Source organism: Bombus huntii, chromosome 1, assembly GCF_024542735.1.
Source record: "Bombus huntii isolate Logan2020A chromosome 1, iyBomHunt1.1, whole genome shotgun sequence".
Classification (NCBI taxonomy): Eukaryota; Metazoa; Arthropoda; class Insecta; order Hymenoptera; family Apidae; genus Bombus; species Bombus huntii.
This window is the reverse complement of record NC_066238.1, coordinates 24,463,113-24,914,724: the sequence shown is the minus strand read 5'-3', so window position 1 is coordinate 24,914,724 and position 451,612 is coordinate 24,463,113. Positions and strand designations below refer to the sequence as shown.

Genomic DNA, 451,612 nt, shown 5'->3' with positions numbered 1-451,612 from the left:
TTCGTAATAATAATACGATCGTAATGTTATTTACAATCACTTCGAACAATAACCTTTTAACTTTCTAGTTGATATTGGATATAATGATAATCAAAATTTCATTTCTCTAACTTTATGGTTTATATGTTTAGCTTGATTTTTTAAATAAAGAAATATACTGTGGTAAAATATCATCCGTGATAACCTTATGGATTGATAGCATTGGCTCTTGATGGTAACCTTTAAGGGATACCGAGTTCATTAATATTCATAACATAACAAATGTAAGCAATAAATAGAAATATGTTTTCACGACTAAGATGAGAAATTATTTAATATTAGAGACTAGAACGGAGGATAATTAAATAAATAATTGAACTAGTTAAATTTAGTTTGAATTTAATTTTCGAAGATACGTAAAGGATGGTTCATACGATATCGTGCCTTGCATTATTTAAGTGCAATATATAATTTTTGATTTTAGGCGAAGTATATCCTATATATACGCACATTTATGAGTTCGTTAAAGAGTTATACCGCTAGAATTTTTCTTTCAATAGAACAGAAAATTTTATGATCGCTACGCATCTTGTAATTGAAATAAATAGTTACCTTTTACTTATTCCACTTCACCATCATGTTATCTATTTCATTGTTAAGACCAACCCTTCAACAGTATAACCCGACAGAAACTCGGGTCAAAAGCATCAAATATGATAAATGTCATTATACGTAATATGATTAGTGATATTCATGTCTTATAAAAGGTTGAAAGTAAGTATTTCTTAGTCATCTCATATCAGAAATACAAGAAATCTTGAGAATAAAGAGTTTAATTCATAAATTAAAACGACGATTGCAAGTAAGTATTATCTTTCCTCAATTCGCTTTGGAATTTGTAATTGTTTATATCTTCGTGTGACAAATCCAGTTGCGAAAATAAGTCATTTGTTTTTGAGATGTTGAATATTAATTATACACTTAGGTAATATGTTTGAAAGCTTCGTAAAACGCGGAGTCGATCAGTTTAGCCTGCGAAAGCTTCGAATGATAACCGGAAATATACAGGGTGGTTGGTAACTGGTGGTACAATTGGAAAGGGGGTGATTCTACGCGAAAAAAGAAGTCGAAAATATGGAATAAAAATTTTTTTTCTTTTAATTTTTCCATCGAGACAACGATCTACAGTGAGATCCGTTATAACGAGACGTGGTAAAGTGCACGCGTACCGAACGAAAATTCAAAGTCGATTTTCTCGAAAACAAAGCCTCGAACGAACAATTTTTATTCTATATTTTCTACCTCTTTTTTCACGTAGAATCATCCCCTTTCCGCTTGTACCACCAGTTACCAACCACCCTGTATTACTACAAGCAAACTGTACTACGAATCGATTAAATTTTAAACTGAATTATTGTTTATTCTTAATTATTTGTCATTCTTTTTATACTGTCAAAGGGTTAAAAATCTATTTTATACAATGAAGTCAATAATTCTATCCATTGCTATCAACTGTATTCAATTTATTACTAATAATTCGTCACTTTACTCATTTTTTTCACTTTGTTCAAATTAATCAAGTCATCTGAATCCAAAATATTTGAACTCAAACAACGCGAAAACACTTTGGCAATTGTTATTTGACTTAAAGTATCTTTTCATGTTTCTGTTCTTCTCCTTCTCTCTATCTTTGAATTCAAGTAACTTCATTACTCTGAACGAGACGTAACGAATAAGATTTTCGTGATTTCAATTTTCAATATCATCCCCTACTTATCGGTTTTGTACGAGGTAACTAGTAAAATCGGACAACATACGGACTAGCGTCGAAGCTTGCGACGAATTGTTGCAACAGTCGCAGAATAAAAAAAGTGTATAATAAAAAAGCAGCCGGGAAAAGTAGTTACAACAAACTTTTTCCTGGTCCCATTTCTCAAACATTATCATCATCGGCATTTCTTATATTCCACTCTTCCGGATTCTCGACATCCGATTTAGATGGCGACCGCTTCCGATGAAGTTGCCATAGCCAAGCTTTGTACTCGTAGTCGAACGATCCGATTTTGCAAAATTTTTAGCAAAGTTTCTGCCCCGCTGGTCGTTTCAACGCCAATTTTCAATTTTGCACGAAATTCCACGGTAACGTGTTAGGATTTCATTTTGATCTTCGATTCATTATGTTGAAAAAGTATTGTTTGGCAAAGATTCTCGCTTGATTTTTGTATAGCTCGGAAAGAATGGCAAATTTATTAACTTTTTAGAATCATAATCTTGTTTTTAGCTTCGAGCTTTATTTTTTTATGAAGTCATTAAATTTTTATTGGAATTAAAGGTGGTCGTCGTTCCATAAGACTAATCTGTAATGTTTTTCCTCTACTAAAAGAAAATATGTTAAACATACAATGGTGTTTACAATTGTTTAAATGAAAGTGAATTGTATCTACTAAGACTTCGTTTCCTGACTTTTCTCATTGGTAGGAATAATAATAAGTTTTCTTTAGAAAAGTTTCGTGTAATACGGCTTCGGATCGAAATACAATCTTTTCAAAGTTTATCAAAAAATTACTAGCGAATACTTAATTCCGTTACCTTGACAAATTTGGAATTGGAATATTGGAAAATTTTATCTTACAATAAAAATTTATTTTAATCATTATTAATTGTTGAAATATATGGTATTAGAATCATAAATAATACGAACATAAAATGTATACGACATTCTATCACTATACATAATAAATATATACGTATATATTTTGTCAAGAATTGATATTTTGTAAAATCTAAAAGTCCTATTTACATAATAAAATATCGAAGCTGTGTATAAAGCGCCAATTTGGTCCTCAAGTTAATGTGTGTTAATTTGTGATAGGTATAAAATACATTGTATCTGATTTCAAATTCCCAATTTAAACATTTTCATGTAAATACACTTATAAATAACCTGCAGTATACAGTTTTTGTGTTTGATTATGTAGAATAATTCCGAACACCATTACACGTACTGCCGAAAATATAGTTAATGCTTGATAATAGCGGTAACTTATATATATTATTTGAATTTAATTGTAATTTTTAATAATAATAAATATCAATCAAGTAATTGGTATCTAACAAATGTAGGTAAAGAAAAATGCATCGAATAGATGTTTTGTATAGAAATGTAGCGGCATAGGAGTCAAAGGACGACGCGAGTCGACAGCGACCCCTGCTGTTGTTTTGCCTCAGGACATTGACTTAGCCTTGGCACATGAAACATAACGACAAATAAACTCCGGGCAAAAACAATGTCACCGCTACATGCAACCGTCGAATCAAGACGAATTTCAATTTTTCGACTCCCCCCCCCGACCAGTATAAATAAACGAACACGATCGCGAACGACAGTACATATCGTGTATCTAGCAGCATCGAGAGTATTTTCTGAGTATCTTACGAGCGTCTATCAAGTTACGCGACAAGCCTTTACGAGTATTTATTCCGCGATTCTATTCTGCGATTTATACTTCGTACCAACGACTCGCGTTTACGGCCGTGTATTAATTTATCGATTTAAATACAGGGTGGTTAGTAACTGGTGGCACAAGCGGAAAGGGGGTGATTCTACGCGAAAAAAGAAGTCGAAAATATAGAATAAAAATTTTTTTTTTTAATTTTTCCATCGAGACAACGATCTACAGTGAGATCCGTTATAAAGACGCGATAATGTGCACGCGTACCGAGCGAAAATTCAAAGTCGATTTTGTCAAAAACAAAGCCTCAAACGAAAAATTTTTATTCTATATTTTCGACTTCTTTTTTCGCGTAAAATCACCCCTTTTCCGCTTGTACCACCAGTTACCAACCACTCTGTATATTCGATGGTTACAACAAGTAATCTCGTCATTAATTCTCACGCACCTACATCCTCTTCACATAAACCTCTAGAGAAAAATGGTATAAATTTATAATTGTTGGAATTATGCAAAATTGAAAATTGTAATATGCATTTACGCCTCGTTACTGAACAATCATACCTAAAATTGTGATCACAGATTGACAGAAGGCATGTAACATACAATATATTATAGATGCAGTCAGAAGACACGTCACTGCGATAATTATCAGTTAATAAATAGAATTTGAAGACGAACTATACATGAGCTATATGTATATACAACGAATGCGTTTTATTTTCATTTATAAATTTTGCAGTACGCTTCGAGCGAACAAACTAAAAATACATTTAATATCCTTAGAGTATTTGATATACCGATATGAGGGAAATATTAATAATATCCTTTTGATTTTTCTTCTCTTGTTACGACAAATTTCTCATTTTATTAAATATAAATTGCGTCTAAATTATGATCAAGTAACGAACATGAATGATTGTAACTTACTGTTATGTTATATTGAAAACTGAATCTATTAATAATATAGCAGTTGAAATATTTGTAAAGTTATATTCATATTACATTTCCGTATTTGTATAATTAAAATACATTCTCTTGCTTTTATGGAATAATACTTTGAATAGATTCTTGTTAAATTCACGTTTTATTCCATCAGCAAAGTTGTACTCAAAGTAGTTAAAATAAATTTGAAAATTGATGTTTCTTGATAATATGCTGGAGATGAAAATATTCAATTTTCAAAATTAATAAACATTCTAGTTTAATATTTTTAACGAAATGCATTATATTGAAGAAAACTTGAATATTAATTAATGAGCATATTATGAGCAATATGCTTCAATATGTACTGAATTTCTTTGTTATAAAAATATTAACATTTTATTTTGTTTCTATTCATTCACCTGTGTTTCCTAAACACAAAACTAATGAAGTTTACAGGATTTAGAGTAATTCTCAGGATAACTGGAAACAAAAAGTATGAGTGAAAAAATTTGATAAAGCTAAATGTTTGTAAATTTCGAAAATTTGTCTGTTTCTGATAAATAATACATTTGATTGTTCAACTCAATCAATTGATGCTCTATCATAGAGTTGGGAAATTGATCTTCCTTTGAACTCCGATTTACTTTTTATTCTTTGATTATCAGTCAAATGAGAAATTTGTCATAAAAAATAAGATATCTGCAGTGCAATACGAATAATTTCTTCTTACAACCAGGATTGAAATATATTCAAGCTACCTATTGGTACGAATGAATAACATGTAAACTGCTCTTTAGTGATAATATTGAAATCCTATAATATAGTATAAGTAATTCGTGATTTTTAACTTTATCTTGTTTCCCATTCCATATGTGATATTAATCTATTAAATATGATATTATGATTCAGTCGCATTTTCTTCGTCGAATAAAATGTTTTCACCTTTACTTCCCGATTTTTCCTTCCCGAGTTGTTTTACTCTGTAACAACGTATCCCTTTTATTAGAATTCACATGGCATTCCTAATCGATTTTCTCCTTCTGACATTTACGAATTTCTATGTAAATTTCATTTTTCCAAAATGTCACACGGTCTTTGTCGTGAAACTTTTTTCTTCGCAATTGCATGCGAATGAAGTTCGATAACATTTGTTATTTGTTGAATTGTTTGTATAATTGTTTCACACACGGTGTAACTGGCAAGACAATGAAAATTGTCATATGAACGTTCGTCTAAGGAATATAATTTCATGGCCGATATCAGTCGTTACATTTTTCAATTTATATGATCCAAACAGGTGTTAAAAGTTCTATGTTTGGTCGATACGAGACAATTCTACGATTTTGTAGAAACAGTGTCGACTTTTCTCTTAAAAGGCTCTCAATATTATAGCTTTGACTCGCTTCCAGTAGCAACACGGTGGAATACTTTTAACACTATCGCAGCACACACGGCTGTCTTACTTTCTGTTTGTGCAATAAATGCAAGTTCAACACGTGTTGCTCTTTAATCTGTTTTTAGATAGTAAAATATAGAAGTTTCATTATATATGTATACATAAATGAAGTTAAAATATTGAAAAATAAACGAGATCCATGAAGAAAGTGTTTACGTAGTTTTCATCTAAAATATCAAGATTAATATTAATAGTAACAATAAAATGTTAATAAAATATACATAGTATCACTCGTTAGTAGAATAAAATGTTATATATAATAGGAATAAAAATTTCAAAGTACTAATTGTATGTATGCAATAAATATCAATTAAATGAACGTAGCTGGAAGTATAGGAGCTACTTACTTGATAAAAGAACTTTTGAACTAAATTATCTCGCAAACTCAGAAGTTTCAAACTGGGGGGTCTTCATAGCGTGAGAAAAACTTTTCTTCGATTACTTTCAAGCGTTAAATACAGGTAGATTGCGTAACTCGAACAATTAGTTGCAAGAATTTCGTAATTAAATTCTTCTCTATCGTTAGATTAAGTGGTGCGAGTTTATGTTTAAACGTTATTTGCAAAATTTAAGAAAAAGTTCTGCGGTAAAGTTTCCCCCCTTTTGGACTGAAATTTCTCTTGGATTGATTGAAAAAAGAAAGTTCTACGTCGTATTGTAATAATATTTTTTAAATCGTTCTTACTTCAATCATTAAAAATATGATTAGCGCAGAAGCTTTGGTTATCGTGATAATCTCCATGACTTGTTTCCATGATGTATCTGACTTTCAGAATACATATGTGTACTTATTTGGAATATTATATGAATAAGTGCTATGAAAGAAAATATAATGATACCACAATTGCAAAAAAGTAATTTTTTAAGAGATAAACGAAATATTTTCATTTAATCGTACGCATAATGAAATAATCGAGAAAAAATGGTTGGGATATGGTTATTTCTAAGCTGTATCAATTATAAAAAGATTTTGCTAACATTTATCTGAAATATTCAAATTTTACAATGTGTCAAATTATATTCGTTACAGCCTTTGTTTAACACGTTGACCGCCACGACACCCGTATTCGAGTGACAGCAAAGTTTCACTTATTTGACTACTTGCGAAGGATCGTCGTAGGCATTTGAAAAGATATTCCATAATAATAAATTGTTAATTAATAATTAATTGTAATAATAGTTGAATTGTTATAAAATAAAAATACGAAAATGATTTTAAAAAAATTATTTAGAATGTAAAACTTTAAAGCATTCTATACATAGGTGAGGTTGGTCGGGACAATTTGGACAATAAGTTGTTGTTTTCTTCAAATTCTTTTGTGCCTTCGTTCGGTCCATTCGACGTCTTTTATTTGCATAACATAGTTTGCACGCGCGTCTAATGCTTCTTCCGGAATCGTTTTTCCGAACGGCGGTATTATGTTGACTCCGTCGAAGACAAGGATTTTTTGTATTTTCAGACAACCCGAATAATTTTGCAACTAATAATTGTCTAAATATTCTAATATTTATATTTTTCCTTGTTGCAATTTTGTAAACTGCCAAAGCGTTTACAACAGAAACTGCCAGAAAGAATCGAATGCCAAGTTTTCTGTACCATTTGATTTTTTTTCTAATTGTGGTGGCATAAGAAACCATTTGGTCGGAATAATCTATAGCACACTTTCCTTCGTTATATTCAACAACAGCTAGTGGTTTTAATGTTGCGAACAAACGAAACGAAAGATCATTCTTGAGACCACTGCTTGAGCGATTCGCATTACTAAAATATCGATGGAAGCACCTAGCAGAGAACGCTTGGTACTGCTGTACGCGTGGCCTGACGGAGATTTCTTTGAAAACACGCGTGGCAGTCAACGTATTAAAGTAACGACTAGATAATTTCGTTTTATTCATCGTACTTCAAAGGTTAAACGTGAAAATGGAAACACATTCCTATATATATAGGAAACAAAAATTGCATCAAATGGGCGTTCAAGATTTATCTCATCTTCCATATTCTCATTTCTTTTTTTGAATTAACATCTTCCTCGCAAAAGCGATAAAAGTGATTTTAGAAGTTAGAGGATATGACGTAATAATAATATAGACAATATAGTAATATAGAAAACATCTTTTAACGGTTCGATCTACAGTTTCTGTCTCTTAATGGTTTGAATTTCTTTTTTGTACGAGGAATAATTTCTTGTAATATGTTGACAAAGATGTATTTATAAAAGTAAATAAATTAATTATGGATGTAATTTTAGCTAAAAATGTCCAATTCCAATAGACTTATCTTCATTTTAAATGAATTATCTAAAACTGTGGAAACTTTCAGGATGATCTAATAATAAAATTAATCTTCTTTATATATACATACACACAATATGTATATAATTTAGGAGAAAGAAATATCCAATTTGTTAACGATTTTGTATCTTTCTAATCTATCCAAGTTGGAAAAGTTTCTCACATAAAAAAAAATTAGTTTTGCATAGATCGTACTTTTCATAATTTTTCTAATGCCTGCCTGAATGCTTCAACTGCAAATTTGTTATATGTTCATAAGGATAATACGATTACAGCATATTATTGCATTAACTCAATGTTAATTAATACTAATAAAAGCTAATAACCAACATTGTACATTTTTCAATTGGAATTTTTAGTAATTAACTATATTGTCATTTATAATCGTTTAACTCCATAAACTCCAATTAGATAAATTTTACATTCGATTCATACGCAGAATCAGAAATAAAAAGTCGGAATAATATTGCTCTGCACGTTCCGCTGTGGCAATTGATTTTACCTGGAACAGTTTAGCTCCATTACGCGAGGGAAATGGCATAAGAATACGAGAACATACGAAGCTTTTACTATATCCTTATCTAAAGCTCACCATCAATCTCTACTTCTCCAACAGCTTAGCGCGATGTATTAATCATAATTTCGGATTTAACGTTTTGAGAACACCTTCTTACTTGAATTGCACTTAAACTGTCCGAGGAGTAGGCTTTAAATTATATCAACGTAAATTGTTGCTGTACTGTGAGTTTACTACGCGACTAACCACTTCCATTGTGACTCCACTGGAGCATTAGGATATTATCAAGAAACCGTGTAGTTTAGATCTTTAACGCTTGATATCGATCTTTATATTCTGTATTAGATTATACAACGCGTTTCGAGATAATCATTTTCTATAGGAGATTAGAAACCTCTGCTTAACCGATATTTTTAATGTTCCAAAGGTAGAGACGTTATTTCTTTAAAAGAGTGTTATTGAAATCTTCTCTTATTAGCATTAGGATCTACCGATCTATAATATTTAAATATACAGGGTGGTTAGTAACTGGTGGTACAAGCGGAAAGGGGGTGATTCTACGCGAAAAAAGAAGTCGAAAATATAGAATAAAAATTTTCTTTTTTAATTTTTCCATCGAGACAACGATCCACAGTGAGATTCGTTATAACGAGACGTGGTAAAGTGCACGCGTACCGAACGAAAATTCAAAGTCGATTTTCTCGAAAACAAAGCCTCGAACGAAAAATTTTTATTCTATATTTTCGACTTCTTTTTTCGCGTAGAATCACCCCCTTTCCGCTTGTACCACCAGTTACCTGTATATTAGCTCATTCCATGAGTAATATCGTGTTTTCATAGAATGTCAAAAGATAACATAGATGATTTTAATAACAGTTACATAATGAAAATAAATGGATGTATGAAATCATGTTTTCATTTTAATAAAAGTCAACATTAATTTAGTTAAGAACAATTCTATAGTTTTAGTAATTGTAAGAATAAAAATATTGGAATGCGCCATTCTGGCGGATTCGGTAGTTCTAATGTTAAAAAATATAAGATAATAGAGAAGTATTTATTTTCTTGCAACTTTTGTTGTTGGCTATATTCCTATTTTAGTTCAATGTATTGTTCTCAAAAACAGGATATTATAGTTTAGCATTAACACAGTCTCGTTGGAAGTAACGAATCCTTTGTATCATGGAATAGCATTTTATATAGCGCTAAATCTGTCGAATCTCAATCCTTACGCACGAACATTCGCCCTTTTGCACAATCATCTTGGATTAGTATCATTAGTGAAATTTTACACGGTACAAGTTTTAAATTATCAATGGTTTTACGTGATCGATCAAAATTTGATAAAAAAGAAAATTAGGTAAAATAAATTATAATAAAATTGTACAAATTACAATTCATCCGATTATTTTATTTCGTTATTTTTATTTTTATATGCGAGAATTAGTGAAATTGTAAAATTATAAAAAAGAAATCTAGCCCATAAATTTTACAAGTCAATTTTACGAATGGTAAATCATTCGATTATTCTATGTATGAAAGTATACATTTGATTCATATTTCATAATTAACAAAATTGTATAATTAAGAGAAACATGTCCGTAACGTAAATCTTGTCGCTTATCAATTCACTAATATCGTTAATCAGTAAATCATTGTGCAAAGGGGTCCAAGAATGGAAGGAAGTTACGCTAACAGAATATAAAATGCATCACGTAAAAAAAATAGATATTCTATGTTGTAAGTTCATGTAAAAAATTAAAAACCTTTTGTGTTTATATTAATATAGAGATTCTCTTTCACGAATGAATTGATATAAGTGTATACGAAGGAGGTTGTGACAGGTCACGATAATTATCGTTTAAGAAACAATCACGATGAACGTTTCGTCCAAACAGACAGTCCTTGGAAGAACACAACTGGAAGAATATAGACGAAAGATGGAAACATTCCCTTAGTATCAGAGTGACAACGGGAAAAAATTTCCAATGGACGGCCCGATTGCCTGTTTCAGTGTCAGTAGTAATTTTTTATTTATATTCTTTCAATGCCGTTATCAGACATAGCGCTCTTCTACTGCCCTTTTGCCCGATTTCTGTCAACGATTGGGCAATATTTACACAAAGTGTTGCAGATTTTTTCAAACAAAATTTGTCAATATATTCCATGAATACAAATAAGAGAAAAATGTTATAGATATAATTAGGTCGTTTGAAGCTCTATCGTTAAGTCATAACTGAATGTTTATGAAATTTATGAAAATCGTAAAGATGTAACAATACACAAATTACAGATAACGTATAAAAATAAATATATACTACATGTATGAATAAGTGAATGTATACTGCTGTTTATATTATTATATCGTGTTATCCAAGCGCTTTGGTAGATTTATGATAGCTATATAATAGTATATGAATTTTGCGAAATTTTCAAATTAATTGTAATTATATATCAGCACCTTATGGACGCAAATTTAAATTCTGTTCAAAAAGTTACTAATAACATATACTTTTTGTAACAATTAATTTACGATTGAATTGTGTTTACACACTGTCAGGAAGAATATCGATAACTTTTCTGTAGTAGAAGAAACAGTATCGAAATGCACTTCGAAGAATAGCAAAATTAAATTTATCTCTACCAGTTTTAACTTTATTTACATACAGGGTGGTTGGTAACTGGTGGTACAAGCGGAAAGGGAGTGGTTCTACGCGAAAAAGGAAGTCGACAATATAGAATACAATTTTTTTTTTTTAATTCTTCCATCGAGACAACGATCTACAGTGAGTGCACACGTACCGAACGAAAATTCAAAGTCGATTTTCTCGAAAACAAAGCCTCAAACGAAAAATTTTTATTCTACATTTTTTACTTATTTTTTCGCGTAGAATCACCCCCCTTCCGCTTGTACCTCCAGTTACTAACCACCCTGTATATATAAAATACGCGATACATTTTATACAGTTTTAGAAAAAACCAAAGGTGTAACTAATGATATGATAAATATTTTTAAAATGTACAAACGATATTTGACGAAAATCTATATTTCATTGTAAAATCAAATGAAAGAATAATTTTGATAGTACACAGATTAATTGGTAATGTATCGAATTTTAAAATTGCACCTCTTGAAAAAAAAGAAGATAAACACACATGTTGTTTTTCTTTCGATCGTCAAGTGAATAAATCCATAGACTTTCTTATTTACTATAAACAATCCTTCTTTGTGTTACAAATCAGCTATACTATTTATGATGCAAATAACCCGATAATAAACCGATGATTGAAATAATTAAAGCAACACGTACATTTTAATTTCCGATACAAATGGGAGATGGAAAAATTAAAAAAAAAGAAAAAAGAAAACTTTTATTCTATATTTTCGACTTCTTTTTTCGCGTAGAATCCCCTCTTTCCGCTTGTACCAGCAGTTACCAACCACCCTGTGTATCCACAGAATATACTGACAAAGTTTAGCCGAAGGATGATATGTAGAAAGCAGAAACTTAAAATATACAAAGATCTCTGTTAGTGCCTAGATAGTGATAGTAGCCATATTACTTTGGTGTTAACATTTGTTGCTAAAGATGGAGAAACAGATTTGTTTCTGTGAAACTGTAGACTTCGTCATCCGATTATATAAAATGTAGCGGCAATGATGGAATAATCGATTATGAGATAATTCTTTCTGCAAAAAGTAAATCGAAAACATGTAGAATGAAATTTTGTCCTATAGTATTTTCTTTCCGAGAACATTGATTTTAAAAAATCGTTAAATAAGAATGTACTCGTTTGAGAATTGATAAATTGTTTCTGTGTTTATAGATATTAGGAACGTTAATAGAAATTACAAAACAGAAATAGTACATCGTACTTCGTCTATAATTCGTAACAGATTTATATCGGCATGATGTATACATCTATATATATACGTAGTATATAGAGAAAGATAGTAATTCACATAAGATACATTTTTAGATATTTTATTCATTTATTAATTTATTCGAGAGCAGAATTCCCAATATTATTCTTTTTTCTAAATGCAATTTTTGCTTCTATTTCATCGACCATGTTGGACGAATCAGTATCTTAGGAAAACCAAGCTAAAGATAAAGAACTTCAAACTACGTTTTCGATTTATTTTTGTAAGAGAAATCATCTCAATATCTTTATAATAACGTCATTGCAGTTACACTCTATATGTACCTATCGTATAGCTATAAATAAATATGAAACAGACGTAATAGGAATAATTACACGTTAAAACAATAACGTAAAATGAGGTAATAGCAATTGTTGAACAATTACGGCAGGTATTCGAGAATCATTTAACGAAGATTGTAAAACATCGATATTCGAACATTATAAGAGGATGGATAATAGCACTGTTACAAGTATTCATACAGTAGAACCTCTGATATCCAAATTTTGATATTAATTGTAGCATATGCATACATAATGCTGGTGAAAACGTGTTTTAATCAACGAATTTTAACGATTAAAGCTCGAAATATTAAAAGTACACTTGAAGATAGTGATTAATATTAACGAAATTAATTATTGATATTATATATAAGACTAACCAGTTGATGTAATCTGAATATGAATATCTTATCATAATGGAACACGCGAGAATGTTAAAAACTTTATATAAATTAGTTGCCAAAGATATTAAGTGGACGTTTTCCTATCCTTTAATCTGCAATAAGGTTGATATAATCCCATAAAATGTATAACATAAAAAATATTCACGAGAAATGTATAGATTAATCGTCAAAAGTACCAGATTATACCAAATTCATCAATTTTCCAGTCAAAAATGCCATATATTGAACATATATTTACACGTTCAATCTTTATTGTTATTATTCTTTTATAGTATAACACGTACATGTGAACATTTTCTTCTCCGAACAGAGAAGAATTCGTCTTCTTGTCTTTTAAATTTAAATAACAAAGGTTCTACTGTACCAATTCAAAGTTCGTAAAACAGTCCTCCTCACTTAACAATTTGTATCAAAGCGCATTAAAACAATCAACACGAATAAATTACATAAATAAAGTACACGCGTTCGACGTACTAATTCTCAACAGTACAACCAAAGGGCAACTTAAACCATCGCAGTAATTGGAAGCATCTCGATCAGGAGCAGAAATCGAAAAATGTTTTCTATTGGACGGCGATCAATTGTATCGACGAGGACACAGGTTGTTCCAAATATTCCGATCATGATGCGCGATGTTGAAATTTAGAGCTCATAAACGTCACGTCCGTTAGGTCTACCCGCAGGTGGGCGACAGGTACCCGGACTAGCATAGGAATGGATAATGTGAACCCTGAGGCGTACATCGCTGGCACTTCGGCCACCATCCCCTCGTGTTCTCCTTGAGAAACTCACCGTAGTCTTGCAACAGCAGTAATGGAAAAGCTTGACGTAAGCGCTGCGAAAATGCCGGTCTGCCACACAGTAGAGTAAATTGTTGAAACAGGATTTCGAGAGAGCAAACCAGGCCAAATTGTAAAGAACACGAGCGCTTATCGGTCGGAAGGAGTTAACGCAGACAACGATACCGAACGGTAGCCAGAATATCACGAACATCACGCAGCTGTACATGTTTGCCTTGGTCAGTTCGTAGTCCCAGGAGAAAGCGACCGGTGGCTTATAGGAACCCCTGGTAGCGTGTCGGACTCGAATCACCAGCTTTACGTACAGGAAGGTGGTCATTAAAGTTGGCAAACCTACTAAAACCGTAGCCCCGATTATTTGTTCCATGGCTATCCCACTGAATCGGCGACGGCAGAAGTCCGGTCCTACGTCCAACGATGATTGCAGAACTACCGTCATTACAGATATCAGCCAGACGCTGATGATGGTCGCTGTTACACGGCTTGATGTCAATACGGCATACCTGCAAGTATTATGCGTGTGAAATAAAAGTCTTGATAATAATTTTCTTTGAAAAAATAGTTTAATGGTTGGAATAAATATCCTGATAGCGATAGAGGTTCCCATTTCACATGTATCTAAATGCAGCCTATCTACACATGTGTGGATGTATCCGTAGTTCAATTTGTATCATTTTTAATATACGTACACTTCTGTATTAACGTATCCATGTTTTAATTCACAAAATCTGTTACTGATATCAACAACATCAAAATAAACGTGTATATTAAATTGCTACATAAATTCTGTAGTCCTCCTTGTTTATATAAGGAAACTGTTTTACGATGAATATGATACTGTTATCGATATATGAAAGTGTATGGTTCGCGTTTCTAGAGCTTACAAAAGATAAGAATAATGTATTTTCATTAGCCTCCTTCTAACCAGGAACGTTTTTATAGTAACAGATTTTCATCTTCCTCGAACATTACGAAACAATTTAGATGGAAAAGATTGAATATAATAGTTTAGAATGAAAAGTAGAGTCGGCACATTTTTTTTAATGATAAATATGAAGATGTTTATAAAAGAAATATAATGCATTATTCACATACAGTGGCTTACGAAAGTATCTTAACACTTACCACAGAAATTTTTTATGGATATACTATGTATGTTATACAAACATTCTGAAATTTCATTACGCAGCTGTCATACTTATATTGATAAAATCTGAAACAAATCTGAAAGTATATATAGAAGTTACAGGATATTTATTACAAATAGACAACTAATAAAAAGTTGATATATATATCACGAATAATGATTTTAAATATATGGTAATTATTTATATGAAGGCATACGTGGCTGATTCTAATAACCTTGAAATATGTTGTCAAGGTCAACCTTCCGGTGGACGAATATTAGTCTAACCTAACCTATAACTTATTGATTTATATTGAAAATGACGTGAGTTCGTGCTCGCCACCTATATGCAGATGCGTTAGTTATAAGAAATAGTAACTAGAAGATAATCCTAGTTACAATCGATAGATTTAATCGATAGGCTTAAGATGCTTTTTTGTTTTTATCCCTAGTTTTTGTAAGCGCGTGCAATGAAGGTTTTTTTGGCTCACAACGGTGTGATAGATTTATCCATTCAATAAAATAATAACTATTGTGATCCTCCCTCTGAACATAGAAATATCAACAATTTATCTTACCTTATTTATACTAAATATGATTGACATCATCAATGAATTGGGTTTAGGTTTGGCCATATAAGAATGCGGTCAGCTATCTGCCAGAACGAAGTGTATACTAAATTTAATTGAAGTTTTTTTTAATAGAAGAGTTATTCCAAATCATGATCATGACGATATATTTCAAGATCATAAAAATCGATGAGGTATGCTCTCGTGCAAATAATTACCAAACATATACTTAGTACTAAAGATGGCCTCACTAATGTATCTTACTAATATAGTTAATAATTAACTGTTCAAATACTTTGTTGACTTTTGTGAAATGTTGATGCTTGCAATAAATATTTTGTAACTTTTACGTACACTTCCGTTCAGAAGTATCTAATTCCATTCACAATAAATCGATTTATTGTTAGGTGATAAAGGAAAGGAAAATTTTTAAGTTCTACCAGATAACTATCTAAAAGAAAAACAAAGGTTTGAAGTAAAAACTTGCAAACGTTATAACTTGCAAAAATGATAGAAAAATAATGAGTTAAAGCATCGGTCTTATAATATCCTAATTTAAATTTCATTATAATACTTCTGTGATAAGTTGATAAAAAATTCCGATTAATATTTGAAGTCTGCCTACAGTCCAAATTCAATTTACAGAATTATTTACAGCATTAAAAAGTTAATAATATAAATATCCAAAATTAATTGGAACAGTTATCGAAAGACGTGATGAATATGGATGAGAATGCTTAATTTAATTATATCGTATGTGTACATATAACTGATGAGGTTATTGTAATATTGGATACATATACATCTTTTATAGTGTAAGATTTCAAATAAAATAATAATGTTTAGAGCTTTTAGCATTTTCCTAAGAATTTTTCAGGTTTACCTAATTTCTTATAAGTGTCTTAACACTTATGGTCGATGATGTGTATTATCAGATTTATTTCTTTTATTAACATAGTCATAATAATCGTGTTTCGTTATAGAGCTAATGAAATCAAAATGTTTCATATAACATGCTCGATACAAAAGTAAGTAAAACAAATAATAATAATGTACTCTGGTGAAACTCATGCAGCAACCTGCTGCCAACATAATCTTAATTTTGCATCGCAAACTATTCCAGTAAATGTACTTATACATATACTTCAGTATTCATGTACTAAAATTTATACAAATTAAAATATGGATATATTAATATGTGTACATGGATATGTTAACATGTCATTTTAATCATGTTTAAAGTCATAATCTCTGTCTAATACTGTTTTGTATTTATGAAACGTTCAACTATTTCTTGATCGAAGAAATAGTTATTAAAAAAAAAAGTATCGATGAAAATTAATGGATCTTAGGTACACGCAAATTTGAGACAAGAATGCACAGAGCATTATCGTGGAATTTGAGACGCACCGAAATATGTTTGGAATCTCAAGTATTCCACAGATCGACTAAGGATAAAGTCGTTATCTAATGCAAGAGCTTTGAGTCTTCTCACACATTGCAGTAGATAGGGGCTCCGGAACTCTGTCAGCTACGAATTTCACGCTGTTAAACTACGGGAACGTGCCATAGAATGTGAAATTAGGAACTCAATCGTGACATTGGTAGGGAACTGCAAAGCAGATCCACATCAAAGTCAAAGTGTCAAAAGAGATCCGAGGCATCGCACTGGTGGAAATAGCTTTCTATCCGGGCGTAACTTGACTGTGACCGAATCCATTTGTCGCTTCGATTGCTGTATGGACGATGATGAAATATCATGCCATTTTGCCACTAATTTCCATGTGCAAATTGTTCGTCTATACAGAGTGTCTTTTGTGTAACGGAACAAGTGACTCTTTTTGGAAATAGGTATTACAAATACAGATGGATTTTCATTCTGTGTAGAATGTGCAGAATCTTAATAATTATGGTGATTTATGCTAACAATAAACGTTGAAATTTTTATATTTTTAAAATAGCTATTTGAATGCTGAATTAATTCTTATAACTTTTTAAATACTTCCTTATCTACAATGACTCACGAAGGTCATAGGAAATTTTTCTGAACAGGTATATTTATATAACTTTTAAATATTAGCGGTATAGTGAATAACGAATACAACTAAAAAAGATGGAAGACGGAAGAGGTTTGTCTCGTTCATTAATTAAAGTTAAAATGTTAGTAGTGCCATTTTCAATTGTCAAATAGAATTATAATAATAATTATAATACCTAATGATAATATACCTTCCTGCTCTATGTTAATTTCATTAACTTCCAGACAGTCATTTGATTATATGTCTTGTTTACGATAAACAAAGTTTTCTGAGTTATCACTCTTCTTGAAATGGAACAAGGAGATTCAATTAAGTTTCGTCGTAAATGTGGTAAAACTTCCACGGAAATATTTCAAATGATGAAAAAAGCGTAAGACAATGCTTGCTGATGCTAGTAAAGTATTTGAGTAGTACAAGTATTTTAAAAATGGTCGTAAATGTTTGCACACTGACGTGAAGGATGGGACAATGTCAATAATCTCTCATTTTAAGGACATTTTTGGCAAAAAGATTGGCCTTGGTAATGCATCGTTCTCCGTACTTTCCGGAACTGTTTTCCGTCAACTACTTTCTGCTTCTAAAATTAAAATTAAAGGAAACCCAATTTTTGAAGGGGAAACGATTTGACATACAAGCACGTAAGAGTAGTCCTCAACAGCATTCCGAAAGAGGAGTATTTTATATACTTATATATACAGGGTGGTTGGTAACTGGTGGTACAAGCGGATTCTACGCGAAAAAAGAAGTCGAAAATATGGAATAAAATTTTTTTTTTTAATTTTTCCATCGAGACAACGATCTACAGTGAGATCCGTTATAACGAGATGCGATAAAGTGCACGCGTACCGAGCGAAAATTCAAAGTCGATTTTCTCGAAAACAAAGCCTCAAACGAAAAATTTTTATTCTACATTTTCGATTTCTTTTTTCGCGTAGAATCACTCCCTTTCCGCTTGTACCACCAGTTACCAACCACCCTGTATATAAAAAATATATTTGTCAAAGCCACAAAACGTATATCGAGAAAGAAAGAGGATACATAAGATATTAAACAATAAAATTTGACTTACATACGATGATTACAACTATATTCATAAAATTTTGGACCACTCTGAAAATATACATAGAAGTTAGAAATTCTTTGCTGCGAACATAGATTAATAATAACTAAAAATTAGAATATAGTATATATAGTTGCTTTAAACATATAATAATTTGTACTAAAGTTGCTCGCACTAAATATTGACGTCTATTAATCTAATGGATAATTGACCGTTTAAATAATTTTGTGATTTTTGTGAAGTGTATGTTTGCAATAGATATCTTGTAACTTCTAGATACATTGTCGGATTTTTTTCAAAATTTACCAATGATGATAATCTTCTCGTGCTGTATGTCGTATATAGAATTTTTTGTACGATATAAATGATACAGACAACGTTTTCGTAAGTTGTCGCATACTTTTGTGAAACACGACTATACATTGCAATTATTTTCATATTTTCTTTTACCTTAAAGCATAGTATGTTAAAAAGACTATTTGATATATTAATGTTTATTCATAAAACAAGGATATTATACGGATATATATAGTCTTGTCCTTCTTTTTATGTAATTTTTCTAATTTTTATAAGCAATTTGTACTACAGTATTTTATTATTGACATATTGCAGATATGAGGTAATTTAATCGTCATATTTTTTTATCATGAATTATATTCGCAGAATGTATTTGGAAGATGATCGTGTGATCTAATTTCCTAAAAAAAGGCAAATTTTTGCTCGTTACTATTCTGCATTACCAGCCCAGAGAACAATGGCGTATTTACGATCCCAATTCAAAGGTGTCTGCACTAAAAGCTCGCTGAATTCTGTATTGACGTGTTAACGAACCGGCTAAAATAGTGATTACGGTCCCTATGCTTTGTGGTTTAATCCTAGCCTTTAAAGAAGCTATTCAGAGCGTTAATTCGTAAGTATTTATTAACTGAATGAACGTAAGTCAATTAAAAATATAAAATAGTTTGTAATTTGTAAAATTATTTCATATGCAATTATTAGTAGAATTGGAGAACCAATGCTTCAAAAAACATCATTGATACAAAATGAGGGTAAAGTAATTTACAATATATTATTGGGCTGTTTGAAAAGTTTGTAGCATTTTTTTTTTTAATTTCTATCAAATACTAAAATGTCTGAACTTGCTCTTAGTTGAATATTGAACAGGAACATTGAAAATTCATTGATTTATTAATAATACAATGTTGAATTGGAAGTGTTGAATTAAAACTGGAGTGTTCATCTATATCATTCACTGAATCTAGTACAGTCTTATTGGATGTTACAAAACTCATTCCACAGCCATAGTCAAGAAATTAAGTACTGTACAAAGCTGTAGAAGCTATGTGATGAAATTTCTTACCGAACATGAAAAATTTTTCAAGGAAAGACTCGTGATATTATATATAGCAAAAAGTCCAATTTTAGTTAAATCTTTCTTAACTTTCCCTATTAATCGTTTTGAACAATCTAATATTTTATCAAGATATAAAACGTATATTGAAATAACAGATATTTTATAGAATTTCACTACACAAATTAAAAATACAAAAAAAATTTTCATGATTTATGAAGAATAGCCTTTTTAGGATTATAGTGACATAAATACTGATAAATATTGATATAAATAGTGATATAAATATTCAAGAATAAAAATGAAAATACTTAATGAGACACCTATAGGCAATTTTATGCTCAATCAAACGAATAGAAACATAATAATCTAAAAACTTTTCAAGCAAAACAGTTATATTGTGCTACAAATTGAAGGGATGCCATACAAAATCTCACAAGATTGTTCACTTTATGTTTTTAAAAAACGCGATTACTATCATTGTGGTTCTGCAGCCACATATACCTAAATAAAAACTATGTAGCACATTACTAGGTTGCTTATTCTCATAAGGTGTAGCATACTCAACTACTCAATTACCCAAAGATAGTAGCATATAATCGGATTAAATAATAACGAATATAATAAAGCACATACATGGCATTTATTTTTTCACACAAATTCAGAGAATCACAAAAATTCACTGGAATATATGTTTGAACAGGATCGAAGGGTTTAATTTCTCCAAAACTTTATAAAATTATAAGATCTATACCTTCCAGTTGTATGTACCAAAACACCTTAGACGATTTGTTGTAATAATGTATGTAAATTTGACTTATATTCAAACTAATGATAAATTAGTAATTAGAAACTAGTATTGATTACATTTTTATGAAATCTATATGCTATAAATCTCAATTATTTGTTAGAAAACATAGCAATAATATATTTCATTATTTACAATATATAGGTAATATTAAGCACATGCTTACATTTCCTACCTAAATATTATTTGTTGTATTAATTTGAAATTGTTCTATCAGTTCGAAAGGGCCTTTTTAATCACTCTTATAATTCGACAATTGATGAATTTGTAGAAAAAGAATTGGTTAAGTGGTAGAAGAGTTCTATAAAGTCTGATGACTATAACAATTACATAAAAATAAAATATAGAATTCGATACTATAAATTCATTGAAAAATTTACATATAAAATGTTCCATTAACGTAATGTTGGTCTTTAATGGATGAAAGTACCTATATCAATCATCAAATGATACATAAAAATAAATGTACAGAAATGGCTGAATGGAAGGATACGGAAAATTTATCGTCGTCTTTTTGCTCACGTTTTGAATACGCGATCTATTACGATATTAATTTTAAATATGAGTGATGACAAGACAAAGAATGAATTGCTGAACATGCTGCACGAGTAACTTCTCAAACATTGTTCTTCCGTACGATAGTATAATTTATCTGCCTCGAAAGAGATATCGTAAATCTCTCAAAATCAGATCTTCATAAAACCTGATCAAGCAGAATTTACGTGCTGCATGTAGCTACTGGTAGTTCGAAAATACTGTTATCGATTCTTGTAAACGTATACCGGAAAAGATTCCTGCTCCCTAAAATAGAGACCTATATAACAATAACTAACTATACGTAGTTGAGCTTTATTCAAAAAATTCGTATTCACTGAAAATGGCAGCTATACCTATTTTTTTCTTTTTTTCACGAAGATACAATATGTAAGCTATGAACAAGTCGAGTATTATCGTACTTCTCTAGGACGAGTAGCCTGTGTAACGAAGCAACGGAGAATTCAAAGGAATCCTCGCAATTCCGTTTTGAGCATAAATTTGAAAAAATTCCAAACTTTCTCGGAAACTCGAAAGTAGAAACGATAAATTTCTATGACTTTTTTTATATGAAAGTCTGAAAGGATCGTGCATCTATTCTCGATCGTTAAGCGAGTGCATGCAACTGGATCGTTCGTAGATCTAACTATCCACGGCATGGCTATACGTGCAGGTATAAGCTTTACTTGGAAAGCATTTTAATCCCTTGTGGCCGCATTGTTGTTGGCAACAATAGTACTCAAAATTACGGTCGATTCTCTCCCTGCTAGTGTTTAGCGAAGCAAAAGATAAAGCGAATGCAAAGGAACAATTGCCATTGCTGCATTCCTCTTTACTGTAAGAACAGTAGCTCTTTTTTAAACAATCTTTCGTCCCTTTCAATTGCAAACGTTTCATATGCCTCGTGTGCTTTGTGTGACTGCTTTCGAACTTTAAAAGAGTAAAGATTGGACTTTAAAGAGTATATAGGACGTACGTCGTAATGGTATCCACGATTTTTGGGTTATGCAAAGTACTATTGAACGTACGTCGTACTTGAAGTCTCCTACAAACTTACGATGTTTTAGAAATCGGAAATTTTGAAAGTCTTTTCTATGCTTAATGTTTATTTTGCATAAATACAGAAATATATTCCATAATTATTTAAGTAATTGTAATTTTCTAAATTTATCGGAAATAGAATCTATGTTCATATTTTCTATTCCTAGTGATTCCAGAGTACTGTAATAAATTACAATGTGAAATATTTTTTGTAATGAAAAAGATAACAATAGTTTGATTGAAAAAATTGCTTAAAAGCTAGAACTATAATTAATAGTTAATAGAACTATTAAGAATTTGTATTACATTCTAGAGAAGTTGTGACATGCTTATAAAGTATATATTTTTTCTTTTAATATAACTGAGGAAATGGAAGAAACGTACTTTGATGCATAATTATTCATATTTGTTAAATAGTAGTAGAGTATTTTAACGCTTAAAAACATTTATCTAGAAACGAAAAATGAAATGTATTTATTAAATGATATATTGTTAATTGTTAATCTATTATTTACATTTATCATTTAATTTATTTGAAATACTATTAACTAGTTTACACCTTTGAAACGAATTTCCTAATTGATTCTAATTTATTTTATTACGGCAAATTTGTTTTTCCTTTTTTATCGAAAAGGAAATATTTTCGAAATCTGTCTAATTTGCAAATTCATATAATGTGCAATTCGTGTAAAATTTTGTTTATATAAGTTCTTTTATCTTTATGAAAAGATTCCACCCACTTAACTAGGTTATCAATAAAGACATATCTATTATTCCATAATTTCTGCTTGATATTTGTCATAAATTATGAAGAAATCGTGGATATCATTATGATCTAAATTCTTTCGTTCTAAATAATTATTTGTGCTCACTAGTGACGTGTCATAAATTACGTGCTGCTCACATAGCCGCGTTTGTATCTTGGGCAGCTAATTATTAGCAGCAGCAGCTATTAGGGCAGCAATATAATACAAGAGAAGTTCGAAAAAAGTGAAAAAATTGTTCTAATAAGTAATAAGTGCAACAGAAGGAAGAAACGCTGTCATGCAACTTTTATTATATCTTTTTTCATCTAAATGTATTTATATTTGCACGAATTACCATAATCAAAGTTTGAATATAGGGAATTTATTATTCGTTAAATTGGTATCGTAGAATTTACAAAATATTACTAGAGAATATACGATATTTTTAAAGTGAGAATAGAACTAAAATTTAAAGATTATTGAAAATCATTGTAAATAAAAGATGTTATTACTTTAAATGCTTCTGTAATTGTAACTATGTAAAATTAGGTTAAATTATATAAATGTAAAATTCTAAAATGAGGTTATCATAAAAATAAAAATCCCCCTTCCCCCAGGAAATAAGTTCTAAACTAATCGAAACAGAAATAATTTAAAATATTAACATGATTATACTTGAATTAAAAAGGAAAGATAATTTTAAAGAAACTAACGTACAATATTAAAATAAATATCTCTGTAAAGTTATATCGACGAATCAATAATATATTTCATGATTTTTACGACAGCAATGCAACATCCACGTTCTTAGAACATCTTCTATTGATAATGATTTTCAAATCATCATGTCAAAGAATTTAATAATAGGATTTTATAAATTATCTATTGATTAAACCCGAAATTCTAGATTATAGTGAAACTTATTTCTACGTATTAAAATTATTTCGATATCATTGATCAGTATTGCAAGTCCCTGATTTGCGTCAAGTGACGTTTGTTACGTCCCAAACTGATTGTGCTTGGATCGCGAACTAATCGGGTTAACGAGTAATCGGATTACAATGCGATTACATTAAGAAGGGTTGGCTTTTAGTTTTTCTACATTAATTAGAACCGTTCATAGAAATCAAGGATTTATTCGATTCTCAACATTACAATGACTACTCTTTAGATACTCTTTTCTTGTGAACTAAAATATCTAGGATTTACGTAACAGGATGTATTAAGTAAACGTTAAAACGAAAGAAAGCAAAGAGAGAAGCAAAAATTGAAAATCGTTCTTGATTTATATTAAAGAAAGAATTACTTTTTCATCCATACCGTTACCTTCCATTCCTTTATTTCTTATTATGTGCATGTAATCAAAGAATTATTCAACTAAATATTATTTTAATGGTTTTAACTTTTATCTCTACGCATATAGAACTTCCGGAGTTTTTTTGACTGGAAAATATATACAAACAATTTGTTTAAAAATATTCAGATATTTCATTCGGAAATTAAGTGTTAATATTTAAATGTTTGTAAAATCGGTGATATTTTGATGTAATAGATCCAATAAATATCGCTAGCGCATGGTTCCTTTTCCCTTTCTTGTCTGTTACATTTTTATTTTGTTGAACTTCACATAAACGTTTCACTCTTGAAATGTGCTCATTCGCAATTTCTATTTCGGCTGCAGCATCATTATAATTATCATTAACCCATTGGCATATAGAGTGTCTCGTGAAAACCTTTGGACACGTGCCACAGAAAGATTTGATGTATATTTATGTTGTATGTATTATACAGGGTGGTTGGTAACTGGTGGTACAAGCGGAAAGGGGGTGATTCTACGCGAAAAAGGAAGTCGAAAATATGGAATAAAAATTTTTCGTTTGAGGCTTTGTTTTCGAGAAAATCGACTTTGAATTTTCGTTCAGTACGCGTGCACTTTATCGCGTCTCGTTATAACGAATCTCATAAAAATTTTTTTTTTTTTAATTTTTCCATCGAGACAACGATCTACAGTGAGATCCGTTATAACGAGACGCGATAAAGTGCACGCGTACCGAGCTAAAATTCAAGGTCGATTTTCTCGAAAACAAAGCCTCAAACGAAAAATTTTTATTCTACATTTTCGACTTCTTTTTTCGCGTAGAATCATCCCCTTTCCGTTTGTACCACCAGTTACCAACCACCCTGTATAAATTCCATTAGCACTAATGAAACGCTACTGATACGATTATATTGGTAAAAGTCAAACCAATGGAAAAATGTATATAGAAATTATAAGATATTCGCTGCAAATATGTATTTAGTAAAAAGTTAATGTACAGCATAAATAGTCATCTCAAAAATATGATTAAAAAATGGTCACATTGAATACCGAAGCTTATCAATATAATGCATAATTGTCTGTTTAAATATACCCTGCGAAATATATATTTGTACCAAATATCTTGTAGCTTCTATATACAATTCAAATTGATTTTAAAGTTTAGCAATATAATCATAATACACGAGTTTCGTATCAATGCTAACGAAGCAAAATGTTTTCTATAACACATACATTTATAAAAGGTTTCTACAAGTGTTGGAATACATACTTTAACTACTGTACATTTATTGCATACATTGTACACATATTTATTGTACACATTGCCAGACAGTTCGAGATATCGTGGTTGTTTCTTTCTAATTAGGATTTTAGCAGTTCAAGAATTCAATGCGTTTAACGTTTCCAGGGCTAAATGCTTTTTGAGCAGTTGGAAAAGATTTTTCATGGATTATTAATAGCAATAAATGGTAATTTTGATCGCTAAAAAAAATGGTTTACACAGGAACATTTAGTAGAGAAAACGTTAACGTGAGAAAATCATATGTCAATGGGTTACAATTAAAATTGATCAAAAACAATGGTTTGTACGTTGAATTGTAGTGAAGTGTAGTATGAGTTATAGTCCTTACCTTTCGGGTGGTAAACACAAACGAGTATAATTTTCTGCAGCTATAGTGGCCAACGTCAACACCGTCACGAGAAAGCAAAGTGCCTCGAGAGTACATTCAAATCGGCATGTGCTTAATGACTCTTCATGTCCTGCCAGGATCACAATCACTGATACCGGTATTACAAGGCCTGTTACTAATAGATCTGCCAATGCAACGTTCACTAGAAACGCATTTCCTGGAACGAGAGAATATAGTTTGGAGTTAATTAAAATGGATAACCGTATTAGTTAATTGTTAGATGAATTCTGAGAGTATCATATGATTGATATGCATTCAAGGAGCAATGAAGTAATCCAAAATAATTATTATTGTGCGCAATACATTACATCGAATGTTGTTGAATATTCATGTTCACAGTACATAGCATGTATTTTTAAAAGTATAAGTATTATCACACTTTTACATTTCACATAGGACATAGTAATCATATGATGAAAGAATTAAAAGTTTGACTAAATCAGATATAAGCGAGTTGTTGATAATTTCTTTTGATCTATTTTCATCTAAATTTTATTATTCTCATTTTCAACAATTTATTTGAGGCGAGCACTTTTGAAAGGTCTTGCTATTTTGAAATTTTAAATAATTTGTGGCTCTGCATGAATATGTTATTCATATGAAACGTGTTCGATTGCTTTACTTTCATTTAGAGATATTTTATTACATAAAATTCTATTCGTTCATATTTTATTCGATTAACACATTTTTTGTGTCATAAGCAATGCGAGATTTTTAAATGTATTGACTTTAGAAATTGGAAGTTTAATTCATGTTTTTATAATGGATGGATAAAATAAGAAGTACGCTGAATTCTATAAACAATTTGACATTTATTTACTATCTATATTTATTATTTATTAATTTATTATTTTACCAAAATTAAAATTGTACAATGTAAGTTACATACATTGCAGTAAATATAAATATGTACACAGGTATTAAATCGAACTAGGTATTTACCTTTTGAATCTTTAATTATGTATCTATGTTATTAACACGTTCAATGCGGGAAGGTTCCTACGATTCCTACTCTCTGTGACGAATATTGAAAAAAAATTGTTTAATTGATTTTACTTCAAAGATTTCGAAAACAAATATTAGATTGTTAAAAAATATTTTTAGAGAATAATGTCGACAGACGTATAGATGTTGTTACTGAAGTCGTTGTTACTCCTCCATACACGTGTGCATGATACATATAATGTCTCAACATTGAATATGTTAAGCATAACTTCATTCGCTTCATTTTTATAAACAATTATTCAATACCACACTGAACGAAAATTATTAAAAATAAAAATTAGTTATTTGCAAAAATTTCGAAAATACATTTAAATTTAATATTAATAACACTTATTAACTTAAACATAATAATTAATCTTGCTATTAGTATATTTAAATCTAATGTGCACACAACGATCTAATATACTGTTGTTATTTCTATACTCATAGGTAGGATCAGGATAGAAATAACAACAGGTTATGGGCCCAGGTGCAATAATTAGTTATTATTTTTATTGAAAATATTATTAATAGTAATAATATTGAGGAGCGCAGAAGATAACCTAAAAACAAAAAAAAGGGGGTGCGTGATCGATGATTCAGTATTGAATATCATAAGGACGCTTTATCGAGTATACAATAATTGTTTACATAATAATACAATTATCAAAAAAAAAAAAGAAAAAATGTCGAGCGGGGCGAGTTTAAGTATTGAAAAACTAAACAAAGAAAATTACGACACGTGGAAATTGCAAATGGAAGCAATACTCATTAAAGATGACTTGTGGGAATATGCAAATGGTTCAATAATTAAACCTAAAGCAGCGGATGAAGCCTCTTTATGGAATAAAAGGAACGGTAAAGCCAGAGCCGATATTATTCTTACCATAAGTTCGAATGAGCTATGTCATGTGAAGCATTGCAAAACTTCACATGAAGTATGGAATAAATTAAAGGAGGTTTACGAACCCAAAGGAACCCAAAGGAACGCTCCTAAAGCAATTCACGAAAATGTCCTGTAGTGAAAATATGTCCGATCACTTAACCCTTAGAGTGCTGAATACTCGCGGCTTATGCGTTCCGTACGGACGGCGCGCGGCCAGCGCTGACCATCGCCGTGGACGGAGTACTTTTTCGCTAGACTGAACTCCGTTGATTGACTATTCAAAGCGCAAATCGTAATAAGTTATAGTAATTCTTTTGCACGAGATTAAATGATTCAAGAGCGTTATTTTTTAGTATTAATTATTTATTATAAACATTGAAATTTACAATAAACTAGAATTTGGGTAATAAACTAGAAAACAATAAACTAGAAAACTAAATTTAGTAAATATAACACGAGTTAATAATCCAGTTGCGTGTGAAAAATTTCAAAACAATTATCGATACATAATCCGACATCGCATTTTCTGCATTCGTATCGCGTGTCGCTCCTTCTCTTATTTTTCACACAAACAACACGTTTTCTTCTTGATAATTGTGTCGTGCCGGCACGATTAGGGCATTTTGACGGAAAATGCCTATCAATTAAACGAAATGGTAAATCCTCGGACTTTCTCTTTCTTCCTCCTAACATGTTTCTACGTTGGAAATATTTTCGTAAAACGTCTCTTATCAACGCTAAATGAAATTCACTAAATTTTTGTTTCGAAGCAGTAGATTTTTGATATAAAATATATGCATTATATGCAAGGAATGCATTTATATTTATCTCACACAAACGTAATAGTATTACTTCTGCGTAGGTGTTAGGAAAAATTGACAAACGCATATATGCGTCCTTAATCCATGCCAGACACTTACAGAAAACGCATTTATGTGTCCTTAGTCCGATAGCTTTCGGCAGACGCGTATATGCGTCCATAGCACTCTAAGGGTTAAATAATTTTTTCAGCCACGTGGATAAATTAAAAGAAATGAATATTCCAATCGCTGATGATTTATTGTCAATCCTATTATTATATAGCGTCCCGAATACATACGAAAATTTTAGATGTGCAATCGAATCGCGGGACCAATTATCTATTCCAGATGCGCTTAAGATAAAATTATTAGAAGAAGCTAATTCTCGTCATAATTCAAATGCCGTGAATGATCACCAAGAAGCTGTACAAGTGGAAGATTCAAATAAACACAAAAGGTATGATAAAAATAGAGATAACAACACATACAATAAAAAATTGTATAATAACATTATTACCGTAAATCATAATAGGCATGTAATTCAATGAAATATTTTTATGCAAAAAGTTTACAAAATAAAGTGCAGAAAATAAAATTATCATGCACGATCTCGATCCATGTACACAGATTAATACATTATAGCATAAAACATGAGTGTGTTGATAAATGTGTTGTAAATTATGCAGATCCATTCCGCAAATTAGAAGTTATGTACTCTTATAGACAATCTGATTGATATTCCTAAACTAATTTCTCATTAACTTCACTAATCCAATATCTATTACTAGTAGTACATGCGTTAATGACTTATTTGTTGTTGCGAACAAAGTTGTTATTCGCAAACTGTGTAAGTACTTACGTTAAGTATGCTATTCTAGCACATGAAGATTTAATTTATAAACGCATGATTAGTTCAAACGTTGTATAATGAAACTAGTAGTACATGCGTTAATGACTTATTTGTTGCTGCGAACAAAGTTGTTATTCGCAAACTGTGTAAGTACTTACGTTAAGTATGCTATTCTAGCACATGAAGATTTAATTTATAAACGCATGATTAGTTCAAATGTTGTATAATGAAACATTTCGAAACTGTACACTTATATGGTTTAAAGACACAAAATATATTAAAGAGATAAATATTTTTACTGTACGATTAGAAAAACATATGAACCAAGTATATATGGTGAAAATAATCGTTTAAGTAATACAATAATATCATTAAATATTAATTATACGTATTGAAATATTAAATAATACGATAATAATACAATAAATAAAAAATACAATAATCGTTACTTTCATTAGTCGTATAGCACAATTTTTAAAACATTTTAACGTAACAACAAATAATCCCAAATACATAGCTATAAGTAACAGTAAAATTTCTACAGAAAATAGTTAAATAAAAAATAATATAGTACATGTAACGATCTATCAAATCTTTCAACCTATTTTAAATAGCGATCTTCTTCAAAATAGCTAAGTAATTTTCGACTTTCCTCCAAAATACAGCGCAATTTATGTTTACTTAATGTAGTAAACAGATAATATTAAATAAATAAATATTAAAAATCTTCAACTAAAGATAACAGTAACGACTCCAGAGAAAATACTTTACGATTTCATTGATGTTTATATCTTATAGGTAAATATTCTCAATCATTAATTCTTAGTTTAAGTTCACTCCACGGGGTTGATAAGGGTTGGACTATGTTAAATGGAAATGTGGAGGTGACGAGGAATGGGAAACAGTGATAGATTGCGCGATGGTGAATATGAAGGGTTGGCACAGAATCACCTTCTTTACAATAACAGCATAAAATCAGATTATCTACCGACAGAAGCAACTATGAGTGTAGGAGATACAGAAGTAAATAAGGAACATCAGAGAGAAGTACAGGAGAAAATATAAATACAGGATTGGATAAAAGAAGGAATAAAAAGATACAAGGAAGAGATACAAAACTTGAAGTTGTCAGAAAGCGAATTAAGAGACGATTAAAAAGGACTGAAAATGGTATTGAGGAAAGCAACACGAATAAACGAAATAAGAAAGCACGAAGTGGAACAAGGAAGGATAAAGTGTTGGGATACGGAATGCTGGAAAGTGCAAAAGCACTGGAAATATGTCTGAGGAAAGTCAGGAAAGAAACAAGTATAACAGAGTATCATAAGGAGAGAAGGAAGTATAAAACATTATGTAAAGAAAAAGAAGAATGAAAAACAGAAGAAGAAATAGAAGAGGTAAGGAGTTGTAGAACAGAGATAGAAATATGGGCATATGTTAATAGGGGAAAGAAGAAGAGATAAGGGGTAGGTGCCCGAATAAAGATGGAAGAGTGGAAATAACATTTCAAGAATTAGTTACAAGGAAACGAAGAAAAACTAGAAGTCGAATAGGGAACGATCAAGACAAACGAGGGGTATACAGGAGAATTGGACGACAGAGAAATAGAACATCAGATAGATCAAAGAGGAGGGAAGCAGCAGGCAGAGGCGGGTTAAAAAATAAAGTACGGATAATTACAAAGGAGAAGTTTGAAGAGAACTAAAAGAAATAATAAAAAAAAGTATAGAATGGACAAGGCTTCCCGAAAGACTGGAGAGAAGGAGAAATAGCACACAAAGTAGGCAACTGTAAAAGGATAATATACAGAATATAGTATATAAGACCTACGCAATGGTGCTGAAGGAAAGGCTAGGGAAAGAAGAAAATAGAGAGAAAGAAAACACAAACGGGATTCAGAGGAAGACGAATCACGATGGATAACATACATGTACATGTATATTAAGACACACGATAGGAAACAAATACAGAGAAAGGAGAAAAGTTCTAAGGCTTCTTCTTCGATCTAAAGGCAGCCTTCGACACTGTAAATGGGAAAAAGTTGTGTGAAATGAAGAGGAAGAAAAAGATAAACAACCAGCGGATAGAAAGAATAAAGGAAATCGGACTTATTGCGCATCTCTGTCTCAAACCTGTTAGTATTCAGAAATTTTCTGTGCCTCCTTGTTTAATTCTGACCCTGCCGCATGTCTCTTTATACAAGTCCAGTCTTGTTCACGACTTACATCGCAAATTTAGAGGAGGATTTGAGAAAGGAAGAGGATGGAAAAAGAGAAACCACGTGCCAAATGCGAAGATGTCCAAAATGATAGCTCTTGGAGAAACTAGAGGGAGGAGAAAAGTAGAAAAATGGTCGTGGGAAGGAAGAGAGCTGGAGCCAGTAAAAGAATTGAAGTATCTAGAATCTAAGATATATCTTGAAATAAAATCCAGATGATGATCGACAGATACGAGAAGCGGTGAAGAGAAGTCAGTATAGCCATGAAATGGGTCTAGGAAATTGGGCAAAGGAAATACAAGAGCGACTTAAAAAGAAGGATTACGTTATTTGACTCATTGGTAAAAAGTATGCTGTATGGAGTAGAGACAGGAAAAAGCAAAGTAGGTTGGAGCTGATATGTATTAGTCAGGATAAGCATTTGAAATAGATATTAGGGTTTGATTGGAACACCTCAAGATATACAAGGTGGTTGGTAACTGGTGGTACAAGCGGAAAGAGGGTGATTCTACGCGAAAAAAGAAGTCGAAAATATAGAATAAAAATTTTTCGTTTGAGGCTTTGTTTTCGAGAAAATCGACTTTAAATTTTCGCTCGGTACGCGTGCACTTTATCGCGTCTCGTTATAATGGATCTCACTGTAGATCGTTGTCTCGATGGAAAAATTAAAAAAAAAATTTTTATTCTATATTTTCGACTTCTTTTCTCGTGTAGAATCACCCCCTTTTTGCTTGTACCACCAGTTACCAACCACCCTTGGGACCCGGTGTATCGCTCACACCGGCTCCCGGGCCCCCTTTCGATCGCAGCCGGGACGGTCATCGTGGAGGTTTTAGTCGATTGGAGTCCGGCACTACCACGCCGCTTTTCCCCAGAAGCGGCCTGGTGTCCGTGCGGATTTCCTCCACGTTAATAAAAAAAAAAAAAGTTACCAACCACCCTGTATAGTAAAGAATGAAATAAACGGAAACAAAATTAGAGTAGAAGCAGACAGAAGAGCAGTAGTATTTGAAGAAAAGATAAGGCGAGAGACAGATAGTGAAATATTAAAGGAATATTTAAAGGAGATAGAAAAAGTAGTTCGACGACGAAGTAACAGGAACAAAGGGGAGAATTTTACCAAAGAAATCTATCTATCTATACAAGTCTATCAACAACAGAAATAATAAGAAGAAGAGGTCTTGGAGACAAAATATGTAAGAAAGATCTTTTTTCGTTAAATTTACATATACTCATTATATAGAGTTACTTCTATATGAAATACTATATATTCTATATATTAGTGTGGCGTTTAAAATTACGTAACTTTAATAAATAAGCTAAGTAAATTAAGTAACTTAAGTAGATAACAAGTATAAGTTTTGTTGTAGTTTAGAAATATGCAAACAATAAAATATATTACTACTATTAAATAATTAGTTCTTTTTTAACGTTTCATTTACCGTAAACTTATGTTAAATTAATATTATTTATTACATTTATATATAGTGTCCCGTAAGTGGTAGTACAACCCGATAAAGCATGATTTTACGTGAAAAAATAAGTCGAAAATATAGAATACAATTTTTTCATTCGTTTCTGAGAAAATCAAGTTTGGAAATTTATCGAGTATACTTAGATTTGGCTAAACACTGACTAGGTATGAATAAACATCTGCATGATGTTATTTTACATGCGAAAATAAGCCAAAAATGTGAAATAAAATTTTTCCATTTAATATATGCTTTTATATCATTAAGTATGAGTATTCATAATTCAAAAGAAAATACAGATGAAATAAGCGAAAATTAAAAATTTCGTTTGGATATCAATTACATAATTTTCGCCACAGAATAGGCGACTAATTTAATAATAAATTATTTACATCATTCAAGGAATTCCTTAATGCTTTAATAAATACTTATTCGAAAAAATTGTACCTCGAGTAATCTTTGATCAGTGATACTGTTATTTTTAACATTAAAATATTATTCTACTATATCACGTTTAACAGCTTGTCGATGCTGTTTTTATGAAGACCATTCTTTTCAATTAGGGCAAATGAGTCTGTTCAGCAAATTACGTTTACGAAAGATATAGATCAATTCAAATATCGTCGCGTGAACGCATACGAGATTGGATACGAAAAGAAGTCGACATAAAGTAGAATTTTCAGGGGAAAAGTCCGACTTTTTCTCGTTACTACGCATCACGATATAGAGGGTGTTTCACGCAGCAAGATACAGCTACATCTTTTAAACAATTAAATACAAAAATAATTAACAAAATGAAAATTAGTGTTGGTAAAAAAATTGTATTATATGTCCTTCACTACTTTGATGAATTTGTGCACATTAACACGCACATTCATTTTTTTTGTTAGGGTTTATATATCACATTTTTCGTTATGCGCATGATACTGATTCGAATGTAAAGCACGAATAAAAAAGCACGAAATTGTAAAAAAATATTTCATAACAGTTCGTATAAAATACATATGTAGAGCTTTATAATATAAAAGTAGGTGCATGAAAATTATTTGTGAATATATAGCACTGTAGGTAATGAAAATCGAATCCGTAATGAAAGCGTTAATACGATTACAAGATGCAATTGCACTTTTCTTTAGAGCGAAATTATATTTTATTACGAACGAAAATTATGCTTTATTAATACTTCGTACGGTATTATTTGTATATATTTGTATGTATTAATAAAATTACAAAGAACAACTTCATAGTCTTTTTTTGAATATAACTGTACAATATTTTGTTCACGATTTTTTGAGTACTTAAATTTTTCTTTTAATAATAAATATCTCATAAATTATTTAGTGTTAAATCACTTAATTTAATACTGTTACATCGTATAGGATGATCGAGAAAATAAATTTATACAAGAAAGGTTGTAAATACAGTTTCATTAATAAAAAGAAGTACAGTTACATTTTGCAACCAAATCAATAATAAAAAATACTTAAAAGTAAAGCAGAAACGTAGTAATATATAACATTAATTTTTTGTTCTAATCTTTTGTTAAATAAAAAATACTTAAAAGTAAAGCAGAAACGTAGTAATACATGACATTAATTTTTTGTTCTAAACTTTTGTTCCATCTTTAACCAGTTTCAAGATATTATGTATAATGCTTACTCACACTTAGTTGCGTGAAGCACCTTGTAATTGCTATTATCGCAGCGGAGTCACCAAATTGTTATAGACGATCGGAAGATTTTTTTTAGTTAGGAACAGGCCGATAATTACGGTTCCCAATGGGTACTGGACATTAATGAAACGGGCTGGAGAGAAGAAGTTTATTGCCACGATAAAAGTGCAGCAGAAACGGAACAAAATTTTCCTGCTGAATCGCTCTGGCTGCACGAAACTTCGAATCATTTACGTTCGTATCAGTATACACGGGTATCGAAGTGCCGGTGAAAATCTTTCGAGAAAGTGTTTCTCGTTAAGAGTTTGCAAAAGGATGAGGAAAAAGGTAAGAACAGAAGTTAAACATAGGCTAGTAGTTATAAAGGAAAGAAATTATTGAAACTTTCGTGAAAAGTTGTAATTTGGATAAGGAAACTTTCCGAATTGTGTCATGGTCTTCTCTATGGTCTTCTTTCATCTTCTCTGTGCGATACGATGCTTGTTTCTAATAATCAACTAACATGATCAGAGGGAAATATTAAGTTGCTGTAACTTCTGTTTATCAGAGGTAGATTTTCCACAAATTCTAAAATTCCAAATTTGCAACGTTTATCATTCAATTGAGAATTCAGAGAATTCATTCAAGAGCTTTTGCTATTTTATAAAAATATTCCGATTATATACGTATTTTTGCACTCTTTACATTATTTAATGATTTCTCATAAAATAAATTCTTCAAATATTGAAACAATTAATGTATTCTAATATTAGTAATTTAGTAAGCACTGCAATACTTGCGAATTATTATTTTTTATATTCTGACAATCTCAAATACATATCACACATTGTTATTATTAAACAATGCTGTTGAGATATGTATAATTTTCTGTGCTGGACTGGGTTAAATGCGTAGTAGAGATACTTGTATGTGAATATCAGTGTGTGGAAGTGTGTGTGTGCGCAGCGTCTCGAAAACAAAGGAATGTAAACTGTTCAGTCGGTTAACAGTCGGGTATGGAAGAAAGTGCTGAGACGCGTGCCAGTGTGTATCGATGAATATATAAGAAATCGTCCATGAAATAAATATATTATTATCTTAATATTAATCCTCAGTATAAATTTAGTGTTCCTATAACATTATTTCGGCTTCAAAGATCCACAATTTTCAACAAATGCAATTATTAACTATATTTGCTCTTATTACTTGTGATACGCTATTCATTGGAGCTAACATAAGCAATATGTTTATGGTGTTCCTCAAATTATAATATCAAGCGGCGAAGAAAGTTATTCAACCAATATACCGCGAACAATATAATTTTTATACCACAGAAATAGAAATAGTCCTAGTTTCGTAGTATTAAAATGTAAGAATCGTTATATACAGTTGTTAATTATTATTTTATTCTCACATTTAATTACTGATTATTAGAAGTTAATTAAATAGTTATAATATTGTAGTACCGTGGACGAGGGGCCTAGGGGGGTGTCGTGCGAATTGTAAACAAGCGGTTGTTGAGCGTGTGCATGATGGGGCTTAAACAAAAGATATAAGACAAAAGACAAAGGGTTGCTAAGAGACGTAAACGAATTAACTGCAGTATGAGCTGAGAAGCCAGAGAGTGCGGATTGCGTTGTCGAGATAGTGTTGTTAGCGTTGTAGAGAGGGAGTCGAATCTGTGTTGACGAGAGTTGTTAATTAATTATAATACGTTGTTACGATTAGTTCATGTTAAATAACCATTGTTTTCTGTTTAATCCATTTATTATTAACTAACTAATTATTATATTTACGATACTACGATATACAGGGTGGTTGATAACTGGTGGTACCAGCGGAAAGGGGGTGATTCTACGCGAAAAAAGAAGTCGAAAATATAGAATAAAAATTTTTCGTTTGAAGCTTTGTTTTCGAGAAAATCGACTTTGAATTTTAGCTTGGTACGCGAGATCGTTGTCTCGATGGAAAAATTAAAAAAAAATTAAAAAAAAATTTTTATTCTATATTGTCGACTTCTTTTTTCGCGTAGAATCACCCCCTTTCCACCATACTTGTACCACCAGTTACCATCCACCCTGTATACATGAGTAAATCGCACAAGATCTAGTTCACGTATTGCTATAATCGTAAGATAACGCTGTATGTGTTGTTCTATGTGTTCCCATGTATATGTTTTATTATAATTTATAACATTTCGATTGCATTGGAATGAGAAGCTTCTTTTTCTTTTCAAATTTATATATTTAACACATTAGCATTTTATTCATTATATTGGCTCTAAAAATCAATTAATTTAGCCATAATAAAAGAAAGATGGTAGTCCTTAGATGAATTGATCTTAAAATTACGAAGCATTAGAAACAGATGGCGACAGTACCTCGTTTCTTAAGTTGATCTTCTACCACCACCGCAGAGATCATGAAAACGTTACCGACACTGCCGCCGACAGCCATTGATGCTAACAAAAGAAGTCTCGCCACTCTGGACCATGCGGAGGATAGAGTGACCGGAGAAATGTCAAGGTCACTGTCTAAGGAGTTTTCCGCTTTATCCATTCTTATTTCCGACTCGATGCCAATAATTCCAGCCAGAGTGCTCGTTGCACCTGTATAGATCGTCGTCGCGTTCATTCTAAAACTGAAAAAATACGATCATTAACAAAATATTAAAGACCAGCATATTGTACTGTCCAGACACACAAAGTTTTGTTTTTAAACGCGTAAAGTATCTTTGTACGTGGCCACGGAACAGCACGAGAAAACAACATGAATGAATGTGCGAGCAGTAAAACTGAAATCGTTTGAAACATTGGCCCATACTTTTTAATTAAGGAGAAAGGTGATAAACACAAAAGGATGCTGGGCAATAAAATCACAGCTATATATAGACAAATATCCTACAGCGCCATACTGCGATGCACAGATGTTCCAAATAGATCACAAGGTAAGTATTTTATTTTCTTTTACGGGCTAACGGAATTACGGCCATAGGGAAATTTGATTTTCTCCCTTGTCACGTATATGTGAACAGAGTATGTAGTGATTTTTTTTTTGGTAAATAGTTTATCGGAAAACGGCCATTAAATGTTTATTGCATAAGTATATCGTGTAATATGTACATTTTACTGGCCTATTTATTGAAATAGAAATAAATCAATTTATGAATTAATGTAGTATTTTTATTTTAAGAATATCTTATGAAAAATAACTTTATTTTATATCAAATAAGTTATCCGCAAATAAATTATTATTTCAATTACAATAGCAATGTCAATGATAGATGATGATGATCAATGGTTAGAAACAAGATGCAAACATTTATTTATATTAAATATTAGAGATTAATTTATTTTCATTTGTAGAGATTAATAATGTGTTATAATATGAATGATAACATTGAAGCTCTAATACAATAATTCTATTATTCCTTTAATTTCTATATAATGTAAATAGATAATATTTATATTGTTATACCAAAAATTACATCTTAGTATACAGAATATATAGAATGGCAAAAATAGTATATGAAGTTACTATAATTAATAATTAAAGATTAGTAACATTATATAAAATGTTAATATAATCAAAATATATGTGTATACAATTCTCCCATTTTATACTTGGGAGATTAATTTAAAATTGCAATAGTTGTTTGGTTATTTTATATTACTAAAACTCTTTTTTTATTTGATTTTGTTTTTACAAATTCCAATGTTTGCATTGAGCATTTCAAAAAAATTAATCGCGTTACTATGGTTATGCCGGAAATTTTGCTTTCGACAAAACTTTGTGAATTTATTAACAATTTTTAAGACATTTTTTCATATAATATAGTATCAATTGTTCTTTGCAACTATATTATATATTATATATATTGTATGTAAGTATATACAAGATGTTCAGCTGCAAGTGTAAAAAATTTAAGGGGTGATTCTTAAAACTAAAATAAGATAAAAATTCAGAATAAAAAAATTGCGTTTCTGCTTCGTTTTTACTTATTGACAATAAAAAAATTAGCCGAAATATCCCTGTACGCGAGCAAACCTTTTTACACAATCGAAAGTAAGTCAGCCTAAACAGCGGCGTACACAGGATCCTGAAATCGAACGATACATTGGCAACAGCTTACCTCGCACAAGTCGTAAAGAAGAAGACTATGATATTTGCAGACGTAAACTATCCTGCGCGACGTTTCGTAAGAAAACTCGTAGATTAAACTAATGTTGAATAAACCTGCTTACTTATTAAGATCCATAACAACATATCAAAAACTGCCTCATAAAATTTTCGAGTAAAGAGGATTAATGTTTCCTCTGATCCTTTGCCTCCATAAATAATTAATAAATAATATAGTATATATAAGCAATGTTTATACAAATTTCATACATGCACCGCGATTGTCCCATCCACGGGTGCCCCGAAGGTGCACAGGGGTATTTCGGCTAATATTTAATCGTCAATAACTAAAAAACAAAGTCGAGAACGCAATTTCTTATCCTTGATTTTTGTTTTATTTTAGCATCAAGAATCACCCCTTACATTTTTTTAAACTTGTAGCCAAACACCCTGTATAGTACAGTATAATCCATATATAATATTTCTGCATAATTATGTATATAATATATTATACAGGGTGGTTGGTAACTGGTGGTACAAGCGGAAAGGGGGTGATTCTACGCGAAAAAAGAAGTCGAAAATATAGAATAAAAGTTTTCTTTTTTTTTTTAATTTTTCCATCGAGATAACGATCTACAGTGAGATCCGTTATAACGAGACGCGATAAAATGCACGCGTACCGAGCGAAAATTCAAAGTCGATTTTCTCGAAAACAAAGCCTCAAACGAAAAATTTTTATTCTATATTTTCGACTTCTTTTTTCGCGTAGAATCACCCCCTTTCCGCTTGTACCACCAGTTACCAACCACCCTGTATAATATATTGCACATTCAAATATTTCCTGAACTAACCCGAAATTAGCAAAAGAACGAAAATAAATTATGTTAATGTTATATTTTGTAGTAATGTTATATTTTTGCTATATGATCTCTATTTATTATAATTATAAGCTAATAACCTGATAAAAGTAATAAATGCACGAAAGAACAGAATTAAATAATAAATACAGAGAAATTAGCGATACAAAGGACAAAAGTGTGCTCTTTCATCTCCTGCCTTTTTCGTTTTATATGTACACAGTAGAGCGTGTGACAGAAAGGCCATTGTCCTTCGCTTCTTCTATTCTTTATTTCTCTTTATCTGTTATATCCTCTTCGGAGGAACGTCCATAAAACTCACGGAATAAAATGGGAAGAAAGCTCACTAGGAATTTGAACGTACGCAAATGTCGATCGCAGCAAAGGACCATTTACAAGTGATGCATTCATCTTCGTCAAAACTGGCCAAATCCCAGTGCAAACAGATTTAATTCCGTACGGCTTAAATGGCCACGTTTGAGGAAGGCAATCAAGGGAAGCAATTAGCGTGCTCGTTGCGATGTAAATCTATCTGATGAAATTCTGTGAAGGCAGGTCAACAATCTGCTCTTCCGTAGCCTTTTGATCAATCATTATTATTCTCCTTTCTTAAATTTAACCTCGATTTCACGCGATCAGAATTCTTCCGCTTTAATGAATTGATTTCACGTTTGAGCAATAAAGAGGAAAGAAAAGAAAGAAGAAAATTGAACCAAAAAAAAAGGGACCACACGATTCCTTGCTGTTGCACGAAACTTGAAACACGGACTCCGTGTTTGAAAGCAGGAAGGAAATCAGGTTGTAGCGACCCGATATCGGATTATTAGCTGCACGGAGGTTGTGGAGATTAAGGCAGGCACGCTGACAACCCTAATTGTAAGGTATTGATCAGTGTCTATTACAAAAGTCGATGCCATGTTTTAATAATCATGTGCTACGATCACTTTACGATGCTCCCTCTCGTATCGTAAATTTTTGGCGTCGTTTCACCGCAATAAAGTCGTTCAATTTTAACGATGAAGCGCATTTTATTATCACGATATGCTCTCTACGCTCTACTAGACCAAAAGGGATATCTTGCTGGGCAAAGGATTTTACGATTTTTCTCCATTTTATTTTGTTACATTTTATTGATCGAGGAATTATTTTGAATTGCCAGGAAAATTGAAATTGTCAGAAATGTTTAAAAATGTTTAGTGTATTCTGTTATTGTCGGCGTTGTGTGTGTATTTTATCAGTCTTTTGTAAGTGAGCATCTCTTATTTATGAGTGTACGTTACATTATACATTTAAGTATAATTAACAACGTTCGATAATAAGTTTGCTAGATAAATTTAATTTCAACACCTATAATATAATGGTAACAACATTTTGTTACACGGGATTAGCATTCTTTGCTATAATTGAACAGAAATGCATGGGAGAATATGTACGAATATAAAGAAGCAAAAATATTGCATATATTGCATATGCAAAATTAATGTCGAGCTACGTATTACATTTTTAGTTTAAACATACATTCATTTATAAAACATATATTTATTTAGTAATTTAATTACTTTAGATATAGAATATTTATTTAATAATGTGATTACTTTAATTAGTTATAAACGTTAAGGGACAATAGACATAGTTTATACACAATACATATAGCAGACATTTTCATCAGAAATATTATAGTATTGTGTAAATCAATAATAAAATATATTTACCTATATAATATGGAATATTAATAATGTTGCGTAATTTGCATTAGCTCGACATACTATTAATTTCCAAACTTGTATATTTAGCTACAAATAAAGGTACAGAACATTTCCGAGAAACATATTCTCACATTCTTATAACTGCTACCTTTAATAGCTGCTCTTAAATAGCAGAAGTTTTCGTCCAACTTTGATAAAGCTAAAATAAAATGGAACAACTTGTTAAAATTTGAATCGATGAAACAAGTGCTTTGTATTTTATTTGCTTTGTATTTATTTACAGGCCAAATTTCATGAATTTATTGACTTTTATCTTTAATGGTCTATGTACTTCCTTCAACATCCCATATTATAATATGCAAATACTGTAGAAAACGAAGCAGAAGTATATATGTTTAATTAAAGCATTGTTTATAATTATTATGAATCACTGTTTCTTCCAGAATGTAATAATATACAATTACCCATTGTTATTCTAAAATTATTTCTCTAGAAATGTGATGTAAATTTTATAATACTGCAGTAAGAATAGCAAATATAGTCTCACTGCGTTTCTACCTTTATATCGAACATTTGAATATTATTGAATAATTTATAATACTTACATATGCATATAACTACATTTATTTTTATTGTTGAAATCTTATAATTAATATTTATAATACATTCACAGCGATATTTATCAATCTTGTCGTTTTGCCTTTGATAATATCTTTAATTTTGTACGACGTATTCTTTTATTTATTTGCACCTATATTACAATTAATGTTACAATAATTATACAAAAAACTGTTCCTATTCTAAGACTTTTTTAACTATATTAAAGGGTTTAAAAAATATGCTTTAAAAGGTATTCATTAATTGTACCTACGTATAAAAAAGTGCAGAATTTTATACAAATTTGCAGAAATTTCCATATACTTAATTATATATAAAGTGTGGAAAAATAAATAAGCTGAAGATGATCTTAAACGGAATCGAACCTGTCGTCTATTAACTGCATAAAATAATTTTCAGCAAATTTTAAATTGAATTATAAATAAAAAGTAACTTTGATTTCATTTCTTCTTTTATAATCTACAAATATCTGTGGAGAATGCCAAGGATACTAGTCAATGAGACTTTTTAAAATTCATCATATACAATATGATACATATTATCATTCTAGATATAAGCTTGAATTTTATAAAAATAATATTATTACGTATCTATTAAATAATACTTCTACAAAATTTTTCAAGTTGCAAAATATTTTCAACTTGTAGTCTACGTATTCAGTGTACAATTACATTACACAATCTTACGAAATATCGCAATCATCCAATAAATAACAGAGTCCGTTGAAAGCGTATCGTTTTTATTTCTTTTTGAAGGACTTTTGAATCACGTTTTCTTGAATAGATTCGCTCTAAATAGAAACTTTCTAACTAACTACTTTCCAACTTTCTGTGTCGACATGAATCAATTTATGCAAATTTTAAAGGCTCACCGAAACACACTTTATTTCTAGCAACAATAGTGTGGCAGATTCGAATTCAACACGGTCAGGCTTGTAAAGATGTACCCTCGTCAAAGTGTCCGTAAAAAATTCAGTTTCTTTATTCAATGTAACACCATGGTGTTCGGATTGGTTTACATTTCAGACGAAAGGTGGGAAACCTGTGGTATCGTATGTTAAACCTCTGGTATAGTTTTTTATCACGCGATATTGGATTTCATGGGACCGATGATGAGCTCAGCACATATCCGTGGAATACTTCACAGAGTATGTGATTGATCGTATTCTTTATATTTGCATATCATTTTCAGCCCATTGATATACCCGCTATTTTGCAGTATATATGTATACTGGCCTCGAATACCGATAGACGTGTTCGTGCAAATTGTATGTAAATTTATTCGAGAACGGATGTTAATTGACTATCATCAAAGAAAAACAATTCTACTTTGATACGAATAAAAATGAAATTTTTTAAGAGTTCAAAATTATGGAGATCATAATAATGGATGTATATTTGCTTACCTTTTTTTTTAAGTTTACATTTTCAAAATTAGGTGTGTCAAGAAAGAGTTGATTTGTATACGTTCGATTCTTCTATATAAATTTGCTGAAAGTAATTAGCACTTATTTTCTAACTGATGGTTCTTTCCTTTTCAAATATTTTCGAGCCGTTTTATCTTTATTAAGAACATGTTTTAAAGGACATTTACAAAATAAAAGAACGATCTCTCAAGTCAGTAAATTCATATAATTCGCTATTATTTAAACGTTTAGAAACTATTAATGAAGAGTTTATTCGTTAGTAAGACCATTTTTTAAAATATTATTAATAGACTACATAGTTTTCATAGCAAATTCATAGTTTTATGGATATACTTAGACGGAGAATTATTTTATCTAGTAAATGCTATGACAAGTGCTATACTTTGAACATATTATACATTTGCCTATTATATACATATTTGCACGTTCAAGTCTTCCAAAAAAATATAAAAATCCGCAGTTTAATTTGCAATGTTACTAATATTAATCAATATTCTTATTATATCTTTAATCATAATACAATCGAGTTTAATCTCACAAGGGAAAACGACTCAACTTTCGTGCGTATTTATGCCGTTGCAAAGTGCATTCTGTAAAATCATAAAAAGCATAAATCAACACTTAATGTTATGTAAACTATACTTAAATACAAGTTATGTTGCTTGGTACAATCTACACAGGTAAAGAATCTGAAGCAAGTAGAAATTTCATATATGCTAAAACCTAATATTTTATATTGTTCTGGTTAACATTTTTAAAAATATTTAACAAATATTAATCGAAAAATGGAATTACATTATATGTATTATAAAAATTCGATTATTATGCGAAGGTTTATCATTTCAATAAGACGATACCATTATAGAATTGATTGTGTAATAATTTGGAAAATGTCGATAGGAATAGGAAGTTAGCAGAGCGAAACGTTAGGATATCGATGCGCATTCAACACATGTCTGTGTCATGCTCTTCCGGTGATATCAGTTACCATGAAACTTGGAGTCCCTTGGAATAGGTATTATTCCAATTTTATAGGTCTCTTCCAACTTTTCACGTTTCAAACTGAAAAACTTTCGAAATAAGAGAAATTTTATGCATATTTATCGTACCAAGCATTATGTTACGTTTAGTGTTTTACAGTGGATAATAAGTTAACCGTGAAAGTATGGATAATTTAAAACGTTTTCTTTTGATATAAACCTATATTGTCTTATTTCGATGCTTTTAACTTTTAATTTCGTTCTATAATTTATATTTTCCTAGATGCAATTTTCCATTTGAAATTGTCTCCCAGTCAATCTACAGGGTGGTTGGTAACTGGTGGTGCAAGCGGAAAGGGGGTGATTCTAGACGAAAAAAGAAGTCGAAAATATAGAATAAAAATTTTTCGTTTGAGGCTTTGTTTTCGAGAAAATCGACTTTGAATTTTCGCTTGGTACGCGTGCACTTTATCGCGTCTCGTTATAACGGATCTCACTGTAGATTTTAAAAAAAATTAAAAAGAAAATTTTTATTCTATATTGTCGACTTCTTTTTTCGCGTAGAATCACCCCCTTTCCGCTTGTACCACCAGTTACCAACCACCCTGTATATGTGAAATATGCATTTAGGTTGCAATTAGTTTTGAAGTGGAGACAAGCGAGCAAGAACTTTGAACCTTTTGTGAAAATATACATTTCGATATAAGATAATCGAATTTTTTGTAAAATTATACATTCTATAGGTTATATGTATATATGAAGCAAGAAATTGCTCAAACAGAGAATATTTGCAATAATTGCTATTTTTTCAACTAGTCAACGAGTAGTATTTCGAGTAAAATATTCTATATTTGTATTTCAGTTCGATATTCTATAATTATATACTTTTGTATATTTCAAATATTTAATTTAAAGAAACAGTTTATTTTCATTTTTGAATTTTATTACTCCCGATTTAATTATCGATACCGATAATTTATCCCTGATAACATATGTACGAATACATCTGTCATCGTGTCTGCGTATTAATACATACCGATACCAAATATCGATACAATTCAAACGCATCGCCATCGATAGTTCAAATGTTTGATCTACTAGATACCAGAATTTATTAGTTACCAATCACCCTGTATATTACATATATAAATTTTTTTTAAGCAATAAAATAGTTTCACAAGCTTTGTCAAATATATATAAAAATTTTATTCTATATTGTCGACTTCTTTTTTCGCGTAGAATCACCCCCTTTCCGCTTGTACCACCAGTTACCAACCACCCTGTATATTAATAAATTTTGGTTTTGTACATTGTAGTTGTGAAAGGACACTTGAAGGATTTACTCGGTATTCTTCGAGTTATTCTTTATTTTTCCAGCAAATCTTTATAATTCTACGAAATTCGGCAAAAACTGAAATATGCTAAGCCATTTTTTAAAAATTATTAAAAGTATTCTCGTGTTTTTGATTTACTTAGTTTCATGAAGTACCTACTCATTACTTTATCGAATTGCTGATACAAGTTTATCCATGTTCACGAAAATTTTGTTTTCGTGCATTATCTCACTGTTTAGCCTATAACAGCTTGATTATCAATATTAATATTTCCTTTCGTACAAAATATACACGTAATCTGATAATTGCAGGTGTCGCAAGTCATACGTAACTAATTAAACGTAAAGGGGTCACTATCTGCTTTATAATTAAATAATTACCATCACGAAGTGCATAAATAATACATTTTATTTTATTCCAGTTTCGTAGAGGCGTAAAAGTAAAAAATGCTTCTGGAAGTTAACATGGCAATCAGTGTCTTTCACTCCACGCCATGTTTATAGAGCACATTCATTTATATCGGACAAGAGATCGCCAAAGGGAGATGTCTGCACAGCAATTCATGAAGATGTCAGGTAAGGTAGATGGTGTAGACTGTAGAGCGTAGACTGACGTATTCTAACAAGTCCCTCAAGTTACGGTTCGTTCCGTTGATTTTTTCTCTGCTTTAATTAAAATAATCTCCACTCATATATATTTTATTAAAAAAAATAAAAAGAAGAATAAGAAAATCATATTTGATGAATTGTTTAATGTGAAAATATTATAAATATTAAATTGTTTAATTTGATTCTTTATAAAAACGTAGTATTGACGAATGTAATATTAATAATTGTATATCTAACTTAATATACTTATTAACACCTGTTTATAATTTATTAGAATGATTGATTTTATAAGATTGATAATATTAAGTCGTCCGGAAATTCGTTTTATAAGGAAATAATGGATGCACAACATTTTTCGTTTTATATTATTTTACCAAATTACGTACGATCCATTTTGTTTTATCAAAATAAAAATCACAATGTTCTACAGATTGGGTTTCATGTTTGTACAAAGACGTATCGTTGTAAAACACGTGTCTGTAAAAGAAAGACACTTCCCGGACAAGCTAATACAATGCTTATACATACAATGCCAGCCTAAAGTATTGGCACGCTTACGATTTTGCAGTATAAATTTATTATAACGTCTGATTTAATATTTGTTTATAATTTAATAATAGTTTTTTTATAACAGCTTTTAGACAATTAGATATTGGATATACTAATTTTTTTCTGGTCTTTGGACCTATTATCTTCAAGGAATACTTTCTTCAAATCTTGCTCAGAAGCAATACGATGTGCTTTAAACTGTCTTCCTAATTCAAATCAAAAACGCTCAGTAAGATTTGGGTCAGGGGATTGTGGGGGAGTTGTTAATTAGCATATGCGGTGTATTAAAAACGATCCACTGTCTAACAATATGAACTGGGTGTTTGGGATCACTACCCTATTGAAAATAATGATCTTGTCCTAAATTTCATTTTTCCCCACGTTTGCTTTAAAATATTTAAATAATTATATTTGGCCATGATATTTGCGATGAGAACAAACTCTCCTGCACCAGAAGAGCTCATACGCTGGCATATCATTATCCTACCATCTCCGTCCTTGACGGTTTCTTCATCTAATTCAGTATTCGATTTTCGCCAAACTAAAACCCGTCCATCACATTGAAAAATATTAAATCTCCTTTTTCATATCCAGCAGTTTTCAGCGTTCTCCGAAATGTTATGTTGTTTACTATTCCAGCTATTTGCAAGGATGTAGTTTTAGATTCTCTTTTAAATATATTGACTATCTTCATTTTTTCTCGGTCTTTAAGCTTCTAAGGACGTCCACAACGTGTGACATTTGTTAGATCTATTTTACAAAGAAATCGTTTAATCACACGTTTTACGGTAAAACGACTTCTGCTAATAATTTTCTCTATCTCCGAATAAATTTTTCCTTGCTCATATAAGTTTAATACAATCTTTCTTTCAACGATTGTTCTTTTTTTTATTTTATTTCCCATTATTCACGTTTTTGTTCTTTTTCTGCGAAATATTCTCAGTAACTTTAAAAAATGACGATCAGTTTGAATGGAAGAAGATCCTACAACATATCAGGTTTGACAACGTTGACAAATATTAAGTATAATACACGTAATAACAAATTTTCCAAGTGTGTCGATACTTTTGTTCCACTGAAAACGGCCCTTCATGTGTATTTTATTTTTTTTCTTTATTACAACCATTTTGAAAATTTATGATTTATGATATACTTAAACTTTGGAATCGACAGTTATATTTTACAAAAGAATTCAACTGAGAACACTTTCTTTACTGAATTATGAAGAGTTTTGTATGATGATTGGAGCTAGATTGCCAACACTTTTGTTTGGAAATGTAGGTATGTATGTGTAGGAATATTTCCAATGAAAAGAAAACGTTTCATTTAAATTAATATAGAATATTGTAAATTATTCTGTAATACAAATTTATATAAATTTACCTGTTCTATTCTTTGAATTTTCAACTCAATCTGTTTTTCTCGTATTACAACTGCATGAATACGCCAACTTATAATCACTCGATTATTATGATAATACAAACTGAATTTAATTACTTTTAGAAATCAACAATCAAATATACAAATAAATTAATCATGACCAACGTTGTTATGCAAGCAGCCTTACACAATTATTTCCTATTTATTATATTATCTCTTAATTTCTTCATATTAATTAATTACTAATTTATTAATTAAATCTTCAGGATATCACATAAAATGTCATTTACCATGTTTTACACCAACTTTAACGATTTGAAAGTATACTATTAAATTGAAAATAGCACTTCTTGTATGTTAAACGAATAATCACTTGTAATTAAGTTTGTAAAATTTTGCAAAGGTTGAAACGTTTCCGTTGATATTCGTATTTTCCGATATTATTTATTTATATTAATTACATTATTAATTATTATAATTATAATAGAATTTCCTATGTAAAGGAGATGATAAAAATCTATGCGAAGGAAATACTACAAGAGTCTTGAAAATAGACGGTCATGTTCTATATTTTCTAGTAGATGAAAGTCACAAGAGTAAAACCTTTTGTAGACAGAGGGTCGGGAAATATTCCAGAAGATGGAATATTTTCTTTCTCTTTTTTTTCTTTTTCCAAACAGAATGAACAGAAATAATTTAGTCGTCATACGAATACAAGACGGATTTTCGAGACAGACTTTTTAAACAAAGGATGTAATAATATAACGATGCCGACTATAATGTCTACATATCCAAGTTTGAAAAGATCTTTTAAAGATAGCTGATAAATTGGCCAAATTTTGTGGAGCCAAAAAAGCTACCTATGTTTTCATTCAAACCAGAAATACTTTAATATCTTCAATACTGCAATATTTCGAAAGATATTTTTAAAATTTTGCGAGGGGTGAAAAATACATGTTTAGCCCCAAAATCAACTATAAAGACAAATTTAGTAATATGAAATTGATAGAAAATGTAGCGAATCTCAAAATCACTTCCCCGTAAAAGAATAGAAAATATGATTTATCTTTGGCTTGATCTTTCGATGTACTCTTCATTTATGATAGGATCCTTATGTTCCAATAGGTCTCAGTGATGCTAGAAAAATAATAAAAATCAGTCTTTTGCCAAAAAGGTTTCGTTGGGATACAATACGCTACTAGTTTCATAGGAATTAAAGCATCAACTAGGTTGGAAGAAATTGATTTAATTGATATGCAGCTTTATAATAGGGGTAGACAATACATGGTCAGGATAAACATTTTGCTTCGAGATTACTATGTGCAATCTAGTATCCCTGCTGGATAATGTACACATGCGAAGTACAATATATTATAGCTGATGTTGGTAAATCGCATTAGGTTATCGATTAAGGGATTCTCCTAACATAAACTTTCAAGGGATCGTCTAAAGCGAAATTGAACCAGCATTAAGCTAGTAACTTGCATATTTTACTTCAGCTTCGATGGTTGTGTTTTTTAAAAGAAAGTTACATCGTAACTGAATTTGCATCATAATCACAATTAGAGTTTAAAAAATTTAGGGAAAACAATATTGGACGGAACTATGAACATTTGCATTTTGATTTCAGTAGACTTGACTTTATTGAATATTCTGCAAATAAAGAAATAGAAGATAAATAAGCTTAAATAATTTGGGCATACATTATTCAATAAATTTAATACTTCATAATTATATTCCTTATTTAAAAGATCGATAATCAAATTAATCACAATTAGAGTTTAAAAAATTTAGGCAAAACAATATTGGACGGAACTATGAACATTTGCATTTTGATTTCAGTAGACTTGACTTTATTGAATATTCTGTAAATAAAGAAATAGAAGATAAATAAGCTTAAATAATTGGGGCATACGTTATTTAATAAATTTAATACTTTATAATTATATTCGTTGTTTAAAAGATCGATAATCAAATTAATCACAATTAGAGTTTAAAAAATTTAGGCAAAACAATATTGGACGGAGCTATGAACATTTGCATTTTGATTTCAGTAGACTTGACTTTATTGAATATTCTGCAAATAAAGAAATAGAAGATAAATAAGCTTAAATAATTGGGGCATACGTTATTTAATAAATTTAATACTTTATAATTATATTCGTTTTTTAAAAGATCGATAATCAAATTAATTTTGACTATTTCATCGGTGTATAGAATTAATAAAATTTACTTAATAAGTTGACTACATCGTAATTAAATTTGTCGTTTCAAGTATGGTATTCGTTGAAACAGATAAAATGATGTTTTATTAACATGTTCGTAATTTAGTTCTGAATGAAAATATAAACATTTTATTAATATAAAATGTCTGTAAAATATTTCAGGATAAATTAAAATTTGTTCAAAATGTTTGTATTTCTTTTCATAAAAATATAATATTTTCATTAAAATTAAATAAACAAATATAGAATATGTTTAATGTTCAAGTAATTACTTCAAGAAAAACTCTACACCTTTTCTTTTGTATATCCATGACCTGGAGACCACTGATACGAAGAGGATAGAATTCAGGGAAACGAAAAGAAAATTCGAAATAAGGATAGGTCCATATTATTGTGCCCTTGAATATAAATTTTGTTTTAGATTACAAGGTCTAGAAACAAAAGAGCTATAAGTAGATTTCTTTTGTTGTTTCTTGTAGCCTTCAGCTAGAGACACAAGGTTAACTTTTTGATAATGTTCTTTGTCATAAACATATGAACGTGCTCCCTATCATGCTTCTTCTTCCTATTGTATTGTAACACTGTAAGAATAAGGATCTGGATCAGCATACACTATACCTATATTTATACCTATACTTACACCTTTGCTTATTTCGATATATTTTTCTATTACAAATTCATCCACTCCTTCCTCTATCAGTCAACCTCAACAACTAATAAAGAAATTAGAATAGAGTTTGATTTAAAATGGAAACGCACTTTCCCTAACACTAATTCTTAAAATTACGTTGATGTTTTGTACTTATTTTAATAAATATAATATGTGCGCCTAGATGGTTAATCCTTTTTCAAATGATCTCAAAATATATATGTTACGCCATGCGGCTTACCATAGGTCATATTCTTAACTGTCGATCGCGGCACTATAATGTCGCAGACGGATCGTCGCGGCTGCCCGGCAAACAAACATTGTAGTGGCAAGCGCATGGTTCATTAAGCAGGGCGACCTCCAGAAACGTCGACTCGTGGCCGTTATTTTACCTCGCGTAAAAGAATGTGGCGTGATTCGAACGTAGTGGGGGTCGCCTTCCAGAAAAAACGGAAAAAATCAAAAGGCGTTCAGAACTTTTCGAGAAGTCGAACCGTCAACACATCTCGTATATCGCGCATTACTTATCAACCAAAACGCAGTTACATTTTTTTTTGTTGTTCCATTTATGTCTTCCTAGTTAATAAGTTGTTGAAATAAACATTAATTTATTTGTGTTAATTCTGTAGAATTTCATTTAACTACCCTTATTATAATAATCGAAATAAGGGGATCGATCAGTTCGTGGCGTCGATTATTTAATCGTAACGGGAACTTACAACTCTCGTTGACGTGCTATCTCGCGATCGCGTCTCTCCGCGAACGATCGAAACAATATATATAGACTGTAAATGTGATTTCTTTTAAAAAAAGATTGGGAAATACATTAGATGATAAAGAAATCCCTTTATTTGAATATTGTAACGCAATGAGATTCTGTAAAAACTTTAAAATTAGGAAGATTAATGAGAAACGCGTAGCTGAAATTCCACAAGCCAAATAATTGGAATGTGAGTTAATTACACGCACAAGGAAGATTCTTCAGATATCTGAAAACGATTTAATCCTGCTTAACCTATGTTTTTAGGTATTTATATTAAAATTTGAGGGAAATTCTTTTTCGTTTCTAGCCAATAACTACTTAAATTATGAGGATAATCAGTTCGTGTTGTTCAGGAAGTACAATTATGATAAAAATAATTAATTTTACGCAGTAGATTGTACACTTATCGTATATTATGTGAGAAATCTAGCTCATTGTGAGAAGGGAGATATAAAAACTTGACACATAATGAATTTAATGCCACGCCTGTGAAAATTAAAGTAAATTATTAAGCAAAAGAAATAAAGATGAGGAGTATGATATGCTTAAAAAAATAATTTGTATTTCTACCAAAAATTAAATTTTATGGACATAGATAATTGTTTAATGTTTCTTATTATTATTATACGATAGTATTGTTTATATTAATATATAAATTTTTTTTTCATTCTATTATACAGTCGAAAATATAGAATAAAAGTTTAAAAATTTTAAAAATTAAAAAAATAACGTCAATCGAGACAACGATTTACAGTGAGATCCGTTAAAACGAGACGTGATAAAGTGCACGCGTACCGAGCGAAAATTCAAAGTCGATTTTCTCGAAAACAAAGCCTCAAACGAAAAATTTGTATTCTATATTTTCGACTTCTTTTTTCGCGTAGAATCACCCCCGTTTCGCTTGTACCACCAGTTACCAATCACCCTGTATATGTTTTAATTTCTAAAATTGACATACAACTTTCAAATTTGATCTGTATTTATCCGTAGCTTAGTACAATCAATTTCTAAAAGAAAATATATTAAAACCCTAATAGAAAAATATCACGATGTATAAGATATTTATTGTCGTTTTATTATTTAGCATCGAAGGAAAACTATCGTTAGGCTTCTGAGTATCGTTATGCTTTCATCAAGGAAAAAGCAATTAAATGAAATCTCTCGATGAACATTACATTCGTTAATCAAATTTCGCTCTACAAACAAGTTTTTTTTATTATGGTTCCATTTTCCCGTTTTTTAGTCTGTTTTGTTGGTTTTAACAACGTTAGCCAACGTAAAATTGGTCGCCTATTTTTATTGTGTTTTTATATAGCCTCGTGGCGCGAGTTACCGCCGAATATCCTTTTCGAAAAATTTGCATCGTTAATTTCCGTCACTGGGCTGGAACGCGCGAAAAATATACCAGGTGCATTTGACGGCTCTCTAGCTCGATCCTTCATGCTCACAACTGTGACGCGCATTTTACGCATCCCAATCTGTATCCATATCAAAACTAATTGAAATAAAAAGAAGAGGCTTCTTTGCTGGGACGATTGCATGTTATTTTCATGGTCATTTTTTCTGCGCAAAAGTAATTTATATTTCGAACGAAAAACGATTGTTAATAAGAAGCAACGTCAATGAGTGAAATACTCATAACTTTATACTCTTTAATCTCGAGTATGTATGCTATATTTTTTTTTTAATTTGACGAATTAAACCGTTGATATAGTTGCAAGATATAGAATTTTCCGACCAATTAATAACTTTGCAAATAGAATATTTCTTCTCTCTTTTGAAAGAAAGTTTCGCGAATGCTCTGTGAAAATTCATATAAATATGATTTATAGTTTTTGATGAATTAAATGGTTGCCTCATATTGTTAAAAAGTGTGAAGATTTAAAATTGTCAAAGATTAAGTTTATAAAGGAAATATTACTTCCTCCTTTTGGAAGAGGAGGATTGTTCTTTAATTTGTTATGGAAATTTGCATAAATTTTTTAAAACAATTTTTAAAAGAATTTTTTGTATTTTACAATTCCAATAATAATATGGATTATATGATTAATTTTCCAAGGACGATACTGAAATATACACTCATTACCAATTTCTAAGGGTTAGATAAGTCATTCTAATTTCATTTTATTTCTTTTAAAGAAATCTACCTTAATAATTATTTTCAGATATAATGCAATTTTATGTGCCATTGGTCTTCAAAGGAATTATTATTCTGTGTTAAATTTTGTTAAAAGAAACTTTACTTATATTCTATACATTCTAGTTTAAAATCTATATTGATCAATCTAGGATTACGTACAATATCCTATTTTGTCCTTTTATGGATACACTATAACTATATTATTAACAATATTAGTTATATTTGTGTGTCCAATTATTGTGATTTCGATTATTTTGATTATAGGGTCTATATACAGAAATTCACACTTAGAATTAATTATCTATTTCTTCGTAAAAAATAGATATTTGTTTCCAACAATATCTTTCAAATTAATACTTACGAATCTGTGCAATACACCGCAAAGTAATTGAGTTTTCTGTTAAAATTAATGTAGCTATGTATCCGCCCATTTTCACTCGAAGATGGAAGATCCAAACTTTCCTAATGGAATTCAGTTTCAAAATTCGTATCACATCCGTGACAGAGCCTTGCGTATTGATTATAATCTCAGATATGTCTGCACGTATACATATACTGCGAACAAATGTATGGTATGCAACAGGAAGATGCAAGGATTGCGTTCAAAGCTAATTTAGAGTTACGAACGCGAGGGCAATATTATTTATTAAAGTGTATACTATATGTCAACTGTATAAACTGTAGTGGCCACAGTGCAGAAAACACATTGTGGTGGCGTCTAGCCAATAAGTTAAGTTATAACTGTCAATGCTACTGTATTATTACATATACATAGGTATAATAGCAGTATGTTATATTAGTCAAACTTTAATACCCAGAATCAGTTTTACATAATTGCATTGCAAATTGTAATCTATTGTATTGTTTTCATCAAAGGAGATTCTGAAATTACGACGTTAACACTTATTGTGAAATTTATACAATAGTAGTTTAGCATATTTTAATCAGATAAAACAAGTTAACGTTTCAATACAGAAGAGTATTTTTATGTCATTAAATGATTATTTAATGAAATGTAGATCTTTTCAATTAGAATACACTTGTATCTTTTTTATAATCGAGATTTTGTTTATTCCTGAAAAAAATTATAACTGGCTACTTTTTTATAATCCTAACTAATTAATAATGCCTTTGAATATGAAAGTATTTGAACACTCGTTAAAACAGAATATTTTTTTTTTTTAATTGACCTTAAATCAAGGTTTTTTGCGAAGTTAGAAGAATTAGTTTACTAGATGACGTGTAAAAAATTGTGAAAAAATTGTAATTGATTGGAATCGCGAAAAATATAGTAAAGATCGCCTTCTACGATCTTTTTATCCAAGTCTGTAATGAAAATTTAAAGAATATGCTTAGTAGATTTATGTCAGTTACGTATAGCTATACATTGTGAAAATTTCATCGAAATCGGTTGATGCAGAGATATAAGCGATAGGTATCGAAAGATGTAAGAATGTTTAGATTTTAGGCCGAAAGTCGGGAAAAACCGTGGCTTTCATCATTTTTAACTGTTTGTAGCTCATAGCAACATTAACCGATTTCGATGAAATTTTCAGCATGTGCATAATTAATATAAATCTACAAAATGCATTTAAGAATTCTCACATACAGGGTGGTTGGTAACTGGCGGTACAAGCGGAAAGGGGGTGATTCTACGCGAAAAAAGAAGTCGAAAATATAGAATAAAAATTTTTCGTTTGAGGCTTTGTTTTCGGGAAAACCGACTTTGAATTTTCGCTCGGTACGCGTGCACTTTATCACATCTCGTTATAACGGATCTCACTGTAGATCGTTGTCTCGATGGAAAAATTAAAAAAAAATTTTTATTCTACACTTTCGACTTCTTTTTTCGCGTAGAATCACCCCCTTTCCGCTTGTACCACAAGTTACCAACCACCCTCTATATACATATACGAAAGGGTAAACTGAGAATTACTAGAATCGTGTTTAGTATACAGAGCGTTCACGCTATTAGCTCCTAGCGTTTTTCTCGTAAACGACAAGTATGAGGAAAAGATGAAAAGAAGAAGAAGATGAATGGTTCAAAATGAAGTACATATTCATAGTAATTTCTTCCTCGCGAATTCAAAAATGCAATTGCGTTATCTTTTTAAATGAAAACCTTTCTTGTTCTACGCACATCAATCTCTTCCGGCTTTGTATGAACAAAAATAATAGGCTAGCATAGTTGAACACAGATTAGTTTAAAAAATATTTTTATTTTAATGTTGTAGAATATCATATATGTAGAATATGTAAGACAAAGAAAACATAAATATAGAAGTAAATACAAAACTGCGTTACGTTTTTCCTTGTTTCTCATATGATATTCTACAAAATTAGGATTAAGTTATCTTCTAAACTAATCAATTTTCCACCATGTTACGCTAATACTTTTTTTTTTATGTAGAATGACGAGAGGGTTCGATTTATGCAAAATCATTTATCTTCTTCCTCTTTCATCTTTTCCTCATATTTCTCGTTTACAAGAAAAATGGTGAGAACTAATAGCATGATCATCCTTTGCACATTCTTTTGGTGACGATTGCACAAATGCCATCACATTGCATAATTAAAAAGTAAAGAAATGTTTATAAAATAGTTTTATAAAAAACACTTAAACAGTTTATTTAAATGCATTTAAATGTATTAAAATTGTTAAAGGAAATAAATTTTTCCTCCTATACGATAACGAAATACATTTAGAAAATAAAGTTATTTGTTATATCAGATTATTAGGTCATTCCGGAAGTAACGTTGTCTCTTATTTTGAAGTTTGAATCTCTAAAATAAAATTAGCTACGGTCAACAATCAATTAACGATAATCAATTAAATCTCAACGATGAGAAAGGTAGAAATGATTGATGCTACTGCGTCACAAAGGAATTTTGTTTTATCGTGAAAAATGATCGGTCATATATGTCGAAAGCATTGGAAAAAATATTTAAAATAGTATAATTGAAAACAATAGTGTTATTCACTCTATTCTTAAACTTATTTCGATCATAATAGTATGTTATACAGATTAAAAACCTAACATAATATCGAATTTTAAAATGGTATCTAGGTATCGTGCCACCAAACCGTGTAAGAATGATAAAACATAGTCGACAATAGATTCGTTAACAAATACGATAAGATTCTTACATCTTCAAATTTTACGTATGTAAATTACTTGTGTAAAACATAACTGTTGAGAAATCTATAATTTTTTGTGCTGGACTGGGTTAAATGCGTAATAGAGATACTTGTATGTGGGTGTCAGTGTGTGGAGGTATGTTTTTTTTTTATTTAATTGTTTACATTCACAATCTGTCCAGTTTGGACATTTGGTCGAATTTTTTAGCTGTTAGATTATCATGTGGGTGGCTACCCCCAGCGAGGTACCATCTTCATGTTTGTTAGGTTGTGTCCTTTGTGAGGTCTGCTGGGTGTTTCCTTTCCAGTCTTCTATCCATGTTTGAGGTGTTGATCGTTTCCACAGCTAACCTCGTTTGGGTATTTCTTGTTCTTTCTTTGTATTTTTCTGTGTATCTGCTAATTTCCTCTTTGACCGTTGGTATTCCCAGGTCCTTCCGAATATCCTCGTTTCTAACGTACAATGGGGCATTTACTATTGTCCTAAGAATTTTAACTTGTATTGTCTCTATTTTGTTTATATGGCTCATTGCTGCTGTCCCCCATAGTGGTATTCCGTACGTCCAGATTGGTTTTATGATCGTTTTGTGTATTTTTAATTTATTTTTCATGCTTAATTTGGATTTTCGACTTGTTAGCCAATGCATTTGTCTCCTTGTTGTCTGTATTTTGTCTATTATTGATTTAGTATGCTGTTTCCATGTGAGTTTCTAAGTGGAGTCCTAGGTATTTGACTTGCCTTGTTTGCGGTATGTGCGTGCCGTTCAGTAGAATGTTTGGTGGTGTTTGTTTTCGCAGTGTGAATGTAATATGGTTGCATTTATCGGGGTATGCTTTTATTTGTTTGTCTTGCAGCCACTTTTCTATTTTTGTGACACGTTCTTGTAGTAATTTGACTGCTGTTTCTGGGTTAGTGTGCCTGACTAGTATAGCCGTGTCGTCCGCGAGTGTCAGTATTTTGCTATTGATAGTTGTTGGTATGTTGGCCGTGTATAGTGTGTATAGTATTGGTCCTAAGACGCTTCCTTGCGGAACCCCTGCCTTGATGTCTTTGACTTCGGAGTACGTATCCTTGATTTTTATTACGAAGGTTCTGCTGCTTAAGTAAGATTTTATTAATTGGTATATTTGCTCCGGGAATTGTTGCTCGAAAACAGACGAATGTAAACTGTTCAGTCGGTTAACAATCGGGTATAGAAGAAAGTGCTGAGACGCGTGCAAGTGTGTATCGGTGAATATATAAGAAATCCTCCATAAAATAAATATATAACTATTCTAATATTAATTCCAAGTGTGTAAATTTAGTGTTCCTGTAACATTATTTCGGCTTCAAAGATCCATAATTCTCAACAATAACATTTATGAAGTAACCCAATAACTTGGTAAAATGATAACACGTAAATGTTTAGTTTAGAGACTAGTTTGGAAAATCTATTATTATTTAATTTGTTTTATAGGTATAATAGACGTGAAATATCTGTATGTATTAGAATCGACCCAGCCTCGGCTGTAGGATTAATTATGGCTTCAAATCAAACAGAAACCGTGAATACAAACAATGCGATCGAAATTTAAAGCAAATAATAATTTACGGCTTATGCATAACTGGCATTAATCGTATTAGATAAAACATGATCGCTGTATGTGAAGCACGACGCTTTTAACTGTATCAGGGTTTTTTTTTATTAAATTAACCAGAGATCCTGTGAAATTGCGATAAGAGAAATATAATAAAGCTGCTCGATATCACTTGGTTCTCCCCCAAGGATTAAAGGTTTACAGACGAGCGCGTGTCTGCTAGACGATGCAATTTATCTGCTGTGTGTCGAGACGCTTGGCGAAGCGTAATATTGCCGATGCCGATGAGTTATTAAAGGGCCAAACTTCAGAGATTCGCGTATGTGCTACATATGGTAGTACCGAATAGTACAGAGGGTGGTCAGCTACGAATTGGCTATAACTCAAAGTAGCTCGTTAAATTGCGAGGATTAACCGGGCGGAGAGGTATTTACTCATCCCCTCGTTAGATGACCAATTGAAGGCATATGTTCTAGAGTTCAGGAACTATTACAGTTACAACGACTTAGAATTAATAGTATTAATATTTTACGAATGATTTTCTCTGTTTAAAATTGATGATAAAGAAAATTTGCAATCGTAATTAGTATTAGTTCACTGTTATTTTTATGCAGTATAGACATTCATCGAGGACAATATTTGGAAGAAATTGTATTAGTCTTTAGTTTGATAACAGTTTTGTGTGACATAGTAATTTAATAATCTCTCACTAAGCAGAATCTTCGTAGGTTCTGTCACTGATCTTTCGTTTCATGAAGTTTGAATGTAAAAGTTGCGAGATCATTTGTTAATGTTAGATATATCAACTCATTGCAAGTGATGTTTCATATTATACGCGGGTATATTGTCGAGCAAAGGTGTTGAGGTATACCCATGCAAAATATAGAATTTAATATAAATTTTTTACAAGTGTTATAATACGACAGTTGGTCACTGCGTGTCAGTTAATCAATGTGTCATCCATTAATTAGTTTCTATTGTATCATATTCACTTTTGTATGAAGTAACTTTAACTTTAAGTGTTTTATAATTTATGAGTTAGTATTACACATTATACAGGATGGTTGGTAACTGGTGATACAAGCGGAAAGGGGGTGATTCTACGCGAAAAAAGAAGTCGAAAATATGGAATAAAATTTTTTTTTTTTAATTTTTCCATAGAGACAACGATCTACAGTGAGATCCGTTATAACGAGACGCGATAAAGTGCACGCGTACCGTGCGACAATTCAAAGTCGATTTTCTCGAAAACAAAGCCTCGAACGAAAAATTTTTATTCTATATTTCCGACTTCTTTTTTCGCGTAGAATCACCCCCTTTCCGCTTGCACCACCAGTTACCAACAACCCTGTATATCTTATTGTCTACTAGCTTATTTTGGCCATTACAAAACTCAATTATTCGTTAAATCCAACATTTTAATCTACTAATTGGGTTATTTGCTAATGACGAACTTGTCAAAAGTTAATCATTGTGAATTGATTTGAATTTTAGAATTGTCGATTTGCAAAATGTAAAGGAATATATTATAAATTAATGTAATATGTTATAATTAAAGTGGCATAGTGAAGCTAAAGAGACATAATTACGCTTCTACCTCGATAAAAATTAACAATAATTTGATCAAAAGTAGATACGTCAACATTTTTAGTAATTGCAAAAATAGGACATTTAAAATTTGTAACGTTTACAGATTAGTGGTTTTAGTTTAATTAGATCGATTCTAACACTTGAAAATATATAAATACAACATAATACACTTTGAATATAAATAATCTGATTTACACAATATTATAGCAATAACAGATCACTGATAAACTGTATTACGACTAAAATATGGAAAATGTAGGTGATAAGTAACTTCATGTTTCTTAATTAACAGGGTAAATTGGATCCAGAACGAATCATGATGTTATATCATGCTGTACGAACTAGATGTGGTTATAAGAGTGAAATAAATTTAATTTGCAATTTTGCATAGTAAGTTGAGAAATAGCAAATTCATGTTTTCTCAAAAGAGTATGTCAAGCGTTATTACTTTTATATAACATCAATCCAAAGGAGTAATTTATTTATCGTACTCCTTTATAAATAAATATTTTTTACTAAAACACTGAGATACATATATTTTTGTATTCTTTGAACAATTTTTATAATTTATTGAAATGCATACACCACTTAAGAGTACACGAATTTATTACTTAATCCAATAGTTTAATTGGGTAGATCACAACTGGTAAACGATCTTATTACCAAAAATATAACGTAAATAAATATACGTATAATAAATTCTATGTGGAATATGCTAAACAAAGTTATAAAAGTTAAGATAATTTATTTGCGACTTTCGCAAGATAGAATTATTGAAAGAAATACACATTGTAAAGAATGGAAGTATAGTATGGAAATAAGCACATTTAAAATTTTATTACAAACTTGTTTATAAATAAAGTGGAAATTTATAATTATAATGAATAAATAAATATTTGTTAAGAGTTATAGGGGTCAAATAATACGTGCTGTAAATTGTCAAATTTAAAGAAATATGTTTTTCGTTACTATTGAAAATCTTCATTTCTGACAATTTACAGAAAAAGAAAGAAAACAGGAAACAAATGAATAATACTTAATAATTTAACGAAGCAACATGATAAAGCAAGTTCCCTTTCGTTCAAATTTATTATCAATTTCAGTACGCCAACATTCATTGCAGTATACATATTACGTAGTGTGCGTCGCGTTGCTTTACTTTCATTTGCAAGGTTACATCACATCGAGAAAAAGTTGGATTTACGAGGTCAGATGAAAATCCCAGATCACGAATTCCGAACATTCATTACAACTCTTATCTTGTTAAACAATACTGATGTTGGTAATACTCGTAGTTTGTTAATCTGTTTGTCTTTCGTGAGAAGATTAGTTCAGAATAACAGTGACTTTTATTTCAGAAGTTCAGGATGAATATGCAATAAAATTGAAAGTTGGCTGAATATTCGAATTTTGATTAGTTGCAAAACAAACTTAGCTCTGGAAAATGGAGAACCGGAAAGTACTAAAGGACGAGGTGTTGGGAAAAATACAGAACATGTAGTAAATAAACAAACATTCTTTAATATCTATTGTTGAAAAATCTCAAGAATCTCTATTAGCAAAAAATCTCGAAAATTTCTTTTTTTACACGTATATAACAGTGACAGTAGTAGAAGAAGTAGTAGTTCATGCAGTAATAAATAAACAAACATTTTTTAATATCTATTGTTGAAAAATCTTAAGAATCTCTATTAGCAAAAAATTTCGAAAATTTCTTTTTTACTGCAGCACGTATATAGCAGTGGCAGTAGTAGAAGAAGTAGTAGTTCATTGTTTCCGCTACGGAGTAGTTGCAAGAATTCCTTCTTGCATCTAATCCATACGCATCTAATTCAACACAACTCCAAGCAAAAGATTTACACATATTACGTATGTTTATTCATTTATAGGAAATTTAATGGTACAAAATTACACAAAATATAATACTCGGTATAATATTTAGTGGATGAAACAATTTGTATTTCTGCTCCCATTTTCTCCATTATTTTTTTATTTGTACAAATATCCATATATCCGTAGGAACTTTCAATAGAACCTTCGTATTAACAATTATCGAAGGATTTTTGAACCAAGCTCTAAACATACATATATCTTCGTACACAGGTCGAATTTTTTCATTAAATAAAATTGTACGCTATTGTTTTTTATTCAATGCAACCAAAGACATTGCGATCAATTCAATCAGACAAAAATTCACTTATACTTATTAAAGATTAAAATGCATACCTTTGAAAGGGACAGATTCCACATCGCGTGCTTAATAAATAATTTTTTTGTAAGCTTCGAAATAGTTTTTCACAATTATATGATTTATAGTTCACGTTTCATATTCGAATCAGTACATGTAATGTAAAATCGTCCATTTCACTTTATTCATTTTATTTGTCATATATGTGTATATTTTAATATTTTATAACATTAATATTGTATATGTATAATATATGTTTTAATACTTTATAACAATAATATTTTATGTAATATTATCAATTTCAAGGTCAATCCATACCTTGAGACTTCTAATTATGAGTAGTAATTCATTAGCGAATAGCAAAGGAACACATATTTCTTTTTCTTCTTTCATTCATACATTCGTTTATTTTTTGCCTTTCTGTCATCGCGGCGTCAAAGTATATGTATGTAATTAGATTGGCATTTATAATTTAACTAGCATTGAATCACGTGCGCTGACGAATATCCGTACATCAAAGGAAATTGTGCTTTTCACTGCGTTCAGTTTCAACAGCAACTACACAATTTTTCTACCTTGTGCAGTGTGGAATAGTTATGAATGTGAATCAAATGTTTGTCTGTTTTTACACGGATATACGTGTTTTTATGTGGTTTGCATCGCCTGGCGAGATGCATTTCATCTGGGTCCAGTTTTACATTTATTTTATATATGTCTGGATGTTCTTTAAAGTACCATATATAACACTTTATTTGGTGGATTCAAACTTTAATCAAGAAAGAAAAATATAAATATAAAAAGATGAGAATACAGAGGAAATTTTTAATCATAGTTCATGTCCGGTTTTAAAATATTTCATAATGCATTAAAAGAATAGTTTTAATAAAGATTCCTTAAGATTTTTAACGTAGTTTAATTATTTTATTTGCGTATTTTATATATATGTCGGAGGTGTAGGGACAACGGGCCTTTCTTTTGGAATTTTGGGAAGATCCCCGATACTTTGGTCTAAACTATTTATTATAGCTGTACTAAAATAATAGAACTTAGAAGTAGTTGTTGTGATACGATCTGATTATGTTTGCCCGAGATTTGCGACAGTGGGCTTGGGCTCGAGGTGACACAACTGTCACTGAACGTAGCCACGGTCACGGGATGAACGTTTTTACCAAACAGAAGAAATACCAACATTGAGGGACACACGCTGTATTAACAAACCAGCCCCGGGCAGGAGCAATGTCGGCCCTACGCGGGTCTGCCTAGTAACGGCGCCTGGAATTTTGTCGATATCCCCGGTCAATATGCAATTGACAAATGCGATCGTATCAGTCTTTTATTCTTGTGATCACCTTGGAGAGTTCACACGCATCGTCTTGTCAGTCAGTCAGAAAGATACCGAGCGTCACAGCTAACGTCACTTTGCGTTTCAAAATATATTCAATTGTACAAAGAGTTTTCCCGTTGACCGTGGATTCGTTATTGGACCTAAGAACATTGTCTTTTACATCAAGAGTGTCTAATTACCACGTTTAATTGTTAAACCCTGTTAAATCAACACTTGTACATATAATTGTAAATATAATCTCCATTGAGCAACTACGATGGCTTGTCCTAATGAAGATACGCAACGCGCCCCTAAGTCTAACGCCAACCCGACAAATCCGACATATATATTTTTGTTTGCATCGTTTATATGATTTTTGCCAATAACCTGAAGCACAGTTCCCAACTGCCAACTACTTGTTGTCGTATTGTTCTGATTTCTATAGAACCTAAAGCCCTGAAAAACGCTCATAGATGAATGTTGGAGTAAAAAGATTGATCTTCTTCAAGTCTCTGTCAATGTTATGCAACACATTTTCAAAGATGCTGACAGTTTCTCTTATTGGAGCTTTATCTTTCAGAATTAATTGTCTACAGTATTGGTATTTTGAATTCGGAACATAAAAATTTGTTTTATTTCTTTCAGATAAATTTATAATTTGCTATATTACTAGCAGTAAATCTTTAAATGAGTAGTCCAAATTTATACAGCGTGTCGCAAAATATGTGGAAGATATTTGCAGGGTCGATTTTACATATCAAGACGATGAAAGGAGTTCAAATATAAAAATGCTGTTTGAAGCTTATTTTTCAAGTTATAAACAATTCAATTTTGCTTCAGAAATACATATACTGATAAATATCGTCGAATCAGCTGACGAACCATTCTCTTTATCTCATTTGCTTCACGTTTCTCGTTTCAAAATCCTCAAAACCAACACAAAATGACAGAATTTGATAGAATTTCGATTATTATATTCAAGTGAGAAGAGCGTTGGAGTCTGAGAAAAGGAACTGTCAGCTCATTCATTGATACCAATACATTTCTAGCATAAAATACTGTGGGATGGTGTGACGTTAGGGAAAGACGTGGCTGATTGTTTATAAACGTTGTCAGGATATGTTAATGTTGTCAAGGAGTGTTGTGAGCGTTACCAAAGTTTGTTAAGGGAAAAAATGAGCGTGGTAATGCTGTCAGAGTTGAATTAATCGTGGTCGAGAGAAGTTCATCGTGTTGCTGTGACGTAGAAATAGTGATAAGCGAATTCGTGAAGCGCGATATTATATTCGGTTTTGTGAGAGTGTTACAATATTGTGTTTATCATACTGTCTTTTCTGTTAATTTATAATAAACATTCCTACAATACTATCGTCTATCTGTGCAGCTTGAAACATAAACCTTAAACAACTTCGTATATACATAAATTTTTCTCATTATCTTGGTACCTAGGATCCTATAAGTGTCTCGCATATATTTTCGGACAACCTGTATATAAAAAGAAATAACTGAAATAAAAATAAAGTTTTTATTATTGTATTGGTAACATTATATACTTTTCGAAGAGAACTAAATTAATTGATAAAAGTATTGATCGCGAATATGTATATTTAGATTTCATCGCCCATCTATTTGCTAAACTGTTTAGATTTTTGATTCAATAAAATTTGTTTGCTTTTTATACAAGAAACAGAATACCGCGTATTTTTGTATCATAGTTAATTTTGTTGTTGAATTGCTACCAGTGCTCCCGAAAGTGTATAAGAATCAATAACGATTGATTAACATAAATGATCTACAAAAATGTGGAGTTATGAAAGAAATATACCAGACATGCACAACATTGCGAGCTAACTGACTTACAGAATGTAAAAATTAAAAATTAGCTGAAAACTGAGTATTAGAGACTCGAGGATTTACAAAATTAATAGCAATTAATAGAGGAATGAAAATTATACTCACGGATATGAAGACAGTCGTAAAAAATTAAATATTTATAAATTACGATATTATGATCATTGTGAAGCTTGTATAAGTTCATAAGGAGGCCTAAATTATATGATAACAAAAAATTAAACGATAGTAATAGAATAAAATTACATACATAACGACAAAAGAAAATTCAACATGTGATCTTTATTAATGTATGTACACATTGTTGTAAATATTAATATTTGAGACAAAGTTAAATGAAATATATCACAAAAATTAAAAATCAGGCGTTTGAAATATAATAACATAAATAAGTTTTAAACAATAAAAATTAATGGTTATATAAATCGCCTAATGAAACAAGATAAATACTTTCCGTAAATATATTTCCACGTAACTGTATCGCTTGTTAAAATTTTTAAATACTATATAATTACGAAAACAGCAGCTTCAATAGAACAAATTGTTTCATTACTCTCACACAAATCGTTTTATTAGTATGGAACAGTTAATTTCAAAATGGGAAATTTCAACGAGTAGAATTAAATTTCCGTCAAACCATGCATTCGCTACCTCCGTTTAGAGAAAATGGTTCGTCGTTGTAGAAATGTTTCTAAAGTTTTGCAAAGCGGTCGAACATTCGATTTGCTTGGAAGATATCGTCAGAACTCAAGTTTTTCGCAAAAAAAAAAGAGAGGAAAGACGTCGTTAGCTAGATTCGATTCGTACTTTTCTTCTCGTTTATCAAGCCAGCTACCAGTCGGCTTCTCTCTCATTCGAAAGAACCGAAGCAAACAGGCAACTTTTCTTAAACATATCTGAAGTGTAAGTATCCGCGCGATGATATAAAACTGTTCTGGCTTTCGAGTTTCGTTGAAACTGCCCAAAGGATTTCTTAAGTTTCGACCTAGGGAAGTGAAACAAGAAGTTCTTCAAGTAGATTTACTTCGACTGTCGATCTCGCATCATAAACAGCCAGGGACTATCATAGCTACTGTTGCATTATGAAGTTATTCTCGCGTGAAGCAGCTGTGTAGCAAATATTTGGAATCACGGGAAAATGCTTCTCGGCGGAAATGCGAAATGGAATCAACCGTTCTACTTATCGTTCGAACAAGGTATTACGTCGCAGCTTCTTAACATAGTATAATAAGTTTGTATTCGTTTCCATTTTTTAAACGAATACCTCCTATATTTCAGTATACAATATTATTGTATTTATTATACAGACTGGTTGGTAACTGGTGGTACAAGCGGAAAGGGGGTGATTCTACGCGAAAAAAGAAGTCGAAAATATAGAATAAACATTTTTCGTTTGAGGCTTTGTTTTCGAGAAAATCGACTTTGAATTGTCGCTCGGTACGCGTGCACTTTATCGCGTCTCGTTATAACGGATCTCACTGTAGATCGTTGTCTCGATAGAAAAATTAAAAAAAAAATTGTTATTCTATATTTTCGACTTCTTTTTTCGCGTAGAATCACCCCCTTTCCGCTTGTACCACTAGTTACCAACCACCCTGTATAGTATAAAATAGTAACGAACGAAATTTATGAAATATTACAGACTAGTAAGACGTTAAATTTTCAACATTTTAATGGAATATCTCAGCAAGATATTAATGGGACAGAGAGCAATGAGTGAAATTTTTGAACTGAAAGATCTCGTTTGTAGTGGGGAAATCCGTTTTAAGATGAATGAAACATTCCTTTCAAACGATTATTCCTTTGACGAAGTAGAATTTCATATAATGACATATTATAGCGGGAATAAAGATCACTGGTTAGCTTTTGATTCCGGTAAGAAGCGTTCTGTTCGTTTGACAAAAGGAACAGGGAGAGGCAGAGAGAGAAAGTTCGAAGGTCTCCAGCTTCACGACGTTTTACTTTTTATCATATTGACAGACGAACGAGGGAGTTCTTCTTTTTTGAGCAACAGAAGAAGAAATGCGCTCGTTGACTTCTAACTAAACGGTAACAGCGTTTCAGAAAGGGTAGCTAGTGTAAAATGGACGAATACGCAGTGGTCCAAGTTTCTTTTGTACTTTTTCAATACCTCAATTTAGCCTGAGATTGGATACCTTAAATTGGATAAGACGCGTAAATATCCAGCTCGTTGTACTCTCGTTCTCCCTATGAAAGGTGACCATTGTGTTTGGCAAAAGGAGAAATACAAATGCGATGAAATCAGAATAATCAGCTTAAATCTGGGACAATAACAGAATATATTCATTGTTTGCTTGGGTAATTAAATGAAGCTGCTCGGTCGGAACTCATTCAATAAGCTAAAAGATCCAGGGTCATTGTTAGGATTGTTGATTTACAATAAATTCGACGTTCGTGTTGAAGCTTTGTGCAATATTTTGATATTCACGTTTACTTTTCAAAGTAAATTGTTATATGAATTTGTATATTTTCGCAATTGCGGTCACATGGCCATAAGAGAGTCATGATTATTTCATTTCAATATAGTTAATATTATTATTAGCGCTTTGTGCTATTTATTTTACGTAAAGTGTATTGTTCGCTTGCTATGCAATTTTTTTATGTAGGTTTTAACATCAACTGCAACTGTGTGATTATTAGCGACGGCAATGTAAACAGAAAGAGATTTACTAATTATATATTGTTGATAATGATACATATGTCTTTTAGAGAGAAGATTTTCTTGAAACTTGATTTTTATCGCAGAGGTTTTCATTTCAAGTTTTTTTGTTCTGGTATTTGTTTGTGAAAGTAATTGTATCGAAGGCAATTTAATGTTCGACGATAATTTGACAATTGCAGATATCACAGATTGGTGAGTTAGATTTTCAGATTAAATAGGCGTGTGTGAGTTTGGTGTGATCAATTTTAAGTTTGTTTATTGAAGTTTCTGGTAATTAGATCCTTGTTAAAAAATTCTTCTGATTTTGAATCAAAAGAACCAGAATTCGTTGTTTTCGAATGAAAACAGCTGAATTAGAGATTGTTACACATTTTAAATCCCAAAGCATCCATTATTATTTTCTTTTTCTATTATTACATTGTTAATAATAATATATATGTCGGAGATGAAAGGAAAACCGGAGCCTTTCCTTTGCAATTTTGAGGAAGCCTTCTAATGCTTTAGCCTAGATTTTATCATAACTGTAATTAAGCAATTGTCATTTGTAATTGTTTGATATTTGTGAAAGCGAAAGTGAGTTCGAGGTGACAACTGGTCGCCGAACGTAGCCACGGTCACGGGATAAACGTTTTGCCTGACGAAGGTGTGGATCGGTTGTATTGTTCTCCCTAGAAATCACATAGAATTGTACTTTAGAGATGTCGATATAATGGGACACACGTTGTATTAGGAATCAATCTCCAGACAGAAACTGCCTAGCAACGGCGTTTGGATCTTTCTCGATGTTTCCAAAGAGTATGCAACAAACTTTTGACAGAAATTGCCTAGCAACAACGATTGGAACCTTCTCGATGTCTCCAGCGAGCATATAACAAACAAATGCAGTCGTATAGCGAAAAAGATTTTCATCAGATATTCATTCGTGTAATCGCCTTGGAAAGTGATACATCGAGCAATTTATCGAGTGTCTCGGCATTCGTATTTTTGTGTTTAAAATTATTCTACGCATAGTAAAGAGCTATCCCGTTGACCGTGGATTCGTTTGAACCCCGGAACATTGTTAATAACGTAAATTAAATTCATTATTCATAAAACCTATCAATCGTTAATCTCATTATTCGTTAAATTCATTATTCGTAAGACATATTATTCGTTCCTCTTATTGTTCGTTAAACTTATTATTCTTTAATCTAATCATTAATTAAACTTATCGTTTGTTAATCTTATCATTTATTAAACTCATTATTCATAATATTTTGTAAAATCTTGTTTATTCGCGTAAATATATTCTCTGTTTTGTAAAACAATGGCTAATTCAAACGAAGAATCATTACGCGCCTTAAATCCTAATGTTAACCCGACATATATTTTTTTTGTTTTTCTCTTTATCTCTTTAGGTCTCGTAGGAGAAAAGAATGAAAATCATCAATCAAAAGAATACGTTTCATGTCACTCTGCTTTATTGATCTTTTAAACAAACTGGCAAACTAAAAATTAGCAAGTTTAAATGAAGAAATTAAGAATACTCGTAAATGCGCCATTACTTTCGTAAACGAGACATCTCTCTCCTTCAGAAAATGATACTTTTAGTTTCAATCTTGTAAAAACGATTGTACTCCGTCTCTATTTATCGAGTACTTTATTATCGTCAGAAAATTCAAAAAAAGTTAACAAAAGAATCAAAAGAGAATTAAAACAGAGAAATTTATCAGAATTGTATCATACAGATGCGAAAATTTCTTTGTTTTACTCATAGTTAATACGTATTATTAACTTAATGTTAACCCCTTAACCTACAACTACGGGCATAGCCCGTAGCACGATGATCGGGCCAAACGTAAATATTACGGGCACAGTTCGTAGCACGATGATCGGGCCAAATATTATATAATATACAGGGTGGTTGGTAACTGATGGTACAAGAGGAAAGGGGGTGATTTTACGCGAAAAAGGAAGTCGAAAATATAGAATAAAAATGTTTCGTTTCAGGCTTTGTTTTCGAGAAAATCGACTTTGAATTTTCGCTCGGTACGCGTGCACTTTATCGCGTCTCGTTATAACGGATCTCACTGTAGATCGTTGTCTCGATGGAAAAATTAAAAAAAAAAATGTTTATTCTACATTTTCGACTTCTTTTTTCGCGTAGAATCACCCCCTTTCTGCTTGTACCACCAGTTACCAACCACCCTGTATATATTTCTTTTTTTATTTTATAATATCGTGTTAAATGAAAGTTTAGTAGACGGTAATTATTATTAATTGGCGGCACATGATTTAGAGAGCAATTCAAATCATGTTTTTTTGCCTCGCAGTATGAAGACCGTTAGGTTACAAGTAATGTAAGAACAAATAAACTCCGGACAAAACAATGTCGCCGCTAAATACAATCGTTAAACGTAGACGAATTCGAATTTTCCGGTTCTCCCCCGACCTGTATAAATAAACGATGCGATCGCGAGCGAGAGTTTCGAACAGTATCGAAAAGCATCAACGAGTATAAACGAGTATTTATCGAATATTTATTCCGCAATTTGTATTTGTACCAACGACTCATGAATTCGTCTGTAAATTATTTATTTGTTTATTTATTTATTCAAAATATATTTTACGGACTGCGACAGCAATATTTCGCTCTCGTTATTTCGCTCAACCTAACAACGACCAATCCTCCACAAATAATTTCGAACAGATACGAATGTTTCATGACAAATCGAATTACATAAGTTACAATGTTAGTAAATTCTTCGTATAGAAGCTTCATACAGATGTTACTAGTATATAATAATGTTTAATTATATCAGATTCAAAAATAAGTATTTCCTTCCCTACATTTTTTTGTTGAAATTTAGAATCATTCTAGTTTAAAATGAGATGAAATATAATTTGGCAAAATATAATATATCATAATGTATCTATTATCTGTAACAGAAAAATTAGAAATTTTAGTGCTTGTAGCTTCTGTAACAAATCAAAAATATGAGAAATATCAACGTTCAACAAGACATTGAATAATACTGTGTAATTAACATCGATATTTTAAATTTAAGCTAAATTAATTTACCGAATGCTAAATGAACAAAGTGTGATAATAAACTATTCACTTGCTTTGTATGATTCCGCCATATACATATAAAAATATTAAGGGAGGAGTCACCTCGAATTTTGATCATTTTTTAATATTCCGTCGAGGTTATCATCCTGAGTAGTCTTGTGAAGTGTTGTTTTAATTGAGGGTTGCAGTTTATCAAAAAGCTGTTATTAAAAAAAGTTCATACAATAGTGTTCATTCCGAACACCATTTACACTTAATAGAGTGTGAATAACCGAGACTTTTCTTTAAGATGACCCAGATAACCCACACCTAACCTTTAACTTAAAATTAGATTTGGGGTAAGTGAGGTTAGGTTTTTCTCGGAGTAAAGATATAGAGTTCCCTCACTCGCGCTTTCACTTGTTGATGTTACTGTATCAAAATACAAAATAATTTTACCATAAAAAAGTAAATAAATAAATAGATGAAACAAATAAAATAAATAAAATGAAGTAAGATTACTAAACTCACGACACTACTCAGAGTGATGACCTTGACTACATATTGCAAAATTATCGAAATCGGTTTTTGTGAACATTTACCAAAATTACACCAAAATAATGTTATTTTAATATTAATTAATTTGGCACTTTGGAAATAAATAACGCTTTATACAACGTGAAATGGAAACCCTTACAGGAGCACAGAATGATGGGTAGCGTAATGGATAAAGCAATTAGAATGTTCTTCTGTAAACATTGATTCGTGATAAAAGAGTTAAGCGTTTAGTATCTATTTCACAGATGAAATTTCAGGACGTTCTGCAAAACATCGCTTCAAAATCTGATATATGTGTACATGCATATATTTATATACTTACTACTGTTGAAGGATCAAAAATATCCGATACTTATTCATTTTTAACAAAATCTACATATATTTAATTACAAAATTACGGATAACTCGAGCTGCAATGAGTTTATCCTTTACAATCACTCAATTATGTATAATATAATACAGTAGAGACTTGCTTATGCGAACTAATATGGAGATAAGACTGTTCGGATAATGGAACAATCACGTTTTTGATACGAAGTTTCTATTCTATTCAAATATAAATTAAGATTAATTGATAGCTTCTTTAAATATTTATGGATCCTATATCTTCTTGGCTGCTGGCAATAAGTCGCGTAATTCTTCAACATAAATAACTACACAGAGATTCTTTTCGTACTTCGAACCACTGAAGCTCCTTTTCGAATGCCACGGTATGAGAAGGCACCTCTTCATTACCGCTTTCGTTTGCTATTTCCATTTGTGCAAAATTGCCATTATTATCGTCTTTATCGCGATGAAACCATTTCATTATATCAGTATATTTTGGGTTTTTATACTTTTGCCAGCATCAAAGGAATCTACGTGCTTTAGATCATTTTCATTATCACGTTTTTGTTTTATAATGCCTGCGATTGTGCCTGTCCACAAGACCATGTATTCTTGTTAATTCTGTCGTACTTATACGACACTTTTGAATTTTTAATTATCTATGTCGTATTTTGTTTCGATAGTTCGAACTCTATTAATTCCATGTTAAAGTCTTATAGTCCGAATTCACTGAATCCAATAAAAGAAGAAATATATTGTATATAAAACGGCAAAAGGTGTACGTTACTGAGAAATATTATGTTCGGATAAGGAGGGCTCTACTATGTGGTATTATCACGCGATTTTATTATTTATTTATTAAAATTTACAATCCATTCTCGCACTGAGAATTTTCAGTAACTTTTTCTGGCGTGGCGCAGTGACATGGCTAATTATTTATAATAAGTTAATACTTATTATAGATAAGTATAATTTATAAGTAAGTATTATTAAATGAGTAAGTAAATTGATTTTTATCAACATAAATGCAATGATAGAATTGGCGCTCGTAACAAATTCTTTATCTCTATTTTTGAATTTTTGAACCATGTTAAGTTAAGAAGATTCTTCTGAATTGATAACAAGTTTTCTAACGTTGATGGCAGCATAATGATATTAAATGTAGTAAATGTAGTAAAATATATTATTCTTATGTCTTATAATTATAATAGATAATTTAAATTTATAGTCTGCTAATTCTATAGAAAGATAATAAGTGTTGCTTTTAATTATTAATTTATCATTAATTTGAACTTTGGTCACATTCAAAGTGCTACTGTAAGTCAATCAATGTGTCCAGATATCAATCATCGACTAGAATGACTATTTTTGTGTGCCACTCGTTTTATGGTCGTAGAAAGATAATTTTTTCTTCGCAATATTACCGTCCGTTTCGCTGCCATTGCGAAGCTATGGATTCAGTAAGACATATAAAAGTAAATCTCTCTTTTTCAAGCAGAAAGAAAGTAGCATTTACGCGATTTGGGGAACAACATTGCTTTAAATCCACTGTCGGGATATCAACGAGAACAGTTTGTTCCATAAATCTTCATTTCTGCACAATTACTTTGCAATTAAACTTCAGCGACGACAACTGAACTGCAGAGCCGAACCTCTCGGACCGCGTGTCGCCATTTACGACCTTTAAAAGCACATTTTTCAACGGTTACTAGAACGGTTTTTAAATTCACCTTAAACTACATTCTCAACGCGAGAATTGATTGTAATTTTAATAAATAAAAAAAAAAAAGAAAAAAGCTTAAACTACACACGCCCACAGGCAAAATATTCGAACATTTGTAGACACCTTTTATATTATAGGAAATATTTCAGAATTTCATTAGCACTGTAACGGCACTCAACGATCATAATTATATTTATTTTTGAAGCAAATTTAAAAATATATATAACAATTTCACAAGATTTTTAGTACAAGTATACAGGGTGGTTGGTAACTGGCGGTACAAGCGGAAAGGGGGTGATTCTACACGAAAAAAGAAGTCGAAAATATAGAATAAAAATTTTTCGTTCGAGGCTTTGTTTTCGAGAAAATCGACTTTGAATTTTCGCTTGGTACGCGTGCACTTTATCACGTCTCGTTGTCTCGATGGAAAAATTAAAAAAAAAATTTTTATTCTATATTTTCGACTTCTTTTTTCGCGTAGAATCACCCCCTTTCAGCTTGTACCACCAGTTACCAACCACCCTGTATATACATTGCAAAAGATTATAGAAGTATTTAAAATAATTTCCCATTATATCAGTAAGCCTTAACATGTATATTGTCAGATTGGTTTCACATTTTCCCAATATAATCATGCCAGTAGTAATCTCATTACAAGTTATTGAAATTTCAAATGTTTTATATAACACATTACAGTATATATCTACTTGTACATAAAAATGTTCAAATATATTCTCGAGGCAGTGTATATTCACTTTTAACCAATTGTAAGTATTGATACAAAGCACAAGTTAACAAAATATTTTAGTACAATCTAGATCTGTATTAACTTTGTATATTATCGGCGATGATGTGAAATTTTTAATGAAAAAAGAACAGTGTTTAAAGCTTTATCCAATGTAATATATATCTTACATTAATACATCCAATTATAGTAAAAAGATCTGTTTAACTGTTTAACGTATTAAAGATTGTCAAGACTTATTTATTTTTCTTATTTGGGAGCTTTAATATTCCTTTCTTCAAAAAGTTTTTAGACTAAGATTACTGTCCTGTTGTAAGATATTAGGTTGTCCCAAAAGTTTCTTCCATTTCCAATAGAACAAAATGGATCAATGGATCATATTCCTTTATAAAATGAAAGATACTTTTGGGACAACCTAATATATAGTTTTACTCCAGTCCATTTCAAATTTTGTAACAGACTATTATAAATTTTCTTCTATTAGAATTCGATCATATTAGTATGAAACATATTTCATAGTCGATATGATATTATTTGGCTTGAAAATATCGTTTTTTCCTTACATGTAGTTTCGTTTCTGAAGCAAAAGCAATTCAAATTTTATTTCATGGAAGAAATGTTTGCGAAAGAGCATACACAATGTAATCTCTTTCTATTCATTCGTGTAAAACAGCTTCTTGGATATGACGTCGGATATGATCACTCACCGTAAAAAAATAAAATATCTTCTTAGTTCCTATACTATTAATCGATCTTTCCCTTCTTTCGAAATATTATCCATTTTCCATAAATGATCTGTATTAATTTCTGTAACATACAGCTTCAGCATATTACATTTGAGAATGTAATTTATATTTAACATTTATATTTAAAAATACTATCACATGTAATAATTATAAATGTTTAACTATATGTAAAATGATCGTTGATAATAATTAATATTTTAGTGCAAAAACGTTTACGTGTATCTTAAGAGAAACAAAATTTAAAATAGTACGTCAACTTATTTCCTTCTTGGAATAAAATATCTTTAGAACAATTATATATTACAATTATAGAGCGGCTGTTCCTGCTAGAAATTTTTATCGAGTAGTACATTGTCACAAGTAGAAAATATAAGCTGCAAATATTTGAAGAAAGATAGTATTTTGTTCCCCTCCAGTTAAACTTGTAACAGATAAAACCGTAGTATATAAATATACGTAACTTTGCACGCTGAATGTTAGTACGTATGTACCTTATGTACAGAGGAATTGTCAACAAGCCGAAAATAATCGAGTGTCTCTTCCGAATGGTGTCCTTGTGAACTTCTTCTTCCGAGTTTCATTCCCGATCGTGCATTCTTGAGAGCTTTCACAAAGACGCGTGGTAATAAAAATTCAATTACCATGCGCCGTGTAGTTCGATGCTTCTATGAAATTTTTACGAGGTCACGAAATTGCGCATGCATCACTTGTCCCAGCAATCAAGTTCAGTTACTGTTTACTTACCAAGAACGGCGAACTTCCGGAGCGGAAATGAGCGCTTCCACACAGACGACCAAACAAATGGTTTCACTAACTCGATTCGAACAGTTTCGTTATAGCTTGCGACTATACCGGTTACCTTTCCAACCCTTGAAATATAACACACAATACTATAACATCAAACCCAAAATAAATCTACGACCTTTCCCAAAAACTCGTGCGATGACAATTTTTCCTCTAACCTTCTGAAAAGAAACGGAGAATACATCGACATCTGACAGATTGCAGAAATGTCGAAGTTACAAATGGCATGTGAGAAATACTGAAATCCCAATACGCGAAAAATTAAACTTTTGATGTTTGTAACGATCAAGTCCAGGATTGGACGAAATACTAATATACAGGGTGGTTGGTAACTGATGATACAAGCGGAAAGGGGGTGATTCTACACGAAAAAAGAAGTCGAAAATATAGAATAAAAATTTTTCGTTCGAGGCTTTGTTTTCGAGAAAATCGACTTTGAATTTTCGCTCGGTACGCGTGCACTTTATCGCGTCTCGTTATAACGGATCTCACTGTAGATCGTTGTCTCGATGGAAAAATTTAAAAAAAAAGAAAAAAATTAAAGAAAAAAATTTATATTCCCCTTTCCGCTTGTACCACCAGTTACCAACCATCCTGTATATACAGAATGTTTTGGAAAATCGTGAGCGCGATTTCGAAGCACTTCGATAACGTAACAAAAAGGTGTTTCAGACAAACATTGATCCATTTTGAGTCAGCTATAAACTACAATACTTAAAATTACAAAAAATGCCTCTTTCTATAAACAGTCAATATCGCTGTAACTCTTTTAAATGACACTATATATTTTTAGCTTCATAGCATCGTAGCTGATGTCAAGACGAGTTCAACGATCTAAACGCTATGACGTTCGGATGATCATGAGTTCAGGAAACTTGAATTCATTGGTCATTAACGTGTAAAATTTGGTTTCAATAAAAATAAAAGTAAACAGATACAAGTGAACACTCCAGTTATGATTCAAAATTTCTTGGATATGCGAGGTGTATTATCTCACTGATCAGAAGAAAACTATTTCATTAACGAATTTTCAACCTTTTTCTTGATTCTCTTTAACATCCGATTAAAAAGATTGTTTGTCACACTATTTCATTATTTCATAAAAATTTATAATAAAAACACTATGAATTTTTCCAATAACTCAATATACAGGGTTATTGGTAACTGGTGGTATAAACGGAAAGGGGGTGATTCTACGCGAATCGTTATAACGTACCGCACGCGTACCGAGCGAAAATTCAAAGTCGATTTTCTCGAAAACAAAGCCTCGAACGAAAAATTTTTATTCTATATTTTCGACTTCTTTTTTCGCGTAGAATCACCCCCTTTCCGCTTGTACCACCAGTTACCAACCACCCTGTATTACTGAACAATACATTAAAATATCTGCTGAAATTATACAACTATTAAATTATGATACTATAAATCGTAGTCACTTTCCTTTAGATATTCTATCAATAAACGTACTTGGCGATTGATGTAGGTGTTTGAACGTAAGAAATTGTGATTTGATACTGAGATACATTTGAATCTTTCAACAGCAAGTAATAACATGAGAAAGGAAGCTATGCAAGATAACGTTAAGCAAGGAAATTAGGCAGGAAATTTCTTAAGACGCGATAGCTTATTACGTGAAAGTGCTTTCTAAATATTATTTCTGGAAATTCGAATGCTCTTCTTACGAAATAATCTTCTCTTCCTTTATCCAGCAAGGGAAACAAAATCTTATTAAGTAATTCAATAAGAACTTTGCAATTTATTTACATGGAAATGTATTTGCACATTTCGTATATTCATATATATTATTTAATATTTTCATATGTTTCCGTATGTTTTGTAATTTTGTTCGAAATATGAATTCAAGATGGCTATGCAAATGATTGTATTATTTAGTACCTAACTTAACAAATAAATTAACTTAATAAATTTGAAAAGTGAAATTAATTGCTCGATAAAACATTATTGTATTAAATATATCTTAATTTATTTAAACTATTTTAAATCAATTTTTAAATAAATTTAAACTACTCTAATATATAATCATTTGAATTATAGTTATAACTGTAGAGCATTTCTAAATTGTAAATATTATAACATATATTATAATTTGTTCCTTACCGATAATTATACCAACATTCCAATTTAATTATTATCAAAATTTAATACAATCAATATTTCTGATGTATGTACTTGAAGAGTATAAAATATCGGACGAATGACTCGTATAAATAAATAAATATTCCTACATAGAATATATTATAGTTACTACATTTTCTGTATTAATATGATTATAATTCTGATGCATAAGTTAAATTGGAAGGAACTAAATAACAGTAATACATAGAATAATATAAAGTGGTGTGATAATGGCAATATCAATTCTCCTGAATTGATTCCAAGAAAAACAAGGAATCTACTATCCGAAAAATTATTCTACATACGAAAGCTAAGTCAATTGAAGATATTCTAAAATAATGTAGGGGATCGAACAGTCCGAAATATAAATGTAGACGTAGAAAGATGCACTAAAAGCGAGGGTAGACGACTGACAGTAGTCGAAGGTATCGATCGCAACAAGAACAACAAGTGTCTAGACAGCAAAATATCGCGAGCAATAGACCACATCGAAGTATGTGTCATTTATATATATGCTCTCGTTCAATATGAAGCTACATTTTATTTACTTTCTGTCATGGTATATCTACATTCTGATTTCCGTCTCTACTTTTCCCATAATCTGCCTTAGACTACTACACCATGTTTATTTTATTTATTTATTTATGAATGTCGCATCAACTTCTAAGGTTACCAGCGACATACAACACAGTAATACAATATACATGAGAGTTGTCAATGTTTACTGTAACATATTATTTCGTTGTTCCCTATGCAAATGTGAAAGTGATAAAAAGGCGAAATAATGGGTAATTTAAGGTACTTATATACTCCTCCTTGTGCATATATCTATAGCAAACATGTTCTACTTTTCTTTGACCTTTCTTCGAATTAGCGGCTAATGTAAAAGCAGAACTTCATCTTGGAAAAATGATATATTTTTCAAAAGCGTTTTAAATAATAGTTTGCTATGACAATTACTTTATTTCTTTATAATAGTTGAGACGTACTTGAACAAAAGACTGACAAGTAATATTTTTTGATTTTTTGATTTTCATATCAATCGTTGACTGAAATATTGTGGTTGGAAATAAAACAAGTTCCTGGGTTCAATATTTCCTAAGTATCCTAATAATAGATAATTATCGATATTTTTGAAATATTCAACGGAGTGCAAAATACATATTTAATCACATAATCGATTAAAAAAGATAATTTTGTTATTGCTATGGAACTATATATCGACGGCACATTAGATCTTAAAATTGCTTAACATGTTCTTTTCCTACGATCCTTAATTTATAACAATGCCACATTGCATGGCTCGTTTTTAAAATAAAAAGGAAGTCAATGACACCATTTAAAAAGCTTCTATTTTGTATTATTTTACTTATTTTTCTCTAATACACACTTTTCGAAAAATTAAATGATGTTTGTTATGCTTTAAAAATACGTACAATTCTCCCTCCCCAATCGCAACAATTCCAAAATTTACTTTAACAATTTTACGTAAAATTGTTAAATACGTACAATAGCTACGAAAAGTGTTTGCTATTAGTTTCATGTTACTTAAACTATGTGCACACACATATGTATTACGAATGTAATTTTTTCTAACTTATATTATACTTATGGTTTGTCTGAAGAATCGTATCCGAAGTATCGGGCTGACGGAAAGTATCAGACTACTAGAAAAAGTCGGGCTACTCTAATTAGTAATTGTAATAGAGTAATTGTAGTTGAGTATGTCACACTAATACGTATACATAGAAGTTACGAGACATTTATTGCAAGCATACAGGGTGTCCCAGTTAAACGAGATCACCTAAATATCCGCTTCATTTATGATCGTATGAAACAACTTTTCAGAACAAAGTTAAACTATTTCAAAAGGCACGTGTAATGGTAGAAGAAATTTTTCTCAAACTCGCTTTTTTAGGAGATTTCAAGATCAGCAGTGTCTTTACGAATGGAACTCTACATATTTTTTTTACATCAATGCACCAACTGTAATGTATGAAAGACAAGAAAAACATAATTTCAAGAGTATCACTTCCTTCCCTTGTTTTTCACACGCCAAGTTTTACAGAACTAAAATCAAACTATCTTTTAAACTAAACACTTCCGGACACAAGTATCTGAATATTTTTATATAGAGAAAAGGAAGCATTATTTGATGGATGAAAAAATACAGGGTTCGATAAAAATATACCGATAACTTTGAAATCTTGTGAACAATAACGTTGAGACAAAAATTTGTTCACCTTTGCATGTGTCTCTTGAAATAATTAAATTTTATCTTGAGTTTAACTCTTGAGAAATTTGTTCATATTATACAATCGTAAATAAGGCAGATATTTGGGTGATCTCATTTAGTCGAGCCATCTTGTATACATACCCTGCAATGAACATCAAAGTATTTAAACAATCAATTATGCATTAGATCAATAAGTCATAGTGTGTAGTGAGGCCATCTTTGACGATAATTATACGTTATTAATTTTCTATTAATTGTAAGTGTATGATTGTAATAAGCATCTTCTAAATCTCTATATAAATTGTCGGATTATTATTATTAATTATTATTTAATTAGTTCTTAGTTCGTATTTTCGGATTGGTTACAAATTTTACCAATATAATTACGATAGTCGTATCTTATTAGAGTGTTAACGAAAATTCAGAATATTTCCCATAACACACGACATATTCATAGATAGTAAGCGTTCAAATTCTTTTGTGAGTCACTGTATTTTCAAATTAGTCCTATTATCAAACTAGATTTCAGATTACGTATTAGTAGTATCAGTACTTTCATTGTTCATAGTAATCAAAATTTCAGGTGTATGTAGGTTCAGGTTGCGTCAAATGCAGTTCGCACGCACAATCTTTGGACAAACCATTAGCAAATATAACGACGCATTCACTAGTGCGAGTTTGTTAATCTGAAAAACAAATACACCGTTACGTTCGCAGATTTACATAATTACATATTTTGAGCATGTGTTTGGTACAGGTTCGTGCAATTTCGGAATTTCCGCATTGTGGACATGTGGAGCGTGTTGCCATCTGTTGCCAAGTCATCGTTATTACGAAAACGTATGAAGTATTTATAAAAGTTAATTAGTACGCTGGACTTTACCGGCAGGCCAGCCGTAAATTCAACTTGTCCCAGACAACGGGGTGTGTATCGTACATTTTGCCAATTAAGCAACTTAACGGCGCATTTTATTTACGCATCATCGTTATACCGATTCTTATACCGGCGAATTCGCTTCCGCTATTAGAGAGAAAGTTTCTACGAAATAGCTCAGTTAGCTTTTGATACTAAAGGCTTGTGTGAATTATTATTTCAAAACAATGCTTTTCATTATTGTATTTGCCCAGTGGTTTTCGTTTTCATATTTCAATCTAATGCGGCTCCTTTCCTTACTTTCTGCATCGATTTTTTTAGGAATTTTTTCTGGAAATTTCGAATTATACAGTTGTAATAAGATTTGAAAGTAATTATGCACAAAGGAGAGCCTCAACTCCGATGACCTTGACCTTGAGTTATGTTTTAGAGGCGATGGCCCTGAGTAACATGCACTTTATTTAAGGCAAGAAACTACCATGATTCAAAAGTTAAGTTAGGTTAAATATTTAGAAGGATCTGAGATCCCACCAACCACTCATGGAATCTAGCCTAGCCGAACCTAACCTATCGTAACCGAACCTAACCTAACTTAACATAGCATAATCTAACGTAACCTAACCTTAGCTTATCACTATTATGATCGCAATTCTATACAAATACAATTTCATTCTTAACCGCTTATGTTGAAGTACATGTAATTTTATAATTATCTTTTTATCATAACTTTTGGACCACGATCATCCCACGCCTCGAACGAAGTGGACGTTACTCAGGACCCTCTCCTCTACGATATATCCGAAATTCAACAAAATTGAAATTAAGACCTCCATTTGCACATAATTGGCAATTTAAAACTCAGTTAGATTAGGTTAGATATCTTAAAATTATTAGAGATTTAGATTCATAAGTTGATTATTAAAAGGCACTTAAAGAATTATAAAAGAATATTAGATGGTTATCAAAAGGACACTAATTTTGGTAAGCCTGATAATTCTGATCATGTTAGTAAAAGAATGATGTAACAAAGGTAATGACAAATAATAAGGTCTCAGATATTATGGGCCTTCGCATCAGGAAAAATAAAAGTATGCATATCATCTTAATGGATGTAAGTCCTAAAATTAACATTTGTGAACAAATTTTACGTTGTAAAACCTACTTTTGTATTTACAAGAATTCGATGTCATGAGTGAATCTCTTTGCAACAGAGTAGATGCATATAAAAGAAGTATTTGGATATTGTTTTGAGGAGATGCCTAAAAATTTTAAGTCCAGTCATCAACAACGGAAAATTCATATTGTACATTATGAAAAACGGAAAAAATACTTGAAAATACACGTTTATCAATGATTTACTATATAAGTTCTGCATTAAAGTGAAAGGTGAAAGGTGAAAGGTGAAATTGGATCATACAAATGTGAAAACGAATGTTTGTATTTTATATAGAAATAGTACATATTTATATTATTTATTACATAAAAATTGTGTTATGTACTATAACGCATATTTCATTCTGTTGATTGAGCTTTTCTTTATTCCTCTGAATAAAGGACAAGTTCCTTTTTATTTACTATCCTGTATTTAGTGCTTCATTTCTTAAAAAAGCTATTTATGCTATTCACCTCTTAAAAATACAAAATTAGTGTATTTGAATGTTTTGAAAAGGATGGAATAATATCATGAATATTTATGTCATTGATATCATGTGTATTTCTAGCAATATGACAGTCTCAATTTTAGTGTTCCTTCGATGCAAGATAGTATTAATTGCATATACGAAACATGCAAATATACTACTAATAGCACTATGCAGTTCTACCTACATGTCTAAATTATTCAACCATCATTTAACGCAAATTTTATGTTACAGTCCCACTTGAACTAGCAACATAAAATGATATTATCTCCTATTAGCTGCTTATATTAATATTTTAGATTTATTAATGATACTCAAGGAAAAGAAAAATACCCGATAACAAGCAAAAGAAAGATACGCAATGAAATTTTATGAAATTTAGCTCCTTTGAAATACAACTACGTCCTCCAATGAAAGCCGGTTTAATAATATTTCCTGTTCATGTGGTTTATGTTAATGGCCTGAAATATGAAGGAGGGTAAATAATTATGTAATAAGCGTAAATGTATATTACTGAAGAAAAAACTTATATACACAGGTATACATTTGCGTGTAAATATCTACATATAGATATGATTAGCTATGAATTAATGTAAAAAATTAAACTTGAAAGGAAATGTAGTACATAAGATGTAGCAGTATACGTGATACGATAAATAGAAGATTTTTCATGCAAAAATTGTCGATATTCAAAATAAAATATTTTTATGTAATTTTCCGTTTTTGTTGAAAAATTTTCATGTTCATAAAAATTTAGTTTAGACATGTTAGTTCAGTACACATGCCATGAATTTTCAAATTCATTTTTTTCAAAATCGGAATTTCAAATGAAAGAAATTTTATTTTAAATTTTCGATATACTTTTGCATATAGAATATTCTCGTTTCTGGTGCCATCACGCATTCCGTTTGTGTAGTATAAAACGTCAACCTACAGACACTCTCGCAGCCAAGCTCTATTCAATACTATATTAACATAAGATGATATATATATATCGGAGATGTGGGGACAACGGGTCTTTCTTGTGTAATTTTGGGAAGATCCCCGATACTTTGGTCTAAACTATTTATTATAGCTGTACTTAAATAATAGAACTTAGAAGTAGTTGTTGTGATACGATCTGATTATGTCTGCCCGAGATTTGCGACAGTGGGCTTGGGCTCGAGGTGACACAACTGGTCGCCGAACGTAGCCACGATCACGGGATGAACGTTTTTACTTAACAGAAGAAGTACCAATATTGAGGGACACACGCTGTATTAACAAACCAGCCCCGGGCAGGAGCAATGTCAGCTCTACGCGGGTTTGCCTAGTAACGGCGCCTGGAATTTTGTCGATATCCCCGGCCAATACGCAATTGACAAATGTGATCGTATCAGTCTTTTATTCTTGTGATCACCTTGGAGAGTTTACACACATCGTCTTGTCAGTCAGTCAGAAAGATACCGAGCGTCACAGCTAACGTCACTTTGTGTTTCAAAATACATTCTATTGTACAAAGAGTTTTCCCCGTTGACCGTGGATTCGTTATTGAACCTAAGAACATTGTCTTTAACATCTAGGGTGTCTAATCACCACGTTTAATTGTCAAACTTTGTAAAATCAACATTTGTACATATAGTTGTAAATATAATCTCCATTGAGCAACTACGATGGCTTGTCCTAATGAAGATACATTGCACGCCCCTAAGTCGAACGCCAACCCGACATATAAATATAGGAAGTAATAATGCACATTTATGTAATTTTTTTATACGTGATTCTGTTGTCTTCTAATTTTACCAGCCTACAATTCTAACATTTATTTCTTATATTGTTTTTAATACATATTACAATACCTTTACAACTGTACTGTATTCTGCGCATTTTATTTATTACAATCGTGAATAAAAATATTTGAATATCTATGTAAATCATCGTATGTAAGGAAATAAAAAGATCAAATGATATCCTGACAAGATATAAATATTTTGACAAGAAATTTTTGCTATAATATACAAGAGAGTAACGTTAATTGCTTAGTCACACTACTGACACACGATTGATATGTTATAGTTGACAGATTACAAATAATAATTATATTCGAATTAAATCTTTATTTTAATCTCAAATTTCGTTTCCATTCATAAGATTAATAATCTTCGGACTTAAGTTCGAATATCCTGATGATTTTTACATTAATCATGAAGTTTTAAATGCAAATAGTTACGTTTAATATGTGTAGCCATGAAATACATTATAAGACAAGAGATTAAAAATTAAATCGTACAAATTACAAACTTCTCTTTAATGCTTAAAAGAATTTAACAATAAAAATATTTCGACACTAGAAACTAGAATAATTTTCGAGACAAGCAAAATTTCAACATTTCTTTCTAATGTCATGAAAGTTAAGTTCCATATAAATTTAAATCTAAACAAATAATAAAAACTGTAAATATGCTTAAATACATAGCAATTAAAAAATGGTTTTTGAAATGCGATTATATGTTTTGTTAATTCATTACTAATAAGATAATAATTTGAATAAATGATTAATGTCTAATGTACAATATAAAAAAAGAAAAAATATTTGGAAAACATTAATATACGTTTTCGTAAACTAGAAATGATATATAATGAAGAACTTGAAATTTTCTAATATCGCAAGCATGGCGTAACGGATACGGTTAATTAAGGTAATGGTAGCTAGACGCGTAACAAGCACATCACACTATTCTTTTAGTAATTACTATGTAGGTTGTACCAAAGGTAATAAATGTTTTTTATGATCAGAAACAGGTCTGTGGGCAGTAACGAAAGAACTAACGATCTGTCAGGGGCATCAATTTAATATTCGATGAAGATGCTATCGTATATATTTCCAAAGAAACCTTAAGGTCTGCATTTTAATTTTTCCTTTCTTTCACATATAAATGTCATGAACATTCCTAGATATAAGTTCCAGTAACAAAAATGATTTTTGAAAGTGCAACATTTTAAATTTAATATGTGAGCACTTTTAAAGAGATCTTTCTTAATATTATTCATAAACTACAGATATTTATGCAAGTTAAAAAAATTCTTGTAAAATTTTTGATAACATCAAAACTATATATTTAAAAAATAATTCATATTTATCATAATCCATATTTCATTAATAGATTCATATTTTTACGTATGTATAACTAAAGCAGTGGAATCTAAATAGAGATTTGTTTCATGTATTAAATATTATAATGAATGTTTTATTTCGGGTATTTTATATATTTATTGTATATATTAGATTTATCATTCTATATATACTATATATCATGTTTTCACTGACAATGATCAAATGGCAAACAGGATTCTCCAAAAGAAAAGAAAAAAGATCAAATTTCTTTCCAGTATGAATTCATAATTATTTAATCAGTAAGAAATATTTTTGGTCATAACGTCAATTTAATTTAATATGAAAAATACCTGTGTAGAAAATTTAATGAATTAAATTCATAGTCTTTAATCCAATCCGAATGGTATCAAAATGAGAAATAACATAATATTATCGGACTTCAACGGTCATATAAACAGCCGATGCTATATTTTAAATCATCCATCAATATCACAGTTAGTAATGAATAATTAGGAAAACCAAAAAAATTGTTTTTTCAAACATTGACATTTCATTCGTCGCCACTTTCGTATTAATTGAATTAATACGTTTTCTTATTACTGGAAGGAATTCACTTTCGTCGCTTGAAATGCCCTTCGTCTGATCATCTTATTTTTTTATTAGTTGCGATGACATGTTTTGTTTTTTCATCTAATAATTCTGCAAATGTAAAATCCGTGTAGAACGTTTCAAATTGGTATCATCTACAGCGAAATTATAAAATATGTTTAAAAAATCGTACAACTCTAACCAAAAGATGTTAAATAAACCGTATAAGAGCTAATAACAAAGTTAACAACAAGCTTAAAAGTCGTGTAAAAAGAGTCCTTGGCGTATTCATAAAAATGTTTTGTGATCAATATTTAGACATTTATTTTATACAAAATAAAATCACTGCAGTTTAATTTATCCGTAATTTTTTAATTAAAACGCATTTTGTCTAATATAAGCAAGATTTGGATACTTTTGAACCATAGTGTACACACAAGTAGCAAGCTATGTGTTAGCAAGTCATGATATAACGTCTCACGACGGATATTTTCCATATTTCCATAAAAATAAAATTTTCCAAGGTCTGATAGACTGAACCCCACTAGACACGGGTTAACGCTCGCAGAAGCACCGTGCCAGGTAATAACTGCACAAGGACGAGATATTTAGTTCAAGAACATAGTAGAAAATGTAATACGTTGGTCGAAAGTAATTCGACGCGCATGATCTTTGAACTATGGGAAACGATCTTTGAATTAAGGGTTTGGATATTAAATACGAAAAAACATTAGGAGCCAAAAAATGCGAATTCTATCATTGTCTATGGTTTGATATCCTTTTTCCTCGAACAAACACATTCACTGGCTGTCAATATCAAGTTATGCCAGTCGAATTATCTTCTTCAAATTCCACAAGGTTAGACTCATCGTTATCAATCCATATTTGCTGCTTGGTGGTATTGACTCGTACGAACCGGCTGTTATCGTGACTGACTACGACGTGTCCACAATTATCGCTATTGAATCATCGGAATCAGTAGTCAATAATGCCTGCGTTTCGCTTATGCTTTTCGTGCTTCAGCGGCACTTGATGCTGTTTTCGGAACCATTGAGATCGAAGTCAGTGGTAGAATTGGATAGTTCCGAATCGTTGGTGAGTACATGTTCTAGTAATTTGAGGCGGGGGACAATATCGCTGTTAAGGGGTTGAAAATTACATACAGTTACCCATAAAAATCTTGTTATACTCCATACAAAGATTAGTTTTATTAAAATAAAATACTTAGTACGTTAGTGCGTTCTATGCTACTATAAAACGATTAAGAGGTGTTTCATTATTGCTTTATTAAGCATTAATATTAGAAATATGTTATTTGTTTAAATAATGATCCATTTGGAAGCTGTACATGAAGGTTTAACTCTCATCCAATTACGAAACTCGGACGATGTACGAAATAAAAATTTATTTTTAGCGACCCATTTGGTCTGTAAAGAGAAAAAGTGTTTTAATGATACGATTTAATTTTGTAATTTATTTGTTATTTAATATTATTTAATATATAATGTTAATAATTTAGTATGTATAGCGTAATCTTCCTTATTTTTTAATAGTTTAATGGTTTCGTAGTTTTGTCATTTTCGTAATTTAGTAGCTTCAATAATTTTGCGTCAAATATGCACAAATGATAATAAATATATATGTATGATAATAAATAATATATGTATGATAATAAATATATATATATGATAATAAATATAAATTTATGAAAATATGCATCTTCTAACATTTTATAATATAAAGAAATATAAGCATTTATAAATTATGATTAACAAATAATTTTGTAAACAAAATTCGTAACTATAATTTTTTATATATTTTTTATATTTTTAAAAGTTATGTTAAATGGAATAATGCTATAAGTTATTAATATTAAATTTAATGGAATACAAGTCATTGATACCAGACTGACTATTTAAAATTGTTTGTTGTTATTATTGATATCAAACTTAATAATTTAGAAGTCAATATTATATTACACATATTTAGCGATTTAATCTCTTCTCTGTTTCAAATAATTTGGTTTCTATAACTCATGTCATATACGTTTTAGGATAAAATATTTTCCTGTTGTCAAATTAAAACTTCTTCTAATAACACCTATAATTCCCATTAATAGTTTGTGTTAGGCATATTTGACCTTATATTAGGCATACATAGTAATATTTGAAAGCTGTATGCGACACATGTGATCTATGTGTGGCATAGGAAAAAGAATAAATATCATTATATATTACAATATAAATAGGATTATATAAATGTACTAGCAAGTAGAGATTAGTTAAAAAATTAAAATTATCGACATTTGCCCTAATTAAAAGACATTTAGTGTTTCCAATACCAGCTTTAATAAGTTGCAAATAGTTTAGAAATCATCAATATCTGTTTCACTTATCCTAAAATTCTTACAATTGTATTAATTATAAGATCTTTGTAATAATTGATATTAATCATAAGAACTGGAAAATGGACGATATCAAATTTGTCAATATCTATTCCTATAATTTTGACATGATCATTCTTGTCTTTCACGATTGCAATTATCGATACTGACTGTAATATCTACGGAATGAATATTTTCAAATTGAATAATAGCAAATTGTCGATATCTCATTATCGGAGGTAGGCTTACAACAGGTCGGATATATTGGCAATCACAGATATTAGTTTCCATGATTTAGAGATCGCAAACGTCAACCTTGACGCCCAGGTGACATAAGTGCCAGTTCTGATGGCTCTAGGGTAGGTTATGTCCAGTTGAACACATTGCCAATCACGGATATTAGTTTCATTGATTTTCGAGAGGTCAATAGATGTTAATTTCATAGATTATTTGTCTTGTGTAGTTTGGAAAATAATTGCTTAACTACCTATTAATTTCGTAGTAGATAATATTAGCTCGAATATGTATTTTGGTGATTTAGTAATAAACAGTGACAGTCAATTAAAACCTTTACAATGCTTTTGAAGGTGATGACATATTAAAATTTTAACAGGATATTAAAAATTATCGAAATTAGAGGTAGCTCCCTCTTTGTAAATATTTACCTATGTGGATACTCGTATTTGCAAAATAAATATGATATATAATAAATATAACTTTAAATGTTTGCATTATAAATAATGAATAAATGTGAATCATTTAAGAAATTCCTTTCAGAACGCAACATTTCAAATTAATTATAACTGTAGTTATAGTAACACATCTAACAGTTTGCTTTATTTAGAAATTTCGAAGATGATTGACAGCCAATTACAAGTTCTCGGACTGTACAAAAGGAATTGAGTAAATTTGTGAGGTTAAGTTTCTTAATGTTATGCAAGTAAGTACATAGTATGAATTCTGGGTCATAGTATGAAAGATAATTTAATATGTTCTAAGGAGATTAACGCTATGTATTGTGTTTCATAACATGGAGGTGGTGCAAGAAGAAATACAACATTATGTGAAGGGAATTCAAAATTATTTTAACATCATACAACATTAGGTATGATACATCCAGTTTAACAAAGTAAGATCATATATATACGTGTGTACATATATATACATAGTTGCATGTATCTAGTTACATTTAAAAAAAAACTATCGTTGATGATGATATTAGCAGAACAATTCTTTTAGCGTTTTTTCTCTTTAAAAATAGTCAACTTATGTCATTATTATGAATCACGTTAATCCATGTATGTTTATCATCTTTTCAAAAGGATAATTGCAGATAATTTTATTATATTTTCCGATTTTTATAGCAGTTTTTTACATTATCAATATTCTTTGGAACGAATTTTTTTTAGAAAATTTAATTAAATTTAGTTAATACGTTTAATTTAGAAAAAACAAAGGGAATGCCCTAACATCAGTTTTAGTGGAATCTTTAGTATGTATGAAGGACCAAGTATACATAAATAATAGGCTCCTTCTTTATTTAAGCCATATTAGGTCCAGTGGAAACGAACCTGAGTTCTCGCTGCGCCATTAGTTTTTCTTTGTTTTCCCAGTTAAAAACAACAAAGACAGATATATGACGTAGGAACGCAACATCGAAAAGCTGTTCGTCTGAGCTGGGCCTCAGACTAAAGACATATTCAATTATTTTAAGTTGTCACTGTACCATAAGAATGGCTGCTGTTTCTATTATGACAGCTGGAGGTGTCTTGGGACATATAGTCTCATTAGTTTTGAAAGGATTAAGGTACGTAAAAGTCTTCAAAAGAACATAATACAAAACTAGTGATTTGTAAAAAAAGGAGGAAACCTATTATAATATTTAACACCTTTTCTTTGTTAAATATATTAGAAAGAATGTAGAAATAATTATTTTTATAAAACTTCGCCAGACAGATACGTTTTAACGCATCCACGATCAGACATGCTAATTGCTATGCTAATTAGAACTTATATTTGCTATTGTAAATGGCAGTTGGCGTCGTATATTTTTGTATGAAATAATTACATTGCGATATGAAAACATATGCGTCAGTAATAATATGTAATATAAATAGAAATAGATAGAGGATGCAGGAATAATAATCAAAGCCTCCTTTGGTACCTTTAAATTTCATATTAATGTCTCAAATCTACCGAATCTACTCAAATTTAGTATCAAAATCTGAATAATTAAAGTCTCTTTCATCAAATAAAACATTTTCCGTTTTCTGAAAATACCTTCAATGAAAGCGTTCTATCGATAAAGTGATGATATAATACATATATTTAAGAAGATACGTATATCTTACATGTATACAGTGATGGACGAAAGAAAATTTCAAATTGGTGCCCGGACGTTTTATATCAGATATTTTCAATCATATTGAAGACAGTAAAGCCATTCTGCGGTATACTGATCCCTCACAACTGGAACGAGCTATAGTCCGGAAACGGTAGCAATTAGAAAAGAGTTTCATTAGGCAAAATTAAACGGTTTCGAATGATGTATGATCTAATATAGACGCCCACTCCGAAAGTTTTCCATTTTGAATATTTAGAAATCACTATAAATAACATTTAGATATTCTCTATAAAAAGATATTAGGTCACTTAGATTGAACACTTAGAAGCTGTGTTAACTTATACAACTTATCGTGCGAAAGATAAAGAAAGACAAGACAATGATCTTAGGTTTGTTTCCGTTGTCTTTCATGCCCTTAGTTTGATGAAGTGAAAATTGAAATATCTTTCAAATTAAGCAGTTTCAGATACACGTGTCCCAATACTTTTGTATAGAGAATAAAAAATGCATCGATTGATGTACAACCAAATTTATAAATTTATTTTAAAAAGTGGAAGCGATCTTAACATTTTTTAAATGTCATCGTTTCCAGGATGGTTATAAATATTAGATCGTGTATTATTCGAAACTATTTAATTTTGCCTAATGAAATTTTTCTCTATCTTCTACAGTTCCAGAGCTATGGCTTGTCCTACTTACACTATAGGCCACTCTGTATATTACATTCATTCATTCCTATTGTAAAATATAATACCATTTTGTAAAATTATAGTGTTTTTTTCATATTACTTCTCTCTTAAACTTTCTTTTGTCTTCTACTATACATTTTACATATATAGACTTAACAAGAGCCAGCCAGAAAGGAAACAGATTTAATTATAGAAATGACTGGAAGCTGTCGAGCAGTTGCACGTAGATAATATCTTCAGTTCTTCAGAAAGGCATATTTTACGGCAATTAATTTTAATTATTTGCCTGCATCTTTTCTTTTGCTTTCTACTTCTCTTTTTTATAATGCAAACGAGACAAATGTAATGGAACAAGAAAAGTAGGGTTCACGTTAATTATACATGGGAATACGGCAAGTATCTCCACAGAATTGCAAAGTGGAAGTAGAGAAACAAATTTGTCGCAGCGGAATGCACTCGTTTGAAAGATTCCAAGGGAAATAAACTGTCTATTGGAAGAGTCTTTATGTACCGCTCGAGCGATCCTCGCAATCGAATCGGTTCTCTTCGCCCGGGATTCCCCTTTGCTAAATGTATTCAATGTCGTTGCACTGCGGCGAATTAGGTTAACGCTTCATTTCGCGAGAAGTTTCGTGTTCTTCGCTACGAAAAGTCCTGTTTCCGAGTTGTAAGCGGCAGCTATTCAGTATTCAAGCAATTATACACTGATTGATTGGCAGTAACAGGAAGAAATTGAAGTCTGACTTTGGTGAAAATCATCGAGGATCGTCTTCGATGAATTATTCATCAGGCGAAAATTGAGCTTTTCCAACTCAGTTAATTGTAATGACGAGTATCCCTAAGAGATTCATTTATCAACAAAATGAAACGAAATGCTAGATGCTTGCGAAAAACGGTTCACTATACGGTTTCGTTAATTGTAAGCATTCCGGTAGACATAAAAATGTTTTCCACTCGTTTCATCCATTTATTCAACGCTGTGCGTTGTTTCCTTTGACCGATGTTCGCCAACGTAAATTCAAAAAGCAGCGCATACGTATTGTATGTGTACATAATGTCGCATACTGTTTCGCACAAACTTCGCCAGTGTGTTCTATGCGTGTAAAAATAAAACTAAAATATTATACAATGTTAGTATTACTTATACTTGCGTTCATAATTATTAAAACATCTCCTGGTTTCATATAATATGCGACAATTGGTTTAAATTATTATCAAAGGAATGATTTCCTGTTCATGTAATATACATGCGAGGACTTAAGGGAAGTATTTCTACGAATTACAAGAGAAACATAATGTACGTGTTGGTATTTACAGCTCCCTAATACATTCAATACAGAAAACGTGATCGTACGCTTCATTGGAGTTTCTCATTTTCTTTCGGATAACACGTAAACAAATGGATACATGTTACAGAAACGTAATTTGTGCACACCACTGAATGTGCTAATCTAAATCTCGTCGAAAAAGTGTTGTATAAAATAGATTCAAAATTTAAAGAAATTTATCTGAAATTTAAATCGAAATTAGTTAGGAACAAATGCACTAAACAAATTAATAACACGATTGCCAGAGATTAAATATTATATGTAATATACTAGGTTGTCCCAAAACTTTCTTTTGTTTTATAAGAAAATAATAGATGCACATTATTTTTTGTTTTATATTATTTTATCGAATTACGTATGATTCATTTTATTCCAATAGATCATTTCCTTATAAAACGAAAAAAGCTTTTGGGACAACCTAATATATAAACATTCTACAGTCTCCGTTCCTTTTTACATAAATTTCGAATCAAATAACAGTTCTTGAGTTATTTTTTAATAATTTCTGAAGGTAACCTCACTTCCTCTAAGTGTTCTAATACTTACGAACAGAGATCTGTTTCCATTTCTAGGTGTCGCCCACTCTTACCGATTTAAACCTGATGTCAACGTACTATTGAATTTAACGTACATTGAATTTCTTTGTAATTTTATTTAATTTCTTTACATGTAACACTAATTCTCACGATTAATTAATTTCTTGTAAATAGTTCTGTATTATAGACTGTTCCTTTTAGACTGTCCCATAAATAAATATTTAAAGGATATAGATATATAGAGTCAATTGTACTAGGAAGCCAAAAGCTGCTCCCTCTCGACTAATTCGTTAGATATAGCATTCACGAAGCATTATCGTATTCTCTTTACGTTCCATATTTTTGTCATAATTTCTTAATGAAAAACTTATGGACTTTTTGTTGCGTGACACGTTGAATTTATTTTTATTCACAGAACGTACTAAATTCGAATGAACAGTGGCGAACATCCTGTATACGAATCGCGATACACCGATAAAGAGACTAGTGGTGTATTTCAGACGTAAAGCATTTGAATGAAAAGGGCGCGAAAAATTGCTCTTTGTGGAAGTAAACATTACAGAGAGAAAGAGTGAAAGAGAAGCTGCTGATTCACCAGATGCTATAATGAAGCACGAAATTCTATGAGTAGTCACGATAAGAACCTTTTTCGTTACACAGAGAAACATGAAACAGGTTTTTGCGATGGATTTAAAACAGAACGTTGCTAGGTGAATTCATTTCATGCGCGCAGGGGAATCTGCGAACTCTGCGTCTATTTAGGTATTCTGCTGGAATACCCCTTTGCAGAATCGATTCCATCCTTTACGTCGTTCAACTGTGAGAATGTTGTGTGGATCTCATTATACCCCGAGAAAGAACGATTCGTACTATCTCTCAAATTGATATTGATGCAAACGTGTTCTGCATGTTTCGATGAGTTCAATCTCTCGTTGCGTCTGCATAAGTATAGACTGCAGCTATGTGTAATTCATTCTTGTTTTAACTTACATATAGTACCTTCTATAGTAGAAAACTTTTTGGCCGCCGTGCATTGATTTTAGTTCCTATCAGAGTCTTGTATTTAAATATTAATGGGGATGGATGAAGCGAACGAAATAAATAGCAAACGCATTAATTCCTTTTCTATAGAAGTTTACTTCAAACGTTCTAATCGAACATTACAATTACTAAACGATAGACTTCTAAGATAAACCGATCCGAAAATGGTAAAACTTAACCTATAATTTCAACTGAGTCGCTACTGCGTCTTATAGTGGTTAATGAAAAATTAAAGAAATTATATAGCTTTGTTTTATTTAGAGACTTATCGGTAAATAGATAAATACACCAAAATGTATATAAATGAACAACTATATCATTTCTATTTAAATTTCAAGTTATCATTTATGTATTTAAATAATAATTAGATAATAATAACATAAAACACTATACAGTCGTATTTGTTACGACCGTTCGCGGAGAGACGCGGTCGCGAGGAAAACGCGTCAGCGAGAGGCGTAAATTCTCGCCACGATTCTGCTAATCGACGCCACGAAATAGTCGTTCCCCTGTTTCGATTAAAATAACAGAGGTGGTTCAAACGAGTTCAACACTGAATTAACAAGGTTAACATAAACTTGTATATTTGACAATATTTAAAAATAATATAATGAACAAATACAATTAGTTTGATAAAGAATTCGACCCGACTTTATTATACCTCTCGATGTATCCGTTAGACTAAGTGATCTGGATTTTCTTCGTTTGAACCTCTCGATGTATAACGTTTGAATCTTCAAATGGGACTAATTGCCCTTCGATCCTTTTCTTTGCCTTCTCTGGGAGGCGACCCCCACTACGCTCGGATCACGCCACCATTCGCGCCTATGATCACGTGTGCCACCTTCTTTGTGTGTATGAAATAACGGACCGAAGGCGAATCGACGTTTCTAGAACTATGCGCTTGTAACGTCAATCCACATCAGAGACCAAGCCGCTGTCACGACTGGCTCACTTTAAAATCGGAGATAAAGATGTGGCGGTACTCGGCGACAATGTATATCGCCGAAGTGCCTAATGAGCCATCAATATCCCAACGATCCTTCCGCCGAATATTCGAGGAGAAGACGTGCGTGGCGGCGATCGCGGACGCCTAACGAACTCAAGGATAGTGGGGATATTGAGGGGTGACAAAAGACAAATAACCGAATCCGATCGGAAGTCAAGTTGTAAGAATCAGTGTTAAAAAGTTACGCCTAGAGCTCGGAAGAAAAATTGTGAATTGTGTTAGAAGAAAAATAAAGTTTCTTTTTTTCTATTTTTTTGTTGTTGTTCTCTTGTGTTATTTTACGTGACATATACCACCTTCTTTGTGTGTATGAAATAACGGACCGAAGGCGAATCGACGTTTCTAGAACTATGCGCTTGTCGCTACATTGTATATTTTGTTGGTCAGATAAGACGATCCGTCTGCGACACGGTAGTACCACGAGCGACGGTTAGGAATACAGCCTATGGTAAGCCTCGTGGCGTAACAGTATTTATATTAAATATATTACTTAGAACAATTGAGACTTATAAGTTATAGAAATCAGATATGTTACAGCCAAAATCAACAATTAAGTATATGAAAAATCCTTTTTTAGATTCTGATAATGAAATCCTATTAAACTATTAAGATTGAAAATTTGTATTTATAATATTATCTTTCATAATAACTAAATTCTTAAATAGATCTTACAGGTCATGGAAAAATTATTTTAGTAACTTCTTCACAAATGTTTTAACTTAATATATTTTTATTTACTTATTCTGGATTCTTACTATCTACACAGAAAGAAAAGAAACCACGTCTTCCCTTATTCATTTCTTTCTTAAATGCAATGTAAGATACTTTTCATTTAATGGAAATCTATTGTTAATATCTAAAAATAGTATTATTTATAAGCACTAGTGCTTCATACAAACTTCAGAACTATAATACAAAAAATTTGTAGGTATAGAACAATTTTTCAATACTAGTGTCATATTAATTAGAAGCGAGTAAAACATAAATGAAAGCCATGATTCTATATCAATTAATTTACCAAGGTGTTAATTACTAGAACTATGCCAAAAGAATTCTTGTGCTGATGTAGTAAATAATATGTATAGTAAAAGGTGCATGCATAACACATTTTGTATTTAATCTCGAGTATCCTTGAGGTTCAATGGAATCTGCTTTATTGCATTTTGGCAAGCCTTCAAGTATGTATACTAGACTATGCTTCATCAGTATTCGCTTTTAACTTGTTAACTGAGAAAAACGAGTTAACTTATCGCTCGAATTTCTGATTCCTTAAGCATAATCATTTTTTTATTCATGAGTTTCCCCACTTTTAAATAATATAAAATTTAATATACTTGTACCCAATTCATTAGTATTTAAATGCTGTAATAAAAATAACGGCGTTATTACGCCGTTATTAATAAAATTTCACCGAATAAAAATTCAGCTAGTTAGATGAATTTGTGTTTAACTTTCAATTTTATGATTATAAATGTTTCTACTTAAAAAATGACCCAATTAATTGATCGAACACAATTTTAATTCGTTATTAAATTGTTATGATTTAAGTTAAATGAGATCATATTCCTTTCTTGTAACTTAATACCCTGATAGTGTTATAGACAAGAAATTTATTACGAACGTTTGCTTCCAAGGTTGAAATATAATCAAAAAAGGAAGAAGCTAAAGCATTTTCCTAGATTTATGTGCAGTTACTAAAACTCGATAGTTTCAAATAAATATGATATAGAGGCTATTTGTTATCTTTTATTTGATATCATGTATTAGGTAAACGCATATAATGGTCTTCTTAAAGCTATATTTATTACTTTTCAATACAATAAATAGTTCGACTTTGTAAGTTATAATTCACGCAAAATTTTCACTAAACGTACTGTTTCCGTTAATCTTTAAAATCGACTATTAAACTTCGTCCCTTTCCACAACCCTTTCTCCTGCTCGTTAGTTTATCATTTATATTTATTTTATTCACATATATAGTTTATACATATATAGTTAAAACTTCATTTTTCTCTTTTCCACAAACACTTCTCAGTTGTACCTATTTTTATTTTATAGTTATACCTAAATATTTTGTATCTAAACTCTTCATTATTGAGATTAGTTAATAAAAAATTAAAAATTACACGCATAAACAATTCCTACTAAATATTATGGGATCCTTTTACGTAAAAATTTTCTAAATAATATTAGCGAGTCCATAAATTCTAAGTTGTAAATTACAGACTTCTTTTCTACAATTTTATAACTTCAATAATAAAATAATCTATTACATTGCAAAATAGGATAATCAGATTACTAATTGTGTAAAATAATAATTTATAAAAGTTACCTGTAATATTTCATTTATTTCATTTCTAAATTTATTATTATTGAGCAAGAAAATATTTAATGGCATTTGTAACTCGAAACCTGTGATTTATTAAATATCGTTAGTAATACTAGCTTAATTGTACAAACTTTGGGCTCTAATAATACTAATTACTATGACTTATGCATATAATAATTAGGTATTTATGCATTTATGCAAATAGAATGCGCATTGTGTAAAAATTTTTGAAACACTCAAAGTCATGGTCTTTTTATAACATTTTGTAGGAAGTTTTGTCAATTTTTTGTAGGTGACACGTAATAAAATGTAAAATAAAATAAAATTTTTATTCAGGTACTATTTCTTTAGTTATATTAATGATGTGAACATCCGCAGTTTACTAATGATGAGTAATTAATTGTGTGGCGGATCGGTACTAACAGGACGCCGACAGGTCGAGGCATCAACGCTATCGTAACACCTCCCGGGCGATCCGCGGGTACAAACCGCCAACAGCAGAGGACTACTACGACGACAACGAGTCTGTCTGTCTTGCTAGCGGTCGAATATACGGTGTCACGATACAAATACCGCACCTAGCGAGACTCCCTCTACGTCTAAGGCAGAGACTACCGGGCATACAATATTCCAATAATTTATCACATAAAAAGAAAAATAGGGATCAAAACCATACTCTGCGAAGAAAACATAAATGGACAGACCACAGACACCAGGTGGAGATACAACATGGCCCTCCCCCTGAAAGACATTAAAGACAAACACAGAAAAAAACCAAAAAAATATTGGTGGATACCGAATCCATAATAAAATAAGAGAGAAAACCATTAAACCGACAGAACTCAATTCTGCCACCGTACCATATAACACAGGTGTAAACTGTAAATATTGTAAATTTTGTAAATGAACCTATTTGACATTCCCCTCCCCCGCCCCCTCCCTCTCAGCCCCCCCCCCCCAAAGTTACACAGCACCCAAAAAGCAGACTAGCGAAGCGTCCTGTTTTGCGACCAAGTTTTCAGGACAGAAAAAAATAAAAAAAGACAAAATCATATAAAAGCTCCGCTCCCCAGCGGCTTAAACCCAAAAATTGTATTAAACACGAAAAATGTAAAGCGCTGACATATAATACAGCATGGCTACGTCGTACCGTCGCGTATCGGTACCTTTGCCTAACATGTCATTACAAAAATTCACCGTTTATTGCGAATACCGAAATGTATTTAAAATTACATCTTGGGTTAAATAAAAAAAAAAAAAAGGACCACCGGGCATAGCCTTACTGACAAGTCCACCGGTAGTCCCGGGACGAAACGCGAATTCTCTTTTCACCTAGCTGGGACACGATTACCGCCAAAATTGAGTAGTCATATCAGTTGTAAACGTATAATTTTACAATTTTATGTTCATACGTAAAACAATTTTATAATCTCAATGGAGTTCGTAAGATGTAATTTATTTCATTACTAAACTTATTACATTATTTATTGCACCTATTACCAACTTATTACATATTAATACAAAGCGGAATTTATTATTACAAGTAATTCGTAATTCCAAAAAGTTTACTAATAACCCGTGATTGCGTAAAAATGTTCAGATGTGAATTGCCTGGTACTAAATATTCCATCGTCAGATTTTCACAGAGACGCAGTGCGGCACCGATCTAAAATAATGCCTTTGGCCAACGCAGCAATACCAAGATATGAACTATAATTGAAAATCGATGTTCATTCCTTTTTACTTTTTGTACACGAAATCAAACTTTCCCCGTCTGGGTTGCGTCCCGTGTGACAGTCCTTCCGACTGCATTCAAACAGATGAAAAACGCAATTACGAGCAATTAAGAGGGGAATGTTTCGCCTGTCTGATTGGTCGAGGGAATCTCCTTGCGCGAGAACGTTGAAACAATTAATCGTCAATTAAATCACGGGCTTAAAAAATCAACAATATTGTAATCTGCGAGATTTAACTATGTACGGTAATCAGGAAACGAGAAAGCTAGAAATACGATAAAAATTAAGTTTTCTATATAAAAATGGAGAACAAATGGAAACGAAGAAAATAGTTTTTAAAGAGTTTGCGCGACTAGCTTTTGAAAAAGCAATTTTCTTGTTGACAGTGTAATCAAGACGTTCACGATGAAACTATCGATAGGAGTATCGACAATTGAGAAGTAAAAGTACTCTACTTTTTGCGATGAGATGCGTGCCTGCTAATTTCATGGGACACTGAAGATTCGTAACAGTGTGAAATAATTGAAAAATGCGCTGACAAATGGAAATCGATAGCCGGAAGATTGGATTTGAAGTATAAAGCGACCTTCGTGGTCTCATTTGTATAAATCGATAAAACTTTCGTGAATGAATTGTTCAATAGTGATGACGTTTCATTTCAGAAATTCTCATTCTGTGGTTATCTACGAAAAGATAGTTGCTCATAGAGATAATTATTTGCAAACATGAATTATAATTATGAGATAGTTGCTCATAGAGATAATTATTTGCAAACGTGAATTATAATTATGAGATTCATAATTATATAAGATTTATAATTAGTTATAAAATAATTAGACTTCAAATGTAATGTAAATTAAATGAATAGTATATTTTGCGTGTAATTGTATGCTCCCAGAGCTAAGTATAAATACAAAGATAAAATTCCAAAGGTGCAAAATTCATAATTAATTTTTAGCCAATGATAGCGAGTTAACTAGTCATTCAGAAATCCTTTCTTCCTTTGAGAAAGTTCTTTAGTTATTGAATTTCGTTTCTAATTTCCATGTTGTACCTAGAATATTATTAAGCCATATTTGTATTTGTAGCAGGTGAAATAAGTTAAATCGTGTTTTCACATGTTCAAGAAAATTTCTAATTTCAAATAGTTTTGCATTCAAAATTTTGTAAAGCGTAAAAGTTTTTGTTAGTCTTTATTAACATGAAGTTATAATATAGCATAATACTACATGTTCCAACTTTATGGTATTGCATTATCCTAAATGTTTCCGCAGTTTTGAACAGTTCAATTTGAAAGAACGTAACTTTTTTAAAACTGTACATTTTTATTTCAAATGAAATATAATATTATAGAATTCAATATTCATAATATATTTACAATTCAATAATTATAATGTATTTGCAGTTCAATATTTGTAATATTTTGTACGTGTATTATTTGTATTTATGTAGGTATGTGTTGATAAAATCAAGTACAGCAAGAGCCGAGGAAATTGTCATAAAGACTCAATATATTTGACATATAGCTTCTGAAAGGTGGAACATTATTTTAAGAATGAAAGAATGATTAGATAAAAAAAACTTTAAAGAAAGTTGTAAAGTTGAAGTAAAAAATTTGTTAACGTTTTAATTAAAATCCTACATTTAATGCTACATTTAATGTTAAGATTGAAATTAAATTTTATTCATTTTTATCATTAATTCCTTTTTTATGTTAATATGCCATCGTATCTTTTTTCTTTACACATAGCATGGAATTTATTTGATCTGAAACATTAATTTTTGATCCTCAACATAATTTTGCTCGAAATGACATCGGTTTATAAGTTCACTCTTCTAATCGATTTTCAATCTCCTTTACTATTCCTAACGCTAATCATTTTCTACGCAAGACGTTCTCATAGATTTTTATCTCTTCGTATCGTCTCAGCTTAAATAGTTAAATTTTTTATTATTCCATAAAATTCTATACCATAAATGTCTTTGGATTCCAAAACTTGAAATATAGATGTTAACTATTCATCAGAATTATTGTATTTCTTTATATGTATAAGTATCGTTCGACTCGAAAAATTAGAATGTTAAAATTCAAATTCAATGCTTTTATATACTGATACAAAATTTTGAAATACATAATTTAAATGTACATCTATCAATTTCATATTTCAAGAAAATAATAAATATTGCATTTAGTCGCCATTAATATATGTCGGAGATGAGGGAACAACGGGGCCTTTCTTTTGGAATTTTTGAGAAGATCCCCGATACTTTGGTCTAGACTATTTATTATAGCTGTACTTAAATGATAAAACTTAGAAATATTTGTTATGATTCAATCCTATTATGTTTGCCCGAGATTTGTGGCGGTGGGCTTGGGCTCGAGGTGACACAACTGGTCGCCCAACGTAGCCACGGTCACGGGATGAACGTTCTTATCTAACAGAGAAGTGCCAATATTGTGGGACATACGTTGTATTAACAATCAAACCCCGGGCAGGAGCAATGTCACCTCTACGCGGGTCTGTCTAGCAACGGCGGCTGGAATTTTGTTGATACTCCTGGCCAATATGCAACGAACAAACGCGATCGTAAGGAGAGGAAAATTTCCATCAGTCTTTTATTCTTGCGATCACCTTGGAGAGTTTGTACATCGTCTTTACGTGCATTATTATACCGAGCGTCACAGCAAACGTTACTTTGTGCTTCAAAATATATTCTACGTTTAACAAAGAGTTACCCCGTTGACCGTGGATTCGTTATTGAACCTAAGAACATTGTCACTGACATCTCGAGTGTTTAATCACCACGGGTATTTGTCAAACTTTGTAAATATCAATATTTATATCAGTAAATATAATCTCTGTTGTACAACAACGATGGCTAGTCCGAATGAAGATTCGTTACACGCCCATAAACCTAACGCTAACCCGACATATATTATATATTACATTTGCTTGTATTAAAAATCGATCAGAATTCTTATAAACGATATTGTTATGCTGCGTATACAGTGCTGTTTATAATTATACAAACGATGCTTAATTCTTTTATACGTATCGTAGCTTCTATTATAGAAGCTAAGTAAGTGTTGTATGTGTATATACACGTGAAAAGATATGTTATAAAATTGATTGGCTCGCTAAGCTTTTAAATAAACATTTTAGTAAAAGATGAATAGATTCTATGATCAGCCGACTAAAGTAAATGATTTTCTCAAATAATCCTATGCAATTTCATCCACATTGCATCTATTTCAAAGATACTGGAACTCATCATTTTAGAACACATTTTCCGACTGATAGTTTTGGTAAACAAATGAACTACTATAATCTGTGCATTTTATCAAAGTATTCAGGTTATATATATGTTAATTAGTTAAGTTAGTACGGAGTATTAAATAGAGTATTAAATTGAACCTCTAACTAGAGTTTCTATCAGACGAATAATACTATTTTGAGTGAATATATTGCGTTGCTTCTACGCAAAGCACCCTCTTATGTCACGTCCACACTGTTCACGAACCATATTCACTGGCAGTGTGGACACTTGCGAAATGCGAGCTGGTTACAACGAACTCATCTACGAATAGCGAACACATTTCGCTTAGGAGACAGTACAAAGGGACTATTCGCAAGCCTAGAACATGTCTAGGTATATTGTACCTAACACGTGAAAGCTTTTCACCGTCACAGAACTTTGTTGCCTCCTAATAAAGCTTCACATACACGTACAACGGATGATCCGTTTCTAAAGAACATAATGTAACGCATAATCTTTCCTCAGCTGAAATTATTTTTATATTTGCTGCGCAATTATGTCGAGTAATTTTTCACGGTCATCATATGACGTTAAAATTTTTGTACAGTTTTTAAATCTTTCTTCGTTTTATAACAAATGGTTTATTAAACCTGTTCCATTTGACATGATTCTTGTTTTTGAAAATCTTTTTCTGCCACTATTAACGCTTCCTTTTCCTTCCGACACTCGTTTTATTATCAAATATGCAACTATTGCAAGCAATAGATTTTCAGATACTGCGTTAATCTTCAAAATTTTCATGTGCACATAACGTGCAGAGTCTACAACGAATTGCTCTCACATCCATCTTCTGATCTTCTGAAAAATTCCAGAACTGTTTGCGAGTCTCAGCGTGGATACGAACTTCTGCTGTTGCGAACAACTTTCGCCGCGACATTGTCACAATTATTGGAAATTAATATACCAACTTAAAACCAGCATTTTGCTTTCAAAAGCGTGTATCATAAAACTACCTACGAAAATTTTCACGTTTCTATTCGTTTGGACAGAATATCTTTAAAACTAACCACATATTGAACATCGATTTCAAAATCAAGTAATGGGACTTTATAATTTCCAAAGATGACAGTACCCATTTTAATCAGCAGTACAATTCCGCTTATTCTCCTGACTCAAGTTAAGTAAGTAGTGAAATGTTCTCTTATTTCAAACATGACTTCATCGGCTATACAGGGTGGTTGGTAACTGATGGTACAAGCGGAAAGGGGATGATTCTACGCGAAAAAAGAAGTCGAAATTATAGAATAAAAATTTTTCGTTTGAGGCTTCGTTTTCGAGAAAATCGACTTTGAATTTTCGCTCGGTACGCGTGCACTTTATCGCGTCTCGTTATAACGGATCTCACTGTAGATCGTTGTCTCGATGGAAAAATTAAAAAAAAAATTTTTATTCTATATTTTCGATTTCTTTCTTCGCGTAGAATCACCCCCTTTCTGCTTGTACCACCAGTTACCAAACAGTATATCTATAGACAAGTAAATGATTTGAAGGTTATCTCTAGCGGAAAATTCGAAATGTATCGAGGTGTCAAGCTTTTGTAGACTGCTTTATTTTATTGGACGAGGAAATGGAACTCCTTATCGGCGTTTCACCTCATTTTCATGCAACTCCAAACGAGAATCGATACTTCTATATATATATATATATATCTATTTCAGACTTGACGCCGGTATGTGGTAAATATATACCGTTCCTTCTGATAGACGCGCTTTCGAAACGCTCTACATCATCCTTCCGCATGCGAATTCAGAGTATGGATGAGTAGAGTAAGCGAATCTGATATGAGATCACGCGCCTTTGACTCAAACCCATCTTGTTTCTCGAGTCTATTTCGTCTGTCACGCGCAAACTATTATGGCCCAAGGGGAGGACTCGCTTCTGATGTCACATTATACCCTTCCACGATATCATCTGATATTGTCTGGATGTTTCTTTTCTAACAGCTCGCTACCTACGAATGGATGTGTTATTTTACTTTTATGTACACATAACGACTTTTTTTTGTTATTTGTTTGCTTATAATCGCATTTTTACTTAGTTGACATCTATTCTGACTTTACTTAGTCCTATCTAATCTGTACGTTCGTTCTCGACACAATTTCGGATATTGTATTAAATTTCATAAACCAAGATAATGTTTTGTTTTTCGTAAATTTTTTCGGCATTTCTAGAAAACTTTCATGAATATATTATGCCTGTTATGTAAGATATTTTAAAATTTCTTTGGGGATGTAATGAGACACGGCTATAGTAAGAGGTAAAAGTATACGTACACTTGAAACGTAGAAATAAGTTATTATATTATATATTATTTTATATTATATATTATTTTATATTATATATTATTATATAATATTTTCTATATTATTAAGCCCAAATATTTGCAATTGTATATTATACGCGGATACTTATAGCAATAAATATATACAAATAAACGTTAATCGTGTTCTTTGTCAATTTAGTAAAACAAGATTCATACGATGATAATATTTCGTCTAGACAAAACTTGGTAAAAACTTAGTATTGTTTATGTCCACTTGATTGCAGCTAATTGCTTGTTAAAAAGAGAAGCCTCCAAAATATTATTCATAACATGGAATAGGAGAGCGGATACTTATATTAATTAATTGCCCCATACGAATACTTTTGTCTTCTATGCAGGGTAGCCCATAAGTCACTTTTTCATTAAAAGATTTCATAATCCTTTTTCTATTGTATATTTCAAAATATTTTTCCAGACTTTAAAGTTTGTCCTTTGGAAAATTATAATAGATACATTCACAGCGGAGCAACGAGTAAACGTGTGGTTGATGCCTCGACCTGTCGGCGTCCTATTGATACCGATCCGTCACAAACGTAATTAAATTTTTGAATAATTAAATTTCGCGATCTTCCAATTTCAAGTGGCCTTCCCGATTGTTCGATTTAACCTCTTAACCTACGATTTACGTTCGAGAATTTTGGGCCGAAAACGTAAACAAGCTATTATATATTATATTATACAGGGTGGTTGGTAACTGGCGGTACAAGCGGAAAGGGGGTGATTCTACGCGTAAAAAGAAGTCGAAAATATAGAATAAAAATTTTTCGTTTGAGGCTTTGTTTTCGAGAAAATCGACTTTGAATTTTCGCTCGGTACGCGTGCACTTTATCACGTCTCGTTATAACGGATCTCACTATAGATCGTTGTCTCGATGAAAAAATTAAAAAAAAAATTAAAAAAAATTTTTATTCTATATTTTCGACTTCTTCTTTCGCGTAGAATCACCTCCTTTCCGCTTGTACCACCAGTTACCAACCACCTTGTATATTATATTTGGCCCGATCATCGTACTACGGGCTATGCCCGTAGTTGTAGGTTAAGAAGTTAACGGCACCCGAACTGTATAAACCCCGAACAATTCAACAGATAAAGAAATACAAGCCCTGTGACTCGAAACATTAACAGCTGTGATGCAAACCGAAAGAGTGGAAAAAGCCGACGTCTCTTGTTATTATTTATTATTATTTTATATTATTATTTTTATATTATTTTAAAACCGTTGTCCATATTTTTTCTGCATTGCGGTTATATCGTCAAAATTTGAAAGAAAAACAAGAAGTACTTGTTTTATTGCGAACATACCCTTTGCAAATATTACAAAAGTATTTAAACAAACAATTATCCATTATATACTTCGTAGCAAAATTAAAGAAAAAAAGGCAATTTCTAGATTATACATATTTTCTTCAAAGGTATTGTAATGATAATAAGACGAATTATCTATCACTAACACAAATTTTTTTTTCCTTTATGCCTATATATTATTCCACTATTCTCTGAATAATTTCAAATGGAATGTACGTATAGCAATTAGACAAACCGTTTGTGGTTTGGCATGTACCGTCGCTACCATTGTTTTGTAACTTACAGTTACTCTAATGACACGTTACATGTGCATTTATGTCACTTTCGTCCTTAGATTAATCGACTAGGAAATTTTCTTGGTTCCTTGAACACACTTTCACCACAAATAGTACAGAAAGCACAATATCATTGTAAACAACATAACTGATTAATTACACAATAGAATACTATTTTATAACAAACATCAAATAAAAGCAAAGTTTGTTAGAAAAAAATGTGAAATACTATTTCACAAGAAACAGTCTCTTTGCAAATACTTTCGTGGAAGTTATTAAAAATGAGTGTTAGTAATATTTTAATTTATTTGAAGTGTAGTTGTAATAATAGAATTTTTATACGCTTTTATGCAACTCAATTACAATTGATGAATCAACAAAACTGAATAAAATATCACATTTCTAGGACATCTAAGCAGTACTTTGTAGTTTTCAATATTAAGAATTCTTGTTGCATTGAATTAGTTAGTAGCTCGAATTTAGTGTATATTCCTCAAAGTGATTCGAAATTATTACATCTGATTGAACACAAAAAATGAAAAAATATTGACATGATTATTTAACAAATTTTTACTAAACGTCTACTTAATACAACGTAAGAGACCTACAATGTATTAGATATTTTATCAATTCATCAATGTATGATACATTTTAAGACTTTTTCAAGCAACGTGTTATTTAAATAAGTATGGCATTCATAAAAGTGGCAAAAGCTATAGTGTCACATTATACTAAGAAGTGTATAATATATAATTAATGAAACTCCACAATAAGCCAATTCAAAATATTCCAATTCTCATTTACAAAACAATAGTCAATCTTTCAGATATTATGAATATGCAAATTTTTTAAAATTTGCGTCACAAAATATATAATAAATATACAAAACCGATTTCACGCGCTATGGATAACATTGGAACTGTACAAAGGGAATGCAATTCCGTTTCTTTGATAACAGGAATCAGGCTCGCTTCTTGGCTTATTATTATATATAGGCAAACTAGAAAATCACCGAGGATGCTAAAATATAGGAATTTTCCATTGATGTCATGAATTTATTTAAAGCCATTAGAATGTATCATTATAAAAAAGGAAAGTAAATTTATTCAGATACTGCATTTTTAATTTGCTTTGTTATAATAAATATTACAATATACAAATATATAATTGAATAATTTTTGTTTAATATAGCAAAATTTAGTTTTATTGAATTTTTATCAATTAACTGTTTTTAATATTTGGGGGTATAATAATTTCAAATATTGATCATAAACTATAACTTGACGATCAGATCAAGGCTATATTAACTGAAAAAATATAGAAAATAAAAAAAGTAGTCATACCTGTCAAACTTACAAACAATTACCAAACTATCAATGTCAGATATCACAAAGTTTGCACTTTCAAAGTTCCTTATCTGACAGAAGTCGTAGGAAAAATTAATCAAAAGAAAAATATTGTTTCCACGCAAACTTCCGTAACCGTGTTATTCGTCTTTTTGGAGATAGTACGTGTTTTCACTTTGCTAACTCTGCGGCTTCCAGTCTAACAGGCGACAATTTTATCTTCATGGTAGATATGTCATCGATAACATGGCGGAGTCTAACGAATAGTATTCCGTCCCGATGTAATTCCCTTGAACATTGGGTTCAAGGATAACAAAGTAACGGCGATGTGTCGGTTCGAAAAATTATAGCTAGTGTTATGGAACGGTATATGTAACTGGCAAGGAATAAACGAAGATATTGCTTATTCTTAAACGTAAAATACGGTTTCACAAATGGACTAGGGTGAACGTGCTCTCGATGCTTCATCACCGAGTGAAGAAACCTTTGGTTGGACATATTCACGTTGACATATTGCGACGTCAATCACGTAATTGTGGCCGATCATAACCTTTATTTCGTTCACGATGAAAAGTTGCGAGGAAAGGATGGATATACAAGAAAGTTTAACTAGCAATGGCAACATATCTGATAAAGAAGCGAAGGTATTGTACATATTTACGTAGATATGACAATCACATACATAAATATCATACTCAATTTGCTTCTTATTTACAAAGAAATGAAAATAAATTGCAATAATTATAACAAACGTATTGATGATGATTTATTTACAATAAATGGATTGCACAGAAGAACGATGGTTGTTTAACGTGAACTAATCACAATAACGTGTTATAATCTAGACAGCTCAATAGTTAATTTGCAACTCTCGACACAACGGATCCAACGCTCTCTTTCTCTCACGCGAACCACACTCTCACGACAACGCTAGCAATACTATCTCGACAACGCAACTCGCACTCTCTGACTTCTCGATTCACACTCTCTAGCTTCTCCACTGACACTGACTGTACTAGCATCCCTTTGTCTTTTCTTAGGCCCACCACGCACGTGTTCCACACACTCGTGGCCAGAGTCACGTAGGCCTTTTCTACGAAACTATTCAATTGAAGGACCGACGACTCTTTGATGGGCCCGACGGCGCCTCAGCTCTCGCGACATTGTTTATGGTTTACCCGACATTTCTTAGGCCTTTTTGTCCACCATATTACAGTATTAAAAAACGTGTTTTGTAATAATTTATATCTCGATTATATTGATGTATGGAAGATATCTTATATGAATAATTGTTGAGAAAATTTAAGTTGGCATGATCGCTAGTTACTACAAGCTAAGTTGGTACGACTTCTAACGACGCTCTTTTGTCTTAAAAATCGACCACGTGTTAATAGACTAAGTGTATCCTGTGTGTTAAGACGTGTCGTACGAGGCGGAGAAATATAGAGAGAAAAATCGAATTTGTGTGAATCGATTAATTATCAACCCCAAACCTATATCAAATAAACAATAATTGTATGGCATCATTAGATTTTCAAGCTTTTTCTTTTCTTCTGTTACGAGTCGGATCTCGAGAGACCGGCGAGAATATTTTGTGGTAATACGGTCACAGTGTATTAGCAAGTATACAGACGAACCCGAAGCGAAGTCAGGGAACTGATAAGACTATTGCCAAGACAAACCTGATGCGTAATCAACGAACCTCTAGGATGGAATCAATTGGGGACGAATTTGATGCCAAATCAGGTAGCCGCAGGTGAAATTACGTGAATTACGAGCTACTCCTAGAGGCTACTACGAGATTGAAAGATAGCACAGACGAACCCGACGCAAAGCCAGGGAGCTGTCAAGAAGTTGGAGAAAGTACAGGTAAACCTGATGCGAAGTCAGGGAACTGCAGGATGCGAACTAACCTGATGCGAAAACAAGGAGACACAGTAAATGTAAGTAACATCTCATAATTTGATCAATAAAAACCGGCGCGATTCGAATGGTAAAATTGTATCGTGCGTATACGTTCAACTATATTGTACAGGATTGCAGGCTTGATTGTTAGACTTTAAATAATTAGCCTCGAATTTATGCGAGAACTAGCTCTTAGCTATACTGGCTCTTAATGTGCGCAATGTAATGCAGCATGGTGACATTTTTCGTAATGTTCTGTCCTGATAACGGGTGCCTTGTACACTGTGAAAATCTCGAAATTGTAAAGGGTAGAAATGGATCAAGAAGTTTATCGTACGCATATAGAAAATGTAACCCCAAATGACATTCCAGCATAATCGCAGCTGTGTCATTGCTTATATAAATATTTTAGAATAACAGGGTTTCTGTTTGCGTTACAAAGAGGCCGGCAGCTGGAGACCGATGTTCCCCATCCGTAATGCTCCTTTCTATGCTTTGCAAATTCATTAGTTAACATGTAACTTTTAAATCTGTCGCTATTGAAAATATTCAGCATGTATTAGGTTGTCCCCAAAGTTTCTTTCGTTTTATAAGGAAATAATAGATGCACAACGTTTTTTGTTTTATATTATTTTATTGAATTATGTATGCTTCATTTTGTTCTATTGGAACATGTATTATTTCCTTGTAAAACGGAAGAAACATTTGGCACCACATGATATATTTTGTAATAATTCTATTCATATAAGAAAATATCTTATGGTAATACGTACATTGTAACAGCACATTTTTACTTTCCATTTTTCCTACTTTTCATTTCTTGGAAATTAATTACTTAAAATATAATTCTTAAATATTTTTCTGTTGAAGATATTGCGTGTATGTTTTGTGATAATTTATATCTCCATTTCACTAAAGTAAGATAATATCTTATTTTAATTAAATTGTATCGCCAGATGTTTACGTTCCTCTTATTTTGCCTTTCATTTCTTACAAATTAACTGTACTTGAAATATGTCTCTTAAATGTGTATCTTTCTGATAGAAAATATTTTATATGAAAATATTTTATATATGTTTTGAAAAAATATTAAAATGAAAATATTTTATATATGTTTTGTAAAAATTTATATTTTTACTTTATTCAAAAAAATAATTTTATTTCAATATTTTCATTGCAACACTAGCTTTTCTATTACACAACATTTTCTTCACTCTTTTTCAATTTTTGGGACATTAATTTAGAAATATCCCATAAACATTCTTCTGTCATTTCATCTTTAATTTTTTTGTCCTATTCATATTGACAATACAGCTACACTTCCGTATCCGCTAGAAATAATTCAAAACTACATCTTTGCGGATGGTTGAAGCCGCGAATATACATATACAAGTATACTGTATATGATATATATATCTGATATAGTTTAACACTGTGGTGGCAAACTGGGTCGGTAACGATCCTAACATTTTACGCTTCAATTCCTTTCTTCCGAATTTTCATTTCTATCAAAGAAAGTTTGGCTTGACGCCAAAAAATATAACATATACTGCAATACATATAAATATAACGATAAGTAGACTGTGAATTTTATGCATTCATTGGAAATTTAAATGTGTAAAAATGTACAAAGTATCTACATATAATATAAAAATATATAAATAATGAAAGTAAAATACTTATCACAATAATGAACAATGAAACAAATCTCTATGTAGGTTTCATTCCTTTAGTTGTAAACAGAAAAAATATATATTTATATAAACATCCGTTTAATGATAAATATCTCAGTTCGCTTACAGAGTGTAAAGAAATATGTTTGCCTATAAAAAATTAATATAAAAATATTATCAGTAGAAATGTAAATTAATGATAAATACGCCGATCAAAAACAGAGAGTTATTTTCACGTGACTTTTAAATCCATTGTTTGCAACTGTACATTTTGATCGTCTTAAAATATTTTGTGATTGTTTTTAAGTCAATCCTTATCATAGCATTGTATAGATCGAATATCAATCTATCATACTTATAGGAATCCCTCGTTTCTATTCATTCAGTTGCTGTAATAGAATCATAAATAATAAAATCCTGTAAATATTTTAAGCAGTGTATTAATAATAGCAGCGACGATGTGTGATTGTGTCAGGTCGACTGATCAACTGAAGCAACGTCGTGTGTGGGTCCATTTTTGCCGAACCGAGATTGCGATGTACTAGCGTGTTTTAGCGAATGCACTGATGCTTGGTGCGGCAAGATTATCCGGTTCGAAGGAGCACAAAATACTGTTTGCAGTGCGAGAGGTCGTTCACGCAAACTGTTACTCAACTGCTTCAAAGTGCAACTTAATGCAATAAATTATGGATCTTGAAGATATCTATGCTGTAATAATAATGTAAGAAATTTATTTTGATATGTAATGATAAAAACAGGAGTAATGATAATTTATATCAGTATATAATGTTGTGGCATACGTACAGCAGTATTTGCATAATAAACATATTTGTACGTGATGTGATGTTACCTATCCACACTTTGACTCGGAGGTATTAAGGTTATCACGTATCAAATTGTCTCTAAACAGTTCGTATATCAAAATTTGTATGAAAATATTGTTGTTATTTCTATACTCAGAGGTAGGATCACAATAGTTATTATTTTATTGAATGGATAAATCTATCACACCGTTGTGAGCCAAAAAAACCTTTATTGCACGTCCTTACAAAAATTAGGGATAAAAACAAAAGAGCATCTTAAGCCTATCGATTAAATCTATCGATTGTAACTAGGATTATCTTCTAGTTACTATTTCTTATAACTAACGCAACTGCATATAGATGGCGAGCACGAACTCACGTTGTCATTTTCAACAAATATATATAAAGTGCAAATATTCTGTGAGATATTCAAGTTCTCACGAAGTTGAATATTTTCTTTACACGAATAGATCGACAGATATTAAATGTAATAAATTCTTAAAAAATAGATATTATCAAAGTGAATTGTATGAATGAAACAGTAATAAAAAAACATATCGGAGAAATATGTGGAATATTTAAAATATATTATTTGGCTCTTTTCATCGTGAACAAAATGAAGTTGATATTACATAGATATTAAATTTACATAAAAATTCTCTCGTAAGTACTTAATAGAAATTATATGTCTCGTTCCCTTATGAATTATCCATTTGTATAGGACTGGATTAAAGAAAATATGTATATTTTTAAATAATTTTGTTGATATCTGCTGACAAACATAAAAAATTTAATTTAAGTGTGGATATAACAAAAGAGAACAAAAATTATACGTTGATTAGAATTTTTGAATGAATTACAAGCGAAAAATGTTTAATCCCTTGGAATAAAGGATGAAGACGATAATTATACACGTTGCACATTAATTTGTCGTTTGTCTGTAGCATTTAAATCAAACAATGAAGCGAAAAACTGCAGAAGAATAGGCCATCTACATATGTACAATACATATTTCACATTAATATACTTTCATAGCAGAAGAATATATAACGTATACGTTATGTCTACATTCTCTATTGAGAATATTTTGAAAAAATATTCTATCTACATATCTATTCATAGAATAGGTACTATATATAAATTTTGATAATGAAATATACAAGGAATATGCAAAAATAAGGTTATGCAGTATACAATAAAATAGAGTTATAATATGTAAAAAAGGATAATTGTGTGTTTGAATAACAAAAATTACATTTAATACATTTGCATAAACATCTATAGTCTATTTATTATACATTATTAAGTTCAGATTCTGTACTTCTTTAAATACAATTTTTACATAAAAATTTGTAAACCTTTTATGTGTATAAGTACTTTCAATAAAAATTAAAATCCAATTTGTTTTTAGAATAGAAATATTAGATGATTTCATTAAGAATATTCTAAATTACAAAGAGCGTGACTATTAGAAAATTATGATATTCAAAAGAGAATATAGGAAACCATAAATTACAGTATTGAAAACATATGTTTTGCGAAATGAAACTATGTAAGTAATTTAACATTGAAATATTGAAAGCATGAAATACAATAGGTAGTACTGTGCAGTTGAGTGCAGTACTTCCGTGCACTTCCGGCGATCAAAACATTTTCATACTTGGTATCAAATAGTCATATAAATAACTTGTATAACACCGCTTTATTAATAGATGATAGTGAATCAATACAAATTAATAGATGATAATGAATAAAAAAAAAATTCGAAGAAATTTTTGTATACCTTACAGTACTTCATATATCATCACAAAAGATAACAAATTAACGATATAGTATACTTAACAATAAAACATATAGTAAAAGAGGGAGATTCAGTCATTATACAGGGTGGTTGGTAACTGGTGGTACAAGCGGAAAGGGGGTGATTCTACGCGAAAAAAGTCGAAAATATAGAATAAAAATTTTTTTTTTTAATTTTTTCATCGAGACAACGATTCACAGTGAGATCCGTTATAACGAGACGTGATAAAGTGCACGCGTACTGAGCGAAAATTCAAAGTCGATTTTCTCGAAAACAAAGCCTCGAACGAAAAATTTTTATTCTATATTTTCGACTTCTTTTTTCGCGTAGAATCATCCCCTTTCCGCTTGTCCCGCCAGTTACCAACCACCCTGTATAAAAAAATGCTTATTGTTGCAATTCATTTAATGTATTCTTGCATCGTAATCTATACTTTTTAGCATTTAATTTATTTAAATTTTAAATTAAATTTATTTAAGTTAATTTATTGTAATATAAGGCGATTATTGAATTAAGTTTTTCCATTAACTCTGATGAGATCTTTAGTTAAAATTTTGCGGAAGGTTATACAATTTGTGTCTGATATTAAAAATTTATAAATAAAATTGAAATTTTTAGAACAAAATTTACTATAAAATTAGATAATACGTACGCAGCCCTGTTCACACAAATTATTGTTATAAATGTAATTGTTTCATATAAATTTTCTATTAAGCAGAATATAGAACACAATATCGCCACTTTAAACCTTAAAGTAACGATAAAATTATTACTTTTCTGAAGTCTTATTTTCATATCAAGCTAAGCTTAGCTTTACAAAAATAATTTCACAATACACGTATATATTAACATGTACCTGAGTATATATGTGATAGGTTGAGAATCAAATGGGATTGTTTGATTGTTAGAACTAATATTTGTTTTATCAATATTTCCTTGTGCTATTAGGAAATGCATAACGTACAAAATAAATCGCATACAAAGATTTGACAAGTAAGTAAAATCTCTTATTTCATAAAAATTGCATTTATCAACATTTATTTGTATCATCTAAATAATGATAATGTAAATAATTTAAATAATCTAAATTATGATAATACATTATGAAGGGAATATAATTAATTTCAGTAATTTTTCATAGATGCCTTAAGCAATTTTTAAATACTTTGTCGTAATACAGTAAACTATCTCAAGAAACGAAGTACATGACAATTATAACAGACTTATTGTGCACCAAATAGAACTCGTTTTCTTTGAAACGCCGGGAACTCTGTTTTCGAGAAAAACGCAAGCAGCGGGGAGTATATTTTCTTGACGAAAGCATAAAATCGATGACAGAAAATCTCGTGTGATATTCGCTGCAACTATTTACTCCATTTCCGAACGAAGCTCCAGATCCATTATTTATGAGAGAGTTCTATGAGATTCGCGATCAAAAGAAGATGTTAAATGTTATGCAATAATTTTCGCGAAAGACTTTCCGATAAACATTTTCCAAGATTGTTTCAATCGATACTTTATTCATTTCTAGGTTACTACATCCTTTTACCTTCGTATTCGTTTCCGTGAATTTTCTTTGAATCAAAATAAAGATATGTTTCACTTTACAAAATTAAGGTATGTGCTAGCTTAAAAATAACCAAATATCATTTATTTCATAATAGCAGTGTCATTACCAAAAAATTTTTCCGTCAGTCTAGTTTATTTAACTACTTTAAAAATATCTCATGTGGTTCATAGCGATACCTCAAACACCCCAAAAGCATATATCGTCATTATTAATGCACGAGTTCTCGTTTTATTATGAACAACTTTTCTGATTTGAATTTCTAAGTAATAATTATTTGCTCGATTAAATCAGTAAAGTTACATGACATAAAAAATATTAAAAAATAACTAGTTGATATTATTTGAAAATTGATACCTATATAGGAGAGTCAATGGTTATCTTCTTATATAATTCTGTATGGCATTGAGTGTCCATGATCACGACTATACTCATATCATGGTAAAATATAGATTTTATTCACTTTGTACCAGACGATTGGCCGACGAAACTATTTTTCTATTCAATATCTTAAATGGATTTATCGACTAACCATAGCATTATCAACTTCCATCCCACTTTTCTAGCTCTTCCTTGTTATTCCATTCTCCGTCCTTCTCCAGATTTGGCCATATAAACGTTATAACCTATATATGTAAATTAAGCAATACTTTATGCAATAGCATTAACATTTTACCTCTTCCACCTCAACCAGCAATCTTGGAAAGATGGTTTATGTAGCCTTATACATATGTCGGATATGAGAGGACATCGGGGCCTTTCTTTTAGAATTTTTGAGAAGATCCCCAATACTTTAGTCTAGACTATTTATTATAGCTGTACTTAAATGATGAAACTTAGAAATATTTGTTATGATTCAATCCGATTATGTTTGCTCGAGATTTGTGACTGTGGGTTTGGGCTCGAGGTGACACAACTGGTCGCCGAACGTAGCCACGGTCACGGGATGAACGTTTTTACCTAACAAAGAAGTGCCAATATTGTGGGGCACACGTATTAACAATCGAACCCCGGACAGGAGCAATGTCACCTCTACGCGGGTCTGTCTAGCAACGGCGGCTGGAATTTTGTTGATACTCCTGGCCAATATGCAACGAACAAACGCGATCGTAAGGAGAGGAAAATTTCCATCAGTCTTTTATTCTTGCGATCACCTTGGAGAGTTTGCACAGCGTCTTTACATGCATTATTATACAGAGCGTCACAGTAAACGTTACTTTGTGCTTCAAAATATATTCTACGTTTAACAAAGAGTTACCCCGTTGACCGTGGATTCGTTATTGAACCTAAGAACATTATCACTGACATCTCGAACGTTTAATCACCACGGTTATTTGTCAAACTTTGTAAAACTCAATATTTTACCAGTAAATATAATCTCTGATGTACAACAACGATGGCTAGTCCGAATGAAGATTCGTTACACGCCCATAAACCTAACGCTAACCCGACATATATATAATATATATATATATATATATATATATATATATATTAGTTATATAGCCTTAACTAAGCTGAGCGGTGCATTAACGTAGTTTCAGCTCAGCGTATTTATACATTTGTCTGTCTTAATGTCTCGCAGCGACTCTATCACTACGACACTTATTATCCTTTTACTTTATATCACCCTTGCAAAAGGGAATCTTTCCCCGTTCAGTTAATAAATTATAGTGAACGAACGATAGTATTGTTAAATTTCAGTTTTTATAGAGGTTTATAAAGTTTTTTTTTTGTAAGAAATGTTATATCTTCACTAAATATTTTTGTCATTTTTTAAAATTTAGTTTAAGTTTTGTTGAGATATCTATAATTTTCTGTGCTGGACTGGGTTAAATGCGTAATAGAGATACTTGTATGTGCCGCGCTGAGTGCACTCGTTCCCGTCAGATCACGGAAGTTAAGCAGTGCCGGGCACGGATAGTACTTGGATGGGTGAACGCCTGGGACACTGTGTGGCGTTGGCGAAGCGCGCTAGGCCCGCCGCGCCCCCCCCGTGTGGGGTTCGGGTTTGGGCGCTTGGTTGGCGGCTCAGCGCCTCGGGGCCGCCAAGCAGGTCCGGTAGGGGAACCGGGGGCTGCCCGGCACGGCGGCACCGGCGACGAGGCGGTGTGACAATGGTTACACCACCGCTCCATAAGCGGTGTATTAGGCGCGCGGGGGAGGCCCCGTTGCGACGCTCGCAGCGGTTCCCCGGGCCTCTCTCGATCGCAGCCGGGACGGTTATCGTGGAGGGTTTTAGTCGGTTGGAGTCCGACCGAGGGTTTAGTCGGTGGATTTCCTCCACGTAATATATATATATATAAAAAGAAATACTTGTATGTGGGTATCAGTGTGTGGAGGTATGTGTATGTGCGCGGCGTCTCGAAAACAGATGAATGTAAACTATTCAGTCGGTTAACAGTCGGGTATAGAAGAAAGTGCTGAGACGCGTGCAAGTGTGTATCGATGAATATATAAGAAATCGTCCATAAAATAAATATATTATTATTCTAATATTAATCCCCAGTGGAAATTTAGTGTTCCTATAACATTATTTCGGCTTCAAAGATCCACAATTCTCAACAGGTTTTCATTGTACTTTCCTAAGAGTTTAGTATAATTCTAGACTATTAACAGTTGTATAGATAATTTAATCACATCACGTGGCAAATTAATTCATTTCAATTATGTTAGGTGTACTGTAACTGTATTATATATTATATATTATTTTGTATATATAACAATGTACCTATATCTATTACATTAATATGAATGATGATGTAACGTTCATCGACTTAGTTTTTCAAAAGCATTATCCTTATTCGTTATGAAACAAATTAGTTTTTACATCTGTAACATAAACTTACTAAGATACAGAGTGTAAGATTTTATTGAAAAGGCAATATACCGATGGAACGCAAAAGAAATTATATTTAATTATTATATATATCTAGCTTTATTTATGACTATGCATATAGGAATATGACGATACTCGATAAATAACTCTGATTCATCCAGTACGAAATCCACTTAAAAAATAATATATTTAACAAATGCCGAAATGAAAGCCAACAAGTCCGGAAAGAATTTAATAAGAACAACCTTAATAACTTGCTCCACTTGGAAAAAATTCTTCGTCCCTGCGGTAAAGTCAAGATGAGTTTCCATCCCTATTAAACTTGATCCATATGCATATATAGACCGTGTTCTTCTTTGAGAAAGTCGGTCAATTTTCATAAAAATCACGCCATGTTGAGCAGCCGTCGAAAAATTTGCATAAGTTTCGATCGAAAAAGCAAATCGCATTTTCTAACCAGGTACTTGTCGCCCATGTGGAACACACGTCGCGTCGCAAGCCCAGAATTTCGTCTAACAAACGCTTCACGTATCACATCGACGCGAGCCCAGAAACTAGTTTATTCGGTGGCATTGCGTAAGCAACGAGTTCTTCTCACAAAGTTCTGTTCATGGATGGAACTCATTATGATATGCATATAGTATTGTTCTCTTTAGACAGAGAGTGCTGAAAAAGATCTATAGATCCAACATGACTGGTTAAAATGGAAAAGAATATGTGAGAATGACAAACTGTTTCAACCCTGTATATACGCCTATATAACTCGATGGTTATGTATTCATATACATGGACCTATATTTTAAAAATTTAATTTATTTATGTACCATTATATTGCGGATATTTATACAATTTATGATTTATACTTTAGTGATGATAATTAAAAAATATAACCTGGAAATTGGTTAGCTATTAGATGATATAACGAATGTTATATTCATAATTTTTATTTTTTATTTTTTATTTTGTATTTTGTAATTATCCATTTTTGCTCTTCAAATTTTTCATAAGTGGATAAATCTCTATATTCTACTTCTTCTCTTCTATGTCATATTATATATATGTACGTAATTTATGTATTATTACTTAACTGACTGGATTTTTATGCATTTATAGCAAATTGCAATTGCAAAGTGCAAAATTGCACAGAATGCGCATAATATAAAAAAATATATAAAATATCCAGAGCATAATGCTTTCTGTACCACTTGGTAGGTGAAACAATTCTCTACCGTGATTCTACTTTTTTAATTATATTCTCAAAAATATGAATTTCCATGAAAATTCGCAGTCTAATTATCACTTTACTGTACTAATGTATTTGTATAGTGTTATTAATTACAATATTAATTATTATTATTGTACGTGTCAAAATTGTATTAATATCAAGCAGCCTATTTGTGGAAATTATTTATTATATTATTTCTATAAAATATGGAAAATATACAGTAAAGAGGGAAAAAAGAGGAAAGAAGATATAGAGATTTCAATAATCTAACGGATATAGAAATCAGAAGATTTAATTAATTAAATAATTAAATATTTAATTAAATAATCCAAATTAACATTTGTTTTATGGCTTTACGGAAAGATCTAAATATCTCTATCAGTAATGGTAGCGTGCAAAGTCTCCAGAGACAAACTTACACTGCATGGAAGGGCACATATAATGACGGATGAAGTTTTTTCTGAAAGTCATTTTTTATGATTTGCCCTTTGGGACACGAATATGGACGCGACACCCGTTATAGAAATATTAGGTCATCCCATAAGTTCGTGCCGTTTTTCGACCGGTTATATGTGTTATTTTTTTTAAACACCTATGAATCGTTGTCTTAGATATTTTCAGAACATTTGACATCTCTTGAACCGTCAAACTTCGTGATTTTTCAACAAGATCCCGAATTTTATCTTCGTCTGACTGAGGAGGACGCCCGGAGCGTTCCTCGTCTTCTAAACAGAAATTCCCAGCTCTAAAACGTTGGAACCGCTTCCTACAGGTGCGAGATGAAAGCGCATTTTCTCCGTAAACAGCACATATGTTTTTCGTGGCAATTGTTACAGAACTTCCTTTCCGAAATTCATATAACATGAGATGTCGAAAGTGGATACGCATTTCACTCATGATTTTTTACTGTTAGAAGTCACTGTGTTCACTATATTACGATCTTACATCCACGAAAATCTGCTCTAGCCTGTTCTCGATCAGCTAAGCTCAAGTGCATTGGTCCCTTATCGCCGTATGTTTATAAATCGACACATGAAATGTATACACAAAAATCGGCACGAACTTATGGGATGACCTAATATATTGTCGTTTATTAGAACTTATATGTTAGGAACGTACATCACTGGCAACGTACGGTGCAACGACCATTATATTTTCATCGACATATTTATATTAGAACGGATGTTGAACATGTATCGCGCTGAATTGTACACCCGTCACACGGGTCACATACAAGTCACACGAATGTACTGTCAGATGTCCACTGTTTGATAACCATGCGAAATAGTCATCGCTTTAGCTTGTTATTAGAAACAACAGAAATATCGAATAACACTGACACTGAGTCATTAATTAGCGAGGTAGAAAAAAAAAAGGTGTAACGTAGATCTTCATGCAGTTGTTTGTAAAGCGTGAGGTAGTGTCCATATTGATATCGTTGCATATTTATGGGACGCATTCGCAATTTGCTCGTTTCCCCCTTTCGTCTGCCTTTCAAATATAAATATGTATGTACGTCGTGTGTGAAAACGTTACAATCTCACAAACCTCCATATTTCCTGCACTTCATTTGCCAATTGACGCAAAAAAAAAAAAAAAAAAAAAAAAAAAAAAAAAAAAAAAAAAAAAAAAAAAAAAAAAAAAGAAAAAAAGACAGAAACGAGTGTACTGTCTACAAATACATGAAATAACGTTCGTCGCAACAGTTATCGTTCTGAACAATTGTGTGTCCCCAGCCTTAATCTTTATCATTTATACACATCCGAAAATTGGTATTCAAAAATTCAGGAGAGAGATGGATTTAATTGGTTCTCCGTCTGAGAGATTTAAATTAATTTTCAATTCAGCCTTTCAACGCCATCCTGTTTTTCTATCATTAAAAAATTTCTCAATTTCGAAACAGCTTAAAGCATGGAAGAGTCGCTATTAATATTCATGATCTCTTCTTTCAATTTGACGAAGAAATTTCTCTTAATCTTTTAATATTTTTCTCGCAACATCGATCTATCCTTTAAAGTAGGACCAAAATTAGAATATAAAAATTCAAAGACCGTATCAAACGGTTAACACGAGTACAAAATTGTCTCAATGGTAATTTGTTTCTGAATATTTAGGATAAATCAGCCCTTATTCGCGTATAAGAGTTGAACAAGACTGCTTTAAGCATGTTCGTCCTAGGCGAAGGAAAAGAAAGCCGCAGGATAATTATTATTTCAACTGCTTCATCAACAGAGCTAACACTCATTATTGTTAATGAGAATCGTTTTCTTGGAGTGAACTTCTCGCGATGCAAATAGGAGGACGATGAGGTTGAAAAATGCGCTCAAGAAACTCCAAATGAATTGAATCCTTCCACAAGTTATCGAGTAGCTTGAAGACATCGATTAGACAAAACTCTAATCTCGCTAATCGACCAGTCTGATAGGGAATTAAAGCTGATACGTGAAACTTTCAGACAGAGTGAAATATCATGTAATCTTGATTCTTACAGTCTACGTACTGTTCAGTCATTTTTTTGTCAGCTTTTTGTACTTTGGTTTGAAATAAATGGAAAGCTTTCGCGAATTATGGCTTGGAAACATCAGTTAGGTAAAAATCGCCAGTCGACCAGTTCGATATTTCGATAAAAAATTAGAGGTGAAAGCTTGGACGAAGAATAACGTATAATCTCGCCCCTTTCGATTAGATTTTGCGATTGCGCTATATTTAGGGTTGATTGGGGAAAGATTAAAGAAGATTTGGAGATTTAGTTCAGAGTAGATTGGTTTGTGAAATAAAAATAGGATGTACACGGCGAAATTTTGTACACCACAGAGTGTAGTTTCAATTTTAGGATTTCTAGTGTGAAGTACTTTGATATTTTATAGATTTTATTCCATCTATTTGATAATTCACATAGTAAACAGAATTAATACCTTAAAATGTAATGTAATGACGAAATGTAACATGAATGCGGTATAAGTGATTTGTAAATGAAAATAGAATATTTCTGGGGTATAGTATTGCCAAAAATGAAATGACTACAGGAAGCATTTTCAGATTATTGTATAGTATGTATTTTGTGTATTTGCTTTTACGTATACAGGGTGGTTGGTAACTGGTGATACAAGCGGAAAGGGGGTGATTCTACGGTGATTCTAAAAATTTTTCATTTGAGGCTTTGTTTTCGAGAAAATCGACTTTGAATTTTCGCTCGGTACGCGTGCACTTTATCGCGTCTCGTTATAACGGATCTCACTGTAGATCGTTGTTTCGATGGAAAAATTAAAAAAAAAATTTTTATTCTATATTTTCGACTTATTTTTTCGCGTAGAATCACCCCCTTTCCGCTTGTACCGCCAGTTACCAACCACCCTGTATATTAATTAAGCACATCTAAGTATATTAAATTTGCATCATTTAGTAGTATCTTCGTATATATGGCTGCAAAAATTTGATACTATGAAAATGAAGTATAGAACCAGGTAAAACGTGTTTCATTTAAAAATAAACATAAGTGCAAATACTTTTTGTAGTCGCTATATAAATATTTCGTACAAACCTATATTGTACACACTACAATGAACCCATTTTGTAGTAAAATTATTATTATCCTCTAAAGAGAAGAGAGTACAGCTAGATTCAAAGACTAAAGAACGGCAGGCAGAAAGGCAGGGACTATGTTTAATAAATAAATTATTATCCTCTAAAGACAAAGTAGAAATAAACAGAGCATTATAGGAACTTGAATATTCATTTTATTTTATTATATTTTTCATAAAATCTGAGGTTTGCTTATATAACTATAATCAAGAAATATAAAAGAGACATGAAATCTTAAATTCTTATGAGTATTAAGTAGCGTTCAAAGACATAGCGCGCACATGCATAACATGTACCTAATTACGTTAGATAATGAATTTTGCTCGATAACAAAGGCACGTTCGTTACTTTGTTCTCCTCCATCGATATTGATTGTTCCAAGTAGCTACTTCGTCATTGCAAGAGATAACGTATTTATTAATAATATAATTAATTGCAATGCTATAATTAATTATAATGATAATAGATTTTCACTGGGAAAACGAAATTAATCTTTTAAATCGCGTTCAAGACCTGTTAAAATCTACGTCTGTTCATTCGTAAATTCATAAACTATAATTCGTAGATACTGAGTGTTATTTATATTAGAATTTTTTGATAGGGCTATCATTTTATTTCAGTGTAATAATTATATCATAGTCTATCTTCGCTTATCTTCGTTTTTATTTTCAATCTATGATTATAATATTTTGACCCATGTGAAAAGTAAATATGTAAATCTACGTCTTCGTGAAATCATGAAACGACCTTTCTGCGATCTCGAAATTAAATTAATCGGAAGCTTTGATCTTACGAGGCATCTAAAAGTAGGAGCTAGTATCTTTGAAACGAAAAATTGTATGAAAGGAATTTTTCTTCGATTATCTTTAAATTTAGAAACAAACAGAGACTATTAATCAGTGTGACAATAAATAAAAAGTAAATAAATAATAACGTAATGAACTAAAATAAATTTTAACATTTGCAATATTTTATTCATTTTATTAGTTTTTATAAAAGTTATTCATTTTACGTTATCCTGTTCGTCACTAAGGAATTATTTAAAGAAACGGTTGAACCAAATATTAAAATTAATAATATAAGAAGATCATAAAAAGTTACTTTTTGCGCAATGAAATACCACGACCAAAGTTCAATCGTCTAAACTAAATACAATTTCAATTCTAATAAACAATAAATGCATAAGCGTAATAAATGAATATACAACGATCCAATCATTATTTTAGGCATATTATTGTGTGTTTTGACATCGTACATCTGGTTTGAACACTTAAATTTTATTCTATAATGGAACTTAGTAAGGCAGTATAATAAGTCACGCAGTATATAGGTTCCACAAATCATTGTTGTATCTTTCACACGCAATGGCACATACATATCTCTATACACACATATACATATAAGAGGATATGGCTTCGCAGCACGAAAAGGATTTCCGTTTTCCTGTCTTCTCATCCCATGCCATAGTAGCTTAGACGTTTGGACATTATTGAAAATATGAATTCTAATTTCGTCGTAGAGAATTCTAAGTAATTGTTGAGCATTTGAAACAAAAAATATGTTATTTTAATAGTATTATTATAATAATAAATTATTATAATAATATTATTAAATAATATATATAATAATATATATAATAATATAATAATAAATTATAATAATAATAACTGTAGAAAATACAAGTATGAATATTAGGTTATACAATTAAATTTAACCAGCTGAGATTAATTACCTAAACTGAGACCATCATTCGTATATTATATACGGTAGAAGAAATAACATTTTTTAAAAATCATCATTAGATGACTGCATTTTTGTTAAACTGCTTGAACCTATTTATCATTTAAAGAAGTGATAGTTAGGTTATTTTGTACTGCAGTTTAAATTTCATTTAGTTCAAACATTATCGTTGCACATAAAAATGCGTTTGTTAGTTTCATACAAAAAGATGTAACAAGATATCTTAAATTTAATTTTGAGATTTATTTTATTCGCCTCTTTAATCTTCTAAATGTAACTATTGTTTGTTATTCCAAACAGAAGTAAATAACATTGCATTCTTGAGATAGTAATATATAGACTATAATACTAATTCTTTCATTTATTACAACTTTATGAAGCATAAAATCATTATGCTACAAATTTCATTAATATTTTCTACTCTTCCCAGATTTCCCAGAAGGAAAATAAGAGAAAATATAATACGTATTTCAGAGTCAAATAGAAGCACAACGAATTTGTCTGAGCGAAATGTTTGTAAACTATTGTATCTCGATAATAGCATTGAATAAAAGTTATTTTGGATAAAATTATGATAAACAAATTTAACAAAACATAAACTGTAAGAAATATATAAAATCGATATTCATGGATAACAAATAAACTGATTAATTGTCCCATTATTCAAATAAAACAGATGAATAGATTTCTCCAATGACTCCTACTTTCATTTAATTTATAGTAACTTTTATAACATAAAGGATATAACCTAACAAACACAAAGATGGTACCCCGCTGGCGGTAGCCACCCACATGATAATTAAATAGCTAAAAAATTCTATAATACCAAATGGCCAAATTGGACAAATTGTGAATGTGAAATATTAACTGTTATAATCACCGCCAGATTTTTTACCACCTGTAGGACGATAGAATAAAATCGGTTTTGCCAGAAAGAAACCTGTTTTACGTAAAACGACCAGTTACAATTGCACATGATGTTTTTCCAAATGAATCGAAAATAATTATATCGAATAAAAAGTTCCAAATAAATAAATTTCCTTTTCCAATAAAGGACAAGGAATTAAAATCAAATAATGCATAAAGGAGTAAGACGTTGCAATTAACTACCACAGAAATAAATAATAGATTAATAAGTAAATGGATAATTGATCGAAACCAAAACGCAGACAAACAAATTAAGCATTGAAATGGAATCACGTAACATCTAAAATCTTACACGCACGCACAACCTCATAAATACGATATTAATGAAACGTAAGTACTAAAGTTGCTATTAATATCGTTGCAATTCACATTGCCAATGTTATTCACAATAAATGTGTAATTACGCAGCGTCTTTTTTTTGGCCATCAACGCGACACGATTTTCGCTCCTTTTTGCCGTTCTAATTGCTTTCGTCCCCGCATCTCGAGTGTACGTGCAACGTGTAAGTGCATTACTTTACGTTTAATTACGTTCGTCACAAGGCACAAACCGGCTTCTCCTTTAGTTGGAAATCCAAGCCCTCGTACAAAGATTTGTAAGGGTCTTTTCATTCGGTATTATAATCCCACCGGTTTTCTGAGTTCCTTAAACACTCGTACCCCCCACTTCTCTCATTCTATAGAAGAGTTTGTTCTTTCTATCGCTCCACTTCTTTTTTCTCTTTACTGTATTCCTTCCTTTTCTTTCTTCTTTCTTTTCTCAGTTTATGCGGGACAGCTAAGTGCAGAAACGTTACACCGTTGTACGCAAATTCTTCTTACACGATGAAATTGAAATATTATAGGCACTGTGATCAACCACGCTGGGGCAACTTATTCGTGCAACGGCTAATTTTTAATATTTTCGTGGCAAATTTATACAGAAATATTGGAACGTTGAGAGTCTAAAATTGAATGGCTTAAAGTCTCGTTCAAGAGTTTTGTTCTTCTCGTATTTGCATCAGATATGCTTTAAATATAATATAAAACAAAGATTATTATTATTATTGTTCTTCTGGTAAACAGTTATTGAATTTACAATTCGGTATTACGCAAGTATCTTGTTAGTAGTATTTGATTTAATATTCTGTTAAATAAAGATTCCTGTACGGTTGTCAAAAGGTTTTCTTAGATATCAAACTATAATACGTAATAATAAAAATAATGATATGTGATGCGTGTGATATGATAAATAATGGCAATCTGAAATGAATGAAATGAAATGAAAGGAAACGACTTTGAGAAAAATTTCATACAACATGTTAAAATGTATTCACATTAAATTACCATTTTTTTCCATTATCAATAATAAATGAGATATCTAAGGTATTCAAGTTAGGTGAAACACTGTGTATACCATATACTACAAAATCTCTATTTTTCAAGCATAATCTCTTCATTGAAATTGCCTGAATAAAAGAGATATATTATATATTCTTTCATAACGCTTGAATAATATTTGAAAATTTATACAAAAAATTGAATTAAAATTAGAAGTTAGATAATGTAATTAATTAATAATATAAATTACATTTTTTGAGAAATCCTATCATTTGTATCGAACATTTATAAGCTAAAAGTAATTAATAAAGTAATTAATAAAAAAGTAATTAAAGTAATTAATAAAGTAGGTACAATTATGAGTAAAGGAGAACAGGTTAGTTACCGATTTTGATCGTGGTTTCAATTATTGGACTTGCATGAAATAGTTCGTCAAGTGAGAATCAGCCACATGTCAAACAAATAATTCGAGAAGAAGGTTACAACTTTACAAAATTCAAACACTCCAACAACTTTGCGGGTGAAAGCAATTTCTCAAATTGTAACATTCTCAGTCGACAAAATGCCACGTTTTGGTCTCGCAGAAATTCATATGCAATGGTTGAAGAACTTGATCAAGGACGATTCATTATGAACGTATTATTGGAATTATTGGAAATCATATTATTGGCCTTATCTTTTTGCTACATTTGTAACATAGTTGCAATTTTTAGGCTCGCGTCTTCTAAGCGAATTACGTGAAAATGTTACGACAGAGTAGTCAGTCGCTTCATCTATTTTATGCATGATGATGCTCCACCTCACCATAGCTAACCGGCTCGCCAATTTTCGGACGAAATGTTGGGATCGCCGAGGACAGGATGCGGATCTATTTCTGACATGCAACTTGCTCCTGATATGTCCTGGCTTCCGACATGTCGCCCCCCTGTTCATGAAATTTGAATTTATTTCTTTGAGAAAAGAAATTATTTATGGTCCAAGTGAAATTACTTACGAGAAAACCTAGTGGAAACGTAGACGTGAGTTGGGAGCTGTTTAAATAAACAGAAAAAGAAGAAGAAAAAAGGAAGAGAGGAAGGAAGACATGGAACACGTAATGGTGGATCTGGGACATCTACATGCAACAGAAGGTGCTGTTTTCTCTGTATTTGACTGTAGAATGCGAACATATTGCTAATAAAGCCAGTTTAAGAATTATTAAAACTTTAACATTTTTCCGGCAGATGGGGTCATTCGCGACACATGATTTCTTCGAGACTTTTATTCATCGTGATGAGTAGAATACGTAGCAATAAAAAAATGTTGATTTTGAAAGATATGTTCAAGGTAAATTTTGCACAAACATTCTTCTATGAACCTTCACCAATTATAAGGTATAAAATCACGTTACGGTGGTTTCGACGCTTACTTTTTATATACTCCGTACATTGGATTCAGAATATTTGAGTTTTCTTTCGTTTCTTCAGAATGTACGCTAATTAGTTCGTACTGAAAGTATTAACCTCCCAGCCAACAGTATTTGAGTATCTCAACCATTATACGTTCTTGACACGATTTTCCTTGGTGGGGGATTTTAGACTTTTGGAGTTTTCCAGAAAGGTCACAGGGCATTTTAAGGTCGAAACTTCGACAACGAGTACCTACCAGCACATCGTGTTTTAATTATCTTTCGGAAATATCAAGATGACACGTCGTCGATCGTTACGCATGAAGAAAAATGAACATTCTAAAGAAATTAGTGGTTACTGACCTAAGACTTGCATCTAAATCTAAGCTTTCAGTTTGAAACTCGTGCTCCCGGAAGTATATCATATATGTTATACGAAATTGAAATTTCGCCAAAATTGACACATTGAGACTTCACTATAATAATAGCAAACTATCACGATTATATCAGCAAATTTTAGAGCAAATTTAAAAATATACGGGGTGGTTGGTAACTGGTGGTACAAGCGGAAAGGGGATGATTCTACGCGAAAAAAGAAGTCGAAAATATAGAATAACAATTTTTTGTTTGAGGCTTTGTTTTCGAGAAAATCGACTTTGAATTTTCGTTCGGTACGCGTGCACTTTATCACGTCTCGTTATAACGGATCCCACTGTAGAACGTTGTCTCGATGGAAAAATGAAAAAAAAAAATTAAAAAAGAATTTTTATTCTATATTTTCGACTTCTTTTTTCGCGTAGAATCACCCCCTTTCCGCTTGTACCACCAGTTACCGACCACCCTGTATAATAATAATCTGAATATATGTAATAATTAAATACTGCAATTAAATATATGCAATTAAATATATGCAAATATATATGTATATGTCGGAGAAGGGTCAGGAATAAGGTTGTGGGCGTTCGATGAATCTTCATTGGAATCGGCCTTTGTCGTGTTATAACGAAGGTACGGTCTGTTAATACGAGTATGGATGCTACCGACTCGACAAGCAACCGCGGCGGTTGGACACTCGCGATACTAGTGATGTTGGTCTTAGGTTTAATAACGAATCCGTGGTCAACGGGATGATAGATGTACGTGCTTACAAAAATCTAAGTCGGACTCTTTGCGAAAACGTGGAATATCCACCGAGCGTACAGACTCTAAGTAACTCGCTAATACGACCTCACGAGAGAATGACTCTCCGTCGCGATGATGCTGCAGAGGAAAACTATGATGGGGTGTGTCTGAGGACACGAGATCATCGGATTCATCGAGGATACCCTTCGTTCAGAAGGTGAGGGAATTTGGCGTTGCTGCTAATTGGTCAATCTCCATATCGGTGGTTAGAAAAAGTTGCTAGCCGCCCTCGAGGGAAAGTTGCTAGTGGGAGACGCCGTTCGTTGAAAAATAGGTCTCTCCTATCTTCCCGTAGCTAGGACAAAGACTGTTTGTTTGAAGGACTTTAGTCAACTAAATTCTAAGATTTATGACGGGCCCTCGGGCTAGCTGAACATGTACTCCGGAGACGCATCGACATCTGGCAATCATCTTGCACGAAGAATAGGGTCTGCGTGTGGCGAGCCACGAGACAGAAACCGTTGGAATGTTTACTGTCGCGTGCCGCCACAAATATTTCTTTTAAGGAGAGCTATAGAATTGCCCCATACCTTTGTTAGACAAAGCGTTCATCCCTTGACCGCGGCTACGTTGGGCGACAGACTGTCACCTCGAGCCAAAGCTCACCGTCACTAATCTCGAACAATTACAATCGGATTGAATAACTACAATAGTTTAGTTACAGTTATAGTAGACTTTAGATTGCAATGTTGCGGGGCTATCCGAAGGTTCCGGTGTCCTTTCATCTCCGACATATACATACAGAAACTAGAAAATCTTTTCACAGAGATCACGAAAGCATTTAAACAATCGATTATCCATTATATTAACCCCTTAACCTACAACTACCGGCATAGCCCGTAGTACGATGATCAGGCCAAACGTAAATATTACGGCCATAACCTGCAGTACGATGATCGGGCCAAACGTAAATATTACGGCCATAACCTGTAGTACGATGATCGGGCCAAAAGTAAATATTACGGGCATAGTCTGTAGTAGATGATAGGATCGAACGTAAATTCTCGAACGTAAATCGTAGGTTAAGCAGTTAATGAACTTCAATATTCAGTGGTATGTTCCACACTTATTATACGCTAAGATGGCTATTCATGCTACACACATTCGATATACTGCTATATAGATTTCCAAATTCTTCCAATATAATCATGGCAGTCATATCTGGTTATAACTAATGAAATTTCAAAAGATTTATATACATAACACATACACAATACATGAATGAAATTTTTCTGTGATAAATATCCAAATACTTTTTTTGAACCATTTTATAATAGTATTCCATTATATCATTTTGGATATAGTATACGATGTAGTAATACATCGAAGAATTAAAAATTAATGTTAATTAGAATCGATATTTTAATTTAAATTTTTACTTTAATTCAGTTTTTTCTAAATTATGTATTTTGAAATTAGCATTACAGAATTTCAATTTTAAAAATATGTTAACAAAATTCGCCATAACGATAAGTATTATCATACGAAAGAAATATTATTAAGAATTATTAAGAACTTTTGCCTTTGTACTTCCAATGGTCTAAAAATTTCTTAATCTTTTCTTCAAACAAATATATTGTTTGTTACAGTTCAAACTAAATGTGAAATTGTTTGAAAATTTTTATTTCCCCCAAATTGCGTGCGAAGGATTGTATTAAATATATTAATAACGTTTTTAGAAGAAGAAATGTGTACCATGTACATGTGTAAGTTGCTCGACTTCAAAGGGAACACGTCAAACTAAATGACAACAATATAACCTTTCGCGTACTTTTTTTAATTAATTAATTAAAGGGAAAATGAAAATTTGATTTTCTTGTATTGAACTCTATTTCCTGTAAGACTTATTTTTGTATATAACAACTCTTGAAATATAATAAATTTAAGACGCAGGTATAAAATAATATATGATGTATTAAATTTCACCTTAAGATATTCATATTCTATATCACACGGTAGTTCTTATTAATGTGCATTCTGCATACATAAATCAATTTCTGCGACGAGTATTGTCATATCTTTAACTGTCTGCATTCAACATTTTTGTTTCTATCAAATAACGACTCAGAATTTATTATGGAGGATAAAATTTATTTAAAATGTTTGTGCAAAGTTATAAATATGGCAACGACACAAATAAAAAGTTCGTAATAGATTTATCTAATCGTGCTATTAAAAATTACAATTAAGAATATTTGCACCACACTAAATGCTTTAAATAAAAAAGACAAAGTTCAATGTTAATTGAAAAAAGCATTAGCAAGCTTTACCTCCACCCGTCCCTCCTTTCTGTCCCGTTAAAAGAACAGCTTTTTAGTTTCCACCGAACCTTTGAAGTTCAATAGTCTCTGATTATCGTCGACAATTAAGGATTTTTCTCGTGCACTTTTATGTGTTCGATCGAGGTTCGCGAGGACTTGGAACATCGTTTGTACAAGAATCCACGTTAATTATCATTTGTGAATACAGGCTATCAATAACGATTACAAATCCGAGAGTGTTTATCGAGCTAATTAGTACGCACGCTTGGCTTCGAACCAGTTTTTAAAGGGTGGTAAAACGAAACGAACACAATACTTAACAATTAGTTCCGGTAATCGAGTATTTACAACATCGCCGGTTCGTTGATGCTTTGTGCGTGGAATATTTAATCCAAACCGGTATGAAAGCACGACAGAATATTATGAAAAGGAGGACACGAGAAAGACGAAATTATGCGAATTATTTATAAATACAGGTGATGTTCGGATAATGTAAGAGTTAGGTTCTACAAGGCGTACTGTAAAAATCGCGATACATATACAGGGTGGTTGGTAACTGGTGGTACAAGCGGAAAGGGGGTGATTCTACGCGAAAAAAGAAGTCGAAAATATAGAATAAAAATTTCTTTTTTTTTTTTTAATTTTTCCATCGAGACAACGATCTACAGTGAGATCCGTTATAACGAGACGCGATAAAGTGCACGCGTACCGAGCGAAAATTCAAAGTCGATTTTCTCGAAAACAACGCCTCGAACGAAAAATTTTTATTCTATATCTTCGACTTCTTTTTTCGCGTAGAATCACCCCCTTTCCGCTTGTACCACCAGTTACCAACCACCCTGTATTAGGTGTATTATATAAAACATTTTGAAATTCCATTGGCACGGAAATGAAACGGGAGACTATTGTAAATACGTTAGTAAAATTTAGTCGTCTCTCGTTAGAGCATGATGACACTTGACTAATAGCAGTGGTTAGCGCCTTAGGTTACGAACGTTCGGGACCCGGGTTCGAATCTCGGCGCCCATAGTCCGATTTTTCTTCCATGGCACATAAACGAGAAGAAAGCAGCAGTAGTTAATAAGCGACATCTACATCAGCAGCAGCAGCAGCAGCACTATCGCGATGACTACTATTACACCTAACCTATATATGTACTAACCCTTAGTTTTTTGACTTGTCATGCTAACATTTTCGATTTATTTCTTCATGAAGAAGCATCTCTTGCTCGGTTGTATCGCCAGTTACCAGATATTCCATTTTACGAAAAATCGTAATTTTTCTATGCATATTAATTTATGAAGTTGATAACATTTTTTCAGGGGCTCAAGTACAGATTATGCTAAACTAGTCATTTTTTCAGAAACTTTGCAATATTTTATTATTTCAACCATTATAAATCATTATTTTCGCACAATTCGTACAGCTAACAGCCAATCGATTGTGCTTAATTAAAGTTTGTTACCTCCAAATAAAAACTCGGTCGAGAAGCAATCTTTTGTGTCCATTACACCGGAATCACACGGTTTTAGTGGTACTAGATCAGGTTCGAAGGACCACGAAGTTCTTGCCAAAAGTAGAAGGTGAACGACGACAGAATGGAATTGCGTGTATCGGTCCGTTGCCAGTTGTAAGGCGGTACTGGCGTCAACGGTCGCTAACGTCGGTGACGACGACCTCCACGAAATCAATCTATCGTATAAAAAGATTGGCACGCAATACAAATACCGGTGACAAGCCAGTCTTCTGAATGGATCGTATTTTGTTCCCAATGGACAGCAGTTCCTGAATGAAACGAAAATGGATGGAACTCCGAGCTGCCTTTTTTTCTTGTTTTTTCGTTAAACTTGTACTTTCGTAGAAGTTATGGTATGAGTTTGCGTAAGTTGTATCGATACTGATGGAGTTTGCGTGCATTTGACTGATATTTAACGTAACGGGTGTTGCTATGGAACTTTGTAAACTTTTGTTTTGGAACTCGTCTCGCTGTCACACATTTGGGATAACATTAAATCTTAAATGCACGTAAGTTTTCCAGCTATGTATAATAAAACTATTGTAAACAATACGAATTGCCAATTTTTATACTATAGAAAATATTACAATTCATATGTAAATTACAATTACATATGTACATAACATAATAAATGTTACATGTATATGTTGTAACATTCTGTATAACTTGACCCTTACTTTTTATAAACTCAAATAACTAGACTATGGATGTTTATGCATTTGTAGAAAATTGAAATGTACACAAAATTTCATATTGCACATAATATGCGAAGATATACACAAAATATAGAAAGTAAAGTACTTGTTATAATATCGAGTAGACGAAACAAGTTCGTATTTACATTTGACCTTTTTAATTACACCAATAAAAATATGAATTTGCATAAACATTCACAGTCTACAAATAACAAGAACTTTAAAGAGTACGAATAAATTCAGTAAAATGATTACATTTCTATTGTTAATACATCAGTAATTTTCAATCATAATTCAATTAAACTCGAGTTACTAAACTCGAGTTTACAAGTAAACTAAACTTCATATATACGAGATAACTTCAGTATCACTCTGCATATAATAATATCAATAATATTCAGAAAGGACAAAATGATGTTTTATTATTAGATGGTGATTTTGCTTGATACGCTTTTCTGATTCATTATAGTCTTCAATCTTTTCTAAATATTTTCTTGCCATTCACCTTTATTATTCCTCTAGTTTGTTTGTTGATATATGCCTATATCATTATTAAAAAAATAGAAGCTAATTTAGCGTGACAAATATATCGTGAAAACGGTTCAAACACATTAGTTTTTCCTAACTTCATTTTAGATTTTTGGTTTTATATTAATGTAATATATATTATAATATATATATATTATATACATAGTATTATATATTATAAGTTTCTGCTTATTGTTTCTAATGAAAATTAACGATACAGACATTCTTTTTCTGAGTGAGCATTTTTTATTACTATAAGACATTTTTACCTATAACACTGATGACATTTAAATTAACTCCTAAAATTTTATGTATCCACAGAGGAACACCTTGTTCAAGCGAACTTTAGGAACAACTGTTCGTAATGTTGCAAGAAATCAAAATTTTGATATAACACGTTGACTGTCACGCGTGTTTTCAAAGAAATCTCCGTCAGGCCACGCGTACAGCAGTACCAAGCGTTCTCTGCTAGGTGCTCCTATCGATATTTTAGTAATGCGAATCGCTCAAGCGGTGGTCTCAAGAATGATCTTTCGTTTCGTTTGTTCGCAACGTTAAAACCACTAGCTGCTGTTGAATATAACGAAGGAAAGTGTGCTATAGATTATTCCGACCAAATGGTTTCTTATGCCACCACAATTAGAAAAGGAATCAAATGGTACAGAAAACTTGGCATTCGATTCTTTCTGGGAATTTCTGTTGTAAACGCTTCGACGGTTTACAAAATTGCAACAAGAAAAAATATAAATATTAGAATATTTAGACACTTATTAGTTGCAAAATTATTAGGGTTGTCTGAAAATACAAGAAATCCTTGTCTTCGACGGAATCGACATAATATCGCCGTTCGGAAAAATGATTCCGGAAGAAGCATTAGACGCGCATGCAAACTATGTTATGCAAATAAAAGACGTCGAATGGACCGAACGAAGGCACAAAAGAATTTGAAGAAAACGACAACTTATTGTCCAAATTGTCCCGACCAACCTCAACTATGTATAGAATGCTTTAAAGTTTTACATTTTAATAATTTTTTTAACAAACCATTTTCGTATTTTTATTTTATAACAATTCAATTATTATTACAATTAATTGTTAATTAATAATTTATTATTATGGAATATCTTTTCAAATACCTACAACGATCCTTCGCAAGTAGTTAAATAAACGACACCCGAATATGAGTGTCGTGGCGGTCAACGTGATATGTGTTTTGAGTGTTTTTGTTTTGGTTGAGTATTTTGAGTTTAGATCTACGCAAACTACACGAACAAATTTTCATGGAAATTGATAAATATTTACAAGAAAGATTAACAAAGAAATTATAATTTTTCATATAGTATTCAAACAAATGGATTTTGTTAGAATGTAGTTACATAACCCGATTCGTCGTTCAACAACAGAACATTTTTCCCTTAACATAATTCCTTTGTCTCAAGTAGTTTCATATTTGTACGCGCGCGTGTGTGTATCTAATGTCGATGACAAGTAAACGATACTTTACTCCACGAATGTTTACAGATGCTGACGAGTCGAAAACTCAGACGAGACTGTCGTTTTCGAATGCTGAGAGACTAAATGATTCTTATTCCAGGACTAATAACGAAATTGTTTATAATTCGAATGCTCGTACAAGACTGATCGTGTTAAACTCAATTGTGTCAAGGCAAGAACGGTAGATCCGAAAATATGTGTGCTAATTGATTTTTACTGAACGCAAGAAAATGGCCAATCAGCATACTCGCTCGCTGTCCGTCAACCACTGCACTTCCATGCGTCTGAAACGCGGGAGACCATCGTCTGGAAGAGGGTGAGCGATATCTGGCCGAGCGTGAGGTTCCAAATTTAATTAGAGAAAGATCGAATTCCTTTCGAGTGGCCTATGGTCGGAGCTAAATTATGCTTCGCAAGTAACCGCGTTTATGATACATTCGGGTGTTAAGAATACAATATACTTGAAAAATGAAAAGTACTGTTACAGTTGTTAAAAGAAATCGTTCTAACTGTAAGTGCCAACCAGAATACAATAAACATGGAAAATTAAAAGCACTATTAAGAAATCATTCTAAGTGTTAATTTTACGTGGTGTTTAAATGACTTGACGTTTACTTTCTATAGGCCACCGAAGTGAGGCGACGCTTCCTTGAAGAATCTCTAAATCTTAATTGTCTTTCCGGCAAAGGGCCAGCAACTCAATATTGGTACCAACGAAATTCGTCCCGTTATACGAGTAAATGTTACCCACACATCTCACGACGAATCGTTCTAGCTTGGCGATGAATGCGTCAGTGGGCAGATCGCTCACTGCCCCGAGATGAACAACCTTCGTGGCCAGACAGATGAAAAGGGTAACGTAGACCTTTATGCGTATTCGAATGCGATGTCGGCCTTCCTTAAGAAAGAAAGAGCCGCGCTAGTCGACTCCGCGGTTTACGAAAGACCGACCTTCCATCATGCTGATAGCAAGCAGCTGTCCCATGACATACTCGGTGGATGCATTGGTGAATGGTTCTGTGCGTGGTGCTCTTGTTGTCAATAGACTAATACGAATGTTGTAAAGAGATAGTGTGCGCGAATGTACACATCTTGAATGACAAGGTCGAATGACACGAAGACCTTTTGCCATAAGAATGGGATGGCTTTGGACATACGGAAGGTTCAAGTGTCATAACCTTCGTCCAACACGCAATATTCCCCTGTCATCAAGGAATATATGAAACGGGAGAAGTTTGCTTTCCACGTGCAGTTCCTCTCCAGTCGCGAACGCGCGCATTTCTTTTCCAAATACCCAAGAACGAACGACTTGCAGCCTCAGAACGTTTTTCTCCTGGATCTCTCGTACAGTTAGAGGACCCCGGGTACGATGTTTCGGATGGAAGCGCAGACAATACACAATGATTCGCCGAAGTTTATCGATAAACAAGTAGCGTGCGAGTAACCCGTCGCAAGAAACCGCGATTCTAAGGCATGTAAACTGTTTGAGTTACGGTGATATCACGAATTTCGATTTCGACTACTTTTTTTCAGCTTTCTATGGTCATCCTAGTCCATGGCGCCAGTGCGACAAACAAGAAATTGACTGTATATTAATCTTTTTGACAACAAATCCGCCGAATTATCTTGGGATCTGGTGTGTTGCCATCTTGAAACACCGATCTTCGCCTGGACGTCTGCTACACGGTTGACTACGAACGTCTTCGCCGCGCGAGGTTCCTTGTTGATCCAGTCCGGGACGATTGTCGAGTCCGTTGAGAGGTGAATATCGTAGAAGCGTTGGATGATAATTTTTCCAACGGTGGTGAACAGCGATGCGAGAAGCGCTGCGTCGCAAAATTCTGAAGAAAAGTTGATGCTCTTGAGTGATCTCTGTGTGTGAAATCTGTTTGTAATGGAAATTATGCCAGACCGTGCAATTTGATTCGGTTACTCAATTCCCGTCTATTCGCGTCGCGTCGCGATATGATTTAGATGAGCCTTTCGAATTGTCTTCAGTCGCTGTTCGATGAGTCTTCGAGGAATCTTCGATATGAAAAGGCTTCGTGATGTCTTTCTTTACAAATCTTCCAGGACGATTTGTCCTGCGTCTGGGTTGTCGTGACGATCATGGAGTAAGCGCACTCCATGGTCCGCGATGGTGACGGCAATATCCGCGTGCATTTCTTGCTTCTTGGAGCGGACGAAGGAATCCGCGATGTTCGTCTTCTTGCGTTGTTCCCAGCTGACCCGCAGTTTTTCGACATATTCGCGGAAATATGTGAATACGCGCGATTGCAGATCGGTTAATCGGTTCACGGCTGTTGAATCAAAGTGCTCCAAAGGTAGTTGAATACCTCATCGAGCTGAGGCATCTTTGTGTCCATGAACAAGTAATCACAACTGACCAATAGATTGTTCCGAGTCACCCCGATTGATCCCAATGCACGCAGAGATAAAATCGGCGCCTGCATGTAGTTTACGAAGTCGTGCATCGACGCCGATGAGTCGTCAATCATTTCCAGCATGTCGATTAATAACGTGGCGTGGCGAAGAACAATCACGCGTTCATTGTCGTATGCGTCAAACAGCTGTTCCCTGGCTGCTGTATAGTTATGCTTGCTAATTGTGAAGGACTCTATTGGCGATTCCGCTCTTCCAGATAGAGACAGATGGAGGTAGTTAAACTTTTGGGTATTACTCAAATCCGGATATGAATGGATCATGTTCAAGGACGAATACTTGAATGTAATCAATTTTCAAGCTTGCCATAGAACTTTGGCAGATGTACACGTATGGTCGCAGAAGTACACGCGGCGGATGCGACTGTGGTGGGTGAAACGTTATTGGAGCGATTAATTGAGACGAAGGAAGCTCGTTCCAGCTTTAGCAACATGGTGATGGCGGTCGTGATGGCGTCGCCAAAAATGTTCCAAGTTATTCCACTGTCCCATCTCATCGATGTCTTCGGCGAGTCTGAGCTTGAATATTGATTATTTTTGAATATTCAAACTATTTTCGTAGATTCTCGATGCGTACACGAATCTTGGCGAATCCATTATTGCTATCGACAAATGTTTCGATGTATTTATTGAACGACGTTAATTGCGCTTTGAATGTGAGTTGCTTATTTTTAGGTTCACGTATACTTTCGTCGACACTGTTATTTACGGGCAAAGACATTTTCGAACGGAAAAATATTTACGTATATTACGAACGAAATGGACGACGAAATTCCTCATCACTAAGCAGTGATTAATTTAGATTAATTCGATCGGTAATCGAAACGAGCTTACCTTGACCTGAGCTCGCTTGCCTTCCTTATTGGTTAGAGATAGTCACCTTCTTCGTCCTTAGTGTCGCTGACTGTTCTTCGATTTTCCGACCAGATTTTCTGCATCTCCTTGGGCTTCTCCTTTTCGAAGAACCACAAAGTATACACGCGTATATATGTGTCGGATGTCGATGACACTGCTCTGCACTTGTCAACAGAGGAATTAACCTGAAGTAACTGATTCACGAGGAATGGTTGAATGAGTGATGAACTATGAATGACACTAAAGGTTGCCCTTCTCCGAACGATGAGATGATTTCGAACTCCCTCCAACTGCTAAGATGAGATTTACGAGTGATCGTTACGAACAATTAAACGATACTTCACTTTTCGACTCCTGAGGATTAACTCCGATTCGAAATGTAAAATTCGCCCAGGACTGAAAACTGATCGTGTCAAGTGATTAAACGACACTTTGCTCTACGAATGCTTGAAGATCGTGTCTGCAACTGGCGGGCTCGCATGATACTTTACTTCGCGACTGCTTAAAGGGAATCCTGAATTCGGACGAGACTGTTCTTTCCGAATGCCAAGAAATTAAAACGACTCTTATCCCACGATTGGTGGAGACGCTGTTAACGATTCCAATGCTCGTGCAAGACTGACCGTGCTAGAATCAACGGAGCGTTCGGCAAGATTCAAAAATGGAAATCCTGAAAATATACGTGCTGATTAATTTTCATCGAGCGCAAGAAGGTGGCTAATCAGTATGGTCGCTCGCTGGCCATCACTCACTGCTCACATGCTCCGTATGTGCAAAACGCGGGAGACTCTTGACGGGAAGAGGATGAGCGATACTTGGACGAACGTGAGATTTCGAATTTAATTAGGTACGAGCATTTATGATACGTTCGGATATTAAGAACACAATATACTTGAAAAATTAAAAGTACTGTTGTAATTGGCAAAAGGAATCGCTCTAATTGTATGTGCTAACATCCCGACTCTAAAATAGGCTCTTGACTACGAAAGTGAGCGCCATAAATTACGAAAATTCTTACGTTTTCGTTCCTTCAGACGGATCCATATTCTGGAAAACATATTTTCGATCCTACGTTAAAGTGCTGTTTTCGCCTTCTAAACGTAAACAGTTGCCGATAACGATAAATAAATGTCGAATATTTTTAGCTGCACTATGAATCTGCAAAGTTTCATCGAAATCGGCGTGTGTTGTGCTTGGCTGGTGTCCCTTGCAATTGTGAGACATTTAGATTATACATCGAAGATTATGATATAAATATAATTTGCCTATAGATATACTCCTCGGCGCGATTTATTTACTTATATCCTTAAGAGCTTATAAGGATATTATGATAGTCGGCTAATATCCATCACCCTGAGTTATACTGTCTTTTTATTGTCGCATTTAGTAATGTTTTCAAGTATCTTCCAAAAATTACGCGAGTCTTTGATCTTCTCCAATATAATGTCCAGTCTGGTCTTTGCATAACTCTCCTTTTAAAATATCGTCTTTTTAATTTTATTTCTTGCTGAAAATTGTATTAATTTAAATTAGGGCAGTCCCTTATCGAAAAAGTATATCTAGTTGTTCAAAGGTATGAAACTTCATACCTATAATAAACTTCCGAAAAGGGTCGAATGTAAAGATTCAGAATTTTTGAATAATTTCATATGTAAAACATCACACAGTATGAATACATTCGAATACACAACAGAGCATAGCAACGTTTATGTGTTTAACTTTTAATAGTGTAAAAATATAACGAGAAATTCAGAACGAACAACAATTTAGCTCCTATTGAGTTTTCAATAATTTTACTTTCTTAAATTTTATCAATTCATAACGTAGTTTCAAAATTAAAGTTTCTCTTGAAAATTGAGTTTTATTTTAATATAATTTTTACTCCGATTTCCTCCAAATTTCTAACTATTACATATTTAGAAAATAATTATTTCTTTTAGATTTTCTTTTAATCTTCCACAATGATACTGGATGGTCATCGAGCGAGCAAACCTGAAAAAGTGAACCGCAGTATTTTCGAAACGACAGCGTAAAATGCAGCCGACGATTGGAACATGATCGAAATCCGAAAAACCAAAAGTATGTTAATTATTTCTCATATTTCTGTAATCAAATGTTTTATCGAGTAAAAAAGATATGTTTGAGATGTGAAATTTATATACAGTACTATGTATACTAATTTACCCGAGTTACTTCCGTGCTACACTGTGAGGAGGTGAATGGTTAATGGCACAATATAACAGCAACATACATAAGTGGATCTTACTTGTTAACTTGTTGACTAGAAACAACTTGACTTGTCATTCAAATTATCCATGTTTTAATACGTGATAATTTACTTATTCATAAAGGCTTTGTTATTTTACTGTGTCGTTGTGTTTGTATTAAACAGTGGAACAATTACACATATCTGAAAGTGTGCAGTCTGTGCACTGACCGATAGCCAATTTTCTTCTAGTTACATATCCGTGACACCCAATGTGTATACAATGGCGGGTTGGAATGAATCAAAATATACAAGTAAAGCATGTGAAATTTGAAAATATAATATATGCACATATTGAGAAATATCTCCTGTACAAATATATACAGGGTGGTTGGTAACTGGCAATACAGACGGAAAGGGGGTGATTCTACGCGAAAAAGGAAGTCGAAAATATAGAATAAAAATTTTTCGTTTGAGGCTTCGTTTTCGAGAAAATCGACTTTGAATTGTCGCTCGGTACGCGTGCACTTTATTACGTCTCGTTATAACGGATCTCACTGTAGATCGTTGTCTCGATGAAAAAATTAAAAAAAAAATTTTTTTTAATTTTTATTCTATATTTTCAACTTCTTTCGCGTAGAATCACCCCCTTTCCGCTTGTACCACCAGTTACCAACCACCCTGTATATAACGCATGAATTACATGTAAGTATATGTGATATGTGCAATATGGAAGTGGATATATGCCTAGATAATGGATTCTTTAGTTATTTACACACTATGATTACAATTTAAAGTGCCACAAATTACATTTGCTTTTTTTGTATTAACCGCTATTATGATTTATATGAGTTGAAATTAATTTACGATTATATCTATATTTATTGTATCTGAATTATAGTAATATTTATAAATTTAATTTATTTGTATATTTATATATATACATAGTATTTATAGATTTAATTTATAAATAATTATATCTATATTTATAGTTCGAGAAATACTTTGAGAACCACTTTAATTGTGAGAAGGTCATCGAGGAAGTTTCAGACCTGAAGGTAAGAGTATTATATTTCACCCTGTCTCGTTATATCTATATGTATACTTACCATGGCTCTTTACGTACACTACCTGTCATAAGTGTCTCGACACTGATTTTACATAACATGAATTTCGCCAAAATATGTAAGTATGTTCCAGATCTAAATTTTTTCCAAGCATAGTAGTCCAACATATAAACAATACATACTACACCTGTATTAACTAGCTATAATTATTAGGTTGTCCGAAAAGTGTCTTTCTTTTACAGATGCATCTTTATACAAACATGAAACCTAATCTGTCGAACGTTGTGATCTTTATTTTGATAGAACAAAATGGATCATACGTAATTAGATAAAATAATATAACACGGAAAATATTGTGTGTCCATTATTTCCTTATAAAACGAAAGAAACTTTTCGTATTAAATTACGATAAAGTTCTTAACTTGTTGATGTATGTAACTATCAATTTTAGATTTTGCTTGATATTACTTACCGATGTAATGTCGCTTAATATTACAGCTACAGCTAACCTTCTTATTAATTTTAAAAGATTATTGTTATCTGATATGTGGCATAAGAGTTAGAAATTAGGAACTAAACAATTTAATAATTTTTCGGAATCCTAGCTTCATCACTGATTTCAATTATTTTTTAATTTGCTGTCGAGGGCACGATTCCGAGCAACTTTTCTCTAAACATATCACCGCTGCTTGGCCTTAGTTTTTGAAACATTCGCAAGAAACTGCCGATACCACTACAATGAATTCTGCCGGTGTGTTTGTCGTGATGTGGCATGGTGCGCGTTAGTTTAGTTTTTGGCCACTTCTCGGCGCGGCGGCTGGATAAAATAACGTCTAACCTAAATGGAATTCTTATCTTTTGTTTATAGTTTATGTAGGAGTAGGTTAGGTGTCATTTTATCCGGCCAGCGCCGTGAACCGTAAGGCGGTCAACAACTAATGTATAGACTGTCACGGACGCACAATTATAGGCAGAATTCACTGTAGTGGTATCGGCAGTTTCTTGAGACTGTCTTGAAAATAAGGCCAAGCGGCGGTGATATGTATAGAGAAAAGTTGTTCGGAATCTTACCCCCGACAACAAATTCAAAAATATTTGAAATCGGTGACGAGGCTGTGATTCCGAACAATTACCAACAATTTTGTTAAGGAACTTTGAGAACTTTATTAAAACCTTGAATAAAGAATTTCTTACGCAACAAAACTGTTTCGTAACTTTCGACATTTGCAGGTTATAATTTTATTATTGCGTATTAATTTGTCAAATTCAAATTTATCGTATCATAACTTCTATTATTATCTGTATAAGTATACAATGTGTATAAAATGATAAAGATTAAATCCAATACAATTTTATGTATTCATAATTTGTAAATATGTTACATTTTATCAAAAATAAGCAAGTATCTAAAATATTTTATGTAACAGCCCACAAGTTGTTGTGTTACACATAACACAAAAAATAGTACACTGTTACGATATAATTGGTTGTATGTTATGATACTAAGATAGAATACTATTTCGAATAAATCATTAAGGTTTGACAATATATCTATTAAGTGATACTCAAAGCTTATCCATTTGCTAAACAATATAAAACAATATAAATATAACACTGGTACTAGTTCGATTAAACTTCTTTCTAGTTATTCTTCTATATAATTATCAATATTATTGTGTGCACTGTATATATGTAAACTCTCTAAGAGTTCAAATGCGGATAAACAAGGGGACTTTCTCTGTTTTACGGACAGCACGACTTCTTTTGTTTCACGGGCAGAGCGGCTTTCTTTTGTTTTACGGAGAGCCATTTTGAGAAATACGCATTTCTCAAACGGACGGACAGAGATCAACATCGGAGATAAACAAGATCACAGAAGAAAGAGTAATTATTTAAAACATTGAAGACTGACGGAGAAAGATCGGTAGTTCAGGACGTTGAAAATCGATTCTCGATTTTCAGGTAGACGTTGCACAGAACTTGCTATTTATTGTTTACTGTTATTACATTACATACATTTATATCAGTATAAATATTTCATAATATCATACATATGGCTAAACAGTTTTATAATAATTTAATTATAACAGATAAATAATTTCATTTATTGATGATTTTGTGACATCAATCACATCTCAACCTACATCAGTGATAATACATCGACCGCCGACCTTCGGACACTTTTGGACACATCACCACCTTATCATCATAGCATACACCAAACTGTGACGCACCTTAGTCCACATCAGAGATAGGATATGGACCCCCGACCTTCGGACACTTTTCTATATCATAACCTACACCTAGCCCCTCAACATCCTAAAACCAAAACGTATATAAACCGAGACTTTACCCAGCTCGGGCAGTTCTTGTTCCTCTTCTAGTTGCTGTACTCATACAACCCCTATTCTTCGGTTCGGTGTTATTTTGTAAGTGTTAACATTTATAATAAAGTTTTATAATGGAAGATTAGTAGTTGGGCTACGACTCAGCCTTCTTACTACAACCCAAGTACCAACTTTACGTGACATTTTGGCGATTCTGCCAGGATAGTGAAAATTGTTCGGAAACCAAAAGACATTCATTATCTACGGAAGATAGAATTATTTGTGACTATGGTCATCCGCGACAACAAAGTAACTATCAACGAAACCGGAAGAAATATTCATAAAGCATAAAGTATCTACGGATGCTAGATCCCAGGATTGTGAAACATCGCTTCGCCTGGAAAACAAGGACATCCATACTTACGGGAAGGACTAACTTGGACTACGGTCATCCTCGGCGACGAATTCTTAATCCACGAAACCAGAAGGCCTTTGGAACTGGAAGCATCTACAGAAGCTAACAAATCAAGGTAAACGCTGAATTCATTTTACATATAGAGGCAGACTATCTAGCTTTGAACAAGACTCAGACAAAGAGTTAGAGACATTTAAAACGATGTGGAAAGGTAAAGCATGCACTGGTAGGGACGAACAAAGTATTAAAATGACAAACCAACTACGGGAGCAAATCGCGCAACTGCGAAGAAGCATAGACCTTTTCTAACAAGCAAAAGAAGAGGGTCAACGCCTCGATAAAAAATCGAATTGCTACGAAAAACAATTGACGAAATCAAGTTAAGAAAACTGTTAAAGGAGACTATTAAAGAAGCGACTAGTCAGAGTTATCAGAGTAGTTTAGTTTCTAATAATTTGAACAAAAGCTTGGAGAAAACAGACGTTACTGTAGGAAATGAAGGTTTTGAAAGAATTTTCAAAAGAATTGCAGTCTAATGTAGAAAATTCTTATGAAAAGAAAGTATCAATTGACACCGCTTCACAGGATTATATTTTCATTAAAACAGACTTAATGTTTCATGTCAATAGCTCGACAGAATACCAGAAAGTGTCTGTGAAACGAAGGAAAGAAGATATTGCAGTATTGTATAATGATTTGTCACCATCTTCGTCACAAGATACTCAAAATTTACAAGAATGGTTTGACAAAAAAAGTAAAAGTTTAGCAAAAGCAGAAAAAGATCATAACAAGAAGGATAATATTTCAATGAGAAATATTTTGGACGGCGATACAAATAAAGAAAACCAAATTGAAACGAAGGAATTAGAAACAGTTAGTAAATCAACTACTGAAAATGATACAAAATCAATAGACAACGTTGAACAAAATATATCATTAGAATCCATACAAAAAGCAAGAGATAATGCTTACAATAATGAACATTTGCTTATAGAAGAAGACCAAATGATGACAGCGAAAAATGCGTGTGACATTACAGAATCAAAAACTTCAGCAGATCTTATGTCGAGAAATTTAGATGCTAATACACAAGAGAAGTCTTTAGAGAATAAAGATGACAAGAATCCATCTCCATCTATGTTAGATAGTAGTAAACGGAGCAGTCGTTATAATGTTGCTGCAAAGCCTGCTATTTCGCCAAAATTTGAAGAAATTGTTTATAATCAAACAAGACAGTCAGACACAAATAAAATTTTGCGAAGCGCTTTAAAGATTCACAAGAATTACCTAATAAAAGTAAGTTATCAAAAATAGGAATTGCACTTAACAAAATTGAAGATACAAAAACTATTTTACAGAATAAAAAGAATTCATTAGAAGGAGAAAAAGAAGTAGGGGAAAAGAAGAAAATGTACAGACAGAAATTATTTCAAAAAATATATCAGATGATAAATGTGATTTGCTTTAGAAAAAAAAAAAAAAATTATCCACAAACTACATTAGAAATTTATCTATTTTAGTGAGGAGAAAGAGAAAGAATAGAGGAGTTGATCAATAGACTGTGGATTTTGAAGTGTTTATGAAAATACTACAATTTTAATAAAATATTCAATGTAAAGTCTTTGTTATAATATTCAGATAGATAGATGAAAAAAAAACACGCACACATGAAAAGAGTTCAATCTTTTGGAATACAAATTGAAGAACTAACAATAAAATTAGAAGGAATAACATAAGTCACAAATATGAAGTTGACCTGCTGGAACAACAAAAGAAAGGCCAAACTTAATTCATGTGTTAGTAATTCAATGGAGGAACGTGATAAGCTGGAGCTAAAGATGCAAAAGAGATAAAATGTAGTTCTTGAACCACAAGGACAAATAATCTGTCCTTCAATGTGAACTAGACGAACTAAAGGGTGAATATGAAAAAGTGGGTGATTTTGGATATAAATATGAAGAAGAAACTAATAAATTGAAACTGGATTTTGAAAAAGAAGAAAAATGATCCTTGTCAATGAAAATAAATTTGAAATATTGCGTAGGGTAGAAATTGAAGGTAAAGTAAAAGATATGAACGAACAAAATAATTTTCTTAGAAAAGAACTGGAAAACGTCCAAAAACTTTCCAAAGATGTTAATAATCGCTTACTCGAGGCGAACCAAGAATTAGAAGATTCACATAGAAAACACACTCTTATTTGAAAATTGAAAAAAAAGGAAAAAAAAACATCAGAAAGAATTAGGTGATATAATTATAATAATTATAAAACTTCATGATGAAGAAAAATATAAACTGATACAGCATTGGTGTTCTGTAGAATGTCAAACTGCCATAAAGGGTTACATTGATGGAAAAGTGCAGTAAATATTTAAATAACAATCCATGACTTCTTAAGTAATTGTAACAATCTTGATGTTTTACTATGGAACAACTAGATGAAGTGCACAGTGACATTAATAAAGTAGAATCATCGATAAAAGTAGATGTATCTTCTTCATTAATATCAGAATCAACGACTGATATTATAAAGAATGTGCATGATATTCCAGAAAATCAAAAAAAAAAAAAAAAATAAGTCACAGGAATGTACAGATAATACAATTCAAGATGGTTTAGTAGTAAATAAATGTGATGTAACAGATTTAAATAAAAACAAAAAAAATTTTTAAAGTAAGGAATGTAGTGAGACAGAGAGCATAAAGAACGCTGCGATTAATGAAGTAGAACAAGAAATAATAAATAAGGACCCACAAATTGATGATCAATGTAAAAAAAAAAAAAGATGAGAAATTTCAAGAAGAGCTAGCAGAGAATACAACTGAGATTGGAGATCATTCAAGATATACAGGTGACACATCTTTAGATAAAGAAAGTACGAACGATGTTGAAATATTTAATACAAATGAGGGTGAACAAAACATTGAGAAACACAACGTTTGTACAGTGTTAAATATAGATACAGTTAGTGTTACTAATGCTCAGTGTCAAGCATTAATTAAAACACTTGGTGAAACTTTTGATGATAAAGCCCAAACATTGCATGTCACGGATACAGACACAGATTTGTCTAAACTAGTTGATAGTAGTTCAGAAGTAATGGTACTGACTGTAGAAACTATTATATTAATGATATGAATGAAAGTACAGAAGAAAATATTGTTTTAACTGTACATGAAAAGGATGCTGTTGTAAATTCCAATGAAGAAAAAAATGTTTCTGCAGAACAAAAAGGAACGAAGAACACTGAAATTGCAAATGAAGAATTTAATTTGATAGATTATGCACGAGAATGTGATGGAACAATTATAGAAGTAATGTCAACAGAAATTGTGGCTCAAGAAGTTTCTGAAAATTGTAGCCAGAAGGACAATTATGACGTATTAAATCATACAAAGACAAGAAACGATTCTATAACTCCTATTACCTCAGGAGTAATTAGTGATCTAGAAACTGCAGATGACATTGATATTAAAGAAAAGAATAACAAGAAACAACAAATGGAAATGACAAGATTGATCTTTTGATAGTTCACATAAAATTAATGTAGAAAAGAAAATTATTCATAATAAAATTGTCGTACTTATACATGTTGCTAATACAAAAGGAAGGAATAAAGCTATAAGTGAAGCAGATAAAGTGCGCATAACTAACAAAAGAAGTGCAATTCAGGATATCTTTGATGATTGGGGTGTTGAAAATGCAGAAGATGATAGTCAGTCGGTATCCAAAGCTCCAGATACTGTGCAAATTGAATTGAAAAGTTTACTAAATGACACAAAAACACGAACTATAGAGGAAAGCACAGTTGTACTGGTCGAAGAAGAAATTACATGCATGGAAAAAGAACCAGTTGTAGATGCTGAAAAGGCTTTAGAAGTTGCTAAACAAAACAAAAAAATGCAAGTATCAAAGGAACAACTGGATAACAATCAAACTATAAAGAAACAACAAGATAGTATAAAACCATTACTCAAAGACCACTAACTCATTCTATATCACAGGCTGTTAGAAAGTCTACAAAAGATTCAACACGTGATACTGCGGCATTTCGTCAAACTTAGCAAATTATCCCTATTAATCGTAGTCGAAATTTAACCAGCCAACAACCTTCACAGGTTGAAATAGCAAAAGCATATACCACGACGAAGAAGAACAAGTACAAGTCGAGCCAGTCAGAGTCCAATTCCATCGCTCCATACTGAGGAAACACTAAGATTTTGGAGGACCAAAATCAATCTAAAGAGGGGGGTATGTGACATCAATCACATCTCAACCTACATCAGTGATAATACATCGACCCCCGACCTTCGGACACTTTTGGACACATCACCACCTTATCATCATAGCATACACCAAGACTGTGACGCACCTTAGTCCACATCAGAGATAGGATATGGACCCCCGACCTTCGGACACTTTTCGACATCATAACCTACACCTAGCCCCTCAACATCCTAAAATCAAAACGTATATAAACCGAGACTTCACCCAGCTCGGGCAGTTCTTGTTCTTCTTCTAGTTGCTGTACTCATACAGCCCCTTTTCTCCGGTTCGGTATTATTTTGCAAGTGTTACCATTTATAATAAAGTTTTATAAAGGAAGATTAGTAGTTGGGCTACGACTCAGCCTTCTTACTACAACCCAAGTACCAACTTTACGTGACAATTTCAATATGTTACTTATATGAAAAATAGTAATACATAATGCCGTAACAAAAGAATATCTAATTAATGAAAGGACAAGTTAAAATGAAATTAAAATCAAAAACATTGTTTAGATAGAAATTATCAAATGAAATGTATTGTGTTAAGAGTAGGGTTACCAACAATTGGTAACAATAGTAATAGTTGGTAGTATACCAGAATTCTCGGAAGAATGCGTTTTATTTGTTTGAAATTTGAAAAAGTAGGGGTTCTACATTGTTTTTAAGTTACTCGATGTTATTAAATATAGGTTTGGGGTTGATATTTAATGGAATCACTCAGATTGAATTTTACTTTCTATATTTCATCACGTCGTACAAAACGTCTGAACACACCGGATACACTTAGATAGTTAACACGTGGTCAACTCCTAAGACAAAAGAGCGTCGTTAGGGGTCGCGCCAACTTAGCTTGTAGGCACTAGCGATCATACCAACTTAACGTTTCTCAACACTCGAGACAAGACATGGTACATAAAACTGTGAAGTTTCGGAAACAGCTGAAAAAAAATATTAAGTGAACTACGTGCATGTTTGATAAGAAAAGTCGTTTCCTTTCCGTATATTACGTATAGAAAATTAAATCTTTAGAAAATCGGCTTGTGACGGCTGCTAAATTATAAAGTAGGGATCCATATTCTGTAAGTAGTTTACTATCACTATTCTACCCTCTTTTATACCGATATTAAACAATAATTAGATTTTTGTTTTTTTACGTGGAGTTTTCATGCCTGAATTATTCAAAACTGTGTTTTATAATATATATTGTAACATCATAATATTAATAAAAACATTATATATATATAGTATATATGTAATAATAATATAAATGTATACAATGTTTTTGTTAATATTATAATATATTATGCACAATAGCGATGAAAAGTTTGAAAACTGTAACAGTTATTGAGAATTTTTACATTTCTCTTATTATTTCTATCCATAATACAGTAAAAGGTCGTTTGTTAAAACCTCTATTGACAGAATGAGAATTCGATCATCAGAACATCAGTTTATTTTATAATAATTAATTTTGACTAGTAAACAACTTAGGGATGGTTACTTTTAACGAAGTGTAGGAAACAAGAATAGAATCTGGAAAGAATTATTATGATTTTATTCCAAAGTTTCTGTGTTTGCCTCTACTTAATGTTAATATTTGTAAAATAATTCAAAATAGATGATTTTTTCTTATGCAAAAACAAAGTATTCGATTATCCATAGAGCATATATTATAATTGATTCAGGTAAACAAGACTCTACTATTTGAATTATCTGATGATTAGACAGCAGAGGTTATGCGAATGTATATTTTTTTAGCTAGCAGGTAAAGCAATAGGGTCTGGACAGGTTTCGTGATTAGAGAAGTCTAAAAATATATTTTTTGTTTCACTCTTTTCGCATAATGAGTATGCTTTGCAACACATGCTAGAATATATTACTTGCCATCAAATACCATCATGTTATTTACCGTGCATATGCATATGTCGTGTTTATGTGAAGTATCTATATTCTAAATTAATTTCATCTCTACCAGTAAACTCTTATAACTATGTAGTATCGTTATTAGTAATGTGTAACTAACCAAAGCTAAATGTAGATCATATCAAATCATGTTTTTGTTATCTTGAATTGCTAATTGAGCATTGGATGTGACAGTTTGTGTTTGGAATTCAAATAGTTCAGGTTGATTATTGCAATGTGATGTGCGTGAAATAGTACATCGGTATATTTAAGCGTTTCTCAAGTTTGTAAAAACGTCAAAGTTCGAAGAAATTAGATACATTAAGGTTAAGTTGAGTCGAAAATGATTCCATATTTGTCATTAACGATAGTGATGACCAAAGCACTTGTAGTCTTTATAATAAAAATTTGAAATGTGAAAAGAAATGGCTATTAGTACAACATATAAATACTGCCACACGCAAGAAAGCAGTCGAAGAAGCAACTAAGCCACGCGGAACGGAAAATTCAGAGCACGAAACGACGGGCTCAAGAAAAAATGAATTTTATGCGGACTTAACACGAACAATGTTTGCTGTTAATATTCCTTGGGGAGCTTTGAATAATGATATATAGAGGAATTGTCTGACGAAATCAATACTATGGAAAAATTATTTAGATGATTACTATATTGTGATTCAAATATGCAGGCAGTAAGGAGAGACATAAAAAAGCATTATGTATGAATTTTCGTGAATGAGGCTATTAATATGAAGAAGTAAAAAATCTTACTTATAGTGTCCTATGAAGAAATTAGGGGAACAATTCATGCTACTAACTGAATGCTATTATACAGGGTGGTTGGTAACTGGTGGTACAAGCGGAAAGGGGGTGATTCTACGCGAAAAAAGAAGTCGAAAATATAGAATAAAAATTTTTCATTTGAGGCTTTGTTTTCGAGAAAATCGACTTTGAATTTTCGCTCGGTACGCGTGCACTTTATCGCGTCTCGTTATAACTCACTGTATCTCACTGTAGATCGTTGTTTCGATGGAAAAATTTTTTTAAAAATAATTAAAAAAAATGTTTATTCTATATTTTCGACTTCTTTTTTCGCGTAGAATCACCCCCTTTCCGCTTGGAACACCACCTACCAACCACACTGTAGAAAAGGGATGTGGGATTTTCGGAATTATTAAAAGTTTCAAGTATTTTAGATAACGAGGACGTAAAAATAGCGATAAATGTACCAGAATGTTGTTACAGTAAGTTTGAATAAGCAGCGATTACATCGTGAGACGTAGAGCGGACATTTAATGATGAAGATTATAAATAGTTTACGAGTTTTAATAATTCTGTTGTATTAGTATAATCAATTTCTCAGACGCTTACAATACTTCTGCATTTTTCATTCTTTTATTTTGATCTTTTTTCGTGTGTATCTTTTGCTTATATTTTTCGTACGAAGACGCATTTTACATTAATCATTGCAAATGGATTCGCGATAAATCAAGGAATTTAAAAAATTGCCTCTACATCTTTTGTATCTTTGCTGTACTTATTTAAGGTATTAGCGAAATGAGTTAATAATCGTTTATTAGATTTTTACAAGCACATTAATAATATACGAATAACACATAATCGTCAGTTTGATAATTCCACTATACATATGTAAGTAGTAGTAGTAACATAATTTAATTTAGTCTATGATTTTCTCGATTTTCATTATTCATATTATATTCTTCCGTTTCTTATAGTACTTGTACAATAAGAACATTCATTTAGCTAAAATATTATAAATTATTATTAACTATCCAACAATTCATAAAAAGTCAGTTATATTCAAACAACAATCTCTTACATTTCATATTGTCCACTTCTCTAAAAATCTTCGAATATATTTCATGTTAAAAGCAGTAGTCACTCATATCTGCACTTTTGACGTGAATAATATGATTTCTAATTCAGTTCTCTCAAAATATTTGCGCAACATTTACGCAGCATTAAAGATAACTAACGTTAAACTTGCGTGGAGGGCTGATTTAGTACAAGGCTTAAAAGGAAGATGAACGAAAACGAGGAACGATCAATATTTATGGTTAAAGTTTCCTTGGTACATCGACGTAAGTTGTTGCGAATTCCATAGCACGTTCTCTTCATTCGCATTTTTCTGGCTGAGAATTAAGGATGCGCATAATTTTGGCTTTAAGGGAGTTAAGATCACCAAGTGCGAATGTATCTCGCGACTGGAATATATAGTTGCCAATTGAATATGAATACTCGAACACAAACAGACGTAGCGATTGTTAAATTCATGGAATTTGCACATGAAAGGATAAGACCACTGATCTTGAGCATAATAATTCTCTTTCTTCATCTGACCGAATGAATATTCTTTCTGAATGTTAGCTAAGAATTGTTTACAAATGTTTGAAACAACAATTAATGTCGTCCATTTTACACTTTGAATTTATAAGGCAATATCTATCGAAATATTATATCGATGTCAATGTATCGAAACAGAAATTCTGTTTTTTATTATGAAAATAGCTGATTATAGACAGTTAGGAAATTATATAAACTAAAAAAGTATACTTCTTTAAGTCATTCTTTCAATTCCTTAGATTTATTGCTTAATACTGATAGTTTTTTATTTATCTCGTTAAATTACAAAATGCTATAAGAAGTAAAAAGTTTTACAAAATAGAGGCTTTTAAGATAGATATATAATATAAAAAAATATATGTATAATTAAGATAGATATATAATTTTTCAAAAACGAAGTTTAAAAATGATCAAAATACTAAAACACAACAATACATTATTAATTTTACGTAAATTAGATATAATCAATGTTAAAGTTTAAGAAATTTCAAAAACGTATTAAATATATAATCTTGTAAAAGACATGTATTATAATTACAATAATAATATGTGTGTGCTTGTGATAATTCAATTATGAAAAATAGTAAAATCTTACACAGGACATGCATCTTCAATGTATGTACTTTTGCAATTATTGCATGCAGGATTATATTTATTATGGTTTCTATTGCATGCGTTTGCCTTATTCGTTTGAAATATGTTTTGTCTATGGTGTCATTTTTATTATTCTTCTCCTGGCTGCTTTTATTACGTGTATTTGAGGTGTAAAAAAATATCTTGAAATTTTTGTAAATTTTTGTAAAATTATTTTCTTCCGTCTCTAGTAAGAATATAAATACTTCCAGCCTTATGGTTGTCAAATGCTAGGTCTGCGATGAATAATGTATAAGTATATATAAGTATTAATAAACAATAATAAATATTGCAAACTTCATTTTTTAACGCTTTAAATTTATGTACATATGGAATGACATTAAGAGAGATTATTTTGACTATAGTCGAATACCATGGCTCGAAATTGTTAGTAAAAATGAACCAGCTTTGCAATATTTAAATATCGAGTGGTTATTGGATTCTCTATTCAAACGTTATCTGTATGCAACAGGACAAAAATATCCGCTTGACCTTTCACGTAATCGCATGGGAAGCAAATCCATCAGTTGATGAATTTTCGTTATTCAAAGGTGCTGGGAAAATCTGAAACTGTACTGAACTGTAAACGAGTTATCAGTAGTTGAACTTCATAGCACAACTCGTGGAAAATCAGCTATTTACCTTCAGTGTTATTACTTTATTGTTGGGATAAGCAACTTTTTCTGTATAAAAAATTCATTTTTTTGCCATGATAATACACAACAGGAATATTAGTAAAGACATTAATGTAATCCACCCATTTAATTTTTTTTATTTATATTAAAAATAATTAGCATCAATAAGTTGAGTTTATGTTGGGCTATATAAAAATGCGATCACCTATACACCAGAAAGAAGTGCAATGGAAACTAAATTTAATCGAAGTTCTTTGTGTATATAAATTTGTCAATATTAATTTTGACAACACATTCCAACAACATTGAATAAGTGAGATACGCCTTTTTTGTACAATTACCAATTTTGTAATACATCACAATACATTAATATATTGATACATACACACAATACATTGATAATAATCAGATAATAATTTTGTATTATTAAAAATATTACTTCAAGTAAGAGGAAATTAAACCATTTTTGTATGATAATGACAATGAAAATTACTAAACTTTTTAAAGTACAATTTTTGTGAATCTTTCTTCAACTTCTAGTACTTAATATTTTGATATTATTGTTATATATCATTTTAATTTTTTGATATTTTAGCACCTTTGTACCGCGATTTTTGACTTTTTGATGGATAATGGTGATCGCCATCATTACGAATTAGCACAGAATAATTTTCATAATCCAGCTATGTTGTTAATTGATAAAGTCTTAGAAATCCTGATATATCATTTTAATTTTAATATTATCGTGAATTGAAATGTTATAAAAAGAATAGAGTAGAATTCGTAGTTGTTTTTGTTACTTTATTTCTAACATGAGGAATTCGCAAAATTATTACAAATCTTTAAAACATGAATCTCTTTTCACCTACTTTTCGCAATACAGTACCAAATTTTGTATGTATGTATTACCTTTTGGTATTCATCGAATAATAACATTTTACTCTCGTATAATACACTCTGAATCTGAGGCACGGGTGTTTGTATTATAAGAGGGTCATTTGTATAATAAAAATTTTCTAAAGATCTGTTGAATGTTATTATCATTTCATTAACCTCATTTATCGCTGGAAGTGGTACGGGTTAAATGTTCCTATCACTTCAAAATCACCCATAATATACGCGTGTATTATTAAACCAATTATACTCCCAATAAATGTTCATATCGTAGAAAAATTCTTCTCATGCACGATTTCTGCGCAGAGGGATTTACTACGTTTTCTTAATTTGGTTTTCTAGACTAGGTTATATAATCAGTTGCACTGTAATTGGTTGTCTTTTACTGAACAGGCGGTTGGAACGCGCAGTGAATTTCGAGTGGCGAAAATTGAATCGTGCGTGCTATTGAATAGCAATTATCGAGGCGGTTAAACCCCGTTTCCGAGCCTCGTTCGTCATAATAACCACTCACCACCGTTAGTTGATCACTGTGCTTCGAACAGTCCCTCAATTTCTCGATTCGATGTTTTCGAATCTTTTTTTTCTTGAACAATGAACGCTTCTTTTATGAATTTATGAATTGTCCAATGAGACATTGAGGAACAAATTAATAATTCGGTTTATAAATGTGAGCAATATAATAATAACTGTGAGCACAAAATATTCAGTGTAACAACTGATTTTGTTATCTGAATGAATAATCTGAATGAATAATCTAATACTATGGAGTCACATTGATAAATAAAGGTAGGTTTGCTTATTTTCGTTCTAAATACCCCAAATATCATTTAGTATCTTATTAGACAATTAGAAGGTAATAACAAAAAGAACAAAATATATGATTAAACTTCTTATGAAAGATACAATGAGCCAGAAAATCAGTCGCACAGCGGAGAATGCAACAAAATTTTATCAAATAATAAGACAACATAAAGAGATATTTGATACTTGTTATTTTAAAATATACAACATATAGTTTAAGAAGAAATTATGAAAGAAGTTCGAAACGAGCTATAATCGTTTTTTATCCTGTTTTCACATTACAAAATTATGATAACAGTAATGTCATCGGTATCAACATTACACCGCAAAAAGAGTGTTCTATAAAATATTAATCCCATCGGAATAATAACTTTTTAAAAATATATCAATAATTTTGTGATTCACTGTACACTGTATAGTGTCTTTTTTAGGAAGATATTTGTTATATATTCATTGCAGTTATTTAATCAATAGTAATTGTCAGAATTGAGAACTTAAAAATATGTATTATTTTTATAGTAACTGAATCATAGTTTGCAGCCGAACTATTGATTTTATATTGCATTAGATATTGAAATTTGAATGCGAGTATATAACATTATTCTCCTATAACTCTTATAACACTATTCTACCATTTCGTAAATTTCTTGACCTAAAAAAGAAATTTTTGCACGATATTATCGTAAAAGTACGAGTAAAACGATTAACTTGTCGAGGTAAATTAAAACGAGATACGAGCTGTTATTTGATTTGTCACCGTCATTCTGCAAAGTATTTAAATTTCTGATTTGAACTTCAGGTAAAAAGCAGATTAATGCAATTTTTATAGAAGAAATGCGAGTTTGCAGTTGCGCAATTGAACAAATGCTATTTCTTGGCTTTAACAAACTTGACCATATTTTTCGTGCTTTTGCTCTGCATGTAAAGAATTTCAAGTAATTTTGTAAAGATTGAAGATCATGATAATCTGGGTTTATCGAAAAAAAATAAAATTTGAAATCTTTTATTTGAATACAATAAATATCGACATCTATCAAATGTGTACAAAGTAACATAGAATTTACACGCGAATATATATATTTTATTCTATAAAATAAAAAATTCAAAATATCAATGAAAAATTCAAAGGACACGAAAGCTTATAGTATATGTAATTCTAACAGCTTATATGTGCGCACGGCGTAGGACAGGCATAAAAGATGAAAAAGAGAGATCAGTAATATTTTACATCAAAATAACAGTTACTGCAGACGTTATCCAACAGAATTCTGCAAGAAAGATATTGAAAATAATTTTATTTCAAATTCAAGGAACTAGTAGAAAGAATTATGGAAATAATTTTATGCTCACTAATTCTGGTATCCTGTTGAATGGAATACTACATTGCAAAAAGATGATAAATAACTATCTTGTTCAACATAAGATTCAATTTTGAAAAATACAACAAACGTTATAAATATTGTCTGCATAATAGACTTTCCTTCATATTGAGTGTTCATTAGAAACTTAACGACTTTTCTTACTAACAAGCAATCATATGGACGAATAAACTTACTTATTCAAAAAAAAAAGGATTATTTAATTTGGCAGAATAACGCCAGTAAAAGAAATTAATCGTTTCAGAAGCGAACGTTCTTTAAACAGTTAGAACTGGACAAACAATTTTCTATATCAATTACTAATTATAGAAATACATTTTTAAAAATTTCTGTGAAGAAAATTTGCTGGAAATAATTATATGTATCGCTTAGTTAATTAATAATTTGTTCAAGTAGAATTCGTGATTCTATAATCCTATAATAATAATAATTCGAATTGGAATAATACGAAAAAATTGATTTTCGTTTTAATTTTAGTTTAGTTTAGTTTATCAAATAGATGTCATTTGAAATGTATTAATGTTGTTTAAAATAATTGAAAATTATTTTTTCATATTCTCTTTCATAGTATTCGCAAAGTTATTAAACAAGTTGTCGATGACATGAATAATTAATTCTGCTTATTTAAATCAGAATACGCTTATGTCATGAAAATTATATTATATTATATCTTGTATTATATTAAGAAAAGACATTTTGATTGGAGAATTCTTTTCTGTCATATTGAACATGAAACACGAGTCATTTTTAGATCAACCTATAGTATTAAACTATAATATGGAACACTGATGAAATCCACAAGTCATTCGCACTGCCAGTATGTAATACGTAGTCTGTTTGCGAAGAATCTAGCATTCAATTGTTCAGTGAATCATGCAAAGGGAATGAACTTTGAGCTACCGGAATTCAAACGAGCGATTGCAGCTATAGTCTATTGCGAACAAGTAGACCGATTTAAGTCCACATTGAAAACAAAACGGCCGACTTTACTCAATGAATGGAAGAATTCTGTCCCATGGAACATGATACGGGTACATATAACAAAACGTCGCAGAAATTGATGAGAATTTGGTTAGAAAAGAGAATTTGGCTCATCTGTGTACATTATGTCTGGTAGAGTAGACTGTGCTTATAATTTGTGCTTGTAATTTTTAATTGTGGTCCGGCTGCTTGCAACGATATTTAACCCCTTAACCTACGATTCACGTAAGAAAATGCCCGTAATATTTACGTTTGGCCCGATCATCGTACTACGGGCTATGCCCGTAGTTGTAGGTTAAGAGGTTAAATGTATAAAACTCTTTATGCTTACAATGTCAAATGTAACCAAAAACTATATTGTTCAATCATAAAATAAAAATAAAAGTGAAATAACAAATAAAAATGTAAAAGATGGATAAGATTGGCACGTTATGAAGCTTCATATTTCTTATAGTACAAGAGTCAAGGAATTACGCCCTCTTTTAACCATTTACTAACATATGTTACGTATATACATATGTCCAATGTATACATATAACTGTGCATATTAACAAGCTATATATCAATTAAATAGTAAATGTATTTATTTTCGATACATTTGATCTTAATTTTCAGAACATTATATTTTCTGTAGAAAACAGAAGTTAAAAATTTTGTTCTTAAAGGGCATAAAGCCATCAAATTCGAAAAAATGTTGGATTCCAAGATTTTTGTTTCTGGAATTAATAAAATAATTATAGAAATGAAATTTGCTTCCGCGAAGTTAATGTTAAATAATCTATATATATACACTATTTATTGTAATATTTATTATACAATAAATTTATATACAGGGTGGTTGGTAACTGGTGGTACAAGCGGAAAGGGGGCGATTCTACGCGAAAAAAGAAGTCGAAAATATAGAATAAACATTTTCGAGACAACGATCTACAATGAGATTCGTTATAACGTACCGTATCGTTTTCTCGAAAACAAAGCCTTAAACGAAAAATTTTTATTCTATATTTTCGACTTCTTTTTTCGCGTAGAATCACCCCCTTTCCACTTGTACCACCAGTTACCAACCACCCTATATATATGTCGAAGATGAAAGGAAACCGGAGTCTTCCCTTTGAAATTTTGGGAAAATCCTCTAATACTTTAGCCTAGATTCTATCATAGTCGTAATTAAGCAATTGTCATTCAATCTGTGATTGTTCGAGGTTTGTGATAGTGAGATTGGGCTCGAGGCGACACAACTGATCGCCGAACGTAGCCACGGTCACGGGATGGACGTTTTACCCGACGGAGATGTGGAGTGGTTGTATGGTTCTCCCTGGAAATGTGGTTGTGGTGGCATACGGCCTCAAGAACGGGCCTAGCCACGTGTGATTTTACCTCGGAGGTGCCAATTTAACGGGACACACGTTGTATTAATAATCAAACTGCAGGCAGAAACTGCCTAACAACGGCGATTGGAACTTTCTCGATGCTTCTAACGAGTATTTAACAAACGAACGCAATTGTAAAGGGAGGAAATTATCATCAGTCTGTTATTCGTGCGATCGCCTTGGAAAGTTATACATCGAGCAGTTTATACCGAGCGTCCCAGCAATAGTATTTTGTGCTTAAAAGTATTCTGCGCTTAGTAAAGAGTTATCTCGTTGACCGTGGATTCGTTATCGAACCCAAGAACATTGTCAATTGCATCTTGCGTGTCTAAACACCACAATTGTTCGTTAAACTTTGTAAAAGTCATTTTTGTACCTGTAAATATAATCTCTGTTATACAAAACGATGGCTAATTCAAACGAAGAACTGTTACGCGTCCTAAATTCTAACGATAACTCGACATATATGTCGGGTTTACATTAGAATTAGGGTTAGGGGCGTAAAGCGAATCTTCGTTTGGATTACACGTCGTCGTTATGCAATAGAGAAGACATTGGCTAGTGCAAATACGATTACCATAGAACCGGACAAGTAACCGTGGTAATTAGGTACTCGAGAGACTAATGACAATGATCCTAGGTTCAATAATCCGCGGACAACGGGACGGTAGTCGTACGCACTCGCAAAAATCTAAGTCGGATTCTGTGTTAATATTCGCTGACCGTAAGGAGTTAATCCTTTTTTGTCGATGAGACCGCAAGAGAGAGAGACTTTCCGTCCCGGTGATACCCCAGAGGAAAACTATGACGGAGTGTGTCTAAGGACACGAGATCATCGGATTCGTCGGGGACATCCTACGTTCGGAAAGTAAGGGAAATTGACGTTGCTGCTAATTGGCCAATCTCCATATCGGTAGTTAGAAAAGGATGCTAGCTGCCCTTGAGGGAGGGTTGCTAGTGGGAGACGTCGTTCGTGGAAAAATAGGTCTCTCCTGTCTTCCCGTAACTGGGACAAAGACTGTGTATCTGTTGAAGGATTTTAGGTAATTAGATATTAGTGTTTATGACGGTCCTCGATCGGCTAGCCGATCACGTACTGTGGAGACAGGTAAACATCCTGCCCGGAGAATAGGATCTGCGTGTGGCAAGCTACGGGACAGAAACCGTTGGAATGTTTACTGCCACGTGCCGCTACAAATCTTTCTTTTAAGGAGAACTATAGGATTACTCAATGCCTTTGTTAGATGGAGAGTTCGTCCCGTTGACCGCGGCCACGTTCGGCGACTAATTGTCGCCTCGAGCCCAAGCTCATTGTCACAAGTCTCAAACAAATACAATTGGTTAGAATGACGGCAAATCGTTTAGTTACAACTGTAGATTTTAATTACAACGTTTTTATGGATTTTCCCAAGGTTTCAGAGGGAAGGCACCGGTGTCCTCTTATCTCCGACATATATATAAAGATTAGCATAAAATAATATGCCAATACCTTTGACAAAATTAATTTTGAGTCTTATTGAAACAAAAGCATGGTTGTAGATTAGGTAGTAGTTATAGATAATAATTCCTTAAAATTACAGCATCTAAATGTGCAATATATACATTAGTATACTTTATTAGTATACTTTAGCAATTTTATAACATTTCCGCATAACTTGCGACCGACTTCACACTTCATGATTCTCACACGACAACTTGCCAGAGGACCAGTTGATTCATAAACGATTCTCAGATTGCTCTTGCATGCCAGCGCCCTGGCCGCGCTGAATGCACTCATTCCCGTCAGATCACGAAAGGTAAGCAGGGCCGAGCACGGATAGTACTTGGATGGGTGAACGCCTGGGACTCCGTGTGGCGTTGGCGAAGCGCGCTGGGCCCGCCGCCGCCGCCCCCCCCCCTCCCGTGGGGTTTCGGGCTTGGGCGTTTGGCGGCTCAGCGCCTCGGGGCCGCCAAACAGTCCGGTAGGGGAACCGGGCTGCCTGGCACGGCGGCTCCGGCGCCGAGGCGGTGTGATGACAATGGTCACACACCGCTCCATCAGCGGTGGTATTAGGCGCGCGGGGGAGGCCCCGTTGCGACGCTCACAGCGGTTCCCGGACCTCTCTCGATCGCAGCCGGGACGGTTATCATGGAGCTTTTTTTAGTCGGTTGGAGTCCGACACTACCACGCCGCTTTCCCCAGAAGCGGCCTGGCGTCCGTGCGGATTTCCTCCACGTAAAATATATATAAAAAAGAAAAAAAAGATTGCTCTTGCATGACGCTCTCGATTCCTTATACGTACAATACACATAATTGTCACGTGTAATTAGAACTCCACGTAACACCATGCACTCTCAATCTTCACGTATATTTCCGGAATCGTTTTCAATTCTAACGTAACCATTTGATCTCATTCCCCTGGTCCTCAATCGTCATTCACGCTGCATTCAGCTTTTCACCTGTATACCTATTCTAGACCATAGCTGTATATGTATAGTTACAGCGTATTTAACCATAAATCGGAAGAATATGTGCATTAATGTTGGAAAGAACATAAAGAAGTAACGAAAATTGTTATTCATACTAATGCGAAATATCAACCAACAGCTACAAAATTGCCTCATTAGATACACGTTCTTGAGTATACTGAAAGAAGAAGTGAGAAACATGCAACATGAAACAGAAAGAAAAGTTCAACAGCTGTTTTAAATGATATATCGTACATTCAAACATAATTATGTTTGGTATCTTTTTTAGTAGAAAAACCTCAGGAAGATTACACTAATAGGATTATAAATGAAGAAAATATAACACTCATATACTAATATAAATGCTTTTCTATTGAAATTTCTCAACACAGTTATGTAGTACCTGCAAACATTTTCGTGTTGCAGCATAACGTGCAAATATAACGTTTGCAATTTACTATCAAGGTATGATGATAGAAGTAGCGCTACGTAATTAACCTCTTGCCTTACGATTTAATTTGTGACCACACATGGAGCTGTGAGCTGTGAACGAAGTAGCGACTAAATAGTAGTTGGCCTTATTCTGTTATATAGTGGATTTTGTATAAAACACGCACACTTCACTTATTTCACATTTCACACACATATGTATAGAGTGTAAGTAAAAAGTAAATGCAAAAGCCACCGTAGCGTGATTCTACGCCTCTGGATCGACGGAGATTTGTAACAGAAATATCGTCCAAAATTGATTTTAAGCATGATTTTCAAGATCAACATTCTTTTACTGCAGCTTATTCTCCTCGTCATAGAAAAAAATAAATCTCAAAAGAACCATGGGTCGCAAATGCTCTCCCCCCCCCCCCGCTGTAAAAAAATATTAAACTTTTAGTAACATTCAAACTAGGAAATAATGTTTTTATAAATAATAATATTATAATGAAATAACACTGTATAGAAACGAATTTAATGGCTTCGAAAAGATAAAGGCAGACACAAATCCTAAGGAATTAATGTACGACATTAATGCTCGTAATTAAAGCTACTACGCTAATGACGAATTAAAAAAGCCGGTGTAGACAAAGATCCTCAATTGAATTAATAATCCCCGCTCTATCGTTTGAAGTAATTTCGTCGTTCGCATTATTCTCCAACAATGTAATTACTTGTTTTTGTTAAAAATTTTCCCCATAGGGTAATATAGTAATTTCCGATATATTAAACAAATGTGTATCCTGGAGGTCAGTATATTAGTACGTACTAAAATTTTCAAGATTTTTACAAGTATCTACATAAAAATTATTTAATCAATATTGTAGAAATATTTGCGAAGGAAAGGAAATGATTTATCTCAATGATATTAAAATATAAATACTAAATACTAAGCTATGAATACTTTTGCATTTATAGAGAATTTAAATGTACAAAAATATACAGATATAATACTAAAAAATTTACAAGATATGCAAAATATGCAAAATAAAGTACTGACTATAATATTTATAAGCAATGGGATGAATGCTTATATTGCATTTCTTTAAATGTATTTATAAAAATTTTAAATTGTATAAACATCCACAGCTTAGTAGGGTAGGTATCGGTCTTTGTACTCTGAAATTCTTTTTAAATAAACCGATGTACTTGTGCGAAAAAATTAAAAATACAAATAAATACATATTACGAGAAAGTATATACATATACAGGGTGGTTGGTAACTGGTGGTACAAGCGGAAAGGGGGTGATTCTACGCGAAAAAAGAAGTCGAAAATATAGAATAAAAATTTTTCGTTCGAGGCTTTGTTTTCGAGAAAATCGACTTTGAATTTTCGCTCGGTACGCGTGCGCTTTATCGCGTCTCGTTATAACGGATCTCACTGTAGATCGTTGTCTCGATAGAAAAATTAAAAAAAAAGAATAATAATAAAAAAAATTTTTATTCTATATTTTCGACTTCTTTTTTCGCGTAGAATCACCCCCTTTCCGCTTGTACCACCAGTTACTAACCACCCTGTATATTATATTTATCCATCCTTATGGTGTAATACTAATCAATCTTTTCGACATTGATGTACCTTATTTCGTATAATAACATAACTCTGAGATCAATGTTGTCAATGCCGAATATAATTTTTTATTTTTTGGTAGATATGTTTATCTACTTTAGTGTACTTACTTGCGGATACATAACGAAGTAATCATCATTTAACCCTATTTGTCTATAAGATATCAGCTTTAACAATTTTTACAGCTTTAACAACAAGATATCAGATTTAACCCTTTTTGTATATAAGATTTATAAATTTCTTCACAACGTGTTATTAATGTATTAAATTTGCTCAACCATACATATTGTGTTAGTCAGGCAATAAATAAATTCTTCTCGTATAGCGGACGAGTTAATAGAATTTACCACTCGAAATAATTATAATCTATCGAATTTATAAAAAAATTTTTAGAACGAGGTTTGTTATATTTGGTTGATCAAATGAATAACATTTTTCAATTTTTTTTTTAATTATGTTTTCTGAAATATCAATGTGACCTTGACGTCTTTACGTGGCAGCGCATATTTTGTTTATTTCTATGTTGTACCAACTATGAAGGAACGAAGATTTGAGAAAATCGACACAAGTTTTGAGATTCTAAACGAAACGATAATTTGTGGGTAAAGCTTTATTTTGAGTAGTAATTTTTATTGACTCTCTCTGTGTGCAATCATCGCACTCCAAAACACTTTCCAGTAGTAGAGATATCTGCTATAAAACGATAATAACAATCGAAAAATAATTGATTCAATATATCATATCAATTAAGAGATGTGATGTAGACAGATATAGATATACATATGTATATACAAGTATTTTAATCGATTTATGGTTACATTATATAAATTTTATAGAAGAACATACATATAAATTTGTACTTAATAAAAGCAGCATTTATTACTTTTTTATGGAATTTTTTATGAAATAAATTTAAATTATCTATTAATACATTTTAAAAGTTTACAACTCTACAGAATAGCCGATCACGGTGAAATATATAATTTGCCAATTTTATCCGCCGGTTTCAACTACCATTGCACGAACATTTTTTTTTAACTTTTAAAACTGCATTTTATCGTGTCAAGATATTTTATACACAGCTACAATGATCATAAGAAACAAGTCATTTTACTTGAAATTTTGTAATTTAATCACATCGTATTAAAAGTAAATACGTTTTCGTAAAATAATCGGTTCTTATTTGGTAGAAAAATCATTTTTAATTTATTGTTAATAAGACGATTGAGAAATATGATATTTCATATAATTTACTAGCGTTTAGATATATACGTTGGTATTCGAAATTTTTTTTTTTTTTTTTTTGAAATGAAAAGCCGCTATTAATTTAACTATTCTCTGTATTTTTATATTTATTACTGATTATTACTTTACTGATGCAAAGTATGATAGGGTTTTGCTTTGTTAACATAAAATACAGAATGTTAAATTCTGTAAAATGTTAATATGTATATTATAGCACATAAACACATAAACATAACCATATAAAAAATTTATACACATATAAAAATGGTAAAAAATTCCAAAAATTGAGAGCTCAACATAAAAAGTTGATATTTCTAAAGAAAATTGATTGTAAAAGGAATACATATATGTTCTTTTATGTATCTATACAAATTTTCTGTTACACTTAAAATGTTAATTTTTTAAAGTATTTTTATGCTATTAATGTAGCTTATTTAATCTACCTTAAACATGTGGCTTGCTTTTGTTAATGGTTCAAAATTATAAAATACTTTATCAATGAAAAAGAAATAAAATGAAAGATGCAGAGTATAAATTCATTCTGTTAAAATGTAGAGAAGTGGAACTTACGTTTACAAGCTGCATGTATTGTAGTACTCCAATATCTGTAACAAAATTAAAGAAAGTATAAATTGTAAATCTATGAATCACACGTCTACATAAATCGTAAGTATGCAAAATTTTACATGATAAATTAATAATAAATATTACCTGTTAAATGTAATTAATGATTATTCTAAACTGTATCAAAATTGATAGGGCATTAAGGTGTGAATTAAGAGATGAATATTTCAAACTTTCTAATTTTACTCCTATCTTTGTTTCTCATGAAAATTCATCGAATATCAATTAATTGTTAAATGACTCTTTTTATAATTGAATTGTCTTCTTAATTTTAGTTAACATTCATGATCTTCACATTTGAAAAATATTACCAAATATTACTATTTAATTTGTACTCCTTATTTAGTATTTCCAATTTTTAACTTTAACAGACATTTCCAATTATTTTGCGAAATTTGAAAGTGTAAAAGTACAGAATGTATGTAATATACAAAAATATATAAAATATTTAAGATAAAGTACTCATAACAATATTTGGATGATGAATGAAATAATTTTAATTCTGTTCATAAAAATGTGTCAAATAGCTATTAACCTTTAACAGAAAATATACAGGGTGGTTGGTAAGTGGTGGTACAAGCGGAAAGGGGGTGATTCTACGTGAAAAAAGAAGTCGAAAATATAGAATATACATTTTTTTTTTAATTTTTCCATCGAGACTACGATCTAAAGTGAGATCCGTTATAACGAGACGCGATAAAGCGCACGCGTACCGAGCGACAATTTAAAGTCGATTTTCTCAAAAACAAAGCCTCAAACGAAAAATTTTTATTCTATATTTTCGACTTCTTTTTTCGCGTAGAATCACCCCCTTTCCGCTTGTACCACCAGTTACCAATCACCCTGTATATATATAAGGGTATATTATACATGCAAGCGTATATTGCACACAGTAATACTTTCACGAAGTAATAAATGCAGAGAAACGGAGATTAATTCACAAATATCATATAACATCAAAAGAATATGTTTAAAATTCTTGAAAAAAACTGGGAAAGTATAGAATCAGATTTCATTATAAATTTGGTATCATGTTACTTCACTCGTAGAACATGCTGTTTTGATTTGTAGAAAAATCTTGGCAACCAATGTCTTTAAATTATTTACTTTGTCTACATCAATTTGCACTGTTCATCACGTAATCAGATTCTACAAAATGAAAATTAACTTTAATAGTTTCGCCAGTTGTAATTATTCCAGGTTTCTTCGTAGTTTTTTATTAATCATAGATAATATATCATTCAACGTAATAGAAAGTAGATAAACCATTACAAAAAATTCAGATTACAATTTAAAATTGTACCTCGTGCAAAATTTTTTTTTCACATTATCGTCCTGAAATAATATCATGGTATTATAATATTACGTGTAATTACCGTAAAGTATTATTTGATATTGAATAATAATAAATTATTCAATCTTACTTATATGACCTTTAACATTTTTAATTTATGTAGCTGTTTAATTTATATGCTGTTACCTATGATAAACCAGTGGTTATTACTTTACTGATATTATATTAATTAAGTGTTAAGATTAGTTATTATTTAAATATTATTTATATTATAAAGCAAGATATAAGAGTAAGAATTTCGTCTGCTTCATCTAATATTCAACAAATAACATATCTTGAAAGCTAATAATATACATATGTATATTTTTATGTACCAAATCTTAAAATTGTGATAAACAAATTTTAAGTAAACATTCATTTCAATGCTTTAACGCCAAGGAATTAAATTCATTATCTATGCAAACTGGATATTACGGTTTCACTATCAGAAAATAATGCGTGCAGTCTAGAAGGCTGATACCAGATAACGGTTTCAGTACGTTGAACATGTATGCAAATTACGTTCCAGTGAGACTTTTTATTTCATCATACGTTGCATAGAAATAACAGTAGAGTATTACGGACATGTATGTACTTATAAACAGGAGAAGAAGTTGTTGCTAATTAGGTTCTACTTGGCTAATATAAATTTTTAACTAAAAAAATTTTCTTAAGTACGTAAATAAATAAACCGGTAGATTTATTCAATTATTATTTTTATATTTCTTAATGCTGGATACTACGTATCTTTTGCAAGAAAAAAAGACAATTTATCTATGTATTTTGCTAAAATTCATTTAATAACTTTTAAAAATACAAAAAATCATTCAAATTCTTCAAAAGGTAATGAACCTATAAAATTATTATCAAAGATGGTGCAACTGGTCATTTTGACTGCTTTGGTGATTTCAATGATAAATACGAAATTTCTTATTGCTAGTGCATATTATTAAGAATATAAAAGTAGATGCAGAGCTATAAAAGGAAGAGAAGTAAACAATAAAATAACGAAAGGGGTAGTTCGCGATATAAATCGAAAAATTTATTTTGAATATATTAGAAATTCCTTGTGCAATTATAGATAATAATAATATAATAATTATAAAACAATATCCAAAGAAATCATAAAAAAAACTTTAAATACAACGCAAATATTGAAAATTTTCATATAAACGTTGATCTTAAAATATTATTTTTATTGCGAGGTTCCAATTTACGGATTGTAAATATACAGGAAAATATTCTTAAAAAAATCATTTAAATAATATATTATTGTATTTGACTAAATTTTTGAATACACGTTATTTTACTTCAATAGATAAATAATCTTTTATTTGATCAATTTAATTATTTAGCTATCGAATGAAATAGCTTTTTTTTAACGATTTATTTGATTTTAACACAAAATAACTTTCCATACCTCATCTCTAAAATAAAAGGTACAGAGCAGTTGAAATTATTGATTCGTTCTTTATTATATTATTATTATTATTTATCTTTATTTCAAATAAACTGTGCTTACGCATATTCCGTATTGCCATTCGCACTTCTACTGATTACGTCACACATACTCTGTTCATATGTTATTGACGTATACTGACCTTTTAACATGTTTCGTAATACCAACATAAATATTCTACAAGTAATGCACAACACATAGAATCGACCTAAAAATTTCATCGTTTATATTCGTCGCTGTTGCTTATACTATCAACGCTCTCGTATTCTCCAACAACCATAAAATCGATCATTTTGGTCATTGAAACAGGTTTGCAGTTGGCCTGTTTTCACCGTTTCGGCAACGCCTAGATACGCAAGTCGCTAGGAAATCGATTTTTCAGTACACGAAACACACTCTGTTCCGCATAAATAACAGAAACGTTTCGGTTATATGAAATTTGCCTCGCTTGTACCTTTGAAATCAGATTTCATGCAGGTGTAAGATTTAGACGGCTGTGAATCGAAGCGTACACGTTTCTCTGTCATTTTCGCTGTTGGCCGGGATATGTTTTCTCCTCGACAGACTAGTAGATAGCAAACGCCTAGAACAGACGTAATAAATTCGCTTGTGTTTTCTTCCTTTTCGCCCGTGGCTCCGTCCACAAATCGTGAATTTAATCGAGAGGTCGTTCAGTTGTCACGATCCTTTGTGTCCCTTGCACAACGCATCGTGCAACAGTATTGCATCCATGGAAAAATCTATTCTTTATCGTTTCTATTATACCAACTGTGAGATTAGATTCGAACATCGCGTACGTATTTGACAATATTTGAATGACTAACGATATAAATGATGATGGATAGTTCGATAGTCTGAGAATTTCTTATAAGCTTGCAAATGCAACATTTTTGACGATTAACGATATTCATTATTGTCTATTTCCAATAAATAATTAATCTTTAAACATTATTTTTGAACGCTGCAGTACTCCAAACGTTATAAATAGTGTCATAGTACCCTCCTCGACTAATACATAACACGAAATGCTTCACCAATATTTAATCGAATTGATCTTTATAAGTATGACGTAGGTAAATTGAAATTAGAATTTTTGCTTCAAACACATCGAAATTCTACTAGAGAGTTATACCGTTTCCATTTCGTCGCAGCATTTCGAACAATTTTCCTACCGAAATTAGCTAAGAGATTGTGTAAAAATAGTACATATTCGTAGCAGAAGAAAGTATTATTAGATATTTGTTGATACCTTTTTAAGCGTTGATACTTTCTGAACAGAAAAAAATTAGATGAGAAAAATGAGAATATTCGTGTGTCATATCGGAACATTAGATAGACAGTAAGCCACGTTTCAATTATGTCGTAGATTAATTCCATGTAACTAAAATTATTTCTTTTTCTTTAAGGTTCAATATGTATTTTTCTACCCTCTTCATAATTTTAAAAATATTGCTTGCCGTAATACTAAAATATTATCTGCCTTCTACAAAGCTCCATTTTCATTTTTAGCTTAATTTTGTATTAAAATATTTCTCCAGTCATAAAGCAACATTAAAGTCAAGAGACCAACAAGAATGTTCTGATCTCGATTTTTATTACTATAAAAACAGAAGGTGTTTCTCTTACTACATTTTGTTATTTTAATGAATACTCAAAGGTCAATTCATCTATATCAAACGAATCTTCGTCTTAATTTACATTTTTTGGCCAATCTGTCGAATAACTATCTTTTCACCGATTTCCACGCCTCTGATCTTATCAAGGTTGTTATCAAAGCCATCATTCTGAATAACATTTTCATATATATAACGCGCTATTATCGGGACTTTCTGTTAAAATTTACAAGAAGTTTCTCTTTCCATTTGGAATTCAGTGACTGGAATTGTTATCATTTTTTCCTTTACCTATACATCGCTATGCCATATATAGGAGGACATTAAAAACAATCCTGTTAACATTTATAAGATTGTTTTTAATATCCTCCTATATATGGCATAGCGATGTATAGGTAAAGGAAAAAATGATAACAATTCCAGTCACTAAATTCCAAATGGAAAGAGGTAGATACGCTTAAGCTGTAAGAGATGGCAGCTTGTGTAAGCTAGCCGCGTTATACGTATGTATGTACGTATGTATGTGTTTGTCACAAAGTAAATATATGATACATATATGATAATTTGGCAACTTAGACCGAGCACTCGTTATCTGTTAGAAAAAATTCTTTGGAACGATGACCTTGACAATATATTTAAAGGGCGTCGAAATCGGTGGGGAGGTAGCTATTTGATAAATTCACCCAATTTTTAATAACAAAAAATTTGCTTGCTATAGATATCAGTTACACAAGTTATCAACTTTGTTATGAATAAAAAGAAAGACATGTACTTTTGTAATCAATTAGATATACGCAGACACATTTACAAGCAACTAAACATCATAATAGCTAAATATTTTGAAAGAACCAGAGTAATAAGATTCGTCAATTACATCTAAACAAACAACATTCGTAGTCTTTACTAAAGTCGATGCTTAAGACCAAAGAAACTCTGAACTAAGTTGCATCGTAAGCTAGCCTTAAACTAATCCTAAACAAACTTGCAACTAACTATAATCCTAACAGCATGGCACGCTTCAAACGTGTCTTTCTATCTTAGGGGCTAAAACCAGTCAACAATTAAATTTACGTCGCTCTTAATCACAGCCCAACGAGGACGTATCAATCATTATAGCTTGCATCAGAGAGTTTCAGTGTTAAATTAGCTTAATGCAAATAAAATTGGTTTTATTTATTGTATGCCTCTTGTTTTCGTCGAATCACAAAGGACGCTTGAGAAACGTAATCGGATTCTCTCGCAAATGCGTTAAAACAATACGAACCTTTTTTGCAAAGTCTCTGTACAAGTTTCGCTGATATAATCTCACGTATACATTTAAAATTAATCGTTTCGCTGAATCGGATTTAAATAACTTTCTTTTTGCCTTTTAAGCAGTGCTTAATACTTAAATACGTAAGCTCATTGCTAGGAGGTCTCCGTACATAAGAGCATTAATAATAATAGATACTATAACATTGTTAAAACGTCGTATGTATGATATTGTAAATGATATTAAGACAAAATTGAATGAATTGTGCGTATGTACAAACTAGCTCTTTATGTGTTTAAACCCTTAACCTACGATTTACGTTCGAGAATTTTGGGCCGAGAACGTAAACAAGATATTACACAGGGTGGTTGATAACTGGTGGTACAAGCGGAAAGGGGGTGATTTTATGCGAAAAAAGAAGTTGTAAATATAGAATAAAAATTTTTCGTTCGAGGCTTTGTTTTCGAGAAAATCGACTTTGAATTGTCGCTCGGTACGTCTGCACTTTATCACGTCTCGTTATAACGGATCTCACTGTAGATCGTTGTCTCGATTGACGTTTCTTTTTTAATTTAAAAAATTTTTAAATTTTTAAATTTTTATTCTATATTTTCGACTTCTTTTTTCGCGTAGAATCACCCCCTTTCCGCTTGTACCACCAGTTATCAACCACCCTGTATACTATCTATATACATAGATACATAGACCGCCAACTTTAATATATACATAGATAGTATATATTAGTATAGTTAGTATAAATATGTACATAGTGTATGCATATTCAATATCTTTCAATATTAAAATTTAACGAACTTCGAAATATCTTTTGTAATAATAAATTATATACTATTAAAAGTCTCGAAACTATTTGAAGGAATTCATTCGTGAAAAAGACGAAAACTTGTTCAAAAAAAATGCTTGTGAAGCTACCCAAAAAGTGACAAGATATAAGTAAAGAAAACAGTATAACTTGGATTAGTCAATTCGGAAGATTCATTTAAATTCTTATTTTTTCATTTTTCTTACACTTGGCTACGGATATTTCTATCTAATAATTTGTTAAGCAATACTATTTCTGCTTTGTTAGAGAAATATACAATTTACTTAAATAAGTACGACAATAATTATATTCCAAGTTTGTGTTAAATCAAATATAGTATCTTTTGATGGAAGATTAAGATACATAAATGTAGTAACAGTATAAACCACTATGGCGAAAGAGATACAACGTTTCGTTAGAGCAATCTGGGTCATTCTGTTTCCAGATGATACTTACGACTAATCCATAAATCAACCGTGCTTGAGTAGTATGCAAGTTTCTGTTCCAGTTACATAAATAATTTTGTCGCCTTCGTTTCTTACATGAAAGCAAATGCAATTAAAGGTCTTGTACTACAATAAGAAGTGATCTCTGTATTCTTCATTAGAAAGACATGTCAAGTTCGCTGCCAGGCAGTTTGTACAGGCTTCGGGGCTTTCGTGATAGTGTTTGCTAATGCGTGCTATTTCTTATTTAACATGTAATGTTCCAGTGTTTCTATCGATTTGTATGTTCAGTATACCAGTCTATAAGATTCTTTGTAGTATTTTGTTCTTCCATCTTCTAATAATCTTGAACCCCTTAACCTACGATTTACGTTCGAGAGTGCCCGTAATATTTACGTTTGGCCCGATCATCGTACTGCGGGCTATGCCCGTAGTGGTGGTTAAGGGGTTGATAAATAGACTGTGATTGTTTTATGCAGTTTTATAGTTTTATGAAAGCAGTTAGAGAAATGGAACCTATATATAGAGGTTTGTTCCACTTATAAATAACGTAATGAATACATTGCTTTAGACATTTTATATATTTTTGTACATTATATACATCTCTATTAGATAAAAGTATTTTTTATCCCTGATTTATTAATTAATATTACAAAAATAAACAAGTTTTTAATTGTGTACTTGCTATTATCGATTCTTCTCCTCTTTCTCTTTGTATGTTTGTAAACGTATAGTAAAATTTATAATATTTATTTATATTTATGTTATTGCCAATGAATTACATAGTAGGTAATTTCCTCTTATCATCGGTATTTTAATTTTCTTTTTTTTATGACGGTATATGACATCATGCTTTAATGAACTTTCTCCTGTAAATCACGTTTTTATCTTTGATCTTAATTAACTGAATTCTGGATTCCAATAAAAAAAAAATGAATTGTGAAATTATATTATGAAAATAAATGATGTCAATTCGTTTATACATATATTTACGTATAGCAAGTATAAAAATCAAAGTAAAAATATTCAAACTTCTAATTTATAATCCAATAATTTGAAAGTATAATATTCTTTTCATTTTTTTGTATCGTTTATTAATTAATTAAATTAAATCTCTCTCTCTTTCTCTCTCCTCCTTCTCCTCATCCTCCTCCCTGTTGTCAACCGTTTTAATAATAGAAATATATTTGTTTCCTATGTTCCTTCTAAGGGAGGTATAATGTACTAAAATAAAAACCAATTTTACTGAAAATAAATTCATTTATCATTTAATTAGTTAATTACATCGTGAAGTACAACATTGTTTACAGACATACATTTTATAACATCAAATCTAATTATATTTTGTTTAAAAACAATATTTACTACCTGAATATAATAAAATACAAGCAACGATGGTAATACTCCTTCGTTCATAAATATGTTTCTTTATATCAACCACAATTCAAGTCGAAATTCCTTTTCAACGTTTTATTAATTTCGAATTAATTTCAATTTACATGCTTTATAACACGATAAATCTATTTTCATTAATTAAACTCGTTTAGCTCGAAATGGACTGAACTTGTACTTCTTTACCCACAATTACCTCTTTCTTGAACACGTTTGATGCTTCAGACGTGAAAATAAGTAAAATTAATTCAAATTATTGCACACGCTATAACGTCAAATTGCCTGGAAATTGTACGTGGCTTTAGTAACGGTAATATTTTACTCCAAATGAAGAACAACGTAGGTGTGCTCGCATAAATTTTATACCGAGTTTCAGTGAAATTACCCAGGAAAGTTAACAATTACAAAATAATAATAAACTTTTGAGCCCAAAATTGCACTACTATATGTATACCATGTACATTTCAGTATACTGCTAAGCATCTAAAGCTAAATATGGAAATTGTTAAATGTACGTGAAAATTAAAAATAGATAGTACAATAGTTTCTATTCAAATAATAAAAAAGTTTCATGGTTACGACTAAAAAGTTGCTTCGTTAATTCCATTATATAGATTTAGATTTAGTAACAATTTTATAACTTTTTTATCTAATTAATCTTTCATTAAGAAACATTTTTCAGTTATGGAACTGTGTTAATATAAAATGATGAGATAAATTATTCAGATGAAATAAAATTGTACAAACTACAAATTTTAATCTTCATAATTCAGATTAAATAGTATTCATATATTTAGAAAATGTTTAAAAGTGTAGAACATTTCCACAGACAGATACAATCGTTCTAAACAAAAACAACAAATTAATCCAAAACGTAAACTTTTAATGTTCAAAAATATTTTTTAATCTAATGTTTTTATTAGAAGATAAAAACAAAGAAAAACGAAAGGAATCTGTTCATGAAATTAATGTAAATTGATAAAAATGTAAAGATAACTTTTTTTATGTAAGTAATTATTATTGTAAAATTTATCTCGATATATATAAAAATAAAAACAAGATGACAATAGAATGTAAACCTACATTTCTACATTAGGATAAAACAATAATAATAAAGGAAGTATAATAACGAATGTTTATTTATTCAGATCTGGAGATCCTATCATTAGCAAAATTAATGATTTACCAAATCCATCAATTGTAAATTATAAAAGTTATAAATACAATGAAATTTATAAAAAAGACACGAGCAAATTACAATTGAATTATACAACGAATTTGACTGTTATTAATTTATAAATCTGAAGAATTTCATTCTATTCAAATTATTAATATTAATAAAAATTTCATTGCGTGTATCAGCAAAATCCTTAAACGATAGATTATTAACTAATTGTAATGTGTAATTTCGACGGCATATAGATAGATTTTTAATAAATTCCTTAGAATTCCTTCTTTTTCGCAATTACATATTCCAACTTGATTCCTCGATGAAATTTATAATTTTGAAAACTTCCACTTTCACGACACGCGTTTAAGTTAAATCATTAACACAGTCGAACATTTTATTTTGCCCGCAATTACATCCTTGCCGGAGGCTAGACGAGCGGTTCGCGACTGGAACGTTATAACGGGTACATTCGAGAAATCACAGATGCTCTTGCCCGCACCAATTATCGCACTCGCGATGCACGGAGTGGCTTTCTCGTCGGTTCTACAATCGTGACAGTCCAACCGAGCAATTTCTCCGAAATAATTATCTCAAACTATCTGGAACGTTTCTCGGTGACCTAACACGATGACTCGAGGGAGAGCAGCAGCTCTTTCGCTTTCGAGCAAAGCTCGGTTCTCGATTGGTGAGAGAAAACACGCAACAAAAAGATGCCCTGCAACTACACTGCTGCCGAGTAACTATACTAATAAAGCATTTACCCGGCGTTGTCCGGTAAAAGAAGGCGGGTGCTACTTAAACGAGAGGGCTAGCTCCGTTAATTAGCCGTTAGAAAGTGGCTCAAAGGCGTCATTTCGTTTGAGTAGCGTCACCCTAGTGTGTCGGCGAGCAACTCGAGCGAAAACTCGAGCTTCTTCGGGTACAGGCCCGCTCGATACCTCGGCGCAGAGGATTCAAAGCTGTACAGAGACGCTCGTTAAACCTTCTCCTTCTCAACGACTAGTATCTTTGCTAAGTAGAAAACGTAAACGGCGTAGATCGGTTGAAAACGCTTTCTGGTTATTTAAACCGGCTGCTTAGAGATCGCACTCATTTCCGCTTCGTAAATAATTAGGATTCCTCTTTTGATAATACCAGACAGGGCTTCTGTGGTGCAGAAGGAAATTTCAAGGAAGATAATAAGCTGGAAATGCTCCAGCTTTCGTCTATAGGTCTTGCTGGAATTAATTTCTTTGTCTGCGGTCTGTCGAAACTTTAATGTTTTAGATTGCGCTTTGTATTTCGAATTTGCCCGATGACTTGAAATTATTGCACCAGCATCCTCTTGCACAAGATCATTCCCTTGTTCGACTATTTATCGTAATCAGAAATTACTATTCTTAAGTTATATCTCCTTCCTCAATTATTTTATATCAAAATACTTCTTTTTGACCGCCAAGTGACATAAAAGTCGGAAAAGTAACAAAAATGAATTTATCACGTTTTTCCTGTACGGGGAAAGTATATTTTTATTTGTGCGTTTATATAGTTTGAGTCAATAGGAATTGCTAACTCACATAACTCGTTATCTATTGACTTTCTAAAAAATGTTTAAAATGAAATTTATTGTATTCGAGCAGACTTATCGGATGAATGCATCTTGATGTTTCGATGCCCTACATTGTCTGAAATATCAAGCTGATCTTGAGTTTCTTGTATAACAATATTTTATATAACTACAAAGGGAAACGAAAATTTATGGTAATAAATAAGTGAGTAACGTTGTTGCTATATATATGGAAGGTATATTACGTACACATTTAATACATTAGACTTTCATTTAGATATTTAACTTCATTAAATTGGCAGTGTTAATAAAATTAGACAGTATAATACCTATAGAATCTGGTAAATATTATTAATATTTAGAATATTATAATACACAATATGTAAAATTTAATAAATATCACCATTATGACAACTTCTGACTTGGAAAATTTTGTTAATATCGTTAGTTCTGTTTTGCAAGAGAATTACAGACTTTCTACGTTGGTAAATACACGGCTTCATGTACAAATTGTAAGTTATACAGGGTGGTTGGTAACTGGTGGTACAAGCGGAAAGGGGGTGGTGATTCTACGCGAAAAAAGAAGTCGAAAATATAGAATAAAAATTTTTTGTATTATTATTCTTTTTTTTTTAATTTTTCTATCGAGACAACGATCTACAGTGAGATCCGTTATACGCGTACCGAGCGAAAATTCAAAGTCGATTTTCTCGAAAACAAAGCCTCAAACGAAAAATTTTTATTCTATATTTTTGACTTCTTTTATCGCGTAGAATCTCCCCCATTCCGTTTGTACCACCAGTTACCAACCACCCTGTAGATTTTGTTTTTACCATGTTATAGTCTCACGTGAAATAGATTAGAGGATCTGTATAATTTATACAATACACTCGTAAAATTTGCCTTAATTTAATACCTGATTCGTTACTGCTATGTAATGTATGTAAGATAATTTATTAATACCGACAATATGTCTTGTAAAATTTCATTAATAGTGAAGGAAATTGAATTAGCAGGGAAAAATGAACGGAACAGTTCGCTTTGATGAAACGATGGTTTCGACAAACAGGGAATCATATTTGGAATCTCGATTCACTAATCGGATCACGTCTTCTTGTTCTTTTAACAAGTTTCTTCAGAAATAAGATCGATTTCGGATTTTTATGTTTTGTTTTCACGCTACTTGAAAGCTTCTTATTTGTCGAAGATGAAAGGAAAACCGGAGCCTTCCCTTTGCAATTTTGGGAAAGTCTTCTAATGCTTTAGCCTAGATTCTATCATAGTCGTAATTAAGCAATTGTCGTCATTCGATCTGATCGTAATTGTTCGAGATTTGTGATAGTGAAATTGGGCTCGAGGTGACAACTGGTCACCGAACGTAGCCACGGTCACGGGATGAACGTTTTGCCTGACGAAGGTGTGGAGCGGTTGTATGGTTCTCCCTAGAAATGTGGTTGTGGTGGCATACGGCCTCAAGAACGGGCCTGGCCACATGGGATTGTACTTTGGAGGTGTCGATATAATGGGACACACGTTGTATTGATAATTAACCTCCAGACAGAAACTGCCTAGCAATGGCGATTGGAACCTTCTCGATGCTTCCAACGAGCATATAACAAACAAAATGCAATCGTACAGCGAGAAAGATTTCCATCAGATTATTATTCGTGTGATCGCCTTGGAAAGTGACACATCGAACAGTTTACCGAGCGTCTCAGAAATCGTATTTTTATGCTTAAAATTATTCTACGCATAGTAAAGAGTTATCCCGTTGACCGTGGATTCGTTTGAACCCAAGAACATTGTTAATTATTCGTTAAACTTATTATTCGTTAAACCTATTTATTCGTTAATCTTATTATTCGTTAAACTCAATATTCATTATACTTTGAAAAAGTCTTGTATATACGCGTAAATATAATCTCTGTTTTGTAAAACGATGGCTAATTCAAACGAAGAATCGTTACGCGCCCTAAATTCTAATGTTAACCCGACATATTGATGTTTCAATCGTCCTTAATCACGTAAGTTTAAAACGATAAATTGGACGATGAAGAATTTAAAGAATTTAATATGTGAATGTTAGGTACTTATTTGAAGAAAAGTATTCGTCAAACACTTAATCAGTTAGTTATTTTTGACGAGTATACTCGTCGTGAAGAAATGGCAATATTTTCTAATAAAATTAAAATCAAAATTTTAAAAGTTCGATAGAAAATATTTAACTGATACCAAAAATTTAGATAACAATTTTAAACGATTATTGCAAAAGCACAAAATTTAAGCATAGTGTCAATAGCTGTTATGTACAGTTGCATAATAAGTTAATTAAATCATACAAATTGTATAGAGCTACATGAAAATGCAATAATCAGAAAACCATAAAAATTTAATCTTCTGTTACATAATATTCGCTCGTAATCACTTATTTCGTTATATTTACGAAAGGAAGAACAGCGAATTACTACGTTCAGCGAACAAATATTTCTAAATACGTAAATAACTTTAAGGAATCGTGCGATTTGATAAGAGAAATCCGTCGATAAGTGGTAAAAACGCCGATGATAGAAGAGAATGGTTTTACTGAAGAACATGGTCGTATTTATCTGAGTAAGGCTTCTGCTATCCAGTATAGTATGTAATGTACATAGGTACTTTTCACGTAACATACACCCGTTTAATTAGATTACGTGCTTAGGAAGATCGTATTTTCCGATTAACCGAGCTACGCTTTTTCTCTAAATCGATTTCCTGATGAAATTCAGCAATTTGCGCTAAGTATCTCTTGGAATCTCAAGATTAATGTCTTATTCCATTGAACTTTTGAGAAAAAAGAACGTACAAAAAGATTTGGAATAAAACTTTTTCATTTTTAAAATATCGCAAATTTTAGATTATAAAACATACCTAGCACTTTTTTATTTTCAATTATTTTATCATGTTAAACATATAATTTATTATTTAAATTGTAATTTTAGTTCTAATACGATCTTCTATCAATTTATCTCTACCCTATTAATTACCTCCCCTCCAATTGTAGAAATATTTATATTGTAGGAAATAAAATCGTATTATAAAATATGTACATCTACAGTTACGAGCGAAGTCCGCAAAGCGCGTGCCAACAGAGTAGGCTTTGTTGAGGCAACGTCAACATTATACACAGCTATCTAACAAAAGTCCAAGGAAACACATAGTTGAGTAGGAAATATAAGATGTGCGAGTAAAATTGACGTTGTTCATCACTGAGTGAACAGCGTCGTTTTTTTGTCAGGTTTGCGGCGAGTATTGTGGATAATAATAAATCCATGTGGGCAGCGCTACGCTAAGTTGTTCCTATTTTATTCATTTCATATCGTTCCTTTCGAAACAAAGAAAATATCAATTAATGGAAGTATATGTAAGATGTCATACAATCAATTCCAATTTCGTATTTTTAGTTAAAAGTACTTGACGCAACAGTATGTTACGTAACAGGTACTTAAGTTGCGTTATACGTTAAGTTGCATTTCATTTATCCATAAGACTTTCATAATTTTTATGCACCTGTAAGGAATTCAAATACGCAAAGATATATAAAAAATCGGAAGTAAAATACCAATTGCAATGTTTACTAAGTGAAACAGGTTTCTGCTTGGGTTTGTGCTAGGCTTCGTCTCTTTAGTGATACTCGTAGAAATATAAATGTGCATAAATATCAACAACAGTAAAAGTCAACTTTCAATCCCTAGAAAATAATACGTAATTCTAAAAATCAGCTATTTACAACAATCAACAACTCGCAACCAATTAAAGAAGAACGAAGAGTATGCAATAGCTCGAAACGCGCAAACATTCTACTTCATTTCCCTCTCCTAATCGCCTCGTTAAAAACACTTCAATTCTTCAAGCAGTCAATCGAAGCAAAAAGGATCATCAACGTTTTCCAAACAGTGAACTCTCGCCCCGACGCCTGTCCTTTTCGTCCCTCGTTGTAACTATGGAGAAAAAGTGGCTAGCAAGTTCGCATGCGCGCAAAAAGCCATTCACGCCAGTCATCATACGCGAGCGTAATTAAAAAAGTACCTTAGCAACGGCGGCAAGTTTTTTCTCGGAACTTTCCTCGCTTCGTAAACGGAGCCTGAGCGTTTCCGACCGAACTCTCGAGAGTCGAAAGCGTCGGAACTCCAACTTCTGTGAATCACGGCGACGCAATTAGGTCGAACGCCACCATCTCGTGGAACGAGCCACGACATGATGGCCAACATTCGAAGAAATGGGGAAAAACAACGTGCATCTTGCCAGAGCGGTACGCTCGGCTGCGTTTTCACAGATTCACGCGAATCTTCGTAAAACGGGAAGGCTCGAAAGCCTTCGACGTGCGAATGTGTGTTGTTCGCTGTGTGTGCGTCGTACTTTGTTCAGCGGGTGAAAGACGAATATGAGACGAGAATGCACTGGAGAAAGGAAGAAAAGAAAAGGAGACGCGTGCCGAGTGTGGACAGTAATCGCAGGAGAAGAAGAGGCTGACAGAGTGGATTGTTGGAAGTGTGGTTTAATCCTAGAACTTCTGAAGCGTGAGCCGCCATGAGGAGGAGTACAGTGGTTGCTTGCACGTTGAATATGAGCTTCCTTTTGCGTATTCTTTCTGTAAAAGAGAATTGTTTATTGAAGAAAAGTTTTTGAAAAATTTGAATCTGTATATTTTCTAGAAAAAGTTACAAAGATATTTACGTTGAACTGAAAAGAGAACTGTTTTTTTAAATATATTTTATACACTGGCTATGAAAAGTATTTATTATGGCAGCTATGTGTTTATCATGTGCTAGCTGTGTGTTTTCAAGCTCGACTTTCTCGAAGATAGAGCCACCTATTGGTAATTTTGTTATTCTTGACCGTCCACGGTGCATAGAACCTCATTAAAAATCGCTTTATTAGCAAATGATACGATAATTGGAATATAAATTTTGAAACCATCACTTCATCTAGCATTGCATTTTTAAACAATTTATTATATTCGAATTACGATTATTACACAATATTTACTTTATATTCGTGTTTACTTATTCTCTTTATTTATATTTATTGCGTATCTGTATACTTCTTTTAGAAACAACAATGTTAATTAAATTTCTAGAACTTTATATTTTAATAATATAATAAATAAGCATTTTATACCAAAAGCAATCCTTGTGTCAGTTTAGCAAATCTCAATCGTTGTTGTTCACTGAATCTTCAATTATCCACTTTGAATTGAATTTTCAATTATTCACTTTAAAATGTCTTCTCCACAAGCAGCAATTTTAGAGATTACAAAATTTAGTTTAATAATAGTTTAGTAACACTCAGATGAAAAGCTAAATAACGTCAGGCGCAATTATATGTACTCATAAGATTAATATCAATTATAGCGTAATTTACATATTTTAGATAATTTTTTAACGAAGACACTCAATCAGATAAAGTCTGCCAAATTATTCTTGTCATTTATTCTTAATAATTAAATCGAGTTACGTACTTATTATTTGATAATTTATGGAAGCAATAAATAAATTATGCTCCATTGTCAACTCCGATTTTAATTGCATATTACCTACTCAATATAATTCTTGAACTTAAACTCTGTCACTTTGGTAATGGCTATTAAAATCAGATATTACGAAACATAATTGTGGAAGCCAGTATAGAATAACATTATACAACGCAATAAGAAAAATATAAGTAGATACAGGTATTCCTAACAAATTAACTGAAACTATTTTTTGTTGATACATTTTAGATAGGTATATTATTCCTAAAATATTACGTTACATTACCTACTTTTTAGATACTCATTCATTACTTCGCAAAGTATTCGAACACTCTAAATACTTCACAAAGGATATAATCTAACAAAAACGAAGATGGTACCCCACTGGGGGTAGCCACCCACATGTTATATTATTATACCACTAAGCTACAATATTTTACCAAATGTCCTACTGGACAAATTGTATAATTTAAATAAATAAATAAAAAAAACTTTAAATACTTCAATTACTTTAAAAATTAATAGTACAAATTTTATACAAATTGTGAAAATGAAGAATATGAACTTTTACATATATACTCGTCATTGTATTTGAACATTAAACTGTATTAGCGTGTATCGATAATAGATAAATTTTACTTCATAGAGTTTACGTAACATGATAATTGTAATCAACATGAGCGTAGTACTGAAAAGTATTTTTTACGACGATTACAGTCGATATTAATAGTTACAAACCATGCCATGAATGAGAACTAATAACCATCAGGGACAAGAGAATGAAATATTATTGATTAATTAATTTATGTACACTTTCTATCTGTCTCGTGCATATTACGTTATTTTCAAGCTTTCCGTTACTGTTAGTTGTTCGACAGATCCGCGACAACTACGCATGACAATACGTTTCACTAACAAGAGTTGCGAACGTGATCGGTTTCCATATTCAAACCTCGTAACCACACGTAAATTTCGTTTCATGGCTAACGATGCACGTTCCATTTTTCCACCGTGGCTTGAAAAATAATAAAAAGCCTTTGAAAGCAGCAAAAATCACGTTTACGTTGGTTGCCATACCATACGACGTATTTACCATTAAGACCACGTTGTTAGCAGATATCAAGGTCCCTTCCTAACGTAATTATGTTTTGCTTATTTTTCAAAAGATTGGATTATACGGATACGTGTAAGGTGTCTAAAGCTGAATTTTTCGAATTTTATGGACTGGTATCTAGATATCAGCTCAAGTGGCATCGTAAAGCTTCAGACACGAAACGTGCAACTAAAAAATGGAAAATGAAGAAAATGGGTGCGTTATAAAAGTTAAGAGACATCTAAACATCTAAAAATTAAATGCTTCCCATGGAAATTATGAAAAGAGAATAAGAATTACTTACGGAAATTATTCTTTAGGAGCAAAATTATTCTTTGGGATCAAATGATATTGAGATAAAATGAAATGATTGTCTCAGTTAAACTAGTTAAACAATAATTTTAGGATAGTACGAAATATATGTGTAAAAAGTATTCTGAAATAGAATTATATATTTATGCAGAAAAAAATATATGTATATATATATTCTAAAAAAATAACACACACACATATATATATGAGAGTCGAAACTCATTGCTTTTTATAAATATTTAAAGTTAGAATTTTTCTTAGGTGGTTCAACCATTATTGGACTGATTAAACAATGAATTTTATATAAACGTCTTTTTAATAAGGTTAATATGTAATTACGTTTATAGAAACGGAAAGTAATAGTTATGTGAATCACACAGAAACCACATTGATTCATTTCACAAATTGAAATATAACAGAAGATTATAATGTAGCTACTAGAAACATTTTTTTTTAATTTTTCTCGGAACTTATTTTTACAATACATCACCTCATTACGATGAACGTATTTACAAAAGTAATTCATTTATTTTTTTGACAATTGAACATTAATTATACATTAGAATAGTTAAGTTAAAAAATGTACACAAAAATGAACTTAATCGTTTTAGCTTTGGGGAATATACATGTATGGGACGATATTTCTCAAAAAATACAAAATAATACAGTACTTGACAATGTTAGCACAATGCGATTATTGTGTTTATTAATTCTTTCCTTTGAGTTTCAATAACTAATTAAAGTACATCGATAGATACATCCACCATCATAAATAATACGTTCATTTTACACTCGGTTTTATTTTAATTGGAAAAGATGCATTGACATCGGATTCCATTTAACTTTTGCTGACGATGCCCCATGTCTTTATTTTAGTCGATTGCTCCATTCAATAAAAACATACAATCTAATTCGACTGTGCACTTAGTGCACAGGACTATTATAGAATGGGACAATAGTAGCCAGATAAGTGTTCCTTATTCTCCTTAAGCCCTTCCCGTACTTTAGCGAGTCAGGCTCACGATGAAGATTTTGGTCCAAACATGAATATCGCGAGTCTGACTCGCGACCAGATACTTGGGCCAAACGTAAACATAACAAGCCGAGCTCGCGGACTGTTTTTTGGCCCGTTACGATCGTAACTGAATGTTAGTTGCTGTCAGTACCTCATGACAGTTAGTCACGATTCTTATCGTTGCTGTCACGAAGCAGTCCAATTATTAAAATTTAAGAAACCCCTTCAAAATGGGAGATACAAAAGTGTTAAATGAAGACAGTGATAACGAATCCTCTGATAGTGACGTGATTATGCCAGTCGCAAAGCGTGTAAGGCGTATGATTATACATGAGAGTAGCGAAGAGGAAAGTACGACACGACAATCATGGATTTGGCAAAAAGTAAAAAACACACCGATAGCTTGGAAGTATTCTGAACATCATGGAACAAAAGCGTCTGTCTTAAATATTGTAAGCGACTATCCAAGAATACTAGACCTATTCTTTATTACATTTGATAGCAAGTTTTGTGAAGTATTGCGACTGTTTACGAACATCAGTCTGGTCTGTTTAGCGCGCGTCGATGTCTACCGCTTGGGCCCGAGTTTCGTCGAACTAAATGACACGGGAAGGGGTTAATCTCGCTAATATAACATGCTCTATTATTTCTGAAATATGTATCACTCGCACCAGATGTGTCTTTTCTATTGGAAATATCCAACTTTTCTATTTCACTGTCATTTTGTATTTAATTTCATTAATTTATCAACTATATTTATTTTTGTTTCTTAATTAATTCTTCATATCAACTGCTACATTAGGTTATTGGCGATTCAGTTGAAATGAGTTTTATTCGTTGTTCAACATTGTTTAGTGCGTAATAAACTTAAAAATTTCCTGATGTTAGTTTCTATGTTTGTACAAACTATTTTAATATTTCGAATCAATGTTCATCTCAAAAATATATTTTTGTTTCATTTGTGAGAGAAAAAATAACAAATTTTTTTGCATAAATATAAATATAAAAATAATCAATTAGATACATCGTATGTTGCATGGTGCAATTATTAGATTGTTGCAAAATTTTACTCACTCGCTGTTATGTGACTTAAAGTATACTTAAAGTATAAAAACACAGTTTCTACTATACTCATTCATTACCCCTTCAATTTTCCATAATCTCTACGTATTACGTAGCCAAGAGAAATATATATGAAAAAATATATCTCTATAAAATATAAATATATCTAAAATAAATAATATGTTTTTGCTACGAATAACGACATTAATGTAGAAAATGGTATAGAAAAATTATAGAACATCCAGTAAACCCTTACATCGACCTAATACTCCTTCTAGCTACAATCATTCATACAAAAAATGGAACCAATATAAAAATACTACGGGAAATAGAACAAATTCCAAGAAAATTAACTTCCACAACAATTTACTAATTCTCTTAATTACAATACTCATAGTAAACGGAATTACTCTGCTTGCTATATATAACAACAAACACCTATACATTTTAAACTGTGTTCTATCATCCATTATTCCAACACTTTATCCTCTTGACAGCCTAACAGCCGATCTGCGTCATGTTAAATTCATCGAGGCTTCGTTGTGCAATTCCAAAAGCTCGTAAAAACGAGTTCTCTCCATTCCTCAGCCTCGAAACTCGGTTTTCTAAACACGAAACATCTCGTGAGCCGCACGCAAGTTGCGTCAATCGACATAAAAATCGGTCGTGAACAAAAGGTGACCTGGGTAAATGTAGCGGGTACACGGAAATCAAAGGGTTTAAATTTAATTGGAGAGTAACGTGATCAACAGTGCACGTTGGAGGGGAGTACGTTCGACACGGATAAAATTACCGTAGCCGCATTTTCTGCGCTGACAGTTTTAACAAAGGTAGACCGATACCAGAGTAAACACTAATGAGGTCTCTCGAAGAACAAAAAGGAAGAACTTTATCCCAGGTAGCAACAGGCTTCGCTTGATATGTGTGACGAATCTACAAGGTTCTCTCTCTTACGCGAGAACATGGCGTGCAATCAAAGTTTCACGCTGAAAATTACGGGTTTAGTCGATTCTAAGAAGAGAGATGTGTACACAATCTCGTTGCTCTTAATCGTCCGTGCGGCTGCATTTACTATATTTCGTTATACGTAGCATCACGTAAATTTTTATGTAAATGATAGTATTGGATGAAATGTGTGAAATGTTGAATGTTAAATTTCCCTTTCGGAAAAAGGTACTTTTGTAACATGAAGAAAGAAAAAATTGTGTGGTAATTTAAAGCAAATACACATTTCGAAGAGAATCGTTTTTCAAAAAATATCGACAGATATTTTACCTGGGACTCTTTACCAATTTTTATGGGACTTTTTTTTAATCACTTCGTTTATATGTATAAACATCGAGCTAAACAAAAAGAGGCGGTTTTGAAAGAAATAAAAAGAAAAAACAAGAAATAGAAAAATTTATTTATAGATATGTTTATAATTGATGTAAAATGATAATTTATTACGCGTATAGATATATTATATTATATTATATGGTAATGTAGTATGTCCTGAATTATAATTCTTATTTTCATAAAACATCATGCAAGTAATTTAGCATGTTCACTGTCAAAATTAAAATAGGAAACCGCTTCTTTCTTGAGAATCTCATCTTATTTGTATCTGAACGCCTTACAAAGTTCTTCTCAGTTAAAAATAAATATGATCGTTATAATCATCTCTCAAGTTACGGACAGAATATCTAAGTTTAAGAACTTCCTATTAAATAGAATCTACATTTCCATTTGAAACATTGACACTGAACTTGAAACCATGTAATCCTCGCAAATATAATCATATTTCACATTCAACTAATGATACACATGTCGTACAATATTTCTCCAACGATAAAATCCTGATCTTATGATGATCTTAATAAACTACAATGTTTGTGTACTAATTAAAGCATTTAATAGATTTTCGGATAAAATATGAAAAAAAGTGTTTGTTATAATTTTATGAAATAAAATAAAATATACTTAAAATAACGGAAGAAACGTAGTTTTGAAATAATTTTATAAAGTAAACAATTTGTAAAATTACTATTTTACTAACAGTCGTATTGTACTAATTTGCAAAAGTACAACAAAGTTGTCAAAATTACACATATCTAATATTTTGTTAATCAAATATGGATTTGTATAATTTTAAAGTAATATCTATGGAAAAAACAACTAGAAAATAACGTGGTGTATTATTTATACGCAAAATGAAATAAATAAGGAAGATAGAAAAAAATGTTATTCCAAAGATTTTGTATGTATAATATTATTATTTTTTAAAATATAATTTAAACTTTGAAACTAAAATGTGACATTATTCATATTTATAAAAAGAAACGTAAATTTGTATGAGTAAATAAATGGAAACTAAATATTTATTCTCATCTTCATTTAAATTTTACTTGTATTGTTTATTAAAAGGGAAAATAACTAAAAGGAGTGTGTGTGTATTTCAGTTAAGAATTTTTTTAAGTAAATAAAAAAATTTGTAATCCAGTCATATTCAAAACCATATTTTTTTGTTTTTTATTAGTAGACTGCAGATTTTTATGCGTGAATAAGGAATTAGTTATTAATAATAGACTGATGAATTGTTCTGCTGTTCCCATAAAGGAGATATAGTACATTAAAATTTAAAATGTTTGTGGTGTTATATATATCTTCTGGCCCATAAATGATACTATATTATATTTTCGAATCATTTTAAACATTTTACAAAAACTTTATGTAAGATTTATTTGGTACGAACATTCAAGTACCAAATAATGCAAGATTCAAGTCCGTGTTTTATTTGGGTCGGATCTGCACGACTAAATTACATTTTCTTATCCTGGCAGAAACGTTTTTCATTTTTCTTCTTTTTTAACTGAAATAATCATAACCTCTGGCTAAAGTAGAAATGAGTTCCGCCCTTCTACGCTGACTTCGAATGTACAGACCTCGCTTCTCGATCGGAGTGACGTGGAATTTTCTGGTGTCCGTAAGCAATTTCGTTTTTTCGGAATTTCAATCTTTTTTAAATCATGGAATCCCATTGGATAATCACCAACAATTACGTCGGTTGCCTGAAACCAGTTCTGCAATTACGCAGCAACTTACCACTTGATTTTGTGTTCGTATTTACGCGTTTCTGAAACTGGCACCATCATTTACCTTTTCCTTTTCTTATTTTTATTAAACGATGCTACAGGGAATAAGGATGAATGATGCTCGTTGCATTGACATACTTTGTAACGCATAACGATTTGGAACAATAATAAATTTCGAATTTCTAATTAGTAAGTCAAATGCAAGTTAAATTGAACGCAATTAATGTACGCATATACACTGTCGCTCAAAAGTATCCAAGCATTTTCTTGTTTCTGAGGGAATATAATTTAATTACAAAATCATAAAAGAAGACGATGCCTTGATCTATAATTATACATAAATAATAATCTATACATTTTATTATTGTATCATTATAACGTGATAAACTTGATTTTTAATAACCGTTACCTGAGGCGGAGCACGTGTAGGATGTTATTAAAGTACTCGATGTTTAACTTTAACAGTGTTTATTTCGATGACTAGTGCGCGTCATTTTCAAGTTGTAACACTTTGAACCGTCACTCTGTTGAATTTATACAGGTGGTTGGTAAGCAAAAAAAGAAATCGAAAATATAGAATAAAAATTTTTTTGTAATTTCTTTTTTTAATTTTTCGCGCACCGAGCGAAAATTCAAAGTCGATTTTCTCGAAAACAAAGCCTCAAACGAACAATTTTTGTTCTATATTTTCGACTTCTTTTTTCGCGTAGAACCACCCCCTTTCCGCTTGTGCCACCAGTTACCAACCACCCTGTATAATAAAATTTCCATCATCTTATACGAAGTTCAATTTCTTCACTTTATTCGTGAAACGTTCGAACTGCGACGCGAGATCACCGGCGATCTATCGGTTTCGCGATTTCTTGTGTCTCCGACGCGACAGCGAGAGCGCGTTTCGCAGGCCATGCGGCCAACACATGCGCTTCAACCCTGGAACTTTCTCTACGGCCATGGGCTAACACACCTATAAATATGTAAAACGAAGCATTAACATTTGCATAAATAAAACAATTTACAGCATCTATAACCAAATTTCCAATATTTGGAATTTAAAAATAATTATTGCTTTGCATCTTTAATTAAAGTTTGTAATCAAAATTCAAGAACATGTTCAGGGACGATTGCAAGTCATTGACCGGAGTCGATCCGATACCAGCTAAAGCAACCTATCGATATGTACGATCGATGGTAAGATTACGAAGAGATTAAAATTTTTTATTTTAAAATCCCTCGAACGATAAGATCGATACATGTACTCGTATCAAGCCGCTTAACTCTTCGCTTGACTTCTCTGCTTCAATCGCCTTTGGCCAAAACTATTTTCTATGATTTTTGTTTTATCCTCATAATCCTCGCCGCCACTTCTGTAGAACTTCGTTTCCGAGAAATTATCGAAAGTCTAACATTTAATTCGTTATAATCGAAACACTTATAACTACTGACTGTTCTAAGATGCTTTGTCGATCACGAAATGAACAATTATTCGACGACGACCTTAATATATTATATGTACGTCCTCATCCATAAGTAGCGGGACACTTATAAAAGAGGAAATAAATCTGAGAAATTATTTGCCAGCCATTAAAACTTTTATTACTATTATTTCGTTTGTATTATGAATTATTCATATATTTTATATTATAATAAGAATCTCATAAATAATAGAATTAAATTCTTTTTTCGTTTATATCTGTTTCTCAATCACTGTTCGAACTAGTATTGGCATTTATATTAGGTCATCGCATAAGTTCGTGCCGTTTTTCGAGCGGTTATATATGTTATTTTTTTTAAACACCTATGAATCGTTGTCTTAGGTATTTTCAGAACATTTGACATCTCTTGAACCGTCAAACTTTGTGATTTTTCAACAAGATCTCGAATTTTATCTTCGTCTGTCTGAGGAGGAGGCCCGGAGCGTTCCTCGTCTTCTAAACAGAAATTCCCAGCTCTAAAACGTTGGAACCACTTCCTACAGGTGCGAGATGAAAGCGCATTTTCTCCATAAACCGCACATATGTTTTTCGTGGCAATTGTTACAGAACTTCCTTTCCGAAATTCATATAACATGAGATGTCGAAAATGAATACGCATTTCACTCATGATTTTTTACTGTTAGAAGTCACTGTGTTCACTATATTACGATCTTATACCCACGAAAATCTGCTTTAGCCTGTTCTCGATCAGCTGAGCTCAAGTGCATTGGTCCCTTATCGCCGTATGTTTATAAATCGACACATGAAATGTATACACAAAAGTCGGCACGAACTTATGGGATGACCTAATATTATTAGATTTTTTATTTCATTGTATCTGCAGTTCCACACATTCTGTAAATGATTCCACGAATTAGATTCAAATTTCTGCAGGTTCCATGAATTCCCTAACCAATTGTGACGCGTGAATTAGAAAATTGGAAGTTTTTTTATTATGCATTCCAAATCGTAATATTTCTCATTTTGCATAAACATAAACACACAACTCTGATTAATTGATCATTCCTTTGTTGATCTACATTATGATGTCCTAATATTTATAAATAATAGTAGTATATGTGTCGACACTGTTCTTTTATCAATATTTCTTAATAAATCATTATTTCAAACATTAAACAATATATTTTAGACACTTTTAAGGTAAAGATAGACGAAAACTGAAATTTAAAAAATCTTTGTTACAAAGCATACGAATCGTAATAACTCGACATTGGTGAAAGGATGAAGTGTATGAATACGTAATTAGGCATTGCCCAGGTTAGTTAGTCAGAGGCTTTCCAACCTGGTATGATTTATGGCATGCACTTAGACTGTACCTGTCCAGTGAAAGTTCGAAGTAAATTATGTAGGTATCCAACGATGTATAGTAACTTGAAATCAGTTATTGGGTATCGAGAAATGGATTGAATAGAATGAGAGATATTAGACATAGCGAGTAATTTAAGGTTTCCTTGTCATAAAAATAGAGTTATTTCTCTAGAGAAACTCGTTACGGAAGGGAAAAGAGTTCCTTCTGGCAATTGTGAGAAATAATTCTTCATTTACTTCAAAACTTAGGAATCCCATGCAATCTATGTTATAGATGATTGACAATGAGCGAGTAATTTGATTTAATCATACAGTATTTTTATCTATCAATATTTCTGATAAGTTTGATAGATATTTTAATTTTTCTTGAATTACAATCGTATTGACCCCGAAGAGAATCAGAATCGACTCAAGTTAAACAGTTTTTTTTTTTCTTTTTATTTAATTCTTTACATTCACAATTTGTCCAGTTTGGACATTTGATAGAATTTTTTAGCTGTTTGATTATCATGTGGCTGGCTACCCCCAGTGGGATACCATGTTCGCGTTTGTTAGGTTGTGTCCTTTGTGGGGTTTGCTGGGTGTTTCCTTTTCAGTCTTCTATCCATGTTTGAGGTGTTGATCGTTTCCGCAGCTAGCCTCGTTTGGGTATTTCCTGTTCTTTCTTTGCATTTTTCTGTGTATCTGCTAATTTCCTCTTTGACCGTTGGTATTCCCAGATCCTTCCGTATATCCTCGTTTCTAGCGTACCATGGGTCGTTTACTATTGTCCTAAGAATTTTAACTTGTATTGTCTCTATTTTGTTTATATGGCTCATTGCTGCTGTCCCCCATAGTGGTATTCCATACGTCCAGATTGATTTTATGATCGTTTTGTATATTTCTAATTTATTTTTTATGCTTAATTTGGATTTTCAACTTGTTAGCCAATGCATTTGTCTCCTTGTTGTCTGTATGTTGTCTATTATTGATTTAGTATGCTGTTTCCGTGTGAGTTGTGTTTCTAGGTGGAGTCCTAGGTATTCGACTTGCCTTGTTTGCGGTATGTGCGTGCCGTTCAGTAGGATATTTGGTGGTGTCTGTTTTCGCAGTGTGAATGTAATATGGTTGCATTTATCAGGGTATGCTTTTATTTGTTTGTCTTGCAGCCACTTTTCTATTTTTGTGACACGTTCTTGTAGTAATTTGATTGCTGTTTCTGGGTTAGTGTGCCTGACTAGTACAGCTGTGTCGTCCGCGAGTGCCAGTATTTTGCTATTGGTAGTTATTGGTATGTTGGCCGTGTATAGTGTGTATAGTATTGGTCCTAAGATGCTTCCTTGCGGAACCCCTGCCTTGATGTCTTTGACTTCGGAGCATGTATCCTTGATTTTTATTACGAAGGTTCTGCTGCTTAAGTAAGATTTTATTAGTTGGTATATTGAGTTAAACAGTAGCGGATTTTGAATCTTGTAATAATTTTGATATTCGTTATCACGAAGCTAAACTTCTAATTTCAATTATGCGAAATTAAGCACAGATATTGCTTATTATAACATTACGTAATATGAATTTTTTTCTTATATTTATCTAGAATTCTATAATATTTACCTGTCTTAATCTAGGATTTCAAACGAGATAATAATTCTTAAAGATTTTAATAATCTCCTAATAATATTTGAGGCTTACCTCATTTCCTGGTTAACTAATACTTATGAATGAGGATGCAAGCTTGTAACTCTAATTGGTTTTGCGAAACAGCATTCTAAGTACAATTTTTATTCTCGATCTGTCTATTCTGTACCATCGGAAGTGGAAATCTGAATCTACTTACACAATTGAATTAGCTAGTATTAGCTAGTATTTTTTCGTTAAACGTTTGAAACATTTACTAATGTAATTTTTAAATATTTGTATATGATTAAAGATATTTATGTAAGCTGTAATAGATCATTATTAGCATTTAGAATTTCTTATATGACAGTAACAAATTCTAAGATCAAATAGAACATTCAAATTGTAGATGAAATGAAATTTTGCAAAACACACAATCGAATTTCGTAAATTACAAATTTGGCCATTCTAGTCGACTAATAGCAATTCACTAATATTATTAATTGGTAAATTATAGTGAAAAATGGTTAATAAAGGACGTGTTAACGAATAACCGAACGAAGTTCTGGTGAACTTTCCTATTGATATTAAAAAATTCCAACTGATATGAGGATTTTGTCATACTACAAGACGCGGGTATTTCTCAACGTCAGCTATTATCCGCTAGTCCGAATGTCACAATGGTGCTGAATGTTCTAGCGACATACAAAAGACCGACAGCGGCCAATTTACACCAGCTCGTCTGCATTTTCTGCTACAATTCAGCAGACCGCTGAAACTTGCGAGAAATTCCCGTGTAACAAAATCTGGTCGTTTGCGTCGAGCATATATCACAATGGCAATTTCAATTGAAATTACAAGTTAATAAAAGTTTAACGGCTCATAATTTCTCTTATGAAAAGAACTGTCGCATTAAAATTTTATACATTTAGAAACTTCTTGCACAAAATGTATGTAAAGATAAAATTACCTAAAGCTACGACCATGTTGATAAAAGTTAGTATATTTATAAAAAAAATAAAATACACTTGAAAAGTGATAGAGAAACCTATTGACATTTTTCAGAGTCATTACCTTTATTATTTAGGAGTTTGTGAATGTACAAATTTGTAGCGGCACAGGAGTCAAAGGACGACGCGAGTCGAGAGCGACTCATGCTGTTGCTTTGTCTCAGGACATTGACTCAGCCTTGGCGCAAAAATGTAATGATAAACAAACTGCGAGCAAAACAATGTCGCCGCTACATGCAACCGTCGAATGAAGACGAATTTCAATTTTCCGACTCTCCCCCGACCAGTATAAATAAACGGACGCGATCTCGAGCGACAGAGTATCGAACAGTATCGTAGTGTATCGTACAGTATCTGCAGAGTATCTCCGAGTATCTCACGAGTATTTATCGAGTTACGCGACGAGCATTAACGAGTATTTATTCCGCGCTTTTATTCTGCGATTTATATTTTGTACTAACGACTCACGTATACGGCTGTACATTAATTTATTATTTTAAATACATTCGATTGTTTCAACAACGAGCAATTTCGTCCTTTAAAAATGAATGGCACATTAATGGCAAATTAATAAATAGAAGTGTTATTTATTATGATTTTGTAATGTTATGTTAAAAAATTTAGATTATCTTTTTTAATGATCACCTTGATTTTAAGTATCACTGCTTGAGATAGTGTTAGTAGTCTTTATGTCAGCTTAGAAGAACTTTCTTTATCTAATTACTATATATACAGGGTGGTTGGTAACTGGTGGTACAAGCGGAAAAGGGGTGATTCTACGCGAAAAAAGAAGTCGAAAATATAGAATACAAATTTTTCGTTTGAGGCTTTGTTTTCGAGAAAATCGACTTTGAATTTTCGCTCGGTACGCGTGCACTTTATCGCATCTCGTTATAACGGATCTCACTGTAGATCGTTGTCTCGATGAAAAAATTAAAAAAAAAAAAAATTTTATTCTATATTTTCGACTTCTTTTTTCGCATAGAATCATCCCCTTTCCGCTTGTACCACCAGTTACCAACCACCTTGTATATGTGAAATTTGCATTTAGGTTGCAATTAGTTTTGAAGTGGAGACAAGCGAGCAAGAACTTTGAACCTTTTGCGAAAATATACATTTCGATATAAGATAATTGAATTTTTTGTAAAATTATACATTCTATAGGTTATATGTATATATGAAGCAAGAAATTGCTCAAACAGAGAATATTTGCAATAATTGCTATTTTTTCAACTAGTCAACGAGTAGTATTTCGAGTAAAATATTCTATATTTGTATTTCAGTTCGATATTCTATAATTATATACTTTTGTATATTTGAAATATTTAATTTAAAGAAACAGTTTATTTTCATTTTTGGATTTTATTACTCCCGATTTAATTATCGATACCGATAATTTATCGCTGATAACATATGTACAAATACATCTGTCATCGTGTCTGCGTATTAATACATACCGATACCAAATATCGATACAATTCAAACGCATCGCCATCGGTAGTTCAAATGTTTGATCTACTAGATACTAGAATTTATTAGTTACCAACCACCCTGTATATTACATATATAAATTTTTTTAAGCAATAAAATAGTTTCACGAGCTTTGTCAAATATATATGCCGATTTTTAGTACGCATTAGCTTTCAAAAATAAATTTTATCATTAGCATGTTTCAGTGTATAAAAGGATACGTGATAGCCTTATTCTTTTATTCATAATTTTGTGATTGGATTATCTCCTGTCAAGAATAAGCAAACATGTGGATCCTTTTGAATGCTCATGTACACATATATTCAATATTATAGTAAAAATCTCAGCAATGGTACACTAGCTTGTTAAATAAATTCATACCGTCTTTAACAATCGATATGTTCAATTGGATAAATGGTGAGATTAGAAGATTATTTATTACGAACTTTTGTCAATTAACAAAAAATGGTTTTCAGATCGTTTTTCATTTTTACTATTAATTTATCGGTTTGCTTTGATAAAAATCGTGTAACCTAGCGATTAGAAGTGCTGTAAATATCAATTTTGCAAATTCTTTGATCGAAGATTTATATGTTTTACCTGAAAATTCTTCCAATATATTTCGTTACCCAAAAATATATATCCAATATATTTTTTCGATTAACATGTTTAAATACGTTTAAATAGATTCAGATCCTTTAAATATGTGCTTCAAATATGTCCAAATATGATTAATACGTTTAACTACGTTTAATATGTTTAGAATAAACAATTTATGCCATGAATTAAAATAGATAATTTTCGGCTTATACGTAAACTTATTAACAAATACAAGCCGAATAATGTACAATTATCGCATATAAATACATAAATGAAATAAGCGAAGATATAGTAGTTAACATCAGAAATTCTGCATAGTGAATTCAAACCCAAAATTTCACACATAAAGAGCCTATTTTCACTTCATAAATTGGTCTATAGTTAGCATTTGTTTACAGAAATAAATAATCAGATAACTATTGCGACGTTACTATCCGCAACAAAATTGAAATTGTACTTTGCCAATATCGCTAATTAAATATTAACGTTAAAGGTTAACCGACGACTGAAGTATAAAACAAAAGAATTGAAATTAATGAAATATAAAAAAATATAATGTAAGAAAAAATGGAAGTATTTACATACGTATTTTACAACAAATCATTCGAATTCTCAAAAATGTTATTACTTCACAATATTCCTAATATTTTAATAATTCTAATATTATATGTTCAATTATTTTCGTGTATCATATCAAGTTGAAATATGCAGAATCCACCAATGACTCCTTTCCTCTCAAATGGTTCTTTAAAAAACAACATATCCCAATCTTCAGCACTTCCAGCTATGTACGTATATTATACATTGCCCTAACGTCCGATTAAATTTGCAAACTTTCTCAACATCTCCCTCACCAACCATACTTCTACTTCATTAAATCAAATCCAGGCGAAGACACGTTGTTAAGTTTCCCGGTTGCTGCCTTAACAACGCGCGCTACCTCAACGCAATTCCATCTCAATAGAATTTTCATGGTAAGAAAAACTTGCCCTCTAAGAGAATAAAAGTTCGCTTATCGCAAAAAAAAAAAAAAAAAGAAAAAAAGAAGGGTTTGGAAAGTACTCCGAAACCAATTTTCTCGCTCGTCACCACGTTTTATTTCATAGAAATCTCATGTCTCGGTCTAATCTCGCCTGTTTCCCGCTTCGATCGCGGCATTTTCCCATCGTCCCTCGACTCAACACCGGAGATCGATGAACATGAAATGCGTGGCACATGCAAGTTGGACGCTTGTATTAAAGTAAAAAGCTTTTACCCTTGTGCCCAAGTCTGCGCCCTTCTCTGTTTTTCCCTCGCAAAATCGTTTTCAGCAATCGTTTTCCCCTTTCGCCTCTTGACTTCCGCGATAAATTCTGCATGACCGAATGAAAATTCACGTTCCTTTACTGCTATCGCGTTTTATATTCTTACGCTTAGCTTTCTTTTTAATTTTATTTCGCGAGAAAATGGATTGAGGAAGAAATTGTCCGTTTAGAGGGTGAATTGATGTACTACGCATGACATGGGATTTGACGTTTTAGAGATTGATTCGATATTACGTTTGGAGATTACTTTCCGTGCTTTTTATGTCTGATGCAGTGTAGAGCGATTGAGTTGGTAAAGGAAAATATGAGAAACGAAGTGAGAAGTGTAAGTATAGGCTGAAAAACAATTTGTCAATTGCGAAATACATATAATAACGAAAGAGAAAGTCTTAATTTTCCAGTTTAATTATTTATTGTTATTTATTATTAATATTATTTATTTTGTTATTTTATATGTCTTTGTGTTATTCTTATTTTATATACTATATCAAATTATAAAATAATCATATACTTGGACTCATATGAATCTCATATGAATGGATATAGATGATATGGAGAGATATTCTCATATTTTACATACTTTACATACAGTGACTGTAATGAAAATTATTGAAAGAGACCAAAAAAATGTTATCAAAAAAACATATCGTTTTATTATATAACTATATATTTTAATACGATTTTTAATTTTTACGTTATCGTCATTATAGAATCGCTGAAACACTCAAATAGCATATTTTATCTCATAAATTCTCCCAAGTGTCAGTAAATTTTAAATAACGCGAGTGACCAGAGTAATTCCTTAAATATCAACCAAATCGGATACAGTCACTCAAATAAAAATTCTCGTAATCAAATCTGCCATATGGCGACGGCTGAAATATCTTCGTTCATTTTTTCATTTGTTACTGGCCACAGACACAAACTCGCCAGTAAAGATGATAACTAACGTCAACTCGATAAATATATTAGCAGATTCTTTCATTAAGGCTGTTATAATTGAATTTTTCAGTTATCTTGCATTGTAACCGACATTGAAATATTCAATCTTCGTTTGGTCATTCGATATTCTATTTTTTTCGTTAAAAAGATACTTCCTATTAATAGATAGATTTTTTTCTAAACTAACTCTTTGTAGAATATTCACTGATCGTGGAGACGCTATGTAATCCGCTGATGAGACCTCAAGAGAGAGAATCACTTTCCGTCACGATGATGCTTCTTTTTTTTTATTTACAAGTACTTTACAATCAGTTCTCGCATTGAGAATTTTGAGTAAGTTTCCCTGGCGTGGTGCAATGACATGGCTAATTATTTATAATAAGTTTATTTCTAGCTGAATCTAGTGCTTAGGTCTAACGGATAGCGTTTTCTTAGCCTGCGGATCTGGTCCGACGTATTGAGTAATTTAGTAATTAGGGGCTTTCGATGTTTGTTAACTCTTATGATATATCTACTACTACATTTTGTTACATGTGTGGATTTATTTTCGTTCATTTTGAAGCCCTATATGTGAAACCACTTTTCCATAGAGTGGAGGATGCAATAATAGATAGATATTGTCAAAAAAGGATTTATATAAACTACTGACGACATTTATTCCATTACTTGAATATTAATTATGTTATCATTTATATGTAAAAACCTATAAATGATACGTGAATTATATGTAAATATAATTATACACTATATAACAACATAAATAGTATGTCTTATATATTATGTTATTTGTATTGTATATAGCATGTATTATGCTATTTATATGTTTTATAAATACATAAACATATTTATATGTTATTTATACATATTTCTATTAATATATATTACACATATTACACAAACATACAACATACATATGTACATAATCTAAATGATATAACCAAAGAACAAAAATTAATATTATACGTGTTTAGAAATCTCTGATTGAAGCCTGAGGAAGATGTAGAAAAACTTAATATTATTATCGATTGTAAGAATATTTCATTGTACTTTTCGCTCTTCAGTAGATATTATGAAAATTAATGTATTAATGATGTGATATAACATTTTTCCCACTCTTGATATTGAGACAATTTGAATTTCCATGGGGGAATTATTGTTTACTGCAAGACAAAATATTTATTTTATTTTCTTAAATTTGTTAGATTAGATTTTCTTAAAAGCCGAATAAACGAAATTATAATTCACTTTGCTACAAGTTTTAAAAGAAATATTACATCACATTATTTTGAATAATATTTTGTAAATTAATGAAGGACGTATTGAAATTTAATCAAAACAGATTTCTTTATATTGCAATATATGTCAGCTTGCTATCCTGTTTAAAATAAATTGAATACAAATTTCTAATAATAATACTGTTATGAAATTTGCACAAATGAATATCAATAAACGAGTGAATGAACGAGAGGGGTGGAAGGGCGGAGGAAGAGACACTGAAATAACATACCTCAATGATAAACGTTGAATGCTATTAACCTTTGAAGGTTACAGTTGATCGGATAGGTAAAGTCCAAGATCGTGTTATAGTTACTTTTGCAGAGACGTGCTATAAAGTTTGCCGATAAAGGGTAGTTGATTTATGGTCTTATGATACAATAAACGTTGAAATGTTCATCGTTCAGAACCAGGCATATCGATGATACCAGCAGACTATAGTAGTAAATCTATGGTAATAAATAAACAAACAGATTTATTATTGATAAATGTCAATTAATTGATCAGTTGAGAATTTAGAGTAGCTTATGTTAAATATAATTGTTGACATTTTATTTTAGTTTAATGAGTGTAGGAATATTTGTATTTTGTTTAATTATCATAAATTGTATTTATTTCAATAATATTAAAATTATGTTAAACGTTAGTGTAATATTTTTTATAAAAATTGTAGTCGTAACATTGACCAATAATATTTTACTATTTATTACTATTATTGACGCGAAATAAGCGCCCACCTTTGCAAATTATTATAATTCACATGAACATGTTTTACATTCTTCAATAAAAACGATATCCGTTATAATCCACGAATTATAATATTTCTCTTCTAAAAAATGAATATAAGTGAATAACTTTTAATACCATTATGAATTAATATCTGTGAATCAATAAGTTCTTAAAACACTTCAATTAATATTTTATACAGAGAAATAGCCTAAATTTATCCAGTGCAGAAACAGTGTAAGAAACTTGTAAACGAATCCGAAGGACGTATGCAATGTGGTAAAACTTTGTACTTTAATTTAACTTCGGTGGTTTCCAATATATGTACATATGTGACCAAAAGGTATCGCCGTATCGAGAAACTTTATATTAACGTAGCAATTTATTGGAAAATACATTAGAACGGTTAGTATTGGTGCAAATATAAAAAGCTTTTAGTAGAAAATGCACATTCGTATATTTTTCACTGAGACGTTTATTGATTAAGTTCTCTTATTTCATTTCGCTTCCGTGACATCAAATTTTTATGGTGGCATTAAAATACCTTCAGATCGTAAGAAACTTAATATCCTTCAATCTAAACCACGAAGTTACCCAAACCAAATGTAATAAATAATATGCAAAGATCTACAGGGTGGTTGGTAACTGGTGGTACAAGCGGAAAGGGGGTGATTCTACGCGAAAAAAGAAGTCGAAAATATAGAATAAAAATTTTTTTTTTAATTTTTCCATCGAGACAACGATCCACAGTGAGATCCGTTATAACGAGACGCGATAAAGTGCACGCGTACCGAGCGACAATTCAAAGTCGATTTTCTCGAAAACAAAGCCTCGAACGAAAAATTTTTATTTTGTATTTTCGCATAGAATCACCTCCTTTTCACTTGTACCACCAGTTACCAACCACCCTGTATATTCGCTGGATTGAAATATATTGGTTATGTATTGATGTTTACAATTTCTTGATGTAATCTTCATTACAGAAAATTTTCGATAGATTAGGTAGGAAACCTTGAGAAGAAACTTTGAAAGACTGAATCTAAATCGTGTGTTACGCCACGAGGCTTACCACAGGCTGTATTTTCTAATCGTCGCTCGCGGTCCTACAACGTCGCAGGCAAACCGTCTTATCTGCCCGCCGGATCATATACAATGTATCGACGAGAGCATAGTTGTCGCCAAGCAGCGAGCTCTAGAAACGTCGATTTTTGACCGTTACGTTTTTCACACTAGAAGAGGCATCGTGATCATAGGCGCGAGCGGTGGCGTGACCCGAGCATAGTGGGGGTCGTCTTCCAAATGAAACAAAGGAATAATCGAAGGGCGTTCAGTTCCTTCTGACGAGTCAAACGTGACACTTCGACAAATCTGACGAGCAAACGAATTTATCTAGAGATATCGCAAAGTCGAGTCAAATTTCTGTAACATATTCATCATATTATTGTAAAATATATTATTCTATGTTAACCTGTTAATACAGTGTTACATTCATTAAACCACCTCTGTTATCTTAACCGAAACAGGGGAACGACTATTTCGCGGCGTCGATTAACATAATCGTAGCGAGAATTTACGCCTCTCGCTGACGCGTTTTCCTAGCGACCGCGTCTCTCCGCGAACGGTCGTAACATCGTGAAATCAAATTGAATATTCGTGCAATCAAGTGATAACGAATTAAATAGGAAACTGAATATTACGAACATTATAAAACCAATTTGGAGTGAATATTATATTAGTAATTATTTTATGTAGCGATTCATATAGAGTACGTTGAATAATAAAATAAATGAAACGGGACGAAATTTATCTATTTCCACGTGTATTAATATGTTGATATATTCATTATTATACAGAGATTAAATATTTAAACATGTCCTCTCAATTTTTGCACTTTTTTCTTATGGTCTGATTTTTTAAAATACGTATATCATTAATTATATCAATAATAATTAGAGCATTGTTTCGAACATCCTGCCGTGTTGAATTATTTGTATAAAATATAATTATATTTGTTAAAAAAGTATAAATATTTCATATAATTAGTAGAAAATATACGGTAAAATAAACAGAATGTAACAAAATTTATTTTGATATATGATAACACTTGAAAATCCATAAATAAAAATCTTCATTAATATACGATGTCTGAGCCTAGTTAAAAGCAAAGTAAGATATTTATTTTACATTTGACTCGCATTTGAAAACTTCTTACTTCCTTCAAACTATTTGGAAATCAGTAAGCAGCAGTAATCTGCAATTCTGTACGTCTCGGACGGATACTTCGAGTAGAATGTCAAATATTACTTTTACCTGGGAGGCATACCTGCTAGGCAAGGGTTTAAAAGATGTCTTACAGTATACATTTGTATTCCAATATTTTCTTACTCTTACTTCAGAATAGTTTATCAGGATTTTGTCAGAACGCGGTTTTACATTTTTCACGAATAGGATATGTACACATTTATAAAAACAAATATATATATGTACATTTTCTTCTAACATTAGATTTATTTTTTTAGAACTCTAATGGAAATTACTGACTATTAGAAAGAAATATTAGAGGAAAAGAATCGATTGCTGGGTTTAAGGATTAGTTGGTAATATAACAAAGTATAATACTCCTTTTGCTCCGAATAGCGCATATCACGATATTTACTTCCATAAGTAAGTTTTTAAGTTTTTAATATATGATGTTCTGCCTTGGAATTCATTGTATAGATGGCTTTTAATAGAAATTGTTGGTTACTAAATGAACAGAAAATGTTAATTTGTCATATATGAAATGGCCAATTTCACAATTACAATATCACTCAGAAGTCATTTGGAGATTAAAAGTATTGCTAAGTAGAATTTACCAAATGTCAATTTAAAGTTTCAAGCAGTACATAGCAGTACAATCGGTCTTTTGATAATTATATGGCTTCGACTTGTATGAATTCGAGTGTATATTTGATAAGATCTTAATCTTTGATTTAATATAGTAAAGCTTTTATACATTTGTGACATTAATACAAGATTCTGAAAAGCATCTTCAAGAAAAGAGACGATCTGTTATAGACATGAAAAATTTAGATTGGGAGCGACAAATATAAAGGATAAACCAAAAACTATCAACAATGATCAACTTAAGATTTCAATCATTGTAATTCTAAATAATTAAGATTTTGATTAATAGTATTTTCGAGAAAGCTATAAATATTTCAAGTATTATTAAGAATTTGATCGATTCTACGACGATTAAATAAGTGATTAATTAAAACATGGAATTATTGCATCAAAATGGTGTTATTAACTTTTAATTGTTTTCAAGTTATGAAACATGTCAAAGTTTGTTGTATAATCTATGACAGATATATACAGGGTGGTTGGTAACTGGTGGTACAAGCGGAAAGAGGGTGATTCTACGCGAAAAAAGAAGTCGAAAATATAGAATAAAAATTTTTCGTTCGAGGCTTTGTTTTCGAGAAAATCGACTTTGAATTGTCGCTCGGTACGCGTGCACTTTATCGCGTCTCGTTATAACGGATCTCACTGTGGATCGTTGTCTCGATGGAAAAATTAAAAAAAAAATTTTTATTCTATATTTTCGACTTCTTTTTTCGCGTAGAATCACCCCCTTTCCGCTTGTACCACCAGTTACCAACCACCCTGTATAACTATAAAGGAAAAATATTCATTTAAGTTTTATATGTTTAAAGCAAATAATTTTTATCATGAAAATAATTTACGTTTAATAATTACTAATATAATTTCGTATTGATAACGTAATATCCATCCTAAAAATATTATATTTAACAACGTACTTACAAGGCGGAAGAAAAATATAAGAAATGGAAATTGCTAGTCCACAGTCGTATCGAAAAGTAATAGCCAAAGTACTAAGAAAGATGCATACGAATTTGAAGCTGTAGCTATTCCTGTGAAGTCGTTTCAACACTGAACGCCATCCTGTAGTCAAACGGGTAGAATTCCTACCTCACGTAACTTTCAAACCACAAGCTTAAAGTTTCAGATGTTTCGAACTTGTAACAGTGACTTTAAATTAATCCATATCTTGTCGTTATAAAATAACCAGACATGAATCGCAAATCGAACTTGATAGATCGTAATTGTCGTGCTTGTGAACTATGAACTTAATACGTGACGAGATGAAACCTAAATAACAATCGCTTGATTCAATCCAATAAAATACGTTCGTATGTATTGGTAATAATATCTGTGCATCGATGTACAGCGTACATTAATAGACATTATAACTGTAGAATTATTAATAGGGATTATTAATTTGGGATTATTATTGTATATGGCGAAAATATTCAGCCTTCTCATAGATGAGTATCATCAAAATTAAAATTAAAAAATTTCACTGCCATTAAGGAAAATATGGAAACAAATGTAAAATAATTAACCGATTGGACGAAATGATTTAATTTGACATGGAAGATAAACTTTTGGATGTAAAATGTTTGTATACCTTATATTACATAAAATACCCACACGCTATCAGTAACACGCGTTCAACTAGTCCAGATAATTTTTTAATGAATAAATTACTTCCGAATGGAGAAACTATAAAAATAGTATTCAATGAACTTTCAAATTCCGAGCCAATAACTTTCATAAAGGCCAGCTTTACATATTCGATTAACAGGTAAAATAGTAATCAGAATTGAGGCAATCACACACGTTAACATTGAAAATAAGCTTTTATATAACAACAATTTTTATTTTCTTTTATAATTACGTATAACTGCAATTAAATCCTATCATCCTTTAATTATACTTTTAGTATTAGACAAATTTATATAATGGCAACATCTTACGAATCATTATAACTACTACTGTACTTTAGATATTTTTTACATTACTGCATCTTTAGATCTCTCATAAGTGCATAAAAATCCGCAATGTAAGTTATTAATATTAATCCTAGTAAACACAGGAACTTCCTTTCTCCTGTCACGATCTCATTCGCTTGACTTTAGCCGCGAATAAACGTGTTATTATACAGGATATTTCAAAACGCTAGTAGACTCAGCACACTAAAATAAGAAGAAAAGTTCACACATACATTTGTCCTATTTGAATTTATTTTCGAGATACAACCGTTTTTCTATTGTACCGTTTGTTTGCTTGCATTTGTGGGAATTGTTCGAAGTAATCGTGTTCACCTCCAATACAACAAACAAAATTACCAAATGTTGTCCAATTTCGTTGACGACTGCGAATGTTTTACAAATCTCTCATTCGAAAACTGTCTAACTATGGAAACTTGGCTATACTTCAGAAGCAAGGTCAAATAGGACAAACATTTTGAACGTGGTTTTTAGTGTATTGAATCCATTAGTGAAGTTATGGCCACATGTTGCGGAACACCCTGTACAAACCTGGAATAAAAATTTCAAGAATGCGTCAAGTTATATGGAGAATATCAAAATGCGTGGTACATCTGGGCAATTTGTTAGGGACAATACGTATGGAAATAAATTGGAAGAGAAGAACAAAATTTTCTTTTTGACATTTTGTTTTCAAAACGTTCAACTGAAAATTTACTGCATTCGCGTGCATCTGATTATATCCGGACTTTATCTGTAGCTATTAACAGGAAGCGCCAATTAATTTATTAGTCTTCACTTAGCGGAGGCTTCGATATTACTGCTACGAGTACGGATTATATACAGGATGGTTGGTAACTGGTGGTACAAGCGGAAAGGGGGTGATTCTACGCGAAAAAAGAAGTCGAAAATATAGAATAAAAATTTTTTGTTCGAGGCTTTGTTTTCGAGAAAATCGACTTTGAATTTTCGCTCGGTACGCGTGCGGTACGTTATAATGGATCTCACTGTAGATCGTTGTCTCGATGGAAAAATTAAAAAAAAATATATATATAGAATAAAAATTTTATCCTATATTTTCGACTACCTTTTTCGCGTAGAATCACCCCCTTTCCGCTTGTACCAACCACCCTGTATAGTTAAATGAAAAGGATTTAAAAAAATATAATTTTAACAATTAATAAACGTAAAATATTTGCATAACGTCAGAACAGATCCGCAGCCTTTGCTATCCGAGGGTTTACGATCACTTTATATGCACATACATTTATGCGTATCTGTTTTTATTTTTGCAATTGGATGTTTGCTATTCAAAGCGTATACTACAGTTTCACAAACTCAATTTTCTCAAAAATCAAATGTCAAACGAGAAAATGTTATTTATGCTCCTTGCTCGTTATCAGTGGTATTACGAGTCCTAACTGACGCAGAGTTAATCACTTTCTGTAACTGCTTCGACAGAGCGATCGATTCCATCATTTATAACGCGCGATCGATGCTGACTCGACTGTTCACACATATCACAGAAATCCGGATAATGAAAAAAATGTCATAATTCTTATTGCAGGATTATCGAATTTTTTTCATCAAATTTCTAAAATTCTTTCAATGAAAATGGTGCTAAACGCGACTTCATTTAAATAAATTCCAATTTGCAAATCTAAACTATACAGTGTGACGCACCTAAAACAGGATTGAATATCTCAAGAAAGTTGTTGTTACTGACAAAAAAAATATGTCAGATCAAATTTATATCGTGTCAAGGGGTACATAATTTGATTTAAATAACATTAATACGAAATGATATGTTTTTCTATGTACTATCTAATGGAGCATTTTGAGACACGTACAATGACCTATGGTTCAAGGTCATTCAAGATCACAGAAAATCAACTACAAGGGAAAATAATTTACTTTAAGCGAGCGATCGAATACTTTATTTTATGTAGTGATGATTTATTAATCTTCCATTGCCCTGCTTCGTCAAATATTCGAAGTGGTAACCTTGAGCATCGATGCTCATGTTTTAAAGCGTTGCAAGAGATATATCATGGCACGTGGAATTTCGATCGGATTAATCGCTGATTTTTATTTATAGGAAGAATTAAAGCAGCAAGTATACAATCAAACTTCGACAATCAGAAAAGAGACAAGAGAACGCGTAGCATGAGCTTGTTTCGTGATTAATCGGAACGAAATTCGATATGCCATGATATGAATCAATCGCAACGGTTTAAGGCACGCATCGATGCTCAAGGTCACCACTTTTAACTTTCAAAATAACAGTGTACTGATACATTAATAAATTGCCATTACATAAAATAAAGTGTTCGATCGCTCTCATAAAGTAAATTATTTTTCCTTGCAACTGACCTTCAGTTACCTTCAACCACAGTTCATTGTGTGTATTTTAAGATGTTCTACTAGATGGTACGTAAACAAACATCATATCATTTAAAAAAAAATTGACCTTTATATAACCTGTACGCGTCCACCTTTCAAACAACTATTTACACCAAATTATATGTCCTTCGAAGCCATGCAATAACAGCTTTCTATTTTTTTTTTTTTTTTAATAATGTTTATTACACCAAGATACATTTTAATACATTTGGGTATTCACAATAAACTCTGAATTTTGGTAATGATGTGTTAGGCAAAGGTACCGATACGCGACGGTACGACATAGCCACACTATATTATATGTCGGCGCTTTACATTTTTTGTGTTTAATACAATCTTTGGGTTTAAGCCGCTGGGGAGCGGAGCTTTTATATGATTTTGTTTTTCGTTGATTTTTCTGTCCTGAAAACTTGGTCGCAAAACAGGACGCTTCGGTAGTCTACTTTTTGGGTGCTGTGTAACTTGGGGGGGGGGGGGGGATGAGAAGGAGGGGCGAGAGGGAGAGGTATGAGAGGGAGGGGTGATGAGAGGGAGGGGTGATGAGAGGGAGGGGCGATGAGAGGGACGGGGATGAGAGGGGGATGAGAGGGGGGATGTCAAATAGGTTCATGCAATAACAGCCGTGATATTCAAGTGACCTGATTTACGTGTCTCACCCTGTATATCCTATAACAATTACTTGAACTTTCTTCGCTATGCTAGCACTTATGTGTACTGAATTTTTCTCATTGTTATCTCTTATCAAAGTGTTAATTCAAGTGTTGCATACAAGATAACAGATTGCAATTGAAGTACACGCATCAATATCTTAACAGTCCAGATACCGACGAATATACGTAGTGAGCAAAACAATTTTTCAATACCGTAAAGTTACTTTTCCTTATCATTTTAAAATTATAATATGACAATTTTCGGAGAGAGTAGGTATAAGCTTTTCACTCTCCTTTTTTAGTTCTTGATTTAGACTAATTTTCTAACAATAATACAAAGTGGATTTTATTTAAAAATTAGTTCGAAAAATAGTAAGAAACTCGTCATCAATGTCTACAGACCGAAAGTATTGATTAATCAAATAGTAAGTTTTTCCTGTGATTCCGCCACAAAAATATACAAAAAAGTATTATGATTCCATCGAGTCATTAAATATACAGATCGCTAAATTAGTCTTAATCTCAACTATCATAATATTAAAAATACGTAGTCTCGTTAAAAATATATGACTTCGAAAAATATGACGTTTGCTCTCTTTCTAAATCTGTAAAAGTATTGAAACTTTCAAGTAATATATGACATAGATGTCAAAATGCACGGAAATAAGGTTCTTGTTTCTATTAGAAACATTTGCTTGCATCGTTTATTAACTCCACAAATACTCTCAGCAACCAAATCTAAATAAAACTTCTTTATATAGGATTTTAAGACATAAATCCTTCGAATTTTGAAAATTTAAAATTAACGCGCTATTTCATAGTTATTATCACGTCTAAAAATAGTATATACAGAATATCATCAACGACCAGATTAATGGATAATTGACAGAATAACATTGGTTCAAGTCAATCTATCGAATAAATTATATAAGTAGTTTGACGAAAGACGTTATACACGATAAAAATACGAATCATTCATGTTATAATAATCAATCTGAAGGCTATTAAATTATACAGTTCTTAAATATAATATTCAAGTACTGAGTACATAAATACAAAATTGAAATAAGATATTTAACCCCTTAACCTACAACCACGGGCATAGTACGATGATCGGGCCAAACGTAAATATTACGGTTATAGCTTGTAGTAGATGATCGGACCAAACGTAAATATTATGGACATAGTCCGTAGTACGATGACCGGGCCAAATATAATATACAGGGTGGCTGGTAACTGGTGATACAAGCGGAAAGGGGGTAATTCTACGCGAAAAAAGAAGTCGAAAATATAGAATAAAAATTTTTTTTTAATTTTTTTTTTTTTAGTTTTTCCATCGAGACAACGATCTACAGTGAGATCCGTTATAACGAGACGCGATAAAGTGCACGCGTACCGAGCGAAAATTCAAAGTCGATTTTCTCGAAAACAAAGCCTCAAACGAAAAATTTTTATTTTACATTTTCGAATTCTTTTTTCGCGTATTTCGTTTTTCGCGTACCAATATTGTGGGACACACGTTGTATTAAGGGGGGGGGTAAGGTTTTAAAATTTTTTTTTGCATTTTTTTATTTTTTTAATTGAATGCATAATATCTTAAGAATATCGTGTCAAAATTTCAAGTCGTTTGGAGTAAAATTAACGAAGTTACGAGTATCTTTATACGTGTCGGATTTTATTACCTACCCGACCCGAGCGTGCTATTGTTACCTGGCACACGTTTGTCTCTCTATATAATACCCAATTTTACCCCCCGGATCTATTTATAGAAATTTCGACTTAAGTACAAACCTCCTTATACTTGTACTGCATATTTTGTCAGGGTAGAGTATAAAATTTAGCGTGGGAGTATTCTATCGAGCATGACGTACAGGTGCGTACCTATTTTCGCATCATTTTGGCTCCGTTTTCATTAAGTTTTGGGTTAAATTATTACTAAAATGCCTAAAAAAATTACAAGATCTGATAGACAATCAACTGGTTCGAGATTATATCGACCTAGAAAAAATGTACCTCCGCATAAACGTAAAAACGAAGGCATTTCAACAAGTAGCGCGTCAGCTAAAAAAATAAAAGTGACCTTTGAAGATCAAGTCACGAAGGATTTTGAAGAACATTGTAGGATAATTGATTTTTTATTAGTCTTTTCAACAATTGCTACGCTAGTGAAGTGTGTGAAATGTGATGGAAAAGTAAATTTTCATTCGACTAAGAAAGAAGGTCTTGCATTTGACATCAAAGTGACGTGCGAATGCTGTAAACAGATTACAAATGTTCCGTCTAGTGCAAGAACAAACTCTGGTACTTTCGATGTTAATTATCGGTTTGTTTTCGTGATGAGGATATTAGGCCTTGGATTAGATGGCTGTGAAAAGTTCTGCGGCTTGATGGATTTGTCTAGTAGGTTTTCATCAAAACCGACGTACAATGATTGCGTGAAAGAAATGTGCTCGACTGTAAGAGAAGTAGCGAATCGATTTTTTTAATCTGCTATAAAAGAAGAAAAAGCAGCAACAGCCGAAGAGCTGAAATTTTGAACACTATTTCTGTACATAATTTACGAGGTAACACCACAGAGTTTTTTCAAATTTGTTAATTATTTTTATTTTACAATAACAAATTAACCGCAAATTTTCGCACAAAATCGCGTTTTTCCCTTCAAAGTGTTTCAAAAAAGTGAAAAATTGAAATTTTGAAAAACCCTCGCAGCGTTACCTGGGGAAGACTATTACCTAACGAATGAACTTTAACTTTTTGATTTCGGGTGATACAGCACCAAGTTATGAGGGGCACCGCAATTATACTTTTTTCCGAGACACGTCCGAATAATTGCTGCCATTGCCGTATTTTTTAATATTTCTCCGTGAAAATTGTATACAATATTCTTCGAATGTCATACTTTAATGTACTATTGGTTTTAAAAAAGATATTTTAACTGTGTCGTTATAAAAAATTCACAAAACATGCCTTTTTTTGTACGAATTAACCTTCTCCCCCCCCCAACAAACAAGGCTCGGGCAGGAGCAATGACGGCTCTACGCGGGTCTGCCTAGTAACGGCGCGTGGAATTTTGTCGATATCCCCGGTCAATATGCAATTGACAAATGTGATCGTGTCAGTCTTTTATTCTTGTGATTACCTTGGAGAATTTACACACATCGTCTGGTCAGTCAGTTAGAAAGATACCAAGCGTCGCAGCTAACGTCACTTTGTGTTTCAAAATACATTCTATTGTACAAAGAGTTTTTCCCGTTGACCGTGGATTCGTTATTGATGCTAAGAACATTGTCCTTACATTAAGAGTGTCTAATTACCACGTCTAATTGTTAACCTGTACATATAATTGAAAATATAATCTCCATTGAACAACTACGGTGGCTTGTCCTAATGAAGATACGCAACACGTCCCTAAGATTAACGCTAATTCGACAAACCCGACATATACAATAGCTTGTTTACTTTTTCGGCCCAAAATTCTCGAACGTAAATCGTAGGTTAAGGGATTAAGTACGGCTTTGTGGTTTATTACTATGAAGTTAAACACATCTCATTAAATTCTTAAATAATGTATCAATCTTTCACATGTCGTCCTTTATAGAATCGAGTATTTAATTGTTATTTTTCAATAAGACATGCGTTTAAATATTAAAACTACGCAAAATAAAACAAAATAATAAGCAAAATATATGTAAATATTATGCATCATTTTCTACGACGTACTAAGCTTTTGAAAAAATCGAATACCTTGCTACTTGAATTAATAAATCTATTATCATTCCAAGCTGCACGCTATCATATATCTCAAAGCTAAATGCAATTTAAATCAGATTTCAATTCAGACCAAAAGAGATATGCATTATTGAAACATTCACCAATCGTTATACGCTAATGATGAAGACTACTGCAGTGATGTTTTAATGTCATTTATGCAGCACGCTGATGCACACGCAAATCAAATGTTTAATAAAGTAATTCTTAAGACAAATAAGATGCATTATGGACGTGATCATTGTCTCAGCTAGTCGACAAACGTCTGCCTGTGTTTCATTGGAATTCATCAGTGTTTATGAACCGCAACAGCATCGTTTGTTTTTAAGACTGTTTTACGTTGCGTATTTTGTTTTTCCTCGCTCCGTGACATTCCTCTAACGTAGCAACCCATAAATATAAACATACTTCTGCATGCTAATAAAATAGCACTGAGTTTCCATTCCCTTGCACTGATCCTTATAATTTATTCGCATTGCATATTACGGTGCCTAGCATTCTTTCCAGGTTTATATTTACTTGAACGATGTGAATATATATTCTGCGATAAATTCAGAGCAGAGATATTTTATTAGACGTATTTATTAGACGTATTAATCTCACATTTGTTGATTTCATCTAGGTATGTTATTGCCAGACAGATTATGTTGAGATAAATTACACATCATTGCAGGATTTATGAATAATTCTTGTTAGATAACGGTGTTTCATAATTAAGGACTTATGAAATGGAGCGAGCTAAATGAGAAGCTAAATATTATAAAATTATTATATGATAATTATGAAATAAATATAAAATTAAACATATAAAATAATTCATCGAACGTTAAGTATTGTGATATTGCTATAATATAAAAGAGAAAATTATCGATTTTTTACAAGTAATAACGAACCTCACAAAACATAAAAATTACAAACTTGCTGTAGGAAAAGTTACTTTTGTAGATTAAAACAATTAAAAATTTAATTTACATTATTTTCTGTGCTATATATTAATGTCTGTGCTATAAAGACAATTAGAGAAAGTATAAGAATGAAATGTTTTATAAATATTTTAAAATCTTAATATCAAATAATTTAGTATATTGGTAATCAATTGCCTTATAAATTAAAATAAGTAAAAATTTATTTTTCATTACTTTGTTGACATCATGTAAAAGGTAGTCAAAAGGAAATATAATTATATTCATAATTGTTCATAAATATCTTATAAAAAATCATTTATATTAAAGCTATTACGAAAAGTAGGATAAAGTCTCTGCAATAAATCTTATTTACAAATTTCTTACAAATGTTTCTCTCCTTAAATTAATTAGACGAATTAAACAATAATCTCCACCAATCTGTCAATTTTAATCTCATTAAATTATATGCCTCGGACAAAACTGTTTTTAGCTTTAAATTATGACACGAGAATAATAAATAACATAAGTATTTATAATTATCTCAAATTGTAAATGACGATGCATTATAAAATTCATGTTATGGATAAAATGAACACAGGTTACATAAATATTCAAACCATAGGACTTTTATTCCTCTTGAGAGAATAATGTCGAAATTTTGTGAGTTGTAGCTTCTTCATACATTCATGCATTTATAAGAAGAAAAACGTGGATAATATTTTTCTATATGTCATGTCACTGTGCATTATATTGTAAAATTAGATTATAACGATAAAATATTCCTTTGATTTACGAGGCCCGAAGAGAATTTCAGAGCACGAATTTCAAACATTAAGGGTAGTATTTAATTTATTATACGTAAATTTCGGATTTTCATGCATATATGGGATATTTGAAGATGCAAAAATGTATAGAATACACGTAATAGACAATAATATATATACAGGGTGGTTGGTAACCGGTGGTACAAGCGGAAAGGGGGTGATTCTACGCGAAAAAAGGAGTCGAAAATATAGAATAAAAATTTTCTTTTTTAATTTTTCCATCGAGACAACGATTCACAGTGAGATTCGTTATAACGAGACGCGATAAAGTGCACGCGTACCGAGCGAAAATTCAAAGTCGATTTTCTCGAAAACAAAGCCTCGAACGAAAAATTTTTATTCTATATTTTCGACTTCTTTTTTCGCGACCCCCTTTTCGCTTGTGCCACCAGTTACCAACCACCCTGTATAACATTCGTAGTTTACTTATAGGCTATTTTCTTATAGTGATGCTTGCTTAATATTAACAATTAATTTTTAACTAATATGTCAATGTCAATGGGCTTGTGATAGAATGGAACATAAAACATAGAATAAGACGTATTTTTTTAGGTTAAATTTTATACATTTCTATGTATTTTACTCTTCAAACTTTTCAAGCGAAGCAATTTACACTGTATTTTACCAAATTTAGTTATGAACAATTCTTAAGCGTTTATTTACGAATAAACTATTTATTTTATTGTCAATTACATGTCTGCGCCGATGTGAGCGATTTTTTTGATGAATATCCGACAACATTTACAGCTCGATGAGCATAGTTTTAAAATCAGTCTGAAAACTTCATAAATGTACCATGTGCAGTTAAGCTATAAACTGTGTACCATTACAATACCAAAGTTACGACACGGTGAAATAAAATAGCACGAACGTCAGCTGGCAAAACCCTCTGCATCCAAAATTCAACTTGAAAAAACGTTGCATTGGTTTCGTTAGCCAATCCGCGCCGACGCGACTGTCAATTTAACGATACAGTTACCAAAACGTTTCTAACGAAGCACCCAACGTGTCCACACTGTCGCTATCAAATGTCACTCCGAGTTTCTACAAAACATACCTCTTGCTCCAACAATTTCTGTACAATTGGCAATAATAATCTTATATGAAGAAGCAAGTCGAAAATGCACAAAAAAATTTGTTTACACGATGCTCTGTCTCCGTGGAAAGTTTGAAAATGATCTTTTTTTCCTAAAAATGAAACCTTAGATGGAAAAATTATAATCCATGTTTCTGACGTATTTTCACGTGTAATATAGTCTCCTGCTGATTGTTTAGTACATGACAAATTTTTCATTCGATTTTCTCAAAAACAAAATGTCATATGACAATTTTTATTCTATATTTTCGAACTTGCTTTTTCACGTAGAAGCAGCTGCTTATTGATTAAACCATGATGCGTGGAACACCCTGTAGAGATGGACAGCCTTTGACAGTTAAGCCGTCTATCGGTGCTGTTTAAACGGCACACAGAGCAACTTTAATCAAAAATATTCGAGGACATCGTGTCGATTACTCGTTAGGATCGCAACGATGCTCTTTGAGTCCTATTTAAAATTAATTGCAATCAGGAAAGCCAAACGTGTAAATAAAATCTTATCGACTCTCTAAAAACATGGACTCCGTAAAAGGCTCGCATAAATTTGCACCTTGATAATGAATGCGCAAAACTCGTTTTTCCTTTATAAATCCACATTCTGTTTGTGCATTATTTTCGCTTTCTCTTTAAACGATATGAATTGTTCGTTGCAAGATTCCATGATCGATAATGTGGAAAGAAATTCGAGCAATTAAAAGAGAACCGAAGAATATTCCGCCGATGCTCGTTATTTAGAGACGTCGCCGTAATTTAAACTTGAAACAGTCAGTTCGTTAACTCCTCTAAGTGGTTATTTCGTTCCGCTGATACGAAAATTTACGGTATTGCTCGAGCAATATTTGAAAGAGAAATCGTTCACGTGTAATTGGAATAAGGCACGAAGATCGCGTTATAGCTCTCGGAGAGAGGAATATAGGTCACAGAGACTTTTACGCGAGAATTGCGTTAATTGGTTACGTATTATTCAACTTGTTTAGCAATACGTTAATTGAATGAATTTTTGATTAAAGAAGGTTTTTAATGAAACAGTTAGGTAGTGCAAATGTGAACTTAACCTACGGACGAAAACTTATATCAGTTTTAATTATTACATTACATTATATAATTATTTACGTCATAAATAATTATATTACTTAGAATATATTTATTATATTGTAGGTAACAGCAGGACAAATTTTAAAATATTTCAAAAAATTCTATAGCTTGAAGTTGGAAAACACGAATAAACATGTATGAGTTCTAATGTATGAAAATAATTACGGACTATTATATGCTAATTAGATAGGGAATGATCGTCATATTCGTAGGATTCGTAATTGAATAACATAAAAGTAATTATTGTTATTTCTATACTCGGAGGTAGGATCATGATAGTTATTATTTTATTGTCATTTTCAACAAACCTCATATAACTTGTATATAAATTTTATGAAATTTATATGCAAATAGAAGTTATATACCGCTGTAGATTAATATATAATTAAAAGCATTTTAAAAAATTTAGTCAATCTTATATTGATACAAAAATTACATTTTTACATAACCCCATATAGCTTGTATATAAATTTTATGAAATTTATATGCAAATAGAAGTTATATACCGCTGTAGATTAATATATAATTAAAAGCATTTTAAAAAATTTAGTCAATCTTATATTGATTCAAAAATTATATTTTTACATAACCCTATATAGCTCGTACATAAATTTTATGAAATTTATATGCAAATAGAAAAGTTATATACCGCTGTAGATTAATATATAATCAAAAGCATTTTAAAAAATTTAGTCAATCATATATTGATTCAAAAATTGTATTTTTACATAATCTTGTTGTTATTTCTATACTCAGAGAATAGTCAGTATATACTCAGAATAGTTATTGTTTTATTGAATGGATAAATCTATCGCAGCGTTCTGAGCCAAAAAAACCTTTATTGCGCGCGCTTACAAAAACTAGGGATAAAAGCAAAAAAGCATCTTGAGCCTATCGATTAAATCTATTGATTGTAACTAGGATTATCTTCTATTACAGTTACTATTTCTTATAACTAACGCATCTGCATATGGGTGGCAAGCACGGAATCACGTTATCATTTTCAACAGTAATGAAATTTAAGTTTTTTATACATAGAAATATATATATACATTTTACTTTAATTTTGAATGAATATTGTTGATACGAATATTATAGGAAATAAACACGATAAATTCATTTTATACTTATTTTATATGTCGGGTTCTCATTAAAGTTAGGGGCGTGTAATGAATCTTCACGTGAATTGGCCATTGCTGTGATGTACTATAGACGATATTTACTGATACAAATGTGATTATTACAGAGTTTAACAAGTAATAGCGGCGATTAGATAATCGAGATATCGATGACAACGAATTTAGGTTCGATAACGAATCCACGGTCAACGGGATAACGAATGCGATTTTCTGGTGTGACTCAACGTATTTGTCCACTGTACAAGTAGAACTTGTCGGATTAAATCCGATGGATTTCATTTAAATCAAATGGAACTGCCCTTATACATTCCTCTCCTCGGGTCAATCTTTGTTTTTAATGAGAGCTATTTAATTATTCCATACCTCTGTCAGGTACACGTCCCTTCCGTGACCTTAGCTACGTTCAGCGACTCGTTATGTCACTTCGAGCTCAAGCCCCCTGTCATAAACCTCGGGCAGCCACACTCGGATTAAATCATAAATAACTCTCTCTCAGTTTTATTATTTAAGAACAGCTGTAATAAAATGTCTGGACTAGAGTATTGGCGACTTTCCGAAACATTCCAAAAGAAAGGCCCCCATTGTCCTTTCATCTCCGACCTATACAGGGTGGTTGGTAACTGGCGGTACAAGCGGAAAGGGGGTGATTATAAGCGAAAAGAGAAGTCGAAAATATACAATGAAAATTTTTCGTTTGAGGCTTTGTTTTCGAGAAAATCGACTTTGAATTTTCGCTCGGCACGCGTGCGGTACGTTATAACGAATCTCACTGTAGATCGTTGTCTCGATGGAAAAATTAAAAAAAAAAATTTTTATTCTATATTTTCGACTTCTTTTTTCGCTTAGAATCACCCCCCTTTCTGCTTGTACCACCAGTTACCAACCACCCTGTATATCATATAAATATATGTTTTTCTGATTTCTTTGTCATTTGATAGCTGAAAGGAGCAGTAGTGTTGAATTCGAAAGAATAATGAATTTAAAAATAGATTTTTAGAAGAAAAGTAGAGATTTTGTAAAAAGTCAAGTATCTAGTATCAAAGTCAACTTCTAGTATCACGACAATCGGTACTTTTGAAATATTTGAGAGACAAGAAAAAATACATTAATATCATCACATAACTATGGTAATATTTTCTATATTCTATACATAACAGCGCACATGAAAACTATATACAACTATTTTCACATTAAAACGTTACTATCTGTCTACGTTACATACAAATATTTCTGCAAATGATAAATTTACGAAACAAAAAGAAATGCAATTTGTATTAAAGGGCTAACGTCCTGAATTTCCATTTCCACTTTACGTTATTCGGAAAAGTGCGTTGAGCTATTCAAAGCTGAAGTTTCAATCCTAATTATGTAACCATGGGAAGGTAACAATTCCCGCAGATAACCACGAAGTAGCTTCGATCGTGCATAGTGATTTGTAACTTCTCATTAACTTGAGCCGGACGCCGCTGTTCGATATACATGGTATGTTACGAACACGTGACACAATGGTGTACATATTTAATGCGTTGAAAACGAGTAAATGCTCAGCTTGTTACGTAACTTGTTTTCAAAAGTGTCGGAAAATTTCTAACGAGAGCGTTCGAGTGAACGGCGGCTTGTACGTCGAAATGGCTTGTTTCTCTGGCTTCGTCTCCTGGGATTAATTAAAAGCGAAAACCGCTCTGAAGTTGAAGAAAAGGACCAAATGTATTTTTAAAATTCGACATGCTTTTAGAACTAAATGTATTTTTATACTTTATATGTTTTATAACTAATTACGAACAATTATCTTTTAATAAAAAAAAAAAAATGTAAACTTTGTATACGGAAACACTCAATAACCTTTTTTTTATTAAATTAGTCACATAAACCTTCATCTGTGATAATGTTAGCTTAAACTGAATCTCGACTACTTTTTCCGAATATATTTGAATTTGAAATGTATATTTTCCGAAAACGTTTCCTTCAGGTATCTTTTTACAGAGAAAAGGTAAAGTTTCACAGAATTTTGGGAAAAAAAGGGCGGTGTGCTAATACGTTTAGCAAGTAATGGAGATTCTTTCTCTATGCAAATTCGTTGAGTGCACCGCTATCATTGACGTCACACTGCTTTAATTCCAAAAAGCGTAGGACGCTCGGTAAGTTTGCAGTGACCAGCTGTGCCTCACCATAGTTACCACTTAGTGTAATTCTCCTCGATATTGCAATATCTTGTACATTATACGGGGAAAATTAATGAAATTCCTATCGTAGATCAGCCCGAATTGAAAATCATAGGCCGATATTTCCCCTAATGCTATGTCACGAGTTACGTTAATTTTCTTATTGGATATTATCATGGAAATTGCTTCGTAGTTTTGAAAAAAGTAAACTTATATAATTATAAACTTCAAAAATACAAATTTTACAGAAACATGTTAATAATATTTGCATAAAAGTAAGCAGGATATTATGCATGTATATATATACAGGGTGGTTGGTAACTGGTGGTACAAGCGAAGTCGAAAATATAGAATAAAAATTTTTTTTTATTTTTATTTTTTTTTTTTTTCATTTTTCCATCGAGACAACGATCTACAGTGAGATCCGTTGTAACGAAACGCGTACCGAGCGAAAATTCAAAGTCGATTTTCTCGAAAACAAAGCCCCAAACGAAAAATTTTTATTCTATATTTTCGACTTTTTTTCGCGTAGAATCACCCCCTTTCCGCTTGTACCGCCAGTTACCAACCACCCTGTATACCCAATAACGCGGTCAATCGATCAGGGCGTAGTTCTGCCTGCAAAGATAAGTCGAAAATGTAGAATCAAATGTTTTTGTATGTGAGGCTTCGCTGCGATTGTTAAAATGCAAATTTTACGATCGTACTGCGAATATTGATGCATTTCTGGGAAATTTAAAAGTGTAAAAATGCACGAAATATGTAGAACTATATATGTTCAAATTATAGCATTCATTGTAATATTTAGCAAGTATTTCTTACCATTGTTTAATTATGTGTATTTATAAGAACATGAATTTGCATTAGTATACATATTTCTAGTTTGGATTCGATCAATAATTTAGCAATTTAATAATTCAGTAATTCGATAATACAAACATATAATAATGCAATAGTTCAACTTTTATGCTTCAAAATGTACAATTGTTATTTTACATATTAGCATTTTCTACAAAAGTAAAAGTAAAATTCGACGCACACAAGCAGATCACTACTTAATTCCATTCCTCGAACCGTATTTACAGTCATTAGTTTTTTTTTTTATTTATTTATTCAAATTTTACAATTTGTCCAGTAGGACATTTGGTAAAATATTATAGCGGTATACCAATATAATATGTGGGTGGCTGGTACTGCCAGCGGGGTACCATCATCGTGTTTGTTAGGTTATGTCCTTTGTGGGATCTATTGGGTGTTTCCTTTTTAATCTTCTTTTTATGCTTGATGTTTGCCGGTTTGGGTGCGTTGCTATCCTTTTTCTGTACTTTCTTGCACTTCTGTTAGTCTTGACCGTTGGTATTCCCAGGTTTTTCCGAATGTCCTCGTTTCTGACGTAGCACGGCGCGTTTACTATTGTTCTGAGTATTTTAGATTGCATTGCCTCTATTTTGGTTATATGGCTCCTTGCTGCTGTTCCCCATAGTGCTATTCCGTATGTCCAGATTGGTGTTATGACCATTTTATATATTTTTAGTTTGTTTTCTATGCTTAGTTTGGATTTTCGACTTGTTAGCCAGTACATTTGTCTCCTTGCCATCTGTATTTTGTCTATTGTTGAGGTCATTAGTGAGATGTAATGGTCCGATCGGTTGAGGTCATTAGTGAGATGTAATGGTCGGATCGGTTGAGGACCACTCGGAGAATTTAATCATTTCGAGAACTTGGTATTTCTTTCAGACATCGGTCGCAATCCCACCGCCAAGAGTGCGCTTGGTGCATGGAAGAACATGAACGATATCTAACGAGCATGCTAATAGCATTTTTTTGCGTTCAGTGGAACCATTAAATATTCATATTTTTAGGACTATCCAGGCTTGAACTCTCCCGGACTCTCCCGAGTCTAATAAGGTTAACGTTTCGACCGTATGTCGTTTTGCTAACTTAGCGGAATTTTAGACGAATCTTTAAATTATATGTTTTACTTGAACTTTCACGAAAGAACATTTGTTTTTCTTAGACCTTTGCAGAAGACTGACAGTTTTATTCCTGAATGGGTACTGCTACTTTGTTTTCTAAAATTAGTTAGGTTAAGGTATTGTGATTTATGGCCGCTAGGAACCCACAGATTGAGAACAATAAAGTTCGTCCTACGCAAGTGTTTCGTTCCGTAGGAAACTAAGAGACTTTTCGAAGGTAATCCTTGGTTATGATATTTACCAGTCTCGTAAAATTGGGCCTAAGCCTTAATATTGTCTGCACTGGGCCCAGACAATTAGCACCGACAGTACTTTACTCGACAAGCGTTTTCGTCTAAAGACGGAACAATCGAAACATCTCGTGTGCATTCCCGAATTGTTTGGATCGCTAAATAACTGAATCGCTTGAATCTTCAAGTAAGTAAAATAGTTTCAACGCACGAAATATTTGAATCATCAAACAGTTTCGGCGGAAACTAAGGATCAGTTATCACGGTTATGTGCAAAGCACAAAGTTGTTCGGAATGTTGATCTTGACATCATATTTTGATATTGACATCATTAAAATGGGGAATGTGTGCTCTGATAGATAATATTATTGTTTATTTCACATTGATTTTAGCATTTTATTATCTGCAATCCAGTGATTGGTATCGACATAGCCTCCTGCAGCTACTGTAATAGCTACACTTTGCACTCTGTTCTATAGAATCCTATAAAGTTTATAGAATCTTGCTCAATGGATAGGATCTCGTGGTCAGTTGCAATGTTCGTTTCATAGCCGTTCATCCGAAATATCGTTGCTTGATATCTCTTCTTATGGAAGAGCAAAAAATACTGTATTGAAAAACATCACAAGATATAAAACAATTAATAATTTGAAACAATTGTTGATAATATGATACAACTAATTCGGAAATTATAAGAAGTATATCTATATAAATTTTACCGATTCAATAATTAGGATGTTACGTCGATGTAAACTTATATAAATTCGGATGCACTTCTAATGACACAAGACCGATTGTTTCATTAGGTATCAAATAATCAATGTATCATATGTCATTAAAATCAAGTGAACACAGTGTATATATACTAGGAACACTGGCAAGTACTCGTTTAATGAATAACTATAAATAAATACTCGTATAATAGTATAAAATAATAATATTATTCGTAATAATAATGTGGATCAAAATATTGCTATCGACCCTTATATAACGCGATTGCAAAATTACTTTAAGTGATTTTATATACAGGGTGGTTGGTAACTGGCAGTACAAACGGAAAGGGGGTGATTCTACGCGAAAAAAGAAGTCGAAAATATAGAATAAAAATTTTTCGTTTGAAGCTTTGTTTTCGAGAAAATGGACTTTGAATCGTCGCTCGGTACGCGTGCACTTTATCACTTCTCGTTATAACGGATCTCACTGCAGATCGTTGTCTCGATGGAAAAATAAAAAAAAAAAAATTGTTATTCTATATTTTCGACTTCTTTTTTCGCGTAGAATCAGCCCCTTTTCGCTCGTGCCACCAGTTACCAACCATCCTGTATATGAGCCTCTCAGAAGCTAAACCGATCACTTGTACTGTCTGTTAATTTCATATTTACACTACGTATGTACACAAGTAATGCTCGATTCTGAAAAACAAATTATTAAAATAATATCTTTATTACTTTGGATCACTGGCCGACCCTCCAGCCTAAGCACACAGAGCAAAATTACTCTCTATAAGACCGTAATAAATCCTGTTTGGACCTACGGAATCCAACTATGGGGAACAGCAAGTAATTCCACCATTCATCGCTTCCAATCGCAAACTCTAAGATCCCTAACAGATGCACCTTAGTATGTTACCAACGAAACAATACATCGCGACCTCAAGATACCCACAGTCAAAGAGGAAATAGCAAAATATAGCGGCAGATAAAACAAAAGAGTCAACAAACATCGAAACCCCCTAATTACTGGATTACTTGATACGTCGGACCAGATCCGCAGGCTGAAGAGACACTACCCGTTAGACCTAAACACTAGATTAAATGAGATATTTATATTATGTAATATTTACTTATTTATAACACTTACTTATAAATTATACTTATCTATAATAAGTATTAACTTATTATAAATAATTAGCCATGTCACTGCGCCACGCCAGAAAATATTACTGAAAATTCTCAATGCGAGAATTGATTGTAAATATTAATAAACAAAAAAAAAATATTTTTAGTAGAAATTTATTGGAAAAAGATGACATAAATAATAGTAAATACCAAAATAAATTTAGAAAATTATGTTTTCAACTTTTCTACTTTATACAGTTTAGAAAGTTAATCAGTGTGGCTTCTAAACATATTTCCCATATGTGATAGTAAATTTTAGAGGTGTAAAAGCATATTATTACCCTAATCCTGTTATTGTCAATCTGCACAGTATGCTATACGTAAGAAACGCCAGTTATTCTGATAAATACATCGTAAGTAGGTCTCGGATTCGAAAGTCTGAACGAAAACAGACGGGACCGGTAGATCGGTCAACGACAGTTTTCACGCATGTACATATATTTGCATCAAACATTAGTATATCGGGGGACTGGCAAAAGGATTGAACATACAATGTAAGCAAATAAGAGCAGTAATTTTAATTGATTTGCTGCGCTTGTCTCTCGCGCTTTGCCCTAAGTTCGACTTATTCGTGATATGCAAATATACTTATGCATTTTTCAATTGATTCGCAAATCTAGTTACGCGCTAATTTTCATACGATAATAAGACTGCACGCACAATGTTGCAGCTGTTTTTGTACAAAATTAATAATGTTATCTCAAAAATGAAATTTTATTTAGTTTTAGTAGGTCCCATATTACAGGAAATTCGTACACCTCAAAACGCATGCAATTTATCTTCGCTCTTATAAGTGATTCTACTGTATTATTTTACTGCGATGAGTTAATTGCATTTTTCTTTTTTTACTAAAAAGATTATTAAAAACAAAAATTTTGTTCAATAGAAACACTTGGTTCATATTTTCGTTACATATATTTAATATAAAATTTAATTTAAGATAAAACTTTGCTAATATTCGAGCGATATAGAAACGCGGATTTTTTCGCTATCTTTGTGACGTCATCAGTCTGCTGCACAGTCATGTACATGCATGACATACATCAGACATCATATATACATACGTGATATTTACACGCGGTATGTCGTAGTTATATTGGCGAGAAGAAAGTGCGTAGCGCCGTTGCATATTTGTGACATCACGCGTTCTTCGCATATGTTCGGTACACGGTTGGAAACGTTCGGTTTATTAATTTTCAATTCCTTATATCTTCTTCATTTGTAATAATTTTTGAGAAAAGAAACACGCGTCTAAAATATTTGACTGCTGAATTCATTTGCATAATTAATAAAAAATATACAACAATGGAATTGTCCAAATTTTAATAATTTTTCGAAAACGAAATCGAAAAATGATGAAAAAGTTGAAACTAGAAAACAGCGTGTATGGTAAAATAAGTAAATACGACAAACATTTTACGATTACAAATTTTTGAACGTTACATATCGTCAGTTTGCTAAAAGAATGAATCATTTAAAAAATCATTAACTTTTAGATATCTGCATATTAAATATTTACATTCAAAAGATTATATATGGCTATAATTTGTGTATTTTTTATCATTACAATTTTTCCTTTTGATAAATGTAAAAATTTGGTAAAAAATGCCTTTTGGTAATTACTATCATCAGTCAGTTGAAAAATCATCCATTTTGCCTAAAATTCTTTTTTTTTTTCATTTTTTACTAATATCATAATCATATTATTTCGACTTTGGGAATCACATTTACCCACATCGAAATATTTTTAATTCTATCTTCCCTTGATCTTTCCCATAAATTGTCCACAAATATTTTTTTAATGTCATTAATTTCTTAACACCAGACTGACGCTGTTTATGTATTTACGGAAAATGTAAAATTATAAAAACGTGCACAATGTAGCAAACATGAAAAAGTATAAAATATGTAATCTAAAATATAATATCCGTTATAATATCTGGTGAGTGAAATAAGTCTGCTTAGCTTCCACTTGCATAAACAACCACAATCTGATTATTACTATCCATATTTCAAATGCTCAAAAAATTAAATGAAATAAATTGTAAAAAAATCTTCCATCTATTGCCACTTTTACTGAATTATAATAATCGCTCTCGTTTGATAACACAAAGTCTTACATATCTCACCAACAGTCCTAAGCGATAGCATATGAAAAACGATATATCTCGTCATGCATTTACAATGTATTAATATAATTCAAACGAAACTGCGAAATATCATATTTTTGCAAGGAAAGGATCCCAGAAGGATATTATTACATATCAAGATTACGTCTAACCGTAGATTCCTTTTAATGTATTGCGAGATGTATGATTTTATATAAATATATGTCGCAGATGTAGGGACATCGGGCCTTTCTTTTGGAATTTTGGGAAAATCCCCGATACTTTCGTCTAAACTATTTATTATAACTGTACTTAAATAATAGAACTTAGAAGTAGTAGTTGTGATACGATCTGATTATGTTTGCCCGAGATTTGCGACAGTGGGCTTGGGCTCGAGATGACACAACTGGTCGCCGAACGTAGCCACGATCACGGGATGAACGTTTTTACCTAACAGAAGAAGTATCAATATTGTGAGACACACGTTGTATTAAGGGGGGGGAGGGGGGTAAGGTTTTAAAATTTTTTTGCATTTTTTTATTTTTTTAATTGAATGCATAATATCTTAAGAATATCGTGTCAAAATTTCAAGTCGTTTGGAGTAAAATTAACGAAGTTACGAGTATCTTTATACGTGTCGGATTTTATTACCTACCCGACCCGAGCGTGCTATTGTTACCTGGCACACGTTTGTCTCTCTATATAATACCTAATTTTACCCCCCGGATCTATTTATAGATCGACTTAAGTACAAACCTCCTTATACCTGTACTGCATATTTTGTCAGGGTAGAGTATAAAATTTAGCGTGGGAGTATTCTATCGAGCATGTGCGTACCTATTTTCGCATCATTTTGGCTCCGTTTTCATTAAGTTTTGGGTTAAATTATTACTAAAATGCCTAAAAAAATTACAAGATCTGATAGACAATCAACTGGTTCGAGATTATATCGACCTAGAAAAATTGTACCTCCGCATAAACGTAAAAACGAAGGCATTTCAACAAGTAGCGCGTCAGCTAAAAAAATAAAAGTGACCGTTGAAGATCAAGTTACGAAGGATTTTGAAGAACATTGTAGGATAATTGATTTTTTATTAGTCTTTTCAACAATTGCTACGCTAGTGAAGTGTGTGAAATGTGATGGAAAAGTAAATTTTCATTCGACTAAGAAAGAAGGTCTTGCATTTGACATCAAAGTGTCGTGCGAATGCTGTAAACAGATTACAAATGTTCCGTCTAGTGCAAGAATAAACTCTGGTACTTTCGATGTTAATTATCGGTTTGTTTTCGTGATGAGGATATTAGGCCTTGGATTAGATGGCTGTGAAAAGTTCTGCGGCTTGATGGATTTGTCTAGTAGGTTTTTATCAAAACCGACGTACAATGATTGCGCAAAGGAAATGTGCTCGACTGTAAGAGAAGTAGCGAATCGATTTTTTTAATCTGCTATAAAAGAAGAAAAAGCAGCAACAGCCGAAGAGCTGAAATTTTGAACACTATTTCTGTACATAATTTACGAGGTAACACCACAGAGTTTTTTCAAATTTGTTAATTATTTTTATTTTACAATAACAAATTAACCGCAAATTTTCGCACAAAATCGCGTTTTTCCCTTCAAAGTGTTTCAAAAAAGTGAAAAATTGAAATTTTGAAAAACCCTCGCAGCGTTACCTGGGGAAGACTATTACCTAACGAATGAACTTTAACTTTTTGATTTCGGGTGATGCAGCACCAAGTTATGAGGGGCACCGCAATTATACTTTTTTCCGAGACACGTCCGAATAATTGCTGCCATTGCCGTATTTTTTAATATTTCTCCGTGAAAATTGTATACAATATTCTTCGAATGTCATACTTTAATGTACTATTGGTTTTAAAAAAGATATTTTAACTGTGTCGTTATAAAAAATTCACAAAACATGCCTTTTTTTGTACGAATTAACCTTCTCTCCCCCCCCCCCCCCCCCCTAACAAACAAGGCTCGGGCAGGAGCAATGACGGCTCTACGCGGGTCTGCCTAGTAACGGCGCGTGGAATTTTGTCGATATCCCCGGTCAATATGCAATTGACAAATGTGATCGTATCAGTCTTTTATTCTTGCGATCACCTTGGAGAGTTTGCACGCATCGTCTTGTCAGTCAGTCAGAAAGATACCGAGTGTCACAGCTAACGTCACTTTGTGTTTCAAAACATATTCAATTGTACAAAGAGTTTTCTCGTTGACCGTGGATTCGTTATTGAACCTAAGAACATTGTCTTTAACATCAAGAGTGTCTAATTACCACGTTTAATTGTTAAACCCTGTTAAATCAACACCTGTACATATAATTGTAAATATAATCTCCATTGAACAACTACGATGGTTTGTCCTAATGACGATACGCTACGCGCCCGTAAGACTAACGTCAACCCGACAAACCCGACATATATAATTGTATTTCTATGATTTTACAAAATACGTATATGATATAAATTGAATATTACTTCCGTATCATTTAACAATTTCCATAATAAACTAAGAAGAAGGAGCAAAAGATTCGATATTTACTGTTTTTCGCGAGATTCATCAGTGCCTGAGGATATAATAATATTAGCTGGTTGTCAGAGTTACATCGGATCGGGTTTCATTTCGTTACTCGACACAGATAGGTAGGAGTTTTACTGCCGATATAAACTCGATTTATGCCCGACTTCCTACTCTGCGATATGGATTGCGTGGCTACTCGATAAAGCAGCTCCGCCAAACGCAGTTTCGAGGAGATGTCAATAGTAAAATTATAGTTCTTCTATATGCATGTATATCTATGTATACAAGCACTTACATCGCCCTTAATAAATATTAGAAGACTTACAGAAAGTAATTTTCTGCTTAGGAATATTTAGAACATTATTTAAGAATTATTATAAATTTATACTGGCACTTACAAAAATATATTTGGGCATTGACCGAAGAAAATATTTTTGTCCATGTGTATGTATTATATAAAACATTTTGCAATCGCATTAGCGCTCGAATGAGACGCTATAAGTCCCGATTGTCATAATTATATTGGCAAAATTTGAAACCAGTCTAAAGATATGTACAGAGATTGCAAAATATTTGTTACAAACAAATATCTAATAAAAATTAGTATATGTATAATATGAATAGTCGTTTTACTCATATAATTAGTATTAATGGTGGTATACAGAATATTAAAGCTCATTGAGAGGATGGTTAATTAACCATTCCAATGCTTTTGTGATCTCTGCGAAATATATTACCCTTACTGAATATCCTGTAATTCTTGTGATCCGCATTATATTCGGACACTATCATATACGAAATATTATTGCTGCTATGTTTTCTTACAGTAACGTTAACGGAATAAATGTGGTATTATATATTAAACAGTGGTAGTTGAGAAAATATAGTTTTTATTTATTTGATACACCTACATTTTTAACCCCTTAACCTACGATTTACGTTCGAGAATTATCAGCCGAAAACGTAAACAAGCGATTATATATTATATTATACAGGGTGGTTGGTAACTGGTGGTACAAGCGGAAAGGGGGTGATTCTACGCGAAAAAAGAAGTCGAAAATATAGAATAAAAATTTTTCGTTTCAGGCTTTGCTTTCGACAAAATCGACTTTGAATTTTCGCTCGGTACGCGTGCGGTACGTTATAACGGATCTCACTGTAGATCGTTGACTCGATGGAAAAATTAAAGAAAAAACAAATTTCTTTTATTCTATATCTTCGACTTCTTTTTTTCGCGTAGAATCACCCCCTTTTCGCTTGTACCACCAGTTACCAACCACCCTGTATATTTCCGATACTACAGTAGAAGTTATTCATTCCGGGGTACCTACGTAGCTGCTTAACGTTCGCGGGCTTCGGAATATTCACGACCGCTTCCACTCGCTCGTCGTTATCGTGGTTTTTTCGACGTCTTCGGGCGAACAAGAGGACGCAGGAAGGGGTGCAACAGAAATTAATTCATAAGAGGTTCCTGGAGCACTCCTATCATACGTAGGGTGGTCATCGTGGAGTTTTAGTCGGTAGGAGTCCGACACTACTCTGCTCTTACGCGGACAAAAAAAAAAAAAAAGAAAAAAAGATTAAACACGATGTTGCGATCCGCGTTCCGTTGGTCGCAAACACTTCGTACTCGCTTCTGGTCGCGAGTCCGTGTATTTTGTTGCGCGGATGTGCCCATATATCGGCACCGGTGTCCACTAGGAAGGAGATTTTTGAGTACCTGTCCATTACGAATATGCGGCGGGATACTAAGCCGTCGTCGCATGTGTCACGTAAAATTCGTGATAAAAAAAAAGTAGATCTGAGAAATGACTTAACTCGACTCTGTCCTTTTATATCTCCCGCAGGGAGGATTCGCTTTTGCGAGTCTATGGGGGCTGGCAAACCCACGGTCCCGCAGCCAGGGAGGACCGTCGGGACAAGCGTCCCGCTTACGTGAGTCCTCTATGTACACCGCAAGGAAGGTTGCTGTGGTGTAAGACAAAGTCTTCCCCACGGAGCCTTGGGTAGTAGCGCACCCACGATCCTGAAGCCAAGGGTGAGACCGTCGGGAGAGCCGCCGAGGTACATTTCCTCAACTCCCGCTTACGTGAGTCTCATCTGGGTCTGACTGCACGGTGTGCAGGTAAACCGTGCAGCAGAGACGTGGCGGTACATCCACACGCGCGGTCCCACCGTTGACAATGAACGGTACCACGGGCGGTCGAGTGTTAGCCCAGAGGGCGTAGCGAACCCTCGGCTCGACCAATTATGGGTATGGACTCGTGGTGGCAGTGGTTGTGGCCAAGTGCTGGCAAGAGAGCCGAGTTAAGGGGGACAAAGTCCTCCGAATGGCCTTCGGCGGGTGAGCAGCGTCCCACCTGCTCCGGATACCGTCCCGGAAGACGGAAGGGCTTGGAAAGGGCCCCGTTCGACCTGAGACGAGAGTGCCTCCTGCGGGCGATTATTTGAGGTAACCGGTACTGTGTACCGAGTGCGCTGGTTGGGCGTATCCCAAATCCGATGGCTTCTAGGGTTGCCCGGGTGCTGTATATGATATTAAATCTCAGAAAAGTACCCGACACCAAGAACCAGACTGCATGTCCTTTTATATTTTTATATGCTTTTATTCACAAAAGTGATTAAGGATAATATTACAAGTTACAATTATAAATATTACATTTATTACAAGAAGTAGCAAAGTTACAAAATATTAAAATCAGAGTAAAAATTGCGGTCTTGCTGTATCGAGGACTAATCTCATAGTCGTTATGTTTACCGGCGTTGAGGGGCAAGGAGAGGACCCTGGGTGCTCTACGTAATAAGAAAAAATTAGTTCAAAAAATGGTTCATTGTCAGATAGTGTGGAATGAGGTGGGTTTGGGCATGGACACTGTCACACTTACCACGTTCACGGGCGGCTGATTCCTTTTTCCGTATTCCGGGTGTATGCGAAACGGGCGATCTTATCGTGTTTTCTAGTTGATGCGTGGTAGTAACAAAGTCGGGGGTGCTTTAGTCGGTTTTCCAAAATCGATCTACGCTGATCCCGTTTTCGTTTTCGTGTAGGGCCCGTGTTTTCGAGGCTCAACGCACTCATTTTGGCTTGCAATTGTGCCATCCTTTCGCTCCACACATCGCCCATCATTGGGTCATCGTCTGCTATGACGTATCTTTCAGTTGGATCGGTTATCGTAGTTAGTCTTCGGTCCGGGTAGATCTCGTATATACTATCGGCGAACTGGATTTGCGATTGGGCATTCCTATCCGGCACGGCGGCTATGAGATGCTGCACATGCGTCAATATTTGGTTCCCAAAGAGTGTGCCGATGTAGTTATCCGGAGTCGAGGGAGATGGAAGATTTTGTGGATCGCAGTATGTTTGAGGTGGCCTTCTGTCCCCCATTTCACTGGATTCCAGCAGCATTTGCGTTCTCGTGCTGTCGCACGCGGTTGTCGTGCGTTCTGCATCGTCGATACTAATCGCCCTAAACATCCTTAGAATCGTGGCGATTGAATTCTCGGTAGCACTGTCATAGGTATCTTTCTCACTATACATAGTCGGAGTCATCACTTTGGGGTGGTCGAATCGTGAAAGGTGCTGAACTAAACTGGAGTATAGTTAACGATATAATCATTAACAAATAATGTTCTCGATGTACACCTTGCGTAGAGCCTGTGTTTCCAATTAACGTCTCGCACTTCGTGGATACAAGTTCGACTTGCGATAGAGTGTCTGTTCGGATGATGATTGCTAAGCTGCGTCGAGGAACTCTAGTGAATTATCCACTACCAAACTGCTTACTACCGACTACCGACTACCGACTACCGACTATCGACTATCGACTCTCGACTCTCGACTGATTTTGCAGATGATGCTGCAGAGGAAAACTATGATGGGGAGTGTCTAAGAATACGAAATCATCGGATTGGTCGAAGAAAACCTTCGTTAGAAAAGTGAGGGAAAGGGATGTTGCTGTTTATTGGTTAATATATTGGTAGGTGGTTAAATGGTAGGACTATTTGTTCGTTTGAAGAACCGTAGTTAGAGTAATCCTCAGATTTATAGCGGGTCCTTAGGCTTATTACAGGTATGCCCTGAAGATGTTTGGATATCTGGTAATTATCTTGTGCGAGGGCAGGGTCTTTGTGTAGCGAGCCACGGAACAGGCACCATATTATATTTTCTGCTATATTGTCTTACAGTAACGTTAACGGAATAAATGTGGTATTATGTATTCAACAGTGATAGTTGAGAAAATATAGTTTTTATTTATTTGACACACCTGTATTTTTAACCCCTTAACCTACGATTTACGTTCGAGAATATTGAACCGAAAACGTAAACAAGCGATTATATATTATATTATACAGGGTGGTTGGTAACTGGTGGTACAAGCGGAAAGTGGGTGATTCTACGTGATAAAAGAAGTCGAAAATATAGAATAAAACTTTTTTTTATTTTTTTTTTAAATTTTTCGTTTGAGGCTTCGTTTTCGAGAAAATCGACTTTGAATTTTCGCTCGATACGCGTGCACTTTATCGCGTCTCGATAGAAAAATTAAAAAAAGAAATTAAAAAAATGTATATGTATATGTATTGTATAATAGCGGAATTAAAACAATTTAATAGAAAAACGGAATTGCATACGTAGGGATATAAAACAAAATTATTTCTAAAATGCCAAAACGATTACACGAAGTCATTTAAACAAAATGATTTTCCAGCAAAGTATTAATATTCATTATAATATCTTTTTAATAAGCATATTTGATACGAAATTAATGTAATTTGTTACGTGAATACTTTTGCGACATAAAATTTACACGTTATTTCATCTATGCATTATTATTTACAAATCTATGTGTATCAAATAGATAAAACTTATATTTTTTCCATCTATGATGTTTAATGCATGATATCAATTATCTTCTTAATATTATTGTAAGAAAATATAGCAGCGATAACATTTCGTAAATCATAGTGTCCGAATGTTGTACGATTCACCGTATGTACATTTTTCAGATTTGTTTCAAACTTTACCAATATAATCTGATACTCAAGTCTCATAAGAGTAACAATGAAATTTTAAAATGTATCACATAATACGCATAATATTTGTAACAGCACTCGACAGTCAACTTCACAATGGTGCCTGTTCCGTGGCTCGCTACACAAAGACCCTGCCCTCGCACAAGATAATTACCAGATATCCAAACATCTTCAGGACATACCTGTAATAAGCCTAAGGACCCGCCATAAATCTGAGGATTACACTAACTAAGGTTCTTCAAACGAACAAATAGTCCTACCATTTAACCACCTACCAATATATTAACCAATAAACAGCAACGTCCCTTTCCCTCACTTTTCTAACGAAGGTTTTCTTCGACCAATCCGATGATTTCGTATTCTTAGACACACCCCATCATAGTTTTCCTCTGCAGCATCATCTGCAAAATCAGTCGAGAGTCGATAGTCGATAGTCGATAGTCGGTAGTCGGTAGTAAGCAGTTTGGTAGTGGATAATTCACTAGAGTTCCTCGACGCAGCTTAGCAATCATCATCCGAACAGACACTCTATCGCAAGTCGAACTTGTATCCACGAAGTGCGAGACGTTAATTGGAAACACAGGCTCTACGCAAGGTGTTCATCGAGAACATTATTTGTTAATGATTATATCGTTAACTATACTCCAGTTTAGTTCAGCACCTTTCACGATTCGACCACCCCAAAGTGATGACTCCGACTAGTGAGAAAGATACCTATGACAGTGCTACCGAGAATTCAATCACCACGATTCTAAGGATGTTTAGTATCGACGGTGCAGAACGCACGACGACCGCGTGCGACAACACGAGAACGCAAATGCTGCTGGAATCCAGTGAAATGGGGGACAGAACGCCATCTCAAATGGGCTGCGATCCACAAAATCTTCCGACTCCCTCGACTCCGGATGACTACATCGGCACACTCTTTGGGAACCAAGTATTGGACCATGTGCAGCATCTCCTAGCCGCCGTGCCGGGCAGGAATGAACAAACGCAAATCCAGTTCGCCGATAGTATATACGAGATCTACCCAGACCGAAGACTAACTGCGATAACCGATCCAACTGAAAGAAACGTCACAGCAGACGATGACCCAATGATGGGCGATGTGTGGAGCGAAAGGATGGCACAATTGCAAGACAAAATGAGTGCGTTGGGCCTCGGCAACAGGCGCCCTACACGAAGACGAAACCGGGGTCAGCGTAAATCGATTTTGAAAAACCGACTAAAGGAGCGTGGAGTTTGTTACTACCACGCAACATTCAAAAAACACGCGAAGAACTGCCGTTTCCCATGTACCTGGAATACAGAAAAAGGAATCAGCAGCCCGTGAACGTGGTAAGTGTGACAGTGTCCATGCCCAAACCCACCTCATTCCACACTATCTGACAATGAACCATTTTTTGAACTAATTTTTTCTTATTACGTAGAGCACTCAGGGTTCTCTCCTTGCCCCTCAACACCGGTAAACACAACATACGAAAACTGTGAGCATTCGACCACGAGACTAGTCTTCGATACAGCCTAGCTGCGATTTTTACAATGATTTTAATATTTTGTAACTTTGCTACTTCTTGTAATAAATGTAATATTTATAATTGTAACTTGTAATATTATCCTTAATCACTTTTGTGAATAAAAGTATATAAAAATATAAAAGGACAGAGTCTAGTTAAGTCATTTCTCAGATCTACCTTTTTTTTTATCACGAATTTTACGTGACACATGCGACGGCGGCTTAGTATCCCACCGCATATTCGTAATGGACAGGTACTCAAAAATCTCCTTCCTAGTGGACACCGGTGCCGATATATGGGCACATCAGCGCAACAAAATACACGGACTCGCGACCAGAAGCGAGTACGAAGTGTTCGCGACCAACGGAACCATCGCAACATCGCGATTAACCTTTCTTTTCTTTTTTTTTTTTTTGTCCGCGTAAGAGCAGAGTAGTGTCGGACTCCTACCGACTAAAACTCTACGATGACCATCCTACGCGTATGATAGGAGTGCTCCAGGAACCTCTTATGAATTAATTTCTGTTGCACCCCCTTCCTGCGTCCTCTTGTTCGCCCGAAGACGTCGAAAAAACCACGATAACGACGAGCGAGTGGAAGCGGTCGTGAATATTCCGAAGCCCGCGAACGTTAAGCAGCTACGTAGGTACCCCGGTATGAATAACTTCTACGGTAGTATCGAAAATATACAGGGTGGTTGGTAACTGGTGGTACAAGCGGAAAGGGGGTGATTCTACGCGAAAAAAGAAGTCGAAAATATAGAATAAAAATTTTTCGTTTGAGGTTTTGTTTTCGAGAAAATCGACTTTGAATTTTCGCCCGGTACGCGTGCACCTTATCACGTCTCCTTATAACGGATCTCACTGTAGATCTGTTGGCGGTTGGTACCAGCGGATCGCCCGGGAGGTGTTGCGCCGCGTTGATGCCTCGTCCTGTCAGCGTCCTGTTGATACCGATCCGCCACAGATCGTTGTCTCGATGGAAAAATTAAAAAAAAAATTTTTATTCTATATTTTCGACTTCTTTTTTCGCGTAGAATCACTCCCTTCCCGCTTGTACCTGCAGTTACCAACCACCCTGTATATATTTATTATTGATGATTTATTTACAATAAATGGATTGTACAGATGTTGATTAAACAGAAGAACGATGGTTGTTTAACGTGAACTAGTCACAATAACGTACTGTAATCTAGACAACTCAACAGACAATTTGCAACTCTCGTTACAACGGATCCAACTCTCTCTGTCTCTCTCTCCTCTCTCTCTCTCTCTCTCTCCTTCTCTCTCTCCTTCTCTCTCTCCTTCTCTCTCTCTCTCTCCTTCTCTCTCTCTCTCTCTCGCTCTCTCTCTCTCCTTCTCTCTCTCTCTCCTTCTCTCTCTCTCTCCTTCTCTCTCTCCTTCTCTCTCTCTCCTTCTCTCTCTCTCTCCTTCTCTCTCTCTCTCCTTCTCTCTCTCTCTCCTTCTCTCTCTCCTTCTCTCTCTCCTTCTCTCTCTCTCTCTCCTTCTCTCTCTCTCTCCTTCTCTCTCTCCTTCTCTCTCTCCTTCTCTCTCTCTCTCCTTCTCTCTCTCTCTCCTTCTCTCTCTCTCTCCTTCTCTCTCTCTCCTTCTCTCTCTCCTTCTCTCTCTCCTTCTCTCTCTCTCTCTCTCCTTCTCTCTCTCTCTCCTTCTCTCTCCTTCTCTCTCTCTCTCTCCTTCTCTCTCTCTCCTTCTCTCTCTCTCTCTCTCTCTCTCTCTCTCTCTCTCTCTCTCTCTCTCATGTTTGGGCCAAAATCTGCATCGCGAGTCTGACTCGCTAAAGTACTGGAAGGGGTTAACAACAACGTCCATTTCCCTCACTTTCCTAACGAACGTTTTTCACGACGTATCCTTAGACACACCCCATCATGGTTTTCCTCTGCAGCATTATCGTGACGAAAAGTCAGTCGATAGTCGATAGTCAGTAATTGGTAGTTAGCAGATGGTAGTCGATAGTTGATTAAAGTTCCTCGACGTATCTTAGCAATCATCATCCGAAGTCGTTCCGGGCACTCTGCTGAATCGCTAACAGCGCGAACCGCTAATTGTAATCGTAAGCTCTACGCAAATTGTACGTCCAGAGTATTTGTTAATAAGTATATCGTTAACTATACTCTAGTTTTCTTCAGTATCTATCACGACCTATCCACTTCATATTCATAAAAGATGTCTATTGGTATTGGAATATGAGAACCTGTGTATATGTATAAAAATAAATTATGAACTATAGAAGTTAAGATAAATAAGAATTGATATATTCAATGCTGCGATAGCAATTTCAGCCTCATATACGGCAGGACCTGTTTCAATACAAATAATTTTTTATCTTTATTGATATAGGAAGAAAAAGCCTTGTTTTCGAGTAACAGCTTATTTTGCGTTGTGATAGTTGTTTACCTTGAAGAAAATTACTCGAAATGGCCAGATCCAACTTCAATAGAAGCGCGAATACACCGCGTCATAGACTGTCGAGTTTGTTCGAATAACTTACACGGATTTATCGGCATCTTTGTTCATCACGTTGACGAAGAGTTTCAACACTGCCAACTGCCGTTTTATGAACAAGAGATTTTAAATTACCCCATAACCAATAATCGATTGGCTTATGGAAATAAGGCCAACACGACCTTATCCATTTGTTAAAAAATCGTTGATCTAAAGTCATGTTTAGCATCGTAAAATAAGTTGTAACTCGAAAAGAAGGTCATATCGGGGATATGTTTATATGAACTCTTCTTTTTATTTTAAGTGTGCTGAAGTAGGCCCTGCCGTAATTTTCACATGTTCTGACCCAGCCTTTTATTCATTTAGTAACTGTGTCCTTCGACCGTTATTTTAACCAATTCTGGCATTCGTTCTATACATATGAAAGACTATACGTTTCTCTGAAAAGTCCGCAATTAACTTTTACCGATCGCCTTTCTTCGGAATAAAAGGTACGATAGGATAAGAGACTCTTAGTCGATGTCGGAAATAAAATTAATAAGGTGGACCTTGTTAAGGAACGTTCTTACCTACTGTACCTTAAACTGCTTCGAAAATATTGAACCACTTTATCGGTGCCCTTTACTCTACCTGTCGATACGAACCAATAGCTATTTAATTCCCGACAAAACACTTTAAACGGGTTTTTATCAGCTACTTTAAAAGAGATATCGTATGTCACGCCTTTCCTTTCTGTTCGCAAAGTTCGAACTACGATGTAAATTTACCGAAGACTTTAAACGTTAAAGTTATTGGTTGACCGGAAAGTTCGTGCCGATTTACGGTAGATGACATTGAAACAGATCTGAATATATTAGGATGATTGAAAACAAAAGACACGTGTACAAGTCGAAAATATAGAATAAAAATTTTTCGTTTCAGGCTTTGTTTTCGAGAAAATCGACTTTGAATTTTCGCTCGGTACGCGTGCACTTTTTCGCGTCTCGTTATAACGGATCTCACTGTAGATCGTTGTCTCGATGGAAAAATTAAAAAAAAAAAATTTTTATTCTATATTTTCGACTCCTTTTTTCGCGTAGAATCACACCCTTTCCGCTTGTATCTGCAGTTACCAACCACCCTGTATATATTTATTATTGATGATTTATTTACAATAAATGAATTGTACAGATGTTGATTAAACAAAAGAACGATGGTTGTTTAACGTGAACTAATCACAATAACGTACTGTAATCTAGACAACTCAACAGACAATTTGCAACTCTCGTTACAACGGATCCAGCTCTCTCTCTCTCTCTCTCTCTCTCTCTCTCTCTCTCTCTCTCTCACGCGGACCACTCTTTCACAACAACGCTAGAAACACTATCTCGACAACGCAATTCGCACTCACTGACTTCTCGATTCGTTTAAAACAGCGAATAGAAAAAATCAGGCCACACCCGATCGGGCGCGAAGAAATCTTTCGTGTTCCGCGAACTAGAAACATCACCTTACGTATTTTTACGCCATGATGAGATTGCCGACCCTTTACAACCACCCTACGACGGGCCATATAAGGTGATACAGCGAGGCGAGATAAATTATACAATAGAAGTAAGCAGTAAGCATATAAGTAATAAGCATATCCATAAGCATATCCATCAAAACATCGATCGAAGATAATCCACGCTATAGGACACGCGAATTAGCAGAAATGTTAAAAATATCAAAATCCCCCATCCACGAGCATTGTGTGAAGCTTGGCTATATAAATCGTTTTGACGTCTGGCTTCGCACGATTTAATGGAAAAAAATCTGATAGATCGCAATTCCATTTGCGATTCACTCTATAAACGCAACGAAAAGACATCATTTTCGAAGCAAGTAGTGACGGTGGATGAGAAATGGATTATTTATAATAATGTTGAGCGGAAAAGATCTTGCGAAAGTGGAATGAATTACCTTCAGCCACTCCAAAAGCTGATCTTCATCCGAAGAAAGCCATGCTCTGTGTCTGTTGGGACTGGAAAAGAATACTGTATTATGAGCTTCTACCAAACAACCAGACGATAAATTCGGACAAGTATCGCTCGCAATTAGTCGAATTAAAGACAGCAATTGAACAAAAACGTCCAGAACTAGGGAATCGGAAGTGCGTCATGTTTCACGAGGACAATGCGCGGCGTCATGTGTCTTTGATTACTCGGCAAAAAGTGTTGGAGCTTGGTTGGGATGTGCTACCCCACCCACCGTATTCGCCAGACGCTGCACCCTCAGATCTTCACCTATTTAGGTCATTACAAAATTCCCTTAATGGCGAAAACTTTAACTCTTTGGTCGACATAGAAAATCATATTGAAAAGTTTTTCGCCGAAAATCCTGCAAGGATGGAATATTCTAATTGCGTGAAAGATGGAGAAAGGTGTGAAGCAAAATGGAATTTATACGTCGGGTTCACATTATGATTAGGGTTAGGAGCGTGTAACGAATCTTCAATTGGATTAGACATTGTTGTTATGCAATAGAGAAGATATTTACTAATACAAATATGATTATTAGTACAAGCGTGGATATTACAAAATTGACAAGTAACCGCGGTGATTAGACACTAATGACGATGGTCTTAGGTTCGACAACGAATCCGCGGTCAACGGGATAATAAATGTACCTTCTCCCAAAGTCTAAGTCGGACTCGACTTACTTGTATTACTAAACTAACTCTTTGTAGAGTATTCACTGATCGTGGAGACGCTATGTAATCCGCTAATGAGACCTCAAGAGAGAGAATAACTTTCCGTCACGATGATGCTTCTTTTTTTTTATTTACAAGTACTTTACAATCAGTTCTCGCATTGAGAATTTTGAGTAAGTTTCCCTGGCGTGGCGCAATGACATGGCTAATTATTTATAATAAGTTTATTTCTAGCTGAATCTAGTGCTTAGGTCTAACGGATAGTATTTTCTTAGCCTGCGGATCTGGTCCGACGTATTGAGTAATTTAGTAATTAGAGGCTTTCGATGTTTGTTAACTCTTATGATATATCTACTACTACATTTTGTTATTTCTTCTTTGACTGTGGGTATCTTGAGGTCGCGATGTATTGCTTCGTTGGTAACGTACCAGGGTGCATCTGTTAGGGATCTTAGAGTTTTCGATTGGAAGCGTTGAAGTATTTCAATGGTGGAATTACTTGCTGTTCTCCATAGTTGGATTCCGTAGGTCCAGACAGGTTTTATTACGGTCTTATAGTGGGTAATTTTGCTCTGTGTGCTTAGGCTGGAGGGTCGGCCAATGAGTCAGTAGAATTTTTTAAGTTTAGCCTTGAGTTGCTTCGATTTGTCTATGACGTGCTGTTTCCATGTTATGAAAATAAAATGTAGAGATTACATATATAATTATATATGTCGGGTTATCATTAGGATTTAAGGCGCGTAATGATTCTTCGTTTGAATTAGTCATTGTTTTACGAAACAGAGAATATATTTACGCGAATAAACAAGATTTTACAAAATATTATGAATAATGAGTTTAATAAATGATAAGATTAACAAACGATAAGTTTAACTAATAATTAGATTAAAGAATAATAAGTTTAACGAGTAATAAGAGTAACGAATAATATGTCTTACGAATAATAAATTTAACGAATAATGAGATTAACGATTGATAGGTTTTACGAATAATGAATTTAATTAACGCTATTAACAATGTTCCGGGGTTCAAACGAATCCACGGTCAACGGGATAACTCTTTACTATGCGTAGAATAATTTTAAACACAAAAATACGATTGCTGAGACACTCGGTAAATTGCTCGATGTATCACTTTCCAAGGCGATCACACGAATGAATATCTGATGAAGATCTTTTTCGCTATACGACTGCATTTGTTTGTTATATGCTCGCTGGAGGCATCGAGAAGGTTCCAATCGTTGTTGCTAGGCAATTTCTGTCAAAAGTTTGTTGCATACTCTTTGGAAACATCGAGAAAGATCCAAACGCCGTTGCTAGGCAGTTTCTGTTTGGAGATTGATTCCTAATACAACGTGTGTCCCATTATATCGACATCTCTAAAGTACAATTCTATGTGATTTCTAGGGAGAGCAATACAACCGATCCACACCTTCGTCAGGCAAAACGTTAATCCCGTGACCGTGGCTACGTTCGGCGACCGGTTGTCACCTCGAACCCACTTTCGCTATCACAAATATCGAACAATTACAAATGACAATTGCTTAATTACAGTTATGATAAAATCTAGGCTAAAGCATTAGAAGGCTTCCTCAAAATTGCAAAGGGAAGGCTCCGGTTTTCCTTTCATCTCCGACATATAATATACATAATACATATATACTAGATTCAAATATTATGTGTGTCCTGATGTAAATAAAGTGAAAAAATTAAATTAAAAATTAGAAGGCCGTGTAAGAAACTGGAATTTTAATTATTTTTGTCTGATCATCTAATAATCGTCAAAATATTGAATAAGTTTAATTTGTATTAATAGTTTTTATCCTTCGGTTGATAAGTTGCGAAACCTTTTATTTCGTTAAATATATTTTGAAAATGAAGTCTGGTACGTAATAGTGTTAAACACAAAAGTTACCCTGTTTTCCCCGTAGAATAAGAATCTGTAGAAAATAGGTTTGTAATAATTTTTGCATTTAACACTTTTCCCGAAAATACGTTGTTTTCAAGGTATTTAAGAGAGAAACTTTCAAATAAACACACTGTATATTATATTCAGAAAAACGACAAATGTCGAAATATTAAAAATGTTTAAATATTTTCATGGATCATTGAATATATTATTTTCTTCTACGTTCCAATGTATATTTCCTCGGTAATTCAACGTACTGTTCACGAAAGATAAAAAATGCAAATCCATCTTCACAATACGAAGCACAATACGATCGTATTATCAAATTCTCACAATATCTGCTTAACGGATTATCGTCTCCGAAATCGTCACCGACAGTTACCTATGTGGTAAACGCGATTTCACGGAGTTTACGCATGTGCCTTACCAAATTGATTCCATTAAATCCAGTCCGACTGCTGACAGTGCAATTTAGGAACGAGCAAAGTGATAGTTGCCATATTATAACTCACTACATTATGGTCTTATAATTTATTTAGAGCGCTGGGAGAGCTCTCCCCACAAAAATGCAAGAATGCAGTCTTTTCACTTGAATTGCGCATTTTTACAGTATCTGATAATTGTTATTCAGCTCTATTTTGTGCGTATTTTGTTTATGTGTAAATTTATTGTTGTTATTTCTATACTCAGAGGTAGGATCACAATAAATATGTATGAGTTCTAATGTATGAAAATAATTACGGACTATTATATGCTAATTAGATAGGAAATGATCGTCATATTCGTAGGATTCGTCATTGAATAACATAAAAGTAATTGTTGTCATTTCTATACTCGGAGGTAGGATCGTGATAGTTATTATTTTATTATCATTTTCAACAAACCTCATATAACTTGTATATAAATTCTATGGAATTTATATGCAAATAGAAAAGTTATATACCACTGTAGATTATTATATAATTAAAAGCATTTAAAAAAATTTAGTCAATCTTATATTGATTCAAAAATTGTATTATTACATAACCTCATATAGCTTGTATATAAATTTTATGAAATTTATATGCAAATAGAAAAGTTATACACCACTATAGACTATTATATAATTAAAAGCATTTTAAAAAATTTAGTCAATCTTATATTGATTCAAAAATAGTATTTTTACAGAACCTTGTTGTTATTTCTATACTCAGAGGTAAGATCAGAATAGTTATTGTTTTATTGAATGGATAAATCTATCACACCGTTGTGAGCCAAAAAAACCTTTATTGCACGCGCTTACAAAAACTAAGGATAAAAAACAAAAAAGCATCTTAAGCCTATCGATTAAATCTATCGATTGTAACTAGGATTATCTTCCAGTTACTATTTCTTATAACTAACGCATCTGCATATGGATGGCGAGCACGAATTCACGTTGTCATTTTCAACATTTATGTTTTGTGTAAAGTCTATGACTGGAAGTCATCATGTATACGAACCTAAAAGTTTTCTATAATAACTCCGCAAATATTTTAATGGATCAGTGTATTTAGTAATAATTTAGACGACACAAAAGGAGGATGTTAAAAAATGGACATTTTTTGGACCTCCTTGCAAAAGAAAAATTCTTGCAAAATATTGAGGAGCATTTTTTCGGGAAGAGAAAATGTTACTTGCATTGATTTTTTATGCATCCAATAATGATCTCAAAAATTTATAAGTTTTTGATAATAAATCGTAATTGATTTGCTTGTTCGGCTGAACAGAATGAAGATTAAGTGTACCGTATGGGTGTAAGTTCGACTGGTATCACATTTCGCATTGGACTCATATTTTTCAATTTTTCTATCACTTATCGCATAAACATTAAGAACAAATTTTTTTTCCTAACGAAATACTCTTCAGAGTCCTGCGAGAAATTTTCGTTTGCAAAAATGGTCCAAAAGTGATTATTTTTTAACGTCCTCTTTTGTTATTTATATTGTAAAGAGTATCAAAGAGATTTGTCTTACCACAACAAAGACATCGAGCGGATAGCAGTGTCATTTGTTACACCCACTAGATTTATATCTAGAGAAGCAGATTTACGTCACATTTCAGCTAATAAGAAACACAATTGACATAATCAGAGAAGCAAAAGTTTTGTGTCTTCCCAAAAAAGAAATATTGCTTACAAATTAGGTGACTTAAAGTGTCCTATATTGACGTGTATTGATAAAAAGCGCGTAGAATCGAATTTATAAGTGAAATTATTTGATCGTTGATATTTTCAAATATAAGTTAAAGTTTCCGAAACTATGTGTATCGTTATATTGGTCCCACACAAAGGTCCTCCATTCACACATTAACATTATTTCATTTTGTATTTGTGTTATAATCATACAGATATGGCTAGGTTAAATATTTTTCCGAAATCCAGGCCTCAAAGAAAATTATGATTTTATACGCTAAGAGAAAGAAATACGTGAAAGGTCGTATGGCAACGACGATATCAGCTTGTCTATAACAGGCACATGGTGAGTGCACCTTGTGCAAAATATCTGCATATGTGGCCTTAATTCCGATGGCCAGGGACTGCATCTGGCTGGCTAAAATGAATTTAATTATCGAGTCTTTTAGCGTATAATCAAAACAATTTCTTGATGAGAAAAAGTGGACTTAATTAAAGTCAGCACGCTTAGCTTGTTGCTTTTTGTTTGCGATTCTTTCGTATCGTTTACCATGGACTATAAAATAGAAGGCGATGAAGCGTAATAAATTTTATTTGATGCGAGATACGCACAAATGTGTAGAATTTAATGAATATTTTTTGTAATTCAATCTTCTATAAAACCATTTATGATCCAAGTGAAGTTTTATTCTCAAATTGCTGATATTGATATTCATTATACTTGATTTAATATATTTGGTTACAATATTATAATATATTTTATTAATATATTTTTTATACCGATTATAAAAGATTTGATTTAATGAAAGATTGTATAATACACTAGTGACATTAATATATGTCGCAGATGTAGGGGCATCGGGCCTTTCTTTTGGAATTTTGAGAAAATCCTCGATACTTTCGTCTAAACTATTTAGTATAGCCATACTTAAACGATAAAACTTTGAAAGGGTTGTTATGATTCATTCGTATTATATTTGCCCGAGATTTGCGACGGTGGGCTTGGGCTCGAGATGACACAACTAGTCGCCGAACCTAGCCACGGTCCCTGGATGAACGTTTGTACCTAACAGAAGAAGTAGCAATATTGAGGGACACACGCTGTATTAACGAACAAGCTCCGGGCAGGAGCAAAGACGGCTCTACGCGGGTCTGCCTAGTAACGGCGCCTGGAATTTTGTCGATAACCCCGGTCAATATGCAACTGACAAATGCGATCGTATCAGTCTTTTATTCTTGCGATCACCTTGGAGAGTTTGCACACATCGTCTTGTCAGTCAGTCAGAAAGATACCGAGTGTCACAGCTAACGTCACTTTGTGTTTCAAAACATATTCAATTGTACAAAGAGTTTTCTCGTTGACCGTGGATTCGTTATTGAACCTAAGAACATTGTCTTTGACATCAAGAGTGTCTAATCACCACGTTTAATTGTCAAACTCTGTTAAATCAACATTTGTATTTATAATTGTAAATATAATCTCCATTGAACAACAACGATGGCTTGTCCTAATGAAGATACGCTACGCGCCCCTGTGTAACGTCAACCCGACCAACCCGACATATATATACAGGGTGGTTGGTAATTGGTGGTACAAGCGGAAAGGGGGTGATTCTACGCGAAAAAAGAAGTCGAAAATATAGAATAAACGTCTTTTTTTAATTTTTTTTTTAATTTTTCCATCGAGACAACGATCTACAGTGAGATTCGTTATAACGTACCGCACGCGTACCGAGCGAAAATTCAAAGTCGATTTTCTCGAAAACAAAGCCTCAAACGAAAAATTTTTATTCTATAGTTTCGACTTCTTTTTTCGCGTAGAATCACCCCCTTTCCGCTTGTACCACCAGTTACCAACCACCCTGTATATATATTGTAGAATTTTTCTAAGCTTTTTGAAGATATAGGACAGTAAAAAATTAGGCTGAAATATAAATAGCTCAGTTTGTTTATTAAGCATGACAAAATATATTTGCACACCTGTAAAGGATTAATTTAAAGCGAAGAGAAGAGAAATATAGTAACATCAAGAAGCACGTATACATATGTAAATATATATATACATAGTAAGCAAACTAATTTCTTTACACTTCACCACCTCATGTATTTACGCGTGTGAAAATTATTTTCGTGAATAGAACATCCCATTAAAACACCGTTTAAATAGGCTGTTTGAAAAGACCTTAGAAAGTATTAAAGTATTAGAAGTATTAAATGATAATAGGAATTTTGAAATGTTTAATTTATTAAAGATTTTTATTGATCATATGAATAATTCTGACATATTACTGCTCGGTTACCATTACATATGAAGTAATCATTTGGAAAATTTATATCCTTCATCTAGTTCTTTTATTGTATGTACACGTTCTTTTATTTAGTTTAAAATCTTTAATAAAAAAAATGTTACTAACTTTTTAATACTTTATTTGCAACGATAAAATCGATGAACTTAAACTTAGCGTTACTATGGCGAGCTTAAACAATAACGTTGATAATTTTTTAAAAAAAGTGCTGTCTACTAATGATGAACTAGAATTTCGTGTTATTATTTGTTCAAATAATTTTAAGGAAACTTATATTGAGAAATAAAATTAGTTTGGAAACGACATAAATCGTCTTTCCATTTCATTCGAAGAACTTTTTATATTAATTTACGTATTTCGTTAAAACGACTTTTACACAGTTCAAAATGTCTAGTTCACAAATGTTGAAATAAAAATACACCTACATAGCGGAAGAATAAAATATTTATTGCGTCAAAAATACGTATCGTAAACGAATAAAATATTCATCCCAGCAAAATTTGTAATTTAAAGAAATTAAATATTTGTTTCACTAAAAATACGTGATATAAAGAGATTTAAAAAAAAATCGTTTTTCTCACAAAAAGGATCACAGCAAATATCAGAAAATATATCACTATAGATTCGAGCAACTTTTTCACAAAATTGCAGGCCACACGTTTTGACTTTATCCATCATTTTTGTACAAATATCCAGTATGGATATAAACTTCTCGATTGCGTAACGACTTATTTATTAAAACACTTTATATTAATGATCCAATTGTCTCTAACTTACAATACAAGATATCGAAGCTCCTCTCCATCCAAACGCCGAAAATCTCAGTTCTACGGTCCTTAATTAAAATTTCATTGAATCCATTGTGCTCTGAAACCTGGATTAGTACAGCAAAACCAGTTAGCCAATTAAACTTGCCTGCCAGCGGTGTAACAAGCAATTATGAAACGAGAAAAGGCCTTTATCCCGTTTACGCGGATGGTGCCGACTCGATCAACCACTAGGGTTGCAGTTTCTTGGCGAGTTCGCGGTGAGACTGGTAGTGAGCAAGTTTGCAGCCAGGTCTAACCCAATCGTAGCATCGCGTCGCGAGAATTCGCTTATAAGGCAAGATCTCTGCCGACGTACCGATGGAAATCGTTCGACCAGGGGTTAAAGCGTTTAAAAATCATTTCCCGCGGCGTAATTAAACGCGGAATTATCGAATCGAATAACGGAAGCAGCTGTCGCCCGTTGCCCGCTATGGCAAAAAGGAAAACAGATGACAAATATAATAGTCATATTATATATATGTCGGGTTATCATTAGGATTTAAGGCGCGTAACGATTCTTCGTTTGAATTAGCCATTGTTTTACGAAACAGAGAATATATTTACGCGAATAAACAAGATTTTACAAAATATTATGAATAATGAATTTAATGAATGATAAGATTAACAGACGATAGGTTTAACTAATAATTAGATTAAAGAATAATAAGATTAACGAGTAATAAGAGTAACGAATAATATGTTTTACGAATAATAAATTTAACGAAAAAAAACGAGATTAACGATTAATAGGTTTTACGAATAATGAATTTAATTAACGCTATTAACAATGTTCCGGGGTTCAAACGAATCCACCGTCAACGGGATAACTCTTTACTATGCGTAGAATAATTTTAAACACAAAAAATACGATTGCTGAGACACTCGGTAAAATGCTCGATGTATCACTTTCCAAGGCGATCACACGAATGAATATCTGATCAAAATCTTTTTCGCTATACGACTGCATTTGTTTGTTATATGCTCACTGGAGGCATCGAGAAGGTTCCAATCGTTGTTGCTAGGCAATTTCTGTCAAAAGTTTGTTGTATACTCTTTGGAAACATCGAGAAAGATCCAAACGCCGTTACTAGGTAGTTTCTGTCTGGAGTTTGATTTCTAATACAACGTGTGTCCCATTATATCGACATCTCCAAAGTACAATTCTATGTGATTTCTAGGGAGAACAACCGATCCACACCTTCGTCAGGCAAAACGTTAATCCCGTGACCGTGGCTACGTTCGGCGACCAGTTGTCACCTCGAACCCACTTTCGCTTTCACAAATATCAAACAATTACAAATGACAATTGCTTAATTACAGTTATGATAAAATCTAGGCTAAAGCATTCGAAGGCTTCCTCAAAATTGCAAAGGGAAGGCTTCGGTTTTCCTTTCATCTCCGACATATAGAAATCGCAATTCGCAGGCACACTGGCTGCCAAAAGTACTTAAATACTTATCATAGAAAAATATTCTCCATATATATTTGTGTGTATGTGCTATATACAATTTGTTACGCCATGCGGCTTGCCATGGGTCATATTCTTAACCGTCGATCGCGGCACTACAATGTCACAGACGGATCGTCGCGTCTGCCCGGCAAACAAACATTGTAGTGGCAAGCGCATGATTCATCAAGCAGGGCGACTTCCAGAAACGTCGACTCGTGGCCGTTATTTTACCTCGCGTAAAAGAATGTGGCGTGATCCGAACGTAGTGGGGGTCGTTTCCCAGAAAAAACGAAAAAGATCGAAGGGCGATCAGAACTTTTCGAGAAGTCGAACCGTCAACACATATCATACGTCGCATTACTTATCAACTAAAACGCAGTTATATTTTTGTTTCTGTTCCATTTATGTCTCTCTAGTTAATAAGTTGTTGAAATAAACATGAATTTATTTGTGTTAATTCTGCGGAATTTCATTGAACTATCCTTATTATCATAATCGAAATAAGGGGATCGATCAGTTCGTGGCGTCGATTATTTAATCGTAACAGGAACTTACAATTCTCGTTGACGTGCTATCTCGCGATCGCGTCTCTCCGCGAACGGTCGAAACACAATTCTTTGAAGTTTTATTAGCAATACAATGAGACACGACTTCCGTGATCATATTGATACAATTTAGAACCAATCTGAGAATCTATATACGAGTTGCAAAACATTTACCACAGACATGTTTAATTAATAATATACAGGATTACGTATAGTATTATTACGTATATAAATAGTATTAAAACAGTTCCACTGAATGTAGAATGTTGTTAATAGAGTGGATAGCTGATTGTTTAAGTTTAAATACTTTTGTGATATCTGCGAGATATATACGTACTTGTATTAAATATCTTTTAATTTCTCTATTATGCACATATATTTTTTCAGATATGTTTCAAGCTTTATCAATGTAATCGTAATAGTCAAATCTTAGGGGGGGGGGGGGAGTAAGATTAATTCGTACAAAAAAAGGCATGTTTTTGTGAATTTTTTCTGACGATACAGTCAAAATTTCTTTTCTAAAACCAATAATACATTAAAGTATGACAATCGAAGAATATTGTATAAAATTTTCACGGAGAAATATTAAAAAATACGGCACTGGCAGCAATTATTCGGACGTGTTTCGGAAAAAAGTATAATTGCGGTGCCCCTCAGAACTTGGTGCTGGATCATCAGAAATCAAAAAGTTAATGTTTAGTCGTTAGGTAACGATTTTTCCAGGTAACGCTGCGAAGGTTTTTGCGAAATTTCAATTTTTCACTTTTTTAGAACACTTTGAAGGGAAAAACGCGATTTTGTGCGAAAATTTGCGGTTAATTTGTTATTTTAAAATAAAAATAATTAACAAATTTGAAAAAACTCTACAGCGTTACCTCGTAAATTATATACAGAAATAGTCTTCAAAATTTCAAAAGGATCGGTGCAGTAATTTTGAAGTAATTGGGGGCACCGACTTTGAAAACGTGAGTGGTGAGGAAAACGCTTTAAAGTTTTGAATACTAAAAAATCTGGTATAAAACGTTCATAAGCGAATTTTATCGGCTTAACTCTTCACTAGCATAGCAATTGTTGAAAAGACTAATAAAAAATCAATTATCCTATAATATTTTTCACGATCCTTCGTAACTTGATCTGCAACGGTCATTTTTATTTTTTTAGTTGACGCGCTACTTGCTGAAGTGCCTTCGTATTTACGTTTATGCGGAGGTACAATTTTTCTAGGTCGATATAATCTCGAACCAGTTGATTGTCTATCAGATCTAGTAACTTTTTTAGGCATTTTAGTAATAATTTAACCCAAAACTTAATGAAAACGGAGCCAAAATGATGCGAAAATAGGTACGCACCTGTACGTCATGCTCGATAGAATACTCCCATGCTAAATTTTATACTCTACCCTGACAAAATATGCAGTACAGGTATAAGGAGGTTTGTACTTAAGTCGAAATTTCTGTAAATAGATCCGGGGGGTAAAATTAGGTATTATATAGAGAGACAAACGTCTGCCAGGTAACAATAGCACGCTCGGGTCGGGTAGGTAATAAAATCCGACATGTATAAAGCTACTCGTAACTTCGTTAATTTTACTCCAAACGACTTGAAATTTTGACACGATATTCTTAAGATGTTATGCATTCAATTAAAAAAATAAAAAAAAAATAAAAAAAATTTTTAACCTTACCCCCCCCCTTCCTCCCCCCTCCACCCCCCCTAATGTAACACTAATGAAATTTCAAAATGTTCGTATAACACACGTAATATACTCATGGAAGTTGTCTACAAGTGTTCTAATATTTACTTGTGAGATGTTAACTAATGCGAAGAAAATTATACTTGTTGTGTTAGCGTGACATAAGAGGATGCTTTGCGTAAAAGCAACGCAATATATTCACTCAAAATAGTATTATTCGTCTGATAGAAACTCTAGTTAGAAGTTCAATTTAATACTCTATTTGATACTCCGTACTAACTAGACTAATTAAGACATATATAACCTGAATACTTTGATAAAATGCACAGATTATAGTAGTTCATTTGTTTACCAAAACTATCAATCGGAAAATGTGTTCTAAAATGATGAGCTCCATTATCTTTGAAATAGATGCCATGTGGATGAAATTGCACAGGATTATTTGTGAAAATCATTTACTTTAGTGGACTGACCTTAGAATCTATTCATCTTTTACTAAAATGTTTACTTAAAAGCTTAGCGAGCCAATCAAATTTATAACATATCTTTTCACGTGTATATACACACACAACACTTACTTAGCTTCTATAATAGAAGCTACGATACGTATAAAAGAATTAAGCATCGTTTGTATAATTATAAACAGTACTGTATACGCAGCATAACAACATCGTTTATAAGAATTCTGATCGATTTTTAATACAAGCAAATGTAATATATATATGTCGGGTTAGCGTTAGGTTTATGGGCGTGTGACGAATCTTCATTCGGACTAGCCATCGTTGTTGTACAATAGAAATTATATTTACTGATATAAATATTGATATTTACAAAGTTTGACAAATACCCGTGGAGATTAAACACTCGAGATGTCAGTGACAATGTTCTTAGGTTCAATAACGAATCCACGGTCAACGGGGTAACTCTGTTAAACGTAGAATATATTTTGAAGCACAAAGTAACGTTTGCTGTGACGCTCGGTATAATACTGCACGTAAAGACGATGTGCAAACTCTCCAAGGTGATCGCAAGAATAAAAGACTGATGGAAATTTTCCTCTCCTTACGATCGCGTTTGCTCGTTGCATATTGGCCGAGGATACCAACAAAATTCTAGCCGCCGCTGCTAGGCAGACCCGCGTAGAGCTGACATTGCTCCTGACAGGGGTTTGATTGTTAATGCAACGTGTGTCTCACAATATTGGCACTTCTCTGTTAGATAAAAACGTTCATCCCGTGACCGTGGCTACGTTCGGCGACCTGTTGTGCCACCTCGAGCCCAAGCCCACCGCCACAAATCTCGGGCAAACATAATAGGATTGAATCATAACAACTATTTCTAAGTTTTATCATTTAAGTACAGCTATGATAAATAGTCTAGACTAAAGTATCGGGGATTTTCCCAAAATTTCAAAAGAAAGGCCCCGATGTCCCGTCATCTTCGACATACTTAATAATAAAATAACAATGATAATAATTTAACCAGACAACTGTACTTGCTTAACACATCTATCTACCCTCGATTTTCTTTCTTTCAGAATTCTGTCACACAATTTTCTGAGACTTAAGATTGGTTACACGCACGGCGAATTCATGTTCGTTATATCGCAAGAATACGACCTACACAAACCAGCGAAAGTCCAATATCCGAGCGGGAAACTTCTTTTTGCCTCTCGAGTAATTCATCAAACGATGACCGCGACATGCGAAAATAACTAAAATGCTTTTCCTCGCCAGTTTGAGGTTCGTCATAAAGTGTGTAAAATTCAACTTTTAGTAATCTTGGATTGTTTATAAAATACACCCAGTACTATTTTTTACTTATGTTTTTTCTTCCGGATTTTTAATAAAGCGGAAACGACAATCGAAATTCCACATCCTCCATTTTATTCGTATGGATATCAGCTGCACATTGATGTGAGAAAATTACGGAGGACAAAAATAACGTTCTTGTGACTGTAGTTATATTGTCCGTTACAACGGACGTTGCTTTAACGCTCGTGTGACCTCAGCCTTAATAACAATTCTATGCCCGTATCCTGTCTTTCATATCAACCTTCATATCACAAAGAGCAAATTTAAATTGATTTTACGGATGACAAAATCACAGTCCATCGTTATTTGAATTATCATTAATCTGCTAACCACTGTGCAAATAAACGATCTTTTGTTACAAGTTACCGAACTCGCTTCAATGGATAACATTTCGTTTGAAATTAATAAGCACAACGGTGAATATGGAAATTATTCCATTATAAAATGAAAAATTTAATAATGCAAAATTACTATTTGGTTGTTTGAAAAGTTCGTACCGAGATTTAAATAATAAAACTAGAAGAAAATGTATTTCCATACAATTCGTAGAATAAAATTTGTTCAAGCTCATCAGAGAAAAAAAGAGTGTTCATTATTTGTTACAATTCATAATAATCTATACCATCTCTAAATTTCTTACGATATATAAAATAGAATATAAAGTTACAAAAAATATTTGCGCGCCGTCGTATCTATTATAGCACGTATTTACAATTAACAGTATAACTGAAAAAATTTAATACTACGAAAATGAAGTGTATAGTACTCGATAAAGGACGTTCTATTAAAAAATAAGAATATGTACAAATACTTTTTGTAACCACTGTATCGATTGTCAAATAGTCTGTGAACAAAAAACCCAATAAAGTAAATTTTAAGAAATGTTATAAACAGTATCGTGTGTTATTTTTCGACGAATGTCTCGTGGCCCTTTCTCCTAAATTACACACTATATACTTTTATGCACCGTCACCATTTCGTATTTACCAAATGTCCAGCTGGATAAATTGCAGAGCACAAATTAAAAATAAAAACAGAAAGAAAATGAAGAAAAAAACCATTACGTATCTATGCATGGACACATTCCATATTCACTTTGTGAATGAAGATTTAATATGCGCTTCCAACACAAATATGAAGTCTCGTTAAAAAAGATGCAAGCGGACAAAACTTTTTCCATGTCCTGGTTAACATCACAGTTTTTCAATTTGTACAATAAAATTGCAAAATAGCACGACAGGACATAGGTATACTTATAATATACAGGGTGGTTGGTAACTGGTGGTACAAGCGGAAAGAGGGTGATTCTACGCGAAAAAAGAAGTCGAAAATATAGAATAAAAATTTTTCGTTTGAGGCTTCGTTTTCGAGAAAATCGACTTTGAATTTTCGCTGGGTACGCGTGCACTTTATCGCGTATCGTTATAACGGATCTCACTGTAGATCGTTGTCTCGATGGAAAAATTAAAAAAAAAATTTTTATTCTATATTTTCGATTTCTTTTTTCGCGTAGAATCACCCCCTTTCCGCTTGTACCACCAGTTACCAACCACCCTGTATAAAGATGTTCAAATACAAGTTGCATTATACTTCTTTCTTTTGATAAGGAAGATTATATGCCTGTTTTCACCGTATCATAAAGGTAAAAGATTCTTAAAGGCTAGAAAATAAATGTTTTATTATTTGGTTATGTTGATCCTTACTATGAAAATTTCTTACTTGTTTCAATTACAATTTTTTATTAATTTAATTTTCTAATTATTTACTGTAAATAATTCATAATACATAAGTATCTTTTCTCTGTAGTATAGAAGCAGAGAGTTAAATAGCTTGTTCGTAAATTTATACCGATTATTGAATTGAGAATGATCACGCGTTTCGGAGTTAAAATATTTAAATTATAGGAAATTTTGAAACATATGTGATATGTGAAATATGAAATAATTATATTTAAGTGTTACAATAATTGTTACGACCGTTCGCGGAGAGACGCGGTCGCTAGGAGAACGCGTCAGCGAGAGGCGTAAATTCTCGCTACGATTATGTTTATCGACGCCTCGAAATAGTCGTTCCCCTGTTTCGGTTAGGATAACAGAGGTGGTTTAATGAATGTAACACTGTATTAACAGGTTAACATAGAACAATATATTTTACAATAATATGATGAAGATGTTACAGAAATTTGACTCGACTTTGCGATATCTCTAGATAAATTCGTTTGCTCGTCAGATTTGTCGAAGTGCCACGTTTGACTCGTCAGAAGGAACTGAACGCCCTTCGATTATTCCTTTGTCTCATTTGGAAGACGACCCCCACTATGCTCGGGTCACACCACCACTCGCGCCTATGATCACGATGCCTCTTCTAGTGTGAAAAACGTAACGGTCAAAAATCGACGTTTCTAGAGCTCGCTGCTTGGCGACAACTATGCTCTCGTCGATACATTGTATATGATCCGGCGGGCAGATCCGACGGTCTGCCTGCGACGTTGCAGGACCGCGAGCGACGGTTAGAAAATACAGCCTGTGGTAAGCCTCGTGACGTAACAATAATAAAACCTGTTGTATATTGTATGCATGATGGAATCTTTATTATTTAAACATTGTGATTATAATTTAATTTTTGTTTACTTCTTATAAAATTTAATTTATTTATTAATTGGACGATATTTAATTAAATTTATTTAAACATATTCCTGTGGTACCGTTTAACATCTATTGAGTTTTCAATAATTTCAATAATTTCATAATTATCAATTTCAATAATTTCGCTTTTCAATATTTCATAATGTTATCTTAAAATCAAAATATCTTCTTTAAATTGTATTTCATTTCGACGTAATAATTGTCTCTCTGATATTTTCATTTATATTTAGATATTTCCGATGACATTTAATTAACGTCTTAAATTGGGAAATAGTAATTACTTAGTTACGTGCGCAATATTTACGTTCTCATTCCTACTATATTTATTCGAAAATGAAACAAATAATATCAGATTTAACAAAAATAATATGATAAAAAAGAAGACCACGTAAACTTCAATCACCTAACGTTCCGAATACTTTGTACGATACCTATGATGAAGCAACAAAGATATTAATAAAGGAAATATAAATAAGATATTAATAAAACCCTAAAATTCGAAAATAAATTCTTCCAATTTTAGTTTATTATTTTGAGATGCCGATATTTCTGACCTCCTCTTTCTGATTTTGATTGTTTATTACTTTTTATAGTATTTCACTGCAATTCTCTGTTTGGTCTTACTATTTCTCTCCTACTCTCCGTTATAATACTATTATTTATGTTATTATTTCATCTATTCTTTCTATTTCTGCTACTTCTTTTATTGAGACAATTCGAATTTCTATCATCGCGAGGAGGCTACTTTGTACTTTGCACGCTATCACTGTTCTATCTTTTGTACTATTTCACTCCGTGTAGCAATTTGTTACATCGCATCATATTTCTATTTTTCTAAAATTTTAATCCATCATACTGCGCCATTCATATACAAAGCGTACAAACAGCACGCGAGATATCATTTACTTTATCGGTTCATTACGCCGAGAATTTTTCATTATTCGGAATTCTCGCAGGTGAAATTATCTTCAAATGCTTTCGCAGGTGTAATAATTTTCAATACCATTAATTCGTTATCGGAGACGTAACTGCAGCACGCGAAAATGCATACGAGCATTAAACACAATTCTAGTAATATACGTTCCGATAGAAAACATACATGACCGAGGAAAATTGTTTTCCCCCGGGCGAACAAATGCATTTGATTATGTTTCGGGGGTTGTGAAATTCACGCGAAATTTCACCACCATATGCACTACTCTGCATAAGAATTACACAGGAGCTCTCTTGCACAATACTTGCATCAATTGATTAATAATATTGGTAAATTAAAAAATTACAAGTTGTAGGTTTCTTTTAAAGTTTTATAGTTTTTCTTCAAACAGGAAAACCAGGTAATTTATAATTTGTAAAATTTCATTTGTTTCATTATCGACCTTCGATAATATCGAATAAGTTAATATTATTTATTGATACTAGTAACTTTTAATTTGTACAATTTCGCAAATAATGTTAATTTAACTGTGGAATACCGTCCTTATGCGATCTGATCTTGACATTTTCAATATAATTTCAACGTTATAGGGGCATGTTACTGTATAGCTAACTCTTGATCTTTTGTCATACCTGGGATTAAATGTTCTACTAAATTTAAACTGAAACAAGGAATATACTTGCGTCACTCAAATTCCATGCGTAACTTCATCAAATTTACATAAACTTTCAGAATGTTCCTACAAACATATATCTCAATCGCTCCATGATTTTAACATTGAATAAGTACACTTAAAGTCATTTAACTCTGGTGTCTCGGCAGGACCAATTTTCATCCGCCTCCAATTATTGTCCTTTTATTTATATCTACTAATTTACTATTGTCAATTAGGAATTATCAGTTTTGGGAATTGAAAAATTCTTTCATTGGCAGGCTTCTTAAGATAATTTTATTTACATCTTTTATTTATATCTACTAATTTACTATTGTCAATTAGGAATTATCAGTTTTGGGAATTGAAAAATTCTTTCATTGGCAGACTTCTTAATATAATTTTATTTACATCTTTTATTTATATCTACTAATTTACTATTGTCAATTAGGAAATGTTAGTTTTGGGAATTGAGAAATTCTTTCATTGGCAGGCTTCTTAAGATAATTTTATTTATATCTTTTGTTTATATCTACTAATTTACTATTGTCAATTAGGAATTATCAGTTTTGGGAATTGAAAAATTCTTTCATTGGCAGGCTTCTTAAAATAATTTATTCATTAAAAAATTGACTAGATGGAATAGAGGAAATAATCTTCATGTCTTTCTTTCCAAATGTTAAACTTATATGACAAAATCATCATATGACATAATATTGTTACTATAGTACGATGATCGTACTATAGTACGCAGTACGATGATCGGGCCAAACGTAAATATTACGGGCATTCTCGAACGTAAATCGTAGGTTAAGGGGTTAATAGTCGATATTCGAACCTCTCAAAATTCATCATACAAGTGCGCGATTAATGTTTAGTTGTCAACCAACAAATGACTTACTTCCACAAGTTCCAAGGTATTTTTAGAAAATAGTGTTTGCAATATCGTCACTTGTTTGTTCTTTTCGGTTGATAAAGTTGACAAATATGGTTTCTGAAGGCTCATTTATCCAGTAAACTCAAACTTCAGAGAAAGGAAATTTCATATGCACCAATATTAATATTTGCAATCATTTGGAAGTATTCAAATGCTTATTCACGGTACAGTAATTTGCCTGTTAATGTTGAATCATATTGAATAAGGAGAACGATCTCGCAACAGTTTCAAAGGGGTGGAATTGGCGGAAAGTTAAAGAGAAAGGCGCTACAGCTGGAACTTCGAAGTTTCGCGAATGCGTTGAAAAGTTTCGGAAAGCTACAGGGGAAAAAATAAAAGGCTTGATCCGCAGTCGATGGAAGGGTGCTCGATTATTTAAATTTCGCTGAGATCATCCTTATTGTTCCACGAAAGTTGCACTATGGAAGGATTCTCCTGTTACGAATAGCTCCCTTTCTTATGGCTATTTTCCACTTATCGTATAATTCGTAAAAAATTCAACACGAAATATAGGAATACTATATATACAGGGTGGTTGGTAAGTGGTGGTACAAGCGGAAAGGGGGTGATTCTACGCGAAAAAAGAGGTCGAAAATATAGAATAAAAATTTTTTGTTCGAGACTTTGTTTTCGAGAAAATCGACTTTGAATTTTCGCTCGGTACGCGTGCATTTTATCGCGTCTCGTTATAAGGGATCTCACTGTAGATCGTTGTCTCGATTGACGTTATTTTTTTCATTCTTTTAATTTTTAAATTTTTATTCTATATTTTCGACTTCTTTTTTCGCGTAGGATCACCCCCTTTCAGCTTGTACCACCAGTTACTAACCACCCTTTATATATCGACTTTAAAAACATGCTTAGCTATAATAAGCGATTAAAGAATCTTTGAAACGTTTAATACGTTTCTTAGACACGCGTTCGACTCTTTTTGATATGTCGAGACTTTTGATATTTTAATTTTATTTAAGTAGGTGGATATAGTAAGTGGAGTAAAATACTAAACAGAGTCACCAATCGGTTTAATCAAAACCAGATTAGACATATTTTATTTGAAATAAAAATAAAATATAATAACCGAAAGTAATGAATTATTTCAGCTACTTTATTATTTTTATTATTTCACAATAACAGCGAAAGCAACTTTATTTCATCTTAAGATGGCACAAATTATTTTCAGATAAGTCTCTTTGCATCAAACAAAGTAGGAAATGATTTGTATTTTGAATATTATTTTTTGAATATATTTTGATTTTAATGTTACACTTGTTCTGAAAATTATTTTAACTTCATTTACTATTACATTAATACGACTAAATCTCGGCTTGTGTGTGTAGAATATTACGAAGAAATCGGTATTTCTAATACAGTTGACAATTTTAACATACCAGAATCAGAAATTGGTTGAAACATTATTCTGAGAGTTTATGTTCGTCTATATACAACACTAATTTAATATATAACTAATTTAAATACACTAATTTCTAAATAACATTTAAAAATATTTTATTCAAATAATATCTAGGTCTCTGACCACAGCTGAACTCTACGTAAACACGAATACATACTGTATCATTGTTTTTAAACCAATTCCTATCGTCTGCATCGTAAGCAATTCAGCAATGTCTCATAAAATCAGAACTTTCAAAATATAAATTAGAATGAGTTATGACTAGACCGCGGATTTGTGTACATTTATGAAAAATTTGAAAATGCAAAGACGCATATGATGCACGTAATATGCAAAAATACGTAAAATATCCGAAGTATAGTATTTGTTATAATATTTAGTAAATCGAATAATTCTCTATTGAAATTTCATATAATTTCATTATAAATTATATTCATAAAATTATGGTTTTGGATAAATATTTGGATAAATTTGGCAGTCTTCTTTACAAAAAAACTAAATGTTCTAAATATAGTGCAAATTGATTTTAACAGAATTTACAATTTTAACAATTTTTTAGATTTTATATTCTTCGAAGAATAGCAAACTTTAACTATTGACTGATTTTATGATCTCGTTATATCGCATTCATCTTCTATGGGTTAGTACCTTTTTATATTTTTTTATATAAGGGACTCGATGTAAAGAAATGTAGGAAGATTAATGAACGATTGTTTCATGCTGCATAAGCAGGGGTTTGAGCAGCATAATTAATTGGAAGTAAAATATGGAAAGGTTTTTAATGGATATTTAAGAAGATGAATAATATACGGTAGGAAGTTTAATTGCGTTTTAATGTTTTCTTTAGAAAATGTAATAATTATGCTGTTAGTCAAGATTAAAGTATAACTTAATAAGGAATAATTTTTATAAAGTTCTGAGAATACTGCGTAGAGAGTTTCATATACATATATAACAAATTTAGAGTAAAAAGAATACGAAGTGTATTTACAATAAAAGTTTTATTTCGAGATTTTATATTTTTGATAAAACGATAACCAAAAGTTTAGATGAAAAAAGACGAAGCATGTTAGTTATCGAAATATTCAGTACAACGAATTGAATACAACATCGAATCTTCACATATCTAAACACTTGTTCAAAAGTCTTAAGTCATCTTTTACACTTAATAAAACGTTAGTATACATAGTATGTATATATATACATATCGGATTAACGTTAGGTTCATGGGCGTGTAACGAATCTTCATTCGGATTAGCCATCGTTGTTGTACGATAGAGACTATATTTATTGATATAAATATTGATATTTACAAAGTTTGACAAATAACCGTGGTGATTAAACAGTCGAGATGTTAGTGACAATGTTCTTAGGTTCAATAACGAATCCACGGTCAACGGGGTAACTCTGTTAAACGTAGAATATATTTTGAAGCACAAAGTAACGTTTGCTGTAACGCTCGGTATAATAATGCACGTAAAGACGATGTACAAACTCTCCAAGGTGATCGCAAGAATAGAAGACTGATGGAAATTTTCCTCTCCTTACGATCGCGTTTGTCGCGTTGCATATTGGCCGGGGATACCAACAAAATTCCAGCCGCCGTTGCTAGACAGACCCGCGTAGAGCTGACATTGCTCCTTCCCGGGGTTTGATTGTTAATACAACGTGTGCCCCACAATATTGACACTTCTCTGTTAGGTAAAAACGTTCATCCCGTGACCGTGGCTACGTTGGGCGACCAGTTGTGTCACCGCGAGCCCAAGCCCACCGTCGCAAATCTCGGACAAACATAATAGGATTGAATCATAACAACTGTTTCTAAGTTTTATCATTTAAGCACAGCTATAATAAATGGCCTAGACCACAGTATTGGGAATTTTCCCGAAAATTCCAAAAGAAAAGCCCCGATGTCCCGTCATCTCCGACATATATATGTCGAGTTATCATTAGGATTTAAGGCGCGTAATGATTCTTCGTTTGAATTAGAAATTGTTTTACGAAACAGAGAATATATTTACGCGAATAAACAAGATTTTACAAAATATTATGAATAATGAGTTTAATAAATGATAAGATTAACAAACGATAAGTTTAACTAATAATTAGATTAAAGAATAATAAGTTTAACGAACAATAAGAGGAACGAATAATATGTCTTACGAATAATAAATTTAACGAATAATGAGATTAACGATTGATAGGTTTTACGAATAATGAATTTAATTAACGCTATTAACAATGTTCCGGGGTTCAAACGAATCCACGGTCAACGGGATAACTCTTTACTATGCGTAGAATAATTTTAAACACAAAAAATACGATTGCTGAGACACTCGGTAAAATGCTCGATGTATCACTTTCCAAGGCGATCACACGAATGAATATCTGATGAAAATCTTTTTCGCTATACGACTGCATTTGTTTGTTATATGCTCGCTGGAGACATCGAGAAGGTTCCAATCGTTGTTGCTAGGCAATTTCTGTCAAAAGTTTGTTGTATACTCTTTGGAAACATCGAGAAAGATCCAAACGCCGTTACTAGGTAGTTTCTGTCTGGAGTTTGATTTCTAATACAACGTGTGTCCCATTATATCGACATCTCTAAAGTACAATTCTATGTGATTTCTAGGGAGAACAATACAACCGATCCACACCTTCGTCAGGCAAAACGTTAATCCCGTGACCGTGGCTACGTTCGGCGACCGGTTGTCACCTCGAACCCACTTTCGCTATCACAAATATCAAACAATTACAAATGACAATTGCTTAATTACAGTTATGATAAAATCTAGGCTAAAGCATTAGAAGGCTTCCTCAAAATTTCAAAGGGAAGGCTCCGGTTTTCCTTTCATCTCCGACATATATATATATATATATATATATATATATATATATATATATATATCAAATTATAATAATAATTAAACACTTTTGAGTAGGAATGTATCTACATAAATAAACGTAGAAAAATGTTTATTCTCCTCAGTTGGAATTGCTTTAATTGTTTTATTAGAAAGTATACAGAGTTCTGTTTATAAAATTTGATTTATAGTAATTAAATAAAACTTAGCGAATTGGTAGATTTTTAATAAGTAAATTAAAAAACGTAAAATATACAACTATATTGTATACAACTATAGTTAGAATTGCGGTAGAATTAGGATTGAAGAATGAATAAAATCATAATAGAAAATTCTAATCCGTGAATTTCATTTCAGACCTACATGCATCCACAGTCTATAAAACTTTGAATTAAAACTAAAATGGATCCGATAAAAATTGCACTATTTTCTCATGAAGAATCTGATTTTATTTCGAAATAATTTCATGTAAAAGTAAATCGATGCCTACAAAGCATCTGTTCAAGTATTTAATTAATTTTAAATAGAATGTACAATTCGTATTAAATAAAACGTATCATTCATTCCAATTTTATAATTCTACAAACAAAAATTCTCTTCTCATTAGTGCATTTTAAAGTTTATTGTATAATTCCAGAATATTTCTAGATGTTTGAAAAATTTCATTCAAAAAGCTAGACGTTGATATGAAAAGATATTGGAACGTAGAAAGTTTAAAAAAAATATTTTCACCAAACTATTCGTTGAGAACTGTGTAACTCGCGTCAAGCCATTAATATGAAAGTTTCTAAGCGTGGGTCATTCCAAAGAATGATCCACGTTCCAAAGAAATTCTTTTATCTTGAAAACGACTTGTTTGCGAACCTTTCGTTAAGACCTGTTTATTACTTACGTCTCGCCACTGTTTAAGTTTAGGCTAAAATTCTGTTGCGCGACAATATTTACGTAACAAGAAATTATCTTCAAACGAGTGAATGCAGTTAAAATGTGTTTTCTTATACGTATATTTCTTTTTACAATTTTATTATATTTATACGAAATTATTTGAAAATCCTACTTATAAAAGGTATTTTTGAATTTTTTTTAATGTATTTCTATTCAAAACTCGTTCTCTACGTAATACAAAGTACTGTGTCTGCAAAAAAAGTAATTTATATACCGGAGAAGAGAGAGAAAGAGAGAGAGAGAGATAATAGAAGTTAGAAGATTATACATCAGATACAGATTATGTATATAATTTTTTATTTATTAGAATCTATTTCTTTAACTTAATTAACATCCAAAATTAATCTTTGCAGGTATTTGAAAATTGACGTTTCTGTGAGAAAGTAAAGGAACATATGTATTGTCGATTTGTTAGAGGCAACTGTCATGCAATTAAAAAAAAAGAGAATAAATTTTTCAGAGAATCAGTTTAAAATAGAAAATTTGCAGTACAAAATTATTAATCATTATTCATTTAACTACGACACTATTTTTTTCTAATTTAGTTACTAGTCTTTAGATCTTGTGGGCTTCTAATTAAATATCGTTTATCGATATTGACTGCTACTAAAAAGGACCGGTTAAAGCAACCCTATTTTGAGTTGTGATATTGTTTCTATTAAGTAGTATATTTTATTGGGTAATCGTAACATTTTCATCGTAGTAACTGGTGTACTTTTAGAGTTCTCTTTATAGATATCTAAAAATTAGCAAACTTTTAGACACGTCACTCACGATTAGCTATTTTCATTTCTAGTTGTCTTCTGATATTCATACTGTCTGGTAGATAAAAGGAAGCACTTTAATATCATATGTAACTGAAAAGTACAACTTGAGGTCCAAATATATCTATAAATCTTTTAAAAATGTATGATAAATCGACGAAATTTTGTAAAAAAAGCTGAAGAAATATTCAGAAAATCTACCATGCTTAATAAACAGAGTCAAATAAAAATACAGTCTTCATAATATGGAATTGATTGAAGGTGTCTTAAAGTTTGAAATTGTTCCTTCATAAAACACAGAAAATGTGGCTCACCAAACCTTCCTTTATTGTTTTCATATATTTGCAAAATGGAAAATTATAGATTTAAGGAGCAACGTGACTGTATATTCTCATCTCATTAATATTAAGAATTGAAGGTAATAAGTATATATGAAATTTGAAAGAGATATTTTATTTTACTAGAGATGGTAATATAAATATTTATCTTTAATTTATTTAATTTAAATAGTAATCAAATATTTTTTTTAGTTTGGTTACTTGTTTAACGGTCGAAAGGTACGGTGAAATTCTTGAGAAAACAGAACTTTCAGTTTTTTTTTATCATAGCTAAAATACGATACAAATATTTAATATCACAAAAATCTTACATTACAACTTGTAATAATTATTCCAAATATTTCACTTCGCGCTATATGTTTTCTGTAATCATATGACACGAAATAAATAAAAGTACGATACAGAAAATGATCAATTATTAAATGTGATAAAAATAAAATATATACTTTTCATATACTTTTGATAAAACATGATACAGCAAAACTTGAAGTGAATTTCGTTTTCAAAGGAAAATGTGTTGCCTTACAAGACTTCTTAAGTATTTATACCTACGAGAAGAGAATTTTTAAAGAATAACCTGTCTTTCATGTTCCAAACGAAATTTTAAATTCACATAAATGTATGCCAACATTACTTAAAAGCTGGTGGTTTTGTGTAGGACTCTGTTTAAATGCAAATCAACTCTAATGAATGGATATTTCGTTTACAAAATATCTGTGTGAAGACAACTTTAACACAGCATGTCTTACATTTATTTTCTCTTCATTCTCATTCTTTAAATTTTTCTAATCACTATAATTTTAGAAATTCATATTATGATATTTTACCAAACTTGTGGAAAGAAGTATAAGGTGAAACGTTCGTGTTACAACTCACTGAATTCAAATCTACGACTGTTCTTTGCACAGTCGTGTCACATGCTCTTTAATATTTACCATGTTTGAACGTGAGAGTTATACCCATGACACCTATTGCTCGAATTCAATTTCACATAGTGTTAATATATTATACAAATTCATTCCGTATAAAAAGTAATACATACTAAAAATTCCATTTATAACTTTAACATAATACATTGCTCCTAACTTTATAATATAGCAAAAATTTAGAAGAATATTTCAAATATAAATAACGAATGTTAATATTTAAATAAATATTCACATACACGGGAAAAAAGGTAAAATAAAATAAAACTATACTTCAGTACAGAATGATACTTATACGGGCTAGGTTTTTACGTCTCGGTCATTTTCTCATTAATCAATCTCGCCAACAACATATGGGAAAAAGAACTTTTAAAGTTAGAACTGAACTATATCAGAACAGTTGTTGTTCAGCTTAATAGAATTAACCGTACCATTCATAAACTACTTGAACCCAAACACAAGAACTCACAAGATAACTAAAATATTGATCAACCATCCAAGCATACATATATATACAGGGTGGTTGGTAACTGGTAGTACAAGCGGAAAGGGGGTGATTCTACGCGAAAAAAGAAGTCGAAAATATAGAATAAAAATTTAAAAATAAAAAAAATTAAAAAAATAACGTCAATCGAGACAACGATCTACAATGAGATCCGTTATAACGAGACGCGATGAAGTGCACGCGTACCCAGCGAAAATTCAAAGTCGATTTTCTCGAAAACGAAGCCTCAAACGAAAAATTTTTATTCTGTATTTTCGACTTCTTTTTTCGCGTAGAATCACCCTCTTTCCGCTTGTACCACCAGTTACCAACCACCCTGTATATATATTCTTCTTTTATATAACGAGGCCAAAAGATGAATACCAAAATGTATTTAAAATTGTATCTTGAAATAAATAAACTTAAATAAAAACGGTAAAAGCAGTGGTTAGCGCCTTAGCTTACGAACGTTCGGGGATCCCGGCGACCAGACTCCGATTTTTCTTCTACGCATCTAAATTAGAAGAAAAATAGCAGTACCCCATCAGCAACATCTACAGCCAGCGCTACAAGTATCTCGGACAACACTTTACACCTCAGTTATTTAAATGTCGGAGATAAAAGGACAGCATCGGGGCCTGCCTTTTGGAATATTGGGAAAAACCCCAATACCCTAATCCAGACTTTTACTATAGCTACACTTAAGTAATAAAACTAAGAAGTAGTTGTGCTCAAGATTTATGACGATGGGCTTGGGCTCGAAGTGACATAACGGGTCACTGAACGTGACGACGGTCACTGAACGTGACGACGGTCACTGAACGTGACGACGGTCACTGAACGTGACCACGGTCACGGGAGGGGGATGTGTACTTAACAGAGGTATAGAATAATTATATAACTCTCCTTAAAGATAAAGATTAACCCGAGAGGTGACTATTCAGAGCAGTTCATTCAGATAAGTTTTACTTGTACGTGTATCACATCGCATTCGTCATCCCGTTGACCGTGGATTCGTATCGAACCTAGATTCATTGTCATCAACATCTCGACCATTCGATCGCCGCTATTACTTGTAGCCTCGTATAATAATCACAGTTGTATCAATAAACATCAGCTATAACCGCGCTGGCAAATTCGAGTGAAGACTCGTCAAACGCCCAAAATTCCAGCATTAACCCGACATATATATACTGCCAAACATACTTTTGTGTATAACTCAAAAACTAAAACTGCACGTGCTCATCACTACCTTACCTTGTAATTATATTATATTAATTGTAATTTGTAATTATACTGTATTATCTTGTAAGCATGCCGGTTACAGGCAAAGATCCATGTATCAGTGTCAGTGTATCGTACTCATGACGTCACCTCACAGTGACAATATTTCCTCGGTTCGCAAGATCCTTTAGAAGAATCGAAAGAATGTTAGACAGAACCCCCACTACATTAGGATGCGTACGATCGGTATCGAGTGGAGGTCGATCCTTCCGTTAAATAAAATTTCGCTTGACATTAGAATGTTAAACCTGCGCTGCGGTTATAAGAGCAGATTCTGATAATATTAAATAGTAGCGTCTGGGTCCTACAGAATACTTCCGTCATCTGGGATATTGACGCCTGCAATCATTTTGTAAGACGAACACGGATAATTTCCGTTCGTTCAAACCTCTGGTCGTGCATCGGCGGTTGCGAATTGTCCGTGCTGTCTCGTATTCTGAATATTTGCGGGAAATAATATCTTACATGGTCGTCGTATTTGAAGTTTCGTCTCGCGCACGTGGCACGTTATTATCGATTGGTCGATATGATTCTGTGAGACGAACACGAATAGTTCACCTACTTGCATCTTTTGACCACGTATCAGTGGGTACGAATTGGTCATTACTGTACTATGCTCAGAACTTGCGTTTGATTTGCGGGTAAACTGCACGAGTTCGTCGCTGAGTGCGTGCGACGAAGCTGAGCATTGATGCAGTCTAACAACCAACATCGGAGCAAGTCTGGGCTTTATGTACCTCGTTATGAACTCCTAGGTGTTACCGTTGGCGAATGAGTTGTGTGTGTCTCCATATGGGAGTCTGTCTCAATTTCGCCAGGGATATTTGGTTGCTGAGACAGGCGCCGAATCGCAAGCTTTTAGAGAGTTTCCCTAAGGCTATTCCTGACTCGTGCCGTCTATTGTGTCAGCCGGCTTAAACGCAGATCAGAGGAAGTGTGAAGAGCGAGAAATTTATACATCCATGGAAATAAATTATGTAGAGGTTTATGTGTAGAGGGCGATTGATCTTTGAGGTTTAATAGACGAGATTGCTCGTTGTTGAAACCGTCGAATATACAGGGTGGTTGGTAAGTGGTGGTACAAGCGGAAAGGAGGTGATTCTATGCGAAAAAAGAAGTCGAAAATATAGAATACAAATTTTTCGTTCGAGGCTTTGTTTTCGAGAAAATCGACTTTAAATTGTCGCTCGGTACGCGTGCATTTTATCGCGTCTCGTTATAACGGATCTCACTGTAGATCGTTGTCTCGATTGACGTTATTTTTTTAATTTTTTTAATTTTTATTCTATATTTTCGACTTCTTTTTTCGCGTAGAATCGCCCCTTTCCGCTTGTACCACCAGTTACCAACCATCTTGTATTTAAAATGATAAATTAGTATACAGATAATGCTCGCTGAGACAGTGTATAAGTCGTAAAATAGGATCGCTAATGACTCGTTAATTAGATCGCTGATAATTCGTTGATAACTGGTTAATAACTGATCGACAACTGACTGTAACTCCTTTCCTTGTGATCGCGTCCGTTTATTTATACCTGTCGGGGGAGAACCGGAAAATTCGAATTCGTCTACGTTTGACGGTTGCACGTAGCGGGGACATTGTTTCGTCCGGAGTTTATTTGTTCTTACATTACTTGTAACCTAACGGTCTTGATACTCCGATACAACATGATTTGAATTGTTCTCTAAATCGTGTGCCACTACAATTGTTATCTTTTATTTTGGAGCCTGTACATCTGGCGCGAATATTGTAACCTTACGAAATGAGAATATATCGACAAGTTGTATTCACATCAATAGTGTGTTGTAACTTTCTTCGCCTGCCTCCTGCTACTCAGTGCCTGCATAAGCGAATTCTTTTTCTGGTAACCGGTCGCTTGACTAGCCGTGGAAATTTGTAAAGCATGGGGTCTCGGTCAGTCTTCACAGTCAAGCAGTTTCCATTTGTCTGCCTCAAATCTTCTATTTCCTTTGAAACCTAAGAAGAACTCCAACTCCAACCGTAGCTTCAATAATACGAAGTATTATTGAAGAGAATAGCGAGGTGAAAATCCTTAGACTCCAGCAGAGCATTAACAAGGTATAAATAAATAAAATATAAATAACTGTATATATAGAATATAGAAATATATAGTAAAAATAAATAGGAATTAAAGGTACATATAAAATAAAAATAAGGAAAGTACAAGTTATTAATTATAATATGTAACAATAAATCTAATAATTATAAATTGTAATGTACTTATTTCTTACTAATTAGTTTTATAGTATTAAAACACATAGTGATAAAAATATTGTTTCATTTCTCTCGGAAGCTAAGGCCGAGCGGCGGTAATATACATACGTACACCTATACATACATTGTTCAGATGACCTCGACAACATACTTCAAGATCATCAAAATCGATGCACCTGATTCCGAAGAAATTACCATTTTTTTCATATGTCCACTATGTCCATAACCGACGAGTCTCTCCGTCTCTCGAGTCTCTCTTATTGTCGGGAAAAACAACAAAGACCTTTCAATAGCTGGACATTACACTTAGCCAGGCATTTTCCAAACATTGGATTAAAGGTCACCTAGGTCTAGTGCAATAAATCCGTTATGAATCCGACGCGCCACTTAAAAACGTACGAAACCTCGAGAACTCGACTCTGGAGTATTTTTAAGCGTCAAAGTGTCACCCCCGGTTTATATTTCCCACATCACTGGTAATTGTTTAGACTTGGCCAAGCACGTGATACTTGTATGAAAAATTTCATGAAGACATTCGATACCCTTTTCAGTTTTTCTCTTTTGCACACTGTTACCGCCACGAGGACAGAAGAGGAGAAACTTCCTTTTTAAGGATGCGCTTGCGGTGTGACCTAGTTAGTCCTTATCCAAATTCTAGCTCAACTCCATAAATTGTAGCGTAAATCTGATTGCGAGCCTAACTCTAAGTCTAAATCCAAGCCCAGTTCTAAATCTACTTTTAAACCTAACTCTAACTCTGTACTCGAATTCTAAAGCTAAGTAAATAGATAATAAGTGATATTAAGTAATAAGCTCTAGTACCTACTAGATCAAACATTTGAACTACCGATGGCGATGCGTTTGAATTGTATCGATATTTGGTATCGGTATGTGTTAATACGCAGACACGATGACAGATGTATTCGTACATATGTTATCAGGGATAAATTATCGGTATCGATAATTAAATCAGGAGTAATAAAATCCAAAAATGAAAATAAACTGTTTCTTTAAATTAAATATTTCAAATATACAAAAGTATATAATTATAAAATATCGAGTTGAAATACAAATATAGAATATTTTACTCGAAATACTAGTCGTTGACTAGTTGAAAAAATAGCAATTATTGCAAATATTCTCTGTTTGAGCAATTTCTTGCTTCATATATACATATAACCTACAGAATGTATAATTTTACAAAAAATTCAATTACCTTATATCGAAATGTATATTTTCGCAAAAGGTTCAAAGTTCTTGCTCGCATATGCATATTTCACATATACAGGGTGGTTGGTAACTGGTGGTACAAGCGGAAAGGGGGTGATTCTACGCGAAAAAAGAAGTCGAAAATATAGAATAAAAATTTTTTTCATTTTTCTTTTTTTTTAATTTTTCCATCGAGACAACGATCTACAGTGAGATCCGTTATAACGAGACGTGGAAAAGTGCACGCGTACCGAGCGACGATTCAAAGTCGATTTTCTCGAAAACAAAGCCTCGAACGAAAAATTTTTATTCTATATTTTCGACTTCTTTTTTCGCGTAAAATCACCCCTTTTCCGCTTGTACCACCAGTTACCAACCACCCTGCATATATGCGTGTCATAAATTGGAAAAAATAAAATATATAACTTTACCAAAGATTCAAGATTTTTTATCATTCTCTTTTCCCCAATTTGAAATAAACTCCGATCTAAATTGTTATCTTAGATTGAAAACAACAAGATACATAAATTTCGGAAAATTTAGGATCTCTGAAGTGTTCACTGTTATTTATTTCAAGACCAATTGAAATTTCAATGTATATTTCCCATTACTTATTACAAATCAAAAACGATGAAATATGTAATTTTATAAAAACTTCGAACATTTTAATTGTTCATTTTCCATCATTTAGCTAATAAAACTAATTCTGATCTAAATCTATCTAAATAAGATCTAACTACTATACGTTTGTCTTATCTCAGTAATAATAAAATATGTAATTCCGTTAAAAACCCAAAATCTGTCAGTTACACGCTTTTTTTCATAAAAACCTAAATCCATACATTTTATGCGCTTATCGCAAATCAAAAGCGATAAAATATATAATTTTCCGAAAGATCCGAAATTTTGTTATTCGCCCCGTCTCTTCCACTTGGGAATTAATTTTATGGGAGATTCACGTGTCTCATTGATTTCAATCGTATCGACAGTAACAAAAGCGATTCATAGGATATGAGATTGTTCAAGGCTATAAAAGGCAAAGCCTAAAGCACTTCCGGAGAGTGGTCCTCTAGCGAAATTACATGACCCCATCGTCCACATTTGACAACGAGGTAGTTTCTCGTAGCTGAAACGACGCGACGTAGCGTTATTATTGTTCGTCAGCTTGACGTCTCGTTTGATTTTTCTTTCTATCGAACGACGCGATTAAACGCTGATCGATAAACCATCATTGGAGATGGCTTTTATTAAATGTTCCTGCGTACATGACATACGTTTCACGACAGGGAAACAAAGCGTTACGCGTCACAAAGAAATTCATTTTCCCTGGTGAATGGAAGCGTCGCTTCGAGCGAATCGCGCGCAGGAAACAAATTTGCCTAGACCCTGTCTTTCTCTTCCATTTCTTCTATATTCTTTGCATAGAATATTTTAGAAGGTTCCTTGCAAATTTGAAATTTTCTAGGAAATAAGCCATTTGTATATGTAGCTTTCTACGAAATATTTTATGCGACCTACTATTTCTAGCAATCGTAATACGTTGTTATATATCTGAAAATATCCTTCTTTATATGTCTATTATTTATACGCATATTAACTTCTTGTACGAATTATCATTAGCGATACAAATGGAAATTTGTCAATGGAATGCAAATTTAGTCAATCTTATATTGATTCAAAAATTGTATTTATATATAACCTCATATAGCTTGTATATAAATTTTATGAAATTTATATACAAATAGAAAAGTTATATACCACTGTAGATTATTATATAATTAAATGTATTTTAAAAAATTTAGTCAATCTTATGTTGATTCAAAAATTGTATTTATATATAACCTCATATAGCTTGTATATAAATTTTATGAAATTTATATGCAAATAGAAAAGTTATATACCACTGTAGATTATTATATAATTAAAAGCATTTTAAAAAATTTAGTCAATCTTATATTGATTCAAAAATTGTATTTTTACATAACCTCATATAGCTTGTATATATATACATAAATATTATGCAATTTTTATATACAGACTGTCCCACCTAACTTAAACACTCTCAGTATCTCACTTATCATTGATGATAAGAAAATGTCAGAAAAGAACATTATTGGATTCGCAAGGATAGATATAATAGTAAATACGAAATGTATCTACAGTAGTATTTTTCAAGATCTCAAGATCACCGGTTTTTTTTTTTTTTTAATGGAATTATATTTTTATCTTCGTGGCATTATAGCTGAGTAAGACCGAGTCAATCACTTACATTATCATGACCTTCATGCATGATCTTAAGTACGAAAAATTCAGAAACGTTTGGTAATAATTGCGAATAATAAAATAATCATGATAAAGAAATTGATGAAGGAAAATTGACCTTAACAGGTATTCGAAATGATGTCCATCCACCTCAGTACATATATTTGCACAACTGAAATACATATTTCCGTGAATGATTGCTTGTATTACTTAAATTTCGATATGATCATCACAGAACGTTTAAATATCATCGCAAAGTCAAACAGACAAAAATATTGTGTACCACTCTCGATGTCATATAATTTTTGTATAAAACATTTTTTCGTGTCACTTAAAATTTTTGTGTTTCTAGCATTTTTGAGCGTTATTTGAGTATTTCGAGTTAAACTGGACAATTATATTGTATTATATTATATATATACTATGTGTCCAGTTGTCCAGTTTAATTGAAAATACTCAAATAACGTCGAAAAACGCTAAAAATATGAGTGACGCGAAAGAATGTTACAAAGAATATAATTATTGTCTATAAAACAAATATTTATTCTATCGTAGGATAATCTGTCCTATTGTTAATTTAACTTTGCGCAATTTACAAACTTTCTTTTCTCTTTTAAGAAATAATGAACGACTTTTGTATGTTGTTACGTTTTGTTTGGCTCGTTTTGGTTGTGTTGCCGTTAATTTTTTTGAATTTAGATTAAATTGTAGTTGTCTGTTGTTTAATGCGATTGGCAATTAAACTCCACGTTTCGGCTAACCTGCTACGCGCAGGACTACTGGCACGGGAGAGGATTAAAGTTGGTGAAAATAAATGTTCGCCTAATCCTATTATATCGTTAGACAAATATTCTTCACAAAAAAATGTTTATTCGTATTGACAGAATCGTCGTTGAAATTTCTAATACTCGAAGTTACAATCGTTCGCAATACGTTTTCACTCTTATTAATTACAAGATTTTAATTTGATAGATTTTCAATAATTTACAAATTAACAAATACAAACACGTCGATCCACAAGACTGACAAGAACTGGGAACTAATGAAACAAAGAACTAAAAGCTAAAGAACTAAAGGACTAAAGAACTTAAAAACTGAGAGCTGAAAAAAACTAAGGAACTAAAGAATTAAAAGGCAAAGGAAGTGAGAAATTAAGAGCTAAAGGAACTGAGAATTAATCGCTATGAACAAAGAAATTACTTGCCAAGAAATGGGGAACTGATCGCCAAGAACCAAGGAATTAATCACCAAGAACTGAGGAACTAATCACACAAAACCGAGGAATTAACTACTCTGAACTAAGGAATTATTTATCTATCTTCTATGTCGCTATGCTTATTTATATTTAGGTCTATCGTGGAAGGGTCGTCATGTGACGGGTTATTCCGTGTGGGTTGTGAGGCTCGAATTTGGTTTCTATACAAATTGTTAAAATTTATTTAAATTTCAAATTGGAACGCTCACTCGTGCTATTGGTAGTTTTAGTCTACGTTACGGCGCGTGCGCAGCGCGGGACGTGACAATGTTCTGTAATGGTTCTTAAAATTATAATTAGAATTACAAAAATGACAAAAAATTGAATAAGCTATATTAGTGACTTAAATTGTAACTTGCGAAATTGTAAAAATTGTTTGTCGTTATAATTTGTAACTTGTATATTCATTAACATTAATTGTTGATAACTCATTATACAAGTTAGAGTTTGTGATATATGTATGTTAAACAAAACAAAATATTGTTTATGTCATTTGCCTAGTATATTTAATTTTCACTGATGCTAACAAAATTGTTAGTTTTTTTTCCTCTTTGTTAAAATGTTATCCCTTTACCACGTAAAACGTGAGAAAATGTGCGGCAATATTTTATTTCTTTTGTCCGTCTATTTCACGCGACGTGACTGCTTTTATATTCGCGTTGAAAAGAATTGCGCAAACCTGCTTGTAAATTTTCAGTTTCTGTGCCGTAATAGCGAGATTTTTGTTTGCTTTAGCGTTCTCCGGATTTCGTAACTTGCTATAAACCTTCAAAAATCTACTTAGGGACAACGATAGTTATTGTTCGACCTGATTCGACCGTTTATTACAAACTTCTGTCTTACATATTAACATAAAAGAATATTATAAATTTCTTTTGTTATTAAAAAAAATTTTGTAAATTTTAATACAAAATATATATAATTTTTTTCCAACAAAGGCATCTTTAATTTATTTGTTCTCCGTGTTGCGCCATGCGGCTTACCATAGGTCATATTCTTAACCGTCGATCGCGGCACTACAATGTCACAGACGGATCGTCGCGTCTGCCCGGCAAACAAACATTGTAGTGGCAAGCGCATGATTCATTAAGCAGGGCGACTTCCAGAAACGTCGACTCGTGGCCGTTATTTTACCTCGCGTAAAAGAATGTGGCGTGATCCGAACGTAGTGGGGGTCGTTTTCCAGAAAAAACGAAAAAGATCGAAGGGCGATCAGAACTTTTCGAGAAGTCGAACCGTCAACACATATCATACGTCGCATTACTTATCAACTAAAACGCAGTTATATTTTTGTTTCTGTTCCATTTATGTCTCTCTAGTTAATAAGTTGTTGAAATAAACATTAATTTATTTGTGTTAATTCTGTGGAATTTCATTGAACTACCCTTATTATCATAATCGAAATAAGGGAATGGATCAGTTCGTGGTGTCGATTATTTAATCGTAACGGGAACTTACAACTCTCGTTGACGTGCTATCTCGCAATCGCGTCTCTCCGCGAACGGTCGAAACACTCCATAATAACCTTTGCAAAAGTTTTTTTATTTATTTTTATTTAAGCTGCCCGTCATAACTCTGATAAACATTGCATAAATATTAAAAAGAATTTAATTTTATTGTGTTATATACAGGGTGTCCCACATATCTGGAAATGCGTAAATATCTCGAAATCTATAAAGGGAAGAATATTATTAATTCTCTATTATTATTGATTCTTAATTTTTTACCATTAATTTTAATTATTGTTTATTATCAATGTTAAAATATAATCAATTCATCATGACAAATGGATTGCCTAATCCAAACCTAACCCAAGCTATTATACGTAGAACACTCGTTATAATATCCAGTAGGAAACGAATTTCTTTCCTAGTCAATTTCTTCAACTGTATTCATAAAAATACAAAGCAGCGTATAGTAATAAAGTTTTTGCAAAAATTCCAAATTATCTTAAATTCAAGACTACTCGCTCTTAAATTTCTTGAACAAGAATCTACGTAATAAAATAAACTCTATTTTCTTTACTTTATTTCGCTCTCGTGAACTGTATTTTCAATAAAAGAAAAACTACATTTTTTAGTAAAATAGGAAAAGACGAAGTCGTAACAGAGTTAAAAAATCTAGATATTTACATACAAGTAGCAGAAGACAAAAAAATGAGAGAAAACCAGTCACGAACGAAACGATTGGCATGGTCGAATCGCATAAACGTGCCCCGTCCGTCGATACCTATGTGCTTACATTTTTATCGTAGAAGCTTTCCTGTCAGTGTAGGAGTACTGCAGAGGAAGCAACGTCGCATTTATATGCCAAGCTCGTTTAAAGACAACGACAACCTATGAAAAGAGGTTGTCAGTTCCAATGGAATAGGTACAGTTTTCCTAGTTCTGCAAGACAGTTGTCGTAAAATTTTGCATTTCCCAGAGAATGTTACGATATTCGGAAGGATATGTCGAGCTATGTATTCGATCAAATTTCTTGAACACCGAGAGAGTACTCTATTTTTCAAAAAATTTGTCGGGTGAAAATAAGAAACAATGTATAGAAAAATGAATACGATGATAGGATTATGTCTATACAATATGATAAGATCACAGAATTTATATTTTAAGTAATTCATATTCAAAAGTGCACCTGTCCCTCAATTTACGCGAAGTATCTATTCCACGTGGATTCATTTTACGCGAATGAAAATCGCGTAAATAAAGTCTGTCAATACGAAAGAAAAAAGTACGTACACATATGACGACTATACACAACGTAATGTACTTTTATCCTTATCTCATACAGCACTTAATATCATGCATAAAAATCACAGCGTAGATTGCGTTATAATTTATCGCGTAAAAGAAGTGCCACGTAAACGAAGGGACCGCTGTACACAGAATATGAGATCTTTTGTAAAGTATTACAGAATAGACAAATCAATATAGGACCTTGTATGCAGAGTTATAGGATATTTTTGCTAAATAATTGTACAAAAAACAGATAGAATACGAGATTTTATGAGGAGTATTCTGGAATGTTTTCTTGAATTGGTGGTGAGGTGGATAGGTCGTGATAGGTACTGAAGGTACACTCGAATATGTTTAACAACCAAGATATTCATTCGCACTTGTGAGGTGATCGTCCGTGAAGGTGCCCACAAGAAAATACCCTTGATTCTCAACAATAACGTTTATTAGACTCTTATCAATTAATAACAAATAACGTTTAACCACGATTAACGATTAACCACGACTAACGATTAACAACGATTAATAACAAGTAACGATCAACGCTGAACTCTCAAGAGTCAATAACCCGTTTCTCTAATTGTGTTGGCTTCGCTTAACCTTTCGCACTTCGCGGCTCGGGGCAGAATGACTCTTTTGGTTCAAAACCAAACAGATTCTTTCCTTTGTTGCCCCTCGATATCCCCGCTACGCGCGCGTTTATTAGAAGTCCGCGACGGTTGCCGCGTATGCATTCTACCGAATATTCGGCGAAACAACCGTAGGGATATCGATGGGTTATTAGGCTTTGAAGGTATAGCGCTTTGTGTCGCGAAGCCGTTGGAAATTTCCGTGGTCGAGTGCCGCCACAGTGCTATAGAAAACTAAACAGATAGGATTTTATGTAAAGTATCGTAGAATGTTTTTGTGTTAAGCGCGAATAGATACGGAATGTTTTGTAAAGTTGGGATCATTGTCTGTAAAAATGAATAGTGTTGAGGCGTAAGAATAACATCAAATTTATAAAGTGAGATTTCTTGGCAGTCGTTTAACATCTGCGATGACAGTCTCGGAATCTCAGCTAAGCATGCCGCTGTCACGTAAAATAACACACAAAAAAAAAAAAGAAAAAGATAAAAAAAAGAAACTTTATTTTATTTCTAACACGGTTCACAATTTTTACTTCCGAACTCTACGCGTGACTTTTCAAGACTGACTCTTGCAACTCGACTTCCGATCGGATTCGGTTATTTGTCTTTTGTCACCCCTCGATATCCCCACTGTCCTTGAGTTTGTTAGGCGTCCGCGATCGCCGCCACGCACGCCTTCTCCTCGAATATTCGGCGGAAGGACCGTTGGGATATTGATGGCTCATTGGGCACTTCGGCGATATACATTGTGCCGCCACATTTTTATCTTCGATTTTAAAGTGAGCCGCTCGTGACAGCGGCCTGGTCTCTGATGTGGATTGACGTTACACTGTCAATAAAGTCGCGAATTGCCGTTGCGTCGCCGCTTTCCTTTGAATCTTTCAGCCAAAATCAACGCCACACGCATTCATAGGCGCTAATTGTCCATTATCGTTATTAAAAATGCATCTACCAAGGATCGTATAAAGATCCATCGACTCCTTTCATTCGGTAGTAGAAAACGATAACACGGGCGTCATTAGCGAGAATTCAGTAGTAGATACTCGATACACATCTAGTGTTAGCGAAATCATACCACGAATGGAAGATTGCAAAACTTCTGGAACCCAAAGAGAACAGGATGTGGAGATACTACCTTCGATCCACACTTTCAACGCGTCCCTCGTGGAAAACCCAGAACAAGCTAAGAACAACTAAAACAAGATAGGGAACTTCACAGGATAAAAATCGGCAAGCACTGCACATTACCGAGCAACTCATCAAGAAGAACCATCATTCAGACATGTACTTCGAAGCCTGTGAGTATAGGGCCAGAGCACTCCTGTAACACATTCACATGAAATCCATTCCGACTCTTGGTAGTTGTTTCGATATACAGACAAACACATCTCCCCAAAACAATCTCAGCACCGACACAATCTCTAACACAAACTCAGATCAGAATCACTCAACCGTTCCCCTCCTCATCTATGTTCACTCACATGTAAAGAAAGATATACGGCACTAATTAAAAGTTTTCGAAACACATATGGTTTTGGGTTACAAATCATATTTCTGGGAAATCAGATCACAATTCTCGACGCTCACCATCATAAAAAATTCAAAGAACTTTGCATTTCAAATGGTATTCGATTTCACATCTATTCATTAGAAATCAAAAAATCAGTAACCCTAGTGGTGAAAGGCTTGCTCAAAATTAAGCAAAAGGGTATGCTACCTGCATTAAGATTTCAGAACCTCGATCCTTAACGTCTGGAAAAGAAACTGCGCGTAAAACTACAGTCTTATCTGAAACAGTAACCCAAGAAGTTAGAAACAGATATTCTGGAATCTTAGTTCGTTCACGAGCCTGTTGGGAAAGCTAGACTCTAAAAACTTTTACATACTGTGCTTTCATTGTTAAACGCACGAACACACTTCCACCAATTGCAACAAGCACTCGAATTGCGTGAAATTGCGCTGGAAGATACGTCACCCACGAATGCACTAGGAAACTTGATATTCCTATCAACTTGCTACGATTACAAAGAAAATCATGAAAACTGTGGCCAGTGTTCTGGTCTGTTGCCACATCCAGAAGAACGCTACTGGTCTAGAACCAAAACTCTTTGAGCCCCGACTCTCTCTAGAAACTTACAAGATAGAACTAGCAATAATCTTGCTTAAACCTATAAACAACGTACATGTACATTTCAAATATTACAACACAATATGGAAAGACAGATACACGAGGTATAGCGGAGATATAGGCACCTTTGTACGCAAATATTTCAAAACCGTAGACATTGTACAACCCGACAGTAGAAATAGAAACAGTATTCACTAGAATGAACATTAAAACAGTTCTAACTATCGCAGCATGTTTATCCCCTATACTGAAATTAACACCTGAAACTCTCGACTTCATATTCACTTATAACTTCCTCATAGCAGGAAACCTCAACATAAAATATAAGATATGAAACAACTTCATCTTTAATACAAACGGGAACAAACTTCGTAACCGCACCAACACTACAACTACCATAGACTTAAGTAAACATGTTCCTCGCAAACCTATTAATGCAAACAGAGTGTAAAATCACTCACGACCGACCCTCCAACCACTTACTAATCATCCTCATCTCCACAAACAACAAACACATTTTATCGATAAAATCATAACACGCACAAACTGAGAAACTCTGCTTCAATCAGTCCATGAAATCGGATCTTTCCTCCACGTAGCACACAGACAAAGGAATTAACAGATTATAAAAGATCATTCACCGGACATATAATCAAGCCGTATCTAAATTCAAAGTTTATTCCCAAACGTTGACAACGCGCCCCTGCAACTTGTATAAAATAGAAACAGACACAAAACAAATAGAAAAGACTGGAACACAAACTAAGAAATACCTTTACTACTCAAGTAAGAAATCAGATTCTCCACTCAAAACAAGTATATATTATACAATAGCAAGAAAAACCCAAATGTTAATATCACTTACAAGTCCGTCTGGAAGATATATAAGACCTTTAGTCTAAATTCGCGTCTATTTTCCCTCCCGAAACCTGGGCAGAAACTATCTTCTGAAACAAGAATAAGGTTTCCTCGTAGAAACCTTCTATAATATACAACTCTATAAACTACATTGTTTTACTCTTGGAAAACTTCGTTACCTAATACGAACGTAGTTTAGCTAAGCATGTATATATAACAGCAAAACGTACTCACCTATAATAATTCACATTATTAAAATATTAAAAGAACAACAAAATCCTAAATCTCAACACTATAGATCAAAAACCTGCCAGAAAAACTATACTATACTTCAACTATATTATGATACATCTACAAACAAGTCTATTTATTATCCTACTTCCGTAAATCTTAGAAAATAGCAGAAGCGATTTCCATATCCAAACGAAAGAAAAGCAAAAATAATCTACTAGATTACAGATCTATCGGCTTACTAAACATTCCGAAAAATCTTTAAAAATTTAATACTCTTGCAAGTCAATAACCATATTGGGCAACAAAATGTAGAACAAAGGAACAATACGCTTTCAAATCAGGGCATTCAAAGATTCAGGGAATTCTTAGAATAACAGAATACATCATTGTTGAGTTGAATAAAAATAGATTAGAAAACATAGATAGATAGAAAACAAAAATAGATAGAAAACAGTCCTGGCCCTACTAGATATTTAAAACATCTTTGACAATATATGACACAATAGACTTATAATTGAGGTAATACGAATTAACACCTGATCTAATCAAAATAATACCAAACTACTTGCAAGACTATGCGAACTACTTGATATACCATGTATATCTCAGTTGCACATGAGACTCCCAAAAACCTATTCAAGCGGAAGTCCCCTGGGGGTCCATTGTAGATCGTACTCCATTCAACATTTATATTTAACGACATCCCATTAAGTGAGAAAGTACACTCATATACATATTCCCACGACACTGCATTATGCACATTCTCCCGACATTCTCCCCAAAAGAACCAACTGACAATTTACACCATCTTTTCCAAGTTGTAACTTACCTCAAAATTAAAGACAAACTTATTCGATAGCAAAAGCAAGCATTCACATACTAAATTAATATTTCAACAAGAAGCAATAGAATGAAAAAAAACAAGTAAAATATCTAATCGTTATTCTCAAAACTAGACTTGTACGAAAATCCATTGGAACAATCAGAGTTTCTTTTCTATTAATAGGTAAAGGAAGCTCACTGTCAATAAGACAAAATCCGTTTAATGTCGAGAAACGTTAAGTTGGTATGATCGTTAGTTCCTACAAGCTAAGTTGGTACGACTCCTAACGGCGTTCTTTTGTCTTAGGAGTCGACCACGTGTTAATTATCTGAGTGCATCCGATCTGTTCAGACGTTTTGTACGAAGTGGTGAAATATAGAAAGTAAAATTCAATCTGTGTGAATTTATTAAATATCAACCCCAAATCTATATTTAATAACATTTAAATGTATAACACATGTGAAAGTGGACGGCGTGAGTACATTTACAAAATACTTAGAAGATATGAAAAAGATTTCTAAGAATAATTCTAAACATTTCAAGAGATTGCAACTACGTAACAGATCTCACTTAGCTACATCAAAGACCTAGCACAAAGAATAATAAGCAGTCCATTAATAAACCCGCTAACAAAGAGTACAGCCAACTACAACATCAACAAAGTCCAAATGAAAAACAAATAGAACATACTCTCAAGAACCTTAAAGTCGATCGAGTTCGATTCGATTGTTATTAGCAACGTAGAGTATTTTGAAGTTCGTTAAATTTTTTATATAAAAAATACATTGAAAATAAGTGGAAAATCTAAAATATAATAATATCATAATCTGTATAAAAAACATTACTAAGTTTAATATCTTAAACAAATTCTAAGAACGCTATATTTATACAATTGAAAAGTATATCATTCGATGATTCTCTGGAAACCTAACATGGATTTTAGTTTAGATTATAAAACATTCTTCTATACTCATCTAATATGTAGACAAAAATAATGGAATTGTATAATAAAAGCTTTGGATAAGAAAATAATCATTTTCCTGATATTAAGTTTCATTTATTTGAAGTAAACATTAAGAATATTGCCAATTTGTCTCAATATCGAAGGATTCCATATTTTTCCGACTTCCAACAATGAAATTTCTTGATGCATATAGATACATAAGTAACTCTTCTTATGCATCAAACCACCGAAATATTTTCCAAATGCTTCCAATGCTTCAATGTACGAAGGCAGGGCCCATCGTTTTTCATTTGCAGTTTCAGTTGATATAAAATTTACAATAAATTCACACACAGGGTGTTCCTATGATTATAGTACAATTGGCAAGAGAGTAATTCTATGTGAAAAATTGAGCCGAGACTGTCAAAAATATAGATCTTGTTTTTCACGTAGAATTGCTCCCTTGCCAATTATATCATGTTGGGGTATCCAGTTCAGTAATACAAAGCCATAAACATTCTAAAAATATAAATTAAAGACACAAACCATAATTCAATAGAAGAAGAGAATATTCCACGTAAACTGTTTTAAGATGTCTTCTGAAATAAAATACCCAGAATAAAATTCCTTGTTTTTTCCGGTCCGACGGTATTAAGTATATATCAACCATTGGCAAATCAACTGCTTAATTTTACTCTTCTATTGTAAGAGGGATACGACACAACTCGATGGTTCATTCGTCGCATTGTGTGTCGGAGCGGAACCATGCGAATTAAGTCTGATTAAAATGGATCGCCTGCGTGCGTTTCGCCATCAAAAAGCTATTTTCCATACTCGACTAAAAATACGTGACGGCAATAACAAGCCATTTTCGTAACGAACGGCATCGTTCGATCGTGAATGAAGCAGTTTTCCGAGGCAAAATTCCCCAAAATAATGAGAACTTATTCCGCATCGGATAATTTAATTAAAACCATGCTGCGTGGTATTCGCTTGTACTTGTATATAACAGAACGTTAGATAACGCAAAGTCGGCATATACAGAGTTCAGGAATTTGCACTATACAATTTATACTAATACGAAACTGGTGCAAACTTCGATTAAAATTATCGGCTTAGGAATTGATTGCGTTATGAATTTTAATTAACGCATAGATATTACGCGGATGATTAGAAAACAAATCGTAATAGACAAAATGTTTAAATCTTCATTTTCCATACTCGGACTTTCTTAATTTAGAAAATTTAACTTAACTGTAAACGATTGATAGAAACAAAATAAATATCAACATGCTACAATCACAGTATCAGCGTTGTATCAGTATAGATAGAATATTTAACTCTCCAATTCCTATAACTCAGAAGCTGATACAATAACAAGATTCTCTCTTCTTATTTTTATTACGATATTTCTAGCATAGCTCGTTGCTTTAAAAATATTTAATCCAACAAGAAAATATTGAACGAGGTAAGTATCAACAAGCTAGAATGACAATATCAGTGTATATAGAATAATTAATCCTCAAGTTCCATAAATCAGATTGTCATGTAATAGAAAGTTTTCTTCTCGTATTTTTCTGACAAATTACAAATAGTTTTGCTGTATTTCGTTACTTGAAAAGAATTGAGAACACTGTATTCGCCAATGTAAAAAAGCTATATTCAAATTCAATGAAAAACCTACTACAATCGCTCACATTAATATTCCGATACCTTTTAAAATCGAATAACTTTCTCAAAATTGTACCAAATAACTAAACATAAGATGTGTAAGAAGATCAGTTTTTATAACTTTTTTATTTAAGCTTGTAATGGAAATTTAAACAATTTATGTTAGCTATATATCTTCTTACTGAACATTTCATCGAAGACGGTTAACATTGCTACGAGTTACAAACAATTGAAGATGAAACTCTTTGAGTGCCTGTTTGCTTTTTTGTGCATCAACCGATTTCGACAAAATTTTCAGCGTGTATATAACTGACATAAATCTACAACACCTATTTTTTACATTTTTATTACAGATCCCGATAAAAGGGTTGTAAGAAGCAACCGTTACTATATTTCCGACGATTCCAATCAGATGCAATTTTTCAAAATTCTTTTACACGTCATCTAGTAAACTAATCTTTTTAGCCTCTTGAAAAGACTCGAGTCAACTGGTCCAATTTTAAAAAAAGTTGTTCTATTTTGAAGAGCGTTCGAATACTAATGCGAACAATTGTATATTATAAAGGATAATTTAAAAAATCAATACAAAAATTGCACGTGGATGTTCCTGCACGCGCCTACTCCACGCGAGAAACCATCAAACGAACTCCACGTACGGAATACACGAGCGTCCATTTAAGCCAAAAAGTGATATCACCGCCGCTGGAGACAAAATCACGCGTAAGTATTTTTGCAAACACCCTAAATACAGCCGCTGGGCAAAATTCAGTCGGAAATCAAGCGGACGACAAACGAAGAATAATGTTGGCGATCTGACACGCTATTCTAATATATACTATTTATATACATAGATACATAGACCGCCAACTTTAATATACAGGGTGGTTGGTAACTGGTGGTACAAGCGGAAAGAGGGTGATTTTACGCGAAAGAAGAAGTCGAAAATATAGAATAAAAATTTTTCGTTCGAGGCTTTGTTTTCGAGAAAATCGACTTTGAATTTTCGCTCGGTACGCGTGCACTTTATCACGTCTCGTTATAAAGGATCTCACTGTAGATCGTTGTCTCGATTGACGTTATTTTTTTAATTTTTTTAATTTTTAAATTTTTATTCTATATTTTCGACTTCTTTTTCGCGTAGAATCACCCCCTTTCCGCTTGTACCACCAGTTATCAACCACCCTGTATAATATCTATATACGTAGATATATAGACCGCCAACTTTAATATATACATTGATAGTATATATTAGTATAGTTAGTATAAATATGTACATAGTATATGCATATTCAATATCTTTCAATATTAAAATTTAACGAATTTCGAAATATTTTTCGTAATAATAAATTATATACTATTAAAAGTCTCGAAACTATTTGAAGGAATTCATTCGTGAAAAAGACGAAAACTTGTTCAAAAAAAATGCTTGTGAAGCTACCCAAAAAGTGACAAGATATAAGTAAAGAAAACAGTACAACTTGGATTAGTCAATTCGGAAGATTTTTTAAATTCTTATTTTTCATTTTTCTTACACTTGGCTACGGATATTTCAATCTATCTAATAATTTGTTAAGCAATACTATTTCTGCTTTGTTAGAGAAATATACAATTTACTTAAATAAGTACGACAATAATTATATTCCAAGTTTGTGTTAAATCAAATATAGAATCTTTTGATGGAAGATTAAGAAACTTAAATGTAGTAACAGTATAAACCACTATGGCGAAAGAGATACAACGTTTCGTTAGAGCAATCTGGGTCATTCTGTTTCCAGATGATATTTACGACTATCCATAAATCAACCCTGCTTGAGTAGTATGCAAGTTTCTGTTCCAGTTACATAAATAATTTTGTCGCCTTCGTTTCTTACATGAAAGCAAATGCAATTAAAGGTCTTGTACTACAATAAGAAGTGATCTCTGTATTCTTCATTAGAAAGACATGTCAAGTTCGCTGCCAGGCAGTTTGTACAGGCTTCGGGGCTTTCGTGATAGTGTTTGCTAATGCGTGCTATTTCTTATTTAACATGTAATGTTCCAGTGTTTCTATCGATTTGTATGTTCAGTATACAAGTCTATAAGATTCTTTGTAGTATTTTGTTCTATCATCTTCTAATAATCTTGAACCCCTTAACCTACGATTTACGTTCGAGAGTGCCCGTAATATTTACGTTTGGCCCGATCATCGTACTACGCTATGCCCGTAGTTGTAGGTTGAGGGGTTAAATTTGGGTACTGTGTCATTCCCCATGTAGGGCAGGCATACGTCAAAATTGATTTCAAAATCGTTTCGTATAGTAATAATTTGTTTGTAATGTCGAGTTATAATTTTTTGCTAATAAGACCCCGTAAATTTTTGCGTCATTTTTCATACACATAAGTATTAATTATATCTTGCTGCGATATTGCCAAGCTGTTTAAACTGATTGCCAGACTACCGGACAAGTTTTAGTTCGGTTTGTAAAAGTAATATGTATCTACCGACTCGCTGGTATTTGCTTCTATTTTTCATGTTCTCAACAAAGCTGCGATTTCATTGAGACGCGATTGCAATTTCTCCGACATTTCTACGTCTAGATTAGGCTATGCTCGGGGCTAAGATTGGTACGTTGTCGAAATATGTTGCAATTACTGTACTGCTTTTTGTCAGTATGTCAGCGGCGAGGAAAATGTAGAGTACTGGGCCCAGTATGCTTCCTTGTGGAACACCGTATTAGATCTAGGTCGAAGGTAGTTTTCCAAAATTTTACTTGAAAAAGTCTATCGGAAAAATAAGATTTCAAAAGGAGGTAATACAGATGGGATAGTTGCTCTCTAATTTTAAATAATAGTCATATATTCCATACTTTATCAAAAGGTTGCAAAATGTCGAGGGAAGTAACTAAACAGTACTTTTTATCGTTTAGATGTTTTAAGATTTTTTTAATAAAAAATTTGTCTTTAATAAAAAATCTATAAATTTGTTCGATAGTGGCATGCTTATGCCTAAAGCAGAATTGGTGTTTCAGTATTCAGAAGCGGTTTGTACCAAGCAATTGATAGCGAGCTTATTGGTAGGTAAGATTAAACGTTTTCCATAGGTTCACCTAATTTTGGAACTAATATAATCTGGGCTATTTTCCAAGTAATAGACTAATTATGTAGTAATTATGGGTAAAGTATGTAACTAACTCCCAGTATCGGATTGTAGATGAGGGTTAGAAGAGTAATGGCTTTCTTTAGAAGTTCCTTTAGAGCTTCCACGATTATTAAGCCAAAATCAGGAGCTTTCTTGAAGTTTAGCAATTTGCGGATTACCGGATTTGGATTCTGCAATAGTATGCTACTTGATAGGAGATAAAAGTTGAAATGGCGTTTCCAATTTCTGTTGCAATTGTTCGTTTGTGGATGTTCGTCTCCGCCGTTAATCGGGTGGAAAGTCTTTTCAAAATATTTGACAAATGTTACTGCTTTTTCTTTATCCACCCTTGTCCATTCTCCATACCGTTCTAATCGATGGAATTGATTTTGTTGGTTGTTTTATTTTTCCAGCGACGCATCGAAGTGAGTAATTTGTGTCTTGAAACAAGTTCAAGTATCAAGTTCTCCAATTATTCTTTTGCGAAGTGCTTCTTTCTTTCCTGTAATAAATATTTTAGTTTCCTAGTAGCTCTATTTAATAGCATTTCATCGTACAGATGTTAAGTATGCTGCCAATGTTTTCTAAGTAATCCGTTACGATTTAGTATCCCTATAATTTCTGGACAATAGTACAGATAATAGCTATTGGTCCTTTTGTTTATTTTTGATGTGACTCTCTATACAGCTGCACAGTATTAAACTGTTCTACTGCATCATCTATATCTTTCTCTGCTTTTAATAGGATATTTAATCGAATAAAGTCATCAATGATTTCACCAAACTTATTTTGATCCGTTTTGACGTTGTGACGTCCAGGTGTCCTTTCTTTTAGCGCAGAGGGATTTGACAGTAATCTTGTTTCTCAGTATATCTTTTATTATATAGTGTAAAAATCCTACAGGTTTGATGAATATTTTGCATCACTAAGCCGGTTCATCAGTGCTGTGAACCAATAAATATAATTTGTTTACTGCTTTGTTTAATCGAATGCATTGTGGAATTGTAACTTTTAGAAACTCTGAAACAGTGGCCGAGTTGATGACAAAATCACTTGCACATTTCTGTAATCAACTTGTACCTAGAAGGTTTGTAAACTGCGGGAGCGGTTGGTGGACCAAACCAGTCTTCTGTAACGATGCTTGTGCCCTGTAGGTGTTCCTCATTCACCGATGCTGATATATGGTGTTTAATGGTATTTTTTATAATTATCGCTGTGTCTGCACGAGCATTGCCATTCGGAGGAATATATTGAATACTATGTTGAGGTTATTTGATGTGTAAACAGAGAAACTCGTGGATAAATTGTAAGGCAGAAAATACATTTAAATAGAAGTGTAATTATAAGTAAGAATACAATTTGAACTGGTCCAGATCCGCACGCTAGCTGTGTTACCCAATAACTGAAAACCCCACCAATGTCGCCTGTCTACTGTTTATGGTCTGTCTTCGTCACAGTCTTTTGTCTATACGCTGTCGATGGCTTCAGTACTTGAGAAAACTAAAAAGATCAGATGTAGAATTTTCTTAGATGTGGTGACCACTTCAACATATTATAATATTCATTATGTAATATTAATTAAGTAAAATGAGTTTCTAATATTAAAAATATGTCAACATTTGCAGTGTTTATATATGCCTGAATTTCGGTGTTGTCTTGGCAAAGGCATTTATTTTAGCATTCCACAGCGTTATATTATATGAAATGTAATTGATAATACATTTATTTATTTTGTTTATTCGCTTACAATATTTTATAATTCCATTAATATTTCCATCATATTAGTCATTTTACTATTACTTTGTTCAGGATTACTGTCTTGATTGAAAGTGTTTATTCTTGTTTTACAGCGTTGTCCAGCAGTATCTGCATACAACAGTCCTTCTCTCCTATTGAAATGTTCTAATGACATCATTCTATATTCCATATTGAAATTTGGTTGGTGTTTCCATAGTCAGACTTTTTTTTATATATTATGCATCCTTTGTAATTGGATGGACGATCGCCCTGCGAATTAGTACGTTTGATATTCTCGTCTTTGTTTTGTTCTCTTGCTATCTGAAGTCAAGTGATTCTTTGTACATTTCACACATCTGAAGATTCTGCGACAGTAACTGTGAGTATGCCGAAGGCCTTGGCAAATCTTTAATTCCTTTTTTCTGGGTAGCTGTATCGTCGCTTTTTTGTCTTATAAATTTTGTAAGATGAGTTTATTGTAAAGATTTTTTTATTGTCTAAGAATGGATCTAAATCGACAAGGAAGAGTAGTAAGTAAATAATTCCGTGCCTTATATTATAAGCAAATGCAAATGTTTTATGTTCACGTTCTTCTAGTTCGTCAGTTATCACTTTCTGATCTGCTGTTGGATGTAAATTTTTTATCACTATGTGAGAAATCCTTTCTTCCTTCGGCTGAAAAGTATTGTATTCGACACCGAGTTGATATAAAAATAGTTGATAGAAGAAACACACTTGATAAATATAACGGAACATATATTACTCGCAGAAATTCTGTTATTCAAATAAGGTCGATTTATGGATCTACGATAATGGCATAGCTCTACGTTCACTCTCTATGCTATTTACGTTCCGAAATTCCGAATTTCTCTCTTTATACATTCTGTACTTTCTAGGACAAATATTCGTGCAGAAATGGCTGCTGGCTGAGTGTTACCCTCTTTTAAGAACTTACCTTAAACGTAGGGGTGTGCCTTCGCCAGTGGGGTGTGCCTAATGCTTCATAGCTTCCACAAAGGCTCATTCATCAGGATTCTGTGCAAATGTTATTAAAACATTAATTGAGATATTACATCACATCGATGATATCAAAAGTGAAGTCATTTCTATACTAGTTATTACAAAATTGTTCATTCCATTGAAACAAATTTTATGTTACAAGGATTGCATATAACATATTTTAATAAAGCAACAAAATGTATACATTTACATGCAAATAATAAATGGCGCTGTTGCTATTCATGTTATGACATGACACATAACATGATAATGTTTATGATGTTTATTAGATCAGCGATTGAATGTTGGAAATTAATCCCGATTAATGAACGATACATAACTTTAGCTTGACTTTAATTTTAAACCTCAAAATTATCAGAATATAAAGAAAAATAAAGGTAAGCGAGAATGTAAAACGCTGAAGTAAAGTCACGTAATTCTTTAGTTTCGTTCCTAACTTCCTTTAGAGGCTAAATTAAAAAAAGTGTTTCTATCATTTTGTTAATAGAAGTCACGCAATGTACTAATGCAATATAATATATAGGGTGTTTCGAAAATCATAATACAAACGGCCGAGTGGTGATTCTACATGCAAAAATAGATCGAAAAAAAAGAGTAACATTTTTTCATTTAAGGCTTCGTTTTTTGAGAAAGATGTGTGCGAAAACTCATCAGGTATTCGTGTATTAACTGGGAGTTTCGAATTATGAAACTTCTATTTCTGCTCGCGTCTGTACTATACATGGACAATGTCACGATTTTCTTCCTGTTATCGTTGTTGTCTTATCTCCGCAATATCGATTATTACTTTTCTTTATTTTGCACTTTTTTGTATTAGTAATTGTTAAGAATCATTTTATTAGGCAGGAAGCAAATCGTGACATTGCTCGCGTTTAAAAATACAGACACGAGCAGAAACATAAATTTCATAATTCGAAACCCCCAGACAATACACGGATACCTGATATTTATTTTCAAACTTATGTTTTTCGAAAATGAAGCCTTAAATGAAAATATGTTATTCTTTCTTTTCGACTTATTTTGGCATCTGTGATCACCATCTGACCGCTTGTGCGATGATTTCGGAGACACCCTATACATGTATAAACTATATTTAAATATTGTAACAATATGGAGATACAAATCAAAAGTTTCTCATACAAATACAGGTAAAGATTACAATCTTTTACACACACAATAGTAGAGAAACACAAGAAATATTGAAACTTCTTCAACTGCAAAGTTAATATACAGGGTGGTTGGTAACTGGTGGTACAAGCGGAAAGGGGGTAATTCTACGCGAAAAAAGAAGTCGAAAATATAGAATAAAAATTTTTCGTTCGAGGCTTTGTTTTCGAGAAAATCGACTTTGAATTTTCGCTCGGTACGCGTGCACTTTATCGCATCTCGTTATAACGGATCTCACTGTAGATCGTTGTCTCGATGGAAAAATTAAAAAAAAAAGAAAAATAAAAAAAAATTTTGATTCTATATTTTTGACTTCTTTTTTCGCATAGAATTACCCCCCTTCCGCTTGTACCGCCAGTTACCAACCACCCTGTATATTAACTCTTTTAAAACTGAATACTTTTTAATTTAGAAGAAAAATTTATTTTTATTAATTTTTAACGATAGAAACATATTTCCTCCGATAATTCCGTAAAGAAAACATGCACTGATATTTGCAATTAATTTTATCAAGTATAAATACATTTATTTTTTAGTTATTTAATAATTTATTAGAGTGCGAAAGAGTTAAGATGAAATACAAAATGCAAAACTTTAAACACTTTATTTTCTGTAAAATCCTAGGATTACTTAATTCTCCATTGAATATTCCATTTAATTTTTCAATTAATCTAACACTTTCGGAATGACTTCACCCTTAAAAAAACATGGTTCTATCAGCGCATTATATCATCGGAGTACCGATTACTTGGAATCCTTGAAAATCGCAAGATAATTGTCCTATATGCGGTTTACGTGCATTCGAAATGGCATCACGTGCTCGGGTCAAGCATGTTCTTTGATAAATTAAAACTTTAGATATACATACAACGTGGTAAATTGAAAGCATCTGGGAAATTTTGCATGTAAAATTACTATCCTCATTCTTTCGTGGGAGGAATGATCGCTCTTAACTTTTTATACTTCCAACAATCGTGCTGTTGTGGTTTTTTTCAGTATTGTATGAGTCTTATAATCTTATTTAAAAACCCAGCTTACAAAATTATTAAATTTCAAAAATGTATTGAGTTACTCGGAATGTTCGCAAAGAAATTCGAGAAAAATTGGAAAATTTATTTTTGTGGAATTAACATTTTATATTGTCTACTGGGAAATTTAATAAATTTGATAATTTTAAGAAATATTTAATAGTATATGTTTACTATGTAGTAAATTTAAGTACTAAGTACTATTTAGTACTAAGTAAATTTAAGTACTAGTAAACTTGTTTACTAAGTAGTTTAGTAAATGTTTACTATGTATCATCTATATTTAATTTATCATCTGCGCAGATTTACGATCACATTTTAGAGAAACTTCGTTATATTCAATAATGAATTTTTTAAAGTTGTATTGGAAAGCTTCGAACGTAATCAATTTTGGAGTGTTGAAAAAGTTTTGTGTAAAATTAATGGCGGTTGAGTGATGCTTTATACAGCAAATACAACGAAATACAAGTTCCAGCAAACATTTCATTCTGGAAGAAAATTTATCAATTTTTTAATTAAGTCTATAGTATGATTCAAAAAGAATGAATTTCTTTTCATAATTATTCCTTCTAGTAAACATACAAATAATTGTTCTAGAAAATATTGTAATTTGAAGCATTATGAATATATTATTACAAACATAAATCAATACATTGATGTATATAGATGATAGAAACTAATATTTAGACTGTAGATGTTTATATGAATTCGTATTTTTATAAATACGGATAAAGAATTTCAACTTGAATGAAAATATAATTTCTAAATTTAATAATACGTACCTAAGCATTTTATTTTTGATTTTTATACAATTTTGCATTTGTGCATATCTTTGTATATACATTTTTGCATACTGATTCGACAATCAACAGCGGTGATTGGGCACTTGCGATGTTAGCGACGTTGGTCTTAAGTTCGGTAGCGAATCCGCGGTCAACGGGGGGAGAGATAGACTGACACTGACTTGAACGTGTACTACTCACGGATCAAGCAGTGTTGGTCCCTTCGTCGATGAGATCTCCCGAAGGAATGAATGTTCGTCTCAACGTCACCACCGAGACAACCTCTGGTAGTGTATCTAGCGTCGCTGTCGATTGGTCGATTTGGGACAAAAGCTGCCTGTCCGTTTGCAAAAATCTTAATTGCCGAAAACCCAGGTTTTATAGCGAGTCTCCGGGCTGGCTGGGCTTGTGCCGTGTACGTGCCTCCACATCTGGTATTCATTGTCCGAAGGAATATTTTACTGTCAGGTACCTCTATGGGTATTTCTTTTAATGAGGGTCATACTATCCATACCTCCATACCTTTGTTAGACGAAGCACCCGTCCCGTTGACCGCGGCTACGTTTGGCGGCTGGTGGTCGCCTTAAGCCCATGTTTATTACTACAAATCGCAAACAAGTACAATTGGGCACAATGACGGCAAATTGTTTAATTACGACTGTAAACTTCAATTACGGCTCCGGCGTCCTTTCGTCTCCGACATATACGTTAGACATAATGCAATATATTGGAACTCGCAAGAACATGAAATTTTCGGACGAAAAAACGTGGCTCGCTTTTTCAACGATTATCTTCTCCTGATTGTGACGGAAGATTTAGAGTCCTTCGACGACGACCATTAACTTGTTATTATTTTACGTAAGCGTTGCACATAATACATAATTGCATGGCATTAAAAAATCGTCGAAATCGGAGAGGACGGAGCGGTTCTACAAGGTCGACTCTAACTTGTAAATACATTTGAATGTTCTTCGATATAATTATATCAATATAACATAAAACTCATATCTTGTTTTACGTTACTGGTAACATTATTACAACTTATAAATATGAGCTCACTTCAAAAAAATACACATAATATTCTTATTTTTACTTTTATTATCTCAGCAATTTTGTATATTCATATTTCTTTCATTTCTATATGAAAATGAAAAGAATTTCGCCACAATGGCAATGTAATAGCGCGTTTAATAAAACTTAAACGGTTGAAATTGCTAAGGGAATAACCAGTAATTTACCTATAATTTTGTTAACCACGTAATACAAATCATCGTTAATCCTTAGCTTGCGCTCTATTCCTTTTTCGGAAATTGCTAATCTAATCCTATAATACAAGAAAATTGTCGTTATCGTGCAAATTAACGTTATCGCCTATTCACTGCTTACTGAGATGTTTATTTTTGTCATTCTGTTCCTATAATTTGACCATTCTGACTTGGTCGAGTACGATATTATCCTGTAGCATTGATCAACATATAATTATGTATAAAGAATATCGCTTTTAGTTCCCCCTTATAATTCAAGCTGTACGTAATCAGGGAGATATATCTTCCTCAAAAATTCCAATAAGAACGTGATTTGTTTTTGATAGCGGAGGATGTACCCGAAACAATTATTCGCATTATTAAATTTAAAGAGAGATATAATAAACTGTCGTGTAAATAAAAAATAAACTTTATAACGGTGTAATATCTAATCGTATTTTAGAAGAAACTAACAGTGATCATTTTTATCTACTTATTTATACAGGGTGCTTGGCAACTGGTGGCGGAAAGGGGGTGATTCTACGCGAAAAAAGAAGTCGAAAATATAGAATACAAATTTAAAAAATTAAAAAAATAACGTCAATCGAGACAACGATCTACAGTGAGATCCGTTATAACGAGACGCGATAAAGTGCACGCGTACCGAGCGCAAATTCAAAGTCGATTTTCTCGAAAACAAAGACTCAAACGAAAAATTTTTATTCTGTATTTTCGACTTCTTTTTTCACATAGAATCACCCCCTTTCCGTTTGTACCAGCAGTTACCAACCACCCTGTATTACGATCGAAAAGTTTCGTGTAAAAGAACAATATAGAAAGTAATACACATAAAAATAGGGAAAATAATATAGGATTATAATGTATAAATATTAAAACAATTATTGGTTACGTTTAACTGGAACAAACTATACTTTATTTAATATTTTACGTTATATGCGTATACATATAATGTGAATGAAATAAGATATCTATAGGATAGAATAATTAGAAAATAAAAGCAGCGAAAAACATTCAATTTGTACTAAATAAATACGTGCCCTAATGCTTACAGCCGAGAGCGTATACATATAATATAATAAAATGAAATAAAATAAAATAAAGTAAAATAATACCGTATAGGGATGTAAAGCAATATGTGTAAAAATAAAAGTATGATATTCAAAAGTATGATATGATAAAACCGTAGACATGAACATAAATTATACTCTTGTAATTATCGTCATTTAAATTCGCATCAGCCCTAAAATTACCAACTAGCGACTACTTTAAGTTAAACACATCATTGTAGTAGCCACGTACATTATACCCTTATCATTCATGCAATAGTTTAATATAGAATAACACAATAATAAAATAGTAAATATCATAAAAATCATAAATTAAATTAAATCCAAAATCAAATGGGAAGATAATACAATAATATAATAATAAAATATAATATGGATAATAAAATGGATATAAAAATAATAATAAAAATTTGTAAATATTTGCACGCATACGCAAATCCACTTTTCAAACCTCTTTCGTCTTCAAAATTTCATCGAAGAAGCACGAGAAATATTGGAAACGTCTGGCGGTCTCGCAACTGCGCACAACTGTTCGTGTTCATGCGGAAGCGAGACCTGTTCACGGCAAAGTATGTATACTGTCTCGCAAGTATATTGTTAAAACACGGGGAATACGTTTGATAACGAGCATTGCCCCGGGTGCGGTCTGCATTTTGCTGTCTCGTGGGATAAGGTTAACGAGGATATCACGAACACTATCCACACAGGCCACGGACGACGCTTATTCGAAAGGACAGCTTACCAAAGTGTGAATTTCTCTGTACTTTCATGCGTGATGCAACTAGAGTCGATTCCCTTGAAGTCTACTTCGATGTTTCAATGTATTTTATATATTAACGAATAAAAGGAAATATGCAACCAGTTGAATACGATGCTGGCTTTGTTAACGTTACTGCGGAAAATATATTTTCCTTCTTTTGTCAATATGTATATGTTGATATATTGAATTTTGTGTATTATCTACATTTATTAGATATTGCAGATATTTTGACAGAGAGGCGATCACAAGATAATTTTATCGTATGATTTTTAATAATATACTTAATATTATATTTGTCTACAATATGTAACATTATTCTTTTATTTGTATATTTATAATGACGAGTAAGTAATAAAAGCAGTGATTCAAAGAGTTATAATTAATCTGATCAACTTAGACTTCAAATAGGGGAAGAATCTGAAAGAATTTTTCCTAATATGACGAGTCTAGAATATAAAATTGTGGTGTTATAAATAATTAAATGTAATTATCGCTTGTAATGCGATAAGCTATAATTTTCTATATTACAACTCACAAAGAACTCAGAAAGATAATACACTCGGCTATTCTCTATAACCTATATACTTAATTTACTTAACTAATTAATATACTTAATTAATACTTAATTTATTAAGAAAAGTTTATACGTCGATACTTTTTAAATCTTTTTTTGTTTATCTACCATTGTACGATGTATTCAAATACTATAACATTATATAGACTAAATAGTTTATTCAGAACAATTATTTCAAGAAAAGTTTCAGTTTACCAAATTCAGGCAAGGAACTATACGAATGCATCAATGAATTATCAGATAAGTCATAAGTTATAATGAATATTATATCGAAGACGAACTAATAAAAAATTCACTTAAATCTTGATTTCTAAAATTGATCTGTTTCATTTCAAAGATTGAAAACCTTGGAACTTTCTAATTAATCTAACGTACATATGTTTTCTTTCATAACGAAAGAATTAACTATTTCCAAATAGGTCAAAGTACCTTAGCCTCAAGGAAGCAAAAGATCACGAATACTTTTGCGAGCCACTGTACTTATATTATCCACGATACTCTTCTTGAACTCTTCAAACAGCGGAGGCCTGTGAATCCCCTAGCTACTTTTTCTTAACACCGAAGTGTGTACATCGAATATCCGCAAGGTGTCGGCAGAAGAAAAAGATAATAGATAATCATGCTCTGCGCTTCAGTTCTTGCACTGATTGCCAGTTAATCCCGTTTGGCTGGTCGGGATGGCGAAAAAGTGCCCGGTGATTGGGTGTCTCGTGGGGAACCACGTTAAAATTCTGTGAGTGTTATACTCATAAATCGCGTTAACCTTTCACAATGTACCGCCCGCCTTAAGCTCGGGACAGTGCTCCCAGGGGAGGAAAGAAGACAACGAATATCGGCAGAAGCCACAGGTAGAAGCTACGTGAAAAGAAAAACCACTGTTGGCTCTTCAAGATATTTGTTCGCCATAAATATTTTGTGCTATCAATGAGAGTACAGTTACTCCCGCGATTACCATCGTGTTATAGAGTACAGAAGTATAATTGTACACGATGTCCAGTAACCGAAGGTACAAATCGAGAATGCTTGCTCATGAAGAAGTGTTGGAAATATAGAACAACATTTCTACATACGAGATAAACGATTTTGAAAATCTACTCAATACACCGTACGCCTACCTACTGACTCTATATTTGATCTTACTGTTCTTTATAACGTTCTATTAAACGAAAAGCGTATTTTAAAGATAGCAGGTGCATGGAAGAACTAAAAGTGACGATTGTTCTTCTTGTCCAACGGATAACAGATATAAATAATATGCTATGAAGATTGTATAATAATTTATAATAGTTCGAAGAGCACAACTGTGTGTGAAATACCCTGGTCGACACTCCAATGATAAAATTATTGTACGAAAATAATACATATTTAGCATTAGCCTTCCCTGTGAAACCATCCGGATTAAATAAAAGAAAAGAAACTAATAGTATAAATCGACAGAAAATATGATAACAATAACGATGATAATGATATGAAACATAAAAACGCAAACATGAATAAAAACAGAAGTTGGTCGAGTTGAAATATACAGTTGGTATGTACAAGCAAGAAGTCCTCTGTAAGGAATGCGGATCTGATTGGTTGTTTTTAACAGACTCAACGTTAAACATTCGTATTGATCGAAAGTGTGACATGTAGAAATAAGACAATGTAACATCGCGTGACGGTGAGCGATGAGAGCAGTACCTCTCTTGCCTCTGTGTCGTCTCTCCAAACTTCTTTCCATCTCCATGTTACGCGACTTTCAAAATCGTTTTTTTGGCGGCGGGGGGGGAGGGGGGGGGGACGAAATCTCATATGCAACAAAAATTTGATTCTACATGTTTGACTTTCATAAGCGACCATCCATTGCTGGGTTACATCACCAATTACTGAACACCCTATATATAGGCGATAGCATGAGATTTAGTAATAAATAGCAACCGGGGTAATATTCTGTTGTAAACACGAATTTCATTAACTGGGATACGAGGATTTATTTATTTCCGAGAAACTCGAGGGCGAAATGTAATTGAGGTCCAGCGGTAGATTTAGAGTACCGATGTTTTTTTAAATGCACAGTGGCTATAAAAAACTAGGAAGAGGTTATTTATTTATAATATGTAAGATGAAGTAAAAAAGAAAACAGTGTCAGTAATATCTTTACATGGAACTTAGGTAGCACAATTTCGCATAATATATACAGGGTTGGTAACTGGTGGTATAAGCGGAAAGGGGGCGATTCTACGCGAAAAAAGAAGTCAAAAATATAGAATAAACATTTTTCGTTCGAGGCTTTGTTTTCGAGAAAATCGACTTTGAATTTTCGCTCGGTACGCGTGCGGTACGTTATAACGGATCTCACTGTAGATCGTTGACTCGATGGAAAAATTAAAGAAAAAAAAAATTTCTTTTATTCTATATTTTCGACTTCTTTTTTCGCATAGAATCACCCCCCTTCCTCTTGTACCACCAGTTACCAATCGCCCTGTATATACATTCGCATAATTTTAACACAATGTTACTTCAATTGATTTTGGGAGAAACGTGTGCTATTTTCTTAAGCGCCAATACCCTCAACCTTCAATCAATTGCTTAGCCTCCTGGGATAGTGGATTTAACAGCGCTTGATTTTTATTTATGGAATCACATAAAACAGTGTGTACGTAAAACAAGTAGAGATTAGGGATAAATTTTAATAGAGATTGAGAGACCAGATTTAGGTGAACTTATATGTTCTTATTAATTCGTAAAATATCAGAAATATCACTATTTTAGCATGACAGTGCAACAGATAACTGTATTAACAAAAATGACACTTTGATCTTCAAGATTATTCAATCTGAAGCTAACTGACTTCTACGTATCTAAAGAACATTCAAAGAAAGAGTATGTCAAACAAGAATTAACGCGCATATAGTGAACGGACATGAAGAATTGATGATTGATTTACTGAGAAATAAAGTAATAAATTCAATTTTTTAGTCTTGTCAATGTTCTATCTATTAACAGGAAAGATGAATATCTTATCTCTAATAATCTATTGTTAATAGCTAATAATTATACTCATTGTCAATGTATTCTTCTTATATCATGGTTTCATTATATTATATCATTATATTGTGGTAACTGCAAATCTATTGTGTTCGTATTTCATATTTTCCTTCTTATATTTTGGTAAGAAATTACGGAAAAGAAATAACGTCATATAGGAGTTACATAAATTATATTATATCACGTCTTTTCCTCCTTACTTACACTTATAATATATATTGACAAAGTTTTATAGGAGAAATAAATGTGTCACCCCATGACTGAGAAATTCACATAAGATTAATATTTTTATATGTTCTTTTATTGTAAATATGTATTATGCATATGTATTATATGTATTCTTGTATAATATATATTGTATAAGTACAAATCTTGTATTTATACAATACATAATATTGATACTTATAAAAAAGAAATCTTGCATAAAACGAATTAATATAAAACGTAAAAGATAAAAATCCTAATTACAAAACTATATCTAATATTTATATATGTCTAAGTTGACATAATATAATATTACTGTGTGCGTGCGTGTAGTAGTGTAATAACATATTATATCATAATAATAATATAAAACTTAGTTACAAATTAGAATCTAAATATTACGAATTATAATTAAACATATTAAAATTACAAATTAATTAGAATATAGTCACGTAAAACAATTTTCTTTAAAAATAAAAATAGGTATACTGCATATTTGCACGCTGATATTGTCAGTAACAGAATATACATATGTGGAATATAGTGTACATTATTCATTAAACATTATTCACACTTCTACAACACTCGTAATAACATATATCATAAAAAATTAACGAAACTTATCAATTGTTGAGAAAAGTGTTAAGAATCGTGTGACAATTATTTTAATGCCATGGTTACAATCTCATTTGAGAACACGACATTTCACGTGAAGCAACCTAATAGCATGAATTTATTATCAAGAATGCATATGTGTATGTGTATGTATATAGCATATACATTGATATTTCGTGAAAGTTATACAAAGCCTGACCGCTTAGTTATACATTCCTAACCATGTACCTAATTAATGTTCAATCCAAATGATCATTCGATGTACATCGCGGCACAATTATTCACGTTGAATGACACACTACTAATCACCTTATTCCCATTGCCACTGCATTTGACAATCACGTCAATCAATTGGCACGCAGGCCGAGGCTATACGTCGAGCGCATTCTGCCACCCACGATCATCTGAAGCCCTTCAAAGTGCAAAATCGCTTGAAAAATGGAACGCCTGATAGGATAATCCGTGGTTGGTTATTGGAAAATGTTTGGTGAAAATTGGAATTTTTTATTCGCATCGTTCGAAATGTTTGGCACGGTATTTCTGTGTATGCTAATAAATTATCGAATTATTGATGGGTTTATTTTAACATTCTAAGGAAATAAACATGGAAAATGTTAATGAAATTTGTTGAAAATCCAGTTTATTTTATTATAAATTTGTATGGAAATTTCCAATGAATATGTTTTAATATTTCAAGATATACGTTTTAAATTATAAATGTAATTCGAATTGATTTTCTGATTTATGCAAGTTATCGCTTTTTCTCGTAAAAATAGAATTTTTTAGGGACGAACAGTTTCTGAATCAGGTTTCAGTATCAAACATTACATACGAATATTATTTCATTTTATGTGTAGATATTTTACAGTTAAAACCAATATTATATATAATATGCAAGAAAGCAAAAATGTAAAAACTGGAAAAATCACTCGCTATTATATTATAATGTCAGAATGTATTAAATAGCAACAATAATAAAATTAGTAATAATATGAATTAAATATAAGAATTGGCACAAATATATGAAATTATATTACAGCAGAATCCAGTTCTAATATTGCTAATAACTATATCTCTTCAAATAATAATATATGGTAGTATATTACTATTATATATCGTACTATAAATAGTCTCCTTCTCTCTCTCTCTCTCTTTCTCTCTCTCTCTCTCTCTCTCTTTCCCTCTCCCCATCCCTCCCTATCTTCTTTATAATAACTGCAATAGTTCTAATGTATTTGAAGTGAAAATTTTTAAATAAATACTACAAATCTTGTATCTATCTAAGCTTTATATATAGAAGACTACAAGTAATTATTTATGTAGAGATTTATGCGTAGAGGATGATTGATCGGTGAGGTTTAATGGACGAGATTGCTCATTGTTGAAACCGTCGAATATACAGGGTGGTTGGTAACTGGTGGTACAAGCGAAAGGGGGGGGGGGGGGTGATTCTACGCGAAAAAAGAAGTCGAAAATATAGAATAAAAATTTTTCGTTTGAGGCTTTGTTTTCGAGAAAATCGACTTTGAATTTTCGCTCGGTACGCGTGCACTTTATCACGTCTCGTTATAACGGATCTCACTGTAGATCGTTGTCTCGATTGATGTTATTTTTTTAATTTTTAAAATTTTTATTCTATATTTTCGACTTCTTTTTTCGCGTAGAATCACCCCCTTTCCGCTTGTACTACCAGTTCCTATACACGTTCTATACACGTCGCACGGTTTTAGTTTCCCAGATATTTGCAATGAACTTCAATTCCATTTACGTTACGATTACTTCATTCCGTCATAGATGGACGCTTCACGGTGTCTATTTTCGATAATCATTTCCAACTTACGTAAGAAAGAAAAATCGATGGATTAGGCTTGAGTTAGATATTCGATCGCGCCGTGGGCCCGTGGGTAACTCAACAGTGAAATAAGTCAAGATATAAAATAATAAATCAAATGTAATTCATACTGAGCTTTATATTATGATGTAGTTGTTCGAAATTAGAAACACTTCGGCTACGATGTTGAAGAAAGCGACTATCCGATTATTAAAATCATACTGCTATCGGGACAAACTTTTGCGAATATCTCGGAAAGCAAAGTCAAGCGACGGTAACGCGTATAGGAAAAAGTTGTTCAGAATGTTGACCTTGACAACATATTCCAAGATTATTGAAATCGGTAACGTCGTCGGCTTTGTAAATAATTACCAAAATATATAATTATTTAAATATTCAATTTTAAATATTTATTCAATACGAATTATTTTTAAGTTGTGACTTATACACACATACTGTATACATACATGATATGTATCGCATTAAGATGTTAACTAAATTCAATCAGTGCTTTAAGTTTCATTAATATTTAAGTAACTAATACCTAAGCTATGACTGGTACTGTACGCATACATAATAGGTATAGTATTAGAACTTTAATTGAATTCAATCAGTGATTTAAAATCCATTAATATTTGAATGAAATTGTCAAATCAAATATTGCGATTGGTTTTAATTAAGAGCAGATTAATAACATGATAAGATCGATAATTGACGTCTAGACACTCCATCAAATCAATAATTAAACGACATTCTTATAGGTGATATACATAGAAATAAATTGCATCAGTGTGAATATAAATTAATATACTTTCATACTTTTGCATTTCCCAGAAGAAATATTCTTTTTAATATCGATGTTTAATCGCCAACTAAAATTAAATGAAACTTATAATAGCAAATTTTATAATAGCAAGAAAGAATAGATTAATTTTTCCCTTCTGTCCTATTAATTATAATTAATATTACGATATTTGCTCAACTTTCACAGCATAAAGATGCATATTCAACATATCCTTTGCAGATGTTAAAAATCAAACAATGAGGAAGTATGTATGTAATCTCATTACGAAAACGATGATGCACCATTTTTACTGCAGCGTCATATTTAACGATATCCATTCTCGCAAACATGAACGCGTTATGCAGATATGATATCCTCGAGGATACCGATACCATCCCTTTTATCTACTAAACGATTCCATACATTAAAATGAAAAAGAGGAAATTTGTATATTAGTAACCATTAGTGTTTAATCTATGTTAAGGTATATATGTTAATTTCCAGCAGGTTAAAAAATCTTAACTGTAAACAATACTTATCTTAAAATAAATTAGCATTCGTTATATTCTTTCATTGTAATTCTAATCACAATTTTTGAAAAACAATTCGTTAATATAATTTGATAGAAATAATCGAAAATGACATAATCCTTAATAAGTCAATGAGATTAATAGTAAATTAAGCAGGATCTTTACATTTTAGAATTCTAGACGACTATCTAGTTTCCCTAATTATAAATCAAAGACCGACTTTGGCTTCCATATCACATAGGAAAATCGTGCCAGGTATAGTCATAAAAGAGAGAATCTCATTATAACCTGCTCGTAAAAATGGATAATACGGTGGTGTTAACATATTCTACGCAGTGTACAAAACTTACGTTTTATACATGCGAAAAGCTACATCGACTCTTGACAACTTAACGACGTTAGCAATTTTCTATGTATTTGTGCGCAAGCAATTAAGTTTTATATGTAGTCTTAAAATGATCGTTAAATACTAATGGTAATAATAACAATACCGCTTTCAAGTTTATAATTAATATCGCATTAAATACATTATTCTTACCTATTAACTTGTAGAAGGTACCTATTGTATTATGTATGTGATTATTGTATGTGATTACATTTGGCTATTATTATTGGATCTACAATAAGCAGTAGGCCGTATGCTACTATTTGAACTTCCTATTACACTGTCCAAACTGTTCTCTCGTGTAAATATTCTATTATCCTCATAGTAGGATATTTCTTGAAATACTGTGCATATATATTATGTAATTAATAGAATTTGGATATTAATGAAAATGTCTATTTTTATAGACATAATTGAAGGAATGAAACCTAACTGAATATCTGTTACATCTGTCATATTTATTAAATATTATAGTGGTTATCTTATTTTCGATATATTATATACCTTTGCATGATACGCGTATAATATTTGAATGTATAAAAATCTTCTATAAAGCGACATCGGTTCATAATAATTCAATGGAAATAATATAACTAAGCAGAAATGACGAATGTAGAACTATGAAAGCTCTATCATAATAATATTTGAATTCGATAAAAATTATAATTATTCCAGGAAATTATTTTGTAAAGCGTGTTTAATCGATCAAAAGTAAATATAAAAGTAGCACGTTCTGATACGTTTTCAAAGTTATTTCAAGATGAAATTTTAATTAACATTTACAATTTTAGATTTTATTTTATTTTATTTGAGTAACTTAGAACTAGTTCGTTCTTTGCTACGTTCTTTGATTACTTTTTCATAAGATGAGAATATCTTGGAATGAGTAATTTTAACACGTCAAATGAGGCTATCTCATGAACAATATCGTTTCCAGAACCCAGTTTTAATCAAATCTAGTATCAATGAGTTACTGATAATCGATAATCTTCAATTCATTGTATCTGCCAACAAAGTTGAGAATTCTAGTTTCAATCTGGATTGAAAACTTGCGAGACAAAATTTTATCCCATCTTCTTTTTAATTATCATCTGTCATTCTCTAACTTTCAAATGCATCACCTTTGCAAATATGATAAAACATTTTTAAATCAGCCTATAGAACGCAAATCCATAGAGAAAGCAATTTTTAAAAGAATTAGTCAATAAATCGCAAACTGATTATTGTGAAAATACAATAAATTATTTCTTTTACCAGTTACTTGTTTAATTATTTATACCATTAACGTAATAATATCCTATACTCACACATGAAGAAAGATATTTGATTCACAGCATGCAAAAATTATAAAACGAAAAGTAATCTATTTTCAAACGAACTCACCGTTTATTCATTTATATACGCGCGTTGATATTTTATATCCTGCCGATATGAATACATTGACGTACACAATAAGCTTTGTACACACTGTACACACACAGTAAGCATTGATACCTACATCAGAAAATATAATTTATATTATTAAATAGTAATACGTATTACGTATTTAAGGGTTATTTTTAATGTATTTAACTTAACTGTTTCCCATAAGAAACATCAGCTCTGTTAGTACACCAGAAAAGATCAACGAAACTGAAATTTAAGAAAAAATTTGATTCATCGAACATACGCAAACAATTCGACAAATTTCCCCACCATAAATTCCAAAACCCCCGATAGCGTTACAATGAGACGTCACGCGACGGCACTGGGATCATTTAAGGAGAAAATTAGATGCAGGGAACCGTTATCCCCATGCACTGGCGTAATTACCAATATTGAAAGATGCATCGGTGATCGAATCGATCGGATAGTAACCGACGATTTCACTGATACGCCAATATTTCGTCGTTTGTCCGTAAATATGCATTCACCCCTAGCCTTTGTGTAGCAATATCTTTCATTCGATTGTTGCATGAAATGCGATTCATTCCGCGCGACTGATTCCCCATTCAAAAACCCTACTACAACGCGCTTTACCCTTTGGAGAGTAATTAACACACGCATCTGCATCAGTCTGCTACCGATAGGATCAAGTTCAATGTGCAACTTAAATCAGGATCAAATTCATTACCTGATGTTCAGTTTGTAACAATTTACGGTATAATAATTATTTAACAGTATAGTATAATAATTCATAATTACTATAATAATTCATTTATAATGATTCATCTGAAAGCGATAATAGTGAAGAGAAGAGCAACGGAAGAGGGGGAGGAACGACAGAGAGGGAGCACAGCAAGGAAGCAAAAGCCAAAGAAGGATAAGCGTTAAATATAAGCAAAGACAATGTAAGAGATGTAATCTGGAAGTCGTCCAAAGCCGAAAGGCACGGACTAAAATAAATAATAATAAATATAATAATTCATCGTCTCTGGTCACCGAATTAACACATAACATAACACCGAAACATATGTCTGTATCTACACGTATACTATGTCAGATAAGTGGCAAACTGATCTTAGTTCTTCTAATTATTAAGTATGTCTTATTTCCACATCACTGAAAATGTCTGAAACCTAGTAAAATCACGCATGTACGCGGATATGAAAGTTCTGTCATTAAAATTTAAATACAAGGTACAGAATGTTTCGCAAAGTAATAAAAACGTAATACCTTGATGCAGGTGGAACATATTGGAAAGGGTATAACCTGCAATGAGGGAAAAACACAAATTGTTGAAAGGCACGTGTATAAACACTATATAACACCTTAGCAAACAATAGATTTTGTTCTTAGAACTCGGTCAAGTTTCCCAAACGAAGATATGAAAAATATTGATAGTTCCGAGTGATTTTCATTCGATGGTCAAGACTATATTAGTTTAACTGGATAATATCAGTCTGCGTATAACTAATGCTGTTAATATTTTTCAAATACCTAAGAAGTGTTTGAATCTACTCGAATCCATCGCTAGAATTTACATGTGCTCATTGATCCAGTGGAAATATGTCGCTCAGGAAACAGCCGTAAAACGCGTCGTGGTGAAATTGCAATTACGGGCCGAAACGTGATTGTACAAAATTGAAATATGTACAGTGGCTGCAAAAAGTATTGCCAGTACATTGGTATGCGCCAGTAATGGTTATTTTCTAGTGAAATATTTTTTTATAAGATTCCATACCTCTGTCGTACATTCTCGTAGTATCAAATGTTTGTAATTATACGTATAAAAGTACTACTAAATGATACAAAATTTGCTACATGTACTCGGATCTGATTGATTAATATTGTGTAAATGGTATAATAAATACAACGACCTTGCATACACAGTCACTGTATACAGTGACCAGCAAAAGTGTAAACATACTCCGCTGATTTTATGTAAAAGGCGATACTGCGACTAATTTTTCAAGTGATCGGTAAAGATTAGGTAACGGTAACTACAAGCTACGTCTGATTAACGAAATGTGATAGTTCATTTTCATTAACATTAATAATGTACAGAATATTTTATAGTAATTGTGTTTTGAAACAATGTTTACAGTTTTGCACGTTTCGTCAGAAACGCTTATGATAGCGTGTAAATGTCAGGGAAACGAAACTGGCAATAAGCACTGATTGTCCACTGTTTCGCAATCAACTGTTCCACACCATTGTTAGATGACTTTTCAGTTTGATATGCTTAATCCAAGATGAAGCCACTTAGTGAAGATAAAAAGAACAGTATTATTTGTTTGCGTGATAAAGGTTTGTCGTTGCTGCAAATTGCAGAAAAATATGGTGTCAGTCATGCGATAGTTGCAAGAATAAGAGAAAGGTATGTTAGTGCACCAATTTCTTCACAAAACGGTAGACCGCGACTTATTTCGGATAGAGCAGCACGTGAAATTGCACACTGTACTCGGTCGGATAGTTACAAAACACCAAAAATTGCTGCTCAGCAAATCGAAATAAGTGCTAGCGAATGGACCATTCGCGTCGCTCTTTAAAGAGAATTTGTTTACGAGCGAAGGAAAAAGAAAGTAAACCAGTTCTTTCAAACAAAAATATTAAATTACGAAAACAATTTGTTGACACCTACAAAGAATGGACGACCGAGGATTGGAAAAGAGTTATATGGAGTGACGAAACAAAAATTAACAGATTCGAATCCGACGGAAGGTCCTGGTATTGGACTTCATCCGAGAATAACGATCAACCAGGTGATATAAAACAAACTATAAAGTTTGGAGGTGACTCAATTATGTGTTGGGGTTGCTTTACTCACAGAGGCGTTGGTCTCTTAGTTCGAATCGAAGGTATAATGCGAAAAGAGCATTATTTGACCATTCTACAAAGCAATTTACGTTCTGTAGTTAATTCTATTGGATATAATGAACGTGAAGTAGTATCTCAATAAGACGAGGATCCTAAGCATATTGCAAAAATAGTTAAAACCTGGCTAGAAAATCAAAAATTTTCTGTGATGAAGTGGCCAGCACAAAATCCGCGTATGAATCCGATCGAAAATTTATGGTCCATTTTGAAAAGAAGGCTGGCAAAATGTAATAATCCACCTTCAAGTGTTCATGAATTATGGGAAAAAACATAACAGGAATGGTACGATATAGAACCACAAATAATTAAAAATTTAATTGACAGTACGCCTCGTAGATTAAAAGCATTAAAAAAAGTAAAGGAAAGTGGACGAAATACTAGGTTGAAACCTTAATTCGACGAGTATAATTAAAGTGCAAAACTGTAAACACGGTTCGAGATGTCCATTTTTGTAAAATGTTCTGTACATTATTAATGTTAATGAAAATGAACTATTACATTTCGTTAATCAGACGCAGCTTGTAGTTACTGTTACCTAATCTTTACCGATCACTTGGAAAATTAGTCGTATTATCGCCTTTTCCATAAAATCAGCAGAGTGTGTTTACACTTTTGCTCGTCACTGTGTATAGGAGCGTGTACTGCTTTTTTATGATATTATGTTATCGTTGTGTTCGAGTGGAAATTCTGGTGGATACTGTCGCATATAGCAGTTGATACAGGGGAAGAACGAGTGCCGCGATGGGACTGGAATATTCGATAGATTGTGATACACGAGAGAATTCGGGACAATCAGATTTACAAAATGTTGGTTTTAAACGTTGAAAATCGAATTTCATGGGGTTTGCTTCGTATGTTTTACGAATCCGCACTGCAATGCCCGGAATTAATTTTATGTGGTTAACGTGTTTCAAAGGTATATTCGTGGTTAACTGCCGCAATGTCGAACATTGAAAGTTATAAAATAATAGTGAGTTCCATTTTTTGTTATTTCGAGGTTGAACAAAAATGCTGCGTGTAATATATGAATTTATACTGCCATATAGTAAACCAATTGATTATTCATTTCACAAGTATACCTATCTTGCACATTCGCAAATGCTGATCGTAAGATAAAATATTAATTTGACCATTGAGGACCAGGCAATGTAATAACGTGTAAAAGTTGCGTAAATGTAACTATTGAGATATGTATCATTTTCTGTGCTAGACTGGGTTAAATGCGTAATAGAGATGCTTGTATGTGGGTATCAGTGTGTGGAGGTAATGAGGTGGATGAATGTAAACTATCCAGTCGGTTAACAGTCGGGTATAGAAGAAAGCGCTGAGACGCGTGCAAGTGTGTATCGATGAATATATAAGAAATCGTCCATAAAATAAATATATTACTATTCTAATATTAATCCCAAGTGTAAATTTAGTGTTCCTGTAACATTATTTCGGCTTCAAAGATCCACAATTCTCAACAGTAATATTAATAAGAAATAACTAACTGTTTCATCGAGTTATAAAATGTATTACAATAATGGATACATTACAGAAGCCCATTATACCAATCGGAGGTACGGAAAGAGTTTTTATAATTTGAAAGAAGTAGTTCATCACGGTACTGTAAGATACTTCAATTTCTTCAAATTTAATCAAATTGTAGGACTTCGAAGAAATAATAACGAAAAATATACTAATCAAATTCTTGAAATTTTAAGTGCATTGTAAAAGACAATGTAATAAACCCGTTGCGATAATACAACATTGATCCTTAACCGATTAGTAGATTGAATTGTTATAGGAAACATTAAGATTAGATCTTGCAATAATATTTTATTGAATCTCCTATGGGCGTACAAAACTTTCTCTTTACATCCAATTCACGCTCCATACGAAAGAATTATACCTTAGAGGTAGATACTTTACATAATCTACATTTATACGTTACATAATATCGCCATGCGAGTTATACAGGGTGGTTGGTAACAGGTGGTACAAGCGGGGAGGGGGTGATTCTACGCGAAAAAAGAAGTCGAAAATATAGAATAAAAATTTAAAAAATTAAAAAAATAACGTTAATCGAGACAACGATCTACAGTGAAATCCCTTATAACGAGACGCGCTAAAGTGCACGCGTACCGAGCGAAAATTCAAAGTCGATTTTCTCGAAAACAAAGCCTCGAACGAAAAATTTTTATTCTATATTTTCGACTTCTTTTTTCGCGTAGAATCACCCCCTTTCCGCTTGTACCACCAGTTACCAACCACCCTGCAAATTTTGATTAACTCGATCATTATAAAGAGGGATTTGAAGCATATAACGGTTTCATTCTGCTGAATTTGCGTGATCTATTCAAATTTGTATATTCCAACATCGCTCTTGTAATAAACAAAAAGTTTGTGACATTTCAAGAAAAATTATTATCATGAAATTGGTATAAGAAGTGTATATCAACGATAATTTTTTATCTTTTTCTCATATTTAAAAAAATTGTTAACAATATAAATCACTATTGGGTCAAAAATGACCCAAGAGACGTAAGAAACTTAACATTAAGGTTAAAGTAACTCTAATAGTTACTAAAATTAGTAACAAATCATGCGTTTGTTTCTCCAAAATTCCATAAATTCCATGAATTCTGATTTTTGCAATCTACGAAAGTACGTTGTAAAAAACCCTGCGCTTTCTAGAAAAGGTAATTTTGGATATATGGAAATTTTTGTCACAGTTCATTAGTGGGACTGCTCTCTGCTCTCTTTCATTGCCAAGGAGATAATATAATAAGGCGAAGTGAAAAGTGAAAGGGAAAGAGAAAAATGGGCAATATATTCTCAACAAAACTTTCCTAAAACTGCTTACGATATGTTATAAATTTATAAACCTGTTATTTATTATCTTGAAAGTTGACAACTTCCTTGAACAATGCTACGCTAAAATTCCAAAAAGTAAGATATATCTTCCAAATAGCTTCCACCAAGGTCCGAAGCTTCCACCCCTATAAACATATTTTGCTGCAACAAGATGCGATTACAATGAAACTAACATTATTCTTCGCACTTGGATCAACTATAGCAACATTGGATCAACTGAAGAAATTTAGGTTTGAACCGAAACATTTTGCTTTCTCGATTTTTTAATTTTTATGTAATTATTGATTTGTCGTTTATTAGTTATTATTTATTTGTTATTTAGTAGCATTATTTATTATAATTATTTATTATAATATTATTTATTAATATCGTTACGTGCTAAGATCAATTTAGTATCTTCTTCATAAATATTTCTATTCTTTAGTATACATTAACTTAACCAACAAGTAAACATGAAATTTATAAGAGAAAACAAAAATTCAAATTACCCATTGCAAATACTATAAAGATACACCATGTCACAAGTGACTGTCAAAAGTGTCCAGATATCATGTAGTTGTATTTCTGACTCCTTTTTCTTTTTGCAAAAATTTTTACAACATTGCATTGTATATAATACACTATTTTATTTAATCTATTTTATAGTACATACTATACTTGTATGTCTTTTATATTTTCAGAAACCTTTTATCTCGATTTCTATCCCTATTAACGATATAATAAAATTCCAGTTTGAGTCTCCATTTGCAAATATCTCCTAAAAATATAATTAGTTGTTACTAAAAGATCACTATCATGGACGACTCACGATTTTGCACAGTACCATATTGTGCAGCTCAAAATTAAATCTAAATTAATCTTAGGTCGTACATTGTACATGTACATTGTATATATGTGATACTAGTAATGAACGTGTTGCGGTATAGAAAATTTACGATGTCAAAACTCTCTCGTACAATAGTTTACTATGGCAAGTAACAAGCAATATAAATCATTGACTTATATAATTTCGCGATTATAAGATACAATGATATTTCTATAATTTTATAATACGAACAATTGTTAAGTTGTAAAAGTTACTTACACAAAATTTGTTCACCTTATTATCAAAATTGTCCCCATTGTGCAAAACGATCTATTGATATCAATAATTCGTTATCTGTAGCCTATAAAAGCTCAAAAATAATATTAGTTGAACCGTGCAAGAAATTTTGCTTCTAAAAAATGTCATGTATTTTCGTATGAAAATTGTACCAATTATGGGAAAGGACCCGCTAATACTAATAGTTTATAGCTTTTATAACTTGTACAATTTCACAATACGGCACTGGCTGTGAAACTGACATTTCCAAAATTTCATAATATTATAACCGAATTGTGCAAAATGGGTGCATAAACATTCTAAACGTCGACGGACCAAACAAAATAAAATGTATACACGTAGCATATCTAACAGGTAGCCCGATAGTAGCACCACTACCACACCCAAACGAAAGGGGCGTAGGGCGTAGGACGTAAAGGGAAGCTGTATCGATTGGAGGCTTTGCTGGGTAACCACTGGCAGCTTCCGTCGGCTCTGCACCCTCCTCCGAAGCCTGCTAGTGGAAAGCCGGCGAATTTTACACCACGTGTTCCATCGACCATATTCAAAGGACCGCTTGCTCGAGCTGCCATGAATAGACCCCGAGCCCTGTTGGACTAACAGATTTCGTGATTCCTGTAATTAAGTTAATCGAATCGCGTTTGCATATACGTTGCTCGAGCCCGTTGCTTAAACGAAGGTTCCTGTCACGAGCATTCCGTCTGTTCGACTTTTCAAAGTGTTACACACGGATACCTATAGAGACCCATACATAATCGATAATATTGTCGTAATAATTACATCACAAAATATTGAGCTTTAATCGTATACGGTCACCGTAATAGACAATATCCTCGCTGCATATGAGAATTGACGCTTGAATCGCAAAATATCTAAATTTTGATCGATATTATTATCAATAACGATTTAATCAATATTATTATTACGTAATGTATACTTGGTATTTAATATTTAATATTTAGTATATGTTTATAAAGTGATCTTGACCTTGACCTTGACACGCGTTAAGGACTCTTTGCTGAGTAACCTTTAGAAGGTTATAACCGTCCAACGCGTTGTTCCTTAAAGATTATTAAGAAAAAGTATCTTTTACAAATCTACGGAATTTATTCATTTACGTATGGTAAAGAAATACCGCGCACGTTGCTCAATCGCTCCACTGACTCGCCAAAATCTAGTCCAACTCAATACCAATGCCATATGTGAGCGAAGCGAAACAACGGGGAATTTTTAACAAAAATCCTTTTCAGCCAAAAATTCCTAGCCCTTTCATTCTCACGTGCAGTTGGTATCGAGTTGTGTTAGGTTTTTTGCCAACGAGCGAGCAATACGTGCAGTGTTTGTTTGAAGAAAACTGGAAAATAGACGCGGCTATCGCATCGACTACGTTTGTGTTCGTGGTTACATATGTGTATGTATTTATGTATAAGCAAAATGCAATGTACTTACATAGTAGTAGCAACATATTTCTATTAATAACTTTTTGAGCGATAACGAGCAACGATTGAAACCTTCCAGAGGTTATTCACAAGAATGTCCTTGACAATATACGTCAATGTCAAGGCCATTGGGACTGGCTCCTCTTTCTTTAACATTTACAATTTATAGTATTTAATATACATGATATCCTGTGAGATAGTGAAATATCGAGATTGAATTAACGAAAATTTTGATATTTTGCGATCCGAGCGTCGATACTAATAAATGTTTGGAATATTAACAGTAATTATTGACAGCACAGAGTTAATTAAAGAAACGGTTGGATTTCAAGTTTCATGTCACAACGAACACTCGTTGCTATTGAGATGTGTTGTAGTTCATGCTAAAGTATAATAATTGAAATAAATAGCTGCATTCTTCAAAGCAATTTTTTTCCAATAAATTCGTGAATATCGTTTGCGATTTTATATAACATTTTAAAGAAAAGGAATTATTATAGCTAAGCATACACTTTTTCTAACTTCGAAACTATTCAAAATATACTATTCAGTATAGTATTAGTAGAGTGTACTATTCAATATATTACGTAGCATCTTGAAGACAAGATACAACTTATAACAAGCGGGAAAGATATGATAAGACCATTTTTCTTGAATTTTTGATATTTGTATCATTTCGTGGCTAAAAGAAAGTATTTTAATATGCACCATAAGTACATAGAAGAAGTTTAAGTTTATTTAAGTCTGTTAAAAATATGCGGTAACTGCATAAGTTTCGTAAGAAACAAATGATAGTTTACATGTTACATTAATTTAACTTAATTAATATTAGTTTGCAGAAGTAATGTTACTAATACTCGTTAAAAAAAAAGTGACAAAAACAGATATTTGATCCAAAAGTCAACTGAAAAAATAGTTTTGATATACAATTGGTTGATGTCATATTGAATTTTAAAATTGTTCTTCCATGTAAAACGGGAAATAAAACTGATCGTGTTTTTCAACTGCGGCTTTCCTCTTTTCCTTCAGTGGGAAATATTATCAATACTATCGATCGTGTGCAGGCTCCTTAAAGGTATACATACATACGCCACACACACGAACGCACTCAAAGGCTCAACAACCGGTTAATTCTATCTGGACAACTTGGCAATTATCAATTGTTCCTAAATCGGCTATTCTATCTCCAGCCGTGATAGATGGTAATGGACGAACTTTCAAGCGTTGAGTTTCATCGTAGAGAATACGATTCACCGAGAAGATTTTACTTGCTGAATAATTATTTCGCTATAATTACTATGCTCTAAAGCAGAGGTATGGGGCTGGAACATGGAAGAAAGACTGGATAGAGTACAAAGAAGATATGCGAAATGGATATTAGGCTTAGATATGATAACACCAAATTATATACTGATAGAAGAATGCGAGATAATAGAAATAAAAGAAAAAGCATTAAAAAGAGCAGCGAGGTACGAAGAGAAAGCCCTAGAATCAAAAAAGAAATTATTAAAAGAGTGTATAAAGGAAAGAGAGAGAAAATGGGGAAATGGTCATGAAGGGAAAAGAGCAAGAAAGAGAAAGAAGGGATTAGGAGAGGTGAGAAAGCGAGGGACGCAGGTAGAAGCAGGAGAGGAGCAAGAAAGGATGACAGCAGACCAAATTATAAAAGAAAGAAGAAAGAGAGAAGCAGAAGAGAGGGGGAAAAGGATAAGGAAATCCAAGTATAATATATACTACAGAAACATAGCCAAAGAAAAATTATCAAAGTACTTAGAAGGGAAGATGAAGTGGGAGGATAGAAGAATACTGGCAAGATTCAGATGTGGAAACGAGACCAAAGCAAGGGAATACTGGAAAGAAGAGGGGGAAAAAGATGCAGACTATGCAGAAGGAAAGGGGAAGGCCTGAGACGTGTAATAGAAGAATGTGAAATAACGGGAGGATTAAAGGGCATAGGACAAACGCTAAACGAGACTGGAGAAGGTTTAACAGAACTGAAAGCAATAATAGAGAAGAGAAGGGCAAACGACAGGAAGGAGGCACAACAAGGAGGCTAAAGACCAAAGTTGCAGTAGTTTTTAGTCATTAGTTGCTAATTTATACTTCCTAATTTTTAGTTTTTAGACTAAGTAAGGTAGAACAATAGAATAGAGTGGAAAAGAGGGGAGGTAGCCATATAAGAAGAGAAATAGACATAAGAGATGTAAGAAAGTTCGGCCAAAGCCGAAAGGCACGGATTAAGCAATAATAATAATAATAATAATACTATGCTCCAAAAGACTCTAGAGGGTATGATAAGAAAGATTAGGGAGTAAAATAATAGACTGTAAAATGGTATATCTAAGTTTACTCGCATTGTATGGATAGGTAAGTGAGAGTGTATGTATTAGAAATAAATGTCGAATTGTTTTTAGGACCTCGCTTTTGGATTCAGTTGTTCACTGAGAAGAAAGTAATATGATATTAAGAAATTGGTTTATATAAAATTGGCTAGTATGTGTTGGTTGACTTTATTGCTGAAAGTACACATTACATTACATGAATGTCTTTACTAGTAAGTATATTCATTTATTAAAGTATATTTATTTGTAAAAGGTAAAGTAATATACCGGAACTTTCCATATTATTTCAATTATTTTGATATAATTATATTTTTATTTTGGAAACGAGACCAAAGCAAGGAAATACTGGAAAGAAGAGGGAGAAAAAAGATGCAGACTATGTAAAAGAAAAGAAGAAGACCTGAGACATGTAAAGAAGAATGTGAAATAACGGGAGGATCAAAGGACATAGGAAAAACGCTAAATGAGACTGGAGAAGGTTTAACAGAACTAAAAGCAATAATAAAGAAGAGAAGGGCAATACAAGACGGGGAGGAACGACAGGAAGGAAGCACAGCAAGGAGGCAAGAGCCCAAAGTTTCAATAGTTTTTAGTCAGTAGTTGTTAATTTGTAGTTTCTAGTTTTAGTTTTTAGAGATAAAATAATTAAGGGAGTGCAATAGAATAGAGTGGAAAAGAGGGGAGGTAGACATATAAGAAGAGAAATAGTATAATAGTAGAAGCAATAATAAATAAATATATTTTTATTTAATCACCATATTAATATAAAAACTATTTTATGAACTGTATATGCAGTACTTATTATATCTTTATAAACTTGCATATATTGCATCAACATACTATTATCCAAAAATGTGAGATTCATACACACTTACAGAAAATCTTACATAAACTTACTGTGCTTTACTTGTTACGAACCGAGACTACGTACAGCGTGAGTCATTTTGTGGAATGTGGTCGTAAATGTAAAGCAGGTACATAACGAACCTGACACGAAATCCGGCAGCTGCTAAAATAATTTTAAGCGAGAACAAATCTAACGCGTAGTCAAGGAATCTCTAGCATGGAATCAGGTGCGGATGAACCTGACTTGAGGTTAGAGAGCTGCAGCAAGTTAAAACTTTGTGAATAAACTCCATGTGAAATAGGGGAGTCGCTAGGAAGGAAGGCACAGACAAACTCAATACGAAATCGATGAGCCGCTAGAAAGTTGGACAACCCGACATTTAAACTAGAAAAATTTACCGAATGTCCAGCTGGACAAATTGTAAAGTACAAATTAAATAATAAAAAGAAAACCGACATATAGCCCCGAGTGCCGTTAGGAGATTAGGAAAAGTACAGACCTGAAAAAAAAACGGGGAAATGCAGGAGCGAATGAACGCAATACGAAATCAAAAAGTCACAGGCTTCATAACTTAATTAGTAAAAGTCAACGCGACTCAAAATTGTATCGTGTGAATGCGTTCAACTACGCTCGTAAAGGATTGTAGACTCGAACGTTAATTTTGAAATAATTAAACTAGAATTTATAACAAAACACAGATACGTTAAAAATATATTGTAATCAAACTTATTACGTTATATATATATATATGTCGGATTAGCGTTAGGTTTATGGGCATGTAACGAATCTTCATTCGGACTAGCCATCGTTGTTGTACAATACAGATTATATTTACTGATATAAATATTGATTTTTACAAAGTTTGACAAATAACGGTGGTGATTAAACACTCGAGATGTTAGTGACAATGTTCTTAGTTTCATTAACGAATCCACGGTCAACGGGGTAACTCTTTGTTAAACGTAGAATATATTTTGAAGCGCAAAATAACGTTTGCTATGACGCTCGGTTTAATAATGCACGTAAAGACGATGTGAAAACTCTCCAAGGTGATAGCAAGAATAAAAGACTGATGGAAATTTTCCTCTCCTTACAATCGCGTTTGCTCGTTGCATATTGGCCGAGGATACCAACAAAATTCCAGCCGCCGTTGCTAGGCAGACCCGCGTAGAGCTGACATTGCTCCTGCCCGGGGTTCGATTGTTAATACAACGTGTGTCCAACAGTATTGGCACTTCTCTGTTAGGTAAAAACGTTCATCCCGTGACCGTGGCTACGTTCGGCGACCAGTTGTGTCACCTCGAGCCTAAGCCTACCGTCGCAAATCTCGGGCAAATATAATAGGATTGAATCATAACAACTCTTTCTAAGTTTTATCATTTAAGCACAGCTATAATAAATAGTCTAGACTAAAGTATTAGGAATCTTCCCAAAAATTCCAAAAGAAAGGCCCCGATGTTCCCTCATCTTCGACATATATATTTGTCGGAGAGAGAAGAACACCGGAACGGCGCTTTGTCTAGCAAAGGTATAGAGCAATAGTATGACCCTCATTACAGGAAGTACCCATAGAGGTACCGGGCAGTAAAACATTCCAACGGGTCCCTCAGACAATGAATACCCAAGGTCGAGGCACTTGCACGGCACGAGTACCGCTAGCCCGAGGACCCGCCATAAAACCTGGGTTATTTCCGGCAATTAAGATTTTCCTAACGGACAGGCAGCTTGGTCCCAAAAGCGACCCATCGGGAGCGGTGTCGACGGACACGAGGGTCTGGTATCCTCAGACACCCCTCCGCCGCACGTCCTTGGCCGGACGGCATCCTCGGGACGAGTATTCATTCTTCCTGGAGATCTGATCGATGAAGCACGGAGCGCCTTACGATCAGCGAGCAGTGCATGTTTGAGTTCTACTAAGCATATCTATCACCCCGTCGGCCGCGTATTCGTTACCGAACCCGAGACCATCGTCACCAGTGCCGCGAGCATCTAATCGCCAGGTTGTGTTAATAAACGGTGTTCTTGTGATATCGCAACGATGGCTGCCCCTCAGGGGAACTCGCCGAACGCCCCCAACCTGATCCTCAACGCCACCCCGACATATTTATTAAGTTGCGAATAAATGAGTCTAATGGTGTATAATGGTGCACTCTGTATCTGAGTGTACCTGATTCATTTTAGCATACTGATAATTCGGGGACTAAAAATAGTTAAGAAGTAATGCCAAACTGTAAAAGAAAGAATTTATAGCAACCCGAGGATTTTAAAAGATTAACTGCAGCTCAGAAAAGGAACCGACTTAGTCCGACCTCGCTAAAGTGATTCTTAATTGAATAGAGAGTTTTCGTTAAGGTCTGACCAAGGAGCGTAACTGTTTAACTTCTTATACACCATAAAAATCTTAAAATTTCGTGACCGGGTGATTTATGAGTGTATTACCTAGCATATACATTTGCGTGCGAGGAAAACTAATGCCTTCAAAGTTTCTGAGAAATGGTACTACCTGTGTAGTTCTCACGACAGTTTGCTAGATATCCAACTCTACCGTGGTTGTCTCCCGCATTGTTTAGTTAGAGGATGTTTGAAGTACAAGGCGTTTTTGTTTCTCTTCGAGTATCCTTGAAGAAATTTCAACAGATACAACGGAGAGTATAGTATATTTTTATTTCTTTACCTAAAATGAAGAAGAAATTTTATTTTACTGTTTTTAATTAAAAGATAAACATAGTTGACCGTGACCAATATACCAACTTTGAATTACAAATCTATTTTCTTTTTTAAAAAAAGCTTTCTTGCGCTAAAAGAGAAGAAGACCAAATGCAAATTACAAAGAAATTGTAAATACAGTTCTGGGTACAATGTCATGTTACATATGTATGTACGTTTCCAAGAAGTGCGGTAATAAGCTTATGATTTTTACTAGTATTTCCTAGGGTTTCCAAGAGAAAGAAATACGGTAGATTTCTTCTTTACAGGTCTAATGGCCCTAACCAAACTCTTTTGATTACATAGACACGGGCAAATGATCAGCTGATGCATGTTTATATGCCATAAACACGCAAGTATTATTCACATGTTACTAACTTTCGCACGCAACTTGGTTCGCGTGGGCTATTAAAACACGGAACAATTTTCAAGCAGATGAATTTTTATGAATGAAATAGCTACGCATTTTCTATACTAACAGTGAGGATATTCTCCGTAGTAAAAAATATTATTATTATAAAAGGGTTCAGTTTTAGAACAAACACAATGTAAACAATAATCATCGTTGCTTGACCGCTATCAAACATGGAAATGCATACAACTCGGATGCCAAGCTACTTTTTAGCTTCTACAAAACGGGTTGGGATGAAACATACCTTATTTTCTTTCCCGGGCACTAGGCTATATAACAGGAAATCCCATCAAACTCCGTTCAATTCTTTTTACATGACGCGAGTATAAACGGAGAAGCAGACAGACAAGGATTCTAAAAATTAATATTTTTGGCTCCATAGCTTATCAGTTGTTTCTGGATGACTGTTTTTAGTATTTCTTTCAGTGTACAGATAATTAAAATTTAATTAAAAATTCCCATTCTTATAACAATATTCACGTATATTATACAATGTTATAAACACTAACACATCATAATCCAATTCTTGTATCACTTCTTAAGGTTAAAGAATTAAAATTATTAGCTTCTTAAATATATATGTGTAATTCGTATTATTTACATGTCGGAGACGAAAGGAAAACCGGAGCTTTCCCTTTGCAATTTTGGGAAAGTCTTCTAATGCTTTAGCCTAGATTTTATCATAGCTGTAATTAAGCAATTGTTGTCATTCGATCTGATTGTAATTGTTCGATATTTGTGATAGCGAAAGTGGGTTCGAGGTGATAACCGGTCGCCGAACGTAGCCACGATCACGGGATAAACGTTTTGTCTGACGAAGGTGTGGATCGTTTGTATAGTTCTCTCTAGAAATCACATAGAATTGTACTTTGGAGATGTCGATATAATGGGACACACGTTGTATTAGCAATCAAACTCCAGACAGAAACTGCCTAGCAACGGCGTTTGGATCTTTCTCGATGCTTCCAAAGAGTATACAACAAACTCTTGGCAGAAACTGCCTAGCAACGGCGATTGGAACCTTCTCGATGCCTCCGGCAAGCATATAACAAACAAATGCAGTCGTACAGCGAGAAAGATTTTCATCAGATCATCATTCGTGTGATCGCCTTGGAAAGTGATACATCGAGCAGTTTACCGAGCATCTCAGCAATCGTATTTTTGTGTCTAAAATTGTTCTACGCATAGTAAAGAGTTATCCCGTTGACCGTGGGTTCGTTTGAACCCAAGAACATTGTTAATAGCGTTTATTAAACTCATTATTCGTAAAACCTATTATTCGTTAATCTCATTATTCGTAAAACCTATTTTCGTTAATCTCATTATTCGTTAAACTTATTATTCGTAAAACATATTATTCGTTAATCTTATTATTTGTTAAACTTATTATTCTTTAATCTAATCATTAGTTAAACTTATTGTTTGTTAATCTTATTATTCATTAAACTCAATATTCATAATATTTTGTAAAATCTTGTATATACGCGTAAATATAATCTCTGTTTTGTAAAACGATGGCTAATTCAAACGAAGAATCGTTACGCGCCTTAAATTCTAATGTTAACCCGACATGCATATATACATTAAATGTATATATGTGCGTATACTGTATTATAATATGTATATATATACGTACACTATGCTATAATATGTATATGTAAATATAAGCAAGTGAACTTTAGTTTAACATTTAGTTTCAATGAAATCAGTACCTTTTCGTTTTATTTGTTTACATTAAAGAGTGGAAAAATTATTGCGTTACAGTATTTTAGTATTCATAACATTGTGTAATATATGTTAATGTTGTTACGATATAAAAATAGGAATTTTTTATTAAATTCTTTTTTCCTTTAATTTACCTCTAAATATAAATAATAAATAATAATAAATAAAGAATAAAGGAGAATCCGATGTGATATGTACTTTTGTTGAAACCAAACCCAGAAAAATAAAAAAATCTATCTTCTGAAAATTAATGTTGCTTTAAGTAATAATTTCGTTCGTCTCTCATTAGTTTCGAAGGATATTATAAAAATGATTTGAAGAATGTAAAGATATATTATCGGAATTTTTAAATAAAAAACACATGTATCTTTATAAATAAATTAATACATATAAGTAAAATAAATAAATAACAATAAAATAAAATAAAGTTATAAATAAATCGATAAGTAAGTTACTTCTTCAGCGAATAAATTTTATATGAGATTGATTTTTCTTAAATTTTTGAAGAAGAGAAATCACTTTGATCTTTTATTCCAAAGGTTTGTCGAATACGTTTACATTAAACCACAAGCTGCCTTTTATGCTCTAACCAAGACGACGTGAGTGACACAGCACGATGCGTGCATATGATATTAGACTGATCCTCGATTCTGAATTCTAAGTCCCTTGCATTTGAACTGTGATGTAAAGTATGTAGTGGCAACTAAATCGTAATTGAATTATGTAGCGATGTAGAAGTGGAGAGAAAACACGTAGAGTTTTGATAGGAATACATTTCATTATTAAAGGGTCTCAAAAATATATATTTTCTAGTTCGCATACTGCATGTAGTTTGTATATTTCTTACATATACAGAATTTATTTAAAAATTAGATCAATCTATTATGATAATTTGCTCGACCTTGTCATTCTACATACATCGAACTATAATAACTAAATTAGATACAGTGGCTCGCGAAAGTATTCGAACGCTTACACTTACAAATTTCAATTAATACGTAAAATATAGTATAATAATAAGTATAGTATATATACAATTAATAAGTAAGTAAATTTCAAATTTTTCTGATGTAAAATTTGAAAACGATTCAATAATATAGACAGGAGTTATGATACATTTATTAGAAATATTCATGATGTCTTACAAAAGTATTCGAACGCTGTAACACTGTTAATAGTTTTTCATCTTCCTTTGCAGCGAACGTAAACATCATCGCTAAATGAAAATATTGGTACGTTCACTTGATGTTGGGACATCGTTGCAGTAACAGTAACGTAAAAGTATGCACAATAATATTTAAAATGAATACCAGAAAGCCTGAAAAAAAAGTGTAAAAGAGAAATAATATTCCGATTACATGTGGATGACAAATCATATAACGAGTTTGCCGGAATTGTGAACAGAAGTAAGTCCGCAATACGTTATATCATAAAAAAGTCAAAGAATGAGGGAACACTTGCAAACAGAACTCGATCAGGTCGACCAAAGAAATTGACTGCAAGAGGAGAAAGTTATCATTCGCGAATTAAAAAAAAATCCTACTGCATCCGCTCCTTAACTCGCAAGTATGGTAGCTGATATGTTTCATAAAGAAATTCACCCAGAATTATGTCGACGAATCTTACGAAACAATGATTTTCATGGCGGAGTACCGCGAAAGAAATCATATATTTGTCGGAGATGTAGGGACATCGGGCCTTTCTTTTGGAATTTTTGGAAGATCCCCGATACTTTGGTCTAAACTGTTTATTATAGCTGTACTTGAATAATAGAACTTAGAAGCAGTAGTTGTGATACGATCTGATTATGTTTGCCCGAGATTTGCGACAGTGGGCTTGGGCTCGAGGTGACGCAACTGGTCGCCGAACGTAGCCACGGTCACGGGATGAACGTTTTTACTTAACAGAAGAAGTACCAATATCGAGGGACACGCGCTGTATTAACAAACAAGCCCCGGGCAGGAGCAATGACGGCTCTACGCGGATCTGCCTAGTAACGGCGCCTGGAATTTTGTCGATATCCCCGGTCAATACGCAATTGACAAATGCGATCGTATCAGTCTTTTATTCTTGTGATCACCTTGGAGAGTTTACACGCATCGTCTTGTCAGTCAGTCAGAAAGATACCGAGCGTCACAGCTAACGTCACTTTGCGTTTCAAAATATATTCTATTGTACAAAGAGTTTTCTCCGTTGACCGTGGATTCGTTATTGAACCTAAGAACATTGTCTTTGACATCAAGAGTGTCCAATCACCACGTTTAATTGTCAAACTCTGTTAAATCAACATTTGTACTTATAATTGTAAATGTAATCTCCATTGAACAACAACGATGGCTTGTCTTAATGAAAATACCTTACACGCCTCTAAGTCTAACGCCAAACCGACCAACCCGACATATTAATGCGGTAAGTCATAAAAAGAGATTGACTTTTTCAAAAACTTATATTAATAAAGATAATTCTTTTTAGAACCATGTCATCTTCTCGGACGAGTCAAAGTTTAACATTTTTGGCTCAGATGGTCAAAATTTTGTGTGGAGAAAACCAAATACGAAATTGGAGATTCGACATTTACATCAAACAGTGAAACACGGAGGTGGATAGGTCATGATGTGGGGGTGCATGGCTGCCAGTGGCACCGGAAATTTGATATGGATTATTGGAAGGTTTCCACTTCCAACAAGATAATGATCCCAAGCATACTGCTAGAATTGTGAAAAAATAGATCGTATCTAACACACCACACATGTTAATTACTGCACCGCAAAGTCCAGACGTAAATCCGATTGAAAATTTATGGCCTGAAATCGGAAAAAGATTAAACAAATTTCAGATAATCTCAAAGCAAGTATCGAAAGATAAAATTATCGAAATATGGAACTCCGTTGAGTGTAGTTTTACAAAATCATTGGTTTACAGTATGGAACGTCGATTGAGACACACTATTGCTGCTAAAGGTGGTTCAACAAGATATTAATATTAAATAAATTAATAATATATGTAGCGTTCAAATATTTTTGTGAGTCACTTACAATGCGTGTTTCTAATTAATGTATCGTAACTCCTACCTACGTTGTTGAATCCTTTTCAAATTTTACTGACGTAATCTTAAGACTTTCATCTTCCTATTGACATCTGCTTGACAAAGCAAATTACTCTAATGTACATTATTTCGGTCATTCAAGTTTGCATATGTAAGCGTTCGAATATTTTCGTGAGCCACTGTATATATATTGTACTTTGTATATTCATTACACAGTCTAACAATGAATGATAAAGATGATTAAATAATAATGATAAAACAAAAATTATAGAACGAGAAAATAAAAAATAGAAAAAATGAGTTAGAAATGGCGATGAGTGATTGTATACACAGGGTGGTTGGTAACTAGTGATGCAAGCGGAATGGGGGTGATTCTACGCGAAAAAAGAAGTCGAAAATATAAAATAAAAATTTTCGTTTGAAGCTTTGTTTTCGACAAAATCGACTTTGAATTTTCGCTCGGTACGCGTGCACTTCATCGCGTATCGTTATAACGGATCTCACTGTAGATCGTTGTCTCGATGGAAAAATTAAAAAAAAAAAAATTTTATTCTATATTTTCGACTTCTTTTTTCGCGTAGAATCACCCCCTTTCCGCTTTTACCACCAGTTACCAACCACCCTGTATATTGAAATAAAGTTTATAGTAGGGAAAAGTAAAATTTGGAAGCAGCCTATGAAACAGCAGAAACGTGAAAAAATATTCAGGAAAAGTTCATATTTAGACGACTAATTTTTCACAAATCGATTCCTCGAAATATTTATAAATACCACATTTGATCGAATACTCAGTTCGTATTACTATAACGGTAAGCTCGCATCTCCATGACAATAGACCGATTATCAATGTATATACATGTATATAACGTTATCTATTGTGTACCGATCTATAAACCAGTTAATGGTCGCGTGATCGGAAACATTAAACTACACTAAACACTTCAAACTAAAAGTCCAGCTATATTCCCAGTAACGTTCAATCGATCGATTGATTAACGGTTTAAACGACTGTTGCATGCGCAAAAACGTCCACATACTCAAAACTTCGAACGTGTGACGATCGATGGCCGCTAAACGCTGACAGCTAACATTGTGACAGACTCGAATCGCTACGAAAAACCAACTCTTCGTTACATGGTGAAAACAGTGTGGACTTACAGAGATTACAGAAAAAAAAATTTTTATTCTATATTTTCGACTTCTTTTTATAATGGTTGATTCGTTCGAATTCTCTATGAAACTTTGAGAAACAAAAATGGGATATTCGATTATAACCGAACATTGATCGAACTCTATCACAGAAACTGAAGAGCTCATAATCAAAACGATGTTTGTCCGTGTTTGTGTTTATTTGAGGAAAACGAAAAGATATTTTCACGTCTATAATTTTCTCTTCGATATATCCTAATTTTTTAAACAAAATATTCATCGTATTGTTCAATTGTTGCAAGTGTATCTATATTTGTAAATACTTTTAAGTAAGGATGACCTAATACACGCTTGAAACACACTACAACCCATCGCTATAGATCCGACTCTATTGTTTAAATAATTGCAAATGAGAAAATATGATCAGCTATTGTTTAGCTGGGAAATTCTAGTTTGTTGTAGTACGCGTTGCCATTCGAAACAGTTTCGTACAGGAAGAAATTTCGTTCGATTTACGATAGCAATCAGTACATGTGCACAAACGCTATTCAACGTGGCCGAACGTGATTGGAACGTGAACATTGATCGACGTTAGGTTTGTTTGAAAAGCGTTGAATAATATTCTGATTCGTGATCTAGCCGTGATTGGAGCTGCAACGTAAATCAAGAGTTAATGATATTGCTGTACGTAGAACGTTGCCATCCTCAAATATCAAAGTCTCCGTAATCTAACGTTAGAGCTGTGTACCGAAGTTTATAATTATTAACTTTCCTATTATTAAGTTATATGGTAATTATACGATATCTTGCAAATATTATCATAAAGTGGTTTATCGACTTTGAACTTGATTTAATTCCGATAATCTCTTGTAAACTGAAACGAACACCATGATAAGAGGTTTTGATAAAAGGAGAAATTTTTTGATTACAAATTTCATATTTTATATGAATATAAATGTGGGATGGTGTGACGTTAGCGAAAGACGTGGCAGATTGTTTATAAAAGTTGTTAAGATATGTTAATCAATGGTGGTTGGTAACTGGTGGTACAAGCGGAAAGGGGGTGATTCTACGCGAAAAAAGAAATCGAAAATATAGAATAACAATTTTTCGTTCGAGGCTTTGTTTTCGAGAAAATCGACTTTGAATTTTCGCTCGATACGCGTGCACTTTATCGCGTCTCGTTATAACGAATCTCCCTGTAGATCGTTGTCTCGATGGAAAAATTAAAAAAAAAGAAAAATGAAAAAAAATGTTATTCTATATATGCGACTTCTTTTTTCGCGTAGAATCACCCCCTCTCCGCTTGTACCATCAGTTACCAACCACCCTGTATATACAAAATGTTTAGGAAAATCGTGAGCGCGATTTCGAAGCACTTCGATAACGTAACAAAAAGGTGTTTCAGACAAACATTGATCCATTTTGAGTCAGCTACAAACTACAATACTTAAAATTACAATAAAAGCCTCTTTTTATAAACAGTCAATATCGCTGTAACTCTTTTAAATGACACTATATATTGTTAGCTTCATAGCATCGTAGCTGATGTCAAGACGAGTTCAACGATCTAAACGCTATGACGTTCGGATGATCATGAGTTCAGGAAACTTGAATTCATTGGTCATTAACGTGTAAAATTTGGTTTCAATAAAAATAAAAGTAAACAGATACAAGTGAACACTCCAGTTATGATTCAAAATTTCTTGGATATGCGAGGTGTATTATCTCACTGATCAGAAGAAAACTATTTTATTAACGAATTTTCAACCTTTTTCTTGATTCTCTTTAACATCCGATTAAAAAGATTGTTTGTCGCAATATTTCATTATTTTATAAAAATTCATAATAAAAACACTATAAATTTTTCCAATAACTCAATATACAGGGTCATTGGTAACTGGTGGTACAAACGGAAAGGGGGTGATTCTACGCGAAAAAATAAGTCGAAAATATAGAATAAAAAATTTTTTTTTTTAATTTTTCCATCGAGACAACGATCTACAGTGAGATCCGTTATAACGATACGCGATGAAGTGCACGCGTACCGAGCGAAAATTCAAAGTCGATTTTCTCGAAAACAAAGCCTCAAACGAAAAATTGTTATTCTATATTTTCGACTTCTTTTTTCGCGTAGAATCACCCCCTTTCCGCTTGTACCACCAGTTACCAACCACCCTGTATTATGAACTGATTCTAATATTTAGATATTTAGGTAAATTTTCATAACGAAAAAGTTTAATCTCATTTTCATGAGTAAATCAAAGAGAAATTTACGCATTAAAGGATAAAAAAAGAGGATCACATGTAACAGATTTGATCGATAAAACAATACAAGCAATAATTTTATTTCATATACTTGCGAAACTGAAACCTCGCTGAACACCGAGTTCAAGAGATGAACTTTTTTATTGACTTCGCCTTATTCGGTGATCCAATCAACCAATCCTTTTTATCTTCACATCAAACGTAACAATATGTTGTCAAGTTTCTGCTGTTAAGGCAAATGTAATACCTACAGGAATTTGAAGAATTCTTCTTTCCTTAATTATTAATAATTGACCGATATGGTTTGTTTAACCATGGCAAGCAATTAAATAATATAAATTAATGAAAAGAGTTGGATTAATTTATATCATATATACTATTGTGTTGACGTAACGTTAGCCCTTAATTAAACAATAAATCAAAAAATTAGAACAATAAATTAGCAACTTGCACAAATTGCCAGTAGTATCATCTAACGACCCATTATTGTTCACACATCTTTTTGTAGCAACACGCTATATATTACTGATGGCTTGATATACTATCTATAACTTTCAAGTGAAAGTCTTCAATTTTATTTTGTGCGAAGAGAGTCACTCTTCCAAGTGTTACGAGAAAGAGAAATAGAGAGGGAGAGGGAGAGAGAGAGAGACACGAAGACAGAAAAATAAAAAAGCCACAAACCGTTATGCGGAACATATACAACAGGATCTCTCGTTGCACTGGTACATTACATTCACTGGTATATTTTTTTTTTTCATTGTAAAAAAGAAATAAACAGATGGCAAACGGATGATTTCCACGATGTTTGTTCCCTAAAGTTGGCTGAAGTTAACGGCATCGGTTCCCATCAGACCGGTTCAGACGCAAAAACAGAGTGGAGAAAATGAAATTGAATCGTTACGTACGCAGTAATGATAGGTATTCCATGCACGTTCATGTGCATTCGTAATTAAATCAGTTGTGATTGGAACCCATGTCGCGGCAAACATCACCAGAAGTGGGTATTCTGTGTGAAATTAATCGCGGATGCTATAATAAATCGTGCGAATCTCCACGTTTTCTAACTTTATCGGAAAAGAATTTCGCCTTCATTGGATTTTCGTTCGATTTTTGGTAAATTGGTTAATTGTATTAAAACCGAAATTTAAAGCAAAATGATTGTGAATGAGACGAACGAGAAGAACAAGAATTGTAGAGTAGACGAAAAGAATTAAAGTAAGAAAATTAGTGCAATGAATTATACAGAATTTGTAAGTAGATCACAAGCATAAACTAAGGGAAGATACAGCTGGATGTTCTAACCAGGAGAGAAAGGATCATGGAAACTAAATAAAAATGATAAAATATGGAATTTGTATGTGTTGAAACGAGAAAAGAAATTAAAATATTTAAAAATAATATGTAATAATAAAAACTTAAACCAAGGTATAAATAAAGTACAAAAAACATAAAATTAAAGTAAGAAAATTAGTGCAATAAATTATACAGAATTTGTAAGTAGATCACAAGCATAAACTAAGGGAAGATACAGCTGGATGTTCTAACCAGGAGAGAAAGGATCATGGAAACTAAATAAAAATGATAAAATATGGAATTTGTATGTGTTGAAACGAGAAAAGAAATTAAAATATTTAAAAATAATATGTAATAATAAAAACTTAAACCAAGGTATAAATAAAGTACAAAAAACATAAAATTAAAGTAAGAAAATTAGTGCAATAAATTATACAGAATTTGTAAGTAGATCACAAGCATAAACTAAGGGAAGATATAGCTGGATGTTCTAACCAGGAGAGAAAGGATCATGGAAACTAAATAAAAATGATAAAATATGGAATTTGTATGTGTTGCAACGAGAAAAGAAATTAAAATATTTAAAAAATAATATGTAATAATAAAAACTTGAACTAAAATACAAATAAAGTACAAAAAACAGAGATATAAATTGAAATATGTATACGTAAAATATAAAGAAATGAAATTATGATATAAAATGTCAAATATTATTTTTTCAATTTAGTACATCGTTTAGTTTTGCTAGCCTTATTGTCTCATTTATGAAATAAAGAAAACTTCATTTTCTACTGTTATTTAAAGGATAAATAAAAGCACGAAATAGTATATTTTATCTATACAATTCTATAATATATATTCCTATTACAATATTGTATTATATTGTACTGAATCTTATATATTTACAAAAAGATGTTTCAGCTAAGAGTCACATAATTTTGAACGATATTTATATAAACTAAAATAATACTTTATTGGTTTTACACATACGTATCTTTTCACTATGAATATTATGAATAGAGAAACTCCATGTTGAAGTAAAGAGTATTGCATTGAAAAATAGTTTGATACATATTTCGCGTATTTACGCAGAAAGTGCATAAGTATAACAACCATATTATTATATATACATTTATATTGTAATAAATATTTGGAGTTACTACTTTACAGAGTAGAGCAAGACTAGATTAACTGCCGTTTCTCAGGCATTTCAGATAATTTCCCAAAAAAAAGTACATTGGACAAAAGTCAATCAATTTTTTTACTAATAAATCAAGATTACCTTGGTTTTTTCCAGTGGCACCATACATTTTAGTCTCCTTTTAATCGTCTCAAGGTAGGTCTTGATATCAGCTACAACTCTGTCAAGTCCAAAGTATATGATACCATTAAAAAAATTCAAGGTGATCTTGATCTTCTGTTAAAAAAATTCTAGAAAATTTTTAGTATGAAATTCTGTAACGAGCCGAAAACTGACTGATTTTTATTAGAAACATTTTTTTAGCACATAATCGAAAATGTTATCGGTAGTTAAAAGACACACCCCGCGTATATTCAATTTAGTTTTCAATATTCTTTAATGTAAAATTTACAAATTGGATATCAAATTCTAGAATTAATAGTTTCATTAGTTTTATCCCTTACGGCTTAACATTGATGTAAAGCTTGTTCAATAATAAAGAACAGAAGAATTAATTGTATTTTATATACATATATAATATAATAATCTGTTCACGTACAATTTTCTAATGATACTTAAGAATAACTAACAACCTTCGAAGTACACTCAACGTTTCTATAGTAAGCTTCAATCTTGTTATCTTTACATATACGTTCTTCGTTATAATAAATTAATCCTCAAGAAATCTACGAAACGATGTCTAAAATATCATAAATACGTAGAACGCGGACACATAAAATTTAGTAAACTTCTTAAAAACTACAAAAAGGGAATATTTCGATGAAAATACCATCGCTGTAAAGACTATACAAAAAATGATTGACAAGGAAGAAGGATCGACTGAAGCAGAACTGGTGGCCATTAACAGTCTTGATAATGTAATAACAGTAACGGAGCGAATAATCAATCTTCAGCTCGTACATGCGTGTAAGTGCACGACGGGGAAGGATATCAAATGGAGTAGCAGAAGGAGCACGTTGGCGATCAAGATTTGCATCTCAAACAGGCTTGAAACGATTGTTGGCTTGCTACAGGACATCACGTAACGAAGATTCCCGATCGATTGGAAGCGATAAGCCAAGCTGCAACACTCTATCTTTAACAAGCAGACCACTCGAACTACCACAGGATTCATTTTGCATTTTACACATTATATCAGCGTTGCTCCGTTCAGCTTGGAACGTCGTCCTTCATTTCTGATGAATACTAATCGAAGAGGATCGATTAATTAAGAAAGAACTTTTACACAAGATGCAATAAGAAATAGAATCAAAATTAATATCAGGAATGTAAGCTTGATATCGACGAACAGCAAAGGATTTTATTTCTTTAATCCATTCTATCCTTCCAATTTTGCTGCCACAATCATTTGCTATCATTTTAGCAGATTTTCCGAATATTACACGTAATTCTTTTCGTCGGGTTGATAATCCTACACCTGCTTTTCTTCATCAGTCATTTAATATTTGCTATTTCCACGTTTCTAATTATTTATAGAATATATAGCATTCCTTATTTTTTCTTATTTTTAATAATAATATAGAAGTTATCTTACAGCATTTCTTTACACTATAAATATTAAATATGTGAATTTCCATAATTTAATTAAACGTAATTAATATCACATAACGTATGTAACTTGAAAGTATCCAGAATATTGATAATTGCTTTGATATAATTGACAATAATTGTATGTACTTCCCAAACAATTTCCTTGCTCTATTATTGTATTTATTATGATAAATTTGAGCAAAACTTTTTATTAGTTAAATAGCATTTAATATAAAATGCTTCCATTATTTTTGGTATATAAATTGAGAAAACAAAGGGCAGTTGAAAATTTATTTTTATAAATTACTTGCGTAGATTGAGGCATCTATAGCAATCTGACAAATTATAATTCATTTCTCTTACTTTAAATAAGAAAAGATAACTTCTATTCCAAACTCCACTGATTATGGTCATTATCAATCTACAATAATATTGAATCACTCATGGTGGATATATTTTGCACTCTAAAGCATCAAACAAGTGTTCTTCCGGGAGCTATTCGTGAGAACGACAAAATTCTTTCTTGGTATTTTAGGATACCCTGGAGTCCTTTTTGTAATAAATGGACTACAACTACTTGACGTGCTTGGGATAAGAAATAGTCTGTCGAGATAGGCGTATAAATTTCTAAATAATTCTTTCCAGAGTCAGCGAAATATATTCATAAACTTTGTCCATATTTCGTTGAAGGAATTTTAAACAAATATAGACGGAAATTCAAAGAACCGTACTGAAAATTATTTAATTCAAATATACATAAAAATGCAAGTAAATACGAACTGTGAATATCTTTCTAATTAAGTAAAGGAATATTACATTTCTTCTTAATTATCCAGGAATATTAAAATATAATATCTAAGATTTTATAAATAAGGAAGAGACAGAGAGAGAGAGAGAGAAGAAAATATTTTTTTATCTAGTGGGTACTTCAAATGTACCATTCTTATCACATTTTATAACTCATTTTGCATAAACGTGATATGGGAACAAATACTTTATGAATTCAATTGACGTAACTTATACAGAAACTTTAAAACTACAAGTAAGTAATTTGTATGATTTGATAATTCTTCTTCGTTCATTTCTGTCATCGTTTTACCACGTCCTATAAATTATACATTTATCTCAAATTCAACAGTTCACGCCAACAATTTCACAGTATACATACATAAAAGCATATTTGTAACACAGAAATAATAACTCAATTGAGATTCATATGTAGATTCTTTTAAATATATCAAGAACTATATGAATGTTTTAGAACATAACAGAGACGTTGATTAGCAAAAAAGCAATTGCAGGATGTTAAAAAATTGAAGATCATTATCTGGAATATTGTGATAGTAGTAAAAAGCATGAAGATGTCAGAGATAAATATGATTGAAGAAAGAACTGCTTGTTCTTTATAAAATGATCGTGGTTATTGAATTACTTTAAACGTGAACCACATTCATGAATATAAAAATAAATGTGTAACGTTTGAAAGACATTTGTCAATTCTAAAATCTCTTCAAAAATTGATTGATAAATCTTTTACTCATAATCAGTGCATTTTAATTTTAATTAATTAGCGAATATTGATATCTTTGAAAATATCTAATTGCCACGTTCTTTGTTACCCTGTGCACAGTGTCACTCACAATTATTCAAGCAACGGAGATTTTATACTGTATCCCGAATTTTTATATAACAACGCAAATAATTGTTACCACAAAGAATTCTATATTAGAATAACTAAATATATAAAACTGCTTTTATTATATATTGAATATAACTGTACGTATTTCAGATTTAGATTATTGAAACAATATTCATCGACTTTTAAAGTCGATCAAATAGCTCTAAACGATTGTTCATTAGTCAAAATGGTGACTGGTTTTATTGCATCAATCAAAGAAAGAGGAATTGATATGTTATCTACATAATATTGTAATAAATGTTGACTCTAAGCCAATCATTAAGAAACACAAGTAAGAAATACAAGAATCAAAATGACAGTAAACGATATGATTTACAGTAGCTAACTGTGTATATAAGGATTTGTTATTTAGAATTTGGCATCAAAAAATGTCCTCCATATAACGTGATAAAGTATTAACTAGATTACAGAGGGTCCGAAATGTCTGTTTCCGGCTCGGGAAATCGACTTCCAGCACACGACCAAACGCAATTCCGACAAACTCAAGGCACCATTATGACTATAGTGGATACTGAAGTCATACATGTATAATATTGTAAGGTTTGATAGAAAGTTCAGTCCCCCTAGAGAAACATGTTCCTATGCATATATTATAAGGTTACTAAAAGTAGATGTAGTTTGTGAGATACCTGTACTATATATGGTTCACCAGGTAATTGTGTTGTCACAATTTTTCAGGCACTTGCGATAATTTGAGGAGAAAGTGCTTTAAATAAAAGTGAATCAGTTTTCAATTGGCTACAAATTGCAATATAAGAAATTACCACAAAATTATTTTTCTATCAAAAATCAAGATCCCTTCAATATTATTAAATGATACTACGTATTTTTCACTCCATACTATACTCCATACTTTTGACTTCATCGCTATACTATGGCCTTGAAGTGACTTTGAATCTTAGATTGTCGGCTTAGCAAGAGAAATGTTATCGCTAAAAATTACTTTGTGTCGGCTGATGTTGAGACGAGTTCAACGACCTACTATACTATAGCCTTGAAGTGACTTTGAATCTTAGATTGTCGGCTCATCAAGGGAAATGTTATCGCTAAAAAATACTTCGTGTCGATCAAATTACAGATCCCAATTTGTGAACGAGAAGAAAGAAGCATAAACAGCATACAGAAATAAACTTACCTTGTGCAATGTTGTAGTAACTTCCTGCATCCAATTATAATAAATACTCGAACTGTTATGGACTTGTTTAATATTTCGTTATTACTTTTATACGCATTAGCTAGCTATGCTATGAAGTTTGAATGACGTTATTCATCCGTTATTGCAATGTACTTACTTTATTCATGTTGTAAGGATGGTAGCCATTCTTCTTTGTAGTCTTCTTTTAATCATTCCGAATTGTGCTTAAAAAATTATGGGCTATAATAATTTGAACATTTATTATAATTGAAAGTACAAAGGCATTGTAACATTACGCAAGGTATGTTTATTCCTGTTCGCCATATTTCATTATGTTTATGACCCTTTTGTAATGCGTGTATGATTTTTCTTGTTCAAAACTTTGATTGAGATAAAGTAATTTTTAGCGATAACATTTCCCTTGATTATGCCAACATTTCACGATTCATCTTAACATCAGTGTTGAAAATGACAACGTGAGTTCGCGCTCGCCATCCATATGCAGATGCGTTAGTTGTAAGAAATAGTAACTTGAAGATAGTCCTAGTTACAATCGATAGATTTAATCGATAGGCTTAAGATGCCTTTTTGTTTTCATCCCTAGTTTTTGTAAGCGCGTGCAATAAAGGTTTTCTTGGCTCAGAACAGCGTGATAGATTTATCCATTCAATAAAATAATAACTATTGTGATCCTACCTCTGAGTATAGAAATAACAACAATCAGCTACAAGAGTATGCCATCAAAAATACGTAATGTCACCTGAAAAACTCAAGCTAACCTTTTATCGAAAAAGCAAGTTTTTAGAAATTTCTTATATTGTGTTTTGTAACCGATTGAAAACTGATGAACTTTTATTCAAAATATTTTTTTATTAGACTGTCGGAAATGCTTGAAAAAATCATGGCAACAATTACGTGATACACCATGTACATTGTCACAATGGAATCAAAGTGAACCGAATTTGTGAATCAATAGTACTTAAAATAAGAGTTTGCTGACTGTAATTGCGTCGAGCATTCGATTTCCACGGAGTGTTGATTTTTTTGTTTTTCTTTCAATTTCTTTCTATATATAATACTTGACATATTTAAAAGAAATTACATATGAATCTCGATTAAATTATTATTTTTGTCTTAGAAATACAGCCCATCCCCTTTGGAACGATTAAAATACATATATCTTTTTAAATTGCTTTATTGGTAATTCATGATTGATAAAAGTGTTTTATATATAATTTATAAATTTGTTTGCTGCCATTAAATGTATATGTATTTTATAATGTGTTAGAAATTTTACATTCTATCAAAAGTATAGATATTTTGAAAAAATACTACTGTATATACTATATGTCATTTATTGTACATTTGTTTGATAATACGATGGACATTATTGCTTGTTCATTTTATTTATTTCTTAATGCATCAGTTTCAGAATAAGGAATTTCTAATCTTCAATCCGAAGCAAGTTATAAACTGTTATTATAAAAAAGGAAAGGCACTTAATTGATTAAAAAAGACAGCTTAGTTTATATGACTAACTATTACTAACAAACTGAATAATCTTCATTTTATAACAGTGATATTAATCATTTTCCATTAGGTCTTACGTCTTACAAAATTTGGAAGTATTGATATTATTCATTCAATATGCATATACAAACAGTAAAATGTGATTCACATTTTATAAATAAATAAATAACATGCTTCTTTAAAGGTATTTTCATACTATGAAGCTACTGCATGAAAAAAACCTCCTATTATGAAAATATAAACTGTCTGTCCAGTGCAAAAATTGCCGATATACATGTAATAAATTTATCTACCATAAAAGAGATAGGATAATCTGAAAGGATAGAGTCATTTCAACCCCCTGTCTACAAGGGCTAACGTAGGTCTGTGTACTAACCCTTCCAAAGTAATATGTGATTTTCCCTCCCAATTACTCAAGTGACTTGCTCTCCTCTGCTTGTCAAGTACCCATAAGTAATTAAAGGTCATCGCTGACAATGTATTTATAACAGTATGCTACTATTGCATAATATCAAATAATTATCGAACACAATATTACAAACATAAGTGTATTAAAAATAAGAACATAATGGATAATTTTAAATACACCTACGGATGTTGCATTTACTTTAAACATATAATTTATTGTGCTGATTCGTTGATATTTGCTATTTACGACTCCAAGACAAAAGTTTTAAGCAAGCTTAAAAAATCTAAATTATCATCGAGTACAAAAATTTAATTTTGTAAGTTTAACTCATCAAAACAATATTTAATTAGAGAAACTGGTAAACGTGAATATAAAAATGATTTGTTTTTTTTGCCTATTATTATATCAGATCATTAATCCTGCGACAGTACAATGATATAATAAAATTTAAAATGAACGATTTAGGAAATTATTTGGTATTTCATTATCGTCAAAATTACTTACGTTTCTGATATCAAATATAAAAAATACATATTTTTAAATTTTATCATGGATTTATCATGGATATCAATAATCACATTACATATGTGACAATTATAATACTATAGTTGACTGAAACTACATTATGAAAGAGTGTAAAAAATGGCCTACAGTACTAAACACTTTAATTTGTCATTTAAAAATTATTTATTCTTATAACCAGTCACCTTCATATGTGTTAGTAACCATTTATATTTACAAACCGCAATAGTTGATAATAATCAAGCTGTAGACATTCTCATAAAAAACCCTTATCTTATACTTTGAATTATAATGAATAAAACCATATTTCTATTTTAATAACATTTTTTACTATAACAATAAAATTAAATAAGTTTAAATTAAATTAAATAAGTTTTCTTCAAATGATTAAACACAATACTCTTATAGAATAGGATTAGCCATCTAGCTCGTGTTTAACAATTATGTCTGATAGCAAATAATAGCGAAGGTTTTATCGCGTGTTAAATATAGGAAAAGTACGAAAGAAATTTTTTACTTATTTCCACATATAGAATAATCTACTGTCGATTATTTACTCTTATTCAATCTGGAATAGACCAAATTCAAGAATACTTGGCGAATTTTTAAACTTTTTTTCCTTTCAAACGATTTTCTCGAAGATAAACCGACATATGAAAAAATTGTATTCTATGTATATTTTCGACTTGTTTTTTCACATATCTAACTGTCTATCTTAACTGTCTTACACTCTCTTAATTACTTAACTGTGTCACAGTTGCTACAACTCTATATGTATATACAATATACACGTCTATGTATATATGTATGTATATATTCCCACCAGATCCACGATCGTGCCTTAGCTAGTAAACTTGAAACTTTTCTTCTACCACCACCTTTTTCTTATCATTCCCTGCCGTCTTTCTCTTTACATTTTATAGGTACGCTGCCACGCACCTGGTGTGTCGTTCAAACTATCATTCATTTTGTTTACAAATAGTTATCCTTTTATCTATCTGGTAAATTTATGTACGTTTAAACATTCATGTTCTCGTCTATCGCGCTACAATATACATATTTACATTACGTTTCGATATTCTCAAAAGACACCTAGAAAGTGTTTCCTTATTCATTACGATTAATTCAGTTTTCAAAAGTACATTCTTTCAAAAGTACATTCTTTCAAAAGTAATATTTTTAAAATAGAGTGTATTTAATATTTCTAAGTTTTATTAAAATACTGAGTTCTAATTTATACGTATAATATTTTGTTTATTTTATTTTGGTAAGTATTTCAGTATAAGTAAATAAGTCAAATATTTCATAACATTTTATTTTAGAAATAAAATATGCTTAAAATAAAGAACTATATTGTACAAACTTCAAATATTACATGTATTGTGTACTATTTAAATAAGTTTAAAAAAAATTTGAAATGGTAAATCAGAATATTTATTTATTGTTATATGATTTATTAGTATTTGAACATTTATCTTTGTGAATATATTATGTGTTTTATGAAAAACTTTTTTAAATTTCATTAGCACTGTACTGGAAGCTGATTCTCGTGATTATATTGGTGAAATTCAAAATTAATTCGAAAACGTATATAGATGTTCCTAAAAAGTAATAGACTTACAAAAATGTTTATATGTCATTTAATAAAAATAATTATCCCTCGAATTATTAAATATCCTTCGAAATAATTCCCTTGAGAAGCTATGCACCGCCGGGGGCGATGCTCCCGCTCCTGGCAACGGTGCTGGAATTCTTCTATTGAAACTGCTTTTAGTTGGTTACAACCTTGTTGGCGCTGGCCACAGTTCCAAAATGATGTCCCTCAATATGGCTTTTGATTTTTAAGAAAAGAAAAAGACCATGTGGCCTTAAGTCTGAGAGGTGTGGAGGCTGCGGAACCACAGCAATACGTTTGTTGGCCAAAACTTCATTTACAGAAAGTGCAGTGTAAAATACTACTCGATATGTCACGATTCCATTTCCGTAATGCGTCACTAAAATACACTTTTATAAAACTCGCTGCGAAATCACTCGTGTTAGCTGAATCAAGTTGAAATTAATACTGAAGGCAGGGTAGTGATATTATATCTGAAATAGCATCGCTGTATTGATGTGATGTTGCGGATTCCCGAGAACTGAAATCAATCTCATTACTTTCTAGACACATCTCGTATATGAATTCCAAGATATTCCCTGCAAACGTAATAGAACGTTACTGAAACGTATATGAAACGAGACTGAATGTATATATGTATGTAACGTGAATATGTAGTGGTCTTAAACATACATGTAAATCGTATAATAATTGCTTAAGATGATTTCACTAAACGTAGTTGCTAATATAGTGAACAATTTCACCGTTCAAATAATTTGGTAATCTTTTTAAAATGTATAAATACATACCTTATAATTTACATATACATTTTTTAATTCTTTTCAAATATAATCAGTATTAATCACGATAGTCGTATTTCATTATTGTTATTATTTCTATACTCAGAGGTAGAATCGCAATAGTTATTATTTTATTGAATGGATTAATCTATCACATCGTTCTGAACAATATAAACCTTTATTGCACGCGCTTACAAAAAGTAGGGATAAAAACAAAAAAGCATCTTAAGCCTATCGATTAAATCTATCGATTGTAACTAGGATTATCTTCTAGTTACTATTTCTTATAACTAACGCATCTGCATATAGATGGCGAGCACGAACTTACATTGTCATTTTCAACAATTATAGACTTAATGAAATTTCACAAAATTTTGTATAATACGTAATATTTCTATAAATATTAATTTTATATTTTATACATAAAATTATATTTTAATTTTATATGTTATATTAAATAATATTTCTATAAATATCCACGTATTTTTGTCAGTCACTATATGCTAATAGCAGTGTGCAAATATACTATAGATAGTATGGATAAATATATTTCATAGTTGTGTCATTCACATATGACCTTTATCCACCTAACAGGAACAAAAATCAGATTCTTTAACCTTCAACTTCTTCGAAAACCAATAACCATTCCTACCGTGAAACAAGAAATCAACAATCGAATGCCCATCTTACGATCGTGCAAATTAACAATTACACGTAGTAAATGGCCAAGAACAAAAGTACTCGCAGCGTTATTTCCAGCAAGAATTTCGAGCATTTTTCATTTCCGGCAATTCACGTAGCACGAAGAAAGAACATGTGACGTTTCAAAAGAGGAAAACATAAATATCCTAGGGATGTTTAAAGAGACATCTGGAAAACAATAGATTTCCTACGGTGAATACATACTTAGCTGCATGAACAGAACCGAAATCAAGTTGAAGATCGTGAAGAACCACTCACCGGAAATAACGCGACTGGGTTTCATTTGGGACTTCCACTCGTGACGATTATATTAATATATACCTCGTATTTTTATTATAATTTTTTATCAAAGCTGTAAATATCCTATATTGATATTTGTCCGACTATATTCATAGAATATATTGACAAAATTGAACTGTTAAGACGAAAAGTATCAGTCTCCAGTCTATGCTTATGTAAATGTGTTGCATATATATAGAAGATTATACATGAAGAGACGTGAGAAAAATATACAAATATACAGGTTATTCCATTGGAAGCTTGACACGTGATTATCTCCCAAACTATTTATTATTCCAAGAAATATTTCAAATAAAAATCCGCATAATGTTGTTACAAGGAAATCATGTTCGCCTCAAAGCAAAGTAAATTTTACTTGAAACTTTTTTTGCAATACTGAATAATTTAAGAGATAATTTTATTACGTGTAAAGCTTTAAATGAAACATCCTGTATATAGGCATTTCTGTCTTAATAAAATTCAACTCTAATTTTGTCAAAAAATCTTAGATATGTATATATTTCTGTAATTGAAATATACCCAAGGAAGAATTACCAATGTATTTAGAAAGGAGGATGAAGTGGTAGGACAGAAGAATACTGGCAAGATTCAGATATGAAAACGAGACCAAAGAGAGGGAATACTGGAAAGAGGAGGGGGAAAAAAGATGCAGACTATGTAGAAGGAAAGAAGAAGACCTGAGCCATGTAATAGAAGAATGTGAAATAACGGGAGGACCAAAGGACATAGAAAAAACGCTAAACGAGACTGGAGAAGGTTTAACAGAACTGAAAGCAACAATAGAGAAGAGAAGGGCAAACGACAGGAAGGATGCACAGCAAGGAGGCTAGAGACCAAAGTTGCAATAGTTTTTAGTCATTAGTTGTTAATTTGTAGTTTCTAGTTTTAGTTTTTAGAGATAAAATAATTAAGGAAGTGCAATAGAATAGAGTGGAAAAGAGTGGAGGTAGACATATAAGAAGAGAAATAGACATAAAAGATGTAAAATCGAAAGTTCATGCAAAGCTGAAAAACACGGACTAAGTAATAATAAATAATAAATAAATAATAATATATTTCTGTAATTGCGAAGACAGAAAATGTGAAGCCACTTATTTTAAATGATTTGATAATTCTGTGATAATTGTGTTAGTCCTTGGGTTAGCGTGTACACAAAGTTGTAATCATGATAAAAGAGAAAAGAAGCAAGTGTCCGGATACTACTAAACGGGAGTGCATGGTATTTTCACTCAAAGAATTCCTGGTAGCTGTAATCTTCGAGCAAAAAGCAACCGTTGTTGAATACGCAGTACACTGTTCTCTGCGAGCCGTTCTTCTTCACCTGTTAGCCAACGACATGGAAACTTTCTTCGTGACAATTTGACGTATTCACCAGGGCTACTCGGCTTTTGTTGCCTTTTTAACCGTGCAACACGAGACGCGCTAGCTGCAACTTCGCCGCTCTCGACACGAACTCCAGACTCCAGACGTTCTTTGAAGCTGCCCGGTCGAGCTGCTGTCGAGTGGAAATCCATTGTTTCTTTTTACCACACGTTCTCGTTTTTCGATTTACGAGGGCTGCCGCTCCATTTTTTTATTTTTTTTCCTTTTTTATTTATTTTGCCAGGAACGAGCGACTAGTTGGCGACTGTCCGAGTTCCGGTTGTGTCGTCCTGATAGTTACATATATTCTTAATTTTACATCTCTATTTTTCGCTCGTTGTCAACTTTATTGAAGTCAGTCGTTTGACTTCTAAACTTTTATAGTATATATGTATATTGTAACTGTGTATATGTATATTAACGAATGTAGTATCAATCTAATTATGTATTGTACCTGCGTTCTTAAGTATTAACGTGTTTCGTTTTATTTATTTATTTATAAATTTATTATTATATTATTTAAATATATATTTTATTTATAAATATTAACATATTTACGGATCTAGTGCTAAACGTTATAATACACTCAGACTATTAAACGGTTTATTTGTCATGAACAAAATTATTTTTAAAAGATGACAATTTAGAATATACAGAAGAAATTTGTGAAATTTAATTGCAAGAATTATAGGAGAATAATAAATTTACTATTATATACCGACGCCCACAATTCTTTCATCTGAATTGAAAATAGAAAATCCAGAGGAGTCTCCTAAAAATCTGAACTTAGCTGAGGAATCAGCACATGAAATGCACAAAACCAATTGAAAAAATGTTATTATTCTAATTTTATTATTCATGATTGATGAGACTTTTATTACAACATAGTACAAAATAATACATTAATAGATTATCTATGTCACGAGCTTCCAAACAAGATGATAATCCTAAATATTTGTACAAGATCCTAAAGATCTTTGTATTTCGTCTTATTAAGTGTTCTAATACTTATGAACAAGTATATATACAAGTATAATCAATACATATGTCGGAGATGAGGGAACATTGGGCCTTTCTTTTGGAATTTTGGGAAGATCCCCGATACTTTGGTCTAAACTGTTTATTATAGCTGTACTTGAATAATAGAACTTAGAAGTAGTTGTTGTGATACGATCTGATTATGTTTGCCCGAGATTTGCGACAGTGGGCTTGGGCTCGAGGTGACGCAACTGGTCGCCGAACGTAGCCACGGTCACGGGATGAACGTTTTTACTTAACAGAAGAAGTACCAATATCGAGGGACACGCGCTGTATTAACAAACAAGCCCCGGGCAGGAGCAATGACGGCTCTACGCGGGTCTGCCTAGCAACGGCGCCTGGAATTTTGTCGATATCCCCGGTCAATACGCAATTGACAAATGTGATCGTATCAGTCTTTTATTCTTGTGATCACCTTGGAGAGTTTACACGCATCGTCTTGTCAGTCAGTCAGAAAGATACCGTGCGTCACAGCTAACGTCACTTTGTGTTTCAAAATATATTCTATTGTACAAAGAGTTTTCCCCGTTGACCGTGGATTCGTTATTGAACCTAAGAACATTGTCTTTAACATCTAGAGTGTCTAATCACCACTTTTAATTGTCAAACTCTGTTAAATCAACATTTGTACATATAATTGTAAATATAATCGCCATTGAACAACAACGATGGCTTGTCCTAATGAAGATACGTTACACGCCCTAAGTCGAACGCCAATCCGACATATACAGGGTGGTTGGTAATTGGTGGTACAAGCGGAAAGGGGATGATTCTACGCGAAAAAAGAAGTGGAAAATATAGAATAAAAATTTTTTTTTTTTAATTTTTTCATCGAGACAACGATCTACAGTGAGATCCGTTATAACGAGACGTGATAAAGTGCACGCGTACCGAGCGAAAATTCAAAGTCGATTTTCTCGAAAACAAAGCCTCAAACGAAAAATTTTTATTCTATATTTTCGACTTCTTTTTTCGCGTAGAATCACCCCCTTTCCGTTTGTACCACCAGTTAGCAACCACCCTGTATATAGAAATTCAATATAAGAAACCAGTTTATTTTCCTTCAAAAGAGAGGAAAGTATTGAATTTATAAATGAGCTTTTAAACAGTTTTCTTTTCTTAAGGGTTTCTAAAGATTGTTAAGATTTATCTTCATTCTTCTAAGTATTCTAAGACTTGTGACCTTATGACTTATGTATATAATCAATCAAATTATAAAGCAATAGTTTCCAAAGTATGAACATTATCCAGTCACATAATACATCATGCATAAGAATTCAACTCGAAAGATCAATTTCCTTTTCATAAACAAAACAAAACCAATCAAATACATAATCGACCTAACATTATATATTTAACAGTGCTATAAAACAACAGTTTCAAAGGTAGAAATTATCGAATTAATGGAAACAGCATGGACGACCTATCCGAATCTCATCGAGACGTCATTCGACTGCAAAAATGCCATTACCCGAGGTTGTGCAAGATCGAAGAGCAATGGTAATACGATTCCAGACTCTCGTCATTAAAAGCGAAGAACTCTCGTTTCGCGAACACTTGCTTGCTTGAAAGTTCCGGTAATGGCGACAGCCGTATGGAAATCGTTTGTAGATCGTCCAATAAAGATCTCGGGGAACAAGAAGATATCGGAGAAATTACTCATACATGGGGAAACACATAACTTCAAGCGAAACGCGTGTATTAAAACGGCCTGTAGGAAGCGCTACGGTCTGATTTGCGTAAACGACTCTTCTGAAATGACTAAAGTCCATGACTGTAGGAGCGAGGGGGTAGGAAGTAAACGTTACTCTCGCATTCTACTGTAAACGATGCACCTAAATGAAATTACCCATTAGAAATTAGATCGCAGCTCGAGAGGCGTTCTTCTGCGTCTATGTCCGACCAAAATTTCCACGCTGAAATTAGTATAGTGCGAGTATGTATATACTGACATTTAATATTAAATACATGTATACGTAATACGTAGCGTTTTAGTGGCATTCAGTAAGAAGCGTAATATGTAACTCTGTAGCTATTTCGAGTATGGTACACACGCGGGTGTATTCTGTGAAACGACAAAGGACGTGTAAAGTCAAATAGAATTTTTAGTGGAATGAAAGATTTAATCTTCTTTTACTAGAATGTTTTTGCTACACCGTTCGCATTTATGCATTTACGCGTGTAGAAAATGTAAATGAAAAGGCGAAAATGTAAAGAAGGCACGTAATAATGTATACGTAAAAAATATACGAAATATGCAAAGCAAAACATTTGTGGCGGTACTCGACCACGGAAATTTCCAACGGCTTCGCGACACAAAGCGCTATACCTTCAAAGCGTAATGTACCATCGATATCCCTACGATTCTTTCGCCGAATATTCGGTAGAATGCGTCGCGCACTTCTAATAAACGCGCGCGTAGTGGGGATATCGAGGGGCAACAAAGGAAAGAATCTGTTTGGTTTTGAACCAAAAGAGTCATTCTGCCCCGAGCTGCGAAGTGCGAAAGGTCAAGCGTAGCCAACACAATTAGAGAAACGGGTTATTGACTCCTGAGAGTTCAGCGTTGATCGTTACTTGTTATTAATCGTTGTTAAACGTTAACCGTTGTTAATCGATAATCGTTGTTTGTTGTTAATTGTTAAGAGTTTAATAAACGTTATTGTTGAAAATCAAGGGTATTTCTTGTGGGCACCTCCATCGACGATCACCTCACATTCTTTATGTTTATAGGTAAAACGATTTTTTATTTGGGTTCCCGTTTTCTTTTTTCTTTCGATTATGTCCGTATAAATTTGTATGAGCATCTCATTTTTCACTACTTGACGAGAGTTCATAATAAATAATTCTCCTTTAATCCCACTAAATGCAGGGCAAAATTTATGGATCGCCAGATTTTCCATACAACTTAGTAATTAATCACAGTGCTTGATTTTGTCTGAAATTTAAAAACCAATAATGTGTACTTAAAAAAAACTGTTTACTGCCGATATAATGACATATCCATGAGATGCTATAGTACAATAATAAATGAACGAAACATAAGATTTTCACATTACGTAGCGTTAAACTTGAGCTCTTGTTTCTCTGAATCGAATCTGCAATTCCTTTTAAAGAATAAGAGCATCGTAAACGAGTAACTATAAGTAAAGGTCTTTATAATTTTTTCAGGCAAAGTAGAGGATTTTACAAGATCTTTAAATAAGATATAAAGCAGAAAGAACTTTTAACACGAATGAAACTTTAACGTTGTTTTCGTGGTTTTCAAACTATATACTAAATCCATTTTAGAATGTGGAAAATATAAAAAATGAATGTCATGAAGCTAAAACCTCTTTTTATATAAATACAGAGATTTTTTATACGCTCTCTAAATAATCATTTTGCAGCCAATTTTTAACGCAAAAGAAACCTTTGGGCTATCATGACCTCTGTGATTCTTATTTTAGATTTATTTCAAAAAAGAGAAATAGGATGAAGGGATGTTGAACTAATCTTTTTTGTAGCTGTGGATAGATGGGAGACATTTTAACATAAAAGGAATGTTATTTCTTATCTTTTGTTACTGAGCAAGAGATCAGAATCTGTTGAAAGAAGTACAAGTTTTTCATCGCAAGTTCCAGTTAAATAAATATAAAATATTACTTTCTTTATATGTACCTTATATATTAACTTAGCACAAAATTTATATTTTCGTGTTATTAAATATTTTGTGATAATTGCTCTTCATAGAACAAACATATACATGAGATTTCTATGTATAGTCTTACACAAACTCTATACATGAAATATTTGCAATTGAAAGATCGATTATTTTATAATATATAAACATACAAGAGATTCTCATTTATGTTAGTCATCAATAACTAAGATTAATAGTGTACTACTCATAGCATAAAAGTCTTCTCAAGATCGATGAAGCAAACATATCAAATTATTTTACGTAGTAAATAGTGCCATAATTTTTGTGTAAATTTACATACGTGTTTACGTCCGTAAAAAGTGTGGAAATAAGCTACATAATTTTTACAGAGAAATTGTTGAAGTGCTTTAAAATAATTGACTGAGCTACTTTATACTGTTACACAGACATTGTAAAGAATGAAGTAATAACCTTTGCATTTATAGAGTTAACTAAGATCAATGTTTTATCTATGTATCCAAACAATTAGTAGATAAAATCCCGTGTAATATATCATAGGTAACAACAAGTAAAATCTTAGAACACTGCTAGAGAGCGTGACGCTGTTTGGAGCAGAGGTATGGGGCTGGAACATGGAAGAAAGACTGGATAGAGTACAAAGAAGATATGCGAAATGGATATTAGGCTTAGATACGACAACACGAAATTATATACTGATAGAAGAATGCGAGATAATAGAAATAAAAGAAAAAGCATTAAAAAGAGCAACGAGGTACGAAGAGACAGCTCTAGAATCAAAAAAGGAATTAGTAAAGGAGTGTATAAAGGAAAGAGAGAGAAACTGGGGAAATGGTCATGAAAGGAAAAGAGCAAGAAAGAGAAAGAAGGGACTAGAAGAGGAGAGAAAGGGAGGGGCGCAGATAGAAGCAGGAGAGGAGCAAGAAAGGATGACAGCAGACCAAATTATAGAAGAAAGAAGAAAGAGAGAAGCAGAAGAGAGGGGGAAAAGGATAAGGGAATCCAAGTATAACATACACTACAGAAATATAGCCAAAGAAAAATTATCAAAGTACTTAGAAGGGAGGATGAAGTGGTAGGACAGAAGAATACTGGCAAGATTCAGATGTGGAAACGAGACCAAAGCGAGGGAATACTGGAAAGAAGAGGGGGAAAAAAGACGCAGACTATGCAGAAGGAAAGAAGAAGGCCTGAGACGTGTAATAGAAGAATGTGAAATAACGGGAGGACCAAAGGACATAGAAAAAACGTTAAACGAGACTGGAGAAGGTTTAACAGAACTGAAAGCAATAATAGAGAAGAGAAGGGCAAACGACAGGAAGGAAGCACAGCAAAGGGGCAAAAGCCCAAAGTTGCAATAGTTTTTAGTCATTAGTTGCTAATTTTTAGTTTTTAGAGGTAGAATAAGTAAGGTAGTGCAATAGAATAAAGTGGAAAAGAGTGGAGGTAGACATATAAGAAGAGAAGTAGACATAAGAGATGTAAAACCGAAAGTTCGTGCAAAGCCGAAAGGCACGGACTAAGCAATAATAATAATAATAATAAATAAACAAGTAAAATCTATTATTAATATTTAGTAATCAATTTTTCAAATATAAAAGTTCTCTATAGAATAGAAACGTATCTTCGCATAAAATGTTCCTTCTTTGTTTGTTTTATTACAGAAAATACAATTGCATTTTTATTTATTTTTCAAAAAATTTTACTAACTTTTTACATAATTTACATAATCTTGAAATCCGTTTTCCCAATTCTGGCTTCAAGCTGGAGCAGCCATATAATAAATAGCACGATCGATGTGTTTTCCACATCCGTGAATACGAATACGCGATGTCGTGGATGATATATTTCTCGCTCGGACTCATTGCAAATCACGGCCAATATGAACGACATATTTTGAAATTCAAATATTCTCGCCATTGACTTCTGCCTCTGTCTGAAACGCAGTATATACCAAATACCAATTACGTGAAAGTGAGCGATTACTCTTGATGACCATATTTCTGACAACAAATATTTCCCAACTTTCAATTAAATCGATAATCTGAAATATCGATCACTTCAAATTAAACAAAAATGAAAGAAGATTGTATCAAATGAACGAAAATCCTAAAGTGACTCGTTGTGAAGTCACACTCAAATATGTTGCAGTTTTTGAAATATATCGGTATTTTTAGTTTTATTTAACGTAACATATACTCTAGCCTGTAACTTTATGTAATTACTGTCATGTAAGTAACATGGGTGCTAATGCAACTAAAAAAGACTAAATAAAGAAAAGAAAGAATAAACATAAAACATTCAGAAATGTTTTAAGACTTTGTACATTTTTAATGCATGACATTTAAGAAAAATGTGCTATTTAAGTAATAAATATTTATATAATGTCTTTATTTTTTTTTTATATTAATTCTCTAAGTAACAAGAATGTATAATTTGTCCTCTTAATCTTACTTATTAAATATTTATTACATTTTGAAAAGTATTATATTTTGAAACATCTTTAAATGTTTTTTTCAAATTCAGAAATGTTTTAAGACTTTGTACATTTTTAATGCATGACATTTAAGAAAAATGTGCTATTTAAGTAATAAATATTTATATAATGTTTTTATTTTTTTTTATATTAATTCTCTAAGTAACAAGAATGTATAATTTGTCCTGTTAATCTTATTTATTAAATATTTATTACATTTTGAAAAGTACAATATTTTGAAACATCTTTGAATGTTTTTTTTTCAAATTTAACAATAAAATTTTGAATAATGAATTTTATTCATTTTTACAATTAAATATATCTTCATTCATCCTTTTATTGAAAGACAAAGTCTTCTTTGTAAAATTTTTAATAATTCTTCATCTCTATAAGATGCTTACTTTATCAAATAAAAGTGATATGCTTATAAATATAAAAAAAATATTTGCATCACAAAAATAAAGAAAATTGTCATTTCTTAAAATAATCAGTTTATGAGTATACGTATACTTCATAGTTAAACATTTTTTACTTATCTTATGAAAGTCCAGTATGTTATGATCAAAATTAATACGATAAATATTTAGAATTATTATTTTAACAAGGCCTCAGGACGATATTTAACAAATTATATTTTATAAAAAGCAAATATTATTTTTAAAAAATTATATTTTAAATATTAATTACATTTTAAATATATTAATTTCTATCAATATTATATGTGTATATTAATTATATTTTACACTTTTTAAAATTATAGTTTCCAAAAATTTGGTTAAGGAATCCATTAAATCTTCCATCAAAACCAAAACGACAAAATTGTATTAGTACCATTATGTTATATTGGTTAAAAAGAGCGAGAAAAGCAGGTTACAAAACTTTCCAGGTTTAGACCTTTTAACTCTCAACTAGTCCGCCTAATTTGGACAGACGCGTACAGACGATATTCTTTCAAAAATTGACGGTCCACGGTACTTCTGAACAGAGTTTCTCAAATATTTCGTTCTTCTGGAAACGTTTCAGCTTGGCTACAAGAGAAATAAACAAATTTTTGCGTTAGCAGAAAATTGCATTCCTATCTCGTATGTTGTTGATCATAGAATAAAGAAACGAAAGAATAAATGCTTCCCCCCGTGAAATGCTCTTTTTGGATTATTATTGTATGAAAGAAAGTCATTAGAAATTAAAAAGAAAATCTATATGGATGTAAAAGCGCCAAATCGACACTATTTCCGGTTTTGCTTAATTCGATAACCCCATAAATTGCAGGCAAAAATATTGTTATGTTTTCATTGATCTTATCTTCCTTTGTTTTATTTCTTCCTAATGTAAAATTTTTATATACAGTGACTTGAACGTTAATATTTGGACATTTCATGATTCTTTAATATTATTTAATTTCTCTTTCTCATTTAAGAAAAGTATATATATTAAATAAATAAAATATATGTCTCTTTACGAAATACAATATTTTAATGTATATGTATTTTAATATATATTGAAAAGTTATTAACATATATTAACAAATATATTGAAGATAATTAGAAATTTGTTCTAATACATTAAAGTCTACTAGTTAACTATTTTAAATAGATATATACAAGAATATTTCAAACATTATAGTACCTGAATATTATTGCAAATCACTGTACTGAATTTCTAAATCAATTGTCTTATTTACTTAAAAATATTTTTGGATTATTTATAATTTCAAGGAAGGTTTATTTAGTAAGGTTTGGGGTGGACGAGTGAGTTTTTAAATATTTGGAACTGGTAGAGTTTGAGGATCTCTGAGTTTGAAGAAAACAGGCCAGGTGTGACTACAGTGCGTTGAAAAAGGGTGTCTGCTCGACAGGGACTAACCACACTAACTACGGTACAAAAATGAACAAAACAAAAAGTGGGTCGAAGTCCACTTGAGAATTGAAAATAGACTGTTCTAACTTCAACAATCAAACACTGAGTAGTCACATGGTACTCAACACACTGTTCTTTACAAAGCAGAAGTGGAAGCAGAAAAATATTTGAGATACATTGTATACATCAAAAATATTGTTTACATCGGAGAAGACATCTTAAGATGTTGAATAACAAACATACAAAAAATTACGTGTTGTATATCAGTTGTGAATGTAACGCGGAGAAAATGAGCTACAATTGTATTCCTCTCTTAGGAATTCAAATCTTAGAGGGATAAATATAGCGGAAATGAGTCCACAGTAATACATAGAAAAGGACGAAGAAAATAATGGAGTTGCATAGTACGAAATAAAACGAACACGGAAGGTAGTAATAGTAACTTCAATAGAAAAAGGAGGAATGCAGACTCTTCGAAATACGAACAGGGAAGAAAAGCGAAACAGAGTTAGACTCAGAAGAGAAAGAAAACGAAAATCTGATTGTGGTAAATGCTATTAGGATTGCTAACGGTGGATTGATTGAAAATCATCGACCGAAAACAGTTATAATTTTCTTTAAATACAGCATATTTTTAATATAAAAGTATCATACACTTGGTATTATATCGATATGATGATTTAATTTATCTTGCAAATTTTATAATAATAGTAATTTTATTTATTTTATTCTTTATATATTTATATATTCTATACTTTCATAATAATACTAATAATAACAATTTCATTAGACAAATAAAATATATTTTGACGTAGTAATATTAATGAAAATTTTCTTTACTTTAGTAATTAAGAAGGTGCTGTATATTTATGAATATACGTGCTATATGAATATGAAATACGATACAAATAAAATACATTTTTAAAGTGAAGTATATTCTCTGTAAAAGACGTCCGTGTGCCTGAAATATCCGTTAAATATCATGGTAGATAATTTCCAAACGTTTCCAAACACGATCAGCTGTTAAAATAAATTATAATGGATGCAACGTAGAATAAGGTAACACGTGTATAGTAAACGTTTGCAATATCCCTCGGTAAGATTAGGCTTTTGATATGTATTAATTTGATATTATTTGATATTATTATATATATTATTGTAAATATATTATTATTGTATTGTATTGTATTATTATTGTATTGCATTATATTGTATTTGATATTAATTTATATGTATTAGGCTTTTGATATGGCATTATACATTTATATAGGGTGGTTGGTAACTGGTGGTGCAAGCGTAAGGGGGGTGATTCTACGCGAAAAAAGAAGTCGAAAATATAGAATAAAAATTTTTTTTTTAATTTTTCCATCGAGACAACGATCTACAGTGAGATTCGTTATAACGAGACGCGATGAAGTGCACGCGTACCGAGCGAAAATTCAAAGTCGATTTTCTCGAAAACAAAGCCTCGAACGAAAAATTTTTATTCTATATTTTCGACTTCTTTTTTCGCGTAAAATCACCCTCTTTCCGCTTGTACCACCAGTTACCAACCACCCTATATATCAGTCTTAGAGAGATTTGGCATAGCTCACAACGTTTTGAAAAAAAATTTGCTAAAAAAGCTTGCACGAAAGAAATTATCAGATTTCTACAAGCTAATTATAAGAATATTCCTCAAGCTACTCTTAAAAAAATTTTTTTTTGTTAACTGATAATAAGTAATTTCTAAATAACATTGCAAACTTTTGTAATAAGATATATATGTACCTTAATCCCTAGCAAATTATTATTTTATCAATGTAAATTTCAATTATTTCATAAAATTCAATAATATCAAGAATGAACTAATTTAAAATGTACTTAGTTAAAGAAGATTTATAGAATTATAAAATTAAGTACGTAGATAAATTAAAAGGCAAATTAAAACGCAAATTAAAAATCTATTGAATAAAAAGTGTTAAACAAAATATTTGCAAGATTAAAAAAGAAATAAAGTAAAATATACATTACATGTTATTACACATTATGTACAATATGTATATTTTTTCTCTTTTTTTATTATTTAATTTGTGCTTTACAATTTGTCCAACTGGACATCTGGTAAATACAATATGTATATGTTACTCTGTTCTGGCGAGGAAGTTAGTACTTTTCCTTGAAAGTCTCGCGGAAATCCCACCCGCTTAGTTAGTTTTATTTAGCCTAGAACCATTAAGTAGCCGTGGGTCGAAAATTCTGACTTCTACAGCACGTGTTAACTCTACGGGGTGCATAATGATACGTTTCAAGACATTCTGTACTTTCGTTAGAAAAACGGAAACAAGGAAAAGGACAAATATATAAATCAGGCACCCTTATTTTTAATATTTTGTATGTACGTTTTTTCGACCATTTGATGTAACTCATTTTATTTCCAAATCGTTAATTAATATTAAGATATATATTTATTTTTCATTTTTTTTATTGTTAATTCTAGCTCCAAAGACCATACATGGACTTGGTTTATATAACCGTTTTTCTTATCGCTCACTCCTTCTCGTCACGTCATCCCCAAACGTATAAATCTATAAAAAGCATACCTATACTATATATAGGTGCATATAACCTATGCCTATCCTATTTCATAGGCATTTCCTACAACTAATATTAATATTTTGTTTATGATATTCAAACAATTAATAAATAATATCCCTCATAAACCCTCATACCTCATAATAGATAATAATAATAAGATCTATTTTTTAATAATGATAGATAAAGTTTCCCAGAAAAGACATGTATTTACCAAATGTAAAGTACAAATTAAATAATAAAAAAAAAAAAAAAAGAACAGACATTTTACACGTAATATACGTTACTACGTCACTCGTCAAAATAAAAAATACTCAAAATGCTATAGAATACGAATACCTTAATAATCAGCTAATTTATGCTAGTCAGAATTCATTATATTATGCAAGCACAGTAAGTAGTTTGTCAGAATCCACCATTTAGTTTTAATACTTTTTAATTAATTTATGTTATTGAATTCTGTTTTCTAACGTTATGATTATAAAAGGGAATTCCAAAAATTTCGTTAATATTTCCATGGCTATTTCTTCTCCCTTTTGCATTTTACAATTTTATGAACTTCCGAAGAAACCGAGGTATCTATAGCATTATAGTAAATTATCTCTTTTCAAATCACAAAAATGTTGCTTATGTCTCCTGTTTGTATAGTAAACTTCTGTAAGATTACATTAATATTCCAATATACGTTTCACATCTTGATAAAACAATATATAATTTACTTTACACTTCTCAACAATGTTCTCATTTGTATAACCTTTATGCATTATTTCTCTGTTTGGCCGCTAATGGAGTGATCTGGTAACTTGTGACTTGTACAATGTTGCCAATAATATTAGTTTCGCTAGTAATATTATCATTAGTAACATTAATATTGCTAGTGAAATTTTACAAGTTAGCATGCAACGCTAATAAATTCTCTTGCATAATAGCATTAGATTTGGCAATGAGGCAAATAAAGATCAGTAAATTTTACAAATTACAATTCAGCTAATTTGACTTCTCCATTTCATGTAAAATTGTAAGATTATAAAATAGAAGTTTAGAACGTGTTATAACTTCTCAATTCACTATATCATTAATTGATAAATCATTGTGCACGGCGGTATAGTATTTAATATAGTATTTATAATATTAATAATTAAGAATATAAAATAACAATACATAATAATTATAACATAAATATTCCTTCCATTTCATGGTCTTACTCAATTCACAAATTCTATTTCTTTCCATAAGTAAAATCAAATTCTTATTTCTTATTTGTTTCTATACTTCGAGCGGTGCATTGTTCAGCGACCAGAAAGTGTCGCCGGACGTGAGGTAAGAAATTTTCAAAGACAATATGTTTTCTATAAAACAAGTAGCGAGACTTTATAGAATCTGCACAGAATAAGCATCCGGCGCGAAGGAAGACAGTTGCTCTTGCGACTCGGTTGTTTACAACGGAAGGATGGTACGTGCGTCCCTGGGCTTTGGCCAAATGTCTTTATTACCTCACTGTTCTTACAGGCCGCAAATACGGCAAAAGTAACTTTTCCTTACGTTAGTTCAAACGTAAGATATATGAACATGGAGCTCAAAGGATATGTTAAAAAAGAACCATAAAGACGAAGAAACTACAGTTACATTGTTACTTACGCTTATGTCAGCCGAGAAAAGTTAAAGGAAAAATTTAGTAACCATCAAATTATTACAGTTTTTCTTTCGCAGCACAACATCTACAAAGTAACATAAGGGATTTATTTCCAGAGAACGTCATATATCAGTAGATAATTTACGGAACTTGTATTTTTATTGCTAAGGACGCAGCCTTAAGAATAATTGTGCACGTATTGTACACCAGTAACCTGTATCTAAAGTTCAGTCAGTTTATGAACTATTCGTAGTGCTTAAATTCTGGTACGAAGGCGTGCAGGGATATTGAAAGAAAGAAGTAACATTTTTCTTCTTTTTTCATTTTTTCAGGGCAAAACTAAGGTTTCTTTTAGAGGTAAAACTATTTTTGTATTTCTGTATTTAAAAGAGTACTACAGATTATACATATATGTACATATAATATACATATGTATATGCATATAAAAATACACCAAAATTTCTATTATTCATTTTTCCACAGAAATACAATAATTACTGTACACTGAATGCAATAATTCTTTTCTTTTAATAGATAATAAAGAAAGTTTATTCAAGAATGATTAATATAGTTACAATTATTATATAAGAAGTTTGGGATGTTGAATGAGCAAAGTAATATTTTATAGTATGTAAAAGTAAAATTATTTTCATAAGTCTATGACCAAATGTAATTGCATAGATAATTGAATATAATACTTTTAATGTGAATTTACGTATACCTTGTTAACTTTATCACAATATTTACCACATAATTTTATCTGAATCTTGGAGAATCTAGCATATTTATAAAAAATGCTAATAATTGCAGAAGAGTTAAGATAACCTGGATATATTAAGTTATTATTGTATGAGTAATTAAAAATTAGTGTTATAAAAGGTTTTAAATTTTATTATATAGAGTAATTACAGCTGGATTATTTATAATTCTTCATGAGTAAATAAGAAAAAAGTATAAAATATAAATAAAATCTTTTTGAGGTTTATTTTTCAAGGAAATCCAGTTAAAAATTGCAAATGTATGCAGTTATAGTTAAAATACAATAAAATACGGTTTATCAAGCGGCACATAACATTGTGATGTATAATGGACATACATCGTACATATAAATACATATATGTGTATATAATATACATGCATATATGTATGTATTTAGAGACCTACGCAACGTTCATACTTCTGAATTTACACAAAATACGTTGTCGACAATATGTTATTGCGCCAATTACAGAATTGTTAAAACAAAGTGTATATGCATATTTTTCACTTGCATTATTTATCATGCGTAATATTTTGCGCTAATTGATTCAAATTTTCAGTATCTCTATTGTAAGCTACGGTTTTAAGATGAATTTACAAATAAAAATCAAGTGACATAAAATATGAAAATTTTCAGAGCCAAGTAATTATTTCTCCACAGCTAATTCAATATTTTAATATTGTTCATTAAGAAAGTTACTTTTACATACTTTCTAGTTGAAGCATTCTAGGTGAAGCACCGTCATGTTAAAAACATTCTCGAAGTCGAGTAGCATAAATCTTAAGTGCATACATATGTCGGAGGCAGGTTGGCATTTTGGGGCGTTCGATGAACCTCTACTTACTTTACCGTCGCGAATGTAACCAATCTCTATCAGTACGAATGTGGACACTACCAGAGGCTACGAGTAATGGTAAGAGGATGGTCAAGATGATGGTGACAACGAATTCAGGTTCGATAACGAATCCACGGTCCACGGGAGGACTAGTATCAACGTGCTACTGGATTCGGGTAACTTCCCGATAACTCAATCGGCAATTCGTCCAACGACTCACTAACCAACTGACTAACTCTAACTCTCATTCTAACTCTCTCAATCCAAAAGAGGCTGCCCTTATATACTCCTGTCCCCGCTTCTCGGGTTAATCTTTGTTTTAAGGAGAGCCATATCATTTCATTTCATCCTTCTCATCATCATTTCATCGATCATTTCATACCTCTGTCAGGTACATGTCCCTCCCGTGACAGTGGCTACGTCCGGTGACCTGCCATGTCACTTCGAGCCCAAACCCATCGTCATAAAGTCAGATTGGAACATTAAGACTATTTCTTATTTTTATTACATAAGGGCGGCTATAGTAAAAGTCTGGACTAGTGTATTGGAGTTTTCCCAACATTCCGGACGGGAAATCCCGCTGTCTTTCTCTCTCCGACACATATATAATGAACTTAAAATTTGAATTTTTTAAAAAAGCAAAAATCCAACGGAAAAACGGGACTCTACATCCTTCTCGTATCTTTTCATAAAGGATTACCTCATAGCAGTTTATAAGTATGTGACGTCAAGCAGTTAATTTGAATTGCTTTAAATTAATTTGTTACTTTTAGAATAAGCGCAAAGTATTTGTTGGAAAAATGAATTTCTCAATAAATTTATATTATTTTGCAATCCATAAAATAAGTAGAAAACTTGTCATTAAGAATGTCGTACAAAATTGATTACAATAAATTTAATAATGTAAAATTTTATAAGCATTCTTTGAATTCAAGCCTCACTTTTAATAAAATATGTAAGACGACTGAATTTATTTAATAGACAAGGTCATTCATAAAATAAAATTTACAATATTAATAATGACAAAATTTCAAACTAATTATAGAATAACTTCAAAAAATTGTAAATTACTCATTAGAATATTATGTGTTGTTAGTTAATAATTATAATAGGAACAAAATTACATAAATTGTTTGATTTATTAAAAATGACTATCATTAACTTCAGTTGCATAAAATTTAACATTTCTTTTGAACAATATACAGAGTGGTTGGTAACTGGGTGGGGAAAAAAGAAGTCGAAAATATAGAATAAAAATTTTTCGTTTGAGGCTTTGTTTTCGAGAAAATCGACTTTGAATTGTCGCTCGGTACGCGTGCGGTACGTTATAACGGATCTCACTGTAGATCGTTGTCTCGATGAAAAAATTAAAAAAAAAAAAAATTTTATTCTACATTTTCGACTTTTTTTCGCGTAGAATCACTCCCTTTCCGCTTGTACCACCAGTTACCAACCACCCTGTATATTATTCACCAATTTTTAATTGATACTTCTTTCCTTAATGGATGACAAAATACAGTGAAAAATATAGTGAAAAATATAGTAAGCAACGATTGTGTTTAAGTTATTCAAACAGTCTTCATAAATAATTCGTTTAAAACTCTACTGCACCCACCTTTCTTTGATCCCGAAAAGCTGCTGGTTAAAAGATAAAAGATCCAACACACCGTAGCACAACTTTATAAAAGTTTTTGTCATATTTCTTCTTCAAGATATACATATGGTGAACCACGTATCAAGAACTTTACGTGAAATCGTACAGCCTTCGATGCTTTCCAAGAAAATATGTAATTTGAAACGTATTCGATGATTTATCGTGTACGTTGTATTTCATCCTATTCCGTAGTTCTTTGGAACTCTTCGGATAATATTTGTATTATCTTTATATAAGATGTCTTCGAAGTAAGAAGTACCTTTATTTTGAAATTTTACGTATAACAATTTAAGAATCTACAACGTCTCTACAACTTGAAATTTTATACATTTAGTTCTTAAATATATAGATTTAATTCAAATCATAATAAATATATTAAAATTGAAAAAGTAATATTTTTTTATTATTTCTTAAATCATAATGTTAGAAATTTAATGTAATGTAGATAGTTAATATTTATTTTAACTCCATTCAAAAAGAAATTTGCCAAGTAATATTTACACATGAATAACATACGTAAACGCATATCTATAAATCGAAGAATTATATGTTACTAATATATTTCAGTTTTCCGTAATAAAATTTCTTATTATAATCCTCTTTTTTATAATAAATCTCAAATAAAAAGACTTTTAGAAATACAACTACATCTTAATTTGTAATACATATATTACCTACGGAATAATGCTTATTTATTTAAAATGTAAAAGTATAATATGCCCCAAACCTATTCTATTTTCCATTATACGTATAATTCTCTAGAACGTTCTCAACAATATCTGCATTATCTCCATATAAAATCGCGGAGAAACATATTTCCAGCGAGCCACCACTTGATCTTACTGGCGGAAATATCCGATGAAACCTTCTTCCCTCTCTTTCGCATCTAGATTAGTAAATAATCTTCTCCACTTCGTTTTTATAGCCAATCGTATCACTTGTTCCTTTCTTGTAGTCATGCATATAGTACTATACCCGTAAGTAGAACAAAGATAGGAAAAAGACATCGAAAAAGGTACCAATAAAGAAGTACAATCGAAGTCCAAGTATCAGCTTGTACAGCTGGGCACAATGTTCGTATTACACAACGTAAATATTCGGCTTGAAACAAACGGCAACTATTTAAAGCAGACTACGAAATCGTATTTCAAGGATCGCCAACGCCGCTGGCGTATGATTGTTTTAAACCCAAAATAGAAATTTCACCATGTAAATATGCTGTAGACACGTAAATAGATATTTATATGCGTATATATATATATAGATATGTATACATAACTATGTATATATAAATAGCGTTTACTTTTGTCTTCTGCAATACATTTTTATAATGCCTTGGAATTAACACATTTTCTCATGACATAACCTAATTCGATCACACATTTGGAATTATTGCATTTCAGTAATTTTCATATTTTTAGATGAATAAAATTTGTAAACTAATAAAATGGAGAGGAATGTACGTATATTTACGCGTATATATCATAATTACGATTTACCGATGTGTTAATCATAAATGTTCTTCGCAACATAGAATTTCCATACTTCTGCTCATATTTTCATCATTTCTATGCATACGACAGGTATCACAGAAGCAGTCGTTTGTGCAGAAATACGTATTATTACACACGAGTGCACGAGTGTTTGACCACTGATGCATTTCCATTGTTCACATTACATTATTGCTGCAAAGTTCAATCGAGATATTTTCGAAACAGAAATTGACAATAACATTTAACATTTACGTACAATTAAAGAAAACATTAAAAGTTACTTATCTAAAACGATTAATTGTTAATAATGAATATTATTAAAAAATTATAATTAGGGTCTTAAATGCTTTATTAGAAAATTATAACAAAAATACAGAAATTATACATTATAAATGACAAAATGACTGGATTGTTTTTCGATCGATTGATGTTTACTGAAGTTCTTGCTCAAAATGTCATCCGTTCTTGTAAATACAACACTGACAACATTTTTGTGCAGAATCAAACAAACAACCAGTCATTTATGATTTTGATACTCTTGTTATAACTTCGTAATAAAACATTTACAACCCTATGTTTATATAACATCTTTTTCTTATTTCTAATCATAGAATATGCTGACACCGTTTGATGGAATCAAGATGAAACAGGCTGTGCATTTAATTCTAGTAATAATAACTAAATCTAAATTGGCGAAATAGTTTCTTTGAACTACTTTTTAAATTATAATATTGCAAATTTAATTCAATTTAGATATGAAGTTTTTTTTAAATAGAACAAAAATTAAATTTTCATTATTATTAGACTTAAAGCGAAAAGGTTGATATTAATTTCATTATTATCTAAAAAAATCTTTCTCCTTAAGTAATATTAATACATCTAAAGTAAACATATATAAACAAATGATATCTTACTAATATATTTTAGTCTCTTTTCTTTTGTAACAAGAGTTCTTGTTACGATGCTCATTTTCATAATAAATATAAAATTAAAAGCTATTATATTATTTTACTACATACATATTGTACATAAGTATGTACATATATATGTAGATATAGAACGATGTTTAATTACCTAGTTAAAATGTAAAAATTCACAAGGCGATAGTCTAATTGAAACCTTGTTACATAAATTATAAATGTATTTCCATTGCCTTGAAAAAAAGGATTGCATTCTTAAAGCAAAGAAATCCTACTTTACATTGATATAAGTTTAACCTGATCCGAACCATTTACGCTATAGCTCCATCTCTGTTTATCTCTCTAAATAACGTGTATATAAATCCTACGATTTCGTAACGAAATATTCTTTCTATCGCACGCGACAAAGTGAGTCAATAGCAAGCGCAAACAGAAAAATATTAAAAAGAAGACAAGTGCACGGAACAAACAGATAAGTTGGTGACAATCAGGGAAGCATTCCATTTTTCTTACTCATCGTAGTATGTTACTAAGCTTTTGGTCGCCACTATCCAATGAGCGTGAGAAACACTGGCACAATACATATGAAGGCGTATCATTATACACGTTGCGTTTGTTTGGAAGCAATTGCGAGTCGTGACTAACAGACAGTGACGAATATTGGACTCCTCGGGAAAGAAACAGTCGATCGATGGCCGTGTGTTCAAAAAGGTCCGATCAAACCGTTATTTGTCGGTGAGTATCTTTCAAGTGGTGAACGGGTTCCATTGTGATAAAAACAGCAAGCGAGCTCTCTTACGTTAAGTCTTGGTATTAGTAGCCCTGAGCGACTTATACCGCGAGTTCTGTGTGAGTTAATTACCAAAGTAGTGTATTCGTGGAATGAGATACGAATGATATTAAGCTTAGTGTACGTGTGAATCTGTTGATCGATATCACGAACTCGATACTTCTGCTCATTTCACATTGCACAAACTTCTATTCTATGCCGTGATTCCACGCATATGTATATACGAGTCGCGGTTTTTGTTCCCGGATCATGCTTATATTACGTATAAAATTGCATTCCCAACAAGACCTAACCTCTTTCTAAGAAATATCGTGGCCACTCGGAGCAACGTTATCGATTCGGAACACGTTGATTCTGATCACGTCGGCGAAACAAAACGAACGAACTCGCGAGAACATCGATTGGTTTCTCCGGTATCGAACTGCAAGTTGTAATTGTCCGACAACTGTTATATCTCCTTTAAGCGGCAAATGACCTTCAAACGAGTAAAGCTCTTTAAGACCTTTTCTGATGTGTGAGGTAGTCTGAACCGACAACATCGATTATCTACAAGCTATCAGTGAACTTCGTGGAAAAACTGTCGCAACCAAAAAATGTCGTCCAAAATAGTTACAAACGAGAAAGTGATTTTACGAAAGAAAAAATGTAAAATGAAAACAAATGGATCGACTGCGATAACGTGACAAGCAGCGATGTAGTATACAGTGGCGTGGTGGATATTTAGAGGAGAAAGTCATTATAAGCCGAAGCAAATATCGACTGTAAATATCGATTGTATGTCACCGTGTGTACGATGTGTCAATGTGTGAAGTGTGTATTTGAGGTTAGATCACCCATTGATGGACCACGTGCGGCTATATGTGCATGGCGCCAATTTTAAAAATGGTGAGTCCACTAATGTTACTTTTAACTAAAATTTTTATTAATTAAATTAACAAAACGCATGGATCTATCTAAATTAATATATTTTACATTATTATTAATTCATTTACCGATTTATGATCTCTGTACTAAAATAATGTTAAAAGTAGATATAAGAATTTAAAACTAAAGCTTCTCAATGCTAGAAAGGATAAATGAGGTAAATAATAAATAATAATAAATACTAAAAGAATATTATAGAATTATAAAATATTGATCTACATTTATATCGTTTATTTTGAATATATATTTTAAATATTGCGTTATCTTACATATTTTGCAACATGTGATTTATATATAAAAAAATTAGTTATTGAAAAGCAATATAGTTCAAATCTTTTCTGCATAAATTCGAAAGAATAGAATTAATATACTGTTCACAAATTTGATATGCAATCAATGAACAGTGAAAGGTAATGAAGCGGAAGAAACATCAAGGCGCTGGAACATTTCATCGTTTTATAGTAAATGTGATGTGAAATTGAAGAATCGGTATATGTATCTATTTACATATGTAGCTCATGTGGCACTCAAATATCTATATGGAGTTCTTTATGTCGTTGGCCATTTAAATAAGGTTGACTTAAAAAGTACAAAGAAGCAAGAGTTACGAGATGTGACACGATCAGAAACTTTATACATACTGGAATATGAACAGACTTGTATGAAATTCTATCGGTTTAAGTTTACATCGAATTCGTCAAATTTATTAGATAAACAGATTGTATAGAATAATATAGTAGACTCACAAACATACCACTTTTTAAAAATATATGATTATTTGTTATAATAAATTATTTTAAAAAAGATAAAAATGATGGTAATTTTTCAAAATTATAAGGATTATTTTGAATTTTATTTTTAGTAAAAGTTAATAAATATTAATATTGCTTTTTTGATAATTGAAAGTAATCATAACATAAAATTTATATCATAATAAATTTTATAATTAGTTTTTTAATTTAATATGTAATCTATTTTTAATTCTTATGCTAATATGTATAACAGCTTCAAAATATGTTTATACATGAAACATATTTTTGTTATCAATATTAAATATATGTACATTAAATCTTTATTTTATGTTTCGATTAGTAATATGAGAATAACAAATCGTATAATAAAAATTATAAATAGGTACAAATTATAATAATACATTATAATATTATAATAAAGATATTAGTATTGTAATAATTGTATTATAGTATGTATTTCTATATTTAAAATGATACATTTTTAATAAATAACATAATATAAATAATTTTATTTTTCTGAACTCTCTGTTAACCAAGTTGCTGGATCTTAAATCTCTAAGTGTACTTATCACGTGATATCGATATCATAGATTAATTTAATGTTATAAAGTACTGATAAACAATGATTATAATTTGTCATGACTAATACCTATTATAGAGATATTAAACTTCTCGAATTCAAAATTTGTATATTTGTAAAAATTTCTTTATAGATGTAACAAATAATTTTAGAACAGATTTTTTTTTTAATAAATAATTAATTTTTTACATACGAAGTGCCCCACTAACAATAGAAATCTGAAAGTTTCCATTGATATTATTTCAACATTAAAAGGAGTAATAAATATTTGGAATAAATATTTTTCTTTAAAAATCTCTATCGAAACAGATTTTAATATTAGTAACAAATTAGCTCTGATATTAGAAAGATTGTTCTTATCATTACCAAATGCTCTTTTAGTTGTTCTTTTCTTACTTTCAATATCAGCAGGAACAATTTAAATTTCATTATACTCCACGTACATAATATTTACTTACAAACATTTGATGTTAATAACTGAATTATAAACCGATTACGTGCAGAACATTTAGTGGGATGTGGAATTAGGTTACACATTATTAATTATAATTTATCTAATTGTCTACTGTATACCACCAATATAGAGCAATATCCAGCAGATTACGTACTCTGCTAGGATATTATACCAACTTATTACAAAATATTAAAGCGAAGTACATATATAGTTATATCTAATATTATATATTTTTTAAAAAAAAGCATAATTTTTATGACATATTGAAAATTCCATTCATAATTTTGTAGAGCTATATTTTTTAACTATAAATAATGTTATTAATTTATTGTAAACATAAATAAACTAAATAATGGTTTTATTTTAATAGTTCCTATAAAAATATATTCTGCAGTAATCTCTAATATGCTCTATCATCTAAAAAATTAAAAAAGAACGATTATATTGAATACTTCTAAAATGTGAAGAAATTCCTTTATTTCGCGTAACAAAAATAAATAAAATTACATTTAAAAAATGTTTATTTCTAGATAGGTAACTCAAGTCTTATGTTATCCTATGGTTTACGTACACTTTATTAAAATAATAATCGGGTTATACTTAAACCATGTAATAAGCTTCTGATCATGAAAAGTACGAGTATTATGTACTCTGCTTGCGTACAATATTCGTTTTAATAGGATTTCATCTGGCAATTTTAATGCCGTCAAGCTTAAGATGAAGCTGTGCTCTCAAGAAATGCGGCTACTACTCGCTTGAATACACATCACCTATCAGTTCCTTTGATCATGGCGTGTTACAACAATGTGATAGTGTGCATTAAAGAGATTGATAGGCGTTGAAGTAAACAAACCTAGTTTGCTAGACCCTTTTTAATCGATTCTCAAACGTAAAAAAAGAACCCCTTTTCGTAAAGTCCACCGCGTGATAAGTGTGGGCTTAAATCACATTATTCAGAAAAATATTAAATTAAAGACCAAGAGTTGTACAATATTAAATGTCATATTCCAATTTTCTTGAGATTATGCAACTAACAACTGAAACCTGATATAAGGTAATCTGGTACTTCAATTCGCTGACAATTACATAAAACTTAGATAAGAAAAGATTTAGAAAGATCTACGTCCAATAAATCCTTAGTATATATTATAAAGTAATTCTCTATGAACTTGTGATATATAGAACTCTTGTCTGTGGAATGATAAAATAAAACAGTAAAATAATATGAAGATAACTAAATACTGAAATTTGTTGGTATATAATTAAATAAAATTTAGATAAGGAGAGATTTAAATAAATTTGTAGAATAGCTTCTACCGTTATAAAATAATTTTGTATTAGATTTGGCTTTATACTACATTTTTCTTATCGAGATAAAGTAATGTGGGAATTGTAAAATAGTAAAATAACATGAAAACAACTAAATAATAATATTTGTTCATAATTGAATAATATTTAGGCAGAAAAAGGTTTAAGGTAGATAGAATAATCTACTGTAATGATAAAGTAGCGTTATGAAATAACTTTATATAAATTCTCGCAATTACGTTTCTCTATTTGCAATAACAATATTAATTAATCCATATTTTAAAATTGTATTAAGGGAGTACAAAACCATGCGCCTTTAAAATATCGAAATCTTTTTTTCCTTGCATTTTTTACAATTTGATATTTGTATAATACTTTGGTAACATGATATTTTGAAAACCTAAGAAAGGGCGATTATAAGACTTAATACGAATGCATTTTTTTATTTTAGAGAAAGATTAATTTAAAACCTTAAACGTGTTTTTTTCGAAACTATTTTTTCCTTGCTCCCAGTAGATTTCCAAAACTCTTCAACTTGAATTTTTTACACGCCATCCTATCTATCTTATAATACAATCTAGGTTGTAGTTTATAATTTTTTTGATGTTTTAGTCCGTTGAATTTTTATAAATTTTTATAAATATTACAGTCAATCGTTTTCAACGAGAAATAAAATTTGTTCGTTAATAAGTATTCGTTTTCTTATTTTTCAAAATTATGGAAAAATTATACACCACATTGAAGATAATGAATTTTTGTATATGTTCGCACAAAATTTTTTACTTTTTTTAACCCAATCGCATTTGTTGCTGTGTGCAAGCGAACAAAGTTCCGCTAGATATGGAATCAGATAATGTTGTACCACTTCGTCATTTTGTAATTTTGTGTAATAAAATAAATATGAATGTAGAGTTAAGATGTTGCTTAAAGAAAAATATAAAATAAGATCATAATATGCACTGAAAATATTTTTAGTAAAAATATAGAAACACAAGATATATAGGAATTGCATAATTCTTATTGTTATTTTTTTTAATAGGAAAATATTTCTATTTTGCTTCAGTCGTAAGTTTAATGTGAGTCAGATTTAATGTACTATTGTCATAAATATTACTTATTTACAAAGCGAAATGAAAGTCAGCTAAAGATATTTTCTGCTTCATCAATTTCTTTTTAAAAGTAAACTAAAATTGTAGATACAAATATTCTAAAATTCAATTTAAAGAAACAAAGAATTATGTATTGTTTTAACAGGTGATAGTTAGCTATCTTTTTAAAAATGACAGAAAATGTAGCTTTTTTTTAGAACATATGTATAATAGTTATCAAAATAAACATTCAAATCTGATATTGATTCTCATCCAGATACGAATGGTTTCCTGTGTTATTTTTGTAGCAGATGTTCTTTTTAATCCACCGATAAACCTTCACTAATCTGTTGAAAAGATTTTCAGTCTTTAAAAATGCTGCTTCTATCCCAGTTTTTTGATAAACTGTAAAATTAATTTATAAACTTCAATCAATTATTCATTCAGAAGATCTATATCAATTGCAAAATATCATATTTTTAAAACTGTAATTCATCTACATCAGTAAATCTTTATTAAACTACAAACAAATATTGCTTAAAATGAATATGATTATAAAAGGGGAATGTTAGTTATAATTAAAGAATATTTGTCATTAGTAAAAAGTAACGAAGTTAATCATAAGAAAATAATATCCTTCAGATATTTTTTATTTACTTAAAAAATATTATATTTCATAAAAATTAATCATTTCTTGAAGTCAATATAATCAGATAATTTAATTTCAAATATAAAGTATTTTTAAAAAATGTATAGTTATGGAAACTGAATCGAAAACTCTACACAGGAATTTGAAGTGTAAATTCAGGGTATTCGTGATATTCTTCCATTTAACTCGGTAGTCTTCATGATAGTATAATTGTAGAGTATACACAGCGTTAAAGGATCGATAAATGTATTCACGGGTTAGGATTATATGAGTTCATTGACTTCACTTTCATTTATAATTTATACCCTACATCATTGCTTTCTACTCGATTATTCTGGAAAGCAACTTGAGCTTCATCATTGAAGATTTAATGCTTTCATATCATGCATTATAGCAATGATAATGTAGTAGAAAAGATGTTCAAGAGGATTGAACCAATAAACAGAAGTAAAATATCTAATTATCTCTTCCGTCGTAAAGATAATAAAATAACATTAGTAGTATGTATTGCATATACATACATAATTAGCTTTAAGTAATTTTTTGCGTTAATTAAGAGTTCCATTTGATTTTGTTTATGTCAATTAAGATATCTTTTCACCTGAATTTGAGAACTTTAGAAATTAAACGTATAAATTTAATAATTATTCATAAGTATATTCTGTACGTTGAATTCGGTAATTTTTTAACATGTTGTAAAAGTCAACATTTGGGATAACTTCTTCCTTTCATGAAAATGTTGGACTCTCTTAGTTTTCAAGATATTCGCGAAAATCTATCCGCACGAAATTCGCTTTACGATAACCGGATAAAATAACGCCTAACCTAACCTAATTCTTATCTTTTGTTTATAGTTTATATAGCTTTGGGTTAGGTGCCATCTTATCCGGCCACCGCGAGATGGCCAGCAATCCATCGGCATCCACTGTCACGGACGCACGATTATAAGCAAAATTTACCGTATGATGCCGATACTGCTGACAGTTTTTTGCAAATATCTCGCATATTTTCGCATCTTGCAAGTAAACTAAGAGTTTGACGTTTTCGTGACAGGACAAAGTTGTTCCAAATGTTGAATTTTATAACATATTAAAAAATCATCGAAATTGGTGTTGAGGGTAAACTCGGAATAATTACCATAAATTTTAATAGCTCTTCCAATGCATCATGAAAGTATTTAAATGATTTGTTATTAAAACGTCAATTGCTATTTTACTATAAATAAATTATCGATTCTCTCGAACCAAATCAAAATGTAGGTAAAACACTGTTTATATAATGTTAAGTTAATAGAAAATTATAACTTCTGTAATTTTTTTTATCTTTTGTAAAAAGTTAAAAAAGTTATATTCATATTAATGCATTGTAAAGAAAATTATACCAAAATTTCTTATGAATAAATTGCTCACAAAGTTTCTCTTTGAGAAATTAAATAGAACGCATTTTAATTAATGAAATGCTTAATGAAAATTTTACTCGTTATACATCACATTATATCCAATTATATTCAAGTGAATTTTTCATTGCTCATGAGAGAAAAGATTATAATTGTTTGTAATTCCTCATTCTAATGAAAAAAGTATTAATACTATAAATAGATTATTTAGTGACTAAACAAAACGATATATGTATAATAATACAAATAATGGAGACGCAAAGTAATATTCAGAAATATAGACAATTGCATTTATCTAATCTTTAACATTCAACGCGTGTCATTGTTTTAATAAGTAAAATGATTATTACCTGATTTGATTGAAGCGTGATACCTATATAGAATGAGTCACTAAGAACTGTCACCTGAAATAACTCGTTATCTACTAACTTAAACAAAAATTATTTGAAGTGAAGTGAGCCTGGTGAAATATATTTTGATTTTTCGGTGCCTCGTATTTTCTGAGATATCAAGGTAACCTTGGATTTTCTAACAGTCGCCCTAACCTTTTTTATACTCCACTATAGCCATTAAAAAGGTTACGATTATGAATTCAACTATCTATAATAAAATGACCTTTAGTTGATCTTGAGCCAAAAAACGAAACGAAAATTTGTGAAAAGTAACTTACTATCAATGTTTGCATTTAAAGTAGATGTTCAAAGTTGTGGCCGTTCATACATGTGTCGACATTTTCCCAAACGGCGCGACGCAACGTACTGTCGCGTCGGTACGAAACACGAACGGCTTGCAGTATACCTATGAGACATAATTCACTATACACCTATTTTAAACGGAAACATGGAAAGTAAGTTACTTTTCACAAAATTTCATTTCGTGTTACAAGGTCAACTAAAGGTCATCTTATTATAGGTCGTTGAATTCATAACCTACAATGGAGTATAAAAAATATAGGGTGACTGTTAAAAAATCTCCAGATCACCTTGGTATCTCAAAAAAATATAAGATATCACAAAATCAAAATAGGATACATACAAATAAAGATACTTGCATAATAAATAATTTCACTTCAAACATTTTTTGATAAAGTCAGTAGATAACGAATTATTTCAGGTAATATGTTGTACAAATATTAAATTAATGATACAATTATACAAAAAATATAAAATAAAGAAATATATTCAAATCATTTAAGGTTTTCAAATTTCTACTCTCCTGTTAATACCTGGAATTCTAAATCTTTCACCAAGTGCTGTGGAAATGTTCATTCTTAAAGTTATTAACGCGTTTTTAACAGTTCTAAACTCTACAGATATAAAACGACTGAACCTTGATACCAATTTAAAAACAACTTTGAAATGATCACCGATCGAATGATCATTTTCTTCTCTTGCTAAGTTATTCCTCTTTTAGTCAAACTTTGTTGCAATATCAGAAGTGAAAAAGACGTATATATTTATATCTACATATACAATAAATATATTTCTTAGTATCAAAAGTTACCTAAAAAAATATTTAAGTACCTTTCGTTACTATTTTTAATTAATTTCAAATGTTATATTTCTCATTTATGTGTGTTTTTATAGTTGAACTAAACTTTTGAGATGTATAATATTTTTTTAAATATTTAAGTAAAAGTCACTAACTCGAAGTCAATATTTTTGAACCATATAACAGTGACACACAATAGTTCTTACGTCATTCTGATTTATTTTCTGTATTTTAGGAGATAAAATGATTTTTGATATTTATCACGTAAGATATGTGTGTGTATATATAATAAAAACTAAAATTAAGTAATCTAACTCGAATCTAACTTCAATTGTTACTTAAAATCAATAATACAAATCCATACTTTTATGAATATAACTAAAAAAATAAAACCTAAGCGTAGATTTATTTCATCCACTAAATATTACAACGAATAATATACTTTGGATATTTTATGTACATATTTTTACATATTCTATGTAAAGTATTCTATTTGGTATATTTTGCATCTTCAAATTTCTTCACACGTTGACTGCCACTCGTGTTATCAAAGAAATGTCCGTCAGGCCACGCGTACAGCAGTACCAAGCGTTCTCTGCTAGGTGCTCCCATCGGTATTTTAGTAATGCGAGTCGCTCAAGCGGTGGTCTCAAGAATGATCTTTCGTTTCGTTTGTTCGCAACGTTAAAACCACTAGCTGTTGTTGAATATAACGAAGGAAAGCGTGGTATAGATTATTCCGACCAAATGGTTTCTTATGCCACCACAATTAGAAAAGGAATAAAATGCTACAGAAAACTTGGCATTCGATTCCTTCTGGGAATTTCTGTTGTAAACGCTTTGACGGTTTACAAAATTGCAACAAGGAAAAATATAAATATTAAAATATTTAGACATTTATTAATTGCAACATTATTAAGGTTGTCTGAAAATACAAAAAATCCTTGTCTTCGACGGGGTCGGCATAATATCGCCGTTCGGAAAAACGATTCCGGAAGAAGCATTAGACACGCGTGCGAACTACGTTATGCAAATAAAAGACGTCGAATGGACCGAAGAAAGGCACAAAAGAATTTGAAGAAAACAACAACTTATTGTCCAAATTGTCCCGACCAACCTCACCTATGTATAGAATGCTTTAAAGTTTTACATTCTAAATAATTTTTTTAACAAACCATTTTCGTATTTTTATTTTATAACAATTCAACTATTATTTCAATTAATTGTTAATTAACAATTTATTATTATGGAATATCTTTTCAAATACCTACGACGATCCTTCGCAAGTAGTCAAATAAGCGACACCTGAATATGGGTTACGTGGCCGGACCAGAAACTTTGCTGACACCCGAATACGGGTATCGTGGCGGTCAACGTAATAAAAGCATACACATCCGCAACCTAATACTACATGTATGAGTCATTTATAATAAAAAAATTAAAAGTTCCAACGACGAAAGTGAAAAATATATATCAAATCATGGTCTATTAACGACGCGGAATAAATTTTGTTTTCGATGAAACTGTAATTATTCAGCGAAATATATTTATACGAATATATCTGCAAACCTTTGGTTTTGACTAAATAAATTACACACTGCAGCACATGTATACGAAACATATTACGGGTTGCGAAATTTAATAGATTATGTGGCTTTAGAATATCATTCGCAATTATTGGATGATACAGAGTATACTCTCAAATTTCATTTATATTTACAAACATATAGAACATCGAAACATGCAGTTTTCTATTGGAACAAACATTTCATTTAAGAACGAGTGCAAATGATAAACACTGAGATTAATTCTTTAACCAACGAATACAAATTTACCACTGATTTACTCTTTAATCGACGAGTACAAAATTTATAATTTATAAAACAACGACTAATTCTAAAAGGACAACATATATACCATCAATAAGTAGGACTCACCATATAGATGTCGTCCAGCAATGAATCTTGTATGCACGAATTTATTCTAATAAACTTTCATCGTCTATGCTTTAGTCCCGTAGTAACACGGCAACACGTATGATCCACACAGAAATATGAATTTTCTTCGTGGCAATGTTTCACAAACGATAAGTAACCGGTTCACTGCCGTGAGTATTCGCATCGACATTCAAAGTGAGCAACGAGAAATTGAACGGATTCTTCGCGTTCTCTATCGTGCATTTTCACTCCTACGTACAAACTATCATCTAATTCTTAAATGTGCTTTTATATTTCCGTCTCGAACCGACGTAGCAAAAGGCTCTACACATGAAACTATTCGATAATCTAGAAGATTAAAAAGATGTTCGTTGTTCTTCTTGTGATGAAGAGGAACATAAGTCTGATTACATAAACGCGAATTTCAACTTATTCGAATAAATTAAATAAACGCCGCTTCAAGTAATTAAAAAATCGCATAACTAGATAATGGCATTTTGCCGAATGACGAGATCGATATTCTCCAAGTTTCGATATATTAGCGAATTAGGTATAAGCAGCATGATACTTCCGTCTTGTGTAATATATATGTAGCTAATTATTTCGAATGTTGAAGTATATTTTTTTTTTAATATGAATCGTGAGATTTCTTTTATATTTTTTGGTTGGGATTATTTTATATTTATTTGAAATGACCATATTTTTTTATGTAATCATGAGATTTGCGATATTCGTACGATAATTACTAAAATATACTATGTACGAAGAATCAACAATTGTACTAACTCATCTAATTTGATTGTGATCGCTATTTAGTCAATGCAAAAATCAACAAATAAAAAATGCAAATGAAATTAATTTATCCATTAATTTGGTTTCGTTTAAAAATATTAATAAATCGTGGATTTTATTGTCCCCTGAACTATCTTTAAAAATTAAACATTAATGAAAAACAAAAAAATTACTAAAATGTTATATCTTAATATTCAGAATATCTTATTGACCCACATTTCGCATGTTTACAATTTATATCAGTGTTAAAAGTAAATTTTTATATGTCAGATATTTACATACTGTAACATTACGGTACTGAAAAAATTGTTGCAGTAACTCCATTTATACTTTCAGTAAATTGAATTGTCACGATTTTATTTAAACACCGGATGTATAAAATTCAAGCATGTGTTCTAAATCAATAGAAGAATTTTGATTTTGATCTTTAAATAATCTCCAGTTTTCTTGTAACCTTGAATTTCAGAAGAATCATTCTGAGTGTACCTTCTTAATTTTTATATCTCTTCTTCGTACTTTAATATTGGTATAAATATGGCAGGATGAGATCATAAATTGGAAAACAATGAAGGAATATTCTGTATCTCAGGCTCAGTTGCTCCACGCCGTTTACAAACTGTTTTATGTTATATTTATTCGAAAATACACCGTATATAAAGTGCAATGCATCGTACCATAAAGTTACGTACAACTATGTGAAATTTCTTTCCACGAATTTGGCATTTTACGAGTTTCATTTTATACCGGTTAACAGTTATGCAAATATAAAGGTTTTATTTACTCAAAAATACTCGTGCTTGTCGTGGACGATAATATGGAAACGATCGAACGAGCCGTAATGTGCAACTTATCGATTTTACGATTTCGTGTAAACTTTCACGCCAAAAACAGTACCCATAAATACTTTATATATTCATATTTATGAAAGAAGTCATTGAGAAGTTTAATTGTAGAATTGAAACTGTGATACTATAAGAAAATTTGGATAAAATCGTTAAAATTTACAAAAATATCATAATAACAACATTTGCAATAAAATGTTTCCTTGTAGCGATTTAATTAATTACTATTAAAAGAGTTGTCATAAATGTTTTAAATTCCTGTTCATAAAAGAAATCATTGGAAAATTTATTATAAAATTGAAAGCATAAACCCATAAATAAAGAATGAGATTATTAAAAACTGATAAAAATATTATAACGACAATATATTTAATATTATAAAATATTTCTTTTCGTATTATAACGATCAATTTAATCGATTAGATGATCCTAGGTCAGATAAAGTGAATCAATTAGGATCGTTTAACGTTTAATTAGAGTATACATTTTTGTTCATTCAACAGAGCGCACCCTGAGCGTATCTTGTGGTTGAATCCACTTTGAACGTATAACATCGTGTGCTTACACGTTGGCTATAGTATGTATATTCCGATTTGATAACATCAGGTAAATTACTAAACGTGCATGCCTCGCATAACGACAAGCGTTTTCCGCAGAATCAACAGGTCGAACCTGAATCAAATCCTTAATCGCTATTTAAATGATATATGTGCACTTTACATATATATGTGCTCGAAGGCGAAATTTGAACAGGGAAGGAAAAAAGGTAACCGTTCGCTCCAGTGCTATTAGGGAGGGAACTTTTGAGTCGAATATAATAATTCACTGAATGCTTTTCAAACGATATCTTTTGTTGGTATACATGATGTACGTTCTTTGATCTATCAGCGAAGATTGTTAAAAAATTCCGCGAAAATAGACATGATATCAAGTAAACTCAAGCATCGTAAAAGTTGTAATCACTGCTTTATCGTAATTTGGGAGAATCTTCGTGAAACAGTGTCGAAGCGCATCGCTATCTTCATTCATCCGTGTCATGTACCCCTTCTGTTCCATACAACCACTCTGTATACATACATATATATCGTCTCCCAATGGCTTTATCCCCCCCCTCCCCCCGCCTTTTTTCCATAGTTCACCCGCGCACTCAATCACATTTTCTCTCGCTTTTACCTCTTTCTCTCTCTATGCGTATCTTTTGTCTTGTATTCCCCTCTTTCCGCTCACACTCACGATACATTATCCCCTATTTCCATTTCTCGCTTCAACTACATTTATTTTCTGTATACTTCACCCAGAACAACGAACATAAAAGATAAAGGAGGAAGTAAAGAAGAAAATAAAATAAAAAACATAGAAACAGCACGTTCGAACGAAGGAGTGAAAGAAGCATCGACTACGAATGGTTTTCTTACGGTTATCGAAGGATATCCATAGGTAGCAGATTGAATCGTTTGTTGCAAGAACAGATCGAATATGCATGTAGTAAGTACTTATGTATCCGTTTACGTGTTATATAATTTTCCTTGTTGTTGGTTCATCGCTGATCATGTCCTCGGCCACGGTCATTCCCTTTCCTTTTCGTGGTCATACGTTCCCCAAGCAACGAGAGATCGCCGGTAGAGAGCAGAGAGAAGATACGTTTTGCGACGCATTCACGGGACACGTGAACCACCGATGGAAAGGACAGCAGCGACAGCGAGAGACGATGGTGTCGAAAGCGAATGAATATATACGAGTATCAAGATTGAGAAAGACAGAAATGCTCAGGGCGGTGGAGGTTCAGAGAGAGAAAGAAAGAGACCGATAAAAGGAGAAGAAGAGAGAGGGATAGAGGAAGATATATACTGTACACGTCTCTGTCTCTCTCTGTCTCCCTTTTCGTCGCGCACCAAACCGATCGGCGATGTGCAGCCGCGTGCGCCACCACGATGGCCGATCGAAAAAAGTCAACTAAGAAATCGATGACGAAAATGACGACTACAACGACAACAACGATGACGACGAAGACGAGAAAGAAAACGTGGCCTCTCGAACCTATGTCGGCGACGCTTAACGTCGGGGCTGCTCTGGGCGTCGCGGCGCTCACACATCGGCTCACTGAGCTCGAAGTAGGCGACACCGTCGGAACCGAGGATCGCGGCTGCGGCCGACAAGAACCGAAAGAGCAAGCCGAGCTTTCCAGATGTTGTTGCGCACGCGCCCTTGCACACCACCTCACAGTTCAATCAATTTTTAGCTATTGAAATGTCCGTTGGATTTCAGATCCATTACTTTTTCTTTGCCAACCACCAGTTTCATTACCATTTTTTCTCTAAAAAAATATCAATGTGTAAGAATATTATTGATAGCATAATTAATTGTTCCATTGATTAACATAAAACTCAAGTGAGTAAGAAATTAGTTGAAATGCATTTGTGGGATTCTAGTTCAGAGGTACATGAAAATTCTTGTAATGAATGTATGCTTATTCTTTCCTATGTTTTTATTTCTAAATTTACAATACGAAAATTTCTTGGTGCAATACATAATTGGTATCCATATCCTTTATATACATGAAGGTACTAGGAATTATGTTTTATAAAACATTCTTATGTCATATAAAAGAAGTGTTACAAATATGTTAATATATTAAAGAATTGGTTAAAAAATTTATATTTTTTTGTTTACAAAGGCTTAAATATCAACAACTCTATTTTAAAGAGATATAATTTAATATATAGTATAATACGTATATTTGTGTTGCCTACAATTTAATATGTACAATATATGTTGTACTGTACAAAACTATGTAATATAAATTATTAAAATATTAAAAACGTTCTATTCCTGATAGTTCAATTTTACATACTTTTATATTGCATAAGTAAAACAACAATATATCAAATTCAACAAACAAATATATTTTTTATAATTTAATAATTTTGTTAATCATTGCGTCTCATATATTCAGTTCATCAAATCAATTAATTATCTTTATCTTTTTCAGAAATAAGAAATAATAGTCAAGGAGTGCGATATGAAAAATCTTCCACATTTACCGCCTTTCTCATATATATTCTTTAAGTGTAACTACAATCGATCTTCAATTTGATTAAGTGTTATTTTATCACCACAATTAAATTTTTATAACGGGAAACATTGTTAAAAAACATTCAGACTAAGCATAAAAAAATAATTATGTACGTATATGTATACAAGCAACCGTGTGTTGTAATTACTTAATTGCTCGGTTCTGATTGGGCTGTTTTGCGGGGTAGGGATGGCGATGTTCTCGGTTCATGATTTGCGCGCTACATGTTGCTCGACCTCCATTGGCTGAGTTACCTGAAAGGCCGACGAATCAGCCATTTATTTCTAAACCCTTGCTGCTTTTAACCCTCAAAGAACGCCAAATATCGAAATTTTACCGCCTAGAGTTATCGGTAACTAAGACAATTCGTAATATCATTGAATCATATACATGTAAAAATAGTGATAAAAATTCATTAATAAAAAGCTAAGAAGAGGAGGAATATACAAGATGATTCTGGTATTTAGTGTGTGCTTTTAAGTGTAGGATAATAGATGTGAGCTTGGTAACAGTGGGGTGTAAGAGACGCGCTCTCGTGGTGGATGCACCAAATGCCAGTGTCAATATGGCCGTTACCGAGAGCGCAGTATGTGGAGAGACGCGGACGCGGTAGTTTCTTCGGTCTCTAACATGAAGTACACTCTGGTAGGGAAAAACGTTTCTACGAAATATTAACACATTTATTGAAAAATTTCAACAAAATGAATTGTGTTGTGGAAGAGCGGATAAACAGCATGCAAAACGAAAACGCTCGGGTGCAAGGTATGTGGTTATCGTGTTCGTTAAAAAGTGTTTTTCACCGGTTGTTTACGAATGTTTAGCGGCAGAAACACGCTAGTCTTCGCACGCAACCTCCTCGACGCGCATTCGATCGATTTGTCGCTACATTTATTGGCATTGCCAATTCAATGACTACCAACCGAATCTCTAGAAATGCAAATGAAATCTCCAAATAAACGTATACTTTTTGGTGATAGTTTCGGAAATTTTCTGTGAAGAATCAGTCTTGTGCTAAGTGGATAATGCATCTGTGTGTAACACCAGAATTAACCGTTCGATTAAGTTTTTCATCACATTTATTTTAAATCATTTATTAAATACACTTTTAATTCGATATGTTTTCTAATCTCTGTGTGAATACATATTACTTGGTGATATTGTATAATTTTCACAAACATACATATACAAGTTATTTAAAAATAATTCTTACGTCTAATATAAACTTTAAGCATCAATTTGAAAAAATTTTAATAAAGCCATAATAAATTTACTAAACCATAAATATTGTTAACACTTTATTGGATAATAAAGAGAGTGTTTAAACTGCTACTGCGACTTTCAAATGTTAAATTTCATTGATTTCTGTTACTATTATTATCGTCATTTTCTATTATTTAAGAACGTTAAATAATTGGTAAAAATAATTCGTTAAATCTTTTCACACTCCTGCATAATTCTATTAATTAGAATTCCTGATATTATTTAGAAAATCCTGCATAAGTTCTATTTGTAAATGTAGCTGAAAGCATTCATTGAGCTCGTGGCATAATATCGTGTATGTACAATAATATCGATAACAAGAAGATATTTTCTATTACGTATAAATTTTCAAATAAATACAAAAATTGATTACACGTGATATGTTACGTTACCGTAACATTGCCTCAATTATTATGTTATATAAGTATATTATGTACATTTGCTTGTGGTATTCTTTTTTATTCGTACTAAATACGTGCGGCATCTGTGTTTAAGCAATTTACATTATGAAGTGAACAAGATAAAATTTGTTTTTTTTTCGAATGAGTTCTTTAAAGAAAAGTTCAGTTTGGATAGAAAAACTGAAATTTTGTTTTAAACAATAAAAACAAAAAAAATAAAATTGTTTAATGTGTTTAAAAATCTGTTTGTTGCTGTCATAACCATTTACGGAACTATTTTGTTAAACAATTATTTATTTGTTAATGTACAGATACCAAAAAGGAAATGGTTAAAAACAATGGAAGACTAAAATTGAACAATGATGAATCAAAACCATCAATTATTGAGCTGTTTCCTTGGATCCTAGAGTTTAAAAAAATGTGCAGGTGTATACATACAGAAAAAAGTATGGCATCTTTAACAGAACTTATGCAATTTTATGTGAGGTAATGATTATATCGTCATAAGTTTGTATCATCCCCATTTTCAGTTTACCAGTAATGTTTTTTCTGGGAACTGGTTTAAAAATCAGTAAAAGTAAATAACTTAGTTCTTTAGATATTATACATTATACGTAGATATTATTATAAATATATATATGTAATTATATATATAATAATAATATACAATAAATGTATATATACAATACAAACGTGTTTCCTTTATGAACATCAAATTAAAATTATTAAGAATATCTGTAATAGACAGATCATTAGAATGCAGTAGAATAAAATGGTACAAAAAATATAAAGAAGGAAGTGGCTATATGATCCTAAATTTAAAAGATATCATTTTTTTAATATTAAATTATGGTCAGTGGAAATATTAGGGAAACATTAGGAAATATTCATCAAATAATTATTGTAAAACATATTGAGAACAATCGTAAATGAAAGTGATATAATAACAATATCAGTATAAAATGTTTTCAAATTATAAGTTAATATCAATAATCAAAAATGTGTATAAAAATTATTAACCATAAAAATAGAAATAAATATAATTTTTACAAAATTACATTACAAAATTTTGAGGTTGTAAGGGACAAAACAATAAATAAATACTACTACAAAAGGGACAATGTAATAAATAAATACTATTACATAAGGAACAATGCACTAAATAAATACTATTACATGAGGGACAACGCAATAAATAAATACTACTACATAAGGGACAACACAATAAATAGATACTGCTGCTACTACTACTACTGCTACTACTAATACTATAAAAATATTGTTTGTTTTAATTATTTTATATCACGTCAAGGTTACTTTAAAAACAATGTTTATTATTGAAAACTTCAATAACTTCATACAATTTTGTAATCATACTTATTAAACTTTTTATGCTTTCAAGGCATAATTAAATTTTTGTATCTGTTTGATATCTGTTAATATCACTGATACGTTTACATATATATAATATCCGTACTAATTATTTAAATAAATTATTAATGAATTATATATTTAAGCATAAATTTGTTATATATAAATCAAATAATATAAAATGTTGTATAAGTTGCAAATTTTGGATAGGATAGCAATGGATTGCATGTTGTAAATTTATCAGTTTTATTATATTAAGAAAATGAAAAATGTTTCAGTAAATAATTTGCTTACAGAAATGTAAGTGTCAGTGTAAATGAATGTTACACAAGGCCTTTAAGAGCAGCAAAATTAAAGGATTCTATTAGTGAGACTTTAATGTTGTTCTTATATATTTATCGTGAACTTTCTGAGGTAAGCTTCTTTCTTAATTTTAATATTTTTGTATGCTGAACTGTTTCTTATGTTACTAAACACTAAACAAATTTCACCTTTTAGGATCATGATAGGTTCAGTTATTTAAATAATATGTCCGACTTATTAGCGCTCTATATAGATATGGAATTAAAAGCATCTAGGAAAAGCAGAGAAAATCATGATAAAATTTGTGCAAGGATTACTTCTTGTCTTTATGTTTATCTAGGTATGATGATGTTCACACAAATATTTTACCGCAATTAATTTAAATAGAAATGATTTAAAATGCTGAAATATTGTATGTTATCTTAAAAGAAAATGTATATATATCTCTTTCAGAACATTCCATGGAACATTTATTAGATACTTTAATCAAGGTACAACTAATGTGTTGCAGTTATCATCATATTTTAGATCCAATTATAACGTAAGTATAAAACAAAGTAAAAGAGTTTATTTCTGACATTTTTATTCTATTTTTAATTTGTGAAAATTCAATCAAGAAATATAAATTAGTTTTATCATTTGCAATAAATTTACTGCCTCAGTTAAAAATTTCATATTTATTTTACTATATTTTAAATTTATTATTAACTTTTACATTTGAGTGAATCTATATAATAGGTAATTATTGCGTATGCTGCATAAGTTACCTTTATTTTTTTCAGTTACTTAGCAAACTATCAGATCTTTTAATACTTCACCAAATAAGAACTTATATTAAAATTTAATTTCACTCTCGTTTATTGGTATTATTCTCTATATATATTAATATATATTAATACTTATTATATACATACATACATATACACAACTATTTTCCTTTTTAGGAAAATAATAAAAAATATTCCCATTCACCCAGAATCTAGTATTATGTATATTCGTTACTTTTTTATTTATCGTTTGTGGAGAAAAATAAATGAAAATGTGGCTGTAAAAGATCAAATAACAGCTGCTGCAATTGCATCTCTGGGGCCATTGCCATCTACATTCTCATCAAGTATATTAGAAGATGTATTGCCAAAAGTGCCAAAGAGTCAACCAAATTCTACAAAAGCTCTATTGCAGCATAAATTTGATATAAAAAAACATTGTGAAATGTTTGCACAATATTGCAGAAAAAGCAATGGAAGTGTATACCAGGACGGAATTGCAACTCTCATTGATTCGTCCAGTAGAATTAATTCAAAAATGGTATTTATCTATATACTAATTATTTATTTTCATGCACATTTGTTACACACATTTGTTGACACATTTATAATTATTAATCATCACTTTCAAATTGCTACCAAAATTATTTATAACGTTTTCCAAACTATACTAATTACTGCATAAAGTTATTTTTATGTAGATAATAAAACTAGTAATTAATCTATGAAAATTCGATTGATGCGCACATAAAGATAATATAACTTAATTACGACAAAATTAATAATAATTTATGTTCATGCACGTCAGTCGGAAGATATGGTTAAGAAAGATGTAGAATATGTAGATAATAATGTAAATTCAATTATATCAGATAAAAATAAAAAAAATGAATCTATTTCTTTGCTAAATACTTTTAAAACTTTAAATTTGGAAGAACAAACTAGTTTTAAATGTTTAGGTACTTTTTCGAATAATATTTCTACGGAGCATGTTAATTCTAAAACAATTAAATCAAATAAAAATCGTTTGCGGAGGAAATGTAAAAAGTCCAATGAGATTGTAATTATTGATTTAACTAATGATATAGTGCTCGAGAAATGTATAAAGAAAAGAAAATCTAGAAAACTACCATGGTTAGAAGAAGCAAAAAAGAATATCGATTTAAAGATAGTAAAAGCATCACACAAGAAGAAAAGGCAGGAACATGTTGGGCTTACACATCCATCGAATACCTCACGAAATATTAGTCATCGATCGGAAGATTCCTCTCAATCGGTATGTGCCACGAAAAGTCTCGGTGAAAAAAATGAATCTAATGCATGCCGAACGGTTGTCCTTAAAAATGATGAAAATAAGATGGAAATCGACAAAGAGTTAATAACTTGTACAGAAAGTATAAGAAAATCGATTGGTACGGAAGTCAATACTAAAGAAGTAAATGTTAAAGCGTCTACAATGATCAGTAAAACAGTTCTAACCGAGATACTCCCGCTAACGAAGCAAGTATCAAAAATTTCAAACAGCGTTGTTAATGGTAATTGTTTAAGTAATGCAGATATTTCGAATATACAGAGCGACGAGAAGGAGAATGATAGTTTTAATAAACAAACTGTGATCAAGCGATTGACAGAAACAGACGTTTTCTCAGAGCCTGAAACACGCGAAAAAGTTGAAAGTTTTAAAAAAGTCTGTGATCTAGAAACAGAATGCCCAGGTGTAAATAATACCACAATTTGTACTCAGTATAATTCCAAAGATAACGCTGATAGTTCTAATCGTTCTAATGTTAATGTAATTAATGACGAGGTAACTGAAAGGGTAACATTGTCGGAAAACTTAGAGCTCGAAAGGAATAATCAAAATGTCTCGAGCGACAAAATGTTAAATAATACTTGTTTCAGTGAACGTGTTTGTAAATCTGACTACTCTAACAGGACTGTTAATTCCGAAATTAGATACGAGGAATTAATTACGCCGCAAAATAATGATAGAAATGAAACAATCTCTACTGGAAGAATCCAGAAAGTTGAAGCTTCTCCTATTAAAAATGTATTAGATTATGAGGAGAAGCAAGGATCATCAGGTATACTTGTCGAAATTTCGACAATGCAAAAGAAGTTTGAATCGCGAATGGAATCGAAATCATCAAAGTGCGTAAGCAGAGCGAAAGATAAATTCTGCACGCGACCAGAATTAGAAATCTGTAGTTATGATGAAATAAACGAGAATATAAGAGAAAATAAATCAAGCATCGATAACATTAGAGAATCTATTTTCGAATCTTATTCTACGGATAAGAAAGATATTTCTAATACAATTAATGCAACGTGCCCGAATGAAAATATTGAAAATAATGAAAATTCTTGTATCGATACAAACTTTAAGGAGCCTGTAGGGGACAAGTGCGATAATAATATTGGCAAATATGTTAATAAGGAAGATGTTCCTTGCAAATCTGACAAAGTGTCATCAGAAATCACGTCGAAGGAGTGTAATAATTTATATAAAGTAACAGAGGAGAAAAATGTGTGTACCGTTGCCAAAAATAAATATATCGTTCAAGATTCTGAATTACAAGACAATATCGATGGTCTGTCGTTGTTGGCGAGTGTTTCACAGCATATACCACATTTAAAGCCTGAATCCGACGTAAAATGCGACCAAATAAAAGTAAAAGATTACGCATCTTTGAGGTATGCTTGTTGCAATCAAATCACTGATGACGAGACTGATACAAATGATTCGTCAAATACCGTTTCCCTATTACTTGAAAATCCATCCGCAGAAATAATCAATAGAATCGTTGGCATTTATCCCGAGGACACCATAGATAAAGTCGAGCTTCGAGTAGAAGTAACATCTAACGAAGCAGAGAGTGGAAACGGTGATAGCGAGTTGTGTAAAGTCATTTCTCATCCGGAAACAAGCATAAATTACGACACGGACGCGCTGACGCATAATTTCGCCCCCATTGAGAATAATGCGCAAACCGTGAAAGAGAATACAAACGTAATACTAAACGGAGAAACCATAGTTTTGCTGCAAAAGTCTCCTAACAGTAATCTGTATATTATAAACAAAGCGGTTGAAAATTCGGAGGATCACACTAGCGACGAGGAAATCAACAGGTTAAAAGAGAAAAATTGGATATCTCCAACTGAAGATTGTGGACAATTCGAAGCTATAACTTCTCTGGACTATGCATCGTGTAACTTGGAATTAACTTCGTACAACAAGGAATTATCGTATCAAGAGAACAAGTGTTCCGTAGAAGGGATCAAGATTGAACCGGAAGATAAGAATTTTGCAGACACGAAAGTATATTCAAAAAAAGCACCGCTATCGACTGACATGCTTTCTGTCAATTCGCAAATGTATCAGGAGGTAAACTTGATGAGCAAATCGATGGAAAAGCGGAAATCAAAATCGAATCTCACCTTCCGACAAAATATCAAGCAAGAGTTCAATATCTCTAATCACATCGCGCCGAACTGCGCGATCCCGGGATTCAATGGAATTCACTCACATCCACACGAAGTTAATGCTCAACATCCCTTACATATATCTACCACTCATCCAACTACCTTACCACCGATCTATGGAAATTGTGCAGGCAATGGGGAATTATGCGTACCATATCATAAACATTGCACCTCAGTATCGTGTAGTTTGCAAATTAATGCTAACACTTCCCTTCATTCGCACGCGAAATCGGGTAGTTCATGTGGAAGATCGCATTGCTCCTGTTTAAATTGCACCTACGATATCGTCGCGCATTGCAGACAGTGTATACACCCAGCGACGGATACCCACGTGTCTTGTATCGAAAGTAGTCCGTATTTTTTGCCAACGCATTCGTCAGTACAAAGCCCTGCCGTCCAAGAGCATGACAGAGCAAAGAATGAAGTCGTTATAGAAAAATTATACGACGATCAATTATTGTGTAAAATAGAGAACAACCTCTTGCAAAATAAGTCATTGGAAAAACTGGGAGTACAGTGTGACTCAGAAAAAGGAGTGTTTAAAAAAGATGCAGAGAATAAGTTGCCTTTAAAGAAAAGGCTGAAGGCGCATGCTATGGCATATGCGGGCGCACCTATAAAAACTGAAAAAATAGACAATTATCCAGCTATGCCTATGATGTCTATAGCTGCTTTAGAAGCGTTGGACAATACACGGAAGAGGTCTGATCAAATCGTTAAATCAGAATACGAACTGTCTCTTGCGAAAAAGCAGGAACTGCGTGGTGACTATCACTGCAATTCGCATTTGATAAGAAGAAATTATTACAAAGATGTACAGGATACCGAATCACATCAGAATCTGGCGAACGAAAATGCAAGAAAGATCGAATGCCAATTTCGACCGACAAATGATCAAACTAGTAATACTATATATCAAGAATCTTGCCTTCAGAGGACAGTTAAAACATTCGCGCAACAGGAAGAGGTGAATCTATTAGACGTGACGTCGATAAAGCGATTTGAGATAGAAACGATAGAGCAAGAAGGAACGTATAAAAGGGTAAAGAAAACACAGTCGCCTCTACGGCAAACAAGAAGCTCAAAAAGAAACGTTCCTAAAGTAAATTATTCTTACACCGATGTTGATCCAGAGTGGAATCCGTCCGGTGAGTCAAAACGCAAACGTAAAAAGACTAGTCGATGATCGATACCACCTCATTATGGAAATTCGTTACTGTAAGAAATTTTTCTGAGATTTAAATAATTAAGTGTACATTACTCCTACAAGACTGTGGCATCATAAACTTGTAAATGTTGTATAAATGAGAAGATAAATTATCCTGGGAAGATATTTACATACCGGCGAAGTGTATAGTACAATGCTCGAAGATCAATATTAGCGTAATTTTTTTAAATTTTTAAGCAGCATCATGGAAGATATTTACATTTTGTAGATTGTACGTATATTTTGTCGGACACAGACAGTTTCACACTAAAACAATAGAAAATTCTTTAGTGTTCGTAATTTACTGTGTATAAAACTGTGCAGTATTATACTCCATTTTATTAGACTACCAGTTAATTTTGATATAATTCTTCTGATTTTAATTAAATTCAGTATATTTGTAATTATTTAGAGCAAAATTTCGTCATTTATAACGTAATTAAAATCTTTTATATGAATCGGAGAAAAATTACTTTTGTATATAATTTTGTAAATATATTATAATCCAAAGTAATTGTATGCAAATTTTACGATTTTATAACTCGTATATAAAAGGTAAGATAATTTACGTTAACAAATAATTTTAAATACATTCTGCTAAGCTACATAAAACACCATGATGTGGTACAAACAACTCGATATTTTTATATAAACTAATAAAAGATATTCTTTATCAGCTTTAAAATTAAATTTTCTGTGAGATTGCATGCATGTATGTATTCACAGCATAAAATTTTATGTAGCAAAGTATGAATTACCGCAGTGCATAAAACTACTACTAACTTTAATCTCTTTGACATTCTAAAACATTAGATATTATATTTTTCAGTTTGATGGAACAAAATTATTTAAATTCAGAAAAATGAGAAAAGCTGGCTCATGACAACATTATAGTTTAAAAGAATTTGGATAGGTAAGATTAAAAATCAAATAACATAATAAAATATATGTATATTTAGATATTCTCTTTTCTAGCCTATATAAAAAAGTTGCATGTTAAATAAGAAAATATTTTACTATAGAAGTTTAACATTTTCTATTCCAGATTAATTATTTCCTCCAGATTAATACTGAAAAATTTCAAGCAACTGCTTAATTCGCAAAATGTGATGTCAATAAATTTGCCAAATAACATAGAAATAATAGTACCGTCATACAAAAATAGAACAGGAAAAATGAACTTCCTTCAATTTTTTAACCTGTCCTTTTAATACATATACAGCATTATTTGTTATAGATATACCCTTAAAGATCACAATGCAAGTAACATAGCTAGTCATCACTTTTTAATTATGATTTAAAACATATTTAGTTTAAATGTTACTAAAATAAAACACGAAAGTAATATGTATTCAAAAATTTCAGGTTAAAATCGAAAACATCACGAAAAATTAAAAAAATGTACTTAGACTTTGTATACTTACCAAAACGATAGAGCTTTGTTACACGAAACGTCATTCAATACGATACTCGAATTTATAGCGCCTTTACATAATTTATGCTTTAAAAATTTAACATATATTTTAAAAAATTATTCGATTATTTTTCTCAAGTGTTTGGATAAAGTACATATATCTCGCTGTACAAATTCTAGATTTAAAAAGAAGGAAATGTAACTTTTGGAAGTTAAACTTTAAAGAGATTAAAGAATTCTAATAGTTAATTTACTTTTCTTCGATTATTATTTCTCATTTATATAGAACACATATATTCACTTGTTTGAAAATACAAGGTTATTTGCATATTTCAGTGCCATATTCTTGTGTTTGATATCTGTGATTATTAGCTGACTAATGCTAAATTAGTAATGTGTTTTATTGTACAAAAAATGTATTTGATTGACTACTTAAAAACTATCCGTGAAATTTATAATTAATCTAAATTTGATATTTATAAACATTTCTACATAGAGAAATAATCATAATCAAGACAAACTACTTCGCAATCCAATTTTTTCGTACAAATAATACGAAATTTCGTTTCGATTACAGAGATTATATAGGTAGTAATAATTTTTACGATGTATAAAAAAAAGACATGCGATATTAATGCAGCAGATAAACGTTTATTATTGCTTCTTTATCGTTACCATTTATTTTTTCAAAAAAAAAGTCTGATAGGTTTAAGTTAACGTAACATAATTCGATATTAATTATTAAAATCTCGATTAAATGATTGCCAAATGTTTCTATTTATGCACATGACCATATGGATAGTTTGCTACTAAGAAAATTATCCTAAGCGCCAAGCATTTATTAGCAAAAGTCTGATATCCTAAAATATAATTTAGAGTAGTAACATTACATCAAATGCCTCATTCATTCGTGTTCATAAAAAAAATTGAGTACTGTGTATGTGTAGAACATTATGTCATAATAATGAATAAACTTGTATTTACATACATTTGTAAATTACATGCATTGCGCAGTGCATAGACTGGGATTTTTAAGAAAAATGGTATAAACATATTTACCTCATATTTACGTCCCTAGCGTAAATTTTTTACGTTTACGATTAGGGTTAGACGTAGTTTGTAACAGGGTACTCGTTTAGATATTCTTTTAATACCTTTATATTTAATTATTTTTAGTTTAAACATCTACAATCATGTATCTATGAGATTTTTATTTCATCTAAATACTTGACTCTATATTACGATACATTATGTAAAACGCATTTTTAATATACATAGTTATTTTATATGTTCATTACAGTGATTTTATCCTTTTTATAGTATCCTACAAATAAAAATATTTTTGTTTTCCAATAATATTCCATAATATATAGTAGTTTGTATATAATATATAGTAATTTCGTCATTCTTCAAATAAAAGATGCAAATAGAATAAAATATGCATGAAAAATAAAACTATTTTAAATTTTAAGAGATAAAAAAAAATATATATAGTTGTAGTTTTTATGCATCAAAAATATTTTTAATTGGACTTTCGAAAGGAAAAAAGATTGAAGATATGAAAATTAAAGTTATTTTAGATCTAAAAAGCTTTAGAAATATACATATATAATATATATATATATATATATAGTTATAATATTTGTGTACAATGTAATTGTAAATATATATATACACCTTTAAGTATCTGTAGATCATTTGTTAATATAATATTAACAACATAATAAAACACTGAAGTAAATTTTATTTATTAAAATATGTTTAGAAAATTTTTGTAGAGATATATATTCATGTAATTCTATATAATTTTATTATCCTATTACAGTATACCCAATTTATTCGTATACACGCTATTATTTTCTTAATTAATGAAAATACGAAAAATTTGTTCATATAAAAGTTGCTTAACTTCATAGGGGATATTTAATAAGATATTTCGATTTCTTTTTACATTCTTATTTAAAGAAATTTTAATACCAATGTAATTTTTGAAGCGAAGCTATACATGTTTATACACTATTTAATGCATTTTTTAATCTTTTATAAAAAGGTATTAAGGTATAACGATTAGTTTAAAAGATATTTTGACTTTAGTCTTCTAAAATTTATTGCATGAAAGACAAGAAAAAAATAAATATAAAAGTGCTGCATTGTCTTTATTCTTTTGTTCAGTCTCTAAATCGTACATTGTGGACAAACTAGTATAATTGTAAATTATATAAATCTGGTACAATCATTCGATTAATACGTTAATCGCATAAAATACATTAATGTGTACAAAGTAATACAAATACCTAACGTCCACATTAATCTTGTTACAGAGTTATTTAGTAAAACATAATGGCACATATTTCATTTTTCATACGTACAGATCATAGCGTTACATTTATAACTTTATATTTACGTCTACAAATCATTATCAATATAAATTATGTATATCTAATTTATATCTAATTTAATTCTAATACACGTCCTTAAATAACTGATTTTATAATTATACATATGATATAAAAAAGAAAATATTTTTCGATATTTAAATACATGTATAGTACAAGTATTTTATTCAAGAATTGGTCAGATTAAAACATTTCAGTTTCTTTTCCCTTTTCCTACCTTTTAGCAAAAGTTTGAATACACAGTAATATAATAGAAATATTTTTATTATCGCAAAGTCGTATTTCTCATATATTTAATACATAGTATCCTAGTTTAATTAAACACGCGCAATTTCTACTGTTTCTTTTTTTGTACATTCTATTTATTTAACATTAACTATGGTTTCCTTAAATATTGTGTGATGTTTAATGAATAATTGTTAATCCTTCGATAGAGTAATAGTAAAAATACAAATCTATATGCATCTATTATAACACGTATAATAGAAATATATGTATAAAATAAATAAATGTGCGGCTTCATTAATTGAATATTATATATTATTTCAGTACCTCTCTGTTATAAATAAAATTAAAAATGAAATTTTTATACTTTTAATATAACTTTTGAATCGTTGGATCCCTAAAGTTGAGACCTGCATTTTTGTATTCTAGGCGATAATTTTATATCTCGTAAACTAAAATTAAGCCCACAGTTAAGTGTGCAAGTAAGAAAACAACTTTACTTACATAAACTTATTTTAAAAAAAGAAAATCTTTTCAAGAAATGTTTTTAAGAATTATACTACGTTCATATTTTATCGCATTTCCGTGAGTATCGATGACTGCCTGCAGACGTCTCGGCATCATCTCGATTAATTTTTGTATTACTAAAATCGGAATCGTTTTCCACACTTCTACCACTTTCTTTATTTTTTATATTACAATTTTCTAATTGATCTTTTAATTCTCTCCATAAATATTCTATTGTATTCAGATCCGGTAATTGTGGTGTTTTCAATAATATTAGGACATTATAATGCTTTTGCTATAAATGATATATTGATGACATTTGTAATTTTCCAACCGATGGTTATAAATTTCGTTTTAAAATGCCCAGATATTTCATCTTCTCCACTGTTTCCTCTATAAATTCGATATTTCCTGTTCCATCTGTTGCCATGCAGTCCTGTATCATGATTAATCTGCCATTGTATTTAAAATAGTCGTATATGAATTTTATGGAACTGCGCATTCGATCGTCTCCATACTATTTCTTTACCGTCCACACCAAATGAATTAATTTTAATTTCGTCAGAAAAAATTAAATATTTCCAGAAACTTTATAGAAATTTACATGTTTGGCAAATTGCAAACATTTTAGTTTACTTGCTTTGGAAATATAGGGCTTTCTTCGAGGTACTCGACCGTGGTACCCCTCTCTATGCAAAACTTGACGAATTGTTCCCCTTGACAGGCTTGCTAAGTCTTGAAGAATCATCTATTGGTAATTTTGGCACATTAGTAGTGAGCTTAATTTTAATTTCTCGCGCTACATATCCTTCGTCATACTCGGAAAGAATATTTTTTACTGCACCTTCATATCTAAATTTATTTATTATTTTATGTACAATAAAATGGATTCTACCATTAACTACTGATTTCCCACAGAGAACTTCCTTTACAATATAAATATACAATGATTTATCGAAGAAAAATATCAGTTTCTTTTCTTTCCGAAGTCGTTGTTAAACTGGTGCGAAATAACAAACGAAAATCAAAGCAAATTATGCTATGTGCCTTACAATGTGGGGTAACCGTACCTCTACAATGAAATCGAAAAACAAATGCATAACAATACATTAGGTTGGCAACTAAGTGATTGCGGATTTTGTTAATACCATCTAATGACAAAATCTGCAATTACTTAGTTGCCAACCTAATACATATTTGGGGGATTCTTACTCCGCATGCTCAATTTTATATTGGTAAAATCGTTGTATGTCTGGGAACATTAATAAAGAAAACAAGATTAATTTATTTGACTATTTCTTTTCGGCGATCGAACTTAAACTGTAATACAATACTTTTTGCTGTATTTTATAAAACATGGATCTAGTATGCCCAATTTTGCTAGGTGTACATAAGTTTCGAAAAATTATATTAGGAAGAAAACAAATTTACGAAGTTATAAATTTATAATGTAATTATAGAAGAACTGTTCAATTACATTACATTTCATGAATTTACAAATAAATTTTCCTTTGTGTCATATGAGTATGTCTATACTTTTATTTTATTCTATACGCCGTTTATTCTATACGACATATTGTATGGTTTGAAATATAGAAGCAATCTTTTATACATATTTCTAAAATTCAGTTCTTAAATATTTAAACGAGAATACAATTTTCTACAAAATGGCAAAGGCTGTTCACACCTTTGTCAATGTCTACGCAGTATCATTTACGATTTTGGGATACAAAATAATTCGTTATATTACTTTTATATATATTGCAGGTAAATAATTTTTTATTCTTAATCGCATTTCTCTTAGTTGAATTAAAAAAGTATATTAATTACATGACGAATATAATATGTGTAGAAGTAATGATCTCGAATAATTTATAATTTACAAACTGACTGAGAATAACTATCATAGTTCTTTACAATTCTATTTAGGCAATCAAATGGAATGGCGAATGGTTAAAAGCTTGCATTATTAAGGTCAAATAGTACCATACAATAATGTGACTTAATTTCCTAAATATAATAATTGCAAACAATACATAAATTTAAGTAAATATTTTTAACAATTCAAGTAAAATAAAAACATCTCTTTTACATAAACACATAAAATACAAACCCGCATAAACAAATTTATTTTGTGTTTAATTTTTAACATAAAATACACACTACTCTATTAGAAAAGTAACAATTAATTACTATTCTAATAATATTTCAAAAATACTAAAAATTAAGTCTTTTTGTATAATTCTTGTACTTTGGGAGGAAAAAAAAACAAAAATGAAACGTATTTTTTTAATATAAAAGTAACTAATGAATACTAGATATGTTAAATTACTTATATACTATTAGATTACTTGCTTATATAATTTTTATATCTTATAAAAACTAATATGTAACTTCAATAGTTGACAATAAATTTCTTCTGAAAAATACTTCTTTTTTATTTCAATTACTCCTACATAATACTAAGATGATAAACTTAAAACTTAGTAAGGTTTGTTTCAGAAGTAATCACTATTGTTATGTCAAATAAAATGTTTTCTATATTTTTTAAGCAATTAACACTAAACCTACCACTATCGGTCAATTTGACCGTCCTCAAACTTTTGTACAACTTTCACATATTTAAACATTATCACATTGCTATCAAAATATACAGCTTTTCTTAAAATATACATACAATGTATTCTTCAGTATTTACTTCTCTCTCTCTCTCTCTCTCTCTCTCTTTCTCCCTCTCTCTCTTTTTTCCAAGAAATATATGTAGCCTGTCCTACCTACCGTCGCCGGTCTATTTAACCGCTCGAGATAGTATGGTATTACTTTCCTAAACTTATACAACCAGTATAAAAGAAAGGCTATCTGAATATGGCATTTCTCTAGAAAAATGACCAAATGGCAAGAAAATATTGTAGCTGGCCCCTCCAGGTGTTTTTCAATATTCTGGATCTAGCTGGAATAAACGCCTGGGTTTTGTGTAAAGAAACAATGGGAGAGAAACAATTTTAAATTTTAAACAATTTTAATTTTTAATAAATTTTAAAACAATTTTAAAGCAGGAATTTTTATTCTAGTTAGTTAGAGAACTTGGCGCTGCGTATTAAGAATCGCAGGAAGAGGAAAATGTACCAAATGTACATGATATGTACCATGATACAATGTATCATGTATCAACAAATACAAGTTCGAATTTACATGTACGAAAATCTTGTCAAGTAAAATATTGCAGAGTTTACAAAACTACAAAAATCTGTTCGGGATGCAAAAAATATGTGTGCGGCAAATGTGCATTCGAGAACAGAATAATTTGTAAAAAATGCAGTGAAGGCGAATAGGATTATATATTATTTATATATTTAAAAAAATGTGTATTTATATGTATATAAGGTGTATAGGAATGAAAGAAACTATATAACTACCGTTCAATTTTAATACTCTTTCCTAGTTTATAATTGAAATTATATAAAAATAACAAAAAGCAACAAAAAGCAATAACTTTTTTTTAAGAACCGATCATTTTGACCGGGCACAATAGAAGTAGGTATACAAGAAGTGTCGGTAGGTTTAGTGTCAATATTTAATATTAAAATTGTCATAAATATTATAAACATATAACATATAAAGATAATGATACTATCAGCACTAAAAATAAGTAGCATATAAGTTGTACTAACAATGTATCTACAAGGACAAGAATTAATTTATAAAATTTATTAATATAATAGGATGTATAAAATTCAAAAAATCAAATTGGAACTACTTTAAAATTAAAATATCACATATTACTTTAATATTGTTTCATATTCATTGCTTTCAAGATTACTGTCAACCATAAATAATACAACCAATAGATAATACTTTTCAAGCAAACCTTACAAAATTGAATATGTAATTAATATTTTTTGATATACATAATATTTATTTTAAAAAAGAATAAACTGCCTAGAATCATACTTCGAACTTTTAGCAATTTAATATACTTTGCTATATTCTTTGCAAATTAAATTAGTTAAAAAAAGGTATTTGGCATGACATATCTTCTCTAAAAGTTATAATTTTCGTAAAATATTATGTTTAGTATAAAGTAAATAAGAACAAGAGTTTCTTCAAGATTTTAGAAATGGTTAAATGGTAACCTTAAAAACTTTGTTGAAGCCTTAGTATGTATTTTGTACATTGAAAAAACTAACATAATAACAAAAAATCTAGCAAATAAAATCTTAAAAAAGTTTATAATTTAAATATTATTGAAGAGATCATTCAAATGCTTTCTTTTATAAACTTTGTATCTGAAAGCATACTTTGCTGTATTATTTACATTTATGTACATTTACAAATTGTATAGTAAGTTTTCTTATTTCTTCGAATTTAAATAATTTTATAAATTAAGAAATATAAAATCTAATATTTTGCAATGTCGGAAAGATTAAAGTGATGTCAATAGTAATTAATATTATGTAACGGCAATTTTATGCGCTACAATAATTGATATTCTGTTGCATAAAACTTTATGATTTTTATACACATACATGCACAATCTTGTAGAAAATCTGCATCTCAGCTAATTTTAATATCAATAAATATCGTTTTCAATTAATTCTCATCAAAATATCAAATTGTCTTATACCACAATATGGTATACTTTATGCTGCTTGATATAATACATTTAGAATTATTCGTTAATGTAAATTATTTCACATACTATATAAGAGTTATAAAACTTTGCTTACAATTATTTTGCATTACAATATTATATTTACATAATTACACACAAAAGTAATTTTTTCATAAATGAGGACATTTTTCATTAAACGATTATAGATATCCTCAATTGAATTAAAATTATTAGGACTATATCAAAGCTAAGTAGTCATTGAAATTAGATAAAATGGAGGATAATACTGCTCAATTTTACACACAGGAAATTACGAACACTAAAAGAGTTCTTATTCTTTTAATATGAAACTGCCTGTGTCTAACAGAATACAGGTACGATCTATGATATCTAAACATTCTCCATATTGTTGCTTTGGAATTCTTCGAAAAATTATACTAATGTTGATCTTCGATTGTTGTACTATACACTTTTCCAGTATGCAAATATCTCCCCACAATAATTTATCTTCTCATTTATACAGTATTTATAAGTTTAAGGGACCCTCAAATGATCAATATATATATTATCAATATTTCAGGTTTCTGAACACGATATTATTATGCATGTAAGGAGATCCTCAGATATTATATGTATATTGTACCCTTTGCGGTCGAGTGTCGGCAAATAGCCGCCCAAGTCTTTTTATCGTTACGAACGCGTGTCAGTATGTAGCCGCCTGAATCTGTTCACAGTTCCGTACAGTTATTTTGAAGTGGCTGGCGTATGTCTATTTTTCCGAACGATAATCATACGTATTTACGCATGGGTACAGTAAACTAAACAGTATTATGTTTCTGATGAAAGAAAATTATAGATCTTTAGAAATCTTATCTTCCGTTTAACGTAAACTCGCGATGCAGGTCGAGTCAGAACGAATTTCAATCTTTCCATGGCATTGCCAGATGAATCAGAAAGCTTTTTATATAATTTATATATTTTTTATAATACCTTATACAGGATGCCTAAAAGTTCCAGAAAAAACATGTTCGATAGTGATAGTAGTAATGACGAACATTATTTTGAACCTGACAAGATAGAAGGTGACGACAGTCTTTCAGACAATGGAAACGAACTCCGTTTAATTAACAAGAAATCGGCTCAGACGTTTCAATATTTCTAGTAATAGTGACAGTGATGATAAACTAAATATTGATGAAAATAATACAAGTCTCGACAATGAATAACGCAAACGTTCAACATGTATATTTTCTCAACTGCGCGCGCCAATACCTCTCGTCCACAGCGATGCTTGCTCGTCAAGCGGCCCCTCAAAGGGTTACTATATGTATATTGATTATCTAAGAATCTCTTTACATGCACAATAATGTTGAGAAGTCTGAAATATTGGCAATATGCACGCACGCACGCACGCACGCACGCACGCACGCACGCACGCACGCACGCATGCACACACACACACACGATCACGAAAGGACCCTTTTACGATGCCACAGTCTTATGGAGTAATGTACAGTTGATTATTTATATATCAGAAAAATTTCTTACAATAATGAATTTCCATAATATCGATCATCGACTAACCTTTCTCCATTTGCGTTTTGACTCACCGGACGGACTCCATTCTGAATCAGCATCGGCGTAAGAATAATTTACTTTAGGAACGTTCCATTCTTCCTTTCTTCCCGTAGAGGCGATTATTTCTTCTTTACTCTTTTGTACGTTCCTTCTTACTCCATCAGTTCTCTGTTAAGTCAGTTTAAACGATTAATTTTTTTCCGTCGCGTGGATGTTTTAACTGTTCTCTGGAGATTCTTGATAATACGATATTATCAGTTTGATACTTTGTCGATCGAAATTGGCATTCTTACACCCACTGTCTACAAAGTGTAGCTTCATACGTGTGTTGATGTTAACAGCACTCCTCCATGCAACAGTCACTGTAAAGTAACGTACATTTGTCCAAAAAAAGGAAATGAATCGTTTTCGTAATGACGACTGACGTTAACACTGTCAGTAGAGAAGCGTATGTTGCAACTATAAACGGATATAGTGATTTGTGGACAGTGAGCTTTAGTCTTTCTTTCGCGAGATTCTGATGCGAACTGGCAACGTGTACGTCTTTATTATAATTTCTTTCTATCAAATGCAAATTGCAGTAATAATCACCATGCGGTTTTTTCTTTTCACAAGAGATAGTTCGTATTCGGATTTAACAATTTCGTCGGACTTCTTTCGCGTACTGTCTAACGCTTTTACAGCAGCTACAATCTATCTTAGGTACAGCTGAATAACTGTCTATTTTTTCAACTTTTATTGGCATTTTTCCGTAAGCTGTAGCATGTCTTTTTTAAAAGGGCAACCTATTTTTCGTATCTTCTTTCAACATTCTTTCCAAGTCATACTGTACTTCAAGTGTCTCCAATGTTTTATTTTGTAAAGGAATTTTTCCATTTTACACAATAATTGATAAAGTTTTGCTATTGATGAGTGTACTGGGAAAAAATAGGAATTATTTTGGTACAAAACATATGGATATCCGTCGCCAGACGTATACACTGTTTGCAATGTGCGACAATATAGTAGTGCAATTTAGCAGCAATACAACCTTTTACATGGGCTACTCAATTTGGCGTGCAAATGAAGGAAAGTTGTGTACATTAATTTGTAAACTACATAATACTGATGCACAATACATATATGACACATATAATTCTATATTGCCAACACAATTTTTATAGATCAATGGTATAGTGGTTGATGAGTATCTGCCACTTTATGTAAATTATTACATCCTTTCAGATATTATCTGTGATGACACACCAAATACTTCATTAGATACACAGGGCACATCTTTATTAATATGTTTGCGAATATTATTATCGCACTTATCGTCTATTATATCCTGCTTCTTGAAGTTTGCACCAATATAAGAAATTCCATTATTTCCAATATTTTCATTCAATCACATTCCTTTAATTGCATTAGAAATATCTTTTTCATTCATAGAAAAAGATTCGAAAATAGATTCTTTAATGTTAGCGATGTTTGATGTATTTTCTCTTACATCCTCTTTTATTTTGTCGTAATTACAAATTTCCAATTCTGGTAACGCACAGAATTCAGTTTGTGCAATATTTGTACATTTTAATGATTTCGATACCATTTGCGATTCAAATTTCTTTTGCATTGTTGAAATTTCGAGTAGTGCACCTGATGATATCTGTTTGTCCTCGTAATTTAATATTCCTTTAACGGGAGAGGTGTCAACCTTCTCTATTGTTTCAGTAGAACTTGTTTCTATTTTATCATTATTTTGCGCTGTAATTAACGTATCATAATTGAAATGCCATTAATAAAAGATAATTACGATAATAATATAATCTTTTCAAGTAATTTTACAATCATAATAAAATAAAATAATTTTTATCGCTTAAAATTGCATAATAATGTTACTAAATTTGCTTTGTTAGAATAATAAAGATATGTATCATTCTTAATAAAAGCATATATAATCATATAATAACAATTTTTGTGATATTAGGACTAACTAACGTAATCATTGTAATTATTCTTACAAATTATTATATAGTCATTATCATTTATAATTTTATGATGTGTATCTTATTTTCAATTAAAAATATATGATATTCTGTAGTTATGAAAAATTTATTTTATCTCAAAAAAGTGCATGTATTTATAATTTATTAAATAGTGTATATATTATTTCTTTGTGTAATCAGTTTAGAAAGCTTAATATAAATTTTGTTCTATTACTACAAAATGGACCATACATATTTTAATAAAATAATATAAAACAAAAAATGTTGTGCATCTACCATTTCCTTATAAAATGAAATGAATTTTTGGGACAACCTAATATTTGTTTTTGTTGGGAATAACTTATTTTCGAAATTTGTTTACATTTCATTGACTCACCTACTATATTCTTCAATTTATTTGTATACATCACACCTATAAACAAAAACATAATTTAATGTAATATACTGCATATTTATAAAAAATATTATAACGTTACATTCATAAAAATGAATAACTACTAATATCATATTAAAATTTTACAAATATGCATATGCAAATATACATATAACTCTAAAAATATGAAATAAACTTACCTCTGAATAATATTACTTCTTAAAGATAATACATTTATGTAATATTATATTCTAATAAGGTAGATGAAAAATATGTAAATATGTGTATCACATTACCATTTTTTTCACTTAGGAAAATATTATAGGTACCAGAAAATTTATAGCTATAAATATGAATCTTGAGTTACAAATTACCACAAACTTTATTCTTCTTTATGCTTATAATTGCATTTTTGTTTATGCAAAGAATTTTAATTATGATGAATTTATGAAACACTAAAAGTACTAAAATATCTTCCAATGTTGATCTTCCATGTGGAAAATTATTAATTTTGTCTTTGTTTCGAAATTTAATATGTAAATATTAAAATAAGTATGATGACTTTTATTTGAAAGAACTATCATTATGTGTTTTTAGTACTCCTATTGGATACGTATATAAGATGTAAAATATACATATAAATTTTCTTATATAATACAATCATTTTATGATAGTATTTAGCTATAAGACATTTTATTTATTTATTCAAAATAATATTCTATAACTATATTGAAAATGGACTCATATTTCAAGGAAAAAGGCAAATTGCCAAAGATATCAAACATATAGTTACCTTTCTTAGTAGAAACATAATGCTTTCTTTGCATTTTTTGCTGATTTACAGAACTAACACTTGTATTTGTGTTTACAGTTGATGAAAATGTTGAAGTTAATTTTCTTTTCTTCAAAGGTATATCTTCATCTAAAATTGCTTGTTCTTTAATAGAATTTGATGGCTGTACATTTATATTCTGTGATATCCACTTAGCAGACTTTATATTATTTGAAAATTCAGTTATGTTGTTATCTGTTATAAAATTTGCTTTTGTAATATTAGTATCAATGTTCATATTTCTTTTTGATATTTTGAAATGAGTGTTATCTTCAGTTGCATATGATTTTTCTGGTACATTTAACATTCTTGAATCTTCCGAGATATTATCTTCCATGACGCACTGGAGATTTTGTAATTTAGAATCTTCCTTGTAGATTGAATTAACCATAGAATCTTCATGAAAATTTAATACTATTTGTTGCTTCTGTTGAGACATACGCTTCGATTGTTGAACATTTGCACAATTTAGTTGTTTCTTTCCATTTTTAAGTGATGTTTGACAATATGACATGTGAAATGTTGATAGTGATGATTCACATGTATTTTGCACATCTTCATAATCCAAAGGATTAACAATAGTAATTTGTGAACATCTTAAACTCAATTCATTCTGATTAGATTGAACAATAGATGAAGATAATTGCTTTTCTTTTTTCTTTGTTTTAATTTTCTTTTTACATTTTAATATCTGTTTAGGTGATCTAGATTGTGGATGACCACTAATTTCTGTTCTACATTTCATAATATGATTTTGTTTTTCTTCACAATTGTATTGCATGTTTTCCTGAGAATTTTTTTGTCTTAAAGAACTTTCATCTGTTTGTTCAATGTGCTGCAGTGTTGTATCAGTATTACATGATATTAAATCTGTGGAAGACAATAAATCACAAGAATCTAAAGATTCTTTTATTACTAAAGGACTAGTTTCAAGTTCTACACATGTATACTTCTGTAATGAATGAATATCATTCTCTTGTTGATTTAATATATAATTCATAGATTCATCTGATGGAATGTTGTTGGAAATACAAATTTCAGGTAAATCTTCATTTTTTTTATCACTGAATGATTGGGTTTGATTAATAGTATCTTCCTTTTGAAAAATATAAAATGTTTCTTTAAGACTACCAACATTAAACTTATCAGTAGGACTAGAAAGACTGCATTTAGGAAACGATTCTTTCTCTTCAGAAAGTATGCTATTTGAATTAACTAAAGTAATTGATTGACCAGAGAATGAAGGTGTACTTTTAATTACTGGAAGAAATTCAAACACTTCTTCTCTACTTGTGTCCAATTCAAATCCAATCATATCCACGCTATTATTAACAGAATGATTTTGATTATTACACAATTCCTTATCCTCTTGTGAAAGTGTATTTTCTAAATCATTTTTTTCAGCTGTCTTTTCTTCAAAAGATTTCTCAATCAACCGAGGATTAACTGCTTGTATGTTTGAATACATAAAATTATTCGAAGGAGAGTCCATATTTGTTAAATAAAAATCAAATAAAAAATTTAATATTCCAGTTCTTCCAAAGCTGCCTTCAGATAATAATGTTTGAGAATCTTCTGCATCTGACAATATGTACTTTTCTTCCATTTCATTAGTATGCAAATGTTCAGGCTGTGAAAAAAATTCTGTAATGCAATGTAATACACTATCCGAATTATCATAGATTAATGGTGATTTTAAATCTCCCCAAATTTTTTGTTCGTCTTCAATAGTTTCTTGTTCATCACCATACAGGATACTATCAAAGATAGTGATATTTTCAAATTCCCCTATGGAACGTGATTCTTCTATATCAGCTTCTTGTGACAAATTTTGTAACGTAGATTCCCAATGCATATCTTGATTTGATTCTTTAGTATTTTCCAGATTATGTGTAAAAGATATGTCACAAGTTTGATTATTTGTTAGTACATTAATTTTATGTTGATCTGTGTCTTGTATATTATGTTTTAGAATTTCAAGATTTTTATTTTCTTTCTTAATAGGTTGTTCAAATTCGGATTTTATATGGTTACAGATAAGGTTTGAAGATGGTTTGCTTCCAGAAAAAATATTATTTTTTCCATAAGAATGATATTCTTTTGATTGAGGGATTGATTTATGAAATTCATTCAAAAAATGAAGATTTTGACAGTTACATACATTCAATAAGTCCTTTTTTCCATATAGTTCCAAAATCTTACTAAGTTTTTCTGTATTTGTTAATGAATTAATATTTTGTATCCAATCTGATGATGACGACAACGATGACGATGATGAGGATGATTCTGCACACTGATTTCCCAAAACTGTAGTAGAAACAGTACATATGTCCATTTTGTTTAAACATTCTAGGCGCTGTTTTTCTGCATAAATGGTCATAATATGTTCACCAATACGATTTAAAACGTCCATACATTTGTCAAGATCACTTAGCATACACATTATATTTTTGTCACAAATTGTTGTTTTATCAATGGTATTATTATCTATTGTATTATGTGTTACATCTTCGTTCTTTATTGTATTAAATATACTATTGTTATGATAGGAGAAAGGTTTTACCTCAATCTTCTTACAGCATCCTGTACATTCATGAATTTCCTGAACAATGTTCTTTTTCATGGTCTCTACCACTTGCGAATTATGATCACTCATAGATCGTAAATTATGTAAATGATCATCATTTTGTACATAAGCAGATTCAGTTTGGCAATAAGTATTTTCTTCTATCACATTACAATCTGTATTTATTGGCAATTGTTGTTTCATAGATTGTACATTTGTAATATTATTTTGGCACTCGCTTGACAAGAATATTGTCTTTATGGAACTTTTTGGCTGAGAAAACAATTCTTTACCCTGAGTATCTATTTCATTAGATTCATTAGCTGTGTTTCTAAAAGAAAAATTATGTTCAGAAGACATATTTTCATCCCTACTTTCTCTCAGTAGATTTAATATGGCTTTTGGTTCTTTAGTATTTTGTCCCACAGTGCTTAGAAATTTCAGTAAATATAGAATTTTACTGCATTGCACATCAGTTTGTTTTATTGATGAAGTACATGTATCACACCACCTATGTTGAAACATACATTTCAATTCAGTATTTCTCTTATCGAATATACGATTAAGTATATTTTCCAAATTATCAATATTATTTTGAACTGATTTTTGTTCAGTTGAAGTACAACTTGCTGTACTTTCACTAACTTTATTGTCTAAAATTGGTAAATCTCCTAGAAGAATGTTATTAGAACAATTTTTAAAGTTATCTGCACTACAAACATCTGCAATTTCTATTTGATCTCTATATTTTATTTCATCAATTTGTTTCTGCACTTTATATTTTTTCTTTGCCATTTTTAACCACTCTAAATTTCTTTGACACCTTTTCTTCTTTTTCTTTTTGTCAATTCCTAATTCATCTTCCTCAGCTAAATTAATTAAAATTACCTCTCCAGGTTTTAATTTCGATGTCTTTTTATACTTCTCAAATTTGTTTCTTTTTCTTGGTAAAGAAAGTTGTTGATTGCTAATTTTACTGTTTTTCATGTTCTCTTCAAAAGAATAATTATTTTCTAAGTTACCTATATGACTTTTCTTCAATTCATAACTTGCAAAAAATTTGTGTACATCATATGACAAATTCTAAAAGAAAATAAAAAATAAGAATTACGTTATATAAACATTGCAAATATTATTTAATAAAAAATTTACCTGTGATAATTGGAAATCCAGCTCGGAAGTTCTTGTTAAGGGAGTTTCTTTAAATTCAGCAAACATTGTTTCTTCAAATACTAAAAAATTATTGCATGCAGTTTTTAAGTCAAATGCATTTGATTGCAATAGCCAAATAGTCTCATTTTCAAGCCCTGTGGGTGCTTTAGGTATAATGTTTAATAATTCGTCACGCATTTTTGGAATACATGGACCTAATATCGTTAGAGCCTTCTTATTCAATTGCCTTTTCTCTTCAACAGTTTCTTTTATCCTTTTCCATACTTTTAAAAAAAGCAAATACCTGACATAATCTACATCTGTCAAAGAATCTACATTCTTTGTAAAATTAGCAAAACTTTTCCTGGTATAAAAAGAATAGTTTATATTACATAAGAAGACATTTTTATACTACATTTATTTTTAGACTAAGAAGCAAAGAATATAAAATATTTACGTACATAAATATAAGGTCACAAACTTTTGCATATTTTTTAGTAGTAAACTTTAGTTTAAGCAGCACTCTGAAAATATGCTTTTCTGAATTACCTGAAACAAAAGTAAATATTACTTTCTAATGTTATTTGTGTCTTATAAGTATGAAAAATGATATTCCATCTTTATAATAAAAGAATATAATAATTCTACTGGTGTAATATATTTCATATTATACCTTTTTTAACTTACTTAAATATATCCATAATGCTGAAAGAAGTTTTGAAGCAAGTTTAGAAGAATCCATAGTGTGTTTAGAAGTTTTGAGTTCTATATCTATATATATTCCCAATATCACTGACATCTCACTTAAATATAAGTTGCAATCACTAACATGCTATTAAAAACATTCATCAGTAAATTATTAGTATGTTGTCGCTTTTATTAAATTCATATAATTTTTTATTAAATTCATAAAATTCATAATTTCTAACAATACCTCTTTAATATCATTCCAGTAAAGATGAAAAAATATTAGTGTGTTACGTAGATGAGTTTTTAATTTTATCATATCTAGTGTCTTTTCACGATATGTATTTATACTGGTTAAAATATTTCTGAAATGCAAAATATTGATCAATTAGTTTTAAACTATGAATTATGATGCAATTATATATTTTAATGTAAATAATTTTGTTATTATTATCTTTCTTTTAATTTCAGAAAAAAAACAATAATCTTACTGTGTGTAAAGGAAAAGTAAATGTTTTAACAATTGGTAATTTCTATGTCCCACAGATGAACACATTATTTTATTAAATTTACTGAGCCATGGAAATATATTTTCAGATGATTTAACATCAATGAGGCTATTATCCTCATGTTCTTGATTTTCATATTTCTTTGAAACATTGATAGGACTATTGCATATCCATATTAAATCTATCTCATCCTTTTCATCCATTATTATTTCTTTTTCTAAACTATATAAATATTCAATAAAATAAAAATATATAACAACTTTTTGAAAATATATGATGTTTTTATCACTAAATAACATTCAATTAGATTACAGAATGTTATTGTTTGGTATGTTTATTTCTTCTTTCTTTCCCTACCTCTCATGATATATTAGAATGATAATATTTATTAGTCAATGAATTATCATTTAATAAATTGTCAATCAAGGTAAAAGAACTGCTTATATTCGTGTCCTGTGTAGAATGAGCCATAATTTTCATTAAAAATAATCTTATTAAACCTAAAAAAAACAACAAGATTATGTATATATAATGTATTACAATATATATAAAGGTCACAAAAGAAAAACGTGATAAGTACATTTTTGTTAATTTTTTGATTTTGATGTTACTCTATGATTAAATAGGAGTGTTTTAACATCATATAATGAAGAACAGAAACAATCTGTCGGATCGAAAGATGCTAGTATTTGAAAAATAGCTGATAAGTTGACAAAGTTGTGCGAAAACCAAAGTCATAATTATTAAGACAAGCAATATTTATCTTTGATATTATAATATTATAATGAGCAGTATCTTAAAAATTTTTAAAAGTAAGAAAATGTTTTATTCCGAAATCGAATAAAAAGACAATCTTGATAACACAGGATTGATTGACAATGTAGTGAATTTAAGACTCCTTTGCTGCAAAGAAAAATAGGAAATTTAACTTATCATATTTTTCCCTGTAGTCTTCATATATCGTAATAACTTATTTAATATTTTGACGAAATATTTCGATGAACAAAATCAATGATTTCTACATGACATGTTTATTAACTATTTGTTAGTTGAAATTGATTTCTTAATTATGAGTCGAAGAATTATTACATACTTTTTGCGCTATACATAGAACAAGCGTGTGCTATAACAACGACACCAAAGAAAACAAAATCAAGCTACTCACAGTCAGTAATAATTGTACACGTGTTGTAACATAATATTTAATATAGTCGAGACATCGGTACGATTCATAATACAATTACGTATTGACGTTTAGACATGTCATGCAGAAAATTTAAAAGAATAACAGTCAATAATCAACAATGAGAGGCTGCAAGTTTCTTTTAACGTGATTTTGTTTTTAGAAGCACATCAAAAATGCAGAGACTCAATACCCCCACTTCCATCAGTCACACTGTGTTACATCGTTTACTACACATACACGCAACAAAATGAAACTAAACGGGCATAGCCGTCACTTTCATTTCTTCGCAAATAAGCGAACTCATAGTTTCAGTTTTTCGCATTTGCAACAGCACAGCCGTACACGAAAGTAAATTTATTGCAATTTGCGCTGCCTGTTGTTAGTGTACTCGAAACTTACAATTCTTTGAAAATCGAGTAAAACGCAGTGCCTGGCGTCGATGCTAGATCAACGCCGTCGTTGTCGTAACATTCAGATCGTCGCTACGGAAGTTGCAGATACAGGTACGGTCGCACCCATCAAGGAACCCTCGTATATTGTACAAAATAACCTTTCTTTTACTTATCATTGCTAGTGAGATACCATGTATTTTATCCAAATTTCATAAATTATTTTTTCTCCAAATGTTAAAGTAGATTCGATTTTTCGAAATCATAATCGTGTCTCTGATTATCATTGTAAAATTTAGTGTTACTTAAATTCAACATTTTTCTATGTTTACATATATAACGAGTATATATTTCTTCAAAATGAATTATTATTTATATGTATTATTGAAACAATAAATAAAGTAATATGATTATATAATTTTATATATTCCTATCATAATACCACATGCATGTTTCACAAATTAATCCATCTGCAAACATAGAAACCACGTCTCTTCTATTAAATATAAAATTGTATCACTCTGTCGCAAGTAGTGTCAATCCAATTGACAAAAGAATTTCGTAAAATGACTCACGCTGTCACGTGAGTTTCATTCAAATCGGCCGTAAAAGTTCAATATATACGGTCCTGAGAAGAGAAGTTGCACATCGAAGCGCAGACGTTACTCGAACTTTTCGGCTATAATAACCGCTAGCGGCCGATCACGTATGTGACATGGCGTCCGGGTAGAAAGAAAGTTGACTGTTAAATAAGCGTTAATGTTGTTTTTATGACATTGACCGACCGAAAAGGGAACATCCGAGGCCGCGAATTTCCCACAGACACCGGCATTGATGGTAATGCATGCGAGGAAACCACAAAGGATCAGCGATGGGTAGGGTACCGACGTCAAATACCCAATCCTGACACAACCAACCTCTACTCACCTCACCTCTCATCTACAAAGTCCGTCCATCCGACCCACTCGATATTACTACTACCGCTATTCGTGGGAGAGATTCCTCGATGGAAATATCATTTTCCATCCTGGAATGCCCACTGTCTAGCGATTTTATTCACTATTTGTTTTCTATGGTTTCAGGTACTTCGAAAAGCACCAGGCCCATCCCTATCAGGTAAATATCATTCGAGCAATTGGTGTCGGGGGTTTGGGAGTGGGGTAATTCGTTCACAGTGCGATTGTACGCACGATTTTACCGCGATTCTGTTCATTCTCGTATCAAATAAAACAATTCACTCATTTCATTCGCGCTTTTTTCTTTAGATAATTACGTGATCAACTGTGTCAGTAGCTCTTTCATATTTCTTACGTTATCTTTCTTTCCTTAATAGTTCGTTGTTAACTAAATTACAATTAGTAAAGATTAGTTGTAAAGATTGTGTTATAATATTCGAATGTACGATATTTTCTTTTCTTCTAGCATTTCTAATATTTCTCGTGCAATTTGCCCGCCTATTTTGTCCCTTTCATGTAGTGCAAGTATCGCTTAGTTCGTGTGTGTTGATGATGTATATGCTATATATATATATATTTACACATATATATGCATATATATGTATATATATATATATATATATATTCTTGCTTTAGATTCCCGTAATCGAGTGTCAAAGTAATTTCGTTCGTATAGTTTTATAAGAGACTGTAGACACGAATTGTAAATCATATATATTGCGAAAAATATCAGTTCTCTTCTCTATATGAGTTTAGTCAATTTTATACGTTACAAGTTCGATACTTTGAAATTGTGTAAGTGAACTTGGTTATTGTTTATTTTTTTCGAAAAATTTTAAAATCTCATTTTATAAATGTAAAAACAGAATGAATTATTAAATTATACATACTCTTTGAGTATATGTAACCTTTTTGTGCATAAATTTATTTTTGTTTTTTTATATTTTTGATTATATATCAAAAACATTAAGGCAGATGTAACACAAAGTCTGACATTTTCTTCAAGTGCTGTGCAAAAACTTCAATTATATATTGTCCTTGAAGTATTCATTCAATTATTAGTATTATTAAAAATGCACTAATTCTATACACGTTTCAGTATATTTTTGCAATTTATATTCAATATCGCAAAAATAGTGCGCAAATTGATGTAATTTTGTTGCTTTTGATAAAAGATAAAAATTTTACTTAATCTTGTAAACATAACCTCACTTTTAGAAAATCAATAATTCATTCTTCTACATTATGCAGATTACTAATAGTACATTGGAAGTGTTGCATGTATATATTAATTAAAGATTTTTCTACAATATATTATTTGCAACAATCGTTTTGTAGTAAAAGTAGTAAATAATTTCGCGATATTTCAATTATGCTTAATTCATTCATTTTTTCCTCATATAGGCTGTAAAAATAGTATTGAACTATTCTTTAATAAAAAACACGATGTATTGTTAAATATTTCCTGTGTAGAATTGGAATTTAATATGATAAACAGTTTTGTATACAATAGTTTTTTGTAGGGTAGTTGTTATATCATAACAACATATTTTTGATATTTTTCATAATTGCTAACAATAAAGAATATAATAAGAAGTATATGAAAGTTTTTATGATCATTATCAAATGTTAAACTTTATTTTTTATATTTTTAAGAGACAGGAGGTACACATATAATATAAAAGTAAATAAATTAACATTTATGAAATTAATCTGTCAAAAAAAAGTAATTTATTGAAAATTTGATTTAATCATATTTGATATTTAATATTTTCATACAGAACGCAAAATATAACAGTTCTAAGGGTGGATACTCATCATCAACAACATCATCAGATAGTCGTTACGAGGGACGTATGCGAGATTCCCCAAATGGCAACTCCTATAGTCCAGCAGGGGGCTTGGGTATGGGTATGGGAACAGATAGAGACAGTCCTCGCAGCTACACATCCAAGCCCCTATACAAGAAGGAGAGAGAAAACAGAGACTACAAGTTATCCTCCTCTAGGGACAAGTACTCGGGTAAATAACATTTAAATATTTTTTACATATATCAGAATTATTATACTTTAAAATGGTATTCAAAACATATGATACATTAAAGATGTATTCAAAAAGCTTAATAAAGATTTGTCAAATATTTATATTATGAAAAATTTGGTAAATGTAATTTTATTCTATGTTAAATAATAATACAGTCATTTTTGCTATAACCTGTTGATGCCATTCGTAAAGCATGAGAATTATGTTATAAGTAAGTTTTAAGATAACACAATTTTTTGTAAGTTCTTGAAATATATGATAAAATAAAAAATATTATCAATAAAAGAGCGTCATATTTAAGAGTAGTAAAATAGGATTTGATATTTATAAAAATATGTATATGTTATGTATCATACTCACTAATTGTAATTAATAATATTTATGTTACAACAAATGTATATGAATCTGGATTTTAAAGATTAATATCAAGATTAAGTGATACGAACATGATATATTTTTAGTTAGAATTTACTTTAATTATCTCTATAGTGTTGTTTAAAATAATGTTTTAGAATAATGTTCTATTATTGCTACGAGATGTAAAACACATAAAGAAAGACTATATATGTATAAAGAAGAATAAATGTGTAAAAAAATGAATAGTAAAAGAGATGTTATATATTTAACTATATTTCATATATTCATTAAGAATAATAAATGAATAGTGCTTTTATTTCAATGCCTTTTAAATTTTATTTTTTAAAATTATGAAATCTGTGTTATAGCAGAATCGGCTGTATAATTTCTTTGAGAATTAAAGTTTTATTCCTTCTTTCTTCAGTATAAAAACAGGGTTGTGTCTTAACATTTTCAGCTGTAACATGCTTACTTGCATATGTGTAGATTGTGCACGATCCCCAAAAGACAAGAGAAGCCGTGAGAGCAGAGATTCAGAACACAGGACCAACCATGATAGGAGTAGTGGAGAGGTAAGAATATTATCATTTATTATCTAATTAATTTTTAGATTTGAGTAATATTAAATATTAATTCTTTAATATAATTTTCGATATTTTCTAAATGTTTGATTATCATATGGTAATTAAAAATATAATTTATTTGGATTTCATAAATATAAAATTATTTACATATAATGAGTACATTGAATTTTCCCTTAATATTGCATTCAAAATTTTTTTGCACATTTACATAGTAGTTGGACTGTGGAACATTTTGTATATGGTTGCAGCTCCAATTTGTCTAAATGGCTTATATTTTATACAAGTTGCATACTTTTGAGATATAATATTATATAGAAATATATTACTGATATATAATATCTGAATATTGTTTGCTTATTTTTACAGATTTTACATCCTATAAAATTATCATCGAATTCATCAAGAGAGTCATCATCTCAGAGAAAACCATCACATAATTCCTGTCAGGTCAGTATAAAATGTACTTCATATGAGTGTTACTAAAACGATGTACATATAAATCAAAAGATAGTTAGAAATAGTTTGAAAGGGTATAATAGAGGTGAAAAGAACATGTTTATTGAATAATTTGAATTAAATATATTATATATATATTTTACACATATTTGATGTGATAAACAATACAAAAATTTAATGATAAATTATTAACATTTAAATGAATATTATTAAATTGTTATGTATAATGTGTCATCTCAAAAGTTAAAAAATTGTCAAGTATTGAAGTTCAATGGGGGTACACAGGATCAACATCATGGACAAATGTAATTTCAACTTTTCGAACAAGTTTTGGAATTCATATGAATATTTTCCATCGATTCAATCGTTTCCGGAAATTTTAGAACAGTCTGTTTAGGACAAACGTGGTGATGAGCGAGGAGGTGCAATGGAACGTTCGGCCAGGTTTGGTGATTGGTCAGAACATATGAGTTCTTCAGGCAAGAAGTATTATTACAACTGCAAAACAGAAGTTTCTCAGTGGGAAAAACCACGGGAATGGATTAGTCGAACAGAAAACCGACAACGTCAGTCCAATGATTATTCTTCTAGGTCAAGTACGTCTAATAATATTATATCGCTAAATAAATTTCTTCAATTCGAACACAATTCTTTGCTCACTGTTAGCATCTTTTTTTATAATAATACAATTTCTCATATTTTAATGATTATGATTTGTTGTTTCATTATAAGTACATTTATTATATTTAACATTAAAGGAACTGTTCAGTATAGAATTTCATTTTTTTGCTCGTAGGTCATGATAAACATTCCAACTCGCGGTCAAATAGTAGCAGTGTGCGAGATGGTAAATCATCGCGTCAGTCCGACAAACGAGAATATTGGAGCTCATGCAGTGGAAGTGGTGGTGGTAGTAGTAGAGAAGATGTTTCTATTAGGGAAAGGGAAAGGGAAAAAGAACGGGAAAGAGAACGAGAACGCGAAAGAGATCGAGAACCAGGTAGAGAAGAAGCGGGCGTGGAGCGTCAAGCACAAGATATGGATATATCTCCAGGTGATTCTACTCCAACTTCCGAACCTCTGACATCTTGCACCCACGATCCACTGCCTCAAGGTCCTGTTTTGTTAGCCACTGGTATGTTCTATTCAAACAGTACAATAATGAAAAGTGAAAGAAATAGGAAGATTATATTAATAGATTGATAATTGATTACAGCGTTACCTCGGTTAACATCACATCCACCATCTACACCACAAACACCTGGAAAACTTAATTCACCGACACAACAAGGAAACAGTAATGCTCCAGGTCCACCGGTTTCATTAGCAAATCTTCCAAGACTTTTGTCTCAAATCACAGGCAATAAGGAACAACCCGACATTACACCACAGAAAGCACTACAAACACTTCAAACAGCTGCTATTCTATTGTCTAGACAAGTAAGTTTATATTTACATGTTTAAATTCTTATTTTTTTTTTAAATTAATGACAATTATTTTTTTCAATTAATATAACATAATTGATATAACGTTTTAATTAACATAACGATATTACGTTCCATTCATGAATATTGTATTAAAAATCTATTTACGTATTTTAATTTGATTCTACTTCTAAACTTTCTTAATTAAAAAATTTTTATGTATTTTAAAATGATCGATGATATTTTTTGTATTATGAAAAATCATCATGCATGCGCGCGCGCGCGCACGCGTGTGTGTGAGTGTGTGTATGATAATTAAATAAATGTATATATGTATGCATAGCAATAGAAGAAGGTCTAACTGAAGATACTAGCAAATGCTAGTTATTAATCATAAATTAATATTTCTGTATCTTTTTCTTGAAAATTATACATTTTCTATATAATTAAATATTTAGTTTCCTTTTTTGTAAAGTTATACGAAATTGCTTTTCAAGATTGGTATTTAAACTCTTATAAACTTTTATTATAATTTAAATTTTAAGATATACAGGGTAAGATATACATTTAACTGGAAATGATAGAATATCTCACGAGAGATTGAACTTATCAAAAAAAAATATTTTAACAAAATTTATTTGGTTTGAAAGGAGACATCATATGACTTCATTTTTTTAAATAGAACTATATATTTCTTAATGCATTAATCAATCCATCTTAGCATTTCCTATGAAAAGATATTAACCTATTTATATTGAAAAACTATTAGTGTTTGTAGATATTTTAACTGTAATTTGTCATACAAAAGACAGGGAAAGACGTGAAGTGATATTTTTCTATTTATGTTATCTTTGTCTTTCATACGTTACGATCTGCAAAAATACAGTTTCCATCATATGATGCCCCTCTTTGAACCAAACAATTTTAGTTAAAACATTTTTCTGATAACTTTAATCCCTCGTGAGATATTCTATCGTTTCAAGTTGAACAAAACATCCCATATGTAAAAGTACTCTAATTTTTTACTAATTTGTGTCATTAAATTGATAATAATGTATCTTCATATTATGTAATTTTAATTGATTTATTTTAATTGTTTTAGTCTTTCAAATAAGAAACTTTGCACATAAGAAATGCGATAATTGTTAAAATTATTCGATTATGTTTTTATGTAGCAGTCAGCTAGTGGTGACCGAAATAATAGTGGAAATGATGTAATGGTTCCACTAAAGGTTGATACAAGTGGCAATGTTACAAATGAGGGACCACCTACTCCCACACATTCGGAAACCCAGGATTGTATCGATGCTCGAAAATGTATGTTGATAATCAGTAAATTAATTTGTATATAATAAAATCATAGTAATCGTAATAATTAATAATTGCCTACTTGTTTTCCTTTCATAGTAACAAGTCCTGGGGCGACGAATTCTGGAGTACAAGGTTTAAGCTCATTGCAAAATCTTAGTACATTAGGTTCCCTTGGAAATTTAAGTAATACAGGTTTACAAGCATTGTCTAGAGTACAGCCTCCTTTAACACCTTCCTTAACACCATCACTTGCTAATCACTATCGGGAAGATTTAACGCAACACGTGCGTGCCTTTCCTGCTGATATTCTTGAAAAACAGGTATATGATGTACATATAATTATTTTGAAAATTGTAGATTGTATATTTTAAAAATTATATATTATAATGAATCATTGAACAATATTTGGGTAATTGTTTTTAGGCACAGAAGCTTAGTGAAGAAGCACACACAATGGGAAGTTTGCAGTGTACAAGAGTGTCGGCAGAGTTAAAGACGGCACGATCGATAGTGAGGCTGACAGAAATTCAAGCAACGTTACAGGAACAAAGGTATATTTCATTATATTAAAATCATATAAAAAAAATAATTATATTAAATTAAATCAATTGATCTTTTTTAACATTCTAGGATATTATTTCTTCGTCAACAAATTCAAACACTGGAGGAGCTAAAATCCCAAAATTCCTTCATGTCTGATGATTCTTAGTGTAAGAAACTTTATAAAGTAATTATAATTACAATCTATAATTGATTCATGCAAAAATAAAACATAATTATTAATATTCTCATTAATATTGAATAATTAAGATTGTACCTAAATTATAATATCATGATAGAAGTGATAAAAATAGTAATGAATATGGGCTGCCCAGAGAGGATTGGCTGTTCCATTTATCAGGTAGTGAATCATATTACAACTGATTAGGAAACCCACCTCTCTAGGAAGCACAGGAGGCCTATCCACGCGCAGACACAACACACTAAGCAAATAGAAAATGAATCTATTCTATCAGTTCATTGCAAACTATTGAATTGTCCACATCGTCTTGTATTACCTATGTTATACGTGTCAATGTTTCATATCCCAAGATTAAGCGGCATTTTAACTAGTTGAAACATTTTTGTTGTAAATCTCGGAATAAAATTCGTGCCAGAAGTTTTAATTCAATTCTTTATCGCCATTATCTTACCTAATTCCCATATGTATAGGAGGAAGTAGATTTGCTCTGTAATTATAGCAATCTTTTTTCCTATTTAAAATTTGTCCTTAATATATTAATATTAAAAGAAAAATAATTATATACAACTAAAATTTTTAGTGGACGAAATTGAAACTTGTATAAAATTTGTAAATAATTTTAAAGGTTTACAATAACCTAATATATGTTACTTATTTTCAGTCTTTTGAAAGCACCTTAACACTGCATTACAAACACAGATTGCGCAGAGTGTGCCAAAATCAGGTTAAATAAGTCAAACACTCAGTGTATCTCAATCTTAAATAATTTTTATTTTCTGCATAAACTCCTCATACAGCTGTACCACATAAGAAAATGACTTAATGTTGTATAATTGTATAGCTCTTGTAAGCGAAAACTGAATACGTAGATTTTATAGTAGACAATGTGACATGATAATGAATTGGAACCTTTAATTAGTAATAACCGGGCTACTTTGTATAGAATTGTGTAGAATTAATCTAATTTATAATTACTTGATTTTGTAAAATTTTTGAATTATGAAAAAAATATTTATATACTTTGCCCACTCTAATTTTGTTCAAAGAAGATACTTTTGCTTACTTTTTTTGTATTGTGAGTTGAGATATACCACGTAACTAAAATAAGATATTTTTTACTAAAAAAACGTATAGAACAGACATATATATATATATATATATATATATATATATATATCAGGATGTTAAAACCACGAATATTAGAGTAAGTTATAGTATGGATTTCTTATTTTGTATATTTTCTTTGAGGAACTGTTAAGGAGTGAGCTTGATACTTATAGAAATAAAAAGCAACGTGAAATGTAATCATGAAACAAATACATTTGATCTAAGAATTCAAGATTGCGATTGAATTCTAACATTCGTTTTTCGATTACTTTCTTTATGTGAACCAAAGGGTTTTTACGAAGTACTACGCGCATTTTTTTGTCCTCGCATATATTATTTGCTAAAAAGAAAATTAAAGTTTATAGTGTAATTACATTATACGTTAATTGTACATAGTTAAAAACTCCTTGGTTCGCATCATTATCTAAATGCCCTCCTAAAATCTTTATTTTACTAGCTACAAAATAAAAATGTAAACCAAAATTAAACATTGTTTTCAATTGATATTTTTCATATATCCTAGTACTGTATAGTATAGCTATTATGAATACAGTGGAGGATAGTATTAAGAATAATAATGGTAGTAATGTTAACGCGAATGTATCCTATTCACGGTGTTTCTCAACGCGAGCTCAATAGCCCTCGTCATCGCAAATGTTACGCGTTAAAGCAACGTCACATTTATTCAATAAATTATACAATATGAGGCTATCGAGTTTTTCACTCGTCATAATTACATTTATACATTCGTTTCGTAAATAGATGCTAGTTCCATCCTATGTAATGTACATTACTATTTTAATTATAATCTTGTGCTTATTACGTACTTTTCAATGAATCAAATACATCTTTGCCCCTTCATGTTTCTCTTTAAATAAAATATTTACCACTTAATAAGTATTTCTGTTTTTATCTGTATTTCCATGCTTTGTTTGTGCGAGTAAAAATTATTGAATTATAAATGGTTTATCGGTTGAGAAACACCAATACTCCTTCACAATATTATCTAACATGTCATGAGAATGTTATAACATCTCCATAGCACCTGAAGCATACAGTGAACATTCTCCCATGTACATTTTATTTAATTACAGGCAGTCATTGGACTTATTTCATAACAAACTCTCCCATTTGTGAACATTAGATCATTAATTAATACATTCTCAATATAATCATTACAGATATTCATGTAAATTCAGTACAATACATAATTTTCATGGACTAAGATTATAATAAGGCCTCAGAACATTTGACTCATTCTTTTACATCTCATAACTCACAGGATTTTTGTACATTTTGTTAAAAAATGTATTATCAATTTATGAATAATTATTTTTTTTATAGATAAATTTCTTATCTTTATCATATGATTATTACATATTTTTTTACTTTACAAATAATTATAATAATAATAATTGAATTGTTACAATCAAAATGTAATTAATTCAAGGATTAATACATAATTTTATAGAAGTAATTTTAAACTTATAATATTTAGAATAAATACAAAGACAAATTCTATGAGTCACGAGATGTTACATATCTATTGTTGAACGATTTTAATGTAGTGCTCTTCAAGTATTTATGCAAACACATTGCAATGGAGAGTACAAACTGCTACAAAACAATTCCAATATGATTTGCTGTACAATCGTTAATACATATACGTCACGCGCTCGTTATGTTTTTTAAGGCCATATACGAGATTTATTACAAAGGTATTGCCTCTTTCAGGCAGCATTTGATATATTCATTAATTTGGAAATTTGTCTAAGGATAGACAAATGGACGACACAGCCTCGACAGAGAATGTTCACAGTGTAAGACAGCAGCATAGACATATCTCAGCGCAGCCTCACTTTACCATTGGTTAGTATTTCAGCTGGTAATTATACAAAGCTATAATTCCTTAAGTTAAACAATATAACTATGTGCGGAAGAACCCTTCGTAGATCAGATTTTTTTTATACAAAGGATAACATTAAGAGGTACTGTAAGTATTAACTAGTTTATTTCAATTACTGAATTGTTATAGATTTTGTTCTACGATTAAACGGTAGGTTAATTGTAATTTTAATTATACAATTATACAAAGAAATATTGATTAATTATGTTGATACATTTTTTTACATACTTAGCAATACTATTCTAGTATTATAGGTAACAACTACGAAGGGTATTTGCAGAGTATGCAATTTGTAAATTATCAACATGAAATCAAGGCTTCTTTGTTATATATGCAGAAATTAAAAACGCCTTAAAACCTACAATGTAAATATTACACAACATATAAAGTAACAATATGTAACAGAGTTGTTTTGTACCTATATATCTACTATGGCAGAAGGTGGGTCTTGTGCCGAGTTATTCTTGGCTACTGTCAATTTTAAGCCAACATTATAGATATAACTATCCTAATCTTAAATAGGACGTGCATGATTTCATATTAATTCATTAATCATTAACACGTCAACTAACTACTTTCTGTATTTAGGGACTTCCAAATGTAATAGTTACTTTTATGGCTTTTTAATATTTTGAAAACAACTTTCCTATACTTACATTTACTTTAATATCACTCTAGGCTAAACTGCACTCATTGTAAAAATCTGTTATTTCACAAACACTGCAATTAAAATGTAAAAATGCTGTCAAAGAAATAAGTGAATCTTAAAAAAAGGAAATTATTTGACTTAAAAATAAGTATCTACAATTTTTGAAATTTATGTGTAATTTTGTAATATTATCTCTATGAATTTTATTGTAATATATTTAGTTTTACTGTAATACAGAGTGATACGTTTTCATGATATACATAGTAGAAGCAACAATAATATACAAAGTTAATAACAATTTCAGAAACTTACTATAAAAATACATTCAATTTAGTAACAAAAGAAAAAGTAACTCTTTAGAAGCCCCATAATAATTTATTTCCATTCAACATACTTCTTGATTCATTTTCCATTCATTCTATGGTAAAACACGCAACATTACTATAATTTAATTCTATTAAAATGGCATTCAGTATATTCTTATAGAATTAGTTCATTCAATATATAAAAAAAATATACAATTTCGACTACTCAATGCAATCGTTCAGTAATCGTGAGTTTGTACTATCCGAATGCCATTTTCTTTTATGATACATTTTTCTTGGACTAGTACTACAAAGACTGTAGAACTGTCCGCACAATTCTAATGAAAATATAATTAATGTCTATACGCAGTGGGACTTCATTGATATTCAATCAATTCACAATACTCGTAACGTGTCAAAATTTATAGAGAAAATGAATAAAAGAATTCTGTTGATAACCATATATTTCTCATTCATTAAGCTCCTTCAAGATTGTGTACCTGACTATGTAAAATTGTGTATACTGAATACATTAAAAATAAGTAGTCAGGTACGGATGATTGTTTTTACATACAAATATAAGAATAAAGCCATTACAAGTCATTACAATGTTTCTTTCATTACAAAAAATAATTTTTAATTAATGTATTTCGGCACTATTTAGTCCCTCTTGCTTCTCAGTTACAAAAGTATTGTTACGAGTTGTGAATGATTTATACTTACCTGAGGGATACACTCCCACTTGTTATCCTCAATAAATTGCATGTATTTAGTGCTTTGTTAGGTTTCTTTATCGAGGTATTCTTTCAGCAAATTAATTTGTCACGTCAATACGCACACATAGTGTCTTGTTTGGGCAAGGTATTAGTAATGCGATGGCAGATTATGTATGATCTGTCATAGTTTCAAAAATGGCTTCATGCCAACATCAAAGTATCTTTCGTTATTATTGTATAATTTAAATAATTTATAATTTACAGATCCTGTAGAACACAAGTGGCTGTACGCAAGCATATCCTATTGACAAATTAATATATTACATAAAATGCTTGGTATACCACCACATTGATGTAACCATTGATGGTTGGTATATTTTCATTGCATCATACCGTAACTTAAGCATATATTCAAAAACATATTCATACACGCGGTTGCATGAGATATATATAAAAAAATGCGTCCGAGTGTATGTGTAACTATGGTCGTGTGTTACTTGCCCTCTACCGCATTCTTCTAATGGCTTTTTTGAACTTCCGTTGTGGAGTTTGAGTAGGTATTGCTCTGAAATAAAATATGATAATATATAACAAACAATTCTTGTAATTAACATGATGAATAATTTTGTATAATTTATACATACTTAAATGCTACAGGTGCATTACCACCAGTGAAGTTAAATGTTGGTGGAGTATTCGGATCAAATGTTGGTGTAGTACCGGGAGCATTAAAATTAAATCCTGCAGATGGTGTAGAAGCAGATGCCTAAACAAATTAATTATTAAAATTTAATTCTAATTAAATTCAACTTGTTCAAGACATCTTGACATCTTGTACTTTAGTATACTTACAGTACCAAAATTAAAACCGCCTGACGTAACAACAGGTGCTGTAGATCCGAAATTAAATCCTGTATTTGAAGGAGTAGACGAGAACGACGACGACGCTTGATTCTGTGTACCAGGTTGTGATGCACCAAAAATTGGATTTGTTGCTGTAGGTTGACCAAATGCTGATGCTTCCGGTTTAGGTGCATTAAATAGAAAGCCAGAAGAATTAGTTGATGCAGGATTATTGAATGTATTCCCAAATAAATTAGCGTTTTTCTGGGCAGATGAATGGCTACCAAACGTAAATAATGGTTTCTGAGTTGATTCTGCAGGATTAGTATTTGTAGAAAAATTAAATCCAGTTGCTGGTTTCGCTATTGGTTGAGCAGGAGTAGTGCCAAACGTGAATATGTTTGAATTTGGTGTACTAGTTTCATTTGACTTTGAGGTAGATCCAAATATGTTAGGTGTTGACTCAGTAGTAAACGTCGAAGCAGTATTATTACCAAAAACGGGTGTAGCAGATGATCCAAAAAGTGTTGATGTAGCTGACGGTGCGCCAAAAGAGACTGGTGTTGCAGTTTGTGCTTGGAGTGATGGATTGAATAAAGATGTTGGTTTATTATCTGTGTTTCCAAATACACTTAATTTTGGATCAGTTGAACCAAAAATTTTAGGTTTATTTTCCGTATTACCAAATATTGGTACTTTATTTCCTGGTACTACAAAAGTCGAGGATTTACTTGTATTTGCAGCACCAAATGCAGGTTGTTTGTTATCTTCAGTTGAAGTTTGTCCAAATGCTGGTACAGTTTTTGTATCATTATTGCCAAACAGCGATGGAGCACTAGAAATACTTGAGAATAATGAACTTCCAGGAGAGGCATTTGGCAATGTACTAAAAGTTTTAGTTATTGAGGATTCTTCCTTTGTTTCACTGTTCCCAAATGTAAAGGTATTAGATAAATTAGAAGTAGGAGCTGATGTTGATATCTGTCCAAATGTTGGTACAGCTGGTGCTTGCGTAGTTGATTTTGATTCAAGAAATGTAAAGGAAGATTGAGTAGAAGATGGAAGACTTGATACCACAGTTGTAGAAGCACTACTAGTAATTGTACTTGTGCTACTTGGTACAACAAAAGAAAATGCAGCAGTTGATTTAGGTTCTTGTATACTGCTTTGAGTTACTGAAGGTAATGTATTTGTATTAGTAGTAGTAGATTCGATAGCTTCTATGTTTGGCTTTGAAGCTCCTGCCACAGTACTTTCCAGCAAAGGAGTTTGTTTTTCTTCTTTTATGTCTGTTTGTTCAATTCTAGGCTTAGGCATATTAAATGTAAAGGTAGGTGCAATTGATGTAGAAGTTGTTACATTTACAATCTGCTTATCACTTTCTATTGTTCCATTTTCACTCTTAGCTATACCAAATGAAAATAGTGGTGTTGAACTTTTTCCCACGTTATCTGAATCTTGTTTTACATCAGTCTTTTCAGCATTATTTACTTTATTTGGAACTCCAAAACCACTTCCTGAGGTCAAAGAGACATTATTATCAGATTTCTGTACTTCACTTGTTTTCGTATCTTCCTTTTGAATACCAAATGTAAATTGACCTGTTTGATTACTTTGTTGTTTTTCACCGAATTTAAAACCATTTGTAGATATTGTAGTATCAGTCTTTTCTTGATCAGCTTTGTCAATACCGAATTTAAAACCACTAGTATTTGCAGGCATATCAAAATTAAATTGTAAATTAGAATTAGTATTTGTAGAAGTAGAATTATCTGGTTTTGTTGAGCCTGGCTTTGTATCACCACAAGCTATACATGTAGTAACTTTTGTTTCATTTTGCAGCATGCAAGTATTGCAAATCCATGCACCTTCAGGTTTTTTAAACTTATCTCCAAATCCATTTGAAAATAAAGGAGAGGCATTCTTAGTAGCAATCCCAGTACTAGGCTTAGCTGTATTACAACATGGACAAGAATCAATAGAGATGAGATTTCTAACCATACAGCAAGGGCATTCCCATGTATCCTTGTTTGAGTTTAATTTATCCATATCTTCATTTTCATCAATTGATGCATTGATTATATTCTGACATACAGAAATATTTGTGTTATCTGTAGGATTCGTACTGTCTTGTACACTCATTTTTAATATACTTGATTTAGATGTATTGCAAAAAGTACACATAGTTGGGTTTTCAGAATCATTTAACCTACATTTAGGACAGTTCCCAGACTTCGTCTCTTGCTTTGTATCTGGTTTTAGTGCACTACACGCAGCACACTTAGTATCAGTTTGTTTATTTCTTACAAAACATGATGTACATTCCCACTGATTACTTGAAAGTTTAAACTGCGAGCCAAAATTATCATTTGCTGTAGTTTTTGATTCACTGACATTGCTTGATATTGACAATTCAGAAGTCTTCTTATCTTTAAAACTGGGTCTAGTAATCTTGCAAGCAAAGCATTGTGTTTCAGAATTGTTATTCTTAAACAAACATTCAGAACATTCCCACATAATTGAAGTATCTTGTATATTGGATTGTACATTTCTAACAGATTCAATAATAACTTTGTCAATTGCATTTGTTTTATTATTGGTAGATTCTTTGTTTGACTCTAACTGCGTCTTTGATTCATCTGATTTTTCAGCTTTTGTTGTACTAGATTTAGAGCAAAGAATATCCATAACACTTCCTGATTTTAATTCATTTGAAGTAATAGGAATAGTTTTATCATTATTCTTCATCTTTTCTTTTAGTCTAGGAGCTGTAGATGAACCAGACCAAATAAAATTTTGTGTTACAGGGGGTACATAGTCATTTGATGAAGTGGACTTGACACCAACTCTCTTTAAAGGAGAATCTGAATTACTAGATTTATCAACTGATTCCTTATCAGCACTAATTGGGCTACTAAATGTGAAATTATTGATAGATTTTAAGTTCTTTGTGGTATTTGTTACTTTTATAGGACTTGCAAATGTGAAGGTATCTTCTTCGCCTGTATTAGATTTGTCTCCTATATTTGTATTAGTAGATGACATAAAGTTGAAATTAGGTAAAGAAGATATAGGTAAAGGTATGTTTGGTAAATTAACTGGTTCAACTGTATCTTCTTGCTCAAGATTTGCTGCTTTGGTTTTAATTTTTCCATGATGTTTTGAATCTTCATCAATTTGTGTCCTGTACAAAAGAAATTACATATATTATGACTGTATATTTAATGATTACCAATGTTTATTTGGCAAATACCAATATTTTGAATAAATAATAATTATATATTCACCTGAGATGATATTCTTGAGGAGGCGGTGGTTCGCTCCGTGCCGAAACAATTTTTCTAGCTGCAGCTGTCGTATCTTGTAATTTTTGCCGCCGTCTCAATTTTAATATATCGGGTATGGTTGGTACAGTTAATTCGCGAGTTAAATGACGTAATCCAACTTTAGTTGTTGACGTCATTTCCTCCCTCGATCTCTTTTTATTTGTTGGTGATATATTATTCATCATTTTTAATGGAATTTTTTTAGCATCAGTTATTGGCGATGAAAAATGTTCTAATGCTTCCAATATTTTTTTAGCAGTTTGACTCATACCAGATGAATCTGTATTAGATGGTTTTACTTCAACACTTGTTCTTTTAGGAACTTGAAGTTGAATCTGAAATTAGTAGCAATTAATATACCATAAATAATACTGAAAGTAGTTAAAGAACAATATTTAAAATTAATAACACATACCTCATTTGAACTATTAAACAAATTACGTCCTCGTTTATAAAGACCAGCTGCATTTGCTCCACCAAAAGTGGTATTTCCACTGTAAAAAGGAGATGCCAAGGCAGATGCACGATCCTGCGTGTTTGTCATGATTGATGCATTAAAGCTTGGTCTACGACTACTTAAGGAATCTCGGGTATTATCTAAAAATAAAGATCTTGGAGACTGTATATGGCCGGCTAAAAAAAATTTGTATATTAAAATATATCTTGAATAAGAATTTATATTTTTAAAAGAGGAAATGATATATTTTTGACATATTTAAACATGAAAAAATATTTCTTATTAAATATAAAATCACAAAGAAGATAAAGTTTACTTACTGAAATTTAATTTGTCATTATTAAACCTTTTTCTTTTAGAGAATGGAGAGCTGTAAGAGACATTTGATGGAGCTTCTTGTCTATTAGTTTGTGGAATAAGAGAACTGCAACAGCTAGTGCTCTCACTGGATTCAGAATTATCATCCATACCATTTGTAGTTCCATTATTTGTAGTAGCAACTAATGAATTTAATTCCGACCTCTGTGGTGCTATGTTTCTAATATCTGATTGTGTTGCAGGTGTAGAAGATACTAAATGGCTCATCCCGCTTGGTCCAGCCATTGCAGGTTTAGAAAAATCTTCATTCTATAAAATCATTAATTGAAGAAGATATGTTCAAATTAACAACATTTTTATATATTACCGTTTCATCATGAATGAAATATTGTTGCTTAGATGGACTGGCTTTGTTAATTGTTGATTTAGTTCTTGGTTGAATTGAAAATGTACCAGGTGGATGAGAAACATCCATACGAATACATGGTCGTTTTATCGGTGGAGGTTTTTGAACATCTTCTTCTGATTCAACCTCTTCAGGATTTCCATTGTCCTCTAATATATCTTCATCATTTTGAGATGTATTAAACCACTTACTAATCCACAACCTTTGTGGTAAAAGATCAGTCACTTTTGTTGCTACTTTTTTTACAAAAGACTGAAATATAAAGGAAATAAATGCATAGATATTAAATAGTATATGTATGAATTTAAAAGGAGTTATCAACAGGAACAGTATGAGACCCATTCCAGAGCAGGAGATACCTCAAATTTTGTGGATAGAATGAGGGCGGTGAAAGAACGCATTGACGAAAAGTAGAGAGACGAATGGAGTTTTTATAGAAGTGACAATTGGACGAGGAAATTAATTTCTAATGGTTGTACTTTTTTAACCTCCTTTAACTTTTAAGTGTGTATCGAAAGACGATTAGTAAGGAGGATCACTCGAGCATGCGTTGTTCCACTGCCCTGGGTGGATTTACGAGAGGATTGAATTTGAAAGCTACGTTAGCATGTCACTTATGGTGGAAAATTTGATAGAGGCAGTAACCAAGAAAGAGAACAATAGGACTAGGTTTCAAGCGTTTTCTAGGAAGATCATGCAAGAAAGACAAGTGCAAGAGATGATTGTGGAGAGGAGGAAAAGACAAGCTAGTAGACTGAATTAAGAAGACTAAACTAGTGAGGGATACACACTAAGGCCAACCCTGAAGTAATGTCGAAAGGCGGTTCTGGGGTTGGTTCCTGTATCATAAGAGGAACGGATAGAGGTGGGGTTTTTAGTGGATATGGCGATTCCATCCGCTGAATTCTATATACTCAGTCACTGGGTATGTGTAATAGCATTTTCCCTTCCTCAAGGAAAAAAAAAAAGAAATATTAAGTAGTACATATGTTATAATATTCATATATATAATATTAATTGTGTAGTATTATGATAAACATAATAAAAAATATTAATAAATGGAATATAAATTACATAAAGGAAAGAAGTTATATGTATATATATACTTATATTAAATAAAATGAAATTATTTATTTACATTATACATGTTTGTATCATATGTAGTCATATTTCATTTAATATACTTGTTAGATAATAATTCTAACAAATATACACAGAATTAGAGATGAAAAATTGGTTATTAAGATATAAGATTCATCTATAAATATTTCGTCAAACTAACATGTGTAGTTGCGTAAACATAATAACAATTAAAATACATAAAAAGTCATTCTTAGAAATTGAGGTTAAAATAATTCGACCGAAAGCAGATTAAGTTGCATATTTACTTAAATCGATTGAATTAAACGAACATTATCATTAGAAAAAAAAGAAATGATCTTCAGAAAAGATTACAAGATATTGCATGAATTTGCGCAAAACGTGATTTTCCAACGTCACGCGTGTCTTTTTCGCATACATACTAGATGCAAATGGTAACATTTAAATTTCTTTAAGCTGACAGAGTGATAAATTTACGAGAATTGATTCGCTTAATACATTCCTCAAGATTTTCCTGGTAAGGAATCACGTTTCAAGGTTATATGTTATATGCGTCTTGATAGGTATCTCATGAGCGAAGTATTGTAGTATCTACTTAGTATGGGAAAGATTGAGGTTATCGAGTGGATTCACATAACCGTGACGTCGTCCAGGTCCGTTGAAATAGCACTTTAGGAAAACATAAGTCATGCAAAAGGTAGACTGAAAAGAGGTTGGTACATAAAGCAAATTCGTTGGGAGGTCTAATTTAAGCGGTAAGGCGCGAAGAACCGTTGGATGTGAGGCAAATTCGTTTCTGTCGCGGCAGACTCGTGCCAAGGAGATATTACTCACATTGTTTGCATCGTAGGGCTTCGTATTATGCGACGACGACCGTCTTCCACTCAAATTGTTACTCCGCTTAGCCATGATGGGCACTGATCACTTATTTATGAGTAAAAAACACGCGAGAATGTCTTCAAACGGCGCATCCCAGAAATTGTCAGCGAACCACCACCTTCGTGACTAAAATCCACGAGAGAAAATATGGCCGCCCCAAAGACCGCCACCAGGGCGCCAGGTTTCTCTGGAATATGCGCTTGTCGCGCCTGCCCACGTGACACATCGTATGCGTTCGCTGCCTTAAAGTTGGCGTGTGGTATTGCTATCTCTTTTTAAAAAAGCTTTCCTTATTTCTTATTCTTTATTGAATTATGAGTGTTCGAAACGTACCTCATTTCACTACATGTATCAGTATTGCAATTAGTAAATGTCTATTTTCTTAACATATAACATTTTTTTCATAGTCCGTAATAGACTTTTGTTTGTACCCTAAAATTATATTATACATTACTAATTAGTAATTAATTAATTGCTAATTCTAATCTAAAGACCTATAATATTCTGATAATAATATGATAAACCATGTAAATATTTATAAATATTTTAACAGGGTAGAGAAAAGATATATACATTTGTGTGTGTGTGTGTGTGTGTGTGTAAATATGTATATATATGTATATGTGCACTGTGTACAACATGTATTGTACGTACATACATTCATACGCATACAATAACATGCACTCACACGCAAATCACGCATAAGCGCGTTATTAATAATAAGTATATGTAACGTTTGTAAGTATGAATCTCGTAGATAAAATATTAAGAACGCTTTCATTCAAAAAAAGTCTATAATTTTATATTCTGTCTACAGATAGCGCTGTAACAGCTTGGGGTCGGTTGATACATTATCGACATTTTATAACCTGTATCGGCTATATCCATTTCGTTTATTTTGTTGTAAGTAACATATACAGTTGTCGACAAAAATCTATTTGCACACCATTGTATTTATAATAGCATTTACATACTGTATAATTAGTTAGGTCCATAGGTATATTAAATTTCGCACTATTTAATGGTATTTTGAAATGAAATGCACAGAACCTGGTAAGAAAAATGCTTCGTTGGAAAATAAAGATAAGTGCAAATACTATTTGTAACCATTGTACATGTTTTTTTAATTTTCATAAAATAATTAAAAGAAAAGAATATTTCATAATATAGATTATTGTGAAGATTAAGTTTTAAAAATTTCTCTATATAAAGTTCGGAGTACAGATTTTGTCTGTATTATGATTGTCTGTATAATATATGTATGTATAATTCAAAATAGATTAATTTTCTGAATCTATGCTATATGATTTAACTTTATATTCGTACAATATTGAAACGTTATAATATCTATTCTTTTAATAATATCATTATGTAGTAAACAACAATATTTGGTTTATGACTAAACAAAATTTTGTATAAAATGTTAGTTGAGCGATCAGTCAATGTAATCGATTGTTTCCATTGTTTTAAAATAAATCGTTTTTCGTAATGAGCGCTTCTTACTTCCGGTTGCATGTTTAAGTTAAGTGCGCTAATTTTTATGTATATCGTATTCTTAGTTTTCAGTTTACAATCATATTAAAGATTACACAGTATATATTGTTTCTTCTATTCTTTTAATTTGTTTGTTTAATTTTAAATTGTAACTATAGATATATGTATATCTATTTTAAATATGATATTGTGAAATGAAAAAGAATGAAAATGATTTTTCGACTTTTGGAGTATTATGTAAACATACGAGCAAGTGCATTAAAATGATTAAATTGAGCAAATCGATTAAGATATTAAAATAAAGATATTTTTTTTAATTACACACATAATTCTTATTACATCTCACATTCTTTCGATTTATCAACAGATAATAAGAAACATACTAGATGTCCAACAGATAATAAAGACAGTTATTTTCTACTTTACTAATTTCGCTTATAAACATATCTCACAAACGTATAAACATACAAACATATGCATACATAGAGACATTGACTAGGATTTGTGATAGAAATATATTCAGATCTTATATTTGAAAAGACAGAAGTAGATAAATTAGATAAATTAGACAATTTTCCATTATGATAGAAAACAATGCAGAGACTTCTTTTATTTGTACTATTCTTTATTTATGTTTGCATATATTTTGCATGGATATAATTGTTTTATCAACTTTCTTATTAATTTAAATAAAAATTTTGTTTTAAGTGACTGAATTTAAAATGATAACCATTGATTATTTTCTATTCTAAGACTTTATTTTTAATATTCAAAGATTATATTTTTATATATATGTACCTACGCTATAAGTACATCCATTTTGTAACGATATACTTATTTAAAATTTAAGTAATTATAATTAATTTAATTATTTAAAAATAATATAAAATTGTAATACTCCAAATTTGAAATCTGAAATTTAAATACTCTGAATTTATTAAACGAAATATTTATTTATGTACTATGATAATGCTGTATTTATATACATAATAAAGCAGTAAAAGGTTGTGTCTGGATAAAATAAAGAAGATAGTCATCCAGAAACAGCGTAAGCTTTGGAACCCAAAGAACTAAATTTGGCACGTAAAAACTGAACTGAACAGATTTTGATAACGTTTTCTCTATCGTATAGTTTATTATCCAGGAAAGAGAATAGGATATATTTTATCTGCATCTGTTTTTTAGAAACTGAGAAATAATTTGGCATCCGACAATGAGTTGTATGAGCTCCTATGTTTGATAGAGGTCAAGTAACAATGGCTATTGCTTGCACGCCGTGTTTGTTTTGAAATCCAACTTTTTTATAATCTAATATTTTTTACTACAGAGAATAACTTAATTGCTACTATAAAAAATATGTAGTTATTTCGTTTATAAATATTCATTTGCTTAAAAATTGTTCCATATATCAGTAATCCACGTTACGTACTAGTCCACTAGTATACATACACTGTGTATTAGTATAATAATACAACAATGCATACACTGAAATTAAATTAATATTTTCCTTGGAAATAATCGCAAGCAACTATATCCATTTACAAAATTGAAAAGTAAAATCGAAATATATGTGGCATAATTAAATAGATATAATAATTACTAAACATATTATTAACCATAATAATAGTCTATATTTAATTAATTCATATTCTTCAAACTAAAATTATTCAATAAAGTCTTTAAAAAGTGTATTATTTATTACTGATATATATATATGTATTTTGATATCTAATTCTTTCCTTGAAAAAATTTACAAAATTTTAACTATTCCGGTTTATGAATATTATTTAATAAGTTTCATAACTTAACAAGTACTAATAATCATTTTTTAAAAACATTTGAAATGTAGCATATTTTACAATAAATTTTGTCTACTGTTCTTATTTGTATCAAATATGTGTTGTTTAATAATTTTGATCGATTGGCAGCTAATCCTTTCCCCGACCTGTCTGTCTCTCTCTCTCTCTTTCTTAGAATTGTTTTGACCGGCTTCATTGATGGTATCTCCGTTATTACATTCGTGATTCCCACGATAAATGCAACGAGATACGTCATTATATACGATATGTCTGACTATGTTTTTTACATACAGCCACAGTGGCCAATATGCATGTGCATATACGTATATGTAAGTATACGTCTATATTGTTTTCGACTTGTCGTAGTCAACCTTTTTCTAATATTAAGATTCTCTTGCACAATCGAGCTAATATTATTAACGAAAATTTACAAGTTATAAGTTATACGTTACTAATACTAATCAATTCTCCTGTATAACAGTAACAAGTTTTGGGATAAAACAAGCTTTACAGGTAAATGTTAGAAATCAGTAAAAATTCAATGATTAGTAGACAATCATTAATTTTAAAATTAATATGTAATAAAAATGATTATTCTTCTAAAACCTCCTCTGTAAAAATTTTACAAGTAAATTATTGTGACTTGTAAAATTGAAAATCTAGAAATTAATATTTTTCTAAATAACATTTAATTTTTATAATAATAACATTAATGACTCAGTTTGTAATTTGCAACATGTTCATTTAGCAGAAGTCTGTAATGTAGTAACTTAAAGTTGTAACTTGTTAATTATCTAATATTATTAGTCGAATAAATATTCTCAATAACCTCGTGTACATTTTTAACCATGATAGGATAGCTCCTATTTGTAATTATTTTGTCCAATTTTTTTCATCTTAAATCTCTTTTTAATAGAATGATCTTCATCAATCTCGTATTTTTAGCGTATAAAAGTAGGCGTATCAAATTTCTACGAATTTCTGATATCTCCAGAGAATAATTCACAATATGTTAGATGATGCAATAAAATTATCATTTATGTGCCAACAATTTTTAGTATTTTTTATTTATTTATTTATACTTAGTCCATACCTTTTGGCTTTGGACGACTTTCGGTTTACATCTCTTATATAATTCCATTACATCACTTATACAGGGTGGTTGGTAACTGATGGTGCAAGCGGAAAGGGGGTGATTCTAGGCGAAAAAAGAAGTCGAAAATATAGAATAACAATTTTTCGTTTGAGGCTTTGTTTTCGAGAAAATCGACTTTGAATTTTCGCTCGGTACGCGTGCGGTACGTTATAACGGATCTCACTGTAGATCGTTGTCTCGGTAGAAAAATTAAAAAAAAAAATTTTATTCTATATTTTCGACTTCTTTTTTCACGTAGAATCACCCCCTTTCCGCTTGTACTACCAGTTACCAACCACCCTGTATAATGTAAATGTAGACCTACTCTTTGAGATGTAATTTTGTAGCGCTATAAATTTTTGAATTAAGTAGAAAAAAGTCATTTATGAAGTTTAAGCCCAAATTTAATACTAAATAATAGCTATAAAACATTTTATTAGAAATATTCTATATTACGAAAATAAAATTCATATAATTGGTAAAATTGAGATTTCAAGAAGTTTCGTACATACATAATATATTTATACAAATTTTCTATAATAAATGTTTAAATATCTTTCTCAGCCATTGTATATCATAGACTATGGTGACACATTAAGCACGAAACATTACCAAAAATTGTGGGATATAATCCTTAACACTACTTATCGAGGTTACTAATAGATTCGATAGCTCGCTTGAAATCGTGCGGCATTGACACAACGACTACGAGATTGTGACATTAGTCACATCTTAAACTACATCAGAGATAAGACATCGACCCCTGACTCCTTTGGACACATCACCACTTTATCATCATAGCCTACACAGAAGCTATGACACACCTTCGTCCACATCATAGATAAGGCATCGACCCCCGACCTCGGACACTTTTCCACATCATAACCTGCACCGAGCCCCTCAACATCTTCAAACCAAAACGTATATAAGCCGAGACGACTTCACCCAGCTCGGGGAGTTCTTGCTCTAGTCGCTGTTCTTGCACAACCCCCTTCCTCCGGTTCAGTGTTATTCTATTATTGTAAGTGCTAAAATTATAATAAAGTTCGATAAAGGAAAATTAATAGTTGGGTTACGACTTAGCTTTCTTTTCTCTTACAATCCAAGTATCAATTTTACGTGACAAGATGGTCGATAGATCGAGTAGTTTCACCGTATTAAATTAACCAATTGCAGGTCAAATTGATCGAAACGAGATAATGTCTCGAAGAATGTAGTACAACGTGAAAGTTTCATTCGTGGATCAAGAAGGAAGAATAATATGAGTTGATCTTTAACATTAAAATTCGCCAGTCGTCTAACACTTTTCTTTTCTGCAATTATTTTAATTAAACTACTTGTTCCGAAAAACATCACTCAAAGGTATTTCATCGAATGATCGAATAAATTTTGCCTTCTAAATTCTCACCGTGAAAAGGCAGCTCAACGAGAGAAGAAACGCTTATGTCGTGATTCATTCTCAAAAGTTTTATTCATTTATTTGTTTATCTATCTATTTACTTATTTATTTATTATTATTCATGCACTTTATAATATCAGTAGCGACTATTGGTGTGTGAAGACTTATGGCCATATACAGAATAGTTTACGAAAATATTCGAACACTTATAGAACCATTTTGTAAATGCATATGTATATTACCTGTGTCATACGAAACATTTTGCATTAGCATTATAATGAGACCAGATTATCATGATTATGTTTTAATAAAGCTGAAAGTGTACATATAGGATGTAAGATATATTTAGTGTAAATATATGTATATATACAGGGTGGTTGGTAACTGGTGGTACAAGCGGAAAGGGGGTGATTCTAATGAAAATATAGAATAAAAATTTTTTTTTAATTTTTTTTTAATTTTTCCATCGAGACAACGATCTACAGTGAGATCCTTTACAACGAGACGTAATAAAGTGCACGCGTACCGAGCGAAAATTCAAAGTCGATTTTCTCGAAAACAAAGCCTCGAACGAAAAATTTTTATTCTATATTTTCGACTTCTTTTTTCGCGTAGAATCACCCCCTTTCCGCTTGTACCACCAGTTACCAACCACCCTGTATATTTGGCAAAGATCACAAGGCGCGTAGCTATTAGTATACAATAGTACAATTAGCTATTAGTATAATAAATCATAATGACCTAACAAGCCATAATATTTCCTAGAACTATTTCTAGCACTAATTTTATATTTATGATTACTATTCACACTCTATACTAATTTGATAGTAAACATCTTGCATTTCGACTACACGCTAGTGTATAAATAGTGGGCTAGTTGATAAATATTTAATCATGCATCTTTTAGTAAGTCTACAGATTTAATGAATTTTTAATCAATAATAGCAATTCTTGAAACATATCTTTACATTAATTAGATAATATCGATTTTGATATATAGTTTTGCAAATTTTCAAGACATTATTAAATGAGATATTAAAAATAAAGTTTCTTAGTTTTCAAACAGTAATTGTAAACAATACTATTTTATTTGATGAATTTGTTTTACTATTCGCTTAAATTTACATAATACGCAACTGTAGTTTTCTATAAATCCTTTATGCAACATTTGTTACAGGACACTGAAATAGACTATACCATAGAAATAACAGGTGGAGGACCGTTAGTGCAACTCGCTTTGAACTTCCGTGGATAATACGTGGAACTGGTCATGTCCTTAATATTTTAACAATGTGTAACATACAAAAAGAAGGTCGATGCTATTTTCGGTAAATACATGTAATATCGTGATATAATATATTTACAAGGAATGGATGATACAGATGTTAATCGGACAGAAAAAGACGATTGTTGTTCAACCTGAACTATTCACACCAAACGTACAGAAAACAGCACAACTAAATAATTAGATAACGACTCGACTTTCACAAAATGCAATCAACACTCTCTCAGCAACGCCACTCGCAAACTCTGTTTGTTGATTCCTTTTTTCCCGTTCCTTGGCAACCGCTCGTGGCCAAGATCACGTAGGGCTCCTCTTTCCAAAACTACGCGATCGAAAACAAACGCCTCGGCTCTCGCGACATTCCACGCGGTTCACCCGCCAACTCCCAGGCCTCTCACTCACGATACTACATACATATTCCCCAAAATTGACTAATTACTCTTCTTTATATATGTCGGAGAAGCGTCAGTAATAGAGTAGTGGGCGTTTGCTAGATCTTCATTGGAATTGGCATCGTATACGAGTTGGTTAATATGAGTATGGATACTACCGATTCGACGATCAACCGCGGTGGTTGGGCACGTGCGATACTAGTGACGTTGGTCTTCGGTTCGATAACGAATCCACGGTCAACGGGAGGATAGATATACTTTTTTTTTTTTTTATTTATTTGTTGAAATTACAATCAATTCTCGCGTTGAGAATTTTCAGTAAGATAGATATACTTGCTCACACAATACTCACAGATCGTAAGGCGCTACTCTCTTCGTCGATGAGATCGCAAGAAAGAATGAATTTTCGTCCCGATGATGCCACCGAGGAAAACTATGATGGGATGTGTCTAAAGACACGAGATCATCGGATTCCTCGAGTATAGCCTTCGTTCCGAAAGTAAGGGAAATTGACGTTGCTGTCAATTGGTCAATTTGGGACAAAGGCTGCCTGTCCGTTTGAACAATCTTAATTACCAAAAACCCCAGGTTCTATAGCAGGCTCTCAGGCTAACTGCACTTGTGCCGTGTAGGTGCCTCAACATCTGGTATTCATTGTCCGAAGGAACCGTTGGAATATTTTACTGTCAGGTACCTCTATGGGTATTTCTTTTAATGAGGGTCATACTATCCATACCTCCATACCTTTGTTAGACGAAGCACCCGTCCCGTTGACCGCGGCTACGGTCGGGTCGGCGGCTGATGGTCGCCTTGAGCCCAAGTTTATTACCACAAATCGGAAACAAGTACAATTGGGCAGAGTGACGGCAAATTGTTTAATTACAACTGTAAGCTTTAATTACAATTTTATGGATTTTCCCGAAGTTCCAGAGGGAAGGCTCTGGTGTCCTTTCATCTCCGACATATATAAATCTTTTCTCATTTCGTTACACTTCTAAGGAATATTTATCAAAAATTTTAACCTTTATTACATACAAATTATTTCAATTGTGTTCCTATAGATAAATAAAGGCTTCTGGCCAGGCATAATTGAAATTGAATAATCATAGCTGTAATACTATCAATTAATCATATCATTGTACAGAAAATTAAATAAATAGAAATAGTTGGCGAATCGTTAAGGAAACGATATACGTATACATAAAAAGTGAAATCTAGGGAGAAGGTGACTAAATCATATTTCTGACCACATTGCACCGGATGTAGCTGTGACACAGTATCAAGTATTTTGCATGAACGATTTCACATGAGTCACACGTTTAGCAAATTTGCGTAGCTTTCTCCGGCAAACAAGCGAAATAAGTAGTGGCTAAGACCTTCGTTGGGTGATCTAGTTCGACCTCATTTTCTCGAGCTTATCGCGCCTTTAGACAAGATGCAATTTTTACGCTCCGATAGAGATCTCGCGTGTTTGATTTGTGATTCGAAGAGAGCGAAAACTATGCATATGTAAATTGAGATCAGGTAAAATTTTGCGGCAAACTTATCTCAGTAGCGGCACAATCTCCCTCATGATGATATCACAAGGAAACGTTCAGAGCTACAGTTGAGTGACGTATGGCAAATAAACGTGTAGCAGATATGCATTCCACAGAACATTAAATATCATTATTACTATTACTATAATATTTTATATATTACATAATTAAATAAATACCTGAGAAGTATCTTAAATAAATAAATAACAAATAAAAATAAATAAAAAATTTACTAAAATAATTATTAGATAAGTAAATAAAAGATTTAAAATACACCCAACTAGATATGAAACCATTGACAACACTATAGAACTGGTTAGAAAGTTCGAGGGATGGACAGATCGAGAGAAAGTAAAAAGTCTCAGAGAAGTAGATTGATTGGGTTCAGTGAATTGTCATCTAAGTATTCGATAGTGCAGAAAGGAACGGAAACATTTAAAGAAACGCATAAAAATAGAAATGTTGCATTATAACAAAGAGAATAATCGAGAGTTAAGGATAAAGAACGTGCTATTGCAATTTCTGAGCAGAGAAAGGAAACGGGCTGAGGTCGACGGAAGAATGTAACGTTAATGAAACTAATAAACGGAAAAAAACGGGATGTCAATAAGGAAAATAGAAGAAAATAATAGGGAAGGAAGTACAGGTATGAACGGTACTTTATCGTCGCTACTATTAACTGCGGATACGAAGAAAGTTAAGAAGTAATAGAAACCATATGCATGTAGACGTTATATTACGCAATTTAAAAAGAAGAAAGTGATACATATTATAATTAGAAGGAGACTAGAGAAGGAGAAAGAGTAAAATTTAATGTCATGGCAAAATTGATGGCAGCAATTACTTGGAGAATTTAGAGGAGAAAAGAGATTATAAGATGTTCGCTGAGTAATCTTCAATTTAAAGTAGGAAAAGTTAGAAAATAAGTTTATGTCGAGTCAATTTTATTATTAACTTGAAATAAAAGAGTGTATATATGCTATATGTATATAATATTATAATATATCGTTATGATGTAGTCAACGTGCATTAGTACTTGTTTAAATACAGAAGAAGAATATCGGCAAATTAATTATCACTTTCAGTTTCATTTTAATAATAATAATAATATAAAATTAAAACTTACATTTTCAGAAGAGTTCAGAATTATTCTTCCTTAATTATACCATTTATATGTCGGAGTCAGGTTGGCACTTTGGAGCGTTCGATGAACTTTTACTTACTTTACCGTCGCGGATGTAGCTAATGTTTATCGGTACAAATGTGGACACTACAAGAGGCTATGAGTAATAGCGGCGATAGGATGGTAGAGATGATGGTGACAACGAATTCAGGTTCGATAACGAATCCACGGTCCACGGGAGGACAAGCATCAACGCACTACTCGATTCGAGTAACATCTCGATAACTCGTCCAACGACTAACAAACTAACTCTCCCTTAATCCAAAAGAAGCTGCCCTTATATACTCTTGTCCCCACTTCTTGGGTCAATCTTTGTGTTTAAGGAGAGCCATATAATTATTTCGTACCTCTGTCAGGTACATGTCTCTCCTGTGACCGTGGCTACGTCTAGTGACTTGCTATGTCACTTCTAAGGGTGGCTATAGTGAAAGTCTGGATTAGGGTATTGGGATTCTTCCCAACATTCCGGACGGGAAATCTCGCTGTCCTTCCATCTCCGACATAGAAAATTATTTAAATTATAATACTATTTATGAAAAAAATTTTTTATAAATAGCAATAGTTTTGTCATTGTAATAAATAGTGAAATATGTACGTTTAATTTTTACGTCCAAATATGCAAATATGGTTCAAAGTTCCGTTTTAAGGAATGCGTTCAGGCATAAAAGTCTACGTTTAAATGAGTGGCGAAGAAGTGTGCATGAAGAAACAACATGGAAAAATTAAAAAGAGCTGCCACTATTTAGAATAACACAATTTTGCATTATACATTATAGTGTAATTAAAAGATTAGACCTTATTAAAAGAATAATGTAAAAAATATAATATTTTACAGAATGCTTTCAAGTTTATGCAGTTTTATTGCAATGATTGGTCGTTTAGGCATTGCAAAATATTTATAACGCAAGATGTTTATAAAAAAAATGCTGCGTAAGTATGTCGACAAGGCTGTATTTGTAAAAATTACGTGAAGAAACGAAGTTCGCAAAATACGGAAATATCGGTGACAATGGATTTAGTTTGGCGGTTTGTAACTCGTTAATTTAGCAAAATAGTAAACGAAAGTTTTTAATGGAACGGAGAAACATCAAAATGAAGAACCAGTTCTTGAGAGTTATCGCAAAGTGTTGTTTCAATTATAATAAAAGTCCGCTTCTTCTTTAATGGGGTCGAAATGATAATTTGGCTTTTAATGAGGTTTTTCAGTGATTCTACTAAATACATGTTCTCTACCTTAATTATGAGAGAAAGCATGTTATAATAGAAACTTGACCTTTTCACTGCTTTGCTTTTTTCACGCGTTAAACATATTTATATACTGTATATACTTCCTTTTTTGATTTTAATTTAAATTTCGCAATTATAAAATTTACGAAAAGGAGGTAAGATAGATAAACTTTCGGTTATTTATCTTCATCTTAAAATACATTACTCTTACAATTAGTCGTATTTACAATTAATATTGGCTTATTGTTTAGATAAACGTATTATTTGCCTTTCTTTTGTTATTTTTTTTTAAACGTCACTTAAAATTTATATATATCACGATTTGAAATTTATACACGAAAAAAAGGAACAAACATATTGGATTTATATATAACATAATAAAATATGTATTACATTAAATATATGTATAATATTAATATATAGATGTTGAAAGTGTGATTCGATTTTAATAGTTATTTTTAAATACTATTGTATGTATTGTATGTATTTCGATATATTTTCATTACTTATCTATGTTTACATTTTTCCAAATCATGTGATTGATATAATAATAATGTTTAATTAGGGAATCATATATCACAGTGGTTTGATCGATTAAAAAATGCCATATTGGACACCACAAGTTATAAATACAACGAAATAATTAATGAATCATACGTTTGAGACTAATTAAGATTCCTTTATAATTCTCAATAAAACGTACAGTATACAGCATTATAAATAAAAAATGTACTTTACTTCTCATTACTATTTATGAAAGGGAATATAGATTATATTTTCTAAAGATAATACGAAATAAAACAATGTATACGGAATTCTTAAATTCTTAAAGTAAAGAATACCGTTGCATTTGGACGTACTTAATTTTTCTTCTTAATCAAGGATTAACAAAATATGGTTTTTCATATGTTTGTAGGAAAATTCAATAACTTTGAATATTTGATAAATAAAAGGGCAGAAATAACATATGGTTAAGGAAATTGACAAATAGATGTGAAATATATATATGTATATATTATGTGGTAATTAGTTAATATTTACATGGTTAATATCGCGTCACCAGTTGTCATTTATTGAGCGTAATTGTTCAAAATTTTGAATTATTTGGGATAATAATGTAATTACAGAAAGAATAACATATGTAGCAAGCATATTAACACAAAGAGAAAGATACGTAAAGAAGTAGACGCGACATAATTTTATTCTTTCACGCGCAGCGAAAGCAAAATAACAGTTTCAATTAGTCAACAAGAAGTCTAAGTGATACAAAGTGTTACAAAATTTGTGTGTACGCGTTGTTGTGATGATGTGTAACACGAGTTTCATGTCGCAATTCACTGATGCTCGCCGGACAAGACGAAAATTTCGAAAGACTGACGATTGCAAAAAGAAATAAAACAGACGGATGATCGTTGGATTTGTGGAAACGAAGGAAGGCGGAAATAATGGTACAATCTCGACCAAACATAAGGGGGACAGTTTGTTCTCGCGTGACAGGTCGAAAGCGAGAATGTGTGGACGTTCTCGAGGCGCTATTAATCTTGCAAACACGTTAATTGTGGTACTACTTTTAAAATAGCTGAAGGTATTCCAACTACTTGCTTGTTGCAGTGTCAAATTAAATCCGAGTCGAGATGTTACTTTTGGTAAAAAATTAAATTCGTGCAGTAAACATTAAACGCATAAATCAACAGATATGTATCATACATTTGTAAATTCCTAAGAAGCTTCGAAATAGATATATTTGATAAATAGACGTATTTATAGTAGTAAGTTTATTTATTGCACCACGCGTACATTTCAGTATATATACGCAATGTACATGTATATATCTTATATAATACATAATATATAATATAAATATATATGTAACGTCATAATATATAATATATATCAGTATATAGTTATATATGTAATGTTATAATATATTTTTTTTATTATTTATTTATTTTCATTTTACAATTTGTCCAGTAGGACATTTGGTAAAATATTATAGTTTGGTGATATAGGAATATAGCATGTTTTTTTTTTATATTTATTTATTTTCATTTTACAATTTGTCCAGTAGGACATTTGGTAAAATATTATAGCTTGGTGATATAGGAATATAGGATGTGGATGGCTATCCCCAGTGAGATACCATCTTCGAATTTGATTGATTTAATAATATATAATATATAACAGTATATAAATATATCTTATATATATATTGTATATTTATATAATTATATATATAGAATATCTGATAATACTCCAATAAGCCGTGAAATGTGCAAAAGAAATCATAATACTTTTCGGATAGTCGAGCTGTCCTCTCAATAGATATATTTATGTAAATATTGTATTCCTCATAAGCAAAATTTATTTATACGTAAGGAGTTTATACGTAAATTGCATTGGAATTAGTAAATAATAGAAAATATAAGTTAGGAGGATTTTTCTATTATTAATATCGAGTGAGATAGAGTAATAGTATTGTATGTAAAACAGATATAAGTTTTTTAAAGTAAAAATGTGAACGACAGATATATGAAATCTTTTATTGTTGTCGTTATAGTAATGCATACATGTTAATTGATTGGAAAATATCAAGATCTTCATTAAACTGAATTTATATTGGAAAGTATTACCAAGTTTTATTATTCCTAAGTTATATTATTTATTATAAGCTTACCCATTATTAAATCAGACTAATGTGTTTGTTGTTTGATCATAAATATGTACGATATTGTACATTGTTGGTCTTATAATTGTTTATCGTTGTTTTAATTTAAATACATTGCATATAACTAATACACTTAAAATCCTTATTTAAATGTTCCATACTTTTAATGATGAAATACAATTTGAAAGATACGAAGCAGTATTTTTATATTTATATCTTCCTTGCTTTTAAAATATCTTTTAAATTAATCACTTCCACAAACACAAGCATCTTAATGCTTTTTTATAGATTTTTCCAGTTGAAATATCAAAAGTGTTAAAATTCGAATTCGAGTTATTTCAACAGTTTTCATTTTATCTACTTGAAATTGTTTGTCTTGAAAATTTCATAACTTACAGTATCTAATCGTAAAATTATTTCTTAGCAGTTTTTAATGCAAGATAAGTAGAGCAGAAAGATGTAATTTCTTCCAGAAAACAGATTTCTTTTATTTGCCATGTGTACGAGGCTTTTTAGCCACTTACGAAATTTGGCCGGCTGCAATAATTAAATGCTAATTGATCATGCAATTAATTAATCAAAATTGCACAAGAGCAACAGATAATGGGCCAGGAAAGCTAGAAATTGTGAGAAAATGATACGCATACATGTTGCACATGTGAACGGGAAACAATATGTATAACTATATTCGTATCTAGGATCTTCTTACTCTTTTGACTTTCCATGAACATCGAGTGCCTCGAGGAATCTTTGCAGGTGCTTAAATCGGGGTCACGCTACTGCTGCGGGTAACACAACTATGCGACTATTCTATGGAAATGCGTTGTATATATCCAAACAATATACACACGTCTTGCTGTAATACTATAAAGAAGAAAATAGAAAATCATTCGGCATCTGATAAGCTTTAAACTTTTTATATATAGTATATTTTATATATAGTTTTTGAATATTACATTATTTTAATTACTATTTAATATTTAATTTTATTATTATATTTTATTATATGTAATATTTAATATTATTTAATATTACATCGATATATTAATATTATACATATATATTATATATTGAATATTATATCGTACATAGTATATTTTAAAAGCGACACAACTCGAACTAGTTTTTCGGGGAAAGCAAAAAATTGTTTGGAAACTTACGAAAAGATTAGAATATACAAATACATGTATAATTTTGTCAGTAATAAGGGAATAGACTCAAGGTAACAGTGATTATTATATATTATCTAGGAACTCGATTTTTATTTCTGAAAATTTCCATTCTTAGCCCTTGAAATACTCCTTTGACAATTTTGATGTTCTTCTAGCACAGGATTGACAATGAGTTACTTTGGCTTGTGACTTTTATTCTTGTGTCTTTTATAAGTTAAATGTGACAGGTTAAAGTTAAGATATTCGTTAAACTAATAGTTTTTTGATATAGATAAGGTAATACCTTTTATTATTATTAACGTCTTTTTTTTATAAAAAAAAAGGATTCCATTTAAACAAACAAAAGTGATCTTGGTATCTCCTGTACGCATCAACTCGTGAAGAAACCGCTATTTCCATATTACGTATTTCTTTAAATTCTATAACATTTTTAAGAAATATTTTCGCCTATTGTCTGAAACAACGAACATTTCTTCGATATTTATTCGAATATTTATTCAAGCGAACAGAGTTCGTGGAACACGCTGTATCCTGTAACCTTTAACTGGTATGGTTGAGTCATATGTACCTAACCATAATAGCTTCAATAATATCTTTGGACAAATTGTGAATGTGAAATTTTAAATAAAAAAAAAAATAATATCTTAATTAGGGGCAGATAATATTTTAATTTATCGAGCTTCAAAATATTTCATTTTTATTTGTATTTTACTACTGATTGTCCTTATCATGTAAAATATAAATCAAAAGAATATTTATTGACATAAGGAAGGTTATTAGTACTTTACAAATTGTGTTATAGAATGTATGTATGTTCTTATTTAAGATAGCAGACTAATCGTAAGTAGAAAATAGTATATTTAAAAAACATAGGACAAAACGACAATTCACACACGTAAACAATTCTCGCATCCCTCTAGTATTGATTATATGTAAAATAACCAAGATAAGTAAAATAGAAAAATAGTATAAAACTGGTGAAGGCATGTAAAATAAATTCTCAAGTTTTTGTCGCTTTGACTTTCAGAGAAGAAAAATTGAAGAGAGGAAGGATCGCGTAATGGATAGATACTTATTCGACAGTTCAAAAATTTTAGAATGTGGTCATCGAATTCGTATGCACGAAAGAAACCAATGTCATCGATATATAGTCACGGAAGACGACTAACGGAGAAACTTGATTCGGTCAGATTAGACGTCTATTCGGTCGATGACCTTACTTTTACATAGTCAAAGAACCTTCTGCTGCTTATTCATTGATCTTTGGAAGCTATAAATGATGACTAAATTGTGAAACATTCATGCCTTTCTTTTTATGCCTTGAAATGGACAAGTTTGATACGTGCGGTTCGTTTAAATCTTTTATGTATCTCTTCTGAAGTACTCTCTTTAATCAGTAAAAAGTCTCTCTTTAAAAGTGTATCAATTTTCATGTAATTAACAATTATAATGATTTGTTTTACAGTAAATTATATAAGATGTATGTTACTCTACTAAGATGGTGAAAGATCATGATTCGTGCAGTGGACTGAAAATCATATACGATGGAAGCCAAGATTTTGAAAGTTCGAATTTAATTATGTATTTCAAAGCACCGTCCAATTGGGTATTATAAAAATTTCATCATTAATTATAAGTAATAATCTTACTCTCTGTGGTGATGCGTTTTCATGATTTGATAGGACGTAATGAAATTTTTATTGTAATAAACGTAGAACACTATTTCACGAAGAATAGTAGCGAATTGATTTACATCATTATGATTCTCATTGTCAGCATTTCATATATTTATGTTTTTTATGTTTTAACAGTTTTTTTAAAGATTATTATAAATATTTAATCGATATAAAGTAGATCGTTGTATATCTATATTTTGTTATTTCGAGACTTATTAAATTATTCAACGGTAAAAATTTGTAGCTTTTATAAACGTAAAAACTATTTCCTTATCAAATTAATTTTGATTTAACTCAAAGGAGATTAAGTCAAGTGCTCGTCCTAAATTATTATCGTGTCAAACTTCTATGTATCAGTTTTATTTTAATACAAATGAAAAACCTTCATAATTTACGAATTACTAAATTGTTTCACAAATATATCGTATTTTTCATAAAAATATTACTGCCAATCACTATATCATAATGGGTCACGATTTGTATACAATTAACTTCCATATAACTCACAATCATCGACTTCGAAGGAAAATTCAACGATCTTCAGAAAGAACTTTCTTTTTTTAACCATTTCTTATAATTATTCTTAGACAGATCGCATAAATATAGAGCTCAGGCCAGAGAATTCTACTTCTTCTTCTTCTAACACTTGTGATATGTAACTGATATAGTATTAGACCAGTCATGCTGTCATTTGAAGGAAGCTTGTACACTTTTCATTAGCTTGTACCTTTACACTCTATTCTATTGTACTATATTAATCAGCACCTAGTACTGAAACTTATCAATATTCAAATTCGCGATATAACAGGCATAACAACATATCTGAAATCATGAAAATTATGAAATTGTGGATTGTTTTATCAGTGTTTGATTTTTTAAAATTTTGACCACAACATTCTTAAATTAAAGAAAGACTGTTACTTTGGTTCTGGAAATCATAAAATCTTTATCTTAGAAAATATTTACACTACTGTCAATAAGTAGCCGGGTGCTTTGGTAGACTCGTGGTAACAGTATATTGAGCTATTAAACTGTACATGTAAATTATCTATTAATCTTAATAATATGCCACACATTTCTTTTTTCACTAACGCGTTGGTATATGTTCTGATTTTAAATTTCACTGCTTGAAATAATATTAACAATCTTCATATCAATTTAGAAAAACCATCTTAACATTATTAGTTAAAATTCTCTTAGATATTGTTTTTGGGATATATAGTAGAACTTCGTCTACATGTATCCGTCAGCGTGAGGAGCAAGCAGTTTATACAATTTTTCTTTCGTTATAAGAGATTACTAATTCTTCTTATATTTCTTCATTCATATAAGAGCTCACGTACAGACAAGTAGAACCAATCAACAGAATTTAATCGGGCATTAACTAAAATCTCGTTCAAGTAAATGGAATTCACATAACTAAAGTTCAACTATAAAATAAAAAATCTATCCGTAATGTAAATATCGCGCGTTTAATTGCGAAAGAATGTGAGTGGTGGTTAAAGCACGACATCGATAGCCATAGCTTCGTATGTCAGAATGATCAGGAACGTGAACGAGGACCTTATCCTCGAACGACGGTGGCTTCTCGTATACGACGTGCGCCTCTGTATCCGTATATTCCCGTAAATGCATACCTACATATGTATGTGGCATTACGTTTGTATGGCGGTCGTGGTATGTGGGTCAGGAAGGCGATGTTACTAACAAGTGACTCGACACCGCTAGCTTTCGTCGCACCAAATTTCCGCCTCTACCAAATCTGGTCCTACGCAATTCATCGGTTATCGTGATGCTGAAAGTGCCCTACTAAAGCACGCGTTGACAGCGAGTCACCTAGTTCCGCGAATGGATGCTCGGGCACCCTTACGAATTTTAGTCACGTGTTCTATATAAAAGCGTATCGTTACTTCCACTATATATATGGTGACCTTCTAATCCTAAACCGACCACCAGGCAAGCATATAGTCTGGTGTAAAAATTTTTGATCAAATAGATTTTTCATTTTATATATTCCAAAATCGATATCTAGAAGAATTTTAGTAGTAGAAGTGTAACGAATGGACACTGTTACGTTCATTGTTGGATAGTATTAGTTAAAATACTTGAAAATATGACTTTTGAATTATAAAGTGAAAAATCTATCTGGTTAATAATTTTTGTATCTTGCAGAATCGATGAAAAGTATGAAATTGTAAATCATTTCATTAATCGGTGGTTTTTAGAGCCTTTAAGAACTAATTGTATCACATTTTTAAATTAAAGAAGTAATTAATGTCTTTTCCGTTATTGGAATTACAAAATCTTATTTTTGAAATCTTCTTAATGTTGTGTAGTTTCAAACTGATTTTTGTAGGATTGTAAAGATAACATTACCTCATATATGTGCAACATATATGTGATTTATGATATACAGAACATATTGTGTAATTTAAGGTAAAGGTATCTACAATGAACGAATAAATATTCGATTTATATTAAACAATTAAAAGCTTTTGCCAAATGTTTAAAGTATTCACCATTATTGGGTTGCCAGGAGCGAATGTCCCAAGAACGATAAAATATAAAAATCGTCACATTATAAAAATATAAATATAAATATAAATATATAAAAAATATAAATACGTCACATTCTGAGTAGATTAAGTGTTGTGTATGTTTATGTGCGATATACTATTGCTTGGACGTGAGTAGATCAGTCGGATGTTTGCTTTTAAATCTTTTGAGCATATCTGAGCAGCAATTTTTAATAAATACGTTCGTGTGATTATTTATCCTGTTTAGATGTGCTTTAGTACGATTTATAATTTCCTCTTCAACCGAGGGAATTTTCAATGCTTTTCTTGTATCGTCATATCTCACAAAATCATTACGTCTAAAAAAGGTAACGATAGATCAGAGATTTTCAATTTTTTAAATATTCAACTTGGGAATTATGCTCCAAATGTGCAGTTCATATGTACAAATGGATTTGATAATGGCATTATAGATTTACAGTTTGTTATATCTGTCCAGATTCGAGAGTACCTTTCCAGTCTCTGAGTAATGCGAATTTAATTATCCAGGGTATAACATGAAACGAGATATTAAGACATAAATCATAAGTAACCTTCTTGTAAAAGAAGATTTAAAAATGTATTTATATACAAAAATATGTATAATATACATTATGTAAAAACACATTTCACCTGTCTGCCTCACAAGAAAGGTTTCTAGATTCGCCATTGAGGCCATTAGATCACTACTCTTTTACCAAATGCAAGTTATTATTAAATTAAATTAGCCATAAGTTTGCACAAAACATTAACATTTTATGTCCAATAGAAAATTCTCATAAGTTACTAATTACAGTATCTATAAATACATGATATTATTTATATCGCGAAAATTATATAGTTTCTCCTATATCGATTGTTAATGTACATTCTTTACTTTTTATCACTTATGACTTGAAACGAGTAGATGAGTATTATATTTTTATGGTTATGATAATGTTTGAAGTGAATATTTAAGAATCTTCGCGTATTGAATATTTCTTAATGCCTAATATGTATGTAATAAAAAATTATTTCGATTTAACAGTTGTTATTCTACAATTTTGACTCTGTTTGGTTGGATGACTTTGTCATTTTTGATACAGTGTTTAGTAGATTTAAAATCCAGTATCTTCGTATGTTTTACATGTGTAATTTATAAAATTCGATATATTTTTTAAAATTATTTTTTGAAGTATATCGTAGTAGCAAGGCTGTAATAACTAGTTCAAGTAGAATAATTCTATATTATTTAATAACTTATAATCGTCAGATTCTTATAATAGAATATAATTACGACTTGTAAAATCGTAAAACAGGAATCTGAGTAATTTGCCGTTTGAATGTTTAAAATTGCAATCGTCCTCGACGACTTCACTTGTATGCTTGTAGCTCGTATGCTTGTGCATTACGTCTCTAATTGAATATCCAAGCGCGACCTCTTCGCGAACAACTGACACGGAATGCACCAGGAAAACGAGACATCGATGGGACGAGGAACGCGGTTAGGAGCTACTTTTTAACAAACGACACAGAAAGTTTTTGACGTTTATATGTTACATCGATACATAAGTTGTGAATTTTATTGAAATTTCGTATGAAACAGCTGCTCTCTATAATTTAGAACTACGCAGTAAAATGTATGTTTATCTTGTATTAATGATAAAATACAGAAGTAAGGTGTATAATACCGTTTATATAATAGTTATATTTCATTCACATATGAAAACATTATAACTTGATTTATATTTTACATTTATGAGTCAGATAGTAACTGTATTCATTAAAAACTAAATAACTCGCATTTATCTCGCGCACCAATAGATGTAGCATATAATATGAACGTCTTATGCGTTAAATACAAATATTTTAATCTACTTGAAACAATATTTGATTTTCTTATGTGTAATAAAGAAGGAGATATATAAAAACCATTTTGTTTTAATATATATAGTGATAAATATGCATTATCTTTTTAAAAGTAAGTGAAGTGGATAGGTCGCGATAGGTGCTGAAGAAACACTTGAATATATTTAACAATATACAGGGTGGTTGGTAACTGGTGGTACAAGCAGAAAGGAAGTGATTCTACTCGAAAAAAGAAGTCTTGTTAATTATCTAATGTTATTAGTCGAATAAATATTCTCAATAACCTCGTGTACATTTTTAACCATGATAAGATAGCTCCTATTTGTAATTATTTTGTCCAATTTTTTTCATCTTAAATCTCTTTTTAATAGAATGATCTTCATCAATCTCGTATTTTTAGCGTATAAAAGTAGGCGTATCAAATTTCTACGAATTTCTGGATTGTTCTGATATCTCCAGAGAATAATTCACAATATGTTAAATGATGCAATAAAATTATCATTTATGTGCCAACAATTTTCAGTATTTTTTATTTATTTATTATACTTAGTCCATACCTTTTGGCTTTGGACGACTTTCGGTTTACATCTTTTATATAATTCCATTACATCACTTATACAGGGTGGTTGGTAACTGGTGGTGCAAGCGGAAAGGGGGCGATTCTACGCGAAAAAAGAAGTCGAAAATATAGAATAACAATTTTTCGTTTGAGGCTTTGTTTTCGAGAAAATCGACTTTGAATTTTCGCTCGGTACGCGTGCGGTACGTTATAACGGATCTCACTGTAGATCGTTGTCTCGATAGAAAAATTAAAAAAAAAATTTTATTCTATATTTTCGACTTCTTTTTTCGCGTAGAATCACCCCCTTTCCGCTTATACCACCAGTTACCAACCACCCTGTGTATCTATTAACATATGCTCTGCGTGTACGGTATGCGTAGTGTATTTTTGACCAATCGCGGGGAAACACGTCAACGGGAGTCGTAAATTCCCGTTACGATTACAATAATTGACGCCGTGAATAGATCGATCCTCTGATTTCCGTTGAGATAATAGGGGTGGTTGAGAGGGTATAACGCTGCGATTAACAGGGTTATAAACTATATATTTTCAACACTTAAAAGTTACACCGTTGCGTATGTATAAGTTAAGTAAGTGATTGATTTAACAACGCTTTGAAAACCGCTATCCCTTAGACCTAAGCACTAGATTCAGCTATAATAGAAATAAACTTATTATAAATAATTAGTCATATCACTGCGCCACGTCAGAGAAACTTACTCAAAATTCTCAATGCGAGAATTGATTGTATAGTACTTGTAAATTAAAAGAAAGAA

The 451,612-nt window shown here is 31.8% G+C and overlaps 5 protein-coding genes and 2 long non-coding RNA genes across 38 annotated transcripts; 4 read left to right on the top strand and 3 right to left on the bottom strand.

Moving 5' to 3' along the window:
* Nucleotides 1-9,472: 9,472 nt before the first annotated feature.
* Nucleotides 9,473-379,264, bottom strand: LOC126866628 (RYamide receptor-like). Of its 9 annotated transcripts, none has more exons than XM_050620455.1 (7): nt 378,253-379,264; nt 375,110-375,274; nt 292,479-292,558; nt 168,656-168,690; nt 37,558-37,817; nt 26,257-26,473; nt 9,473-14,536 (listed from the first exon to the last, which is right to left on the bottom strand). In XM_050620455.1, the coding sequence occupies exons 5-7, from the start codon at nt 37,808-37,810 to the stop codon at nt 13,876-13,878; spliced, it is 1,131 nt and encodes a 376-aa protein (XP_050476412.1). In that variant the 5' UTR covers nt 37,811-37,817; nt 168,656-168,690; nt 292,479-292,558; nt 375,110-375,274; nt 378,253-379,264; the 3' UTR covers nt 9,473-13,875. The 9 variants fall into 9 exon arrangements, 6 of the variants coding, with proteins under 6 accessions (XP_050476412.1, XP_050476422.1, XP_050476433.1 ...); XM_050620465.1 differs by having other exon boundaries at nt 378,159-378,298; XM_050620476.1 differs by lacking the exon at nt 375,110-375,274.
* On the top strand, nt 323,907-327,471 carry LOC126866922 (uncharacterized). Of its 3 annotated transcripts, none has more exons than XR_007690088.1 (4): nt 323,907-324,835; nt 325,495-325,702; nt 326,117-326,705; nt 326,769-327,471. It is a non-coding gene; the product is annotated as an uncharacterized LOC126866922 (long non-coding RNA). The 3 variants fall into 3 exon arrangements; XR_007690089.1 differs by lacking the exon at nt 323,907-324,835 and adding an exon at nt 324,845-324,985; XR_007690090.1 differs by lacking the exon at nt 323,907-324,835 and adding an exon at nt 325,008-325,340.
* Nucleotides 364,354-392,949, top strand: LOC126866320 (uncharacterized). 7 transcript variants are annotated; one of them, XM_050619758.1, is made up of 9 exons: nt 380,364-380,578; nt 381,789-381,963; nt 383,145-383,262; nt 383,347-383,491; nt 383,605-383,692; nt 384,096-384,459; nt 384,727-388,840; nt 389,438-389,521; nt 389,654-392,949. In XM_050619758.1, the coding sequence occupies exons 1-7, from the start codon at nt 380,518-380,520 to the stop codon at nt 388,585-388,587; spliced, it is 4,812 nt and encodes a 1,603-aa protein (XP_050475715.1). In that variant the 5' UTR covers nt 380,364-380,517; the 3' UTR covers nt 388,588-388,840; nt 389,438-389,521; nt 389,654-392,949. The 7 variants fall into 7 exon arrangements, with proteins under 7 accessions (XP_050475753.1, XP_050475725.1, XP_050475762.1 ...); XM_050619748.1 differs by having other exon boundaries at nt 384,727-389,163; XM_050619796.1 differs by lacking the exon at nt 380,364-380,578 and adding an exon at nt 364,354-364,475 and having other exon boundaries at nt 384,727-389,521.
* Nucleotides 392,950-393,227: 278 nt separating this feature from the next.
* Nucleotides 393,228-410,095, bottom strand: LOC126866347 (uncharacterized). 7 transcript variants are annotated; one of them, XM_050619861.1, is made up of 10 exons: nt 409,947-410,095; nt 407,802-407,944; nt 407,427-407,666; nt 407,183-407,300; nt 406,936-407,080; nt 406,710-406,797; nt 406,249-406,612; nt 401,899-406,179; nt 401,702-401,737; nt 393,228-401,083 (listed from the first exon to the last, which is right to left on the bottom strand). In XM_050619861.1, the coding sequence occupies exons 3-8, from the start codon at nt 407,645-407,647 to the stop codon at nt 402,400-402,402; spliced, it is 4,716 nt and encodes a 1,571-aa protein (XP_050475818.1). In that variant the 5' UTR covers nt 407,648-407,666; nt 407,802-407,944; nt 409,947-410,095; the 3' UTR covers nt 393,228-401,083; nt 401,702-401,737; nt 401,899-402,399. The 7 variants fall into 7 exon arrangements, with proteins under 7 accessions (XP_050475818.1, XP_050475800.1, XP_050475809.1 ...); XM_050619843.1 differs by lacking the exon at nt 409,947-410,095 and adding an exon at nt 409,030-409,109; XM_050619852.1 differs by lacking the exon at nt 409,947-410,095 and adding an exon at nt 408,868-409,012.
* LOC126866529 (WW domain-containing adapter protein with coiled-coil homolog) lies at nt 408,990-417,310 on the top strand. Of its 6 annotated transcripts, none has more exons than XM_050620260.1 (12): nt 408,990-409,133; nt 410,102-410,135; nt 411,757-411,997; nt 412,862-412,947; nt 413,326-413,406; nt 413,813-414,011; nt 414,212-414,550; nt 414,632-414,855; nt 416,016-416,157; nt 416,248-416,471; nt 416,575-416,702; nt 416,782-417,310. In XM_050620260.1, the coding sequence occupies exons 3-12, from the start codon at nt 411,832-411,834 to the stop codon at nt 416,858-416,860; spliced, it is 1,668 nt and encodes a 555-aa protein (XP_050476217.1). In that variant the 5' UTR covers nt 408,990-409,133; nt 410,102-410,135; nt 411,757-411,831; the 3' UTR covers nt 416,861-417,310. The 6 variants fall into 6 exon arrangements, with proteins under 6 accessions (XP_050476217.1, XP_050476188.1, XP_050476179.1 ...); XM_050620231.1 differs by lacking the exon at nt 408,990-409,133 and adding an exon at nt 409,679-409,965 and having other exon boundaries at nt 416,019-416,157; XM_050620222.1 differs by lacking the exon at nt 408,990-409,133 and adding an exon at nt 409,682-409,965.
* Nucleotides 417,311-417,645: 335 nt separating this feature from the next.
* On the bottom strand, nt 417,646-429,010 carry LOC126866376 (nuclear pore complex protein Nup153). 3 transcript variants are annotated; one of them, XM_050619883.1, is made up of 8 exons: nt 428,862-429,010; nt 426,888-427,178; nt 426,523-426,829; nt 426,161-426,378; nt 425,707-426,080; nt 422,429-425,603; nt 422,221-422,342; nt 417,646-422,141 (listed from the first exon to the last, which is right to left on the bottom strand). In XM_050619883.1, the coding sequence occupies exons 1-8, from the start codon at nt 428,934-428,936 to the stop codon at nt 422,081-422,083; spliced, it is 4,623 nt and encodes a 1,540-aa protein (XP_050475840.1). In that variant the 5' UTR covers nt 428,937-429,010; the 3' UTR covers nt 417,646-422,080. The 3 variants fall into 3 exon arrangements, with proteins under 3 accessions (XP_050475840.1, XP_050475858.1, XP_050475849.1); XM_050619901.1 differs by having other exon boundaries at nt 426,161-426,342; XM_050619892.1 differs by lacking the exon at nt 428,862-429,010 and adding an exon at nt 427,286-427,913.
* Nucleotides 428,315-436,107, top strand: LOC126866915 (uncharacterized). 3 transcript variants are annotated; one of them, XR_007690087.1, is made up of 4 exons: nt 428,315-428,544; nt 428,616-428,739; nt 428,878-429,165; nt 429,724-430,722. It is a non-coding gene; the product is annotated as an uncharacterized LOC126866915 (long non-coding RNA). The 3 variants fall into 3 exon arrangements; XR_007690085.1 differs by adding an exon at nt 435,911-436,107 and having other exon boundaries at nt 428,450-428,739; nt 429,724-429,809; XR_007690084.1 differs by having other exon boundaries at nt 428,450-428,739.
* The last annotated feature ends 15,505 nt before the right edge of the window (nt 436,108-451,612 follow it).

What these genes read in the sequence shown, in the direction of transcription:
- LOC126866628 (XM_050620455.1), bottom strand. Translation starts at nt 37,810, where the DNA reads ATGAACGCGACGACGATCTATACAGGTGCAACGAGCACTCTGGCTGGA. An exon ending in AGATCAACTTAAGAAACGAG is followed by an intron (nt 26,474 to 37,557) that starts GTACTGTCGCCA and finishes CTCTCGTTCCAG; the next exon opens with GAAATGCGTTTCTAGTGAAC. An exon ending in TTGTGTTTACCACCCGAAAG is followed by an intron (nt 14,537 to 26,256) that starts GTAAGGACTATA and finishes TAATACTTGCAG; the next exon opens with GTATGCCGTATTGACATCAA.
- LOC126866320 (XM_050619758.1), top strand. Translation starts at nt 380,518, where the DNA reads ATGAATTGTGTTGTGGAAGAGCGGATAAACAGCATGCAAAACGAAAAC. An exon ending in CGAAAACGCTCGGGTGCAAG is followed by an intron (nt 380,579 to 381,788) that starts GTATGTGGTTAT and finishes GTTAATGTACAG; the next exon opens with ATACCAAAAAGGAAATGGTT. An exon ending in ATTTTAGATCCAATTATAAC is followed by an intron (nt 383,693 to 384,095) that starts GTAAGTATAAAA and finishes TTTCCTTTTTAG; the next exon opens with GAAAATAATAAAAAATATTC.
- LOC126866347 (XM_050619861.1), bottom strand. Translation starts at nt 407,647, where the DNA reads ATGGATGAAAAGGATGAGATAGATTTAATATGGATATGCAATAGTCCT. An exon ending in ACTGGAATGATATTAAAGAG is followed by an intron (nt 407,081 to 407,182) that starts GTATTGTTAGAA and finishes TGTTTTTAATAG; the next exon opens with CATGTTAGTGATTGCAACTT. An exon ending in TGGATTTCCAATTATCACAG is followed by an intron (nt 406,180 to 406,248) that starts GTAAATTTTTTA and finishes ATTTTCTTTTAG; the next exon opens with AATTTGTCATATGATGTACA.
- LOC126866529 (XM_050620222.1), top strand. Translation starts at nt 409,790, where the DNA reads ATGACATTGACCGACCGAAAAGGGAACATCCGAGGCCGCGAATTTCCC. An exon ending in ATGATAGGAGTAGTGGAGAG is followed by an intron (nt 412,948 to 413,325) that starts GTAAGAATATTA and finishes TTATTTTTACAG; the next exon opens with ATTTTACATCCTATAAAATT. An exon ending in CTGATATTCTTGAAAAACAG is followed by an intron (nt 416,472 to 416,574) that starts GTATATGATGTA and finishes AATTGTTTTTAG; the next exon opens with GCACAGAAGCTTAGTGAAGA.
- LOC126866376 (XM_050619883.1), bottom strand. Translation starts at nt 428,936, where the DNA reads ATGGCTAAGCGGAGTAACAATTTGAGTGGAAGACGGTCGTCGTCGCAT. An exon ending in CCTCAAGAATATCATCTCAG is followed by an intron (nt 425,604 to 425,706) that starts GTGAATATATAA and finishes TCTTTTGTACAG; the next exon opens with GACACAAATTGATGAAGATT. An exon ending in GCGGTTTTAATTTTGGTACT is followed by an intron (nt 422,343 to 422,428) that starts GTAAGTATACTA and finishes TAATTTGTTTAG; the next exon opens with GCATCTGCTTCTACACCATC.